This window comes from Oncorhynchus keta, chromosome 2 (assembly GCF_023373465.1).
Source record: "Oncorhynchus keta strain PuntledgeMale-10-30-2019 chromosome 2, Oket_V2, whole genome shotgun sequence".
In the NCBI taxonomy this organism is placed as follows: domain Eukaryota; kingdom Metazoa; phylum Chordata; class Actinopteri; order Salmoniformes; family Salmonidae; genus Oncorhynchus; species Oncorhynchus keta.
The window spans coordinates 56,960,598-57,487,450 of NC_068422.1; the positions used below are offsets into that span (position 1 = coordinate 56,960,598).

At 43.1% G+C, this 526,853-nt stretch overlaps 5 protein-coding genes, 1 long non-coding RNA gene and 1 pseudogene across 13 annotated transcripts in view; 4 read left to right on the forward strand and 3 right to left on the reverse strand.

Annotated features, from left to right (window-relative positions):
* Positions 1-18,596: 18,596 nt before the first annotated feature.
* LOC118362170 (protein arginine N-methyltransferase 3-like) lies at positions 18,597-94,272 on the reverse strand (annotated as a pseudogene).
* Positions 94,273-102,228: 7,956 nt separating this feature from the next.
* LOC118402869 (zinc transporter ZIP1-like) lies at positions 102,229-125,222 on the forward strand. Its single transcript, XM_035801222.2, has 4 exons — positions 102,229-102,704; positions 106,771-106,901; positions 107,982-108,290; positions 121,742-125,222. Exons 1-4 carry the CDS (start codon positions 102,590-102,592, stop codon positions 122,093-122,095), a joined length of 909 nt encoding a protein of 302 aa, XP_035657115.1. The 5' UTR covers positions 102,229-102,589; the 3' UTR covers positions 122,096-125,222.
* Positions 125,223-141,828: 16,606 nt separating this feature from the next.
* On the forward strand, positions 141,829-162,281 carry LOC118362710 (retinaldehyde-binding protein 1-like). Its single transcript, XM_035743273.2, has 8 exons — positions 141,829-141,952; positions 143,640-143,680; positions 146,564-146,692; positions 148,799-149,003; positions 153,299-153,477; positions 156,624-156,782; positions 158,019-158,129; positions 161,670-162,281. Exons 2-8 carry the CDS (start codon positions 143,672-143,674, stop codon positions 161,814-161,816), a joined length of 939 nt encoding a protein of 312 aa, XP_035599166.1. The 5' UTR covers positions 141,829-141,952; positions 143,640-143,671; the 3' UTR covers positions 161,817-162,281.
* A 12,660-nt stretch (positions 162,282-174,941) lies between these two features.
* On the forward strand, positions 174,942-196,252 carry LOC118402877 (src substrate cortactin-like). 4 transcript variants are annotated; one of them, XM_035801234.1, is made up of 15 exons: positions 174,942-175,093; positions 176,695-176,778; positions 177,019-177,092; positions 177,364-177,493; positions 178,124-178,234; positions 178,540-178,594; positions 179,327-179,437; positions 186,004-186,114; positions 187,469-187,579; positions 190,374-190,429; positions 190,519-190,588; positions 192,471-192,742; positions 193,109-193,259; positions 194,071-194,139; positions 194,344-196,252. In XM_035801234.1, exons 2-15 carry the CDS (start codon positions 176,695-176,697, stop codon positions 194,478-194,480), a joined length of 1,542 nt encoding a protein of 513 aa, XP_035657127.1. In that variant the 5' UTR covers positions 174,942-175,093; the 3' UTR covers positions 194,481-196,252. The 4 variants fall into 4 exon arrangements, with proteins under 4 accessions (XP_035657127.1, XP_035657136.1, XP_035657146.1 ...); XM_035801243.2 differs by having other exon boundaries at positions 174,942-175,035; XM_035801248.2 differs by lacking the exon at positions 174,942-175,093 and adding an exon at positions 175,779-175,914.
* Positions 196,253-217,411: 21,159 nt separating this feature from the next.
* LOC118402907 (SH3 and multiple ankyrin repeat domains protein 2-like) lies at positions 217,412-469,290 on the reverse strand. Of its 3 annotated transcripts, XM_052478931.1 has the most exons (24): positions 468,705-469,290; positions 384,939-385,166; positions 367,765-367,968; positions 362,060-362,131; positions 360,154-360,262; positions 355,156-355,307; positions 354,644-354,811; positions 346,375-346,491; positions 343,904-343,981; positions 340,967-341,033; positions 319,351-319,475; positions 319,043-319,230; positions 314,451-314,590; positions 313,648-313,761; positions 299,689-299,770; positions 287,314-287,396; positions 281,511-281,635; positions 250,185-250,320; positions 249,898-249,978; positions 243,188-243,211; positions 240,272-240,378; positions 240,046-240,169; positions 236,955-239,517; positions 217,412-222,009 (listed from the first exon to the last, which is right to left on the reverse strand). In XM_052478931.1, exons 2-24 carry the CDS (start codon positions 385,140-385,142, stop codon positions 221,466-221,468), a joined length of 5,607 nt encoding a protein of 1,868 aa, XP_052334891.1. In that variant the 5' UTR covers positions 385,143-385,166; positions 468,705-469,290; the 3' UTR covers positions 217,412-221,465. The 3 variants fall into 3 exon arrangements, with proteins under 3 accessions (XP_052334891.1, XP_052334888.1, XP_052334897.1); XM_052478928.1 differs by lacking the exon at positions 243,188-243,211 and having other exon boundaries at positions 319,043-319,475; XM_052478937.1 differs by lacking the exons at positions 340,967-341,033; positions 343,904-343,981; positions 346,375-346,491; ... (5 more) ...; positions 384,939-385,166; positions 468,705-469,290 and adding an exon at positions 324,694-324,869 and having other exon boundaries at positions 319,043-319,475.
* A 12,594-nt stretch (positions 469,291-481,884) lies between these two features.
* Positions 481,885-482,678, reverse strand: LOC118362962 (uncharacterized). Its single transcript, XR_004821295.2, has 3 exons — positions 482,557-482,678; positions 482,344-482,411; positions 481,885-482,008 (listed from the first exon to the last, which is right to left on the reverse strand). It is a non-coding gene; the product is annotated as an uncharacterized LOC118362962 (long non-coding RNA).
* A 35,900-nt stretch (positions 482,679-518,578) lies between these two features.
* Positions 518,579-526,853, forward strand: part of LOC118362181 (serine/threonine-protein kinase BRSK2-like) — a 179,414-nt gene continuing 171,139 nt past the window's right edge. For all 3 annotated transcript variants that reach the window (XM_052478941.1, XM_052478957.1, XM_052478947.1), the window contains exon 1: positions 518,579-519,032. In XM_052478941.1, coding sequence (XP_052334901.1) covers positions 518,942-519,032 — 91 coding nt within the window. In that variant the 5' untranslated portion in view covers positions 518,579-518,941. The remainder of the gene's footprint in view (positions 519,033-526,853) is intronic.

The window sequence follows — 526,853 nt, forward strand, 5'->3', positions numbered from 1 at the left end:
TCTTACAGTGCCTTCAGAAAGTATTCACACCCCTTGACTTTTTCCACATTTCGTTGTGTTACAGCCTGAAAAATATATTACCTTTATATTTTGTGTCACTGGCCTACACACAATACTCCATAAAGTCAAAGTGGAATTATAGTTGTTTAGACATTTTTATAAAATAATTAAACATTTAAAGACGAAATGTCTTAAGTCAATAAGCATTTAACCCCTTTTTTATGGCAAGCCTAAATAAGTTCAGAAGAAAATATTTGCTTAAAATGTAACATAATACAATGGCTGGACACTCTCTGTGTGCAATACTAATGGTTGACATGATTTTTGAATGACCATTTCATCTCTCACACATACAGATAATTGTAAGGTCCCTCAGTCGAACAGTGAATTTCAAACACAGATACAACCACAAAGACCAGGGAGGTTTTCCAAATGCCTTGTAAAGGGCACCTATTGGTATATGGGGAAATAAAAAAATGAAAAGCTGACATTGAATATTCCTTTGAGCAAGATATTAATTACACTTTGGATGGTGTATCAATACACCCAGTCACTAAAGATACAGGCATCCTTCCTCACTTAGTTGCCGAATAGGAAGGAAACTGTGAGGCCAATTGGGATTTTAAAACAGTTACAGAGTTTAATGGCTGTGATAGGAGAACACTGAGGATGGATCAACAACATTGTAGCTACTCCAAACTAACATAAATGACAGAGTGAAGGAGGAAGCCTGTACAGAATAATAATATTCCAAAAACATGTGTCCTGTTTGAAAAATATGTGGCAAAGAAATTAACTTCATGTCCTGAAGCTTTATGCTTGGGGCAAATCCAACAACATTTCACTGAGTACCACGCATCACATTTTCAAGCATGGTGGTGGCTGCATCATGTTATGGGTATGCTTGTCATCGGCAAGGACTTGGGAGTAAAAATAATAAAAAACGGAATAGAGCTAAGCACAGGCAAAATCCTAGAGGATAACTTGGTTCAGTCTGCTATTCAACAGACACTGAGACAAATTAACTTTTCAGCAGGACAATAACCGAAAAAACAAGACCAAATATACACTGTAGTTGCTTAACAAGACAACATTGAATGTTCCGGAGTGGACTAGTTACAGTTTGGACTTAAAGGGCTTGAAAATCTATGGCTGTCGAGCAATGGTCAACAATCAACTTAAAAGAGCTTGAAGAATTTAAAAAATAATGCGCAAATATTTCACATTCCTGGTGTGCAAAGCAATTAGAGACTTACTCAGAAAGACTCACAGCAGTAATCACTGCCAAAGGTGATTCTAGCATATACTGCCAGTATTGCATCACTCCCTAGTACGGCAATTGCTCAGCCTCTGACCACAAGGCACTACAGAGGGTAGTGCGTATGGCCCAGTACATCACTGGGGCTAAGCTGCCTGCCATCCAGGACCTCTACACCAGGCGGTGTCAGATGAAAGCCCTAAAAATTGTCATAGACCCCAGCCATAGACTGTCTTCTCTACTAACGCATGGCAAGCGGTACCGGAGTGCCAAGTCCAGGACAAAAAGGTATATCAACAGTTTTTACCACCAAGCCATAAGACTCCTGAACAGGTCATCAAATGGCTACCCGGACTATTTGCATTGAAGTCTACATACACTATGTATGCGCCTTTAAACAGCTTGGAAAATTCCAGAAAACTATGTCATGGATTCTGATAAGCTAATTGACACAATTTGAGTCAATTGGAGGTGTATTTCAAGGCCTACCTTCAAACTCAGTGCCTCTTTGCTTGACATCATGGGAAAATCTAAAGAAATCAGCCAAGACCTAAGAAAACAATTGTAGACCTCCACAAGTCTGGTTCATCCTTGGGAGCAATTTCCAAATGCCTGAAGGTACCACGTTCACCTGTACAAACAATAGTACGCAAGGAGACACCATGGGATCACGCAGCCACCACACTTCTCAGGAAGGCGACGCGTTCTATCTCCTAGAGATGAACATACTTTACATTTACATTTACATTTAAGTCATTTAGCAGACGCTCTTATCCAGAGCGACTTACAAATTGGTGCATACACCTTATGACATCCAGTGGAACAGCCACTTGCATCTAAATCTTTTTTTTTTTTTTGGGGGAGAAGGGGGGTGTGAGAAGGATTACTTACCCTTACTTACCCTATCCTAGGTATTCCTTGAAGAGGTGGGGTTTCAGGTGTCTCCGGAAGGTGGTGATTGACTCCGCTGTCCTGGCGTCGTGAGGGAGTTTGTTCCACCATTGGGGGCCAGAGCAGCGAACAGTTTTGACTGGGCTGAGCGGGAACTGTACTTCCTCAGTGGTACGGAGGCGAGCAGGCAAGAGGTGGATGAACGCAGTGCCCTTGTTTGGGTGTAGGGCCTGATCAGAGCCTGGAGGTACTGAGGTGCCGTTCCCCTCACAGCTCCGTAGGCGAGCACCATGGTCTTGTAGCGGATGCGAGCTTCAACTGGAAGCCAGTGGAGAGAGCGGAGGAGCGGGGTGACGTGAGAGAACTTGGGAAGGTTGAACACCAGACGGGCTGCGCCGTTCTGGATGAGTTGTAGGGGTTTAATGGCACAGGCAGGGAGCCCAGCCAACAGCGAGTTGCAGTAATCAAGACGGGAGATGACAAGTGCCTGGATTAGGACCTGCGCCGCTTCCTGTGTGAGGCAGGGTCGTACTCTGCGGATGTTGTAGAGCATGAACCTACAGGAACGGGACACCGCCTTGATGTTAGTTGAGAACGTCAGGGTGTTGTCCAGGATCACGCCAAGGTTCTTAGCGCTCTGGGAGGAGGACACAATGGAGTTGTCAACCGTGATGGCGAGATCATGGAACGGGCAGTCCTTCCCGGGAGGAAGAGGAGCTCCGTCTTGCTGAGGTTCAGCTTGAGGTGGTGATCCGTCATCCACACTGATATGTCTGCCAGACATGCAGAGATGCGATTCGCCACCTGGTCATCAGAAGGGGAAAGGAGAAGATTAATTGTGTGTCGTCTGCATAGCAATGATAGGAGAGACCATGTGAGGTTATGACAGAGCCAAGTGACTTGGTGTATAGCGAGAATAAGAGAGGGCCTAGAACAGAGCCCTGGGGGACACCAGTGGAGAGAGCGCGTGGTGAGGAGACAGATTCTCGCCACGCCACCTGGTAGGAGCGACCTGTCAGTTGGGACGCAATCCAAGCGTGGGCCGCGCCGGAGATGCCCAACTCGGAGAGGGTGGAGAGGAGGATCTGATGGTTCACAGTATCGAAGGCAGCCGATAGGTCTAGAAGGATGAGAGCAGAGGAGAGAGAGTTAGCTTTAGCAGTGCGGAGCGCCTCCGTGATACAGAGAAGAGCAGTCTCAGTTGAATGACTAGTCTTGAAACCTGACTGATTTGGATCAAGAAGGTCATTCTGAGAGAGATAGCGGTAGAGCTGGCCAAGGACGGCACGCTCAAGAGTTTTGGAGAGAAAGAGAGAAGGGATACTGCTCTGTAGTTGTTGACATCGGAGGGATCGAGTGTAGGTTTTTTCAGAAGGGGTGCAACTCTCGCTCTCTTGAAGACGGGAGGGACGTAGCCAGCGGTCAGGGATGAGTTGATGAGCGAGGTGAGGTAAGGGAGAAGGTCTCCGGAAATGGTCTGGAGAAGAGAGGAGGGGATAGGGTCAAGCGGGCAGGTTGTTGGGCGGCCGGCCGTCACAAGACGCGAGATTTCATCTGGAGAGAGAGGGGAGAAAGAGGTCAGAGCATAGGGTAGGGCAGTGTGAGCAGAACCAGCGGTGTCGTTTGACTTAGCAAACGAGGATCGGATGTCGTCGACCTTCTTTTCAAAATGGTTGACGAAGTCATCTGCAGAGAGGGAGGAGGGGGGAGGATTCAGGAGGGAGGAGAAGGTGGCAAAGAGCTTCCTAGGGTTAGAGGCAGATGCTTGGAATTTAGAATGGTAGAAAGTGGCTTTAGCAGCAGAGACAGAGGAGGAAAATGTAGAGAGGAGGGAGTGAAAGGATGCCAGGTCCGCAGGGAGGCGAGTTTTCCTCCATTTCCGCTCGGCTGCCCGGAGCCCTGTTCTGTGAGCTCGCAAGGAGTCGTCGAGCCACGGAGCGGGAGGAGGACCGAGCCGGCCTGGAGGATAGGGGACATATGGAGTCAAAGGATGCAGTAAGGGAGGAGAGGAGGGTTGAGGAGGCAGAATCAGGAGATAGGTTGGAGAAAGTTTGAGCAGAGGGAAGAGATGATAGGATGGAAGAGGAGAGAGTAGCGGGGGGAGAGAGAGCGAAGGTTGGGACGGCGCGATACCATCCAGTAGGGGCAGTGTGGGAAGTGTTGGATGAGAGCGAGAGGGAAAATGATACAAGGTAGTGGTCGGAGACTTGGAGGGAGTTGCAATGAGGTTAGTGGAAGAACAGCATCTAGTAAAGATGAGGTCAAGCGTATTGCCTGCCTTGTGAGTAGGGGGAAGGTGAGAGGGTGAGGTCAAAAGAGGAGAGGAGTGGAAAGAAGGAGGCAGAGAGGAATGAGTCAAAGGTAGACGTGGGGAGGTTAAAGTCGCCCAGAACTGTGAGAGGTGAGCCGTCCTCAGGAAAGGAGCTTATCAAGGCATCAAGCTCATTGATGAACTCTCCGAGGGAACCTGGAGGGCGATAAATGATAAGGATGTTAAGCTTGAAAGGGCTGGTAACTGTGACAGCATGGAATTCAAAGGAGCGATAGACAGATGGGTAAGGGGAGAAAGAGAGAAAGACCACTTGGGAGAGATGAGGATCCCGGTGCCACCACCCGCTGACCAGAAGCTCTCGGGGTGTGCGAGAACACGTGGGCGGACGAGGAGAGAGCAGTAGGAGTAGCAGTGTTATCTGTGGTGATCCATGTTTCCGTCAGTGCCAAGAAGTCAAGGGACTGGAGGGAGGCATAGGCTGAGATGAACTCTGCCTTGTTGGCCGCAGATCGGCAGTTCCAGAGGCTACCGGAGACCTGGAACTCCACGTGGGTCGTACGCGCTGGGACCACCAGATTAGGGTGGTCGCGGCCACGCGGTGTGGAGCGTTTGTATGGTCTGTGCAGAGAGGAGAGAACAGGGATAGACAGACACATAGTTGACAGGCTACAGAAAAGGCTACGCTAATGCAAGGAGATTGGAATGACAAGTGGACCACACGTCCACTTGTCACTTTAGTGAGAAAAGTGCAAATCAATCCCAGGACAACAGCGAAGGACCCTGTGAAGATGCTGGAGGAAACAGGTATAAAAGTATCAATATCCACAAAACCGCCATAAAACCGCCATAAAAAAGCCTGACTACAGTTTGCAATTGCACATGTGGACAAAAATCGTACTTTTTGGAGAAATGGCCTCTGGTCTGATGAAACGAAAATAGAACTGTTATGTTATGTTTGGGGGGAAAAGGGAGTGCGCTTGCAAGCCGAAGAACACCATCTCAACTGTGAAGCACGGGGGTGGCAGCACCATGTTGTGGGGGTGCTTTGCTGCAGGAGGGACTGGTGCACTTCACAAAATAGATGGCATCATGAGGTAGGAGAAGTATGTGGATATATTGAAGCAACATCTTAAGACATCAGTCTTAAAAGCTTGATCACAAATGGGTCTTCCAAATGGACAATGACCCCAAGCGTACCTCCAAAGTTGTGGCAAAATGGCTTAAAGTCAACAAAGTCAAGGTATTGGAGTGGCCATCACAAAGCTCTGTCCTCAATCCCAAAGAAAATGTGTGGGCAGAACTGAAAAATCGTGTGTGAGCAAGGAGGCCTACAAACCTGACTTAGTTACACCAGGTCTGTAAGGAGGAATGGGCCAAAATGCACCCAACTTATTGTGGGAAGCTTGTGGAAGGCTACCCAAAACATTTACCCAAGTTTTAAGGCAATGCTACCAAATACTCATTGAGTGTATGTAAACTTCTGACCCACTGGGAATGTGATGAAAGAAATAAAAGCTGAAAGAAATCTCTTCTCTTTACGATTATTCTGACATTTCACATTCTTAAAATAAAGTGGAGATCCTAACTGACCTAAGACAGGGAATTTTTACTAGGATTAAATGTCAGGAACTAAGTTTAAATGTAGTTGGCTAAGGTGTATGTAAACTTCCGACCACAACTGTATTTACCAAAGGAGTGTGAATACTTATGTAAATTAGATATTCCTATATTTCATTTTCAATAATGGCTAATAATTCCTCTTTGTAGAAAAAAAAACAGAAAAAGATGGACTGATTTAGTATCACAGACCATACAGTCACATTCAAAGTGAGAAGGGCGCATGTCATGAATGCATTTCTACTTGATCTATGTTGTTTGTGGCTGTGACGTATCAAAACCTGGGTATGCCATTGTCCTGTTGACTGCTTGGCTGTATTTTGCAGCCAGTGGCACAAGTTTTTAGCTAGATAGCTAACGTAGTAAAGTTTTTAAAAAATAGTTGGAAAAGCAGAATATAGATTTAAGTTGTCCGAATTAGAGGTCGACGATTTTTCAACGCCGATACCGATAATGATTATTGGAGGACCAAAAAAAAAACGTTACTGAATTATCGGCCGATTTTTATATTTTTATTTGTAATAATGACAATTACAACAATACTGAATGATCAATGAACACCTTTATTTTAACTTAATATAATACATAGAATTAATTTATTTAGTCTCAAATAAATAATGAAACATGCTCAATTTGGTTTAAATAATGCAAAAACAGTGTTGGAGAAGGAAGTTTAGAAAACTAACATTTATGTTCCTTGCTCAGAACATGAGTGTAACGGTTTTCTTCTGTGGACGAAGGAGCGGACCAAAGCACAGCGTGGTTAGAGTTCAACATGTTTAATAAATACCATAAACATGAACACAACAAAATACCAAAACAACAAATGTGAAAAACCGAAACAGTCCTATCTCGTGCATAGACACAAAGACAGAAGACAACCACCCACAAAAACCCAACACAAAACAGGCTACCTAAATATGGTTCCCAATCAGAGACAATGACTAACACTTGCCTCTGATTGAGAACCATTTTAGGCCAAACATAGAAATGGGAAAACTAGACACACAACATAGAATGCCCACTCAGCTCACGTCCTGACCAACACTAAAACAAAGAAAGTACTAAAGAACTAAAGAACTATGGTCAGAACGTGACAATGAGAACATATGAAAGCTGGTGGTTCCTTTTAACATCTTCAGTCTTCAATATTCCCAGTTAAGAAGTTTTAGGTTGCAGTTATTATAGGAATTATGTGGCGGGCCGGCCGCAGTGTGCGCTAGCCAAGGTTGCCAGGTGCAGCGACTGGCTTCCGGGTTGGATGCGCGCTGTGTTAAGAAGCAGTACGGCTGGTTGGGTTGTGTATCGGAGGATACATGACTTTCAACCTTTGTCTCCCCTGAGCCTGTACGGGAGTTGTAGCGATGAGACAAGATAGTAGCTACTACAACAATTGGATACCACAAAATTGGGGAGAAAAAGGGGTAAAAAAAAGAAATACGGAACCGTTTCGTATTTTATCGAACAGGTGGCAACCCTAAATCTAAATATTGCTGTTACTTTGCACAACCTTCAATTTTATATCATAATTATGTACAATTCTGCCAAGTTAATTACAGTCTTTGTTAGGAAGAAATAATCTTCACACAGTTTGCAACGAGCCAGGGGGACTGAACGCAAGAGAAGTGACACAATTTCCCTAGTTAATATTGCCTGCTAACATGAATTTATTTTAAACTAAATATGCAGGTTGATTAGGGACGGCTGATTAGCTGTCCTAAGTAAACTATCTAGAAAAGCGAATTGAAGTGGAACCATTCTACTACTCCTTTCAAACCAACATAGTACGCTACTCTCATCACCCCACTGGGAACTATTTTCAAAGAAGCATCTTCCAGAGTAAATGGAAGGAGAATACACATGTAGTTCTGTTCAGGACTACAAGACAAGTCACTGGTTACCGGACGACTGGTTAGGAGAACAACAGAGAAACCCCTTTTTGACAATCAGAGCCTTACAAGCATGCCACGAAAAGGCCCAACCCACTTTCCAAGAAGGCCCGGTCCACCGAGAGAAACCAAGGATTTTCACGTACTGTAAATACATTCATGATTTCTTATTCCAAGCGGGCGGCAGTTTGTGTGTAAAGTATAGGTGTGCTATAACAGAGTAGTTTCTAAATGTACCAACGTTAAGTGTCTCTGTCCCTCTCTCGCTCGCCCTCTTTGTATCTTTTGTAACAAGCAGCCATATTGTTGTCAGTTCGCCAGGGACCGGTTTCTAATGTATTAAGTGTGTATGTTTATCCTGTGTTACGATTTAGTTTGTGAATAAATAAATAATTTAACCAATTTGTGTTTCACTAAATCATAAGTAAAGCTCGGGTTATTGAAGATACAAGGAGGTTATGATGAATAAGTTGACTGTTTATGGATGTAATAGGTGAATGAATCTAAAGAACCGCTCTCGTGGTGCCCCAGATCCCAATTAGTTAATTGTTACATGATTAATTTAAATCAGGTAACAATTAAACATATTTAGGTTAATTAGATAAATAACCGTCTTCAAATGAATGTTAGAAGTCAAGTCACAACAGCTGTAACGTAACAAAATGTGGAAAAGGTCAAAGGGTCTTAATACTTTCCGAAGGCACTGTATGTAGGAAACACTTGATGGAAACACTTGAGTAAATTAGGGATACAAAGTATATTGAAAGCAGGTGCTTCCACACAGGTGTAGTTCTGAGTAAAATAAGGAATTAACATCCCGTCATGCTTAGGGTCATGTATAAAAATGTTGAGCAGGCCATTATTTTGGCCACCATGGCTATGTGGGGACCGAGTGGTCACTGAATGGTTTGATGAGCATGAAAATGATGCAAATCATATGCCATGTCACCAGATCTCAACCCAATTGAACACTTATGGGAGATTCTGGAGTGTTGCCTGAGACAGCATTTTCCACCACCAACAAAACAATAAATTATGGAATTTCTCATGGAAGAATGGTGTCGCATCCCTCCAATAGAGTTCCAGATACTTGTAGAATCTATGCCAAGGTGCATTTAAGCTGTTCCGGCACGTGGTGACCCAACACGTTATTAAGACACTTTATGTTGGTGTTTCCTTTATTTTTAATGTTTAAAAAAAAATCTCTCTCTCGCTGCGTAGGACAGTGTGGTGGACTGTCAGCTCTCAGAACATTGTGAGGACACCGCAGATATGGACAATCATGCCCCCACAGACAAGGTGAGCAGAATACAATAGGTCCGCCAGACACAGAGCCAGAGAGCAAGAGAGCGAGAGAAGACAGGCAGCTGAACATCGACTGGCAGAGAATTGACTAGCCTGGTCCTAGAGCTGTTTATGCTGTCTTGCCAACTCCTAATGTGTATTTGTTGTCACGCCATGTTACCATAAGAGTTGACTATACATAGGAGTTGTCTATAAGGCACAAACTGACAAAATACCATGTTAACATTTGGCTGATTGTCAGAAACTTCAATGCACTGGAAGATTAGTCTAGAAATCAGCTTTGTTACAGGAAAGATAGAATAGGACGTGGTTTGTTTGTTTAGCATTTGAATGCAAGGGCAATTGGTTACACATCATAGGGGACGGAAATAGTTTAAGGATGTTGCTCAATTTTGAATCATCGCAGACACTCGAAAAGGTAACTATTAATGATTATTAATGATGTCTACACTGACACCCCATCTAGGCAATTTAGAACACAGCTCTAGCATTAAAGTAGGCTCAAATAGCCAACCAAGCAGCCTGTTACCAACCCTTATCAAACTTCTTGAAAAAAATTGTGTTTTACCAGATACAATGCTATTTCACAGTAAACATATTGACAACAGATTTTCAGCATGGTTATAAAAGGACACTCAACAAGCACAGCAATTACACAAATGACTAATGACTGCTGAGAGACATTGATGATAGAATGATTGTGGGGGCTTCCGTGCAGCTTTTGACATTATCGATCATAGTCTGCTGCTGGAAAAACGTATGTGTTATGGCTTTACACCCCCTGCTACAATGTGGATAAAGAATTACTTGTCTAACAAAACACAGAGGGTTTTCTTTCATGGAAGCCTCTAAAATATAGTCCAGTTAGAATCAGGAATCCCCAGGGTAGCTGTTTAGGTCCTGTGCTTTTTCAAATTTGACTAACGACAGGCCACTGACTTTGAGGAAAGCCAGCGTGTCGATGTAGGTGGATGACTCAACAATATACACGTCAGCTACTACAGTAACTGAAATGACTGCATCACTCAACAAAGAACTGCAGTTAGTTTCAGAGTGGGTGGCAAGGAGTAAGTTAGCCCTAAATATTTCTAAAACTAAAAGCATTGTATATGGAACAAAACAGTCACTAAGCCCTAAACCTCAACTAAATATATAAATAAATAATGTGGAAATTGAGCAAGCTGAGATGACTAAACTGCTTGGAGTAACCCTAGATTGTAAACAGATGAGAAATATGTCTATAATAAAGTGATGTTCTGCCTTCTTAACATATCAACAAGGCAGGTCCTACAGGCCCTAGTTTTGTCGAACCTTGACCACAGTTCAGTCATGTGGTCAGGTGCCACAAAAAAAGGACTTAGGAAAATTGCAATTGTCTCAGAACAGGGCAGCACGGCTGGCCCTTGGATGTACACAGAGAGCTAATATTAATAACATGCATGTCAATCTCTCCTGGCTGACAGTGGAGGAGAGATTGACTTCATCATTACTTTTCTTTATGAGAGGTATTGACATATTGAATGCACCGAGCAGTCTGTCTAAACTACTGGCACACAGCTCGGACACCCATGCATACCCCACAAGACATGCCACAAGAGGTGTCTTCACAGTCCCCCAGAACAGACTATGGGAGGCACACAGGCCTATTTTGACCTGGATTCCCGCGAAGCTGCGGACTATGGGCGACTAAAAACCCAGATCCTGTCCCGGTACCAGCTGACTGCCAGAGATAGGGCTGTAAAGTTCCATCAATGGACCTATACAGCTGATCAACCCGTCCGTGCCCAGATCTTCGCATTAATACGACTGACAAAACAGTGGCTAGAACCTGGAAAGGAAGTAGGACATGTGATAGAGACACTCGTAGTGGACAAGATATTGAGAGAATTCCCCAGTGACTTAAAAAGGGTTGTGGGGCAAGCCAACCCGTTGTCAGCCGACGACATAGTCCAGGCGGTGGAAACATATCGGTCTACAGAGGAGTTGTTAAAAAGTGACAAGGAGGAACGGAAGGAGTCTTCCAATCCCGTACCACGACTCACCCCAGCGCGCCCGCCACCGAAACGTCCAAGCCCCCCCCCCGGAGGTGGGAGAAGTCAGCCACCACACAGCAGGGTCTGTGTTATAAATGTCAGTCTCCCGACCATTATGTCCCACAATGTCCTAGCAAGGATGAGCCCATGGTCACGGAGTCATCACTGCCTACCCCCACACATCCCGTTTTGAGGGGGCAGGATTAACACTGTTGGTTAGCAGAGATAGCCCCAGCCTCAGAGATTCCGGTTCGAGTCGAAGGACAAGATGTGGTAGCAATTCTCGACTCGGGAAATATGGTTACGTTAGTAGAGGAGCGGATGGTGACCTCCGCAACACTGCTACCAGACAAAGTAGCCGTATCCTGTATCCATGGAGACACCCACTATTAACCCACTGTGAATCTGCCTATTCTCACTCCAAAAGGAAGGTGTACAGTCAGGGCAGGGAAAGTGCCCCAGCTGAAGGTGCCATTATTGATCGGGAGAGACTGTCCCCTATATAAGGAGCTTCGGCAGATGACGTTATGCACGGGAAGAAGGGGAACAGGAAAGAAGAGAAAATCCAAGCCCGAGGTAGTAGTCCTACAAGGAGACGTAGCCGCGTCCTCGTCCAGCAGAGGAAGAAATAGCGACCCAACGTTTACGACAGATATTCCAGGAAACCACCGATGAAGACACATGAAGGGTTATACACAACGCAGGAAGGAAGGAGCAACCAGGCGCTAAGGGATATATTTGAAGCTCCATCCGAGGAGGGAACCTGGAAGGGATTCTCCTCGGTCACCCCTGATGGGGATGGGGAACAACCTCCACATCCCTCTACCGAGGTCGACCTACCCCAGGAATTAAAGGGACAGTTCGGCACCTCACAGCATAGAGACCCAGACCTAAGGGAGGCCATGAGGAAGGTGAAAGTGATCGACGGGAGGAACGTTGATGGATCAGGTGAGCCCCCTCTTCCTTACTATGCAATCAGGCGGGGTCTCTTATACTGGGTCGTACGACGAAGGTGGGAAAACCAGGAATTACTAATGATGCCTAGACCATACAGGGATACAGTTCTACAGTTAGCCCATTCCCACGTCCTAGGAGGACACCTGGCACGAGACAAGCCTATTGACAGAATCATGCAGAGATTCTATTGGCCCCGGGTCACCCGGGATGTGGCCAGGTATTGTAGGACGTGTGATCAATGTCAACGTACAGCTCCACGGCCACACCTATGTAACCCTTTGATTCCTCTCCCCATCATAGAAACCCCCTTTGAACGCATAGCTATGGACCTCGTAGGACCCCTCCCAACATCCGCCAGAGGACACGAGTACATCCTAGTGGTTATAGATTACGCTACCAAGTTCCCGGAGGCCATACCCCTGCGTAACATGTCGTCAAAGGGAATTGCCAAGGAGTTATTCCTGATGTTCTCTCGTGTGGGCCTCCCCAAAACGATCTTAACCGATCAAGGAACCCCGTTCATGTCCCGGTTGATGAAGTTATATCAGGTTCAACAGATACGTACAAGCATATTCCACCTTCAAACAGACGGGTTGTGTGAACGCTTGAACAAAACGATTAAAAGCATGTTGAGAAGAGTGGTGTCCCGAGACGGGAAAAACTGGGACATGCTTCTCCCACACTTAATGTTTGCCCCACGAGAAGTACCCCAGGCATCCACTGGATTCTCTCTGTTTGAATTGCTCTATGGCAGACCCTGTCGAGGAATCCTCGACTTAGCCAAGGACTCATGGGAGACCCAACCATGTCACTTTCGATCCACAATAGAACACGTTACCCTGATGAGAGACCGCCTGTCAGCAGTGTGGCCCATAGTCAAGGAGCATATGGAGAAGGCACAAAGGACCCAAGGCTGGGCCTATGATAAGTCCGCGACCCCCCGTGAGTTCACCGTGGGAGAGAAAGTGATGGTGCTTGTGCCCACGGCCGAACATCGCTTGCTGGCGCAGTGGAGGGGGCCCTACAAGGTAATGAAAAGGGTCTCACCGGTCAATTACCTCATCAAGCAACCTGACAGGAGGAAGAAGGTCCAACTCTATCACATAAACCTGCTGAAGAAGTACCATGGACGAGAGGAGGAGGTGGCTTTGATGGCCCTGGAGGGCAAAGGAAAAGAGGATGCTCTACCATAGGTGCGCCGTGGCCAAACTCTCCTACCGGAGCAGTCAAGACAGCTAGACAAGCTGATTATGAACTTCGGTCGAATATTCTCTCCATTCCCAGGACAAACAGATGTCCTGTTCCACCATATCCACACTGAGCCCGGCAAGAAGGTGCATATCCACCCTTACAGGATTCCTGAGGCTCGCCGAGTCATCGCTAAGAAAGAGGTAAGGAATGCCATCTCTACATTCGATGCGTATCCCATGCCCCGCGTGGATGAACTCTTGGAGCGCTTAGGAAAGGCCAAGTTCATCAGTAACCTGGATTTGACGAAGGGATATTGGCAAGTGCCGGTGGCTCCGGAGGATCGCCCAAAGACTGCCTTCGCCACCCCAGAGGGGCTTTTCCATTATGTGAGGATGCCCTTCGGACTGCATGGTGCCGCTGCATATTCCAACGCCTCATGGATGCCATTCTACGGCCCCATCAAGAGTATGCAGCGGCGTACATAGATGATGTGGTCATCCACAGCGAGGACTGGGAAAGTCACCTCCTGCGATTACGGGCGGTGCTCGTGAGTTTGGAAGCCACAGGTTTGACAGCCAATCCAAATAAATGCTGCCTGGGCCTGTCCGAAGCGGAATACCTGGGATACACCGTGGGGGATGGGAAAATACACCCACAGGCAGAGAAGACCAGGGCAATTCGTGACTGGCCTCGACCCCGGACCAAGCGAGACGTTCGGGCCTTCTTAGGGATAACAGGATATTATCGCCGTTTTATCCCGGGATATGCAATCATTGCCAACCCCCTCACAAACCTCATCAGGAAAAACCTGCCAAACCAGGTAGAGTGGAAAGACGAGACGGAAGAGGCCTTTCAATTGCTAAAAGATGGCCTGTGTTCTGATCCCGTTCTACAGGCTCCGGACTTCTCACAAGAGTTCATTGTGCAGGTCGACGCCTCGGATACAGGGCTCGGGGCCGTACTAGCTCAGGGTAAAGGTGAAGCAGAGAAGCCGATTCTCTTCATTAGTAGGAAGCTCAGCGATCGGGAACAGAGGTATGCTACCGTAGAGAAAGAGGCCTTAGCCATCAAGTGGGCCCTCGATTATCTCCGGTACTACCTACTGGGTCGGAGGTTTGCATTAGTTACTGACCATGCGCCCCTCACGTGGATGGCTGGTAAGAGAAACAATAACAACAGAATAGCCAGATGGTTTTTGTCTTTACAACCATTCTCTTTCCATGTCATCCACAGGGCCGGGTCGAGGAACGGGAATGCAGACGCGCTGTCCCGATGCGACCAAGACGGTGCGTCTGGCGCCCGACTTTCCGGTTCGGTCCTGGGGGAAAGGTATGTGGAAGGACCACCAGAGGGCAGGCTGGGCTCACGGATAGTAGCCCAACAAGGCATGGGAGACAAGGTAACCAGAGGCAATTAAGCACAGCTGACGGTACTAATGACATACTCTCCTTCCCCTATAAGAGAGCGAATGAAACCAGCAGAGAAGGGGGGAAAACTATCTCTGGAAGATGGCCACCGAGAGAGAGGAGCTATCCAGGAAGAACCACTAAGACGGTGACAATCCTGTGACTTTTGTTGTAGTTTAACCTCTTGCTCCTACCTGGCACACAGGCGTCCCATCTAGAGCTCTGGAAATGCAAATGCACTACGCTAAATGCTAATAGTATTAGTTAAAACTCAAACGTTAATTAAAATACACATGCAGGGTATTGAATTAAAGCTACACTCGTTGTGAATCCAGGCAACGAGTCAGATTTTTAAAATGCTTTTCGGCGAAAGCATGAGAAGCTATTATCTGATAGCATGTAACACCCCAAAAGACCCGCAAAATAATTAGCATAGTCGTCGCTACACAAACCGCACAAATAAAATATAAAACATTCATTACCTTTGACCATCTTCTTTGTTGGCACTCCTAGATGTCCCATAATCACTATTGGGTCTTTTTTTTGATTAAATCGGTCCATATATAGCCTAGATATCGATCTATGAAGACTGTGTGATAAACGGAAAAAAAATGTGTTTCATAACGTAACGTCATTTTTTAAAATTCAAAAAGTCGACGATAAACTTTCACAAAACACTTCGAAATACTTTTGTAATGCAACTTTAGGTATTAGTACACGTTAATAAGCGATAAAATTCATCAGGAGGCGATGTCAATTCTATAGGTGTCCGTCTCGAAAAAATGTCTGGAGAGAGCTCGACCAAAACATCCGGTCGGAGACCGGAGGGAATCGGTTCCCTTGATTCGGTTAGACCAAGAATCAAAGCTGAATCAAATGGCAAGACTCTAGACAACTGCAACCTCGGCCTCATTTAATTCGGTTCACTTTGAACGATTCCTGGAAGTAGCGCAAGGATATTTATTTCCATTTTCAGTGATCAGATTTTCCTGCACTTTTCGATGAAACGCACGTTCTGTTATAGTCACGGCCGTGATTTAACCAGTTTTATAAACGTCTGAGTGTTTTCTATCCACACATACTAATCATATGCATATACTATATTCCTGGCCTGAGTAGCAGGGCGCTGAAATGTTGCGCGATTTTTAACAGAATGTTCGAAAAAGTAGAGGGTCGACTTAACAGGTTAAAGATAATCCTTTGTGTTCCTGTTTCATCTGGAGAAGATGTACGTTTTTCTTTGGAAGATTTTCATTGATTATGGTGGAGTGTTTGTGTTGACCAAATGCCCTCAATAGAGAACTGTGTTCAATCAAGAAAACCTACTCCTGACTCGTTTATTCCACCTTCCCGCTTTAGAGTGACACCCAATTACTTGGTCTGCTCGCAAATATTTAAATGTTTCTCTGATATACACTAACTGGACAAAACATTAGGAACACCTGCTCTTTCCATGACATACTGACCAGGTAAATCCAGGTGAAAGCTATGATTCCTTATTGATGTCACTTGTTAAATCCACTTCAATCAGTGTAGATGAAGTGGATTTTTAAGCTGACACAGCTAATACATAGATTGTGTATGTATGCCGAGACAACTGAGACATGGATTGTGTAGGTGTGCCATTCAGAGGGTGAATGGGCAAGACAAAATATTTAAGTCTCGTTGAACGGGGTATGGTAGTAGGTGCCAGGCGTACCGGTTTGTGTGTGTCAAGAACTGAAACACTACTGGATTTTTCACGCTCAACGGTTTCCTATGTGTATCAAGAATGGTCCCACCCAAAGGACATCTAGGCAATTTGACAACTGTGGGAAGCAGTGGAGTCAACATGGGCCAGCACCCCTATGGAATGCTTTCAACACCTTGTAGAGTCCAAATTTCGAGATATAGAGCTCTCTAAACTTAGAGAAAAGGTAATTCAGTACATGTGTTTTTTGGTTGATTATATTGTATATATCGTGTAGTCTAATTGTGTGAGAGGGTGTGGAAAACTAAATAGTAGATACTCCATGTGAAATCATACAAGCAGAAATTCATAATTAGTAAGGTGGGAAAAACATCAGATGTGATTTTAAGTAGAACTCTGAGGCCCTGCATTCCTGCCCAGTTAAAAACTCTGCACACAACAGGGGCGACTGTAAACTCAGTAACACACAGGGGGTTATGTTATGGGGGCTGCACCTAGGGGGTAAGGTGTTTGGTGTGACAGTCACCTGGTGGACAATGAGTGATGCTGACAAATAACCAGGGATGGGAGTTTAATAATTTTGCTCTTAATGTGCTCCAAAATGTCCCTGAAATTTCAGAGAGCACCTTCTGTCTGACTGGAAGGCCACTTTTTCCATTCAATTTAAATTTGATGGAGAGCAGGTGAAAGACGAATCAAACGGAAGTGAGTTTCCATCCACCTCTTCAGCAGTGAGAGACGCTGGTGTTAGAATGAATAAAAACATATAGGTAACCCTTCTCTTTCCAAACCAGATCTTTGAGGCTTTTGAAGTTAGGAAGCCCCAAAACTATCCCTATGTTATTTTTTTCCACCGAATCAACTATGGAATATAATGCATCACATTCTTTTTTTCACAGCAACCAGGGCAATACTCTAGTGGATATTATCAGCAAAGAATGGCCTTGGGAGTAATACAAGTCTTAAAACTAGTCTAAAGTAACTAGTCTTAAAAGGTTAAATAAATACTATTTTATCTCACCAAGGGGAAAATTGGTTACTTGGACTATAAGCTACTACATAGATATTGAATCACAAGTCTGAATTCAATTAAAGTTTAAAAATACAAAAATAAAAACAAGACAACCCCTTGAGATAATATCCTTCTGACTACAAAACAATGCAAAACCTTTAAAGCCTGACCCATGCTTTTTGACAGAGGTTTTCTGGGCCTACATATACAGGGAAAGGAGGAGTGATAAGAGTAAAAAAAAGGGGAGGACAGAGGGAGGGAGGGAGGGGGGGGGTATTTGTCTTCTGTGTGCGCGGCGCAGACGCAGGGGTTGTGCTGTTCATTTAATGCAAGGTTAGGCAGGCATCGCTGATGAATGGACTGTCGACAGGAGAACAAAAGCAGGCGCTCCATCACAGCGGACGAACGCTCTCGCTGACGCACATACAAGTACACGCGCACACGCGGTCCATTCTCTCCCTCACACATGTGGTCCACACGCAGGGTAGTAGTTACCAATAGTAAAATATCTAGGATTAAGCCCTTCTAAAATCCTAACTTTAGCCCATAAGGGGGAAAACATAAAACTGACTGACTAGTATCTATGGGAAATGTCTTCCAAATCCCACAGTCTGCCACTATCCACAATACCCCTGTGAAATACTAGTCAAACACAGAGACCCCCCTTAACCTATCAGAGATTCCGTTAATTGTAAAATTCAGTCAAATGTTCAGTCACACAAAAGCACTACAAAGTGAGACTTATAATTTCTCATTGCACCAGGCAATCCACACACCAAGAAATGGAACAAATTAAAAAGGTGGATATTTTAAATTATGGGGCAGAGAGAATAAAAAAAAAAAAGAGGATGTTTACAAATTCCATTAGATCCACAGGGCCGACAGAGCAGAGGCAGATAATAACCAGCTATTGATTCACTTTTAAAATAGTGGAGAGAGACACTGGTGCCACACTGCACAATGCTCTCAAAATACAATGGGCCACCAAAGACAAATCCCTTGCCAGAGTCCACCAGGGCTATTTCTGCTCTATATGTTCTCTGTGTGCAATTCGCAAAATGGCACCCTATTCCCTTCACAGCGCAACGCCTTTGACCAGAGCTCTATGCCGATCAGTCTGAGAACTTCCCAGAGGGGGAGACATGGTGACGAGCCACAGTGTGAGTGCCTGCCAGAACAGCATAGAATAGACTAGATGATAGATAGGTGGATGATAGTTCACCGTACAGAGTGAACTATCATCCACCCCCTGCCTAGTGCCTAAGATTGGTTCCGGAGAAGATTTAAACAAGGGGTCTCTGATTATGGTCTTGAAAGCAACTGGAAGTGTGGGCTTTTGCTGCACTAAGGCAAATGTTTAAAAAATAGTAATAATCTACTAATCACAGTTATCACCAAAAGACCAGTTTTATCAGGTGTGTTAGAGCTGTAAGTTGATTAATTTTGATTCTCCATTTGGTTAGAACGTACATTTTTCTTCTGCCCCCCTCCCACAACCCCATACACACAAAGCTTGTTGAGAGGCTCAGGGTCAGCCACATTGCAGCACACCTCAATGTAGAGCAATTTGGATTTTAGTGCACAACGACAGTGGTTTGTACTTGGGATAAGAGACAGCAGTTCCCAGTAGGAATGAAATGGCGCAAAAAAAAATTGAAATGGGGAGGTACTACCTGAAATTGTCCCATAAGAGTGCTCAATTTCTGCTGCAAAATAACAAGTTGAACATAACCCAAATGTCCACCACCCAATCTGTAGTTTTGACCTCATTAGAAATTGGAGAAGGCACCAAAATGTGCATATTTAACAAATATTAAATATGCATTAAATGTTTATAGTCAAGGTACAGCAAGAACACACCACATAAGTAACACGTTCTCCCTGGTATGACAAACTCCTTTCACACTCGATGCAACAATGCATGTAATCAGCCACACCTGGGGATCAGGAGGATTTTCTATCAATCACACTAGTGTACCACCCACCTGACCCTTCCTAGCCAATTAGTTGGCCCCATTTATCACCACACCTGTGATCAATCCTCACAGCTGACATCCTTGATTAAATCAGAAGATTGAGTTAGGCGTGCGTGTGTGTCTGTGTGTGCGACTCACCGTGCAGTCTGTAATCTTTAGGCAGAAGTCTGATGCAAACTCCAGCTCTGAGAGACACACTGTGTTACAATCAATCCTCTGGGAAGAGCAGTCCACAAACAAAAGATCAATACACACACACTTTCACATTCTGTAATCAAACAAAACAGGAAATTAGAACATGCTTTTGGTCTTATCAAGCAAGAAACAGAAGAACAGTGAATACAAGCAATATTCAGCGATAAAAGACAACTAAGCACTTGTACCTCAAGGTGATTGCTTTCCCCCTGTTCTTGAGTATAATTAACCAAAAACACAATACTTACCACAACAGAGGCCAAAACAAGAGGTTTGAAACCAAACAAAGGACTTTCATACTTAAAAAAAGTTGGTACATTACACAGGTACAACAACTAGGGACGGTTTTACACCCTTTTTCAATTTGACTTTCTAAAGCACATTCCTTAACATTCTTAGAAAAAAGCCATAACTGTTTTAACAGCGATTCACAATTCCCTGAGACAGGCTTTTAATTTTACGCCTTTCCGACCATCCTTAATGGAATGTTATTGGATCGTATCAGAGGGAGGAAATGGATGAGAATCCATGCAATTTGGGCCGAGGGGGAGCTGTCCATTTTTCACTGGAGGGGAGAAACTATCGATTAGAAGATTCAAATTCCATTATTTCACCCGCTCCGCTCGTTCATTATGGGAGAGACGTGGGAAAGAACATGCTACTTAACAAAGAGGAGGATGGGTAGAGGAAGGAGCGTCCACAGAAATGACAGAGAATATGACAAAAAAAAGGTATCCATGCTCTCATTTGTGTGTGTGATATAGAATGTCTGTTAGGAAACGCAATGTGTGTGTATATGGTGTATGTAAGTTCAGGATCTAAGAGGATGATTGTGTGTAGTGTGTGTGTATTAGTGAGTGTGTTGTTCTCTCCCTGCAGTGTGTGTGTGTGTGTGTGTGTGTGTGTGTGTGTGTGTGTGTGTGTGTGTGTGTGTGTGTGTGTGTGTGTGTGTGTGTGTGTGTGTGTGTGTGTGTGTGTGTGTGTGTGTGTGTGTGTGTGTGTGTGTGTGTGTGTGTGTGTGTGTGTGTGTGTGTGTGTGTGTGTGTGTGTGTGTGTGTGTGTGTGTGTTTTCTCCATTAGCTCAGTGAGTGGCTCTCCATTTGCAGGGGGGAGAGAGTAATGAAGTTTCCTAAAGAGGAACTTAAACAAGGATTAGACTTATCAATCACCCAGTGCTACAGCTCTGCCACACATGTACACACTCACACACACACACACAACCTGCCTCCAGGGACCTCTCTCTCTCTATGACTAACTCTCTACACCCACTCAATTACTGTAACCTTTTTCCTTTCTATATACCTCATGTGTGTGTGTGTGTGTGTGTGTGTACCTGTATGACTGCAGGCTTAGAGATGAGTGTCTGGTCGGAGAATCTGCACCACGGCCTCTGTTGCCACGGCCTTCTTCATGCACGCCATCTTGAACCCGTATATGTCATCCCAGAATGAAATACGGCCCTGGTGCTTCTCCATGTCGCCCACTGAAGCCAGGCTGATGGTGCAACGTTCTGAGTAGACTAAAAATACAGTAAGAGGGTGAGATGTATGGATAGAGTGAACATAGAGGAGAATAGTGATAGGGGAGTAGGGATGGGCATTTGAAATGATTTTACTATTCGAATATCAGGATTTTTTCCGGATAGTCAAAATTCAAAAAAATAAATAAATACACTGCTCAAAAAAAAAAAGGGAACACTAAAATAACACATCCTAGATCTGAATGAATGAAATATTCTTATTAAATATTTTTTTCTTTACATAGTTGAATGTGAAATCACGAAAAAAATTATCAATGGAAATCAAATTTATCAACCCATGGAGGTCTGGATTTGGAGTCACACTCAAAATTTAAGTGGAAAACCACACTACAGGCTGATCCAACTTTGATGTAATGTCCTTAAAACAAGTCAAAATGAGGCTCAGTAGTGTGTGTGGCCTCCACATGCCTGTATGACACCTGGGCATGCTCCTGATGAGGTGGCCGATGGTCTCCTGAGGGATCTCCTCCCAGACCTGGTGGATGGAGCGAGACATGATGTCCCAGATGTGCTCAATTGGATTCAGGTCTGGGGAACGGGCGGGCCAGTCCATAGCATCAATGCCTTCCTCTTGCAGGAACTGCTGACACACTCCAGCCACATGAGGTCTAGCATTGTCTTGCATTAGGAGGAACCCAGGGCCAACCGCACCAGCATATGGTCTCACAAGGGGTCTGAGGATCTCATCTCGGTACCTAATGGCAGTCAGGCTACCTCTGGCGAGCACATGGAGGGCTGTGCGGCCCCCCCAAAAAATGCCACCCCACACCATGACTGACCCACCGCCAAACCGGTCATGCTGGAGGATGTTGCAGGCAGCAGAACGTTCTCCACGGCGTCTCCAGACTCTGTCACGTCAGTCACATGTGCTCAGTGTGAACCTGCTTTCATCTGTGAAGAGAACAGGGCGCCAGTGGCGAATTTGCCAATCTTGGTGTTCTCTGGCAAATGCCAAACGTCCTGCACGGTGTTGGGCTGTAAGCACAACCCCCACCTGTGGACGTCGGGCCCTCATACCACCCTCATGGAGTCTGTTTCTGACCGTTTGAGCAGACACATGCACATTTGTGGCCTGCTGGAGGTCATTTTGCAGGGCTCTGGCAGTGCTCCTCCTGGTCCTCCTTGCACAAAGGCGGAGGTAGCGGTCCTGCTGCTGGGTTGTTTCCCTCCTACGGCCTCCTCTACGTCTCCTGATGTACTGGCCTGTCTCCTGGTAGCGCCTCCATGCTCTGGACACTACACTGACAGACACAGCAAACCTTCTTGCCATAGCTCGCATTGATGTGCCATCCTGGATGAGCTGCACTACCTGAGCCACTTGTGTGGGTTGTAGACTCCGTCTCATGCTACCACTAGAGTGAAAGCACTGGCATCATTCAGTGACCAAAACATCAGCCAGGAAGCATAGGAACTGAGAAGTGGACTGGTCACCACCTGCAGAACCACTCCTTTATTGGGGGTGTCTTGCTAATTGCCTATAATTTCCACCTGTTGTCTATTCTATTTGCACAACAGCATGTGCAATTTATTGTCAATCATTGTTGCTTCCTAAGTGGACAGTTTGATTTCACAGAAGTGTGATTGACTTGGAGTTACATTGTGTTGTTTAAGTATTCCCTTTATTATTTTGAGCAGTGTACATCACCAATCAAAATGACGCAAAATGCCGCAACAGCAAACAGTGTGCATTTGTTTTCAGGGTGTTATATTGGTCGTTTTTGACTAACAGTAGCCTAGGCTAACAGTAACAGTGAATGAAAAGTCTGACGTTCGCCATTATAGAACTGATTCTGAGTGTTTTGCATTGATCTGTTTCTTATGTTGTGGACCCGCTGTTGGTTCGTACCAGTACTAGGCTAATCGCTATTTGAAGTGAGGAAAATGTGCTATGATATTAAAATGCCTTTTCATGTAAAACACAACCCATGAACCATAGTCCATGACATAGAAAATTTGCTTGAAAATAAAACAATAATTTTGTGCGTCCTCAGAACTGTAGGCTACTTAACAGTGCGCAACTGTAAACAAAGCCACGTGTCGTCTGAAGCAGCAGTAACTCAGTGAGCTGTACATAACACAGTAGATTCTAAAGTTTGTTTTATTAAATTCATCATTTCAAATGTCATGGTATATCCTTGTGTGTGTAACTTTGCCAATTTAATTTAGACAAAGCTTTTCAATTGTTAAAAAGCTTTTCAATTGTTAAAAGTCCTAAAGAAAATACCAAAAAATGTATACTCACAGGTGTTGAAATTCTAACGTCTGTTCGGATATCCTGATATTCTATAACTGTGCCCATCCCTATAGGGGAGGGAGTGGAGATATATGGCCAAGTCCTGATACCCGTACTTGCATCCTAAATAGTAGGCTGTTTGGGTATGCCTTTTCCCCCTGATTCCACTGCTGAATCTGAATTTCTGACTTGCTACCAACGCTGCGGTTGCGTGCACTATCGGGACCTTTAATCATACTAATATCAATTACTATTCTGGTGTTGTGTGGGAAATCCTGAAGAGTCAGGATCTGGGGCTCACGCCCAGACACAGCTGTATGAAATCAGTGGTGTAAAGTACTTAAGTAAAAATACTTTAAAGTACTACTGAAGTAGTTTTTGGGCTTATCTGTACTTTACTTTATTACATATATATTTTTGCCAACTTTGACCTCACTACACTCCTAAATAAAATAATGTACTTTTTACTCCACACATTTTTCCTGACATCCAAAAGTACTTTTTGACAGGGAAATGGTCCAATTCACACACTTATCAAGAGAACATCCCTGGTCACCCCTTCTGCCTCTCATCTGCTGGACTCACTAAACACAAATACTTAGTTTGTAAATTATGTCTGAGTGTTGGAGCTGCTATCTGTCAACAACAAAAAAAGAGACAATTGTGATTTGATTACTTGTTACCATATTTAGCTTACCATATGTTTACCAATTTCTCATACCAGTTATAAATGAGGAAAGAAGGCAAGGAAGCTATTGCAAACATTACCCTAACAGTATGAAACACATTTGACTTGAATTTCACTCACATAATAAGAGACTCTGGTGTCCTAGTTGTTGTGGGTGTTGCACTCGGCATCCATTTCATAAAGCACCAGTAACGAGGATATCCATCAAATACCAGACCCTTATGGCCACTCTGTCCTACTTTTGACACTTTCTGTCAATACTGACCTTGTTTGTGACTCATGTTTATGACTGGGACAAAAATACAAAACACGCTTGTAGTAGAATCTGAGCCAAACCAGGCGCAGAAAAAAACGAAGACATTAAACCCCATCTGAATGCATTCTATAAACATTAAACCATGAATTTGAAATAAACATTAAACATGAGTCTTAATGTGTTTTGTAAACGTTAAACATCGGCTTGGTGATTTGGCCGAGGCTGAAGCGCTTGGGGCCACGGCTGTCCCCCCGTGGAGGGACATTACAGCCATATGCTAAAGTGCTAGAAATTAAGACAGATATAAAACCACTTCAAAGTTGTCACAGAATAACCTACTGTTACAAACACAATCTCAAAGAGCAGACTGTACATGACACACGCACACACACTGACTGGCGGGAAGCTACGGACCGCAGAATGTCTCGTTTTTAATACAACAACTGTTGTTCACTGTAGAACCCATTGTGAAATATGTGGACAAGAAACCATATACCATGTGTACACAGTGAGTGCTGAGGAAAACCGTGAACTCCTGACAACTACAGTGGGGAGAACAAGTATTTGATACACTGACGATTTTGCAGGTCTGTAATTTTTATCATAGGTACACTTCAACTGTGAGAGATGGAATCTAAAACAAAAATCCAGAAAATCACATTGTATGATTTTTAAGTAATTAATTTACATTTTATTTTGACCTTTTTTTAACCAGGCAAGTGAGTTAAGAACATATTCTTATTTTCAATGACAGCCTGAGTGGGTTAACTGCCTGTTCAGGGGCAGAACAACAGATTTGTACCTTGTCAGCTCAGGGGTTTGAACTCGCAACCTTCCGGTTACTAGTCCAACGCTCTAACCACTAGGCTACGCTGCCGCCCCATTGCATGACATTTATTATTATTATTTATTATTCAAGTATTTGATCACCTACCAACCAGTAAGAATTCCGGCTCTCACAGACCTGTTAATTTTTTTTAAAGAAACCCTCCTGTTCTCCACTCATTACCTGTATTAACTGCACCTGTTTGAACTTGCTACCTGTATAAAAGACACATGTCCACACACTCAATCAAACAGACTCCAACCTCTCCACAATGGCCAAGACCAGAGAGCTGTGTAAGGACATCAGGGATAAAATTGTAGACCTGCACAAGGTGGGGATGGGCTACAGGACAATAGGCAAGCAGCTTGGTGAGAAGGCAGCAACTGTTAGCGCAATTATTAGAAAATGGAAGAAGTTCAAGATGACGGTCAATCACCCTTGGTCTGGGGCTCCATGCAAGATCTCACCTCGTGGGGCATCAATGATCATGAGGAAGGTGAGGGATCAGTCCAGAACTACACGGCAGGACCTGGTCAATGACCTGAAGAGAGCTGGGACCACAGTCTCAAAGAAAACCATTAGTAACACACTACGCCGTCATGTATTGAAATCCTGCAGCGCACGCAAGGTCCCCCTGCTCAAGCCAGCGCATGTCCAGGCCCGTCTGAAGTTTGCCAATGACCATCTGGATGATCCAGAGGAGGAATGAGAGAAGGTCATGTGGTCGGATGAGACAAAAATAGAGCTTTTTGGAGGAAGGATGAGTACAACCTCCAGTTTCAACTGTTCTCCCTTATTATTATTCGACCATGCTGGTCATTTATGAACATTTTAACATCTTGGCCATGTTCTGTTATAATCTCCACCCGGCACAGCCAGAAGAGGAGTGGCCACCTCACAAGAGCGTCTGCTAAATGACTTAAATGTAAATGTAAATATGCTCTCTCTAATTCTCTCTTTATTTCTCTCTCTCGGAGGACCTGAGCCCTAGGACCATGCCCCAGGACTACCTGACATGATGACTCCTTGCTGTCCCCAGTCCACCTGACCGTGCTGCTGCTCCAGTTTTAACTGTTCTGCCTTATTATTATACGACCATGCTGGTCATTTATGAACATTTGAACATCTTGGCCATGTTCTGTTATAATCTCCACCCGGCACAGCCAGAAGAGGACTGGCCACCCCACATAGCCTGGTTCCTCTCTAGGTTTCTTCCTAGGTTTTGGCCTTTCTAGGGAGTTTTTCCTAGCCAACGTGCTTCTACACCTGCATTGCTTGCTGTTTGGGGTTTTAGGCTGGGTTTCTGTACAGCACTTTGAGATATCAGCTGATGTACGAAGGGCTATATAAATAAATTTGATTTGATTTGAACACCATCCCAACCGTGAAGCATGGAGGTGGAAACATCATTCTTTGGGGTTGCTTTTCTGCAAAGGGGACAGGACGACTGCACCGTTTTGAGGGGAGGATGGTTGGGGCAATGTATTGCAAGATCTTGGCCGACAACCTCCTTCCCTCAGTAAGAGCATTGAAGATGGGTCGTGGCTGGGTCTTCCAGCATGACAATGACCCAAAACACACAGCCAGGTCAACTAAGGAGTGGCTCCGTAAGAAGCATCTCACGGTCCTGGAGTGGCCTAGCCAGTCTCCAGACCTGAACCCAATAGAAAATCTTTGGAGGGAGCTGAAAGTCCGTATTGCCCAGCGACAGCCCCGAAACCTGAAGGATCTGGAGAAGGTCTGTATGGAGGAGTGGGCCAAAATCCCTGCTGCAGTGTGTGCAAACCTGGTCAAGAACTACAGGAAACGTATGATCTCTGTAATTGCAAACAAAGGTTTCTGTACCAAATATTAGGTTTGGCTTTTCTGATGTATCAAATACTTATGTAATGCAATAAATTGCTAATGAATTACTTAAAAATCATACAATGTGATTTTCTGGATTTTTGTTTTAGATTCCATCTCTCACAGTTGAAGTGTACCTATGATAAAAATTACAGACCTCTACATGCTTTGTAAGTAGGGTAAACCTGCAAAATCTGCAGTGTATCAAATACTTATTCTCCCCACTGTATAGACTGTTTTTGTTCAATGCTTTGGTGCTGCAAACGGATACATGCACATTATTTTTTAAATAAAGGAAAGATGACAAGAAAACAGTAGTATGTAGTTGGGTTGGGTGGCAAGAATGCTTCAAGAGATGAGATCTTGTTAACATGTAGAATTTACAATGCAACATTTTTTAAAATTAATTTAAAAGAAAACGGTCGAGCTACAGTTGAAGTGAAACTTTTTGAACCGAACTCACAGTACCTTTAAGAGTATTCATTTGGTTATTTATTAATTTGGTCGTACTAATTTAAGCAACTAAAACATGTCATACTACCGTAATTCTGAATTTGTTTTAATTGACACATTCCTAAATAATAATAATTAGGCCAAAAGGTGTCAGGAAACACCTGAAAGGATGACATCCTTTGTTTTTCCACATTTGCTTTACTATGTTTTAAGCTGCATCTCGCAAACAAAATCCCTGAAGTTCCTGTAATGCAACATAAAACAACACGATATGTTATTGTGACTGCTGTATATATTCCACCCTAGGACAATAAAAACAAGAAGTTGGAACTGAACGAGGCTATGAACAAGCACCACCTTGTTGCTGGTGTTTTTAATTCCGCGACATTAAGACAATTAATGCCCAACTTTCATCAACACGTTTCCTTTGCAACTAGGGGCGATAAAGTCCTAGATCGCTGATACTCTACCCTCAAGCAAGTAACAAAGCCTTCCCTCGTTTCCCTTCTGCAAATCAGATCATGACTCTATACGACTGCTTTCTGTTTACAAGCAGAAGTGAACGATATAAGAAAGATCAGGTAACTATTATAAAAACAAGTCATTTTTTTTACATGTATTTATTACCTTATTTTACTAAATAATAAACTGAACTATCTACCATTAATTTTTAACTGGCGTCCTAGATCAAAACAGATAACGCCATTGTTGCATCAGTCTCATCTTTCAATAGAGTGGTCATAATATTTTGTAGGACAAACCTTTCAGATACTACAGATGTTTTTGTGAGAAAACAGATTTTTGGGATGTCTCATGGTCTGACAAAACGCCGCTTTAGCTTTTCCACCTTTTACCGCCGATGCGGAAGGGGTGGTGGATTGAGACGCGGCCCATGCAAAAAAAAAACGATATCTTTATCGCTTAAACAGGTGGATTTCCATGGGGATTTTTGTATTATGTTAATTAGATTTCCGTAGGGGCGTAGAAATTGTAAGCTAAGGGTCAATCAGCTTCTTCATATGCCACAACAGTCAGGTGAATGGATTATCTTGTAAAAGGAGAAATGCTAACTAACGGGGATGTAAACAAATTTGAGAGACATGGAACATTTCTGGGATCTTTTATTTCAGCTCATGAAACATGGGACCAACAATTTATGTTCAGTATAGGAACAGGGTGGAATCCTATTACACAAGCTCCGATGCCCGAAGCATGTGGCAGGGGCTACAGTCCACTGCAGGATTACAAGATAACCAACCTGGCCTCCAAATACACCTCTGCTGTCTTCAATCAGGATCTCAGCAATCACTGCCTCATTGCTTGCGTCCGTAACGGGTCTGCGATCAAACGACCACCCCTCATCACTGTCAAACGCTCCCTAAAACATTTCAGTGAGAAGGCCTTTCTAATCAACCTGGCCTGGGTATCCTGGAAGGATATTGACCTCATTCCGTCAATAGAAGATGCCTGGTTATTCTTTAAAAATGCTTTCCTCACAATCTTAAATAAGCATGCCCCATTCACAAAATGTTGAACCAGGAACAGATATAGCCCGTGGTTCACTCCAGACCTGACTGCCCTTGAACAGCACAAAAACATCCTGTGGCGTACGGCATTAGCATCGAATAGCCCCCGTAATATGCAACTTTTCAGGGAAGTTAGGAACCAATATTCATAGGCAGTGAGGAAAGCAAAGGGTAGCTTATTCAAACATAAATTTGCATCCTGCAGCACAAACTCCACAAAGTTCTGGGACACTGTAAAGTCCATGGAGAATAAGAGCACCTCCTCCCAGCTGCCCACTGCACTGAGGCTAGGAAACACTGTCACCACCAATAAATCCACTATAATTGAGAATTACAAGAAGCACTTTTCTACGGCTGGCCATGCTTTCCACCTGGTCACACCTACCCAGGTCAACAGCCCTGCACCCTCCACAGCAACTTGCTCAAGCCTCCCCCAATTCTCTTTCACCCAAATCCATATAGCCGAATTTCTGAAAGAGCTACAAAATCTGGACCCCTACAAATCAGCAGGGCTAGAAAATCTGGACCCTCTCTTTCTAAAATTATCAGCCAAAATTGTTGCAACCCCTATCACTAGCCTGTACAAACTCTCTTTCGTATCGTCTGAGATCCCCAAAGATTGGAAAGCTGCCACGGTCATCCCCCTCTTCAAAGGAGGAGACACTCTAGACCCAATCTGCTACAGACCTATATCTATCCTACCCTGCCTTTCTAAGGTCTTCAAAAGCCAAGTTAACAAACAGATCACCGACCATTTCGCATCCCACCGTACCTTCTCTGCTATGCAATCTGGTGTCCGAGCTGGTCATATGGGTGCACCTCAGCCACGCTCAAGGTCCTAAACGATACCATAACCGCCATCGATAAGAGACAATACTGTGTAGCAGCATTCATCGACCTGGCCAAGGCTTTCGACGCTTTCAATCACCAAATTCCTATCGGCAGACTCAACAGCCTCGGTTTCTCAAATGACTGCCTCGCTACTTCTCAGACAGAGTTCAGTGTGTCAAATCGGAAGGCCTGTTGTCCGGACCTCTGGCAGTCTCTATGGGGGTGCCACAGGGTTCAATTCTCGGGCCGACTCTTTTCGCTGTATACATCAATGATGTCGCTCTTGCGGCTGGTGATTCTCTGATCCACCTCTACGCAGACGACACCATTCTGTATACTTCTGGCCCTTTGTACACTGTGTTAACTAACCTCCAGACGAGCTTCAATGCCATACAACTCTCCTTCCGTGGCCTCCAACTGTTCTTAAAAGCAAGTAAAATTAAATGCATGCACTTCAATCGATCGCTGCCCCCACCTGCCCGCCCGTCCAACATCACTGCTCTGGGCGGTTCTGACTTAGAATATGTCAACAACTACAAATACCTAGATGTCTGGTTAGACTGTAAACTCTACTACCAGACTCACATCAAGCATCTCCAATCCAAAATTAAATCTAGAATCGACTTCCTATTTTGCAACAAAACATCCTTCACTCATGCTGCCAAACATACCCTCGTAAAACTGACTATCCTACCGATCCTTGACTTTGGCGATGTCATTTACAAAATAGCCTCCAACTCTCTACTCAGCAAATTGGATGCAGTCTATCACAGTGCCATCTGTTTTGTCACCAAAGCCCCATATATTACCCACCACTGCAACCTGTATGCTGTCGTTAGCTGGCCCTCGCCAAACCCACTGGCCCCAAGACATCTATAAGTCTTTGCTAGGTAAAGCCCCGCCTTATCTCAGCTCACTGGTCACCATAGCAGCACCCACCCATAGCAAGCGCTCCAGCAGGTATATTTCACTGGTCACCCCCAAAGCCAATTCCTCGTTTGGCTTTTCATTCCAGTTCTCTGCTGCCAATGACTGGAAGGAATTTCAAAAATCACTGAAGCTGGAGACTCATATCTCCCTCACTAACTTTAAGTACCAGCTGTCAGAGCAGCTCACAGATCACTGCACCTGTGCATAGCCTATCTGTAAAAAATTAAGTAAGTCCCAGCCGTGATCTGCCCAACGATGCTCTCTACCAGACGACCTTAATGTATTTTATGCACGCTATGACAAAAACACCACAGAGCCGTGCACAAGGGTCCTCGCTGACCCAGGGGACTGGGTGATCTCGCTCTCAGAGGCAAAGGTTTTTAATCAGGTCAACACTTGTAAGGACGCGTGGCCGAACGGAATTCGAGGGCGCGTTCTCAGAGTATGAGCAGAACAGCTGGAAAGCATGTTCACGGTCATTTTCAAACTCTCCTTGTCCCAGTCTGTTATCACCACGTCTCAAGCTGACCACCATCATTCCTGTTTCAAAGAACAGGGAGGGAGGGAGTAGCCTCACTGCGACTCCATCCCTCCCCTCTGACCATCAGATGCAGGCCATCAATCCAGTAAAAACAAAAAAATACATATATATTATGCTCATTCAGCTGTGCCTCATAAGTAATAACAAATTATATATTACCAGTGTGATCATAGACCAATTATTTTTTAATATAATTTGAAAATGGTCTGAGAAGGACAAAATTGGCAGGGCAATTGAAGCATAGCCAATATGCAGTGAAAATGTATTTGGCCAATAACTACTGCACAAACCTCATTGCTACAGAACTGTTTTAAAATGGTTAATGTTGAATAGGCTTAGGTTTAAGTCACGATTAAAAACATCTGAGCGGTAGATCTCTGCTTTCATTTTGACTCAGAAAGTGATTTTGACTCAGAAAAGGTTGGTGAGCACTGCCCTACAATTTGCATACCGCCCCAACAGATCCATAGATGATGTAATATCAATTGCACTCTACACTGCCCTCACCCACTTAGATAAGAGGAATACCTATCTGAGAATGCTGTTCATTGACTACAACTCAGCGTTCAACAAAATAGTCCACTCCAAGCTCATTACCAAGCTTGGGACTGAACACCTCCCTCTGCAGCTGGATCCTGGACATCCTGACGGGTTGACCCCAGGTGGTGAGGGTATGCAACATTACCTATGCCATGCTGACCCTCAACACTGAGGCTCCACAGGGGTGTGTGCTTAGTCCCCCTCTGTACTCCCTGTTAACCCACTGCGTGGCCACACACGAATCCAACACAATCAAATTTGCTGAAGATACAAAAGAGGTAGGTCTGATCACCGGTGACGATGAGAAAGCATACAGGGAGGAAATCAGTGACCTGGCATTATGGTGGTGGTGGTGGGTGGGTGGGGGGGGCGTACCCCATCCACATCTGCAGTGGAGTGGGTCGAGAGCTTTAAGTTCCTCGGTGTCCAAATCACTAAGGACTTAAAATGATCCACACACATGCAAACAGTTGTGAAGGCGGAAAACAGTTGTGAAGGCGGCAGGACAGTGCCTCTTCCCCCTCAGGAGGTTGAAAAGATTTGGCATGGGCCCACAAATACTCAAAAGGTTCCACTGAGAGAATCTTGACTGGCTGCATCACTGTTTGGTATGGCAAAGGCACCACCCCCGAATGCATGGCACTACAGAGTGTGGTGGGAAAGCCAAGTACATCACTGGGGCCGAGCTACCTGACATCCAGGACTTCTATATCAGGCGGTGTGAAAGTAAGACCCGGAAAGTTGTTCAAGACTCCAGCCAACCAAGCCATAGACTGTTCACACTGCTTCCGCACAGCAAGCGGTACTGGAGCACACCAACAGTCTGACACCAACAGGCTCCTGAACAGATTCTATCCTCAAGCAAAAGGCTGCTAAATAGCTAACAAAATGTCTACACGTACAATCTGCATTTTGACTCTTCTATTTTATAAAAATTGCACTCTATGCAGACTCAATCTATGAACATTTTACATACTCACACTGACACTCCAACACACAAACACACTCACTTAATTTGCGCACATACATAAAACACGCACACACATTCATTCTGACTCTACACAGATACACACTCACATGTAGTACAATCATCATATATGCTGCTGCTACTCTGTTTATGATATATCCTGATGCCTAGTTACCTTACCCCTATACATACTGTATCTAATCCTACCATTCCAGTATCCCTGCACATGGTAAATATGGTATTGGTAGTGGCCCTGGAACTGATCCTATATATAGCTTACTTACTTTCTCATGTTCTTCTTATTTCTATTTGTCATGTGTTTTGTTCTACTTGAATGTTTCTTAACTTAACATAGCACTACTGCAGACTTAGCTAGTGCGTGAACAGTCGCGGGCAGGACCTAGTTGATACTGTTCGCTAGTGAGAGTGCAAGACCAAGAAACACAGGCAATAGTCAAACATTGAGAGATGTGTCCAGCAATGTGTTTATTAGTCTTTTTTTTATCTACCTGAAAGCTGACAATTACCTGCTAAGGGAAACACTTGGCAATCGTCAAGTTCGTTGTTGTGGTGTTAATTTGAAATGTTATTTTTTGACAATCCTCATATAAGATGTTATGGACCTTAATAATAAACTATAATCCTGAACCTCATGTATCCCCTAGCCCTGCCTCTCCGCCAACACGCACGCACCTTACATACGATATTGCTCTAATTTATTCATATATAATGCAACAAGGCCACAGAAGAGAATCATAGTGACAGGAGAAGCCTGAGAAGCCTTGTACAGACTGCTCTGTCTCTGACTACCACCTCAACAGGCTTGTATTTTTGAGGTTGCGTCCCAAATGGCACTCTATTCCCTATGTAGGGAATAGGATGCAGTTTGGATGCAAGCTAGAAAGATTTCCAAGCTTTCAGAGGAGACTCTGTGGCAATCACCATAGCAAGTTCGAGAACCTTAGAGCTCAATTCAACGTAACCTGCATTGCAGAATAGAGCATTTTAGCGAACTAAATAACTATTGCACCATAGCACTCACTTCTGTCATCTTGAAGTGCTTTGAGAGACTAGTCAAGGTTCATATCACCTCCACCTTATCTGTCACCCTAGGCCCACTGCAATTTGCATACCGCCCCAATAGGTCCACAGACGATGCAATCGCCATCACACTGCACACTGCCCTATCCCTTCTGGATAAGAGGAATACCTAAGTAAAAATGCTGTTCATTGACTACAGCTTAGCATTTAACAACATAGTACCCTCCAAGCTCATCATTAAGCTTGAGGCCCTGGTGCTCAACCCCGCCCTGTGCAATTGGGTCCTGGACTTCCTGACGGGCCGCCCCCAGGTGGTGATGCAAGGAAACAACATCTCAACTTCGCTGATCCTCAACACTGGGGCCCCACAAGGGTGCGTGCTCAGCCCCCTCCTGTACTCCCTGGCCACCCATAACTGTGTGGCCATGAACACCTCCAACTCAATGATCAAGTTTGCAGACGAAACAACAGTAGTAGGCTTGATCACCAAAAATGACAAGACAGCCTATAGGGAGGAGATGAGGGCACTCGGAGTGTGGTGTCAGGAAAACAAATGAGAGCATCCTGTCGGGCTGTATCACTGCCTGGTACGGCAACTGCACCACCAACAACCGCAAGGCTCTCCAGAGGGTGGTATGGTCTGCACAAAGCATCACCTGGGGCAAACTACCTGCCCTCCAAGAAACCTACAGCTTCCTGTCACAGGAAGGCCAAAAAGATCATCAAGGACAACAACCACCCGAGCCACTGCCTGTTCACCCAGCTGCCATCCAGAAGGCGAGATCAGTACAGATGCATCAAAGCTGGGACCGAGAGACTGAAAAACAGCTTCCATCTCAAGGCCATCAGACTGTTAAACAGCCATCACTAACACAGAGGCTGCTACCTACATACAGACTTGAAATCATTGGCAACTCTAACAAACGGATCACTAGTCACTTTATTAATGCCACTATAATAATGATGCTCACATATCTTGCATTACTCATCCCATATGTCTATAATGTATTTTATACCATCTATTGCATCTTTCCTATGCCACTCAGTCATTGCTCATCCATATATTTATATGTACACATTCTTATTCCATCCCTTTACTTAGATTTGTATGTATTATGTTGTTGTTGTGGAATTGTTAGATTACTTGTTAGATATTGCTGCACTGTCGGAACACGGAGCACAAGCATTTCGCTACACTCGCAATAAACACTGCTAACCATGTGTATGTGACCAATACAATTTGATTTTATGGTCAAGAATACAAGCTAACCACCTCATTTTCGAACGTTGCTATAGGCACAGCCAAACAACAGAAGTGATGGATTTCCGCATCAATTTATTGAGTATAAAAGTCAAGTAAACAAGTGTAATTGTATATTCATTTTGTTTGTTCACTAACATTAGCTAGACTTACTAGTAGGCTAGGTCTGCTGTGATCACATCAGTCGTGTTGTGTAAGAAACAGGAAGACTCAATGGATGGTGACAGCTATGTGATGGTCGTCTCACGGGCTCCTCTGATTGGCAGGTGTCACCGTGGCTGAAGAGCCACGCACACCACCACCCACGATGATATATTTGTCACTTCATTTTTCCCTGACTACTGGAGCAAGTGAGTAATTATGAGGGCTAGGTGAGAGGAGGGGGATGCTGACTGGGCAGGAATGAAACAGGCCTGTCAAAGAAAGGGGGAGAGAAAAAGAGAAAGAGGGGTGGGAGAGAAAGGAGGGGGTGGGAGAAGTAGAGATGAATAGGAAAAAAATTGAGAGGCAGGAGGAGGGGTGCTGTACTGTAGACAGAGAGAGGGGGGGGTTGTACACAGGTATCCCCAGATTCATGGCTTTGACATCTGTGTCCTTCTCGACTCGCTGCTCACAGCCCGTTTGTCAACCCCCCCCTCCTGGTCGGCCATGAAGGGAGGAGGGGGGGGTGGACGGACGGATGGACAAAAAAATATCCCTTATCCATTGACTACTCTGGTGAATGGGGACATATTTAGGGATGAAGAGGTTAATGTGCTGGGTAGAATGAGGGAACTTCTGAAACACACTAATGTAAAACACACACACTACTGCAACCCAGGAGATGGAGAAATAACACACATGAATGCACACACACGCACATGCCCATCAGTGAAATTAAGAAACCCCAAAAAGAGTTATGAGAGAATGCTTGACAAATAATGGCTTCCAACCAAGAGAAATCAGAGGTGGGGATTCAGTATCTTACCTATACTCTTTATCCTTCATTCTTTCTCTCCATGCCCTCTGCTCCCCTCATCTGGCTCTGCCCCCTCTTTCCTCTTCATCTCGTTTTCTCTATCCATCGCGCTCTCTGCCCTCACATTTTCTCATCTTAATTGCTCTTTCCTTCTCTCCCTCTAGTTTGCACCCTCTTCTCCCCACCTTTTTCTCTTTCTACCTCCCCCTCCCCCTTCCCTCTCCAGGTGTGTGATCTTTCTGCAGCAAAAGGCAGCATCTCGGAACTACTCTCGGAACTACTCCTATGTGAGGCCCTGTTTGTCACAAATCATTAAGCTTGGCCAGTGACAGACAGGAGCTGACCATGAATGTCCATATGCTCTCTCACACACCAGTGAGTGCACATGCCGGCATGGGCTACACACACACACACACACACACACACACACACACACACACACACACACACACACACACACACACACACACGGTAAATGGTACAAAAACACAGAAGGCAGAAAGGCAGAAAATCAGTGAAATACTGTACTGTGTACAATCTGTTAACATGTGTACACACTAGAGCTGGGTGGTATGGACAAAAAGTTGTATCTCAATACACTGACCCATTTTGCTCGATAATGATAAATACATCTATTTGTTTCACTTTTAATGCACAGTTCATTTCCATTAGTGGTAGGTTTCTTGACCAACTTTTCCCAGTGCCTTTGAGAAGTAAGACAACGGAGATGGGATGATTTTTAAAAAAATAAGCTCGCTATTTCATTTAACGTCCGGAGAATGCATGATTTACATTTTGATGTGCAACCTGTTAAAATAGGATCTCGAATGATATGAATGATATGATGTCTTTTTAACAGTCTTTTACCAGTTGTTATGTGTTTCTTTCCACAAGAGATTACTTCCAGCATATGTACGCAAACGAGAGGGGGAAAAATGGTCATCGGTAAGATGAAGACAATGTTGGTGTCTAAAAATGCTGACACATACGCACATCAAAGAAATCCATAAATAAGAGAACAGGTAATGATAGTGGCTTTTTATAAAAACTAAGGCAGTCAATTTAGATTTCTCCTAAAACTCTGGTTGCTTTAAGCTATTTGCATAGGGCACAATAAAAGTTGTATTATTCATTTTATGAGGGTTTAGGGTCAATAAATTCCAGTCCATGTCCAGGTACCAGAGAAAAAAAAAAAGCTCTGCTCAGGTGTTGTGGTGACGGTGTGCAACATCTTATGCCATTTTGTCAATATTATCAGGGCAAAAGAGAGACGGTAAAAAAACGGATCTAGCCCCAGGCATTTAGACTATAAGCTATTTGCATAGGAGTGTATTATTCATTTTATGAGGGTTTAGGTAGTAAAGGTCTCTGGCCAGGTAGAGGTAGAGCATGGACTCAAACAGCAGAAAGTAACCCTGGAAGAGAGAGAGAGGACAGATCAGTAAAATAAAATGGTCAGGGAGACATGCATCGGAGGGTTGCTGTACCGATGTGCCGCTAAGTTGACCCTGTGCTGCTCCCAGACTGTAATGTGAGTAATTGTGTGGTGGGGATAGGTACTGTGACGGCAAGTACTAACACATTTCTGCTCGTCGTCCTTACCAGGGTCTGGATAAGAGCGTCTGCTAAATGACTTAAATGTAAATGTAAATGTCTTGACCTGACTGCAGTTCGGCGTCCTAATTAACTTTAGTGGTCAAATGCTCACCTTCGATGGCCACTGTAGAAGTGTGCTCTTCACGGATTAATCCCAGTTTCAATTGTACCGGGCAGACAGCGTTATCTTGAGGCCAATTGTCGTGCCATTCATCTGCCGCCATAACCTCATGTTTCAGCATGATAATGCATGGCCCCATGTCGCAAGGATCTGTACACAATTGCTGGAAGCTGAAAATGTCCCAGTTCTTCCATGGCCTGCATACTCACCAGTCATGTCACCCATTGAGCATGTTTGGGATGGTCTTGGTTGACGTGTACGACATTGTGTTCCAATTCCTGCCAATATCCAGCAACTTTGCACTGCCATTGAGGAGGAGTGGGACAACATTCCATAGGCCACAATCAACAGCCTGATCAACTCTATGCGACAGAGATGTGTTGCGCTGCATGAGGCAAATGGTGATCACACCAGATACAGACTGGTTTTCTAATCCATGCTCCATGCTTTTTTTTAAAGTATCTGTCACCAACAGAAGACTAGGGTCTAATTATTTTCTTTCAATTGACTGATTTCCTTATTTGAACTGTAACTCAGTAAAAGTTTTAAATTGTTGCATGTTTCATTTATTTTGTTCAGTGTAGTTCAGATAAGATATGTGCTGGTATCAGTAGTATCTCCCTCACACACCCCCAGTGCAGCGATGTGGAGATGGCTTCTGTGTTTCTGTGTTTGGCAAATTAACAGCGTGTGTGTGTATATGAGACGGGAATAAAGGGGTCGGATTGTGAATCACGCTGTCAGACTTGAAGGGATAGTCCCAATGCATCATGGGGAAGAAAAGGGAGGCGTAACTCTCCTTCCAAACGTTTCTCTTCCTCTCCATCTCTCTCCCTTCCCCTCCCTCTCCTTCAGGTGATGCAGTGTCCCTTGAAATTGGGCTCTAAATTACGAGGTCGGGGTACGTTGCAAGAGAGTTTTAACAACAACCTGGTCCTGAGAAAAGGACAGACCAGGACTAAAACAGTCAGCCAGTCAGAAGATAGGGACTTTGGTTCTAGAGTGGAAAAGATTGGGCAGGGGAAACGAATGTAGACCCTAACACTACTTTGAATTATGAGAGAATCACCATCTTTTAAGTTCATGCATGGGCCATGAGATGGTGGCAATTGCAGTTGGAGTGAGTTGTAAATTAGAGCTGGCTCCTTGTTTGCCTCCCTCCCTTTCTTATCTTCTCCCCTCTTTCTGCTGAAAGGTTGTCTTCATTTGAATAATAATCTCTTTGAATTATTATGCAGCAGACCAAAGCCATCTTGTTCGCTCTCTCCCTCCCTTTCTCTGCACCTCTCTACTACACCTCTCCTCATCTCCCTCCTTTCCTTTTCTCAAAGAGGTTCTGGCCCTAGCCCCTTTTCCCGAACTCCTACACATTTGGTATGCACAGATCTGAAATGACTGGATTGATGTAAGCAATATGGGGATTGTTCCACTTTGCCCTCTCTGAGGCCATATTGCTTTTGCCTATCCTTCTCTTTACTGTTTGAATATCTGGATGAAAGCAACATGGCCTTATGGAGGGCAAGGGTGAGCTATCCCCATATTGTTTACAGAAATATATATATTGTTTTTTGAACAGGAAAGGGAAACAGTAGAGGAACTAGGGGTTGAGGTGGAACCGAGCCAAAAGAGAAGGAGTTAGGCCTATAGGAAGGGTTGCATGCTGCCTCGGAGAAAATGCCATTTGTCAGCAGTGCCCATCAGTCAGAATGAAGCAAAGCAGATGCAATAATGGAATAATACCCGGGCTACTGTGCTATTTAGTGGAGCAGAACACAGGGCCACGCCAGGGTCAGACCTTCCCCTCAACACAGGGGCTTCTGAGTAGCAGGGGACGTGGAGTGCTCCACGACGAGTCATTGTAAATTGTTCGGTAGTCATTGTAAATTCGGTAGTATTCCCCTCACACACCCCCAGTTCAGTGACGTGGATAGATGGCAGCATTTGCGCAAAACCGAAAGCGCGAACCACCGCATTTAACCATGGCAAGGTGACTGGTGTAGTTATTCCATCTGTAAAACAGGCAAATCATCAGTATAGAGTAAAAGTGGAGTCACAATTCTACCACTCAGACATGAGATGTATGTGGCAGGGTCTACAGACAATCACGCATTACAAAGAATAAACCAGCCACGTTATGGACACCGACGTCTTGCTCCCAGACAAACCAAACACCTTCTTCGCCCACTTTGAAGATAACACAGTGCCACCGACGCGGCCCGCTCCCAAGGACTGTGGGCTCTCGTTCCCTGTGGCCAATGTGAGTAAGACATTTAAGAGTGTTAACCCTCGCAGGAATGCCGGCATCCCTCGCCGAGTCCTCAGAGCATGTGCAGACCAGCTGGCTGGAGTGTTTACGGACATATTCAGTGCCCACTTGCTTCAAGATGTCCATCATTGTTCCTGTACCCAGGAAGGCACAGGTAACTGAACTAAATGATTATAGCACTCACTTCTGTCGTCATAATTTAAATAACATTTTGTTTTACTTAACCTTTATTTAAATAGGCAAGTCACTTAAGAACAAATTCATATTTACGATGACGGCCTACTAAAAGACAAAAGGCCTCCTGCAGGGATGGGGGCTGGGATTAAAAATAAAAAAGTATAAATATAGGACAAAACACACATCACGACAAGAGAGACAACACTAAATAAAGAAATACCTAAGACAACAACATAGCATTGAAGCTACACAACATGACAACAACATGGTAGCAACACAACATGGTAGCAGCACAAAACATGGTACAAACATTATTGGGCACAGTTAACAGCACAAAGGGCAAGAAGGTAAAGACAACAATAATCACATAAAGCAGCCACAACTGTCAGTAAAAGTGTCTATGATTGAGTCTTTGAATGAAGTGATTGAGTGTTCGTTGCAGCTCGTTCCGGTTGCTAGCTGTAGCAAACTGAAAAGACGAGCGACCCAGGGATGTGTGTGCATTGGGGACCTTTAACAGAATCTAACTGGCAGAACAGGTATTGTATGTGGAGGATGAAGGCTTCGGTAGATATCTCAGATAGGGGGGAGTGAGGCCTAAGAGGGTTTTAAAAATAAGAATCAAGTCAAGTTGAGAGGCTAGTTAAGGATCATTGAACCTCAACCTTACCTGACACCCTAGATCCACTTCAATTTGCTTACTACCTCAATATATCCTAAGACAATGCAATCGCAATTGCACTGCACACTGCTCTATCACGCAATATCTACAGTTGAAGTCGGAAGTTTAAATACACCTTAGCCAAATACATTTGAACTCAATTCCTGACATTTAATCCTAACAAAAATCCCTGTCTTTGGTCAGTTAGGATCACCACTTTATTTTAAGAATGTGAAATGTCAGAATAAAAGTCAAGATAATTATTTATTTCAGCTTTTATTTCTTTCATCACGTTCCCAGTGGATCAGAAGTTTACATACACTCAATTAGAATTAGGTAGAATTGCCTTTATATTGTTTAACTTGGGTCAAACGTTTCAGGTAGCCTTCCACGAGCTTCCCACAATAAGTTTGGTGAAATTTGTCCCATTCATCCTGACAGAGCTGGAGTAACTGAGTCAGGTTTGTAGGCCTCCTTGCTCGCACACGCTTTTTCAGTTGTGCCCACAAATGTTCTATAGGATTGAGGCAAGGGCTTTGTGATGGTCACTCCAATACCTTGACTTTGTTGTCCTTAAGCCATATTGCTACAAATTTCGATGTATGCTTGGGGTCCTTGTCCATTTGGAAGACCCATTTGCGACCAAGCTTTAGCTTCCTGACTGATGCCTTGAGATGATGCTTCAATAAATCACATATTATCCCACCCCATGATGCCATCTATTTTGTGAAGTGCACCAGTCCCTCCTGCAGCAAAGTACCCCCACAACATGATGCTGCCACCCCGTGCTTCAACGGATTGGGATGGTGTTCTTCGGCTTGCAAGCCTCCCCCTTTTTCCTCCAAACAGAACGCTGGTCATTATTGCCAAACAGTTCTATTTTTGTTTCATCAGACCAGAGGACATTTCTCCAGAAAGTACGATCTTTGTCCCCATGTGCAGTTGCAAACTGTAGTCTGGACACGTAGGACACGTTTTACTGTGGATATAGATACTTTTGTATCTATTTCCTCCAGCATCTTCACAAGGTCCTTTGCTGTTGTTCTGGGATTGATTTGCACTTTTCTCACCAAAGTATGTTCATTTCTTGGAGACAGAACGCGTCTCCTTCCTGAGTGGTATGACGGCTGCGTGGTCCCATGGTGTTCATAGTTGCGTACTATTATTGCTCCCAAGGATGAACCAGACTTGTGGATGTTTATAATTTTATTCTGAGGTCTTGGCTGATTTCTATTGATTTTCCCATGATGTCAAGCAAATAGGCACCGAGTTTGAAGGTAGGCCTTGAAATACATCCACAGGTACACCTCCAATTGACTCAAATTATGTCAATTAGCCTATCAGAAGCTTCTAAAGCCATGACATAATTTTCTGGAATTTTCCACACTGTTTAAAGGCACAGTCAACTTAGAGTATGTAAACTTCTTACCCACTGGAATTGTGATACAGTGAATTATAAATTAAATAATCTGTCTGTAAACAATTGCTGGAAAAATTACTTGTGTCATGCACAAAGTGGATGTCCTGACATATTTGCCAAAACTATAGTTTGTTAACAAGAAATTTGTGGAGTGGTTGAAAAACTAGTTTTAATAAACTTCCGACTTCAACTGTATACGGTGTATTTGGAAAGTATTCAGAACCCTTGACTTTTTCCACATTTTGTTACGTTACAGCATTGATCTAAAATGGATTAAAACAAATGTTTCCTCATCAATCTACACACAATACCCCATAATGACAAAGCAAAAACATGCTTTTAAATATCACATTTGCATAAGTACTCAGTTTCAGAGGGGTTGGGTTAAATAGGATAGACACATTTCAGTTGAATGCATTCAGTTGTTCAACTGACTAGGTATCCCCCTTTCCTTGCCCTTTACTCAGTACTTTGTTGAAGCACCTTTGGCAGCGATTACAGCCTCAAATTTTCCTGGGTATGATGCTACAAGCTTGGCACACCTGTATTTGGGGGGTTTCTCTCATTCTTCTCTGCAGATCCTTTGAAGCTCTGTCAGGTTGGATGGGGAGCATTGCTGCACAGCGATTTTCAGGTCTCTCCAGAGATGTTAGATCGGGTTCAAGTCCGGGCTCTGGCTGGGCCACTCAAGGACATTGAAACTTGTCCTGAAGTCACTCCTGCGTTGCCGTGGCTATGTGTTTAGGGTTGCTGTCGTGATGGAAGGTGAACCTTCATCCAGTCTAAGGTCCTGAGCATTCTGGAGCAGGTTTCCACCACCATGCTTCATGGTAAGGATGGTGCCATGTTAACTCCAGACGTGGCACTTGGCATTCAGGCCAAAGAGTTCAATCTTGGTTTCATTAGACCAGAGCATCTTGTTTTTCATGGTCTGTCCTTTAGGTGGCCAGCTCTAGGAAGAGTCTGGCTGGTTCTAAACTTCTTCCAGTTAAGAATGATGGAGGCCACTGTGTTCTTGGGGACCTTTAATGCTGCAGACATTTTTTTGTACCCTTCCCCAGATCTGTGCCTTGACACAATCCTGTCTCAAAGCTCTATGGACAATTCCTTCGATCTCATGGCCTGGTTTCTGCTCTTACATGCACTGTCAACTGGGGGAACTTTTATAGCCAGATGTGCCTTTCCAAATCATGTACAATCAATTGCATTTACCACAGGTGGACTCCAATCAAATTGTAGAAACAGCTCAAGGATGATCAATGGGAACAGGATGCACCTGAGCTTAATTTCAAGTCTCATAGCAAAGGGTCTGTTTTTTGTATTTTTTACATTTTTGTTATAAATGCAAACATTTATAAAAACCTGTTTTTGCTTTGTCCTTATGGGGTTTTGTGTGTAGATTTATGAGGGGAAAAAATTCAAGCAATTTTAGAATAAGGCTATAAAGTAACAAAACGAGGAGGGGTCTGAATACTTTCCGAATGCACTGTATATAAAACCCTTTTGTGTGGAAAGAAATATTCTGATTGTTTGGGCCTGGCTTCCCAGTGGGAGGGCCTGGCTCCCAAGTGGGTGGGCCCGGCTCCCAAGTGGGTGTGCCCACCTATGGCCGTGCCCCTACCCAGTTATGTGAAATCCCTAGATTAGGGCCTAATGAATTTATTTTAATTGACTGATTTCCTTAAATGAACTGTAACTCAGTAAAAAATCAAATGTGCATGTTGCATTTATTGTTTAATTCAGTATACATTTAGTGTTTAATGTGTTTTATATTTTATTATACAGGGTGCATTTGGAAAAGAGACTTGGGTCTCAATATGTATTCCACGTGAAAATGAAGGTTAAATAAAAAAAATATATATATATATATATATATATACAGTGCCTTGCGAAAGTTTTCGGCCCCCTTGAACTTTGCAACCTTTTGCCACATTTCAGGCTTCAAACATAAAGATATAAAACTGTATTTTTTTGTGAAGAATCAACAACAAGTGGGACACAATCATGAAGTGGAACGACATTTATGTATTTGGCTAAGGTGTTTTTAAACTTCCGACTTCAACTGTAATTGAATTGTTACTAGTTACTACTGCCAACGTGTATAGCTAAATTCTAAAATACGATATTACAGTGTTAGGCTTTCACAAAGCAATTCATATACGCAGATCATAATTTGTGTGCATAGAATTGAGTCACGAGTGTCTTCAGGCCAGTGGCGGTTGGTGCTGTTTAAAATGGGGGGGGATGATTATTTGTTTTATGAGCATGGCCTTATTTCTATTCCAGCATGTAGGATGACTGTCATTCATATTCAACTCACCCAGCTCAATGCAACATCGATAGGTTTAGGCTACTACATGATACTCTAATTTTCCCTCTACTCATCATGAGGTTGCTACAACCGAGCCTATGAATTAAAGTTTATAACGTAGTTGCACAGTTCGAGAGAATTTTGAATAATCAAGGTGACAGACAGTGACACATTCAATATGACCTTGCACACTCTTGCCTGCATTTAGCTGATCTAGGGTGTATTCTTTAGGCCAAAGGTTGCAAATGAGAGTTTCTATTAGACAAATTCAGTTATGTTATCCCCGTTTTGTTCTGTTTGCTTCCATTTAAGAAACGTTTTTCAACAGAATCGGCGGAATGGACACACCCCCGAACACACGCAAACAGTTCACTTTCATAGCAGCCACATAAAAACAGAATGATCACTTTGCTCATTGTATACATATTTCCTAAAGACCAATTATTATTCTGATCCTGTTTAGTGCATGGGCACTTCCGTCCCAATTTCTGCACTGGATTACAGACTATTCTCTAAAAGGTACTTTTTCCCTAATTTATCAGTTACCAGTTTTGGCCATTAAAGGCAAAGATCCAGGGCCTGTGGCAATCCTGTTGGATATGGTGGTCCTTTCCCCTCCTTTGGGTCAATAGTTAAGAGAGTAAGAGAGGAGATAAGTACTTTTCTAGTCCTGCTAGGTCACATGGTATCACACCAACAGTTAGGGTTGAGCTATTTTTATGACCCATTGCCTTGGAGAGAGAGAAAGTATTTTGTGGACATATTTAAAATATCTTAACTTATTTTTAGCTTTGCTTTTCCTTAGGGTGATTTTTAGTTGTTCAGTTTTTGTCATTCTTTTGTATTTTTATCTTGGGTTTGTTGTGTAGTAAATATCTCAGCTTTTATTTTCATAGTGTTTTATTTGTCTTTCCTGTGAAGCACATTGCGTTGCATTCTATGTCTGAAATGCGCTGTATAAACAAAGCTCAACTTAATAACCGAAAGTTGGTTTAGGTAAATTCAACTACCTCATCCCCATATTGCTATTTATCTTCTTGCTCTTTTGCACCCCAGTATCTCTACTTGGACATCATCATCTGCACATCTATCACTCCAGTGTTAATGCTAAATTGTAATTATTATGCATCTATGGCCTATTTACTGCCTTACCTCCCTAATCCTCTACATTTGCACACACTGTACATAGATTTTACTATTGTGTTATAGACTGTACGTTTGTTTATGTGCAACTCTGTGTTGTTGTTTTTGTCGCACTGCTTTGCTTTATCTTGGCCAGGTCGCAGTTGTAAATGAGAACTTGTTCTCAACTGGCCTACCTGGTTAAATTAACTTTGTGTCTGTGAATGTGGATGTGCACATGTTTATGCTTTCGACTGTGTGTCTCTGTGTGAGTGTATGTGTGCATGTGCCTATGCATATGTGAGTGACTGACGGTCAGTCCGACTGGGCGACAGGATGACTGATTACTGCTGTCCTCTACTTGGGCAGGTGAAACTCCTATTACTGATAATGAGGCTAGAGAGGAGAGGCTGCCATTAATTTGTCTCCACAGATCTAACGCACACAGTCAGTGTGTTTGTGTGTGCGCGCACCCACAATTGTTGAACTCTCCCCAAATAAACTCTGGTGCCCTCCAAAGTGGACGTCGAGGCAAACTTTGCAAACTTCAAGACAAAATCCTTGTAAAATATGATAAAAGAAACACTGTCAAATCTACAGACCACAACCATTAAGCCAAAGTCCTTCACGTCTTCTTTTTGCTTCATAAGTTATGAAAAGTGCTTTTTCCTCAATTAAATTACAGTTGTAGTCGGAAGTTTAAATACACCTTAGCCAAATACATTTAAACTCAGTTTTTCACTATTCCTGACATTTAATCCTAGTAAAAATACCCTGTGTCTTAGGTCAGTTAGGATCACCACTTTATTATAAGAATGTGAAATGTCAGAATAATAGGAAGAGAGAATGATTTATTTCAGTTTTTATTTATTTCATCACATTCCCAGTGGGTCAGAAGTTTACATACACTCAATTAGTATTTGGTAGCATTGCCTTTAAATTGTTTAACTTGGGTCAAACGTTTTGTGTGGCCTTCCACAAGTTTCCTAAAATAAGTTGGGTGAATTTTGGCCCATTAACTGAGTCATGATGCCATCTATTTTGTGAAGTGCACCAGTCCCTCCTGCAGCAAAGCACGTCCACAACATGATGCTGCCATCCCCGTGCTTCACGGATGGGATGGTGTTCTTCGACTTGCATCTCTTGGAGACAGAACGCGTCTCTCCTTCCTGGGAAGTATGGCTGTGTGGTCCCATGGTGTTCATACTTGGGTACTATTGTTTGTACAGATGAACGTGGTACCTTCAGGCTTTTGGAAATTGCTCCCAAGGATGAATCAGACTTGTGGAGGTCTACCATTTTTTTCTGGGTCTTGGCTGATTTCTTTTGATTTTCCAATGATGTCAAGCAAAGAGGCACCGAGTTTGAAGGTAGGCCTTGAAATACATCCACAGGTACACCTCCAATTGACTCAAATGATGTCAATTACCCTATCAGAAGCTTCTAAAGACATAATGTTCTGGAATTTTCCAAGCTTTTTAAAGACACAGTCAACTTAGTGTATGTAAACTTCTGACCCACTGAAATTGTGAAACAGTGAATTATAAGTGAAATAATCTGTCTGTAAACAATTGTTGGAAAAATGACTTGTGTAGATGTCCTAACTGAGCCAAAACTATAGTTTGTTAATAAGAAATTCAGGGAGTGGTTGAAAAACTAGTTTTAATGACTCCAACCTAAGTGTATTTAAACTTCCGACTTCAACTGTACCTACCGCCTTCCGGAGAAAAACATTTTTTTCTGAAAGCCTTCTTTCCAAATCAAGCTCACCCTGCTTCATTCTCTATTCACAGTTACAATATTTGCTAATCACTTCCCAGTGACCTAGGCCAACCAATGGAATTAGGCTTTGCGATCACATTGAAGAGACCTCAATGTGGATTTCCATATTAATACTTCAGCCTGAAAGTTTCTCTCTCGTACCTTTTCACTACACCTAAAGTCTGAGGGTTCAAGGCTACAAAACTGATTCTAAAAGCCAACTTCACTCATGAGACTCCCCCTCTCATCATAAACAGTCACCTAGACCCATCAGACCTCATTGATCTCTGGGTGACAATCTTTATTTAGCTTCTCAGTAATTCAGCCCCTCCTCCCCCCCAGTCAGAAGTCTCTTAACTCTGGTATCATCCCAAATGGAACCTTATTCCCTAAAATAGTGCACTACTTCTGATCAAAGCCATGTGGCCACTGGTCAAAATTAGTGCACTATATATGAAATAGTGTGCCATTTGGGACACAGTCTTTGTGAGAGACAGAAGAAAGAGTAGAACAGAGAAAGGAACGGATCAATGCTTTGAGTTATGAAACAACAATGGCACGGCTAAAGGCCATCTCTCAAACAAAACCCTGGATAGGTAGACAGGCGACTTGTTTCACAAAATGAACCCCCCCTCCACCTCCACCTCACCCCCGTTAATCACCAGCCCGAATGATCCCCCTATTGTCTAGTCTGAAAGTGGGAGAAGTTCAGACATTTTCTGATGGAACTTGTCGCTTCTCCCTCGGGGTAGAGACCTTACTGGATGGATCACTTTAATGTGTGTGTATTACTAGTGTGTGTATTACTGAGTAGGCTTCACCAAGGGCCAATATTTTCAATCAAACACTACGAGTAGTAGCATATGACAAATTGTTCTCATAACACAAAGGATGCTTTCTTTGCCTTTGTTATGATTATCTCAGAGATAAAACATATTTCTCCATGGCGAGTCAAATATTTGTAAAAAGTACTCCAAGTCAAAGTGAATTAAAACTGTTATGTGCCTTTAATATTCTCTGATTACTTCAAGAGTAAAAAGAAGCAGCCATGTTCTCCAGAAGTGTCTAATTTTAGTGATGTCCCTCCTGTGTATCCCTACCATCCTTTTGGCTGGTTGGCAGAGGTATGACCCATATTCCCTGTCCCTTGTTGGAAGCATTAGGAGGCTCAGGGTACCTGGTTGGCACTGCTCTCCTCTGTCTACCCCTGTGCACTTTGGGTGTGTGTGTGTATCCTCTGTGTGCTGGACAGCGCTGGTGGGCATAGGGGGCCAGTTTAGTGATATATTACAACGTTCATAGCCTGACACCTTGGCATGGGGATCAGCATAGTCCTAGGTTCTGCCAAAATCACTCTAGTCTATGAGTAAAGCCACTACACAAAGTCATCAAAGTCAAGCCCCACACCCAGGCTAATATGGCAAATTGATAAGTTAGTAAAAATTGATAGCCTATAGATGAATCAAAGTCATGATGGCAAGAACAACTTCCCGAGGTATTAAAATAAGTGATTTATATCACTCTGTTGGTAAATACTTGCATCAGATCACATTTATAAAAGGATTGGTATTCTGGTTAAAATCCATTGATGAAAACTTGAAGACCTTGTTGGGACTAAACCCCTATAAGACATAGGGCTACATCAGTCTCTTGCTGTCGGGACTGAGACTTACTTCTACTTACCGCCAACAAGGTCGCAGACTCAATTAATTTACAACTCGGCGAGGGCTGTCATTTCTCCACTTTTACACAGGCAGATCCTAGGGCAGTGTTTTGGGGCCCTGCACTCTTTGAGAAATGTCCAGTCGCTGCAGTGATGAGGAGTGACAGGAGGTTTCTCAGACTTATTAGCGTTCTGCGAGCCGGTGTCATTAGAGATTCGCGTCACTCTGTGAATTACTATTTCCCCTTGTAACGGTGTGAGCGTCCGTGCGAACCGCAATGCTCTGTTCTGTGACCCCCCTGGGGTGGGACGTGAGTGAGGACAGATACGGCCTGCTCATGAATTAAGGATGACATCAGTGGTGGTCAACTTTCAACCCCTACGTCCATATCGCCGACGAGGATCTGGCTGACAAATGGGCATCAGTACTCAGAGCGACTCCAAGTAACAATGCTTCCCTGGTTAAGTATTCAGGAGGGGACATGGCCGGGGCTAATTCTGAAGATGCCATGTTTAAAATAGTCACAGCTGCTGCTACTGATGGGGAGGTTTCTATAATGTATGTTGAGATATTGTTCCAATTTTACAGGGTTTGGGGGAATTTCCATTTAAATTCAAGACGATTCAGGAAATATTTAGAAAAAGATACAGTATCTTTGGAGTGTCCATCACATTTTTTAAAACCACAACCTGTAATTATTCAAGTGATAACTGAACCTAAAATAAACAACTAAAATAATGAGTGCTAACAGTGAACTGACCATCCATTCTGAGATGATGATGTCCACCATCTCAAGGGGCAGTTTGACCTCCTCTATCCTGCCCTTTATCAGAGTGACCCTGTCCTACAGCTGGTTCGACCTAAGAGGAAATGAGACATTAAAAGAAAAAACATGTCATCTTTCCTGTTCAAAACATTTTTATTGCAATAATGAAACAAGACACTATGCGATAGTCCAAAATTACAGCCAGAGAGTTTCATTTTCTTATCTTAATGTATCATGGTAACAAATCAATAGCTGTACTATGATCTCCTAACAACACACGGCTTTTGTGTAATATTCTAAGGTTAGGACTGCTATTCTTATTAAGTGGTCTATTATCTCTCACAAGTATAAAAAAAGTCCCCGTAGTTGAGGCACAGCAAACAGTGAATTTGTTCCGACATATACCCAACCTACTACTCTAACATTGGTCAAAAGCCAAGCCATTTTGGGTAAGCAGGACATAATTGTTCCTCCCCTGTGGCCTTTTCACGCAGAGGTTTGTGTGTTAACAAACACCCAACCTGACCAGTGTGTGTGTGCGTGTGCGTGTGTGCGTCCAGAGCACGTGTGTGTACAGAAGAGGTGTGTGTATACACAATACATTCGAGTCTGTACTGATGTGGTGACTACGAGAGTGCACCCTGTTTAAATGATCCTTCCTTTTCTGACCGGCAACCCAGGGTATCAATCTCTGTGCATATTCCATTATCATGACAGCTAATGTTACTGGGGACAGAATAATTACTCATGGCCCAAGAGTGCATTTCTGCAGCGCTGATCCTTATCACCCGCTCCCTCTCGCTCGCTATCACATCCTCCCAGAATCACTCTCTAACGTTCTCTCTATCCCCCTTCTCTACCTCCCTTTTTCTCCCTCCCTTCAGGAGTGGGAAACACTGTAATCTCATTATTGGGGTAATTTAGAGGACAATGCCAGGACACTGGGGGAGGGGAGTGGGGGGGTGTAAAGGGGCATTAAGAGGTAGAAAGAGATAATGACCAAAAGAAAGAGAGCGAAAGAGAGTGTGTGTATGTGTTAGAGAAAGAGAGACAGACATAGACACAGAGAGAGAGAGAGAGAGAGAGAGAGAGAGAGAGAGAGAGAGAGAGAGACATTCTTCTGGTTGCTTGTGGTGTTAATCCTGTACCCCTTGTGGTTAAATACACACGTCTCATCATCCTAAATCCATCTGTATCGGAGTAGCAGGATTATGCCACAACTCCCGTGGAGGTACAAGGCTCTACGGTGAGTCTATTTAACTCACATAGGCACCTTAATGCACCTGGATTTGTTGCACCTAGAAAAATGTTGGATTCTAGCTTTATTACCTCAAATATTTGTAATTGTGTTTATAAATCTCTTTGTGTGCGCCTATATTTTTCAATTTAGGTGCACACGTGCTCCTTATAAATAAAGCATAGTTTATTCCCCAATGTTCTACAGCCCCCAAAAAATCTATATTATATACACTCAATGGTTAGTTTATTAGGTACACCACCCTGTTCACAAAAATGGTTCGGTCCTACAGACAGGCCACTGAGTGTATAGTTAAGGTATTTTAAAATTTTATTGACAAATTTAGGATAGTAATGTAGATTGTGAGATCGATGAGAGGGACAAAGCAGAGAATGTGAGTTGGGGAATGGGGGATGGAATTGCTGCCTCCAGGGACAAATGTGGTCTGGGGGTGGCAGCACTACACTACAACGAGACCAGCCAATGACAAGAGTTCGATAGTATTTTGAGTGGAACATTCCTTTAAAAACCAATATGGTTCAGTCTTCAAATCTCCATCAGGGTGCTGTTCCTAAAGTATTCCTATCTGTGAGCATGGCTTCCAGTGCAGCTGGTTGAAGAATTAAACAACAGTATAGCTCTCAATGCAACACTCGACTAATCAGACAATTCAGTCAGATTATCTATATAATAAAATGCCTTGTAATCCATCAATAATCTCCCATTTTTCAAAGGCAATGATTGTAAATGAACTCATCCTGTTTTCTCATTTAAACACATGTGCGAGTGAGAGCGAGATTCCTGTCTGGCGTACAGCAACCATTTTAATTAGAGCCCGAACAATATCAGTTCACAGACGTTAAATCGGTCGATAAAGGCTTTTTAAAGCTATATCGGTATCGGCCGAAATAGGGTGGAAAAAGGGAATCTAATGCTTATCAGAACACTTATCTGAACCATAATCATGATGCGTCATTATTGTCACAATGTAAGAACTCAACATAGTTATTGGATATTTCCTCTTTTGGATGGCAATTTATGAGAATTCAGTGTAGAAAAATGTAACTTTAAAATGTTTCATTATTTGTATGTTTTGTATGTTTTCCCCCCCCCCCCGCCCAAAACAAATCTGAATTGGACACAAAATAGCATATCTGTCGTAGGGCTGTGACAGTAATTGAATAACCATGTAACTGACGGTTATGGATAGAGACCGGCATGAAAATAAAATAACCAGCAAAAGCGTTTAAATAGGCCTATATTCATTTTTGTATATATTTTTCTCTTTATTTGCATGTAGTTGAACTTGACCTAACAGCGGGAATGTTTACTAATGATTATAAGCAATTGTTTCGCTAACTCTATCTATTCAACTTTCTACATCTCCTCTTTCCAACTTTCTCGACCAGCTAATTGCTAGATGCGCGGGGGTGTAGAGGGCTATAGGCTATGGCATTTCAATACATTTTAAAAAATGATGCGTGGCTCATTTTTATTGCTTGCTAGTAAATAAATAAAAAGGTTGGATTATGTCTGACTATTCATGAATTATTCAACAGCAGCCGACAATGTTGTTCTGGCTCTGAAGCCTATAATGCACTAATGTGTCAAATGGACAATGAGCCAATCCTCTCCAACCTGGCATGGTATAATTTGATACGGAATATTTTCTTATTATATAGACTAATCAACGCTGATCAGGACCGGTCCTGGGCGAAATGCTGCCGTATACAAAAAAAATGCCATCCTCCTAGCCCCGCAAAGTAGAATAGTAACCTATGAATACCCATTTGGTAGCCTACCATTTGTAAAACATGCATTTTTATGTTTATACCAGTCATTAGGTTACATTCATTTATGTTAATGCATGTGTTACAGTAATTTACCACTGTACATTTTCAGAGTGGAAACGTTGTTAGCAGAGTTCAAAACCTGCTACACTTGTGAGAAACAAGTTTTGATTTATTTCATACCATAATTTTTGCGCTCCATGTGAGCAATGAGAATGTGATACAACTGCATTGTTGAATTTCACTACACCCGCAATAACATCTGTTAAATACAGTGCATTCGGAAAGTATTCAGACCTGTTGACGTTTTCCACATTGTTACATTACAGCCCTGTTCAAAAATGTATCAAATTATTTTTTCCCTCAATCTACAAAAAATACTCCATAACGGCAAAGAAAAAACAGTTTAGACATTTTTAAACATCAAATTTACATAAGTATTCAGACCCTATACTCAGTATTTTGTTGAAGCACCTTTGGCAGCGATTACAGCCTCAATTCTTCTTGGGTATGATGCTACAAGCTTGGCACACCTGTATTGGTGAGTTTCTCCCATACTTCTCTGCAGATCCTCTCAAGCTCTGTCAGGATAGATGGAGAGCGTTGCTGCACAGCTATTTTCAGGTCTCTCAAGAAATGTTAGATCAGATTCTAGTCCAGGCTCTAGCTGGGACACTCAAGGACATTGAAACTTGTCCCGAAGCCACTCCTCCGTTGTCTCGGCTGCGTGCTTAGGGTTGTTGTCCTGTTGGAAGGTGAACCTTCACCCCAGTCTGAGGTCCTGAGCACTCTGAAACAGGTTAAAATCATGCTCCGTTCATCTTTCCCTCGATCCTGACTAGTCTCCCAGTCCCTGCCACTGAAAAACATCCCCACAGCATGATGCTGCTTCACCATAGATATGGTACCAGGTTTTCTTCAGATGTGATGCTTGGCATTCAGGCCAGAGTTCAATCTTTGGTTTCATCTGACCAGAGAATCTTGTTTCTCATGGTCTGAAAGTCTTTTAGGTGCCCTTTGGCAAACTCCAAGCAGGCTTGCGTCTGGCCACTCTAACATAAAGACCTGACTGGTGGAGTGCTGCAGCGACGGTTGTCCTTCTGGAAGGTTCTCCCATCTCCACAGAGGAACTCTGGAGTTGTTAGATTGACCATCAGGTTCTTGGTCACCTCCCACCTCACTTCTCCCCTGATTAGTCAGTTTGGCTGGGTGGCCAGCTCTAGGAAGAGTCTTGGTGATTCCGAACTTCTTCCATTTATGAATGACGGAGGGCACTGTGTTCTTGGGGACCTTCAATGCTGCAGAAATTTGTTGGTACCCTTCCCCAGATCTGTGCCTCGACACAATCCTGTCTCGGAGCTTTACAGACAATTTCTTCAACCTCATGGCTTGGTTTTTGTTCTGACATGCACTGTGAACGGTGGGAACTTAACAAGACAAGGTAGGTGTGTGCCTTTCCAAATCATGTCAAATCAATGGAAGTTGTACAAACATCTCAAGGATGATCAATGGAAACAGGATGCACCTGAGCTTAATTTCAAGTCTCATAGTAAAGGGTATGAAAACGTACGTAAATTAGTTTTTTCAGTAGTTTTTTATAAATTAGCAAACATTTCAAGCCTGTTTTCACATTGTCATTATGGGGTATTGTGTGTAGATTGATGAGGGGGGGTGAGAATTGAATCCATTTCAGAATAAGGCTGTTACATAACAAAATGTGGAAAAGGGGAAGGGGTCTGAATACTTTCCGAATGCACTATATATGTAGGTGACCAATAAAATTGGATTTATTTTCCTTCTCTGTCTTGTAAATTTTTCCTGAGCACACATGGAAGCACCTGGCCTGCTTCTTGCAAATGTCAAATGTAGGAAAGTTCTGTCATTTTTTATTCACCTCACACAGTAAATCGACAGTCATTTAAATGTTGTTGTTTTTTTAAGTAGTTTTTTTTTAAACATCCATTCAAAATACAATACTCCATACTTTCATTGTCAATTCATTATCTTATAGCCTACTTTCAGTAAAGCCTAAGGTAGGCCTTGGTTTTTAAAAACGTTTTAAGGAAAGAATAAATATTTGCTTGTGTGGCTTTGATTAAAGCGTGCTTTTACAGCAGTGTGCGTGTGTGAGTGTGCTGATTCTCTCTATATGCCTACATGTCCATTCAAAAATGTTCCTAAAGTAGCCCGTCTGGACTCCGTCTCTTTATTTAGACTCAAATGCTCCTGTCTTGATTTAATCTTGTAAACTGCCTCTTCAGTAGCTGAGGCTACATTGTGTCAATGCCACTGCTATCGAATGACCTCAGCAGCATGGTTTGTGACTTTATACAAATATTTAGTGAAAAGTGGGAGACTTAATTTGAATGGTTTCGTGCGTAAAAATGGGATCTGCATTTAAAAAATATATATGTGCAGAAAAGCCAACAGACAAGGTAAGCATATATCTTTATTTTCACTCCATTGTTGGGAGGCAGGTAGCCTAGTGGTTAGAGCGTTGAGCCAGTAACCGAAAGGTTTCCCGGGTGCCTGTAATGGTTTTCTTCTGTGGATGAAGGATCAGACCAAAGCGCAGCGTGGTTAGAGTTCAACATGTTTAATAAAGACCATAAAATGTGTACCGTCACAGCCCTAATCAGTCGGGTTCAAATTTTAATTACATATCCTTATATACAGGGATGCAAACTTGTCACGTTCTGACCTTTATTTCCTGTGTTTTGTATTTAGTTAGTATGGTCAGGGCGTGAGTTGGGTGGGCAGTCTATGTTTGTTTTTCTATGTTTTGGTTATTTCTATGTTTCGGCCTAGTATGGTTCTCAATCAGAGGCAGGTGTCATTAGTTGTCTCTGATTGAGAATCATACTTAGGTGGCCTGGGTTTCACTGTGTGTTGGTGGGTGATTGTTCCTGTCTCTGTGTGTGCACCAGATAGGACTGTTTTGAGTTTTCACATTTCTTGTTTTTTTTGTTAGTTTGTTCATGTGTACCTTTACGCATTAAAAAAGAACCATGGACAATTACCACGCCGCGTATTGGTCCTCTGATCCGTTTCGCCTCTCCTCTTCGGAGGAAGAGGAGGAAATTCATTACAGAATCACCCACCAAAATCGGACCAAGCGGCGTGGTAAAGGACAGCGACGACAGCAGCAGCAGCATCAACAACAGAGGCCACCATCACAGGACTCCTGGACATGGGAGGAGATACTGAACGGGGGACCCTGGGCACGGGGGGAAAATCGCAGCCCCAAAGCAGAGCTGGAGGCAGCGAAAGCTGAGCGGCGGCAATATGAGGAGCCAGCACGGCAGTGCGACAGGTACGAGAGGCAGCCCCAAAAAATGTTTTGGGGGGGGCACACGAGGTGTGGTACTAAGCCAGGTAGCAGACCTGAGCTCACTCCTCGTGTTCATGATAAGCAGCGCATTACTGGTCAGGCACCGTGTTATGCGGTTAAGCGCACGGTGTCGCCAGTGCGTGTCCATAGCCCGGTGCGCTATAGGGCAGCCCCCCGAGAGTGCCATGCGAGTGTGGGCATTGAGCCAGGGCGTATGGTGCCTACTCAGCGGGTCTGGTCGCCGGTACGCAGTCTTGGTCCAGGTTATCCTGCGCCGGCTCTGCGTGCTGTGTCTCCGGGGCGCTGGGAGGGTGCAGTGCGTCCTCTGCCTGCGCTCCGCTCGTACCGGGCAACTGTGGGAGTGGAGCCTAGGGGAGAGGTGCGTGTAGTAAGCACTAGATCTCCCGTGCTTACCCACAGCCCGGTTCAACCTGTGCCTGCACTCTGGAGGGTCCGGGCTAGAGTAGTTGTCCAGCCTGGGGAAGTGGTGCCAAGGTTGCGCACCAGAGCTCCAGTGCTCCCTCACAGCCCGGTCTTTCAGGCTCCTCCTAACACCAAGCCTCCTGAAGGTCTCCCCAGCCTGGTGGTTCCTGTGGCAGCCCCACGCACCAGGCTGTCTCTCAGTCTCCTCCCTGCAGGTGCACCCGCCTGTCCGGCGCCGCTGCCGGAGCGTCCCGCCTGTCCGGCGCCGCTGCCGGAGCGTCCCGCCTGTCCGGCGCGCTGCCGGAGCGTCCCGCCTGTCCGGCGCCGCTGCCGGAGCCTCCCGCCTGTCCGGCGCCGCTGCCGGAGCCTCCCGCCTGTCCGGCGCCTCTGCCTCCTGTGGCAGCTCCACGCACCAGGCTGTCTCTCTGTCTCCTCCCTGCAGGTGCTCCCGCCTGTCCGGCGCCGCTGCCGGAGCCTCCCGCCTGTCCGGCCCTGCTGCCGGAGCGTCCCGCCTGTCCGGCGCTGCTGCCAGAGCCCCTCAGCCCAGAGGCGCCAGAGCCCCTCAGCCCAGAGGCGCCAGAGCCCCTCAGCCCAGAGGCGCCAGAGCCCCTCAGCCCAGAGGCGCCAGAGCCCCTGCCCCTCTGTCCAGAGCTTCTGCCCCTCTGTCCCGAGCTGCCCCTCTGTCCAGTGGGGTCATTGAGAGGGGTTGCCATGGTGAGAAAGCCACGGAGGCGGACAATAAAGCGGACTAAGACAATGGTGAAGTGGGGTCCGCGTCCCGCGCCAGAACCGCCACCGCGGACAGACGCCCACCCAGACCCTCCCCTATAGGTCAAGGTTTTGCGGCCGGAGTCCGCACCTTTGGGGGGGTACTGTCACGTTCTGACCTTTATTTCCTGTGTTTTGTATTTAGTTAGTATGGTCAGGGCGTGAGTTGGGTGGGCAGTCTGTTTGTTTTTCTATGTTTTGGTTATTTCTATGTTTCGGCCTAGTATGGTTCTCAATCAGAGGCAGGTGTCATTAGTTGTCTCTGATTGAGAATCATACTTAGGTGGCCTGGGTTTCTCTGATCCGTTTCGCCTCTCCTCTTCGGAGGAGGAGGAGGAAATTCATTACAAAACTGTTGAGGGCCCAAAAACGTGACTTGTTTTGCACTGAATCCCTGCTAGGGGGAAATACAGGTTTTAACTAATTAAACAACAAAGAATGTGATCTACATGATCAGTCTCTGTGTGTAAAATAAAGTGGGAAACTAACTCAAAGCTCAAATATGTAAAGTAAGCAATCCAATGTTATTTGTTGCTTAGACTTTACTGCAAATGACACTCAAGTCTTGAGAAAAAAGACAATACACTAATATTGCAGGTAGCCATGACAGCCTTTATTATGGCCACACACATCTACATTTTGCACTTGGGAAAAAAACATCTTAATGTAGAAATAGAATGAAACAAACAGGCATTCTATTTTGCTCTATTATAGTGGCCACTATAGTGGTTATCGATCAAGTGCACAAGGCTACATGTGTGCAAAAATAACGGTCACCAAGTAAAAAAATTTAATAACCCCCCCCTCACTCACACGTGTTACTGTCAAGTTCAACACAACAAAAGCAATCTCTTTGGGCTACACATTATTACATTGTACACTTTCAGCCTGTGGACATATGTTCTACAATGTGCCAGCAGAGCATGCTACCCTTTGTTGGCATAATTTATCTCTTTCAGGCAGACAGTACACCTGGCATACCCCTTTTAATCCACTGACTGAAAAAGTGAGAAAGAGGCCAAGTGTGTGGTGTTCCTTTCACCTCTATGGTGGCATCCAGCTTAAGCCAGGCCCAGCTCCAGCTATACTACAACCCTGAATCCACTTGTTTAACAAGCAACGCCTCATTTTCACCTAATTCCCTCATACTGAAAATTAACCACATACTCTAGAGGGAAAATATCCATTCACAGATAACTAGTTAACTAGCTAACAAACTAACATTTCACACAGATTGCCAGGGTCCAATAAGCAACTAACACGTTGTAACTTGAGGAAAGGCAAGGAGTCGTAAACCAGTTAATACTATAGCGAATTGGTTAGGTTACTAACGTTAGCTAGCTAACGTTACAACATCAAATGCGCTAACGTTAGCTGTCTGACTATTAGCCAGCTAATTTTCACACTATAAACTCAATTATTTGATCAGGTAAATTTTGTTGCTCAACATTTCTCTGGCTAGCTAACGGAGAATTCAACCCAGCTAGCAAGATACTTAATGCTAACAATACTTGTTCCACCACACTTTTCCCTCACCTCAAACTTTCCAAAAGCCAGTTGTTTTTCGGTTGTAGCTCATGAGGTATACTTCATCATCTTCTCACCCCCGTCTCCATGGTCAGGCTTCTCACCTACCTCTTCGTTATCGTGCAAGCGCTGATGATGTAACTAGCAAATTGGTTGTCTTTTCTCTCTTCAGTCGCGTGCTGCATTCTGTTATGTGAACGATTGGCTGAGCCTGGGATACAGCCAATGTTGCTCCAAACGCGCATCACTCGTTCGCCTACAACCAGTAGTGACCCCCCCCCCCCAAAACTTTTCTCATCACATCTACAAGAAGCATGTAGGTCACCTATTTTGGATTCAAAAAGGTGAATTTCGCCAAAAGGTGCAAGTTTGCATCCCTGTACATTAACTTCCACGGTGGGGTAGTGACAGATACTACACACAGGCACTGTGATTACACACACGTCCACACACCAGCTGAGCAGCTGAGCGGTTCTGATGAAATGAGTGGGTCTTGGAAGAAGAGGAAGGGGTTTTGAGGTGTGTGTATGTGTGTGTGAGCGTGTGCATGTGTCGGTATAGGTGTGCATCTGGAGTACAATGTCATGTCCTCACCTTTGTCCTGCCGCGCTGGGAGGCCTAGTGTGACAGTGCCTGCATGCCAACACACACACACACCGACAGCGAATCAGTGGGCTGTAAAATTAAAAAGTCCCCTCTCCTGCAATCCCATTGTTTTGCTTATACAACACTCCCGTGCATAATGGTAATAATAACAGACAATAATGGCCCCTAACTCAAAGCTACATTCAGGCATATGCCGAATGAGGAGAGTGCTTGGTGGTCTACGGGTGGTAAAATGAGTTTGGTTTGGAAGCACTGTCCTTTCATTGGTGGTGCTAGGAGAAAGCTGGTATAAAACGGGTGTAGGTGTTATAGAACACACAGCAGGTGAGAGTGTAGTAGCCACTTACACTCGTACCTGTATACAGGTTGAAAATGGCAGATTTGGGCACTGATAAATGCCTTAATTGGAATGCAGTGGCTGTAAAGTAACATGCTATAAAAGAAGTCAGCGCTCTGGCTCTGTGCTTCACAGCGTTCTATGGGTTTTGACTAACAGATTGGAACTTGAGCACCTCGCACAATAAGAAGTTGCCCCATCCCTCCTGCCAATTAAGCAACTTTTGCTTGTTTTGTCTGAGTAAGGGAAATGCTGTTCATTAAGAAAGAGGTTGCACTAGCAGTAGTTTAGAGAGCAGCTGTGGAAGAGCCGAGAGGCAGGGGAGAAGAGAGTCAGTCATGGTGTACTAAATTATGTGAGTTACGGGCCAGGCCGACTGACACCCGCTTTATTGAACTCAACCACCTGAAACAAATAAAAAGGTAGCTGGAGGTCACAGAGACCTCTACTGAGAGTCTACACTACACTGGGGAAGGGAGTGTGCTAGTCCACACGCTACTGGAGAGGGAAATGTGCTAGTCAACATACTACTAGGGAGGGAATATACACTGCTCAAAAAAATAAAGGGAACATTAAAATAACACATCCTAGATCTGAATGAATGAAATATTCTTATGAAATACATTTATTTACATAGTTGAATGTGTTGACAACAAAGTCACACAAAAATTAATCAATGGAAATCAAATTTATCAACCCATGGAGGTCTGGATTTGGAGTCACACTCAAAATTAAAGTGGAAAACCACACTACAGGCTGTTCCAACTTTGATGTAATGTAATTAAAACAAGTCCAAATGAGTCTCAGTAGTGTGTGTGGCCTCCACGTGCCTGTATGACCTCCCTACAAAGCCTGGGCATGCTCCTGATGAGGTAGCGGATGGTCTCCTGAGGGATCTCCTCCCAGACCTGGACTAAAGCATCCGTCAACTCCTGGACAGTCTGTGGTGCAACGTGGCGTTGGTGGATGGAGCGAGACATGATGTCCCAGATGTGCTCAATTGGATTCAGGTCTGGGGAACGGGCGGGCCAGTCCATAGCATCAATGCCTTCCTTCCACACTCCAGCCACATGAGGTCTAGCATTGTCTTGCATTAGGAGGAACCCAGGGCCAACCACACCAGCATATGGTCTCACAAGGGGTCTGAGGATCTCATCTCGGTACCTAATGGCAGTCAGGCTACCTCTGGCGAGTACATGGAGGGCTGTGAGGCCCCCCAAAGACATGCCACCCCACACCATGACTGACCCACCGCCAAACCAGTCATGCTGGAGGATGTTGCAGGCAGCAGAACATTCTCCATGGCGTCTCCAGACTCTGTCACGTCTGTCACGTGCTCAGTGTGACCCTGCTTTCATCTGTGAAGAGCACAGGGCGGCAGTGGCGAATTTGCGACTTTTGAGCAGTGTACTTTCCAACTGAAAATATATTTCAAATGTGTTTGCTGAAGCAAAGACTCAAATGTGTTTCCTAATAAATCACAGCAATCGTGTGAGTACAACATCAGAACCAAATTTGCTGTGAAAGAAAGCATTATGATACTCTTGTTTTGTGGGTCTGTGGTCCGTATAATTTTATGTTGGACAGAGAAGCTAAGTTCTGGTGACTTGTTAAAAAGGACATTCTACTCCCAATTTATAATTTATACATCCAGAAATGAGGCCAATAACATATTGGTAAGATAATTTGTTTACATTATTTTAACATATTGGACCATGCATATAGCCCATATTATCAGGAATGATATTAGCAAGAAGCATTAACACCTGTAGCCCAACTGATGCAGCATAGTGGCTATTGTAACGGCGTTCGTCTGTTGAAGGAGAGTCGGACCAAAATGCAGCGTGGTTAGTTCGATACATCTTTAATGACGAAAAAAACACGAACAATACAAAAACAACAATCGGAAATGTGAAAACCTATACAGCCTATCTGGTGACTACAAACACAGAGACAGGAACAATCACCCACAAAACACACAGTGAAACCTAGGCTACCTAAATATGGTTACCAATCAGAGACAACGAGAATCACCTGACTCTGATTGAGAACCGCCTCAGGCAGCCATAGCCTATGCTAGACACCCCTACTCAGCCGCAATCCCAACGCCTACTAAAACCCCAATAAAACACAACAAAATAAACCCATGTCACACCCTGGCCTGACCAAATAAATAACAAAAACACAAAATACTAAGACCAAGGCGTGACAGCTATAAATAGTCTGATGCATGTTGTTGCCAATCTTTTAACTAGTTAGCATCCTACTGATGAATTGTATGTCCCAAAAAACTTGCATAAACACAGTGAATATAATGTAGCCCGACCTGTTAGGGCAGGGGTGTCAAAGTCAAATGGACGGAGGGCCAAATAAAAAATTTAGCTACAAGCCGAGGGCCGGACTGTTCGAATGTTCATTGAAAAATTTTTAAATGACGCATATAGTCTAGTGAACCTAATTGAACCTACTGAAAACCTAACAAATATATTCCAATATGATCAGATAAATAAAGCAATATTTTCTTATGGCTCTGTCAGTAATCTTTAATTTTCAACAGACACAAAAGACAAATTTCCTTTATATAAAAATCCCCATAACATGAACATTAAATGAAAGAAACCGGTATTCAAGGCACCATCAGTAGCCTATATTTTCTATTTTAGCAAAAGTGGGCTAAATTTACTTCAAAGAAAAAAACAATAATAGCAATTTTCTATCATCCACTCAACTGAAATATTTTTAAAATATAATTGGATTGAAATACAATAAAATAAAGTGCAAAAATCTATTAATCAAAAACAACACTTTGTTTAAGGAGAAGTAACATGCAGTGAAAACAAATATTAAACTTTAACTTTTAAACTTGAACTGAGTAAAAACTCTAAATATGTGATTGCACAGTAATGTTCACTTGTTTGAGGTTGAGGGTGATACTTGGTGGTGTCCCATCTTTTCCACAAGTTCATCAATGTTCGGGGTAAGGCTCTGAGCTGAGGAAATCCTCAGAATTGAGTGGAGGTGTTCAGCAGTAAGTCGACTTCTGTGTGATGTTTTGTTCAAGTTCATCAAAGAAAACAGTTGTTCACACAGGTATGTGCTGCCAAACATAGACAACGTTTGAGCAGCCTGGATGCGCAGCTGGGGCATTGTGTCGGGGAGGAAACGGGCGAACTCCGCAGCACCCACTGCCGCATATTTTGCCCTCAGTGCATCATTGCATTGGAGGTCAATCAACTCCATTTGGAGGTTTGGTGGTGAGCTTTCCACGTCAACAGCAAATGGGTTACCGAGCAGTTCCAACCTGCTTTTTTGTGCTTCAAAGTCAGCAAATCGGCGTCGAAAGTCAGCGGCAAGCATACCTATTTTATCAGCCAACTGTGCGCTCGGGAACGCACTGGTAGAGAGCTTCTCTTTCATGGTCTGGCAGCTGGGAAAGTGGTTCAAATTTTCTTTCCGCATCTGCGTCTCCCACAGAGTCAGTTTGGTTTTAAATGCATTCACTGTACTGTACATATCAGAGATGACACGATCCCGACCCTGCAGCTGCAAGTTCATTGCATTCAGATGACTCGTAATGTCACACAGAAAAGCCATTTCACACAGAAACATTTCGTCTTGGAGTTGTGTTGTGTCTTTCCCTTTGCTGTCCAAGAACAGACAAATCTCCTCACGAAGCTCGAAACATCTTTGAAGCACCTTTCCCTGGCTTAGCCATCGCACCTCTGTGTGATAAGGCAAATCACCATGCTCCGTTTCTAACTCCGTCAGAAATGCCTTGAACTGGCGGTGATTCAAACCTTTGGCTCTGATAAAGTTAACTGTGCGCGTGATGATGCTCATTACATGCTCCATTTTCAAGGCTTTACCGCACAACGCTTCCTGGTGTATGATACAATGATAAGCTGTCAGCTCACCTGTCGCGTTTTCCTCTTGCATCTTTTCCCGTATCTTCGATGCTGACAACTGCTGTGCCAATAAATATTGAAATGAAGCAGCCTACTGCTCGGTGCGTCACCGTTGCATTGTGGGAAATGTAGTATTGGTGCGTGTAAAAGATCTGCGGGCTGCCGGCTTGCTGCGGTCTGCGGGCCGGTTCTAATAATAAATCAAGATCATCCCAGGGGCCGTAAAAAACCTTCTCGCGGGCCGGATGTGGCCCGCGGGCCTTGACTCTGACATATGTGTGTTAGGGTAACACGCCCCCTGCCTGTACTTCTCACAGAAACCACTTCATGTCACCATTTCTCCCCCCTAACACCTTCCCTGGTTGCCACTACTCTTGCTCAACTAAAAATATAATCTGTCTCATTACAATTTTGTCACTCACCCCAACCCCCCCAAAAGTTTTTACCCAGTATTCCATTTAGCCCCACTACCCCCTATGCATTCATCGCAAATTGCTGAGTGGTCACATGCGTAACAATGCTGCTGCTAAAAACTCTGGGATTAAAATTATGTAGTTCACACATATTTAAGAGTTGAGAAATAAATCAAGTAGGAATGGAAAGCTGGGATCCCCCTCTTTATAACAATGGACATTAAAACTGCTGTTTTGCCCACAATTGTAAGAATTGGTATGCATTGACTGCGTGTCAATGTTTATTTAACGCATTAATACTTATCTCGCATAGAACACACAACAACAAGCCGACTAGGTAAATATATAAAGTATTCTACTATGGGATGTCTGATTTTTCTATTCATTACTCGTTTTGTTTGCAGAGGAAAAGTACATGTGGACTGTTTTAGCATCTTCAAAGTGCGCCTCAGCAAAACATATTTTTTCATGTTCCATATTTCTAGGGCATGGCAGCACCACAGTTAATGAATGCAGCAGAAACACTGACCCCAAGCAGTAATCAAAATCCACAAAGAAATGGTTAATTGACCACAAAATTAACAAGTCTCCAGACTTAAACCCAATTAAAAACCTGCGGTTTGGATTAAAGGGGGCATTCCATAAGAGCAGATGAAGGATATCAAGAGATCTGGAAATATTCTGTATGGAGGAATGAGCTAAGATCCCTCCCAACGTGTTCTCCAATCTCTTAAAACATTTGAGAAAAAAGCTGTGTCATTATCCTTGCAAGTGGATAACAGGGGTGCCAATAACTTTGACCCGTATTGTTTTTGTATTATGAAAGGTTGGGCTAATGCGGTAATCAACAGGGAGTTGTAAACGGTACGTTACCTAATTAACCCTCCTCGAGACTTTAAACTGCCCCACAAACCGCGGGCTCAGCTTCCGGCAGGGCAGGCGGAGGGGCAGGTTCCGGGTGGAGAGCCAGACCCAGTCGCCTGGGGAGAAAACAGGCGCCTCACTGCGGTGGCAGTCTGCCTGTTCCTTGTGCCGAAGCACAACGTGCTGGAAACAAGTGTGCGCAGTGTTCCAGATCTCCTCAGTGCACCGAAAGCACTCGTCCACCACAGGAGCCTCGGTCAGGCTCGGATGCCAAGGTGGCAGGGCCGGCTGATACCTCACTCCTTTCCAGTGTGTGTTGGGGTTAGTGGAGGAGTGGAGGAAGGAATTCTGCGCATATTCTGCCCAAGGTAGAAAATCCGCCCACTCCCCCGGCCGATCCTGACAGTAACACACGCAAGAACTTTCCCACCTCCTGTTTGACCCTCTCCACCTGCCCATTTTCTTGAGGCCGATAACCGGAGTTGAGACTGACCGTGACCCCCAGGTGTTCCATGAATGCCTTCCATACCCATGAGGTGAACTCAGGGCTACGATCGGACACAATATGCTCCGGGATCCCGGAAGACGTGCGTAAAAAGAGCCTCCGCGGTTTGCATGGCCGACGGAAGCCCAGGCAGAGGAAGGTGACAAGCTTTGGAAAACCGGTCCACAACACCTAGAATGGTGGTGTTCCCCTGGGAGGGGGGAAGGTCATCGGCTCTGGCCACGGAGCAGTGGCAGCCATGGACTTTGAATTCTGTGCAGATCTTCTTCTGGACCGCAGGAGGTTGTCCAACCGGATCACCATGCTGATGAGCTGGTCAAATGACAGGTTGTCATCATGGCAGGCTAACTCCAGCTGTACCTGCTCCCGCAGTCCGTTGCGGAAAACAGTGACCAGAGCCAACTCGTTCCATCCGGTGGAGGCCGCGATGGTCCGGAACTTCATGGCAGTCCTAGATCCCTGGTGTAGTCGGAGTAGACGCTCACCCTCCTCTCGGCCCTCCACAGGATGATCAAACACCGAGCGGAAGAGGGTGAAGCGTAGGATTCGACCTCGAGGGTGGCAACCCTGTCTTTTCCGGAAACCCCTTACATCTTGCTGATGCGCAGCCGAAGTGCTCAGGGAGGGACAGGGGTTTCCACGGACAGGCTCCGATGGAACGGAGGTAGGTCGTGGTGTGGAAGCTGGTACCGAGATCGATGCTGGAAACTAGGGGGACTGCACACTTCCCTCCAAGTGCAGGATGGTTGACAGCCTTGTTCAGGGGCAGAACAACAGATTTGTACCTTGTCAGCTCAGGGATTCAATCTTGCAACCTTACAGTTAATTAGTCCAACGCTCTAACCACCTGCCTCTCATTGCACTCCACAAGGAGCCTGCCTGTTACGAGAATGCAGTAAGCCAAGGTAAGTTGCTAGCTAGCGTTAAACTTATCTTATAAAAAACAATCAATCAATCATAATCACTAGTTAACTACACATGGTTGATAATATTACTAGTTTATATAGTAATTGTTGGGCCACAGGTGTGAACGATTCAGTAGAGTGCTGGAGTTACACATCTGGCTAAAAGACGAATGTAGCACTGCTGGAGATACTCTACAGGAATGACGGAGTCCATCCAAATCATCTTGGCTCCTGGACTCTGTCCACGCATTTCAAGGCTGCGTTGAAACTGACTGGTAAATGATCCAAGACCAGCTCAGTTAACCCCTACCATTGTGACAATGAGTCATCATAATGCTGCATATAATGTACATGATCTTAGAGGCACTGGCAAACACAATGTAAGTAATTTAACTTCAGTACTCCTAATTGCACCAAAAACAACTGTTTATCCTACAGCTATTGTAATCAGTAATCATGAGCCTATAAACCAGAGCTCAGCTCCAATGTAAATAACATGAGTAAGTCTACCTCTGATAAGCTTTCCAGTAAAGCATTAAAAACAATCAAGCAACCCAGAAAATTGCTAAAAAATAGCCCATATTAACATATGTAGCCTAAGAAGGTCCATGAAGTCAATAACTTGCTTGTAACAGATGACAGTCATATTCTGACTCTCTGAAACTCACCTAGATAATGCAATTGTAGCAAATCTGTAAGGGTGCGCGCTGGTGGCAGGGAAGTCAGGCGCAGATCGACCTTGGTATAAACGGAGCAGTTTAATAAGTGCTCAAACAACTCAGTATATACAAAATACTACAAGTGGGTTCAAAACCCGTCGCACACCAGAACATATCTTGCACAATGCTTACAAACAAACAATCACCGACAAGGACAATGAGGGGGAACAGAGGGTTAAATACACAACATGTAATGAATGGGATTAAAACCAGGTGTGATACAAGACAAAACCAAAGGAAAATGAAAAGAGGATCAGTGATGGCTAGAAGGTCGGTGACTTCGACCAACAAGGAGAGGGGCCAACTTCGGCTGAAGTCGTGACAAATACATGGTTTTAACATCTACCGAAAAGACAGAAATGCCAACGGAGGTGGTGTTGCGGTCTATATTCAGAACCACATTCCTGTAAAGCTTAGAGACGATCAAATGTTAAATATTGTTGAAGTAATATGGCTAGAGGTTCATCTGCCTCACCTAAAGCAAATTCTTGTGGGAAGCTGCTATAGACCAACCAAGTGCTAGTAAGCACGCACCCATTAAGAAAATTACTGTAAAAACGGTTAAATCCCCTTGGATTGATGAGGAATTTAAAAATTGTATGGTTGAGAGGGATGAGGCAAAAGATATGGCAAATTAAGTCTGGCAGCCCAACTGATTGACAAAAGTACTGCAAATTAAGAAATCATGTTACTAAACTAAATAAAAACAAAAATAAACTACACTATGAAACGAATATAAATTATATAAAGAATGATAGTAAAAAGCTTTGGGGCACCTTAAATGAAATTTTTGGGAAAAAAGCCAACTCGCCTCTTTCATTCATTGAATCAGATGGCTCTCTCATCACAAAGACCACTGAAATTGCAAACTACTTTAATTACTTTTTCATTGGCAAGATAAGCAAACTTAGGGATGACATGCCAGCCATAAACGCTGACACTACACATCCAAGTATATCTGACAAAATTCTGAAAGACAAGAATTGTACTTTTGAATTCCGTGAAGTAAGTGTAGAAGAGGTGAAAAAAGTATTGGCACCGGGGTCTGACAATCTGGATGGAAAATTACTGAGGATTATAGCTGATGATATTGCCACTCCTATTTGCCACATCTTCAATTTAAGCCTACTAGAGAACGTATGCCCTCAGGCCTGGAGGGAAGCTAAAGTCATTGCACTACCCTAGAATAGTAAACGCCCCCTTTACTGGCTCAAAGAGCCGACCAATCAGCCTGTTACCAACCCTTAGTAAACTTCTGGAAAAAATGGTGTTTGACCAGTTACAATGCTCATTCACAGTTTTAAAAAATTGACAAAATAATTTCAGTATGCTTATAGGGAAGGACACTCCACAAGCACAGCACTTACACAAATGACTGATGATTGGCTGAGAGAAACTGATGATAAAATTATTGTGGGGGCTGTCGTGTTAGACTTCAGTGCAGCTTTTGACATTATCAATCATAGTCTGCTGCTGGAAAAACGTATGCGTTATGGCTTTACACCCCCTGCTATAATGTGGATAAAGAGTTACTTATCTAACAGAACACAGAGGGTGTTCTATAGCGACTGAAATGACTACAACACTCAACAAAGAGCTGCAGTTATTTTCAGAGTGGGTGGCAAAGAAAAAGTGATTCCTAAATATTTCTAAAACTAAAAGCATTGTATTTGGAACAAAACACTCACTAGCCCTAAACCTAAACTAAATCTTGTAATAAATCATGTGGAAATTGAGCGAGTTGAGATGACTAAACTGCTTGGAGTAACACTAGATTGTAAACTGTCAAGTCAAAACATATTGATGCAGTAGTAGCTAAGATGGGGAGAAGTATGTCCATAATAAAGTGATGCTCTGCCTTCTTAACAACACTATCAACAATAGTTTTATTGCACCTTGACTACTGTTCAGTCGTGTGGTCAGGTGACACAAAAAAAGGACTTAGGAAAATTGCAATTGGCTCAGAAAGGGGCAGCACGGCTGGCCCGTGGATGTACACAGAGAGCTAATATTAATAATATGAATGTCAATCTCTCCTGTCTGAAAGTGGAGGAGAGATTGACTTCATCACTACTTTTATTTATGAGAGGTATTGAAGTAAAACCTGACATGTTGAATGCACCGAGCTGTCTGTCTAAACTACTGGCACACAGCTCAGACACCCATGCCACAACAGGTCTCTTCACAGTCCAAGTCCAGAACAGACTATGGGAGGCACACAGTACTACATAAAGCCATGACTACATGGAACTCTATTCCACATCAAGTAACTGAAAAGTACAATTATATTTAAAAAAACAGATAAAAACAAACACCTTAGGAAACAGCGGGGACTGTGGAGCAACAAACATTGGCACAGACACATGGACACACACACGATAACATACGCACTATACATGCACATGGATTTAGTACTGTAGATACGTGGTAGTGGTGGGGTAGGGGCCTGAGGGCACAGTGTGTTGTGAAATCTGTGAATGTATTGTAATGTTATTGTCATGAACGTCGTAGTGAGGAGACCAATGGATTCGCGTGATACGAAAATAATGAAAATAACACGAAGTACACTAAACAAACAAAACATCAAAACGAACGTGACCGCTATAAACACTGAGAGCAAACATGCAACATCACAGACAAAAACCCACGAAATACCCAAAGAAGACGGCTGCCTAAATATGGTTCCCAATCAGAGACAACGATAAACAGCTGCCTCTAATTGAGAACCAATCTAGGCAACCATAGACATACATAAACACCTAGATGGTAAACAAACCCATAAACCTACAAAAACCCTAGACAGTATAAAAACACATACATCACCCATGTCACACCCTGACCTTAACAAAATACACTTCTTAAAAAAATATAGGGAACACTTAAACAACACAATGTAAATCCCAAGTCAATCACACTTCTGTGAAATCAAACTGTCCACTTAGGAAACAACACTGATTGACAATACATTTTACATGCTGTTGTGCAAATGGAATAGACAACAGGTGGAAATTATAGGCAATTTGCAAGACACCCCCAATATAATAGTGGTTCTGCAGGTGGGGACCACAGACCACTTCTCAGTTCCTATGCTTCCTGGCTGATGTTTTGGTCACTTTTGAATGCTGGCGGTGCTTTCACTCTAGTTATAGCATGAGACGGAGTCTACAACCCACACAAGTGGCTCAGGTAGTGCAGCTCATCCAGGATGGCACATCAATGCGAGCTGTGGCAAGAAGGTTTGCTGTGTCTGTCAGCGTAATGTCCAGAGCAAGTAGGCGCTACCAGGAGACAGGCCAGTACATCAGGAGATGTGGAGGAGGCCGTAGGAGGGCAACAACCCAGCAGTAGGACCGCTACCTCTGCCTTTGTGCAAGGAGGAGCAGGAAGAGCACTGCCAGAGCCCTGCAAAATGACCTCCAGCAGGCCACAAATGTGCATGTGTCTGCTCAAACGGTCAGAAACAGACTCCATGAGGACCCGAAGTCCACAGGTGGGGGTTGTGCTTACAGCCCAACACCGTGCAGGACGTTTGGCATTTGCCAGAGAACACCAAGACTGGCAAATTCGCCACTGGCGCCCTGTGCTCTTCACAGATGAAAGCAGGTTCACACTGAGCACGTGACAGAGGTGACAGAGTCTGGAGACGCCGTGGAGAACGTTCTGCTGCCTGCAACATCCTCCAGCATGACCGGTTTGGCAGTGGGTCAGTCATGGTGTGGGGTGGCATTTTTTGGGGGGCCGCACAGGCCTCCACGTGCTCGCCATAGGTAGCCTGACTGCCATTAGGTACCGAGATGAGATCCTCAGACTCCTTGTGAGACCATATGCTGGTGCGGTTGGCCCTGGGTTCCTCCTAATGCAAGACAATGCTAGACCTCATGTGGCTGGAGTGTGTCAGCAGTTCCTGCAAGAGGAAGGCATTGATGCTATGGACTGGCCCGCCCGTTCCCCAGACCTGAATCCAATTGAGCACATCTGGGACATCATGTCTCGCTCCATCCACCAACGCCACGTTGCACCAAAGACTGTCCAGGAGTTGGCGGATACTTTAGTCCAGGTTGTGAGGAGATCCCTCAGGAGACCATCCGCCACCTCATCAGGAGCATGCCTAGGAGTTGTAGGGAGGTCATACAGGCACGTGGAGGCCACACACACTACTGAGCCTCATTTTGACTTGTTTTAAGGACATTTCATCAAAGTTGGATCAGCCTGTAGTATGGTTTTCCACTTTTGAGTGTCACTCCAAATCCAAACCTCCGTGGGTTGATAAATTTGATTTCCATTGATAATTTTTGTGTGATTTTGTTGTCAGCACATTCAACTATGTAAAGAAAAAAGTATTTCATTAGAATATTTCATTCATTCAGATCTAGGATGTGTTATTTTAGTGTTCCCTATATTTTTCCCTATAATTTTTTTGAGCAGTATATATAAAGAAAACAGAATACTCAGGTCAGGGCGTGACAGTTTTTAAATTATATAACATTTACATTTACATTTAAGTAATTTAGCAGACGCTCTTATCCAGAGCGACTTACAAATTGGTGCATTCACCTTATGACATCCAGTGGAACAGCCACTTTACAATAGTGCATCTAAATCTTTTAAGGGGGGGGGGGGTGAGAAGGATTACTTTATCCTATCCTAGGTATTCCTTAAAGAGGTGGGGTTTCAGGTGTCTCCGGAAGGTGGTGATTGACTCCGCTGTCCTGGCGTCGTGAGGGAGTGTGTTCCACCATTGGGGAGCCAGAGCAGCGAACAGTTTTGACTGGGCTGAGCGGGAACTGTACTTCCTCAGTGGTAGGGAGGCGAGCAGGCCAGAGGTGGATGAACGCAGTGCCCTTGTTTGGGTGTAGGGCCTGATCAGAGCCTGGAGGTACTGAGGTGCCCTTCCCCTCACAGCTCCGTAGGCAAGCACCATGGTCTTGTAGCGGATGCGATCAACTGGAAGCCAGTGGAGAGAGCGGAGGAGCGGGGTGACGTGAGAGAACTTGGGAAGGTTGAACACCAGACGGGCTGCGGCATTCTGGATGAGTTGTAGGGGTTTAATGGCACAGGCAGGGAGCCCAGCCAACAGCGAGTTGCAGTAATCCAGACGGGAGATGACAAGTGCCTGGATTAGGACCTGCGCCGCTTCCTGTGTGAGGCAGGGTCGTACTCTGCGGATGTTGTAGAGCATGAACCTACAGGAACGGGCCACCGCCTTGATGTTAGTTGAGAACGACAGGGTGTTGTCCAGGATCACGCCAAGGTTCATATAAACTTGCCTTAATTTTGCTGGACCCCAGGAAGAGTAGCTAAATGGGGATCCATAATAAATACAAAAAGATGGGTCCGACCACCTTTAGTCAAATAATAAATGTCTTATAAATTAGGGTTATTTTAGATGATGACACCTAGCTAAATAGTTAGCTAGCCAACTATAGCTACTGCCAACTATAGCTATTGTCATTTTGCTATGTTTTTGGGGAAGAACATTGTTTGTATCCATGAGCGAGCTAGCTTTTTTTATGACCAGCACTGTAGGTGCACGAGACAATTTTACCAGCATCATAGCATTCATATCGATGAATCGTTGTGACATATGAAATAGTAATAGTGTAATCAATGTGTAATACCTACGTCTTAAAAATGTATGAACACGTTAAATTATTATGTGACTTGCAGTCATATTCAGGTCCTGATTGGTCAACCAGCTTATTTGACACGTCAAATAGTGTTTAGTTTTTTTTGACACGCAAAGACCCAAACGGCGTTCCCATAGAAATCCTGGTTGAGAATGAAACTACTGAACAAATGAACAATGAAACAGCACAGCAAGTAAGTGAAAGAAATATGTTTTGATTACGTTTTACTGGTAACGGGGACATACGTAAATGGCAACAAAATCATTTTTAGGTCAATGTGGTGTGTTTTTTTTGGCAAAGGAAATATCAGATATCGGTATTGTCCAAAAATGTTAAATCGGTGCATCACTATTTTATATTTTTACTTTTCCCTCACTCTACTTTTTTCATTAAAATTTTTCACATCGGACGCTTTATTTGGACATGGTTCTACAGGACCTCCACCAGCCGAAGCTAAGCATCACGACTTCAGCCGAAGTCGGTCCCTCTCCTTGTTAGGGCAGCGTTCGGCGATCGATGCCCCCGGCCTTCTAGCCATCGCCTATCCACTTTTCATTTTCCATTTGTTTTTTTCTGTGTCTTACAAACCTGTTTTCAATCCCCCAATTACTTGTTATTTATTTAACCCTCTGTGCCCCCATGTTTGTTTGTGAGTAATTGTTTATTGTATTGCAGTTCGTATTTGTGGCCTTGTATTTATACAACGTGTATTTTGATATTTTTGAGTAAAATTGCTTTCATTACTCATATATGCTGTCCTGCGCCTGACTCATTTCACCAGCTACACACAGAAGCTTTACACTAAGTAGTAACATTAACATTATGCAATTTAATTGCAGTCGCTGTACTCGTAATATACTGCAGAACAATCGCCTTATGGTAAAGATAGCCGTGCTACAAGCCCAGCTTCAGACAAAATTGTTAGGCAAGGGTAATTTAAGTGTAGGAAAGGATGAATCAGCTTCTGTGCCACCAATAAGTACAGATAGTAGTATAAATCCCCTCACACAGTCCACGCAGCAGGACAATTTTCTCATGGCTTCTGGAAGGAAATGCTGCCAGAATGCTTAACTGGTGTCTCTCATTCAGCCAACAGAAACTGTCAACCAGTTCTCCCCATTAAGCAACGAGTCAGAGGCCAAGCCTTCTCAGGTCTCTCCTCTACCCGTTACAGGGTCTGAGCCGTCGAAGCCTCCCACCATTAGGCTGGACAATAGAACAAGTCAAAATTCCCCCACGGCTGAAAAACGGCAGAAGAACATTGGCTGAGCTGGAATACTAGCGTGAGCCCATAGCAAATGAATGGGATTGAACGTTCGCAGAGCCTGTTTTGACTAGAGTGATGCTTAGAATTCCATTTCGCCTAAATGACACAAAAAAATGTATCCTTTTTATTTTAACACTACAATCTGTTCGATGGACGAAACTGGAAAAAAATAACTTGTGTAGAAAGTAAACATCTGCACCTTTTGGGTGGCAGGTTGCCTAGTGGTTAGAGCGTTGGGTAAGCAACCAAAAGTTTGCTAGATGGAATATTAGAGCTGACAAGGTAAAAATATGTCGTTATGCCCCTGAACAAGGCAGTTAACCCACTGTTACCCAGTAGGCCGTCATTGTAAATAAGAATTTGTTCTTAATAGAACTAATAGGAGCTGGCAGGATGAAAAATGCCCTAAAATAAGGCCTACAGCTGGGAAATATGGTCATATTATGAAACTGGGCTCTACGGTGCATGCACTGAACAATTATTTTTAATCAGAAAAAAGCATTGTTAAAAATGTCATGTGTCCAGCCTACCATCAATAGCTCTGACAAATTGAAAACCCTAGTGATTGGCGACTCCATTACACGTAGTATTAGACTTGAAAGGATCATCCAGCGACCATACACTGTTTACCAGGGGGCAGGTCCACTTCCCCTCCCAAAATATATAATTTGGAGATAATTGGCCCTCTTTCTGGGACTCACCCACAAACGGGACCAAGCCTGGCCTGCTGAGGAGTGACAGACTCCATCCTAGCTGGAGGCGTGCCCTTATCCTACATACGTATAAACACAGACAGGGCTCTAACTCCTCTAGCTCCACAATGAGATAGCCAGTCTGCCAGCTTAGTGGAGTCTGCCACTAGCACAGTCATTATAGTCAGCTCAGCTATCCCCATTGAGACTGTGTCTGTGCCTCGATCTAGGTTGGGAAAAACTAAACATGGCGGTGTTCGATTTAGCAATCTCACTGGAATAAAGACCTACTCCATTCCTGTCATTATTGAAAGAGATTGTGATATCTCACATCCCAAAATAAAATAGGGTTACTTAATGTTAGATCCCTCACTTCCAAGGCAGTTAGTCAATGAACTAATCATTGATCATAATCTTGACGTGATTGACCTGACTGAAACATAGCTTAATAAGCCTGATGAATTTACTGTGTTAAATGAGGCCGCTCTTCCTGGTTACACTTGTGACCATATCCCATGCGCATCCCACAAAGGCGGAGGTGTTGCTATAACATTTATGACAGCAAATTTCAATTTACAAAAAAAAGACTGCGTTTTCGTCTTTTGAGCTTATAGTCATGAAATCTATACAGACTACTCAATCACTTTTTATAGCTACTGTTTACAGGCCTCCTGGGCCATATACAGCGTTCCTCACTGAGTTCCCTGAATTCCTATTGGACCTTGTAGTCATGGCAGACAATATTCACATTTTTGGTGACTTTAATATTCACATGGAAAAGTCCACAGACCCACACCAAAAGGCTTTCGGAGCCATCATCGACTCAGTGGGTTTTGTCCAACATGTCTCAGGACCTACTCACTGCTAGTCATACTCTGGACCTAGTTTTTTCCCTGTGGAATAAATATTGTGGATCTTAATGTTTTTCCTCATAATCCTGGACTATCGGACCACCATTTTATTATGTTTGCAATCGCAACAAATAATCTACTTAGACCCCAACCATGGATCATCAAAAGCCGTGCTATAAATTCTTGGACAACCCAAAGATTCCTAGATGTCGTTGCTGTCTGCCTGGCTGGTTCCCCTCTCTGCACAAGGATTCTCTGCCTCTAACCCTATTACGGGGGCTGAATCAATGGCATACTGGTGGCTCTTCCATGCTGTCCCTAGGTGGGGTGCGTCACTTGAGTGGGTTGAGTCAATTACGTGTACTTCCTGTCCGGGTTGGCCGTGGGGGTTCATGGGTTCATGCCGTGGGGGAGATCTTTGTGGGCTATACTCAGGGTAGTAAGTTGGTGGTTTGAAGATATCCCCCTAGTGGTGTAGGTGCTGTGCTTTGGCAAAGTGGGTGGGGTTCTATCCTGCCTGGCCCTGTCCGGGGGTATCTTCGGACGGGGCCACAGTGTCTCCAGACCCCTCCTGTCTCAGCCTCCAGTATTTATTCTGCAATAGTTTGTATCAGGGGGCTAGGGTCAGTCTGTTATATCTGAAGTATTTCTCCTGTCTTATCCGGTGTCCTGTGTGAATTTAAGTATTGCTCCCTCTAATTCTCTCTCTCACTCTTCCCTCCCAGAGGACCTGAGCCTTTGCCTCAGGACTAGCTGGCCTGATGACTCCTTGCTGTGCCCAGTCCACCTGGCCGTGCTGCTGCTCCAGTTTCAACTGTTCTTCCTGCGGCTATGGAATCCTGACCTGTTCACCGGACATGCTACATTGTCCCAGACCTGCTGTTTTTCGACTCGCTCTCTCTAGAGTACCTGCTGCCTCTAACTCTGAATGCTCGGCTATGAAAAAAGTCAATTGACATTTACTCCTTTTGCACCCTCTACAACCACTGATTATTATTTGACCCTGCTGGTCATCTATGAACATTTTAACATCTTGACAATGTACTGTTATAATCTCCACCTGGACAGCCAGAAAAGGACCCCTCAGATCCTGGTTCCTCTCTAGGTTTCATCCTAGGTCCCTGCCTTTCTGGGGAGTTTTCCCTATCCACCATGCTTCCTCATCTGCATTGCTTTCTGTTTGGGGTTTTAGGCTGGGTTTCTGTATAGCACTTTGTGACATCATCTGATGTAAAAAGGGCTTTATAAATACATTTGATTGATTGATTGCTCTGGCCAATTGGACAGCTTAAATCTAGGTGCCTGCAGCTTTCAATACCCCACACAGGAAAAGCTGATACTAGCGAACGAAAGATTTCATAACTTTTAAAACCATGACCAGAGTGAGACTGTCAAAGAATAGAGCTGCTGTTTTTATGAGTGTGTTCATGTTCAAGTTTTTATTCAGCAATGTTTTACTCAACACTTTCACAAAACACGCTTCTCCCTACTTCCACTCACGCTACAACTAGCACTGCAGCTACAGCAATGAATGAGCAGCAAGTGTATCAATAAGCCTGCCTTTTTATTATTAGCAGCTCCTCGTGCCTATTTGACATGAACACACTATTTATTAGAACATACTGTTTAGTAGCAATGCATGCAGGAAGCAACGAATATCAACATACTAGGCGCACGCATACTGAGAAGCCATTATCTAATACATAATTGTTTTTTTTCAGCTATTGTCAAACACGTGGGTCTAAAATTATGATTCTATTCTTCAATATCATGGAGCGAATTCATACTAGAAAATCTGAAATGAGTATCACATCCTAGCAAATAAAGCATACAAAATGTTCTACATTTCACCAAAGTGTCGGAGGACACACTGTCTAGCTAGCTAGAGCACGATGGTACAAGGAAATCCCAGCCGTTCAAATCCTCCCCTAACCCGGACGACGCTGGGCCAATTGGGAGCCGCCTCATAGGTCTCACGGTCACGGCCGGTGACACAGCCTGGGATTGAACACAGGTCTGTAGGGTGAGGGTGCATGTATAATGTATATGATAGTGATATAGAATATATGTCATAGATTCCTTTTTCACAATCTTGTGAAACCCAAACCCTCCAAGATCCCCCCCACACAGTTCCCCAATAGCTGTCCCTCAACCATTCGAGACCCCCCCCACAGCCCCCCTAAAGGGGAAAAGGAAAAGACAGAAGATAACAGCAAACAACAATGCAAAAAATAATGCACAATAATAATTTAAAACAAAGGACATCAAGGACAACTGAAATCATAACAGCACTGCCAACTGTATATGTTTGTGTGCATGTCTGGCACTATTACATGTATGTGTGTATTCTTGTATGTGTTTATTTGAATGAAAGTGTGTGTATATGCATGTGTACAAACACCTGCACGGCATCAGCCTCAGGCAAACCGGGATTATTTGTAAAAACACTGCCACTTAGTGTCATTCAAATGTACTTTTATTATTACTTTTTCCCCTTTATCTTTTGACCATCATTCTCCCTCTCACACACAGCAAATCCAGTATACTGGTAATCTTTCCTATTTATGCTATTTCTATTCCTCCGCCAGTTTTGATCCTTTATATTGGGCAGACAGACCAGTTCCTTACCTCCTCCCGCTGCCTCCTCCATTTTTGGGGTAATGCCATACAATTCTGATAACTCCATGAAGGACATAAATGATATTGTAATGGTAGAGTTAAGAACAAAATACCCTTTTCAAACATCTTTCCCATAAATACAGGTATTTTATCAACCAGCACATTTGAATTCAGCCATAATATTTGTATTATCTTTTCAGGGTGATGAAATTGAAATTGTAGCCAGCTCTGCAATACTTGTTTGAAAAAGACATACTTTGAAAAAAGTATCATTTGTCAATTAATAGAAAATGAGACATTGCAATCTGCACGAAGGCAAAAAGGCATTTTTAAACAATGGATGAGCTTTTTATTAATCTACTTGAGAACCAGTTAGGGTTCAAATACAACTTTTGAATGAGTGAAGCTTTTAGAGAGAGGTTTATTACTTTTATATCAAATAATCTCAACCCATTCAATTCATATGGTTAGGTGTGTGCGTACTGGTAGCAAAGTCGGGTGAAGGAGAGCAGAAAGTTGTGAACAGGTGCACACTTTAATGAGGCAGGAGAAACCTCCAACCCATTGGTAAAAGTGCAAAACAGTCACAATAATAAATGTTTAACATCTTTGTGTACAACACGGTATAAGCAAACCAGTCTGGCGAGTCAACAATTAACACCTAACACAAACAATTTCACACAAAGACATGAGGGGGAAAAGAGGAATAAATACATGAGTGTGATTGGTGAAGTTTGCAGGGAACAAGACAAAACAAATGGATCAATGAAAAATGGAGCGGCGATGGCTAGAAAGCCGGAGACGTCGACCGCCGAATGCCGCACGAACAAGGAGAGGAGCCGACTTCGGCGGAAGTCGTGACAAATATTCATTATATAGATAGGCTCGTTTTATTTTCTGGTTTAGCGTCCCAGATAAAGCGAAATATTTTTTGCTCATATGATTTGAAAAACGAATCATCAGCAGTAAGCAGCACCGTAAGTGAGTAAACTGAGATATGACTAAGGAGTTCATCTGGGGAATTTTTCCATAAATAGACAGGTACGTACCTCTCCATGGTTGCAGGATCTTGTCTATTTTTACAAGTTTTCTATTGAAATTCAGTGTGGAAAGCTTATTGATATATTTTGTGATATGAATAACCGAGTATGTCTACTTCACCATCAGCCCATTTTATAGGTAAGCTGCAAGGTAATGTAAAAGTTGTATTTTTTAAGGATCCAATACGTAATTGTGTACACTTATCATAATTAACTTTTCTGTACTCTCTGGACTAAAACCTATCTAGATCTTTAATGAGACATTGCAGGGATCAAGCTTGCGGACTTAACATAAAACCTGAGTCATCGGCATACATGGACAACTTTGTTTTTAAGCCTTGGATTTCTAATCCTCTAATGTTGTTATTGGATCTGATTTTAATAGCTAGCATTTTGATGGCCATAACGAATAGATATGGTGACAGAGGACACCTTTGCTCCTTTTGACAATTCAAAACTCTGAGAAGTAGCCGTTATTTACCATTTTACACCTGTGGTTGCTATACATTATTTTTACCCATTTTAAAAAGAGAATTACAGAAACTGAAAATATCCAGGCATCCATTCTTACTTTATCAAATGCCTATAAATACCATTCCTGGCCTCTTATACGTTTCATGATGTTCTATTATTTGTAGTAGTTGTCATATATCATCTCCAATGTATCGTCCATGCAAAAAACCTGTCTGATCAGGATGAACAATACCTGGTAAAACCCTTTTAATTCTGAGTGCTATGCATTTTGCATCACAACATTGAAGTGTATTTTTTTATTATTTGTTTCAATATCCATGTTTTGATTGATTAATTAATCTTCTGCTACTCAAATATAAATAAAACATTTTTCTAAACAAATCCAATATGTTACTTGTATTTACTGCACAAGGTACTGAAAGTGTTCTTCCAATTTAAATGATTTAGGTAGTATCATATGTTAGTCATCCCAACCCCGGCAGTCATTCTGAATGCAGGTCGAAGGCGAATAAAAATTATAAATGTTGCAGATCCGCACTTTGGCTGGATTTCAATAGGAATTACATGACTTTGCAAGTCAGAATTATGTGTCTTGCAGGCCTGATGTGGTCTGTAAACCATGAGTTTAGGTCAAAACTAGACCCTCAAAACAAGGCGTTATGGACTATGTTGTGTATTATGTTCAATAATTACATTTTAACAATAACATATCACATAGGATTTTACTTGGAGGAGGTCACAGTACTGAAAATGAATGAATGCAACAACCATGTCTCTGTAACTAGCAAACAGTCAAGGATGGTATTGGTAACTAAACTTAACTCGAAAGGCATCTTGGGAAATATGCAAATAAGGCTCAACAACTTACTTGCATAAAATAGTGTGTGGTTCTTCAAAGAAGCATGCAATTTAAGGTTATTCAAAATAACCTAGAATGGTTACCCAATGGCATCACTCTTAAGAACCTTATTTGGTTCCAACCTGAACCTTTATTTTTAATAGTGTACTATAAAACTGTATTTTCGCATACCCATAATGCCTACTATTTAGAACATGAGTACAGGTATTCAGTCACGGCTGTTGACTGGCTTCTGGTCCCTGTGATACGGGTGTTAAAGTTATATGCAGTAGAAGTATGGACACTGACACACCATCCCTATAAAGCCTTACCTGAGCTCATAGACACTTGTTCGACAATGGGGTGTGTGTTTATATATCACATAATCAGTCCTGCCAACCCTGCCCAACTTTTAAGAGTACCAGACTCGTGCAGCAAATAGGAGATTCAACTCGCACGCGTCGCACGCACCGAATTGGGGTTTTCTTCCCCTTGCACGCATGCACACTGGTGAGTTTGTGAGTTTGATCGCAATTATAGAATTGTACCAAATCAAGTCTATAAAAGGTTTGAAATTGATAAAATCTCAAATCTAGTGCAAAGGTATTTTAGAAGCATTGCCTCTATAGCTGATACCAGACACTCATTCATCCTCCATCGCGGAATCTTCAAACCTCCGACTTAATGCCAAGATGTTTATATTTAGTTTTGATTATACTTTTGTAATGCCTTTTGTGACGTGGATCATAATTAAAGTTACAGTCTCAGGTTGCTTTATCCTCGTAATGTTACGTGGAAAATACAACTAATGGGACGCAGAATTAAATGTATATCACACTCTCACAAATGTGACCATTATGTATTAATCTCCATGTCCGTTCCGTACATGTCTGTGTGTTGCAGCTCGAGAATCGGGATGTTAGTTTTACTCAGTGGACCTATTCATTTCTGCATACTTTTAACTCGGATCTCGTTCATGGACGGAGAATTGCGTAGTTGGAACGCAAAACGTGTTCATGTCGGCAGGTCTGCATAATATTCACGTCCAGTTAGCATGAAATAGAGGGGCATTTGAAATGGGGCGGTAGAGTACAACCAAAAACACACTACATTTCCCAGGATTCCCTGGGATAAAAATGGCAGCTCACCTGACAATGTCCATGGCCTGGAGGATGATTTCTGATTCGTCCACCCCAATGACCATCTTGGCTCCCGCTCTGGCAGCGAACATAGACAGGATGCGCATCCCACAGCCCACATCGAGCACCACCTGCAGAATAGGAGGTAGAAGAGTACCTTTAATCCACAAAAGGAAACAGTCCCTTATATACACTTAGGTTGGAGTCATTAAAACATCTTGTTAACAAACTATAGCTTTGGCAACTTGGTTAGAACATCTACCTGGTGCATGACAAGTCATTTTTCCAACAATTGTTTACGGACAGATTATTTCACTTATAATTGACTGTATCACAATTCCAGTGGGTCAGAAGTTTGCATACACTTAGTTGACTGTCCCTTTAAACAGCTTGGAAAATTCCCGAAAATTATGTCATGGCTTTAGAAGCTTCTGATAGGCTAATTGACATCATTTGAGTAAATTGGAGATGCACATGTGGATGTATCTCAAGGCTTACCTTCAAACTCGGTGCCTCTGTGCTTGACATCATGGGAAAATGAAATCAGCCAAATTGTAGACCTCCACAATTCTGGTTCATCCTTGGGAGCAATTTCCAAATGCCCAAAGGTGCCACGTTCATCTGTACAAAAAATAGTACGCAAGTATAAACACCATGGGACCACGTAGCCATCATACCGCTCAGGACGGAGACGTGTTCTGTCTCCTAGAGATGAACGTACTTTGGTGTGAAAAGTGCAAATCAATCCCAGAACAGCAGCAAAAGACCTTGTGAAGATGCTGGAGGAAACAGGTACAAAAGTATCTATATCCACAGTAAAACGAGTCCTACATCGACATAACCTGAAAGGCCGCTCAGCAAGGAAGAAGCCACTGCTCCAAAACCGCCATAAAAAAGCCAGACTAAGGTTTGCAACTGCACATGGGGACAAAAATTGTACTTTTTGAAGAAATGTCCTCTGGTCTGATGAAACAAAAATAGAACCGTTTGGCCATAATGACCATCGTTATGTTTGGAGGAAAAAGGGGATGCTTGCAAGCCGAAGAACACCATCCCAACCGTGAAGCACGGGGGTGGCAGCATTATGTTGTGGGGGTGCTTTGCTGCAGGAGGGACTAGTGCACTTCAAAATGTATAGCATCATGAGGTAGGAAAATTAGGTGGATATATTGAAACAACATCTCAAGACATCAGCTTGGTCACAAATGGGTCTTCCAAATGGACAATAACCCCAAGCATACTTCCAAGTTGTGGAAAAATGGCTTAAGGACAACAAAGTCAAGGTATTGGAGTGGCCATCACAAAGCCCTAACCTCAATCATATATAACATTTGTGGGCAGAACTGAAAAAGCCTGTGCGAGCAAGGAGGCCTACAAACCTGACTCAGTTACACCAGCTCTGTCAGGAGGAATGTGTCAAAATTCACCCAACTTATTGCGGGAAGCTTGTGGAAGGCTACGCAAAACGTTTGACCCAAGTTAAACAATTTAAAGGCAATGCTACCAAATACTAATTGAGTGTATGTAAACTTCTGACCCACTGGGAATGTGATGAAAGAAATAACAGCTGAAATAATCACTCTACTATTATTCTGACATTACACATTCTTAAAATAAAGCGGTGATCCTAACTGACTTAAAACAGGGAATTTTTACTCTGATTAAATTATAGGAATTGTGAAAAACTGAGCTTAAATGTATTTGGCTAAGGTGTATGGTATGTAAACTTCCAACTTCAACTGTAACTAGAAAAGGATTGGCTGATTAGCGTGTTCAGAAGGGTAGATAGATATGCATCTAATAGGGGTTTTGACCAGGGGTGGCCAATAATTTAGTCCCGAGGGCCACATAGGGACGCACAGATCTTTTTAGGACCGATTTGTTCATCAATAGAAAAAAGAGCAGGTATTTGAAAATCGTATACTGTAGGTCCATTATATATATTTTTTTTAATATTTATTTATTTTACCTTTATTTAATAGGCAAGTAGTTAAGAACAAATATTTTCAATATAGTGGGTTAATATATGTATCGGGGTTTTATACCTTCCGGTTACTATCCAATGCTCTAACCACTAGGCTACCCTGCCGCCCCAGGAAGTTGGAATAATACTGTGAAAATTAAGATAATGCTCTTTTATTCTAAGCCTTTTGAAAAGACCACCTGATATTACTGCCTGTTTTGGTGGGATGGAGTTTTGGCCTACCTGGTGACATTTGAGAAGGGGCTACGATAAAAGGATTGAGCTACACACAAAACAGCAAAACCATATCCCTCGTAATACAATCCATTTTCAACTTCCCTCACAAATAATGACATGGGTTCAAATCCAGCCTACAGTCCTTTGACACAATCTCTCTATCTTTTCCCACTAACATGTTTTTAAGAGATGCTTCTTTCTGGTTCGCTGAATGACCATACTGGGGGCGAGGTGCAGGAGAGGAGCCAGAGTGTTTATCAGGATGACAGGGGTTGCAGCAGGTCGACATAACCCTCATCCACCGCCACCCCGATGACAGGGATAACAATACCCAGTCGAAACCCTGCTTTTCTTCTTCCTGCAACCGTCCCGTTTCCGACCCATTCTCTCCAATCCCTAACCCCTTTGACTGGAAAATTGCTCCAGCACTCTCCACCATCCTCTTAAACCGTTTCCCCTCCTCTCCCCCCGGCTATCCTCCACCCCCTCCCTCGGGGCCTACCCGGTGGCAGCACATAAGGGATGGCCTTGGAGATGGACGCTGCCTGCTTCAATGACAGTGCAGGGTTGGGGGAGGAAGAGGGGCAATAAGGGGTTTGGTGTGCTACCGTTATCAGCACTCCACAGTCCACAGCTGAGAGGCGCTACAGCGCGTAATGAAGTCGTAGTGTTTTAAATCAAGCGCCCGTCACTGCTATAGCAATTGTGAATTTATATTTTAAAACCCGCACTGCTGAGATCTTTGCTCACCTTGTCCTTGAACACTTCCGGTTTGAGGTACATGACGTCCCTGTAGCTTTTTGTGCGCACTTTATCCCGAAAGGAAAGAACAAAGGACATTCAGGTCATCCATTACCACGGACATAGAAAACATAACCATAGAGCATGTCTTCAGAAACAACATAACACACTGAAACAAATTATCCAATCACCCGAGACCACGGTGTGTGTCACAGCCGGGCGTACGGTTGTATGTCTATGTGATGGAGAGTTCCCATGAAAACTAGAGGGGAGATGACCACAGGATTCTGGAGTGCCATGTTTGTATGTGTATCCTGTTGAATCAGAGCTGACTGGGGATTTGACTCCACGAAAAACGAGTTCAATGCTTGTTAGGCGTAGAAATCTAAAGAAGAGTAGACTTATTCAAACATAGAAATAGAAAGGACTGGCTTCCTTTCAACCATTCCACATGGAATCAACCATTCCACATGGAATCTAGTTGTTCAGGACTGGCTAATTAACCTGCCAATCAAATCCTTACGCTTTTTAGAGGGAGGCCCTTTACATACAACATGAAACACACATTTATCTAAAACTCACAACTTATCCTCACTGACTTCGGATGGATGCCTTTGCATGCTTTTGGTGAGGTGACAGAAACCGAACAAAGTGATCAAATCTTTTGCCAAATTACAGTTAAAATCCCATAGGAGCAGTTTCCCGGAAACAGATATTCTCCATTGAGCTTGCTTTTAGTCCAGGACTAGGTTTGAGAGCGTCAAGGAAAACCCCCTCATGGTGTTGAAATAAATTAATTGTATCTGTTCCAAAGACTGATCTGACATGACAGCTGACCTCATATTCATTAAACTAGGCTGACATGAGGAGGCGCGAAGGATCCTTGGAGCAAGGATGATTGAAAACCAGAGCTTCTAGAAATAGAGAATTGATTCTTCCAGATTCTTCTTCAATAACTTGACCAGAGATGCAGATTAAACTTTGATGACGGGGCAGGGGAGGAAGGGGGATGGTTAAATGGTGAGACTAAATTTCTCTTTCGCCCTGTCTTACGCACGCACGCTCTCTCTCACACACACACAGTGTGATCCACTTTATGGCAGCCCGTAAAAGAGTTGACGATCTTCTACCGCAAACCTGTCACGTGGTTCCTCTTTCCTCCGAGGAAGGGTTTTTGATTAAGTTTAGTCTGACGTATATATAGTGCTAAGCACCAATCAGAGAGAGGGAACGAATCATGTTGAAGCACTGCGGTAAGTGAGAGAGGAAGATAGGGTTGACCACATTCCTACCCACACACACAACTTGTAATGCTTAAGAAGTGTGAAATATAATCACCACATCTCAAAGCTCCACCATGTTATAGTAATGCTGATGTTTCGCACGAGAGCTCACTCCTTATTGCTGATTTGTCACTTTGAGAAAAGTGTCATGTTATCAACATCGTAGTTTGCATAGAGACGATCATTTTAATTTAATGCTACATCGAGCCTTTCACATAAACCGCACTGCTAAACCTGCGTCCCTCCTCTCTCTGCAGTGGCTACTGAGTTAAGAAGAAACAGCAGTTTAATAGAGGGCATGAGTGTATGCATACGTGGCAGCGGACCTACAGGATGCTGTAGTGGCCATATGAGCTGAAGTAGGCCCCGTCCTCCCGGAGCTCAGCCACGGCACCCAAGGTCCCGGGGGCCCCGACCCAAACCTGCAATCAATAATAGACCCTGGGCCAGCAACCTGAAACAAATACCATTGTATTTTACAACAGAGTAGGATGAGGTTGCCCCTAGAACCTGATCTAAGGTAAGTTTTGCATTCCCCCCCATGGTTTAAGGTTCAGATTGGCTGATCCTAGATCAATGCGTACAGGCAACTTCTATCCGGAACATATTGGAACAGATTTACAGCAGCACAGTCACACACTTACAGCACAACCTTCCGACAGGACATAGCAGTAAATGGAAAAAGCGCATCTATATCCCCCCTCCTCTCTACCCCCCACTCTATGCAGTATTGGAATCGACCCCCCCCCCCCTTCTCCTTTTCCTCCAAGTCAAAGGAAAAGCCTCGCCAAAACTGAGTTCACTGAGTCCCCCTGCTGGCCGCAGGTGGGAGGTGCAAGTGTGAGAATGAGAAACACCAGTGCAATCACGTGCAGGGATCCAGAGTGTGACCATTTGGTCGCAATATGCGACCCTTTGACTTGACTGTGCAAGTAAAAAATTTATTGGTCGCATCAGTGCCAGCTACAAATTCTAGGTGGTTACTTCACTCAAACCTTTGTATTTTTGTGGCAGCTAAAATAATGATTTGGTCAAAAAGTACAGTCCATTACTCTGGCCTGATTCCTTAATGAAAGTGTCTGTGCTGCCCCTGTACCAGTTTCACTGGTAGCTGCTGTGAAGAGAAACACACTCACTCCCTCTCCCACCAAGCACCGCAGGAGAGGAGGAGAAAATGTGTTCGATTGCGCAATTGAGGACACTGGAGTAACATACTATAATTTATGTCAGAGGTAAATACTATTTTATTTAAGGAACTATTAAAAGCTTAAATAAAATAATGCCTTTTCAATGGTGAGCGAGTGTTCTTTTCAATGATAATCACATTTTTGGGTTGCACCTCAACTCACATTGGTTGAGCACCTTCCACTACTTCCCCTTTCAATTGCTACCACGGTGGTGCATATGCTTCTCATATTTCTTCTGATAGAAACATTTAAATGTGACCCTATCCATATTGGCCAATTCCCTCGAGTATAAAGGGTTAATGTAGTATTTGTATTTTTGTAATAATAATATCAGAAATGGTAGTAGTGGTGATGCTTATAACAGTAGTAGTCGCAGTAATTAACAGTAGTGTGGGAAGCACTGACTTGAGTTTGTGTAGATCATCCATGGCTCTGACCAGGGCTTCCTCTGTGCCCTGGGCCCTCTTCTCTGCAGCCTGGGCCCTCTGCAGAATAGCATCAGGGGAGTAGCTGGTTTCACACTGGCCCCCAGTAGAGGGGCCAGGCAACATCCCCGTCCCCTCACACAGTTCTTCCAGATCTAACAAAAGGGAAAGAGAGGGGGGGACTCACTTGAACACATTTAAAACACAGAAAGATAATAACTGCCTACTCTAACTGTACTGTGTACAATTGCATCTCTGCCAAACATGCAATGCTCCAAACCTCCTTTGTCTGAACCATACCAGTGACGTCATCCCATGCAAATGCCCAGTCAAATAATGCTAGATAAAAGAAAACAGCACTGCAGTTTCACTGTTTATAGGAACAGCTTGCAGGCTTTGTTGGTTTTAAACAGGTTCAAGTTCTTCTTTAAAACAACATTGGATATTGATGCAAAACGCCTGGTGAAAACATTATAAATATACCTGTAATGCAGTTACCCTTTATCTGCACTTGATTAAATTGAGGCCTTTCAGTTGAACAATTAACCTGTGAATGCCAGTTCCTATCTGCAGTAAGGGTTCATCCTGTAAAGCTGGCCTCAAGTCCTGATCACTCTCCCAGGGAATTGAACACTCAGATATCGAGCTCTGAAGCAAGCTTCCAGAAAACTGGAACGGAAATGGCTCCACACCAAACTGGAAGTCTTCCGACTAGCTTGGAAAGACAGTACCGTGCAGTATCGAAGAGCCTTTATTGCTGCTCGATCACCCTATTTTTCCAACTTAATTGAGGAAAATAAGAACAATCCTAAATGTATTTTTGATACTGTCGCAATGCTAACTAAAAAGCAGCATTCCCCAAGTGAGGATTGCTTTCACTTCAGCAGTAATAAATTCATGAACTTCTTCGAGGAAAAGATCATGATTATTAGAAAGCAAATTATGGACTCCTCTTTAAATCTGCGTATTTCTCCAAAGCTCAGTTGTCCTGAGTCTGCACAGGACTGCCAGGACCTAGGATCATAGGACGCATTGAAGTTTTTAAATCATGTATCTCTTGACACATTCATGAAAATAGTCATGGCCTCTAAACCCTCAAGCTGAATACTGGACATATTCCAACTAAACTACTGAAGGAGCTACCTCCTGTGATTGGCCCTCCTATGTTGAACATAATAAATGGCTCCCTATCCACCGGATGTGTACCAAACTCCCTAAAAGTGGCAGTAATAAAGCCTGTCTTGAAACCTTTACCCAGAAAATGTAAAAACAGCACGAGACAAATAAAAATATATATTGTAATGACCTGACTAGATCATAAATGAACAATTGTCCAGACAGAGGCTTGAGTTTACGAATTGACGGTTTATTACACCAACTTTACACAGGCTACTGTTTGGGCCGTAGCACACGCCAAATAGATGACAGATAACCCACAAGCCAATCGTGACCTTCTCTTGTGAAACCCATACGTAAGAGAGAGAGAACAAAGGCTGAACCTGGTCTTAACTTCCAATGCTCCACCCCCTGCCCAACCCCCTCCACGCCACTCCGCCAACCACCAGGATGCCCGGCATCAGAACATTCCAGGCATTCCCGTGATTGGCAGATAGCAGGTTGATTGACAGGTCGGACCCCGCGAACACCGGGTACTGGTCCGTACAACACAACCACCTCCTAGCCTAACACATAACACACAGCTGTCTGTGCGGGTCGCTACACAGCCCCCCCACCACAAAGTCCCTCGTCCCCGAGGGAACAAACAAAGTCTCTGAAGCGACCCGGAGGTCTCCTTTGCCTGCGTGGCCGTGATGGTCGCAGAGTGCCCCTCTGGGACCCAGGGGATGAAGGCAGGGATATGGGTGACAAGGAAGCGGGAATGGGTAATACAGTCCGTGGCTCTGGGGAACCACGCGGTGACACAGGGGGGGAGACAGGGGGAGTGGGCTGTCTGGAGCCTTGTCTGCGGCACCTGAGGGTGGGTGCCTGGAGAATGTCATTGCCAGAGAGGGGAATTGTGGGGGTTCCTGGGGTTTGGGGAGAAGAGGCCCCTCTGTATGGGGCTAACCTGTCCCGGTGCAGTGCCACCTTTCTCCCCCTGGGAGGAAGCTGCACCCGGTACACAACCTCCCCTACCCTCTCCAGGACACTGCAGGGTCCCACCCAGTGACTGTCCAACTTGGGGCATCTGCCTTTTTTTCCTTAGGGGGCTGTAGACCCAGACCAGCTCCCCAGCCACAAAGTGCCTTCCCCGGGTGTGCACGTCATAGTTCCTTTTCTGCCTCACACCTGCATTCACCAGCTGCTCTCTGGCGAAGGTGTGGGCTGTCTCCAGGCGGTCCTGGAGTCTCCGGGCATACTCCGGCCCCGGAGGAACATGAGGGCTATCCAGGGGCCGACCAAACGCCATCTCCGCAGGGGTGCGGATCTCTCTCCCCAGCATGAGGAGGGCAGGCGTGCAGGAAGTGGAGTCTTGGACAGCGGAGCGGCATGCCATGAGGACTATAGGCAGGTGCTTGTCCCAGTCACGCTGGTGTTTGGAAGAGACGATGGCCAGCTGCTGTCCAAGCGTTTTGTTGAAGCGCTCCACAAGGCCATCACTTTGAGGATGGAGAGGAGTAGTGCGGGTCTTGTGCATACCCAGCCTCTCACACATGGTGGCGAACACACGGGACTCAAAGTTTCTGCCTTGGTCGCTGTGGATGGACTCTGCAGCTCCAAACCTGCTGAACATCCCCGCTGTCAGGGCGTCGACGATGGTCTCTGCCTCCTGGTCAGGCAGAGCATAGGCCTCGGGCCATTTTGTGAAATAGTCCATGGCCGTGAGCACCCAGCGGTTTCCACTGTCTGTGGTGGGGAACGGCCCAACTACATCCACTCCCACCCTCTCCATGGGAGCCCCCACTGGGAACTGTTGGAGCTGAGCATGAGAGCGGCCTGGGGGCCCTTTCTCGCTGTGCAGTTGTCACAGCGGCGACAAAAGTCCTCCACATCCCTCTTGTGATGCCCCCAGTAGAAGCCCTGACGGAGACGGCGCAGTGTTTTTGTGACCCCAAAGTGTCCAGTCCCCACCCCCATGAGTACTCTGGAGCACAGCCTCCCGCAATGCTTTTGGGACCACCACCTGCCACCTCTCCTCTCCCGTAGCTGACTCCTTCCATGCCCGCTGTAGCACGCCATCAGCCAGCCGCAGTCTCTCAAACTTCGACCACAACCCTTTGGTCGCGAGTGAGAGCGCTGTCACCTCTTCCCATGGTGGCCTCACCTGCGCCTCTACCCACTGTAGCACTGGCTGTAGGTCTGTGTCCCGTCCCTGCTGCTGCCGCCATTCAGCCACGTCGACAGTCTGCAGCTCACAGCAGACAGGCCCGCTCGCCCGCTCGCCCGACACACTGTGGCACAGACACCCTCCTCTGCCCGCAGCTCTCTCTCCCGTCCCTCTCTCCGTTCACAGTGGCGGTACAGGGCCGACGGGACATGGCGTCGGCGTTGGAGTGGCGTGCCCCTGCCCTGTGCACCACCGTGAAGTCATACGGCTGAAGCTCCTCCAACCAGCGTGCCACCTGCCCCTCTGGCTCTCTGAAAGACATGAGCCACTGGAGAGCAGAGTGGTCAGTCCTGGCGCTTGTAACGCCAGGGTAGTGGGTTCGATTCCCGGGACCACCCATACGTAGAATGTATGCACACATGACTGTAAGTCGCTTTGGATAAAAGCGTCAGCTAAATGGCATATATTTTTTATTTTATATTTTTACTTGAAGTGTTTGACGGAAGCCACAACAGCCAAGAGCTCCCGCCGGGTGACACAGTAGCGGCGCTCATGTTTGTCAAATGTTTTGCTGAAGTACGCCACCACTCTCTCCCCCTCTGGCCCCACCTGGGCCAGCACCCCACCCATGCCCACATTGCTCGCGTCTGTGTCCAGGATAAAGGGCAAGGTGAGGTCAGGGGGGGCGAGCACGGGGCCTCGATCAGTGCACGTTTGAGGGTGTTGAACGCCTCCTCACACTCCACTGTCCAAGTGAAAGCCTTGTCCTTCGGCAGCAGGCGGTTCAGTGGAGCAGCAACGCTTGAGAAGCCCCGTACAAACCTCCTGTAGTACGAGGCCAGGCCCAGGAAGCTCTTCAGCTGACGCTGGTCGGTGGGGGTGGGCCAGTCTCTGACAGCCCCTACCTTGTCCTCCATGGTGCTGATCCCCTCCTTCCCCACTCGGTGGCCCAAGAAGGACACCTCTCTCCTCATGAAGTGGCACTTCTCGGGGTGGAGCTTCAGACCTGCGGCAGCCACCCTCTCCAGCACACGCCGTAGCGCCCCCAGGGCTGACTGGAAGGAGCTGCCATGGGCCAGGATGTCATCGAGGTATACCAGACACTGCTGTAGGGGGGATGCCATCCAGCACCCTGTCCATCAAACGCTCAAAAGTAGCTGGAGCGTTGCACAGGCCAAAGCACAGGACCTTGAACTGCCAGTGTCCTCTGTTAGTGGAGAACGCAGTTTTGGCTCTGGCCTCTGGGGAGAGGGGCACCTGCCAGTAGCCACTGCGGAGGTCTAGTGAGGAGAACCAGGAGGACCCCTAACCAAGTCCAGCGATCATCGATACGTGGTATGGGGTATGAGTCCTTCCTGGTTACCTCATTCAGCCGCCTGTAGTCCGCACAGAACCTCAGCTTGCCCCCTTCTTCGGAACCATGACGACTGGCGCCGCCCAGGGGCTGTCTGAGGGCTCAATGAAGTCTGCCCGCTGCATCTCCAACACAGCCTTGTCTACCGCCTCCTGGCGTGCCAGCGGGATACGGCGGGGACGCATCTTGATGGGTCGAGCATCACCTGTGTCGATCTCATGCTGCACCAGATGAGTCTGACCCACCTCTTCCTCACTCAACGCAAAGCTGTCTCTGAATTCAAACAGCAACTGCCACAACCGTTCCTGCTGCTCAGGGTCAAGACCAACACAGTTCCTCCCCCATATCTCCCTCACTGCAGACAGTGTCCTCTCCTCTCCCATCTGGGGTAGCTGGGCTGGGGGGGTGCGGCCCGGGCTCACAGAGGGCTGTGTCATGGAGGTAGCTGGGGGAATGTAACACACAGCTGTGGGGAGGGGCGCAGCCATGAGTCTCTGCTGCTGTAACTGTTGGAGTAAAGGGTTTGTTGGGTTGAGTGAATGTGACATTAGGGGGGCCATGGTGACTTCCGTCCCTCCCTGGAAGCTCAGTGTGCCCCTATTTAGGTCTAACTGGCAGCCTGTGCTCCTAAGAAAATCCAACCCCAGGATACAAGGGTCCTGCACAGCCGCCACCCACACAGGATGACGCACTGTCAGAGTCATTATTCCCTTCCCTTTCATGGGTGCCAGCTCACCTGTGACTGTGCGGAGCTGCACAGTTGTAGGCTCACACTGAGTCCAACCTGGCACAATATCTGGCCTCACCAGGGTTACTGTGGACCCAGTGTCCACCAGGGCGGAGCAGGGCACCCCCTCCACAGTGACAGGGACATGACAAAAGTCCCCAACACAGGTCCGGCCCACCACAACAACAGGCTCCATCCGCTTGCCCTCGTCTGCTTCTGGGGGAAGTGGAGCCTTGCTTCCCCGTCTGTGCCGGTGGGCTCCTCCTGAAGATGATGGTGGTTGGGATAGAAAGCCAGGGGTCCGCACTACCCGGTCTATGCGGACCCCGAGCCGTTTCCCTGAGCTCTGGGGGACATGGGGCAATCTCGGCGCAGATGGCCTGGCTGGCCACAACCCCAGCAGACCCTGGGACCAGGGTGTGTGTTTCGTTCCGCCTGTAGCGACACAGCACGAATGAGTTTTGTCATTTCGGCCACCCAAGCAGGCTTTTCCGGCTCCGGGCTGCTCTGCCCCCCAGCTCGCACAGAGGGTGTGTCTCCCTGCACCCCCACCAAAGCCCCAGCTGAAGCCCCAGCCCACACCAGCTCCCTCTCCAAAGCCATCTCCAAGGCTGTCTGCAATGACTCAGGATGAGCCAGCTGGGTCTGTATGCGCAGCTCCGTAGGAGAGAGCGCCTGTATGAACTGGTCCCGTGCTAGCTCGCTCTGCACGGAGGGGGCATGTGAGCATATGCCCGCCGAGAGAGGCTCTCAATGTCATTAGCTAGCACCCGTAGAGGCTCTCCAGGCTGCCTGCGTCTATTACTCAGTTCGGAGCGCAGTAGCCCGGGCTGTACACACTGTCCATAGCGCCTCCTCAGTGCTCCCACTAAAGCCCCATAATCATGCCTGTCCTCGGGGCTAATCAATATCAAACAGGCCAGAGCTTCATCCGTGAGGCATAAAGCCAACTGCAGTGCCCTTTCTTCATCCGACCACCCCCTAAAATGAGCTAACAGTTCAAACTGAGCATGAAAAGCTTCCCAATCCGCCTTACCGGAATACTTCGGGGTCTTAACAGATACGGACGCAGCCGGGAACTGGGCGCCGCCATGTTTGTTTACATCCTGAGCCCCAGATTCCTCGTCACGCCGCGTCGACGTCACCACTTCGGTCCGCCCACCAGAATCCGCGCGAAATACATTCGACGAAGCACTCATGCCCGCTTCAGCCGCCATCGCTCTAACGTCCTCCCTCAAGCGGCCTCTGCGCTCCGACGCCCTGGCGATCTCCTCAGACAGAGCCCCCGACGTCCATTCACACGCACCTCCTTGGCCATAATCGTCCCCTACCTCCACCTTCACTTTCGGATTCCCTCGAAGCATTTTCAATCCCCGTTCTCACCTACGGTAGCTAGCCACATAAGTCAGCTAGCTAGCTGGCTAACTTGTATCAACGTTTTTACTTCTGACACCAATGTAATGACCTGACTAGATCATCATAAATGAACAATTGTCCAGACAGAGGCTTGAGTTTACGAATTGACGGTTTATTACACCAACTTTACACAGGCCACTGTTTGGGCCGTAGCACATGCCAAATAGATGACAGATAACCCACAAGCCAATCGTGACCTTCTCTTGTGAAACCCAGACGTAAGAGAGAGAGAACAAAGGCTGAACCTGGTCTTAACTTCCAATGCTCCACCCCCTGCCCAACCCCCTCCACACCACTCCGCCAACCACCAGGATGCCCGGCATCAGAACATTCCAGGCATTCCCGTGATTGGCAGATAGCAGGTTGATTGACAGGTCGGACCCCGCGAACACCGGGTACTGGTCAGTACAACACAACCACCTCCTAGCCTAACACATAACACACAGCTGTCTGTGCGGGTCGCTACAATATGAATACAAGGCTTTTACCATCGACTAGGAATGCCTTGGAGATCGACCAGTCGATCGCGATTGACCGGTTTGTGACTGCTGCTCTAGAAAGTTGAGTGAAGAGCAATCTCATGCTTCTCTCCGTGGGCTGATATTTCTGCACTGACTGCTGCACAGCAGTCTCGGGCTACTGCACACGCAATTTAGAGGGAACATTGCTTGGAACTCTGAGCTCCCCTCAATGTTTTCCTATGGAGAGGTATGCTGGTCTATTTCGTCAAACATCTCACAAAGTGTATATTTTGATTTGTTCAAGTCGACACCATTTTAAAATCAGGATAATCTCTTTCTAATAACATTCGGTTGGGCAGCGTACTCTGCTGTCACCGATTGCTAGACAAGAAATAGTTGTTGCCTTTTTTTCTACTTCCTCCTTACGCAGACATAAGCACACTTGACACCATCACGTCACCCCGCTCCTCCGCTCTCTCCACTGGCTTCCAGTTGAAGCTCGCATCCGCTACAAGACCATGGTGCTTGCCTACGGAGCTGTGAGGGGAACGGCACCTCAGTACCTCCAGGCTCTGATCAGGCCCTACACCCAAACAAGGGCACTGCGTTCATCCACCTCTGGCCTGCTCGCCTCCCTACCACTGAGGAAGTACAGTTCCCGCTCAGCCCAGTCAAAACTGTTCGCTGCTCTGGCCCCCAATGGTGGAACAAACTCCCTCACGACGCCAGGACAGCGGAGTCAATCACCACCTGTTCATTTTTGATTGCCAAAGCAAGTGGAATAAACAATGTTAACATATGTTTGACTGTAGGCTACAAATGTAACCTTTTTTTGGGGGACATTAAATGTACTGTTCGATTAATACATGGCTATTACTATGAGTACTATGTACCTCCCTTCCTTCTCTTGATAAGTAATAAGTGAATGTAATTGCTACATTTTACCTGTGATATCAAATAGGTTATAAGTTACATAGCGAAGACAAAATGAGATTTCATGATATTACTTTGTCTTTACAAATCTATTCACAATTGGCCAATTGCAGTCACCATCCACTTCAGCCTGCATTTCCTAAATAATAATAATAATATGCCATTTAGCAGACGCTTTTATCCAAAGCGACTTACAGTCATATGTGCATACATTCTACGTATGGGTGGTCCCGGGAATCGAACCCACTACCCTGGCGTTACAAGCGCCATGCTCTACCAACTGAGCTACAGAAGGACCACATTTCCTGTTTGTAGGCCTGTTTAAAAATGTAAGGTAAAGCACATTTGATGAAGTGTAAAAAACTGGACACTGGCTGTATTATGATGCATGTATTGTATGTACAATAAAGTATCCAATATTCTTAAATCGGACGTGGGTTTAAATTACCATTATTAATCCTGTGTCAAGTCTCATATGGCTGAATTGTGGTGTATTTACAGAATAACCTGTGTTATACCAATTTTCATCCACTCGATGGCAGTAATGTGCTACCACTTTCAAAAGGTCTATTGTGAGAGTTTTTGTACTCAACCTTCAAGTACCGAACAGGTGTCCAAATTAATGAAATTCCCTGAATGTTGCTTCATGGATGTTAGATATGACTGGTTGTGATCCAGTCACATGATATGCACATTTCAAGTGTCATACATAGTGGGTAATGTTGAACCCCCAACTCCTGTCTGTCACTCACATCCATTAAATATCTTAAACATATAGTTGAAGGCATGGTCTGTACCTTGTGAATATTCCCTTTTGATTGCACAAATATCCCCATTTGTTGTCTCTGCTATAAAATTAAGAAGAGAGGGGAGGGGTCAGATAAGAGGCAAAGGCCTGAGGCTACAGCCCACTACCAAATGACCAGCCAGGCTACACACCTGCAATACACTCTCCTCCCCCACTTACTTACACAAATCCAATTCAAGGAAGATCTAAGTCTATATTCACAGGGTAGCATTGCTGATCTAGGATCACTGATTAGATCCCTCTAGGTAGTCTATAGGACAAGTCACATGTAATAAAACGCTTTCCTCTAAAGTGCAATAAATGCAATAGATTTGCACAAAAAAATCTAAAAAACATTTTTTGCTTTGTCATTATGGTGTAGTGTGTAGATTGAATCAATTTTAAAATAAAGATTGTAACATAACAAAATGTGGAAAAAGTCCAGGGTCTCAAACAGACTCCAAGAATAACTCCTGCTCACTACTGCCACCCTGAGGACTTTTAAAGCTACTGACTTATTTGAATAGTCCTTTTTCTTATGAATGCCAAAAACCTTGTTTATATCCGAAGCACACATTTCTTTGGTTGTGAATAACAATGACTTAAGTGTGTGTATAGGCAAGGGCATGGACAAAATACATTTTTGGAATCATTTTCGGCACTGTGGCCCAAGAACCAGATGTGAGGAGTCCCGATAATAAAATGTAATCAATTCTATATTAAAAGACAAAGTGTGTCATCGCCACGATAACTTATTACATGTGACTTTTCCTATAATGGGAAGTTGATCAGGTGTCCGGTCCTCAGTGCTGAAACAGCAGCTGCATCTGCTGACTACATAGAGGGACCTGATCAGTGATCCTAGATCAGCAATGCTACCCTGAGGCACTTTGTGAATACAGACTTAGATCTTCTTTGAATTGTATGTGTATAAGTAAGTGGGGGCGGGGAGAAGAGTGTACTGTAGGTGTGTGTGGGACAAATGTTAGTGGGCTGTAGGCTCAGACATTTATTAACATGTCAGTGACAGTAATTCTGAAAAACAACTATATTTTATAGCAGAGAGAACAAATGGGAATATTTGTGCTATCAAAAGGGAATATTCACAAGGTACAGACCATGCCTTCAACTATATATGTTTAAGATATTTAAATGGGTGAGTGACAAGACAGGAGTTGGGGGTTCAACATTACCCACTTTGAACGTTGCATGTCACGTGTTTGGTATCCATCAAAGCAACATTCGCAATGCAAATGCAGGGAATTTTGTTAATTTGGACATTTTTTTAGTACTTGATGTGTAAAGACAAAAGTAATATCATGATGTCTCCTTGTCCTAGCAAGTAACATTTGATTTTGGATCACAGGTAGAATACACATCCAAATGAGCCAGCTATACACTCTGTACAACACATTATGAACACCTCCTTCCATAACAGACCAAACATGTGAATGCAGGCAAAAGCTATGATCCCTTATTGATGTCACTGGTTAAATCCACTTAAATCAGTGTAGATGAAGGGGAGGAGACAGGTTTAGCCTTGAGACATTTTTTATTTCATCTTTATTTTAAAAACAGGGAAGACATTGAGACCTAGGTCTCTTTTAAAAAATGTACCCCTTATAATAATACAGCAAATACACATTAAAATACAAAAACATAGTCATGGGAATCCCCCCAAAAATAATCCCCAATCAATAGTTAATTGCCTGAACAGCACCAGAACATCTAGAGCACATATGTCAGAGTCAAGGCCCGCGGGCCACATCCGGCCCGCGAGAAGGTTTTTTACGGCCCCTGGGATGATCTTGATTTATTATTAGAACCGGCCCGCAGACCGCAGCAAGCCGGCAGCCCGCAGATCTTTTACACGCACCAATACTACATTTCCCACAATGCAACGGTGACGCACCGAGCAGTAGGCTGCTTCATTTCAATATTTATTGGCACAGCAGTTGTCAGCATCACAGTAAAATTAACTTTCAGATACCCATCAAAAATGGCAAAACGGAAGGTGGACACTGAGAACCGGGGTTTCAAACAAGGTGGGAGTCGGAGTATTTGTTCACGGAGGTAGCTGGAAAACCTGTGTGTCTTCTGTGTGGAGAAAGTGTGGCGGTACTGAAAGAGTATAATCTGAGACGACATTATGAAACGAAACACGCGGACAAAAACAAGAATATGGACATGGAACAAAGGCTACAAAAGGCAGAGGAATTAAACGAGGCCTCAAATCTCGACAGGCTCTGTTCAAAAAGTACTAGCCACAAGGCCGGGCTGCTGTCAAGGCGGGTTTTATTTTGGCAGAAGAGATCGCTAAATCAGCCCGGCCATTTACGGAGGGGGATTTCATCAAAAACTGCATGATTAAAGTTTGTGACGAAGTTTGCCCAGAAAAAAGGCAACTCTTTTTAAATGTGAGTCTGAGCAGAAACACCATTGCCGAGAGAGTAGACCAGTTGTCCATCAATCTAAAAGAGCAGCTTGTGAAAAAGGGAAAAGATTTCATTGCATATTCCTTGGCTGTGGATGAGAGCACCGACATTTCTGACATTGCCCAGTTGTCAATTTTCATCCGCGGAGTGGACTCCAGCCTAAGCGTGACAGAGGAGTTTTTGGCTTTACGTCCTATGCATGGCACAACTACGGGGCATGATTTGTATGAAGAGGTGTCAAGATGTGTAAATGAGATGGAGCTGCCTTGGGAAAAACTCGTGGGTTTGACAACCGACGGAGCACCTGCGATGTGTGGACACAGGAGCGGACTGGTGGCGAAGATACGGGAAAAGATGCAAGAGGAAAACGCGACAGGTGAGCTGACAGCTTATCATTGTATCATACACCAGGAAGCGTTGTGCGGTAAAGCCTTGAAAATGGAGCATGTAATGAGCATCATCACGCGCACAGTTAACTTTATCAGAGCCAAAGGTTTGAATCACCGCCAGTTCAAGGCATTTCTGACGGAGTTAGAAATGGAGCATGGTGATTTGCCTTATCACACAGAGGTGCGATGGCTAAGCCAGGGAAAGGTGCTTCAAAGATGTTTCGAGCTTCGTGAGGAGATTTGTCTGTTCTTGGACAGCAAAGGGAAAGACACAACACAACTCCGAGACTAAATGTTTCTGTGTGAAATGGCTTTTCTGTGTGACATTACGAGTCATCTGAATGCAATGAACTTGCAGCTGCAGGGTCGGGATCGTGTCATCTCTGATATGTACAGTACAGTGAAGGCATTTAAAACCAAACTGACTCTGTGGGAGACGCAGATGCGGAAAGAAAATTTGAGCCACTTTCCCAGCTGCCAGACCATGAAAGAGAAGCTCTCTACCAGTGCGTTCCCGAGCGCACAGTTGGCTGATAAAATAGGTATGCTTGCCGCTGACTTTCGACGCCGATTTGCTGACTTTGAAGCACAAAAAAGCAGGTTGGAACTGCTCGGTAACCCATTTGCTGTTGACGTGGAAAGCTCACCACCAAACCTCCAAATGGAGTTGATTGACCTCCAATGCAATGATGCACTGAGGGCAAAATATGCGGCAGTGGGTGCTGCGGAGTTCGCCCGTTTCCTCCCGACACAATGCCCCAGCTGCGCATCCAGGCTGCTCAAACGTTGTCTATGTTTGGCAGCACATACCTGTGTGAACAACTGTTTTCTTTGATGAACTTGAACAAAACATCACACAGAAGTCGACTTACTGCTGAACACCTCCACTCAATTCTGAGGATTTCCTCAGCTCAGAGCCTTACCCCGAACATTGATGAACTTGTGGAAAAGATGGGACACCACCAAGTATCACCCTCAACCTCAAACAAGTGAACATTACTGTGCAATCACATATTTAGAGTTTTTACTCAGTTCAAGTTTAAAAGTTAAAGTTTAATATTTGTTTTCACTGCATGTTACTTCTCCTTAAACAAAGTGTTGTTTTTGATTAATAGATTTTTGCACGTTATTTTATTGTATTTCAATCCAATTATATTTTAAAAATATTTCAGTTGAGTGGATGATAGAAAATTGCTATTATTGTTTTTTTCTTTGAAGTAAATTTAGCCCACTTTTGCTAAAATAGAAAATATAGGCTACTGATGGTGCCTTGAATACCGGTTTCTTTCATTTAATGTTCATGTTATGGGGATTTTTATATAAAGGAAATTTGTCTTTTGTGTCTGTTGAAAATTAAAGATTACTGACAGAGCCATAAGAAAATATTGCTTTATTTATCTGATCATATTGGAATATATTTGTTAGGTTTTCAGTAGGTTCAATTAGGTTCACTAGACTATATGCGTCATTTAAAAAATTTTCAATGAACATTCGAACAGTCCGGCCCTCGGCTTGTAGCTAAATTTTTTATTTGGCCCTCCGTCCATTTGACTTTGACACCCCTGATCTAGAGGAAATAAATTTGTAATTTTGTTCCAGCAATCTGGAAAAATTAAAAGCAGATTTACCTAGCTCGATGGAGACCCTATAAAGCTTGGGAAACTCAAGGCTTCACAGACCTGATTGGTGTCACACTTTTGCCCCAACTAACACACCTGACTCTAATAATCAACTAATCATGACCTCAGTTTAGAATGTAAATCGTTTAATTGGGATTGAGAAAAAGTGTGACAACTCCTTACAGAAGCCAGGAGTCTCCCATCCCTGCAATAGGAACCTCGAGTAACCAATCCCGTGAACGGGTTAGGAAACTTCAGGTGTCTACATTTTAACATCACAATTAGATAAGAGGGACGTTTATGCCCTAGCACTACACAGCTGATTCAAATAATCATCAAGCTTTGATTTGAGTGACTTTGAACTGGGTATGCTAGTAGGTGCCAGGTGCACTGCTGGGTCTGTACATGTGAATAGTCATGAATCTGAGCTTCCATTAAGCTGTGTAACAACTAGAACTAGGCCTACCATGGAAAATGTATAAAACATTGCGGAACACACTGAAAGGCACCAAATTCCTAGTAGGCCTTGTATGGTGTGAGACATCATATCATCATTGATTATATTTCCCCCTTTGGTCACAAGAATCAAGTCAGGCGTCATTATTTGCCTAGGAAAGAGTCGTAACTTTCTGTGGACTCCGCAATGAGCTGCCCTGTGTAAGAAAATCGTAGTGTATTCTTAAAATTAGCATAGAAAATATATTTGGAACTTTTAGCAACTTTTGAAAAGTGACACGCTCAAATGCATGCATTTTCCCTCTATACGACACAAAAACGATCTTCTCTGTCACACTCAGTCACAACACACGTGCCTGGCTGCAAAAGTGCATTGTGAGTGATGTCAGTAGCAGGCGCTCAACTCGTGCACAGGCAGCAGCAGGCCAGCAGCAGTTTCAGTAAATTGCTAATCATTGTTGGCTGACTGCAGCAGCAGTACGTGTTCGACGAGCCAAACCCAATGAATATAGTTGGTCACGAATGTTTGATCTTGAACAGAACAGAACTCAATCAACATGTCTCAATCAAAATTTTGCAGAAAAGAGTGGGACCTGAACAAATGTCAAATCATATTTTTTTGCCGAGATGGCCAGTCAATATGAGTAACGTTGGTGTATTCGACGTAAATGACGCAGATTTACGTTATCACGCAATGACATCCCAACGTAATTTAGCAACAAATCAACGTGCCTCAAGCAACTTAACCTGAACATTTGTTGGCAACACTAGTCAGAAGACTAGTAGCGCAAAGTCCTACAACAAATTGCAGGACAGTGTAAACATGTAGCTAACAGGCGCATAATTAGCTTCTGAAATTGCCGATATAGCAGCGATATGACTTTTCGAATAGCATAGGTTTTTGTTTTTCAGTAGCGCAAACCTGTTCGTATGGCGTATTCATCTCATTGCCTTCACTGTTCGTTTATTTAAATCGCTATTTATCAGGATTATCCCAAAACAGTTAGTTTTGATTCTGTCCGGTAGTAACAAATCGAGATGGACTACTTGTTACAGGTGAAAATAGGTGCCCTCGTGGGTTTGTTGCTCCTGACGCTATTTTTCGGATTTATTCCTGCTCGGATGAAGTGGTTCAGAGAAACCAGTGGGACAGGTAAGTTTCAGTAGGTAACCTACAAATGTATATAATTACTAGCTAGCTAGTCTCATGTTGTAACCCCGTATGCAATTGCTGTTTCCCACAACAAGCCAGACGGCTGGTTGCGTCCTTTCCTTGGGTTTCAACAATGTTTCCCGTCAACAAGATGCATACGTGTCCTATCTATAAGAGCAATACTTACGATTCATGTTTGATGTGTACTACGCTATCAAATAAGCTTTTTAAAACACGTTTTTATCCAGGGTGTCCCATTTTCCGCCTATGTGGGCTGCCATGTAGTCCATTCTCGGTCACGTGAGTAAAATACTACTTAACTCCCACTTTTACAGACGATAATTGGAAACGTGTTTTTAACGCTTATTCGATAGCGAAGGAAGTGTTCAACAACCTAACGCATTTTAAGTATTGTTCCTAGATATATTGGATTTGCCTCTGTTGGAAACGTTATTTTGGTGAAACCGAATATTTTAGGTTTGGTTGGTTATGAAGCTCCGTAGCCTGGCATCCATACATGTTTTATTTATCATTTACTTACATGTGACAAGGCAAGTCCGTTAAAATAACAAATTCTTATTTACAATGACGGCCTACTGGGGAACAGTGAGTTAACTGCCTTGTTCATTGGCAGAACGAGGATTCGATCCAGCAACCTTTCGGTTACTAGTGGTCAGAGCGTTGGGCCAGTAACCGAAAGGTTGCTGGATCGAATCCCCATTCTGCCACTGAACTAGGCAGTTGCATGCAAGTGTTTGCCAAATCCAATCAGTGTTTGCTGTGGGCTTGTGTTTATTCTTGTTTCTTCCATTGGTTTATAACTGCCAAATGTAAATTTATCAAATTGTATGCCCTTAACCAACAACGCTGTTTTAAGAAAAAATGTGTTGCAGGGACTTATTATTAATAACCAACAATGCAATCATTTTTTTTAAGGGCTCATAAGTAAGCAAGGTCTACCTACCTACACCGGTTTTATTTGTTGCATGTGACAAACATTTAATTTAATTTAAGTAAAAGTTTGGGAACTGGTTACAATGTTAAAGTAACAGTTCTGTTCCAGAATAGTATAGATCACTTTGATTATCAGTTCTGTTCCTCAAATTTTTATTATAAGATTATCTTATTTTGCTTGAGAAGTGTGCGATGTATTATTAACTGGGTGGTTCAAGCTCTGAATGCTGATTGGCTGACAGCCATGGTATATCAGACTGTATATTATGGGTATGACAAAACCATTTATTATCCCTGCTCTAATTACATTGGTAACCAGTTTATAATAGCAGTAAGGCACCTCTGGGGTTTGTGATATATTGCCAATATACCACGGCTAAGGGCTACGCGTTGCGTGGTGCCTAAAAGTCTTTACCTCTGGTATGTTGGCCATATACCACACCCCCTTGGGATTTATTGCTTAATTATACCAATAGCATAATTGATTTAGGCCTAGATTAGCAAATTTGCTTAATTTATTTCTTAGGGTGAGGAATCATCGAGTCTCCTCCAAGGAGACAGACTAGGGCAGTGGTATTCAAACTTTTTCAGCTGGGAACCCATTATTTTTTTTCTGACAGGATTTCTCCCGACTTTACCCCACCCAAAAATCGGTAAATTTACATCAATAAATAACCTTAAATCAAAAGCAACCAATAAATACATTTACAACATTTCTATTTTCTGGTCTTTCTCTATTTGTATATTGTCCCATACAATAATCTGTACACCTAAAAATACAGTTACTGGTGACCCTACTGCAGTTCTCCAGGGCCGCTAGCTTTGAATACCACTGGACTAGAGTCACCTGACAGGGATAAAGCCCCTTGAGATGGCACATTCCAGTGAACAATCAACCCGCCGACCTTCAGCTGAAGCGAAACAAAAGCTGAGGTGCTTTCGGTTTGCTACGTTGCGGAAGGGTTTTTGTACTGAATGACACGTTTCTCCAAAACTTTCTTGAACAAACTTTGAAGTACGTTTGCTCCTGTTTGGTGGCTGTGGCTTGAAGCACTGAGTGGCGTATTTAAAGGGAAGTGGCCACGCTGACAGCATTCCCCAACCCATAACACAACCCCTCCCTGTTTTTCAACTGAGGTGCATTCAGTTCAGTTGAATGTTTAATACGTTGCAGAACGGTTTGTACTGAATGACATGTTTCCCCAAAACGTTCTTGTACAAACTTTGAGGTCCGTTTGGTAGGCGTGGCTTGAAGCAATGAGAGGTGTATTTAAAGGGCAGTGGCCATGCTGACAGCGTTCACAAACCAACTCCTCCCCATTTTTCAACTGGTCATTCAGTACAGCACCATTTCCGTTCAATTGAACATTCCAGAATGTTCAAAAAATGACTTAACTCAGCCCGGCTTAGGGTCAGAGGTTAGTCCAAACTGTAACTTTTTGCGACGGAAACTATTAATAATACATTTAATTTGTAGACAAAAATCTAACATTTTAACATTAAGCAACCATTTTTAAAAAAAAATATATATATATATATATATATATATATATATATATATATATATATACTATTAAAAAGGCCTAAAAACAAATGTTTTGTTATTGTTCAGTTAGGTCCCTCCCAGTTTCAGCTGATTTGCCTCAGTTTGGTTATTAGTGAAGATACCCCTGCTTTTAACTTTCTCTTTAGGCCCAGCAGTCTCTGTATGGCCGGCTGTCAATATATATTATACACTATGACTCCGGGCATTACTAAAACAATGAAGGACCATAACATTTACTGTGATAAGAGACCGTTTAATGTGTGCATAAATTTGTATGGGCCAATACCATCCCTTCAGTCACATATTAAGACTGTTCTTGTTTTGCAATGGCTGATTTGCTGAGGAGTTGTTTTCACTTCTGTGTTTGTGCAATGGTGCTCAATACTTCAGGTCTCTGCATGATGGTTATCTCTGTTGCTTCTCCTTCCCCCCCCCCCTTTAAGTAGAGGGTGACATTAGGAGCTATCATGGCCGTTTCATTACAGTGCTCCCAGAGTGTTTGATTGCACTTCTTGATAACTTCCAGTTTTCTTTTTTCTTTTTTTTATCAGTGGTATCTCCATAAGGTGTCTCTTTTCTGACGGGTTAACAGCTGATTTAGACCTATAAGTCAGATGAAATGATCAGTCATCAGATATTCACACATTATTCGTATCACAGCTTATGTCACATTAACTGAAAGAAATCCATAGTTTCCTTGATTCACAACCTAAGTTAAACAGACTACTTCAGTTGACTTCAGGTAGCCATTAACCAATCTTTTGAACGAGTTAGGCAACTCCAGTGTTTACTTCCGTCTTATCTACCTTTGCTGCTGAAGTAGGGCCTTGTCAACAAAAAGGGAGTAATGTAGAGATTTACAGGTCTTTAGCTAAGTCCAGCCAACCGTTTGCTCAAGGATGCAGTGATAAACTGTATCAACTGTAACAAAACAGAGGGCACTATGTTAGATGGCATCCAAAGGTTTAAGAGTAGTAGTAGCAGCTGCTCTTTGATAGAATGTCACCATAATCAAGAACAGATAAAGGGGTTAGGGTTAAAAAGGTTGACTGAATAATCTGCTTCCTGCTGTAGAAAAAGCCAACTTTTTAAATCTTAGCTCCTTAACGAGCTCATCTGTTTTTTTTAAAATGTCATATCCATATCAATCCAAATGCCTAAGTATTTCTCTGTGGGAACATTTGATTGGAGAACCATTTGTGTGAACATGTAGTTCATCTGAAAAATTGAGTTTGAGTACTTATTGACTCAAGACATTTCAACTTTTAATTGATGAAGTCGTAAAAAATCCAGTCTATTTTAAATTCAGGCTGTAACACTTTTTTTGGGGGGGGGGCTCGAGGGGTGTGAATACTTTCTGAAGGCACTGTATATGGCTAGGGTCAGGCTTTTATTATTATATTTTTTCTAACCCCACCATGTGACCTGAATAGGAAGAGCTCTGGGTTCATTCACAGATCATCTGATCAGGGCCCAAAGTTGTTCCTGGTCAGGTCACATGGTCAGGGAAAACCCCAGGTTCTGTCTTATGTTGCGCATTAAACAGTAGTGTTTTGTATCATGTAGAAACCCATCGGGTGGTCCTGAGTTTCATCAGCTGTTTTGCTGGAGGAGTCTTCCTGGCTGCCTGTCTCTTGGACATCATCCCAGACTACCTGTCAGACATCAATGCTGAGCTGGCTGCGCGGAGTGTGGACGTAAGTTTCTTCTGTCTGTCAGCAACATCACAAAGAATCATTGATACCTGTCCACACTCCCATCCCCTTTGTAAAATGACAAAAGCTATATGACTATCCATGGGACAAACCAATGTATTAAGTTTTATAATGGGTACAAATAAAACAAAAGTATAACTTATATCTGTGAAACAGTGTTCCCACATGGGGAAATGTGCTAGTTAGTGCAGAAATTATCATTAATCCACAGGTTCAATACCTGGTGATGTGTTAAGGACCACTTACTTATGATATACACTACTGTTCAAAAGTTTGGGGTCACTTAGAAGGCCAGCATCCTGGAGTTGCCTCTTCACTGTTGATGTTGAGACTTGTGTTTTGCGGGTACTATTTAATGAGGCAGCCAGTTGAGGACTTGAGGCATCAGTTTCTCAAACTAGAGACACTAATGTACTTGTCGTCTTGCTCAGTTGTGCACCGGGGCCTCCCACTCCTTTCTATTCTGGTTAGAACCAGTTTGTTCTGTGAAGGGAGTAGTACACAGCTTTTCTTGGTAATTTCTTGCATGGAATAGCTTAATTTCTCAGAACAAGAAGAGACTGAGTTTCAGAAAAAAAGTGAGTTTCTGGCCATTTTGAGCCTGTAATCGAACTGACAAATGCTGATGCTCCAGATACTCAACTAGTCTAAAAAAAGGCCCGTTTTATTGCTTCTTTAATCAGAACAGTTTTCAGCTGTGCTAACATAATTGCAAAAGGTTTCTAATGATCAATTGGCCTTTTTAAAATTATAAACTTAGATTAACTAACACAACGTGCCATTGAACATAGGCCCATTATCAGCAACCATCACTCCTATGTAGATATTCCATTAAAAAAATCAGCCGTTTCCACCAACAATAGTCATTTACAACATTATCAATGTCTAGACTGTAGGGTTAGGGTTTGATCAATTTGATGTTATTTTAATGGACAAAAATGTGCTTTACTTTCAAAAACAAGGATGTTTAAGTGACCCTTAACTTTTGAACGGTAGTGTGTGTATATATCCCTCAGCGTTTATTTAAACAGAACTCCTACTTTTGGTCGTTTTCTCAAACAGACCAGCTTCCCCCTCCCAGAGTTCATCATGGCTGCAGGCTTCTTCACTGTGCTCATTGTGGAGAGGATCGTTCTGAACTGCAGACAAGATGCCATGCAAGGGTCAGACCAGGAGGGAGCACCTCTGATGCGGGCCAAAGGGCACAGCCATGGGAAAGCTATATCCACCAACCTGGAGGGTAGTGCCCACCACGTCCACATGGACCTCCAGGCCCACTCCTCCTTTCGCTCATTCATGCTCTTTTTCTCACTCTCCCTCCATTCTGTGTTTGAGGGCCTGGCCATCGGACTGCAGACCACAGACTCAAAGGTAGGTGCTGTAGAGCGAGCTGTACTTAAATTGCGCAATAGGTCGATTAGTTTTAGCTTGCCCGGAGAACATATTAGATCATTCAGTTGGTCCTAAAAGGGAAATGTCTGCCCACCTGTGGCACTGGGTCAGCTAAAACAAATGCACCCATGCATTGCAAATGCATGCCACTTCATTCCAAGTGTATTTTCAAATGCATTCCAATAATATTCAACTGCTTATTTTCTTCAAGTGAAAGTACAATTTGTATTATTTATACTGAACAGAAATATAAATGCAACAACTTCAAAGATTTTACTGTTTTACAGAAAATCAGTCAATTGAAATGTATTCATGAGGCTCTAATCTATGGATTTCACATGACTGGGCGTATGTATAGATCTCTGTTAGTCACAAGGTAGGAGCATTGATCAGAAAACCAGTCAGTATCTGGTGTGACCATTTGCCTCATGCAGCGCAACATCTCCTTCGATTAGAGTTGATCTGGCTGTTTATTGTGGAATGTTGTCCCTCTTCAATGGCTGTGCGACGTTTCTGGATAGTGGTGGAGACTGGAGTATGCTGTCGTACATGTCGATCTCGAGCATCCAAAATATGCTCAATGGGTGACATGTCTGAGTATGCAGGCCATGTAAGAACTGGGACCTTTTCAGCTTCCAGGAATTGTGTCCAGATCCTTGTAACATGGGGCCGTGGATTATCATGCTGAAACATGAAGTGATGGCGGCATATGAATGGCATGACAATGGGCCTCACGATCTCGTCACGGTTTGGATCTCTGTGCTTTCAAATTGCCATCGATAAAATGCAATTGTGTATATTGTCCGTAGCTTATGCCTGTCCCATACCATAACCCCACCGCCACCCTGGGACAGTCTGTTCACAACGTTGACATCAGCTAACTACTCACCCACACAACGCCATACATGTAGTCTGCGGATGTGAGGCAGCTTGGACGTACTGACAAATTCTGCTCTGGTGGACATTCCTGCAGTCAGCATGCCCAATGCACGCTCCCTCAACTTGATACATCTGTGGCATTGTATTGTGACAAAACTGCACATTTTAGTGGCCTTCATTGTCCCCAGCACAAGGTGCACCTGTGTAATGATCATGCTGTTTAATTAATTAATTCTTGATATACCACACCTGGCAGGTTGATGGATTGTCTTGAGAAAGGAGAAATGCTCACTAAAAGGGGATGTAAACAAATTTGAGAGAAATGTGTTTTTCATGAAACATAGGACCAACACTTCACATGTTGCATTTTTATATATTTGTTCAGTGTATATCTAAGCGCTGAGTCTCTGTTGTGCAGCGCACATGAGGGGATGAAGTTACACTTGTATGCAATTCACTACTAAATGTTTGCCATCAAATCTTTTAGAATGACTTTCTGCCAGATGTCAAAGAGCTCTGGATAAGTTATGCCCTGTGCTTCCTACTAGCGCTTTATTTCGCCTTCTCTGTTGTTCACCCCTCTGCTCCGTGTACACATCCTGTTATTCCTTCAGAAAAGCCTGCATCAAAACTTGATTAATTTGCACAGTTTCTCTCGTTGGCTTGTAAATGTCCACACTCACTGAAAATGACATTCGGTAGCTACAACCTATGCTTCTATAACTTTAAGCTGGTTTTGCCTGTCTTTGCTATTCGTTAGATTAGTTTGAGATTTTGCTACTAGTATGTGCAAATTTTGTTAGCGTTCTGGTAGTAGAGGCTAAATGGGCTTTTCTTGCATTTAGCACCCCTTGTGGGCTGTGCTGATAATACATTAAATCATGGGATGTGAGTGCAGACATGTTTCAAATTCTTGCTGACATTTCTTGCCACAAGCATAAACTAGCTAGCTGGGTAGGGCTCATTACTGACTGAACCAAATCCGTTTGTCCCCACTCTCAACTCATGTGTCATCAATTTTGGGCACCAGGCATGTCCTTATAGCCACAGATGATCTATTATATTAACCAGACGCTCAAGTGGCTGCTCTAACAATGATAATACTTGTCTTCAAAGATGGAAGGCAGTTGGAGGAGGCAAGATCAGGTGGGACCGTTCCAGTGATGATTTTAGCATGTAATTCTTGGTGTGCCCAAAAAAAACAAGGGAAATGCATGCCAGCAAAGCCACTACACAACACTAAATAATACATTAATTGCACTATAATGGTGACAAACGATGCCCACAAACTGTTATGGCCTATATAAAGCTGTCCCAACACCTTACCACTGCTAAACCTGGCTTTCAGCGGAGCCTTGTCTGGCAGCGAAACAGTTAATTCAACCTCATTTACTGCCTTTACAACAACAAAAATATTTTTTTTCAAACAGCTAATACTTGCTTAAACAAATGTGGTTCCTACTGACAATTGAGATGTACATATTATGGCATAAGGGGTCGACAAGCGGTTGAGGGGCAATCCATAATTTTGATTAAGACATGAGTAAGCGACGACTGACGTAGTCAATATAACTTTATTCAGCACCTTTAAAATGTACAGCGACAGAATTCAGAACATGGGCCGTTCTTAGTGTACTCCCTGTACCAGTCAGAACCATAGGATAAATACATGGGGCATATAAACAGACAACAAAAGCTTTTACAATATTAAATGATTACATTTCTCTAAAACAGGTTATAGGCTATTTGTGCACCACCAAGTTAGAACAGGTGAAAGCATTAAACAGTGGCAGGTGAAATTTAAGAGGTGAAAATAGACCAAATTATTAGGGTGAGGCACATTGAACTTTGTTTGGGTATTTGCGTGTCAAAAACGATACGTCATAACACTATTTGACACGTTAAGCCTTTAATTTGTCAAATAACACAATTCTATTATAGAATGTGTGTGTTGAATTTACACATGCAAGCCAAGCACCACAACGAACGTTGTGTTTACAATACTGCGTTGGTGAAAACAGATAATTATTTGGCTACTAGCAACTTACTACACAAAATACTTACTATTACTTTCTTAGCTACTGTATACGTTTCTCCCTCGCATATTACATAATTTAAGCAGCAGCATACCATACAATACATTTTTGGACTCACCTTGTGAAGGAGGCGCAGCGGTCCTTTGTGGGCAAATGTCATCAAACTTTGTCATCAAAGTCTGGTCATCTCTGGATTTATGGTGGGAACTTTGGGGGGGGAAAAAACACAGCCAATCCATTGAATAGCAGGCTAACGTTAGTGGTTTCTTTGCAATGCCTGTAGTTAGCCAGAGATTCCTTCCAAACGACTCATTGTTGAATTTGCGATTTCCAACTTGTTGTGTAATCTTTGCAATGGGCGATGGGCACCGATACGTTTTCTCTTCATATGACAAGGATCGTCGACTTGATAACTGATGATTGCTAGCTAAAGAAAGATGTTGACATGATCAGTCCAATCAAAGCTACTGTAGAAAGAATTACATCAAATCACATATCTGTGGCCAATGACCTTGAGCCTTTTACCTAAGTGTGGTGCTCAAAACAGGTGGGCCTCTGCCCTAGAATTGCAGGAAATTAGCTTTAAAATGGCTGAATTCTCTCTCAGCCTCATGTCATACGGTGAACAAAAGCATAAGATTAGGTATAAAAACAGCAAAAGCAGCTGCTTTTTCTTGGGTCCAAACTAGAGGTCGACCGATTATGATTTTTCAACGCCGATACCGATTTATTGGAGAACCAAAGAAAGCTGATGCAGATTTTAATTATTTATAATAATGACAATTACAACAATACTGAATGAACACTAATTTCGAACTTAAAATATTACATCAATAAAATAAATTTAGCCTCAAATGAAATGCAAAACAAAGTGTTGGAGAAGAAAGTAAAAGTGCCATGTAAAAAAGCTAACGTTTAAGTTCCTTGCTCAGAACATGAGAACATATGAAAGCTGGTGGTTCATTTTAACAGGAGTCTTTAATATTCTCAGGTAAGAAATTATAGGACAATTTCTTTCTATGATTTTGTATTTCATATACCTTTGACTATTGGATGTTCTTATAGGCACTTTAGTATTGCCAGTGTAACAGTATAGCTTACGTCACTCTCCTCGCCCCTACCTGGGCTTGAACCAGCAACACATCGACAACGGCCACCCTCGAAGCAGCGTTACCCATCACTCCACAAAAGCCACGGCCCTTGCAGAGCAAGGGGAACAACAACTCCAAGTCTCAGAGCGAGTGATGTTTGAAATGCTATTAGTGCGCACCCCGCTAACTAGCTAGCCATTTCACATCGGTTACACCAGCCTAATCTCGGGAGTTGATAGGCTTGAAGTCATAAACAGCTCAATGCTTGAAGCACAGCGACGAGCTGCTGGCAAAATGCACGAAAGTGCTGTTTGAATGAATGCTTACGAGCCTGCTGGTGCCTATCATCGCTCAGTCAGACTGCTCTATCAAGTCATAGAATTAATTATAACAGAACACACATACGAGCCTTCCGTCATTAATATGGTCGAATCCGGAAACTATCATCTCGAAAACAAGATGTTTATTCTTTCAGTGAAATATGGAACCGTTTGTATTTTATCTAATGGGTGGCATCCATAAGTCTAAATATTCCTGTTACATTGCACAACCTTAAATGTTATGTCATAATTATGTAACATTCTGGCAAATTAGGCAGCCCAAACTGTTGCATATACACTGACTCTGCGTGCAATGAATGCAAGAGAAGTGACACAATTTCACCTGGTTAATATTGCCTGCTAACCTGGAGTTCTTTTAGCAAAATATGCAGGTTTAAAAATGTATACTTCTGTGTATTGATTTTAAGAAAGGCATTGATGTTTATGGTTAGATGCAGTCGGCAACGATTGTGCTTTTTTCATAAATGAGCTTTTGTTAAATCATCTCCCGTTTGGCGAAGTTGGCTGTCTTTGTTAGGAAGAAATAGTCTTCAGAGTTCGCAACGAGCCAGGTTAGCAGGCAATATTAACTAAATATGCAGGTTTAAAAATGACGCACCGCATCGATTATATGCAAAACAGGACACGCTAGAAAAACTAGTAATATCATCAACCATGTGTAGTTAACTACACATTGTTGATGATATCACCTAGTTAACTACACATTGTTGATGATATCACCTAGTTAACTACACATTGTTGATGATATCACCTAGTTAACTACACATGGTTGATATCACCTAGTTAACTAGTGATTATGATTGATTGTTTTTTATATGATAAGTTTAATGCTAGTTAGCAACTTACCTTGGCTTCTTACTGCATTCGCAGTCTCCTCGTGGAGTGCAATGTAATCAGGTGGTTAGAGCGTTGGACTAGTTAACTGTAAGGTTGCAAGATTGAATCTCCGAGCTGGTAAAAATCTGTCTTTCTGCCACTGAACAAGGCAGTTAGCCCACAGTTCCTAGGCCGTCATACAAAGTAAGAATGTGTTCTTAACTGACTTGCCTAGTTAAATAAAGGTGTTTTTAAAAAATCGGCCAAATCGGTGTCCAAAAATACAGATTTCCGATTTATGAAAACTTGAAATCGGCCCTAATATTAATCGGCCATTCCGATTAATCGGTCGACCTCTAGACCAAACCCATTTAGATATGGAGAGGCACACAATTGTCTAAGTTCCCACAGTTGACAGTGCATGTCGGAGCAAAAACCAAGCCATGAGGTCGAAGGAATTGTCTGTAGAGATCTGAGACAGGATTGTGTCAAGGCACAGATCTGGGGAAGGGTACCAAAAAATGTCTGCAGTATTGAAGGTCCCCAAGAACACAATTGCCTCCATCATCCTTAAATGGAAGATGTTTGGAACCACCAAGACTCTTTCTAGTGCTGGCCACCCGGCCAAATTGAGCAGTTGGGGAGCAGGGCCTTGGTCAGGGAGGTGACCAACAGCCCGATGGTCACTCTGACAGAGCTCTGGAGTTCCTCTGTGGAGTTAGGTTGTCCTTCTGGAAGGCTCTCCCATCTCTGCAGCACTCTACCAATCAGGCCTTTATGGTAGTGGCCAGACTGAAACCAATCCTCAGTAAAAGGCGCATGACCGCCCGCTTGGAGTTTGCCAAAAGGCGACTAAAGACTCAGACCATGATAAACAAGATTCTCTGGTCTGATGAAACCAAGATTGAACTCTTTGGCCTGAATGCCAAGCATCACGTCTGGAGGAAACCTCGCACCGTCCCTACGGTGAAGCGTAGTGGTGGCAGCGTCATGCTGTGGGGTTTTTCAGCGGCAGGGACTGGGAGGCTAGTCAGGATCAGCATCACTCCCCATCCAACATGACAGAGCTTGAGAGGATCTGAAGAGAAGAATGGCACACTTTTTATTTGGAGTGTTTCTCCTAATCATGTAGCATCAAACCCAAGAAGACTCGCTGCTGTAATCGCTGCCAAAGGTGCTTCAACAAAGTACTGAGTAAAGGGTCTGAATACTTATTTAAATAGATTAGCAACATTTTCAAATTGTGTTTTTGCTTTGTCATTATTGGGTATTGTGTGTAGCTTGAGGGGAAACAAATAATAATCAATTTTAGAATAAGGCTGTAATGTAACAATGTGTAAAAAGTAAAGGGGTCTGAATACTTTCCCGAAGGCAGTGTATATAAAGCGATCTGCGCATTTGAATAAATACACCCATTTCACTTTTTCATGTCATAAAACAAATGACTACTGCTGCACATGCTGCCACTGTTTCCAACAGATTAGATTTAACTATTTAGAACGAGCATCCTGCTCACGAACGGACGAATGCACCATAGAGAACACAACGAGCATGTAGCTGCAATAAGTGAAAATACATTATCTAACGACCGGTAGTTTCTTTTGAAGATATACAAATGTATCTGTGCATTTGAGCAACTGCATAAATACACCTATATCATGCTTTGAAGTCCGTATGGCAATTCAGACAGCTGACAGAGGATTTTTGTAATGAATGTTTATTTTAATTGACTGTTCTGTATCTTAATGTGTATATTGTCTATGAATGTTGATTTATACTTGACTGTTTTTGTATTGTGCAGGGCTCATTTGTAAAAGAGACTAGTCTCATTATAACTTCCCTGTTGAAATAAAGGTAAATAATATTAACTAGAGATGACTGTCACAAAGCATGATACGCTAGCCAGATAACTGTCATTCTGAAATAACTTCATATTTACAAGTTATTCAGATATAGGTTTATATAGACTTTAGGATGTTAACCCCTAAAGTGATTTAGATCATTAAAGGTTTATTCAAATATGTCAAAAAATCGACAATAGTGTCAAACAATAATCCAAACCCCATGTCTACAATTTTGAAACCCCAATTTACTCTGAGAATTTAGCATGTTTTGGAGTGACTACAATATCAAGTGGTCACTCGTCAATAGAACTCTGTGGCACTGCTCCGCGGCAGAATGGAGCAAACTTCGGACGTCACCTGACTAGCTAGTGGCTGCAGGTGAAATCCGCTAAAGACAACGAAATAGGGACTAAATATATATTTTGGTCCATTTTAAAATAACATCAAATTGATCAGAAACACAGTGTAGACAATGTTGTAAATTACTATTTTTAGCTGGAAACTGCTGTTTAAAAAATATATAGGCTTACAGAGGCCCATTATCAGCAACCATCACTCTTGTGTTCAATGGCATGTGTTAGCTAATCCAAGTTTATACTTTTTTTAAAGGCTAATTGATCATTAGAAACCCCTTTTTGCAATTGTTAGCACAGCTGAAAACTGTTGTTCTGATTTAAAGAAGCAATAAACTCTTTAGACTAGTTGAATATCTGGAGCATCAGCATTTGGGTTCGATTATAGGCTGAAAATGGCCAGAAACAAAACTTTCTTCTGAAACTCATCAGTCTCTTGTTCTGAGAAATTAAGCTATTCCATGTGAGAAATTGCTAAGAAACTCTCATTATGCAGGTTGCTGCCATATGATTGGCTTCACATTTGTCTCCAGTGATTGTTATCTAAAAATTATATATTTACAATTCCTAAACGAGTTACTTATTTACCTAGAATTTATCAAAAGCTCTTATCAAGCTGTACAGTGAATTGTTATTTCTATCTGGGGGGGGATTAAGTACATGTTTCTAACTCGTGCTTTTCATGTGGACTTCTTCTTCACATGGTTCTCCTTTTCACTGTATTGTCCTTTGTTGGTATTCAGGGAAGTCTCTTTCCATCACAAAGGCATAGTGAAAGTTTTTTTCTGTGCTTAGGAGGAAGCCCTAGGAAGACTCTTTCCAATCACCCGTAGTGTCAGGAGGTTTAGAGTAGAGGAAGTGAGACCCATGCATGATTTCCATGCACTTTCTCTCACATCCTTAGTATAAAATCACTCACACACCAGCGGATTCTAATGACAAGGTCCTGAGATATTTTACTAAACTCAGCAACAACAAAACCATCCTCACTGTCAACTGTTTTATTTTCAGCAAAAGTAACGTAAATATTTGTATAAAAGTAAGATTCAACAACTCAGACATAAACTGAACAAGTTCCACAGACGTGACTAACAGAAATTGAATAATGGCGCAGGAAGAAATGGCAGCAGTTTTACGAAAACAATTGTGCTATTATGTACATAATGTTTCTGTAACCATATCTTACGGCAGAAAAGAGCTTCTGTATATCAGGACAGTGATCACTGAACTCGGATTAGACAAAGATCTTTTTCAACAACAAGCAAGACTCGCATGATATTCTCCACACACGCGGCAGGGCCAACATCACAGTTATTTGCAAGAGGAAGCGACGCAGGTACAGAGGACGAAGAGCCGGATGCCTCGTCAGCACCCGCAGAAGGTGAGTCGGATAGCTGCCGTTACCTTCAATATTACTCACCAACGTGCAATCATTGGACAATAAATCAGACGGTACGATCACTAATATCCTACCAACGGGACATCAGAAACTGTAATATCCTATGTTTCACGGAATCGTGGCTGAATGACGACATGGATTTTCAGCTAGCGCGACACGCTGCACCGGCAGGCTAGAACAGCACACTCCGAGGGGGGGGCGGGCTGTGCATATTTGTAAACAACAGCTGGTGCACGAAATCTAAGGAAGTCTCTAGATTTTGCTCGCCTGAAATAGAGTATATTGTGATAAATTGCAGGCCACACTACTTGCCTAGAGTACTCAGCTATACTTTTCGTGGCTGTTTTATTTACCACCACAAACAGATGCTGGCACTAAGACCGCACTCAGTCAGCTGTATAAGGAAATAAGCAAACCGGAAACCACTCACCCACTGCTATTGGACAGAGACTTTAATGCAGGGAAACTGGAATCAGTTCTACCAAATTTCCATCATGTTAAATGCAGATGTGTACAAAGCTCTCCCTCGCCCTCCATTTGGTAACTCCGACCACAACTCTATCCTCGTTATTCCTGCTTGCAAGCAAAAGTTATAGCAGGAAGCACCAGTGACTCACTCAATAAAAAGTGGTCAGATGAAGCAGATGCTAAACTACAGGACTGTTTGCTATCCCAGACTGGAACATGTTCTGGGATTCTTTAGATGACATTGAGGAATACACCACATCAGTCACTGGCTTTATCAATAAGTTCATTGAGGATGTTGTCCCCACAGTGACTGTACGTACATACCCCAACCAGAAGCCATGGATTACAGGCAACATTCACACTGAGCTAAAGGGTAGAGCTGCCACTTTCAAGGTGCGGGACTCTTAACCCGGAAGCTTACAAGAAATCCCGCTAGGCCCTGCGACGAACCATCACACAGGCAAAGCGTCAATACAGGGCTAAGATTGAATCATATTACACCGGCTCCGACGCTTGTCAGATGTGGCAGGGCTCGCAAACTATTACAGACTGCCCAGTGACACGAGCCTACCAGACGAGCTAAATCACTTCTATGCTCGCTTCGAGGAAAGCAACACTGAGGCATGCATGAGAGCATTAGCTATTCTGGACGGCTGTGATCACGCTCTCTGTCCCCGTCGTGAGTAAGACCTTTTTAAACAGATCAACACACAAGCTACGGGGCCAGACTGATTACCAGGACGTGGCAGGTGTCTTCACTGACATTTTCAACATGTCCCTGATTGAGTCTAATACCAACATGTTTCAAGCAGACCACCATAGTCCTTGTGCCCAAGAACACAAAGGCAACCTGCCTAAATGACTACAGACCCGTAGCACTCGCGTCCGTAGCCATGAAGTGCTTTGAAAGGTTAATGGCTCACATCAACACCATTATCCCAGAAACCCTAGACCCACTCCAATTTGCATACCGCCCAAACCGATCCACAGATGCAATCTCTATTGCACTCCACACTGCCCTTTCCCACGTGGACAAAAGTAGCACCTATGCTATTCATTGACTACAGCTCAGCATTCAACACCATAGTACACTCAAAGCTCATCACTAAGCTAAGGAACCTGGGACTAAACACCTCCCTCCAACTGGATCCTGAACTTCCTGACGGGCCGCCCCCAGGTGGTGAAGGTAGGTAGCAACACATCTGCCACGCTGATCCTCAACACTGGAGCTCCCCAGGGATGCGTGCACAGTCCCCTCCTGTACTCCCTGTTCACCCACGACTGCATGACCAGGAAAGACTCCAACACAACTAAGTTTGCAGACGACACAACAGTGGTAGGCCTGATCACCGACAACGAGACAGCTTATAGGGAGGAGGTCAGACATGGCCGGGTGGTGCCAGAATAACAACCTATCCCTCACCGAAACCAAGACTACGGAGATTGTGGGACTACAGGTAAAGGAGCAACGAGCACGCCCCCATTCTCATCGACGGGGCTGTAGTGGAGCAGGTTGAGAGCTTCAAGTTCCTTGGTGTCCACATCAACAACAAACTAGAATGGTCCAAACACACCAAGACAGTCGTGAAGAGGGTACAACAAAGCCTATTCCCCCTCAGGAAACTAAAAAGATTTGGCATGGGTCCTGAGATCCTCAAAAGGTTCTACAGCTGCAACATCGAGAGCATGGTTGCATCACTGCCTGGTACGGCAATTGCTCTGCCTTCGACCGCAAGGCACTTCAGAGGGTAGTGCGTACGGCCCAGTACATCACTGGTGCAAGGTTGCCTGCCAACCAGGACCTATACACCAAAAATTGTCAGACTCCAGTCATAGACTGTTCTTTCTACTACCGCATAGCCAGCGGTACCGGAGTGCCAAGTATATGACAAAAAGGCTTCTCATCAGTTTTTACCCCCAAGCCATAAGACTCCTGGGAGAGGCACACAATGTACATACCTACGTGTACATACTACTTCACTAAGCCTGATTAACCGGTATCTGTATATAGCCTTGCTACTGTTATTTTCAAATGTCTTTTTACTGTTTTATTTCTTTACTTACCTACATACACACACACTTGTTTTGCACTATTGTTTAGAGCCTGTAAGTAAGCATTTCACTGTAAGGTCTAAACCTGTTATACACCTGTTGTATTTGGCGCACGTGAGAAATACACTTTGATTTGAACAAAGGGGGGGGGGGGTCAAAATCAAAAGTAACAGTCAGTATATGGCTGCATTAAGTACTGCTGTGCATCTCTTCCTCATGGACTGCATCAGATTTGCCAGTTCTAGCTGTGAGGTGTTACCCCACTCTTCGACCAAGGCACCTGCAAGTTTCCTGACATTTCTGGGTGGAATGGCCCTCACCCTCCGATCCAACAGGTCCCAGATGTGCTCAATGGGATTGAGATCCAGGCTCTTACCTGACCATGGCAGAACACTGACATTCCTGTCTGGCAGGAAATCACGCACAGAACGAGCAGTATGGCTGGTGGCATTGTCATGCTGGAGGATCATGTCTGTATGAGCCTGCAGGAAGGGTACCACATGAGGGAGGAGGATGTCTTTCCTGTAACGGACAGCGTTGTGATTGCCTGCAATGACAACAAGCACAGTCTGATGCGGTGACACACTGCCCCAGACCATGATGGACCCTCTACCTCCAAATCGATCCCGCTCCAGAATACAGACCTCAGTGTAACCCTAATTCCTTCAACGATAAACGTGATTCCGACCGTCACCCTTGGTGAGACAAAACTGTAACTTGTCAGTGAAGAGCACTTTTTGCCAGTCCTGTCTGTTCCAGCGACAGTGGGTTTGTGCCCATAGGTGACGTTGTTGCCGGGGACGTCTGGTGAGGACCTGCCTTACCAAAGGCCTACAAACCCTCAGTCCAGCCTCTGTCAGCCTATTGCGGACAGTCTGAACACTGATGGCAGGATTGTGCATTCCTGGTCTAAATCGGGCAGTTGTTATTGCCATCCTGTAGCTGTCCTGCAAGTGTGATGTTCGGATGTACCGATCCTATGCAGGTGTTACACATGGTCTGCCACTGTCTGTCCTGTCTCCCTGTATCGCTGTCTTAGGCGTCTCACAGTACAGACATTGCAATTTATTGACCTGGCCACATCTTCAGTCCTCATGCCTCCTTGCAGCACGCCTAAAGCACGTTCACACAGATGAGCAGGGACCCTGGGCATCTTTGGAGTTTTTCAGTGTCCGTAAAAGGCCTCATTAGTGTCCTACGTTTTAACTGTGACCTTAATTGCCTACTCTCTGTAAGCTGTCTGTGTCTTAGCGACCATTCCACAGGTGCATGTTCATTAATTGTTTATGGGTCATTGAACAAGCATGGGAAATAGTGTTTAACCCTTTAGAATGAAGATCTGTGTAGTTATTTCGTAAAATTCCAAATATCTTTGGAAGACAGGGTCCTGAAAAGGGGACATTTCTTTTTTTGCTGAGTTTATAAATCAATACACTATAAAGGCATGCAAGTTGCTGACACATTGATTCATGTGTGGTAGGAAGAAGAGAAGGAAAGACAGGAAAGTAACTTAACTGTTAGAGGGAAATTACATTCAAATCCAAAGTTGTCACGTTTTCAGATCTCAAACAGGATGTTGACTCGTCATGACAGACTATGTAATCGATTGTGTAGATCCAGCTATAGCCTCAACCTCAAATGGAAAAGAGCATAGGAAATTATTTTCAATTTATTTAGGATTGTGGACTATAGCAAGGTCGTATTCATTAGACACCGTAGCAAAACTATTTTGCAATGTTGTGGAAACTAAACATAGTGAAAGCAAAAACAAGTGTTTCTTGGTAAATTCAGGTAGGTCCCTCCTTGTTTTGGCCCATTTGCTTCAGTTTGTTTCGTAGTGAATACGACCCTGGATCTACAAAACAGATGGCCTGGGATGTGAACTTAATTTGACTACTTTTGAAGTCTGAACATCTGACCATTTTATTTACTTTGGAATTTGTCCTTTTTTAAACTACTTTCTTTGGTTGATCAAAGACTCTTATCTGGCTTGAAGTGATTATTTAAGCTAACCTGTTTTTAAGACTTCAAAGAATTCTAAATGACATGTGTAATTTATACAGCTTTCTTCATCTTACTGCAATGATAAAAAGGAAGTAGGAGAGGAATTTCAACCTAATTTTTATCTAGTTTTCTCTCCATCCTATCCAGGTATTAGAAATCTGCATTGCCATTGTGGTCCACAAGAGCATCATCGTGTTCAGCCTATCGGTGAAGCTGGTGCAAAGCGCAGTCCCGCCCATGTGGGTTGCGGCCTACGTGGGCGTCTTCGCTATGATGTCTCCGCTGGGCATCGCAGTGGGCATCGGGGTTATCGAGGCCCAGCTGGCGGCAGGCGTTCTGATCCAGGCCATCCTGGAGGGGCTGGCTGCCGGGACCTTTATTTACATCACCTTCATGGAGATCCTGCCTCACGAGCTGAACTCCCCGGAGAACCAGCTGCTCAAGGTGTTCTTCATTCTGCTCGGCTTCAGCGTCATGGCGGGCCTCACCTTCCTGGGTTGAGAGCATGTCACCCACTGGGGCAACTGACCTAGCAGGAATATGGGGGTGGCTCATATGATTCATGGTACTTGATGTTGTGTACTATGGTCGCCATGAGGGGAGGTGTCTCGGGGAGATGGCCAACATAAAAAAAAAAAATCATTTTTTTCCTGCAGGGTGTGTGCAGGGGAGATTACTGTGCCCATGTCTGGCTGTACCCGTGTGCCACTTTTATTTGAGGGTCATAGCTGTTCTTACTCAGTATTTTTGTTTTTAAGGTTGTGATACTCATTGTTTTTTATACAGCTTTTAGCATAGATTTTAATTTCACAGCCAAGGATGGTAAGACAGTCTTTCATTTAAGAACTTTTAATGATTTCAAATAGATTATATTTAGTTAGGTTCTACGTCTTAATTTGATTTGTTTTAGCACTGGGAAAATAAGTACACGGTGGCAATATTGGTTGTTTTTATTCTGTGGCATACATACCAGTAGTTGTTATTATATTCTTTAACAATCGCTGTTTGTCATCTTTTTCACATAACTGATGATCACTGAAAAAAAGAGCTGTTCAAACGGACATGATTGCCTGGTCTCTTTAGCAAATGACAGGTGTGGCAAGGAGTAGAATGTTAGCTAAAAAGATGGTCTGAGTACCTAACATCTCTTAATAGTCAAATGAATCTGTCGCATCAATGTCTCATTATGTATACAAGTTAAAATGTCAATTGCATCATGTTTACACTATTTGGATGTGAGCATTATTTTGTAGCCTCCACAGTTAAATCGAAGTATTAAATGTTTTATCAATGTTGTGGAACAAATTGTTTTCACCTTGAACTATACTATGCCTTACAAATGACTAAAGCTGTTTTTATTGTCAGAGGATGGGTGCAATGAAATGTGTTTTACAGGGTCAGCCATAGTAGTACGGTGCCCCTGGAGCAAATTAGGATTAAGTGCCTTGCTCAAGGGCACATCGGCAGATGTTTCACCTTGTTGGCTAATATGCAAAGACAAAACATTGTGACCAACATTTTACAGTATTTCTTTTTAAGACATTGCATAGAACCTCACAATATTGTCTGTGAAATCAACAGATGTGTTAAATGTACCTATAATATATCAATGATGTCTACAATGTATTTTACATGAGATACTTGAGTGATAGTTAGGGAGAGACACTTGTCCTTCAGTGTTAAAACACCATCTTGGTATGTGTCGTTTTTTACCTCATCACTTTTTGCGTGGAGGCGTCATTCCTTTCGTAATCGGCATGACTCAATCGAGTGTATTGTCAGTGCCACATCACGAGTTTGATACAGAGCAATAATCCGATCACTTTTTAGAGACCATAATATTTTAAAGAGAGATTATGAAGTTATTTTAGAGAGGTTAAGAAGTTCAACTAAAGCATGTGTGTTCCTCATTGTGTTGATAGTTCCCATATCCCAGCCATGAGTCATGTTTCTGTTGTGTTAACAAGGCTTCAAGTTTATAACACTCACAAGTGACCCTCAGCTTCCTCGTACTCCTCTGACACTGTTGCAGTAAAATAATGATTAAACAAGTTGACTAGGATTTTGTTTAAAGTGTCTATTGCGTATGCTTTTGCTACATGCACGCTCATCATGATTACTAAGAGAAGCATGGGGTTTTATTTTTAGTAGGTGGGCAGGCTGGAGAAATTGAGGTTCAGTGATCGTCAGCCTGTGATTTGTGCCCTGAAATAACTGGATGGTCTGACTGCGTTTACACAGGCAGCCCAATTCTAATATTTTGCCCAATTATCGGCAAAAGATCTGAATTCGTCTGTAAACGCAGCCTAAGTGTCCCCAAACCTATGTAGTTACGTCGGTAGGTATAGTGTGGCACCTTAATTGGGGAGAACGGGCTTGTGGTAATGGCTGGAGCGAAGTTAGTGGAATGGTATCCAACACGTGGTTTTCATGTATATGATGCCATTCCATTTGCTCCATTCCAGCAGCCTCGTGTGCATTACAATCGAAGCCGTTTGTGGGATGAACAATTTCAAACAAAGGTAACATTTTGATAATAGTAATAAAATGGTCGTCTTGGGTAATGAGGTTTAGATTGCGTGCATATACAATTTTAAATATGTAATTAGACATCACAAACTGGTGTATGTTAAGCACTATATATTTTTAACTAGGCAGTTGATAATAGGATATGTAGAAGGGTGAGCCGGGGATCGATTCAGACAAGGTGGTAAAATTGTACGACAAGCGACAGTTTATTCAGAGTGAAGATATCTGGTACAGCGTAATTACGGCCCTTCCGTTAGCTCAACAGAACCAGCAGGAAAGAGAGCGAGTTAACCGCTACACACACAATTTATACAGAACAGAAAGTAGGTTGATTCTAGAAGATCGGTTCTTCGGATTGGTTCAGGCTGGGGGTAGTCTTCTTGCATTGGCTCAGCTGGGCCGTCCGTCACTCTAGAATCCCGCCGTCACACAATGTTCAGCTAACAAAGGAGATTTGGTGTGTGCGCTGTGTGAAAGCTATCCTGTATGGGACCTAACATGTTTCACTGTGAAAATACGTTGTCTCAGTTATAGCAATGTAATAGCAGTAAGCTGGTCATTAGCATAAGAAATAGCACTTCCTAACACAGTCAATAACAAATTCTTATTTACAGTGATGGCCTCAGAACGGTGCCTTGTTCAGGGGCAGAACGACAGATTTTTACCTTGTCAGCGCGGGGAATCGATCGAGCAACCCAACGCTCTAACCACTATAGTTACATTAGACCTGCCTGTCTGTGCCTGTTACTACAATGTTTACTGATTTGATTTATTCTGTATAGTGTAATTTCTAGTGGATCATTAGCCATAATTTCAACGAGTTGATTAAAAGTCTATGGTTTATTACTGAGCCATTTGTGCCACTAGGTGGGAGTATTGGTTACAGATTTCATGTCCACACTGCATCTCCAGCTGTTGGCTGTTTACTTGTACCGCAGAGAGCCTGGGCGTCACCATGCCAAGCCTACTCATCTCTAGACATGCCATGACCATAACATTGTCTATTTGCTTTCTTCTTAACTGTCTTTGAACTCTTGGTGTCAACATGGCATCCGTGACAGTTCCCTGCTCCTTAAAACAAAGTTAAGTTTCCAAATTCTGTATGGCTCTGAGTTGTTTTTCTTCAGATTAATGTCATTCTTATTTCATGTCTGAACTTGACCTCAACCCTTTCCCCTCTGTACATCTCACATGTCATTGACAGGCCATCATCAATGTTTTAGGAAGATGTTTATGGGCTGTTTTAACTGAAAGCATTGTATTCACTAAACTAAACTAAATCTTGTAATGAATGATGTGTAAATTGAGGTGACTAAACTGCTTGGAGTAACCCTATATTGTAAACTGTTATGGTCAAAACATGTTGATACAACAGTAGCTAAGATGGGGAGAGGTCTGTCCATAATAAAGTGCTATTCTGCCTTAACAGCATAAACAATACAGGTCCTACAGACCCTAATTTTGTCGCATCTGAACGCGTGGTAAGGTGCCACAAAGAGGGACTTAGGAAAATTACAATTGGCTCAGAAAAGGGCAGCATGGCTGGCCCTTAAATGTACACGGAGAGTTAATATTAATTAAATGCATGTCAATATCTCATAGCTCAAAATGGAGGAGAGATTGACTTCATCAGTACTTGTTTTTGTAAGAAGTGTTGACAAGCTGAATGTACCGAGCTGTCTGTTTAAACTCCTGGCACACAGCTCGGACACCCATGCATACCCCACAAGATATGCCACCAGAGTCTCTTCACAATCCCCAAGTCCAGAACGGACTATGGGAGGCACACAATACTACATAGAGCCATGACTACATGGAACTCTATTCCACATCAGGTAAATGATGCAAGCAGTAGAATCAGATTTTTTTAAACATAAAAATCCATCTTATGGAAGAGTTACAGAGGATCCCTAATAAATACAAATCTGTGTCTTGGAAACCCACCCATAGTGTGAACAAACAATATACAGTACCAGTCAGTTTGGACACACCTACTCATTACAGGGTTTTTCTTTATTTTTAGTATTTTCTCAACTTTGAAAGTTTCTTCAAGTGCAGTCGCAAAAACCACCAAGTGCTATGATGGAACTGGTTCTAATGAGGACCGACACAGGAAAGGAAGACCCAGTTACCTCTGCTGCAGCCGCCTTGCTCAAATTGCTGCAAAGAAACCAATACTAAAGGACACCAATAAGAAGAAGAGACTTGCTTGGGCCAAGAAACACAAGCAATGGACATTAGATCGGTGGAAATCTGTCCTTTGGTCTGATGAGTCCAAAAATGAGATTTTTGGTTCCACCCACCGTGTGTCTTTGTGAAACGAGGAGTAGGTGAACGGATGATCTCTGCATGTGTGGTTCCCACCCACCGTGAAACATGGAGGTGGTGTAGGGGTGCTTTGCTGGTGACACTGTGATTTATTTAGAATTCAAGGCACACAACCAGCATGGCTACCACAGCATTCTGCAGCGATTTGCCATCCCATCTGGTTTGTGCTTAGTGGGACTATCATTTGTTTTTCAACAAGACAATGACCCAAAACACACCTCCATGTTGTGTAATGGCTATTTGACCAAGAAGGAGAGTGATGGAGTGCTGCATCAGATGACCTGGCCTCCACAATCACACGACCTCAACCCAGTTGCGATGGTTTGGGATGAGTTGGACTGCAGAGTAAAGGAAAAGCAGCCCATAAGTGCTCAGCATATGTGGAAACTCCTACAAGACTGTTGGAAAAGCATTCCAGGTGAAGCTGGTTTAGAGAATGCCAAGAGTGTGCAAAGATGTCATCAAGGCAAAGGGTGGCTACTTTGAAAAATCTAAAATATTTGTGATTTGTTTAACACTTTTTCAGTTACTACATGATTCCATATGTGTTATTTCATAGTTTTGATGTCTTCACTATTATTCTACAATGTAGAAAATAGTAAAAAATAAAGAAAAACCCTTGAATGAGTAGGTGTCCAAACTTTTGACTGGTACTGTAGGTCTTAGGCTGTACATCTCCTGAGAGTATATACAGGTATATACAAGGCCCTGTGATGAAATGTGTTGGCATTTGTATTATTTCTCTGAATTTAGATACTATAATGATAAGGGGCTAAAACATTTCAGTCTATTTCAAACACCAGTACCTTGAACATCCTTTCAATTGAACCCCTGTTCTGAAACTGCTCCTTTATTTTCTCTGTTACAAAGTGGTGGCTGATTATATGGTTTCTTAATGCATAGTCTGACATTTTGTCTTCTTGACATTCCTGGTCTCCTTCATAAAGCTTTTCTCTAAACTATACCAGAGGTGAAAACATTCCCAGCCATAGCTGTTCCCGATATCATAGACAGGCACATTGTTGGCCCTACATTTTGTTTGAGGAACGGTGACGATTCATGAGGATCTACTAATGAGGTGAGCTAACACAAAGACAATGGTGATGAGTACACCGGACCTGCCAGGCCTGGAAGAGGTTTCCGAGGGGCCCGGACCACAGCGTTGTCTCAGCTCAGCAGAGCAGCATGGAATCTGGTGTGGGATAGGCACTAACTAATGCCATTCACCCACAGCTCATTAACCCTTCACCTCTTGTTCAGCTGTGGCTCTCTCCACAGAAGAGAGGAGGGCAAAGAGAAATCCCTCACACACAAACCCACGTACGTACATGCTGTTCTTTCGTGCACCATTAACTTTGATTTGAGTTTGTACTGTATGTTCTGAATGCTGATTATATGTGCAGCCTTGGTGGTTGTAGTGCAAGATGCAGATAATTAAAACCCAAACCTGCCTTGTTACTAAATGGATCTCAGAGAGAGGACTATTTGCATTACCCACAGGCCGGGCTGAGCTATACTGGTATTGATGCACGGACCGGTTTGTGGTTTTCCTTTACCTTCTATAACGGTATTTGAATGTTTGGTTTGTTAATTGCGATGTGCCGTGTGTATCGTCCATCTTTATTGTTTATTTCGCTAATCTCTCGATCTGCTCTCTCTCAATGCTGCTTTCCACACTCAGACCTAGCGCATTTGTTGTTGCAATGCAGCACATACAACAATGTTGATGAAAACTATGCTGTTTTCACTTTGCTTCTTAATATAAATCCACTAGCGTGCTATAATTAATAAACTATTTGTTTGTGTTTCTTACATATGCAAAAAGCTAGTTTGTAGCTTTCCTTAGCAAGTTAGGCCTAAATCTTGTTAGCCACTAATCTGGATAAGAGCGTCTGCTAAATGACTTAAATGTAATGTAATGTAATCGCTAATGATAATTGCTAGCTAGCTAATAAATTAGTCAGAGCAAGCTTAATTAGCTATACAGCCTCATAATACCAGAGATGGTGTAGACCTAAATCAGCATGTTGTTTGAGCAACAGTATCTTCTAAATCAGAGGAATATGTGAAGAAAGAATATGTTAGCTTCATGAAGTAGTTAAGAGAAACATTAGATGTAGGCAAAGATTGTAGGGTCCCCTAGGAAACACGTATCAACACTTTGGTTCTTACCCTGTCACAATAACTCCTCCTCCTCTAGCATTTTCATTCATCGTCATGTATTCAACACTGTATTCAAAGTTCCCACTATTATATTCTAACTATAAAATTAGAATAATAATTATATTTCCATGATTCCAACAGTTCACCCAAGTGTTTTTCTCCAAATTGCAAGTCAAATCACAATTGCAACATTTGGTAAAAAATAAGGCCTAGATTGTTTTCCCATATCGTGAAGCCCTACGTGGAAGTGTGTAAATTATTTTAAATGAGTGCAGGAAATTCAGAAATTGATCAAAATACTGAAAATTATTTTTGGTTGAATTGAACAGTATAAAACAATCAGAGTGGAGAAAGACCTATTGAAATCACTTTGAATGGGGGCGCCACTACAGACCCAGGCTGTGTCATAACCGGCCGTGACCGGGAGTCCCATCAGGGTCTTCCGGGTTTAGGGGAGAGTTTGGCCTGGGGGGACTCCTTGTGGTGGGCCAGGAGCCTGCAGGCTGACTTTGTTCATTAGTTGAACGGTGTTTCCTCCCACAAATTGGTGCGGCTGGCTTCCAGGTTAAGAGAGCGCGGTTTGGCGGGTCATGTTTCGGAGGACGCATGACTTGACCTTCACCTCTCCCAAGCCCGTTGCGGCGTTGCATCGATGACATCACGAAATTGGAGAGAAAAAGGTTTTGTCAAAAAAAAAAAAGAAAGAAGAAATCACTTAGAATGTATGTGTTGTCACCCTAGGGTCACAGACTGCTCATAAAGCAAATTCAGAACTATTTTTATTATTCAAAAACAGAAAAAACTGCCAAATAGCGTCATACCATCCAATATTTTGTCCATAATCGCACAGCCCTACTCACAAGTCACTGCCATCAGCTGTGACTTTGTCGATATGGTAGGAGTAGTTTGAAGTTACGCTATTATGGATACCTAATCCATAATTCAAAAACAGTTTTCAAGCAGGGAATGTGTTGTTGGAAATGTGCAGAGGGAAGTAAGGGTTTTGTGATTCAGTCACTCTGGGTCCATCCCAATAACCTTTCCATCCTCCTGAAGTGTGCACTCATTCAGAACTCATTAGTCATTTTCTTTGAAATCCATGAAGGGACGTGAACAAGTGCACACCAAGGGGGAAAATTGATGGTGGTCTGCCCTCATATTGTTAGTCCACCCTGGTTGGCCTCCTACATGACAGCACTGCCAAGGCAGAGGGAGGTTTGCACAAAGGCATGTAGTCCAGCCATAACATCACTCGTGTTCATGGGTCACTCTCCTTGAGCTCGTCTGCAATGGGTGTGTAAAGTGTGACCAACAGGGTCACAATGGTGTTTGGAGAGTTTAGGTCTCGTGCTTCTGACTCTGAAGCTATGTTATCTCTATTGTAATACTGCACCTCCTTAAAGTTAAGGTCATATAGTCTAGTGTAACTCTGAAAAGTAGGATTGCTTCGGGTGAGGGTTAAAGCTGTTGAATTCTGGTTGCCTGCCACAACCACAGCAGTGATCTGCCAGAGCCATCTAGTTGTAAGTCAGCATCATAATATGTAGTGAGCATGACTGCTCATCGCTGTAGTAGGCAGGAAGGGCACCTCAGCTCTCTCTTCAACACACATATTTGACATATTGCATTTGTTTACAATATGGCTGACTTTAAGGTCTTTCACAGAGTCACTGAGGCACTGACCCAATTAATAAACGAAATAAGATATCGGATTTCAAGTTTCAATAGCTCTTTAACAAAGCTTGCCATGGCTACTAAATTGATATATTCTGAAACAGTGGAGGATGGAGGAAATCCATGCTTTTAAATAAATAAATTGAGAAAAAGCCTATCCCTGATTTGAAAACCAACCCCTAGTCCTTACACCCGATTCATTTGTGTAGACCTGAGCGGGTTGGATAAGTGTAAGCAATATGGTGACAATTCTACCTGGCCTATCAAAGGGCAATAACATATAACTAGTAACTGTAACGGATTACATTTAGAAAGTAACCTACCCAACCCTGCTTCTACATCTCTGTCTCCTCCCCTTTCCCCTTTAATTCTGCTCCTGTTCTCCAGGATCTAGGAGTTGTGCCATGCTCCGAGAAGCCTACGGTATCCCTTCCCCAGACCTGGATCCACTTGATGTCCTCTATGTGTTCTGCCAAACTCTGAGATCCCACTTTTCATTACATTATCTACAGCTGCTGTTATTGTCATGTTGTTTAATCTGCTAAAATGAACTGTGCTCGCCATATCATTGTGGGCACAGTGTTATACACAGATGCACGAGATACAGAACACTAGCACTGCAAACACTCCAAGGGTGAAGAGAGCAGCTGTGCCTGGACTTTGCAGTCTCCCTCTTTCAAGTCCCCCTTCCAAGACTAGCTGCCTGTTGAGGGAAAAAGACATGCAGATCCACCTATAGCGCCCACCTCCTCTCTATCCAACATGATATCTTAGGAAAACATCCTCCTGTCACAGATGTCAATGCTCCAAGCAGGCTTTGCAGTGCTAATGGGAAGAGATCCGTGTCAACCACTTGACGCGTATGTCAATACATCGCAGTCAATTGGAAAAGCTGAGTGTCAACCAATTGACACTTATGTTAATACATTGCATTTAATGATAAAAGATGAGTGCTAGAAGGTTGATGCTTATGTCAATGCATCACAGTCAATTGGAAAACACAAGTGTCAACAAATTGACAGTTATTTCAATACATTGCATTCAATGGGAAAAGTTGAGTCAAAGAATTTATGCTTATGTCAATGCATCGCATTCAATGGGAAAAGATAAGTCTCACTGTCACGTCCACTCTCGCTCCAGCTCCCCCACTCCAGCGCTCAACATCAACGGTCTACTTACCACCGGTCCTGGCAACTCATCTTTATGCACACCTGTGTCTCATCATCAGTCACACCTGGACTTCATTACTCCCTTGATTACTTACCCTTTATATAGCACTCTTTTGTTATCAGTCATCAGGTAGTATTGTTTATGTTTCATGTCAGACGCTTCACTTGTTTTGTATCGCGCCATGTTAGTTATTATTCAACTCACTAACTGCACCTGCTTCCTGTGTCAATGTTACAGAATATTACCTCTACAAATGGAAGCAGCAGTTAACAAATAATTCTCCCAGATGGTCGGCGAACAGGGACACCTACTTCGTCAACACCATAACCAGCTGGCTCATTTGAGAACGGCTATGGATGAGGTCCTCAGCGTTCTTCAATGAGTAGACATTACTCAAGGGGCGTCATCTCCAAACAGCGGAGGATTCTCAACCACAAGTTTATTTTTTTATTTTACCTTTATTTAACTAGGCAAGTCAGTTAAGAACAAATTCTTATTTTCAATGACGGCCTAGGAACAGTGGGTTAACTGCCTGTTCAGGGGCAGAACGACAGATTTGTACCTTGTCAGCTCGGTGATTTGAACTTGAGGGTGCCAGGACCCATTTTTCATCCTCACCGACCATCGGAACTGGAGTACATGTGGACAGCGAGGCGACTGAACCCGTGACAAGCCAGATGGGCCCTTTTCTTCACCAGATTCGATTACACGCTGATATATCGCTTAAGTTAAGAAAACGTCAAAGACGATGCCCTGTCCCGTCTTTACAATTAGGGAGAGGTTCCTGTCTTGAGTGCACCTATAATCCCGAGTTGTAGCCCCCATGCTCTGGGGCATAGATGTTATCAGCCAGCCTTGGTTCCATGTACTCCAAGCCAGACCGAAGGTCCTGCGGTGGATGAGTGGTTCAGGCGCGCAGAAGAGGTATGGAACGATGCCCACACGAGACTCCAGCGCGCCGTCCACCGTCATAAATAGCAGGCAGATCGGCACCGCAGTGAGGCTCCCGTGTTCCATCCTGGTGTTCACATCTGGCTCTCCACCAGGAACCACCCGCTCCGCCTGCCCTTTAAGATGCTAAGTCCCCAGTTTGTAGGGCCGTTCAAGGTCCTCCGGAGGGTCAACTCCCCACTAACTACCGGATCTCACCATCTTTTCATGTTTCCCTCAGGCCGATTGGTTCCTGGTCACCTGGCTGATACCGTCCCCCACAAGATTTTTTGACCAAGGTGTGGAAGGTATATATGCGATCTGTTTGTTGTTTAACGGAGGAAACCAATTAGACTTTTACTTATAGTGTTGGCATGCATTGTGCGACAGAACCTTTCCTAACTTAGTACTAAAAGAGATACCTCTGTAGTATTAGGGTCAAACTTGTCACCATTTTTAAATATTAGTGTGATTAAGCCTGGGCTCCAGATCTCAAGAAGGTAGCTTACCCTCATCACAAGTTTGAGAATAGGCTCTCATTATAGTGCTGCTGTGTTTCAGCATCTGTTTCAAATGCTGTCTGACCCACAGGCTTTACCACGCTCGAAGGCCTTTGTTTTATTATTTAGTTTAGACAATGTCCAACTGGTTTTGTTGGTATTTTGCTGTTCATTCTAATTTTTTTAATTGTTCTATTACTGATGTTTGGGTGGAATTGTATTTTTCTTGGAATTTATGGTTTTCAAAATGCTGTTTCCAGATATTCCCATCTTTGTTTGGGAGGTATTTATTTTTAACAGTGGGATCTAATTTCCTCCATTCCCAAAATATATATATTCTTTTGATTGCTTCTATTTTGTCAAGTTCATTGGTTATAAAGTAGGATATTTTTCCTTCACAATATATGAGACTGCAGTGTCCAATTTACAGTAGCTATTACACGTCACGGTGGGCATTCTAGGGTGGGCATTCTATGTTAATTTTCTATGTTTTGTATTTCTTTGTTGTTTGTCTGGTGTGGTTCTCAATCAGAGGCAGCTGTCTATCGTTGTTTCTGATTGAGAACCATACTTAGGTAGCTTTTTCCCACATGGGTTTGGTGGGTAGTTGTTTTCTGTTTTTCTGTCTGCACCAGACAACTGTTTTGGTTATTCCATTTGTCATTTTTTGTATTTAGTGTTCAGTGTCAAATAAATAACATGAACACGTACCACTCTGCGCTTTGGTCCTCACCTTCTTCCACCAACAGCCGTTACATTACAGCTAAAAAATACCATGCTATTGTTTGAGGATAGTGCACAACAACAAAACACTTATCACGGCAACTGGTTTGATACATTCACCTTTGAAGTTAAATAATGTACTTACATTCAATAATCTTGCTCTGATTTGTCATCCTGGCGGTCCCAGAGATAAAATGAAGGGTAGTTTTCTGTGAGCAAATACATTTTCATATTCAAATGTAGGAACTGGTTTCTACACCCCACTTCTGGCTTCACTCCCGCCCCGGCCTTCTAGATGTGTGAAGGTTAGTGTCTTTTCTGTAGGGAAGCTAATGATCCATCATGTATGACATTCCTGAAAGTGTGTAAACTTAAATGTTTTATGACCATAGCGTTTCTGCATGTTCTCTATGGTTATGTACTTGAAAATGCGTCAATTGACCAATTTGGCACATTTGGGGAAACTCGAAGAACACCTGGCAGACTTGATACAAAATATTGTGTAGTGATGTAATTCTTCAATGGATCAGTCTGAAACTTTGCATACATTGCTGCCATCTTGTGAACAACATCTAAATTACACCTAGAATCCGAAATCACTGTCTTGCGTTTCAAGGATGATGCAAAAACAAATATTTGAAAACACATGTTTTTTTGTTTGTATTATCTTTTACCAGATCTAATGTGTTATATTTTCCTACATTAATTTCACATTTCTGCAAACAGTGTTTCCTTTCAGATTGTATCAAGAACATGCACATCCTTGCTTCAGGTCCTGAGCTACAGGCAGTTACATTTGGGTATGTCATTTTAGGTGGAAACTGAAGGGGGGGAAAAGGCTTTGATCCTAAAGAGGTTTCTAGGTGGCATTTTTTTGTCCACTTGTATGTGGTCAGGAGGGGGTAGAGTTTAGGTTTTAAATGTAGGGGTTCTTTATCAGATGTTCTGAAATTCTAATTTGACAGTTGTCTGAAAAGGGGAGCTGTGGCTTGACCATAAAGGCATAGATTTTTTTCTTGCTCCATATATGTTATGGCATAGTTGACAAAAATGTTTACTAGTGCAAAGCAATAAGTCAACCTACCCAGAGTCACCCAGAGTCCTGCCATTAACAATGTACGGACCCAGGCTTATACAGAGCTAGAGAACTTGTTTCCCATTTTTGTTAACAATACTGTCGAAGCTCTGTCTCTGTAATCAGTTGTGATTCATACACTGATGTAATACGATATATATGGGTGTTTCCCTCTAAATCTATGTAGTCTGCTTCTTTACCAGTTCAAGCATTTAGATCCTCCATTAAGATTACTTTGCCAACTGACTGAAAAATGAATCATTACAGAATAGTCTGAAAACGATATTTGTTAAAATATGGAGAGTCAGACGGAGGGCATATACAGTTGAAGTCGGAAGTTTACATGCACTTAGGTTGGAGTCATTAAAACTTGTTTTTCAACCACTCCACAAATTTCTTGTAAACAAACTATAGGTTTGGCAAGTCAGTTAGAACATCTATTTTGTGCATGGCACAAGGAATCTTTCCAACAATTGTTTACAGACAGATTATTTCACTTATAATTCACTGTATCATAATTCCAGTGGGTCAGAAGTTTACATACACTAAGTTGACTGTGCCTTTAAACAGCTTGGAAAATTCCAGAAAATTATGTCATGGCTTTAGAAGCTTCAGATAGGCTAACTGACATAATTTGAGTCAATTGGAGGTGTACTTGTGGATGTATTTCAAAGCCTACCTTCAAATTCAGTGCCTCTTTGCTTGACAACATGGGAAAATCAAAAGAAATCAGCCAAGACCTCAGAAAAAACAATTGTAGACTTCCACAAGTCTGGTTCATCCTTGGGAGCAATTTCCAAATGCCTGAAGGTACCACTTTCATCTGTACAAACAATAGTATGCAAGTATAAACACCATGGGACCACGCAGCCATCATACTGCTCAGGAAGGAGACGTGTTCTGTCTCCTGGAGATGAATGTACTTTGGTGCGAAAAGTGAAAATCAATCCCAGGACAACAGCAAAGGTGAAGATGCTGGAGGAAACAGGTACAAAAGTATCTATATCCACAGTAAAACGATTACTTTATCGACATAACCTGAAAGTCCGCTCAGCAAGGAAAAAGTCACTGCTCCAAAACCGCCAAATAAAATCCAGACTACGGTTTGCAACTGCACATGGGGACAAAGATCATACTTTTTGGGGAAATGTCCTCTGGTCTGATGAAACAGAAATAGAACTGTTTGGCCAAAATTACCATCGTTATGTTTAGAGGAAAAGGGGGGAAGCTTGCAAACCAAAGAACACCATCCCAAACGTTGAAGCACGAGGGTGGCAGCATCATGATGCTTTGCTGCAGGAGGGACTGGTGCACTTCACAAAATACATGGCATCATGAGGTAGGAAAATTATGTGGATATATTGAAGCAACATCTCAAGACATCAGTCAGGGAGTTAAAGCTTGGTCGCAAATGGGTCTTCCAAATGGACAATGACCCCAAGCATACTTACAAAGTTGTGCCAAAATGGCTTAAGGACAGCAAAGCCAAGGTATTGGAGTGGCCATCACAAAGCTCTGACCTCAATCTTATAGAAAATGTGTGGGCAGAACTGAAAAAGCATGTGCGAGCAAGGAGGCCTACAAACCTGACTCAGTTACACCAGCTCTCTGTCAGGAGGAATGGGCCAAAATTCACCCAACTTGCTGTGGGAAGCTTGTGGAAGGCTACCCAAAATGTTTGACCCAAGTTAAACAATTTAAAGGCAATGCTACCAAATACTAATTGAGTGTATGTAAACTTCTGACCCACTGGGAATGTGATGAAAGAAATAAAAGCTGAAGTAAATCATTCTCTCTACTATTATTCTGACATTTCACATTCTTAAAATAAAGTGGTCATCCTAACTGACCTAAGACAGGGAACTTTTACTCTGATTAAATGTCAGGAATTGTGAATGTTTCTTAAGGATGTGTTTAACAGTGGATTGATCTATCAATCCATTTTTATCATTGTGGGTGTTATAACAGGTTAGGGGATAGAACAAATATACTCTCTCTCTCTCTCTCTCTCTCTCTCTCTCTCTCTCTCTCTCTCTCTCTCTCTCTCTCTCTCTCTCTCTCTCTCTCTCTCTCTCTCTCTCTCTCTCTCTCTCTCTCTCTCTCTCTCTCTCTCTCTCATGGGCTTTTTGTCATGGGAAACGCATGCCAAAACAAGTGAAATAGATAATAAACAAAAGTGAAATAAACATTACATTCAAGTTCCAAAATCAAGATGTTTCAAATGTCATAATGTCTATATACAGTGTTTTAATGATGTGCAAATAGTTACAGTGCAAAATGGAAAATAAATAACATATAGGTTATATTTACAATGGTGTTTGATTTTCACAAATTTTGCTGCTGTGATATTTCACCCAATACATATGGGAGTTTATCAAAATTTGATTGGTTTTCAAATTCTTTGTGGGTCTGTATAATCTGAGGGAAATATGGGTCTCTATGGTTATACATTTGTTAGGAAGTGCAGCTCAGTTTCTACATTTTGTGGGCAGTGTGCACATAGCCTGTCTTCTCTTGAGAGTCAGGTCTGCCTTGGCAGCCTTTCTCAATAGCAAAGCTATGCTCACTGAGTCTGTACATAGTCAAAGATTTCCTTCATTTTGGTTAGGTATTCTGCCACTGTATACTCTCTGTTTAGGGCCAAAAGCATTCTAGTTTGCTCAGTTTTTTTGTAAATTCCTTCTAATGTGTCATGTAAATATATATATTTTCTCATGATTTGACTGTGTCTGATTGTGTTGCTGTCCTGGGGCTCTATGGGGTCTGTTTGTGTTTGTGAACTGAGCCCCAGGACCAGCTTGCTTGGGGAGTTCTTCTCCAAATTAATTTCTCTGTAGGTGATGGCTTTGTTATTGAAGGTTTGAGAATCGCTTCCCTGTTAGGTGGTTGAATTTAACGGCTCTTTTCTGGATTTCGACAATTAGTGGGTATCGGCCTAATTCTGCTCTGCGTGAATTATTTGGTGATTTACGTTGTACACTTAGGATATTTTTGCTTGTCCCATTTTGTGAATTCTTGGTTGGTGAGCGGACCCCAGACGTCACAACCATAAATGGCAATGGGTTCTATAACTGATTCAAGTATTTTTAGCCAGATCCTAATTATGTCAAATGTGATTTTATTTTTATTTCGTTTACAGGTTTGTGAAAGTTACCTGTGGCGCTGATGTTTAGGTTTGTCTAGGTTTTTTGTGTGCTCTAGGGCAATGGTGTCTAGATGGAATTTGTATTTGTGGTCTTGGCGACTAGACCTTTTTTGGAATACCATTAATTTTGTCTCACTGAGATTTACTGTCAGTGCCCAGGGCTGACAATCTGTGCAGAATATCTAGGTGCTGCAGTAGGCCCTCCTTGCTTGGGGACAGAAGCACCAGATCAGTAGACATTTAACTTCAGATTCTAGCAGGGTGAGGCCGGGTGCTGCAGACTGTTCTAGTGCCCTCGCCAATTCGTTGATATATATGTTGAAGAGGGTGGGCCTTAAGCTGCATCCCTGTCTCACCCCGGCCCCGTGGAAAGAAATGTGTTTTTTTGTACATTTTAACCGCACACTTGTTGTTCGTGTAAATGGATTTTAAATGTTGTATGTTTTTTTCCCCCAACACCACTTTTTTTTTTAAATAAACAAAACATGAGAAGACTTTGCTTTTGTTTTGTTTGTCAATTAGGGTGTGCAGGGTGAATATGTGGTCTGTCGTAAGGTAATTTGGTAAAAAGCCAATTTGACATTTGCTCAGATTTATGATGTGCTGTTCCATCCTATTTCACTGAGGAAATGTTCGAGTTTTCTGTCTCTGTTTCTCAATTTATTTCTTCAGTTTTTGCATTCTTTATCAAACAATTTGTCATTGTTAATTTTCTTTGGTTGTCTGCTTGCAATTTTTAGATTTGATAGGGAAGCTGAGAGGTCAAATATACTGTTTAGGTTTTCTACTGCCAAATTTCCACCTTCACTATTACAGTGAAACATTTTTGTCTAGGAAATTGTCTAGAAGGAATTTGTTGTTGTCTAATTTTTGGGGGGTAGATTTCCACACTATTTTGCACACAACTATTGCATTTCTTAATATTATTCAGTTCCTTTGGCTTTGATGCCTCATGATTGAGCTTAGCTCTGTTCAAGTGATGTGATTTTGCTGAGATCTCATAGAGGTGTCAGTGGACTGACTGTGAATGCTCTAAGAGACCATGGGATAAGGTATGTGCTATAGTAGTCTACAGTACGACTTCCAAGAGATGAGCTATAGGTGTCCCTACCGTAGGAATCCCCTCGACGCCTACTATTGATTATGTACATACCCAGCGTCAGACAGAGCTGCAGGAGTTGTGACCCGTTTTTGTTGGTTGTGTTGTGTCTAGGAGGGCATATGGGGGAGGGAATACTGTCACCTCCAAGTAGGTCTTTGTCCCCCTGTGTGCGGATGGTGTCAGGTTCTTGTCCAGTTCTGGCATTTAGATCGCCACAGACTAGTGAGCCTGGAAATTGTTGATCTCCCCCTCTAGGATGGAGAAGCTGTCATCGTTAAAGTATGGGGATTCTATTGGGGGGATATATGTAGCACACATGAGGACATTTTTCAATGTTGAGAGAGTTTCCTTATTTTTTAGCCAGATGTAAAATGTTCCCGTTTTGGCACATTTTAATAATGTGTTTGGTCTGCTCTATACCAAATTAGCATACCCCCTGAGAATCTTCCTTGATTCACACTTGGTAGTTTGGTGGATGGGACTACCAGTAACATAGAGGGCAACCAGTGGGTCAGTCTCCTTTATACCATGTTTCTTGTAGGATGACAATGTCTGTATTATAAATTTCTTTTAAGTCTAGGTTCCTGCTCTTTAGGCCAAAGGCAGATCACCTCAGACCCTATATTTCAGGATGAGATAGTAAAATCTTCGTGTTCCATAGTGTCTGTGTTGTTTTTGTGTGGTGTAGGCCCGGGCCATCACAGTGGATGTGAGCAGAGCATGTTGAGCATCTGATACATACCTCTTAGGTAGCAGGATGGGGCTTGGGTGTGTCTAATAGTGGGGGTTGGGCCTGTTGCTCTGCTCACGGCACGGGCATATGTCCTGCGGTCATGTTGACGTCCTTGCCGCAGGGGCGGGGCATGGGCTTTGCAGAAGGGGCATAGGTCTAATATGGGGGGGGTGTGGCCAGGGTTTGCTTGGGGTGGTCTTAGCTGGTTGTGGGGGGGGGGGGGTATCCATTGCTCTGTTGCTCCTGTGTGAGGTGCTGGGGCTACAGTTGAGGATGACGTCCTTCAGGATCCTGTCAAAGGTTGGGATTGCTGCCTTGCAGAGGTGGACCTGGTCATGAAGGATGTTCAAGCCCAGGGTGGATTGGTGGGCCAGGTATACATTAGATTTTGAGGCACAGTCTCGCAAAATGCTTGCATTCACCCACTGTATGGTGGCAGGGTGGAGACAACCACTTGTGCTTTGGGGATAGTGGAAGAAGCTTTTTCAATCACTCCCTTGAGTGCTGTTGCCAACCTTTCCTGCTGGGCCCTCAGGTCATTTGTGCCCGTGTGAATTATGATGTGGCCGGGGGACCCTAGTCTGTTCTCTGACAACAGCTCCAGGGCATGCCTACTGTTTGGGCTCTAGAGTTTAGCCACTTTGTGTTTGAGGAAAAAGTCTATCCTATTGCATGCATTTGCCATTTAAATCAGTCTCTGGCTTTTTTGTGTCCTCAGTGGATGGGGGGTTGTCAGGAGGGCTATCGGGGGAGCTGACTGGAGGGTTGTTAGCAGAGGGTGGGGTTGGCGGGTCCTGTGTTTTTTGTCCCATTGTGGTGTTGTGGTCCGGGTCTGGAGTGGGCTTTTCTGTCTTGGGTAGTGTCCTGCTCTCTGGCACACCTCAGCTTTCTGACCTCGTCCTTCAGTGCCATGTGTGCCTCTTTGGGTTCTCTCACTTCAGTTCAGTCCGTAGAGCAGCCAGCTCTCTCAGTTAGCTGTTCATCTCTACCTTCTGCCCCACAGATTTTGTTGGGGGGGTTGTGTTGGTTTGTTTTGTGGGCTTTTTCTGTCTGGATTGTGTGGACTAGCTCTCTGAGCGCCACCATGTCTCTCTCCAGCAGTGCAGATGTGGGACCTGGGTGGGGGGACTATCCTCATCTGCAAGACAGTTTGAAGAGGTGTGATCAGACTCAGTCAGGATGGGGGAGTCATCACAGAGACCTTTTCCTGCTGGGCTCTCTCTTTGATCCTGTAAAAGCCCAGCTAGAACTGCATGAGGATGCCCTGCACCATTATTGTCCCAGACTTGTACACTTTGACAGAGGTTGTTTGCATACAGTAGGTGCAAGTCCCAACAACAGTTATGTAAAACTCAATGACTGAAGTTAAGATTCTAAGTTACCACCCTGGGCCAATACCCTCTCTCTTGACATAGGGGTCGTGTGCTCTTATAGCACTGTGGCATGCCAGGGGATGGTCCGTGTGGAACATTAAGTTGCTTACGTTCTCCTTGCAGCAGTCAGCAAATAGTGTCTCTGGATTGTCCTTGAGGAACTTCTTTTATTTCCCTTATTCCTTGCAGTGTTATCTTTAATATCCATGGGGTATTGTATTGTAATGACCTCTGGACAGGGGTAAGCCATTTGGGGTTCAAAGGCCTCTGCATTTGGGGGGCTGTGAAACTCTCCTGACATTGTTTTGGCTCAAGAGTTTTCACACGTCTGACTTCACACTTCAGTGCTAATTGAAGGTACCTCCAGGTCGGTTCTGTCCTAGCAGCTTGGTACTGTAGCGTAGTATACATTTATTTAGCTTTATATAACAAAATTACCTAAGGATTATTCTGTTACTTTTTGGCTTCAGAAGTAGCATCAGACTGAAAATGTCTCACTCAATTTTATGTTGGATGGTATCTCTAGGTTCTGCATGTTTCTTCTGCAGGTTTTGGTTTGTTAAACGTTTTGTCTTGATAGTTGTTGTGTCCAAAACTAAGGTTTTAGGTATGGAAGTTTGATTTGAATTTTAATGTTGAGGTTAATATCCTGTATAAGTCCTTGTGAAAAAATTCTAGTTGATCGACATTTATCCAACTCTAATTCTATTTTCTTTTGCAGAAGAACTCAGGAGTCTCTCGCTCTCTCTCGCTCTCTCGCTCTCATTATGTCACAGTAATGTAGTGTGACAAGTTAATCCAATCACTCCTCTCTCACTCTGGCATGCCTTATCCTCTACCACCCGGTCTCTCTCGCTCATTTTCTTACTCACTCAATCCCTGCCTGTGCAGCAACCGGACCTCCATCCCCAAGGTAAGGCTTGTACTGTCTCTGTTCAGAAGAAAAGAGACAATACACTTTATTTAGTGTGCTGCTGGTACCTGCATAGGTTATACAGTACAGTCAGAAAAAAAGGTTCTTCAGCTGCCCCCACGGGATAATCCTTTTGGGTTCCATATAGAACCCTCTGTGGAAAGTGTTCTACATACAACCCGAAGGGTTCTACCTGGAACAGAAAAGATGTATCCTATGGGGTCAACCGAAGTACCCTTTAAAGTTCAGGATAAAACCTTTTTTTCTAGGAGTGTACAAATCGCTTGCTAAAACACATTCATAGAGGTTGCTTTGGTTTACTTCCTGGCTGTGTCTGTAAAGAACTTTAAATGGTCTCTTTTTATTTGTTCACTCTTAGAAAAACCAAACAGGGTTATTTGGCGGTCCCCATTGGAGAACCCTTTGAATGACCCCTTTTAGTTGAAGGTAGAACCCGTTTGGGTTCCATGTGGAGCCCTTTCCACAGAGAGTTCTACATGGAACCGAAAGAGTTCTACCTGCAACCAAAAAGGGTTCTACTTGGAACCAAAAAGGGTTATCCTATGGGGACAGCCACAGAACCCTTTTGGAACCCTTTTTTCTAAGAGTGTTCTGATGAAACATGTGTTGTGTTGACTTCCTGGTTATGATGATGATACAATCTAAAACGTTGTGAAGAGCTTGTTTCACTGTTTCAAAAGACAGGCGTTTAGGTCTGATTCTGTTTGTAGTGATGCTGGAGTGATGCTAAAAGCTGCCATCAAGGCAAAGGGTGGAATCTCAAACATAAAATATATTTGGATTTAACTTTTTTGGTTACTACATGATGCCATATGTGTTATTTCCTAGTTTTGATGTCTTCACTATCATTCTACAATGTAGAAAATAGTAAAGAATAAAGAAAAACCCTTGAATGGGTAGGTGTGTCCAAACTTGTCTGGATACTGCATGTTAAAATAAAAAAGTGTGTACAATATTTGAGTTTTAAGAAAAGTCAAATGCAAATCTAGCTGTAATGCACACAGTGATGTGCTCTCTTCTTAAAATTCCACATGCAGTTTTATATCTGGATTAAACAAGAAATGTACTGAAAGAGAAACATTGGTTGATCAGAATAACTATTAGGGCTTGGCTATATGACAAAGTGCTGTGTTATGTCTTTGTTACGTGGATGATAGAGGAAGTTGCTTTACTTTACTAAATCTTTTCCGTCTGGTGCTTCAGTGATGCATCATTTTCTGTTTTTTTTTCAGAGAGCTTTGACCACCACGTTTGTAATGCAATGTGAATTGTTTTATTTTTATACATGGCAATATGTCAATAATACAGTTTGTATTACATGTATTTTGTATGTATAAATACATGGCAGATTACAGAACTGATTGGAAAACATTTTCTGATTCAGAGTGGGGCTCCCAGTGCCCCCTCATTGTAGCCCTGTAGTTAAGAGAAGATGCATGAAATAGGATTATTTTACCCCAGGATCTTTCTTTCATCACTTAACTTTACTGTTGTTTTCATGCGAAAGGGGCCGAATGTATCAAGCTTCTCAGAGTAGGAGTGCTGATCTACGATTGTTGTATTGAACAACAAAAAAATGATTAGGTGGGTTTTCTGGGAGCACAGTCATTTAAGTGTTCTGGAGAGTAAGCCAATGTATTCTCTGTTCCAACTCTTTTCTCTTCAGTGTCAGTGAAGCTGCTGCAAGACCCTGTGACAATGGCTGCTGTAAGTTGATTTAGTAACTATTCAAAAGGTTACAAGCCTGGATGCCAGTCTGTTTATACTTTAGCCAACTAGTGAACTATTCTAAAGGCTTTTATAGCTAGAGTGGCAGTCTACTTCTGGCTTAACCAGTGCAACGGTGTTGTATCGAGGTGTTTGGGTTGCCAACAAGAGTTGTTTCCCACCGGGCACTTGTGCCAAATGTCTAGAGTGGTAGCTAAAGTGGCCAATTTTGAGAAATAACTTGTAATATTGGTAGTAAACATGGATGTTACCATGATATAGTCTTGGGCTCCCGAGTGGCGCAGTGGTCTAAGGCGATGCATCTCAGTGCTACAGACCCTAGTTTGATTCCAGGCTGTATCACAATCGCCCGTGATTTGGGGGTCCCATAGGGCGGTGCCCAATTGGCCCAGTGTCATTAGAGTTTGGCCGGGGTAATTGGGGAGAGTTTGCGCTGCAAGCCGGCCACACAACACGGGACGCAGTGTCCTTCACCTGGAGCCAATATCAGGCCAGGATAATGGCTAAAGCACGTTTATAGTATTGATTTTCACTGAAAATGTACAACTATGTCTACATTTTTGTAAAAAAACAACAAATGTATCTGATAAAAATTTAATGATTCTGAACACTTTCCCAAGTCCCAACTTCGGCAGGCAAGTTTCAAATTCTCGCCGAAGTTTCAAGCCACAACCATAAACTAGCTAGCTGGGAAGGGCTCATCAGGACGATTGACTGAACTGAATCCATTCCTCTACGCTTGACTCTCAGCTGCGCGACATACGTCATCAATTTGGGCACCAGACGTGTTTGTATATCCTCCCCCTTTTGGGGTACAAATGAATGTCACTGTACGTAGTTTGTTAACTCTGTTGTTGTTGTAAAATATGCAGGATCTGGCATGGGCTCCTCCTAATCTAAGAGGTGGCTTTAACAGCCCTCTGTCATACCCTGATCTGTTTCACCTGTCTTTGTTCTTGTCTCCACCTCCACAAGGTGTCTCCCATCTCCCCCCATTATCCCCTGTGTATTTATACCTGTGTTCTCTGTTTGTCTGTTGCCAGTGCGTTTTGTTCGTCAAGCCTACCAGAGGTGTTCCCCTTGCTCCTGTTTGTTTCTAGTTCCATCCGTTTAGACCATTCTGCCTGCCCTGACCCTGAGCCTGCCTGTCGTCCTGTACCTTGTCTCACCACACTTAATTGACCTCTGCCTGACCTGACCCTGAGAGTGCATGCCGTTCTGTTCAACTTCTCCCTCAACCAGGATCCGAGAACATCAGGCCGAATGCATTGTCACGCCGCTATAGCACCGCAGCTACACCCTCAGACCCCGAGAACGTCCTTCCCATCTCGTGTCTGGCTTTAGCACTCGGGGAATAGGGAAGCAGGTCCGTGAGGTGCAGCGTTCCCAGTCGAACCCCGGGGGGGGGCAGATAACCGGATGTTTGTGCCTGATGCTGTCTGCTCCTCGGGTCCTGGAGTGGGCCCACTCCCCCAGGCTTGCCTGCCACCCGGGCTCCCATCGGAACCTGGCCTTTGTGTGACAACACCTTTGGTGGCCTACCATGGTCCCGGACGTCTCTGTGTTTGTCACAGCCTGTCCGGTCTGTGCGCAGCACAAGACTCCTCGGCTAGCTCCGGCTGGTCTTCTTCAACCACTGCCAGTCCCTTACCATCCCTAGTCTCACACATCCCTGGACTTTGTCACAGGTCTTCCTCCACCATCTTGACAGTAGTGGACTGGTTTTCCAAAGCCACCCACTTCATTCCTCTCCCCAAACCATCTGCCAAAGAGACGGCCCAGCTCATGGTGCAGAACATTGCCGGAAATGGTCTCCGACCGGAGTCCTCAGTTCTCGTCCCGGTTCTGGAAGGCCATCTGCACACTCATTGGTTCATCCCTTCCTTGCTCTACCACGGGTCTCTTGCCCTTTGAGCATTCCCTCTTCGAGGAGGAAGAGGTTGGCATAAGTTCGGTCCAGATGTTTGTCCGCTGCTGTCGTCGTACCTGGAAGAGATCCCGGTAGAGTGCCTGGTAGACTCTAGGTATCGACGACAAGTGGACCGCCACCGGACCCCGGCTCCCCAGTATCGTCTCGGGCAGAAGGTATGGCTGTCCACCCGGGATTTGCCCCTTCAGGTGGAGTAAAGCAAATTGTTATTTGCTCTTTGCCCATCTCCAAGGTCATTGACCCCTCTGCTGTTCATCTTCTGTTGCCCCGTACCATCCGTATACATCCCACTTTTCATGTGTCAAAAGTCAAACCCATGTCTCACAGCCCTTTGTCTCCTGACCTCTCTCTGCCCTTGACCTGTCATTTTGCCTGCCCCCTGTTACTTCACCACTGTCTGCATCTGGGTCTTCCCTAAAACATGATACCTTCCCTGTAATCATGTGAGGCAGATTAAACACTCCATTCACTCACTGGTCTGGATTATTTGTGGTCTGTCCCTGGGATGTAGTGCAGGGGGATTTGTGTGTATGTGTTTGTGTCTTCGCTTGAATGTTTGTTTGTATCTGCTGATGTGAATTTCTCAAATGTTTTTGTCTGCACCTGCAGTTTGTCCGTAGACATTGAGATTCACCCTGTATTGACATGAATTGAAAAAGAACTGAGCCCAAACACTCTCTTACAGGGTGAGGTTTCCCATTCCAATTACCTTTCCATGAATTAAGTAAAGGAATGAAGCATTTTTTAAGTATTCAAATATGGCCACCAAAAGACAACAGCAAAGATTCAATAATGTTACTTTCACCGATTTTTAAATCATGTTGGATCAATGATTACACAAGGAAGGGAGGTAATAAGGACGGAGGGAAGGAATGAAGGAATTCAAACAGGTTCTTCTATCAGTGAAACCCTGATTGTGTCCATCTGTCTAGACCGGAACGTTCCGTATGGTGTCGGAGGAGGAGCAGGCCATGAGGTCCAAGCTGGAGCATCTGACTGTGAAGGACCACGGGCCTGTGTTTGGACCCTGTCCCAAACTGCCTGTACACACAATACAGAAGGTACTAACTATAACACCTTAAATCCTTGTTGTTTATGACATTTTAAATCCTTATAAAATATGTATTATAAAAAATGATGTATTGCCAGTTTTTATTAGGTGCACCCATCTAATACCGGGTCGGACACCCCTTTGCCTCCAGAACAGTCTGAATTCTTTGGGGAATGGAGACGCTGCTCAATTGGTATCAAGGGATCTAACGTGTGCCAGGAAACATTCCCCACACCATTACACCACTGGCACCACTCTGTACCATTGAAACTAGGCAGGATGGGGCCATAAACTCATGCTGCAGACGCCAAATCCTGACTCTGCCATGATGCTACAGAAACCAGGATTTGTCGGACCAGGCGATGTTTTTCCACTCCTCAATTGTCCAGTGTTGGTCATCTCATGCCCACTAAAGCCGTTTCTTCTTGTTTTTAGCTGAACGGAGTAGAAGCCGGTGTGGTTGCATGTTGCAATAGCCCATCTGTGACAAGGACCGATGAGTTGTGCGTTCCGAGATGTCATTGTACACACCACTGTTATACTACACCCTTATTTGCCTGATTGTGGCCCGCCTCTTAGCTTGCAAGATTCTTGCCATTCTCCTTCGACCTCTCTCATCAATGAGCTGTTTTCACCCACAGGACTGCCGCTGACTGGATATTTTTTGTTTGTCGCACCAGTCTTGTTAAACCCTAGACACTGTCATGCGTGAAAAGCCCAGGAGGCTGGCCATTTCTAAGATACTGGAACCAGCGTGCCTGGCACCGACAAATATACCACTCTCAAAGTCGCTGCCTGCTTTATATAGCAAGCCACGGCCACATGACTCAGTCTGTAGGAGTGAACCATTTTCACGAACGGCGTGGTGTACCTAATAAACTGGCCACTGAGTGTATGTAATCAATGTTAGCACTATCATTACCCGTGATTGTGGTTGGTGACAGGTTATGTCTCGCTAAGGCAGCAATATAGAATTGTTGAATGCCGAAACAATTACAGCTAAAAGTCTTATCTCTCTGTCAGTAAGGACACTGTCATCTTTTTTCTTGCCAATTGAGGTTGCTTTCACACTTTCAGTCCATTTCAGACATTTTTTGTGAACTCAGTGCAGTTCTCTTAATTTTTTGTGCAGTGTGAATTCTGCAAAGTAACTTAGATCTCTCAAAAGAGCCCACGAAGCGACAAAAAAGAGGTGGTCTGAGTTGGTTTGCTTGAATTCGGCAGTCTGGTTCCCTTTTTTCGGGCAATGTGAACACAAAGCTCTCCGGGTTCACTTGGCAATATTCCTGCACCACACAATAGGCTAAGGCGACACTGTTTCTCCTTCCATAACCCATCACGTTGGTGCCACAAAAGAGAGTAGATGATGAGCAGGTTCACAAAAAAGTACTGTTTTTAAGTATTGGTTAGTGATTGTCAAGGATGCACAGAAATTACTGACACAATTTTCAGATGATTTGTTTGCAATATGTGATCTAAAGGCTAAGAGCTTCATAAGCTGTTTATTCAATTGTGGGCTTTCAGTAGTGTGAGAAAATCACAACATAGGGTACAAAATCAATCTTAGCTCTTAAAGGAGCAGTAGCCTACATTGGGTGTACAATTTTCAATTACATTATTATTAAATCTGCAGTTATTCTTCTGCTGTTTATTCTTTTACCAATAATATTTACATGTTAATATTACCTTGTGATTATAATTATTATGTTTAATCTTTTAACTAAATGCAATCTATTAGCTTCCAAAATGAAAGTAGGTATATATATAGCTGTCCGATAACACGGAATCGCTTGTCCTTAACTTCGTAAAAACCCAGAGACCATTAAGTGAATGTTGGAAAAAGATCTTGGTTCCTTTCTTAACATAGCAACATGAATGTAAAGAGGACTCAGACCACAAAATGGGTGAAGTGAGCTTTCAAGAGAGTCCTCATTCAATGGAGAGGGCAGTGTGAAAACAAAGAGAACTGAGTTCTTTAGCTTTTTTTACTCCAGAGTTCACTTTAAAGAGGACTGATATCGGTTCTTTTAAAGAGGACGATATGTGAAAACACCCTGAGTTACAACAAGAGTCGCGTCTATTCCTTCCAAATGAGATTCACTCATGTCTCTTCCAGGCGAAGGATGAACTCAATGAGACGGAGGAAAGGCGAGTGTCATCTCTGAAGGAGCTTAGGGCCATGATGAAAGAAAAGGCGGGAGATGGGGATGACCTGGCTAAGACGGTGCAGGAGCGCTTCGGGGACAAACCCGACTCCCTGCTGCTCCGCTTCATCAGAGCCCGCAAGTTTGACGTTGCCAGAGCCCACGAGCTCCTGAAGGGTGAGTGGGAGAGGCTATAGTAAGAGTAGAGTTGCAAAAATATCAGTAACTTTCACAAAATTCTCAAGTTTTCCATTAATACTGGACGATATTCTGCTGATTTCTTCCTGATTCTGGAATCTTCCAATCGGGATTTCTGGAAAAACTGCGTAAGAGGTAGAGAGGTTGCGTACTCTGTGTACACTCTCAGAAAAAAGGGTTCCAAAAGGGTTATTCGGCTGTCCCCATAGGAAAACCTTTGTTGGATCCACGTAGAACCCTTTTGGGTTCCATGTAGAACCCTCTGTGGAAAGAGTGCTACCTGGAACCAAAAATGGTTCTTCAAAGGGTTCTCCTATGGGAACAGCCCGAAGAACCCTTTTAGGTTCTGGATAGCTCCTATATTTCTAAGGGATACATGTTTTCTGCATGATGCTCCTTTTCTCATTGGCCGGAAAGATCAGACTAGCTAAATCCATCCATCAGGAGTGAATTGGCCAATTGGGCTGGTCCATTTTCAGCCCAGTGGGCCTGTCTGACTTGATCATTATTTGGCAAATAATGGAGGCGTCAAGCACAAAAATTGTCTAGTGTGGGGGCTTCAAAGGAAAAAATGCCATCCATCCACCCACCCACATCTATCTGTGAATCTCTCCCTCCCACCATCCATCCACTCACTTACCAACCCATCCATCCATTAATTCAAGGTGTGGTAAATTATCAGTCAATGAATCAATTGTAGAGAAGAATATTGGGAAGACATCATATGAAGTGTTGTCATCATCTTCATCCATCCTGTCTGAATGCCCCTGTTCAGATGAACATCTCTCTGTCCCACACCGCATACTGTACCTCTGGTCTCCCATGTTTCCTCTGCCATAAACATTGTGCAAAAGATTGAGTAATTTAGGGCCAAATATATATTTTTTGCACTGTTTTGAGTCTCTGAATCCTGTTCATCACTAGGACAGAGAGAAGGCTGTTAATTAATTGTAGACTTAGTTGTTTTCAAAGTCCCCCGGACAAAGGAGCTTTTTTATACACAAATAGGGCAGAAAGTCTGTTAAGCCGATACGCATCCAGTGTTCTGCTGGGAACAGAGACAGACTGTGCTTTCATCCCTCTTCCTCTCTTTCACGCACACACACAGACGTGCACACACACACCTGGCTATAAACATGCTACGGAGAGACATGCAAATAAACATGTCTCTTACAGTGGACTGGGTTAAGGTAGTGAAATAGTTGTAACTTTTGTTGCATTATACTATGATTATGTAACATACACATTCTTTCCTTGCGGGTTCAATGTGAAAGAGGAATGCACTTGTTTCTGGGGTTAATTGGTGGTCCAGTATAAAGGGATTGGCGAGGCACACACACACCGTGAGGTTAATTGGTTCTGCAGTATGAAGGGGCTAGGGCAGGAGAGAAGCGGAGAAACACTGGTGTTATTGTCTTTGCTCACCATGTGAAAGCACAGCGACAAATGTTTACAATTGCAAACTGTCCTAAATACTAGTGATGGAGCGTACTCAGCTTTTAGTTGAGTCAAATGCATCAGCGAGGGTCGAACTCTGTAATACAGAGCCCACAGCGCACTCGCCCTCCATGGACTTTACACGTTTAGATGTAAAGGTGCCTGAAAGAACCTTTTTGGTTGCCACACCGGCGGAACCTTTCTAGTTCAAAAAAGTTCCTTGAGGAAGCACTCTGAAAAAAGGTATTTGAGGAACCCCTGTGTAAAGGTTCAAACCTGAACATTTTTGTGATGGGAGGGGTTACATTTTGAACCTTTTTAATAATATTATAGAGGTGGCAGCCGGGGCTTACCGTCAAATCAAAGGGCACACCTTCGATATAAAGTTTGATATTTTTTGTTTTATATTTATTAATTTTTATGAAAATGAAAACATGTCCGTTTGTAACTTTTCACAAGGTTGGAGTAATAACATGTTCAGTTAGTTAAGACGTTGGCTTAGGTTGTGCCATTCGATTTCGAGAAAATGAACAACTAAGAAATAATGTTTGACTTTTTTCTCTGACTTCTCAAACCCCAAACCCCGCCCTGGTCTGTTTCGCATGCGTTCCTATAAGTTGAGCGATGTTGTGCCTCTGGGTTTAGAAACTCTGTGATAATACAGTTCATGCGAAAATATTTGGATCTGGTAAGAGGCTGACATTTGAATTAAAAAAATATACTATTTGTATAGAAATGCAAATATTGTGATTTTAGAGACACAAAGTACCAATAGCCTATGATTAAAGGGACTGCATGGGAACCTATTATTGGGCTCTCACCGTCATGTCACATGCAAAATGATCAGCTTTCTTATTAGCCTATTTCGATCACAATTTTTACATGGCAGAGAGTAACAATTCCAGACAGAATAAACTTCAGTTTGTTGGCAAACTCCAAGATCCTATGATAACAGCCTATATGGTTTGTGCGGTTTTCCGAGACATTATAGTTTGACAGGTGCTGTTTGCAGTTAGAGCAAGAAAACAATACATTTTTTTAATAAATTGATTCTTAAAATCAAGTACTCTGCACATATTTTACATGAATGGACTACATCAAACTTTTTGGAAATGGCAAGTTTACTTTCTCACCCATGACTGCATCTCAAGTGCAAGTGTGCTGTTCAGCAACTCACATCAGCAGGATGGGCTGCCTTTTCATTAGGAGGGAGGTCAATTTAAATATTACGTTGACACCTATACATTTGACAGCCAAGCACAAGATATCAGTGTAGCCTTTTATCATCTAGACATGATGTTGAAATATCTTCATGCCTAGAATAAAAACCTCCAGGTTTCCATCATAAGACTCAATTAAATGAAAGAAAAATGAATGCCTTTTCGAAACATCTTTGCTTTCTTTGTTAATTAAATCTTACAAGAAGCTGCTTTAAAAATCATGCAGGCAATAGCAGATGGGCAACATCAATTTAGGGATATTGACTAATTGTCCTGCTGATGGCCAATCAGGTGTCAAGTCTTCAGATTGATTATAATGAATCTTTCCTCGATGGAGTCGGTGTGCTGCTGACAAGTTCGAGGGGATCAGCCAGAACAAACCACAGTGTCTTGCTAAAGGCAATTCCTATTCAACATATGCTGTTTGAGTCTACTTTTCAAAGAAAATTGTAGGACTAGTTGTATTATTGACAATTAGATTCTAGAGCAAATTGAAAGAAAATGAATTATTAAAGTTAAACACTTTTGTTTCGGTTTCTTAGTTTGTTCTAGGCTATTGAATATGTGCACGTTTTTTATTTATTAATAAATATATTAGTAGGTTTACAGATAGGCTAGTATATTTTTCAAGTAATCCACCCAACCCTGTTTTATTCTGTCTACAGGGAAGGAAACGGGAAGGAGTGCATGCAGCTCAGATTATGTTTTTTGACAAAGAAATACACTGAGTAAAGCAAACATAAGGAACACATACCTAATGTTGAGTAGCACCCCCTTTTGCCCTCAGAACAGCCTCAAGTTGTCTGGATGTCCTTTGGATGATGGACCACTCTTGCCACACGGGAAACTGTTGAGCATGAAAAACCCAGCAGCATTGCAGTTGCAGTTGACACAAACCAGTGCACCTGGCCCCTACTGCCGTTAAAAAGCACTTAAATATTTTGTCTTGCCCATTCACCCTCTGAATGGCACACATACACAATCCTTGTCTTAATTGTCTCAAGGCGTAAAAATCCTTCTTTAACCTGTCTCCTCCCGTTCATCTACACTGATCGAAGTGGATTTAACAAGTGACATCAATAAGGGATGATAGCATTCACCTGGTTAGTCTATGACATGGAAAAAGCAGGTGTTCTTAATGTTTTGTATACACAGTGTAGTATAGAATCTTTTCAGACAGGTTGAAACAGCCAAGTAGGGGTGTCAGCCTTATGAACTGTACTGAATGAAGGGACTTCATTCAACTGAATTTGCGGGTGTTAGGAGTAGTTAAATCATTGACCCCATTTTGCTGGGGTTTTCAGTCAGGTTAATGTATTCACTAAGGTTAATGTATGAACTCTTTAGGATTGACCTCATTGGTCGTAGCCTGAGTGCCAGACTGTTTGTATACAATGTAAGTCAACTTTGTGTTGCCTAAATTCCTCTTGTCACTCATTATCATGGCAATGTTGGCTTCAAACTGGCTTCAAACTGGCTTCAAACTGACACCAATGGAGTAGGCAAGAGCCCAAACAGATCTGGGAACCGGCTACATAGGTGTTGTTCGGGCAATGTTAATATGTGCTCTTCAAGAGGAACCTCATTGATTTCATATTTGTGGCTGTTTCTGCACAGGTTATGTGCGCTTTAGGAGGGACTACCCTGAGCTGTTTGAGAACCTAACCCCCGAGGCAGTCCGCAGCACCATTGAGGCAGGCTACCCTGTGGTCCTTCCCAGCAGGGACAAGTACGGCCGTGTAGTGCTCCTCTTCAACATCGAAAACTGGGACCTGGAGGAGGTCACCTTCGATGAGGTAGAGTATACAATCTACTGCTGCAAAATTTCAGAAACTTTCATTTTTTTGTTTTTATTTTAGAAATCCCAATTGGAGGGAATCCTCCAACTTGGATTTCTGAAAATCCTGAGAACTTTAGGAAAGTTTGCTGAATTTTGTAATCTCCATCCAAACCCAAAGAGCAGACTGGTTCTGTATGTTCTGTGTAGCCAATGTTGTCCTCAAGTCGCTACCACCATCGAGGTGGGCTACCCAGGGACTATACAAACAGGCTGTCACTCAGACTACCACCAATGAGGCCAATCCTAAAGAGTTCATACTTTGGGCCTGAGAGAGGTGTTAAAGAAGATCTGGTCTACCAGGAAAGCTTACCTCTCAAACTGAAAGCCAAAAGCAATGAGCTACTTAATTTACCACACTGCAGTTTCTCTTAGGACAAACATCAAATCAAATTCTATTCGTCGCATACACATTTCTTAGCAGATGTTATTGCAGGTGTAGCGAAATGCTTGTGTTCCTAGCTCCAACAGTGTAGTAGTATCGAACAAATCACAACAATACACACAAATCTAAAAGTAAAAGAATGGAATTAAGAAATATATAAATATTAGGATGAGCAATGTTGGAGTGGCATTGACTAAAATACAGTAGAATAGAATACAGTATATACATATGAGATGAGTAAAGCAGTATGTAAAAATTATTAAAATTATTAAAGTGATTCCATGTATGTACGTATTTTTATTTAACTAGGCAAGTCAGTTAAGAACAAATTATTATTTACAATTATGGCCTACCCCGGCCAAATCCGGACGACGCTGGGGCAATTGTGCCACTGCCCTATGGGACTCCCAATCATGGCCGGATGTGATACAGCCTGGATTTGAACCAGGGATTGCCTCCCTGAACCAGGGATTGCAGTGCCTTAGACTGCTGCGCCACTCGGGAGCCCAAGGGAAGCATATAGGGAAGGAGCCTATAAGATGTAGGGTTTTGTAACTGAGTGGTAAACCAGCTAGTGATGGCTATTTAACTGTCTGATGGCCTTGCGATAGTAGCTCTCGGTCCCAGCTTTGACGCACCTGTACTGACATTGCCTTCTCGATTATAGCAGGGTGATCAGGCTGTGGCTTAGGTGGTTGATGTCCTTGATTATCTTTTTGGCCTTCCTGAGACATTGGGTGCTGTAGGTGTCCTGGAGGGCAGGCAGTGTGCCCCTGGTGATGCGTTCGGCAGACCGCACCACTCTGCGGTTGTGGGCGGTGCAGTTGCCATACCAGGCGGCGATACAGACCGCCATGATGCTCGCAAATGTGCATCTGTAAAAGTTTGAGGGTTCTAGGGGCCAAGCCAAATTTCTTCAGCCTCCTGAGGTTGAACAGGTGCTGTAGCGCTGCCTTCACCACACTGTCTGTGTGGTTGAACCATTTCAGATTGTCAGTGATGTGTACGCTGAGGAACTTGAAACTTCTCCACTGCGGTCCCATTGATGTGGATAGGGGTGTGCTCCCTCTGCTGTTTCCTGAAGTCCACGATCAGCTCCTTAGTTCTGTTGACGTTGAGGGAGTGGCCCTCACCTCCTCCCTGTAGGCTGTATCGTCATTGGTGGTAATCAGGCCTACTACTGTTGTGTCGTCTGTAGACTTGATGATTGAGTTGGTGGTGTGCATGGCCACGCAGTCATGGCTGAACAGGGAGTACAAGAGTGGGCTGAGCACGCACCCTTGTGGGCCTCTGTGTTGAGGATCAGCGAATTGGAGGTGTTGTTTCCTACCTTCACCACATGGGAATAACTACACTGTTTGTTTTGTATTCGACCGTATTCACCGTCACCTTGCCATGGTTAAAAGCACTTTCAGTTTTGCGTGAATGCTGTCATCTATCCATGGTTTCTGGTTTGGGTAGGTTTTAATAGTTACAGTGGGAACAACATCCCCTAAACACTTCCTGATGAACTCAGTCACTGTGGCTGTGTGTACGTCAGTGTTATTCTCAGAGGCTACCCGGAACATATCCCAGTCAGCAAGATCAAAATGATCTTGAAGCATGGATTCCGATTGGTCAGACCAGTGTTGAATAGAACCTAGCATGGGTACTTCCGGTTAGAGTTTCTGGAAATAGGAAGGGAGGAGCAAAATGGAGTAGTAATCTGATTTGCCGAAGGGAGGGCCGGGGAGGGCCTTGTAGGCATTTTGAAAGGGGGAGTAGCAATGGTTGAGTGTTTTACCAGGGCGAGTACTACAGTCATTGTGTTGATATAACTTCAGTAGCATTTTCCTAAAATTTGCTTTGTTAAAATCCCCAGCTACAATAAATGCGGCCTCAGGATCTGTGGTTTTGAGTTTGCAGAAAGTCCAGTGTAGTTCCTTGAGGGCCATCATGGTATCGGCTTGAGGGGGAATATACACGGTTGTCACTATAACCCGAAGATAATTCTCTTGGGAGGTAATACGGTCTGCATTTGATTGAGGTATTCTTGGTCGGTGAACAAAAGGGCTTGAGTTTCTGTACGTTATCACAATCACACCACGAGTGATTAATCATGAAACATACACCACCGCCCTTCTTCTTGCTGGAGAGTTCTTTATTCCCGTCTGTGCGATGTACTGAGAGAGCCATGATTCCGTGAATCAGTATGTTACAGTCCCTGTCTCTCTGAAAGGAGATCTTCACCCTGAGTTCGTCTACTTTATTGTCCAGAGTCTGAACATTAGCAAGTAATAGCGGTGGATGGTGTGCACGCCTCCTGAGTCGGACTAGAAGTCCACTCTGAATGCCTCTTCTCCACCGGCGGGGTCTTGGAGTAGCCTCTGGGATAAGTTGAATTGCCCTGGGGGGTACTACCAAATAATCAAATTCGGGAAAGTCTTATTCCTGATCGTCATGCTGTTGAGTTACTGCCGCTCTGATATCCAAAAGTTCTTTCTGCCTGTATGTAATAACACAAAATGTAAGATGTAAGAAATAGATAATAGATCATGTAAGAAATAGATCATGTAAGAAATAAAACACACAAAAAAAAAATACTGCAAAGTTGCTTAGGAGCTAGAAGCAGAGCTGCCCTGTCTGTCGGCACCATATTAGAGACTCATGAGACAATCAGCCTTATGAATTTCTCTCTCCTTTCTCCCTTTTCCCCCACTCTCTCTACCCCTCTGTAATAGACCCTGCGAGCATACTGTGTGATCCTGGAGAAGTTGTTGGAGAATGAGGAGACCCAGATCAATGGTTTTGTGCTGATTGAGAACTTTAAGGGTTTCACCATGCAGCATGCCTCTGGCATCAAACCCACTGAGCTCAAGAAGATGGTGGACATGATGCAGGTCAGAGCAGCAACACACACAAATCAACAGACAATATCAGACTTAGAGGCAGCCTCACACAGAAAATAGTTATACCTACAGATGGTTAGTTCTGGATGCAGTTCAGTAAGGCACAATGTAGAAAGACATTTCGCAACGAAAAACGAAAATGGGCATTTTTAATGGGACAGTTCAAGTGGTAACACTTTACTTGGCGATAACCATGTCATAATATGTCATAACAGCAGACATAGCGTCTCATAACCTTTTATAATATGGTAATAACACTGTCATTACACATATGTTTAGACCTTTTGTGACATATGACACCCACATAAGAGTGTAAAAATCCACAAAATCTACCACGGTAGTTATTTTATGGCTCGTTATGACACAAACCCACAAAACCTACCACACGAGGCAACACTTTCCATTACACCATAGCCTATGTGTCAAAAGTATGTTTTTTTGTTGATGACCATATTAAATTATTGTAAATGCGCACACATGGACGTCAGACATGAACCTACCCCAATGCTCTGTTGCTGTCATAAAGTGTATTTTCTACTAGTTATTAAAAAAGTGATGAAAAAAAACATGACTGTAAAGAACTTATTACAACAACAACAAAGGATTTAAGAAACAAACGTTTAAACAAAAGGAAACTTCTTGGTAGGGATAAAAACCTATTTGAATAAGTGTGGGTTTTGACATTCTTATGTAGGTGTCATAACCATACATAAAATAATGCAATATATATGTCACAACACGTGTAAATATATGGGTCATGACAGTGTTATCACCATATGACAGGTTTTGACAAGTTACGTTAGCTATTATGACATGTTATGACACTGGGTGTCAAGTAAAGTGTTACCGTTTGAGTAGTGCCTATCTGTTTCAGTACATTGAAACAATTATAATAATGAATGCCTACTGAACAAGGCAAAGCCACTGGTCTGATTAGGGCCATCACTAGCATTCGTCCATTCTAACATTACCATCTAGGAACTACTCAGATCTGATCAGACCAGACAGTCCAAACAAAACAGAAAGATCAATGTGCAGTATGTGATCAGCCTAGCTGTCCCACTTCCCACTGACAGAAAATGAAGACCACTCAGTATGATCCCCGATACTATTTGTATTATGTGCTTTAGGATCCTTATTGGAATGTCTCTTTAGATGTGCTAAATGTGCATGTTGCCTACGTGAGTCTGACCCAGCCTGTGTTGGTCTCTGTTGTGTGCACTGCAGGACTCGTTCCCGGCCCGTTTCAAGGCAATCCATGTGACCCACCAGCCCTGGTACTTCACCACCACTTACAACGTGGTCAAACCATTCATGAAGAGCAAGCTGCTGGAGAGGGTAAGGAGGAGGAAGAGGTGGGGGAGGTGGAGGGTATAAATAGAGGTGCAAGGGGATGGTGGAAGAGGATGAGATGGAGGAAAAGGAGAATGGCAGAAGGGTAAAAGGAGGGACCCATGTGCCAGTCTGTTTTTATTTTTTATTTTAGCAAACACTCTTATCCAGAGCGACTTACAGGAGCAATTAGGGTTATGCTTTGCTAAAGAGCACATCAACATATTTTTCACCTTGTTGGCTCGAGGATTCAAACCAGCAACCTTTCAGTTACTGGCTCAATGCTATTAACCGCTAGGCTACCTGTTTCTCTTTCAGCCTCATCCATTTTCTTGTTTGGCAAGGTTTGTGCACTGTAGCTTAGATACCACAAGATGTCAGCATTAGGCAACATAATCAATGTATTTGGCGTAATCATTTTTCTGTAGTTCCATACAAAATAATAATAATAATAAAAACAACAATAAATTATAATAATAAAAAAACATTGTCAGCAACAACAAAAAATAAATGCTGCTACAACTATTGATACAACTAATAAAACAAAGTGTATATGTAATACAGCCATACATATTACATGGTGATGTTTGTAATAGTTAACAAAATGTTTTTTTTTTCTCAAAATTTGAAAAAGGGCTTCCTTAAATTCACTGTGTGATTTAATGCCCTGATTTCTATAGGTAAATTATTCCAGTCAGTTGGGCCTTTGTATCTGAAAGATCTTACTCCAATCTCATGATGTACCTGTGGAATTGCTGCTGTTGTCAAAAGAAGTAGTGTGAGTCATGTATACTTACATTTCCCTGTATATATAGTAAGGAAAACCTAAATTGATACATTTAAATATAAATTGGTACCAATCAGTGTCGGCCGCTAATTGGATGAATACCAGATGCGCGAGGTGGTTGGAGTTGTCAACAAAGCAGCATGGGAAAATGAATCCAAGTTTTCTAACTACCGGTAGTTTCTTTGAGAATATATATAAAGTGATTTGTGCATTTGAACAACAGCATAAATACAGCTATTTCACTTTTGTATGGAAAAAACGGAATGATCACTGCTGCCACTGTTTTGAACAGATTAAATTATATTATTTAGAACGAGCTGCCAGCTGATGTCACTTACCCACGAGTTCACCAGGGAGAACGCAACAAGCATGCAAAAGTGAAAACCCATTATCTAAGTGGGGATAACTAGCTAACATGTCACAAAGGATGATGCTCTAATAAGTTATTAACTTTAATTCTGAAATAACTTCATATTTCTGGCTGAATTGATACATATTTGAATGCCACAGGACGGTCCATTTACTTTGTGCTGTTAAAATGTATGCTATGAAATCCTGCCATGTCATTGAGGCAATGTTTCACATGGCCTCTGCATGCAGCTGCTGCTGGCAGCAACTGAGGGGCAGAGTAACTGAACTGCTTGTTTTTAACAAACTATATTTGAAACAGGAAAATGTACACATTTACCGCACTTCTATGAGCATTTAAAACATAATCCATGAAAATGTATAACATTACCATATATATATATATATATATATATATATATATTTTTTATACTGTGTATACATACATGTATATACATATACACACACACACTACCGGTCAAAAGTTTTAGAATACCTACTCATTCAAGGTTTTTTTTTTTTTTTACTATTTTCTACATTTTAGAATAATAGTGACGACATCAAAACTATGAAACTACTCTGAAATATTTAGATTTGTTTAACACCAAGAAAGTGTTAAACAATCTAAATATATTTTAGATTTGAGTTTCTTCAAAAAGCCACCCTTTGCCTTGATGACAGCTTTGCACACTCTTGGTGTATTTCAACAGTCTTGAAGGAGTTCCCACATATGCTGAGCACTTGTTGGCTGCTTTTCCTTCACTCTGCGGTCCGACTCATCCCAAAACATCTCACTTTGGTTGAGGTCGGGGGATTGTGAAGGCCAGGTCATCTGATGCAGCATTCCATCACTCTCCTTCATGGTCAAATAGCCATTCACACCCTGGAGGTGTGTTGGGTCATTGTCATGTTGAAAAACTAATTATAGTCCCTTTAAGCCCAAACCAGATGGGATGGCGTATCGCTGCAGAGTGCTGTGGTAGCCATGCTGGTTAAGTGTGCCTTGAATTCTAAATAAATCACAGACAGTGTCACCAGCAAAGCACCCCTACACCATAACACCTCCTCATCCATGCTTTATGGTAGGAAATACACATGCGGAGATTACCCGTTCACCCACACCGCGTCTCACAAAGACATGGCGGTTGGAACCAGAAATATCCAATTTGGACTCCAGACCAAAGGACACATTTCCACCTGTCTAATGTCCATTGCTCGTGTTCCTTGGCCCAAGCAAGTATCTTTTCTCATTGGTGCCCTTTATTAGTGGTTTCTTTGCAGCAATTCGACCATGAAGGCCTGTTTCATACAGTCTCCTCTGAACAGTTGATGTTGACATGTCTGTTTCTTGAAGCATTTATTTGGGCTGCAATTTCTGAGGTCAGGGCATTGTGATGGCCACTCCAATACCTTGACTTTGTTGTCCTTAAGCCATTTTGCCACAACTTTGGAAGTATGCTTGGGGTCATTGTCCATTTGGAAGACCCATTTGCAAACAAGCTTTAACTTCCTGACTGATGTCTTGAGATGTTGCTTCAATATATCCACATAATTTTCCTACCTCATGATGCCATCTATTTAGTGAAGTGCACCAGTCCCTCCTGCAGCAAGGCACCCCCACAACATGATTCTGCCAACCCCAACAACATGATTCTGCCACCCCTGTGCTTCCCGGTTGGGGTGGTGTTCCTCGGCTTGCAAGCCTCCCCCTTTTCCCTCCAAACATAACAATGGTCATTATGGCCAAAGAGACCCTTGATGAAAACCTGCTCCAGATTACTCAGGACCTCAGACTGGGGCCAAGGTTCATCTTCCAACAGGACAATGACCCTAAGCACACTGCCAAAGCAACGCAGGATTGGCTTCGGGACAAGTCTCTGAATGTTCTTGAGTGGCCCAGCCAGAGCCTGGAATTGAACCCAATCGAACATCTCTGGAGAGCCCTGAAAATAGCTGTGCAGCGACGCTCCCCATCCAACCTAAATTTCAGTCTGTACCAGAGCAAAGGATTTATCGAGGCAAATCTTATTAAATTCACTTAAGATTATACATTTATTTGACCAATACATTGAATTAACAGTGGTGATGATATTGTTTATGGAGTCTACTAAATGTAAACAATCATCAATTACCTTTTCTCTTGTAGTTATTTTAATAAATAAACCTTCAATATCGAAAGGAATAATCTCAGGTGAAATCTTCATAGAAAGTAATTAATCGAGGATATAGGTTGCTACTGCCCCACCTCAAGTGCACCTATCAATTCTAGATAATATGTAACCCTGGATTTTTTACTCAGTGTCTGAAATGTTGGTATTCAACCATGTCTCTGAAATGGTTAATTATGAACATATTGTGCACCTACCTTTTCCTCTCCTCTAATTTTGGTCTGTGGCTCCTCCTCTTGGCAGGTCTTTGTTCACGGTGATGAGTTGGATGGCTACCTGAATGATTTTGACGCTGACATCCTGCCTGCAGACTTCGACGGGAAAGCCCCCCTCACTGACTGCAAGGCCATCGCTACCAAACTGTTTGGGTCCGAGGACACAGCGCTCTAACACCTTACGGGTCACATTATGAAGCAAGGCTGGATCAGTGAGGCAGAATAGGTGGGGGTGAAATTTCTACCATGTTGCCTACAAGGGTATTCAGTTCGATCAGCTTTTCAAGTGGTTATCAAGATGAGTGTGTTGGGTTTTAGGGGGCTAGTGGTTGATTTGCGACTGGGCAATAGGAACACAAGCAAGAAAGAATAGGAATGTTGAATAGAGGACATGGACAGTAAAACAATATGAATAGTTTTTTACAGCACAGAAAAGTGTAGCTCCTCCATATACAGAAGTTCACTTTTGAATGTGCACAGGGAACAAGACGGTCCCTACTGTATGTAAGAGCACAGAGAATGGCATTTGGTGATGAGATGACCCAACAGCTTATTACTGTAGTCTGAGGTGAATTTGGTGTTCTTTGCCTTAAAGGTTACTTTCACTGTGACTTTACTAGAGGAGCCTATTGCCTAGCCTGAGACTGCTAAAAAAACATATGGGATATATATAGAATTTAGTAATACAAGAATGACAAAATGATATATTTCAGTTAAGCTAGTTGGCTATTAAGAATATGATAGATGGTCTATGAACAAATCATATGAAAATATGTACATTCCTTAACATAGTGCCATAGTGCTTAACTCCCCTGTTCACATTACATTTTGTGTATTCCGAAGTGTCTATATACTATGGGAACTCCTATGGTGTGCTTAGCTAGGATTGCAGAGAGAGTATAGTAGACGGTTGATGTCAAAAAGTGATTGATTTTCCTGTGTCAGGGTGTTTGACCTTTTAAGGACATCCTGTCTGGATGTTCTCATGTTGTTTAGTGTGTGCTTATGTAACTTGATACTGCAGCTGTTTCTTTGAAGTAAAGCACGTTTGAAATAAAAAGTAATGGGCTGGTGATTGATGTGTTGTGTAGTGACCTTGCTGAACTTAAGGAAATGTGTTTGAACATTTGAAACAGTTGGGTAATTTTTGCAGTGAACTTAAGGAACTTCTGTGTAGTGAGCTTGTGACCCCTTGTAGAATGAAAAAGTAATTTCAAGGTAGGTCTGCTGATTATACGTAAGTGTTAGACTTCTCCTGTGAACACTACGAGCAACAAGAAACTTCAGAGATAAACCACAAACTATAGAAAACATGTCTCCTAGACTAATTCTAGGTGTAATGTGTCCTTCATGTCTGGGCCACAATGACAAAACCATTGATGCCATTCTTTGTGATGCACCTGATTGTTTTAAAGGTGGGATTGATATGAGTGAAGGCCATATGGGTTACATTTTCCAACCGGATGATTAAACAGTGAAGGTTTTTATACACAGCTGCCTCAACACCCATTTTCAGCCAATAACCGGGAGTTTTTCTCCTGAGATTCACGAGAGAAAGAGCAAGTCTTATCTTGAGCAAATGTCAGATCGAACAGGCCCTGAGTAGAACATCCCTGTCTGGGTACGCATTGGAAGAGGAAGTCTGCGGGTGAGATGATTTGAAGCCATAAGAATCCTTTCAGTAGCGTATAGTCCACACTCCAAAATGACAATTTTAGAATTCAACTGCACAAATGCCACCAAATCTGTTAGTTCGTATGTATTTTCAAAAGCTTGCACAGAGGTCAACTATTTTGTGCCTGTCTTTAGCTTCAAGTGGCGAGATTTGTTTAAGGTGCTTGGTTTGATCAAACAAGTGCAACAGTTTTTTTCCATTATTGTGAACATATACGAAGATGGTCCCTTCTGTCCTCAAAACAAAACTTGGGCTTAACGGAAGAAGGTTGATCTATCATCGAAAAGAAAACATATGAAACCTTGAAGGCCATGGAGAGTGTCACGTCTACTCCCGCTCCACCCCTCTGGCGTTCGACGTCGCAGGGATACTAACCACTGGTTCTGGGATCCATCATTACGCACACCTGCAGATCATTATGATACTCACCTGACCTCCATTATGTTCCTGATTCCCTCCCCTTTATCTGTCACTCCCTTGGGTTCCTTCCTCAGTCAGTATTGGTCCTGTGTTCATGCATTATCGCCACTGTTATGTTTTCTCGTTTCAGGGTTGTTGGTTTACTAAAAACATTTCACATGCTTCTCGACTCACAGTGTCTCCGTTACATAATACCGACTCAAACGATGGTAGCAGCTGGAAAATTGAAAATCTATCATATGGTTGACAAACAGGGTTTGTCTGTACTGTGGACAAGGAGGGTACAAGCTCCAGAGGTGTCCGACATGTCCGAATCTGGGATCCACAAGAGCAGAGGGTCGGTCAAGTGATCTTCCACCCCCTGTGGCAGGAGTGAGTATTCCATCTTCATCACTGTCTGCTAGGCTCTTTTTGGTGTCCATCACACTAGCTGACTGTCCCTCATGCACTGTGTCTATAGCTTTAGTGGATTCTGGTGTCGCGGGGAACTTTATTAACCAGACCCTTGCCTCCTCCCTTAACTTCATCTCATACCTGCTCTCCTCCTTTTTTCGGTTCCTACCTTGATAGTCGGCATTTAGGATCCAGAACAATCAACCACATCACTCAGCCACTCACCCTCACCAGGGAGTCCATTCAGGACAACACCCCCTTCTTCATTACCAGTGCACCAGTCCACAAGATCATCCTAGGCCTCCCTTGGCTCCAATGCCATAACCCTACCATCTCATGGTAGAAGATGAGAATTACAGACTGGTCACCCAAGTACCGGAGGACCAGCTTCCCTGCCCCCATGTGGTTCCATGTCAGTTGAGTCCTATGGTTGCCCTTCAGCCCAACATCCTGGAGGTATACCATTACCTGCGGGAGGTATTCTCCAAGATTCGCGCCACCAGTCTTCTTCCTCATCGCCTCTGGGACTGTGCCATCAACCTGCTCAGCTCCTCCGCTGTCTCCTTCTTCGGCTACCAAATCAGCCAGCAGTGTGTGAGGCTGGACGACAAGAAGGTAGATGCAGTCAGGTCATGGCCAGTGCCAAACACCATAAAGGGGTTACAACGGGTAATGTTATGTGGATATATTGACGCAACATCTCAAGCATCAGTCAGGAAGTCAAAGCTTGGTCGCAAATGGGTCTTCCAAATCAAATCAAATGTATTTATATAGCCCTTTGTACATCAGCTGATATCTCAAAGTACTGTACAGAAACCCAGCCTAAAACCCCAAACAGCAAGTAATGCAGGTGTAGAAGCACGGTGGCTAGGAAAAATAACTCCCTAGAAAGGCCAAAACCTAGGAAGAAACCTAGAGAGGAACCAGGCTATGTGGGGTGGCCAGTCCTCTTCTGGCTGTGCCGGGTGGAGATTATAACAGAACATGACCAAGATGTTCAAATGTTCATAAATTACCAGCATGGTCCAATAATAATAAGGCAGAACAGTTGAAACTGGAGCAGCAGCACGGCCAGGTGGACTGGGGACAGCAAGGAGTCATCATGTCAGGTGGTCCTGAGGCATGGTCCTAGGGCTCAGGTCCTCCGAGAGAGAGAGAGAAAGAAAGAGAGAATTAGAGAGAGCACACTTAAGTTCACACAGGACACTGAATAGGACAGGATAAGTACTCCAGATATAACAAACTGACCCTAGCCCCCCGACACAAACTACTGCAGCATAAATACTGGAGGCTGAGACAGGAGGGGTCAGGAGACACTGTGGCCCTATCCGAGGACACCCCCGGACAGGGCCAAACAGGAAAGATATAACCCCACCCACTTTGCCAAAGCACAGCCCCCACACCACTAGAGGGATATATTCAACCACCAACGTACCATCCTGAGACAAGCCTGAGTATAGCCCACAAAGATCTCCGCCACTGCACAACCCAAGGGGGGGGCGCCAACCCAGACAGGATGATCACATCAGTGACTCAACCCACTCAGGTGATGCACCCCTCCCAGGGACGGTATGAGAGAGCCCCAGTAAGCCAGTGACTCAGCTCCTGTAATGGGGAGGCAGAGGCAGAGAATCCCAGTGGAAAGAGGGGAACCGGCCAGGCAGAGACAGCAAGGGCGGTTCGTTGCTCCAGAGCCTTTCCGTTCACCTTCCCACTCCTGGGCCAGACTACACTCAATCATATGACCCACTGAAGAGATGAGTCTTCAGTAAAGACTTAAAGGTTGAGACCGAGTTTGCGTCTCTGACATGGGTAGGCAGACCGTTCCATAAAAATGGAGCTCTATAGAAGAAAGCCCTTCCTCCAGCTGTTTGCTTAGAAATTCTAGGGACAATTAGGAGGCCTGCGTCTTGTGACTGTAGCGTACGTGTAGGTATGTACGGCAGGACCAAATCAGAAAGATAGGTAGATGCAAGCACATGTAATGCTTTGTAGGTTAGCAGTAAAACCTTGAAATCAGCCCTTGCTTTGACAGGAAGCCAGTGTAGGGAGGCTAGCACTGGAGTAATGTGATCAAAGTTTATTTAGTGCTTTATCCGGGTAGCCGGAAAGTAGAGCATTGCCGTAGTCTAACCTAGAAGTGACAAAAGCATGGATTAATTTTTCTGCATCATTTTTGGACAGAAAGTTTCTGATTTTTGCAATGTTACGTAGATGGAAAAAAGCTGTCCTTGAAATGGTCTTGATATGTTCTTCAAAAGAGAGATCAGGGTCCAGAGTAACGCCGAGGTCCTTCACAGTTTTATTTGAGACGATTGTACAACCATTAAGATTAATTGTCAGATTCAACAGAAGATCTCTTTGTTTCTTGGGACCTAGAAAAAGCATATCTGTTTTGTCTGAGTTTAAAAGTAGAAAGTTTGCAGCCATCCACTTCCTTATGTCTGAAACACATGCTTCTAGCGAGGGCAATTTTGGGGCTTCACCATGTTTGAAATGTACAGCTGTGTGTCATCCGCATAGCAGTGAAAGTTAACATTATGTTTTCGAATGACATCCCCAAGAGGTAAAATATATAGTGAAAACAATAGTGGTCCTAAAACGGAACCTAGAGGAACACCGAAATTTACAGTTGATTTTGTCAGAGGACAAACCATTCACAGAGACAAACTGATATCTTTCCGACAGATAAGATCTAAACCAGGCCAGAACTTGTCCGTGTAGACCAATTTGGGTTTCAATCTCTCCAAAATAATGTGGTGATCGATGGTATCAAAAGCAGCACTAAGGTCTAGTAGCACAAGGACAGATGCAGAGCCTCGGTCTGATGCCATTAAAAGGTCCTTTACCACCTTTACAAGTGCCGTCTCAGTGCTATGATGGGTTCTAAAACCAGACTGAAGCATTTCGTATACATTGTTTGTCTTCAGGAAGGCAGTGAGTTGCTGCTTTTTCATTTTTTTTTGAGAGGAATGGAAGATTCGATATAGGCCGATAGTTTTTTATATTTTCTGGGTCAAGGTTAGGCTTTTTCAAGAGAGGCTTTATTACTGCTACATCCGGTGGATAGAGAGCCGTTTATTATGTTCAACATAGGAGGGCCAAGCACAGGAAGCAGCTCTTTCAGTAGTTTAGTTGGAATAGGGTCCAGTATGCAGTTTGAAGGTTTAGAGGCCATGATTATTTTCATCATTGTGTCAAGAGATATAGTACTAAAACACTTGAGCGTCTCTCTTGATCCTAGGTCCTGGCAGAGTTGTGCAGACTCAGGACAACTGAGCTTTGAAGGAATACGCAGATTTAAAGAGGAGTCCGTAATTTGCTTTCTAATAATCATGATCTTTTCCTCAAAGAAGTTCATGAATTTATCACTTCTGAAGTGAAAGCCATCCTCTCTTGGGGAATGCTGCTTTTTAGTTAGCTTTGCGACAGTATCAAAAAGGAATTTCAGATTGTTCTTATTTTCCTCAATTAAGTTTGAAAAATAGGATGATCGAGCAGCAGTAAGGGCTCTTCGGTACTGCACGGTACTGTCTTTCCAAGCTAGTCGGAAGACTTCCAGTTTGGTGTGGCGCCATTTCCGTTCCAATTCTCTGGAAGCTTGCTTCAGAGCTCGGGTATACCAAGGAGCTAGTTTCTTATGAGAAATGTTTTTAGTGTTTAGGGGTGCAACTGTATCTCGGGTATTGTGCAAGGTTACATTGACCCCAAGCATACTTCCAAAGTTGTGGGAAAATCGCTTAAGGACAACAAAGTGAATGTATTGGAGTGGCCAAGCCCTGACCTCAATCCCAGAGAGAATTTGTGGGCAGAACTGAAAAAGTGTGTGCGAGAAAAGAGTTACACCAGCTCTGTCAGGAGGAATGGGCCAAAATTCATCCAAGTTATTGTGGTAAGCTTGTGGAAGGCTACCCAAACCGTTTGACCCAAGTTAAACAATTTAAAGGAAATGCTACCGGATACTAATTGAGTGTATGTACATTTCTGACCCACTGGGAATGTGATATAAGAAATAAAAGCTTAAATAAATCTCTCCCTACTATTATTCTTACATTTCACATTCTTAAAATAAAGTGGCGATCCTAACTGATCTAAGACGGTGAATTTTTACTAGGATTAAATGTCAGGAATTGTGAAACTGAGTTTAAATGTATTTGGATAAGGTCTATGTGAACTTCTGACTTCAACTGTATATTCAAATTCACACTTTCTCATCTTTTGGTTGCTAATCATTTGTTAGATTAGTTTGTTCTTTATGTTCTGTTGCCATGCTCACTCACAACGTTCTAATTTCTTGCTTGCTTGTTAGCTGTGGCTAACACAGTCACGAAGTCTACAGCCAGAATAACAGCAAAGTACAGCAAAGTACATATGCTTTAATCATTAATACTTTTTGTGCACTCTGGAAAACAACACATACTTAGTTTTACACACATTCAATTGTAAGGTCATAGGCTTTTTGCAAAACAATGAAAACCAACTAGTTAATATAAAGCATGGTCAACAGTGGGAGCAATAACATACACAAGTATTGTCTGCATACAGGTGCAGGTGTATTTTTTATTTATTTTTTAACAGACAAACCAATATTGTTGTATACAATAACTTTTATACCACAGTATTGAATACTTATTTCTAATTGACTAGATAGGGCATTGCCTTTTTGTCTATTTGGTTTGGTCAGGGTGTGATTTGGGTGGGCATTCTATGTGTTGTATTTCTTTGTGTTTGGCCGAGTGTGGTTCCCAATATGAGGCAGCTGTCTATCGTTGTCTCTGATTTGGAATCATACTTAGGTAACCTTTTTCCCCCACTTATGTTGTGGGATCTTGTCCATGTATTGTTGTTGAGCCTTACAAGGCTGTACGTTTCGCTCGTTCTCGTTGGTGCTCTCTTTTGCGGGTTATCATTAAAGAATATGATTAACCTACCCCACGCTGCATCTTGGTCTAATTCCACCAACGACTATCGTGACAGGCATTATAATATGGATATTAAAACCAGATCAGGACAATTGGAAAATATATTGGGACAGTTGGAAAAGATATCGGGACACCTTGGAATCATGACACAATGTACTACACATGCAGGCAGTAGTTGCTATAAAGTTACAGAACGCTAATCCAACAAATGCACAAACTGAAATTGGATACATTGTAAACACAGGTGGAAAAACACGTAGTTAGCAAGCTAGCATTGATTTGTTTCTGCAGAGATATATTTTTGTTCTGAACACAATGTGATGAACATGAATTTCTCTGGTCCCCTCCGCTGCTAAAGCTGTCAAATCCTTCCACGTGTTTCTAGTTTGTCCAGCTGTTTTCAGCAATTTTTATATTTGGTTTGTCATATTGTCAGGTTTGCTAGCCACAAACTCTTTGGCTAGCTTCTAGCCTAGTGTTTGATGTGCAATGTGATCTCCTCGTAATTAACAGTCAGTATTGATCAAATCAAATCAAATGTATTTGTCACATACACATGGTTAGCAGATGTTAATGCGAGTGTAGCAAAATGCTTGTGCTTCTAGTTCCGACAATGCAGTAATAACCAACGAGTAATCTAACTAACAATTCCAAAACTACTACCTTATACACAAGTGTGAAGGGATAAAGAATATGTACATAAAGATATATGAATGAGTGATGGTACAGAGCGGCATAGGCAAGATGCAGTAGATGGTATCGAGTACAGTATATACATATGAGATGATGAGTGTCTTGACGAGAAGCCAAACCTTTCTAGCTATACCAGGCAAAATTGGGCATTATCATTGTTATGTATGTATCTAAATGAATTTCAATGGAAAGCAACTACTTTTCAAATCAAATCAAGCTTAATTTATGCAGCACTTTTCAGACATTGAATATAACGCAATGTGCTTTACAAGAAAAAACAAATAAAAAAAAACGATGAAAATAAAAGCTGAAATATTTACTACACAACAAACATAAGACAAAAAAACATAATGACACAAACTGAAAGACTAAAAAGCAAAGCAAAAAAATTTGTTTTAGGATCTATTTTAAATATGTCCCTGCATTCACATATCTGGACATCTGGATAGACGTTAAGCCGCCTTTCCTGCAGTCAATGACCAAATCACCCTCTAGTGGCCTAATGGGTGGAATGTTCTTAATATTTTCATAATTAATAAACATTATTGCAGTCGTCTGTTTTGTTGCAGTCTTCTGTTTTGTTTATAAAGTGTAATATTGGGGTTCAAACTTAAAGTGTAATACATTTCATCTGACAAGGTACAGTTGCCTTTTTAAGCCCATAACCATGTGTGTGAGGTTTATACTTTTGTTCCAAAGCAGATTTGTTTAAGACTACCAAGAATCACTGTGTCTAACCCTGATTTAGCCCACTGAAGTAAAAGGTTAATTAAAAAGCATATTCATACATTTGTCAAGAAGCTGAGTATAAAAAGGGTATTCTTCTAAAGAAATAGGTCAGGCCTCTCACTTACTAGTAGAAAGCAGATCATTAAAAGTTATGTTCGTACCAGTCCTAGGCTATGGCAACATCATCTACAGCATATGAATACAGCTGCCACTTCATTAAAGCCATTAGATGCAGTTTACCATAGAGCACTTTGTTTTATTACGGGTATAGGTTCAGTACACATCACTGCATTCTCTATCAGAAAGTAGGCTGACCGTCTTTGATGTCCCATAGGTCGATTTATTGTTCTCTTTCCATTTATAAATCTCTTTTACAAAAACTTAACTTGATTTAATGGTTCTCAGTCTGTACATGTTTACAATCCAGATACTGTAGAAAGGTTATTAACAAAAACTGTATGTAAAATGACAATTATTAACTTTCTTTACCACCAATAATTTGGTGTGCAAATCCCCCTCTTTCAATTTCTCCCCGGTTCTCAAATCTTTGACTTCACTGAACTTTCCCTATCTACACTACATTTCCCAAAATAACTATTGTTTATTGTTATTCTCAATAACTTTTTAAACCTTAATACAGCGTTTTAGGGTTTATTCCAAAATAGATTTGCAATACTTGGTAGTACATTAGCATGTTATTAAACAACTTAAAGGGTACAAGGCATGAGTTTTTTTTTCTCACCAAAGTAACAAAGTAGTGTGGTGAAAGACTTAGTTTTAGTCACGGTGTGGTTACCTACAACTCCCAAAATTTGTTACGTTTTTGGGTTTTGAAATATTTATTTTTGGATATCTTCATAACTACCCACAATGCACTATTGTCAACATCATATGCAGGACCGGTGCTACAGTACCTAGCTAGCTCTAGCTGGCTAACGTTAGCTACTAGCCATGCTAACATTAATTACATTCTAGACCAACTGTTGGCATTGGTGAGCTACTATGTTAGCTACTAATTACTTTTTTCCCTCATCAATCTACACACACTACCCAATAATGACTAAGTGACAACAGTTTTTATGACATTTCTGCCAATGTCTTAAAAATTAAAAACAGATACATTATTAACATAAGTATTCAGACCCTTTGCTATGAGACTGGAAATTGAGCTCAGGTTCATCCTGTTTCCATTGATCGTCCTTGTGATGTTTTTACATCTTGAATGGTGTCCACCTCTGGTAAATTTAATTGATTGGACATGATTTGGATAGGCACACACCTGTCTATATAAGGTCCCACAGTTGACAGTGCATGGCAGAGCAAAAACCAAGCCATGAGGTCGAAGGAGCTGTCTGTAGAGCTCCAGGACAGGATTGTGTCGAGGCACAGATCTTGGTCAGGGAGGTGACCAAGAACCCAATGGTCACTCTGACAGAGCTCCATAGTTCCTGGGAGAAACCTTCCAGAAGGACAACCATCTCTGCAGCACTCCACCAATCAGGCCTTTATGGTAGAGTGGCCAGACGGAAGCCACTTCTCAGTAAAAGGCACATGACAGCTCGTTTGGAGTTTGCCAAAGGGCACCTATAGGACTCTCAGACCATGATAAACAATATTCTATGGTCTGATGAAACCAAGATTGAGCTCTTTGACCTGAATGCTAAGCATCACATCTGAAGGAAACCTGGTGCTATCCCCTACAGTGAAGCATGGTGATGGCAGCATCATGCTGTTAGGATGTTTTTCAGTGGCTGGTACTGGGAGACTAGCCAGGATCAAGGCAAAGATGAATGGTGCAAAGTACAGAGTGATCCTTGATGAAAACCTGCTCCAGAGTGCTCAGGACCTTAGACTGGGCCGAAGGTTCACCTCCCAACAGGACAACAACCCTAAGCACACAGCCAAGACAATGCAGGAGTGGCTTTGGGACAAGTCTTTACATGTCCTTGAGTGGCCCAACCAGAGCCCGGACTTGAACCCAATCGAACATCTCTGGAGAGAAAAATAGCTGTGCCATTTATTTATATTAGAACCATTTATTCTAATACTATTATATTATGGTATGAAAGGTATGGGTTCTTGGTTAAGCTGTTACTGAAAATGTAAGTAAAAATGAATTAATTGTCTGTACCTTGCGGGTTTAAGGGGGAGAGATGATATAGCTTTTCAGACAGATAAGAATGTTTAGTTTGTGTTCCATTAGTGGAGAAGATATCTTTTAGACAGATTGGAATGTCTGGTTTATGAGGGGAGTAGAAAACATCTCAGAACCTAAAAACACTGGGCTATTGTGAGAATCGGAGAGAGTGTGGGAAACTGATGATGTCATTTTCAGTTTATAACCTGTGGAAATATGTGTATGTGGTCAGTACTCTCTGGAATTAAACGCTCTTACCTGGCTTTTAAGACTGGTCTCGATCTACTTCATGCATAATTAATGAACTTACACCTCATTAATGATACTAGAGAGAGTGTGAAATTGATTTTGGCTATAAAACATATAGGAATTTAGAAATTCCACTATCAATATACATTTTGTAACATTTCTAAAAACAGTTTTTGCTTTCTCACTATGGGCTATTGTGTGTAAATTGATGAGGGGGAAAAACACTTAGGCAATTTTAGAATAAGGCTGTAACGTATCAAAATGTGAAAACATTTAAGGGGTCTGAATACTTTCCAAATGCACTGCATATACACACACCACTTTAAATCTTTTTTGGGCCAGCCATTGTGCACAGCCGTCCCCACGGACCTCCCGGACACGGCCGGTTACGACAGAGCCTGGGCGTGAACCCAGAGTCTCTGATGGCACAGTTGGCGCTGCAGTACAGCGCCCTTAACCACTGCGCCACCCGGGAGGCCCATGCCACCACTGTTACACGGAGTGGAACAGGGGAAGCCAAGAGCAGACTCAGACGAGGAGATTGGGATGAAGTAACCAAGGTATTTATTGAAACACAGGGGGAGATGGAGTGCAGGTCAGGGAAAGTTCGGGCAGATTGTTAGAAACCAGGTGTGGCGGCTGAGGCTGGAGTGAGAGGGGTTGAGACAGGGTAAGCAGGTCCGGAGAGGAATACAAGGGAGTAGTAGAGTGGGGAATCCAGGACAGAGTAGCAGGATGACGTGACGTGGGACTGGAGACAAGGACCAGAGTCAGAGCAGGCAGAACTATAGTGGAGAGGAAAACAGCGTCAGGCAAGGAAACCAGGCACAACATGATCTGAACAGCAACAAACGGCTAGAAACATAGACTGACTGAGCAGATATTACAATCTGGCAGCGTGGAAGTGGCAGGGCTGAGTATTTGTAGAGGTCTTGATTATGGAACAGGTTGCAGCTGGTGGGGATCTGCTCCGACTCTAGCAGACCTGTCTCTGCCCACACAATCACACGCAGAGAGCGAGAGAGAGAGAGAGAGAGAGAGACCTTCAGTCATAGTCCAATCCAAATCACACCCCTACACAGGCTCAGGGGCCTGGGATCATCTTCAGTCAATATTCCCTAGAATGTTTCAGCTGTTAATTCCTGAATACCCTAAAACCTTGCAGCTCGGGCAAGGTTACGTACAGCTTCTTGGACTTCTTGCTCGTTCGGGTAGTTCAATTAATCACTTGAACAATAAACGCCATTTCCATCCTTCCCCTCTACCTTTGACGTTGACCGTTTTCACCCTCCTCCCTACTAACTCAACAAGCTGTTGAGATCACACAAAGGGAAAACACGCCTTCGGGGAGATGGTGGAAGGGGTTCCATCATCTCCCCGAAGGCGTGTTTTCCCTTTGTGTGATCTCAACGGTGAAGATGCAGAGCATGGGTTGTGACACTTGCATAAAATGTACTGTACAGCAACGTGATGATGCGAGCAGTGTGCACGTGGCGTTACTTCCCCAACCCTGCTGAATGCTTATGGTTATTGCGAATGAGGCTTCAGGGATTTTACAGCAGAGGCACTACAAGGAATCCTTTGATTGAATGCTCCGTCCTCAGATGTCCCTGAGCCTGTGTAGGGATGTGATTAGAACTGTGACTGAAGACGTGGGATGGTTTGGATTGATAGATATCTTCTTCTTTTTTTTATGTCACCCCCCCTTCTAGTGGCCAAAAGGCTGTATTATCATGGTCAGCGCAATTGAGGGCTTCCACCATTTTAAAGTAGTCAACTGGGTGGGACATCTAATGGTCATCTATAATGGTACAGATACTAGTGCCACGTTCGAAACAACTGGGACGTCGGAGAAATAGTTTAAATTATGATGTCAGTGATCTTCAGGTCAGAACTCATGAAAAAAGGCTGAGTTTCCGATTTGGAATTCCGAGTTGGATTACCGTTCAAATCAATATTTTTCCAATCGGAGCTCGTTTCTTCAGAGTTCCCAGTTGTGTTGAACGCAATGAAGTCGTAGATTTCTGAGTTCTGAGTTGTTTTGAACGTGGCAGAATCCTCTGTCTACCTCCATGAGAACCGCGTCGCTCCCCAAGCAGGAAGTGGGATATTAGGAGATCCGGAAGAGAGCGGGCCTAAAAGGAATGTTCCATCACACCTCGAGGACTGTCAAGAGGTGCATTATTTTCACATCTCAAATATATATTTTTGACTGCAGGAAATTTTCATAAAAAGTAAGTAATTTAGGTTAACATGAAAGTGTCTACTACGCGCTCGCAGGATGAAATGCAGGCTAAATTGAAAAACCAATCCGAGTTTGACCAGTGCCAAAATAATTTTCGACACAAGCAGAGCCAGTAACTGGAACAGGAAATACTATTAACTTACAATGAACCTCTTCATGTTTAGTAGCTCGACATCTAGCTAAGATTGTTCTTCATGTCTGTCATTGTCTAATATAAATATATCATTCCCTGCACCGTCTTTTCTGATTCCACTGTTATATCACTGCAAATTAAAATGTTACAAGGTTTGATGTCACAAAGATCAGCAATCAAGAAAATGCTAGTGATGTAGCTAATTTACAAGCTAGCTATGTCAATGTTATTTGTTTAATCTCTCGCATGTGCACTTGACAAGGCAGCACATTTGAATGACTATTGTTGCTACAGTGGTCCAGTCGACCAGTCCAGTTAATACACGCAGAAATACTAGTTAACCACATTGAATACACAGCTGCCTGGATTTTTTTCTTTCTTTCTAGCTGACGTTAGCTAATTAAGCCAATTGTCTTGCATTTGTATTATGGACGTAGCTTTTCTAACGAAACACTCAATCTACGTGTGTGGTGGTGCTGGCAGCCTTCAATACTATGACTACTCCTCGTCAATGGGCAATACAATAAGTGACTATTGTGGTTAACTTGGATTCGCTAGAATAGATCGGTTAGCTGACAACACTGAAACAATGCGCACGTTTCAAAAGGGCCGAAATCGTGAATAGTTTTGACGCTGGATGGCCAGATCGGGAACAAGAAACTCCCGTGTGGGGAATCGTAAGTGGCTCGTTTTTAAACTGGTTTAATCTTGTCCTGGACTTGATACCATGGCTTGTTTTGACTGATTTCACGTCAATGATATGGCAAAAAAAATCGCTAGATAGCTAGCCAACAACTGTAACGGTGTATTTGAGAAACAAGTGTTCATTGTGCAAATGTATGTATGTTTTCAATAAACATTGGAGACGAAATATTGTTTACATGTTGTCAACATTTTAAGCCAACTCCGTCTGTTTTGCACCACAGTTGCGCACACGTCGGTTTTGTAGCTTTTTAAGGTGCTTTGCTACACATGGGGTGTGGTATGTATGTCACAACTGCGCCAGAAGGAATACCATTTTGTTGTTTCAGAGAGAGAGAGAGTCCCATGTAAACCGTGCATCCTCCCTCCTTTTCCCATCTCGGAATGAATGGAGCCACGTTGCGTACTACCCGCTCATTGAATACAGATGCCAGAATTGTGCTGAGTTAGGTCTTAGTTAAAATTGGCCCTTCTTGCTGAGACTTGGATGATGGCCAAAGGCAGCCTAAAAAATACACCACAATCCCAGCTTTTGAAAGACTTCATACTGGTTATTCAGTTGCCTGATAATGTTTTATGACATTCGGGACCTGAAACCCATCTATCAAATTCATAGGAAGATGCATGTCTGAATATTGATATGCCAACGCAATGTTTGTTTCGAACCGCTCCCAGGAAAGTGCATTTCTGGCAGTCACATTATGGTGTGTGTGAGAGAGATTGTGAAGCCAATATAACCAGCATATTCTCCCCAGATGTGGAAGGCAGCAGCAGGTCAGTCCGTCACCGTGGCGGTGGATGATGGAGGTGATGACTGGGAGACAGATCCAGACTTTGAGGTAAGTCAACCATGGTAATGAAGTCCCATTTCACTTTTAATCCAGAGCAATGGCTGTTTTTGCTGTTTCATCTTATTAACACCTCACCATATCCTCTCCTCCCTCCTTACCCCATGCCCACTAAATATTTTTCTTTGACTACTTCTCCTCTCTCTCTCTCCCTTTTCCTCCCCTCTTTCCCCATTTATGTCTTCCTCTCCTCCCCCGCTGACCCTTTGCTCCTTATTTCCGTGCTAACAGAATGACGTTTCAGAGAAGGAACAGCGATGGGGGGCCAAGACGGTGGAAGGCTCCGGTCACCAGGAACACATTAAGTAAGTACCGCTGCTTCATCATCCTTGTCATCAACAACAGCGTCAGCGTCACTACATTTCTAACATGATCATTTCAATGTCATTCTAATCATGGTCTTCACATTGTCTACCTGTCGACGATATTACATCTTTAATCGTTTCATTATTCAGTTAACTTTATTTTTATTGGGCTGTCATCAGGTTTTTGAGGATGGCCAGTGAAGCTCAGTCATTCTTACCCTGTTATTTCTCTCCCTCCTCCCAATCTTTTCCCTCCTACACCCCCCTCCAGTATCCACAAGCTGCGTGAGAACGTGTCATCGGAGCACAGTGACCTGAGGCAGAAGGAGCAGGCCACCATGCCCAAGGCCTCGGATGGCTATGGGGGCAAGTTTGGTGTGCAGCAGGACCGCATGGACAAAGTGAGTGGTGACCATAGTAATAGAATTATTAGAACGGTTAATGCCCCTCGGACCACAGCAATTTGATTATATTTTATTTTGGTGACCACATCTGTAGAAAAGCTGAATATCCAATGATTCAAAGCCCAGGACCAACAGCTGATTGCTATTACAACCGTCTCCTGAGGGAGCGCAGGAACATTATTTTGGAACGGAATTAGTTTAACCTCATCTGATTGGCCTAAATTGCCAATTGTTTACTTTTACACATGCGCACACAGGAATGTTGCCGTGCGTTGACTGTGATTTGTGGCAAAAGCAGCTGAGCTCATCATTGCCGTTTGAGTTCTGTTATCCACAATGCTCTAGCCCTCTCTCACGCTCTCTCTGTTTGTGTGCACTGTTACCATTTGTGTGTGTGTGTGTCAGAACAGGATGTGACGGTGAGCAGGCAGGGGGTGGCATTTTTAGCCCCCCCCCTCACTCTGCCTGCACACTGCTCAATGTGTTGTCAATATTATGACTCAGCACTGTTTACCCCACTCAGTGTGTGACTCTGCTGTCAACACCTGATCAAACCACTGCATACCCAGCAGTCAGCCTCACACTGTTTGCATTTATTCACCTCTCTTTCTCTTACCCCCCCCCCAGTCTGCGGTGGGCCATGAGTACCAGAGTAAGCTGTCCAAGCACTGCTCTCAGACAGACACATCCAAAGGCTTCGGGGGGAAGTTTGGAGTGCAGGGCGACCGTGTCGACAAGGTACGCTAATCATGGTCACATTCGGCTCTATGGTCAGGAAAAAAAAACTCATGACCACATAGCGATTTTACAGATCTCCCTTGTAAGATCTCCCTTGTGGGACCCAATAGAATACCCAATTATAGGATGAATGAAAATAATAGAATAATAGAATTTGAGTAAGTGCCCATCTCTCAAGTTATGTCATTTAGATGAGAATACTTGAATAGCATGAAAAGATACTGGATGATGGTGCTGAGAAATACTGCGTTCTCCTTTGGCTGGTGACTTTGTTAACTTCAACATGGAGATCTCTCCCTTTTCAGTCCGCTGTCGGGTTTGACTATGCCGGGAAGACTGAGAAACACGCATCGCAGAAAGGTGATTTTTACATGGTCTGTTAAAACAGGCAAACAACACAAGTTGATCAGTTCAATGTTTTGTAACTCTGGGTAGAAGTTGCACAATTTAGCTCTGATCTAAGATCAGCTCACTATCCTTAGTCCCCACAAATCCTAACTGTATCCATCAGGCGGCAAAAGGCCAAACTGACCTGAGCCTTCTGAATACACACTCGTTGTTTAGCCACTTCACATAGTTCATAACTGTCTGCTCTGTAGACCATCTGCATGTAATAGTATCTGGCCCAGTCAGACCTTTATGGTATTAGGATGGGTGTGAGTGGCATCCGGTGCTGTGTGAGTGAGTATGCTCCTGGCTTTTAGCTTTCAGTGCTCCCCGGCTCCAGCTGCACTCCTGTGATTCCATGCTGTGACCACCATTGTTCCTCACCCCCATCTAGTTGCTAGCTCTATGTGCCCAATCCCGACTGAACCCCTAGCTCCTAAGGCACTTAAACTAAAATGACTACATTAAGCAAGATGACCACAGCTCCATCTTGCCCTCTGACAAACTAGGTGGAAATGTACCCGTATTGCTCACACCTATACTATTAAACAGTCAATCTGAATTTTACCCCAGACCTACTGTACATGAAGTGCCTAGATGGTATGGGCTAGGGGTTGATTTTTGTTGTTGTTGATTTGAGTATTCATCACTGCAGCCACCATTCCCTGCTTCAGTCTTGACCCCTCCCCCTGCTTTGATGTGCAGACTACTCCACAGGGTTTGGGGGGAAATACGGGGTGCAGGCAGACCGCGTGGACAAGACTGCAATGGGCTTTGAATACCAGGGCAAAACGGAGAAACATGACTCCCAGAAAGGTTTGTATAGCGAGTAATACACACACACATCATTTGTACCTGGACACACCCACACATACATTCGTGCACACATACATTGGTGGGGAAAAATATGGCGAAAGGTTTGTGTAGGATAACATGAGTACACAGTCGTGTGTATATAGTACCAAAAGTTTGGACACCTACTCATTCAAGGGTTTTTCTTTATTTTTTAAAACTATTTTCTACATTGTAGAACAATAGTGAAGACATCAAAACTATGAAATAACACATGGAATCATGTAGTAACCAAAAAAGTGTTAAACAAAAAAGTGTTAAACAAATCAAAATATGAGATTCTTCAAAGTAGCTACCCTTTTCATCCCAAACCATCTCAATTCGGTTGAGGTTGGATGATGCAGCACTCCACTCGCCTTCTTGGTGAAATAGCCCTTTCACACCCGTCCAACGTTTCCTCATCTCCCACCCCTTCTAATGCGACTAGCCCTGATGCACCTCCCTCTTTTTCCCCTGCCTCGCTACAAAGTTTCTGAAGGAGCTCCTTAAACTTGACCCCCCCAAAAACAAATGGGGCAGATGGTTTAGACCCTTTCTTCAAGTTTTCTGCCCTTATTGCCAAGCCTATCTCTGACCTTTTAAACCGGTCTATCCTCACTGGGGAGGTTCCCATTGCTTGGAAGGCTGCCACGGTTCATCCTTTATTTAAAAGGGGAGATCAAGCTGATCCTAACTGTTATAGGCCTATTTCTATTTTTCCCTGTATCAAAAGTGTTGTAAAAACTTGTCAATAATCAACTGACTGGCTTTCAACTGACTGGCTTTCTCTGTAGTATTCTCTCTGGTATGCAATCTGGTTTCCGCTTCGGTTATGGATGTCACTGCGACCTTAAAATGTCCTCAATGATGTCACCATTGCCCTTGATTCTAAGCAATGTTGCGCTGCTATTTTTATTGACTTGGCCAAAGCTTTTGATACGGTAGGCCATTCCATTCTTGTGGGCTGGCTGAGGAGTATTTGTGTCTCCGAGGGTCTTTGGCCTGGTTTGCTAACTACCTCAGAGTGGAGTGTATAAAGTCAGAACATCTGCTATCTCAGCCACTGCCTGTCACCAAGGGTGTACACCAAGTCTCAATCCTAGGCCCCACACTCTTCTCAATTTACATCAACAACATAGCTCAGGCAGTAGGAAGCTCTCATCCATTTATATACAGATGATACAGTCTTACACTTAGCTGGCCCCTCCCCGGCTTTTGTGTTAAATGCTATACAACAAAGCTTTCTTGGTGTCCAACAAGCTTTCTCTGCCCTTAAACTTGTTCCGAACACCTCCGGAAAAAAGGTCATGTGGTTTGGTAAGATGAATGCCCCGCTCCTCACAGGTGTGATTACTTCCTCTGAGGGTTTAGAGCTTTAGGTAGTCACCTCATACAAATACTTGGGAGTATGGCTAGACAGTACACTGTCCTTCTCTCGGCACATATCAAACCTGCAGGCTAAAGTTAAATCTAGACTTGGTTTCCTCAATTGCAGTGGTTCCCAAACTTTTTATAGTCCCGTACCCCTTCAAACATTCAACCTCCAGCTGCGTACCCCCTCTAAAATCAGGGTCAACGCACTCTCAAATATTGTTGTAATCCTGCCACACACACTATACGATACATTTATTAAATATAAGATTGAGTTTTTTTACACATCTCGGCTCGTGGGAAGTGACAAAGAGCTCTTATAGGACCAGGGCACAAATAATAATAATCTAGCTATTTATTTAGCCATCTTACATATAAAACCTTAATTGTTCATCAGAAATTGTGAATAACTCACCACATGTTAAAGAGAAAGGTGCATCCTTTCAAGCACACATAATGCTGCAATGATGGGTTGTAAAATTGGAGAGTCTCAGTCTTCAATAATTTTCCACCAACAGTCTGTGCCTTTATTTAGTTTTCATGCTAGTGAGGGCTGAGAATCCACTCTCACATAGGTACCTGGTTGAAAAGTGTCTTAACCTCTTGAAACTAGGGGTCACGTTCCCAAAGTAAACAGGCTATTTTTCAGGACCAGATAATAGAATATGCATATAATTGACAGTTTAGGATAGAAAACACTCTAAAGTTTCCAAAACTGTAAAAATATTGTCTGTGTATAACAGAAATGATATTGCAGACGAAAGCCTGAGGAAAAATCCAATCAGGAAGTGACTCTTATTTAGAAACCTCTGCGTTCCTATCCGTCACTATTGGGCGGCAGGGTAGCCTAGTGGTTAGAGCATTGGACTAGTAACCGAAAGGTTGCAAGTTCAAATCCCTGACCTGACAAGGTACAAAATCTGTCAAAATCGTGTTAGCCACGATTTTGTCCAAATTTTGTCCAGCACATTGAATATAGTTGTGGCGATTCCCTGTAATCCTAGATTCAGATCATTCAGGCAAAAACAAATATCACCCAGATAGGGCAGTCGTGTGAGAAAGTCGTCATGCAAGTGGTCAGACAAGTGAAAATGGTCAGCAAAGAACTTTAAGCTCGTCTCTCAATGAAAAAATAAATAAAAATGTCTCTACTTTTTCCCCATTATAACCAGCGCACTTCTGTATGTTGTAAAAGCGTTACATGGTCGCTGCCCATATCATTGCATAATCCGGAAAATGGACAAGAGTTCATGGGCCTTGCTTTAACAAAGTTAACCATTTTCACTATAGTGTCCTAAATGTCTTGCAAGCTGTCAGGTATTCCCTTTGCAGCATCCACTGAGGCTCTTGCTGCCGTGTAGCAATGGGAGCAACTGCTTGCATGCGCATTACTACTCCACTATGTCTCACTGTCATGGCTTTTGCACCATCAGTACAGATACCAACACATCTTGACCACCAAAGTCCATTAAATGTCACAAAGCTGTCTAGTACTTTAAAAATATCCTATCCTGGTTTCCAGTGGTTTGCAGAAGATGTCTTCCTTCATTGACCCCCCCATAAACTTAATGGACATATGCCAGGCCCACGTCTGTTGGCCCATCCAGCTGTAACGCATAGAATTCACTGGCTTGTATGCGAAGCAGTAATTGTTTCAAAGCATCTCCTGCCATGTCACTGATGTTGTTTGATGAAGACATTGTTGTAGTTTTTTTGGGCCTTTTCCCCCAGCATTGTCCCAGCCATATCTGCGGCAACAGGAATAATTAAGACATCCACAATAGTATGGGGCTTGCCTGTCCTTGCCACTCGGTAACTCACCATATAAGACACGCCTTCCCCTTCTTATTAATGGTTTCTGTTGCTTTTAGACATGTCTTACTACTCGAAAGTTGTCTTAATTCTTGCTCAAATATCTCCCGTGGCTTATTCTTCAAATTGGCATGTTTTGTTTCTAAATGTCTGCGCAATAGTGAAGATTTTATTGAGTTGAGAGAGTACTTTTGCACATATAATATACTGTGGCTCAGGAAAGGAACTACTACCAATATAAGTGAACCCCAAATCAATGTAGTTCTCATCATATTTGCGTCTCTTCGACGGTCCAACGTCTATTCGGTGCTTTCCTGGGTAAGGGGGCAGTAGCTCTTCGGCTGCATCAAATTCACAACTCAGTGTCCATGCTAGCTGGGCTAACAACAAATGTAAAATGACTGATGCTAGCATTGGAAGTGCTCGTGGGAGCAGAACAACTTGTGTCATCGACAGGTGCGGATGTAGTACTACTGGTAGGAGCAGTAATACCAGTAGAGCTGGGATGCAGGCTTTACTTTTTAATTTTTTTTTAAAGGCTACTCAGGCAAGGGGAAAAAACGCTCACCCAAACATATAGCCATGTTGGAAAATCGAAATGAGTTTAAAATATATATATTTATTTATTTGTATAATAATAATAATATATGCCATTTAGCAGACGCTTTTATCCAAAGCGACTTACAGTCATGTGTGCATACATTCTACGTATGGGTGGTCCCGGGAATCGAACCCACTACCCTGGCGTTACAAGCGCCATGCTCTACCAACTGAGCTACAGAAGGACCACATTTGTCATACCAGTATGGGAATACCTGCTCTATCATCACTTCTTCTTCACCAAACTAACCCTGTTTCAGATGACCATCTTACCCATGCTACGTAGATTATAGAGATGTAATTTATAGATCGGCAGGTAAGGATGCTCTCGATGTTTTTTTTAATTTTTTTTTTTTTACTATTCGCCCATCAGATTTGCCACCAATAATCCTTATAGGACACGTCACTGCACTCTACAGTATACTCTTCTGTAAACTGCTTATCTTTGAATACCCGTCACGAGATCCACTGGTTGTTGCTTATTTATAAAACCTTCTTAGGTTTTAACTGAGATATCTACTCCAGTCCTCATCATCCACATACATCACCCGTTCTGCCAGTCACGTTCTGTTAATGGTCCCCAAAGCACACACATCCTTGGGTCACTTGTCTTTTTAGTTCGCTGCAGCTAGCGACTGGAATGAGCTGCAACAAACACTCAAACTGGACAGTTTTATCTGAATCATGGACAATCTTACTGACAATTGTGACTGCTTTGTATGGTGTACTGTTGTCTCTACCTTCTTGCCATTTGTGCTGTTGTCTGTGGCCAACGGTGTTTGTACCCTGTTTTGTGCTGCTGCCATGTTGTGCTGCTGCCATGCTGTGTTGTCATCTTAGGTCTCTCCCATTATTTTTATTTTAATAAGTTTATTTGTAATCCCAGCCAACATCCCCGCAGGAGGCCATTTGCCTTTTTGTATGCCGTCATTGTAAATAAGAATTTGTTCTTAACTAACTTGCCTAGTTAAAATAAAGCCCAAACAAGATGGGATGGTGTATTGCTGCAGAATGCTGTGGTAGCCATGCTGGTTAAGTGTGCCTTGAATTCTATTTAAATCACTGAGAGTGTAACCAGCAAAGCACCATCATACCTCCTCCTCCATGCTTCACTGTGGGAACCATACATGCAGAGATCATCCGTTCACTTACTCTGCGTCTTCCAAAGACTTGGTGGTTGGAACCAAAGTCCAAATTTGAGATTTGTCAGACCAAAGGACAGATTTCCACTGGTCTAATGTCCATTGATTGTGTTTCTTGGCCCAAGCAAGTCTCTTCTTATTGGTGTCCTTTTAGTAGTGTTTTATTTTTGTTGCAGCAATTTCACCATGAAGTTCCGGATTTCACGCAGTCTCAGAACAGTTGCTGTTGGTGTCTGTTACTTGAACTCTGTGAAGCATTTATTTGGGTTGCAACTTCTGAGGCAAGTAACTTTAATGAACTTATCCTCTGCAGCAGTGGTAACTCTGGGTCTTCCTTTCCTCTGGCGGTCCTCATGATTGCCAGTTTCATCATAGAGATTGATGGGTTTTTGCAACTTCACTTGAAGAAACATTCAAAGTTCTTGACATTTTCCGCATTCACTTACTTTGATGTTTTAAAGTAACAATGGACTGTCATTTCTCTTTGCTTATCTGAGCTGTTCTTGCCATAATATGGTATTTTACCAAATAGAGATATATTCTGTATACCACCCCTACCTTGTCACAACACAATTGATTGGCTCAAACACATTTAAGAAGCAAAGAAATTCCATAAATTCACGTTTAACAAGGCACACCTGTTAATTGAAATGCATTCCCTGTGACTAGCTCATGAAGCTGGTTGAGGGAATGCTAAGAGTGTGCAAAGCTGTCAAGGCAAAGGGTGGCTATCTTGAAGAATCTCAAATATACGTTATATTTTGATTTGATGCTTTTTGGGGTTACTACATGATTCCATATGTGGTATTTCATAGTTTTGATGTCTTCACTAATATTCTACAATGTAGAAAATAGTAAAACATTAAGAACCCCTTGAATGAGTAGGTGTCCAAACTTTTGACTGGTATGGTACATTAATCAGAAATTATTAATATAACAGCCTTTTTTAAATGAATTTGTCAAGCAACAAAATAAATAGGACTTTAGTGATGGTGAAACTTGGGTAAAAAAATGTATTAAGTGGGTTAAAATCTTCTTAGAAGTGACACAGGGTTGACGGAACATCAAAATACTGAATTTGGCGCTTTAGCAGGTCTTTATTCATATAAACAAATGTATTAATTGAATTGTCCATGTGGTCTATTTTGAAGGGCACTTCATTTAATATAACAGCCTTTTTTAAAAATTCAATTTTTGTGCCCAATTTCTACTTAAAATATCAAAGGCCACTCATTTTGTGGAACAACCCTACAGGATGTGCAGGTTTTACATCCTGCCCAGTTCTGACACCTAATTCGGCTTATTCCGTTTTTTTTATGTTGTTTTAGTGCTGGGCTGTAACATATCTGTACATCCTGTAGCTCCACCGGTTTTCAGTGTTCTTGCCAAATTCAGTGCTTCGTTGTGCTTTAGCTTGATCAGCTGCTGTGCAGTTCCTGTTTAACTTGGTTTTGGGGCTGTGTGTGTCAGTGACTAACACCTTGCCTGTGTATATAGAATGTGTATCCAGATGGTGCCTTGACTGAACTCTGAATTCTCTGCCTTGGGGGCAAGCCCAACCTATTTTTTTTTTTCTATGATTAACTATATCTGCTATTTCCCAACCACTTTCCCGGGTATCACCAGATTACACCAAAGGTTTTGGCGGGAAGTTCGGAGTGGAGACGGACAAGGTGGACAAGAGCGCCTTGGGCTTTGAGTACCAGGGCAAAACCGAGAAGCACGAGTCTCAGAAAGGTGTGTCCCTCTGTCATGCACACACTAGGCTTGGGCGGTATCCAGAGTGTCATATCCCGACCTTGTGTGCAATACTGGGATATTCAGTAATACCAGCACTGAACACAAGGGGCCCTGTTTTCAAAACCCACTGATGCTCTAATCCAAAAGGTTAAATGCTAACAAGTAAATGTAAAATCTCATAGCGAATGCTTACAATCGCATTGCGCACACTGTGTACAGTCTCCAAACTAAACTATACAAGTAATAAAAAAATGCAAATATTAGACAGCAAGGCTCTTGATCCAGGAGGTGATTCTCTGGTGTTACCAAGCAACTGCTTGATTTTGGAGGAAGCTAAACAGTTAGCCAGATGGCTAACTAGCTACTAAATTAGCACATTAAATGCACAACTGCAGAGCATTTAGCACATTTTAGACAGTTAACTTAATAGTTATAAGATATCTAGCTGGCAAACATTTTAGTTATTCATTCCATACTGTAAATTGATCACCTGGTGCTTTCTGCACAACAGTGAGTGACTCAAGGCTCTGGTCTCGTTCTGTGCTTGTAAACAAACACCACGTGACTGGGGACTATTGGTAAGCTTCATAATGAGAAATGATGTGTCCGGTGAAATGAAGAACTCAATCTTTCTCGTAACATATTGCACAAGTTGACTGCAGGCATTTACTTAAAAAGTAGGTCAAAATATTCATATTTATTAAAACACAGAAATAGATTCAATGGTATTGGTGTTATTGAAAATCATCATCGTGTCTTTTTCCAAATACCCCGGTGTATGGTGTACCGCGCAAGCCTTATGCATACTTTTTTTCCCCTATTGTGCCTGTGTAACAAGAGGGATGAGGCGAGACAGACTGCCCCACACTATCTGCAGAGTATGTACTACACCTCCCTCCGCTCTAATCAGACTAACTCATTTTCTCTCTCCTACAGTGCCCCAAATATCCTACTAGTTAAATAGAATTTTGTAGAATCTTGTTTTCAAACTCTCCTGAAGGCCTGGAAACATGTTGCCTTATCATTAGCTTTCCCTCCCTGATTACGCAATCCCAGGCTGAAGGTATCAGAGAGGGGGAAAGGTGACCTTCCATTGTTACCCATACTGCACCAAGGCAGTGTTTACAGCCCAGGTGTTGGTCACACAATGGTTGAGATGGTGGCTCTGACACGTGTCCCTGAGGGTCTACACGGTAGCCATTTTTGTAGTACAGAATGTTATCAAATATGTTATCCGGTAATGTACTGTATGCCAATCAGCCATTGGAATTTTCCAGACTGAGTTATCTAATTTGGGCCTACCTACATTGCACTTTAGTATCCATTCTAATATTCTCTGTGCCCTTGACAGATTACGTGAAGGGCTTTGGTGGCAAGTTTGGTGTGCAGACGGACAGACAGGACAAGTCGGCCCTGGGATGGGACCACCAGGAGAAACTGCAGCTCCACGAGTCGCAGAAAGGTACCGGTTGTTTGACCTGTGTTTACATGGGTTTTATTCCACCTAACACATATCCTTAGTAGCAGGAAAACACAGGATATGTTCACACACACTTTGGCCTTTCTAGGGAGTTTTTCCTAGCCACCGTGCTTTTACACCTGCATTGTTTGCTGTTTGGGGTTTTAGGCTGGGTTTCTGTACAGCACTTTGAGATATCAGCTGATGTACGAAGGGCTATATAAATAAATTTGATTTGATTTTTACTGATATGGTCATTTTATGGTTTTACTATTGAGTTAATGAGGTTAAAGTACTTCCTTTGTCTGGTGGCGTGGCATCTGCCACAGGCTCATAATAGAGGAAGTGACAACAGATGGAGCTAGACAGACTAAGGACTGATCAGTCTAGTGCTCAGGCTTGATTTACTGGCTGTGTTTAGCACCTTGGTTCTTTTGGTTTAAGTTGTTAACAAAGTTTTCATTTCTGTGCTTTTTATATACTGTAACACAGGATCAGCGTGTGTTTGGTCTGAGTGCAGCTGATCCGTGTACTTGTTTATATCTGTATGTAAATGTGCTTGTTTGTGTATTGTGGGTTTGGGGTAGAGGTGCTTGGCCAGCCTCTCCTTGTGCTCATAACCCAGGGCACACTGGTCTTGCTACTCCACGAGTCTCAGCAAGGCACAGCATACTGTCCTTCCTTTTCTTTCCAAAGTGTATTCTCTCTTTTGCCCCAGCACTGTTTTCAATGTCTAAAGTGCCTTTGCCCTTTACCCGTCCTAGTTCCCCTTCAAAACGTCACCCCTACTGTACAAACCTACCTCGGGTCGGACGATATTGACAAAATAGAAATTCATCACCAATAGCAATTGTGTGTCCTTGTCAAAAGTTTGGACACCTACTCATTTCAGGGTTTTCCCTTATTTTTTACTATTACTATACTATTTACTATACATTGTAGAATAATATTAAAGACTAACATCAAAACTATGAAATACCATACGGAATCATGTAGTAACCAAAAAAAGTGTAAACAAGTCAAAATATATTTGAGATTCTTCAAAGGAGCCACCCTTTGCTTTGATGACAACTTTGCACACTTGGCATTTTCTCAACCAGCTTCACCTGGAATGCTTTTCCAACAGGCTCGAAGGAGTTCCCACATGCTTAGCACTTGTTGGCTGCTTTTCCTTCACTCTGCGGTCCAACTTATCCCAACCATCTCGACTGGGTGGAGGCCAGGTCATCTGATGCCGCACTCCATCACTCTCCTTCTTGGTCAAATCGCCCTTACACAGCCAAGAGGTGTGTTTTGGGTCATTGTCCTGTTGAAAAACAAATGATAGTCTCACTAAGTGCAAACCAGATGGGATGGGGTATCGCTGCAGAATGCTGTGTTATCAATGCTAGTTAAGTGTGCCTTGAATTCTAAATAAATCAGTCTCACCAGCAAAGCACTCCCATACCACGCGTCACGGTGGGAATCACGCATGCAGAGATCATCCGTTCACTTACTCTGCGTCTCACAAAGACACAGCGGTTGCAACCAAACATCTCCAAATTGGACTTATCAGACCAATGGACAGATTTCCACCAGTCTAATGTCCATGTCTCGTGTTTCTTGACCCAAGTAAGTCTCTCCTCTGCAGCAGAGGTAACTCTGGGTCTTTCATTCCTGTGGCGGTCCTCATGAGAGCCAGGTTCATCATAGCGCTTGATGGTTTTTGCGACTGCACTTGAAGAATCTTCCAAAGTTCTTGAAAATTTCCGTATTGACTCACCTTCATGTCTTAAAGTAATGATGGCCTGTCATTTCTCTGCTTATTTGAGCTATTCTTGCCATAATATGGACTAATATGGTCATCTGTGTACCACCCTTACCTTGTCACAACACAACTGATTGGCTCAAACACATTAAGAATGAAAATTTGTGGAATTTATAACTTTTAACAAGTCACACCTGTTAATTGAAATGCATTCCAGGTGACTATCTCATGAAGCTGGTTGAGAGAATGCCACGTGTGCAAAACTGTCAAAGCAAATGTTAGCTAAGATATATTTTGATTTGTTTAATGCTGTTTTGGTTACTGCATGATTTCATTAGTTTTGATGTCTTCACAATGTAGACAATGTACAATGTAGAAAATAGTAATAAAAAAAATAGCAGTAAAGAAACCTTGAATGTGTAGTTGTTCTAAAAGTTTAGACTGGTAGTGTAGTTGCTATTACAAATGCATATAAATAAATTCATTTTGGACATTCCTATTGTATGGTAACGCAACCCTTATTCAGAAATATTAACATAAACACAAGTAGGCTACAATGGCTACAGATTACGGCTAAAGAGAAAGGTAGTGTGAATATCGTGGAAACTGACAACTGGCTAAATGCTTATCAGTGCACATTTGTTTTGCGATACCAACAAATACACAAAGTATTGCCCAGCCCTACCCTTTCTCCATTGTCAGGGCGGCAGGTAGCCTAGTGGTTAGAGCGTTTGTCCAGTAACCGAAAGGTTTCTGGATCGAATCCTCAAGCTGACAAGGTACAAATCTGTCATTCTGCCCCTGAACAAGGCCGTTAACCCACCGTTCCGAGGCCGTCATTGTAAATAAGAATTTGTTCTTAACTGAGTTGCCTAGTTAAATATAGATTACATTTCTATTTCTTTATACCATGAGCTTCATTCCTTTTTTTTACTTTAACCCTTTCTTGAATTTATGCGATGGTTCCCTAAAAAATCACTTTACGGGTGAACTATCACTTGAATCTGTGAATTAAAGTCATTCTAACTATTTATTCTCTGCTGTTTACAGACTACTCTCATGGGTTCGGAGGGAAGTTTGGCATCCAGAAGGACCGAATGGACAAGGTACAATGTCTCTATACCTAATATCTAAAGACCAGGGAATTCTCATCTATTGTCTGTAATTACTCTCCTCCACCTCGTTTGAATGGCAGAGCGCAGGTAACTTTGAGGATGTGGAGAAACCAAGCCCTGCCTACCAGAGGACCAAGCCTGTGGAAACTGGTAAGTAATCACAAAACCAGTGTGTGTATGTACAGTGCCTTGCAAAAGTATTCGGGCCCCTTGAACTTTGCGACCTTTTGCCACATTTCAGGCTTTAAATATATAAAACTGTATTTTTTTTTTGAAGAATCAACAACAAGTGGGACACAATCAAGAAGTCGAACGACATTTATTGGATATTTCCAACTTTTTTAACAAATCAAAAACTGAAAAATTGGGCGTGCAAAATTAATCAGCCCTCTTAAGTTAATACTTTGTAGCGCCACCTTTTGCTGCTATTACAGCTGTAAGTCGCTTGGGGTATGTCTATCAGTTTTGCACATCGAGAGACTGTTTCCCATTCCTCCTTGCAAAACAGCTCGAGCTCAGTGAGGTTGGATGGAGAGCATTTGTGAACAGCAGTTTTCAGTTCTTTCCACAGATTCTCGATTGGATTCAGGTCTGGACTTTGACTTGGACATTCTCTAACACCTGGATATGTTTATTTTTGAACCATTCCATTGTAGATTTTGCTTTATGTTTTGGATCATTGTCTTGTTGGAAGACAATTCTCCGTCCCAGTCTCAGGTCTTTTGCAGACTCCATCAGGTTCTTCCAGAATGGTCCTGTATTTGGCTCCATCCATCTTCCCATCAATTTTAACCATCTTCCCTGTCCCTGCTGAAGAAAAGCAGGCCCAAACCATGATGCTGCCACCACCATATTTGACAGTGGGGATGGTGTGTTCAGGGTGATGAACTGTGTTGCTTTTACGCCAAACATAACGTTTTGCATTGTTGCCAAAAAGTTCATTTTTGGTTTCATCTGACCAGAGCACCTTCTTCCACATGTTTGTTGTGTCTCCCAGGTGGCTTGTGGCAAACTTTAAACAACACTTTTTATGGATATCTTTAAGAAATGGCTTTCTTCTTGCCACTCTTCCATAAAGGCCAGATATGTGCAATATACGACTGATTGTTGTCCTATGGACAGAGTCTCCCACCTCAGCTGTAGATCTCTGCAGTTCATCCAGAGTGATCATGGGCCTCTTGGCTGCATCTCTGATCAGTCTTCTCCTTGTATGAGCTGAAAGTTTATAGAGGGACGGCCAGGTCTTGGTAGATTTGCAGTGGTCTGATACTCCTTCCATTTCAATATTATCGCTTGCACAGTGCTCCTTGGGATGTTTAAAGCTTGGGAAATCTTTTTGTATCCAAATCAGGCTTTAAACGTCTTCACAACAGTATCTCGGACCTGCCTGGTGTGTTCCTTGTTCTTCATGATGCTCCCTGCGCTTTTAACGGACCTCAGACTATCACAGTGCAGGTGCATTTATACGGAGACTTGATTACACACAGGTGGATTGTATTTATCATCATTAGTCATTTAGGTCATTTGTTTGGATGTGATGCAGTAGTTAGTGGTAGTTGAGGACTTAATTAAGAGTTGATCCGCTTTAAGGTTCTGTGGTAAAGTAATTGTTATATTGATTGTATGTTTAATACTGGGTTTTACGCCAAGGAGAAGCAACATTGGATCATTCCCCCGTTCAGAGATCCTCACTGAACTTCTGGAGAGAGTTTGCTGCACTGAAAGTAAAGGGGCTGAATAATTTTGCACGCCCAATTTTTCAGCTTTTGATTTGTTAAAGTTTGAAATATCCAATAAATGTCGTTCCACTTCATGATTGTGTCCCACTTGTTGTTGATTCTTCACAAAAAATACAGTTTTATATCTTTGTTTGAAGCCTGAAATGTGGCAAAAGGTCGCAAAGTTCAAGGGGGGCGAATACTTTCGCAAGGCACTGTAAATGTGCAATATGTTTGTCAAGATCATTGCAAAATCTGAACTTGAACCACTGGTTTGATTATAATCTGCCCTCCCCTGTGTCATCCCTCCCTAGCCGGCAGCAGCACGGGCAGCATCAAGGCCCGCTTTGAGAACATCGCCAAGCAGAAGGAGGAGGAGGACAAGAAGCGGGCGGAGGAGGAGAGAGCTCGCCGCCAGGCCAAGGAGAAGCAGGAGCAAGAGGAGGCGTGGCGCAAGATAGAGGAGACAGCTAAGGCCAAGCCTCCCTCCCCGTCTCCCGAGCCCAGCCTTACCGTTAGTCCCACCCCTCCTGTCCAGAAAGCCGTACCTTTGCCTGCACCTGCAGCTGCCGACCCAGTTTACCAGGTGAATGACAACCGGTTAACATGCCTACATGCTCATCACTTTTTTTTTGTCAGTAGTTAGTTTGCTGTGTAAAATATGGATGAGTACATTCTTAAATGGATGCATCAGTCCTTCTTGCAGTTTAGTGACATTGGCGTGAACAAGGATGGTCTGATTTTTATTCCAATGCCGCAGTCCACTTCTCGCTTTTCCTTTGACACTTGACTTTCCTTCATTCTTACTATGCTTTCTGTGATGTTTTCATAGAGGAAGAAAAAGAAGGTAAAGTCCCAAAGATTGAAAATATTCATAGTTAAGGAGGAGTTTGAATTGACCCGTGGGGTTAGGAGCTGTTTTCTGACTGTCTCCCTCGGGTGGCTGTGTCAGGACTCTGGTGTGTACGAGGATCCTGCAGCAGAAGAGAATGGGGAGGAGCTGTACGAAGCGGAGCCCACCTCCCGTTCCTCTGCTGAGCAGATGTATGAGGAGCCTCCCGTCCAGGAGGAGGCGCTCTACCAGAGTCCTGACGAGACAGGAGGTGAGAGAATGAGAGTGAATGAGGTGAGAGGGGAGGAGCAGGACATGCCATTTGCTGAGTCACTGTGAACCCCATTTCTAGCTTGGCTCTTTCTCATTAAAAAAATTCTGTCCTATCTATTGCACTGGTCTGAAAGAACTGACCAGGTGAAAGCCAGTCTAATGATGAGCTTCTACCTAATTGTTTTCACCTGTCAAGTCTTTTTCAATCAGTGCAAATTTAAGGAGGGAAGATGTGTGAACGACATTGTTAAGCGATTGAGCCATTGGGAGAATCTCGATTGGATTTGCTCAATTCCTTACGTCCTCTCCTCAATTATGTGAGGAGGGGAAGAGGGAGAACTTGGATACAAATGCATTAAATGACTCCCTTTCTCCAGTAGCTTGTCATCAGGCAAATTGCCTTTACAGGGGAGGAATCCCAACATGTGTAAAGTAGTAAAAACAGGAGAGCTAGTGCCAGACATTTTATTGATAAAAAGATTGCTAGAGTATTGTTTTTAATCGTGTGCATTTCATCCTACATGAAAACTACAGCTGATTCAAATGGGTGTGGTGGATTACAACACTTTTCCCCATAGGATATACACTTAAGTATCCTCGGCCGGAGAAGAGTATCGAGGAGAGGCGCATGCTCCTCCGTTCAGCTATTAATGAATTGACATTCATATATGGTGACAATTTAGAGGTTTCCAGGTCACGAGGGAGAGGAGGATGGAGGAGTCAAGGAGAGGACTGAATTTTTCCCAATAGACAATCTCCCTTTGTGTTCCTGTGTCTTCTGTGAATGACCTGTGATCTTTTCCCTGCAGACGCCCAGACATACGAGTACGGTGAGGACTTGGGGGTAACGGCAGTAGCCCTGTATGACTACCAAGCAGGTGAGTGGAGCCAAGCCCTCTATAATCTATACTTTAATCACATCTATCAAAACTCTATTTTTTAAGATCAAGAGCTCCTCATAATTACCCCCAAAATACAATAACTCGGACACATTCATGATATACACAAACCCTTTTGACATGATTTATAATATGAGGGCAATGGAATGCGAAGTCAACTTCTATGGAATGTCTGCCTTCCAGCTGGTGATGACGAAATCTCCTTCGACCCTGATGACATCATCACTAACATTGAGACTATTGACGAGGGCTGGTGGAGGGGTGTGTGCCGGGGTGCCTACGGCCTCTTCCCAGCCAATTACGTTGAGCTTCGGCAATGAGCCCGCCCACTACACCAAACAGTCTCTCCCCATCCCTCCATCTCTTCTAAATCCACTCTTGCGCTCTGTCATATTGTTGATCACGGTGCTTCTTTCAAGTGTGCTCGACATTCTCAGGTCTTTCAGCTGTCCCAGTCTTTCTTCCTTTCTCTCTCTCTCTCTCCTCGGGAAGAGGCTTCAGGCTGATCAAGGACTCAGAATAAAAGGAGAATCACTGACAACACTCACCCTGGCTCGGCTACGCAGTAGAGCAAGAGTAAGCGGGCGAGCCCAACTTTGACAGAAAGGCCTTTTTATTGTAAAGCAAGTCATCAGAAAAACACTACTCCCATTATAATATCTAGTTATATTCTTGGTTCTATAACATGCCAGGCACTCTTGCTGCTTTGCCCCACTGGCACCTGTTAGTTAATTTACTTATAAATTGAAATGTTCCCTCGTTGACATGTATTTAAACTTCCAAGGTATCGATTGAGACCTGGCGGCTACATTATCACGCACAGTATAGGTATTACGATCACCAAAGATCGAGATCAGAGGTGATGTAGAAATGAACACCAGGCTTTATGTGCATATAGTGAATTTGGCGTCCTCTTTTTATGACGATATGAAGTAGCTTTCAGAACAAGCTTGGAACTAGTATGATGTCAAACACAACTGGACATTTTTTATTATGTTTTGATTAAATAATGCCACTTCCGGAAGTTGATTGGGGAACTAGCACTTTGGATCAGTTTTGTAATAGTACAGACCAGTGGTGAATTGATTGGTGTGTAGCTGGTTCGGAGAGAGGTCTGACATAGTGCATTGTCTGAGCTGCGGCGATTTCTTTCTCTTTGGAACTCTATTGTTTGCTTTAGTTAGCAGATATCAGATAATGCCAAGAAACCGAAATGGGGATTTCGGTTTTTGAGGAGGTGTTGTTGAAAACGGGATGTTTGCCTGGGGTTACCCACATTTTTGGTGTAATGCCTGCATTTGCTTAATCATGGGGCCAATACGATCACCGTAGATGGTGTGAATCTCTGTTGCGTCTCGTCTCCACCTCTTCTCATTGTCATGAAAGACACCAGAAAGCATTAGAAGAAAATAAACTGTGTAATTGTCTTGCTTTTTATTCACCTGCCCATAGTCCTGCGGTAGATCGTATCAGATAGCATGCTGAAAGTAAATGATGTACAGAAAGGTGTTTTTATGATGCGCTGAGAAATATATTGGGTCGAGAAAGTACCAGATTTTCAAATCCCTGCCGTCGCTGCGTGTTCGATGTGGACAAGACCTGTCTACATGGGAATAGATTGGAGTCTGTCACGTGTTCTGTGTCATGTCTGTTGCGTGTTCATGTACTGTATGTGGGACTTGGTATATTATTATGTCTGGGGCCACATTGACATCCTTATCATGACCAACATGTGTACTATTTGACTGAGTGACTGAAGAGTGATATTTATTTATAGGGGGCTATAAGTACTAAATAAGGCTCTGAAGCAATATTTGGCTGTAAGGGGATTTTTGACTGTGGTTGTTTCTAAAAGGCAGAGTGATTTTATTTTAACCGATGACAATCTCACCCCAATGTCACGGTGATCTAATGCAGTAGTGTAACTTCAGTAGGTGTGTGGGGATGGGGATCTCATCAAATCAATTATTTGTGGTTTTATAATAAAAAGTGACCATTTTTATATTTGTTTATTTCTACTTGCTCAAGTCGCCACATTATCTGCTTGTTCTTTATTTGTAAGTCAATTGTTTGAATAAACGTATGGAAAGTATTTTGGTTACTTCGATTCATCTTTACAACTACTATGTACATCATGAGGATTTGTTATACAGAAGCTGTTCATTTCAGGAAGGGGCGTTAATTGGCTTTCTTGGCATGGTTCCCTTGCGCGCTGAATAAATGTAATTCAACCACTGACACCCCTCCCACTTGCTGGCCAACACATTTTCTTGTGGAGTTGTCATTCTATAGGGGTTTAAGTACATTTATCTTGAGCCTTCCCTTTAAATACGGTGTACTTTTATTTGTTTTTGCTGGAATTTTGTCCACAGACTCAATAGAATATATAGCGAGAACGGGTTCAGAATATTAGGGGTCAGATTTGTCTCTTCCAGCACTAATTGGTAGATTTCAAAATACTCTGATCTTGTAGATTATTTAGTGTTAGGAAAGTATTTATGAATCATAAACCGGTTTGGAGAGCCTTTATGCATGAAAGAGAAGTGGTTTGATTCTTTCTGAAAATTACCACATTCATTTCTTTCACCCATGGTAATGTTGGAGATTGGTGTACATATATTTATAATGGGGAGAATAGTGTACAATGGCAGTATTGAGCCATGCTTCGCTTTTTAAACTGTTACTGCTTGGTTTGCTCTCCACTCCTTAACCATTTAATTAGCCTATGTATTTTATTATATTTTATTCTATATCAACTGTTAATGATCCTCAGCAACAAACACCTGGCCGTGACGGCGTTTACAGAGGAAGCAAATTAAGGTAAATGAAACAATGTAATTAAATAAAGTTAATACAGTAAATTATCAGTTGAATATGTGTTATTGTTAACTAAAATTACACGACTAGGTTTTTAACAACGTTTACGTCACCGTATGGCCACAGTACGTAGTCGCCATCACACTCGGGCCAGGTCCATCTCCAGTGAGACTCCTGAGCAGGCGCACTAATAACAGAAATGTAGGGATACTTAACATGATCATAAGTTATTAGGTCTACTTAATATTTAATGTGATAGTAGAACTAGGCAGTGGTGGGGAAAAGTACCCAATAGCCATACTTGAGTAAAAGTAAAGATCCCTTTTTAATAGAAAATTACTCAAGTGAAAGTCACCCAGTATAATACTACTAGAGTGAGTCTAAAATGATTTGGTTTTAAATATACTGAAGTATCAAAAGTAAGTCTGAATAATACAAATTCCTTATATTAATCAAACCAGATGGCACAATATATTACATTTACAATTAGCCTGGGTCACACCCCAACACTCGCATAATTTACAAATTGAGAATTTGTGTTTAGTGAGTCATATGTGGTACGGATGACCAGCGGCGTTCTCTTGATAAGTGTGTGAATTGGACCACTTTCTGTCCTGCTAAGCATTCAAAATGTATTGAGTATTTCTGGTTGCCAGGGAAAATGTATGGAGTGAATTGTACTTTACTTCACTACATTCCTAAAGGAAAATAAGCTGTCAAAAATACAAATGGTAAAGTACATTTACAAAAAAGAAAAATACTGGTATTTTAAAGTATGTTTACTTAAGTACTTTACACCACTGAAAATAGGAAACAGAAAAGGTTGGTAGCCTATAATTAAGACATTCGAGAGTGCCCATCCCTGCAAGTTAAAAGGCCCTAGAATGTAAATGTTGCATAATGGCACAGCATTTCATAAACTTTACTGTGGGAATGTTATGTTCATATGCTTCAGTTTACTTACATATGACTGGTTTCCCATTTGTCTTCCGCGATTACAAGGTATCCGTGTGCATTTTAGCATCTGGCAAACAAAAAAAGCATGCCAGCCAACCCACAACACTAAACAATACATCAATTGATCTACTTATCTCAAGGCCATCAGACTGTAAAATAGCCATCATCAACAAGCCATCAACATCGAGAGCATCCTGACTGGATGCATCACTCGCTGGTACGGCAATTGCTCGGCCTCTGACCGCAAGGCACTACAGAGGGTTGTAAGTACGGCCCACTACATCACTGGGGCTAAGCTGCCTGCCATCCCGGACCTCTACACCAGGCGGTGTCAGAGGAAGGCCTTAAATTGTCAAAGACCCCAGCTATCAACTGTTCTCTCTACTCCGCATGGCAAGAGGTACCGGACAAAAAGGCTTCTCAACAGTTTTTTACCCCCAAGCCATAAGACTCCTGAACAGGTAATCAAATGGCTACCCGGACTATTTGCATTGTGCCCCCTTTTTTTTTTACGCCTCTGCTACTCTGTTTACCATCTATGCATCGTACCTTTTAACTATACATCCATGTACATTCTACCGCACCATCTATGCATAGCCATGTACATACTACCTCAATTGGGCCAACCAATCAGTTCTCCCGCACATTGGCTAACCAGGCTATCTGCATTGTGTCCCACCTGCCAACCCCTCTTTTACGCTACTTCTACTCTGTTCATCATATATGCATAGTCACTTTAACCATATCTACATGTACATACTACCTCAATCAGCCTGACTAACCGGTGTCTGTATGTAGCCTTGCTACTGTATATGGCCTGTCATTTTACTGTTCTTTACTTACTTACTGTTCACCTAATACCTTTTTTTTGCACTATTGGTTAGAGCCTGTAAGTAAGCATTTCCCTGTAAGGTTGTATTCGGCGCACATGACACACCAACAATAACGTCTGCTAAAAATGTGTATTTGACTTAATTGCACTATAACAGTGACAAACGGTGCCCACAAACTGTTAGGGTCTACATAAAGCTGTCCCAACAGCAGATCTTTCTTTTCAGCACCATGGAGTCACTGCTACACCTGGCTAAGGATTCACGTCAGCGAAACATTGTGTGGCACCAAAACTGTTAATTCAGTTTCATTTACTGCCTTAAAAAAAAAAACTTAGCTGATATGACTGACTTGCTTAAACAAATGTGGTTTCTACTGACAATTGAGATGTACAAACTATGGCATAAGGGAACGGGGAGAGAGGCAATCCAATCATTCAGATAAGAGGCAGTCCATTCATTTCGATTAAGACAATGACGGTGTTAAGACTGACATCGTCAATATAACTATTTGTTCAGCACTTTTGAAATGTACAGTGGTTCCTCATAAAAGTTGCTGCGGTATGGTACAGCATGTTAGTGCATGACGTCATAGTATTTTACTGTCAGCCATTGTCGGCCTCAATGCTGTTAATGGTCGTTGAATCCACCAGAAGATGCCTTTGAGGGGGACTTTATGAAGCTTGTTGGCGCTTGCTTACTTTCCCAAATAATCCTACAGAGGTTCATGCAGGCCAGACGTTTTAGTTGCTTTACCTGAAATAGCATAAGTTAATAAAAAAATAATTTTATTTCACCTTTATTTAACCAGGTAGGCCAGTTGAGAACAAGTTCTCATGTACAACTGCAACCTGGCCAAGATAAAGAAAAGCAGACAAATATGAAGCAACCATAGCCTCAGCTACGATAGCACAGAGAAATGCATCTTAAAACATGCTATTCTATTATTTTGTCTTAGTATCATGTTTTTCTATGACCTTCCTAAACACAATATTAATGGATTTATTTGTGATCTTTGTATAAATGCATTTATTAGACTGGCAGATATTGGTTGGCTACTTGTTGAGTCCCAGCTATTCTACTGTTAATATGCATACCGCACATCAGACCCCAATGGGTTTTTAAGGATGAAATGCTCAGTAAGTTTTTGTATTTTTTTAATGATATTTATCTTAATGTAAGCATACTGCTAGAGTCTAAAATACAAATATTTGATAAATTCAGGGACGTGGGTTCAAGGTTTTTATTGAAATGACATGTAAGGGCTGTAGGATGAAGAGTCCTGTTTACTGTAGCTGTCTTATATTTTGAAGTCGTCCTTTAGGCCAATATGTATCAATCTATCATTCCATCATTACAGCACACATACATCTCGCCGACATCTGGCCGGGCTGGGCCGATGTAGTATGGAGAGCGTTTGCTCATTGGCAAGATGTCGCCGAGACGTTTGCATTAGATCGCATTTGCTCGTCAGCCACTGTTTGGAAGATGCATGTCAAAACTGCTAGATGATAGTTTAATCAGGCAGATCTTACTCCTTCTTGATCTCCTTAATGTCATTTATCATTAATAGGCAAACATCCATTTAATACATTTCAAGTCCCTAAAAATAGAAATCTACTTTGCCGTAGTCTGTCCTGCTAGCCCATCATGGGTGGCTGGCTGGCTTTTGTATTCCAATGTTTTTAATTAATGTATTAATTACAGGTGATTTATCATTATCGGAGTGGGAAACGTTGTTTGCAGACCTGCTACACTTGTGAAATACAAGTGTTTGAAAACATGTTTTCAAAATGCCTCCAGCTCACATTGTAAAGCATTGGGTGACGCTTTGATAGCCTGTTGCCTGCACTTGAATGGTGAATGTGAGGCACGCTTCAATTACCAGTTGAGAAATAAAATAATTCTAATTATTCTATAAACGGATAAGCAGGACTTCAAATGTACTTTCAGACAGAAATGTTGGGATTTTATTTGTAGGGTGAATTATGTGGATTATAATAAATTGGCATATTTGTAGGGGTTGTCTGGGTGGCCAGATACAAATGAGTTTCGGTCACCCATTTGCTATGAGGATTTCGGCTGGCCATCGTCCAATTTAATGGCTCATCAATGCGTGATCTGTGACCAATGTCCATCACTACTGTCAGCCGAGAACTGTATTCTAAAAATAATAACAGCATCGATACTGGTAGAAATATATTATTGAATTAGATATGCATTTATTTTTTAAACTTTCAATAAAAATTATGTTTATGGGCTACTGTGCAGTGAGGCTAAAACCAACAGGACAATGAAATGTTTACTGTAGCCTATATACTGTATGCTTAATTCCTTAGCCTGCTTTCCCTTATCAATGTGCCTAGTGGTGGCACTACAGAACCTGGTTCGATCCTGGGCTGTATCACAACCGGCCATGATCGGTAGTCCCATAGGGCATTGCACAATTGGACCAGTGTCATCTGGGTTAGGGGAGGGTTTGGTTGTTTTGGCCATCATTTAAAAATAATAATTTGTTCTTAACTGACTTACCTAGTTAAATAAAATAAATGCCCAGACTTTCTCGGTGACCTCAAATACTCATTAACTCTGTCTCAAATAATTTTTCGGGTTGCATCACTCATGGACAGAAACTTCGGAAACACAGTTCATTATGAATACTCTGAGGTTCACTGGTAAGCCAAATTTGCCTCGGGATCCATCCCAGTATGTGTTCTGTGTCCACTCGTGGTATCACTCATGGTGAGCAGTTCATCAAGTTTTGTTGTCAGAAGAGGAATGGAAATGTCATGGTGAACCGACGACCTGACGAACCTGCCAAGTATGTTGCCTCTGCCTGTCAGAGGTGGAGTTCCAGAGCTCACAGGTGTGTCTCATCCCTCACCCTCTTCAACATGTACCGGTAGCGCCATAGTTTTCAGCAAGCCAGCTTCTTTCTATGTCCACGAGTGGATACAGTCTGTTCTCTTTGGTCTCAATGAAAACATGGAGGGTCCGTCATCGTCATCGTGGAGGGTCCGTCATCGTCTGGGGCGGTGTGTCACAGCATCATCGGACTAAGCTTGTTGTCATTGCAGGCAATCGCAACGCTGTCCGTTACAGGGAAGACATCCTCCTCCCTCATGTGGTACCCTTCCTGCAGGACAGGCATTTTTAATGGTCATTATTTTAAGGGCAGAGTTTAGGGTGGGGTGAGGAGTACTGGAAAGTTGTGACTCCAGGTTACAATAGGCCATGAGTATACAGCACACTTCCCATTGTCCTCACTTTGATTATGCTGTAGCACATACTGTAGCTAAACTCAGCAAAACAAGAAACGTCCCTTTTTCAGGACCCTGTCTTTCAAAGATAATTCGTAAAAATCCAAATACCTTCACTGATCTTCATTGTAAAGGGATGTTTCCCATGCTTGTTCAATGAACCATAAACAATTAATGAACCTGTGGAAAGGTTAAGACAGTAACCGCTTACAGACGGTAGGCAATTAAGGTCACAGTTATGAAAACTTAGTACACTAAAGAGGCCTTTTACTGTCTCTGAAAAACAACAAAAGAAAGATGCCCAGGGTCCCTGCTCATCTGTGTGAACGAACGTGCCTTAGGCATGCTGCAAGGAGGCATGAGGACTGCAGATGTGGCCAGGGCAATAAATTGCAAAGTCCGTACCGTGAGACGCCTAAGACAGCACTACAGGGAGACAGGACGGACAGCTGATCATCCTCGTAGTGGCAGACCACGTGTAACAACACCTGCACAGGATCTGTACATCCGAACATCACACCTGTGGGACAGGTACAGGATGGCAACAACAACTGCCAGAGTTACACCAGGGATGCACAGTCCCCCCCACCAGTGCTCAGACTGTCCTCAATATGCTGAGAGAGATTGGACTTGTAGGCCTGTTGTAAGGCAGGTCTTCATCAGACATCACCAGCAACAACGTCGCCTATGGGCACAAACCCTCTGTCACTGGACCAGACAGGACTGGCAAAAAGTGCTCTTCACTGAAGAGTCACGGTTTTGTCTCACCGGGGGTTATCGTCGAAGGAATGAGCCTGAGGCCTGTAATCGGTTTCGGTTTGGAGGTGGAGGGTCCGTCATCGTCTGGGGCGGTGTGTCACAGCATCATCGGACTAAGCTTGTTGTCATTGCAGGCAATCGCAACGCTGTCCGTTACAGGGAAGACATCCTCCTCCCTCATGTGGTACCCTTCCTGCAGGCTCATCCTGACATGACCCTCCAGCATGACAATGCCACCAGCCATACTGCTTGTTCTGTGCATGATTTCCTGCAAGACAGGAATGTCAGTGTTCTGCCATGGCCAGCAAAGAGCCCGGATCTCAATCCCATTGAGAACATCTGGGATCGGTGGGTGAGGGCTAGGGCCATTCCCTCCCAGAAATGTCCGGGAACTTGCATGTGCCTTGGTGGAAGAGTGGGGTAACATCTCACAGCAAGAACTGGCAAATCTGATGCAGTCCATGAGGAGGAGATGCACTGCAGTACTTAGTATCAGGTGTGGCCACCAGCTGCATTGACTGTTACTTTTGATTTTGTACCCCCCTGTTCAGGGACACATTATTCCACGTCTGTGGAACTTGTTCAGTTTATGTATCAGTTGTTGAATCTTATGTTCATACAAATATGTTAAGTTTGCTGAAAATAAACAGAGTTGACAGTGAGTGTTTTTTTGTTGTTGTTGCTGAGTTTATAACAATGACCCAAAACACACTGCTGACCAGATTTGTATTGCAAATGAGGGCATACACTCTGTCAAGATGCCAGCAGAGTAAGTAGACCTACAGTACAATTTTTCAAAGCACATTACTCAACACTAGTGTCTCACCTCGCCTACAGTATATCTCTACATGTAGGTCTCCTGATTTAAACTCGATTGAAATTGTTTGGCATCAACTGAAAACAATCTGTAATTCTGCCAAGCCTACAGGCAAAGATGATCTGGTGAAGGCCATCAAGATGCTTTGGCTTGAGAAACTGACAATGGAACAAATACATTGATCATCTCAGCAAGGTTTTACCTGTGATTGAGCTGTTTATAATTATTTTATTAACGAAAGCATAAAGATGTTGATGAACAAATACTGTATATGTGTCTTTCTTTTGGAATAATATAAATCATGACCTATTGTAAGGTTGACTTGATTATTATGTGGATTAAAATAAATTGACCTTTGTCGGGGGTTGATACATTTTTCGGAAGGACAAATCGGGTCTGTGCCATAGAAATGTATCAAACTTTAGTCTTGTATCAGGTGAACTGTTGTGTTCTCACATTTGATCTGATAATTTCCCCATAATCTCGATCAACGATACTTCAATATACACTACTGTTCAAAAGTTTGGCGTCACTTAGAGATGTCCTTGTTTTTGAAAGAAAAGCACTTTTTTGTTTGTTTTTTGTCCAGTAAAATAACTAAATTGATCAGAGCTAGAGTGTAGACATTGTTAATGTTGTAAATTATTATTGTAGCTGGAAACAAGATATTTTCATGGAATATCTACGTAGGCGTACAGAGGCCCATTATCAGCAACCATCACTCCTGTGTTCCAATGAGTCGTTGGGTTTGTGGGTTCGATTACAGGCTCAAAATGGCCAGAAACAAAGCACTTTCTTCTGAAACTCATCAGTCTATTCTTGTTCTCAGAAAGGAAGTCTATTCCATGCGAGAAATTGCCAAGAAACTGAAGGTCTCGTACACGGCTGTGTACTAATCCCTTCACAGAACAGCGCAAACTGGCTCTAATAGAAAGACGAGTGGGAGGCCCCAGTGCACAACTGAGCAAGAGAACAAGTACATTAGAGTGCCTAGTTTGAGAACAAGTCCTCAACTGGCAGCTTCATTAAATAGTACCCGCAAAACACCAGTCTCAACGTCAGCAGTGAAGAGGTGACTCCGGGATGCTGGCCTTCGAGACAGAGTTGCAAAGAAAAAGAAAAGATTAAGATGGGCCAAAGAACACAGACACTGGAGAGAGTTACTTTTTTTTACATTGTTTGCAAACTAATCTTTGACACGTATTAATGCCAAAATAACATGCAAAACTGCAAACGTGTGAGAAAGACGCAAAAAATGTGGAATACGTCAAGGTGTATGAATACTTTCTGAAAGCACTATATATCTAAAACAAGTGTAATTTGTATTTACAATTCCCTTATCCAAACGGATTACTCATTTACCTAGCTCTTTCTCAAGTTGCAAATTACAGTGCATGGGAGAATGGTGTTATTTTATTTATGTATATGTATTATAAAAAATTATCTAGATTAAAAAATATATATTTAAACATTTTACTTTACCCCCTTTTCTCCCCAATTTCATGGTATCCAATTGGTAGTTACAGTCTTGTCTCATCGCAGACTCCTGTACGGGCTCGGGAGAGGCGAAGGTCGGGAGCCGTGTTTCCCCCGAAACAACCCAACCAAGCCACACTGCTTCTTGACTAAGATTTTAACGGTATTACTACTCTTACCGATACTGCTTAATGATCTGGTACTTCAATGGTATACTTATCAGTTATTATTTATTTTTTTACGGAAAAAAAACGAAACACATTAAGGACAGAATTAACATTGCTTTATTTCCTGAAATGTAAAATAAACAATTTTTTACATCAAAAGAAACAGCAATGTTTTGAACAAATCACTTTTAGACTAATGTTGTGATGATGGAATTGTAAAAACAAATGAAAAACAATATTTTCCTGCAAAATAAAATATAGTGGTATAGCGCAATGGAATGCTGGTTGCTGCAAAAGGACTAATAGTTCTTAGCAGTTCTTCTGGAGAAAGATCAACATATTCCCTTCTCTGGCAGAATTTGGGACCTCTCCTGGCTTGTTGTGTTCCCTGCAGTCGAAAATACCCTCTCGCTAGGGGTTGAGGACGCTTGAGCACAGAGGTAGCTTGTTACAATGTTTGTGAGTAGCTCTTCTCCCACCACCACGTCACAGGATCTTCAGCCATGGAGATGGGAGGCAGGCCTTTGTAGAGCTCCACCTCTCGCTGAGGGTGAGGGACGAGGGGGCTTGTTAGATCGTCAACCTCAACTCCCTGTCCTCCTCTGAGAACAGCTCCTCCAAGGATCTCCTTGTTTTGTACAATGGAGGGACTGTCTCCTCCATTTCCTCTCCTCCTTCAGACTCCTCCTGTTGCTGGTGCTCTGTGTCTCTCTGATCAGGCTCCTCTGACAGCCCTGGTGTTGCTCCCTGTCACGTTGGCCTCAACAGTTGCCTTCCTCAGCCCGTCCCAGGTGTCGTCACTCACCGACCTCCCTTTAAATCTGGTGTCCATTACTGTGGCCTCATGCAGGAAGGCCTGAATGTCCTCATCCTGATAGCGCTCGGAGAGGTTCTCCTACACCTTCTCTTTGATGGTTGCCACAAACATATCTTCATGCTTCACAGTGAGGTGCTCTTCCAATTATTGGAAAATGGGTATGATCTGTCCACAGGTGGCATTCTTGTCACATGACACACACAGTGTGGATGTATAGTGGAGTCTCATGAGCTGGACAAACTCCTCAGCCTTATGGAAGTACTCGTCCTTCAGACGGTTCAGGTTGTATTTGGTCATTGCTTTTCGCAGTCGTGGGTCCAAGGCTGCTGCTTGGGTGCTGGATACTGCTCCATGAATCTCTCTTTCATTAGATAGAGCGAGTTGCATCTGGTCTTGGCATCAAGGATGAGTGAGTGTTGCGGAAGGCCTGAAACAGCAACAATAAACAACATACATTTAATTACCGCACACTTGAATATTGAATTAAATTGTTAAATGTAGGATTTTCAAAATAATACTTCAATAGATTGAACTGGCTTCTTTCCAAGGAGCTGCTGCTTTTCCTTCAAGACTGTTTTGAGCATTGAGGATCTCTTGAACCACACGACCACTGCTCTGATTCGGGCTGCCCATTTATCAATGGTTTTGTGGAGGACCTTCTGTTTTACACTACCGTGGCTTGTGTAGTGCACTGTAAGAGTGAGATGGTAGTCTTGACAGTGGCTGGTCCACCCATCTGATGTGATGGCCAGCTTTGGCACGTCCTTCAGCTCAGTGATCACATTGGCCTTTTCTACACCATACCAGGTAGGAATTAATGTGTCACTGAGGTAACTCCTGGAGGGAGTTTTCATGTGTTGAATTATCATTATTGAATTATTGAGTTGTGTATTGTGGAGTGATGGGACTAACATACAACCGTTCTATACTACTATATCCTGAAAATGAATACAACTAAATATATACTGACAGACTGTTACCTAAAGCCCTTGGACTCCACTGTTGCAAACGGGTGTAGGCCTTTCACTATGAATTTGGTCATGGCTAGGTGGCACTCATTCACCCTCTCCTAAGTCATCCTCCCACTAGCTGCCAGCATGAAGGGGACTTGGGCTTGTCTTTGGCTTGGACCAGTGTTATTAGAGGGAGGAGTGGGTTGGTTTTACTTCCGGCGCCGACTGAGATGGCCGCCTCGCTTCGCGTTCCTAGGAAACTATGCAGTTTTTTGTTTTTTTACGTGTTATTTCTTACATTAGTACCCCAGGTCATCTTAGGTTTCATTACATACAGTCGAGAAGAACTACTGAATATAAGATCAGCGTCAACTCACCATCAGTACGACCAAGAATAGGCGGATCCTCTGCCTACAAACAGGACAACGGAATGGATCGCTTGCAGCGACCCAAGGAAACGACTACGAAAAAGAGGAAACGCGGCGGTGTTCTGGTCAGACTCCGAAAAAGGCCACATCGCGCACCACTTCCCAGTATTCTTCTTGCCAATGTCCAGTCTCTCGACAACAAGGTTGATGAAATCCGAGCAAGGGTGGCATTCCAGAGGGACATCAGAGACTGTAACGTTCTTTGCTTTACGGAAACATGGCTTACTGGGAAGAGCTATCCAGGGCGGTGCAGCCAACGGGTTTCTCCACGCATCGCGCGGACAGAAACAAACATCTCTCTGGTAAGAAGAGTGGCGGGGGCGTATGCCTCATGACTAACGGGACATGGTGTGATGAAGGAAACATACAGGAACTCAAATCCTTCTGTTCACCTGATTTAGAATTCCTCACAATCAAATGTGCATTACCAAGAGAATTCTCTTCGATTATAATCACAGCCGTATATATCCCCCCAAGCAGACACATCGATGGCTCTGAACAAACTTTATTTAACTCTTTGCAAACTGGAAAACATTTATCCGGAGGCTGCATTCATTGTAGCTGGGGATTTTAACAAAGCCAATCTGAAAACAAGACTCCTAAATTTTATCAGCATATCGATTGCGCAACCAGGGGTGGTAAAACCTTGGATCATTGTTACTCTAACTTCCGCGACGCATATAAGGCCCTGCCCCGCCCCCTTTCGGAAAAGCTGACCACGACTCCATTTTGCTGATCCCTGCCTACAGGCAGAAATTAAAACAAGAGGCTCCCACGCTGAGGTCTGTCCAACGCTGGTCAGACCAAGCTGACTCTACACTCCAAGACTGCTTCCATCACGTGGACTGGGACATGTTTCGTATTGCGTCAGATGGGAATATTGACGAATACGCTGATTCGGTGTGCGAGTTCATTAGAATGTGCTGTTCGAAGATGTCGTTCCCATAGCAACGATAAAAACATTCCCTAACCAGAAACCGTGGATTGATGGCAGCATTCGCGTGAAACTGAAAGCGCGAACCACTGCTTTTAATCAGAGCAAGGTGTCTGGAAACATGACTGAATACAAACAGTGCAGCTATTCCCTCCGCAAGGCTATTAAACAAGCTAAGCGTCAGTACAGAGACAAAGTGGAATCTCAATTCAACGGCACAGACACAAGAGGCATGTGGCAGGGTCTACAGTCAATCACGGACTACAAGATGAAAACCAGCCCAGTCACGGACCAGGATGTCTTGCTCCCAGGCAGACTAAATAACTTTTTGCCCGCTTTGAGGACAATACAGTGCCACTGACACGGCCTGCAACGGAAACATGCGGTCTCTCCTTCACTGCAGCCGAGGTGAGTAAGACATTTAAACGTGTTAACCCTCGCAAGGCTGCAGGCCCAGACGGCATCCCCAGCCGCGCCCTCAGAGCATGCGCAGACCAGCTGGCTGGTGTGTTTACGGACATATTCAATCAATCCCTATACCAGTCTGCTGTTCCCACATGCTTCAAGAGGGCCACCATTGTTCCTGTTCCCAAGAAAGCTAAGGTAACTGAGCTAAACGACTACCGCCCGTAGCACTCACTTCCGTCATCATGAAGTGCTTTGAGAGACTAGTCAAGGACCATATCACCTCCACCCTACCTGACACCCTAGACCCACTCCAATTTGCTTACCGCCCAAATAGGTCCACAGACGATGCAATCTCAACCACACTGCACACTTAACCCACCTGGACAAGAGGAATACCTATGTGAGAATGCTGTTCATCGACTACAGCTCGGCATTCAACACCATAGTACCCTCCAAGCCTCATCAAGCTCGAGACCCTGGGTCTCGAGCCCTGTGCAACTGGGGACTTCCTGACGGGCCGCCCCCAGGTGGTGAGGGTGCAACAGCTGATCCTCAACACGGGGGCCCCACAAGTGGTGCGTTCTGAACTCCCTGTTCACCCACGACTGCGTGGCCAACGCCTCCAACTCAATCTCAAGTTTGCGGAGACACAACAGTGGTAGGCTTGATTGGACGGCCTACAGGGAGGAAGGGCCCAGTGTGGTGTCAGGAAAATAACCTCACACTCAACGTCAACAAAACTAAGGAGATGATTGTGGACTTCAGGAGTGGCAGAGGGAACACCCCCTATCCACATCGATGGAACAGTAGTGGAGAGGGTAGCTAGTTTTAAGTTCCTCGGCATACACATCACAGACAAACTGAATTGGTCCACTCACACTGACAGCGTCGTGAAGAAGGCGAAGCCTATTCAACCTCAGGAGGCTGAAGAAATTCGGCTTGTCACCAAAAGCACTCACAAACTTCTACAGATGCACAATCGAGAGCATCCTGGCGGGCTGTATCACCGCCTGGTACGGCAACTGCTCCGCCCTCAACCGTAAGGCTCTCCAGAGGGTAGTGAGGTCTGCACAACGCATCACCGGGGGCAAACTACCTGCCCTCCAGGACACCTACACCACCCGTTGTTACAGGAAGGCCATAAAGATCATCAAGGACATCAACCACCCGAACCACTGCCTGTTCACCCCGCTATCATCCAGAAGGCGAGGTCAGTACAGGTGCATCAAAGCTGGGACCGAGAGACTGAAAAACAGCTTCTATCTCAAGGCCATCAGACTGTTAAACAGCCACCACTAACATTGAGTGGCTGCTGCCAACACACTGTCATTGACACTCAACTCCAGCCATTTTAATAATGGGAATTGATGGGAATTATGTAAATATATCACTAGCCACTTTAAACAATGCTACCTTATATAATGTTACTTACCCTACATTATTCATCTCATATGCATATGTATATACTGTACTCTACATCATCGACTGCATCCTTATGTAACACATGTATCACTAGCCACTTTAACTATGCCACTTTGTATGTATATGTATATACTGTACTCGATACCATCTACTGTATGCTGCTCTGTACCATCACTCATTCATATATCCTTATGTACATATTCCTTATCCCCTTACACTGTGTATAAGACAGTAGTTTTGGAATTGTTAGTTAGATTACTTGTTGGTTATCACTGCATTGTCGGAACTAGAAGCACAAGCATTTCGCTACACTCGCATTTAACATCTGCTAACCATGTGTATGTGACAAATAAAATGTGATTTGATTTGATTTGATTTGATTTGGTTCAACTCTGAAGCTCTGTCAGTGACCACATCGGGTTCTTGTTCACCTCCCTGACCAAGGCTCTTCTCAATGCTGCATAAAATATTTTGGTACACTTCGCCAGATCTGTGCCTCGACATAATTCTGTGAGATGATCAATGGGAAGATATGCACATACTTTTGGTCATGCAGTATATATATATTTATATACTGTACCAGTCAAAAGTTTGGACACCTACTCATTCAAGGGTTTATCTGTACTGTTTTCTACATTGTAGAATAATAGTGAAGACATCAAAACTATGAAATAACACATGTAACTGGGATATGTTTCGTATTGCGTCAGACAACAACATTGACGAATACGCTGATTCGGTGAGCGAGTTCATTAGAACGTGCTGTTGAAGATGTCGTTCCCATAGCAACGATTAAAACATTCCCAAACCAGAAACCGTGGATTGATGGCAGCATTCGCCTGAAACTGAAAGCCTGAACCACTGCTTTTAATCAGGGCAAGGTGACCGGAAACATGACCGAATACAAACAGTGTAACTATTCCCTCCGCAAGGCAATCAAACAAGCTAAGCGTCAGTATAGAGACAAAGTAGAATCTCAATTCAACGGCACAGACACAAGAGGCATGTGGCAGGGTCTACAGTCAATCACGGATTACAAAAACAAAACCAGCCCAGTCACGGACCAGGATGTCTTGCTCCCAGGCAGACTAAATAACTTTTTTGCCCGCTTTGAGGACAATACAGTGCCACTGACACGGCCCGCAACTAAAACATGCGGACTCTCCTTCACTGCAGCCGACGTGAGGAAAACATTTAAACGTGTCAACCCTCGCAAGGCTGCAGGCCCAGACGGCATCCCCAGCCACGCCCTCAGAGCATGCGCAGACCAGCTGGCTGGTGTGTTTACGGACATATTCAATCAATCCCTATCCCAGTCTGTTGTTCCCACATGCTTCAAGAGGGCCACCATTGTTCCTGTTCCCAAGAAAGCTAAGGTAACTGAGCTAAACGACTACCGCCCCCAAGTTTGCGGACGACACAACAGTGGTAGGCTTGATTACCAACAACGACGAGACGGCCTACAGGGAGGAGGTGAGGGCCCTCGGAGTGTGGTGCCAGGAAAATAACCTCACACTCAACGTCAACAAAACTATAAGGAGATGATTGTGGACTTCAGGAAACAGCAGAGGGAACACCCCCCTATCCACATTGATGGAACAGTAGTGGAGAGGGTAGTAGTGGAGAGGGTAGTAAGTTTTAAGTTCCTCGGCGTACACATCACAGACAAACTGAATTTGTCCACCCACACAGACAGCATCGTGAACCTCAGGAGGCTGAAGAAATTCGGCTTGTCACCAAAAGCACTCACAAACTTCTACAGATGCACAATCGAGAGCATCCTGTCGGGCTGTATCACCGCCTGGTACGGCAACTGCTCCGCCCACAACCGTAAGGCTCTCCAGAGGGTAGTGAGGTCTGCACAACGCATCACCGGGGGAAAACTACCTGCCCTCCAGGACACCTACACCACCCGATGTCACAGGAAGGCCATAAAGATCATCAAGGACAACAACCACCCGAGCCACTGCCTGTTCACCCCGCTATCATCCAGAAGGCGAGGTCAGTACAGGTGCATCAAAGCTGGGACCGAGAGACTGAAAAACAGCTTCTATCTCAAGGCCATCAGACTGTTAAACAGCCACCACTAACATTGAGTGGCTGCTGCCAACACACTGACTCAACTCCAGCCACTTTAATAATGGGAATTGATGGGAAATGATGTAAAATATATCACTAGTCACTCTAAACAATGCTACCTAATATAATGTTTACATACCCTACATTATTCATCTCATATGTATATGTATATACTGTACTCTATATCATCTACTGCATCTTTATGTAATACATGTATCACTAGCCACTTTAACTATGCCACTTTGTTTACTTTGTCTACATACTCTTCTCATATGTATATACTGTACTCGATACCATCTACTGTATGCTGCCCCGTACCATCACTCACTCATATATCTTTATGTACATATTCTTTATCCCCTTACACTTGTGTCTATAAGGTAGTAGTTTTGGAGTTGTTAGCTAGATTACTTGTTGGTTATTACTGCATTGTCGGAACTAGAAGCACAAGCATTTCACTACACTCGCATTAACATCTGCTAACCATGTGTATGTGACAAATAATCAGTTATGTTGTGACAGGGTAGGGTTGGTATATATATCACTCCAGTGTTAATGCTAATTTGTAATTATTTTGCCACTATGGCCTATTTATGGCCTTACCTTCCTAATCTTACTACATCTGCGCACACTGTATATAGATTTTTCTATTGTGTTATTGACTGTACGTTTGTTTATCCCATGTGTAACTCTGTGTTGTTTGTGTCACACTGCTTTGTTTTATCTTGGCCAGGTCGCAGTTTTAAATGAGGACTTGCTCTCAACTGGCCTACATGGTTAAATAAAGGTGACAAAATCCCTATTTGGTGAAAGACAGAGTCCATATAATGGCAAGAACAGCTCAATTAACACTGATTGACAACAAATTTCACATGCTGTTGTGCAAATGGAATAGACAACAGGTGGAAATTATAGGCAATTAGCAAGACACCCCCAATATAATAGTGGTTCTGCAGGTGGGGACCACAGACCACTTCTCAGTTCCTATGCTTCCTGGCTGATGTTTTGGTCACTTTTGAATGCTGGCGGTGCTTTCACTCTAGTGTGGGTTGTAGACTCCGTCTCATGCTACCACAAGTGGCTCAGGATGGCACATCAATGCGAGCTGGGGCAAGAAGGTTTGCTGTGTCCGTTAGTGTAGTGTCCAGAGCATGGAGGCGCTACCAGGAGACAGGCCAGTACATCAGGAGACGTGGAGGAGGCCGCAGGAGGGGAACATCCCAGCAGCAGGACCGCTACCTCCGCCTTTGTGCAAGGAGGAGCAGGAGGCTTACAGCACAACACCGTACAGGACGTTTGGCATTTGCCAGAGAAAACCAAGATTGGCAAATTCGCCACTGGCGCCCTGTGCTTTTCACAGATGAAAGCAGGTTCACACTGAGCACGTGACAGAGTCTGGAGACGCCGTGGAGAACGTTCTGCTGCCTGCAACATCCTCCAGCATGACCGGTTTGGCGGTGGGTCAGTCATTGTGTGGGGTGTCATTTCTTTGGGGGGGGCGCACAGCCCTCCATGTGCTCGCCAGAGGTAGCCTGACTGCCATTAGGTACCGAGATGAGATCCTCAGACCCCTTGTGAGACCATATGCTGGTGCGGTTGGCCCTGGGTTCCTCCTAATGCAAGACAATGCTAGACCTCATTTGGCTGGAGTGTGTCAGCAGTTCCTGCAAGAGGAAGGCATTGATGCTATGGACTGGGCCGCTCGTTCCCCAGACCTGAATCCAATTGAGCACATCTGCGACACCATGTCTCGCTCCATCCACCAATGCCACGTTGCACCACAGACTGTCCAGGAGTTGGCGGAGGCTTTAGTCCAGGTCTGGGAGGAGATCCCTCAGGAGACCATCCGCCACCTCTTCAGGAGCATGCCCAGGCGTTGTAAGGAGGTCATTTTTGTGCGATTTTGTTGTCAGCACTTTCAACTATGTAGAGAAAAAAGTATTTAATAAGAACATTTCATTCATTCAGATCTAGGATGTGTTATTTTAGTGTTCCCTTTATTTTTTTGAGCAGTGTATATACAGTGGGGCAAAAAAGTATTTAGTCAGCCACCAATTGTGCAAGTTCTCCCACTTAAAAAGATGAGAGAGGCCTGTAATTTTCATCATAGGTACATTTCAAGTATGACAGACAAAATGAGAAAGAAAAAATCCAGAAAATCACATTGTAAGATTTTTTATGAATTTATTTGCAAATTATTGTGGAAAATAAGTATCTTTACTTTAAGACATGAAGGTCAGTCAATCCGGAAATTTTCAAGAACTTTGAAGGTTTCGTCAAGAGCAGTCGCAAAAACCATCAAGCGCTATGATGAAAGTGCATTAGTTACCAGCCTCCAATATTGCAGTCTAAATAAATGCTTCACAGAGTTCAAGTAACAGACACATCTCAACATCAACTGTTCAGAAGAGACTTCGTGAATCAGGCCTTCATGGTCTAATTGCTGCAAAGAAACCACTACTAAAGGACACCAATAATAATAAGAGACTTGCTTGTGCCAAGAAACATGAGCAATGGACATTAGAATGGTGGACATCTGTCCTTTCGTCTGTTGAGTCCAAATTTGAGATTTTTGGTGCCCAACCGCTATGTCTTTGTGAGATGCAGAGTAGGTGAACGGATGATCTTCGCATGTGTGGTTCCCACCATGAAGCATGGAGGAGGAGGTGTGATGGTGTGGCGGTGCTTTGCTGGTGACACCGTCTGTGATTTATTTCAAATTCAAATCACACATTCTGCAGTGATATGCAATCCTATCTTACTGGGACTATCATTTGTTTTTAAACAAGACAATGACCCAAAACACATCTCTAGGCTGTGTAAGAGCTATTTGACCAAGGAGAGTGAAGTAGATTGGGTTGACCTCAACCCAATCGAGATGGTTGGGATGAGTTGTTCGCAGAGTGAAGGAAAAGCACCCAACAAGTGCTCAGCATATGTGAGAAGACTGTTGGAAAAACATTCCTCATGAAGCAAATTGAGAGAATGCCAATAGTGTGCAAAGCTGTCATCAAGGCAAAGGGTGGCTACTTTGAAGAATATAACATATTAAATATATTTAGATTAAAAAAAAAAGTTTTAGTTACTACATGATTACATATGTGTTATTTCATAGTGTAGATGTCTACACAATTATTCTACAATGTAGAAAATAGTAAAAAATAAAGAAAAACCCTTGAATGAGTAGTACTGTCCAAACCTTTGGCTGGTGCTGTATATACAGTGACTTCGGATAGTATTCAGACCCATTGACTTTTTCCACATTTTGTTACGTTAGACTTATTCTAAAATTGATTAAATAACAAAAAATCCTCAGCAATTTACACACAATACCCCATGATGACAAAGCGAAAACAGGTTTTTAGACATTTTTGGAAATTTTGAAAAAAATCAAAAACAGAAATACCTTATTTACAAAAGTATTCAGACCCTTTCTATGACACTCGAAATTGAGCTCACGTCATCCTGTTTCCATTGATCATTCATGAAATGTCTCTACAACTTGGAGTCCACCTGTGATAAATTAAATTAATTGGACATGATTTGGAAAGGCACACACCTGTCTATATAAGGTCCCACAGTTGACAGTGTATATCAGAGAAAATACCAAGCCACGAGGTCCGAGACAAGATGCTGTCGAGGCACAGATCTGGGGAAGGGTACACCAACATTTCTGAAGCATTGAAGGTCCCCAAGAACACAGTGGCCACCATCATTCTTAAATGGAAGAAGTTTGGAATCAGAAAGACTCTTCCAAAAGCTGGCCATGCAATTAAACCGAGCATTCGGGGGAGAAGGGCCTTGGTCAGGGAGGTGACCAAGAACCACATGGTCACTCTAACAGAGCTCCAGAGTTCCTCTGTGAAAATAGGAGAACCTTCCAGAAGGACAACCACCACACAGGACTGGCTTCGGCACAAGTCTCTGAATGTCCTTGAGTGGCCCAGTCAGAGCCCAGACTTGAATCAGATCGAACATCTCTGGAAAGAACTGAAAATAGCTGTGCAGAGACGCTCCCCATCCATCTTGACAGAGCTTCAGAGGTTCTGTAGAAAATAATGGAATTAACTCCCCAAATACAGGTGTGCCAAGCTTGTAGCGTCATACCCAAGAAAAACCTAGGCTGTAATCGGTGTCAAAGGTGCTTCAACAAAGTACTGAGTAAATGGTTTGAATACTGATATTTCAGTTTTCATTTGTAAGAAAAAAAGAGATAAAAAAAACTTTTCTTTTGTCACTGTGGGGTATTGTGTGTAGACTGATCTATAAATCTATTTAATCAATTTTAGAATAAGTCTGTAACGTAACAAAATGTGGAAAAAGTAAACGGGTCTGACACACTCTGGACTCCGACATTGCTCTTCCTAATATTTCTATGTTATTTAATTCCATGATTATTTGCTTTTTTAAAAATGTGTGTGTGTGTTGTGTATTGTTAAGATATTACTTCACATTTGGAGCTCTAAGGAACACAAGCATTTCACCACACCCGCTATAACATCTGCTAAATATGTGTATGCAACCAATACAATTTGATTGTGATTTAAAGGTGGTGGAATTATTAAGGATTTAAGTCGAGGTCATAATATGGATTATCTACGTATAGACACACCTCCGCCACACCTTAATTTATTCCATCTCCACCCACAATGAATAGCAGGTGTATAGCACCCGGTTCCCATGCTTAAGTTCAAGGTGAGAATACGCAGAGAGACAAGCACATAAAAAAGGAATTAAAAAAAGGATATCCAATATATTCTATATTCTATATTCTATTCTATTCTATTCTGGACGTCTATTGGACGTCCAGTTTGCCAACGACTATAGAAAAACAGTGCTAGCTGAGGTGAATTGGTTAACCCCGCTCCACAGCTTGCAATGTCACCACCCGTGCCATCAAATTGTGTAGTGAGAGGGTGTTCACATGTAGTAGTAAAGGCTCGTGAGGAAGGAAGCTATGCTGTTGAGCGGCAGCGTGACCCCCATTACAGTGGGGTCATGACTGGGATACGTTGTTGTGGACCCGGGAGGTGCAGCTCTTTTTCATGGTCCTTCGAGACGGATCCAAAGAAGCACAAACACAAAAATAGGCACATCAGGAAATTAATTAAATTAATACAACCATAGTGCAATATTATATTTATTTCTTACAGTAACTTTTGGTTGCCATACAAGAAGTATTGAGGATTTTGGGGGAAGGAAGAGTGCAGTTACAAGGAACTTCTCTTTCTTTTTCATTTTTGATAATTCGATAGTCGACTCTACGCATGAGGAATTACAACATAGAGAATATGAACACAAATATACACAAAAGAGACGGAAACGTCTTGGTATTTATGTAGAATGAAAGAAAAAAGAAAAGAGATAAAAAAAGAAGAGAAAATAGGAAAAGTATCCAAATAGTTGCTGATGGGTAAGTGAAGTGATGGTAGGGGGGATAGTGAGCCATGCCAGTCCTTATGTAGCATAGCCTTATAGTCACACAGTGATGATTTGTATAGCATCTTAATACTACTACTATTCCACATATAAATTAGCTTTAGTGATATGTTTTTTTTTTTCTCTCCATGAAATCAACAGTCACAACTAATCTTTTTTTGTACATTTCTATATATGTTGAGCATAAAAGTGTCATCAGGACAATTTTCAATCCAGTGGACTGTGAGGATATGTATAAATGTAAAGTGTTTCAGTCATTTATACACACATTTTATGCAGACTAAGCGATTTGGAATTGTCAAAAATTACAATATTCAAGATAGGCAGGTGATGGCCAGAGGATAGTATATAAAATATATTTTGATTGGACAAATGTCTTCTGTCCACTTCATCTATCAGTGTTCGTAATATCAACAGGTGATAATACATAACGATAGTTCATCTTAAAACTGGGAAAAAAACACAACCAAGGATATCCATTCAGTATAAATATTGCTTCTTAGTTTCCTCATAAATCTGATATTAATTTCTATTAATATATATTTATATATAATATAGCTGTTTTCTTCTTCACTTTTTGGCAAACCACACTTCAGAGTTGAATATTTTTCTCCAAATGTCTTTTTTATAAAATTCCATAGAATTCTATATAAATCATAAAAAATACTGTGCTTTTTTTTCCTATGTCACTTCTGTTGATTCTTTTTTAAATAATGAATGGATTATAGCAGTGTTATAACTCCTGCAAGTCTTTCTGTCGGCCTGGTATTCCCTTGTTTCCCCCCATCCCTTTTGTCTTCCCTTCATTACCATACAGTTGCACACAGGGACCGGGAGACAGAAGAAGGAATCTCACCAAGGTAGCTTCTTTTTTTCTTGTTGCCCTACAGGAGACCCTAAATTGCACACAATCCAAAAAATCATGGTTATGTTCATAGAACATCACTGTGAACTGATCGAATCATGGGATATGTCCTCGAATGACCACCAAAATACGGTTCACTTTTGTAGTGATATGTTCTAATATATAGGTCATGGGGATACAGTGGCATACATGGCTTCCACACTTCTCTTTGCAGTCCATTCTGGGGTAGTTCTAATCTAGTTCAGAGGCAGAGAGGCCAGAAATGGGGCACTATGTAGAGAATAATGAGCTATTTGAGGCACTATCCAAACACAAAACAGGGATTGAGTGGAAATAAGAAAATAAGTTCTGAGGGTGGATGGCCATAGTCTTTCATAGGAAATTCTCTCTGAACCGTTTAGAAATATTATACATCTAATTATTCTGTAGATGTACTCTTTTCTTTAAATCATTCCTTTATACACATTCAAAACAAGAAATATATTCAATTTACTTCAAATCAATGCCACCAAACACTTCCTGGGTACATTGACATAACGGTGTTTCATGAAAAAGGATGGAGACAATTGATTGGCGGTCAGATGGGAGCTTTGATTGGAAGATAATCTTGCTCTACTTTTTTTTGAGAAAAGGACTCTGTAACACTTTACTTGAAGCCTGTAGTAATAATACTTTATAACTTCTGATAAGCAAGCCTTCTACCTGCAGGCTTAAGTAAAGTGTTACGGAGGACCCTCCCTCTCATTCTCAAATGAACAGGGACCAAATGCATAATCGAAAGCCTATTGGCTGGATCAAACCATACCCCTCTAATAGCTGCTCAGTTGGTGCTGCTGTGTCACACCTCTTTTCTTCCCTCTGGAAACACCAGGTTGGACTAACACCTCTTCTTGTCAATAAATACATTTTGTGATTCATCGGCAATGCAAACACTGATTATACACAAACTTTGTAAATGTTCCTTTACATTTAAAAAAATGTATATCCTCTTCGGTGATAGTGTGAATGTCTGGGCAGCAGATTTGAGTGAATTTATATTATTTATGGTATTCTTGGCCCCTGCAATGCACAGTATAAGTTAGCTGTCTAAAAACAAGCACACAGTCAACACAGATCACAAAGTAACACCCACTTTGCACTCATCCTTTAAATGGTTGTCTTCAAATACTCGCCGGGAATCATTGTCAACAAATTGTTTTTAACCTTCACCTATAACACAACAGCACACACTGGTATTAATATAAAAACAATGTTTGATCTGTGAAAGGAATCACTCAGTGATTAGACATGATTAAAGATGGCTGAATAGAGAGGAGAGAGATCGTGATATTATGGCAGGAAAATTGTTCTTGTGATAGGTGGATTATATCTGTCATAGGCCTGAAGGGAGGCTGGTTGATTCGGGGGTAGGGAGTAAGGGGTCTGGCATTCCACTCCTGTCCGGGTCACTGTCAAGTGTGTGGAAGACGATGAAAACACACATGACGCCAACACTTAGGGCTAGATTATATCAGATCCGCGCCAGCCAACACCAGCGTAGGGTTGTTTTGGCAGTGTCGGAGGTGGAACTGTGTTAGAGCTGTCAAATCCACAAGCGGCTCCTGGCATTATACCTAAAACAGACTTTGCCATTGGCTGCACAGAATCGCATTAAGATAAATCCCACGCAGCCCTGTTTACAAGTTCGAACACCGGAATGTGAGATGCAGTCTACACCTTGATTAGGTTGATAGAAATCCTCAATTATTTTGTGGTTTCATGGTTTTCAATTTGAGCGTATTATTGTGTGCTATATGATTTATATATAGCATACACTTTCTCTTTTTGAACTTCTAACAATAAATAAATGGGTGAGGCTTCGTGACAATGATCACCGATTTGACAGCTCCAACACAGTTACACCTCCGACACCGCCAAAACATCAGCTATGCGGGTGTCGGCTAGCACTGCTTAACGCTTGATTTGATTGAATCTAGGCCTTACACTCTCACTCATGTCTTTCTAAAAACCCATTTAGCAAACCTCCCACAGCGTGCGCACACACACCTCACAAACATGTCTTTGACAAAACGCAAATACACACACCTTCAACAGTGAACAGGGATGTGAAGGGGACAGTGGTGCCTGCTACAGTGGAGCCCCTCCAGCCATGCATTAGAAAAGACTAACACATCATTATGTTTCTCTCAGGAGAAGGCCATCGCCGGATGTGTGTGTGTGTGTGTGTGTGTGTGTGTGTGTGTGTGTGTGTGTGTGTGTGTGTGTGTGCTTGTGTTTGCTCGCAGCGAGTGATATGGTTTAGGATTAAGCTAAACATTTCTGCAAAGGTTCTCGTTTCTAATGTTTTTCAAATGTCTCTACAACGTCAGATGCATCCATAAACATAACCCACGGTTTGACTCTAGTGAAGAAATATTCTCTGAAGAAACTCTAGCAAAGATAGAAAAGGAGCGCCAACCAGCTCAGCTGGTTTCAAACACCCGCACTGTGGGAGCTTTGAAAAAGTATTGAGTATTCCAAAGCAAATTGGGAGTTGTAGTTTTTAGTATTCCAAACATGTCCAGGTTGGATTTCTATCAGTATTTCAAAGTGTTTGAGGGCTACGTTTCAAGAATATTCCAAAGTGTGGTGACAAGAGCATCCCTAAAAGGATACAGGATTTCCCCCACTTTTTCTCCATTCTGGATTGATGCAGTTCCTTCAGGGTTCCGACATCCCCTGATACTCGGGAAGCAGAATGGGAATGATCAAACACAAACACGCCACAGAGTCAAGGCAGGAAGGGAGGAGTCAGAGGCCGATTCCTAAATCGTCCCAGACAGAAAAGGAGAACAGGTAGGACAGAGAGTGTTTCAGATAAATCCACACCCCCTGGCTTTATCTGTCCTGCAGCATTTTGAGGGCCCTCTCGATGTTCATGCGGTGGCCCACCCGCGTCACCCCCAGGTCAATCAGATCCTCTTTCTGCAGCGAGGGCAGGTGGGCGCCCTCGATCTCGTTGTCCAGGAAGGCGTCTTTATGCTCCGACAAATTCAGACTGTCCAGCCAGTCGGCCACGTCCAGCTTGCTCCACAGCTCTACGGGCTTGGAGGCAAAGGGCTTGCCCGAGGTGGCTACGGCCTGCATTAGGGTCAGTGGCGAGGGGGAGCGTGAGCCACCGCACGAGGACCCTCCACCAAGGCTACCGCCCATGCTGCCGAAGCCACTCGTACTCCCCATGGGTGGGGTGGGCAGGCCGAAGAGGTCGCTGAGGCTGGGCGAGGCAGAGTGGGGTAAAGAGGAGGGGCAGGGGGGCGAGGAGAGGGACGAGGTGTCCGGGGGGCTGCAGAGGTGAGGGGGCAGGCTGGAAGGAGGTGTGCAGGAGGAGGGGGGCAGGCTGAAGGACACGCTGGAGTTCCGTTGGCTTCCTGAGGCTGGAGAGCTGGAGAGGGAGAGAGAGAAAAGAGAGAATGAGAACCTAACATACATATGGCACAGTGATGAACTATGGTATAGAGTGGCTGTACCAAACTAATCCAGACCATAATGATCAGAACATGGCAACCAAAGAAGACCATGGCAACCTAGAGAAACTTGGCCAGATAAAAACCTCAAGCAAGAAGCAAACTCCTCCCCCTCCACATGTGACTCACAACCAACCCCCCCACTACAGGATATGTGTGTGTGCGTTCCGACCTGGCTGGTGTAAAACAGATGTAGTGTTTGCTGACCTTGACATGTGGTAAACCTGCTGAGGCTTGGTGTGGAAGTGGGGATCGCTGAGAACTTTCAAAATAAACATGTTCATGAACATAAAGTATCTTACTGCTCTAAGTACTGAATTCTACTGAAATACTTGAAAAAGCCACTAGGGTGCAGTGTTGTCAGTGGATTTTTACCTAAACCATACTTTACTTCACAGGTATTTTACAGTCTACTACTTGCCAATTAGGCGGTCCATATTTAGCATTTTTCAAAAACCTGAAAAAGTTTGTTCCTGCAATCCAGAGCCATAATCATTATGATACATTTTGTGTAAAAAATATGTTATATTTAAGCATACCACTTGAGCTGTCTGAATCCTCCTGACTGGTGGTTATTTTGTCAAATAAACTAAATATGCTTCTTTGCATCTCTGCTAAAATCTGGGTAAAGATTGAAAGGAATGTGAGTCTTATTCAGTATATTTAGTAATTGCTTGCTTTTCTAAATTCTGTCAACCTTGTCAGCAGGCGTAACAGCTAAGACAGACAAGCTAGGTACTCTGACTTGATCGACAGCCTGAAATGGCTTCTTGGTAGCTAGTTACAGTTCATTCGGAAAGTATTCAGACCACTTGACTTTTTCTACATTTTGTTATGTTACAGGCTTATTCTAAAATGTATTACATCATTTTTTCCCCTCATCAATCTACACACAATACACCATAATGACAAAGCAAAAACAGGTTTTTAGAAGTGTATAAAAAAATCCCCTGAAATATCACATTCACATAAGGTATTCAGACCCTTTACTCAGTACTTTGTTGAAGCACCTTTGGCAGCGATTAAAGCCTCGAGTCTTCCTGTGTATGACGCTACAAGTTTGGCACACCTGTATTTGGGGAGTTTCTCCCATTCTTATCTACAGATGCTCTCAAGCTCTGTCAGGTTGGATGGGGAGCGTCGCTGCACGGCTATTTTCAGGTCTCTCCAGAGATGTTTGATCTGTTTCAAGTCCGGGCTCTGGCTGGGCCACTCAAGGACATTCATAAATTTATCCCAAAGCCACTCCTGCATTGTTTTGGCTGTGTGCTTAGGGTTGCTGTCCTGTTGGAAGGTGAACCTTCACCCCAGGTCTTGAGTGTCGTGGAGCAGGTTTTCATCAAGGATCTCTCTGTACTTGGCTTCGTTCATCTTTCCCTCGATCCTGACTAGTCTCCCAGTCCCTGATGCGGAAAAACATCCCCACAGCATGATGCTGCGGGGATGATGATGGGTCCATGCTTCACCGTAGGGATGGTGCCAGGTTTCCTCCAGAAGTGACGCTTGGCATTCAGGCCAAAGAGTTCAATCTTGGTTTCATGAGACCAGAGAATCTTGTTTCTCATGGTCTGAGAGTCCTTCAGGTGCCTTTTCGCAAACTCCAAATGGGCTGTCATGTGCCTTTTACTGAGGAGTGGCTTCCGCCTGGCCACTCTAGCAGGCCTGATTGGTTGAGTGCTGCAGAGGTGCTTGTCCTTCTGGAAAGTTTTCACATAGGAACTCTGGAGCTCTGTTAGAGTCACCATTTGGTTCTTGGTCACCTCCCTGACCAAGGCCCTTCTCCCCCGATCGCTCATTTTGGCCAGGCAGCCAGCTGTAGGAAGAGTCTTTGTGGTTTCAAACTTATTACATTTAAGAATGATGGAGGACAGTTTCTTGGGGACCTTCAATGCTGCAGAAATGTTTTGGTACCCGTCCCCCAATCCTGTCTTGGAGCTCTACGGACAGTTCCTTCGACCTTATGGCTTGGTGTTTGCTTTGACATGCACTGTGGGACATTACATAGACAGGTGTGTGCCTTTCCCAATTATGTCCAATCAATTGAATTTACCACAGGTGGACTCCAATGAAGTTGTAGAAACATCTCAAGGATGATCAATGGAAGCTCATTTTCGAGTTTCATAGCAAAGGGTCTGAATACTTATTTACATAAGGTATTTATTTAAAAAATATATACATTTGTAAAAATGTCTAAAAACCTGTTTATGGAGTATGGTGTGTAGAATGATGATTTTGTTTTATTTAATCAATATTAGAATAAGGCAGTAAGGTAACAAAATGTGGAAAAAGTCAAGGGGTCTGAATACTTCCCGAATGCACTGTACACTAGATGACTGTAGGAGGCGCTGTGTTCAAGCACCGTGACTACATCTTGGCACCATTAAAAAAAATATTTTCGAAGCTATAGAAATGCATTTATTAATGCCTACATTAGTTTTGGCCACATTTATTATATTATGTGAGCTAAACACAGTAAAACATGGAGGAATATAATTACAAAAAAATGTACTTTTTTGAGATTGTTAATACAAAGAATAAAACAGTACATCATTAAACATGATTACACCACCACATATCTACAATATAAAATCTATAATACCACCATACAACAATATTACAATGTACTGTGTGTGTGTGTAGTGAATGTGCTAGCGTTTGTGTGCGTGTGTCTGTACCTGTGTGTGTGAATCATCACAGTACTCACTGTTCCATAAAGGTGTATTTTTATCTGTTAATTCAATCTGATTCTACTGCTTGCATCAGTTACCTGATGTGGAATAGAGTTCCATTGTAGTCATGGCTCCATGTAGTACTGTGTGCCTCCCATAGTCTGTTCTGGACTTGGTGGCATGTCTTGTGGGGTATGCAAGGGTGTCCAAGCTGTGTGCTAGTAGTTTAATCCGACAGCTCGGTGCATTCAGCTTGCCAACACTTCTTACAAAAACAAGTAGTGATGAAGTCAATCTCTCCTCCACTTTGAGCCATGAGAGATTGACATGCATATTATTAATGATAGCTCTCTGCACACATTTAAGGGTCAGCCGTGCTTCACTGTTCTGAGCCAATTGTTATTTTCCTAAGTCCCTCTTTGTGGCATCTGACCTATAGCAGGGGGTGTAAACGGCATACGTTTCCGCAGCAGCAGACTATGATCGATAATGTCAAAAGCTGCACTGAATTCTAACAAAACAGTAACAATAACTCGGTTTAATAGAAGAATGCAGATAAACAGGAACACACACACACAACAGAGCATGTAGAAAAAAAACTCAAGACTGCACGGAGGCCAGAGGGAAGCTTGCAGCACTAAGTCCACAGAGCATGTCCTAATGTGATTCACTCTCTATCTCGGAATGTGTGTGTGTGTGTGTGTGAGCGTTTAGAGAGTACATCTATGTGCATGCGTTCATACAAACATGCCTTTTGGTAGTTGAACTGTACATAGAACAACAATGCAACATATCGAGGACGAGGCCTATACAGTATTTGAGGTCAGCTCAGCTGGGAATAATCATTATGAAGTGATTATTACTCTCATGTACAGCAGTCCATTCCAGAAGAATACCACTTGACCATCTGGCATCAGCATCACAGTATCCTCGACTCACAAAAAAATATACCTAACACAAACATGCAGTGGGCTTGACAGCACAAGAGGGACAGAAGAGAGAACCTAGATCTGGTTTGCAATCTAATGTCAATCTAATATTTTTTTTTGGAACAGTGTAGTCGTGTCTAGTGTACGTATCAGTCCCCTACAGACCACAGAGATTTGTGCAGCACCAGATTGAGTGATGTGATGGGGAGATGGATGAAGAGGCGGATGAAGTGAGAGCAGTGACACAAAGGGCAAACCCATCACCTCCCCCAAAAACACACACAACTATGCCCCATTCAATTCAGATTAACACCCTCATTCAATTCCCCCTCTAAACTTCCTTCTGTGGTTCCATACTGATCGGGCTCTGAAGGGCTGCAATGCCTGCTAATTCGTTGACGAATATATGTGTAGAAGTAATTTAATATACTGTAATTACACTCCTAAGTCTGGACAAAACCAGAAGACACAGCAGCCCTTGATGACCAGGTTGGTTGTCCCCTCTTTCCCTCGTACTATATGGATAACCCTGAGGGAAGTTAGGGAGGGGAAGTGAAATGGGCAAGGGCGTTATTTGTCAAAGTGAAAGCACCAGTCCCCCCTCTGGACCTGTAGCACTTTGCACCACGGGTAAAACTTACAGCTTGTTTTTTCAGCACCAGCTTTTCCACATGAAGTCATCGTGATGGAGTAAGGAGAATGGAGTGAAACAGAGGACACATGAAAAGATGAGACAACAACAAAACACATGGAGAGACACACACACACACACACACACACACACACACACACACACACACACACACACACACACACACACACACACACACACACACACACACACACACACACACACACACACACACACACACACATAACGAACGAACATATGTCCTTCTAAACTGACAACTCACTCCAACGTGATAACCTTCTTGTGAAGATGGGACACTAAAAATTCACTTCACAGATCAGAGGTCGAATCTCGTAATTTCCTCTAATAGTCATAGTCGGGTCTATTTCACATATACTGTGAATGCACTTGAGCAGCTTTGCATAATAAAAGTTGATGCTTCGTTATCTGACACACTGATCCATTTCTAACGGAACAATGTTAGACCTGTGATCGCAATCAATACCATCAGGCTGATGAGGTGGGAGAGGGATGAGGGTATCAATACCCAACTGCGACAGAGCAAAACATACCCTGGACCACACATTGCACACATACACACCAAACGTTGTCCAGCAATGGAAGCAGAAATGATACCTTCTGACTTGCTTATCGAGTTTAATGACCAAGCTATCGCTCCAACCTTCCATAGTAGATATAACAGCCCAGAAGCTGAATGGTTTTACTGTATATAAATGAGTCGTCTTTGACTGTGTCATTAGAGATCATACACAACATCATCTGAGCCATTTTCTACAGAGTTAGTACTGGATGCTTCAACTTAGTGCAGTGAATTGAACCATTGTAGATATACTGTACTGAACACACGCATATACACACGAATGCACACACAAAAAAAGTCATGAGACTCTTTCTCCATCTCACCACACACCCTCACACATGCACGCATGCCTGCATGCAATCACACACACAATCACCCACTCTGAAATGTTATGTAACCGTGGCCTAGCAAAGGATGTTGCACATGATGTGGATGTGCACACTGTGATGACACTGAACTCTACTGAGGGTTAGCCCCACCCACCCCCCACACTATAATCGGACTGACATCACTCCAGCGGGCCTCAAGGCTGCTCTCATCAACTCGTTGCTAGGCAACCCCATTCGTTCGCTGGCGCACTAATCTGTGAACCTAAAAGACGGGGATAAAGTGAAGGGGAAAATGTAAGAATGCTAAAAAGGAGAAAGAGCAAATCCTTCATGTAGTGGCGTTCATCTGGGCTGCTTCTGCTGTGCTGAGTGCTTAAGACGGAGAGACTGTTTCTTATGAACCTGTCTAAGTCAGAGAGGGGGGAGAGAAACTGAGACAAAAAGAAACAGACAGAGAGAGAAAGCTACAGAGACATAAAGAGAGATGGAAGGCCAGAGACTGAGACAGAGAGGGACTGATAATATAGGCCACCCTCTCTTTCATATCCATCTGCTCCATGTGCTCAGCTACAGGGCACCTTGCCCCTTCTGCTACCTAATCCCTCACACGCTTCCTCACTTCAAGTGTTCTATATGATCTATCTCCTTCCCTCAGGCTGTACTATACAGTACAGTGCCATCTTTCCCTTTAACCTACACTATGTAATGAATTGAAACAAGTTTTATGGAAAACTCGGTCAATATCATTGGTCCAACTTATTCAAATTAGCTTGAAATGTATAGAATACGCCAGTCCCATATACCTGACTCTTCCCTCACCTCCAACCTTTCCTTAGCCTTTATCTCTTCTGTGTTTGCAGATATGTGGTGAACCAGCTGTAAGCAATATAGTGGAAGGAAGCTCTGGTCAGTCCATTGGAGGGATAGGCCTAGTTAACAAACAGATCTGCAAACACTGGAGAAGTATTTATATCCTGAAATAAATAGATAATCTCACGAAAATACATTTGAATAAAAAGTTAGCAAAAATAGATCAAATATTGCTACCATGGAAAGGACAATATCTGACTGTGGAAAAATCACCCTGATTATCTCTTTAGTCATATCACAGTTTACCTATTTACTTGTGGCCACCTAATGACTTGTTTTTTAAAATTATATGAGCAAAATATATTACACTTTATTAGGAACAGCATGCCAGACAAAATTAAACAGGCATATTTATATAATGAATATGAACTCGGAGGGCAGAAATTATAAAATATTAGAGCATTTGACCTTTCACTAAAGGCTTCAGTTATACAAAAGCTATACTTAAATCCAAACTGGTTCTCTAGCAGATTAGTAAGAATGGCCTTTTTCCCTTTATTCAGATTACAACCTCTCACTTTCCATTATTTGAAAAATAAATAATCTCCAAAATACTGCTATTTTAAAAACAAGCCATAGAAAGCTGGTTGGAATTTCACTTTAATCCACCAGAAACGACAGAACAAATATTAAAACAAATACTGTGGTTAAACTCAAATATACTAATTGATAAAAAAAATATAAAATTGAATGAAAAAAGACAACTGTATAATCTAAATTAGATCATAAATAGGACTGGTGGAGTTATGTCACACATGCAGTTAGCAAAAATATATGGAAATGTCTGCTCTATCCATAATTACAACCAACTGATTGCAGCATTAACGCAAAAATGGAGGAGGCAAGTGGAAGGTGGAGAAGGTAAGGAACTTGTTTGTCGACCTTGCAATAAAGACCAAAGTTGGTTAAAGAAATTTGTGACAAATAAAAAATTATACCAGTTTAATTTAATGGTGGGTCCCCTGCGGGACGGTTGAGCTAATATAGGCTAATGTGATTAGCATGAGGTTGTAAGTAACAAGACAATTTCCCAGGACATGGACATATCTGATATTGGCAGAAAGCTTAAATTCTTGTAAATCCAACTGTACTGCCCAATATACAGTAGCTATTACAGTGAAATAATACCATGCTATTGTTTGAGGAGAGTGCACAGTTTTGAAAATGAAAAGTTATTAATAAACCAATTAGGCACATTTGGGCAGTCTTGATACAACATTTTGGACAGAAATGCAATGGATCATTCTAAAAGGTTGCACATACACTGATGCCATCTAGTGGCCAAAATCTAAATTGCACCTGGGCTGGCATAATACATTATGGCCTTTCTCATGCATTTGAAAGATGGTACAAAAAAAAAAAATATTCTTCTTGGTATTATCTTTTACCAGATCTAATGTGTTATATTCTCCTACATTGCTTTAACATTTCCACAAACGTCAAAGTGTTTCCTTTCAAATGGTACCAACAATATGCATATCCTTGCTTCAGGGCCTGAGCTACAGGCTACAGTATATATATACATTCAAGGATTTTATTTATTTCTACTATTTTCTACATTGCCATAAAACACTCCTTCCGAGGCCTCCAACTGCTTTTAAATGCAAGTAAAACTAAGTGCATGCTCTTCAACTGATTGCTGCCACACCCTCCCGCTCGACTAGCATCACTACTTGGGACGGTTCTGACTTAGAATATGTGGACAACTACAAATACCTAGGTGTCTGGTTAGAATGTAAACTCTCATTCCAGGCTCACATTAAGCATCTCCAATCCAACATTAAATCTAGAATTGGCTTCCTATTTCACAACAAAGCCTCCTTCACTCATGCTGCCAAACATACCCTCGTAAAACTGACTACCCTACCGATCCTTGACTTCGGCGATGTCATTTACAAAATAGCCTACAACAAACTGGATGTAGTCTATCACAGTGCTATCTGTTTTGTCACCAAAGCCCCATATACTACCCACCACTGCGACCTGTATGCTCTCGTTGTCTGCCTCTCACTACATATTCGTCCCCAAACCCACTGGCTCCATGTCATCTATAAGTCTATGCTTGGTAAAGTCCTACCTTATCTCAGCTCACTGGTCACCATAACAACACCCACCCGTAGCACGCGCTCCAGCAGACCAATAAAATTTTATTTGATTTTATATTTCACTGGTTACCCCCAAAGCCAACACTTCCTTCGGCCGCCTTTCCTTCCAGTTCTCTGCTGCCAGTGACTGGAACGAATTGCAAAAATCACTGAAGCTTGAGTATTTTATCTCCCTCTCTAACTTTAAGCATCAGCTGTCAGCGCAGCTTACCGATCACTGTACCTGTACACAGCCAATCTGTAAATAGCACACCCAACTACCTCATCCCCATTTTGTTACTTATCCTCTTGCTCCATTGCACCCCAGTATCTCGACTTGCACATCATCATCTGCACATCTATCACGCCAGTGTTAATGCTAAATTGCAATTATTTTGCCTCCTTGGCCTATTTAGAAACATACTTCCCTACTCTTCTACATTTGCACACACTGTACATATATTTTTTCTATTGTGTTATTGATTGTCCATCTGTTTATGTGTAACTATGTGTTGTTTTTGTTGCACTGCTTTGCTTTATCTTGGCCAGGTCGCAGTTGTAAATGAGAACTTGTTCTCAACTGGCCTACCTGGTTAAATAAAGGTGAAATAAAAAATAAAAACATTAAATAATAATAGTAAAACTATGAAATAGCACATATGGAATCATGTAGTTACCAAGAAAGTGTTAAACAAATCAAAATATATTTTACATTTTAGATTCTTCAAAGTAGCCACCCTTTGCCTTTGCCTTCTCTCAACCAGCTTCATGAGGAATGCTTTTCCAACAATCTTGAAGGAGTTCCCACATATTGAGAACTTGTTGGCTGCTTTTCCTTCACTCCGTGGTCCAACTTATCCCAAACCATCTCAATTGGGTTGAGGTCGGGTAATTGTGGAGGCCAAGTCATCTGATGCAGCACCCCATCACTTTGCTTGGTCAAATAGCCCTTACACAGCCTGGAGGTGTGTTTTGGATCATTGTCCTGTTGAAAAACAAACAATAGTCCCACTAAGCACAAACCTTATGCGATGGCGTATGCTGGTTAAGCCTGCCTTGAACTCTAAATAAATCACAGACAGTGCCACCAGCAAAGCACCCCACACCATCACACCTCCTCAATGCTTTATGGTGGGAAATACACATGTGGAGATCATCCGTTCACCTACTCTGCGTCTCACAAAGACACGGCAGTTGGAACCAAAAATCTCAAACTTGGAATTATCAGACGAAAGGAAAGATTTCCACCGGTCTAATGTCCATTGCTCGTGTTTCTTGGCCCAAGCAATATTCTTAACTGACCTTCATGTCTTAAAGTAATGATGGACTGTCATTTCTCTTTGCTTATTTGAGATGTTCTTGCCATAATATGGACTTGGTCTTTTACCAAATAGGGCTATCTTCTGAAAACCACACCTTGTGTCACAACACAACTGATTGGCTCAAACGCATTAAGAAGGAAAGAAATTCCACAAATTAACTTTTAACAAGGCACACCTGTCAATTGAAATGCATTCCAGGTGATGAAGCTATGCACACTTATGAAGCTAGTTGAGAGAATGCAAAGCTGTCATCAAAGCAACTTTGAAGAATGTAAAATATAAAATATATTTTGATTTGTTTAACACTTTTTTAGTTACTTCATGATTCCATACTAGTTATTTCATAGTTTATGTTTTCACTATTATTCTACAATGTAGAAAATAGTACAAATAAAGAAAAACCCTTGAATGAGTAGGTGTGTCCAAACCTTTGACTGGTATAATATAATAATAATACTGTATATACACCAAAAAATATATATGGGCGATTGGAAATGATGCAGACAATTACATTGGTAAAAGCCACAGTATATCTGCAATATTAAAGCTGATCTAAAAAAACAAAAAATACAAACACTGGAGAAGTAACTCACTAGGCTGGTGGATCGTCCCCTCCCCCCAACCAGGTAGCTATATAGGCCACTCTCTCCCTTCTGGCTCAAACACATTCCATAGTCAAACACTGAGGACTCATTAATCTATTAGACCCAACAGTTCCCAGAAAGACCTCAAAGCTACATGGAACCCTCTTGTATTATCTGTCAAAATAAAAACCTAACACACGCCAATATATAAATACAGCTTCTTGAATTGAAATGTATTTTAATGACATTCTCAGAGGTAACAGAAAAATATCTTGTCTCTCTCTAGGCGATTGTGCAGTCAACCTTCAAATGTTCTTGATTATGTGGATACTATTTATCAAAGTGCAGCTGCCTCTACTATTAAACCTCTGGATGCCGTTTTTCATATAGTGCCCTTCATTTTATCACAGGATTACTCATCACTGTATATTACTCATCACTGTATTCTTTAGCAAAAAGTTGTCTGGACCTCTTAAGTCACGTGGACAAGAAAATGCTCATCCATACATAGGCTGCGCTCCTAGTGGCCTGGGACTTTAACGCAGGGAAACTTAAATCCGTAATTTGAACAAGCATGTTACATATGCAACCAGAGGGAAAAAACTCTAGACCACCTTTACTCCACACACAACGCATACAAAGCTCTCCCTCGACCTCCATTTGGCAAATCTGACCATATCTCTATCCTCCTGATTCCTGCTTACAAACAAAAACTAAAGCCGGAAGTACCAGTGACTCGCTCAATGCGGAAGTGGTCAGATGATGCAGATGCCAAGCGACAGGACTGTTTTGCTAGCACAGACTGGAATATGTTCTGGGATTCTATTACAGAAACTATTACAGACTACAAAGGGAAGCACAGCCGCGAGCTGCCCAGTAACGCGAGCCTACCAGATGAGCTAAATTATTTATATGCGCGCTTCGAGGCAAGCAACACTGAAGCATACATGAGAGCACCAGCTATTCCGGACGACTGTGTGATCACGCTCTCCTTAGCCATTCTAAGTAAGACCTTTACACAGTTTAACATTCACAAGGTCGCAGGGCCAGAAGGATTAGCAAGATGTGTACTCCGAGCATGCTCTGACCAACTGGCAAGTGTCTTCACTGACATTTTCAACCAGTCCTTGACCGAGTCTGCAGACCAGCATAGTCACTGTGCCCAAGAACACCAAGGTAACCTGCACTCACATCTGTAGCCATGAAGTGCTTTGAAAGGCTGATCATGGCTCACATCAACTTCGTTATCCCAGAAACCCTAGACCCACTCCAATTTGCATACCACCCCAAAGATCCACAGATGATGCAATCTCTATTGTACTCCATACTGCCCTTTCCCGCCTGACAGGCCGCCCCCAGGTGGTAACGGTAGGCAACAACACATCTGCCATGCTGATCCTCAACACTGGGGCTCCTCAGGGGTGCGTGCTCCATCCATCCCTTGTACTGCCTGTTCACCCATGACTGCATGGCCAAGCACGACTCCAACACCATCATCACGTTTGCTGACAACACAACAGTGTTGATGAAATAGGCCTGATAGTTGATGAAATAGGCCTGATCACCAACAACGATGAGACAGCTTATTGGGAGGGGGTCAGAGACCTGGCAGTGTGGTGCCATGATAACAACCTCTCCCTCAACATTAGCAAGACAAAGGATATTTGATTTGACTGGAAAAATCCCTTTGTTACAGGGGGAAGGGGAGCTTGATATGCACAACAGGAAGGGGCAATTGAATGCAATAAATTAAATTGTAAACACATTTCCAGCATTCAGTTTTCTACCACAAAACATTTTTTGGGGGGGTTAAGTGGGTTAAAATCTTCCTAGAAGTCGGAAAAACATGATGGTGGACAATGCTGATTTATATTATAAATCAGACGTATTGAATTCTCTGTGTGGTTTATATTAAAGGGCACTTTATTTAATATAACAAGATTTTAAAATTCAATATTGGTTCAAACGTTCTACTTAAAATATCAAAAGGGACTCAAAAGGGACTCTTTTCATGGAACTACCTTATCTACTATATCTACTGATATGGTTAGCTTTAGCCCAATGCAAGCAAAATTATTTTTGTTGTGCACTGTTATAGATGGTTTCAGCTGCAATACTAGCTAAGTCCTCTGAATTGAGCATTTAACGTTAGCTACAATGTCACACTAGCTATGTGCTAACTACAATGATAGCTATGGCTAACTATAGCCACAATGCTAGCTAAGTCTCTGACATTATCTATATGCTATAGGTGTGCTGTAGGTGTGTATGTTATGTTGGACCTCCATAAAGGGGCACTAGCCAAGTTGTCAAATGGGCAGAAATATTGAGTTTGCAATGGTCTTATTGAGGAGGAAGCATAAACATGCTGTGCCATCAGGAGCTCTGGCCATTGCCAATAAGGTTGATGCCGTAGTTGATGTAATGGTGGCAGAAGGCTTAGTATAAAATAAAATACAATTGTATTTGTCACATGTGCTGAATACAACAGGTACAACACCTTATCGTGAAATGCTTACTTAAAAACTCTTAACCTCTTGAAGCTATGGGGGTGCTATTTCATTATTGGATAAAAAAAGTGCCCGTTTTAAGCGCAATATTTTGTCACGAAAAGATGCTCGACTATGCATATAATTGACAGCTTTGGAAAGAAAACACTCTGACGTTTCCAAAACTGCAAAGATATTATCTGTGAGTGCCCCAGAACTGATACTACAGGCGAAATCAAGATGAAACTTCAAACAGGAAATGAGCAGAATTTTTGAGGCTCTGTTTTCCATTGTCTCCTTATATGGCTGTGAAAGCGCCAGGAATGAGCCTGCCCTTTCTATCGTTTCTCCAAGGTGTCTGCAGCATTGTGACGTATTTGTAGGCATATCATTGGAAGATTGGCCATAAGAGACTACATTTACCAGGTGTCCGCCCGATGTCCTTTGTTGAAATTGCTGCGTAATCTACAAGCTGCACGCAGTCATCTTTCAGGAAAAACTGAACATTTGCTATCTAACTGAGAGTCTCCTCATTGAAAACATCCGAAGTTCTTCAAAGGTAAATGATTTTATTTGAATGCTTTTCTGGTTTTTGTGAAAATGTTGCCTGCTGAATGCTAACACTAAATGCTACGCTAGCCTGCAATAGCTATCAATACTGTTACACAAATGCTTGTTTTGCTATGGTTGAGAAGCATATTTTTGAAAATCTGAGATGACAGTGTTGTTAACAAAAGGCTAAGCTTGAGAGCTAGCATATTGATTTCATTTCATTTGCGATTTTCATAAATAGTTAACGTTGCGTTATGGTAATGGGCTTGAGGCTGTAGTCACGATCCCGGATCCGGGATGGCTCGACGTAACCAACAATGCAGTTCAAGAAAGAGTTAAGAAAATATTTACTAAATAAATAAAGTGAAAAATAATAATGACAACTTTTATGGCTTTCCTCTGACACCGCATGGTAAACAGGTCCTGGATGACAGGAAGCTTGGCCCCAGTGATGTACTGGGCCGTACGCACTACCGTCTGTAGTGCCTTGGGGTCGTTTGCCTAGCAGCTGTCTTGGTGTACTTGGACCATGATAGTTTGTTGGTGATGTGGACACCAAGGAACTTGAAGCTCTCAACCTGCTCGACAGCCCCGTCGATGAGAATGGGGGCGTGCTCGGTCCTCCTTTTCCTGTAGTCCACAATCATCTCCTTCGTCTTGTTTACGTTGAGGGAGAGGTTGTTGTCCTGGCACCACACGGTCAGGTCTCTGACCACCTCCCTATAGGATGTCTCATTGTTGTCGGTGATCAGGCCTACCACTGTTGTGTCATCGGCAAAGTTAATGATGGTGTTGGAGTCGTACCTGGCCATGCAGTCATGAGCGAACAGGGAGTACAGGAGGGGACTGAGCACGCACCCCTGAGGGGCCCCAGTGTTGAGGATCAGCGTGGCGGATGTGCTGTTACCTACCTTTACCACCTGGGGTGACCCATCAGGAAGTCCAGGATGCAGTTGCAGAGGGAGGTGTTTAGTCCCAGGGTCCTTAGCTTAGTGATGAGCTTTGAGGGCACTATGGTGTTGAATGCTGAGCTGTAGTCAATTAATAGCATTCTCACATAGAATTTATAGTTGATTTAAGATTAAATATTTAATCCAGATACAGTCAACCATGTTACTTGAACTGGCACTTACTCTAGTAAAATTGTTTTATTGAGATGTTTTTATGAAGTTGAACATGTACTCCTTATGACAGAATGTTAAAATTAGAAATACAAATTTTATAAAAAAGTTATTTCTTTTTTTACCAAATTACAGTACCCAAAAGGCACTCTATTGGTGGAATGACCAAGTAGCAGGTGTCTTGGGTATCCCCTAACTGCATCATTATGGCTAACTGAGGAAATATACCAGAAAGTAGAATTACTAATGAGAGGATGGGCTAGAGCAAACTTGGTCCTGTCCATTCCCCCGCAGCACTACACACCTGATTCAAATAATCTAAGCTTGATGATGAGTTGGTTATTACAATCAGCTGAGTAGTAACATCGAAGACATCGAAGACCGATTTTGGAAATCCTTGGGCTAGAGTAGCACTTTAAAGAGAAGAAAGTAGCTAGCTAGGCTTATGTTCCCAAATGACAATTGGTTGGTCTTAGCAACACATCAGCTCATTCTCTAGCTGTTTTAGAGGGAATAATTGATCAGCAAATGATTATATAAAAAGAGAAGATTATGACCATCTAATATTCTTAATGCCCGCAGCTTGGCTCTTTGGAGATGGAGGGTAGGAGGTTTGTTTAAAGGTCAAAGGGGAGATGTGTCAGCGTAAGTGTTAAAGGTCAAAGGTAGATTTAGGTGTTACCTAGTTCCAAAGCTGTCCCTGGCCCCTGTGGTGGGTGAGTCGAAGGAGTCCCCCGGTTTGGGCCGGTACATCTGTGATAAGATGGAGCTCAACTCGTTGATAACCGTGGCCTTGGGGTCGGACGTGGGTGGGCTCCTGAGCTCCGGGGGCTCGCCCCACAGCTTGGACGACCGATGGGTGGGAGTCCTGGGAAGATTCGGGGGGGACATGGACCCGGGTGGAGGAGGAGGGACAGGAGGGGGCGCCCCGAAGGAGTCCAGGGATTCCTCCATGAGGACGTCGTGGTAAAGTGCAGTGTTCTTGTTGATGATGGGCTTGTTTTTGGGCTTGGGGGGAACGGGGGGTCGGTCATCGAGGTAAGCCTGGCCATCAGTATAGACCATAGAAGTGTTCTCCAGGGCGCTGTTGTACCCGCCCTCCGACGACAGTATAGAGATGCTGGAAACTGTGGAAATTGTGCTGGTAGTCTCCATACGGGGGTCTCCACTGCTGCGACTGTCTACCTCCTCGATGCCTGAGTCAGTGACACCTTGCTCAAAGCCACCGTTGGGGGGCGGAGGGGGATAGGAGGGTGGGGGCACGCAATTGGACATCCCGCTTCCCCGTCGGAACTGGCCGACAGGGGACGGGGCGTGGGTGTAGTATGGGGGTGGATTTGGCCCCCTGTCCCCCATACCGTTGCGTCTCTCTTGGTCTCGTTGCTTGAGCAACTCAGCGATGGCCGTTGCCTGGTCCTCAGGGATGTCGATGCTGTTGGCGAACTCCAGCGGTGGCGGCAGGGGCTCGGAGAAGACAAACTCCTCCACCTCCTCGATGTCCACCGAGGCCAGTGGGGGAGGGGGCATGCGGAAGGGCAGCTTGATTGGCTCGTCCACCGACCCCCCAGCCGTGATGCTCTTTCCCCGTGGCAAAGGGGGCAGGGGCATGGAATTGTGGCTGTTGGTGGGGGGTTTTGGCTGGTTGGGGTCTCTCAGTTCACTGGGGATGCTGTTGTCCTGGGCTGGTGTATTCTCCTGCCCCCTGTCTTCCTCCTCTGGGCTGTTTTTGGTGTGCACCATCAGCAGCCCAGCAGCTTTCTGCGGTTGTGACGTGTTCACAATGTCGATCTGTATGCTCTTCCCATCCTGCTCCGCCTGCTGCCTCTCCTCCCTCGCTCCATCCGACTCGTACTTCTGCTCCGTCATCTGTCTCCTCAGGCCTACCACTCTGCCTCGCCCCAGAGTTGTCGTGGAGGTAGCGAAGCTTGCCTCGGTGTTGGAGCGGAGTTTGGTATCGATGAAGAGGGGCTGATTGAGGCTAGGTTTGTGGGGGTTGGGAGGGAGGGACTGGGGGGCATCGCTCTTGGGGAGCGGTTGAGGTTGAGAAGGGGGTGGGGCTTGCGTCGCCATGGTTGTTTGTGTCTGCTCCTTCATGGCTCTTTCCCGGGCCGCCAGCGCCAGGGCGAGGGGCGAGCTAGGGTCCAGGGCCTTACCTGTGACGGGGTGCAGGTAGTCCCTTCCTCCGTTGGAGCTGTAGGTCTTGGGTGGAGTGGCCGGGAGACTGACGGGGCTGTCCAGGTTGGGGTACTGGCCGGTACGCGCGGTCAGGGGCTCCCTCACCACCTGGGTGGGCTCAGGGGTGTTGAAGTCTGTCACGTTACCCCCACGGTCACCCCCTTCTTGTGACCGTAGCAGGGTGGAGTCCGGCGGGGGAGCCATTATCCTCTGCAGGTGCTCATCATTACTGAACATCCCCTCATCGATAGACTTGGACTGGAGTAGGCACGGGGCCTGGTCTCCCAAGTCCTCATCCCCCATGTCGGTGGAGAGGAAGCCGGGCGAGTTCCTCCGCGCCTCCAGCCTCTTCTCCCGGTCCCTAACTGCCCCTGCGATGGCAGCCGCGAAGGGGTTGTTGACAATGGGGTCTTCAGGCCTCAGTCCCCTACCCCCTGCCCCGGGCGTTAAGGGTGGGTGTTCGGGCGTGGTGGGCTCGATCTCAATACTGCTGCCCTGGCTGCTCTTTCCACTGCTACTGGTGGACGGCTCCTTGACGATGATGGTAGGGATGGGAATGGATGAGAAGGTCCTCTCAGTTGGTGTGGTCGGCATGGAAATGTCATCTGAGGGCAGGGCACAACAGGTCTTCTCTGGGCTGTCCTCCACATTGGGCTGCTTGACCAGCATGCCCTTCCTCCTCGCCGGCTTGGCAGGCACGTACAGCGCCTTGTTGCCCACCTCTGAGTATGGGTTCTCGGGCACGGGTGCCCGTCCTCTACTTCTACTATCGTACTGTTCTGAGCTCTGGCGGTGATAACCTCGCCTTAGCGTCCCTACATCTACTGTGCGGTTGCCAAGGATAGTAGTGTTGGAACATTTTCCAGCGGAGTTGAGGGTGAGGCCCGGTCGGTTGGCGCCTAAGCCCCGTGGCGTGGGGGAGACGGATGGAGAGTTGAAGGAGGAGGGGGGAGACGGGGGGGAGATGGCCGGGGGAGGGGGAATGTCCTCGGACGTGTCGGGCATGGAGAGGCTGCGGGTGAACTTGAGTGGGGGAGGGGTGAGGAGCGTCTTCTCCTCTTCTGTTATACCTGAGAGGGAGAAATAAAGTGAGAGAATGAGAGATGGCGAGAAAGAGAGATCTGTCAATTGTACATGTGTGATTCTATTCCATTTCATCTTTCTTATCGAGATAAATTTTTTGGAGAGTTCACTTAACTTTTTAAATTCTGTAATCAGTTTTAGAAAGTTGTCTATGGGTCAGGTGTGAGGATTGCCTTCTATGTTCCAAATATTACAAAGTATGCTCAAGCTACTGCATATACTGAAGTTACTAGCTACTGAAGCTAGCGCAGTCATAACACACAGACCTGCCTTTGGGCTATCATTGGCTCTGAGTGGCGTGATGAATTGGATGGAACATGGATAGAATTAGTTTCTATGAAATACTATTGCTTCATCATAGACTGTGGTTTCAGTGTATGGGTAATAATACTGTCGCCTCAGAGCACAATTTGGCAAGTGGATCACTCTATTTTGTTCACATCACACTTAATGAAGCCAGTTACTCTCTGGAAACGGTAATCGTGGTAAAGTGGGGCCATACATTAGACACACACCTATGGACTTCTGTCTCCTCATGGTGCCACCCTTGGCAAGTATGCCCAGGAATGCCCCCCTTCTAGGACTGCCTGGCATGGTGGATGGTACCACTGCCACACCCCCCTGGCGGTCGTACATGGACTGTAAACCAGAGTTGGGTAGGATTAGAGTATTAATCAATACCATGCTTTAGATAGAAACGTCTGCTAAATGGCATGTATTATACTGTGTGGAGTAACTCACATTCATGTCAGTAGGCGTGATCAAACAGCGGCTGGAGGGGCGTGGCTTAATGGTGGCCACCTTCGTGTCCACGGCATTCTGGGAAGGTGACACCTCGTCCACTTTATCTGCAAAACAAACCCCACCCCCTATGAGTGACAGGGTAAATTAGGCGGGACTTCTTTAATCCTAAAAATGTCACGGGCCAAATGCGGTTGCAAGCCAGTCATTTTCATGAACCCTTCCTCAGTTTACAAACTAAATTTTGGCTGAAACAGAGAAAGAATGAACACAATAAAATACAAATAAAAACATGTAATTTTGGTAAGAGGCCAGCCTTGGAAGCCGTGCAAGCCTTTAAACTTATATTATGTAATATTTAGTTGTATTTGTTTTTGGAAAGCCTCCATGCATTTGGAGATGTTACTGTACTTAGAGTGACTTGAAAACATATCCTCTTCTTCTGACCATCTACACACAGAGGGAAGAGAGTGGAATCAGCCTTAACCTGGACTTAGATTACTAACAACCTCTAACACACGCACACACACACAGAATCATACAGACATACACATATATTCTGAAACTATGGGTGACTTCTTCTATCTGGCTATTTTCTGAGGCATGATGTGTATAGATTCAGTTACTGATGCCACTTCATTAAAAACCACTCCAATTTCATCCTTATCCCATGCAATCTGTTATGCTGTGTAGATCCTGCTATATAACATTATTGCCAATCTGTTGCCAACTTTTCTAATCATATAGGATTGAAGCCTACAGATTTATTATAATTCATGTTGCAGGATCAACAAAACAGATGGCAAGAACTCCAGTTTTTACAGACTAGTTTTGAGATGTGAAAACCTCTGACAAACTTTGATTTTGGGGTGAACTATCCATTTAATAGTTCATGAGTTACCTGAATAAACCAAAGTTCAACATTTCACCTATGTGACGATGCGTCTGACATAAGCAATGTTTGAAATTCAATACCATGGTGTCACATTATTGAGTCTGATGTCCATTCAGTATGCACAGAGATTAGACTGGAATAAAATCATGCATTCTCATTGGTGCAAACAATTACATTCAATGACAAATCAACTTACTACTTACTGTAAGTTACAGTACTTGTTGTCAGGGTTGGGGTCAATTCCATTTAATTTCCAGTCAATTCCGGAAGTGCACTGATATTCCGAATTGGAATTTCGTTTACTTTTTGAATAGTCACAGTCGGTATTCACGTAATAATAAGGAATTACCCTCGACCACGGCCACAAATTGGGGAAAAACAGAATTCTTTCCCATTGACCCCCATTGTAAAAGAGGCAACTTCAATGTGGATTTTTTGTTATACAGAAATAACAGAACATGCTGAAAAGCTGCTGTGTTGTTCAATGTACAGTACATGTAGCCAGGTTAAAAATGCCGACCTACGGTTCGCAATGCTCCCACATAGGGAAATAAAGCCTACGAGAAGAGCCCTGTGGCTTCAGGCTATTCGGTGTAGGAGAGCGGGAAATGTGGAGACGCGGTGTCCAAGTAGGCTATGTGTGAAAAACATTGAATCACAGGTAAGACATTTAACTTGTTTAGTACAGTCTGTTTGTAATTCCACCCACTACTTGTAGCTGTATAGTCCGTTTGTTTGTGTTGTTGATCTTGGCTAGCTTAATGATCCGGTTGGTAGCTAGCAGCATCGTCATGAAAAGGTGCATGATGGAAGTTTTTCTAACATGCTGACCACACCGCTCCTGTCGCGTGCTGACCACACCGCTCCTGTCGCGTGCTGACCACACCGCTCGTATCGTGTTGCAAAATAAATGTACACATACATGTTATTCAATCATTGCACCCACATTGCTCGCGTGCGCTAAAATAGAAGTTCTATTTGTGATGCTGAACGCGATGCAAGTCCTGGCTCTCCCGTCTCCTCATTGGTTTATGGAAGCATATATACCCACATGCCATCTCCTCATTGGTTATACGCACGTGGGTGATTGAAAGATGAACTGAGGTCGGTCGGTCGCTTGTGGTAATATACCTTATTATGAAAGTGAGATGCGAACCGTGATATAAAGTCCAAAGAAGAAAAAGCCTGGAAGGAGGAGAGATGACTAGAAACGACTCGGTTGACTGTTTTATGTGCAGATTAATTTAATTTTCGGAGTAGAGGAACTTGTGAATTTCAGGTAAAATAACAACTCAACGTTTATATCCCAGGACAAATTAGCAAGCAACAGCAAGCTAGCTAAATAGGACAAATTAGCTAGCAACTGCAAGCTAGCGAGCTAAATTGCCATACATGTTTAATGCTTTTAGACCTGTCCCCAAATTAATATAATTGGTTCAGAGTTGGTTTTGATATTTCAACCTGCGTGTCGTGATCGCATTTGGTGTGGGGGGACAAAATCAATTTGCGCACGAAGGTGCACACGGACGTTTGGGGGCATGGTGTAAGTAGTGAGAACGCTAGAGAGGAGGCAATGTTGAAAAATAATCTTCAGACATGTCGTACTTTTCTTAAATGTAGTTTTGGAATGAACTAAAACAAGCAGACAACAACTAAATTGGTTTGAATGGGGTAACCTAGTTATCCACAGGTTGTTTTCCCCACAGTCGGACAGGATCGCTACGTTCTATTTAATACCGACTGGGTCTATTGCCCGGAATTTGAATGGAACTGACCCCAACCCTGCTTGTTGTACTGACTTTATCATGCAAATATTACCAGACAATGACATACTGAGTAGGTATCTTTCTCAGGGGGAAAACACATTTGTAAATGAAACAAACCACTTTGTAAATATAATAAAAAAGATTGTTAATACAGTCAATAAAACCAAGCCATACAAGTCAGTGATTTGTGGGTTAGTGCTCAAGTCATCCATCCAACATACTGTACTTTGTGTGAAGCATGCCTACGTAACTTACCACCTTTCTTTTTCCTTAGTGTGGCTTGGGAGGGATAGAGAAAGAGTGTTCTGTATTTGATATGTGTATTTGACCCGGGTCTGATGAAAAGTACACAACATGGCCAAAAGTATGTGGACACATCTTCAAATGAGTGGATTTGGCTATTTCAGCCAAACCCGTTGCTGACAGGTGTATAAAATCGAGCACATAAACATTTGCAGTAGAATGCCATCTTTCCAACAAGTCAGTTCGTCAAATTTCTGCCTTGCTAGAGCTGCCCCAGTTAACTGTAAGTGCTGTTATTGTGACGTGGAATCGTCTAGGAGCAACAACGGCTCAGCCACTAAGTGGTAGGCCATACAAGCTCACAGAACGGGCAGGACCACTGATTGCTGAAGCACGTAGCGTGTAAAAATTGACTGTCCTTTGTTGGGGGTTACCCTGGGGGTCGGGTGTGGGGCTACACCAATGCCATGATTACTGTATATATGTGATGACCTTTGTATACTTGCAATGCGCAATGATGGAAAAGTACTGGGGAATGGAGATGTAGTGCTTTAGTTCTCAGGCTGAGAACTGCCTGCACCTGCTGAGTCACGCAGCCTCAAGGCCGAGAAAGTAGAGTGAGAAACCACAGTCTAGACATGTTTTTCTCATCTTAGATACTTTGTATCTAATCCAATGCAACAATGTTAAGGTATGATTGACGGTAGATTGTCCACACCAACTAGTATAAGGAGGGATGTCTCCTGTTTCGCCACACAGATCTTTACTATAGACTATTGAGGTATTCTGTATGTGAATCTTTGTCTGCAATTGCATTTTGTTACTAGAGTTTTATACCAAGTTTCCTGTGTCTGTGTCATCTATCTGGAAGACTGAAACCTACATCACCCCATGCAAAGGACCACCCAACACCTCGCTTGCAACACTCACTACCGAGTTTCAAACTGCCTCTGGAAGCAACGTCAGCACAATAACTGTTCGTCGGGCGCTTCATGAAATGGGTTTCCATGGCCAAGCAGCCACACACAAGCCTAAGGTCACCATGCGCAATGCCAAGCGTCAGTTGGAGTGGTGTAAAGTCCGCCGCCATTGGACTCTGGAACAGTGGAACGTGTTTTCTGGAGTGTTGAATCACACTTCACCATCTGGCAGTCCGATGGATGAAACTGGGTTTGTTGGATACCAGGAGAACGCTATCTACCCGAATGCATAGTGCAAACTGTAAAGTTTGGTGGAGGAGGAATAATGGTCTGGGGCTGTTTCATGGTTCGGGCTAGGCCCCTTAGTTCCAGTATAGGGGAATCTTAACGCTACTGCATACAATGATATTCTAGACGATTCTGTGCTTCCAACTTTGTGGCAACAGTTTAGCGAAGACCCTTTCCTGTTTCAGCATGACAATGCCCCTGTGCACAAAGCGAGGTCCATAGAGAAATGGTTTGTTGAGATCGGTGTGAAAGAATTTGACTGGCCTGCACAGAGCCTGCACTCCATCTAACACCTTGGGGATGAATTGGAACGCCGACTGCGAGCCATGCCTAATCGACCAACATCAGTAACCGACCTCACTAATGCTCTTGTGGCTGAATGGAAGCAAGTCTCCGCAGCAATGTTCCAACATCTAGAGGAAAGCCTTCCCAGAAGAATGGAGGCTGTTATAGCAGCAAAGGGGGGACCAACTCCATATTAATGCCCATGATTTTGGAATGAGATGTTTGACGAGCAGGAGTCCACATACCTTTTGTAAATGTATAAGCATGAAAAGCAAAATACCGAATTTGTAATGAGCAGCCATAGAGATAGAGAACTTTATGACATTTTCTAACCGATACAGCAAAGAAAAGACGGTATTAAAATAGCAATGAATATCTAAATTAGTAGTAGAATTCATGCATGTGTCAACTGAGATCAGGGACGTACTGTAAAAGTGAAACTGGCCTGACACTTTCAGTTCAAAAAAATCTCCCTCTTTCTCTTCCCGTCTCCTCTTCTCTCTTTTTTGCCCGCTTTGAGGACAATACAGTGCCACTGACACGGCCTGCAACGAAAACATGCGGTCTCTCCTTCACTGCAGCCGAGGTGAGTAAGACATTTAAACGTGTTAACCCTCGCAAGGCTGCAGGCCCAGACGGCATCCCCAGCCGCGCCCTCAGAGCATGCGCAGACCAGCTGGCCGGTGTGTTTACGGACATATTCAATCAATCCCTATACCAGTCTGCTGTTCCCACATGCTTCAAGAGGGCCACCATTGTTCCTGTTCCCAAGAAAGCTAAGTTAACTGAGCTAAACGACTACCGCCCGTAGCACTCACTTCCGTCATCATGAAGTGCTTTGAGAGACTAGTCAAGGACCATATCACCTCCACCCTACCTGACACCCTAGACCCACTCCAATTTGCTTACCGCCCAAATAGGTCCACAGACGATGCAATCTCAACCACACTGCACACTGCCCTAACCCATCTGGACAAGAGGAATACCTATGTGAGAATGCTGAAATTATGTAAGCTCTGCATTCATCACTAGCCACTTTAAACAATGCTACCTTATGGGTACTGACTTTACGGGCCGCCCCCAGGTGGTTATCTTCTGATCTCATACGGGGCATACGTAGCCCTCTCCTGTACTCCCTATTCATCGACTGCACGCCTCAACTCAATCATCAAGTTTGCGGACGACACAACAGTGGTAGGTGATTACCAACAACGACGAGACGGCCTACAGGGAGGAAGTGAGGGCCCTCGGAGTGTGGAGTCAGGAAAATAACCTCACACTCAACGTTCAACAAAACTAAGGAGATGATTGTTGTCAGAGGGAACATACTCATCGATGGAACAGTATGGATAGGGTAGCAAGTTTTAAGTTCCTCGGCATACCATCACAGACAAACTGAATTGGCTCACACAGACCCGTACCATCACTCATTCATCAGGAGATATCTTGTCACCAAATGTACATATTCTACAGATCCCCTTACACTGGCGGGCTGTATAAGACAGTAGTTTTGGAAGGCTCTCCAGAGGGTTGAGGTTAGATTACTTGCCCTCCAGGACATTACTGCATTGTTACAGGAAGGACATAAAGATCATCAAGGACATCAACCACCCGAGCCACTGCCTGTTCACCCCGCTATCATCCAGAAGGCGAGGTCAGTAAGGTGCATCAAAGCTGGGACCGAGAGACTGTATGCTTGACAAATACATTTGATTTGATTTGATCAATACATTGACTGACCCAACTCCAGCCACTTTAATAATGGGATCATGGGAAATTATGTAAATATATCAAGCCACTTTAAACAATGCTACCTTATATAATGTTACTTACCCTAATTATTCATCTCATATGCATACGCAAACTGTACAATATGACAAACCTTAAATACATGTATCACTAGCCACTTTAACTATGCCACTTTGTTTAAAACAGCTGGATATACTGTAGAACCATCTACGTGGTACCATCACTCAATATATCCTTTGACATAGCTTTATCCCCTTACACTGTGTATAAGACAGTAGTTTTGGAAATTCAGTTAGATTCTTGTTGGTTATTACTGCATTGTGAACAGAACAAAAATATTAACATCTGCAAATGTGTATGTGACAAATAAAATGTGATTTGATTTTGATTTGATTTGATTTATTCCCAGCCTTTCCCCTCTCCCTTCATTTATCTGCTCCCTCTATCTCAATCTCTCTCTTCCTTTCCTCCCACTGTGGTCGTTCAGTAGTGTTATTGATGTATTAAGTGTTTCTCCTGTTTCCTACCTTGCACACAGTGCTAATTTCGTCAACAATAACTATGATGAAAAACACTTGTCAACTACCTATTTTTCCAGACAAAAACTATGACAATAACGAGACGAGGCCCTGGGAAAAAAACTACAACAAGTTACTTTTCATTTTAGCCGATGAAAATGTGAAGAAACCAGAATTCCACACGAGAGTAATGGACATTTCATTTGACATGAAGTCAATTGTTATCTGTTTTGTCCAATCCTAAGCATGCATGCATCTATAATATTTCATCCAATCCTCTCATTGACAGAATTGACATCTTTCAGTTGGCAGGTCCGATTGAGCTGATCTGCCTGGCTCTCCCAGTCAATCTTATGAACTGATGAGAAGCCAGGACACTTGACTTGTAACTACCCTCAACTAGAAACAATGTTTACTCTCTCTCTTACTTTCATGTAGGCTATTTTTGCTTTGATCACATCAAAAGCTCTATTTTTCCCATGGGCACTGTTATTCATTCATCTTGTGCTGCAGCTCTTACGCCACGTTCCCCAAATGCGAGTCATGGTTGCTTTTTTCCAAAGGGAAAAACTAATGCTATATGTTGAATATTAGGAGTACAATAATACTTCTGGTATTTTTGTAAATGCTCAAATTCTAGCCCCTTCAAGGAAACTGCTGTTATTTACCCCCTGGGGAATACATTTGAGATGTAAATTGTTTAATTAACCTGTAGCCAAGGATTTATGGTCTATATCAAGGGGGGGCAAAGTACTGCCTGCCGGGCGCTTCAATCCGGCCCACAAGATATAATTTATATATTTTTAAAAAATTAAAAAATAAAAAAAAAATATATATATATATACACACATACATTTTTTTTACCCTTTTTTTCTCCCCAATTCCGTGGTATCCAATTGGTAGTTACAGCCTTGTACCATCGCTGCAACTCCCGTACGGACTCGGGAGAGGTGAAGGTCAAGAGCCACGCGTCCTCCGAAAAGACGACCCTGCCAAGCCGCACTGCTTCTTGATACACTGCTCGCTTAACCTGGAAGGCAACTGCACCAATGTGTCGGAGGGAACACCATACACCTGGCGACTGTGTCAGTATCCATGTGCCAGGCCAGCCACAGGAGTCGCTAGAGCGTGATGGGACAAGGAAATCTCAGCCTGCCAAAACCGACACTGGGCCAATTGTGCACCGCCTCATGGGTCTCCCAGTCACGGCCAGCTGTGACACAGCCTGGGATCAAACCCGGGTCTGTAGTGACACCTCAAGCACTTTGATGCAGTGCCTTAGACCGCTGCGCCACTCGGGAGGCCCCCGCAAATTGATTTTAACAAACAATTGGTCCCCCCCTCCGTTGAATTTCAAAATGTGGCCCTCGAGCAAAAGGTTTGCTCACCCATGGTCTATATGGTTAATTATGAATGGCAATCTGCCACAATATCAATGTTGCCAGCTAAGGTATACAAGTGGATAGTAGATCTAGTTGGACGAGATGATCTGAAAGTGCACATGATGGAAGTCAACCCAGGCTAGGGTGGGGGGTTATAAATGACATCCTGTTTCTCTGTGGAGAAAAGCTGTGGACAGGGGGAATGAACATCTATCATCTACCTCCTAGCAGAACATCTATGATTTGTGCTTTTCAAATAAATCTATTCCTCTCCCCCTGATTTGCTTAGGGGTTCGTGTTATTGAATAATAACATCAACTGCTAACAGTACCATCTAAAATTCAGCAAAATATATTTTTCATAACAAAAAAATGTTGTATGACTAAAATGTGACTAAGACTAAAACTACATCTTAAAATAGCGGCCAAAATTAACACCACAAGTTTCATCCCCATTGACCCTCTCTCTGTTTCTCTCTATCTCTCTCCCTGTCTTTCCTCCCGGTCTCCTCTCTCTCTCTTTTCTCTCTCCCTGGTTCCCTCCCATTTCCCTCTCTGTTTCTCACTTTCTCCCAATTCCTTGTATTTGAGCTCTCTCTTCTCCTCCTCCTCTTCTTTCTCTGTTTCCCTTTCCCCTAGCTGAGTTAGCAGGGTGGTGCTATAGCGTAGCGTGCGTCCCTAGCTGCCCACCAGTTCATCCTCCTCTCACCAGTTTTCTAAAGCAACCCGTCTCAGAAGCGCTGACTGTTCCCTCTGTCAGAACACATTACCATCACACTGTGTTCCCATTCAACACAAGGGCCCTCAAATGAGATCTTAGCCCACCACACATACATCCATACACACTTGCATACACACACTCACAAACGCAGACACACACCCACACACATGCAGATATACACACACACACACACACACACACACACACACACACACACACACACACACACACACACACACACACACACACACACACACACACACACACACACACACACACACACACACACACACACACACACACACACACACACACACACACACACACACACACACAACCGTGTCTGTCTTTCTAACTCGAAGACGCTAATGCAACTCTAATGCCATCTTTACAACTAGCCAGATACTCGTTTCCATGGTAGTTAAGCAAAGTAAATGATCTGTGGAGGTATTTTCACAAACGACCGCTCCTCGTGCAATGACGCAGCAAATCACTGTGAGAAATCCGTAATAAATAATAGCAAAAAATATGACAATCTAAAACAATACATGGTTAACATAATTAACAGGATGTTTTGGTTTGAACCAATGGGCTTGACACTACAGCTTAGCTTCAGGTTCAAAAGATGAATAAAATGTCAATGAATCAGCATGTTGAATATGTTGAATATTAGATGCCCTTCCCACACCAGTATGCTACATACTGTATGTTCAGCTCCACTCCTTACCTTTACTGACTTCCACTAATGGCAGATAAATAACAAACCAATAGGGACAGAAGGGAAAGATCGAAAAGAGGGCGTGGTTAAAGAGGCTCGTCTCAGTAACTCCTTTGTGAGAGCCTATCAGCTTGCTCCTTACCTAGTTCTTCCAGTTCAGAGGTCATAGACTTGGAGCGCATAGACAGGGCGGTTGTGGGGGCTCTCTTTGGCGGTGGGGGGGCTAAGAGAAAGAGTGAGATGGAGAGAGATAGAGAGAGAGAGAGGCAGAGACAGAATAATTCATTAGGAATTTGGCCTTTATTGGCACATTTCAACACCCAACATCCATTTAGCGTTTTCGCATGAGTATTGGTTGTTGGGGCAGCATTGTGCTGCTACTGAGGTGGTGTGTACCTTTTTCTAGCATAGCATAAAGTGGCGTAGTACCTTTTTTGCGTGCGGTGTCCTCAGGGTCCATATTCCTGCTGACCGTTACCACTTTGATGATGAGGCTGTTCCCTGCATGACGGATCATGTTGACCACCTGCCTGTGGCCCACCTTCACCACATTCTCCTGGTTGACCTAACAACACACACAACACACACTCTTACAATACACATATTTATATATCTGTGCTCTAACACACACACACACACACACACACACACACACACACACACACACACACACACACACACACACACACACACACACACACACACACACACGCACACACACATGCACACACACACGCACACACACATGCACACACACACACACAAACACACACATACAACAGTATAACACAAAACAGATATGACAGTGTGAATTTGGTCCAGTAACCATGGAAACCTAATCCATTCAGACATTCCAGATCAGAATGTGTGTGAGTGAAACCATGGCAACAGTAATCACAGGCACCACGTTCACTTGTAATGCCAGAGCACAGACCCCATGTGATACTAACAGACAGAGAGAGAGAGAGAGTGAGAAAAATTGATATTTAGGGAATTTGATACATTATATTAGAAAGACAACCAAGTTGTTCCTTACATATATTTTTTTTACAAAAGAAACTGTTGAACTATTCAACATTTTAACAAATGGGGATCACACAATACTAAAACTGGATTGACATTCACAGTAACGGCTGCACAAAAAGAACTGTGTGCAAACCACGCCCCCCAAACATTCGAATGAGCACCTGCCTCTAACTGGGCTTGGTGTGGGCTGGCTTGTGTAGGGCTGATAAGGGATAGCCTGTGTTTGGCTATTCTAGGCTAACCCGTGTCAGGCTGGTGTGAGCTTGGTGCGGGCTAACCCACATTGGGCTTGGTGTGGGCTAGCCTGTGGTGGGTTGGTGTAGGCTATTCCGTGTTGGGTTTATGTGCGCTAGCCTGTGTTGGACTGGTGTAGGCTAGCCCATGTTGGACTTACATGGGATTGGTGTGGGCTAGCCTGTATAGGAATTGTTGTGGGCTAGCAGGTGTTGGCTTGGTGTGCACTACTGTGCTTGTTTTTACCTTGTTAGCTCAGGGATTCAACCAGCAACCTTTCGGTTACTGGCCCAACGCTCTAACCACAAGGCTACCTGCCGCCTCTTGCAACAGCTGCATAGTGCGGATCCCTGCCTATAACAAGTTTGAGGGAGTTCGTCCCTTCTAACCTCCCCGTGGTATTGTGCTATATTCTGTCGAAAACCAGTTAAATTTAAGAAGACCACAAATTGGGATTTTATTGCTCAATCTAATTAATGCTGAATATTTTTTTTTATAGGCCTAATCCACTGACGTCAGTTCAACTTCTAGTTTTCATTTATATTTGGTTAAGTTGTCAACTAACGTGAATTCAATGTCAAACCAACCAAATAATTCACCATGCCATTGCATTTAGGTTAAAAGTCGGGTGAAAAAAGGACTAAATCCCCTTACGTTCTTGCCTTTTTGCAAATTCAGTCAGTTTCCCATGTTGATTCAATATCATCACGTTGAATTGTTTGGTTGGAATGACATGTAAATAATGCTGATTCAACCAGTTTTTGCCCAGTGGGAATGGACACATGCTCTAACTCGCACGCCTTTGATAGACGTAACACCTGCAAATTATTGCGATATTATAGTGACACCAACAAAAATGTAAATGTAACAGTATAATTTTAAACCGTCCCCTCGCCCATACCCAGGCGCGAACCAGGGACCTTCTGCACACAACGACAACAGTCACCCTCGAAGCATCGTTACCCATCGCTCCACAAAAGCCGAGCAAGGGGAACTACTACTTCAAGGTCTCAGAGTAAGTGACGTAACCAATTGAAACGCTATTTAGCGCACACCGCTAACTAAGCTAGCCGTTTCACATCCGTTACACTCACCCCCCTTTTGACCTTCCTCCTTTTTCCGCAGCAACCAGTAATCCGGGTCAACAGCATCAATGTAACAGTATAATTTTTTAAACCGTCCCCTCGCCCATACCCGGGCGCGAACCAGGGACCTTCTGCACACATCAACAACAGTCACCCACGAAGCATCGTTACCCATCGCTCCACAAAAGCCACGGCCCTTGCAGAGCAAGGGGAACTACTACTTCAAGGTCTCAGAGCAAGTAACCGATTGAAACGCTATTTCGCGCACACCGCTAACTAAGCTAGCCGTTTCACATCCGTTACATAAACAATATATAGGCCTGTAGCAAATGCAGCATATGACATACATTTTTCACATGCAAATACAATAGCACTTTCGGTAGTACTCGGTAGCATGCCATTCCGAGAGCAGCATTTATTTTTCAACTCGAAGAAATGAGTCCAATCAGTGCTTAATGACAACAAAATCATGAACAACAGAATAGGCTAATAAGTCCTCCGTTGTGGGGTTATGCTCAGGTAAAACAATTTGGCTAATCTATATTTCCACATTTCCTTGAATATCAAGGGGTCTTATTATTGGAATGACTGAACATTTAACAGACTCTGTTTCTTTATGTAAAGATATAACCTAATCGTATTATTATCTGTAGTAGAAAACAATGGGTTAGAACATAACCAACCCATAAGATGAAATGCAACACCATTTATGGCCAGCTATGTAAACTCTAACATTGATTTATCCCTCAACAGATGTACTTCAATTGGTAATGTTCATTATTGTCTTCTTCTGATGCCTCTTAAGCAGGTTGACATTTATTGGGGTGAGTCTTGTCCTTGTGGCAGAACTGAGCGATTTCCACTAGATGGTGGAAAAATGGGCTATATTGTAACAATTAATGAAAACAAAAATGTTTTCTTTTTTTTGGCTTCATTTTAAGTTTAGCGTTAGGCATTAGGCTTAGAAGTGTGGTTAAGGTTAGGATTAAGGTTAAAAAATGAGATTTTATGACATTCGTGGATGTGCCAGCTAGTGACCACACTCCAGAACAAGATTCAAGATGAAAAACGCGAACCTGCGCCTCTTAGGGGGAAGAGGTATAAAAGTAACTGGAAGTAAATTGATTACGTTACTGAGCTTTGGTAAATCAAAAGTTATGTTACTGACTACATTTTTGGACAGGTAACTAGTAACTGATTACATTTAGAAACGAATCTACCCAACCCTGGGTACCAGTTTGAGTTTTTCCAACCACATCTTAACTAGCGTTGTATGGCGGGAACCCGGTTACTAGCTATGGTCACTAGCTGGCACATCCACAATGTCATAAAATCTGATTTTAACCTAACCATAACACTAACTTTAACCACACTTCTAAGCCACTTCATCTCATATGTATATATTGTATTATATTCTGCTGTATCTTAGTCTATGCCGCTCCGACATTGCTCATCCAAATATTTACATATTCTTAATTCCTTTCCTTCACTTTGGATTTGTGTGTATTGTTGTGAAATTGTTAGATATTATTTGTTAGATATTACTGCACTGTTGGAGCTAGAAACAAAAGCATTTCGCTACACCCTCAATAACATCTGCTAAACACGTTTATAGTGACCAATAAAGCCACTCCCTTTTCCTGGGATAACTGTGAGTACTGGTACATTTATAATAACTTATTCATATGAACAGCATGGTGTGAAATGGAACTGTTAAATTAGGCTATATGTGATGTCTAAATCTGGTTTCTGCATGATGAATCAACACTCAAGGTGGGGACAGACAGCCCATCTCGGTATGGAGCGTAGTTCACAATGCATGCAGACTTAGAGTATTCATTTCATCTGGTAGGCCTACATTTGATGTAGCATAGCATATGCTACAGTAATATAAAGACAGATTGCGTGTCTAATTTCATCATCTCCATCTGGCTTTCGGGGTTCACCTTGTGTTTTAATGGTAAAGATGATGCATTTTTAAAATTGTAGCTGCAGAGTTTTAAAACAGCCTATCACTCGAATAGCATTGCACTCTCGCAGTCCTTCTCTCTCTCCATCAACTCCATTCAAATTGCATCCAAAATAGATAATCCTGTTCTAGATTGATATATAGCCCTATCTATAAATGTCCTACCCTACCTCCTTTCAGTTAATACATTCTATGCTGTATTAGCCTTATATTTAGCTAATTATTGATGGGTTATGCATTATATGCTTCTAATCTGTAGCCTCTGTATCTTGCGCAATACGCAAGCACCTGTGCTCCGCTGGCCCCTCCTTAAATGTTCTTAGCTCTTGGGAGTCCCATGCAGGAAAAACTAGACTAGAATTGCTTACTGGACATTCTTTTTTTTGTTGCATTTCTTATTCTAATAGACTATTAAAAAATGGGCGTAACCTATTTTTTTGCTGAATGTTAAATACAGCAGCCAATAGAACTCATGGGTAGTTTGAAAGAGGAGCAAAAAGGCGATGGCGGTAGGCTATAGCAGATATTTATTCAGACCCCCATAACCATTCAATCTTCGTGTTGAGAAGTGAAAGCCTTTTGCATACAATTCTAGTCATATATTATTCAAGAATGTCATTAGAATTAAGAAGATAAGGACAGAACTTACTGGAGGTAGGCTAATAACATTAGGGGAAATATTCTGAAAGGTATATACAGTGGTTCTTCCTTTAGAAGTTTTGAGCTTATGCCATGGCCGTTAGTGGTAGATGGTGGCATTCTGTCATTGCACCACACTATCACAAGGGGGAGTTTTTTTTATCTGTAGTCTAAACTGTGGCACAAATTGACTGTTCGTAAAATTCACAGCTGTGCCATATAGATTGCAAAATATTTGGGAAGAGATTTTCGATGTACCGATTCCATGGCACATGGTTTATGAATTGACACACAATTTTCTGTTCCTCTTGACAGCCCTAATATTAAAAACAGTCAAATGCATTCTCTCCGTCGCCCACACACACTTTAAACATTTGGATAATAAACCATTTAAAGCATATTGAAGATAGAAGCCGCCTCTAAATGAGTTCCGAGAGCTAACGATTATTATTATTATTAACCCTGCATTATAATTATATGAAAGCCCCTTAGATATTCTCACAGACCAGAAATAAATACGATTCATAATGAATAATCAGATGTGTGTTGAAAGCTTGATTTGATTTTACTTACACAAGTTGAAGTTGGAAGTTTACATGCACCTTAGCCAAATACATTTAAACTCAGATTTTCACAATTGCTGACATTTAATCCTAGTAAAAATTTCGAGTTCTTAGGTCAGTTAGGATCACAACTTTATTTTAAGAATGTGACATGTCAGAATAATAGTAGAGAGAAAGATTTATTTCAGGTTTTATTTCTTTCATCACATTCCCAGTGTATCAGAGGTTTACATACACTCAATTAATATTTGATAGTATTGCCTTTAAATTGTTTAACTTCAGTCAAATGTTTCAGGTAGCATTCCACACGCTTCCCACAATAAGGTGGGTGAATTGTGGTCCATTCCTCCTGACAGAGCAGGTGTAACTGAGTCAGGTTTGTCGGCATCCTTGCTCACACATGCTTTTTCAGTTCTGCCCACAAATGTTCTATAGGATTGAGGTCAGGGCTTTGTGATGGTCAGTCCAATACCTTAACTTTGCTGTCCTTAAGCCATTTCGCCACAACTTTGGAAGTATGCTTGGGGTCACTGTGCATTTGGAAGACCCATTTGCGACCAAGCTTTAACTTCCTGACTGATGTCTTGAGATGTTGCTTCAATATATCCACATAATTTTCCTCCTCATGATGCCATCTATTTTGTGACGTGCACCAATCCCTCCTGCAGCAAAGCACCCCCACAACATGATGCTGCCACCACTGTGCTTCACGGTTGGGATGGTGTTCTACGGCTTGCAAGCATACCCCTTTTTTCCTCCAAACATAACGATGGTCATTATGGCCAAACAGTTCTATTTTTGTTTCATCAGACCAGAGGACATTTCTCCAAAAAGTATGATCTTTGTCCCCATGTGCAGTTGCAAACCGTAGTCTGGCGTTTTTATGGCGGTTTTGGAGCAGTGGCTTCTTCCTTGCTGAGTGGCCTTTCAGGTTATGTTGATATAGGACTCGTTTCACTGTGGATATAGATACTTTTGTACCTGTTTCCTCCAGCATCTTCACAAGGTCCTTTGTTGTTGTTCTGGGATTGATTTGCACTTTTCACACCAAAGTACGTTCATCTCTAGGAGACAGAGCGCGTCTCCTTCCTGAGCGGTATGACGGCTGCGTGTTCCCATGGTGTTTATACTTGCGTACTATTGTTTGTACAGATGAACATGGTACTGTCAGGTGTGTGCATACTGGTAGTGAAGTCAGGTGCAGGAGAGCAGAGAGTTGTGAACAGGAGTACACTTTATTGAGGCAGAAGAAACCAACAGACGGACACAACTGCGTCAAAACCTCCAGCCCATAGGCAAAAGTGCAAAACGCGCAAAACAGTAACAATAATTGATGTTTAACAAAAAACATATTCGTGAACAACACGGAAAAAGCAAACCAGTCTCGCGCGTCAACAATGAACACATAACACAAACAATTTCACACAAAGACATGAGGGGGAACAGAGGAATAAATACATGCAGTGTGATTGGGGAATGAAAACCAGGTGTGCAGGGAACAAGACAAAACAAATGGACCAATGAAAAATGGAGAGGCGATGGCTAGAAAGCCGGTGAAGTCGACCGCCGAACGCCGGCCGAACAAGGTGAGGAGCCGACTTTGGCGGAAGTCGTGACATGTACCTTCAGGCATTTGGAAATTGCTCCCAAGGATGAACCGGACTTGTGGAGGTCTACAATTTGTTTTCTGAGGTCGGCTGATATCTTTTGATTTTCCCATGATGTCAAGCAAATAGGTACTGAGTTTGAAGGTAGGCCTTGAAATACATCCACAGGTACACCTGCAATTGTCTCAAATGTTGTCAATTAGCCTTACAGAAGCTTCTTAAAGCCATGACATCATTTTCTGGAATTTTCCAAGCTGTTTAAAAGGCACAGTCAACTTAGTGTATAAAAACTTCTGACCCACTGGAATTGTGATACAGTGAATTATAAGTTAAATAATCTGTCTGTAAACAATTGTTGGAAAAATTATTTGTGTCATGCACAAAGTAGATGTCCTAACCGACTTGCCAAAACTATAGTTTGTTAACAAGAAAATTGTGGAGTGGTTGAAAAACAAGTTTTAATGACTCCAACCTATATATTACGTATTGGATCACTACAAAATACAACTTTTACATGACCATGTAGTTTACCAATAAAATGGTCTGAAATTATCTCACTCCAATACATTTTTATAGAAAGTTAGCAAAAATAGTTAAGATCTTGCTACCATGGAAAGGAAAATACCTGTCTATTTGTGGAAAAATCACCCTGATTAACTCTTTAGTTATATCACAGTTTACCTATTTGCTTATGGTTTTGCCTACACCTAGCGTCCTGTTTAAATTATGTGAGCAAAAAATATGCCAATTTTTTTTGGTATGGCAAGCCAGACAAAATTAAAAGGGCTTATTGTCTCACCCCATGTTCAAGAATGGCAATTTTCCATTTATTCAGATTACAACCGCTCACTTTCAGTTATTTGACAACAAAATAATCTCCAAAATATCGCTGATCAATCAGTAGTCTAAACTGTGGCACAAATTGACTATCTGTTCGTAAATTAATGGAGGTGTTTTCATTCTGATAGCGATCACTGCCTCATTGTCTGCATCCGCTATGGGCCCGCAGTCAAACAACCACCCCTTATCAATGTCAAACGCTCCCTAAAACACTTCTGCAAGCAGGCCTTTCTAATCGACCTGGCCCGGGTATCCTGGAAGGATATTGCCCTCATCCTGTCAATAGAGGGTGCCTGTTCGTTCTTTAAAAGTAATTTCCTCACCATCTTAAATAAGCATGCCCCTTTCAAAAAATGTAGAACTAAGAACAGATACAGTGGGGCAAAAAAGTATTTAGTTTGCCACCAATTGTGCAAGTTCTCCCACTTAAAAAGATGAGAGAGGCCTGTAATTTTCATCATAGGCACACTACAACTATGACAGACAAAATGAGAAAAAAAATCCAGAAAATCACATTGTAGGATTTTTAATGAATTTATTTGCAAATTATGGTGGAAAATAAGTATTTGGTCAATAACAAAAGTTTATCTCAATACTTTGTTATATACCCTTTGTTGGCAATGACAGAGGTCAAACGTTTTCTGTAAGTCTTCACAAGGTTTTCACACACTGTTGCTGGTATTTTGACAGTGTTTCTCGATAATCGAGAATTTCAAGAAGAATTTCTCTATGGCTGGCCATGCTTTCGTCCTGGCTACCCCAAATCCGGCCAACAGCTCCGCACCCTCCGCAGCTACTTGCCCAAGCCTCCTCAGCTTCTCCTTCACCCAAATCCAGATAGCAGATGTTCTAAAAGAGCTGCAAAACCTGGAACCGTACAAATCAGCTGGGCAAGACAATCTGGACGCTCTCTTTCTAAAATGATCCGCCGCCATTGTTGCAACCCCTATTACCAGTCTGTTCAAACTCTATTTTGTATTGTCCGAGATCCCTAAAGATTGGAACGCTGCCGCGGTCATCCCCCTCCTCAAAGGGGGTGACACTCTAGACCCAAACTGTTACAGACCTATCTATATCCATCCTGCCCTGCCTTTCTAAAGTCTTCAAAAGCCAAGTTAACAAACAGATCACTGACCATTTCTTCTCCTCTGTGCAATCTGGTTTCCGAGCTAGTCACGGGTGCACATCAGCCACGCCCAGGGTACTAAACGGTATCATAAAAGGCATCATAACCGCCAACAACAAAAGACAGTACTGTGCAGCCCTCTTTATCGACCAGGCCAAGGCTTTTGACTCTGTCAATCACCATATTCTTATAGGCAGACTCAACAGCCTTGGTTTCTCAAACGACTGCCTCGCCTGCTTCACCAACTACTTCTCAGACAGAGTTCAGTGTGTCATATCGGAGGGCCTGTTGTCCGGACCTCTGGCAGTTTCTATGGGGGTACCACAGGGTTCAATTCTCGGGCCGACTCTTTTCTCTGCATATATCAACGATGTCGCTCTTGCTGCGGGTGACTCTGTCAATCACCATATTCTTATCGGCAGACTCAGTAGCCTCGGTTTTTCTAATGACTACCTTGCCTGGTTCACCAACTACTTTGCAGACAGAGTGCAGTGTGTCAAATCGGAGGGCATGTTGTCCGGTCCCCTGGCAGTCTCTATGGGGGTGCCACAGGGTTCAATTCTCGGGCCGACTCTTTTCTCTGTATATATCAATGATGTTGCTCTTGCTGCGGGCGATTCCCGGATCCACCTCTACGCAGACGACACCATTCTGTATACTTCCGGCCCTTCCTTGGACACTGTGCTATCTAACCTCCAAACGAGCTTCAACGCCATACAACACTCCTTCCGTGGCTTCCAACTGCTCTTAAACGCTAGTAAAACCAAATGCATGCTTTTCAACCGTTCGCTGCCTGCACCCGCACGCCCGACTAGCATCACCACCCTGGATGGTTCCAACCTAGAATATGTGGACATCAAAAGTACCTAGGTGTCTGGCTAGACTGTAAACTCTCCTTCCAGACTCATATCAAACATCTCCAATCTAAAATCAAATCTAGAGTTGGCTTTCTATTCCGCAACAAAGCCTCCTTCACTCACGCCGCCAAACTTACCCTAGTAAAACTGACTATCCTACCGATCCTCGACTTCGGCGATGTCATCTACAAAATAGCTTCCAATACTCTACTCAGCAAACTGGATGCAGTCTATCACAGTGCTGTCCGTTTTGTTACTAAAGCTCCTTATACCACCCACCACTGCGACCTGTATGCTCTAGTCGACTGGCTCTCGCTACATATTTGTCGCCAGACCCACTGGCTCCAGGTCATCTACAAGTCCATGCTAGGTAAAGCTCCGCCTTATCTCAGTACACTGGTCACGATGGCAACACCCACCTGTAGCACGCGCTCCAGCAGGTGTATCTCACTGATCATCCCTAAAGCCAACACCTCATTTGGCCGCCTTTCGTTCCAGTTCTCTGCTGCCTGTGACTGGAACGAATTGCAAAAATCGCTGAAGTTGGAGACTTTTATCTCCCTCACCAACTTCAAACATCTGCTATCTGAGCAGCTAACCGATCGCTGCAGCTGTACATAGTCCATCTGTAAATAGCCCACCCAATCTACCTACCTCATCCCCATACTGTTTATATTTATTTACTTTTCTGCTCTTTTGCACACCAGTATCTCTACCTGTACATGACCATCTGATAATTTATCACTTCAGTGTTAATCTGCAAAATTGTAATTATTCGCCTACCTCCTCATGCCATTTGCACACAATGTATATAGACTCTCTTTTTTTCTACTGTGTTATTGACTTGTTAATTGTTTACTCCATGTGTAACTCTGTGTTGTCTGTTCACACTGCTATGCTTTATCTTGGCCAGGTCGCAGTTGTAAATGAGAACTTGTTCTCAACTAGCCTACCTGGTTAAATAAAGGTGGGGGAAAAAAATCCCTGATCCCCCCCTCTACGCAGACGACACTATTCTGTATACATCTGGCCCTTCTTTGGACACTGTGTTAACAAACCTCCAAACGAGATTCAATGCCATGCAACACTCCTTCCATGGCCTCCAACTAGTAAACACTAGTAAAACTAAATGCATGTTTTTCAACCAATCGCTGCCCGCACTCGCCCGCCCAACTATTATCACTACTCTGGGCAGTTATGACTTAGAATATTTGGACAACGACAAATACCTAGGTGTCTGGCTACACTGTAAACATATTAAACATCTCCAATCCAGAATGAAATCTAGAATCGGCTTCCTATTTCGCAACAAAGCCTCCTTCACTCACGCTGCCAAACATACCCTCGTAAAATCGACTTTGGCGATGTCATATACAAAATAGCCTCCAACTCTACTCAGCAAACTGGATGCAGTCTATCACAGTGCCATCCGTTTTGTCACCAAAGCCCCATATATACTACCCACTGTGACGGCCCTGAATTTTTCTGAACCGTCTCAGTGCAGCTCCTTCCAATAGGGCGCTTTCCCTTTAATTCCCAATTAAATAGCCAGCATCAGCTGGACGAAAGGGGGGTTGTGATGGAGACGTGCATGAGGATGTGTTCAACCCTCAGTTCCGAAGCTTCTCTATTCCGTTTGTTTTGTTGCCGTTAAACGTGTGTTTTGTAGCCTAAGAGAGTTTACCCAGGATCGGATCCACTCTTCGCGTCCCTGGACTACACCTCTCCGTTCTTCGTGGCCTTTCTCCGCTGGAGATCTATTGGCGGATTGGATTGTCTGACTGACCGACTGACTACCACATTTTTGTATACGGTATTTCATTTGTTTGGATGTGATGTATACTGTGATTTGTGTAGTTAGTGGTAGTTGAGGACTTAATTAAGAGTTGATCCGCTTTAAGGTTCTGTGGTAAAGTAATTGTTATATTGATTGTATGTTTAATACTGGGTTTACGCTACACGGAATGAACGGACAAACATCGCGTGACAAAAGTCACCTGAGTTCACTGAACTCCTTTACCGGGCAGGACTCTTTTTAGGCCCGAGGTACAGGACATTTCTGGAGGAACCAGAACTCATTGTGATATTATTATATGTGTGTGTGTAATCATTGTTGTTGCTAATACAACCCACGCAACAGAATATAGTTGTTTTTGAAGTTCTTTCCAATGTTTTAAGGGTTTATGAAAAGTTTATTTCCATCCTGACTTTTACATAAGTCCTTTGTATTGGTGTAGACTTGACGGACCAGATGGGACTCATTCCCACCCAAACTAAAAGGAGAAACCAATGTTTTCTCTGGTAGGCACAACCTACCTGGCACCCCTATAAATAATAACCTCAAGTCAAAACCGTTACACCACCACTGCGACATGTATGCTCTCGTCGGCTGGCCCTCGCTACATATTCGTCGCCAGACCCACTGGCTCCAGGTCATCTATAAGGCTTTGCTAGGTAAAGCTCCGCCTTATCTCAGCTCACTGGTCACCATAACAACACCCACCCGTAGCACGCGCTCCATCGCTGAAGTTGGAGACTTATATCTCCCTCACTAACTTTAAGCATCCGCTATCTGAGCAGCTTATCGATCGCTGCAGCTGTACATAGCCCATCCAATCTTCCTACATCATCATATTGTTTTTATGGACATTTTTGCTCTTTTGCACACCAGTATTTCTACTTGCACATCATCATCTGCACATCTATCACTCCAGTGTGAATTTGCTAAATTGTAATTACTTCGCTACTATGGCATATTTATTGCCTTACCTCCTCACGCCATTTGCACACACTGTATATATACTCTTTTTTTTCTATTGTGTTATTGACTGTACGTTTGTTTATTCCATCTGTAACTCTGTGTTGTTGTTTGTGTCGCGCTGCTTTGTTTTATCTTGGCCAGGTCGCAGTTGTAAATGGGAACTTGTTCTCAACTGGCCTACCTGGTTACATAATGGTGAAATAAAAAAAAGATGACAAAAATTATCATCTCAAAATGGTAGGTACCCTGTATCAGTCCACAGAATTCAAGCAGTCTTATCAGTCTAATCTGGCCTATTTGGAGTACACAGCGAGAGCATGCATAATTTACAATAGCAAAAAGACCAAGACGGATGGGTGCCCATGCTGCACCTTGTAAAGAAAATCTGAATGAAACCGACTCAGATGGTGGGGAAGAAATGAATCATGACATCTCTGATGATGATTTTTCTGATTCTGTGCCTCAGCCTAAAACCTACACTTCTGAGGCTTAAGCACAAAAAAAGCCATAACGGTGCGTACTGAGCCAGTGCCCGCACCACCACCAAATGAAACAGTGAGAGAGGAGAGAGGAAGGGACGGCACCGTTTGGATGGAACAAGCTGGTGACAATGCTACAGGCCAATTATCAGCACAACATGTCATCACTGAGAGAGTAGACCCTACATCTCAAGAAAAAAAACTACATCAGTATTTATGTTACATTAATTCGATTTTTTTTGCAATTCCTCTCATTTTTGGACATTCACAAACACAACCAAATTATTCTTTTTGGGATAGCATATATGACATTGATTAATTACACTGTTAGATCTTTCAGTCAGAATGACTGCTCATTAGCATGAAAGGGGGGTCCCTTGAAGCACAGTCGTTCAACTGTTAAAGAAAACCAAACTATAACAGTTTATCTTGGCCCATAGACTACTTTCAGAGTGAGGAACCATCTAAACATTAAGTTGTAAAATCCTGAACTTTGCCTTTAAGTCATCATTATGAGGAAGTTGGTTGTCCTGCAGCGAAGAAAGGTCATGCCCGTTCAAAGAAGAACCAAACACAATGTCTATTCACACTAGTGTTATCTCCCTTATTACAGGACCACAGGCATGAGAGCGTACAGAAAAGCATACACACTACAGCACTGTCTTTGGATAACAAGTGTGGGAGCAGTGTGTGTTTGTGTGTGTATGTGGTGTGTGTGAGTGAGTGAGTGAGTGAGTGAGTGAGTGAGTGAGTGAGTGAGTGAGTGAGTGAGTGAGTGAGTGAGTGAGTGAGTGAGTGAGTGAGTGAGTGAGTGAGTGAGTGAGTGATCGGGGAGAGAGAGAGACAGTGAGATCCAGAGATTTCATTAAAGGTATTCTTTTAAAGAGAGAGAGAGAGAGAGAGAGTGTGAATATATGAGTGTGTGGTGTAAGATGGGCTTCTATGTTGAATGCAGGCAGGTTACTTGTTAAACCCATAATGGGGGGGCTGTACATTTGTGGAAGATTAGAAGCACAGCCTCTTATCTTATGGTGTGTGTTTGTGTGTATTCCCTTGATGAAAGTGGGAACAGGGAGACTTCAAAGTAAGGCTCATTAAACGCTACCTGCTTTCCAGAGTGTGTGAGTGCATCATTGTGTGTTTGACTGTGTGTGTTTGTGTGCCTAAGGGAGAGAAATGATGTGTGTTTTAATGTTTAGTGAGTATGCATCGTGGTGTATTTGTTTGTGTATTTATGGTGAATTTTTCTGTGTCTGAATGAGTGTGCTTGTAGTGATGACGCACAACTCCAGCTAGAAGAATCTGGATTCTGATGAATCATGCTGCTGAGCACGGAACTATCAAAGGATGAGTACACACACACACACACACACACACACACACACACACACACACACACACACACACACACACACACACACACACACACACACACACACACACACACACACACACACACGCACACACACGCACACACACGCACACACACGCACACACACACACACACACACAGGATGATTTCGAATATTCTTGAGAAAGGAACATCATGAGAAGGGTGATGAGGGTGAATCATTGTAGTTGCATTTACACTACACATCAGTATGCCGTTAATATAATGGATATGAATCAATGCTTTATAACTCTTACAGATGTATATTTATTCATTAAAATGCATCATATCAGGTACCAAAGCAAAGGCCATAGCTTCTGTAATGAGATTAAGTTAATGAACTATCAGACAAAAATTAAATGATCTATAATAAAAGCACAGGTGGCTGCTGAGGGGAGAATGGCCCATAATAATGGCCAGAACGGAGCAAATGGAATGGCATCAAACACCTGGGAACCATTTGATGTATTTGGTACTATTCCACTCATTCCGCACCAGCATTAACACAAGCCCGTTCTCCCCAATTAAGGTGCCCACAACCTCCTCTGAATAAAAGGTGTAGTGATACACAACAAACAAGGTTTGGAATGATGTGAAATAACATCGGTCTACTCCAACCTTTATTTCCTTCCTCTGAGCCCAGGGTTTCAGACCTGACCGATAAGGTTTGATTCCCGCGCTCTCTGCCGGTGACCGAGTGTCTCTCTGATGCACATGCTCAGAAGGCTTCTCCCTCTGCGTGCATCATTATCATCGGCATTATGCATGCGGGCACAATACGCCGACCGTTGCCAGATGACCGTTGCCCTGCGTAACCTTTCTAAGTGGGAGTGCGGTGTTGCTGTATGGAAAAAAGGCAAGTACCATTTATTATTAAAGGGGCTGGGTTGACATTCTGTGTTTTTCATCTATGGTGTTTTCACAAATGTAACCCATTTAATCTCTCGCAATATGACAGCCATCCTAACGGTTTATTATTTCTCCAGGTTTTGACAGTGTGTGTTTCTGTGCCTTTTTGAAGAAGATGAAAGGAGTTCCCACAACAGCAATGTGTTCCTGCGGGATCTTGATTGTGTCTGTGTGACTAAATTATTTATGTGATACGATCGTATCCACTCCCGATGCTATTTTAAGACTGTGTGTGTGTACTGTGTGTGAGTGTGTGCGCACGTGCATGCATGCAAGCGTGTGTGTGACTCTCAGCTGTCTGATATTCCCCGAGAGCTACAGTATTGATCTGTGTAATGGAAGGGTAGTGTAACTCACCACATTAAAACCACATCCCGCAACAACTAAGTTACCCTGGGAGAGGTTAGTGGGCCAGAAGACTCTAGACCAGGAATGAGATCAATACATAAGCCGGCTAACACTAATTTGAATATTAGTGAGGGTGTAACAAGTCTGGAATACCTGTACCATGCCCATTATAAGTTAATAGCCATGTAGGGAGGGGATGAAACACATCCAAACACAACCCTTTTCATGTCTGGCAATAAACAGCGCAACATTTTTGTCAACATTAACGCATCTATGCCATTCCCACAACCCAGTTTCAAAAACTTTAGCTGAACCTCAGCTTGTGTCTATCAATGTTGTTGTCAAAACAACCAAGATGTGACCCAATGCTAAGAGCTAAATACTAGATTCACCTGATTATTTTCTTAATCTCTTGTGTGTGTTTGTGTGTGTGCGTGTGCGTGCGTGCGTGCGTGCGTGCGTGCGTGTGTGCGTGTGTGTGTGTGTGTGTGTGTGTGTGTGTGTGTGTGTGTGTGTGTGTGTGTGTGTGTGTGTGTGTGTGTGCGTGAGTTAGCCAGCTGTGGGACAACCTTTGTAGTCTCAATCTCCTCAGTAGTAGAACTGCCTAAAGGCATGGAATGGCTCGCAGCTTCTCCAGGTGCACCCTGGGAAATGAAGAGAACCTGTGTTCATTTTACACCCCTGTGCTTCAGCAGGGAAGCTACAAGCCCGCCTGATTGGCCCTCTAAATGGCGAGCGCAGACACACATCTTGTGTGGGACAGGCAGGAATTTTAAATGCTTTCTCCTGTTGATACTGTTTAAGTCATATTGTTTCTGTTTTTTTTATACAGCATCTCCAACAGAATTTGAGCTTTAACAGAGCTCTTGTCTAAAGAGTCCAATATGACCTAATACATTTTTCTGGAGTGTGCGTGTCATTTAAGTCCTCAAACCTTACCACTAGGTTGGTATAAAAAAAAAGTACATTGTGTTGCAACTAAAACCCCATTTACACGGGACTTGTATTACTATAGAACGTCAGTTATGTAATTATTGCACAAGTGTGTTTGTTTTTTGAGTGGACAATTGGGATTAGTTTTACCAAACTGCCCCTTGTAATTCTTGTTTTTATCTTATTCAAAATCGTGACTCATTTTAGGAAACTAGGCATATGTCGCACATCACTACTTCACAGGAGAGCGATGAGAACGTAACAAAATAATGTAAATATATATTTATTTATTTTTGGCAGAAATGCCATATGGAACATGTGAACTTTCATGAGCCTTAATAACAAACTTGTATGCAATCTGTAAATATGAACAAAATTGTTAAATTACATGCCTAGTTGGTTTAGCCACGGAAAAAGTCAGGAACGTTCCTGCTAGTCATTATTGGCTGAGATAATGGATGGGCTGGACATGCCAAGAGATGAGTTTGAATTGGTCTGCCATGTAGTAAGCTTCTGTCTATAATAGGCTACTCAGTATGTGTAGGTAATCCGTTCTAATGCAGATTCTTTTGATAGATAGCTCTCCACTTTCTGAAGGACAGAGTTTCGAAATCAGTGGAATGCTCGGTGAAAGCAGAGTATGATAGCTTGGGAAATTGAGAAAATGCAGGCGTTTGATTGCAAATGCGGAGGTAGTCGAAAAGAGAACACAGAACGCTGTTGTATAAAACATCTGTCTCCGGATTACATCTTCAAACTAAGGGCCACCATGGCATCCTTGACAGAGAGGGAGAAGCGTTCATCCATGTATACGGGTAAGATAGCCTAGCTAGCTACATTTTCAGATATTATCCGTTTATAATTTTGTCAGAAAGTTGTTTTCATTGCAAGATACAGTGTACTGTTAGCTAGCTAAGGTTAGCTGTCTGGCTGGCCTGCTAGCTGGCTGGCTAACGTTACGTGTATGATCTGTGTAGTAATACTATTTGTATCTCAGAGCCATTTGCATTGCTAGTTATAGCCTAATATTACATAGATAGCAAACATTGAACCTAGTTGTTTAGCTTTAGCTACCTGTAGATTCATGAAGGGTTGTAACGTTATGAGTTGGGATTATGGTTCATTGTTTAGATAGCTAGCTACATGTCTAAACAAAAGACTCCACTATGCAAGTAACCATTTCACAGTACCGTTTACACCTTCTGTATCCTGTGCATGTGACAAATAAACGTTTGATTTCATTTGATATGGTGTGTGTTTACCAGAGACAGCAATGTGAAGAACTACATGATCTGCACCAAAGTCAAATATGGATGCAATGTTAGGCAAATGAGATTCTAAAATGATTCTAGAATTCTCTTGTAGAATGCCCTGCTTTTATTTCTTTTTCTGTAATTAGCTTGCCTTTAACCTGTAAGTAATAATGAAGGACAAACTGTCTACAGACATGTCGATAGACGTAGTATAAACCAGCCTTTGGTCTTGAAATCTTTGGTTGTTTAGTACATGACCGTATTCACTGTTTAACACATGGCCTAGTGAATCCTTAAAGAGATGGGCGGGGCTAAGGCTTTAAGAGGGTGTGAACGATGCTGAATGGGTGTAGACAAAGAGGAGCTCTCTTGGCGGTGTAGCAAAAAAAGGGACATTTTCTCAAAAGTAGGGTTACAAGTTGATCCACTTCCAAAGCAGAATTACTTTCCTATTGTTCCTCAGCTGTAGTGTATGATATACCATTTTCTAGCTCGGAGTCTCTACTTTTATCTATTGTAAAAAACACCATTTCAAATGTAGCTACATAAGACTGAATCGAGCTGGTCGGTCATAATTGACCATTATAACGGAAGCATGGAGGTTGTTCTAGGCGTGGAGATTTTTCAACTTGTCTAGGGATACCTTAATATTGTCTTTCAGTTTGGGGAAAGTGTAAATAATATCAAGAATAACTATGAACTGCATGCAGACATTTAATAAATTGACATATGTGTCAGTTTATAAATACATTGGCTCATTAACATTGGATTCATCTTTTAAAAGAGAAATAGGCACTGGAAAAGTTCATATATGACAAAGTGTCATATTGCCCCATGAATGAGGCAATGGGCAAAAAACATAGCACTTAGATTTAAGCATCAATTTGTTCCTATGTTATTATCCAAACTAGGTGCAGCGCCTGTTAAAGTCTGTATATGCACCCCCCTAAAATGAATGTGTATATAGACTTAACCACTTCAGCATGCTTTTGTGGCACGGGCCAGAAGGTAAAGGTTTCGTTGACCACAACAGACGAGCTCACTCTCAATCAGAGCTGGCTGCAGACAATGATCAGCTAGGGGGAAATCAGATTCTCAACATTTTTATGCTATATTTCTAATTATATACAATATATGCAATGAATTTTCCACCAACATGTTCCTGTACAATTGCTCCACACAAGCAATAAGCAAAGCATAACTGCATACTGATTAGCGACTTCAGGCACTTCAACATCATGATTTGCGTTTTCAACATCACAATCAAAGAGGATGAAATTCTTGACAAACAGAAAGTACATCCCTCCTTACCTTGTACCCATTATCGAAGACTTGGCTTGACATTCTCTGAATGTCATTAATCTTTTTGATGTTTTGTAACAGATGCCTCTTTCCATTCATCAAATGCACGGTTTGGATGCTGGAATTAGTGGAGTGGACGAACGTGCGCAGGTAGCCTACAGAAGACTTTGAAGTAGCCTAATCAGATTAAAACATTGTGACGGGTTGTGTTTATGCCACACATAAGACTAAAAGGGAATAAATACTTTTGCGAAACAACTCGAGGCGAAAGAATGGCCGAACCTCCTCAGCCATTGCACCAGCTATCGTCATCTCGAGTTCTATGGAAAGGAACATAATGGTTCCCGGGGCAAAAAACCCTGTGATATCCTGGGGCATGAGTACAGGACATTAAAAGGCTGATTCCCGACCGCTCAACGACAGCGTCAACTCCCGGTAGCTGTCGTAGAATGGTCGGAAGCAGCCTGTGGTGTCAAACGACATTAGGAGGGCTAGCTCGGAACTTTTAAGAGCTGATTCTAGCACTGAAAGATTCCAAAAAAGCGGGCAATTATTTTAGGTCTGCTACCATTGTTAGGCCGCGAGTGTGAATGATTCAGGCTACTGGCATTACACGCATGGCTAACAGATTGCAGTAGCTCTGTTGGAATTACTTTTACAGATAACTTTGACACTTTCTGGAAACAGAAGATGCTCTACAGGAATGATGGAGTCCAGCTGAATCCTCTTGACTCCTGGATCAATGACCCAAGCACAACTCAGTTAATCCCTACCATTGTGTTGCTGAGGTGTCATAATGCTGCAGCAAATGTACATTATCCCAGGGGCGTTGGCAGAAACAACGTAAGTAAGCTAATGTATGTCCTGCTAACTGCCCTGAATGCCTCTATTGTATTCAGTAATCATGTGCCTATGAACCTGAGTTATACTATTAGCACTGAGGTGTGCCCTAGTGTGCCCTAGTAGAAAGTCCAATGTGTGCAGCTCAGCCTGCACTATCAGCTAAAACAAAAATAACATGAGAATATCTACTTCTGCTAAGCTTCCCAGTAAAGCAATAAAAACAATCAAGCATTCCAGAAAAGTGCTAAAAACAGCAAACATTAATATTTAAATCACCAAGAAAACATACCTCTCTCTTGATATCACATACATTATCAAGCACTTCACACATGTTATCCAGATACTGACTGTTAGCACTTGGTGTTCTAAAGCAGCTTCCCACCAGAATGGGCTTTAAGTAAGGCATCTGAACCTGTAGCCATATTACTTCAACAGTACTGATCACAAGTTCCTCTCTAAGTTTACAGGAATGTGATTCTAAATATAAATGGTCACACCTCCACCATTTCTGTAGATCTTATAACCATATATTGCTACCATTGTCTCATCAAAGGTATTATCTAAGTGAGTTTCAGAGATGTCAGAATATGAATGTCATCTGTAAATAGCAAATTATTGATTTCATGAACCTTGTTTTGTAAGCTACATATGTTAATGTGGGCTATTTTATTTTTGTATTATTATATATTTTTTTACCCCTTTTTCTCCCCAATTTCGTGGTGTCCAATTGTTATAGTAGCTACTATCTTGTCTCATCGCTACAACTCCCATACAGGCTTGGGAGAGACGAAGGTTGAAAGTCAAGCATCCTCCGATACACAACCCAAACTGGCCGCATTGCTTCTTAACACAGCGCGCATCCAACCCGGAAGCCAGCCGCACCAATGTGTCGGAGGAAACACCGTGCACCTGGCAACCTTGGTTAGCGCGCACTGCACCCGCCCCGCCACAGGAGTCGCTGGTGCGCGATGAGACAAGGATATCCCTACCGACCAAGCCCTCCCTAACCCGGACAACGCTAGGCCAATTGTGCATCGCCTCATGGACCTCCCGGTCACGGCCGGTTACGACAGAGCCTGGGCGCGAACCCAGAGTCTCTGATGGCACAGCTGGCGCTGCCCTTAACCACTGCGCCACCCGGGAGGCAATGTGGGCTATTTTTAACACTTTTATGTAATGCTTGACTGTTTTCATTGCTTTACTGAGAAGCTGAGCAGAAGTACACATGCTTGTATTATTTATGTTAGTGCAGGGAGAGCTGCACACACTTCCTACTAGGGCACACCACCTCAGTGCTAACAATATAACTTTGGTTCATAGGCACATGATTACTGCATAGAGTTAGGGGAACATAAATTAGGTGATCCCATCCTCCAAATGATTTGGGTGGATCCCATCCTCCTTATAAAAGGAGCTTTGTTTCCAGAAGGTATCAAAATTGTCAATAAATGTCACAACCACAGAGCTGCAATAGTCTCGTAGCCATGGAGGGCTAGTAGTCTTCTTAAACATTCAAGGCAGTAATTTAGGGAGGGCACATGGCCAGATATTATGGGGCGTTTGGTGGTGCCAAGCAGAGACCCAATCAGTTCTTTAAAATCCATCTTCAGCTGTTCTGAGCTGCCCTTCATAATGTAATTGAATCCCACATGAACTATGCTAGACTAAATTTCCTGAAGCTCGTTTAAAATGTTCGGGAGCAGCTTATTGATGTCCTGTATTTGTGGTCTTGGGTAAGCACAACGTTTTTGCTCCAGGGACTGAGACATTTCTCACCACTGATCTGCCCAATACAATGGAGAAATCCGCCCATTCCTACATCACTCACAATTCGTTAAACCTTTCACAGTCCCGCGAAAAGCAGCATAGCACATGCCCGCTGCTCCCGGCGATAGGTTCCACAGCAGGCAGTGGTCCGTCAGATCCAGAGAGAGGGAAAGGAGCCGAACTCGGCGACGAAGCCGCTGCTGGAGTCAGCACGGCCGCCAAAGACACAGGCAATCCCAGCGATGAAGACGCAGAAAGATCAGGTACCAGTGTGGTGAAGCTATCCCCTATGTCAAGCTGCTCCGAACCACTCGCAGACACTTCAGTCCCCTTAGAAGAATGCCGCTGCCTTCGGTTTCCACGACTTGTGACATGGGACCAGCACTGATTGGAACAATCCTCTTGCTGTTCTTTGTCGGAAAAGCAGATGGAGACGACTACCTCGGCAGGCAAGTTCCAGGTAGCACAGGCCATTTGGATAGGGACAGATGACAAGGCGGGGAAACATCCATCAGGCGTCCAGCCACAGGAGTTGAGAAGGAGAAAGGTCCAATTTGCATTTTCCCCAAAAGTTCGCAAAGCATTGAAATTTGCTTGCTAAGGATAGCTACCCCATTCCTGTAATCCTCCACAAACAAACAATTGCTGCATTGGAACTACGGATTGTCAATATTGTCCTGGACAAGAGAGTAATAAACACAGCTTCTACAGCGCTGGAAACGTTTGTTAGCTATTCCAGGCGAAGTGGGCTCCATTGCAATCTAGCTAGCTGCAATCTAGTTAACAGTGACTAAACTGCTTGGAGTAACCCTGGATTGTAAATTGTCATTGATGATACAACAATAGCTAAGATGGGGAAAAGTCTGTCCATAATAAAGAGCTGCTCTGCCTTCTTAGCAACACCATCAACATCAACAAGGCAGGTCCTACAGGCCCTAGTTTTGTCTCACTTGGATTACTGTTCAGTCGTGTGGTCAGATGCCACAAAGAGGAACCTTGGAATATTACAATTGGCTCAGAACAGGGCAGCACGGTTGGCCCTTAAATGTACACAGAGAGTTAACATTAATAATATGCATGTCAAACTCTCATGGCTCAAAATGGAGGAGTGATCGACTTCATCACTACTTGTTTTTGTAAGAAGTGTTGACATAGTGAATGCACGGAGCTGTCTGTTTAAACTAGCAGCACACAGCTCGGACACCCACGCATACGCCACAAGACACGCCACCAGAGGTCTCTTCAGAATCCCCATGACTACATGGAACTCTGTTCCACATCAGGTAACTGATGGAAGCAGTAGAATCAGATCAACAGCAAAAATTATAATTCGCCTTATGGATCAGCGGTGACTGTGAAGAGACACACACACACAGGTACAGACACACGCATACGCACACATGTGCTAGCACACGCACTCTACACACATGTACATTGTAATATTGTTGAATGGTGGTATTATACATGTTCTATTGAAGATGTGTAGTGGTGTAATAATGTTATATGATGTAGTGTTTTATATTTTATTTTATGTGTGATGTAAGTGCCTTAATTAATGTGTTTGGACCCCAGGAAGAGTAGCTGCTGCCTAATAAATACAAATACAAAATCATATTCACAAAGTTGGTGTGAAGATGGGAAGTATTCTATGTCTGTTATAAAAAGATGTCCTGCGTTTTTGACCAAAAAAAAATCAACTGCACTAATTGTTCAGGTTCTGGTCTTGTCCCATCTTGACTACTGTCTGTAATTTGGTCAATTGCAGCAAAAAAGACCTAGCAAAGCTGCAGCTGGCTCAGAACAGAGCACACCATGTCCGTACCTGCACATACAGAACCAACATCAACAACATGCATGCCCGTCTTGAGGGTCGATGAGAGATTAACTGCTTCTCTTCTAGTTTGTATGAGAAATATTACTGTGAGGACAATTCCAGATTGTTTGCATAATAAATAACATACAGCTCAGACATCCATACATACCCCACAAGACATGCCACCAGGGGTCTCTTCACAGTCCCCAAGTCCAAAACAAATGTATATATGCAGAGCCATGATCGAATGGAACTCCCTTCCATTTCTAATTATTCACGCAAAAAGCAAAATTCCCAAATGATTTTTTTTTATAAAACAACGTCTCATTGCACGATAGGGACTGTGAAATGACACACACAAACACTCTAACGCACACAAACTACACACACATTACTCTCTAGTTGCATTGTTTGTATAATCGTTGCATTTGAAATTTGTGTGACTGTCCTAGTCCACCGGTGTTTTGTTTACTTGTCGCGTTTTATATTTTTGTGTGGACCCCAGGAAGAACAGCTGCTGCTTTCGGCAGAAGCTAATGGGAATCTGAATAAACAAATAAACTCTCCCACCATGTGAAAATTACTGACATGGCAGATTGAGAAGGGACTAAAATTACGGTTGCTGTGTTTTGTGCTTGTGCTTGTGCATGTAATACATTATTACCCGACCTCCCACAATAAAACTAATCCCGACCGAATAGGGCTATAGTGCCTCCATCTAGCATTCTATATCTCAAACATAGTCTGCTGAACACTGCATATTCATAGCTCTAAGTGGATGCAGGTTACAAGTTAACAGGTTGCAGCGCTGGCTATTCCAGACCCTCTAGCTATCATCACAATACTGCTTGTCAGAGAGAAAATTGGCCACTCACTCAGGCATAATTGGGTCAAGGGCAATGGTTGTAATCTCATCAATATCACTGAGCACAGACCTGGGGTTTGTTGGGAAAGCATGGTTGACTGCTATATTAGCAGGGAACTGAGCTAGCTAGCAAACGTAGCATGTTCACAGTGCAAGAACGTCACACAGCAAAGTGTTTATTAGCAATGCGCTAAAATGACTGGTAGAATTATGGTATAGTAAGAGACTTTGTACTTGTGTCAGCTGTGTTTGTGTGACAATAGAGGAGGTCCGAGTTGACAGTAAGATGCTCAGAATATGCAGCAGTGGTGAAGAGATCTGACTGACGCACGCACACACGCACATACACACACACACACACACACACACACAAACGCACACGCACGCGCACACACCTGGGGGTTGAGGGTAGCAGCTGCCCTTGCATACATACAGTGGTCACACACAGCACTCTCCTGACCCGGGAGAGAGGAGCGTTATATTACAGTCTTCCTCCCCATCTCTCTATCTCTATTCAAACACACACAGGCAGAGAGATACAGTTAGAACATCTGTGTACTGTACTGTACCATATTCAGTGTCCTGGAATGCTATGGGAGAATTAGAGTGGAAGAGAGAGAGAACGAGAGAGAACCAGAGAGAGAGAGAGAGAGAACGAGAGAGAGAGAGGGGGGGCTGCTACATTTGAGAAATGACCATGTAGTGTAGCAATCTTCGAACAATCTTTATTTGGGCGAACCACCACCATCTTACTTAGCCCTGTCAGCACCACTGCTGTGGCAGCCACCTTCAGTACAGTATACCCAAAATGCTTGGCTTGTATGGAGTGATTTCAGTGCCAACATAAATTGTATTTTAATTACATAATTTTGAATTTGTATTACATCTAACTCTAACCACACTGCTAACCTATTGCCTAACCCTAATCTTAAATTAAAACCAAAAAGCAATGTTGACTTTGTGGCTGTGGTAACTAGTGGACACTGCTGCGCCTGTTGTTCACACATGTATATATCTATCCTCTCATTGGCTAGAATGGTCCCCCCTGATCTTGCCTCCGCTCAACTGCCTTTCATTTTTTTATGAAGTGTATTTTCATTGTTCGAGCTGCCACTAGAGTATCTGGTCAGTATAATAAAATATGCCATTTAGCAGACGCTTTTATCCAAAGCGACTTACAGTCATGTGTGCATACATTCTACGTATGGGTGGTCCCGGGAATCGAACCCACTACCCTGGCGTTACAAGCGCCATGCTCTACCAACTGAGCTACAGAAGGACCATAATGGCTAATCTCTGTCCAGATTCAAAATCAAAGACAACATCCTGGTACTTTGCCAGCCAGGAAAGCTAGTGGAGAACAGATGGAATCAAACGCTCTCTGTGGTTAACAGCATCTGGCGGTTTCTGAAGCCAACGTATTTTCTTCCTATGAATTTGGCTCTAGCGTTTGAACCGTTTTGGCTATAAGTTATTATGACCCCACTCCTAAAAGCGAAGACTCAGGACATGGACGTCCTTTCTTATTCCCCTCTATTATGATCACAGACCACATAGGACACGTGGGAAGGGAGTATGATACAAAAATAAAAACGCAATTTGACCCCGATAAGAATATACAAATGAATAGCCCTGTCATAGCCTTTCCCCACTCCCTATTTAATCTTGCTTTTGTGACCTCCTGGGTTTGAACTAGGTCTCCTGTATGTCCGAGGACTGTGTTAGCCCACTTAGCTGAAGCCGATATGGAGGTTAATGTAAGGAAAGACACACTGCTTGCTTAACGAGTACCACTTCCCCCTGATTCAGTTCATAGTTGATCATAGTCTGCTGCTGGAAAAAACACATGTGTAATGGCTTTACTCCCCCTGCTATATTGTGGATAAAGAGTTACCTGTCTAACAGAAAACAGAGGGTGTTCTTTAATGGAAGCCTCTCTTACAATTGGCTCGGAACAGGGCAACACGGCTGGTCCTTACATCTGCACGGAGAAGTAACATCAATGATATGCATGTCAATCTCTCACGGCTCAAATTGGAGGAGAAATGTGTTTTTGTAAGAAGTGTTGACAAACTGAATGCACCGAGCTGTCTGTCGGACACCCATACATACCCCACAAAACATGCCACCAGAGGTCTCTTAACAATTCCCAAGTCCAGAACAGACTTTAGGAGGCGCACAGTACAACATAGAGCCATGACAACATGGAACTCTATTCCACATCAGGTAACTGATGCAAGCAGTAGAATCAGATTTTTTAAAAACAGATAAAAGTACACCTTATGGAACAGGGGGTACTGTGAAGAGACACACACACAGACACACACACACACGCACACAAACTCTAGCACACGCACTCTACACACACGTACATTGTAATATTGTTGTATGGTGGTGTTATACATTTTGTATTGTAGATATGTAGTGGTGTAATAATCTTATATGATGTACTGTTCTATCTTTTGTTTTATGTGTGATGTAAGTGCTAATGAGGATCCCTAATAAATAGATATACAAAAACAGAGGCTCAAACTCATGACCTCTGCCTCACAAACACCTTTCTAAAGCATTCCAACCCACCATGCCTTTGAAAAATACCTTCTTCATATTGTGCAGGGGGCGACTCTTTAGGCTGAGTGAGTTTCAAAGATCCACACCTGCTAGACTAATACAAATATTCAATGTCCAGCAAGTGTCACGGATCCCTCCGGAACTTTCATTACGCACACCTGGCCCCTATTCCCAGTGATTAGTAATTGTATAAGGGTGCCCTTGGTTTACCAGTGTCCTGTCGGTTATTGTTACAATGTCCGTTGGTGCGTGTGTGTACCTGTGCTGTGTGTCTTGGCTTTCATGCCATTGTGGATTGCGTAGATGATTACGGGTCTCGTCCCGTGTGTTAATCATCGTGCGCTTATGTTATTTATTCGAGGTACTCCTCGCTCTTTTGTTCGGGTTTCAACCCTGTGTTTTGTATGGTGTTTGTTTGGTCTTTGTCCCCGTGACTTTACACGGCACGCCGTAATTTGGGTGTGATAAAAAAAACTATTACACATTCCTGCGCCTGTCTCCCAACCCTTTATACCAACGTGACAGCAAGGTTACTCAATAAAAGAGTGTGGTTTTGTGATCTGTGCTTATGTCATGAGAACCTTGCCTGAGAGTGGAAGATGTGTTAGTTTGACATCGTTTGAGTTAGAAATGTGTTACTGTTAGTTTCAAGTCTCCGGCAAGGGTACATTGGCTTCAGAAACCACCAGGAGTTTCTGTATACCACAGACAGTATTTGATTCTTCTATCTGTTCTCCCCTACCGTTCCTGGCTGGCAAAGTAGCAGGATGTTGTCTCTGGTTTTGAATTTGAATTTGGAGAACTGCATTTAAAAACTTAATCGGAATACATCTGAGAAGTTGAATATTTGAAACTTTGATAAACATGAATTTCTTCGAGATAGGGGGCGCTCTTTTAATTTTTGGGTAAAAAACGTTCCCGTTTTAAACAAGATATTTTGTCACGAAAAGATGCTCGACTATGCATGTAATTGACCGCTTTGGAAAGAAAAAATTCTGACGTTTCCAAAACTGCAAAGATATTATCTGTGAGTGCCCCAGAACTAATGCTACAGGCGAAACCAAGATTAAATTTCAAACTGGAAATGGTCCAGATTTTGAATGCCCTGTGTTCCAATGTCTCCTTATATGGCTGTGAATGCGCCAGGAATGAGCCTGCACTTTCTGTCGTTTCCCCAAGGTGTCTGCAGCATTGTGACGTATTTGTAGGCATATCATTGGAAGATTGACTTTAAGAGACTACATTTACCAGGTGTCCTCCCGGGGTCCTCCGTCGAAATTATTGCGTAATCTCCAGGTCCATGCGCGTTCCATTTTCTTCAGAAAAGAAACCAAACTGCCACGAATGATTTATCGTCGATAGATATGTGAAAAACACCTTGAGGATTGATTCTAAACAACGTTTGCCATGTTTCTGTCGATATTATGGAGTTAATTTGGAAAAAAGTTTGCGTTGTAATGACTTAATTTTCGGGGTTTTTCTTACCCAAACGTGATGAACAAAACGGAGCGATTTGTCCTACACAAATAATATTTTTGGAAAAACTGAACATTTGCTATCTAACTGAGAGTCTCCTCATTGAAAACATCTGAAGTTCTTCAAAGGTAAATGATTTTATTTGAATGCTTTTCTTGTTTTTGTGAAAATGTTGCATGCTGAATGCTAGGCTTAATGCTATGCTAGGCTATCAATACTCTTACACAAATGCTTGTTTAGCTATGTTTCAAAAGCATATTTTGAACATCTGAGATGACAGTGTTGTTAACAAAAGGCTAAGCTTGAGAGCAAATATATTTATTCCATTTAATTTGCGATTGTCATGAATAGTTAACGTTGCATTATGGTAATGAGCTTGAGGCTATAAATAGGATCCCGGATACGGGATTGCTCGTCGCAACAGGTTAAATGATATTTTGTAAACTTGATTCACAGTCACTGAATACAATATCTACCATATCGAAAATGAATATATAAATATTGAATTTGAATACTTAATAATAAAAATGAATCCAATATTCATTCAAATTAGCTTCAAATCATGAAATACAAGTTACATTTATGAATTCAATGATTACATTTGTGCATTACAAATTCGAAAAAATGTAATTCAAATTCAGCATTATGGAATTGAAATACAATTTCTGTTGGCACTGAAATCACTCCATACTTTGGGCCATACACTCCACTTAACATTAGTAAGCCACTAGAGACGGAAGTTGGAAGTTTAATGACAAATATGTTTTGGCATTAACTGCCAAATAATTTTGGGGATAGAAAGTGTGTTTTGGTATATGGTGCATACTGTTCAAGACTTATACAGCCATTTAAGATGCAGTCCAGCCCATCAGCTAAGGGCACAGTAATGCAGCGCAGCCCACTCCATATAGAATCTCGATTTTGGGAGAGATTTGCCAAAAACTGCAGTGTCTGAGGAACAAGAGGTCAGACATAAACAGTGTTCTAACCGCAAGGAGTCTCGCCATTACAGACAGTCTAATAGGAGAGGAGAGGAGACTAGGAGACGAGAGGTGAGGAGAGGAGAGGAGAGGAGAGGAGAGGAGAGGAGAGGAGAGGAGAGGAGGGGAGGGGAGGGGAGGAGATCCCTCATCTCCAAAAACAGCTTGACGAACTCTGCAGCCTGCAGTAAAACTGTCACCTTTAACCTTTGACCCTGACAACGAAAGGGGCAAAGGCCACCTCAACAGAGACAAACAGTACAGACCAGAGACAAGTCATCCTACACTCTAACCCATCAGAAACAAAGTTCAATAACATTGGCAGAACACTTAGACAGATTTCACGCTTTATCACGTCCAACAGTCACAGCCTGAGTGATTGATCCCTCCCACTCTGTCTCATCTCAATACAATTGAATCAACTTTATTGGTATGACAAGTGAAGAAAGGTTTACCGGAACATACATGACCCAAAAAGCACATGATGAGAACAATTAAAACAGCAGAGACATCAACAATTAGTAATCATTGACAACAGTAAAAAATATGAGAGGAACCTGAAAAACAGTTGTCAAATTCATCTCCCTCTCTTTCGCTCTCTTTTAATACAACTCAGGAAGCAGTAAAGTCTTGAAATGAGTCCTTCTCCCTCCAACTACAGGATGTTTCTGTACAACACCAGGGTTGCAAAGTCTTGATCTTCTATTTCCTCCATGGCCTGAAAAGGAGGCCCCTCAATACCAACTTTGCAGAATCATGACAAGTTCCTCTCATATATACAACATTTATTTAACTAGGCAAGTCAGTTAATTAAGAACACATTCATATTTTCAATGACAGACTAGGAACAGTGGGTTAACTGCCGTTCAGGGGCAGAACAACAAATTTGTACATCGTCAGCTCGGGGATTTGAACTTGCAACCTTTAGTCCAACAATCTAACCACTAGGCTACCCTGCCGCCCTCAGATTTGTGACTTTTTGCAAATCCCATCAGTTTTCCACGTTGTCACAACATCATCACATTGATTGTTGGGTTTGAAATTATGTGGAAATAACATTGATTCAACCAGTTTTTGCCCAGTGGGTAATCTGTGTTTAAGATGTTGTAATAGAGAGATGAGGGGAAAGATAGGGGCAGTGTGTGTAACAGCTCATGAGAGAGGAGTGAGGGAGAGAGAGGAGATAGAGATGGAGGCAGAGAGAGAGGGAGAGATGCTCTATTTAGCAAGAGCCAAGACAAACCCCAACCACAGCACGTGCACTGATTACAATTGCACTGTTTGCACTCGTTACACACACATACAGTATGCAACGCAGCCCAACAGGGATTCACAACCATATTCATAACAATTCTCAAACAGCACCATCATAACCAATATCCCCCAAAAACAGAACACACAAACAGACCACAAAAAGTACCCACAAAAAACAGTACTTCAGGTCTCAGGAAGGCCATGTTATCGTGTGATGCTAGCCTAAGCTGGCTATCACTACCTGGATGTAGCTTTTTCCCACCACATCCTTGGCTGTGACCCACCTAAAGCCTTTCACCACAAATAAACAAACCAATGCAACTGGACACAATCACATGTTCATCTGCCACCAGACAGGGGACTACCCTTGACTTAGTGGTGGATCCTGACCCAGAGTTTGGGAATCACTGGTCTGATCCAAAAGCCCTCCGAAACTCAATGCATTGGGCAGAAACAGGACAAGTGGTATCAAAAGGTATCAAAAGCTGCAAAGCCGGGCTATGTTGTAATAATCCCAAAGACACATTTAATTGTAACATTATTATGACATAATGATCATACTAGCGTGTGCTTTTTAAATAAATACCAGGTAAATAGCAGTCTGTAAATGAAAGAGGGACCTAAGATCAAGATGAACCAAAAACTCAAGCGCCAACAGATATCATCACCAGTCAGCTCTCACTCATCCCAAAATGGATCTCTACAACCAATCTCATTGCTTCTCGAAGCAGGAAGAAAGAACTCTGTTAGGGACAGGAAGTGAATAGTAGTATGTATGATACACTCAATCGCACAATAACACACACACAGACACACAATGCACTCACTCTCACATAAAACTGCATACATGCACACACACACTTACCTCAATGAGGAAGTCCCCGGTCCTAAGCCCCGCCTGCCAGGCCACTCCTCCCTCATCCACTGACTCCAGGTATTGGAGGGCTGGGAAGGCAGGGGTGGGAGTAAACTCCTCGATGGGCGTGTCCGCTATGGGAGAGAAAGAGAGAGAGAGAGAGAGAGAGAGAGAGAGAGAGAGAGAGAGAGAGAGAGAGAGAGAGAGAGGGAGAGAGAGAGAAGGTAAGTGGGTCACCTTATCCTGAACACCACACCCCTCCTCAACCCGGTGTCTATGGAGATCTAGCCCCATTCCAGATCTATACACACACACACACACACACACACACACACACACACACACACACACACACACACACACACACACACACACACACACACACACACACACACACACACACACACACACACACACACACACACACACACACACACACACACGGCTTTATTTTAAACAGGGTTTAGTATTGACTTTGTGGTCAGCAGACAAACAAACAACCGACAGACGAGCAGGGATAATCCATTAATCACCAATAAAACCACAAAGGTCATTGCCAATTCAATAAGGTGGAAGGCTGCAGACACGGTGCTGTCATCAACACAGCCAGATTAGTTTACTGCTGTCCTAATGTCTGTGTGTGTGTGACACAAGGTTTGCTCTGGTGGTAGGGGCAGTAAGATCTCTTTCTCCCATCTCCTATACTGCTGTCTATTTCGTCTCCCCCATCTCCCTCTCTTCACCCTTATCCCCTGTCACCCTCTCTCTCTTTCCCCTCTCCCACCTCGTCTCTTCTCCTCTCTTCCACCGGCCAGTGATATTCACATTGTGTCCTCGTGGCAGCCAGAAACCAATGGTGACAAGTGACACTTCTAATACATCATCCTTTTACTGTATGAGAGATGCTAGGCACTGTGTGTGTGTGCGCGTGTGTGTGCCTGCATGTATGCGCAGGCATTCATTTGTGATTTTATGTGAGAGTCGGTGCATTGTTTCCGTTGTGTGTGTTTGTGAGCATTAGAGAGTGTGTGTGAAGTACACAGTGCCAGAGGATAAAGAGGGCTGGCTCAGTTCCCTTGGGTGATGGCAGTGTCAGAACAACTCTAGTACATTCGGCTTGTTGTTTTTTAGGCTAAATTGTTCTCCTCCTCTCTCTGTCACACAAGGATGTCCAGACAGTAGAAAATGTACCTCAAAAGTGCAGACCAATAAGAAAATGACACCTCACAGCGTTTGACAGTGTGGATTAGGACATGGCTGTAATCATCATAGAAACCAAAACAGCCGCTCAGTGGGCTATTTTTAGACAGCATCAAATGGGTGGTGTAATATCAAATGATGTGTGGACAATCGCACTAATGTCCTGACAACATGTCCTACACACAGGTTGATATTGATGTGTGAGTGTGTGTGCATTTGCGAGTGTGTGCACTAGAGTAGCGGTCTTCACAGATCCACCTGTACCCGAATACCCGATATCCAGATTTCTAAATAATGTCAAGGGTCTGGGTAGGATCTGATATGATTGTTATGGGTATCGGGTATGTGTCATTTTGACTGACTTGTCCAGAAGGATCCATATAGATCCGAACGTGACTGCTGCAGTAGAGAGAGAGAGACATTTTTATAATCTATCCTTCTGCTCTTTGCTTTTCACGAGAGTGGCGTGTGTAGCAATTGCTTGACAATCATAAGTCTTCAAAGTGGCAATAAGAGGCCTATGTAAATTGGTATAGAATCAGCTTGATCCCCTCTGTCGAAGACGCCTGTACCGTCTTTTTCCCCCCCCAGTGATATTGTTAACAAACACGCCCGCATAAAGAAAATTAGAATTTATAACAGGTTCAGCCCCTGGTTCGACCGTGATCTTGCAGAGTTACTCCACCTCAAGAATTGCATTTGACGAAAGGCTTGGTACTCATACTCGCATACTGGCTCTCGTTCAGGGAAATGAGAAATAAGTGCACTCAGGCTATCCGGAAGGCCAAAGTTAGTTACTTTAAGGAGCAGTTCTCTCCCTGTGGGTCGAACCCCAAGAAGTTCTGGAAAACAATTAAAGACCTGGAGAATAAACCCTCCTCCTCATTGTTGCCCATGTCCCTTCAAGTTGATGTGGTTGTTACTAACAAGAAGCACATGGCTGAGCTTTTTTTAATTTAAATTTGACCCCCTTTTTCTCCCCAATTTCGTGGTATCCAATTGTTAGTAGGTACTGTCTTGTCTCATTGCTGCAAATCCCGTACAGACTCGGGAGAGGCGGAGGTCGAGAGCCATGCGTCCTCTGAAACACAACCCAACCAAGCCGCACTGCTTCTTAACACAGTGCGCATCCAACCCGGAAGACAGCCGCACCAATGTGTCGGAGGAAACACCGTGCACCTAGTCAGCGAGCACCACGCCTGACCCGACACAGGAGTCGCTAGTGCGCGATGAGACAGGGATATCCCTGACACTGGGCCAATTATGCGCCGCCCCATGGGTCTCCCGGTCGTGGCCGGCTGCGACAGAGCCTGGGCTCTAACCCAGAGTCTTTTTAATCACCACTTCATTAAGTCAGGATTCCTATTTGAGTAAGCCATGACTCCTTGCCTGTCCAACATTTCCTCATCTCCCAACCCTTCAAATGCGACAAGCCCCGATGCTCCTCCCTCTTTTTCCCCTGCCCCGCCACAAAGTTTCTCCCCGCAGGCGGTCACTAAGTCCGAGGTGCTAAAGGAGCTCCTTAAACTTGACCACAAAAAAAACACCTGGGTCAGATGGTTAAGACCCAGTCCTCTTTAAGGTTGCTGCCCCTATAATCGCCACGCCCATCTCTGACCTTTTTAACCTGTCTCTCCTCTCTGGGGAGGTTCCCATTGCTTGGAAGGCAGCCACGGTTTGTCCTTCATTTATTTATGATTTATTGAATGAATAATTATAATTATTTATTTAATAATAGTAATGTATTTATTTAAAGGGGGAGATCCAGCTGATCCTAAGTGTTGTGTTTGCCCGGTTTATCAAAAGTTTTGGAAAAACTTGTCTTGATGTCTATAGTATTCTCTCTAGTATGCAATCTGGTTTTCGCTCAGGTTATGGATGTGTCACTGCAACCTTAAAATGTCAATGATGTCACCACTGCCCTTGATTCTAAGCAATGTTGCGCTGCTATTTTTATTGACTTGGCCAAAGTTTTTGATACGGAAGACCATTCCATTCTTGTGGGCCGGCTACGAGAAGCTCTCTTAGAAGCTTTGGCCTGGTTTGCTTACAACCTCTCTCAAGGAGTGCAGTGTATGAAGTCAGAACATCTGCTGTCTCAGCCATTGCCTGTCACCAAGGCTGTACACCAAGGCTCGATCCTAGGCCCCACGCTCTTATCAATTTACATCAACATCATAGCTCAGGCAGTAGGAAGCTCTCTCATCCATTTATATGCAGATGATACAGTATTACACTTAGCTGGCCCCTCCCCGGATTTTGTGTTAAACACTCTACAACAAAGCTTTCTTAGTGTCCAACAAGCTTTCTCTTCCCTTAAACTTGTTCTAAACACCTCCAAAACAAAGGTCATGTGGTTTGGTAAGAAGAATGCCCCTCTCCCCACAGGTGTGATTACTACCTCTGAGGGTTTAGAGCTTCAGGTAGTCACCTCATACAAGTACTTGGGAGTATTGCTAGATGGTACATTGTCCTTCTTTCAGCACATATTAAATTTTCAGGCTAAATTCAAATCTAGACTTGGTTTCCTCTATCGTAATCGCTACTTTTTCACCCCAGCTGCCAAACTAACCCTGATTCAGATGACTATCCTACCCATGCTAGATTACGGAGACTTAATTTATAAATCGGCAGGTAAGGGTGCTCTCAAGCGGCTAGATGTTCACTACCATTTGGCCATTAGATTGGCCACCAATGCTCCTTATAGGACACATCACTGCACTCTATACTCTTCTGTAAACTGGTCATCTCTGTATACCCGTCGTAAAACACAGTGGTTGATGCTTATTTATAAATCCCTATTAGGCCTCACACCCCCCTATCTGAGATATCTACTGCAGCCCTCATCTTCCACATACAACACCCTTTCTGCCAGTCACATTCTGTTAAATGTCCCCAAAGCCCACACATCCCTGGGTCACTTGTCTTTTCAGTTCGCTGCAGCTAGCGAATGGAACGAGCTGCAACAAACACTCAAACTGGACAGTTTCATCTCAATCTCTTAATTCAAAGAGTCAATCATAGACACTTTTACTGACAGTTGTGGCTGCTTTGCATGATGTATTGTTGTCTCTACCTTCTTGCCTTTTGTGCTATTGTCTGTGCCCAATAATGTTTGTACCCTGTTTTGTCCTGCTACCATGCTGTGTTGCTACCATGTTGTGGTCATGTTGTGTTGCTACCATGCTGTGTTGTCATGTGTTGCTATCTTGCTATGTTGCTGTCTTTAGGTATCTCTTTATGTAGTGTTGTGTTGTTTCTCTTGTCATGATGTGTGTTTTGTCCTAGATTTTTTATTATATTTATTTTTAAATAAAATTAAAAGGCCTCCGTCCCCGCAGGAGGCCTTTTGCATTTTGGTAGGCCGTCATTGTGAATAAGAATTTGTTCTTAACTGACTATCCTAGTTAAATAAAAGTTCAATGAAAATTAATAAAATAAAAAATAGGCTACAGTCATAGAGCCTCCGTATGGGGCAAAAGTTAGGAGATGTTAATCAATGAAAGATACAATTAAAGTGATGGAATGAAAAGTTAAAGGAGAAGAAGAGGCTACAATTACCAAGAGCCAACAGGTAGGCTGCTACTTTATATTCTGAATGGAGTTGTTGTTGTTTGTAACTGTGTAAGATGAGAAAGCACGTACTTCCTCAATTAGCCAGCGCTAGCTAGATAGCAAGCTTAACTAGATTCAGTCAAGACAGGTACTCAGAATCATAATGGATGATAAATAACTTAGCTATGGCAGCTATTAGTTTAATATAGCGCATCGGCTTGCTTGGTTGCTGTCTCTCCCTCCCTCCTCCCTTGTCACTCACTCACACTCAAAGTAGCCTACACACACAGTATGGCCCCTGCTATAGCCTCACCTCTCTCTACCCCCTCTTCCTTACACTTGATCAACTCTAGATAATAAATAAGTTTAAAAATGGACTCTTCTACCGCTTCTCTCACTCGGATCGGGTCTGGATCCAACCAGGTCTATACGGAACAGATCTAGTTGTCCTCGGGTCCGTTCGTAACAGGTCTCTATATTTAAAAAATGAATTTATACAAATCATGTCCAGATGGGAAAGCCCCAGGTCCATCACGGAACAAGACCAAATATTTGGACCCATGAGGGCCTCTGTTCTAGAGAGGTGGACAGAGGTGCAGTTAGTCTTTGTGTGTGTGTGTGTAAGTGTGATTATGCTTTTTTTGCAACATTCTATCCCTCTCTGTGTGTGTGTGTGTGTGTGTGTGTGTGTGTGTGTGTGTGTGTGTGTGTGTGTGTGTTTCTGCTTCAGTTATGATGGTGTCTGGCTGGCGAGACATTGACGCACAGACAGACAGACAGACAGACAGACAGACAGACAGACAGACAGACTGACTCATATATACTCATAAGTCGTTTACAGTATACAGTAGGCTACAGGCAACTGACATACAGAGTGGAGGGGTTCCTTTGGTTACTTCAGGTGGGAAGTACAATGTTAATATCTTTAAAGTTTTATCATATAGACATATAAGATACATAGGCTGTTATTATCGTGTTTAATGTGCAGTGCCTACATATACCGTAACCATGAGAAAGGGATATGGAGAAGGGGGGAGAGACCAGGGTAGCATCTTACCTTTGGCCCCTCGCAGCACGAAGCCGAAGCCTTCATTCTCCTTCTTGGTCAAGACCACCGTCTTCTCCTCGACCACGCAGTCGCTGTGGAGAAAATGCCGCGCAAAGCGCCCGTTATTACAGCCCATCATCCGCATCACGGCCACAGCCGCCCGCCCTGAGTGCAGGTTCATCGCCGTAAGCTACTCTGGGCAGCCCCCGAAGGAGGGGCTCCTTGCTTCGGCCCCTTTTAGCTCAAATGAATAGCATGACAACGCTGGCAGTGGCAGTCCGGCGCCCGCATCTCCAGAAATGCCGACGCTCCTCTCCTCTGCGGCCGAAAACCACTCCGGGGAGCGACAAGCGGAGGCCGGAGATGGCGACGAAGTCGAAGCGTGACGTCGGATAGAAGCAGCATTACCGACTAAATAAATGATGATGAAAGCATGGCTTGGCGCGGAGGAGGGGGGGGAGAAAAGGAACGGATGGTGGCAGGCAGTTAGGAGTCCTGGGCGAGGAGTGCGCGCAACGAATGAGATAAGATAAAGAGAGAAGGGAGAGCGTGACCAGCATGGCAGTGCGCGGGCACGAAAACAGGAGGCCATGCATGAGTGATTGACCCTTTCACTCGAGTCGAGAGGTGGGTGTCCTCCCACTCAATGGCGTGGGGTGGCGGTGGGTGACACAGAGAGGGACGCAGCCCGCATGCGCTTGCATTACATTTTTCATTAATGTAATGCAAGGCGACAGATGCGCCCAAGCAACGTGACGAGAGAAACGGAGAGGGAAGGCAAGATATTCAGGTAATTATGTGGCTTTCAGTTTCATTGCTGTGTTTAAAAAAAAAAGTCATGGATGGGGCTTTGATACAGTTTTTATAGAAATTGATTTTTTGTTGAATCCTCTTTCCCCAGCCTGACTCCAAATGCGATTGGGCACAAAGGTGATAACTCAAACCTGTATGCTCATACTCCAAAAACAGAAGGCCACCACGTCAGTCACAGCCACATTCAATCAAGCTATTCAGTTCTCAGACACCTTTTCACCTCTATAACATCCGGAAAGAAAGAAAAAAACATCTACAAGCAGCAATGATGTGGTCCAAGCAATCCAGCCCCACCAACACCACAGTAGGCCTACCAGGCTACCAGTAATACTGCTATAGACCCTTTACCTGCCACATCTGCAGCTTGAACCTTCCAGTCGATATACTTAAGGCACACAGACAGTGTGACTAGCGTGGCAGGCTCATTTGCTAAAGTTTATATGCCACAAGAGCTGGAATTAGTGGGGAATGAAAGGCACCTATTGAACTTTGACATGGCAGTAAACACTTCTCACAACCTCCCTCATCTTATCCTTCTTTCACTCCATGGCCACCTAATGTGTGTGTGTGTGTGTACTCTACCATAGCAAATGAGGGGGGGGTGGGGGGACAGTCAAATCCACCCAGACAGTGGATGAGATATGAGACACAATAAACAGGGATGGTGAGGGATGAGAGGAGAGATAGAGAGCTGCAACTGCCTTCCTAGCAACAGAGCAGAAAATGCAGAGTTGCCTTAGCAACACAATATGTAATTTCTTTTTAAAGGACAACATCCTGGTTATATTATTATTGTTATTATTATTGTTATAATAACACCACGCTTTTATTTAAAAAACGTGTATTCAAAACACCCAGTCACTTTAGCTTGTCAGGATAGTCAGCAAAAACAACAAGACAATAAGATCACACATTGAAACAGCACATGAGGTTATCGCCCATGGCCTGTCAAGACATGGAGTCAGGTGGTCAAAGACATTAAATTGCACCGTTTATCACCTGAAGTATCGCCGCTTTGTTGATTTACCCACGTCCCATGGTTTGACAGGGGAGAGTTTGCATGTTATCGATATAGAGTCCTCTTTACCCATCCACCAGAGTGACAATAACAGATGCAAGTGTCAAAACGTGGACAATGTGGGGCCAGAGGATAAACACACAATAGACTTCTGTGGGATATCAATGCATGGTAGTCCTGGTGATGTGACCACCGCACTAATTCAAATGTCTAACCACATGACCGGTATTGATTTGTAGGCTACGTGTGCCTTTCTTAAATTGATTTTTTAAATTGATTGTGGTTCTGTCTTTGAGCTGTTCTTGTTTATTAATGTTCTGTATTATGTCATGTTTCATGTTTTGTGTGGACCCCAGGCAGAGTATCTCCTGCTTTTGCAACAGCTAATGGGGATCCTAATAAAATAAATACCAAAATACCTGAATTGCCCTTTCCTGTTACAGGCAGAGACATTTATGTATAGGCTAGATATGTGTACATATGGATATACACTGAGTGTACAAAACATTACGGACACCTGCTCATTCCATGACATAGACTGACCAGGTGAATCCAGGTGAAAGCTATGATCCTTTATTGATGATACTTATTCAATCCACTTGAATCAGTGTAGATGACTCAATATAAGGAAGGTGTGTGTTCCTAATGTTTGGTATAAACTGTGTATACAGCTATCTTTACAGGCTATTTTTGTTTCCTTTTGTTTTTCCTCTTTCCTGTCCCCAATGTTGACATTGTCAACAAATCTCAGAAAGATTCCTTCCTCTGCCGGTCGACATTTGGCGCCTTTTTTTCCCCCTGTGCCCGTCGGCCAGGAAATTTCTTGGCTCATGTAAAATTAAATCTCCTTCTGTCTGTTAAAAATCTATTATGAATCTTTAAAGAGTAAAAAGGGCCTTGGTGTCTCTGCCTAAAGAAAATAGAATTAGAAGCATTTTTGTAAAGTCCTACTTCAACTTGGGATACAGATAATAGTAGCTTAGTAGTCAGGATGGAATGCCATGTTATTATAGGCTATTCAATGATGGCCACTTGCCACATTCAGTTGTTCACCTTGACCTACTGTATGTGTATTTACAGTGCATTTGGAAATTATTCAGACCCCTTGACTTTTTCCAAATTTTGTTACGTTACAGCCTTATTCTAAAATGTTGAATACTGAAAGGTTGCAAGTTCAAACCCCCGAGCTGACAAGGTACAAATCTGTCGTTCTGCCCCTGAACAGGCAGTTAACCACTGTTCCTAGGCCGTCATTGAAAATAAGAATTTGTTCTTAAGTTCTTAACTGACTTGCCTAGTTAAGTAAAGGTAAAATTTAAAAAAAATTAAAAACAAGCTTGGCACACCTGTATTGGGAGTTTCTCCCATTCTTCTCTGCAGATCCTCTTAACCTCTGTCAGGTTGGATGGGGAGCGTCGCTGCACAGCTCTTTTCAAGTCTCTCCAGAGATGTTCGATTGGGTCACTCATTCATAAACTTGTCCCGAAGCCACTCCTGCGTTGTCTTGGCTGTGTGCTTAGGGTCATTGTCCTGTTGTTCCCAGTATGAGGTCCTGAGTGCTCTGGAGCAGGTTTTTTTCATTAAGGATCTCTCTGTACTTTGCTCCGTTCATCTTTGCCTCAATCCTGACTAGTCTCCCAGTCCCTGCCGCTGAAAAACATCCCCACAGCATGATGCTGAAACCACCATGCTTCACCGTAGGGAATGTGCCAGGTTTCCTCCAGGCATGATGCTTGGCATTCAGGCCAAAGAGTTCAATCTTGGTTTCAACAGACCAGAGAATATTTTTTCTCATGGTCTGACAGTCCTTTAGGTGCCTTTTGGCAAGCTCCAAGTGGGCTGTCATGTACCTTTTACTGAGGAGTGGCTTGCATCTGGCCACCCACAACGTCCTGATTGGTGGATTGATGGATAGATGGTTGTCTTTTTGCAAGGTTCTCCCATCTCCTTGGAAGAACTCTGGAGCTCTGCCAGTGTGAATATCGGGTTCTTGGTCACCTCCCTGAACAAGGCCCTTCTCCCCTGATTGCTCAGTTTGGCCAGCTCTAGGAAGAGTCTTGGTGGATCCAAACTTCTTCCATTTTAGAATGATGGAGAATGCTTCAGAAATGTTTTAGTACCCTTCTCCAGATCTGTGCCTCAACACAATCCTGTCTCTGGGCTCTACGGACAATTCCTTCGACCTCATGGCTTGGTTTTTGCTCTGACATGCACTTTCAACTCTGAGACGTTATATAGACAGGTGTGTGCCTTTCCAAATCATGTCCAATCAATTGAATTTACCACAGGTGGACTCCAATCAAGTTGTAGAAACATCTCAAGAATGATCAATGGAAACAGGATGCACCTAGGCTCAATTTCGAGTCTCATAGTAAAGGGTCTGAATACTTATGTAAATAAGGTATTTCTGTTTTTTAATTTTTTATTACATTTGCAAACATTTTTTAAACCTTGTTTTCACTTTGTAATTATGGTGTATTATGTGTAGATTGATGAGGATAAAAAAAATATATATTTTAGGCTGTAACGTAACAAAATGCCCAAAAGGTCAAGGGGTCTGAATACTTTCCGAATGCAATGTATATCATCCAAAGGAAGGTGTGTGTGTGTGTATTATAGGGAAAGACAGAGCAAGAGAGAGAAAAGATTGCGATACTTGACAGAATATATCTGGTTGAGTTAGGGACATTCGAAAACGATTGGGAGAAGAGGGGTCCAACTGAAGTTGTCATGAATTTTTACCCCCTTGCCCAAGGTAAAAAATATTTTCACCCCTTGTACTTGAAAAAAATTATATTACCCTCCCCCATTGTTGAATTAACTTTATAATGATTATGACAACAATAACTGCCTTGGCAATAGTGTACCAACCCTGTGTTTCTAAGCAAGGATATGGACTCTGCCACTTGAACATGGTTTTGTGGCACAGTTGATGCCACGCTGGGCTACGGGCTAGAAGATTGAGGATCCACACACCACTGCTTCGGGTGAGCTCACTCTCTCTACTATTTTCATTACAATATGTTGTTCAAAGTGGTTAGAGAAGCAAATGAGAGAGAAATAATGGAGGCTACCAAAAAATATTACAAGATGATTAAATGACAGGAGCATTTGCTTCAGTTCCTCCCATTTAATAAGATAGGAAATACAAAACTGGCACCTGTCATCAGTCCTCACACATACATTGGCAAGAAAAGTATGTGAACCCTTTGGAATTACCTGGATTTCTGAATAAATTTGTCATCAAATGTGATCTGATCTTCATGTAAGTCACAACAATAGACAAACATAGTGTGCTTAAACTAATAACACACAAATTATTGTATTTTTATTGTCTATATTGAATACATAATTTAAACATCCACATTGTAGGTTGGAAAATGTGTGTGAACCCCTTGGCTAATGACTTCTCCAAAAGCTAATTGGAGTCAGGAGTCAGCTAACCTGGAGTCCAATTATTGACACAAGATTAGAGATGTTGGTTGGAGCTAGTGGTTAGAGACTTGCACTAGTGACCGCAAGGTTGCAAGTTCAAACCCCCGAGCTGACAAGGTACAAATCTGTCGTTCTGCCCCTGAACAGGCAGTTAACCCACTGTTCCTAAGCTGTCATTGAAAATAAGAATTTGTTCTTAACTGACTTGCCTAGTAAAATCAAAAAGAAATACATTTTCCATTTGTCTTGTCTTGTTTTCTCACACACCTGGTTCTCATTCCCCTCATTATGTGTTGTGTATTAAACCCTCTGTTTCCCCCATGTCTTTGTGTGGTATTGTTTATTCTGTTTTATTGTATGCGCATGTTAGTCTATTGCGCTGGGTTATGTCAACCCGTGTTGTTATTTCGTGTTCATTGTGCTGTGTGCTTTTGGTTCGCCTAAATAAAAGGCTCCGTTTGCTACCCAATATCTGCTCTCCTGCACCTGACTCCCTTACAGCTATTTACGCATACCTGACACACTGTATATTCAAAACAAAAAAAACATTTGTCTTAAGAAACTAGCTCCCTGGTATACAGAAAATACCCGAGCTCTGAAGCAAGCTTCCAGAAAATTGGAACGGAAATGGAGCTACACCAAACTGGAAGTCTTCCGACTAGCTTGGAAAGACAGTACCGTGCAGTATCGAAGAGCCCTCACTGCTGCTTGATCATCCTGTTCCAACTTAATGGAGGACAATAAGAACAATCCTAAATTAATTTCATTGATACTGTCGCAAAGCTAACTAAAAAGCAGCATTCCCCAAGAGAGGATGGCTTTCACTTCAGAAGTGATAAATTCATGAACTTCTTTGAGGAAAATATCATGATCATTAGAAATCAAATGATGGACTCTATGGACTTTAAATCTGCGTATTCCTCCACAGCTCTGTTGTCCTGAGTCTGCACAACTCTGCCAGGACCTAGGAACAAGGGAGACGCTCAAGTGTTTTAGGACTATATCTCTTGACACAATGATGAAAATAATCATGGCCTCTAAACCTTCAAGCTGCATACTGGACCCTATTCCAACTAAACTACTGAAAGAGCTGCTTCCTGTGCTTGGCCCTCCTATGTTGAACATAATAAACGTCTCTCTATCCACCGGATTTGTACTAAACTCACGAAAAGTGGCAGTAATAAAGCCTCTCTTGAAAAAGCCAAATCTTGATCCAGAAAATCTAAAAACCTATCAGCCTATATCGAATCTCCCTCTCAAAACATTTTAGAAAAAGCTGTTTGCCAGCAACTCACTGCCTTCCCGAAGACAAACAATGTATACGAAACGCTTCAGTCTGGTTTTAGACCACATCATAGCACTGAGACTGCACTTGTGAAGGTGGTAAATGACCTTTTAATGGTGTCAGACCGAGGCTCTACATCTGTCCTCGTGCTCCTAGAACTTAGTGCTGCTTTTGATACCATCGTTCACCACATTCTTTTGGAGAGATTGGAAACCCAAATTGGTCTACATGGATAAGTTTTGGCCTGGTTTAGATCTTATCTGTCGGAAAGATATCAGTTTTTCTCTGTGGATGGTTTGTCCTCTGACAAATCAACTGTCAATCATTGTGTTCCTCAAAGGCTCCGTTTTAGGACCACTATTGATTTCACTATATATTTTACCTCTTGGTGATGTCATTCGGAAACATAATGCTAACTTTCACTGCTATGAGGATGACACAGAGCTGTAATTTTCCATGAAACATAGTGAAGCCCCAAAATTGCCCTCCCTGGAAGCCTGTGTTTCAGACATAAGGAAGTGGATGGCTGCAAATGTTCTAATTTAAACTCGGACAAAGCAGAGATGCTTGTTCTAGGTCCCAAGAAACAAAGAGATATTCTGATGAATTTGACAATTATATTGGTGGTTGTATAGTTATCTCAAATGAAACTGTGAAGGACCTCAGCATTACTCTGTACCCTGATCTCTCTTTTGACGAACATATCAAGACCATTTCAAGGACAGCTTTTTTTCCATCTACGTAACATTGCAAAAATCAGAAACTTTATGCCAAAAATTATGCTGAAAAATTAATCAATGCTTTTGTCACTTCTAGATTAGACTACTGCAGTGCTCTACTTTCCGGCTACTCGGATAAAGCACTAAATAAAGTTCAGTTAGTGCTCAACACGGCTGCTAGAATCCTGATTTCAAGGTTTTACTGCTAACCTACAATGTATTACATGGGCTTACACCTACCCATCTTTCTGATTTGCTCCTGCCCTACATGTACGCTATGGTCACAAGACGCAGTCCTCCTTACTATCCCTAGAATTTTGAAGAAAACAGCTGGAGGCAGGGCTTTCTCCTATAGAGCTCAATTTTTATGGAATGGTCTGCCTTGTCAATGTGAGAGACGCAGACTCGGTCTCAATCTTTAAGTCTTTATTGATGACTCATCTCTTCACTAGGTCCTATGATTGAGTGTAGTCTGGCCCAGGAGTGTGAAGTTGAACGGAAAGGCACTGGAGCAACGAACCCGCCCTTGCTGTCTCTGCCTGGCAGGTTCCATTCTCTCCACTGGGATTCTCTGCCTCTAACCCTATTACAGAGTCACTGGCTTACTGGTGCTCTTCCATGCCATCCCTAGGAGTGATGCATCACTTGAGTGGGTTGAGTCACTGTCGTGATCTTCCTGTCCGGGTTGGAGCCCCCCTTGGGTTGGGCCGTGGGTGAGATCTTTGTGGGCTATATTCTTCCTTGTTTCAGGAGTTGGTGGTTGAAGATATCCCTCTAGTTGTGTGGGGGCTGTGCTTGGCAATGTGGGTGGGGTTATATCCTGCCTGTTTGGCCCTGTCCAGGGGTATTGTCGGACGGGGCCACAGTGTCTCCCGACCCCTCCTGTCTCAGCCTCCAGTATTTATGCTGTAGTAGTTTATGTGTCGGGGGGCTAGCCTCAGTCTGTTATATCTGGAGTATTTCGCCTGTCTTATCCGGTGTCCTGTGTGAATTTAAGTATGCTCTCTCTAATTCTCTCTCTCTTTCTCTCTTTTTCTCTCTTTCTTTCTCTCTTTCTCTCTTTATTTCTTTCTCTCGCTCAGAGGACCTGAGCCCTAGGACCATGCCTCAGGACTACCTGGCCTGATGACTCCTTGCTGTCCCCAGTCCACCTGGACATGCTGCTGCAGTTTAAACTCTTTTGCTTGCAGCTATGGAACCCTGACCTGTTCACCAGACATGCTACCTGTCCCAGACCTGCTGTTTTCAACTCTCTAGAGACAGCAGGAGTGGTATAGATACTCTGAATGATTGGCTATGAAAAGCCAACTGACACATACTCCTGAGGTGCTGACATGTTGCACCCTCGACAACTACTGTGATTATTATTATTTGACCCTGCTGGTCATCTATGAACATTTTAACATCTTGGCCATGTTCTGTTATAATCTCCACCCGGCACAGCCAGAGGAAGACTGGCCACCCCTCATAGCCTGGTTCCTCTCTAGGTTTCTTCCTAGATTCTGGCCTTTCTAGGGAGTTTTTCCTAGCCACCGTGCTTCTACACCTGCATTACTTGCTGTTTGGGGTTTGAGACTGGGTTTCTGTACAGCACTTTGTAACATCAGCTGATGTAAGAAGGGCTTTATAAATACTTGATTGATCGTCTTGACATACCTACATTTCTGCTTTGCTCATTTCAGTTATAGACTATCGATCATGCCTCCTCTTTTATTAAATAGACGGAGTCCAGACATAACTACACTACTTTAGGAAACTTTCTGAACTCACACACACACCCATCAAAATGACCCATCAATCAAAGCTACCAGCTCATCTCAAACACAAGAGCAAATCACATTTCTCCTTTCCTGAAAATGTATCCTATTAAAACCCAGGCCTACCTTTAAATCCTGGCTGTAGGTTATCAGATAGTAGACGACATTAGGATAATGCTAAAACAATGTACCAACTGAATTAAATTAATTGCCATGGCAGGTTTAAAGGGGATTGGGAGAGAGACATCTATGCAATAGTAGTCTATGAAGATGAAAATGACAACCATAAAAAAATGGAAACAACATGCAACCTTTCCATATCTACATTTTTGTGAAGCAATTGGTGCTTAAATTGACACCACATTTGAATGAGTGTAGGCTTATACGATATCTAAGTCTGTGTACCCACTTATCGATATATGTTCAAACTTTTTTGTTGTTGTCTGTCTTGCATATTCAACGTGATAGTTTACCAAGGCCGAATATACAGGCTAGAATACACATTATGCATTAATAGGCATATATAAATTAGCCTAACTTCGTATTTAGTCTATATATCTTTCTGACCTCACTGTTCCCTTCTTGTGCAATTCTCCACTGGCATCTCCACAGACTCACTGGCCTGAGTGGCCTCTCTCACATTCACCTCTCTCTATTCCTTATTGCTCTAGAATGACTAGGCCAATAATGGACTTAAGGAGCCCAACATTACTCCTTATAGGACCTTACACGTTTTGTTTATTGGCAAATTGGCTCTGGCAGCCAAAACAGCCAAATACTCCATCTAAATGTGAATCGATTCTCAATCGGTGTTTCCTTGGCTCATCACACTCTAGCGACTCCTTCTGGTGGGCCGGGCACCTGCAGGCTGACTTTGGTCGTCAGGTGAACGGTGTTTTCTCTGACACATTGTTGCAGCTGGCTTCCGGGTTAAGCAGGCGGGTGATAAGAAGTAGTTTGGCGGGATATGTCCATGATAGCTTGCTATCTAGGGTGACACCCAGCAGTTTATTCTCTTCAACTTGCTCATTGAGGTTGAGGGTTGAGTGAGTGATTTGTCCCAAAAATGATGCTTTTAGTTTGAGATATTTAGCAATAGGTAGTTACCATCATCTTAACGTTTAGAGCAAGCTTTGAGGGCTCTTAACAAAACTCCCCCGGCCAGAAGTTACTATCATCTATAGGCGCTAAAGGTAGTTAGCGTCTATGAATGGGCTATTCAACGACTAGCCTAGCCCAACCCAATGCGAGTCCAAGGATAACAATATAGGTCTATAGTTTAGTCCATAGTAATTTTTTAAATATATACTTATTTAGAGCATGTATACTCTAAATAACATTTTTTTTTGAGGAGAAGAAGCCCTCTTGCTTGCTGAATATAAAACGGCAACAAAATTGGCAATGAACTAGTGGGGAAGATTGAATGACGAGAGCGTAGGCGACATGTAGCTCTGGTGGAATGTGATCTGGTGGTGATAAATTGATACATTGCAGCACATTATAAACGTAGCCTAAACAGAACAGAGGGAAATAATTTCATTCATTCACACAACAAACCTGTGTCTTGCAGCGCACGGCCTGTCAGTGGCATAACAGGTGTCCCATAGAACACTTTCCATTGGTTGAACCACAGGTTCCATAAGGGAGGCATATGTAAGTAGATGGGAAAGTTGGCTAGGATGGAAAATAGGAAAACCTGCCAAAATGGTGAATGTAAAACGGGGGGGAAATACACTATACTCTCCATTGTATTGTAGTGTGCCCAATAAAAAACAAAACAACCCTCCCCAAAGCAAAGAGAAAAGTTGCATCCCCCTCCCCTATTTTGGTCCTCCACAGTAATTTTCGAACGGTCTCTTATGGGAGATATGCCTATATCACAATACATGCTGTGGGTAGTGGTCTAAAATGGACTGTAATGGTCTAGCTATAAAGGTCTATAACACTCTGTAGTGGTGTAATGGTCCATAATGGTCTGTGGTATACATAGTGGTCGGGCCCCACGCCGTGTAGCTGCATGCTTTGGTTTGACACCCAGCTTGCGTATTTTTTTATATATATTTTTTTATTGAACCTTTATTTAACTAGGCAAGCAGTAGTTGCTCTCTGCTCTGGTCTGTGATTTGTTTGGACGGGTGCCTAATGAATACAAGCTGGCCTGATCAAACACAGCTTAATAGCGTCCAGCAGCTTTCATATTCATGTATTGACAAGGACATTTGTCTCAGCCCGCTGGGTTGCTGCAGCTAAATGAGATTTGAACACAATGAAGAACACACCCGAGTGACACGCTTGGCCCGGTGTGTTGTGTGTGTGTGTGCCTATTGAAACTGAGGGGTCATGTGCCATCAGTGCTCCCTGAACATTAGCTGCATGATGCTTCTATGTGTGTGTGTGTGTGTGTGTGTGTGTGTGTGTGTGTGCGTGCAGTAGTATAAAGTACATAAGTAAAAATACTTTAAAGCACTACTTAAGTAGTTTTCTTGGGGTATCTATACTTTACTTTTTTAGGAATGAAGTGAAGTAAAAGTAAATGCTGTAAAAAATATAAATAGTAAAGTCATGTACTTTTTCTCCATACATTTTCCCTGACACCAAAAAATACTTGTTACATTTTGAATGCTTAGCATCACAAGAAAATGGTCCAATTCACCCACATATCAAGAGAACATCCCTAGTCATCCCTACTGCCTCTGATCTGGTGGACTCACCAAACACCCATGCTTCGTTTGTAAATGATGAATGAGTGTTGGAGTGTGCCCCTGGCTATCCGTACATTTTCAAAACAAGAAAATGGTGTCATCTAGTTTGCTTAATATAAGGAATTAGAAATGATCTCTACTTTGACTTTTAATACTTAAGTATATTTTAGCAATTACATTGACTTTTTATGCTTAAGTATATTTAAAACCAAATACTTAGACTTAGACTTTTACTTTTACTCAAGTATTATTTTCCTGGGCGACTTTCACTTTTACTTGAGTCACTTTCTATGAAGGTATCTTTACTTTTACTCTTTTACTCAATAATACTCTTTTATTGAGTAATTGTTCCACCACTGTGTGTACTATCTTTCATGCTTGCGTGTGTGTGTGGACTGTGGAGGAATTACCTAGTGGTCAAATCCAACACCTTGGAAATTAAGCCTGTGACTGGGAGTGGATAAGACAACGGGAGAGAAGAATTAGAGGAGAAAAATTGAAGGATAACTTCAATTGAAAACGAGAAGAAAAAAAACGAACCTCAAAACACTGCTCTGAGACACGCTACCACTTCACATAAACCTCCACTTAGCTTATCACCCTGTGTGTTGGTTTGTGTATGTGTGTTTTAGGACAGGCATCTGAGTAACCTTACCTGGAGGCGTCAAAGCTATCGTAGGACCCCACAGTGTAGTGGCGGAAGAGTTTCCTCCTGTCCGAGCGATCAGCTCTTGTGTCTGTGGAAGAACAGAAGGACCAACAGTCATTGACCACATCAGTCACCGACCGCATGCATGGCTACAGAAATCAATTCATCAACAGTAATAGAAAGAAAGAAAACAAACAGTAGCAACATGCAAACTGTGAAACTCCTGTACAAGAAAGTGCAGCTCTGCAATCCAATCAAATGTGCAAACAAACATAGACATATGGACACACTCCAGTTTTCATTCTAAGGGTACACAACGAATTACAAGTTAGAAATCGACCCCCAACCCCTACCACCCTATGGGCACTTCAAGTATATAGATCTGAAGGGATTGGATAAAGTGACAGTGACAACAACAAGCTGCAGAAGTGTGCACCACTGAAACACAAATAACTATCTCCTTTGGTAAAAAACCAACAACAACCCTTAATTAAGCAATAATCCAACTCAAGTAACCAACAAGTGTGTGTACACACGTGCACACACACACGTGCACACACACACACACACACACACACACACACACACACACACACACACACACACACACACACACACACACACACACACACACACACACACACACACACACACACACACACACACACACACACACACACACACACACACTTACCTCCGAAATGAACTTTCCTCCTGATAGAGGCAGTTTTTTCCATTTGCACTCCTAAATGTCTCTTCCCTCTTTCCCTCCCTCACTTTATGTCTTTCACATACACCTTCTCTATCACTCTCATTCTTTCAGACACTCTTTCTCTATCTCTCCCTCGCTCTTCATATTTCTCTCTATCCCTCTCTCTCAGATGCAATCAGTGACAGGGACATGCCTTGAATGACCAGAAATGCCCAAATCCACAGTGTCTAGAGAAAAGCCGGAAAACCAGACAGGCAGTCCCACTAAGCGTTAAGGATTGAATCCGGGTTGAGCTCTGTGGTTATTGCTGAGAGGAGAACATAATGTAAAGGAGAAGAGAGATAATGAAGAGAGAAGGGAGGAGAAAGAGATAAATACTACATCACAACAGGCCCACTCCATAGCAACCACTGTAGGGAGTTTGTTTCCATGACCACCGATCAATGGAGAAGGTACATGACGTATATGTCTGGTCGCTGAGAAGGTTTCCTTAGTGTGTGTGTGTGTCTACATATCTGAATGTGTGGGTGTGCAGGGGGAGTGGTAGAGTAATTGAAGGGTGTGCATGCGTGTGTGTGTGTGTGTGTGGAAGAGGGGGGATGGTTATGGTTTTGCTTACAGTTCAACGTGAAGGGGGGTCTTCGTTGACCTCCATTTCCCTATTTTCTACTTTTCCTCCCCCATCCCTCCTTTGTTCCCTCCCTCCTACTGACACTAATCTCACACAGTTTGGGGGAGTGGAAAGGACACAAAATGAGCAAGAGAAATTAAAGATTATTTATGAGTAATAAATCATCTTTGCAGGGCTTAAAGTATTTGAGGGATTACACAGCACAGGCAAGCCAACTATATGATTGAAGTTCTGAAACAAACAGAAACACAGACATGCCAATACAATATTTAATTGTCCTGCAAATGGAGGAGAAAATGAAAATACCCCACCCCAAAAATGTAAATACAAAATAGAGAATAAGGACCTGTGCGGCGTTCTCTTTCTCAAAGAAACGCCTGTGTGTGTGTTTGTGTGTGTGTGTCTTTCCCTCTGTTTTCCTCTCTTTCCACCCATGATGGCCAAGGGCGGACTTAGTGATTTGGATACCCCCAGGCAGACGCCAGTCTGAGCGCCAGTCTTTTTACGAAATAAATTGTGTTAACCTAAGTAATTATTTTGTTAAAATTAAATCTTCTTTCTTCCTTTTTCATTTCTCTGCCCTGCTCTGACATTGTCACATGCTTCATAAACAACAGGTGTTGACTAACAGTGACACTTATGGGCCCAACCCAACAATGCAGAGAGAGAGAAAATAGAGAAATAATAGAAAGGCAATAAAACATAATAATAAAAGTCATAATAAATACACAACGAGTAACAAAAACGTGGCTATATACACAGGCTACCAGTACCGGGTCGATGTGCAGGGGTACAAGGTCATTGAGGTAGAAATGTACATACTGTATAACTAGGAATAAAGTGACGAGCCAACAAGGTAGATAATAAACAGTAGCAGCAGCGTATGTGATGAGTCAAAAAAGGTAGTGCAAAGAGGGTCAATGCAGATAGTCCGTGTAGCTATTTGGTTAACTTTTTAATATTATTAACTAACATTGTAACTAACACATGCCGTGAGGTAGCAGAGAGAACAGTCTATGACTTAGGTGGCTGGAGTCTTTCACAATTTTTAGGGCCTTCCTCTGACACCGCCTGGTATAGAGGTCCCAGATTGCAGGGAGCTCAGCCCCAGGGATGTACTGGGCCGTACACACTACCCTATGAAGCACACCTTGCGGTCGGATGCCAAGGACTTGCCAGAACAAGCGGAGATGCAGCCAGTCAAGATGCTCTCAATGGTGCAGCTGTTCAACTTTTTGAGGATCTGAGGGCCCATGCCAAATCTTTTGAGCCAACTGAGGGGGAAGATGCTTCGTTGTGCACTCTTCACGCCCGTGTTGGTGTATGTGGACCATGATAGATCCTTAGTGATGTGGACACCAAAGAACTTGAAGCTCTCAACCTGCTCCACTACAGCCCCATCGATGTGAATGGGGCCATGCTCGGCCGTCCATTTCCTGTAGTCCACGTTCAGCTCCTTTGCATTGCTGACGTTGAGGGAGATGCTGTTGTCCTGGCACCACACAGCCAGGTCTCTGACCTCCTCCCTATAGGCTGTCTCATCGTCATCTGTGATCAGGCTTACCATTGTCGGTGTCATCAGCAAACTTAATGATGGTGTTGGAGTTGTGGAGTCTCAGTCGAGAGTGAACAGTCAATACAGGAAGGAGCTAAGCATGCACCCCTGAGGGTCAGCTTGGCGTATGTGTTGTTGCCTAACCTCACCACCTGGGGAGCGGCCCGTCAGGAAGTCCAGGCTCCAGTTGTAGAGGGAGGTGCTCAGTCCCAGGGTCCTTAACTTAGTGATGAGCTTGGAGGGCACTATGGTGTTAAACGGTGAGCTGTAGTCAATAAACAGCATTCTCACATAGGTGTTCCTCTTGTCCAGGTGAGAGAAAGCAGTGTGAAATGCAATATCAATTCTGTGGATTTGTTTGGGTGGTATGCGATTTGGAGTGGGTCCAGGGTGTCTGGGCTGATGGTGTTGATGTGAGCCATGACCAGCCTTTCAAAGGCTTTCATGGCTACAGATGTCATTTAGAAAGGTTACCTTGGCGTTCTTGGGAACATGGACTTACAATATGTAGGCTTTACAGGCTGCGTCAGGTAGAGTTTGAAAATGTAAGTGATGGTCTGAGTGTGGTCTGAGTTTGCGCATGGTCTGAATATGCGTCCTGAAAATCTGTCTGGCCGTGTGAATGTTAACCTGTTTACAGGTGTAGCTCGGACACGGAGAGCATGGTCACACAGTCCTACGGGACAGCTGGTGCTCTCATGCATGATTCAGTGTTGCTTGCCTCGAAGCAGTTGCTGACACTATAGATGTTAGCTACTACAGTGACTGAAATGAGTTTCAGAGTGGGTGGAAAGGAATAAGTTAGTCCTAAATATTTCTAAAACGAAAAGCATTGTATTTGGGACAATTCATTCACTAAACCCTAAACCTCAACTAAATCTTGTAATAAATAATGTGGAAATTGAGCGAAGTTGAGGTGACTAAACTGCTTGGAGTAACCCTGGATTGTAAACTGTCATGCTTAAAACAATAGCTAAGATGGGGAGAAGAATGTCCATAACAAATCGCTGCCCTACCTTCTTAACAGCACCAGCACTATCAATTGGAAGTGATGCAGACAATTACATTGATGGAAGCTACTCTCTATCTGCAATATTAAAGCTGATCTACCCCCTACAAAAAACAGCACTATCAACAAGGCAGGTCCTACAGGCCCTAGTTTTGTCTCACTTGGACTACTGTTCAGTCGTGTGGTCAGGTGCCACAAAAATGGACTTCGGAAAATTGCAATCGGCTCAGAACTGGACTGCACGACTAGCCCTTGGATGTACACAGAGAGCGAATACTAATAATACGCATGTCAATCTCTCCTGGCTGAAAGTGGAGGAAAGATTGACTTCATCACCACTTGTATTTATGAGAGGTATTGGCATGTTGAATGCACCGAGCTGTCTGTTTGAACTACTGGCACACAGCTCAGACACCCAAGCATATACCACCACAAGACATGCCACAAGAGGTCTCTTCACAGTCCCCAAGTACCGAACAGACTATGGGAGGCACACAGTACTACATAGAGCCATGACTACATGGAACTCTATTCCACATCAAGTAACTATTGCAATATTGTTATGTTTTAAAAATTGTATAAACTGCCTTAATTTTGCTGGACCCCAGGAAGAGTAGCTGCTGCCTTGGCAGCAGCTAATGGGGATCCATAAGAAATACAAATACAAATTAATGTTATTGCAACGTTTCCATGAAACGTGTCTAGAACATAAATATCTTATGTTCTGAGAATGTGTCAACCATATTAGCCAGCCTGCCAGCTTAGTGGAGCCTGCCATTAGCACTGTCAGTGTAGTCAGCTCAGCTATCCCCATTGAGACTGTGTCTGTGCCTTGATCTAGGTTAAACATGGCGGTGTTCGCCAGCAATCTCACTGGAATAAAGACCTCCTCCATTCCTGCCATTTTTGAAAGAGATTGTGATATCTCACATCTCAAAATAGGGCTACTTAATGTTAGATCCTTCACTTCCAAGGCAGTTATAGTCAATTAACTAATCACTGATCATAATCTTGATGTGATTGGCCTGACTAAAACATGGCTTAAGCCTGATGAATTTACTGTGTTAAATGAGGCCTCACCTCCTGGTTACACTAGTGTACATATCCCCCGCGCATCCCATAAAGGCGGAGGTGTTGCTGACATTTACGATAGCAAATTTCAATTTACAAAACAAAAATGACGTTTTCATGTTTTGAGCTTCTCGTCATGAAATCTATGCAGCCTACTCAATCACTTTTTATAGATACTGTTTACAGGCCTCCTGGGCCATATACAGCGTTCCTTACTGAGTTCTCTGAATTCCTATCGGACCTTGTAGTCATGGCAGATAATATTCAAATATTTGCTGACTTTAATATTCACATGGAACAGTCCTTAAAAAGCCTTCGGAGCCATCATTGAATTGGTGGGTTTTGTCCAACATGTCTCCGGACCCACTCACTGCCACAGTCATCCGCTGGACCTAGTTTTGTCCCGTGGAATAAATGTTTTGTATCTTAATGTTTTTACTCATAATTCTGGACTACCGGACCACCATTTTATTACATTTGCAATCGCAACAAATAATATGCTCAGACCCCAACCAAGGATCATCAAAAGTCATGCTATAAATTCTCGGACAACCCAAAGATTCCTAGATGCCCTTCCAGACTCCCTCCACCTACCCAAGGACGTCAAAGTACAAAAATCAGTTAACCACCTAACTGAGGAACTCAATTTAACCTTGCACAATACCCTAGATGCAGTCGCACCCCTAAAAAACATTGGTCATAAGAAACATGGTATACAGAAATTACCCGAGCTCTGAAGCAAGCATCCAGGAAATTGGAACGGAAATGGCGCTACACCAAACTGGAAGTCATCCGACTAGCTTGGAAAGACAGTACCGTGCAGTATCGAAGAGCCCTCACTGCTTCTCGATCATCCTATTCCAACTTTAATTGAGGAAAGTAAGAACAATCCTAAATGTATTTTTGATACTGTCGCAAGGCTAACTAAAACGCAACATTCCCCAAGAGAGGATGGCTTTCACTTCAGCAGTGATAAAATCAGTAACTTCTTTGAGGAAAAGATCATGATCAATGGAAAGCAAATTACGGACTCCTCTTTAATTCTGCATATTCCTCCAAAGCTCAGTTGTCCTGAGTCTGCACAACTCTGCCAGGACCTAGGATCAAGGGAGAGACTCAAGTTTTTTAATACTATACCTCTTGACACATTGATGAAAATAATCATGGCCACTGTCACGTTCTGACCATCGTTTGTATGTGTTTTCCTTGTTTTAGTGTTGGTCAGGATGTGGGCTGGGTGGGCATTCTATGTTGGATGTCTTGTTTGTCTATTTCTATGTCTGGCCTGATATGGTTCTCAATCAGAGGCAGGTGTTAGTCATTGTCTCTGATTGGGAACCATATTTAGGTAGCCTGTTTTGTGTTGGGTTTTGTGGGTGATCGTTCCTGTCTCTGTGTTTGCACCAGATAGGACTATTTAGGTTTTCACTTTTCTCATTTTGTTTAGTCTGTTCATGTATGTCTTTATTAAAAACATGAATAACCACCACGCTGCATTTTGGTCCGCCTCTCCTTCAGATGAAGAAAACCGTTACAGCCACTTAACCTTCAAGCTGCATACTGGACCCTATTGCAACTAAACTACTGAAAGAGATGCTTCCTGTGCTTGGCTGCTGACCTATGTTGAACATAATAAACGGCTCTCTATCCACCGGATGTGTACCAAACTCTAAAAGTGGCAGTAATAAAGCCTCTCTTGAAAAAGACAAACCTTGACCCAGAAAATATTTAAAAAATGAATTGGCCTATATCGAATCTCCCATTCCTCTCAATTTTTATTTGAAAAAGCCGTTGGCAGCAACTCACTGCCTTCCTGAAGACAATCAATGTATACGAAAGAGAGATTGGAAACTCAAATTAGTCTACACGGCCATGTTCTGGCCTGGTTTAGATCTTATCTGTCGGAAATATATCAGTTTGTCTCTGTGATTGGTTTGTCCTTTTAGGACCACTATTGTTTTCACTATATATTTTACCTCTTGGTGATGTCATTCGGAAACATAATGCTAACTTTCACTGCTATGCGGACGACACACAGCTGTACATTTCAATGAAACAATGGTGAAGCCCCAAAGTTGCCCTCCCTGGAAGCCTGTGTTTCAGACATAAGGAAGTGGATGGCTGCAAATGTTCCAATTTTAAACAGAGATGCTTGTTCTTGGTCTCTGTTGATCCTGACAATTAATCTTGATGGTTATATAGTCATCTCAAATAAAACTGGGAAGGACCTCGGCATTACTCTGGACCCTGATCTCTCTTTTGACAAATATATCAAGACAGTTTCAAGAACAGCTTTTTTTCCATCTACGTAACATTGCAAAAATCAGAAACTTTCTGTCCAAAAATAATGCAGAAAAATGTATCCATATTTTTGTCACTTTTAGGTTAGTCTACTGCAATGCTCTACTTTCTAGCTACTCGGATAAAGCATTAAATACACTTCAGTTAGTGCTAAACATGGCTGCTGATCATATTATTCTAGTGCTTGCATCTCTACACCTGCTTCCTGTTATGGTAAGGGCTGATTTCAAGGTTTTACTGCTAACCTACAAAGCATTACATGGGCTTGCACCTACCTATCTTTCTGATTTGGTCCTGCCGTACATACCTACACGTACGCTACGGTCACAAGACGCAGGCCTCCTTACTGTCCCTAGAATGTCTAAGCAAACAGCTGGAGGCAGGGCTTTCTCCTATAGAGCTCCATTTTTATGGAATGGTCTGCCTATCCATGTGAGAGACGCAGACTCGGTCTCAACCTTTAAGTTTATTGAAGACTCATCTCTTCATTAGGTCCTATGATTAAGTGTAGTCTGGCCCAGGAGTGTGAAGGTGAACGGAAAGGCACTGGAGCAACGAATTGCCCTTGCTGTCTCTGCCTGGCCAGTTTCCCTCTTTCAACTAGGATTCTCTACCTCAAATCTTATTACAGGGGCTCGGTCACTGGCTTACTGGTGCTCTTCCATGCCATCCCTAGAAGGGGTGCGTCACTTGAGTGGTTTGAGTCACTGACATGATCTCCTGTTTGGGTTGGCGCCCCACCTTGGGTTTGCTGTGGGGGAGATCTTCGTGGGCTATACTCGGCCTTGTCTCAGGATGGTAAGTTGGTGGTTGAAGATATCCCTCTAGTGGTCTGGGGGCAGTGCTTTGGCAAAGTAGGTGGGGTTATATCCTGCCTGTTTGGCCCTGTCCGAGTGTATCGTTGGATGGGGTCACAGTGTCTCTCGACCCCTCCTGTCTGAGCCTCCAGTATTTATTGTGCAGAAGTTTATGTGTCGGGGGGCTCGGGTCAGTCTGTTATATCTGGAGTATTTATCCTGTCTTATCCGGTGTCCTGTGTGAATTTAAGTATGCTTTCTCTAATTCTCTCTCTTTCTTTGATTCTTTCTTTCTTTCTGTCTTTCTTTCTTTTGGAGGAGGACCTGAGCCCTAGGACCATGCCTCAGGACTACCTGGCCCGATGACTCTTTACTGTCCTCAATCCACCTCGTCATACTACTGCTCCAGTTTGAACCGTTCTGCCTGCGGCTATGGAACCCTGACCTGTTCACCAGACGTGCTACCTGTCCCAGACCTGCTGTTTTCAACTCTCTAGAGACAGCAGGAGCGGTAGAGATACTCTGACTGATCGGCTATGAAAAGCCAACTGACATTTACTTCTGAGGCGCTGACCTGTTGCACCCTCGACAACCACTGTGATTATTATTATCTTTGAACATTTGAATATCTTGGCCATGTTCTGTTATAATCTCCACCTGGCACAGCCAGAAGAGGACTGGCCACCCTTCATAGCCTGGTTCCTCTCTAGGTTTCTTCCTAGGTTCTGGCCTTTCTAGGGAGTTTTTCCTAGCCACCGTGCTTCTACACCTGCATTTCTTGCTGTTTGGGGTTTTAGGCTGAGTTTCTGTACAGCACTTTGTGACATCAGCTGATGTAAGAAGGGCTTTAGAAATAGATTTGATTGATTGATGTTCTGTGTATGTATGGTGGGACATTTTTGGAATATTCTCCTAACCATCAGCAAACTGGACATATGAATGTTCTTGCAACATTCCCATGAAACGTATCTAGAACATTAATATCTTATGTTGTGTGAACATGGCAACCATGTTCTGTGTAGGTTTGGTGGGACGTTGATTATATATTCTCCTAACACACAGAAAACTGGACACATGAATACTCTTGCAACATCCCATAAAACATGTCTAGAACATGGTTGTATATTCTGAGAACCTTGTAACCACATTCTAGATCATTTATGCTTGACATAAAGGGAATGTTCCCATAATTTTAGCACCAAAACATGCTAAAAAGATTCTTAGAAGGTTTTTGCTAACATAGATTGAATTTTCCTCTAACTAATGGAAAAAGTTAGGGAACATTGAGAGTAACATTACAAAAAGATTCTCTCTCCCTAGAATTTTAAGCTGGGCACTTACTGATTTGCCAATATAAAAACTGTCCCCTTTAAAAATACTACTAAGTAAGTACATGTAGTACATGTAGGTAAAGTAGACAATCAGACTCAATCTTCACACTTTCAATTCCTGCTATACATGCATTCGCAATGAACACGTGCAAGGCCCGGTCTTGATGAGACTGCCCCTGCGAGGGTTTGTACTAGCTAGCTATTTCCATACTGTGTTTCCCTTTTCTGACAGGCATTCTTTGGGGCAGCCCTAAGGTACTTCTGATCTGGCAATGTGTGAAATGAGTTCTCTCTGCCATGAGCTCCAGGGCTGGTTCAAAAGGGGTGTCGCAGGGAAGGGGTGAGAACAACCAGACAGGAAAAAGGGGGCATGCTCCGCCCCATCTGCCAATATATATACAGTAACAGTCAAAAGTTTGGACACACCTACTCTATATTGTAGAATAATATCACATATTTAGAATCATGTAGTAACCAAAAAAGTGTTAAACAAATCTAAATATATTTTGGCTGCAATTTCTGAGGTGCAGTTAACTATATTGAACTTATTCTCATGCAGCAGAGGTAACTCTGAGTCTTCCTTTCCTGTGGCGTCCTCATGAGAGCCAGTTTCATCATAGCACTTGGCTAACCTTGGCTGACCTTCATGTCTTAAAGTAATGATGGGCTGTCGTTTCTCTGCTGCTTTTGCCATAATATGGACATAGTCTTTTACCAAATAGGTATATCTTCTGTATACCACCCTTACCTTGTCACAACACAACTGATTGGCTCAAACACATTAAGAAGGAAATAAATTCCAAAAATGTACTTTTAACAAGGCACACCTGTTATTTGTGCATTCCAAATGTCTACCTCATGAATCTGGTTGTGAGAATGCCAAGAGTGTGCAAAGCTGTCATCAAGGCAATGGGTGGATACTTTGAAGCATCTCAAATATAAAATATATTTCCATTTTTTAAAACACTTTTTTGTTTACTAAAGATTCCATATTTGTTATTTCATAGTTGTGATGTCTTCACTATTATTTTACAATGTAGAACATAGTAAAAATAAAGAAAAACCCTTGAATGAGTAGGTGTGTCCAAACTTTTGACTGGTACAATATACAGTGCCTTCGATAACGATTCAGACCCCTTGAATTTTTCCACATTTTCTTACGTTACAGCCTTATTCTAAAATGTATTAAATCTACACACAATACCCCATAACAACAAAGCAAAAATAGGTTTTTAGAAATGTTTCCAAATTTATTACAAATAAAAAAATATCGGAAATATCACATTTCCTTAAAAGTATTCAGGCGCTTCACTCAATACTTTTTTGAAACACCTTCGGCAGAGATTACAGCCTCAAGTCTTCTTGGTTATGACCCTACAAGTTTGGCACACCTGTATTTGTGGAGTTTATTCCATTCTTCTCTGCAGATCCTATCAAGCTCTGTCAGGTTGGATGGGGAACGTTGCTGCACAGCTATTTTTCCAGATATGTTTGATCTAGTTCAAGTCCGAGCTCTGGCTGGGCCACTCAAGGAAATTCAGAATTCACTCCTGCATTTTCTTGGCTGTGTGCTTAGGGTCATTGTTCTGTTGGAAGGTGAACCTTCGTTTGAGGTCCTGAGTGATCTGGAGCAGGTTTTCATCAAGGATCACTTTGTACTTTGCTCTGTTGATTAAGATGTGCAAAAGAACACAGACTCTGGACAGAGGAACTCTGCCTAGAAGGCCAGCATCCCGGAGTCGCCTCTTCACTGTTGACATTGAGACTGATGTTTTGCTTTTTTAGTCAGTAAAACAGTTTTCAGCTGTGCTAACATAATTGCAAAAGGGTTTTCTAATGATCAACAAGCCTTTTAAATGATAAACTTGGATTAGCTAACACAACGTGCCATTGGAACACAGGAGTGATGGTTGCTGGTAATGGGCCTCTGTACGCCTATGTAGATATTCCATAAAAAATCTGCCATTTCCAGCTACAATAGTCATTTACAACATTAACAATGTCTACACTGGATTTCTGATCAATGTTATGTTATTTTAATGGAGAGAGGCAGAGAGAAGGAGCCAGGAAGGGTAAGACATAATGCATTTTGTAGTATGCAATTATGCCAACAAAGCATCATTTAATAGAATTTAATTGAGAGAGAGACAGAACAAATAAAAGAAAACAGAGGAATATTGACATCGACAGAGAGCGAGTAAGATGACAGAAAGTGAGGGAGAGTGGGCATAGAGAGAATAAATGGGCCAGTTGAAAGAGAAGGGGTTGGAGCGTGATGTGTTAATTCCCCTGCAGCCCAGAGGACATCAGAACACACCTGATTTATCAGAGCAGCGCTTCGCCTACCAGAGAGAAGAGAGAGACCGGGCCCGTTCACATGGAGCACATGTACCAGAGACAGAGGCTAACACAACTCACTGCCTGCCTTGACATCACTTCACCTAGTACATTTAACCAACACTGAGTCTGAATAATTTTTTAATTGAACCTTTATTTAACTAGGCAAGTCAGTTAAGAACAAATTCTTATTTACAATGACAGCCTACCCCAGGCAACGCTGGGCCTATTGCACACCACATTATGGGACTCCCAAACACAGCCAGATGTGGTACAGCCTGGATTTGAACCAAGGACTGCCTCTTGCACTAAGATGCAGTGCCTTAGACCCCTGCGCAACTCAAGTCCCTGAAAATTGGAATTGGACTGTTAGTGATCCTTTGCTATGGCTAACAGTCGTGAATTGCAGGTTAGCTCTTGCTAAGACCATTCCAGTGCTATGGGTAGCACGAAACAGAGCAATGATTTCTGTTATGTTTACCGAACTATGGTTAGCAACACAATAACTGATCTATCACAGAGATTGATGGCTAATGTGGTTATTGACCAAACGCATGGGAATGGGAAGGAACCCAAGTATCCAGAAATTATTATGGTTATCAGCAATAGGATGACAACCATAACATACAAGAGTGATGTCACACGTGTGCCAGCGTATAATACCCAGAAGACCCCTTGCTTTAAAGGTCATGAGGCAGATCATACTGTACAAAGATATCCAAGGGCCTTTGATGACACAGCAGTGAACACACACACAGTAACATACTAGCTCAAAGCCCAGTAGCAGTGCATTGGTAAAATCACTGGGGAAGCCAAGTCAGGGAAAAAAAGCCATATTACAGCCTGTTTGTCATGTTAATTGCACTGTTTGCTCTATAAACTGTTTGTTTATACCAGTGGAGGCTGCTGCAGGGAGGACGGCTCATAATAATGGCTGGAATAGAGTCAATCGAATGGTATTAAACACATCAAACATGTGGTTTCCATGAGGTTGATACCATTCCATTGACTCCATTCCAGCCATTATTATGAGCCGTCCTCCCTGCAGCAGCCTCCACTGGTTCATATGCCTTGCTACCGTGGTATATAGACCTAAGGCCGAAACGAATAAGAAGACAGTGGCAGAATAAATTCAATCGCACCTTTGTTTCATCACAAAATCGGAGAGCAACATAGCATATTACTTACTTGACCTACAGCATGGTCCAGCAAGTTAATTTTTCCAAAATGTTCAGACCACTAAACAACCATTGATTTAGAACCACAGAGAGTTACCACAGCAAATCGAAAAGTAAATAGGAGCTGTCTTGACTATTCCAACACCATTTCAACTTCCTCATCAAATCACCTGTGCTTAGTCTAACAAAGTGACAACTAAAAGATACCAAAAACAATTTAGTCCAATCAACGTAAGCTAAATATGATGTGGCTGTCCATGATTTGTGTGTGTGTGTCCAAGTAGAAAAAACAACCTACTTGTAGAGAAACGCCAAGGACATCTTCCTCTCTGTCATACAGCACACACTTACATTTTTTGTTGTCCTAGAATACCTGGCTAAAATGCTCGCTTGCAATCCTAACTTCCTTTCATGGGCAATGCGGTGCCCCCACACATTGACTCTGTACCGGTACCCCCTGTATATAGCCTCGCTATGAAGGAAAATGATGAAAGACAGAGAGATAAATGATGCACATTTTTATTTTGTGGAAGCCTGGCTTCCCTTTGCATCCATGAATACACACCAACGTTAAAGCCCCACATGTCTGACATCTGACAGTGTGGCTTGAGAGGAGAAGAGGGGGAGGAGAGGGGAGAGAAGGAATGTGGGGGATCAGGCCTTACCCTCCAATGAACTCCCTCCCTCCTCTGTCTCTCTCTCTCTCTCTACATCTTTCTCTCTTGTCAGGTCTGGAAAGATCTCCTAGCCCCTACACAACTTTGGTAGGCAATCAAATGCTGACGGCTCCACCTAGTGTGTTAATTGGGCTTAGGGGACTTGCCTCCATATTCTTCCACATCACACCAATGCAATTATTTTGGATCTGTACACACTAAACAGTCCCAGTGCAGAGCCCATCTCCTGGGTGGAAAAGTGAGTCTCAGTGCCCTAGGATGCCACCAGTGGGATCCATGGAGCAGAAATCTTCCCTCCTCCTCCTCAGAGATCCCCAACCACTCTCCTATTCCCAAATATCTGGGTCAGCATGCTTAATGACTTACGCATCCTCTCCTCGCTGGGCTTGGCAGGAATCTCCTCCACGCACTCCGCAGGAAACCAGCCCACCTGGCCCCGGGCACTGCCTTCCCAGAAGCCCCCCTCTCCGATGCTCAGAACTGGAGCGAGGGGAGGGGAGTGTGGTGAGAGAGAGAGAGCGAATCATTATACACAGCACATGTACTGTAGTAAATGTCACTTGCGGATCGCATGGTGCCTGTGTTTATAGAGCTCGCCAGCTTGTAGTCCTAAAAAACTGAAATGAATTACCTCTGGTTTGTTCAGCCATTCCTATGAATGGGGAAAGAATGAGGTTTTGGGATAATCGCCGAAAATAAGGTATGAGGTTGACACAGGCTTAGGAGATCTTATACGTTTTGTTGTATGAGCCAGTTAACATTACCTTTAAGAATTATGAAGCCTTTATGTGGTTTATGTGCTTGTTTTAAATACATAAATACTTCTGCAGATGAAGATGATCTCATAGAACACAACGAATAAGATCTGCTAAGCCTGTGTTTACCATAGAACTTATTTTCTGTGCTTATCCAGAAAACACTCTAAACCCCCCATAAACTTTGGCCAACAAGCCATGGTGGAGTTGTTGCTTACAAAAATACGCCATTATTATTGCTCTCTATCAGTTTATTTCTCAGGGACGACATGCTCAACAAATGATGCACCAGATGTAGCTATATACACAGCCAATTTCCATCTGTGTCACAAATGTTTCCAGTGGTAGAGTAGTGTTAAGCGCAATACAATTATATCTGTATGTTCTCTCCTTTAACACTCCCTAATGTCTCACCTTTGACCCTGTCGTTCTTGTAGAGGGGGATCTCTCCCTCGGCCTGTGGCCGGTAGGCGTGGACCACCACAAAGTGCCTCCCTGGCACGGCACTGTACAGCTTCCTCCGCTGCACCCCCACCTCCACATGACCACTGGGGCTGAGGGTGGGGATGGAGAGGTGGGAAGGAGGGAAGAGAGGAGGGGATATGGGAGAGAGGGTGAGAGAGAAGAGGAGGTAGGAGAGACAGAGGAGGTGGACGGAGGAGGAGTGCATGTTAGCACGTGCCACATTTGGCAGAGTATTATAGTATACACCGCTGTCCATCACAGAACCAAGAGGGGAGCGAGGGGTAACGGAAGTGCCTGATTTATGGAGCTTGTAAATGGGGCAGGGTGGAAGCTGGCCCACATAAAGTATCGCTGATCCCTGCAGTGTCCCCCGGGTAGGGAAAAGAGGACACTGGGTTCGCCCACAACACAAACAGACAGGCATCCCAACACAGGGGAGAGAGAAAGAGTCCGTCCTTGCCTTTCTGAGATACATTTGCTTGAGTCCAACGACAGATGAAATCACAAGTTTACTACACTACTGAGACGGACCTAATGTTGTGTATTCACTGGTGTCTGGGTTGATCTGTTGTAGTATTGTATTGGAGCTCCACTTGGTGGTAATCCCCAGCAACAGCACCGTGGTAAGTATTCAAGCACAGCCATACAGAGAGAAAGTGGGATAGAATAAGAGTGATTGTCAGAGGGAGAGAGAGAGAGAGAGAGAGAGAGAGAGAGAGAGAGAGAGAGAGAGAGAGAGAAAGTGGGACAGAATAAGAGTGATTGTCAGAGGGAGAGAGAGAGAGAGAGAGAGAGAGAGAGAGAGAGAGAGAGAGAGAGAGAGAGAGAGAGTAAGTGGGTCGCCTTATCCTGAACACTACTCCCCTCCTCAACCCGGTGTCTATGGAGATCTAGCCCCATTCCAGATCTACACACACACACACACACACACACACACACACACACACACACACACACATACATACAGAATTGAATTATCATGGTATTTCATGACTTTGGGGAGTAAACATGTTTGACCATTAAATATCATATGTTCCCTAACCCAAAACATAACCCTAACTTTAACCCTAAACCTAACCCGTAAGCTTAAAATAACATTTGAACAAATTCAGGACATGAAAAAAGTCCTGACTTTTCAAAAAAGTTATTGTTTTTCTACCTTGTCAGAACATAAAGGTTAGGAAATTTGTGTGTTGATAAGGTAGAACAAGAAGTACACACACACACACACACACACACACACACACACACACACACACACACACACACACACACACACACACACACACACACACACACACACACACACACACACACACACACACACACACACACTTACTTAGGGGAATACCAGGGTTGTATAAAATAAAATAGGGGGCATGACTTTCCAAACCATAAATAGAAATAAAGAATGTACCGATCAAATGCAAAGACTTACAAATGACATCAGTTCTAGACGCTACATAGCTCAACCCCTTTTGGGAAATATGGGCCAAGAAGGGGTCCATCCTATCGCTTTGACCAATTCCATTGATCTCTCTTGATCAGTGACAACAATGGGGAAGGACAGGGAAAAGAGGAGAAAAACGAAGGAGCGTTTCTTCCAGATGATTGGCCACATTCCCTGCTGTGTCTTGGCAATTAGTGGAGTGGCATTGAAAATATGTTAATTAGACAATACTAAAACTTCCTGTGTAAGTTCACTCTGTTAATCAATGATGCCCTCTGAGAGAGAGAGAGAGAGAGAGAGAGAGAGAGAGAGAGAGAGAGAGAGAGAGAGAGAGAGAGAGAGAGAGACTTGCCTTGACACGTCCTCTTCCTCTCTCAGACGATGCTCAGGCTGATTTTCAGTATAAAGGGATTGTCCACTCAAAATACAATCTAACCTGATTAAATCATTGTTGGTTATGTTCAACAGGGTTGGCTGCTTCTATTTCGTCCCAATTGATTGTAGAAACAAATCTGGGTCATTTCGGTGGCTGAAGACTACCTTAGCCTTCCAAGCCCAAGCTATAGCCCAAGGCATTAGCTCCGGCAGCTAATGTGCATCTTCAGGTTTCAGGTAAGGTTAAAACACTCACTATACTAAGCAAGACTTCCAGAGTCAAATACTGATCTTATTTGATCTTTTAGTCCACATTGTATTTCTGTATTGGAAAGTCTTGGGTAAGAATATCCTTGCAGGAGAGAGGGAATCTGATTTGATTTATCTAGACTCTCTGGAGAGTATGTGAATTAGGCACAACCTCAGGCTATAGGACGGGGATCCGTCGCCATAGTTTCTGATTCAGCTATGCCTTGAGTCTTCTTTCTAAAGCAAAAAAGTCAGAGGAGAGAGGGAAAGGGAAAAAATAGAGCTGAGAGGATGGATGGATGGACTGAAAGATAGAGAAGGGTTAACAAAAGGAGAGAGGAGAGGGAGAAGAGAAGCGAGGGAGGAAGTTGCTGAAAAAAATGGGATGGAGGGAGTGGGCAGAGGACAGAAGAAAGGCGTACGCATGCTTCCCACCTGAAACAGTTTGGTAGAGTTCGGAACTGTATACTTGCTACAGCATCTCAAAATTGACAAACAGTACTATTGACGCTTTTATCTTGTTTTTTTAATCTAAGGCCTTTTAGAGATAGGGGGCAGCATTTTCATTGTGGATGAATTGCGTGCCCAAACCTAACTGCCTCCTACTCTGTCCCAGATGGGAATATATGCATATTATTATTACTGGTGGATAGAAAACAGTCTGAAGTTTATAAAACTGTTTGAATTATGTCTATGAGTATAAGTCCATGTTAGATATTGATGTGCATGCACTTCCTAGGGCTTCCACAAGATGTCACCGTCTTTAGATTCTGGGTTGTATGATTCTACTATAAAGGACGGGCTCATAGGAGCTCTTTTACTGAGTGGTGAAGATATTCTTTCTGATGAAGATATTCAAAGGTAAGTGAATATTTATAGTGTTTTTTATAGCTTCTGTTGACGCCAAAATGGTGGCTATTTCTTTGGCTAATTTGGGTTCTGAGCGTTTTTCCGTAAAGTTTTTTTTAAATCTGACACAGCGGTTGCATCTTTTATCAATGTTTATTGTGAGTATTTCGGCAAAATCACCAGATGTTTTGTAATCAAATATATATATATATATATATATATATATATATATATATATATATATATGTATGTACATTATCGAACAAAACAAACAATACATGTATAACATGATGTCCTATGAGTGCCATCTGATGGAGATAATCAAAGGTTAGTGATTCATTTTATCTATATTTCTGCTTTTGTGACTATCTTTGGCTGTGAAAAATGGCTGTGTGTGTTTTTGGATTTGGTGGTGATCTAACATAAATATGTGTTGTGTTTTCGCTGTAAAACATTTAAAAAATCGGACACGATGGGTAGATTAACAAGATGTTTACCTTTCATTTGCTGTATTGGACTTGTTAATGTGTGAAAGTTAAATACTTCTTTAAAATATTTTGGGAATTTCCCGCACCACCTCTTCAGCTGAATGGGAGGGGGGTGTTCCTTTTGAGGGACTCCTAGCCATAACAAGTTTTAAGAGAGTACTTGAGCACATTTGTTCAGTTCGGCTAGGCGTCAGCTGAACTGAAACATTTTGACGCCTTAAGGGGGAAATGGAGGTAGAGGATGGACTGAGAGCGGAGAGGAGAGTATGGTGGAATGAGCGGTAAGAGGGAATTAATAAAGAGGGAAAGGCTGATGGATGGAAGGAGAAGGGATTGAAGGAGATGAAGAAGTGGAGAGGACCAGAGGCAAGATGGACATGGGATTGGGAAGGATTTGGAGGGGAGGATGGAGATAAAGTGAAACTCCAATATCCAATCCATCCTGGGTTGCAGTGTTAAACATCCGAAATAGGAAAATGACATGGCTGTCATCATGTCAGGGCAAAAGACACACTTATCCCCTCATTCCCTTTTCGCTTTCCCTTGTTTTCCATCAGTCAGCATGTCTTCTCTCCTCCCGATCTTGGGCTCCCCGAGTTGCGCAGCGCTCTAAGGCACTGCATCTCGGTGCTAGAGGCGTCATTACAGACCCTGGTTCGATTCCAGGCTGTAGCCCGATATGCTGGTGCACAATTTGCCCAGTGTCGTCCGTGTTTGGCCGCGGTAGGCTGTCATTCTAAATAATAATTTGTGCTTAACTGACTTGCCTAGTTAAATAAAATAATAAAATAAATATTCCCCCCTCTCGCCCGATGTTTCTCTTTGTCAAGCTCTTAACTGTTCTCCCCTTCTTTCCCTCCTTGCTCTCTCTCTCTCTCCTTTGTTCCCAGACAGAAGGAATGTGATGGACAGTGTCCGAATGTGTGGACGAAAGACAGTGCCATTTGTCTGTATTAATCTGTCAAGGAGGACTGTGCAGATCCAAGGTTAAGTCACCAGCAATATAAAGCCTTCAGCGTCTAATCCACAGTGCAAACACACACACAAACATACAGCCACACACATGTACATACGCATACGTCTGTGTGTGCCTACATGTCTGTGTTTCTGCTGCTTCTCCTCCTACTGACCTTGGCTGTCTGTGCTGCGTCTGCTGTGTCTGTACATGTGTCTGCTGGTGCGGCCTGCGGGCCTCCTCTCCCAGCCGGTTGAGGGACGGGGACTGACTCCGGGGGACCACCCCCACGCTGGTACTGCGGGACCCCTGGCCCATGGTGCTCACAGTGCCATTGGGGTTCCCCTGCATCTGCTGGAGCAGCTGTGGAGAGAGGATATGGTGGGAGGTGGAGGTGGGGGGTCCGACCCCTCCGTGTTGGGGTCTGTGGTGCTGGGGGGGTCCCTGGGGCTGGGACCAGTCCTGGGGGGGCCCTTGGCTCACCGTGAGGTTGTTGTCACTGTTGGAGCGCAGCAGGACCCGGGGGGTCGCCAGGGAGCTGCCGCTGCTGCTGGTAGGGGGGAGTGCCCGACGCCGCTTGGAGTATTCCGGGACCTCGTGGAAAGGCACTGGGTATGAGAGAGAGAAAGAAAGAGCAAGAGATAGGGACACTCATTGATTATCTAATAAACCATTTCTACCTGACCCTTGCAAATAGTTGTCTGTGTCTTATGAGCCATTTCACTCTCTGTTCATGATCATGTCTTAGAGAGCTAGACTTTGTGGTGGAGAGACACGTGAGGAACAGAGTAGCACTCCTACCCTTCCTTCACATCTACTGATATGGGACTAGCCTACCTGATAGGTAGGTAGAGAATGAAATGGAGAGCACTCCAAGATAACCTTGAATAATTAATTTATTGCCCTGCAATTTTACTCACACACGCAAGCATGTTCGTACTTACGCACTTACTTGCTTACTAACACGCACGCACGCACGCAGACACACGAACACAGAATATCAATCACTACTTGTACGGCGATGTGTCTGATTGATTTTCTTGATGGGAATCAATCAAGATCTATTTTTTTCCCAAAGGCATCCATCTATCCCTTATTGTAAAACAGTTGAAACACACACACACACACACACACACACACACACACACACACACACACACACACACACACACACACACACACACACACACACACACACACACACACACACACACACACACACACACACACACACACACACACACACACACACACACACACACACACACACACACACACACACACACACACACACACACACACTTGCCTGGGGGATGTCTGCTCTGCATTATTCAATAGTCCTGTCTGGCCCTCTCATAAACATCCAAGTCATTATGATCTCAGTATGATGATTATTATTATTTCACTGAGTACAGCTGAGCTCCTCTGCCCCACCAGCAATGGTGTGATTGAACCATAATGGAGGGCCATGCTTATTTCCCAGTGGATTTTCAGCATTATATCACACTGACAAGTGTGCAACTGCGGCACTCTCGTCTCCATTCGCAATTAAAGCAGTGCAGGAAGGAGCAGGAAGGAGCCTGCTGCAGTTGCACCAAAGACCCAACAACGCTTTCAATGTGAGAAGGTGATCAACAATAGAGCTAGCATTAGCATTTGTTGTTAAACGTAGAATTACAGTAGTAGATTGGATGCTAGGATTTTGAGTGTCTTACAGGGATTAAATGCTAGTAGCTACAGTACAGCTAGCCACAGGTTAGCCTAGCCTATAGTGCTAAAAGCCCTCCCTTAGCCCAAGCCTCATCTAAGAGGGGTTCAATACACCATTGTCGAGACCGTTTTGCCATCACATCACTTTCTCTCTTCTTCACCAGGGCGTAGAGATGAAGAGAGACACTAATGGCTAATGAGCTAACATGCTATGGTGCTGGCAGCTCTTCTGCCCATTAGAGGCTTGTGTGTGTGTGTGTGTGTGTGTGTGTGTGTGTGTGTGTGTGTGTGTGTGTGTGTGTGTGTGTGTGTGTGTGTGTGTGTGTGTGTGTGTGTGTGTGTGTGTGTGTGTGTGTGTGTGTGTGTGTGTGTGTGTGTTTATATAGGAGATATGAAGCAGCCTGCACTGGACTAGAACCACATGCATTTCACACACACTGCGGGATTTGATACGCACACCTGAGGAGGTGTGTGTGTTTGAGAGAGAGAGAGAGAGAGAGAGAGAGAGAGAGAGAGAGAGAGAGAGAGAGAGAGAGAGAGAGAGAGAGAGAGAGAGAGAGAGAGAGAGAGAGAGAGAGAGAGAGAGAGAGAGAGAGAGAGAGAGAGAGAGAGAGAGAGAGAGAGAGAGAATGTGCCAGCCAAGCTTTTGGCTTTAGCAGAGACTGGAACCATCTTAATACACCTTCATGCTGCCTAACAATAACCATCAACCATCAATCAATTCTAACTCAACCTCAACCAGGCCCACACTGCGTTACATACCACATCCTGTTTAATTACTAACACATACCCTGACCACAACCACACTTGAGGGTAACACTTCACCACAAGAGTATATACCCTGACCACAACCACAACCACAATCTTTGACCACAACCTGGACCACATTGCTATCTTACCACACCCCCAACATGAACGAACCACATTCCAAACACTTACAGTAAACCATAAGAGTGCACAGCTTTTGTGTGGGGAATGAAGACAGTATCCTCATGCGTGGGAGGATGCTGAACATGCTTGGCGTCACTGACGTGACTACGTTACACACAAAGGCTATGAATACACCTAAATCAAGAGAAATTGTAAGGACAGACGCCGGAGATGAGAAGCAGGTACGGGGAGTCAACATTTAATGCGAAACAGACAGGGAACAAGACAGGAACAGCATCAGCACACAGGTACACAACGACAAATTACTATTAATGCAGCGGCAGAGGAACAGATGGGGAACTGACAAAGATATAGGGGAGGTAATAAACAGGTGATTGAGTCCAGGTGAGGTCCAATAATACGCTGATGCGCGTAACGGGGAAAGGCAGGTGTATGTACTGATGGTGGAAGGTGTGCGTAATGCGTGAGAGCGGGAGCAGGCGTGACAGAAGCCCCCCTAGGGGCGCCACCCGGCATCCCACCTGGGCGAGCCTGACGGGATAACCGAGGCACGGATAATGGACAAACTGGCTGGGCATAGAGTCCCGACGAACCGGCAGGGGCGTGGGAGTCTGGCGAACCGGCTGAGGCGTGGGAGCCTGGCGACCCGGCTGAGGCATGGGAGCCTGGCTAACCGGCTGAGGCGTGGGAGCCTGGCTAACCGGCAGGGGCGTGGGAGCCTGGCTAACCGGCAGGGGCGTGGGAGCCTGGCGAACCGGCAGGGGCGTGGGAGCCTGGCGAACCGGCTGAAGCGTGGGAGCCTGGCTAACCGGCAGGGGAGTGGGAGCCTGGCAAACCGGCTGAGGCGTGGGAGCCTGGCTAACCGGCAGGGGTGTGGGAGCCTGGCAAACCGGCTGAGGCATGGGAGCCTGGCTAACCGGCAGGGGCGTGGGAGCCTGGCGAACCGGCTGAAGCGTGGGAGCCTGATGACCCGATTGAGGTGTGACAGCCTGGCGATCCGGCTGAGGCCTGACGTGGGATGGGCGACTTCCGAGCCAACCGGGGCAAGAAACCTCTCGAGCCAGCTAGGGAGTGACAGCCCGGCGAGCTGGCTTAGGTACCCCCGGTTCCATAGGTGTCGGCCCTGGACCCGATGTCACCACCAACTGGAACGTCAGCATGCTTTGTATGATGGCTTCTGCATTCTGTAAGGACTGGCACCGGAGATGAGAAGCAGGTACAGGGAGTCAACATTTAAGAGGGAACAGAAAGGGAACAAGACAGGAGCAGCATCAGCACACAGGTATACAACGGCAAACGACAATTAACACAGCATGGGGGAACAGAGATGGGGAATTGACAAATATAGGGGAGGTAATAAACAGGTGATTGAGTCCATGTGAATCCAATAATACTCTGATGCGCATGATGGGGGAAGGCAGGTGTGCTTAATGATGGTGGCAGGAGTGTGTAATGCTGGGGAGCCTGGTGCCTTTGAGCACCAGGGAGGGGGAGCGGGAGCAGGCGTGACACATATAAAACACTACATTTTCTAAAAGAGATATTTAAATTGTTTAAAAGAAAATGTTTTTAAATAACAGTGGATACGAGAGACTAATGCATTAAAATAAATAGGATATATAAAATGGGATCAAAAAAAGAAAGATATTATGACTCAAAGCACCTTAAGCAAGGCTACGAATGTCTCTTAAGATCTTTTTTAAAAATTATACAGTTTCTGAGGCCCTCAGATCCTTCGGCAGGCTGTTCCAAATACCAGAACCATGGTGGCTGAAGGTATCCTCACCAAACGTTTTGATTGTGACCTTTGGAACAACTAAAAGGCCAATGCCTAGCACAACTGAGGTGCACTGGATGTAAGGAAAGGAAAGGAAAGGAAAGGAAAGGAAAGGAAAGGAAAGGAAAGGAAAGGAAAGGAAAGGGGGATAGCTAGTCAGTTGTAAAACTGAATGCATTCAACTGAAATGTGTCATCAGCACACGGGGAATAGTGGGTTAAATGCCTTGCTTAGGGGCAGAACAACAGATATTTTACCTTGTCAGCTCGGGGATTCAATCCAGCAACCTTTCGGTTACTGGCCCAACGCTCCTACTTGCCAGGCAGCATGGAGTTCAAACTTCCCCCATCCTTTGATTGGTTCTATTGTACTGGGCAAACTAAATAAAGTACTTGCAAGTATTTGCCATAGTTTGACCCAAAACTGACAGTCAGACATACATGCAAGTATGCAGTCATGTGCATGCACACACACACACATGCACACACTCAGCACTTAATTGTGCTCTCAATTGTGGAATGTAAAAAGCACACATTCCCTCTGTAGGAATAGAGAACCAAGGAAAAGAGGATGACAAAACATCCAGAGACGTCTTATATAAGAGAGGAAAGCAATCAGTGTGATCTATATCATTTACTGCTGCTCCATAATACTAAGAGAACAAAGGTCAAAGGGCGATGAGTGACCAGCTCTGGTCAGTGTCTTGCAACCAAGGGATTTGACATAATGTAGTGAAACCAATGAAACTATACCAAGCTTTGAAAGAAAACAAAACAAATGCAGTTCTCATAGATCCAGTTTGAGCATATCTCATTGAGAAATAGCATGTCAGGTGGAAGTAAAGGGTTAAGGAACCAACTGTTTTCACACACAGGCAGATGGATCCATAATGCACCCGGCAGAGCCGTTTTGGTGACGTGTATCATCCACTCATTTTGGTGGGTGTGTTTTCTCCCCCGTGGACCAGGAGAACGATAGATACACTAGGTGTCTTCTCGCTGGCTATAATCTACATACAGTAGTTGATTGGTGAAGGAGACTATAAATACCTTTTGTAGAAGACTGAATCATAACACGTTTATTTGGAAACCACTCAAATGCGTGCCAACGTTAAATCTATGACATAACCTATAATCTATCCTACATGTTAAATAACCTCTAGCCTAAAAAGAACGACACATGTAAAAAAGAAAAAATAATTGTATAGGTGTTGCTAGTTTAAATCAGGACGACAACGCAAATACTACGCTATATTCGTCACATTCAAAAATGTAGAATAACTTACTGGATCAGATGAAATTATTGAAAGTGTGCCACGCAGGGATAAACAAATATCGCCTGAGAAAGTTGAAAGTGAACGCGCAGCAGCGAAGGAAGAGAATCCCATCTCATTATGAGACAAAAGCAAATCAAACTTGCACCCAGACTCGTAAAGGTGATAGACCTACCTTCCTTTTTTAAGGCATTGAGAAAAGACTTCATTTTCACCCCTTCTTACGCTACTCCAATATTCAGAATACCTGCATAATCAGTGCACTTTTTAAAACAGCCAAGGAAAAAAAATAAGAAAATAAAATCTCAGAATTCCACGGTGGTCACTGAAGAATGTAGCAGCAGGTACCATGGACAGCGACTGATGGAGTTTAGCGCCGGGGAAATCTGACGCCCGAGCGCAGCGCACAGGAACCGGCCTGGCAGAGGCGCGAAAGCACACTCACTGCCGCACCGCCAGTCATCTCTCTCTCTCTCTCTCTCTCTCTCTCTCTCTCTCTCTCTCTCTCTCTCTCTCTCTCTCTCTCTCTCTCTCTCTCTCTCTCTCTCTCTCTCTCTCACAGTGGAATTGTAAGGCGAACTTGACATGCTTCATTGACAAATATTGTTAATTCATTAACATGTGATTTCAATCATTTTCTGACTGCACTCCTTTTGATTTGAAATAACATTTTCATACATATTTGCCCATGGTGGAAGTGGCCAGAAAGTTGACACATTTTTGAGCTGAAAAAAAGATAAACGGTTGAGCTTGATATAATTTGAAAGCTTACCAACTATTCTATTATTTTAGTTAAACAACTATGTAATTTTTAAAGCTCGTTGTAGCTTAGACTCTATTTTATATAATCTAAAGTGTTTGTGCTGTGCCAGTCATGGCTGAGAAACAGTATCCTCTTGAATATATGGTGGGTGTCATTTCAATCATAGAATATAATTCATAGAATGGACCTATACCTTCAGACCCCTGCAATTTAGCGGGCACACCATTAACATTTAAATTGAATTCAAACTTTAACCTCCAATTACTACCAGCAAGATGGCCGACGGTCCACCCACTTTCAAATGTCAACTTGAATGGGAATGTCTGAAGTATCCCTTTAAAACGTTCTATAACTGGATTCGAACATGCAACCTTTGGAACCAGTGACAGATGCTTACTGGAAGTCTATGAATATAGCAGTATAGCAGGCTTGTGCATGCATACTGGACACAGAGCCATCAACATGGTATTCATGAGTTTACCTGACTCTGGGGAAGTAGATAAAGTGCCTCATTGACAAAATCCTGAAGAATTGCTTTAAAACAAAAACAAAGTTGTCTATCCAGCAATAGAAAATTGTTTGTGATATTTTTGTTTTAAAGGGATACATCCGGATATTGGCAATGATGCCCATTATCTACATCCCCAGAGTCAGAAAAGCTCCATGATATGATTTGTATGTCTCTGTGTCCAGTATGAAGGAAATTGGAGGAAGTTGCACAAACATGCTAGCAGACACCTATAGACTTCTAGCCACTTCCAGCTATTAAGGTAGGAATGATACAGAGAAGTAACCAAACACTTCAAAATTTGACGTTTGGAACAACTTTGAAATTTGACGTTTGAGAAACATGGACGCATGTTTAATTCTTGCGTGAGACCGTGAGAGCTTTTTGGGTGACGTGATGGTAAGGTGGAGTATGCAAAATGGGTCAACTTTGACCACCCCTATCTCCTGAATATTTTGGCATTCAAGTCCAAAATGTCCCTTTCCGACCACTTCTACCATGGGTAAACATGTATTTTTTTGTTGAAATAAAAAGGGGTGCAGCCAGAAAGTGATTAAAATCACATGGAACAACCATAAACACAACGTATCTGTTAATTGACTGTTTATCAATTAATATACTGTTAATTGCTCAACTTATTCACCCTCTCGACCCAAACCATGTGAAAAAAAAAATTAACAGCCAATGTTTACTTTTTTAAATATTTGGGGCTGTGGCATAATGGCTCACCGACATGGATGAGATGGGTGTGCTTGATACATGTGGCGTTGGAGCTTTTCAAAGTCAGGGGTTGTGATCGACAGTGCGCCTCTGCTGTCACATCCAACATGGATCAATTTGAGGTTTTAATGCCGACAAGAGCACTGTATCTGGCTTCACACAGATGTGAGCTGAAGAAGGGTAGCCTACCATGAGTTTTATAGCACTTTCAAGACAACCGGGAAAAATACGAGGTCACTGATCTTTATGTTCGAAAGTTGTAGATCTAGGGTGTGTTTGTAAATTCAAATCTGGAGTGCAAGAGTGCACTCAGAGTGCGCTCAGGGTGCGCTCAGAGTGCGCTCAGAGTGTGCTCAGGGCGTTCGTAAATTCAAACCGTTGTCAGATTGTCTGTTTATAAATTCAGAGTGTTTCGCTCTCGGAGCGTTCAGAGCGCACACTGGATGTTGTGGCCGAGGAGTAGGGTTGACCCAAGCGTTCTGACCTTACAACGGCAGTCAAGCACCCAAGCTAACTGGCTAACGTTGGCTAGCTTGCAAGCTACTTCCAGACACAAATGAGAGAACACCTCATTCTGACCATTTTACTCACCCTAGCAGAACAGGTTAGGCTGTTTTCGTGTTATCTAGAGCATTGGTGACAGTAACTGTGCTGCTGACAATTTAATTATGCCTTTTTGCCGATGATTACTGACACCGGCCATATTAAACTTGTGTTGAGCGTTCGTAAATTCCTCAGTTATTCTGCGCTCAAATCAAATCAAACTGTATTTGTCGCATACACATGGTTAGCAGATGTTAATGTGAGTGTAGAGAAATGCTTGTCCTTCTAGTTCCGACAATGCAGTAATATCCAACGAGTAATATAACCTAACAATTTCACAACAATTGCCTTAAACACACAAGTGTAAAAGAATGAATAAGAGTATGTTCATTAAAAAAATATATGAATAAGTGATAGTATAGAACAGCATAGGCAATATGCAGTAGATGGTATAGAGTACAGTATATACATATGAGATGAGTAATGTAGGGTATGTAAACATTATATGAAGTGGCACTCAGACGAGAGTCTTATGTTAAGACATGTAGCTAGCTAGCTAAGTAAACAATTAACCATAATCCCAGTTTATGACGTTACTACTCTGCATGAATCTGCAGGTAGCTAACCAACCAGGTTCAATGTTAGCTAGCTAACATTAGGCTATAACTAGTCAAGCAAATGGGTCTGAGATTCAAATAATAAGATCATACACATAACGTTAGCTAGCCAGCCAGCCAGCCAGCCAGCCAGCCAGCCAGCTAACCTTAACTTCTTCGATATAGGGGGCGCTCATTTAATTTTTGGATGAAAAAACGTTCCCGTTTTAAACAAGATATTTTGTCACGAAAAGATTCTCGACTATGCATATAATTGACAGCTTTGGAAAGAAAACACTAACGTTTCCAAAACTGCAAAGATATTATCTGTGAGTGCCACAGAACTGATGCTACAGGCGAAACCAAGATGAAATTTCAAACAGGAAATGCCCCAGATTTTGAAGGCGCTGTGTTCCAATGTCTCCTTATATGGCTGTGAATGCGCCAGGAATGAGTCTACACTTTCTGTCGTTTCTCCAAGGTGTCTGCAGCATTGTGACGTAATTGTAGGCATATCATTGGAAGATTGACCATAAGAGACTACATTTACCAGGTGCTCGCTTGGTGTCCTCCGTTGCAATTATTGCGTAATCTCCAGCTGCGTGTATTTTTCCATTTGCTTCAGAGGAGAAACCCAACTGCCACAAATGACTTATCATCGAATAGATATGTGAAAAACACCTTGAGGATTGATTCTAAACAACGTTTGGTATGTTTCTGTCGATATTATGGCGTTGTAATGACTGAATTTTTTTTTTCTTAACCAAATGTGATGAACAAAATGGAGCGATTTCTCCTACACAAATAATATTTTTGGAAAAACTGAACATTCGCTATCTAACTGAGAGTCTCCTCATTGAAAACATCCGAAGTTCTTCAAAGTTAAATTATTTTATTTGAATGCTTTTCTTGTTTTTGTGAAAATGTTGCCTGGTGAATGCTAGGCTTAATGCTATGCTAGCTATCAATACTCTTACACAAATGCTTGTGTAGCTATGGTTGAAAAGCATATTTTGAAAATCTGAGATGACAGTGTTGTTAACAAAAGGCTAAGCTTGTGAGCCAATATATTTATTTCATTACGTTTGCGATTTTCATGAATAGTTAACGTTGCGTTATGGTAATGAGCTTGAGGCTATGATTACACTCCCGGATACGGGATTGCTCGACGCAAGAAGTTAACTAGCTGAAATTAAAAGTCTTTGTCAAAATTAGAAATGTGTAGTATCTGAAAATGTAGCTAGCTATATTGACATAACCTCAAAGGCCGCTCAGCAAGGAAGAAGCCACTGCTCCAAAACCGCCATAAAAAGCCAGACTACGGTTTGCAACTGCACACGGGGACAAAGTTCGTACTTTTTAGAGAAATGTCCTCTGGTCTGATGAAACAAAATTAGAACTGTTTGGAAACAATGACCATTGTTATGTTTGGAGGAAAAAGGGGGAGGCTTGCAAGCTGAAAAACACCATCCCAATGATGTGGGGGTGCTTTGCTGAAGGAGGGACTGATGGAGGGACTGGTGCATTTCACAAAATAGATGACATCACGAGGAGGAAAATTAGGTGGATATATTGAAGCAACATCTGACATCAGTCAGGAAGTTAAATCTTGGTCACAAATGGGTCTTCCAAATAGACAATGACCCCAAGCATACTTCCAAAGTTGTGGCAAAATGGCTTAAGGACAACAAAGTGAAGGCATTGGAGTGGCCATCACAAAGTCCTGACCTCAATCCCATAGACAATTTGTTGGCAGAACTGAAAACGTGTGTGCGAACAAGGAGGCCTATAAACCTGACTCAGTTACACCAGCTCTTTCAGGTGGAATGGGCCAAAATTCACCCAATTTATTGTGGGAAGCTTGTGGAAGGCTACCCTAAATGTTTGACCCAAGTTAAACAATTTAAAGGCAAGGCTACCAAATACTAACTGAGTGTATGTAAACTCCTGACCCACTGGGAATGTGATGAAAGAAATAAAAGCTGAAATAAATCATTTATCTCGATTATTATTCTGACATTTCACATTCTTAAAATGACCTGACCTAAAACGGGGAATTTTTACTAGGATTAAATGTCAGGAATTGTGAAAAACTGAGATTAAATATACTTGGCTAAGGTGCATGTAAATTTCCGAGTTCAATTGTAGATGAAGTTTTCAATTTTTAACAGATGACCAATGAAGAGAACAGGTCCCAAAATCGACCCTTGTGGTACACCTTTCTACACTTTAAGAAATTCAGACTCAACACCATCAATCAAGATTGCCTGAGTTCTGTCACTAAGATAATCATGAAGCCATGAACAGGCGTCAGAGCTCTGGCCTATCGAGGACAACTTAGTCTTTAAAATTGTATTTTATTTTATTTAATCAACTTTATTTAACTAGGTAGGCCAGTTGAGAACAAGTTCTCATTTACAACTGCGACCTGGCCAAGATAAAGCAAAGCAGTGCGACAGAAACAACACAGAGTTACACATGGGATAAACAAAAGTACAGTCAGTTAAGGTAAGGCAATAAACAGGCCATAATAGCGAAGTAATTACAATTTAGCAAATTAACACTGGAGTGATAGATGTGCAGATGATGATGTGCAAGTAGAAATGCTGGTGTGCAAAATAGCAAAAACCAGTTAATAAAAACAATATGGGGATGAGAAAGGTAGTTGGATGGGCTATTTACAGATGGGCTATTTACAGATGGGCCGTGTACAGCTGCATTGATCGGTGAGCTGCTCAGATAGCTGATGCTTAAAGTTAATGAGGGAGATATGTCTCCAACTTCAGCGATTTTTGCAATTCGAACCAGTTATTGGCAGCAGAGAACTGGAAGGAAAGGTGGCCAAAGGAGGTGTTGGCTTTGGGGACGACCAGTTCATGCAGTTCATGTAATTCATGCACTTATTAAGAGAACATCCCTGGTCATCCCTACTGTCTCTGATTTGGTGGACACACTAAACACCCACATCCTTCGTTTGTAAATGATGTCTGTGTTGGAGGGTGCCCCTGGCTATCCGTAAAAAAAATGAAAATAATACAATTTTGCTGTCTGGTTTGCTTAATATAAGGAATTTGAAATTATTTATACTGTACTTTAACTTTTGATACTTAAGTATATTTTAGAAATTACATTTACTTTTGACACATATTTAAAACCAAATACTTTTAGACTTTTACTCAAGTAGTATTTTACTAGGTGACTTTCACTTTTACTTGAGTCATTTTCTTTTAACTTAATGTACCTTTACTTTTACTCAAGTATGACATTTGAGTGCTTTTTCCACCACTGCCATTTACAGACTCTGACACATACACACTAGGGTTCAATATTTTCCACAGAATCTATCCATTTTCCTTCCCGAGAAAACAGCAAGGAATTAACGGTATTTCCAGTACTCCCAATCAAACCGGAAGTGCTATTTAAATGATTTACATAATACCAGTGAAAAACTGACATGATTATACCACTGGGGAGCTCTTCAGAGGGTGGTGCGGTCTGCCCAAATGCTATCACCAGGAGCACATTGCCTGCCCTCCAGGACACCTACAGCACCCGATGTCACAGAAAGGCCAAAAAGATCATCAATGACATCAACCACCCGAGTCACGGACTGTTCACCCTGATACCATCCAGAAGAAGAGGTCAGTACAGGTGCATCAAAGATGGGACCGAGAGACTGAAAAACTGCTTCTATCTCAAGGCCATCAGACTGTTAAATAGTCACAGCACAAAATAAATTAAACGGGAGCCTTCTGGCTAGAAAACTTGGCAAAAGTTGGACCCAATTCTGTTACCCTGTTCAATGTATTTCAAGGTTTCAGTATAAACAATGCATGCACTTTGAATTTATGGCGACTTTGTGTGAGTAAATACGGTAGGCCACACACACACTGAGCATTGATTATTGTTCATGCCGAAGGCAAATCAAAGTTTATTTGTCACGTGCTCCGAATACAACAGGTATACAACAGGTAGACCTTACAACAGGTAGACTTTACAGTGAAATGCTTACTTACAGGATCTAACCAATTGTGCAAAAAAGGTATTAGGTGAACAATAGGTAGGCAAAGAAATAAAACAACAGTAAAAAGACAGGTTATATACAGTGCAGTCGTGGCCAAAAGTTTTGAGAATGACACAAATATTAATTTCCACAAAGTTTGCTACTTCAGTGTCTTTAGATATTATTGTCAGATGTTACTATGGAATAGTGAAGTATAATTACAAGCATTTCAAGTGTCAAAGGCTTTGATTGACAATTACACGAAGTTGATGCAAAGAGTCAATATTTGCAGTGATGAACCTTCTTTTTCAAGACCTCTGCAATCCGCCCTGGCATGCTGTCAATTAACTTATGGGCCACATCCTGACTGATGGCAGCCCATTCTTGCATAATCAATGCTTGGAGTTTGTCAGAATTTGTGGCTTTTTGTTTGTCCACCCGCCTCTTGAGGATTGACCACAAGTTCTCAATTAAGGTATTAAGGGATTAAGGTCTGGGGAGTTTCCTGGCCATGGACCCAAAATATCGATGTTTTGTTCCACGAGCCACTTAGTTATCACCTTTGCCTCGTGGCAAGGTGCTCCATCATGCTGGAAAAGGCATTGTCTATCACCAAACTGTTGCTGGACGGTTGGGAGAAGTTGCTCTTGGAAGATGTGTTGGTACCATTCTTTATTCATGGCTGTGTTCTTAGGCACAATTGTGAGTGAGCCCACTCCCTTGGCTGAGAAGCAACCCCACACTTGAATGGTCTCAGGATACTTTACTGTTGGCATGACATAGGACTGATGGTAGCGCTCAACTTGTCTTCTCCGGACAAGGTTTTTTACGTATGCCCCAAACAATTGGAAATGGGATTCATCAGAGAAAATTACTTTATCCCAGTCCTCAGTAGTCCAATCCCTGGACCTTTTGCAGAATATCAGTCTGTCCCTGATGTTATTCCTGGAGAGAAGTGGCTTCTTTGCTGCCCTTCTTAACACCAGGCCATCCTCCAAAAGTCTTTGCCTCACTGAGCGTGCAGATGCACTCAAACCTGCCTGCTGCCATTCCTGAGCAAGCTCTGTACTGGTGGTGCCCCAATCCTGCAGATGAATCAACTTTAGGAGCTGGTCCTGGTGCTTGCTGAACTTTCTTGGGTGCCCTGAAGCCTTCTTCACAACAATTGAACCGCTCTCCTTGAAGTTCTTGATGATCCGATAAATGGTTGATTTAGGTGCAATCTTACTGGCAGCAATATCCTTGCCTGTGAAGCCCTTTTTGTGCAAAGCAATGATGACGACATGTGTTTCCTTGCAGGTAACCATGGTTGACAGAGGAAGAACAATGATTCCAAGCACCACCCTCATTTTTAAGCATTTTGAAGTCTGTTATTCAAACTCAATCAGCATGACAGAGTGATCTCCGGCCTTGTCCTCGTCAACACTCACACCCGTGTTAACGAGAGAATCACTGACATGATATCAGCTGGTCCTTTTGTGGCAAGGCTGAAATGCAGTGGAAATGTTTTTTTTGGGATTCAATTCATTTGCATGGCAAAGAGGGACGTTGCGATTAATTGCAATTAATCTGATCACTCTTCATAACATTCTGGAGTATATGCAAATTCCCATCATACAAACTGAGGCAGCAGACTTTGTGAAAATTAATATTTGTGTCATTCTCAAAACTTGTGGCCACGACTGTACATATCCCAACATATCCCGTTGAGAAGCCTTTTTGTCCTAGACTTGGCACTCCGGTACCGCTTGCCATGCGGTAGTAGTGAGAACAGTCTATGACTAGGGTGGCTGGGGTCTTTGACAATTTTTAGGGCCTTCCTCTGACACCGCCTGGTGTATAGGTCCTGGATGGCAGGCAGCTTAGCCCCAGTGATGTACTTGGCCGTACGCACTACCCTCTGTAGTGCATTGCGGTCAGAGGCCGAGCAAATGTCGTACCAGGCAGTGATGCAACCAGTCAGGATGCTCTTGATGTTGCAGCTGTAGAACTTTTTGAGGATCTCAGGACCCATGCCAAATCTTTTTAGTTTCCTGGTGGGGAATAGGCTTTGTGTTGTGTTTGGACCATTCTAGTTTGTTGTTGATGTGGACACCAAGGAACTTGAAGCTCTCAACCTGCTCTAATACAGCCCCGTCGGTGAGAATGGGGACGTGCTCAGTCCTCCTTTTCCTGTAGTCCACAATCATCTCCTTAGTCTTGGTTACGTTGAGGGATATGTTGTTATTCTGGCACCACACGGCCAGGTCTCTGACCTCCTCCCTATAGGCTGTCTCGTTGTTGTCGTGATCAGGCCTACCACTGTTGTGTCGTCCTCAAACTTAATGATGGTGTTGGAGTCGTGCCTACCATGCAGTCGTGGGTGAACAGGGAGTACAGGAGGGGACTGAGCATGCACCCCTGGTGAGCTCAGTGTGGAGTGCAATAGAGATTGCATTATCTGTGGATCTGTTTGGGTGGTATGCAAATTGGAGTGGGTCTAGGATTTCTGGGATAATGGTGTTGATGTGAGCCATTACTAACCTTTCAAAGCAATTCATGGCTACAGACGTGAGTGCTAATGGTCTTTAGTCATTTAGGCAATTTGCCTTTGTGTTCTTGGGCACAGGGACTATGGTGGCCTGTTGGCATGTTGGCATTACAGACTCAATCAGGGACATGTTGAAAATGTCAGTGAAGACACATGCCAGTTGGTCAGCACATGCCCGGAGCACACATCCTGGTTATCCGTCTGGCCCCGCAGCCTCGTGTATGTTGACCTGTTTAAAGGTCTTAATCATGTCGGGTACGGAGAGCGTGATCACACAGTCGTCCGGAACAGCTGATGCTCTCATGCATGCCTCAGTGATGCTTGCCTCGAAGCAAGCATAGAAGTGATTTAGCTCGTCTGGTAGGCTTCTGTCACTGGGCAGCTCGTGGCTGTGCTTCCCTTTGTAATCTGTAATAGTTTGCAAGCCCTGCCTTATAAGACAAGTGTCGGAGCCGGTGTCGTCTGATTCAATCTTAGCCCTGTATTGACGCTTTGCCTGTTTGATGGTTCGCCGCAAAGCATAGCAGGATTTATTGTAAGCTTCCGGGTTTGAGTCCCGCACCTTGAAAGCGGCAGCTCTACCCTTTAGCTCAGTGTGAATGTTGCCTGTATTCCATGGGTTCTGGTTGGGGTATGTGCGTACAGTCACTGTGGGGACGGCGTCCTCAATGCACTTATTGATAAATTCAGTGACTGATGTGGTGTACTCCTCAATGCCAGTGGAAGAATCCCGGAACATGTTCCAGTCTGTGATAGCAAAACAGTCCTGTAGCTTAGCATCTGCTTCATCTGACCACTTTTTTATAGACCGAGTCACTGGTGCTTCCTGCTTTATTTTTTTGCTTGTAAGCAGGACTCAGGAGGAAAAAGTTGTGGTTGGATTTACCAAATGGAGGGCGAGGGAGAGCTTTGCATGCGTCTATGTGTGTGGAGTACAGATGATTTACATTTTTTTTGCACATTTAACTTGTTGTTGGAAATTTGGTAGAACTGATTTAAGTTTCCCTGCAGTAAAGTCTCCGGCCACTAGGAGCACCGCCTCTGGGTGAGTGGTTTCCTGTTTGCTTATTTCCTTATACAGCTGACTGAGTGAGGTCTTAGTGCCAGCATTTGCCTGTGGTGGTAAATAAACAGCCACGAAAAGTATAGCTGAAAACTCTCTAGGCAAGTAGTGTGGCCTGCAATTTATCATAGTATTCTCTACTTCGGGCGAGCAAAATCCAGACACTTCCTTAGATTTTGTGCACCAGCTGTTGTTTACAAATATGCACAGACCCCCCCCCTGTGCTGTTCTATCTTACCGGTGCAGCGTATATCCCGCTAGCTGAATATCCATGTCGTCATTCATCCACGAGTCCGTGAAACATAGGATATTACAGTTTTTCAGGTCCCGTTGGTAGGATATTTGGCGAGTAGTATTGATGGTAAACGGCAGCTTTCCCACTCGCCTTTTTTCCCGGGTCCTGACCAGGCATCCGGCTCATTGTACCTGCGTCGCTTCCTCTTGCAAATAACGGGGATGTTGGTCCTGTCGGGTAATTGGAGAATGTCTTGTGCGTCTTGCTTGTTGAAGAAAAAATCTTTGTCTAATCCGAGTTGAGTGATCACTGTCCTGATATCCAGAAGCTCTTTTCTGCAGTAAGATACGGTTGCAGAAACATTATGTACTGTACCGAAATGCAGCGTGGTAGTTACTCATGACTTTAATGAATGAAGAGCGTAACATGAAATAACATATACATATACAAAAACAACAAACGGAACGAGAAACCTATTACAGCCTATCTGGTGAACACTACACAGAGACAGGAACAATCACCCACAAAATACAAAGCGAAACCAGGCTACCTAAATACGGTTCCCAATCAGAGACAAACGCGAATCACCTGACTCTGATTGAGAACCGCCTCAGGCAGCCAAGCCTATACAACACCCCTAATCAGCCGCGATCCCAAATACTACAAACCCCAAATACGAAAATACAACAACATAAACCCATGTCACACCCTGGCCTGACCAAATATATAACGAAAACACAAAATACAATGACCAAGGCGTGACATGTACAAAATAAGTTACAAATAAAGCAAAAACCCCCCACATTGATTGGGCGTCCGTAAAACTGCTTCCATTTCTTCTGCCGCCATTTACTTTAGTCCAAAGCAGAGAAGGCCGTATTAAGACAGATTGAGACATTGCAAATAATTTAACAGTTCCATTTCATGTTACGCTGATCATATAAATGATTTATTATAATTTGCAATTATTTATCCCGGGAAAAGTGAATGGGTAAACCACACCCACCACAACACACGTGTTCCACTACAGCAAACTAGGACACGCAATATACTTCTCAACCTTCCGCTCAACAGCAGGAAGTTAGCTCCCCACTTCCTATCATCTTCCTGCGGCTGCCTGTTTTTAGTCTCCTGTAAATCCCATTACTATAGGGCGGTCTCTGGCTGTTTCATCAAAAGCTGTGTAGAACAGGCAGCGGTGAACGGTGTCACCAGCTACTCAGAGCCACGCAGGCTGTGTTTGTTCTTTAATTAGGGAGACTGGATTAGCTAGTCAGTGACATTAAGACAAGAATGCATTACCATAGTCACTAAGGAGGAGACACAAGACTCCTTTGAACTGATATAAAGTGCATTATTAAATTGGCCCTGCATGAGTATGCCATGTTGCCGCTGAGCATTGGTTGAGTGGGTGTTTGGTTGTGTGTGTGTTTAGTTGAGTGTTTGTTGGGATGGCCATTTGTGTGCTAAGGAGTGTGTTGAGTGTGTGTGTGTGTGTGTGTGTGTGCGTGCACGTGTCTCTGTGTGCATGTGTGTGTATGAAGCACACATTGTGTATCTGTGTGTTTGATTTGGCCACCATGGCGGATTATCACACTCTTGTAGCGTGAGGTCTAACACACACATCTGCCAATCATTCTTAGAGAGGCTTACCGGCAGAATGTGAAAAAACTGGCTGGATTTAAGAAACAGATTTACTAGCCTATCTACCAAAGCAGAGTGTCTGGACACGTTCACTCGCGCCTAGTTACTAAAGCACTGATCGATTGGACACATTGCACACTAACTTCTATCTCAATTTAACCCCCTTCCTAGCTCTACTTACTACCCCCTCGATCTACATATACCCCTCACCATCTTTATTTGCCACCAATCTCTGCTAAACTTCTCCTGGAGTGCTGCTCTGTGGCTGACCATGTTGCTGTGTGAGATAGATATGAGGATATGGATAACTTTGTGCTAAATGTGTTTCTGGCATATGCCAACTCTCCCTGAGAAACCCTCGGAGAGTGAGGTCACATCCAGGATGCTCATTATCCAGCGACCCTGGAGCCTTGCTCAAGGGCACATGGGCAGATTTTTCACCTTGTCAGCTCATGGATTCAAACTAGCTACCTTTGGATTTTCTGGCCCAGGAGTACTGTATCAGTAAAAATACGAATTTCTGTGAAAAGGGACAATAAAGTCCTATTCTATACTAGTATCTTTCCACTAGATCCCTCTCTATCGCTACAGTACTTATGTCACCTCCCTATCACCATCTACAGTATTTGTCACACCTTGATCTGTTAAACCCGTCTTTCTGATTGTCTCCAACCCCTCCAGGTTTCGCCCATCTTCCCCATTATCCCCGGTGTATTATATACTTGTGTTCTATGTTTGTCTGTTGCCAGTTCGTCTTGTTTGTCAAGCTTGCCAGCGTTTGTCCTGCCAGCTCCATTGTTTCCCCAGCCTCTCTTTTTCTCGCCCTCCTGGTTTTTGACCCTGGCCTGTCCCGTCTCTGTACCCGCCTGCCTGACCACTCTGCCTGCCGCTGACCCTGAGCCTGCCTGCTGACCTGTGCACATGCTACATCTCTGGATTATTGACCCCTGCCTGCCTGGACCTGTTTCTTGCCTGCCCCTTGGACCATTAAACCGTTGTTTATTCGACGTGTCTGCACCTGGGTCTGCTTGATTCCTGTTAGTATAGTTGGAAAGGGGTAATACTTATTTTTCTACAACATCTCTCCACCACCCCTATCTCCTTTATCTCCAATTGTACCTCTGCCCAAATTGATCTTACCATTTGGAGAATCAGCCAGATGCCATAGTCTTTTAATGATTAGCACACAAGCCCTGATGCCTTGGTAACCTGGTTGCTGGTTCGGAGTGTGTTGCTTTCGCGAGGAGCAAGAGTCAGCTGACTCAAAGAGATGAACACTACGAGACTCACATGCACACGTGCAAATGAACACACTATCACACGCATGACACACATTTATGGTTTTTGACGCTTCACTCAGATTTAGGTTCTGTGAGTTTATGTCTTGTACAGAACATGTGGATATTCCTAAGCCTCTATGACTACATTACACACATCCCAATGCTATTCTCATTACTCCCACCATTATCTGTGTCATTACTATGGATGTAGGTCACACACATACACACACACACACACACACACACACACACACACACACGCACAGACACACACATTTGGGAATTCTCTCTATAGGCTGAGCTAAAGAATGACGCCTCGTCCTTCGAGGAGCATCATTTCTGCTCTATCCATCTATAATTCATCCACTTTATTATTCATATTGTAGCGGTTTCAAGGGTTGTGTGGTGGATGGACACTATGTGCCTGCGAGTTTTCTTTGTTTTCTGGCTGCCAGGACTACGGACAGCAATGTGAAGTAATCCCCAGAGGCAGGACCATGGACAGTTCAGGGGAAAACTTCTAGACTGCAGCAGAACAGCCAGAATGTACGGTGGAGAAGGAGGTCTAATGGAAGAAAGGAACTTATGATTTCAGCAAGAATTGAACCCCCCCCCCAACGACCAAGATCGGAGGACCTGCCACTGGTGACAAAGTGTTTAGTCTGTTTGTTTTGTATATAAGGAACACTGCCGAAACCTGATCGTAATAAACCGGTTTAACCCTTCACTTGGACTGGTGGTGTGTGTTTGTATGTGTAAATCCTGCCTTACAAAGATCTTTGCGCCGAAACCGCTACAATATCCTGTCACTATATTATTCACTTCGCTAACCCAGTCGAAGAACCTAAACACACATTATATGGCAATATAACCCATCCACCATAATCTATCCAACCTGTTTCTATTGCTTTGGTCTGACTCTCTGGTCTCTCCTATGGGTATAATACAGAGATTGAATAACAGACTAGTTAATTGAATGAGTGTTGGGGCATACCATGTTAGTAATTCAATAATACACTGATTCATGAGCTCCTTGAGTTGGGTTACAAGACAGGCTAGGCAGTGTCAGGGTTAGCTGAACTGCTCTGTGCTCTCTTGTACAGGATTAAATGTATGCCTATTTTCTAATCCAACTCCAACACAAAGAAAGAGACCGACTATAACATACCGACTGACATATCTGTGAACAAGGGAGCGAGAAGGATGTAGGGAGAGGGAGAGAAGGTATGTGAGTCTTAATGACACATAGCTCTACTCACTTATTACTCTTCTTGGGCTATTGCTCTTCAGTGCACATTCTAAATACTGTATAGGCACACACACACAATCAATTCTGTACCCATGCCAGGGCAGTGCCTCAGCTCACGCAGGACAGATAATTCTACCTGTATCCCAACATAGCAAGCTGACCACCCACACGGAGCGGGCCGAGAAGGGGACTAGAAATGGCAGGGAAGAGGGTAGAGGAGGTAGGAGAATGGTGTTTGAGCTTCAGAGCACCCACCTTTCTCTGATTTGCAACATGCAGAACCCATGGCCGATAATCCAGCAAAGAAAATATCCCATTACAGACTGAGTGAGGCACGGCTGACAGTGAGCCGAAAGGTAGAGATAGAAAGAGAGGGAGACAACGGAAAAGCAACAAGGACTGTATAACAGAGGACAGTTATCCCGGCCTTTTCGTTCCATTAGCAACGGCTAATGTTCTATGGCGGAGTTCGGGCACGGTATGCTCTCACGGCCCCACCGGAGTTGAGGTGCGACGGCGTCCCGGTGTGAGAAGGTTCATGCTGAACGTGGGGAGCAGGATGGGTGGCCCGAGAAGGGGGAGCGGGGACGGCGGCAGATGTGAGAGACGCGGGGTAATCCTGCAGCGCTGCGTTTCATCTAGCCCTCGCTGCAGCTGTGAGGCCTGGGGAATCTTGCTCAGGGGGGGAAACAATTGTGGATTACATCTTTAGATTATTTTATTTATTTATCTGTTCACTCTTTTTCTATTTATTTATTTCATTTTTATTTAATTTGTCTGGGGATGGTAATCCCTCCCGCTTAACCTTTTTTCCCTCCATGTGAAATAGTTTAATTAAAAAAGATGATGCCGTTGTCGGTCAGCGGGGGGTATGGGGTGCACGGCAGATAAACCCACAGAGAAAAACGAGAAAGAAGAAATCTGTTTTTAAATTCCTTTGGGAGAAGGGAACCATTTTTTCCCCGGCGGGATTTAGTAGAGAGTCATTCTATCCCTCCCTAACCCTGCTCTCATATGCCACCTGAGGGATCCTGGATTCCCCAGTGTGATAGGGTAATCCCACGAGGGGGGACTGAATGACAAATCCTGTCATGGTTCTCTTGCACCCACACACAAACATGCAAATGCACGCACAAACACACACTCACACATGCATGACGGCGAACACACTTGCAGAAGGGCAGACACACACACACACACATACAGTATACGACAAGAAAAGATCAACAACCTATTATCCAAAAACATATCAATTTCAGACAGAGAAAAGTGGGAGGGGAGGTGGAAAAGAGGAGGGTAACCATGGTTACTCACCTATATCTGTCTCTTTGTGGTTCTTGACCAGTTCAGCCAGTTCAAAGTTCCCTGCGATGATGGCTACCTGCGAGAGGGAGAGAGAGAGAGAGGGGGGGGCTGCAATTTGAGGGCCGCATTTCATGTCCGCAAAACAACCTTTACATTGCTCTACAAATTCAAACAATTCATTGTGTGTGTCTGTGTAGCAATTCGGACATGATTCTGCTAAATTCCTATCTGGATTTAACCATCTGCAGCCTGTTAAGAATCCTGACCTTTTAGCATGACCGGAACACACACGTACACACACACGTGCATACCAATGTGCGTACACACATGCCCACAGTCACCTACACCCACCATCAAATGAGTGAAAGATGGTGAGAGAGAGAGCAGTGGTGGAAGATAGCATGTGGGAGAAAGGAAGTGAGCAGAGGGAGCAAGAGAGTGATGAGAGAGCAAGCAAAGGGGTCGCTAGAGAGAGGGATATAGGGATATGTTGCGAGAAATGCTTGAGAGGCCATGCTACCTACATATGAGAGAGAGAGAGAGAGACAGAGTGTGGTAGCTAGTGGGTCAGCTCTAGCATCTTGATTTGCATGGCACGAACGGAAGAAGGACCCTTTCACTAGCCCCGTGTGACGTGTTGGGTTCTGAAAATATGAAAAGTACTTATTCATGTCACCGAGGGAGAGAGGGGAAAGTAGAACGTTTACTTTCTGCCCGGATACGTTATTGTTAACCGTCTTAGAAAAAAATTGTTCTTCGGCTGTCCCCATAAGAGAACCCTTTGAAGAACCCCTTTTGGGTTCCATTCCACATGTCACTCAAAATAGTTCTACCTGGAACCCAAAAGAGTTCTACCAGGAACCAAAAAAGGGTTCTCCTATGGGGACAACTGCAGAACCCTTTTTGAACCCTTTTTTTTGTATAGCTGCAGTGCGATTTAAAGCCTAAAGGCCGCATCGAACCCACAAGGCCGTAGTGTCGAGCACAGGCTTGTACAGGGGAAAACACCCCACTGACGCCTTCATTGCCACCCCCTCCTTCACTCCTTCATGCCTTCATGTTCCCAATGCATCGGAATGCTGGGCATGACCCCTTGTTTCCATGAAGACACTGTGGTCTATGGTGGTGGATGAGAGGAGGAGGAGGAGGAGGAGGAAGAGAAGGTGGTAGGCGAGGAGGAATGGGTTGAGAATTGTGCCTGAAGCTATATCCAACTACTCAGGGAGGAAATTAATTCTGATTCAAGACCAGGGAGAATCCTTAAAGGGCCAGGCACATATGAGAATGCGAGTAGGGAAGATGGAGAAGAGAGGAGGAGATTGTAAAGGGGAGGGGAAATGAGGAATTGTTAGAGATACAGAGACAGACAGCAGAAATACTCTCTTTCCCTTCCCGTTGTTCTTGAATTTGCATGTTCTTACTTCTCATCATGAGTTTCTCAAAACTGATAAACATCATCCCATACCCTGGGCTAAAGGGGTAGACTTTCGCTGAGAGACAGATAGCGATTGGAGCTTCAGTATAGAGTTGAATACTTCTGCATGTTTCTCATTCCAGTTAATTAGTTCACTTCCCACTGGGCACAGACAGTTCAACGTAATTTACACGAAATGACATGGAAACAAAGTTGATTCAACCAGTGTGTGCCAGCTTGAATTCCAGTCTCATCTGAATGCAACACGGTGAAAGAAACGGACTCATTGCCACAGGTGACAGAATGAAAGAGAGCGAGAGAGAGAGAGAGAGAGAGAGAGAGAGAGAGAGAGAGAGAGAGAGAGAGAGAGAGAGAGAGAGAGAGAGAGAGAGAGAGAGAGAGAGAGAGAGAGAGAGAGAGAGAGAGAGAGAATGGAAAAATAAATGGGAGAAAGGAAAGACAAGGGAGGGAGAGCAAGAGAGAGAGGTTGAAATAGGCAAACGCTGAATAGAAGAATCTTGTGAAACACCTACACCCAGAGTCTGGGCCAACAGCGGAGGGAGAGGGATTTTGAGCAACTCAGCAGAGCTCTAATTGATGATCTCATTGTGCTGCTGGGACTCTATTTTTAGCTACAGATACACAGGCAGAGCAGCGGAGACAGACACTATCGCATATTTTCACTCCATTGAACTCTGCCTTAATAAGTGACATTACTTGATCAATTAATTGGTCAACTTTGATAGAGACACCTATATTCAGTTTCTGGGGCCCATACGGGAATTGTACCCACAACCATGGTATTGGGAGCACCATGTTCTAACCCTCTGCTTGTGTCTTCTCCTTGTCTCCTCTAGATATTTCAAGTATAACAAAACCAGTGCAATTGGAAAAGAATATGAGACAATTAGACAAGTTCAACTTTTGGGACCAACCCCACTGACGAAAGCCAGAGACATTAAGAGGGCCACTGAAGTGCCTGTGGAGGGCCATCGGGGATCTGAGGACTGCCTTACATAAAAGCCTGCTTCAAAACGCTCCTTTGTGACTCAGACGTGACTCATGCAGGACTCTCATTGGAATCAATAGTGTCAGCTGCACTGCCTTCTGTATTCAAGCAATTATCTCTGCAAGACAAAACATCTCGCCAACCCATGGACGTATGCAACTTTGTAAGATGTCTACAACTGCGTCACACACACAACTACGTGACCTAGTGACACTCAGCTCATTCCCTTCAGCGCTTGCTTTTCAGATGCAGATAAAGGAGAGGAGCCAAGTAGAGGAGTTAGGTAGAGGAAGCCACTTCAGACTATTGAGATGCATCCTTGGTGTTACTTTGGACTTGAAATGTGTGTTTTTTCTCAATAGGGTCCCATTCACACTGCCATCTCTGACCCAGGATATTACCTGCCGATAAGAAAACTTCTTCAGCATATACTATGTAGCCCATAAAGGGATTAAACCCACAGCTCTGGTAGGTCAGAACTACAGTAATGGTTTTGGATGAGATGAAGTATTACGAGTCTCACCTGGAAGGGACTCTGGCTGTTGTAGTTCTTCACCGCTTTGTCGGCTCCACGGACCAGCAGCACCCTGGCACAGTTATCCTGGGAAAGAACAGGGAAGAACATGAATCTGAGGAGTGGCTCTGAATTTCTTGGGAATTATCAATCTCCATTAGTCCCATGCTTCCCTTACGACACAAAGACAGAACACTTGTACAGTAACCACAATAGTCCAGAAGCCAGTTTTCGATTATTTGAACTAGCAGTAAGCAAGTAGAGTGGAAAAAAAGGCAATATACGTCCTCATTTGAATCCCCAACATTTAAGAACAAGAATGTAAGAGAGAGAGAGAGAGAGAGCGAGAGAGAGAGAGAAAGAGCGAGAAAGAGAGAGAATAAAATATATATTGACAGAAACAGAGTGCCTGCTACATGTATGAAGGGAGATTCTGTGTGAAGGAATGAAAAAAAGCTGTTGAACAGAAAGAGTGTGAAAGAGAGAAAGGGTCTGAATGTGCTGCACAACTCGCCCACAGAGTGCTCAACCATGCATGAACAGTATTGTGTACAGAAACACACACATGAACACACACACACACACAATCAATTCTGTACTCATGCCAGTTTGCAAAGTAACTAACACGAAGGATGTAAATTCTGGCATTTGTAGTGTGTATAATATGTTCTCTATATTTTGACACATTCAACAAACTAACAATCCCACATATTGGCATTTTATAGCCACCATTTGCATTGAAGCTCATTTGGAAATAGAAATGGATGACGTGTAAACCCCCCCCCTCTCATTCTGCCTGTATTCTTTCGCTCTCACTGTCTCTCTCACTCTGCCTCCACCCTCCCCCCATCTCTAATTGTAGCCCTGTCACAGGATAATACGACTTGAAGGTTTAAATACCAGGAGAACACTGTATGTGTGTACAGACACTAAACTACAGAACATTAGGAGACGTGGGGATTCCGCCTCAACAGTTTGCAGAAAAATCCCCAAATGTGAAAGGGATGAAGAGAAAGAGAGAGAGGAAGAGGAGGCGAGACACAAGACATAATAGAAGGACATGTTCAAAAACATTCATTAGTTCCTTCCTGCTGTTGGACTACTAAATGCAAAATACATTTTACCCGTACACGTACTTACTGTATTTATCCAGTGCAGTTGGGACAGCGGTCGGATGTGAGTGAATGTATTAATGTCCTCTATGTTGTTAGTGGACGCAACATGATGGACTGACTGGTTTAAATGCGTGTGATGTGAGAATGTATGTGTGTGTGTGATCCTTTCAACGGAAGGTGATGCCAAAGAATAATGTCCATCCTGGATGGACAATAAAGTTGTATTCTATTCTATTCTATTCTATTCTATTCTATTCTATTCTAGGCCATAGCACTAATTGAGTCAGATGATTCTGAATAAGGATATAGTGGGAGAGTAGAGAAACAAGTGGGTTGAGATGTGAAAAGCTTTTCAAGCAAGAGAGGTGTCACGCCCCGACCTTAGAGAGCCTTTTGATGTCTCTATTTGGTTTGGTCAGGGTGTGATTTGGGTGGGCATTCTATGTTCTTTATTTCTATGTTTTGTTTTTCTATGTTTTGGCCGGGTATGGTTCTCAATCAGGGACAGCTGTCTATCGTTGTCTCTTTTTGGGAATAATACTTAGGCAGCCTTTTCCCACCTGTGTTTTGTGGGTAGTTGTTTACTGTTTTGTGTCTGCACCCGACAGAACTGTTTTGGTTCGGTTCATGTTGTTGTTTTGGTTCAGTGTTCAGTTTTAATAAAGAATCATGAACACGTACCACGCTGCACCTTGGTCCTCTTTTTCAGACGAGCGTTACAATAGGGGTCAGGACTCAAATGCATTGAAGAAATGCTATGACGTAAGATTTGATGTCAAATAGAATACATTTAGCTCATGAACATGTACAAATCTGGGGTCTAATTGAGTCTAGACTAGGAGGAGAGCTGTGTGATGGGAATGAGAAACAGATTTAACCCCTTGTCACTCATTCTCCACCCTTACTCATGATCCTCTCCTCCAATTTCTCTTAATTGTGGAAAAGCATGATGTTAACCGAAATTTAATTCTGGATTTACTTACATCTCATATGAACGGAACGAGAAGCAGAGGTGTGTGTGTATGTGTGTAAGGTCAGTAACGAGTGGTGGCGGGTTCAGTTAATTCACTCAGACACTTACAGACTTGAACACAAGTAGGACAGGTTAACAGAGAGACATCAGGGAGACCTCCAGGCCTACACAATCAAACCAGGTAGAAGAATTGTCAGTTACACTTGTATGAACACACACACACACACACACACACACACACACACACACACACACACACACACACACACACACACACACACACACACACACACACACACACACACACACACACACACACACACACACACACAACACACACACACACACACACACACACACACACACACACACACACACACACACACACACACCTGGTTGTAGAGAGCACAGATGTGCAGCGCTGTGTTCCCTGAGGCGTTCTGTGCGCTCATGTCCGCCCCGTAGAACAGCAGATGCTCCAGATGCTGGACAAAGCCATTCCGACAAGCCTGTACACATGCACACAAACACACAGAAAACGATAAATGTTTATTATAATTTATATAGTTATTTATTCAGTGCCTAGTGAAAGTCTACACACCGCATTCACACTTGTCACATTCTAAACTTAAAAAGGGATTACATAAAAATAAAAAAATCCTACAGATCTACACAACCTGCTGCACTTTTTCAAAGTGAAAGAGATTGTGTATGTCTTCACACCCCAGAGTTAATACTTGGTGGAAGCACCTTTGTCAGCAATTACAACTGTAAATCATTTTGTTTATATATATATATAACTCTACAAACTCTCTGCACAATTCTTAGGGGAACATATATCAATTGTTACTCGAGCTCATTCAATTTGGTTCTCCACTCAACATTTTTGTTAAACAGAAAACCCAGACATATGGCAGCAGATCCACAAGGTCTGCCATGAGAGGTGACTGTATAGTTCCCCTAAGGAAAAGCACCTTTAGTAAATCTGCATTCTCTGTGAGAGCTTCCCATGTCTGGAATACACTGCCATCAGACACACATAACTGCACCACATATCACACTTTCACAAAATGCTTGAAGACATGGCTAAAGGTCAATCAGATTTGTGAACATGGTCCCTAGCTGTGTGTTGCCGCTTTCCATGTTGTCTGTAGCTTGTGAGGTATGGAAACACTTTGTTGCTTTTATGAATTTTGTCTTGCTGCTTTTTGTTCTATGTTGCTCTGTCTGTATGCTATGTCTTGCTTGTCCTATGTTGCTATGTTGCTATGTCTATGGTGCTATTGTCTATATTGTAATTGTTTTTAATAACCTGCCCAGGGACTGCGGTTGAAAATTAGCCGGCTGGCTAAAACCGGCACTTTTACTGAAACGTTGATTAATGTGCACTGTCCCTGTAAAAATAAAATAAAATAAACTAAACTAAACTAAGAGCCAGTTTCATCATAGCGCTTGATGGTTTTTGCGACTGCACTTGAAGAAATGTTCTGCATTGACTGACCTTCATGTCTTAAAGTAAAGATGGATTGTCGTTTCTCTTTGCTTATTTGAGCTGTTCTTGACATAATATGGACTGGGTCTTTTACCAAATAGGGCTATTTTCTGTATAACCCCTACATATTCACAACACAACTGTTTGGCTCAAACACATTAAGAAGGAAAGAAATTCCTTTTAAGAAGGCACACCTGTTAATTGAAATGCATTCCAGGTGTCTACCTCATGAAGCTGGTTGAGATAATGCCAAAGAGTGTGCAAAGCTGTCAATCATACATTTTGATTTGTTTAACACTTTTTTTTTGGTTATGTAATTCTTTACATAATTTTTTGGTTACTACATAATGTGTGTCATTAATAGTTTCTATGACTTCACTAATAATCTACAATGTTGAAAATAGTAAAAAATAAAGTTCAATCCTTGAATGAGTAGGTTTTCTAAAACTTTTGACAGGTAGTGTACATGCACACTTGAAGTCGGAAGTTTACATACCCTTAAGTTGTAGTCATTATAACTCGTTTGTCAAACACTCCATGTCACGTTCTGACCTTAGCTCTGTTATTATATCTTTGTTTTAGTATGGTCAGGGTGTGAGTTGGGTGGGTTGTCTATGTTCGTTTTTCTATCATTTGGGATTTCTGTGTTCGGCCTAGTATGGTTTTCAATCAGAGGCAGCTGTCAATCGTTGTCCCTGATTGAGGATCATACTTAGGTAGCCTGGTTTCACTTTTGAGTTGTGTGTCTTTGTCTTTCGTGTCAGTGTTCGTACCACACGGAACTGTTTTGTTCATTTCACGTTTCACGATTCTTTCACTTTCAGAACAACAGCTAAGGACCTTGTGAAGATGCTGGAGGATACAGGTACAAAAGTATCGATATCCACAGTAAAATTAGTCCTATATCGACATAACCTGAAAGACCGCTCAGCAAGGAAGAAGCTACTGCTTCAAAACCGCCATAAAAAAGCCAGGCTACGGTTTGCAACTGCACATGGGGGACAAAGATCGTCCTTTTTAGAGAAATGTCCTCTGGTCTGATGAAACAAAAATACAACTATTTGGCCATAATGACCATCGTTATGTTTGGAGGAAAAAGGGGAGGCTTGCAAGCCGAAGAACACCATCCCAACCGTGAAGTACGGGGGTGGCAGCATACATTTGTGTGGGTGCTTTGCTGCAGGAGGGACTGTTGCACTTCACAAAATAGATGGCATCACGAGGGAGGAATATTATGTGGATATGTTGAAGCAACATCTCAAGACATCAGTCAGGAAGTTAAAGCTTGGTCGCAGTTAGTGGAAGACCCAAATTGTGGAAAAATGGCATAAGGACAACAAAGTTAAGGTATTGGAGTGGCCGTCACAAAGTCCTGACCTCAATCCTACAGAAAATGTGTGGGCAGAACTGGAAAAGTGTGTGTGAGCAAGGAGGCCTACAAACCTGACTCAATCACACCAGCTCTTTCAGGTGGAATGGGCCAAAATTCACCCAACTTATTGTGCGAAGCTTGTGGAAGGCTATCCAAAACGTCTGATCCAAGTTAAACAATTTAAAAGCAATGCTACCAAATACTAATTGAGTGTATGTAAACTCCTGACCCACTGGGAATGTGATGAAAGAAATAAAAGCTGAAATAAATCATTCTCGCTACTATTATTCTAACATTTCACATTCTTAAAATAAAGTGGTGATCCTAACTGACCTAAGAATGGGGAATTTTTACTCTGATTAAATGTCAGGAATTGTGAAAAACAGAGTTTAAATGTGTTTGGCTAAGGTGTAAACTTGTAAACTTCTGACTTCAACTGTAGGGGGAGTTAGTAAAGTGACATAGATAATGCATAGATAATAACAGAGTATCAGAAGCATAGAAGAGGGGGAGGGGGGCAATGCAAATAGTCTGGGTAGCCATTTCATTAGATATTTAGGAGTGTTATGGCTTGGGGTTATAAGCTGTTTGGAAGCCTCTTGGACCTAGACTTGGCGCTCTTGTACCGCTTGCTGAGAACGGTCTATGACTAGGGTGGCTGGAGTTTTGACCATTTTTAGGGCCTTTCTCTGACACCGCCTGGTATCGAAGTCCTGACTGGCAGGAAGCTTGGTCCCGGTGATGTACTGGGCCGTACACACTACCCTCTGTAGTGCCTTGCGGTTGGAGGCCGAGCAGTTTCCATAACAGGCAGTTGTCCTTGCACCACACGGTCAGGTATCTGACCTCCTCCCTATAGGCTGTCTCATCGTTGTCGGTGATCAGGCCTACCACTGTTGTGTCATCGGCAAATGTAATAATGGTGTTGGAGTCGTGCCTGGCCGTGCAGTTATGAGTGAACAGGGAGTACAGGAGGGGACTGAGCACGCACCCCTGAGGGTCCCCCGTGTTGAGGATCAGTGTGGCGGATGTGTTGTTACCTACCCTTACCACCTGGGTGCGGCCCGTCAGGAAGTCCAGGGTCCAGTTGCAGAGGGAGGTGTTTAGTCCCAGGGTCCGTAGCTTAGTGATGAGCTTTGAGGGCACTATGAGCTGTAGTCAATGTATAATATTCTCACATAGGTATTCCTTTTGTCCAGGTGTGAAAGGGCAGTGTGAAGTGCAATAAGGATTGCATTATCTGTGGATCTGTTGGGGCAGTATGCAAATTGGAGTGGGTCTAGGGTTTCTGGGATAATAGTGCTGATGTGAGCCATGACCAGCCTTTCAAAGCAGTGCTACGGGTCAGTAGTCATTTAGGCAGGTTACCTTAGTCTTCTTGGGCACAGGGACTATGGTGGTCTGCTTGAAAGATGTTGGTATTACAGACTTAGACAGGGAGAGGTTGAAAATGTCAGTGAAGATGCTTGCCAGTTGGTCAGCACATTTATAGGGAAAGACATTCAACAATTACAGCACTTACACAAATGACTGATGATTGGCTAAGAGAAATTGATAATACAAATATTGTGTGTGCTGTTTTGTTAGACTTCAGTGCGGCTTATGACATTATCGATCTGCTGGAAAAATGTATGTGTTATGGCTTTACACCCCCTGCTGTATTGTGGGTAAATAGTTACCTGTCTAACAGAACACAGAGGGTGTTCTTTAATGGAATCCTCTCCGACATAATCCAGGTAGAATCACTAAAGCCGGCGTGTCTATGTATGCGGATGACTCAACAATATACATGTCAGCTACCACAGCGGCTGATGTGAGATAATCGTTACATGACTCATTTAATGTGGTTATTGAGCAAGTTGAGGTGACTAAACTGCTTGGAGTTACCCGAGATTGTTGTTTAGTCACTGCTCCCGAGTTGCGCAACAGTCTAAGGCCCTGCATCTCAGTGCAAGAGGTGTCACTATAGTACCTGGTTCGAATCCAGGCTGTATCACATCCAGCTGTGATTGGGGGTCCCATAGGGCGGCGCACAATTGGCCCAGCGTCATCCGGATTTGGCTGGAGTAAGCCGTCATTGTAAATAAGATTTTGTTCTTAACTGACTTGCCTAGTTAAATAAAAAATAAATACAAAATGTAAACTGTCATTGTCAAAACATATTGATTCCTGGAGTAGCTTAGTAGCTTAGTCTGTCCATAATAAAGCACTGCTCTGTCTTCTTAACAAAGCAATCAACAAGGCAGGTCCTACAGGCTCTAGTTTTGTCACACCTGGACTACTGTTCAGTAGTGTGATCAGGTCCCACAAAGAGGGACTTTAAAATGGAAAATTATAATTGGCCCAGAACAGGGCAGCACGGCTGGCACTTAAAAGTACATGGGGAGCTAACATGAATTATATGCATGTCAATCTCTCATGGCTCAAAATGGAAGAGAGATTGACTTGTTTTCGTAAGAAGTGTTGACAAGCTGAATGTACCGAGCTGTCTGTTTAAACTACTAGCACACAGCTTGGACACCCATGCATAACCCACAAAACATGCCACCAAAGGTCTCTTCACAATCCCCAAGTCCGGCACAAACTATGGGATGCACACAGTACTACATAGAGCCATGACTACATGGAACTTTATTCAATATCAGGTAACACATGAAAGCAGTAGAATCAGATTTGATAAACAGATAAAAAATACCCCTAGTGGAACAGCGGTGACTGTGAAGGCACACACACAAAAGTATAGACACACGCTTCACAACATTGCATTCTCTCCACATTACTGGCCTGTATGACAAAGTGGATAAAAAGGAAGCCTGTGTTTAAAAAAAAAACTATTTAAAATCCTCCATTATGTTTGCAATAAGGCCCTCAAGTAATACTGCAGACAACATGGCAAGAAAATTAACTTTTTGGCGTAAAAAAAAACTTTCAATCCAATACAACACATCACAGAGTGAAACCATCTGTATTCTCAAGTAATGTGGTGGGGCATTATCATGGTTTGAGTGAGTATGCTTGTCACCGGCAGGGACAGGGGAGTTTGTCAGGATCAAAAGAAATATGAAAGTTGTCGTAAAACCTGCCTCAGTCTTCTGAATGCCTCACCCTGGGATAGAGTTTTACAATTCAGAGCGACAATTACAGAAGTTTTAAAACCAATGACACACCAGATTGCTTTAAAAGAGGAGTTCAGTGTTCCTAATGGGTTAAGTCTCAGTCCTTACTTAAATCTGTTTGAAAATCCAAGACAAGGTTTTAATATCCCTGTCCATCAATGATTCCCAACCAAATGTATTGAGCTTGAGCAATTTTGACAAAAACAATGGATATATGTTGCCCTAAGAGTTGTCTTGAGTTGGTAGAATCCTACGCAATCAAGACATGTTCGTTTAAATTTTTGTTTTATTAATTTAGAAAATGTTCTATATTTTTTCTTTCACTTTGAAAATGTGGAGCAGGTTGTGTAGATCTGTATAATAATACAATCGAATCCCTTTTAGATAAACATATACAGTATATATACAGTGCATTCAGAAAGTATTCAGACCCCTTGACCTTTTCCAGATGTTGATACTTTACAGCCTTATTCTAAAATGTATTAAATCGTTTTTTCCCTCATCAATCTACAAACAATACCCCATAATGACAAAGCAAAAACTGGTTTATAGATTTTTTTGCACATTTATTAAACATAAGAAAAGAAAATATAAAACATTTACATAAGCATTCAGGCCCTTTACTCAGTGCTTTGTTGAAGCACCTTTGGCAGCAATTGCAGCCTCAAGTCTTCTTGGGTATGACGCTACAAGCTTGACACACCTCTATTTGGGGAGTTTCTCTCATTCTTCTCTGCAGATCATTTCAAGCACTGTCAGGTTGGATTGGGATCATCGCATTTCAGGTCTCTCCAGAGATGTTCGATCAAGTTCAAGTCCAGTCTCTGGCTGGGCTACTCAAGGACATTCAGAGACTTGTCCCAAATCCACTCCTGCATTTTCTTGGCTGTGTGCTTAGGGTTGTTGTCCTGTTGGAAGGTGGACCTTCACCCCAGTATGCATTCCTGAGCACTCTGGAGCGGGTTTTCAACAAGGATCTCTGTACTTTGTTCCGTTCATCTTTCCCTCGATCCTAACTAGTCTCCCAGTCCCTGCCAATAATAAACATCCCCACAGCTTGATGCTGCCACCACCATGCTTCTCCGTAGGGATGGTGCCAGGTTTCCCCCAGACGTGATGCTTGGCATTCAGGCCAAAGAGTTCAATTTTGGTTTCATCAGACCAGAGAATCTTGTTTCTCATGGTCTGAGAGTCCTTTAGGTACCTTTTGGAAAACTCCAAGCAGGCTGTCATGTGCCTTTTACCGAGGAGTGGCTTCCGTCTAGCCACTCTACAATAAAGGTCTGAATTGTGGAGTGCTGCAGAGATGGTTGTACTTCTGAAAGGTTCTCTCATCTCCACAGATGAACTCAGGAGCTCTGTCAGAATGACCATTGGGTTCTTGGTTACCTCCCTGACCAAGGCTCTTCTCCCCCAATTGCTCAGTTTGGACGGGCGACCAGCTCTTGGAAGAGTCTTGGTGGTTCCAAACTTCTTCTATTTAAGAATGATAGACAGGTGTGTTGCCTTTCCAAATCATGTCCAATCAAATTCATTTACACAGGTGGACTCCAATCAAGTTATAGAAATGTCTCAAGGATTATCAATGGGAACAGGATGCACCAGAGCTCAATTTTGAGCCTCATAGCAAAGGGTCTGAATACATACTAATGTAATTAGAGCAGTAAAAATACATGTTTTGTCATACCTTTGTATACGGTCTGATATACCACAGCTTTCAGCCAATCAGCATTCTTGGCTCGAACCACCCGTTTTATAATTATGATCAGATACCACGGTTATGATAAAAAAAACACTATTTACTGGTCTAATGACGTTGGTAACCAGTTTATAATTGCAATAAGGCACATTGGGGGTTTGTGGTATATGACCAATAAACACGACTAAGGACTGTAATCCAGGCGCTTCGCGTTGTGTCGTCCCTAAGAACAGCCCTTAGCATGGTATATTGGCCATATACCACACCCCCTCGTGCCTTATTGCTTAAACATACAACATATAATACACATGGTGTCACAAGCTATAGAATAGTCTCTGCTTTTGCTTTGCCCTAGAGTCAGGCTGCAGTTACATGCCACGTCCACTAGGTGTCCGTGTTCTGCAGAGTAGGCAGCACTGGGGCCCTGGAGTTTAGGATATTATGTCCTTAGTTTGAACCCAGTCATCAGATGGAAGAATCAGTTCTAGGGGGATGTAGTGAACAGATGTAGAAAGAAACCAGTGCCAAATAAGGAAAGATGTGTCAAAGTATAATTTGAAAACCTACACAAATCCAAAGTAATTTAGAGTAACAGGTTGACAGAGAGTGAGCGAAAGAGAGTCAGTGGGGGAGCGAGGGAGGAGAGCGCAAAGGAAGCGGAGGCATTTCCGTAGCACATGGGCAAGGCTCGTTTTCGGAGGATGTAAATGCGTTTTGATGATAGTTAACTGATAGGCTAACCTAGAGGAGAGTTGTGTTTGATACGTTGACAGTGCCATGTTCTAGAGAAGAGAAAGCACAGTACGTCAGGAAGAGGGACGTTACTGCTGGCTAGAGCTGATAGCAATCAGAGTAGCACAGGAAGGGAGAGGGTCTAGGAGAGCTATCAACCATCTGTACACGCACACAAGCACGCGCACACAAACATGTGTTTGTGTGCCTGTGTGCGTGTGTGTATGCCTGTGTGTGTGTGTGTGTGTACCTGGTGGACTTCGTGCCAGCCGTTTTCGTCCTGGCAGCAGACGGTGGCGTGTTCATGTAGCAGCAACTCACAGCACAACGGGTCTCCTCCCACCATAGCTGTGTGGTAGAGCGCCGTCAGACCCCGGCTGTCCTTATAGTCTGGAGACAAACCAAGCTCCAACAGGGTCTGTAACACACACGCATACACACAGACGCAGGCATGCAGGCAGGCACACACATATTGACATTAGATCTTGATCAAAATACACCTTATGGAACAGCGGGGACTGTGAAGAGACACACACACAGGCACAGACAAATGCATACACAATCACAATCACATATGCGCTATACACACACGCAAACATGGATTTTGTGTTGTAGATATGTGGTAGTAGAGTAGGGGCCTAACCCTAACACAAATACAATACGTATCAATACAATGTATGGGTAACCATAAGAGTGGCAGGGTTAATGTTGTGTGTGTTCATGTGAGTATGCATGTGTGAGTGGCTGTGTGTGTGTCCGTACCGTCAGAGTAACCTGGTTCTTGGACCTAGCAGCTTTGTGTAGGGCCGTCATGCCGTCTTTGGCCCTGAAGTCCAGGTGGGCCCCTCCATTCTTCAGAATCTTTATGATCTCCACCACGTTATCCAGGTGGGCCGCAAATGTCAGGGGGGTCTCTGTAGAATGACATAGACAGGATACAGTGTAGATCATGGGTCTTAAAATTATTCTGCCTCTGGGGCCACACCCAATTGTCATACTTGACTATTGTAAAGTGACTATTCTACTGGATGTCATAAGGTGAATGCACCAATTTGTAAGTCGCTCTGGATAAGAGCGTCTGCTAAATGACTTAAATGTAATGTAATGTGAGTATAAAGTAAAGAATACTTAAAAGAAAAAAAGACAAAAAAGAAAAAAAGTGAGTCACCCAGTAAAATCCTACTTGAGTAAAAGTCTAAAAGTATTTGATTTTAAATATACCTCTTTATTTAACCTCTTTAGGGTTTAGGCTAGGGGGCAGTATTTTGATGTTTGGATGAAAAGCGTGCCCAAAATAAACTGCCTATTTCTCAGGTCCAGAAGCTAGGATATGCATATAATTGGCAGATTAGGATAGAAAACACTCTAAAGTTTCCAAAACTGTCAAAAATATTGTCTGTGAGTATAACAGAACTGATATGGCAGGCGAAAACCTGAGGAAAATCCATCCATGAAGTGCTATTTTTCTGAAACTACTCTTTTCCATTGCAAGCCTATCCTTCATTTAAAGGGATATCAACCAGATTCCTTTCCCTATGGCTTCCACAAGGTGTGAACAGTCTTTAGACATAGTTTCAGGCTTTTATTCTGAAAAATTAGCGAGAATGATCACATCGTGTCAGTGGATAGCCAGATGTCCATAGATTTGTGCATGCGCGGGCGCTGGGAGCGAGACCATGTCTTTCTCTCTTCTATTGAAAAGGCTACCGTCCGGTTGAAATATTATTTATTATTTATTGTAAAAACAACCTGAGAATTGATTACTAAAAATGTTTGACATGTTTCTATTATATATATATATATATATATTATTTGGAATTTTCGTCTGCCCGTCGTTACCGCACGAGCCTATGGATTACTGAACAAAACGCGCCAACCAAATGGAGGTTTTTGGATATAAAGAGAATCTTTATTGTGTAACTGGGAGTCTCGTGAGTGCAAACATATGAAGATCATCTAAGGTAAGTGATTAATTGTATTGCTTTTCTGACCAATCTACTTTGCTGCTAGCTGTTTGTAATGTTTTGTCTGCTGAGAGCTGTCCTCACATAATCGCATGGTTTGCTTTCACCGTAAAGCCTTTTTGAAATCTGACATGCTGGCTGGATTAACAACAAGTTAAGCTGTGTTTTGATGTATTGCACTTGTGATTTCATGAAAATTAAATATTTTTTGAAGTTGGCGCTCTGCAATTCACCGGATGTAGACGAAAATGATTTTTATTCAAGTACTTTACACCACTGCGTAGAGGAAACACAACACAGACACAACAGACAACAGAAAAGAACAGCCAAAAGAACAGAACAGGGCAAGATAGAACAGACAAGAGAACAGGCAACAGAACAGAACAGACAACAGAACATAACATAGACATGGAGAGAATAATGTGCATCAATTAAACTCAGATCAGCAGTGATGGTGATAACTGTCACGGTTGTTGAAAGGAAAGGACCAAGGTGCAGCGTGGTGAGTGTACATTTTCTTTTATTTAATCAAAATGACGGCGAACAAAACAATAAACACTACAAAAACAAACTGTGAAGCTCAAAGGCTATGTGCCCTAAACAAAGTCAACTTCCCACAAAGACAGGAGGGGAAAGGGGCTACCTAAGTATGGTTCCCAATCAGAGACAACGATAGACACCCGGCCCGAAAGATAGAAACACCAAATCATAGAAAACGAAATATAGAATGCCCATCCCAAATTACAACCTGACCAAACCAAATAGAGACATTAAAAGGCTCTCTTACGGTCAGGGCGTGACAATAACACCATTCATTTGTGCTTACACAGTCATACGTCCTCCGGAATCGAAGTGGTCCTCCCTTACCTCTATTGTTCATCTTCACTTTTCTCTACCTCTGTCAGTGTCATTCATCATCCAATCACTTGCAGCTACACGAAATCCCATCAATTCATCCACACTCGACCACTCATCCATCTAGACTGATGTCCGTCCACGGGTCAATAAGTGGATTTATGATGGCCATGACACATTGGTTAGAGGTCCAATAGTAGCCATATTTCTCCCGTCTCAATACCATTTCCGGGTAGCAATTAAGAACCTTACGAACCACGTTTCCATCCAACCATTCCACGAGGCTGAATTTCTTGACGCATGAAAAAAGTCACGACTGGGTCTGATGGAAACTGCCGGTACAATTTGTTAATGCAGACAGATCCTTTTTTCATTCGACATGGTGGGTTCTTTTTGTTCCGGTAAAGTGAATAATGCGAGAAATGGCTTTGGAAAAGCCTTTATGCTCAAATGTTGATGTAATAACCATCATTTCGAAGTAAACATGGGAGTCACGCGATGACATGCTGTGTGGTCCTCCCACTACGACTCGGGAAAAGCATGCAGTTTATTAAACGACAGATGAAATAAGTTAGGATGAACTTCACAGGATGGTGAAAGTGCACGGTGACTAACTTGATGCTCTTTGATGTTCCAAAAAACGCTGAGGGTCTTATTCTGGTGATCAATGCTCGACTGCCTTTCGACAAATTGAAAAAAAAAGAAATAATATCTCTTTTATTTATGATAATCTCATAATTTAGGTAGCTTCCCCACACTGTATCTGTGAGCTGTTGACTAAAGCGTATGTGTCAAGACCAGAGTGGGAACATTTGCTATAATAACGTTTTTGTGACAAAACCATCAGTGGAGTTGAAAATATGATGGAAACCCATTTAACTTGGATTTTTCATTTGGTACGTGGGAATTTATCGGCAAAAGTGATTTCTATGTGCATTACTAGGCGCAAAGTCAGTTTGGTGGAAACGCATCACATTTGTGTGAAAATCTGTCGCAAATTGGATAGAAACGTGATTGTTTTCAATTAAAATGGCCAGGAAGAAACACAAATAGCTTCTTAGCAAAGAGGAATTTCTCAAGCAAGAATTTTGGAAAGGTTTGGTTTGGAAATCTCTCTCTTATTGGTATATCAACAAATTTGATGTCACCAGGCAGGCCAAAACTCCCTCCCACCAAAACAGGCTGAAATGTCAGGCATTTTTTTTCAAATAGCTCTTCAAATGTCGTGTTTTTGACTGCACTTGTCCTTTAACATACTCTATCTACTGTGTTACTAAAAGACCTGAACAACATAGAAAAACAAACAATCATATAGCAGGCTCAGACCATGTCCTACTGTACAGCGGTATACGGTTGTCATGAATGATACTGCAACACTGAAAGTGTCATCGTGGCAAAGTGCGTTCATTTAAAGGGGCAATCTGCAAATTCAAAACAACAACGCGGGAAACCCCACCACTTGTTTTGGTAAACAGCTGAGGAATGGCTGGAGAAATGGAACCACTTTCAAATGAATGAACAGGGCTACGGATGCAAGGACTGACCAAGGACTGACCATCCATGATCCATGAGATCAAAATGATAGCTTTAACCACGTCCTAAAAGTAAACAGTGTACGTTTACGATCACATTCTTTAGAAGCAACGGAGTAAAAAAAAAAACATATATTGTGGGTTCTGATGGGGCACGACAGTAAACTCACGAGGCATATATCATTCATTCAAAAGTCCAAAACCTGGATGTAGCAATTCCACATTACACCTTTAAGACAGGCATACGAAGATACCAATTACTCTGTGAGATTTGGAAATGCACTCCATCAATTCAAATTAATATGGAATAATTGCATGAGAGACAGAGGGAGGTGGTGTCTGGGCGACACAGTGGGTGGAAATCTTTGGGGTCAATTGGTGTCGACCTACATCTGAGCCCAATGTAATTGTGATGTAATTAGCTTGGGATTTAGAACAGAACGTGCCGTGTGTGTGTGCCTGGCTATGCTTATGTCCATGTCTGTGTGTGTACTTCTACAGCCAAAATCAATAGCGAGCCAGAGCTCTGTAATTGAGCGCTAATTCTACAAGCTGCCCTTATCCCTCAATCTCACAGCAACAAAGCTTAATCTACCAATACCACTTATATCCCATTAATACCCCTTCAATTTCCCTGCTACAAGCCCTAACACCGGTTTCCTTTACGTACTTCTTTATAAGCCTTAACTAAAAGGCAGCATTTGCTCTGCATTTATCCAGCTTGTCCAGTACTTTATTCACACAATGCTGTGTCCCCAGCTCTTAAAACGCTGTTAATACCTCTAACTAACTAACTCATTAAAATCTTTTGACCCCTTTACTGCCCTAATACCTCCAATAGCTGCACTTGATCGCTTTAAAACCTGAATAAACCCCCTCTTAGTCCCCAAATTACCCTCCTTTCTTAGTGAATTGATGGGCAGAGCATTGGAGTACATTCTGGCAGTACATAATGCCAGTACAAATTCTGCTTTGTAGGAGAAGGAGTACATTGGGTTGGACTGATAGCGAAGGTAGTTTGTGCAGTTCTAATAGAGTATAAGTAACAGCAATTTCTCTGAACTCTGTAATGTTCATCTCCGCTCCCTCTTACCCTTTTCTTATCCCCTGTTGCTAACTCTGTATGCACCACACAGGGAGGCTTATGGCCTCTCTCCCCTAAGCTAATGGTACAGATCTCTGAGTAGAGTTGAGTCGAGTCGCCATTGATCTGTGTGTTAATTTAAAAACCAATTTGGATTGATCAGGGCCTAGGTTGTGCCGTCTTGGTAGTGGGTGGGAGGATTTAAATGTGAGGAGCCACGGGGGTATTTCTCAGCAGCATCTATCTTGTTAGCACTGTGATTATGTCAAACCACCTGTGTTCATGATGTGTGAGTGTGTACATGTGTGTGTGTGTGTAGTATTACCACCAGTCTCTGTATCCTGGTAGTTGGGGTCCAGCCCTCTCTCCAGCAGCCTAGATACTTTCTCCACCTGGTGGTGCTGGATGAGGTCCATAAACTTTCTCAAGTTGGCCTGGAGATGGAGAGCGAGAACAAAAGGAGAATTAGCGAGAGAGAGAGTGTCTCTGTGTGTGTGTGTGTGTGTGTGTGTGTGTGTGTGTGTGTGTGTGTGTGTGTGTGTGTGTGTGTGTGTGTGTGTGTGTGTGTGTGTGTGTGTGTGTGTGTGTGTGTGTGTGTGTGTGTGTGTGTGTGTGTGTGTGTGTGTGTGTGTGTGCGTGTGTGTGTGTGTGTGTGCATGTGTGGGTCAGAGATATGGAGGAGGGAGAACAAGAGGGACGTAAGAATGGGGAGAGAGGACAAGAGAGAGAGATTGAATGATTGGGGTGTGCTGATTGGAGCATGGAGTGCAAGTTGGGATGAGTGTTCTCATCTGCTTTCCGGGCCAGATATAAATAGATAAGAGAACAGCTCCCAAAACACAATAGGAAGAGAGGAGATGAGGAAAGGAGGAGAGGAGAAGAGGATGACGATGAAAATATGGAGAAGTAGAAAAGAGGGAGAAGGGAGGGAGGGCTGTTCGGTAGGAAAGGGTGAGGGAGAGAAGGAGAGGACAAAAATAAGAATCTTTGAAGAGATGGAGGTAGAGAAAGAGAGAAATGTGGGGAGGAGGAAAGAGCAGAACATAGTAAGGGGTGGACCTGTATACACCTACATCTGCTCCATCACAGAGTCAATCTATATGTGTCAGAAATACAATACATGGAACTGTACACCAGTATAGAAACCAGCATGAGCTCACTTCCCATCGTCTCTGTTTCCTTCTCCCTTCGTTTTCCATCGGATATTGCTCTCTCAATTCAGTATTGCTCAATTGGCCCATAATACAAAGGTGTGCACTGCTTTAGCATAAACACATTTATAACAACACAATTAGAAAGGAAAGGACACGCCATCAAGTTACTTTTGTCATTTACTCATTATTGTTATCTAACATGTGTAACGGATGTGAAACGGCTAGCTTAGTTAGCGGTGTGCGCTAAATAGCGTTTCAATCGGTTACGTCACTTGCTCTGAGACCTTGAAGTAGTAATTCCCCTTGCTCTGCAAGAGCCGCGGCTCTTGTGGAGCGATGGGTAACGATGCTTCGTGGGTGACTGTTGTTGATGTGTGCAGAGGGTCCCTGGTTCGCGCCCGGGTATGGGCGAGGGGACGGTTTAAAATTATACTGTTACACATGTATTCCTAATATTTTCCTCATACAGCCAGTGAACATTTTACCAGGGGCAGATATGCAAAATGCATATTTTGTGTGAGCACATGCACAAGGATCCAGGTAAAGTTTGGCACAGGCGAGTCATGAAATATACGTCCATTGAATAATAATCTCTGTGGTTGACACCTGTGGAGCAAATAACTGCCAATCTCCTCTCTCCATATCACCACATGAACCAGGGGCAGATATGCAAAATGCTTATTTTGTGTGGTTACGGGCATTTGTGCATGTGTGAGCAGATGCACAAGGATCCAGGTAAAGTGGGCACAGGCGAGACATGAAATATACATGACATGCCTCCTTGACTCTTACGGAAAGTAAAGAGTAGACATGCGGACTGGAGAGTAGAGAGTGGAGAGAGACAGGCAGACAGGATACTAGAGAGAGACTGCAGAGGCTAACAGTGATAACAGCTGACATAACTCAATATGTTTGTGTGTCTGTGTGTTGACAGTGAGATAAAGTGAGATACAGTGACACTCCAGCAATTCTGTTGCTCCCAACAGTGTGTGTATGTGTGTGTGTTTGTGTGCATGTGTGCAGTGAGACCCCAGCTGGTTGTTGGGACAGAGTGTGAAGTTTGTCCACACCACTCACCTTGGTGTGAAGTTTGGCAATCTGCTTCTCTTCCACATGGGGCTGCCTGTAGACTCGGTTCTTGTAGCGGAACTGTGGAATAGAGGATAGAGAAAACAATTGATTTTGGTCAATCAGTTATGTATGACATGGTGTCATGTAGCAATCTAATTGGTTGGGACTCGGGAGTAAAACTCTTTCAAAAATGGACCTCTTTATTTATCGATTGGCTAAAACAATGTGTCTAGAGGAGTGGCGCCTTTATCGATTGGCTGAGGGATACTGCAACATAAAATCTCTGGTACTGATTTGCTCACTTGATTGGAGCAAGATGCTTACAACATTAGAGTTGGGGGTTTGATTGATCCACACGGACCAATTATACCGTTTGGTTGAGGGGTACTGCACCCCATCTCTAAAAATCGAACAACTTTACTCATTGGCTGAGGAGTACTGGCCTTGGAGGTTGCCGCGCCATCATCCTCTACCTTGTTTCCAACACAGGGGGATCCTACCTCGGGTTCAGATCTACAGAGCTCCCCCTCATCGGACCGTGAGGGTGTCTGAGACTTCGTCAGCCACGATAGATTCTACAGCTGACTTGGGTCATTGGGCCCCACCTCCCATCGGTCCTCGAGGGGTCACCTAAACCAATTAAGGCAACAAAAATGTCTACTGTAGCTTTGCTGGCCTAACTTTTAATGGTAACTTTGACACCTTTTGGAAACAGAGGATGTTCTACAGGAATGACAGGAATTTGGTGCACGCATTTCAAGGCCGCGTTGAGACAATTACTTATCAGTGACTAACCCTGCGCAGATGATCGTTATCATTGTGTTGCTGAGTTGTTGTAGTGCCGCTGCAAATGTACATTGTTCAAGGGGAGTTGGAAATCATTATGTAAGTAACCTGATGTATGTTCCTCTAATTCCCCTGAATGCCTCTGTCAATCCAACAGCTATTGTCAGCAGGAATCACGCGGCTATGAACCTGAGTTATACTGTTAGCACTGAGGCGGTGTGCCCTAGTAGGAAGCCCACTGTGTGCAGTTCACCCTCCACTATCAGCTCAAACATAAATATCACTGTCTGATAAGCCTCCAAGTAAAGCAATAAAAGCAATCAAGTATCAAGCAATCGAGTATCCCAGAAAGCGCTAAAAATAGCCCACATTAACATAAGTAGCCTAAGATACAAGATTCATGAAATCGAGTAGTAACAGATAACATTCATATACTATCTCTGAAAATCACTTAGATAATATATTTGATGATACAGTGGTAGCAATACATGGTTACAACATATTCAGGGATGTGGCAGGAATGCCAAAAGGGGTGGTGTTGCTGTTTATATTCAAGTTTCAAGTTTTCATGTCACATGCACAAGTACAATGAAATGCCTTTCTTGCAAGCTCTAACCCCAACCAGTAATCAATACCAATGTAATACTAAAAATAACAAGGTAAAACAAAAAACCTGTTGGTGTCAGACTTGATGGTTACCTTGCGGAAGCAGAGAGAACAGGGGGGTTGAGGAGTCTTTAAGGATTTTCTGCGCTTTCCTTTCACACCGCCTGATATAGAGGTCCTGGGTGGCAGGGAGCTCGTCCCCAGTGATGTACTGGGCTGTCCACACCACCCTTTGTAGCACCATGCGGTCGAGGACGGTGCTATTGCCATACCAAGCAGTGATGCAGCCAATCAGATGCTCTAATGGTATGGTACAGCTGTAGAAGGTTTTAAGGATTTTGAAGGCCCATGCCAAACCTTTTCAACCTCCTGAGGGGGAAGAGGCGGTGTCACACCTTCTTAACGAGTGTGGACCAATTTAAGTTCTTAGTGATTTGACCACCGAGGAACTTGAAGCTCTCGACCTGTTTCACTACAGCCTCGTTGATGTGAGGCGTGCTCCCCCCACCATTTCCTGTAGTCCACGATCAGCTCCTTGGTCTTACTGACGTTGAGGGAAAGGTTGTTATTCCAGCCCCACAATGTTAGGTCACTGACCTCCTCCCTGTAGGGTGTCTCGTTGTCGCCGGTGATCAGGCCTAGCACCATCGTGTCATCAGCAATTTTGATGATGGTGTTGGAGTCGTGCGTGGCCACGCAGTCATGGCGTTAACAGGGAGTGCAGACACAAACCCGTGGGGCCCCCCTGTTGAGGGTCAGCGTGGCAGAGTTGATGTTGCCTACCCTCACCACCACGAAATACATTGTGACTTCAATGAAAGTTAACCAGAGACTCTGATGAACCCTACAGGATGATTGAGGATGATTGAGGACGATTGGGGATTCCAACAGACAACAATGACATACGGGCGTAAATACATATACATTGTACACACCGTTAGTGTGCAAAAGAATAGCAATTCAATGAATATAAGTTCCATCATTCATTGAATCAGATGGCTCATATTGGCAAGATTATCAAATTTAGGCTTAACATACAAACAACAAATTCTGAACCTACACATCCATACACAAGTGAACAAATTATGAAAGACAAGCACTGTAATTTTGAATTCCGTAAAGTGTCGAAGACGTGAAATAATTATTGGTGTCTATCAACAATAACAAGCCACCTGGGTCTGACAACTTGGATGGAAAATTACTGTGGATGATAGAGAATGATAAATGCCACTCCTATTTGCCATCTCATCAATCTAAGCCTACAGGAAAGTGTGTGCCCTCAGGCATGGAGGGAAGCAAAAGTCATTCTGCTACCCATGAAGAGCAAAGCACCCTTTGCTGGCTCAAACATCCGACCAATCCGCCTGCTACCAACCCTTAGTAAACTTCTGGAAAAAATCGTGTTTGACCAGATACAATGCTATTTCACAGTAAACAAATGAACAACTGACTTTCAGCATGCTTATGTGGAGGGGCAGTCAACATGGACAGCACTTACAGAAGTGACTGGTGATTGGCTGAAAGAAATTGAAAATAAGAAGCTTGTGGAAGCTGTTTTGCTAGACTTTAGTGCAGCTTTTGATATTATCGATCCGTAATCTGCTGAATCTGTGTTATGGCTTTACATTTCCTGCTATATTATGGATTTAGAGTTAACAGTCTAACAAAACACAGAGGGTATTCTTTATTGGAAGCCTCTCCAACCTAATCCAGGAAGAGTCGAACATTCCCCAAGGCTGTTGTCTAGGCCCCTTACTTTTTTCAATCTTTACTAACGACCTGCCACTGGCACTGAGTAAAGCCTGCGTGTCTAAATATGCTGATGACTCAACAGTATACATGTTAGCTACCACAGCAATTGAAATCACTGCGACACTTAAGAGCTGCAGTCAGTTTTAGAATGGATGGCAAATATTAAACTAAATATAGAAAAATACAAAAAGCATTGTATTTGGGACAAACTATTCACTAAACCCTAAACTTAAACTACACATTGTAATGAATAATGTGGAAATTGATCCAGTTGAGCAGACTCAACTGCTTGGTGTAACCCTGGATTTTAAACTGCCATGGTCAAAACATATTGATGCAACGGTAGCAAAGATGGGGAGATTTCTGTCTGTATTAAATCACTGTTCTCATTTCTTGACATTGCTATCAACAAAACAAGTCATACAGGCCCTAGTTTTGTCACACCTGGACTACTGCCCAGTCATACGGTCAAGTGCCACACTGAGGGACATAGGAAAATTACCAACAACGACGAGACGGCCTACAGGGAGGAGGTGAGGGCCCTCGGAGTGTGGTGTCAGGAAAATAACCTCTCACTCAACGCCAACAAAACTAAGGAGATGATTGTGGACTTTTAGGAAACAGCAGAGGGAACACCCCCCTATCCACATTGATGGAACAGTAGTGGAGAGGGTAGTAAAGTTTTAAGTTCCTCGGCATACACATCACAGACAAACGGAATTGGTCCACCCACACAGACAGCATTGTGAAGAAGGCGCAGCAGCGCCTCTTCAACCTCAGGAGGCTGAAGGAATTCGGCTTGTCACCAAAAGCACTCACAAACTTCTACAGATGCACAGTCGAGAGCATCCTGGTGGGCTGTATCACAGCCTGGTACGGCAACTGCTCCGCCCACAACCGTAAGGCTCTCCAGAGGGTAGTGAGGTCTGCACAACGCATCACCGGGGGCAGACTACCTGCCCTCCAGGACACCTACACCACCCGATGTTACAGGAAGGCCATAAAGATAATCAAGGACAACAACCACCTGAGCCACTGCCTGTTCACCCCGCTATCATCCAGAAGGCGAGGTCAGTACAGGTGCATCAAAGCTGGGACCAAGAGACTGAAAAACAGCTTCTATCTCAAGGCCATCAGACTGTTAAACAGCCACCACTAACATTGAGTGGCTGCTGCCAACACAATGACTCAACTCCAGCTCACTTCAATAATGGAAATTGATGGGAAATTATGTAAAATATATCACTAGCCACTTTAAACAATGCTACCTAATATAATGTTTACATACCCTACATTATTCATCTCATATGTATACGTATATACTGTACTCTATATCATCTACTGCATCTTTATGTAATACATGTATCACTAGCCACTTTAACTATGCCACTTTGTTTACATACTCATCTCATATGTATATACTGTACTCGATACCATCTACTGTATCTTGCCTATGCCGCTCTGTACCATCACTCATTCATATATCTTTATGTACATATTCTTTATCCCCCTACACTTGTGTGTATAAGACTATTACTGCATTGTCGAAACTAGAAGCACAAGCATTTTGCGACACTCGCATTAACATCTGCTAACCATGTGTATGTGACAAATCAAATTTAATTTAAGTTAATTTTATTTGATCAGACTGTATAGCTAATTATGTTTACATTGACTCAGTACATTTAGCTAGCCAGCTAACGAGCTATTAGAATTAACTGCTGACAAGATTAATGCCCAACTTGCTATGTCAAACTAGCTGTTTGCAGATGTAAGAAACACAAATGAATAGTGTAATTATAGAACACTAGTGGATTTATATTAAGAAGCAAAGTGAAAGCAGCGTTGTTGTCATCAACATTGTTGCATGTACCACATTCAACATGCAGACTGAATGCAATTGTCTCGTGGCCGATGAACAACAAGAGAGAGAGCGGAGAGAGTTGACTCAAGTATCGAAGTAAACTATACAAATGTACCTTTTACACGGCGTATCGCATTTAACAAACCAAACATTCAAATACGCGTATAGAAGGTAAAATAAACATCTAAACTGGTCCGTGCATGAATACCGGTATATTGTAAAATACGGTATACCACCCAACCTTAATCTCTCCTGGCTCAAAGTAGAGAAGAGATTGACTGCATCACTACTTGTCTTTGTGAGAGGTATTGACATGTTAAAGGCAACAAACTGTCTCTATGACTAGCACACAGCTCGGACACACATGCACACTCCGCAAGACATACTACCAGTAGTCTCTTCACAGTGCCCAAGTCCAGGACAGACTCTGGAATATGCACAGTACTACATAGAGCCGTGGCTACATGGAACTCTGTTGCACATCAAGTAACTCCTGCAGGCAATAAAATCAGACTTAAAAAACGGATAAAACTACACTTTATGGAACAACGCAGACTTCAAAGAGACACACACACATTTATATTGTTGTATGGTGACATTATACTGCCTTGGCAGCAGCTAATGGGGATCCATGATAAACAGAAATACAAATATCACAGCGTTTTAAATATGTAACAACTTCAGTGATTTGCTGGCACTGTACCTCCAGAGATGGAACTCCTTTGTTGATTGGCTGTGGGTATTCCAGGAGGAGGCGTTCTTCATCCAGGAACTTCCCGTCTCGTCCGTTCATGGCGGGCTGGAAGAGGCCGTAGTTCAACACATCCTTCAGACTCTGGTTCAGCGTGCACAGGATCCTCTGCTTGGCAACCCACACGGTTGCGTTTGGGTTGAACCGCATACATTTCTGCGTGAGGGGTTTGGGTTATGGTTGAAAAGGTTGAAAGGGGTAGGGTTAGAGAGGGAAAAATAGAGAATCATAGTCAAAAAAAAGGATCACAGACTTTCAGTTGTAGGCCAAGAGCCTGGGCTTGAGCATTCCCACGCAAAACCGTCACCGACATTTCCTTTACAAACACTTTACACACACCTACAAACACCTTTACACACACAAAACAATATCCTACAAACACTAATACAGATAAATACTTAAAGGGATAGTTCACCCAAGTAAAAAAAATACACATTGGTTTCCTTAACGTGTAAGCAGTCTATGGACAAGGTATGACAGCAATGCATGCTTTGGTTTAGTTCCACTTTCCACATGCTAACATTTTAGCATTTGTGGCACAAATCCCATTCAAGTCATGGGACCAATCTTAGCATTTCTTGCTCATCATGTCCAAATCATCCTGTTGTGACTTGGCTTCTGACAATAATCTGAAGACTGTTATTTATCTAATCAACCTAAATATGTTTAATTGTTACCCGATTAAATTAATCATTCAACAATTAACTCATTAGGATCTGGGGCACCACGAGAGCGGTTCTTTAACCTGTTACTCCTACCCCCTACTTTTTCGAACATTCTGTTAAAAATCGCGCAACATTTGAGCGCCATGCTGCTCATGCCAGGAATATAGTATATGCATATGATTAGTATGTGTGGATGGAAAACACTCAGACGTTTATAAAACTGGTTAAATCACGACTGTTACTATAACACAACGTGCGTTTCATCGAAAAGCGCAGGAAAATCTGATCACTGAAAATTGGAAAATATATCAGTGCACCACTTGCATGAATTGTCTATGGGAAAGCAAATTACCTGGAGCCGAGATTGCAATTCCTACAGCTTCCACACGATGTCAACAGTCTTGTCATTTGCCTAGGCTTTGTTTCCTGGTCAAACGAAGAAGAGACAGCCCATTTCTTCAGGTCTCCGGACCGGATATTTTGGTTGAGATTTACCCGGACATTATTTTCAGACGAACCCCTATAGAATATACATCGCCTCGTGATCAATTTGATAGCTTATTAACGTTTACTAATACCTAAAGTTGCATTACAAAAGTATTTCGAAGTGTTTTGTGAAAGTTTATCGTCGACTTTTTTAATTGAAAAAAATGACGTTACGTTATAAGACGCTATTTTTTGTCGTTTATCACATAGTCTTCATAGATCGATATCTAGGCTATATATGGACCGATTTAATCGAAAAAAAAAGACCCAATAGTGATTATGGGACATCTAGGAGTGCCAACAAAGAAGATGGTCAAAGGTAATGAATGTTTTATATTTTATTTGTGCGGTTTGTGTAGCGCGACTATGCTAATTATTTTGTTTACGTCCCCTGCGGGTCTTTTGGGGTGTTACATGCTATCAGATAATAGCTTCTCATGCTTTCGCCGAAAAGCATTTTAAAAATCTGACTTGTTGCCTGGATTCACAACGAGTGTAGCTTTAATTCAATACCCTGCATGTGTATTTTAATGAACGTTTGAGTTTTAACTAGTACTATTAGCATTTAGCGTAGCGCATTTGCATTTCCAGATGTCTAGATGGGACGCCTGCGTGTCAGGTAGGAGCAAGAGGTTAAAGAGTTACCATTTCCCAAACTAAACTCCAAAGGTCTTTACATATTACATCTATACACAGTCAACTTATTAATCATAACCTCTTATCATATCATCACTCTGAACAGTCGTAACCTCCTTGCATCAGCAAAAACTTGAGCATTACTTATGATTCAGTACTACATAAATTGGTTTAATGATTTATTTACTAGCTAATTAAAAGGTAACACAGGATGAACATACACACTAGTGGACTGACAACAATATGGCTGCTTCTTACAAAAGACATGGAGAGGGTGAGAGAGAGAAAGGGACAGAGACACTTAACGTTGTTACATTTTAGAGACTACTCTCACTGATAGCACTCCTATACTTTACACACGAACCACCGCCCGCTTGGAGTAAGAAATCATGAATGTATTTACGTGAAAAGCCTTGGTTTCTCTTGGTGGACAGGGCCATCTTGGATACACTTGTAAGGCGTACGCTTGTAAGGCTTACACTTGTAAGGCTCTGATCGTCCAAAAGGGGTTTCTTGTTGTTCTCCTCTGCCGTCGTCCGGTATCCGGTGACTTGTTGTGTAGTCCTGAACAGAACTACAAGTTTATTGTCCTTCCATTCACTCTGGAAGATGCTTCTTTGAAGATAGGCTAGCCAGCCGTGTCGATAGTTCCCAGCGGGGTGATGAGAGTAGCATACTGCGGTGGTTAGAAAGGAGTAGTAGAATGGTTCCACTTCAATTTGCTTTTCTAGATACTTTACTTAGGACAGCTAATCAGCCGTCCCAGTGATTGTCCAGGAGGTGACATTACCACCTCTACCTTAAGTATAACTATTATCTCTTATGGCTCCTAAAATCATGTCCCTCTCTTAACAAAAACACTTTAATTTTCATATTTCATGCACAACTCATTTTGAATGATATCACAAAATAACACACAATGTGACCATTCCCCACATTCTATTTTAGAAATATTGTTCCAGTACTCGCTTTAGAACGTGTTAGAGTTTCGACGGGAAAAGTCTTCTTAAAACAAAGGAACATTCCTCTGGTGAACATTGGAGGGAAATGCTGAATGTTCTGTCCTTTATTTACAATAGGGTGTGAGGTGTTAACCCGCACCAGTTCCCTCCTCCCCCCTCTGCAGCTGAGAGGGGGTCTGGTTAAAGTTGTTTATTGCAAAGCTGACCTGACCTATTTGGATCCTAACAGGACAGTCATGACAATCCGCAAGTATCTACATTTTTTTGTGAAGTTCAACAATCTCACTTATAATTGATTTGAAATAATACTAATATCTTAACTTGAATGGGATTTGTGCCACAAATGCTAAAACATTAGCATGTGGAAACAGTGCAAGGGAAACTAAACCAATGTATGGATTGCTGTCATACCTTGTCCATAGACTGCTTACAGGGTAAGGAAACCAATATCATTTTGTAATTTGGGTGAACTATCCCTTTAAAAAACATTTCCCATACAAACACGTCCCATATATTCTCTAAGTGCCACAGCCTCAGCTATGGCGCAGGTACAGCATGACTCAGTCACACCATACCACCCCACTGACCCCTCTCCTGCACCCAGCCAGATTACCTCAGAGCTGAACAAACAAGCAATACAGCTGCATCTGCCAGACCTGGCTGAATCAGAGAGGATTATGGGCCACGGGCCGTGTCATTCAGTGTTTGTTTGTTTGTTTGTGTTTGTCTGTGTCTGTGTGTGTGTGTGTGTGTGTGTGTGTGTGTGTGTGTGTGTGTGTGTGTGTGTGTGTGTGTGTGTGTGTGTGTGTGTGTGTGTGTGTGTGTGTGTGTGTGTGTGTGTGTGTGTGTGTGTGTGTGTGTGTGTGTGTGTTCACCTCCGAATCTGCTGCTCAGCTGGTGATAGTGGACCTGTGCCTGTGATAAAGACTGAGGCTGATGAACACTCTCTGAACTCTACCCATAATCCCCCCCTGGCTGGCAGCAAGTAGGTGAGGAGGAGATGGAGGGATGGAGGGATGGATAGAAGTGTACAGGAACAGATGTCTGGTACCTGTCTGTGGAGAGACAATGGGCTGTTTCCGCCTGGCTGAGGACCATTCCAACAGTACAGTATGTTACTTTGCTAGTACATCTCCCATCACGTTCCATTATGCTCCAGCTTCATCATGAGTGCATCTCAGAACAGTAAATAGGAAGGTTCGGTTTCAGGAGAAACTTTATGTAATGTGGTCCTGTGTGCTTCAGTTGGTAAAACATTGTGCTTGCAATGCCAGGGTTGTGGGATCAAATAAAAAATCGAATAAAATATTCCCACAAGTTCGATTCCCACAAGGGACCAGTTTGAAAAAAGTATGAAATGTATAAAACTCAATGCTGTAAGTGAATCTAGATAAGAGCGTCTGCTAAATGACTAAAATGTTTTTTTTTTAAATGTAATGAAATGGAACGGTAACATTTCAAGGAGAAACTTTATAAAATAGTGAAGTAGCTATTTAACAGTGAAATGGCTGAAATGGGTTTGAAGTGCAACTCCAGCAGGCGTGGCATAGGGATGGAGAAAGAGAATAGAAGAGAAAGAAAAAGCAGAGAGTTTGTCACTGGGAAATACATCAACATATGTACATGTAATCCTCTTTTCAATTCAAAGTGCTTTATTGGGATGGGAAACATATGTTTCCATTGCCAAAGCAAGTGAAATAGATAACAAACAAAAGTGAAATAAACAACAATAAATGTACAAAAAAATTCAAAAAGAATAGAGACATTTCAAATGTCCTATTATGGCTATATACAGTGTTGTAACAATGTGAAAATAGTTAAAGTACAAAAGGGAACATAAATAGACATAGTTTGTTTTTACAATGGATGGTCTCTCTCTCTCTCTCTCTCTCTCTCTCTCTCTCTCTCTCTCTCTCTCTCTCTCTCTCTCTCTCTCTCTCTCTCTCTCTCTCTCTCTATCTCTCTCTCTCTCTCGATAACACACACACAGCCCACTGATGTTAAAACTACAGTCACCAATGGATAAACCGATCTAACGAAAACATCCAGTGCACTCACAAGCCCATGCTAATATAATGACTCAACATCAATGAATGGTAATTCAAACTAATACGTAAGTTAAGTAATTTGAATATATATGAAAGAGGAGGAATAGTTAATCCCAGTACCTTTATTTATTCAACACTATAGGGTACAAAACGACCTCATTTCAGATGCTCTTATGTGGGTGGTCTTGTACTGTGTAATTTGTGTGTGTGTGTGTGTGTGTTGTACTGTGGGGACGTGTTGAATTATTAATCCGTGTTAGTTTTCCTAGTGGACTATGTGACCCAATCATGTGATCAAATACCACAGCTGAGCACTCAGTTTTGATGAATTTGGAATTATGGGTATTAGCTGACACACACACACACACACACACACACACACACACACACACACACACACACACACACACACACACACACACACACACACACACACACACACACACACACACACACACACCTTTCTCTCTACATTCTGTACCAAAGCCCATGTATGTCAACAAAAGTTGACCCTGAAGATTTCCACCCCTTGTGTGACCCACTCACTCCCTCCCATAATACCTCCCCTCAAATCAAATACAATTTTATTGGTCACATACACATGGTTAGCAGATGTTAATGCGAGTGTATCAAAATTATTGTGCTTCTAGTTCCGACCATGCAGTAATATCTAACAAGTAATCTAACAATTTCACAACAACTACCTTATACACACAGGTGTAAAGGCATGAATAAGAAAATGTATATATATATATATATGGATAAGCGATGGCTGAACGCCATAGGCAAGATGCAGTAGATGGTATAGAGTACAGTATATACTGTACATATGAGATGAGTAATGTAGGGTAAACATTATATAAAGTGGCATTGTTTAAAGTGACTAGTGATACATTTATTATATCTAATTTTAATTATTAAAGAGGCTAGAGATTTGAGTCAGTATGTTGGCAGCAGCCACTCAATGTTAGTGATGGCTGTTTAACAGTCTGATGGCCTTGAGATAGAAGCTGTTTTTCAGTCTCTCGGTCCCAGCTTTGATGCACCTGTACTGACCTCACCTTCTGGATGATATCGGGGTGAACAGGCAGTGGCTCGGGTGGTTGTTGTCCTTGATGATCTTTTTGCCCTTCCTGTGACATCGGGTGCTGTAGGTGTCCTGGAGGGCAGGTAGTTTGCCCCCGGTGATGCGTTTTGCAGACCTCCCTACACTCTGGAGAGCCTTGCGGTTGTGGGCAGAGCAGTTTCCGTACCAGGCGGTGATACAGCCCGACAGGATGCTCTCGATTGTGCATCTGTTAAAGTTTGTGAGTGTTTTTGGTTACAAGCCAAATTTCTTCAGCCTCCTGAGGTTGAAGAGGCGCTGTTGCGCCTTCTTCACCACTCTGTCTGTGTGGGTGGACCATTTCAGTTTGTCTGTGATGTGTACTCCGAGGAACTTAAAACTTTCCACCTTCTCCACTACTGTCCCGTCAATGTGGAGGGCCCGAGGGCCCTCACCTCCTTGTTGGCCGTCTCATCTGTGTTGGTAATCAAGCCTACCACTGTAGTGTCATCTGCAAACTTGATGATTGAGTTGGAGGCGTGCATGGCCACGCAGTCATGGGTGAACAGGGAGTACAGGAGAGGGCTGACAACGCACCCTTATGGGGCCCCAGTGTTGAGGATCAGCAGGGTGGTGATGTTTTTTCCTACCCCCACCACCTGGGGGGGGGGCGGCCCGTCAGAAAGTCCCGGACCCAGTTGCACAGGGCGGGGTCGAGACCCAGAGTCTTGAGCTTAATGACGAGTTTGGAGGGTACTATGGTGTTAAATGCTGAGCAATAGTTGATGAAAAGCATTCTTACATAGGTATTCCTTAGGGCAGTGTGCAGTGTGATTGCGATTGTGTAGTCTGTGGAACTAAGCAAATTGAAGTGGGTCTAGGGTATCAGGTAGGGTTAAGGTGATATGATCCTTGACTAGTCTCTCAAAGCACTTCATAATGACGGAAGTGAGTGCTACGGGTCGATAGTCGTTTAGCTCAGTTACCTTAGCTTTCTTGGGAACAGGAACAATGGTGTCCCTCTTGAAGCATGTGGGAAAAGCAGACTGGGATAGGAATTGATTGAAAATGTCCGTAAACACACCAGCCAGCTGGTCTGCGCATGCTCTGAGGACACAGCTAGGGATGCCGTCTGGGCCAGCAGCCTTGCGAAGGTTAACACGTTTAAATCTTTTACTCACGTTGGCTGCGATGAAGGAGAGGCCGCAGGTTTCGGTAGCAGGCCATGTTGGTGGCACTGTGTTGTCATCAAAGCGAGCAAAGCTTAGCATGTTTGATTGCCTTGCGGAGGGAATAGCTACACTGTTTGTATTCGGTCATGGTTCCAGTCGCCTTGCCCTGATTAAAAGCAGCGGTTCGTGCTTTTAGTTTTGTGCGAATGCTGCCATCCATCCACGGTTTCTGGTTGGGGAAAGTTTTAATTGTCGCCGTGGGTACAACATCACCGATGCACTTGCTAATTAACTCGCTCACCGAATAAGCATATACATCAATGTTGTTGTTCGACATTATCCGGAACCCAGTCCATGTGATCGAAGCAATCTTGAAGCTTGGAATAGGATTGGTCGGACAAGCGTTGAACAGACCTGAGCACAGGCGTTTCCTGTTTTAGTTTTTGTCTATAGGCTGGGAGCAACAAAATGGAGTCGTGGTCAGATTTGCCGAAAGGAGGGCGAGGGAGGGCTTTGTATGCGTCGCAGAAGTTAGAGTAACAATGATTCTGAATTTTTACCAGTCCGGCTCGCGCAATCGACATGCTGACAAAATTTAGGGAGCCTTGTTTTCAGATTAGCCTTGTTAAAATCCCCAGCTACTATAAATGTAGTCTCAGGATATGTGGTTTCCAGTTTACATAGAGTCCAATGAAGTTCTTTCAGGGCCGTCGAGGTGTCTGCTTGGGGGGGTTGTACACGACTGTGATTATAATCGAAGAGAATTCTCTTGGTAGATAATGTGGTCTACAACTATCCCAAGGGAGTCATAACCGTTCCATATTTCAACAACATGTTTCCCATTTATAGTGAGCAGAGAGACAGAGAGAGATAAAGGGGAGAGACAGAGGAAGTAAGGGAGAAAAATAAACAGTTAAGATTACAAAGAGAAACAGAGAGAGATGGACATACTGTATAAGCAAGAGAGTGTTGAGTAGTGGAGGGACAGAAAAACAGTTGTTCATTGTAGGTGTTCCCTCCCTCCAATTCAAAAGGACTTTATTGGCATGGGAAACACATGTTTACATTGCCAAAGCAAGTGAAATTAACAATTAGCAAAAGTGAGAAGACACAAAATATTAACAAAAACATATTAGAATTAACAATAATTTGTGTCGAGGCACAGATCTGGGGAAGGGAGACAAACCATTTCTGCAGCAGTCCCCAAGAACACAGTGGCTGCCATCATTCTTAACTTCTTGGATATAGGGGGCGCTCTTTTAATTTATGGATAAAAAAACGTTCCCGTTTTAAACAAGATATTTTGTCACAAAAAGCTGCTCGACTATGCATATAATTGACAGCTTTGGAAAGAAAACACTCTGACGTTTCCAAAACTGCAAAGATATTGTCTGTGAGTGCAACAGAACTAATGCTACAGGCGAAACCAAGATGAGATTTCATACAGGAAGTGCCCCAGATTTTGAATGTGCTGTGTTCCAATGTCTTCTTATATGGCTGTGTATGGGTCACGAATGAGCTTAGACTTTTTGTTGTTTCCCCAAGGTGTCGGCAGCATTGTGACGTATTTGTAGGCAAATCATTGGAAGATTGACCTTAAGAGACTACATCTACCAGGTGGCCGCTTGGTGTCCTCCGTTGCAATTATTGCGTAATCTCCAGCTGCGTGTATTTTTCGTTTGCTTCGAGGAGAAACAGAGCTGCCACGAATGATTTATCATCGAATAGATATGTGAAAAACACCTTGAGGATTGATTCTAAACAACGTTTGCCATGTTTCCGTCGATATTATGGAGTTAATTTGGAAAAAAGTTTGGCGTTGTAGAGACTGCATTTTCAGATTTTTTTCTTAGCCAAACGTGATGAACAAAACGGAGCGATTTCTCCTACACAAGTAATCTTTTTGGAAAAACTGAACATTTGCTATCTAACTGAGAGTCTCCTCATTGAAAACATCCGAAGTTCTTCAAAGGTAAATTATTTTATTTGAATGCTTTTCTTGTTTTTGTGAAAATGTTGCCTGCTGAATGCTAGGCTTAATGCTATGCTAGCTATCAATACTCTTACACAAATGCTTGTGTAGCTATGGTTGAAAAGCATATTTTGAAAATTTGAGATGACAGTGTTGTTAACAAAAGGCTAAGCTTGTGAGTGAATATATTTCTTTAATTTAATTTGCGATTTTCATGAATAGTTAACGTTGCGTTATGGTAAAGAGCTTGAGGCTATAATTATGCTCCCGGATACGGGATTGCTCGACGCTACAGGTTAAATGGAAGAAGTTTGGAACCACTAAGACTCTTCCTAGAGCTGGGCGCCCAACCAAACTGAATAATCGGGGTTGAAGGGCCTTGGTCAGGAAGGTGACCAAGAACCTGATGGTCACTCTGACAGAGCTCCAGAGTTCCTCTGTGGAGATGGGAGAACCTTCCAGAAGGACAACCGTCTCTGGAGCACTCCACCAATCAGGCCTTTATAGTAGAGTGGCCAGACGGGAGCCACTCCTCAGTAGAAGGCACACGACAGACCATTTGGAATTTGCCAAAAGGCACCTAACGCACACTAAGACCATGACGAATCTCTGGTGTCAAGAAACCAAAATTGAACTCTTTGGCCTGAATGCCAAGCATCATGTCTGGAGGAAACCATGCACCATCCCTACGGTGAAGCATGGTGGTGGCAGCATCATGCTGTGGGGATGTTTTTCAGAGGCTGGGACTGGGAGACCAGTCAGGATCGAGGAAAGGATGAACGGAGCAAATCGCAGAGAGATCCTCGACGAAACCTGCTCCAGAACACCAGGACCTCAGACTGGAGCAAAAGTTCACCTGCCAGCAGGACAACAACACTAAGCACCTTGCCAAGACAACACAGGAGTGACTTCGGGACAAGTCTCTGAATGTCCTTGAGTGGCCCAGCCAGAGCCTGGACTTGAACCCGATTGAACATCTCTGGAGAGACCTGAAATTAGCTGTGCAGTGACACTCCCCATCCAACTTGACAGAGTTTAACCTCATAGTCCGCCCCATCCCGCATGCGGTCACGTTACTAAAGCCTCAAGCTCATTACCATAACGCAACGTTAGCGATTTCTAAAAATCGCAAATGAAATGAAATAAATATGCCTGCTCTCAAGCTTATCCTTTTCTTAACAATCCTGTCGTCTCAGATTTTCAAAATATGCTTTAGAACCAGAGAAAATCAATAATTTGTGTAAGAGTGGTGATAGCTAGCTTAGCATTTAGCGTTAGCATTTAGCACGCAACATATTCACAAAAACCAGCAAAGGGATAAAATAAAATAATTTACCTTTGAAGAACTTCAGATGTTTCAATGAGGAGACTCTCAGTTACATAGCAGATGTCCAGTTTTTCCTGAAAGATTCTTGTGTAGGACACAACGTTCCGTTTTGTTACTATGCATTTGGCTACCGAAACTAACCGAAAATTCAGTCACCTACACGTCAAACTTTTTTCCGAATTAACTCCATAATATCGACTGAAACATGGAAAACGTTGTTTGAATCAATCCTCAAGGTGTTTTGTCATATATCTCTTCATTGAAATGCCGTCCCTGGAAGCCTGCATTCTTCTCTGATTCGGATGGAAAAATACTGGTAGCTGACTTTTGCGCATCAATTTCCACGCAGACACCGTGCGGGACACTTGGCAATTGTAGTCTCTTATGGTCAATCTTCCAATGATATGCCTACAAATACGTCACAATGCTGCAGACAACTTGGGGAAACAAGAGAAAGTGTCCGTTCATTCCTGTCGCATTCACAGCCATATAAGGCGATCATGGAAATCGTAGCCTCAGAAATCCTGTTCATTTCCTGGTCGGTCAAACATCTTGGTTTTGCCTGAAGCATTTGTTCTAGGGCACTCACAGTGAAAATCTTTGCAGTTCTGGAAACGTAAGAGTGTCTTCTTTCCAAAACTATCAATTCCAAGCATAGTCGAGCATCTTTTCGTGACAAAATATTGCACTTAAAATGGGCACGTCTTTTTATCCAAAAATGAAATACTGCCCCTATAGGACTAACAGGTTCTACTCTCTTGAGTATTAGGCAGTATTTTCAAGTCCGGATGAAAAGTGTGCCCAAAGTAAACTGCCAGTTACTCAGGCCCAGAAGCTAGGATATGCATATAACTGGATAGATCTGGATAGAAAACAATATACAGTTTCTAAACCTGTTAAGATAATGTCTGTGAGTATAACAGAACTGATATGGCAGGCGAAACCCCAAGGACAAACAATCCCCCCCCCCCAAGAAAATTCAGCCTACCACTATTTTCAATGGCTGTCACTTTTATTATAAGGCAAAGTCCTCCCAGAGTGCAGTTCCTAGGGTTTCCACTAGATGTCAACAGTCCTTAGAAAGAGTTTCGGGATGGTATTTGGAAAAATTAGGCAGAAGTGTTTCCAAGCGCGTGAGTGAGAGCGCATTCTTTGTTTTTTTTCTCCAGTAAAAACAATAACGATTCTCCGTCTTACATTTTATAGTTTATTTACGTATTAGGGTACCTAAGGTTTGATTATAAACATTGTTTGACTTGTTTGGAAAAGTTTATTAGTAACGTTTGGGATTCATTTTGTATGCATTTTGATGGAGGGAAACTGGGTGGATTATTGACTGAAGCGCGACAGCTAAACTGAGTTTTTATGGATATAAAAAAGGACATTATCGAACAAAAGGGCCATTTGTGATGTAACTGGGACCTTTTGGATTGCCAACAGAAGAAGATCATCAAAGGCATTTATTATATTGCTATTTCTGACTTTCATGTCGCACCTGCCTGGTTGAAATATGTTTTTTATGGTTTTGGGTGCAGGGTGCTGTCCTCAGATAATCGCATGGTGTGCTTTCGCCGTAAAGCCTTTTTGAAATCTGACACAGCGGCTGGATTAACAAGAAGTTAAGATTTATTTTGATGTATTACATTTGTGATTTATGAAAGTTAAATATTTATAATTCTGTAGTTTGAATTTCGCATTCTGCAATTTCACCGGATGTTGGGCAGGTGGGACGGGAGGATTTGCAGAGAAGAAAACTCCCCAAATTACAGGTGTGCCAAGCTTGTAGCGTCATACCCAAGAAGACTCAAGGCTGTAATTGCTGCCAAAGGTGCTTCAACAATGTACTCAGTGAAGGGTCTGAATACTTATGTAAATGCGATATTTCATTTTCTATTTTTAATACATTTGCAAAAAAATGTAAAAACCTGTTTTTGCTTCGTCATTATGGGATATTGTGTGTAGATTGATGAGGGCTGAGGGAACTGTTCTCTATGATAATCTCTCTGTAGGTGAGTGCTTTGTGGTGGAACGTGTGGTAATTGCTTCCTTTTAGGTGGTTGTAGAATTTAACAGCTCTTTTCTGGATAACTAGCAGGTATAGTCCCAATTATATGCATTATTTTGGGTTTTGCGTTGTACACAAAGAATATTTTGCAGGATTCTGCATGCAGTCTCAATTGGGAGTTTGTCCCTATAGCTGACTGAAATATTTTTAGCCAGATCCTAATTGGGATGTCGAGTTTTATGTTTCTTTTGATGGCATAGAAGGCCCTTCTTGCCTTGTCTCTTAGAGCGTCCACAGTCTCGTGGAAGTTACCTGTGGTGTTTAGGTGTTTAGCCCGAGGTACATACAGTTCTTTGTGTGCTCTAGAGCAACGGTGCCTTATTTGGAACACCATTATTCACTGCCAGGGCCCAAGTCTGACAGAATCTGTGCTGAAGATATAGGTGCTGCCATAGCTGTGGGAAATAGGGGTGTTGAGGGTGCTTCAGCACCCCCTTTAAAATCGAATTTAAAAAACAATATATATACAATTTTTGGGGGGGGTGAACTGGGCCTCTGCTGGTATTAGCGAACCGATACAGACTACCGTAGCACGGACAAAGATTTTTTTCAGCATCTCCACTTTGGAGAGGACACTAAGGACAATCATCCACGAAACACATAAAGAATATGGCTGCCTAAATATGGTTCCCAATCAGAGACAACGATAAACACCTGCCTCTGATTGAGAAACACTTCAGACAGCCATAGACTTAACTAGAACACCCCACTAAGCTACAATCCCAATACCAACACACCACATACAAAACCCCCATGCCACACCCTGGCCTGACCAAATAAATTAAGATAAACACAAAATACCTTGACAAGGGCGTGACAGACCCCCCCCCCTAAGGTGCGGACTCCCGGACGCACCTCAAAAAACAATAGGGAGGGTCCGGGTGGGCGTCTGTCCATGGTGGCGGCTCCGGCGCAGGACGTGGAACCCACTCAATCACCTTCTTAGTCCCTCCTCCTCGCGTCCTTGGATAGTCCACCCTCGCCGCCGACCATGGCCTAGTAGTCCTCACCCAGAACCCCACTGGACTGAGGAGCAGATCGGGACTGAGGGGCAGCTCGGGACTGAGGGGAAGCTCGGGACTGAGGGGAAGCTCGGGAGTGAGAGAAAGCTCGGGAGTGAGAGAAAGCTCGGGAGTGAGAGAAAGCTCGGGAGTGAGAGAAAGCTCGGGAGTGAGAGGAAGCTCAGGAGTGAGAGGAAGCTCAGGCAGGTTGATGGATCTTGGCTGACTGGCAGATCCTGGCCGACTGGCAGATCCTGGCCGACTGGCACCTTTGGCGGATCCTGGCTGACTGGCACTTCTGGCGGATCCTGGCTGACTGGCACTTCTGGCGGATCCTGGCAGACTGGTGGATCCTGGCAGACTGGCGGATCCTTGCAGACTGGCAGCTCCTTGTAGACTGACAGCTCTTTGCAGACTGACAGCTCTGGCTGCTTCATGCAGACTGACAGCTCTGACTGCTCCATGCAGACTGACAGCTCTGACTGCTCCATGCAGGCTGGCAGCTCTGGCTGCTCCATGCAGGCTGGCAGCACCTTGCAGACTGGCAGCTCCTTGCAGACTGGCAGCTCCTTGCAGACTGACAGCTCTGGCTGCTCCATGCAGGCTGACAGCTCCTTGCAGACTGACAGCTCCTTGCAGACTGGCAGCTCCTTGCAGACTGACAGCTCCTTGCAGACTGACAGCTCTGGCTGCTCCATGCAGGCTGACAGCTCTGACTGCTCCATGCAGGCTGACAGCTCTGGCTGCGCTGAACAGACAGGAGACTCCAGCAGCGCTGTAGAGGAAGAAGGCTCTGATAGCGCTGAACAGGCGGGAGGCTCCGGCAGCGCAGGAGAGGCGAGGCGCACTGTAGGCCTGATGCGTGGTGCTGGCACTGGCACTGGTGGTACTGGGCCGAGGACACGCACAGGAAGCCTGGTGCGGGGAGCTGCCACCGGAGGGCTGGTGTGTGGAGGTGGCACAGGATGGGCTAGACCGTGAAGGCGTACTGGAGATCTTGAGAGCAGTGTTGGCACAGGACGTGCAAGGCTAAGGATGCGCACATTAGGCCTGGTGCGTGAGGCTGGCACCAACTTCACCAGCCGACTAACACGCACCTCAGGACGATTATGGAGCGCTGACCCAGGTGCCATCAAATCCCCGACACGCTCCGTCAGGCGAATTCGATGCAAAAAGCACCAACACAGCAACTCCCTCATTTCTCTCTCCTCCAATTTCCCCATTAACTCCTTCACAGTCTCTGCTTCGCTCACCTCCAACACCGGCTCTGGTTCTGGTCTCCTCCTTGGCTCCTCACAATAAACAGGGAGAGTTGGCTCAGGTCTGACTCCTGACTCTGCCACTCTCTCCCTGAGCCCCCCAAGACATTTTTGGGGCTGACTCTCAGGCTTCCTTGCCAACCGTGTTCCCTCATATCGACGGCTCCTCTCTCCGGCTGACTCTGCTCTCCTCGCTGCCTCCAACTGTTCCACCTTTGGGCGGCTACACTCCCCTGGTTTAGCCCAGGGTCCTCTCCCGTCGAGGATTTCCTCCCATGTCCAGAAATCCTTATTACGCATCTCCTCTTTGGGCTGCTCCTGCCTGTTGACACGCTGCTTGGTCCGTTTACGGTGGGTGATTCTGTAACGGTTTTCTAGGTGTGGTGAAGGAGAGTTGGACCAAAACGCAGCGTGTAGATTGCAATCCATGTTTAATAAAACAAACGTTAACACGAATCAATAAAAAAATAAAATAAACGTAACGAAAACCGAAACAGCCAAAACTGGTGCAAACTAACAGCAGATAGTTACAAGGACACTAAGGACAATCACCCACAAAACAACCAAAGAATATGGCTGCCTAAATATGGTTCCCAATCAGAGACAACGATAAACACCTGACTCTGATTGAGAACCACTCCAGACAGCCATAGACTCTGCTAGATCACCCCACTAGCTACAATCCCACTATATACCAAAACACACCACAATACAAAAACCCCATGCCACACCCTGGCCTGACCCAATACATAAAGATAAACACAAAATACTTCGACCAGGGTGTGACAACTGGTTAAATCACGGCTGTGACTATAACAGAACGTGCGTTTCATCGAAAAGCGCAGGAAAATCTGATCACTGAAAATTGGAAAATATATCAATGCGCCACTTGAATGTATTGTTGAATGGGAACCACATTACCTGGAGCCGAGATTGCAATTCCTACAGATTCCACACGATGTCAACAGTCTTGTCATTTGCCTAGGATTTGTTTCTTGGTCAAACGAACAAGAGACAGCCCATTTCTTCCGGTCTCCGACCGGATATTTTGGTTGAGATTTATCCGGACATTATTTCAAGACGGAGAACTATAGAATATACATCGCCTCGTGATCAATTTGATCGATTATTAAAGTTTACTAATACCTAAAGTTGCATTAGAAAAGTATTTCGAAGTGTTTTGTGAAAGTTTATCGTTGACTTTTTTAATTTTAAAAAATTACTTTGCGTTATAAAATGCTGTTTTTTCCCTTGATCACACAGTCTTCATAAATCGATATCTAGGCTATATATGGACCGATTTAATCGAAAAAAAGACCCAATAGTGATGTTTATGGGACATCTAGGAGTGCCAACAAAGAAGATCGTCAAAGGTAATGAATATTTTATATTTTATTTATGCATTTTGTGTAGCGCCGACTATGCTAATTATTTTGTTTACGTCCCCTGCGGGTCTTTAGGGGTGTTGCATGCTATCAGATAATAGCTTCTCATGCTTTCGCCGAAAAGCATTTTAAAAATCTGACTTGTTGGCTGGATTCACAACGAGTGTAGCTTTAATTCAGTACCCTGCATGTGTGTTTTAATGAACGTTTGAGTTTTAACGAGTGCTATTAGCATTTAGCGTAGCGCATTTGCATTTCCAGATGTCTATATGGGACGCCTGCGTGTCGGGTCAACCTAAGAGGTTAAATAGTACCAGCAAAACACCAGTCTCAACGTCAACAGTGAAGAGGCGACTCCAGGATGCTGGCCTTCAAGGCAGAGTTGCAAACTCTGGACAGACTGGACAGATGCCTCACAAGTGCCGCAAAACACCAGTCTCAGCATCATCAGTGAAGAGGCAACGCCGGGATGCTGCACCAGGCACGGTCAATCAATCCCAGCTCAAGTATTTGAAAATATTTAAAATAGTATTTGAAGCTAAGTCTGGTAATAAGAGAGGAATGCAGAGTGACATACATGTCCCCATACATTTGCGAGATACAACGCCCATACAACACCCACAGATTGTTAACACAGCGTGTGTTCTCCGACAGGCGAAATGATGCAACACAGCCAGGATAATGGATGGCCAGAGCTGGCTTAAATCAAAGGTATTATACCAAAGGGAAATGAGAGAAAGAGAGGATGTTAGCATGTGTAATCTAAGACTTCATTTCATCATTTTTATTTATTTTACAAGCCAGACATTCAAAACCTGTGATTCGGTCTATGAGTCTAGGAGTAAACAGTTCTATCCTTTAAAAAGAAAAATGGGTGAAAAAAACCCTCTAAAGGTAACCCATAAGTTGGTACATCAAACAATGATGTTTGATCTTTCTGGCTTATACAAACAGCGCGCGCACACACACACACACACACACACACACACACACACACACACACACACACACACACACACACACACACACACACACACACACACACACACACACACACACACACACACACACACACACACACACACACACACACACACACTCACTGTCTGCTGCAGGTCAGGGATGACGATGCGGACGACCAGGGAGTGAGTGTGTATGTCGTCCATTTGTCTGGGGGCCGGCTCGGCGGTGGCTCTTATGGTCTCGTAGATGGTCTCCTCACGGGAGCTGTCAGAGGCGGAGTCCTCTGAGTAGTCAGAACAACTCTGGGCCATCTCATCCTCACTGGACGTGGGACTCCGGGGCATAGTCAGTAGGCCGGACGAATTCAGCTACGGAGGAGTAGAAAACTATGAGTAAACAACTTAGAACAAACTATTTTGAGACGAATCCTAAATTCCACTTGTCAAATTTTCACTTAGTCTTGCTCCCATTGATATGAATGCATGACTAAGTGAAAATCCGACGTTAGAATTCACCCCTTGTAGAAGATAAGCTCTAATAATCATCTATGTAGCAATAGTTGAAGTCAGAAGTTAACATACACTTAGGTTGGAATCATTAAAACTCGTTTTTCAAACACTCCACAAATTTCTTCTTAACAAATTATAGTTTTGGCAAGTCGGTAAGGACATCTACTCTGTGCATGACACAATTCATTTTTCCAACAATTGTTTACAGACAGATTACTTCACTATATCACAATTCCAGTGGGTCAGAAGTTTACATACACTAAGTTGACTGTGCCTTTAAACAGCTTGGAAAATTCCAGAAAATTATGTCATGGCTTTAGAAACTTCTGATAGCCTAATTGACATAATCTGAGTCAATTGGAGGTGTACCTGTGGATGTATTTCAAGGCCTACCTTCAAACTCAGTGCGTCTTTGATTGACATCATGCGAAAATCAAAAGAAATCAGCCAAGACCTCAGAAAAAATTGTAGACCTCCACAAGTCTGGTTCAATTTCCAAACGCATGAATGTACCACGTTCATCTGTACAAACAATAATACTCAAGTATAAACACCATGGGACCATGCAGCTGTCATACCGCTCAGGAAGGAGAGACGAACATACTTTGGTGCGAAAAGTGCAATTCAATCCCAGAACAACAGCAAAGGACCTTGTGAAGATGCTGGAGGAAACAGGTACAAAATTATCTATATCCACAGTAAAACGAGTCCTATATCGACATAACCTGAAAGGCCGCTCAGCAAAGAAGAAGCCACTGCTCCAAAACCACAATAAAAAAGCCAGACTACGGTTTGCAACTGCACATGGGGACAAAGACCGTACTTTTTGAAGAAACATCCTCTAGTCTGATGAAACAAAAATAGAACTGTTTGGCCATAATGACCATCGTTATGTTTGGAGGAAAAAGGGGGAGGCTTGCAAGCCGAAGAACACCATCCCAACCGTGAATTACGGGGGTGGCAGCATCATATTGTGTTCGTGCTTTGCTGCAGGAGGGACTGGTGCACTTCACAAAATAGATGACGTCATGAGGAACAAAATTTATGTGGATATATTGAAGCAACATCTCAAGACATCAGTCAGGAAGTTAAAGCTTGGTTGCAAACGGGTCTTCCAAATGGACAATGACCCCAAGCATACTTCCAAAGTTGTGGCAAAATGGCTTAAGGATAACAAAGTCAAGGTATTGAGTGGCCATCACAAAGCCCTGACCTCAACCGTACAGAACATTTGTGGGCAGAACTAAAAAAGCGTGTGCGAGCAAGGAGGCCTACAAACCTGACTTAGTTACACCAGCTCTGTCAGGAGAAATGTGCCAAAATTCACCCAACTTATTGTGGGAAGCTTGTGGAAGTCTACCTGAAACATTTGACCCAAGTTAAACAATTTAAAGGCAATGCTACCAAATACTAATTGAGTATATGCAAACTTCTGACCCACTGGGAATGTGATGAAAGTAATAAAAGCTGAAATAATTCATTCTCTCTACTATTATTCTAACATTTCACATTCTTAAAATAAAGTGGTGATCCTAACTGACCTAAGACAGGGAATTTTTACTAGGATTAAATGTCAGAAATGGTTTAAATCTACTTGGCTAAGGTGTATGTAAACTTCCGACTTCAACTATATAGTCATGTTCATGATGTGCTTATAAATGTTCATTGCATGTATATAGTTAATGTACAGAAAATAGAGATTATACTGTAGACTGGGCTGATTGTACTTTTCTCTCACTTTAATGTGGTTTAGTACAAATATGATTCAGACAGTCAAGATTCAGATTCAGGGCAGTTCTATATTAGGCTACTGGGCAGATTGTACAATTCTCTCAGGTGAAAGTGGCCTAATAAAAAAATGACTTGACATACATAAACAATGGTTAGTCAACCTTTCAGAAAATTACCAATATAAGATTATACAATACATTACATTTTCTGTTACAGTACAAGCAAGCGAAAGACAAAGACATCATGGGATATCTCATTCAACATGGCACTGTAGGTTAAAAAAACAACTACGAAAATATGTCTCTATCCTCTCAATAAATGCTTTTTGACAGTTGCAGGGCACAATTGTTATCTGTGTTCGATAAGGATTGATATGAGGGCATTAGGCTGTGTTTAGACAGGCAGCCCAATTGTGATATTTTTTCCACTAATTGGTATTTTGACCAATCACATCAGATCGTTTCACATCAGAACTTCATCAGAGCTGATCTGATTGGTCAAAAGATCAATTAGTGAAAAAAAGATCACAGTGTGACACACTCCTCATCAACCCTCCACATTTCTATTCCGTTTCTCATTTAAATGAAATAGGAGACAAGTGCTTAGCCCTGATTGAGGAATCTCTTCACTCTTCACTCTCGAAACCAATAAAACATTGCTGTAACATTGTCTGAAGGTGGTATGGATGGAATCAGACAGGCAAACATAATCTTTCCATGGGCAACATCTGTGACATCTAAGACGTTCATCCATCATAATGATGACTTCAAATATTTTGATTTGTGTTGATATTGTACAGATATGAGACGCTATCAAATAAATTGGTACAATATAGCTTTAGGCACCAGTTTGATAGCTGGCATTTTCAGTCTTTGTATAACACTTCAGCAACGAGAGTTGTGGATAGATGGAGTAGAGCTATGGACCAAGTTGCATGTTCGAGTCGCGTCGCGGACAATTGTAGCATTTTATCTTTTTAAGCATTTTCTATGCTTAACCTAATTGTCCTAACTTGCTACGTTAATTATCCTAACCTGCTACTAAACCACAAAAGAGGGATCTTTCTCACATTTTCTTTCTCACTCACTCCCTCTCTCTCTTTTGCTTTTTCTATTGCCACGACACTGATCCCATATGACTTAGATTGTCAGGAAATGAGTGGACAATTTGACCTGTCAGTGACACATTTTTTCTACTGCTCAATGGTTTAGCACAAACACTGTCTTGTACACACAGGCACACAGTTTTAGGTATCCAGGAAATGAACCAGTCTGGCCTAATACTCCACTCAGTGTAACCCTTGACCCTATGGTCATTATATTACAGATCATTATTATTATCTCATTAACCTTAATAAAACAAATGACACAGTCACTCCCTCACTTACTCAAGAAAAGAAAATAGAAAATAGATTGTTATTCTCTATTTTCTTTGGTGCTTGTTGTAATGCATTTGACGTCTTGAGTGAGTGAGTGAGTGAGTGAGTGAGTGAGTGAGTGAGTGAGTGAGTGAGTGAGTGAGTGAGTGAGTGAGTGAGTGAGTGAGTGTGTCATTTATAATTCCTGATCTCCAATGGTAATCAGCACTCACAGTTTAAACACTGACTGAAAAAATAATACAAAATAAACCGTAAAGCCCTTCCTTTAAGTCCCCTTTAATCTTGTGATGCAGAAAGGAAGATAATGAAATCATACAATTAGCATGTGAATGTTAATACTGTGTGGCGGATACTAGCTTTTGGAGCTGATCTAAAAGATCAGTGTCATTGAGTTCTTCTTGTAGAGTGAGTGAGTGAGTGAGTGAGTGAGTGAGTGAGTGAGTGAGTGAGTGAGTGAGTGAGTGAGTGAGTGAGTGAGTGAGTGACTGGCACTGACGAGAGTTTGAATGTAGTATTGACTGAATTAAAACCAGTTTCAGTTTCACTGCGATCAACTTGAGCTTTTCTCTGTTCAATTTACCTGATTCTGGATCAGTAGCCTGTAATTGTTAGCCTGTAATCTCCCTTTTAGGATATGATTCAATATAATATAATATAATATAATCTGGGGCTGCAGGTGAATAAAAGCATTAGGCCAGTAATCGAAAGGTCACTGGTACGAATCCCAAAGCCAACTATGTTAAAAACCTGTCAATGTGCCCTCGAGCAAGGCATTTAGCCCAAATTGCTCCTGTAAGTCACTCTTTAACCACGTGGTTGTGTGCAGAGGCAAAGGGGGTAAAATATTAATTTACTTCTAACAGACACATACTGTTGTACAAGTGTCTTTGGTCAGAGCCCAAGCCCAGACAAGCCCAGTCCCCTATGAGCTTGAGGTTGTTAAAATAAACCCAGCTATTTCCTTCACTGTGTCCCTGTTTTGCAGATGGTGTTACTATATTGACCAGATGCTTGGCAATAACACAGCATACATGAACAAGTAATTATGACTGTGTTATTCAATGATGACTAGCACAACAATGGATACAAGTAGTATACGCATCCGATTACCAGTACATTAGTCTAGTCACAGATCTGTTTGTCTGTCTTGCAAACTCCTTTATGTTAATCTATTCTAAGTATATAACAATGGCTATTCTGAGATTAAGTAAAATAAAACTCTGTTTCTTTGGGAGGGAAAATACACACATATCACTTAGAGTATAGATGTTTGAAAATCCAGGGAGAAAGAGCAACGTTTCGCTAACCTTAAAAAATCTTTCCTCTCGGGGGGCCACTAGATGCGCAATGTGCGACTGACGTGTTTTCCGTTAGCTCTCGCTTTATTCTTTAAAATGTATGTACAATTTGCAGTAAAACCATATTCATGGTGTACTGGGCCATACGCACTACCCTCTGCAGTGTCTTGTGGTCGAATGCCTAGCAGTTGCCATACCAAACGGTGATGCAGCCAGTCAAGATGCTCTCAGGGGTACAGCTGTAGAAATTTTTGAGGATCTGATGGCTCATGCCTAATCTTTTCAGTCTACTGAGGTGGAATAGGCGTTGTCTCTGACCTTCTCCCCGTAGGCTGTCTCATCATCATCAGTGATCAGGCCTACCACCATTGTGTCATCGTAAAACGTAATGATCGTGTTGGAGTCGTATGCGGCCACGCAGTCGTGTGTGAACAGGGAGTATAGGAGGGGACTGAGCACGAACCCCTGAGGGGCCCCCGTGTTGAGGGTCAGAGTGGCGGATATGTTGTTGCCCACCCTCACCACCAGGGGGCGGCCCATCCATGACATAATCCATGTCCTGAATGCCGAGAAGCATAGTATATTACAGTTTTAAATGTGCCGAGGCTACATTGTTTTTGTTTGTTCTTTACTTCAACCTTGTACATTTTGAACGTTATTTATACCCAGCAATCTTTCAAAGTTGCACAGAAATTATTTTTGTTGTATATACATATATATACATCCTACTTGTTTGATTTTGGTAATTTTACTGGAGAGAGAATTATTTAGCTCTAATGTTGTCATGTTTCTTTTCCATACCCAATTATCTTACATTATTAGTCTGAGACAAGTTATCCTGGGGGTTTTGGGGATTCATTGCTTTTTCACTCTGTGCTCTAATGACAGGGGTGTGTAACGGGGGTGCTCAGGGTGGATGATATAATACCATCAAGTTGTAGCGGTATTGTTAGAGAGGAGTAAAGATAAGGATTTTGTTTGGGCGCCAGTCAGGTATTAACCCTTCCGAAAGGAAAAGAGTAGGATAGATAGAGTACCACCGCCACACACACACACATCAGCAGAAGAGACTGCATAGAGTGTAGCCTGTTTGCCAGATAGCCAGTCACACCCTGATCTGTTTCACCTGTATTTGTGATTGTATCCACCCCCCTCCAGGTGTCACCCATCTTCCCTATTATCCCTGTGTATTTATACCTGTGTTCTCTGTTTGCCTGTTGCCAGTTTGTCACGTCAACCAGCGTTTTTTGTATCAGCTCCTGATTTTTCCCAGTCTCTCCTTTCTCATCCCCCTGGTTTTGACCGTTCCCTGTCCTGACCCTGAGCCCGCCCGCCTGTCCACTCTGCCTGCTCCTGGCCCTGGCCCTGAGCCTGCCTGACGTCCTGTACCTTTGCCCATATCCTGACGTTCGCCAACTTCTATTGACGCTCCATTCGGGGTTACAGCGCCCTGGCTTCCCCCCTGTCAGCACTCACTTCTCCCAAGGTTCAGTTCACGTGGTTGCCTGCTGGTGACAGGGCGTTCCGGGACCTCAAACACCACCTCACCACTGCTCCCATTCTGGTTCATCCTGACCCTTCCCGTCAGTTCGTGGTGGAGGCTGATTCATCACATGTAGGAGTGGGGGCGGTCCTGTCCCAGTGTTCTGACCTGGACCTGAAACTACATACCTGTGCCTTCTTCTCCCATCGCTTCAATGCCATGGAGAAAAACTACGATGTGAAATTGTGAGCTTCTCACAGTGAAGATGGCGTTGGAGGAATGGAGGCACTAGCTGGAAGGGGCGGAACAACCGTTTATTGTATGGACCGACCACAAAAATCTGGAGTATCTCCGCACCGCCAGACGCCTCAACTCCAGGCAAGCTAGATGGGCCCTGCTGTTCACACGGTTCAACTTCTCCCTCTCATATCGGCCGGGATCCAAGAATGTCAAGTCGGATCCACTGTCTCGCCATTATAGCCCCACGGCTATTACCCCGGAGCCAGAGACCACTCTTCCCACCTCGTGCCTGGCAGCGGCACTCAGATGGTGTATAGGGAAACAGGTCCGGGAGGCATAGCGTTCCCAGCCGAACCCCGGGGGTTCCTGATAGCCGGATGTTTGTGCCCGGAGTGGGCCCTCTCCTCCAGACTAGCCTGCTGCCCGGATTCGCGCCGGCATTTGTGCAACCTGACGTCTCCGCATTTGTCGCCGTTTGCCCAGTGTGTGCTTAGAACAAGACTTCTCGGCAAGCTCCGGCTGGCCTTCTGCAACCTCTGCATGTTACTCACCGTCCCTGGTCCCACATATCCCTGGATTTCGTCATGGGTCTCCCCCCGTCTGAGGTCAACACTGCGATCCTGACGGTGGTCAACCGGTGTTCCAAGGCCGCCCACCTTCATTCCTCTCCCCAAACTACCCTCAGCCAAGGAGACAGCTCATGGCGCAGCACGTTTTCCGGATCCACGGACTGCCCATGGACAAGGTCTCCGACCGGGGCCCTCAGTTCTCATCCCGGTTCTGGAAGGCATTCTGCACCCTCATTTGGGTCATTGGCCAGCCTGTCTTCTGGATTCCACCCTCAATCTAATGGCCAGTAGGAGTGAGCCAACCAGGAACTTGAGACAACTCTTTTCGGCCTGGTCTCCGCCAACCCCACCATCTAGAGCCAGCAGCTGGTGTGGGTGGAATACGCACGCAACACCCTTCCCTGCTCTGCCAAGGGCCTATCGCCTATTGAATGTTCCCTGGGGTTTCAGCCCCCGCTCTTCCCCGAGAAGGAGGAAAATGTCAGCATACCTTCTGCTCAGATGTTTGTCAGCCGCTGTCGTTGTACCTAGAGGAGAGCCCGTCGGCCCTCTTCAAGACCACCTCTAGGTATCGACGACAAGCAAATCGCCATCAGAACCCGGCATCGTCTCGGGCAGAAGGTATGGCTATCCACCCGGGATCTGCCCCTCCAGGTGGAATCCCGCAAACTCTTCCCCCGGGTTTATTGGCCCATTTCCCATCTCAAAAATTATTAGTTCCTCTGCAGTTCGTCTTCTGATGCCCTGTACCCTTTGTATACACCCCACCTTTCATGTGTCCTGAGTTAAACCCATGTCTCACAGCCCCTTGTCTCCTGTTTCCAGTTTATACTTTATAAGATAGAACCCAGTCATCAACATTAAAGGATTTGCAATAATGTGTATTACCTGCCATTGGAGGATTGCAGAGGGTATGAATGGGAGGGGGTTTCACAGACAAAACAAAGGCCTTAAATGTCGAAAATCTTCTCAGCCACATGTTAATAGTACCACACCATATCAATACAGTTCAAATAAGAATACACGATAAACTCTCAAGCAACCTCCCTTTAACTAAAATGTCAACCCAAATACGTCTGGCAGGGCAATAATAGTCCAGCGACACTGAACATCAATAGGAAGCGCATCAAAATATAAGAAAGTCTGCTGCAGTGTGAAGCACTGGAACGATAGAGGGAAGGGAGAGAGGGTGTCTTAGCTGTTGACTTGCAGTTGCACTGTCTGTCTGTCTGATGGTTTGTTGCTTTGCATATCAAAGCTTCACAACAATGTTACTACTAATCCATGCGATCAATAACCGGTGCGGTCCCAAAAGATAACAACCACGACCTAGAGCTGGAACACTTAACACTTAACCTAGAACACTTAAACACTCTGAAAATTAACTGGACTTCTGCAGCATTGCACACACTATCAAACTGCTGTGCCAACTGAGAATTACCTCCAGAAAGCCGGAAGAGCTATCTTTATCTCCTCCTTCCTACTGCTAAAGCGCTCATAAAGTAGCAGCGCACGGTGAAGGCTGCGTGCAGGATTTTGCCACAAAGTGCATTTCATGGAACGTCAAAGGGGCTGTGACGATCGTCGTTACATAATCTAAAGACATGCCTTTTATCAATAATCAGACATTGCAAACGTTAATGGTTTATGATAAGCACATATTCATTAATGCTATAACTTGGGGTTAGTGATGTCCTTTTGGTAAATTATTACCTGGTATTTCTTCATTGATTGTAGAGGGTTAACTGTTCATTCCTGGTCAGGGAATTGACAGGAAAGGGGATGCGTTCAAGAGTGCATGATTTATTCAGTGTATGGGATACGGGAAGTCTCATATCCCGGGTGGACGTACATGTTCATATCCCATATTGTATTCATGGTTGCACCATTATTGATATGCTGTGTGCTCAAGGTTATTGATGTGTGTGTAGTATCTGAAGACATTTAGATGTTAATTCATGCTGTTCAATTGAAAAGGATGTAAAAGGGCTTCTTCCCATTGGTCAGATGCATGATGGGTATTGGTATCCAAACCTGATCATTTCTGTGTTTGAGAGACAGATAGGGCCAAGCCAGGGTAATGTGGGGTTAGTAATGTCTTTTTGGTAAATTATTACCTGGTATTTCCTCTTCAGATGAAACACAAACAACTGAGGACAGATTAATTTTATTTACTAAGTGCTTCATCACTCGGCAGTCCCGTTCTGTGGGCTTGTCTGGCCAACCACTTTGCGGCTGAGCAGTTGTATCTCCTAGACGTTTGCATTACACAATAACAGCACCTATAGTTGTCCGCTCTATTTGACGAACTGACTTGTATTGTTATATTCTCCCCTTCGGACAACCTACAAGCCTCGGCCAGTGCATGTAACTCTGCCCCCTGGGCTGACACAGAGGCTGACATTGGGCCAGCCTTCACTACTCCTCTGCCATCACACACAGCGTAACCCGTAACTCTCTTCCCTTCTGTGGTCATGTAACTAGAGCCATCTGTATACAAATACTTTTCCCGATTCTAATGCTGTCTCTTGCAAATTAGACCTAGGTTTTGGAGTGCATTAAGTAGTACAGTGTGTGGTCCTGACCAACGCCGTCTCAACACCCCCGCTTGGTGAATCTTGATGTACACTTGATCTCCAGGAGTCAGCCTGTGCTCTCTGTTATCTCCTGGCGCCTGTTCCTTGTGTGCTGCTTTCACCTGGGAATATACACACTGCAACGCATGGGTCATTTGCTGACAATATGACAACATAGATTCTCCCATTATTGCCAAATCACTAATTTGTGACATGTGGATAACAGCCCCTGGAACCCTCATCGGTCTACCAGTCACCACTTCGTGTGGCGCGAGTCCAGTAGTGGCGTAAGTTGACACCCTCATTGACATCAGTACCACGGTTAAATTCGTAACCGAGTCCTTCCCTTTGGTACCTAAAGTCTTGGCCAATTTCTCCTTAATCGAACGATTCTGACGCTCTGTAATCCATGCCGCTATGGACAATGAAAAGCATGGGAGATTCCCAAAGCCGCTTGTAGCACTTTAGGAGTGAAATGCGTTCCCGGAATCTAATGTCCCAAATAAGACAAATTCTCGGTATCGCTGATGCTGTGGAAGTTGCAAATACTTCCGTCCTTCTTGAAAATCTGCCCACCACCACCAATGCATGGGTCTTCCCCCTGCTTCGAGGGAGTGGCCCTATAAAATCAATCTGCAATGATGTGAATGGTCCTTCCGGCAAGGGTTGCTGTCGGGCAGGAGAAGGAATTGTTGGTGCAATATTATGTTGGGCACATATCACACATCTTTTAACCCAGTCCCGAAATGTCCCTAACACGCCCTTTCCCCACCACGTCGTCTTGAACTGAGAGTACATATTCACAGCCAATTTATGATACATTTCAGAAAGAGTAACATGTGTCCCACTTGGCGCCACGGGCCTTCCAGTGATAGGGTTAGGGTAGGATAGGGTCCCTGCTCTAACCACACCCATATTTATTTTTTGTTAGTTTGCTGCTGTAAATCTTTTAGTCTCACAATGCCAGCCTTCGTATTAACTATATTCACATGTGGTTCTGGGTTGGCGCCCCCCCCACCTTGGGTTGTGCCGTGGCGGAGATCTTTGTGGGCTATACTCAGCCTTGTCTCAGGATGGTAAGTTGGTGGTTGAAGATTTCTCCCTCTAGTGGTGTGGGAGCTGTGCTTTGGCAAAGTGGGTGGGGTTATATTCTTCCTGTTTGGCCCTGTCCGGGGGTGTCCTCGGATGGGGCCACAGTGTCTCCTGACCCCTCCTGTCTCAGCCTCCAGTATTTATGCTGCAGTAGTTTATGTGTCGGGGGGCTAGGGTCAGTTTGTTATATCTGGAGTACTTCTCCTGTCCTATTCAGTGTCCTGTGTGAATTTAAGTGTGCTCTCTCTAATTCTCTCTTTCTCTCTTTCTCTCTTTCTTTCTCTCTCTCGGAGGACCTGAGCCCTAGGATCAAATCAAATCAAATCAAATGTATTTATATAGCCCTTCGTACATCAGCTGATATCTCAAAGTGCTGTACAGAAACCCAGCCTAAAACCCCAAACAGCAAACAATGCAGGTGTAAAAGCACGGACCATGCCTCAGGACTACCTGACATGATGACTCCTTGCTGTCCCCAGTCCACCTGGCCGTGCTGCTGCTCCAGTTTCAACTGTTCTGCCTTATTATTATTGGACCTTGCTGGTCATTTATGAACATTTGAACATCTTGGCCATGTTCTGTTATAATCTCCACCCGGCACAGCCAGATGAAGCCACCTAACCTGGTGGTCCCAGCGCGTAGAGGACTGGCCACCCCACATAGCCTGGTTCCTCTCTAGGTTTCTTCCTAGGTTTTGGCCTTTCTAGGGAGTTTTTCCTAGCAACCGTGCTTCTACACCTGCTTGCTGTTTGGGGTTTTAGGCTGGGTTTCTGTACAGCACTTTGAGATATCAGCTGATGTACGAAGGGCTATATAAATAAATTTGATTTGAAATTTGATTTGATTCTGTAACACTTTCTCTCACCAAGGCAGCCGCCTTAGCCATTTTGTCTGCTCTACGATTACCTATGGATATTTTATCTGCGACTAGTATAAGCTTCACATTTCACTACTGCTAATTTACGGGGCAACTGACATGCTTCTAATAATGCCTCTACCTCTAGTCCATTTTTTATTGGTGTTCCTGTTGCTGTTAACATGCCCCGTTGTGACCACAATGTACCGAAATCATGAACTACTCCAAATGCATACTGAAGGCTTTTCATTTGTATTTAAGCTTTACTTAACTGGGCAAGACTGTTAAGAACAAATTCTTATTTACAATAACGGCCTACAAAAAGGCAAAAGGTCTCCTGCGGGGACGGGGGCTAGGATTAAAATAAAAACAAATGTAATAAAAATATAGGACAAAAAACACATCACGACAAGAGAGACAACACGACACTACATAAATCTTCTTCGGGATAGGGGGCAGCATTTTCACTTTTGAATAAATAGCGTGCCCAATTTCAACATCCTGCTACTCACCCCCAGAATATAAGATATGCATATTATTAGTAGATATGGATAGCAAACACTCTGACTTTCTAAAACTGTTGGAATCATGTCTGTGAGTATAACAGAACTTATGTAGAAGGCAAAACGCCGAGGACAAACCATTCAGATTTGTTTTTGAGGTCACTGTCTGTTCAATGAGTTTTCATTGGGAAACTAGATTTCTAAGGGTCTTGTTTGCAGATCCTACCGCTTCCACTGGATGCCACCAGTATTTAGAAATTGGTTGAGGTTATTCCTTATTCCTTATTCCTTTCCTTGTAACAAAGAAGTACGTCCATCTTGAAGTAATGGACTTTTTAACTAGAAAAGTAGCATCAGTTTGTTGTCTTCCTGTATTGAAAACAGATAGGCCCGTCTTCAATTTGATCGATTATTAACGTTTAAAAATACCTAAAGTTGTATTACAAAAGTAGTTTGAAATGTTTTGGCAAAGTTTACAGGTAACTTTTGAGATATTTTGTCGTGACGTTGCGCAAATTGGAAGCTGTGTTTTTCTGGATCAAACGCGCCAAATAAATGGACATTTTGGATATATATCGCCGTAATTAATCTAACAAAATGACCATTTGTGATGTTATGGGACATATTGGAGTGCCAACAAAAGAAGCTCGTCCAAGGTAAAGGCATGATTTATATTTTATTTCTGCGTTTTGTGTTGCGCCTGCATGGTTGAAATATGCTACTCTCTTTGTTTACTGTTGTGCTATCATCAGATAATAGCATCTTATGCTTTCGCCGAAAAGCCTTTTTGAAAGCTGACATGTTGGCTGGATTCGCAACGAGTGTAGCTTTGGTATCTTACATGTGTGATTTAATGAAAGGTTGATTTTTATAGTATTTTTTTAAATTTGGCGCTCTGCATTTTCCTTGGCAATTGGCCAAGTGGGACGCGACTGTCCCGCCTATCCCAGAGAGGATTATAAAGAGAGAATAAAGACAACAACATAATATGGCAACAACACATGACAAAACAGCATGGTAGCAACTAGAGGTCGACCGATTATGATTTTTCAACTCCGATACTGATACCGATTATTGGAGGACCAAAAAATGCCGATACCGATTAATCGGCCAATTTTATATATATATTTGTAATAAGGAAATTACAACAATACTGAATGAACTATTTTATTTTAACTTAATATAATACAGCAATAAAATCAGTATAGTCTCAAATAAATAATGAAACATGTTCAATTTGGTGTTGGGGAAGAAAGTAAAAGTGCAATATTTGCCATGTAAAAAAGCTAACGTTTAAATTCCTTGCTCAGTACATGGGAACATATGAAAGCTGGTGGTTCCTTTTAACATGAGTCTTCAATATTCCCAGGTAAGAAGTTTTAGGTTGTAGATAATATAGGAATAATAGGACTATATCTCTCTATACCATTTGTATTTCATAAACCTTTGACTATTGGATATTTATATTGTTTATATTGTGTTGTCTAATTGTGTGTGATGTGTGTAAACTGAATAAACAGAGTTTTCCAAGTTTACAAATTTATTCTCTCTCTCAATTCCCGCCTCAGTACCCACCCCCACCACACTTACACAATTTCTGGAGACAGACACAGATTTGTTTAACGCAGAGATTTATCTAAACCCCCCGAAAGGATTACATCAAGCATTAGGGAAGCTGCTGTATCTCTTCCAATCTGGCAAAACAGCCCCGGCAAAGAGTCACTTTATTTGTATTTGTATTTATTAAGGATCTCTATTAGCTGCTGACAAGACAGCAGCTACTCTTCCTGGGATCCAGCAACATTAAGGGATTTATATACGATTTAAAACATTACATGACATTACAATTCATAACACATTTAAGTGTGTACACCTCAGGCCACTGCTATACTACCACGCATCTACAATACAAAAGAGTGTGTAGAGTGCGTGTCTTATCATGTAAGCCTGTGTCTGTGCCTGTGTGTGTTTCTCTTCACAGTCCCCGCTGTTCAATAAGGTGTATTTTTATTACGTGAAGACACTTCAGCACTAGTCCAAACTAAAGTCTTTATTTTCCATTGACTAATTTAACAGCAATATACTTCTCACTAACCGCCCAAATTCACAGATTTTGGAACTGCTTAGCTTTTAAGTGTTACTTTAGGTTTTTGGCATCTCTCCCGCCCTCACTATTTCTTCTCTAGCTCATACTGGAACTGCGGTTGTTGTTACATAATGTGAGATTATCACTGGCTAAACTGAGGAACACTAGGGCATGTCTTACAGTATAATAGTATAATACCACCACACAACAATATCACAATGGTGGTGTGTCCAGAGTGCGCGTGTGTGCATGTGTCTGTACCTGTGTGTGTGTCTCTTCACAGTCACCTCTGTTCCACAAGGTGTATTTTTTCATCTGTTTTTAAATCGGATTCTACTGCTTGCATCAGTTACCTGACGTGGAATAGAGTTCCGTGTAGTCATGGCTCTATGCAGTACTGTTCGCATCCTGTAGTCTGTTCTGGACTTGGGGATTGTGAAGAGACCTGTGGGGTATGCATGGGTGTCCGAGCTGTGTGCTAGTAGTTTAAAGAGAAAGCTCGGTACATTCAGCTTGTCAACGCTTCTTACAAAATCAAGTTGTGAATTAGTCCTTTGTGTGGCTCAGTTGGTAGTGCATGGCACTTGCAACACTGGGGTTGTGGGTTCGGTTCCAGTACGACTCACTACTGTAAATTGCTCTGGATAAGAGCATCTGCTAAATGACTCAAATGTAAGTCAATGTCTCTTCTACCTTGAGCCATTAGGGATTGACATGCATATCATTCATGTTAGCTCTCAGTGTACATTTAAGGGACAGACTTATCCCCATTTTAGCTACTATTGTACAAACATGTTTTGACCATGACAGATTACAATCCAGAATTGCTCCAAGCAGTTTAGTCACCACAACTTGCTCAATTTCCACATTATTCATTGCAAGAGTTAGTTAAGATTTACGGTTTAGTGAATGATTTGTTCCAAAAATGTAGGACTAACTTATTCCTTTCCACCCATTTTGAAAATAACTGCAGCTCTTTGTTAAGTGTTGTAGTCATTTCAGTTGCTGTAGTAGTTGATGGGTATAGTGTTGAGTCATCCGCATACATAGACACCCTGGCTTTTATCAAAGTAAAGATTGAAAAAAGTAAGGGGCCTAGACAGCTGCCCTGGGGAATTCCTGATTCAACCTGGATTATGTTGGAGAGGCTTCCATTAAAGAACACACTCTGTGTTCTGTTAGACAGGTAACTATTTTGACCACAACATAGCAGGGGGTGTAAATCCATTACACATTCATTTTTCCAGCGGAAGACTATAACTGACGAACATTATAATCTTGGCTCATAGGCACATGGTTACAAAATACAATAGCTATAGGATCAGAGGAGAAGAGTGAAACTGCTTTACAAATACATCAAAGTTAAGTTTAGTTTATTAGAAATGTTATTTATTAAAGTAATATTTTATGTAATAAACTCCTATTTTAGTTTATTACAAAGTGTTGAACAGAAGCCTGGCCTAATATCACCAAAAGAGCACACATAATGATGTAATGGTCAATGGTTAATCTAGAGAGTTTTTCCTTGCCACAACCAAAGAGTAACCACAGACTAACCAATTAACTACATCTGTGTCCAATGTCCCACTAGGCGAGATCTGGGGATGAATCAATTAATTTGCTCCAACTGATCTATTGCACACAAACGATTGCCATGCATCCAAAGAGCAACAACAAGTTAGAAAAGAGAGAGGGATATGATTTGGACATTAGGGGAAATAGTGTGTGGACTAGATGTTTTTCAAAACCAAGAAAGCGGAAACATCACTTTGTATTCCTCTCATATCCGTTGAACTTGTGGGGCTGTTTGTGAATGGTCCGTAAAGTAGATTTTCACATCTTTCAGCCTTTAAAGTGCATTTTCATAATTTCTCCCACTCAGCACAAAGATACTGTAAGTATTCAGTTATTCAAATTGCCACCATGATTTGAATAATTGTTTGGAATTGCATTGTACTGACTAATGATGTGCTCTGAAGAGTGAAGGTTGTGGTAAGATCGGCATGAATACACTTCCTGTCTGAATGCTAATCTGGGTAAGGTTCTTCTTCACCTTACTTTTTACAAACTCCACATACACCCACACTTGTTTATATGAACAAATTGAATAGGTATAAGCAATATTGCAAGCAATACGATAAGCAATATAAAAAACAATAAGCACACTGCAGTCCTTGCCAGCATGCCAGGAGCAGCCAGAGGCTTTGTGAAAGAGGATCTAATGAGGAGAGATTCTCGTCACCTCTCTCTTGGTAACCGGCAGTCCTGGCCGATTACTTCACTCACACAGTACGGTCAGGACTGCCTCACAACCGCCTCATTTCCAAAGCACTTTAGACTGTTAGGAGGGTGGTTTTCTCTGCCTTCTGTATAGCTTCTCATGCATATTCAGAAAGCACTGGATGTAGCCTCCAGATGTTGTTGAAAGGCAGAACTGGGTTGTATGTGCATTATTGAAACATCGCATGAAAATGTAATGGCGTTCCTACATAGATATAGAAGGTCCTGGCGAGTAATGTCTTTGTGTGTTGATGGCCTTTACATGCCCTGTACAGATGTGAAGTCTCGTAGTGTTATGGAAGGGGTGTATTTGGTTGAAGACAAATACAGTACACGTATTGACACTTGATTGAGAATCCAACAAACATTAATTAAAATAAATGAGAGATAAATTAAGGTAACACTTAATTTGGATAGTCCAAAGTAGATGTTTTTTTTAGATGTTCAGTAAATGTTAAATAACTGTCAAAAACATACAAATGTACTGTCCACTAACCCTAACCCTTATCCTAACCCTAAACTATACCTTTGTCCTTACCCTAACCCTTATTCTAAACCTAACCCTAACCGTGACTTTAGCAAGCATGTGCTTATTAATATATAGTATGACCATCTGTAGAACATATACATGGGACTATCCAAATAAAGTGTGACCTTAAATAATTTTTCAAACCCTATATTTAAAGCCACAACACGTAAGATTCCCAGTCATTCATTGGTAACTACAACTAATTTACCTATTCATTTTCAAAAAATAACATTTAAACACCTGACTTATTAGCAGCATCTGCAATGCTGATGCATAAAATCCTGAGGGGTATATCACAAACCAGGATCAATGTTAGCTAACATCGCTAAAAACTCTCAAACCTCTTTATTTCCTATAAAAATATGTAAGTCGTTTCTATTTGTTTCATTGGGTTTTTTTTTTTTACGTGTTTTGTTTTACTCAGGAATATGACATCTTTCATATTTTATTCAGGATCATTGAGAGTTTATTGTTCCAAAAATGGAACTGTAATGCCTCTAATAATAGTCTGGTGTGTCTGTAGGCACCTCAGAGAAGGAAGGGGAAGACCATCCTACTCAGTGAAATTGAGAAAGAAAATGAATAATGCAACATAAAAAGTTATCCTTTATAGATAAATCTATACTAAATACAGTGGGGCAAAAAAGTATTTAGTCAGCCACCAATTGTGCAAGTTCTCCCACTTAAAAAGATGAGAGAGGCCTGTAATTCATCATAGGTACACTTCAATGTATGATTTTTAATGAATTTATTTGCAAATTATGGTGGAAAATAAGTATTTGGTCAATAACAAAAGTTTATCTCAATACTTTGTTATATACCCTTTGTAAGTCTTCACAAGGTTTTCACACACTGTTGCTGGTATTTTGGCCCATTCCTCCATGCAGATCTCCTCTAGAGCAGTGATGTTTTGGGGCTGTTGCTGGGCAAAACAGACTTTCAACTCCCTCCAAAGATTTTCTAGGGGGTTGAGATCTGGAGACTGGCTAGGCCACTCCAGGACCTTGAAATGCTTCTTACGAAGCCACTCCTTCGTTGCCCGGGCGGTGTGTTTGGGATCATTGACATGCTGAAAGACCCAGCCACGTTTCATCTTCAATGCCCTTGCTGATGGAAGGAGGTTTTCACTCAAAATCTCACAATACATGGCCCCATTCATTCTTTCCTTTACACGGATCAGTCGTCCTGGTCCCTTTGCAGAAAAACAGCCCCAAAGCATGATGTTTCCACCCCCATGCTTCACAGTAGGTATGGTGTTCTTTGGATGCAACTCAGCATTCTTTGTCCTCCAAACACGACGAGTTGAGTTTTTACCAAAAAGTTATATTTTGGTTTCATCTGACCATATGACATTCTCCCAATCTTCTTCTGGATCATCCAAATGTTCTCTAGCAAACTTCAGACGGGCCTGGACATGTACTGGCTTAAGTAGGGGGACACGTCTGGCACTGCAGGATTTGAATCCATGGCGGCGTAGTGTGAAATTGATTGTAGGGGCTTTGTTACTTTGGTCCCAGCTCTCTGCAGGTCATTCACTAGGTCCCCCCGTGTGGTTCTGGGATTTTTGCTCACCGTTCTTGAGATCATTTTGACCCCACGGGGTGAGATCTTGAGTGGAGCCCGGGATCGAGGGAGATTATCAGTGGTCTTGCATGTCTTCCATTTCCTAATAATTGCTCCCACAGTTGATTTCTTCAAACCAAGCTGCTTACCTATTGCAGATTCAGTCTTCCCAGCCTGGTGCAGGTCTACAATTTTGTTTCTGGTGTCCTTTGACAGCTCTTTGATCTTGGCCATAGTGGAGTTTGGAGTGTGACTGTTTGAGGTTGTGGACAGGTGTCTTTTATACTGATAATAAGTTCAAACAGGTGCCATTAATACAGGTAACAGAGTTATAAGTCTGTGAGAGCCAGAAATCTTGCTTGTTTGTAGGTGACCAAATACTTATTTTCCACGATAATTTGCAAATAAATTCATTAAAAATCCTACAATGTGATTTTCTGGATTTTTTTCTTCTAATTGTGTCTGTCATAGTTGAAGTGTACATATGATGACAAATACAGGCCTCTGTCATCTTTTTAAGTGGGAGAACTTGCACAATTGGTGGCTGACTAAATACTTTTTTGCCCCACTGTATATTCACGTCACCAAATACATGATTAAAACACAATGCTGTGCAATGAAGGTCTACAGTACACTCAACAGCACCCTAGAAAAACACCATGGTATAGCCGGAGGACAGCTATTTTACATCCTACTCTGGCTGCGACGCCTCCAATACAATACTAAGGAGGCTTGTGGTTCTCACTAACCTTCCATAGACTTACAAAGTAATTATGATGGCTTGGGGAGGACGTCCTCATACCCAAGTCAAACTATCAGATCTGTTACAGCATGTACTAACGTCTTGTCGATCCAATCAAAGGAGCAGAAAATTAACCTAGTGCTACGCATGTGTGATTTAGAAGCATGGTAATGTCAAATGTGAAAAACACACTTTTTGCCTATGGCTGCTGACTGCGCTTTGCTACCACCGAAAAAAACAAGGAAGATTTCCCATTATTTTGTTTTTGTAAGGACCCAAAAAACAGAGTCAGTGGGAGAACCTATTCAAGTAAGTAGATACATTTTGAAAATGTTAAAAACAATGCAGCCTATTGTTAGCTAGCGAGCTACAGTAGGCCACTTTGTAGGCTAACTGAAATGAGCTGCTAGCTAACTCTATACACTGTTTAGCTAAGTGAATTACATTCAAATCAGACAGCTAACTTCCCATTAGCTAGAATTCTTGAGGTAATCATTTTAAATTAAAAACACCATTTCCAAATGCATTTGTAAATAACAGCCATGGAAGAGGGTGAAATTGCAGCTCCAGCTGTCAGGGAGAGTTTGGGTACTGCTGGATAGGGCAGTTGCAGTCCCTAGAGGGGAACACTTTGATAACAGAGGGATAATAGTGTTGGAATCAGCTAAACTTGGAACATTGAGATATTAAATAAATGATAGAGAATAAGCTTTGAATAGAAAGAGTGGAAGAGAATGGGTTTTATGTCAGAAGTTAAAGGTTCTCTGTAAAAAGCCAGAAGGCTTTGGAATGTGTTTGATGGAGGAGAGGAGAGCGATGTGTTGATATAGGGAAGACAGATGGAAATCTGTGGATTAGGTGAAGGAGGGTTTGAGGTCAGGAGGTGAGGGTTGAGGTCAGGTCCCCTTAAGGGAGTAATCAGGGTTAGTATCTGGTTACTTTCTTTCTATTGGGCATAAACTAAGGATTGGATAGAGGGAGTGTCTTAAGTAGGATGTATATAACCAATGGAGAGAAATGTTTTGCTGTCTGATTACAGCTGTAGAGAACCGTTGGGAATAATTAAACTTGGTTAAAGATTCTCTAGTGTCCGTGAGTTATTTACTCTGAAAAATAAGAACCTATCAATAGCAATAGAAAACCTGTTTGTAGATAAATTCGAGAAGTCCTAATGAATGTCCCAAGACTGGGTTTATCCTATATGCCATGCATTATATGTGTACCTACAGTACCAGTCAAGGGTTTTTCTTTATTTGTTACTATTTTCTACATTGTAGAATAATAGTGAAGAAGTCAAAACTATGAAATTTAAATCTGTTTTACCAAATTTCTATCAGCATGTTAAATGTGCATCCAGAGGAAAAATAACTCTGGACCACCTATACTCCATACACAGAGACGCACACAAAGCTCTCCCTCAACCTCAATTTGTCAAATCTGACCATAATTCTATCCAACTGATTCCTGCTTACAAGCAACATTTAAAAGCAGGAAGCACCAGTGACTAGATCAATAAAAAAGTGGTCAGAGGAAACAGATTCTAAGCTACAGGACTGTTTTTCTAGCACAGACTGGATTTGTTCCAGGATTCCTTCAATGGCATTGAGGAGAACACCACATCTTTCATTGGCGTCATCAATAAGTGCATTGATGACGTCGTCCCCACAGTGACAGTACATACAGTACATACCCCAACCAGAAGCCATGGATTACAGGCAGCATCCACACTGAGCTAAAGGCTACAGCTGCCACTTTCAACTCTAACCTGGAAGCTTATAAGAAAACCCGCTATGCCCTCAGATGGACCATCAAACAGGCAAAGCATCAATACAGAACTAAGATCGAATCGTACTACACATCTCTCTGACGCTCGTCGGATGTGGCAGGGCTTGCAAACCATTACAGACTACAAATGGAAGTACATCAGAGAGCTGCCCAGTGACACGAGCCTACCACACAAGCTAAACTACTTCTATGCTCGCTTCGAGGCAAATAACACTGAAACATGCATGACAGCACCAGCTGTTCCGGAAGACTGTGTGATCACGCTCGCCACAGCCGATGTGAGTAAGGCCTTTACACAGGTCAACATTCACAAGGCCGCAGAGCCAGTCGGATTACCAGGACGTGTACTCAAAGCATCCACTGACTGGTAATCATAGTTATCTGTCCTGACGGGTTGCATCACTGCCTGGTATGGCAACTGCTCGGCCTCCAACCACAAGGCACTACAGAGGGTAGCGCGTACGGCCCAGTACATCACCGGGGCCAAGCTTCCTGCCATCCAGGACCTCTATATCAAGTGGTATCAGAGGAAGGCCATAAAAAATCGTCAAAGACTTCAGCCACCGTATTCATAGACTGTTCTCTCTGCTACCGCACGGCAAGCGGAACCGGAGCACCAAGTCTGTGTCCAAGATGCTTCTAAACAGCTTCTACCTCCAAGCCATAAGACTCCTGAACAGCTACTCAGACTATTTGCACCTCCCACCCTGCTACTACCTCTCTGTTATTATCTATGCATAGCCACTTTGACAACTCTACCTGCATGTACATAATTATCTCAATTACCTTGACACCAGTGCCCCCACACATTGACTCTGTACCAGTAACCCCTGTATATAGCCCCACTAATGTTATTCACTGCTTGTCACGTTCTGACTTTAGTTCCTTTCTGTTGTCTTTGATTTAGTATGGTCAGGGCGTAGGTTGGGGTGGGCAGTCTATGTGCGTTTTCTATGATTTGCTATTTCTGTGCTTGGCCTGGTATGGTTCTCAATCAGAGGCAGGTGTCGTTAGTTGTCTCTGATTGAGAATCATACTTAGGTAGCCTTTTCCCACCTGTGTTTCGTGGGTGATTCTTTTCTGTTCTGTGTATTGTTTCACCGTTCAGGACTGTTCGTTTTGTCGTTTTATTGTTTTGTTTAGTGTTCTCGAGTTAAAATAAATATATGATGAAAACTTACCACGCTGCGATTTGGTCCTCACCTCATTCCAACGACGAGAGTTACACTGCTGCTCTTTAATTTTTAGTTTGTCTTATCTCTTACTTTTTTCAATACTTTTTAAAAATGAATTTTCTTTAATATACATCGTTGGTTAAGGGCTTGTAAGTAAACATTTCACTGTAAGGTCTACATCTGTTATATTCGGCGCATGTGACAAATACAATTTGATTTGATTTGACCAACTGGCAAATATCTTCACTGACATTTTCAACCTCTCCCTCTCTGAGTCTGTAATACCAACATGTTTTAAGCAGACCAGCATAGTCCCAGTGCCCAAGAACACTAAGGTAACCTGCTTAAATGAATACCGACCCGTAGCACTCACATCTGTAGCAAAGAAGTGCTTTGAAAGGCTGGTCATGGCTCACATCAACACCAACATCCCAGAAACTCTAGACCCACTCCAATTTGCATACCGCCCCAACAGATCCACAGATGATGAAATCTCTATTGCACTCCACATTGCCCTTTCACACCTGGACAAAAGGAGTACCTATGTGAGAATGCTATTCATTGACTACAGCTCAGGATTCAACACCATAGTGCCCTCAAAGATCCTCTATAAGCTAAGGACCCTGGGACTAAACACCTCCCTCTGCAACTGGATCCTGGACATCCTGACGGGCCGCACCCTGGTGTTAAGGGTAGGTAATAACACATCAGCCACGCTGATCATCAACACATGGGCACCTCAGGGGTGCATGCTCAGTCCCCTCCTGTTCTCCCTATTCACTCATGACTGCACAGCCAGGCACGACTCCAACACCATCATTACATTTGCAGATGACCCAACAGTGATATGCCTGATCACCAACAATGACGAGACAGCCTATTGGGAGGAGGTCAGAGACCTGGCCGTGTGGTGCCAGGACAACAACCTCTCCCTCATCGCGATCAAGACAAAGTAGATGATTGTGGACTACAGGAAAAACAGGACCGAGCATGCCCCCATTCTCATCGACAGGGCTGCAGTGGAGCAGGTTGAGAGCTTCAAGTTTGTTGGTGTCCACATCACCAACAAACTAACATGATCCAAGCACACCAAGACAATCGGGAAGAGGGCCCGACAAAACCTTTTACCCCGGGAAAAGAAAAGACTTGGCATGGGTCCTCAGATCCTCAAAAGTTTCTATAGCTGCACCATCAAGAGCATCCTGACGGGTTGCATCACTGCCTGGTACGGCAACTGCTCGGCCTCCGACCACAAGGCACTACAGAGGGTAGTGAAAACGGCCAAGCTTCCTTCCATCCAGGATCGCTATACCAGGTGGTGTCAGAGGAAATGCCCTAAAAAGGGTCAAAGACTCCAGCCCTCTAGTCATAGACTGTAGACTTTAACCTCCCCACGTCTACCTTTGACTCATTCCTCTCTGCCTCCTTCTTTCCACTCCTTTCCTCTTTTGACCTCACCCTCTCACCTTCCCCCCTACTCACAAGGCAGGCAATACGCTCGACCTCATCTTTACTAGATGCTGTTCTTCCACTAACCTCATTGCAACTCCCCTCCAAGTCTCCGACCACTACCTTGTATCCTTTTCCCTCTCGCTCTCATCCAACACTTCCCACACTGCCCCTACTCGGATGGTATCGCGCCGTCCCAACCTTCGCTCTCTCTCCCCCGCTACTCTCTCCTCTTCCATCCTATCATCTCTTCCCTCTGCTCAAACCTTCTCCAATCTATCTCCTGATTCTGCCTCCTCAACCCTCCTCTCCTCCCTTTCTGCATCCTTTGACTCTCTATGTCCCCTATCTTCCAGGCCGGCTCGGTCCTCCCCTCCCGCTCCGTGGCTCGACGACTCATTGCGAGCTCACAGAACAGGGCTCCGGGCAGCCGAGCGGAAATGGAGGAAAACTCGCCTCCCTGCGGACCTGGCATCCTTTCGCTCCCTCCTCTCTACATTTTCCTCCTCTGTCTCTGCTGCTAGAGCCACTTTATACCACTCCACCTTCCGGAGACACCTGAAACCCCACCTCTTCAAGGAATACCTAGGATAGGGTAAGTAATCCTTCTCACCCCCCTAAAAAGATTTAGATGCACTATTGTAAAGTGGCTGTTCCACTGGATGTCATAGGTGAATGCACCAATTTGTAAGTCGCTCTGGATAAGAGCGTCTGCTAAATGACTTAAATGTAAATGTAAATGTACTCTCTGCTACCACATGGCAAGCGGTACCGGAGCGCCAAGTCTAGGTCTAAGAGGCTTCTAAGACTCCTGAACATCTAGTCAAATGGCTACCCAGACTATGTGCAGTCCCCCCCCCCCCCACCCCTCTTTACACCACTGTACTATGTTGTCATCTATACATTGTAATTTTAATAACTTTACCTACATGTACATACTACCTCAATTAACCGGTGCCCTTGCACATTGACTGTATCGGTACCCCCCTGTATATAGTCTCACTATTGTTATTTTACAGCTGTCCGTTTCTATTGTTGATTAATCACAGATCACATTGCTGTAATAAAGAGGGGAAGGGGTGCTAACATTACCACTTACATGTTGGATGCTTAGTCTAACTGCACATCTTTGTGACGTTCGTCTTCACGGTACAATCCTGTTCTGCCCTGAGTGGAAGAGTTGAGCTCTTCTCCAACACCATTCATCCATGAGGAACCTGTCCTGCACACTGCTACTACCTTGACAAACTGGCCTTGTCCCATTCCCCATAATATTTTACTATTAATGCCTTTAATAAATATTTGAGTTACAAATAATTTGTCTTAGATGATGTTTCAAACTAGCTTTGCCGTCCCATCCTCCGAAATGTTTCAAGTCACCGGCCTCCACTGATGCGTGTATGTGCATGAACATATTTTCCTACCTTATCAGGACCACAATGTGTGTGTGAGTGTGTGCTTTCGACTGTCCAATGCAACATGTGTCACACCATGCCCTATACACATTGTACCAGACATTAGGAACACTCGCTTTCCATGACATAGGCTGACCAGGTGAATCCAGGTAAAAGCTATGATCCCTTATTGATGTCACCTGTCAAATCCACTTCAAATCAGTGTAGATGTAGGGGAGGAGACAGGTTAAAGAAGGATCTTTAAGCGTTGAGACATGGATTGTATATGTGTGCCATTCAGAGGGTGAAGAGAAAATAGTACCTTTGAACGGGGTAAGGTAATAGGTGCCAGGCGCACCGGTTTGAATTCAAGAACTGCAACGCTGATGGGTTTTCCACGCTCAATAGTTTCCTGTGTGTATCAAGTGGCCCACTAGCCAAAGGGTATCCAGCATGGGCCAGCATCCATGTGGAACGCTTTCGACACCTTGTAGAGTGCATGTCCCGACGGATTAAGGCTGTTCTGTTGGCAAAAGGTGTTCCTAATGTTATGTACACTCGAGAGTATGTTTCCAAGACTACCATTTTAAAAGGAGTATCTCTCGCTCTCTCTCTATAATTTGCGTAATAATGAGGTAAGTATGAAAATAGAACACAAGTCCTCAGTAATAATAACTGTGTGTATGAATGTAATTGGAATTGCTGGTTTGTATTGCTGAGTGTGGAGTATGTCGGGTGTGGATTCCCTATCGTTTATTATGACTCAATGTTAAAACAAATACAGGAGAGTTGAGTATGTACAGAAGGAGGGGAAGAGGGAACCTCTTACGTACATCCAGTGGCGATGTTAGCATGTAAATCTTGGTGGGGGAAAAAAAAGTGGGATGCTTGCCAGCAAAGCCCCTACACAACACAACACACTAAACAATACATTAATTGCACTATAACGCTGACAAACGGTGCCCACAACTGCTTTGCAATGCTTGCAGTTAGCCACTGATTCCTTACAAATCACTCATTGCTGAATTTGCAATTTCCAACTTGTGTAATCTTTATGTCCGATGAGCACCGATACGTTTTATCTATAATTTCACTTCATTATTTCTCTTCATATGACAAGGATTAAAAATGATTTGTTCGCCAAAAGGCATATGGGACTCCAATCAAAGCTACTGTACATATAATGTGATTTGATGTAATTTTATCTGTGGCCAATGACATTGAGCCATCTATTGCATGAACCAAAAGGCAGAAATGTTGGATGTCTACCCTTACTACAGACTTAAAATTAGCGATATCTTAGTGTCCCCATGAGTGACAGAACACTGAGCCAATCACGGCTCAATGATCCTATTTTCTGCTGGCTCGCTCCACCATAGAAAGCACCGAGCTAGGCTGAAACACCTGCATTTTGGAGCTACCCCACTCAAGAAAAAAAATATACCATGTTTGTATGCAGATTTATTTACTCAATGATGTATATATATATTTTTTTACGTTGTTTACAAACTGATATGTGACACTTAATTAATGCCAAAATAACATGCAAAACAGACTCTGCGCCACCTGCCCTGAATGACGGGTCGCCACTGTGTACACCTGCCATCTTTCATCTCTGCTGTGAAGGCAAATAATTTATTTTTGATTACTGTCATCCTCACCCACTGTGGGAGCTTCTTCAAACACAGCCTCTGCAATGGATGAAAACATTGTGTGTGTGTTTGTGTTTGCAAAGCCAGCACTGCTATCTGTAGAGGAAGTCAGCAACCCATCTCCTGTCTCCTGTTTTGACTTCTATGTTGAAATCACCAACGTATTCATGCATTTGATTCTAAAATATCAATTCCTATCACCCCAAAATAAACGGACACACAAAATGAACACATGCACGCATGCAGGCACACAGACACACACACACAGCGGTGTGATGCTGACTCTTTCCCAGCCCTGTCTCCTCTCTGATACATCATCAAGCAGGGACATCATGCCCTTCACCATCCCCCCTGCCTGGCACAATCAGAGAGTGCATAGAGAGCTAGGGTTGAGCAGAGTGAGCACCCTACCACAACAAGGACAAGGGTGAGGAAGAGGGGGGGGGGTTACGGGATTGAGTGGATGGGATGAGTGGAAAGTAATGATGGTAATGATGAGGCAGAAGGGGGTCTGTGTACTTGAGTAATAAGTAATAAGGAGCAGCATGATCTGGAGTTTTCAGAACGTTTTAAACAGGGTGAAAGAAAATAAATCAGTGGTGAAAAGTACTTAAGTAAAAATACTTGAAAGTACTACTTAAGTCGTTTTTTGAGGTATCTGTACTTTACTATTTATATTTTGATTTATATATTTTACTTCACTATATTGCTGAATAAAATAATGTCTTTTTTACTCCATATATTTTCCTTGACACCCAAAAGTTCCCATTACATTTTTGTTTGGCAGGACAGGAAAATTCTCCAATTCACACACTTGTCAAGAGAACATCCCCGATCATCCTTACTGCATCTGATATGGCGGACTCACTAAACACAAGCGCTTTGCTTGTAAATTATGTCTGCGTGTTGGAGTGTGTCCCTGACAATCATTAAATAACAAATTTAAAAAGAATATAGTGCAAGAATATAGTATATTTACTTTTGATACTTAAGTATATTTAAAACCAAATACTTTTAGACTTTTACTCAAGTAGTATTTTACTGGGTGACTGTCACTTTCACTTATTTTCTAGTAAGGAATCTTTACTATTACTCAAGTTTGACAATTGCGTTGTTTTCCCTCCACTCAACTTCCCTCACATTTATTTTTTATCAACTGGCTACTTTTTGCTTTTGTTTGACCACCACCTCTGCCCATAAAAAACTGGAATGCAGCGATACAGTAGTGGAGTGTGTGTGTGTGCACATGCATGTGTGCTTGTGTGTGTCTGTCCGTCTGTGTGTGTTCACCCAACAACACTTCTTGCATCCCTAACTTTATAGGGAAACCCTGTAATACAATGTAGGAGTCCAGTAAAATCCTCCCATGGAGTAGGAGGAGGACACATTCATGGTGGGTATGGCCTGTCAAGTTCCCACCAAGCCAGAACACAAAATCCCTTGTTGAAGCTTCATTCCGCAAGTTGTGCACTGAAATCGGGTCTGAAATATACTAAGACATGAGGTGAAGAGGGAAAAACAGGATTCAATGCACTAAATAATCATATCATTTCCTCTATTTTAGAAGCGGAAACAATAACATTAAATGGAGATTTATAAATCTATATTTCAACAGCTGCTATGCGTCCTCACCGCTTATTGAGGTTCAGCCAGCACACTCACTCACTCTTTGTCCTTAAGGAAGACTAATATAAACACAGAAGTACATTAATTAAGTTATTAGGAATCATCTCACATCTCACTAATCACTATGATTTAGAGAGAGGATTAGGTTGCGTTATGAGTTGTTGGATAAGAAGACGAGGTGGGTAAATGTCTTGTCTGTGTGTGCGCTTGTGTGTGCACGAGCGTGTGTGTGTTTCCAGTCATTGATACTGACTGAACACAAATGAATGTTAGAGAATGGGAAACATTGTTTCCTTTTAACGTCAGATTGTAAACAGCTTCAAAACAAAAGCTTGGAGAGGGAGGTCTGGGAAAAAGCACGCTGTAAGAATCTGGACTGGACAAGAGTCACACTCCCACTCTAAAAATGACCATATTTTATCTCCGATCAAGTCTTCAATTCATGTAAATCATATATACACTTCCAGTCAAAGAATGTTGAACGCCTACGCATTCAAGGGTTTTTCTTTATTTTTAATAATAGTGAAGACATCAAAACTATAAAATAACACATATGGAATCATGTAGTAAGTAAAAAAAAGTGTTAAACAAATCGAAATATATGTTATATTTGAGATTCTTCAAATACCAACCCTTTGCCTTGATCACAGCTTTTCACACTCTTGGCATTCTCTCAACCAGCTTCTTTCTTTCTTTATTTTGTATTTATTTTATTTCACCTTTATATAACCAGGTAGGCCATTTGAGAACAGGTTCTCATTTACAACTGCGACCTGGCCAAGATAAAGCAAAGCAGTGCGACAAAAACAACAACACAGAGTTACACATGGGATAAACAAATAGTACAATAGTACAATAGAAAGAAGGAAAAAAACTATAGAAAAATATATATGCAGTGTGTGCAAATGTAGTAAGATTAGGCTATGGCAATAAATAGGCCATAGTGGCGAAATAATTACAATTTAGCATTAACACTGGAGTGATGGATCTGCAGATGATGATGTGCAAGTAGAGATACTGGGGTGCAAAAGAGCAAAAATAAATAACTATTTGGGGAATGAGGTAGTTGGGTGGGCTATTTACAGATGGGCTGTGTACAGGTGCAGTGATCGGTAAGCTGCTCTGACAGCTGATGCTTAAAATTAGTGAGGGAGATATGAGTCTCCAGCTTCAGTGATTTTTGCAATTCGTTCAGTGATATTTGCAATTCGCTTCACCTGGAATGCTTTTCCAACAGTCGTAAAGGAGTTGCCACATATGCTGAGCATTTGTTGGCTGCTTTTCCTATACTCTGCGGTCCGACTCATCCCAAACCATCTCAATTTGGTTGAGGTCGGGGAATTGAGGAGGCCAGGTCATCTGATGCAGCACTCCATCACTCTCCTTCTTGGTAAAATAACCCTGACACGGCCTGGAGATGTATTGGGTTATTGTCCTGTTGAAAAACAAATTATAGTTCCACTAAGCCCAAACCAGATTGGATGGCGTATCACTGCAGGATGCTTTGGTAGCCATGCTGGTTAAGTGTGCCTTGAATTCTAAATAAATCACAGGCAGTGTAACCAGCAAAGCACCCCCACACCATAACACCTCCTCCTCCAAGCTTTAACACCACCTCCTCCTCCAACGGAGATCATCCATTCACCCAAACCACGTCTAACAAAGACACAGCGGTTGAAACCAATAACACAGGACAAATTTCCACCAGTCTAATGTCCATTGCTTGGGTTTCTTGGACCAAGCAAGTTTCTTCTTAGTCTTTGCAGCAATTCGACCATGAAGGCCTGATAAAACAGTCTCCTCTGAACAGTTGATGTTGAGATGTGTCTGTTACTTGAACTCTTTGAAGCATTTATTTGGGCTGCAATCTGATGCTGGTAACTCTGTAGTAGAGGTAACTCTGGGGCTTCCATTCCTGTGGCGGTCCTCATGAGAGCCAGTTTCATCATAGCGCTTGAAGGTTATTGCGACTGTAATTGTCCATATTGACTGACCTTCATGTCTTAAAGTAATGATAGAATGTCATTTTTCTTTGCTTATTTGAGCTGTGCTTGCCATAATATGGACTTGGTATTTTAACAAACAGGGCTATCTTCTGTATACCACCCCTACCTTGTCACAACACAACTGATTGGCTCAAATGCATTAAAAAGGAAAGAAATTCAACAGATTAACTTTAAGAAGGCACACCTGTTAATTGAAATTCATTCCTGGTGACTACCTCATGAAGCTGGTTGAGAGAGTGTGCCAAGAGTGTGCAAAGCTGTCATTAAGGCAAAACTATTTGAAGAATCTCAAAATATAAAATACATTTTTAATTGTTTAACTTTTTGGGGGTTACTAAATGATTCAATGATTACATGATATGTTCTTTCATAGTTTTGATGTCTTCACTCTTATTCTACAATGTAGAAAATAGTAAAAATAAAGAAAAACCCTTGAAGAGTAGATGTTCTAAAACGTTTGACCTGTAGTGTGTGTGTATGTATATATATATATCTGTATATATATATATATATATATATATATATATATATATATATATATATATATATATATATATATATATATCTGTATCTATATATATATATATATATATATATATATCTATATATATATATATACATATATATATACATACATACAATGGGTCAAAAAAGTATTTAGTCAGCCACCAATCATCATAGGTACACTTCAACTATGACAGACAAAATGAGGAAAAAAAATCTAGAAAATCACATTGTAGGATTTTTTATGAATTTATTGGCAAATTATGGTGGAAAAATAAGTATTTGGTCACCTACAAACAAGCAAGATTTCTGGCTCTCACAGACCTGTAACTTCTTCTTTAAGAGGCTCCTCTGCATTTAAAAAATCTGACTTGTTGCCTGGATTCACAACGAGTGTAGCTTTAATTCAATACCCTGCATGTGTATTTTAATGAACGTTTGAGTTTTAACTAATACTATTAGCATTTAGCGTAGCGCATTTGCATTTCCAGAGCTCTAGATGGGACGCCTGCGTGCCAGGTAGAAGCAAGAGGTTAACAAGATGTTTGTCTTTCATTTGCTGTACTGGACTTGTTAATGTGTGAAAGTTACATATTTCTCAAAAATATTTTTGAATTTCGCGCACTGCCTTTTCAGCGGAATGTTGTCTAGTGGAACCCCTGCGCTAGAAAGGTTAGACAAGGCTTAGACTCTGATGTTTTTAAATAAATCCCTGATTTGTTTTTACACATTACACCTTTCAAAGTAATGTCCAGTCATTAACTAAAAACGATAATAATGTTTCTAATGTCGATGCCGAAAAAAGGGGAAAACTTGCAACACAGTCACGCTTGACGTTGTGCAAAGTAACACTATGTCACACCCTGATCTGTTTCACCTGTCTTTGTGCTTGTCTCCACACCCCTCCAAGTGTCGCCCATCTTCCCCATTATCCCCAGTGGATTTATACCTGTGTTCTTTGTCTGTTGCCATTTTGTTTTGTTTGTCAAACCTACCAGCGTTTTCCCCTTGCTCCTGTCTTTTTCTAGTTCCTGTTTTCTAGTTTTCGAGACTACCTGCCGTGCTGTACTTTATAGACTCTGATCTGGATTACTGACCTCTGCTAGCCCTTGACCTGTGTTTTTGTCTGCCCTCTGTTCTAGTAATAAACTTTTGTTAATTAAACACTGTCTGCATCTGGGTCTTCTCCTGAAACGTGATTAAACCATCATAACGCATGACAGGATCCAGTTACAAACATAACAAAGCGTACTCCAGAAACAACAAAAAGTGCTTTATCATGGTGTATACAGCATCAAGTGACTTTGTGAATTAAGTCCTTATACAGTTTACACCCCTCTCCTCAATCCTCTGTTGCTAGGTGATGGGAAGACTGCAGGGGTCATAGATTAAGTCTGTGTGACCATTACAGAGAAAGTGAAAGGAAACACACCTGCAAATATATTAATGCACACACTTGCACGCACAAACATACACACACCAGTGGAGGCTCCTCAGGGCAGGAAGGGGAGGACCCTCCTCCTCAGTGAAAAATAAATAAGGTGAAACAAAGTTATCCTTTTTATATATTAGCTGTCCTCTGGCCACACCATGGTGCTACCCTACAGAGTGCTGTTGAGGATACTGTAGACCTGCATTGCAAAACAGTTTGTTGGCATCAATTATTTGGTGACGTGAATACATTTAGTATAGTTTTTTCTGTCCTCCTCTGGGTACATTGACTTCAATACAAAACCTAGGAGGCTCGTGGTTCTCACCCCCTCCCTTACAAACACATTCAATAACAGATTCAGTACATGGAACAGCAGATAGCCCCCCAAAAACATCTGAGAGATACAAAAATATCAGGAAACACACACATATATATATATATATATATATATACAGTGGGGCAAAAACAATATTTTGTCAGCCACCAATTGTGCAAGTTTTCCCACTTAAAAAGATGAGAGAGGCCTGTAATTTTCATCATAGGTACACTTCAACTATGACAGACAAGATGAGGGAAAGAATATTCCAGAAAATCACATTGTAGGATTTTTTATGGATTTATTTGCAAATTATGGTGGAAAATAAGTATTTGGTCACCTACAAACAAGCAAGATTTCTGGCTCTCACAGACCTAGCTATGGCTATCCAACACGGAAATTCTTCTAACTTAAGGTAAGCTTTTGGTTTTATCATTTAAACAAAAATATAAACGCAACATGCAACAATTTTAATGATTTTACTGAGTTACAGTCACAAGGAAAGCAGCCATCTGAAATGCATTCAATAGGCCCTAATCTATGGTCTTCACATGATGGGAAGTGGCGACAGGATGGATTATTTTGGCAAAGGAGAAATGTGCACTAACAGGGATGTAAATACATTTGTGCACAACATTTGAAAGAAATAAGGTTTCTGTTCATGTGGAACATTTCTGTGATCTTTTATTTCAGCTCATGAAACATGGACCAACACTTTACATGATGCGTTTATATTTTTATTCAGTATAATTTATTGCCACTGTGGCTGCCGGTGTAACTACTATCTGCTTGCTAACTGTACTGCATGATTGTAGCGGGTTTACTAACACGTTAGTTCTAGTAGCTACAATACGTTGTTGACGTGACGTTAGCTAATAGGGTGACAACGATGTAGGCTGTATGTAGTGGTTATGATTGGAAGGTTTTGCTTGGCAAGGTTTTGTCACCTGGTCACCTACGTTGTAAACTTTCATTCATAGGCTAGGCTGCAGCAGCCTCATGATAGGTATAGGGATCATTTAATTCTCATGTGGTAAGTAACCTAAACCTATCGATAATACATTGAGCTTGGTGAATGTTATATGAATGACAGTCATCCTATATGCTGTAATGGAAAGTGTGTCTCAGTGTGTCTACAGACAAAGTAAATGACAGGTGTGATAGAAAACCAGCGTAGTTACCTGAGTTGTTTGATATTAATAGTTAGAAGTTAATACTTAACAAATAGGAAGACATTTATGTTCTATTTAATTATATGTTTCTGTAAAGAGATGGTTTCCACTCTGCAGTTAGTCTGGGCGTATGGTCAGGAAAATGGGTTTTGCTAGAGATAGCTTGAGCTGCCAATGACTTGGTGATAAAAACCTAAAGATGGCATTCCATAGACACGATGTGGTGTGTGTGACCCGAGATAGAGATAGCCTGGAAGAGTTTAGAACAACGCCTCATTGTCTCATCATCCTGGCATCTGCCATGTTGGAAGTAAAAGAACATTCCGTGCAGATAACTAGGAGATGGACCAAGGTGGCTTATGGGAGGGTTTGGAACCAGGCTGACTAAGCATTTTTAGGTCCTATATAAGATCTGTTTTTTTCATTATCAGTTAGGCTGCTCAGCTCAACAGTCAAGACGGTTGAGTTTACCAGTTTCATTATGCAATAATTAATCGATATTGAATAAAAATTCTTGTTTGAAGAAATGACAGTCTCTTCCACTTGATTAGAATATTCCGACCCAGATGGGACACCAAACTCCATCTGCTGACGGCTCCTGAGGAGGGAATATGACTGTCTAAACGCTTATGGGAATCTTTCCGTCAGTATAATACATTTCGAGAAAACTGCCCCTAAAGCCTGAAATTGTATTTTTCGCAGTAAGAGATGAGTTGCTATATTTATTGAATAAATCCTTTTCCCGTGAAGCTATAGAGGCACTAATAGAAGCGCACAAGCATTCTACCAATTCGGCTCAAATATGAAAAAAATCCAATCATGGATGGAATTCGGCAGCATTTCTCTGCTGATAGTAAAATTCAGGGATGCAATTGTGACTTGACACAATCCAAAAAAGAAGAAGAATTAGCTCAATACACCAACCAGCATATTGACGTTAGTGCGATTATGCTGATAGAACACTAACCTTACTATGTGTGTATTAATTTGAGCATGTAGTATGCTTATTGGTCTTAAGATATAAATGATTTGTATTAATGACACATTTTGACACATTTATTGGTTGTGCCATCCTTATGAACTGAACCGCATAGCATATCATTGCATCAAGCTAGTATATTACTATGCTATTCAACTACCCAACATTTGTTGACTTGATTATTCACATCATTCTTAGCTTAGCTAAATGGTGTAGTCGTTGTGCATTCTCAATGGACATTGCTAAATGGGGTACTTGGTACATTCGCTCAGGGTATTGTTTGAATTTCAGTGCTGTTGTCTGAATGTACCAGAGCACAGAATAACTGATGAATTTACCCTCAGTGCCCGTTGAATATGGCCAGTGTAAAATTGGCAGTATATATGGGCGAGAGCACGAATTATATTTACACATAGTCAAACTTTGCATCACACCACATTTAAACAATCGCTAAATGGTGTAGATGTGAGGGTGCTGTGATGATACAATATGTAATGAATTTGTTATTGGCAGAAAAAGACGAAGGAACTCATATGCCAAACATCGTCACGTTAGTAAACGTTTTGGTAGAGCAGGGTCACAAGGCATCATGGGAAAGTACAACCAGCGAAACAATAGATATCACATTTGTTGGTTTCGAGAACAATGCAACTCAGGAAAACCCTAGTGGTTTTTAATCTTGTGAGACACTTTATTTCGTTTTATTCGAAAATAGATTTATAGAATTGACAAAAAGGGAGGAGGGGTCACAAGTAATTAAAGTGGCCTCCCTGTGAACAGACTTTATGTTGGTTTTGACTATAATAAAACAAATATGTTCACCTGGTATGGTAACGTTAGACGGAAAGAAAGAGCTTGCAGTAAGACAGAGGTAGAGTATTGTTGAGATCGTAGAGAGCTTTCTGAGTTTAAGGAAACAGAGATGTAGACTAGTGAAGGTAACAAAGGAAAGTCAGTCAATTGGAAAGTAATCATTTTGCAATCGAATTGATTAAGAGTTGGCTGATGTATTTTATACATTTGGTGTATTACAGGTTAATCTTAAAATAATAGACGTTTAATAAATGTGAAGCAGAAAGGGAATACCCGGCAGAGGTTGGTATTAAAAATATAGTAATTTTGTTAGGGTAGTCTATAAGGAAAACAATGTTTTCTAGTAAAGAGAGAATAATCATGTTTTGGTTTCTTTTAATTTCTAAACCTTACGATGGGTGACAGTGATGGAGACATTGATAAGGAGGGTTGATGTAAACCCAATGACGTTTGACAGTATGTGAATGGTAATATGTAATATTATGTGATATTTTAGTCATTTGAAAAGCTGAGGTTTCAATACAAGGTTAAATGATGAATAGAGGGATTGAGCCTTGGAGATTGTAAAATAGGTTAGCTACGGTTAAAAGCGAGCGGGCAACGGGACATTTGAAGTAGAGGTAATGAGAAACGTGCTTTGACAGTTTCTGATTATTGTTGCTTGGTTTTATAGTTAGTTTTTTTGTTACTTAATGGAACACTGTATTGTCTGACGTGTCTTGAGTAGGATTCTTTCTTCCAGGACTGATGGAAGTCCATTACAGTATATATGTTAACTTCTTTGGGACTGGGGGCAGTATTGAGTAGCTTGGATAAACAAGGTGCCCAGAGTAAACTGCCTGCAACTCAGGCCCAGTTGCTAATATGTGCATATTATTAGATTTGGATAGAAAACACTCTGAAGTTTCTAGAACTGTTTGAATGATGTCTGTGACTATAACAGAACTCATATGGCCGGCAAAAACCTGAGAAAAAATCCATCAGGAAGTGGGAAATCTGAGGTTTGTAGTTTTCCAACTCATTGCCTTTCCAAGATACAGTGTCTATGGGGTCATATTGCACTTCCTAAGGCTTCCACTAGATGTCAACAGTTTTTAGAACCTTGCTTGAGTCTTCTACTGTGAAGTGGGGGCGAAGGAGAGGGGATTGAGTCAGAGGTCTGGCAGAATGCAATGAGCTGACCACGCGCGTTCACGTGATGGTTAGCTTGCGTTCCATTGCAATTCTACAGACAAAGAAATCCTCTGGTTGGAACATTATTGAACAATTATGATAAAAACATCCTAAAGATTGATTATATACTTCGTTTGACATGTTTCTACGAACTGTAATATAACTTTTCGTCTGAACTTTCGCATGGACTTGACTGCGCGTCATGAATTTGGATTACTGGGCTAAACGCGCGAACAAAAAGGAGGTATTTGGACATAAATGATGGACATTAACGAATAAAACAAACATTTATTGTGGAACTGGGATTCCTGGGAGTGCATTCTGATGAAGATCATCAAAGGTAAGTGAATATTTATAATGCTATTTCTGACTTCTGTTGACTGCACAACATGGGGGATATCTGTTTGGCTGTTTTGTTGTCTGAGAACTGTACTCAGATTATTGGATGGTGTGCTTTTTCGGTAAAGCTTTTTTTAAATCTGACACAGCGGTTGCATTAAGGAGAAGTTTATCTAAAGTTCCATGTGTAACACTTGTATTTTAATCAACATTTATGATAAGTATTTCTATAAATTGATGTGGCTCTCTGCAAAATCACCGGATGTTTTGGAACTACTGAACATGACACGCCAATGTAAACTCAGAATGTTGGATATAAATATAATCTTTATCGAACAAAACATACATCTATTGTGTGTAACGCCCTGGTCTTAGTATTTTGTGTTTTCTTTGTTATTTTGGTCAGGCCAGTGTGTGACATGGGTTATTTATGTGGTGTGTTTTGTCTTGGGGTTCTTTGTAGGTCATGGGATTGTGGTTAGTGGGGTTGTCTAGAATAGTCTATGGCTGCCTGGAGTGGTTCTCAATCAGAGGCAGGTGTTTATCGTTGTCTCTGATTGGGAACCATATTTAGGCAGCCATATTCTTTGAGTGTTTTGTGGGAGATTGTTCCTGTCTCAGTGTTTGTTTGCACCAGATAAGGCTGTTTAGGTTTTCACGTTACGTTAATTGTTTTGTATTGTTCGTGTTTATCTTTTATTAAACATGTATCGAAATAACCACGCTGCATTTTGGTCCGCCTCTCCTTCACCGGAAGAAAACCCTAACATTGTGTAACATGTCCTATGTGTGTCATCTGATGAAGATCATCAAAGGTTAGTGATTCATTTTATCTCTATTTCTGCTTTCTGTGACTCCTCTCTTTGGCTGGAAAAATGGCTGTGTTTTTCTGTGACTAGGTGCTTACCTAACAATTGTTTGGTGTGCTTTCGCCATAAAGCCTTTTTGAAACTGGACACTGGCTGGATTAACGAGAAGTTTATTTTTAAAATGGTGTAAAATACTTGTATGCTTGAGGAATTTTAATTGAGATTTCTGTTTTGAATTTGGTGCCCTGCACTTTCACTGGCTGTTGTTGAGGTGGGACGCTACAGTCCCGAATATCCTAGAGATGTTTTTAAGGAATACGCAGGAGATGCTTGGGATCAACTATCACTGATTCCTTCCTTATCACTGATTCCCCAGGAGAATGGCGGGGTAGTCATTTTCTCTCGCTTTGAAATGTTTCCCTAGTCTATGGTCTTGGGAGAACAGTTATTGAAATTCAGCAGTTTTATAGGTATAAAGGTATGTGGATTCGGTGGTAAAGAGGAGCTACCAAATTAAATAAGGCCTGGCCATTTGTTTGTTTTTGCCATATAGTTTACCACACACACAACTTACTGTTTATGAATATGGGTTAGTGATTAGATAATTTAAAGGGGCACACACACACACACACACACATGGAATATGTGAATAGTTTTTCTTTTCTTTAATTGAACTTGTGAATTATTTTGATAAGAAATGTACTAGAAACTTACTGTAAACCTGGGATATGAAATGTTTGATGGTTTTTCATTAATTAGTCTATAGTAAGAAACACTTCGTTGATGGGTTTGTATTACCTCTAACCTCATTCTTTACTTTCTAGTGTTTGATGGCCCTCACTGGAAAGCCTAAATAAATTCATCATCCAATGTAAGGTCATTTGTAATGATGATACGAATTATGATTATGATAATTCGATTATGATTACAAAGAATATAATTAAGTGTGAGATTTGGCCCATGAGAAGGATAGACCTGTCTCTGGTCTATTTTTCTATTCCTTGAATCAAGTTATGGGTAAAAAAAAAAAGTATTTGGGGAGTTAATGGGTAGTGATTCTAATTTGATTTTGTTATTTTGAAATTAACCAGTAGTGTTTGCACATTAGTCACTATGTGAGTCATGTGTCAAAAGGGAGGAATTACAGTCTTTTGAGGTTTTTGGATTGAAGTTTACACACCTTGAGTTATATGTATGTATGTATGTATCGAATGATGTATGAAGGAGTGTATTGTGGTTTGTCTGTTTTGTTTGATAAATCTCACCAGATTGGGTCTGCTGGATGATCGAGATTACTTCCTAAGGATTAGCGGTCTAATTTCCTGATCCTATGACTACGATGAGATTGACAGTGTGAGCATTGTTTCAACAGAATGTGTTATTCTCTTTGACATTTGTTTTACAGATTTTTGATAGAATATTGTTAGTAGTAATAATTTGTTATACAGTACATAATTAGTTTTTGATTTCTTGAAATGCTTGTCTGGATTTCCTGAAACAGAGATGCACTGTTCTGATCTGTCCTTTCTCGAGGTTATGGTGAAGATGGTATCTAGATGCATGGAAGGGATCATTTGTTTGACCAAACGGGGTGGACCTCAAAACCCCCTCTAACCAGCTGAAGAACTGGCGTTCCAGTTGAAGTTATCGACTGCCTTTTCTCTCATGCCTTTTCTCTCAGGAGTGGAACAGAAGTCCGTTCCAAGACTTCTCATATCCTGGTATCCTTGTTGGCAAATGGACAAGACATAATAGGAGTTGTGGTGGGGCTCAGGTGACATTGAAATTGGGACATTGTCATGGGCCATCCACTTTTAACTGTGAAGCTATCTGAGGAATAAAAAATAAGAAATGCCAGAAGATTGTGTGCCGGGAAAGGGGAGGGGGGCATTGGTCAACTCTGCATTGATTTCAACTTGTCTAAAATTGTTATTTGGGGTATTGAGGTCTATACACCGCTCCGTTTATAGTAATTTAGGCTAAGAATGAATTGAGATACTGATCAGTAATTATAACCCCGATGAGATTGTTAATTGGGTTAATTATGAGGTGAATATATTGGGTTAATTATGAGGTGAATATATTGTATGTTAATATAAATGTGCATTCTGCCAGTGATGTGTGTTAAGTTGAGGTTTTCATTTTGAGTGATTGAACCGATGAGAATCACTGAGCAATGTCATCGTACATTTTGGTTGGATAATTGAGAATTTCTTATGATTTGGAAACTGAGTGATGCTGACTGATTTGGTTGAGTAAGTTTTAGTATGTTAATAACTATATGAGTGGAGAAATTAATAGATTATGGATTGATTGTTTTGATTGTTGTTATGCTAATGATGACATGGGTAAAGAAGTTGTGTACTATGTTGAGACTGTTCTCAGCATGCCTTGGTGAATGGAGGGGTGAACTCCGATCCTGAGAGTGAAACTGATGCTAATCTATTTTTTTTTTTAGCCTTTATTTAACTAGGTAAGTCGGTTAACAACGAATTCTTATGACAGCCTAGGAACAGTGGGTTAACTGCCTTGTTCAGGGGCAGAACGACAGATTTTTACCTTGTCAGCTCAGGGATTTGATCTTGCAATCTTTCAGTTACAAGTCCAATGCTCTAACCACTGCCGCCCCTAGGATACATGACCTACTGTATATCCATTACCAAAGAGATTTTTTTAATGATAATACTCAGGAACAATAGCAGGGTTGTGCTAACGGCGTTGCCTATGGCTAGGCGTTGCCTTATAAATTGTGGAATCATGATGCTTGTCATTTTCATTAGGCACTAAACGGAAGATGTCCCAACAAGATATATTAATTTTAGTTTCTACCATACTGACCAATGGGAGTAAGATTAGTATCAACATGATGATTTGTTTCGTACAGATGAAAAATATACTCTGACTTAGATTGCTGAGAATTTTTTGCGTGATATTTGTATGTATTTTTCTACGTTATAATTTCTCTTAAGTTAAGGAAATATCAAAATGGTTGAATGTGATAGAACAATTGCATATTTATCTGATTTGTTTGTTAATAGTTAGCAATAAATACTTAACAAATAGGAAGACATGTCTGTTCGGTTTAATTCTGTGTTTCTGTAAAGAAATGGTTTCCACTCTAGCTTCCTGAAGTTAGTCTGGGCAAATGGTCAAGGAAATGGGTTTTGCTAGAGATAGCTTGAGCTGCCAATGACTTGGTGATAAAAACCTAACGCTGGCATTCCATAGACACGATGTGGTGTGTGTGACCCGAGAGAGATCGCCTGGAAGACTTTAGAACAACGCCTCATTGTCTCATCATCCTGGCATCTGGGAAACTAAGCCAGATTGGAAGTAAAACAACATCCAGTGCAGATAAGCAGTCGATGGACCAAGGTGGCTTATGGTAGGGGTTAGAAGGGGTAAGATCTGTTTTTTCATTATCAGTCAGGCTGCTCAGCCCAACAGTCAAGGCTGTTGAGTTGACCGGTGTCATTATGCAATAATTAATTGATATCGAATAAAGATGATTGTTTGAAGAAATGACTAAGTCTCTCCCACTTGATTAGAAAATTCCACCACCCTGGGAGTAAGCAACTGTGGACAGAATGATAAAGGACTTGTGTCGTGATTTCTTTCATTGTCCAAAGTAACCTTTTTTTTCGGGTATGTGTTCTCGGGGTCGATAGCATGTCCTGGCCGTGTTCGACTGACACGGGGATCGTTCTTGGGTCCTTGCTTAAGTAACATGGGTTAATAGTCTTGTTGAAGTAGAAATTGTCTGGAATTTTACAAATCCAACATAACAGCATTGTTACCTATATTGAATTCTGGAAAGGGTCCCAAATGACACATGCACGCGCACACATGCACACACACACATGCACACACACACATGCACACACACACACACACATGCACACGCACACACACCGAGACACACACATCAAAGCAGCTGTCATTGTGAAATCGCTTCTTCAAGGGTTGTTTTGAATGAGTAAGCCTATTAGATATCTCTATTGCTAGTAAGATGGCCGCTGTGTTCTCTGAATGTGAAATCTAATTTGTTTAGAAGGGAGAGAACACTTTCAGTTCGAGAACAACTTAGGATAAGCAAGAGAAATAGACTTCTGTCTCCCAAGTATCCCCTCTCTCCCGGTCGTTCTTTTACTCTCCTCTCTTACACACACACACACACACACACACACACACACACACACACACATGTAAAGTACTTAAGTAAAAATACTTGAAAGTACTACTTAAGAAGTTTTGGGGGGGTATCTGTACTTTACCATTTATATTTTTACATTTCTAAAGAAAATTATGTACTTTTTACTCCATACATTTTCCTGGACACCCAAAAGTACTCGTTACATTTTGAATTCTTAGCAGGTCAGGAAAATTGTCAAATTCACACACTTATCAAGAGAACATCCCTGGTCATCCCTTCTGCCTCTAATCATGCAGATTCACTAAACACATGCTTAATTTGTAAATGATGTCTGAGTGTTGGAGCGTACCCCTGGCTATCCGTAAATAAAAAAACAAAATGGTGCCGTCTGGTTTGCTTAATATAAGGATTTTGAAATAATTTACACCTTTACTTGATATATAGTATATTTAAAATCAAAAACTTTAACTTTTTTTTACTGAAGTTTGATTTTACTGGGGGACTTTCACTTTTAATTGAGTCCTTTTCTACTAAGGTATCTTTACCTTTACTCAAGTATGACAATTACTTTTTCCACCACTGAGCGTACACACACGCGCGTACACACACCTACCTCTAAAGGAACATTCTCGCTGGAACAGTGGTGCTGTGATCCTGTGCTATCCTGCCTGGCATGTGAAGCATGTCAATCACACTCCATTTATCTCCACTGTACATGACATGTGTTTTTATCCTACACTATAATTTCTTTAACATTATATAGGTAGTGCTGTGCAGTATGTGTGTCGCCTAGTGCATCAGTGACAGGTGTACTAAGCATTTGCACTTTCAGAGGTCTACATGTACTTTATTACAGCAGCTTCAAGTAGGTCATTTCAGTAACAGAGGTTGTATCTGTTTAGTAAATAATTTATAGAATCATTATCAATTGAAGGTAAACTATTTAGTATGCTTTCTTTGAACCTAAATCTATAGGAATGATGGTCAAGGAGAGTATCCAGACAGAGCCAACAGATTACAGAGCCGAGACCGAAACGAACTCAGCCACTAACCATGATCCCGCAGGGGCAGTGAGAGTGATTTGGCAGAGTGAAAGCGGCTCGACTCTCTGGACTGGACATAACCTCTCCTCATCCCCCTATCATTCTCTCTTGCACCCATTTGGTGCTCACAGATCAGAGGCGACTGAGTAAATAAGTGCTGTTGTAAAGCTGTCAGTCGACCGAAAAAGATTAGTTGATTAATCAGTAGATTAGTGGAATGAACTGTCTTCAAACCAGGTCCCGTCCTCTCTTCATCTTCTCATTTTCACCCTTCCATTTTCCTTTCACTTGTTATATTGCTCCCTTTATTCTCTTTTTATTCTTTCTCTCGCAGACTCATCATCAACGCTCATTCTCTCTCCAAATCTCTCAGTATCATGCCTTGCTCTCTTTTTACCTCTCCCTCTCAGCCTCTCTTCACAACCTCCCAAATGTCTCTCCCTTTCTCTCTCAATGCAACATCTGAACGCAAATAGGCCAGCACACAGTGGAGCACTTTCTCCAAATCGAGAGGTGTCTAAATGGAGTGTATTAGCCCTCGTAAAAAGGCTGCCCTCATACAGAAGACCGAAATACAAATTGGAACACCCTCACAGACACAAAATGTCAGTTCTGTGTCTGCTATGATAACTAGCTAGCTTGCTAGCTACTTGGCTTATCACCTTGAGAAATGGATGTATCAGACTATCATCTCCTCAGACAGAGCAGTGAAAGTGGTGCTGAAAGCCTTTTGGCTTCCCAACAGCCAATGACATAATGCCAGGGCCATGAGGGTCTGAGAGTTCCAGCCAAAAAACTAAGCGGCCCAATCCCATATGAACTCCTAACCCCTACACCCTATGTACTTGTGGAGATCTGAGAGGATTTGACAGGTGCAATCTTGTCCTCTGATGGGCTAGGTTGAAGTTTCACCATTTACCCATCTAATCCTCTCACTGTAGATCTCCACAAGTGCATAGGTTTATTAAGGGTTCATTTTGGGATTGGGCATGCTTTCTTCTCTCCTCCACCCTCTGTTCTTCCCTTCCTCCATCCTCTCGGTCAACAAGAGATGAAATGGTCAGGTATGGAGAGCAAATAACAGATGTATGATAACTTAATTCATCCATGGTTCAGTAAGTCTCATCAGTCAGCCTAAGTGTGTGAGCTCACTACTCTGACAGGACAACAGCAAAAAAACATGGTTATGTAGGCTTGATCTCTGTAGTGGGTGGGTTATGGCCTAAAGAAGCTATTTCCACATATTTGGCTCACTAACAAATCCCAATGAGGTGAAGATGTGGACATGGACATGGACATTGCATTATGGCCCAGAAGACAGCTGGTGGCCTACTACAGTATTACTCACAGAGAGCTAAGGCGTTACTTGCTCGTCGTTCAAGGCAAGCCAGCACTTTTAATAAATAAGTAAAGGAAGGAAGGGAGGTAGAGAGAGAGAGAAAGGAGCTTCTAGTGCCGTTGTATCAAGATGTATTGCCTTAGCCTTAAAATGACATTTCTGCCTTTCTCTTGAAATGCTCCCTCTCCTCCTCCTCATCCTGCTTTAAAGTTATTGGAAGCGATGAGTTCACCCTTGAGTGTGTACTGTACGCAAGGCAATACTCAAGGAATGTGACTGATAGGCCTACCAACACTCTAGGAATGTGAGTGATACCATAGTGACTCAAGGTGGGTGATGCCATCATACAAGGGCAACACTTTCTATGCGCCACGCATGTGTGATGGTTTATGAATGCATGTATAGGCCGTTATAATGGGCTGTTCAATTAAAAACAAAAGGTAAGTGAGAAGTAGGCATTGGTCTGAAGCCTTAAAAAGAAAGGAAAATCATGAGCACCACAATGCCCACTTCACGCATGCTCTACCAAGGTTTTGCAGCACACAGCTTTGACCTACTACAGTAGCTATGTTGGTCTATGGACTTACAACAATGTGTAGGCAGATTTGTTAGTATTCAAACCTTCTCAACCAGCCTAATTCATACTCCGAGAGGAGTTGCTCCTACAATAATGTGATTTGTACTGCATACAAGGTCATGTATTGCATTCTTCCCACCCCACACTAAGACACTATCCCATTCCACAAACTTGTCAAGCTTTTTCTTAACTACATGAAAGCAAGCTTTGATTTTATACTTACAAGACTTTCAGGCTTGATTGAGTGAGCTGTTTTGTCTTCTAGTAATGTGCTGCTGTCACGCCTTTTTTATGTCTCTATTTTGGTTTGGTCAGGGCGTGAGTTGGGATGGGCATTCTATGTTTTCTATTACTGTGTGTTTGGCCGGGTGTGGTTCTCAATCAGAGGCAGCTGTCTATCGTTGTCTCTGATTGAGAACCATACTTAGGTAGCCTTTTCCCACATGTGGTTTGTGGGTAGTTGTTTTCTGTTTTTGTGTCTGCACCAGACAGAACTGTTTCGTTCGTTCACTTTGTTGTTTTTTGTTATTCAGTGTTCAGTTCTATTAATAAATCATGAACATTTACCACGCTGCACCTTGGTCCTCTACTTCAAACAGCTATTACAGAACTACCCACCACCAAAGGATCAAGCAGTGTGGCCAGGAGGAGCAGGGATCCTGGACCCGGGAGAAGAGAGAATGGAGGACATCGTGGATGGGGAGATTGGAGATTGGAGGAGAGAGTATTGAGAGCGCCCTCCTGTCCGGTGTTGCCAGAGTCGCCCTCCTGTCCGGAGTTGCCAGAGTCGCCCTCCTGTCCGGAGTTGCCAGAGTCGCCCTCCTGTCCGGAGTTGCCAGAGTCGCCCTCCTGTCCGGAGTTGCCAGAGTCGCCCTCCTGTCCGGAGTTGCCAGAGTCGCCCTCCTGTCCGGTGTTGCCAGAGTCGCCCTCCTGTCCGGTGTTGCCAGAGTCGCCCTCCTGTCCGGGGTTGCCAGAGTCGCCCTCCTGTCCGGTGTTGCCAGAGTCGCCCTCCTGTCCGGTGTTGCCAGAGTCGCCCTCCTGTCCGGTGTTGCCAGAGTCGCCCTCCTGTCCGGAGTTGCCAGAGTCGCCCTCCTGTCCGGAGTTGCCAGAGTCGCCCTCCTGTCCGGAGTTGCCAGAGTCGCCCTCCTGTCCGGAGTTGCCAGAGTCGCCCTCCTGTCCGGAGTTGCCAGAGTCGCCCTCCTGTCCGGAGTTGCCAGAGTCGCCCTCCTGTCCGGAGTTGCCAGAGTCGCCCTCCTGTCCGGAGTTGCCAGAGTCGCCCTCCTGTCCGGAGTTGCCAGAGTCGCCCTCCTGTCCGGAGTTGCCAGAGTCGCCCTCCTGTCCGGGGTTGCCAGAGTCGCCCTCCTGTCCGGGGTTGCCAGAGTCGCCCTCCTGTCCGGGGTTGCCAGAGTCGCCCTCCTGTCCGGGGTTGCCAGAGTCGCCCTCCTGTCCGGGGTTGCCAGAGTCGCCCTCCTGTCCGGGGTTGCCAGAGTCGCCCTCCTGTCCGGGGTTGCCAGAGTCGCCCTCCTGTCCGGGGTTGCCAGAGTCGCCCTCCTGTCCGGGTTGCCAGAGTCGCCCTCCTGTCCGGGGTTGCCAGAGTCGCCCTCCTGTCCGGGGTTGCCAGAGTCGCCCTCCTGTCCGGGGTTGCCAGAGTCGCCCTCCTGTCCGGGGTTGCCAGAGTCGCCCTCCTGTCCGGGGTTGCCAGAGTCGCCCTCCTGTCCGGGGTTGCCAGAGTCGCCCTCCTGTCCGGGGTTGCCAGAGTCGCCCTCCTGTCCGGGGTTGCCAGAGTCGCCCTCCTGTCCGGGGTTGCCAGAGTCGCCCTCCTGTCCGGGGTTGCCAGAGTCGCCCTCCTGTCCGGGGTTGCCAGAGTCGCCCTCCTGTCCGGGGTTGCCAGAGTCGCCCTCCTGTCCGGGGTTGCCAGAGTCGCCCTCCTGTCCGGGTTGCCAGAGTCGCCCTCCTGTCCGGGGTTGCCAGAGTCGCCCTCCTGTCCGGGGTTGCCAGAGTCGCCCTCCTGTCCGGGGTTGCCAGAGTCGCCCTCCTGTCCGGGGTTGCCAGAGTCGCCCTCCTGTCCGGGGTTGCCAGAGTCGCCCTCCTGTCCGGGGTTGCCAGAGTCGCCCTCCTGTCCGGGGTTGCCAGAGTCGCCCTCCTGTCCGGGGCTGCCAGAGTCGCCCTCCTGTCCGGGGTTGCCAGAGTCGCCCTCCTGTCCGGGGTTGCCAGAGTCGCCCTCCTGTCCGGGGTTGCCAGAGTCGCCCTCCTGTCCGGGGTTGCCAGAGTCGCCCTCCTGTCCGGGGTTGCCAGAGTCGCCCTCCTGTCCGGGGTTGCCAGAGTCGCCCTCCTGTCCGGGGTTGCCAGAGTCGCCCTCCTGTCCGGGGTTGCCAGAGTCGCCCTCCTGTCCGGGGTTGCCAGAGTCTCTGTTGCTAAACAGAACCTTAGTGATATCTGTTCTTACGCACTTTATCTAACCTGACCTCTACCCCAAAGTGCTCACTTATCCCCAACTCAAGGTTGTCATGGTTATTGATACCAGACTGTCTCTTCTCCTCCCAGAGTTTCCCTGATGGCTAACAATAACATAACCTGACATAATATAAAGTTATACATTACCCTCTCTCCCTCAGTGACATTGCTAGTTTCCAAGATGTCTCCCCTTCTCAATGCCTGCCAAATGTTATCACTTTCCTGCACTCAGCACATTCCAAGCTTAGTTGTACACACTATATACCTTCCTCCTATAACCCCTAACCTCTGGTCTAGACCCTCTAAACCTTAGCACTCCATCAGTGACGTGAATAAGTATATTTTCATATTCTCAGAACCCAACATTATCTATAGGCTATGTTTCAACTTGTCAATTTCCAAATTATTTTCTAACAGTTTGAATTGTGGTGTGTTCCGCCTCATCATTAATTCACATAGAAGTAGACCATTTCAGCATTGTGGACAATTTATGTTGGAGGCTTTATTGAGCTGGAAAAATGTCTCTCTTTGAAGACAGCCCACACACTTCACCAATGTTTCCTCAGATCAAGTATGCAGACATTTGCGCAGTCTTGCACGATTTCCCACATTTTCTGTCTGGCGCTCGCATTACCTTCCTTGTGGTTTTCCTTACAAATAATAACTTTGTATATGTGTGCAAACAGACCAAACTTATTGTAAAACATGCAAATATAACTTGTCTGTGTATAGCCTGGGGTGGTTAATTTCTGTATTTTCAAATGAGGAGAGAAACGTATCACACAAGTCAGAGTTATGCTTAAATTAAATCTTTATTCACTTATAGGGAGAGCACGTCACACCACACCCACAAGTGAATGATGTGAGTGCGCTACAATAACGATGGCTGGTCAACAAATCACTCTTAGATGATTTGTTGAGAGCCCCGACACAAACAATACAACACCTTTTTATAGCTAAGATACACCCCCTTAATGTTCATGACAAACAACAGATGTATGGAATGGGTCACAAGGTTTAGAATTCATATGAAAGATACAAATAATTCACAGCAGACAGTATCTTCTGTAAAGGCTGTTCTCATTGTGTAGAAACCAGGGTCTAGCCCCCAAAACAAGGTTCCTCTCATAATTATCCGTACTGGAGTCTTCTACACCCTGGTACCTCAGTACGGAAACACCAACTCATGCTATGGAATGCGGTCTTGTTAGGTTTATCACCCAAGGCATCGTAAATCTTCTGTCAGCATTAAGCCCCCAGGGCCCATTCTCAGTAGAACACACACAGATGAGAGTGTTCTAAGAACCCCCTATTCTGCTGCATAAAACAACCATTTGATGCAATTATAGTATTTGCACATAATCTTGCAATTTTGCTTTCACAAGCCGTATATAAAGACACCTGCTGGGTTTGCCCAGGCAGAGTTTCTGACAGACATTCACTATGGTGCATTAAGTTTGTTGAAACCTCTTCAGCGCACAGACAAATAAACAATGATTAATTTAAAATTGAGTTTGAGTGTCCCTGTGTAAGAATTTCCACAACAGTGTGTTCTAATCAAAATAAGTGTCTTTTTTTCTATATATCTTGTTGTCGTTTCTACTGTAGCATACAGTATGTATGTATGTATGTATGTATGTATGTATGTATGTATGTATGTATGTATGTATGTATGTATGTATGTATGTATGACGAATAATGTATTTACAGTTTTATGTTTCATGTTTTCAAGTACTGATGACGAATAATGTATTTACAGTTTTATGTTTCATGTTTTCAAGTACTGATGACGAATAATGTATTTACAGTTTTATGTTTCATGTTTTCAAGTACTGATGACGAATAATGTATTTACAGTTTTATGTTTCATGTTTTCAAGTACTGATGACAAATAATGTATTCTGATTATTGCATAGATTGTAATGGACACCTATGATGTGTGTAAAATACGTTTTTGACGGTTGTACTTATTATAATGAGCTAAAGCTAAGCTATTTGTTGACATTATACAATGCATTCTGGGTGTCACGTAAACGTCTGTCAGACCAAAGACATTATAATGAGGTGAAGGAATGATTCACTCATCTTTCGGGTAAACTTCCAGAAGTCAATGATCATAGATGACACACCTCCTTCAACATGCATACAGCAAACAGACGAAACTCATCGTGTCTCTTCTTATTATCTTTGGTTGACAAGAATAACAAACATGGCGGTGCGCACCACCTACCCATCATTCAATTACTTTCGATTTCTAGAAAGTATTTTACTCAATTATTTTGATCAATGTTGAACTCACCCGTTATGTAATTATTTATAAATAGTAATTCTGTCAGCCGCCGAGAGTTATCTAAATATGAACGCTTGTGTTATGTCAATATTTCCTCAGTTAGCGCTAGAACAAATTTTCCAGTTTGGTTGATTGTGTATGCTGTTGCTACTTCTGTGAATGTCAGAACATTGCATCCCAAAAATAAACTTCTCACATTCAGGACATAACTTTGTAAGGACTGTTTTTGTGCAAAATGTTTCTGTGAAAATACAGTGTGGCTAGCTGAAATGCTGACTGTTGCTTCAATCGAAACTGGATGTTCTAAATAAGCGTTCTAATCAAACCGGTTTGAGAGTACGCTCCAGGGACCACTGTAGAATGATCACACCCATTTGTTGGTATGTGTGAAAAGGTTAAGTGTCTATTGACGCACCTGTGCATCAATCTAAGTAACATAATAAAAAAATCCCCATCAAAATGTGTCAGTTTAAACTAGAGATATGTTTTTTTTGCATGGGCCGTCTCAATCCATCACCTCCGCCTATGTCAGCCTTCCCCATCTGCGGTGGAAGGTTGCCGAGCTACAGGGATGTTTGTCAGATCATGAGGCATCATGAAAATCGGTCTCCTCATGAAAACATCTGTAGTGTTCTGAACCGTTTAAGACACAAACTAATATGACCACACTGTGGAAAGATGAGACTCATGTTTTGCTCTCCACTTTTTGCTCTACGACCGCTGCAAGTATCACGGGACTCGTCTGAAGGTAACCCATATAAATGAATGGGAGTATGGAGGAAGTTTTGTGCCAACAAAACTAAGGGGTTAAATATGTGTCCAAAAAAACACTAATATTTTCTGAGCTTTCTTATATCTCCTAGATATAGGACAGACACTTCAAAACCGTATTCCGAATGATCCATTTTTTGACTGTCTTTTTTTGCCATTAATGAATGTGTTATTCTATGTGATTCTATGGATTTTAGTGGTAAAGGCCAAATTCAGTACTTTATCAAATATTTTTAATATATATTTTAGGGATACCTAAAGGGGTCATAAAATTCAAAATCAAAAAACAAATAATCCATGGTATGATCATCTTAAAACAATTCCATATGTTAGCTTAGTAGAACCTCCTCCCCTAACAGCTTAGACTTTTAGAGGTTAATAGCAGGACACTATAAAGTCCACTGCAAAATTATCGGGCAGATTTGTCTTGGTAAAGGACGCATGAATCAGGGTTATTCCACCAAATATTGACTTCTGAACTCTTCCAAAAAAGTGTATTGTGTTGTTTAAAAATGAATCTAAACTTATTTTCTTTGCATTATTTGAGGTCTGACAACACTGCATCTTTGTTATTTTGACCAGTTGTCATTTTCTGCAAATAAATGCTCTAAATGATGCTCTAACATTTTTATTTGCAATTGGGGAGAAATGTTGTCAGTAGTTTATAGAATAAAACAAAAAAGTTAATTTTACCCGAACACCTACAAATAGTAAAACCAGAGAAACTGACAATTTTGCAGTGGTCTCTTAATTTTTTCCAGACCTGTATATTAGGCTGTTTGAGAAGGTTTGAATCATAAGCAACCTGACTACACATTGTTGGAAGTACAATAGACCAACATAGCTACTGTAGTAGGTCAAAATTGTGTGCTGGAAAAGCTTGTTAAAGCATGGGTGAAGAAGGCATTGTGGTGCTTCTCACTTAAAACATCGTTTTCCGTTTTTAAATTCCATGTTTTTTACACCGAAAGGTGATTAATCAACATTTTTATACCACATATAGCGTAACACAGCAATAAAAGCAAAAGTACAATCCGTCCCCCATACATTAAGCAGTTTGTCTCTTCGCTATACCATAGGGATGGCCATACCATAAGGATACAATAGGGATGGCTTGCATCTCACGGATGAGGACACCGACGACCTCTGATGAGCCATCAAACAAGAAAAAGGACCATATATGATTAGGATTGAATCCTACTACACCTGCTGAGATGCTTGTCGGATGTGGCAGGGCTAGCAAACCATTACGGACTACAAAGGGAAACCGAGCAGTGAGTTGCCCAGTGATGCAGACCTCCCAGATGAGCTAAATGGTTGCTCCGAGGCAAACACTGAGCCATGTATGAGAGCCCCTGCTGTCCAAGATGACTGTGTGATCTCGCTCTCCGTGGCCGATGTGAATAAGACTTTTAAACAGATTAACACTTGTAAGGCCGCTGGGACAGATGGAATACTAGGGCGCGTTCTCAGAGCATATGCAGACAAGCTGGTAAGTGTCTTCACAAACATTTTCAAACTCTCCTTATCCCAGTCTGTGATCCCAACATGTTTCAAGCAGGCCACCATTGTCCCTGATCCAAAGAAGGTAACCTGCCCAAATGACTATTGTACCAAAGCACTCACATCTGTAACCATGACATGCTTGAAAGGCTGGTCATAGCACACATCAACACCATCACCCCAGACACCATAGACCCACTGCAATTTGTATACCGCTATACAGATCCACCGATAACACAATATCTAGTGCACTCCACACTGCTGTCTCCCATTTGGACAAGATGAATACCTAGGTACGTGAGAATGATGTTCATTGACTATAGCTCAGCATTCAACACCCTAGTCCCCTCCAAGCTCGGGACCCTGGGACTGAACACCTCCCTCTGCAACTGAATCCTGGACTGCCTAATGTGCCATCCCTAGGAGGTGAGGGTAGGCAACAACACATTCACCACACTGACCCTAAACACGGGGAACCCTCAGGGGTGTGTGCTTAGTCCCCTCCTGTACTCCCTATTAACCCCGCATGACTCCAACACCATCATCAAGCTTGCTTACGACACAACGCTGGTAGGCCTGATCACAGATGATGATGAGACAGCCTACAGGGAGGTGGTCAGAAGGCCCGAAAAATGGTCAGACTCCGGCCACCTAATCCTTGGTTCTCTCTGCTAACGCATGGGAAGCAGTACCGGAGTGCAAAGTCTGGGACCAAGAGGGTCCTGAAAAGCTTCTACTCTGAAGCCATAAGACTGCTAAATAGTTAATCAAATGGCTACCCGGACTATTTGCATTAATCCTTTTTTTGCACTGACTCTATGCACACTCACTGGACTCTACCCATACACTCACACTCCAACACAGACATTCAGTACATTACCAAAAGTGTGTCAACACCTGCTTGTCGAACAGCTCATTCCAAAATCATGATAATTAATATGGCATTGGTCTCCTCTTTGCTGCTGTAACAGCCTCCACTCTTCTGGGAAGGCTTTCCACTAGATGTTTGAACATTGCTGCAGGGACTTGCTTCCATTCAGCTACAAGAGCATGAGGTCGGGCACTGATGTTGGGCATTTAGGCCTGGCTTGCAGTCAGCTTACCAATTAATCCCAAAGGTGTTCGATGGGGTTGAGGTCAGGACTCTGTACAGGCCAGTCAAGTTCTTCCACACCGATCTCAACAAACAATTTCTGTATGGACCTCGCTTTCTGCACGCGGACATTGTCATGCTGAAACAGGAAAGGGCCTTCCCCAAACTGTTACCATGAAGTTGGAGGCACAAAATCATCTAGAATGCCATTGTATGCTGGAGCGTTATGCTTTCCCTTCATTGGAACTAAGGGGCCTAGCCCGAACCATGAAGAACATCCACCAAACTTAACAGTTGGCACTATGCATTGAGGCAGGTAGCATTCTCCTGGCATCTGCCAAACCCAGATTCGTCCATCGGCTTGACTGCTCCAGAGTCCAATGGTGGCAAGCTTTACACCACTCCAGCCAACGTTTGGCATTGTGCGTGGTGATCTTAGGCTTGTGTGCAGCTGCTCTGCCATTTCATGAAGCTATGATGGTGCCACGTTGAAAGTCACTGAGCTTTTCAGTAAGGCCATTATACTGTCAACATTTGTCTATGGAGATTGCATTGCTCTGTGCTCAAGTTTATACACCTGTCAGCAACGGGTCTGACTGAAATAGCAGAATCCACCAATTTGTCCACATACTTTTGTATATATAGTGTACACACACACCTCTGTTTATTATCTATCCTGATTGACTAGTCACTTTACCCCTACCTACATGTACACATCTACCTCAACTACCTTGTACCCCTGCACATTGACTAGGTACTGGTACTCCCTGTATATATATTTACATTACATTTTAATAATTTAGCAGACACATTTATTTAGAGAAACTTACAGGAGCAATTAGGGTTAAGTGCCTTGTTCAAGGGCACATCGACAGATTCTGCTCTGGGATTCAAACCAGCAACCTTTTGGTTACTGGTCCAACACTCCTAACTGCTAGGCTACCTGCTGTTAGTGTAATTATGTTACTAATTTTCTATTTTGATTTCTTACTTTTTAACTCTCTGTCGTTGGGCAAGGGTTCGCAAGTAAGCATTTCACGGTAAAGTCTACAATTGTTGTATTTGGTGCATGTGAAAAATAACATATGATTTGAGTTTGAGAGCTGGTCTCTCCACTGTTCTCTCCTCCGCTGTAGCATGACGAGCGCAGAACCGGGTACACACCACACTCCCTGTCCCTTGCCACTCAATGATGTTCAACAAACGATAGTCTCTAAATTAAGATAATCAGACACCGTGCATGCATGTGCACGATGGTGTGTGTGTGTGTGTCAAAACTACACATGAAAGAGAACTGTCAAAAACATGCCTGGAAGTCTGTTCCTAGCAGTGGCAGTGATTGGTCAATGCCAACAAGACCCGCCGTACCAAACCAGCCATACCAACAGCGTCTGTGCCGATCAAGCTGACTGCACTACTGCCTACTCCTGAAGCCAAGGCACTTGATTCATCATTCTCTCACTCCTTTCTCATTTTCTCCCCCCCTCCCCCCAGGGGCTTATGGTGCCATCTGGACAATGACCACCGCCAGACACTTTCAGTCCTCTCTTTTGTCGGATACAGAGAAAACGATAAGAAGAACAATACAAAATGTACCTCTTCCGTGGCTGCCGTCATTGTCAACCTAACAGTAGGTAGGTAGACACATTTATTTCCCCGGACCCCACCCCCACATACTCTGTATCTCACCACTGATAAGATAGAAAAGCCAGTATCTCAACCGCCACCCGCCTGCTCTGACAATCGAGCTGCGACAAAAGCCAAGAGGTCACCGATAAACAAAATGTCACACGTCGTCTCCCGTTCTTGCCACCTGCAAAGTCTTCTGGGAAACATCTTCACAGCGAGCAAACCATCAATTTCTCGGTTTGCCTCAGAAGTAACAAAGGGTGTCAAACCTGCCTATTGTGCATTTTAGAGGAAAAGAACACTGGTAGATTTCTGAGTGTTGATACACACCACAGCCTCTGAATGGTTTCCCCACTGAGCTCTCAAATGAGTATAATCATCACCCCAAAATGGCTGTTTTGTTGTGTATAATTTCCCCTGGAGATCTATTATGTCAGGGAGAGCAGGGGCATTCACACATATTACCTGGGGGATATTGAACAATTTAAATATCCTCAATGAACACAATCCATTGTCAGAGTGGTAATAAAAAAACAGAGATAATTTGTTACCATTGTATTAATATGAGGCCTCAAGCAATAATTACCAAGTGTGGGGGATGTCGGATGTGTGTCAAATTGAAAATATACCATTCGTTAATGAGGAAGGCGCTTTCTGATTGCAGTCACACTTCAAGCTATTCCACATACGCGGTTTTGCTATAATTAGCTGAGCGACTCAATTAGAAAATTGCTAATGAATGATGCAGAAAGTTGTTAGTAAACAATCCCTGTCAACATACTTTGAAATTCAAATCCTAAGGAATATTAAATGAAGCTATTTAATTTAACCATCCTATCTTTGACAGAGGAACAGTTGCAGAGTGAAACATGGCGGGGTGGTGTGGGGATTCCTGAACTTGTACAGTGTCAGCCTGGCATTATCTTTGCCATTCGGAGGATAAGAAAATACTAGTGATAGGGGAAAATCAATTTTTTATAATTACATATTACAATATTATTTTTGGACGATATAGAGCTTGCCAGCTTGCAGTTTTAAAATAACAGAAATTAGTTACCTCTGGGTCATTTAGCCATTCCTATAGGGAAAATGAATTGGGAAAGAATAGGGTTTGTGATTAACACCGAAAATAAGGTCTGAGGTTAACACAGGCTTAGGAGATATTATACGTTTTGTTCTATGAGATAATAACAGTCAGTTAAAATTGCCTTTATGAATTGTGAAGCCTAAATGTGCTTTGTGATATTTTTTATTATATCAATGCTTCAAAATACACAAAAAAGTACATTAGCTGATGAAGATTATCTCATAGAACAAAACATAAGATCTTCTAAGCCTGTGTTTACCACAGAGCTGATTTTCGGCATTTATCAAAAAACCCTACAAAAATACCACTGTTCTGGCCCCTGTAGTTGGGTTTGAGTTCCTTTAGGCTATAGTGTTGGTTGAGGTCAGGGGATTGTGGAGGCCAGGTCATCCGATGCAGCACTCCATCACTCTCCTTGGTAAAATAGCCCTTACACAGCCTGGAGGTGTGTTGGGTCATTGTCCTGTTGAATAACAAATGATAGTCCCCCTAAGAAACTTTAAAAGTTCTTGAAATTTTCCGTATTGACTGCCCTTAAAATAATGACGGACTGTCGATTCTCTTTGCTTATTTGAGCTGTTCTCGCCATAATATGGACTTGGTCTTTTACCAAATAGGGTTATCTTCTGTATACTGACCCGACCACAACACAACTGACTGGCTGAAACGCATTAAGAAGGAAAACATTTCCACAAATTCACTTTTAAGAAGGCACACCTATTAGTTGAAATGCATTCCAGGTGACTACCATATGAAGCTGGTTGAGAGTTTGCCAAGCGTGTGTGTGCTAAGCTGTCATCAAGGCAAAGGTTGGCTACTTGAAGAATCTCAAATATGACATATGTTTCAATTTGTTTAACACTTTTTTGGTTACTACATTATTCCATGTATTATTAAACACTGTTTATTTTACATTTCTGCAAATATATTTTTTTTTAAACATAACATTTACATAAGTATTCAGACCATTTACTCAGTACTTTGTTGAAGCACCTTTGGCAGCAACTACAGCCTCGAGCCTTCTTGGATATGATGCTACAGTGGTTGCTCCACTAAAAGCTTTGCGATTATGCTGCAGTACTTAGAGGTCATTTGTGGTCTAGTACGGTACCCTGTGTCACCAGTTCATTGCTCCGGACCAGCGCAAGGGGGAGTTAGAGCACTGATTATGCTTTTGGGTCCTACTGTGTCTCTAACTGACAATGAATGGGTGACATAAACCTAAATAGAAACTGATAATTGTGCACAACTTCAGTATTACTTACTAAAACTGTTGTTACAATAAGATTTTTATTCATTTATTTTGTTTTGGATTATTTTGCCCTTACTGTAGCCTACTCCCGACCAGTCACGTTGTACAGCATCCGAGTGGTGCAACGGTCTAAAACACTGTATAACAGTGCAAGCTGTGTTGCTACAAATGCTGGTTCAGTACCTGTGCTGGCCTCGACTAGGAAATGCATGAGATGACCGTAGGCTTTTGGTTTCTCTCCCTCTAAAAACATAAATAAATCATTCTAAATAACAAACCGGCTTTATTTACAAATTAGTAACAATGTCTCATCCCATGTTCAAGAATGGCCTTTTTTCTCAATCATTTTACGTTATTTGAAAACAAAATCTCCAAAATAATTTTTAAACAATGCAATTATTATGAATAATTCAGGATTATATAAAAGCCCCTTGGATATTCTCACAGATATATGTTTAACTCTGTTATTAGCAGGACAATATATATATTGGTCATATTGGTCATGGCTCCCGAGTGGCACACAATGGAATTGCCTCACAGATTTCCAGCTGTATCCATTGAAACTGCGCCACACTGGGTAGGACAGAGCAACACTTTAAGGGGCAATGCACTAATAATGGCGCTGACTATTGAAACACTCCCGCTGTTCTTTGTGCCAGTCTGTACGTTCAAACTTAAACAATGTAACTAATAATGGGATCTTTATGCTTTCGTTAACCAAATAATTATAAAAATACTCTTTCAAAATGCTGATGTTTATTTAGTTATAGATCCTTAACAAATTACTATATCACTGAATTACAGAAATATCCTCCAATCCTCTATATGTAATTATTGGAGGAGAGTCACGTCATATATTTCGATATAATGTAGGCTTACCGTAGGCGACATGAGTCTCACTAGTGTTGAGTAATGTGAAGTTAAAAACTTCTTATGGGCAGGTTTGGACGGTAGCGTCCCACCTGGCCAACATCCGGTGAAATTGCAGAGCACGAAATTCAAACTACAGTATAATAAATATTGAACTTTCATAAAATCACAAGTGTAATACATCAAAATAAAGCTTCACTTCTTGTTAATCGAGCCGCTGTGTCAGATTTCAAAAAGGCTTTACCGCGAAAGCAAACCATGCGATTATCTGAGGACAGCGCCCCACATACAAACATATGAAAAACATATTTCAACCAGGCAGGTGTGACAAGAAATTCCGAAATAGAGACATAAAAAATGCCTTACCTTTGATGATCTTCTTCTGTTGGCACTCCAAAAGGTCCCAGTTACATCACAAATGGTCCTTTTGTTCGATAATGTCATTCTTTATATCCAAAAAAACTCACTTGAGTCAATAATCCACCCAGTTTCCCTCCATCAAAATGCATACAAAATGAATCCCAAACGTTACTAATAATCTTTCCAAACAAGTCAAACAACGTTTATAATCAAACCTTAGGTACCCTAATACGTAAATAAACAATCAAATTTAAGACAGAGAATCGTTATTGTCTTTACCGGAGAAAAATACCAAAGAACACACTCTCTTCCACGCGCTTGGAAACACAGTCACCTAGAAAAACTACAATTTATGGCTCAATTTTCAAAAAAACAGCCTCAAACTCTTTCTAACGACTGTTGACATCTAGTGGAAGCCCTAGGAACTGCAATCTGGGAGGACTTGGCCTAATAATAAAAGTGATAGCCATTGAAAATTGTGGTACGCTGAATTTTTTTTTTGGGGGGGGGTGGTTTGTCCTCGGGGTTTTGCCTGCCATATCAGTTCTGTTATACTCACAGACATAGTTTTAACAGTTTTAGAAACCTTAGAGTGTTTTCTACCCAAATCTACCAATTCCATGCACATCCTAGCTTCTGGGCCTGAGTAACAGGCAGTTTACTTTGGGCATGCTTTTCATCCAGACGTCAAAATACTGCCCGCTACCCAAGAGAGGTTAAAAGTGGTGTAGGTCTTATTTATTTAACCTTTTTGGGATAGGGGGCATCATTTTCACTTTTGGATGAATAGCGTGCCCAGAGTGAACTGACTCCTACTCTGTCCCAGATGGTAATATATGCATATTATTAGTAGTATTGGATAGGAAACACTCTGAAGTTTCTAAAACTGTTTGACTGATGTCTGTGAGTATAACAGAACTCATATGGCAGGCGAAAACCTGAGAAAAATCCAACCAGGAAGTGGGAAATCTGACGTTTGTAGTTTTTCAAAGCTTGGCCTACCAAATATACCGTGTCTATGGGGTCAAGTTGCACTTCCTACGGCTTCCAAAAGATATCAACCGTCTTTAGAAACTTGTTTCAGGCTTCCGCTATAAAGGAGGGGGGAATGGGAGCTGAATGAGTCATGGGTCTGGCAGAGTGTCTCAGGCTCGTGACGCACGCTCCCGCTCTCGTTCCAGTGCTTTTCTTCAGACAATGAAATTGATAAATCAATGAGATGTTTTATTTTGTCTGAATCTCTTTGGGTATTGGTTAGACTACCATTATACAATTAGGGTTTAGAAATGTTATGCTCTTAATGTAACCTTTATTTAACTAGACAAGTCAGTTAATTAAGAACAAATTCTTATTTTACCAGGACAGCCTACACCTTCCTCCCTGGCAGGGAATTGAACCCCAGTCTCCAATGTGCCCGCACAACACAGGGATTCTAAATAGCCCAGTACAGAATCCTACTCCTGACCATCACATTGTACAGGGCCATATTTTCCATTCCATCCTAACGGAAACTAGGAGGGTTTTTCGTTTTCTTGGAATAGAAACACCATAATATTAATCAAATGAATCCCAAACTCTAAAAGTATTTGGAAAGGTAGATACACATTATTTGTGACATTGTGGTTACAATAAAGAATGTAAACAAGATGCTGTGTTTTTATTTACAGTATTGACGGACAGCTGGTGACATTTTGAAAACAGGTTTTCAAACACTTCTAGCACGATTAGCAGGACAATAGACTCTTTATAGCCCGGCTACTGTAGGTGTGAACATCCCCATACCTTCAATGTATTTGATGCTTAAGTACTCTGAAGTGTTACATTTCTAACTCAAAACAGCAGCATAGTATTTCCTCAAAATCTTTATGCTTTCGTTAATAAAATAACTCGAAAAGACATTCAAAATGCAGACGGTTATTTAAACTACATTTTAGTTGCACTTCCACCCAACTCCACGACCACGGGTAAAACCTTGCTGAGATCATCAATGTATTTGTTGCATTGTAGTATCGTCAATTTCTCTAGCCAAAATGTCTTGATGGCCTTGAACAGTTCATCTTTGCTTGCGGGCTTGGCAGAGATACGGATGAATGTTTTCAGTTGATGCCAAACAGTTCGATCGGGTTTAAAATCAGGAGACCTACATGTAGAGATTTTTTGTAAATCATTTTTGGACATACTGTAGGTCTGCCATAGGTGTTGTAGGTATTTTATTTATTTATTTGTATTTAACCTTTATTTTACTACATCCCCGAAACACCTCTCTGACATAGGGTCCAGCATATCTCTTGATGCCAACATGTTTTCACCACTTATTTCTGTCAGGCCGTGACCTTAGTTCCTTTTTTATGTCTCTATTTTGGATTGGTCAGGGTGTGAGTTGGGGTGGGCATTCTATGTTGTTTTTCTATGTTTTCTTTTCTATGTGTTTGGCCTGGTATGGTTCCCAATCAGAAGCAGCTGTCTACCGTTGTCTCTGATTGAGAACCATACTTAGGTAGCCTTTCCCCCCTGGTGTTTGTGGGTAGTTGTTTCCTGTTTTGTGTTTTCACCTTTCAGGACTGTTTTCATTTCTTACTTTCACACTGTTATTTAGTATTTTCGTGTTGTGTTATAATAAATAATCATGGACACTTACCACGCTGCGTTTTGGTCCGATCCTTCCTACTCCTCATCCGATGAAGACGAAGATCGTTACAATTTCCATGACTGATCAAAGCTTGTTTTCTCATGCTCTCGTCTCTCTGCAGCCAGACATATGGTGAGCAATATGTTCGGAACCTCAAAATCCCAATAGATATAGAATCTTCACAACAGCAATACATATGGTATCGGCACCTAAGTACCGTGATAATATCATATTCTAAGGTCCCTGGCAATTCCCAACCCTGGAAAAGAGTCAAACTAACGATTACGGAAAACAACTTCTACCTTATTCCCAGAATGCGCTGACAGTTGGGTGTCTTAGGATGCCAACAGACAAAGTAAAGACAAAGAGGACAGTCATCTAAGTATACTTTGATTCTCTTATCCACCCACCCACAGACGGGGAGAAAACTCACTTAAATCTTGTAATTAATAAATGTTGAAATTGAGCAATTTGAGGACCCTAAACTGCTTGTAGTAACCCTGGATTGTAATGGTAAAACATATTGATGCAACAGTAGCTAAGATGGGGAGCGGTCTGTCCATAATAAAGCACTGTTCTGCCTTCTTAACAACGCTATCAACAAGGCAGGTACTACAGGACATAGTTTTGCTGCACCTGGACTACTGTTCAGTCGTGTGTTCAGGCTCCACAAAGATTACAATTGGCCCAGAACAAGGCAGCAAGGCTAGCCCTTAAATTTAAACAGAGAGCTAACATGAATAAGATGCATGTCAATCTCTCCTGGCTTGTAGAGGAGAGATTGACTTCATCACTACTTGCATTTGTGAGAAATATTGACATGTTGAATGCTGTCCGTTTAAACTACTAGCACACAGCTCAGACACCCATGCGTACCCCACAAGACATGCCAACAGAGGTCTCTTCACAGTACCCAAATCCAGAACAGACTATAGGAGGCGCACAGTATTACATAGAGCCATGACTACATGAAACTCTATTCCACTTCAAGTAACTCATACAAGCAGTAAAATCGGATTTAAAAAACAGATAGAAAATGCACTGTATAGAACAGTGGAGACTGTGAAGATGCACACAGGCACACACACACACACACACACACAGGCACACACACAGACACAGACGACACACACACAAATGTATGTGGATACCTCTTCAAATTAGTGGTTTAGGCTATTTCAACCAAACCCGTTGCTGACTGGTGAATAAAAATTGAGTACACAGCCATGTAATCTCCATAGACAAACATTGGCAGCAGAATGGCTTTATTGAAGAGGTCAGTGACTTTCAACGTGGCACCGTCATAGGATGCCACTTTTCCAACAAGTCAGTTCGTAAAATTTCTGCCCTGCTAGAGCTGGCCTGGTCAACTGTAAGTGCTGTTAATGTGAAGTGGAAACATTGAGAATTAACAACGGCTCAGCCACAAAGTGGTAGGCCACACAAGCTCACAGAACGGGACCGCCGAGTGCGTAGTGCATATAAATCATCTGTCCTCGGTTGAAACACTCATTACCAAGTTCCAAACTGACTCTGGAAGCAACATCAGCACAAGAACTGTTAGTCAGGAGCTTCATGAAATGGGTTTCGATGGCCGAGCAGCCGCACACATGCCTAAGATCATCATGCACAATGCCAAGTGTTGGCTGTAGTGGTGTAAATCACGCTGACATTGGACTCTGGAGCAGTGGAAATGCATTCTCTGGAGTGATGAATCACGATTCACCATCTGGCAGTCCAACGGAAAAATCTGGGTTTGGTGGATGCCAGGAGAAATCTTACCTACCTGAATGCATAGTGCCAACTGTAAAGTTTGTTGGAGGAGGATTAATGGTTCGGCCTATATTTCATGGTTCGTGCAAGGCCCCTTAGTTCCAGTGAAGGGCAATCATAACGCTACAGCATGCAATGACATTCTAGACGATTCTGTGCTGCCAACTTTGTGGCAACAGTTTGAGGAAGGACCGTTACTGTTGCAGCATGACAATGCCCCCGTGCACAAAGTGAGGTCCATACATAAATGGTTGGTTGAGATCGGTGTGGAAGAACTTGACTGGCCTGCACAGAGCCCTGACCTCAACCCCATCGAGCACCTTTCGGATGAATTGGATCGCCGACTGCAAGCCAGGCCTATTCGCCCAACATCAGTGCCCGACCTCACTAATGCTCTTGTGGCTGAATGGAAGCAAGTCCCTGCAGCAATGTTCCAACATCTAGTGGAAAGCCTTCCCAGAAGAGTGGAGGCTGTTATAACAGCACATGATTTTGGAATTCGATGTTTGACAAGCAGCTCTCCACATGCTTTTGGTCATGTTGTGAATGTGGTAGTAGAGTAGTGGTCTGAGGGTACACACTTAATGTGTTGTGAAATAGGTTGTGAAAACGTAATTTAATGTTTTTAATTGTATATAAGTGCTTTAATTTTTATGGAGCCCAGAAAAAGTAGCTGATGCCTTGGCATCTTCACTTTCTCACTCTTGAACTGAAGTTGTTCTCCATGTCTTTTATTTCCTTTTGTTCATTCTCTCTCTCATAGCTCTTCTTCACTATGCTGGGTCAAACTTTGCTGGCTGCTATCTCGTATCTTAGCAGCCATCTGCAGTGATACTAAAGAAGTACATGGGAGAACCATTCAATGAATAAATATTTAGTCCATCCGAAACATTCTTGTGAGAACAAAATGTATTTAGTCTTGCCCGCATTAACTTCTTCGATATAGGGTGTGCTCTTTTAATTTTTGGATAAAAAAACGTTCCCGTTTTAAACAAGATATTTTGTCACGAAAAGATGCTCAACTATGCATATAATTGACAGCTTTGGAAAGAAAACACTCTGACGTTTCCAAAACTGCAAAGATATTATCTGTGGGTGCCACAGAACTGATGCTACAGGCAAAACCAAGATGAAATTTCTAACAGGAAATGCCCCAGATTTTGAAGACGCTGTGTTCCAATGTCTCCTTATATGGCTGTGAATGCGCAAGGAATGAGCCTACACTTTCTGTCGTTTCCCCAAGGTGTCTGCAGCATTGTGACGTATTTGTAGGCATATCATTGGAAGATTGACCATAAGAGACTACATTTACCAGGTGCTCGCTTGGTGTCCTCCGTTGCAATTATTGCATAATCTCCAGCTGCGTGTATTTTTCAATTTTCTTCAGAGGAGAAACCCAACTGCCACGAATGACTTATCATTGAATAGATATATGAAAAACACCTTGAGGATTGATTCTAAACAACGTTTGCCATGTTTCTGTCGATATTATGGAGTTAATTTGGAAAAAAGTTTGGCGTTGTAATGACTGAATTTTCGGGGGGGTTTTCTTTGCCAAACGTGATGAACAAAACGGAGCGATTTCTCCAACACAAATAATCTTTTTGGAAAAACTGAACATTTTCTCTCTAACTGAGAGTCTCCTCATTGAAAACATCTGAAGTTCTTCAAAGGTAAATTATTTTATTTGAATGCTTTTCTTGTTTTTGTGAAAATGTTGCCTGCTGAATGCTAGGCTTAATGCTATGCTAGCTATCAATACTCTTACACAAATGCTTGTGTAGCTATGGTTGAAAAGCATATTTTGAAAATCTGAGATGACAGTGTTGTTAACAAAAGGCTAAGCTTGTGAGCCAATATATTTCTTTCATTTCATTTGCGATTATCATGAATAGTTAACGTTGCGTTATGGTAATGAGCTTGAGGCTATGATTACGCTCCCGGATACGGGATTGCTCGACGCAAGAAGTTAAGTAAGACTTGTTCTTTTCACTACTTATTCAAATGCTATTGGTCAATCCGAGGATTAAAAAAATAAAAATCTACATGCAGATGATACTATTATTTATGCAATTGCCCCGACTGCTGACCTGGCTGTGACAAGGCTACAGACTGCAGTTATGCAAGTAGCCCTTACCAATTTCAAACCCATACATAATACGGGCAAAACTAAATACATGTTGTTTTCAAGCTCTCGTAAAATTGTCTCAGATGGATTACGTCTTTACTCATTGGATGGTTCTATAATGAAATGTGTTCCTGCATATAAATACCTTGGTATTTGGATTGTAGATGATTTACTGTTTAAAAAACATACGAATGAGCTTGTTAAGATTTAAAAGTGGGCTTTTTTTGAGAGAAAGGCAACTCTAGTCAGCAGGAAGCAGATTGTGCAGTCAACGTTTCTACCGGTTCTTGATTAAAGTGATACTATTCAACTATGTTATTGATGTGTATAATAACGTGTATTATGAATGTGTAGTTTAATGTGTCAGGTACGTCCTGTGCCTGCTCCCAACACACTCCCTGAAGTGCATGTCTCCAGTCAGGTACGTCCTGTGCCTGCTCCATGCACTTTCCCTCAAGTGCGCCTTCCCAGTCAGCTATGTCCTGTGTCTGCTCCCCGCACTCGCCCTGAAGTGACTGTCCCCAGTCCGGTGCCACCTATGCCAGCCCCGTGCATCAGGCTTCCAGTGCGCCTCCCCATTCCAGAGCTTCAGGCGACGGTCCCCAGTCCAGAGCTTCCGGCGACGAGTCCCAGTCCAGAGAAGGTCCACGATCCAGAACCTCCTGCGACGGTCCACGGTCCAGAACCTCCAGCTCCATGGCAGGAGCCTTCCTCTGCGCCGATGTCCAGTCAAGGCACGGCGTCCAGTCCCGTGCCAAGGCAGGAGCCTCCAGCGAGGGTTCCTAGTCCAGAGCCTCCAGCGAGGGTTCCCAGTCCAGAGCCTCCAGCGATGGTTCCCAGTCCAGAGCCTCCAGCGAGGGTTCCTAGTCCAGAGCCTCCTGCGAGGATTCCCAGTCTGGAGCCTCCAATGATGATCAAAGGTCCGGAGTCCCCGGCGATGATCCACGGTCCGGAGTCCCCAGCGACGATCCACGGTCCGGAGCTTCCGGCGACGATCCACGGTCCGGAGCCTCCAGCGACGACCCACGGTCTGGTTCCTCCGGTGACGACCCACGGTCCGGCTCCTCCGGCGACGACCCACGGTCCGGCTCCTCCGGCGACGACCCACGGTCCGGCTCCTCCGGCGACGACCCACGGTCCGGCTCCTCCGGCGACGACCCACGGTCCGGCTCCTCCGGCGACGACCCACGGTCCGGAGCCTCCGGCGACGACCCACGGTCTGGTTCCTCTGGTGACGACCAACGGTCCGGCTCCTCCGACGACGATCCACAGTCCGGTTCCTCCGGCGACGATCCACGGTCTGGAGCTTCCGGCGACGATCCCCGCACCAGAGCTGCCACAGAAGCTGATGTATCCGCGAGCGGAGTGGGTACATCACCCCGCACCGGAGCCGCCCCCGACAGTAGATGCTCACCCTTCCCTATTGAGTCAGGTCTTGCTGTCGGGGTTCGCACCTTTGGGGGGGTACTGTCAGGCCCTGACCATAGAGAGCTTTTTATTCTCTATGTTGGTTAGGTCGGGGTGTGACTAGGGTGGGTTATCTAGGTTATTATATATCTACAGTGCCTTGCGAAAGTATTCGGCCCCCTTGAACTTTGCGACCTTTTGCCACATTTCAGGCTTCAAACATAAAGATATAAAACTGTATTTTTTTGTGAAGAATCAACAACAAGTGGGACACAATCATGAAGTGGACGAACATTTATTGGATATTTAAAACTTTTTTAACAAATCAAAAACTGAAAAATTGGGCGCAAAATTATTCAGCCCCCTTAAGTTAATACTTTGTAGCGCCACCTTTTGCAGCGATTACAGCTGTAAGTCGCTTGGGGTATGTCTCTATCTGTTTTGCACATCGAGAGACTGACATTTTTTCCCATTCCTCCTTGCAAAACAGCTCGAGCTCAGTGAGGTTGGATGGAGAGCATTTGTGAACAGCAGTTTTCAGTTCTTTCCACAGATTCTCGATTGGATTCAGGTATCGATGTTGGCCTGGTATGGTTCCCAATCAGGTGCAGCTGTTTATCGTTGTCTCTGATTGGGGATCATATTTAGGCAGACATTTCCCCATTGTGCTTTGTGGGATCTTGTGTATAGTTAGTTACCTGCGAGTACTTTCTTTGCTTCACGTTTCATTTTTGTGCTTTATTGTTTTCTGTTTGTTTCACTTCCAAATAAAGAGGATGGAACCATACCACGCTGCATTTTGGTCCAATTCATATTACAACGTTCGTGACTCTGATTGCAGCATTACCACAAAAATGGAGGAGGCAAGTAGAAAAGAGAGAAGGTAGGGAACTTGTTTGCCTGCCATATTTTAAAGATACAAATTGGCTGAAAGGAATTGGCATAAATGAAAATATAAACCAGTTTCATCTGAGGACAAAAATGTTAACAGCTGCATCATACAAGTTGCAAAATAAATGGGAAGAGATTTTCGATGTACCGATTCCATGGCACATGTTTTATGAACTGGTACAAAAAAACAACACTTGATTCAGCACTTTGAGTCTTCCAATTAAAATGATTAAGTAAAATTCTTGCCACCAACAGAATGCTATATACAGTATATCACAAAAGTTAGTACACACCTCACATTTTTGTAAATATTTGAGTATATCTTTTCATGTGACAACACTGAAGAAAGGACACTTTGCTACAATGTAAAGTAGTGAGTGTTCAGCTTGTATAACAGTGTAAATTTGCTGTCCCCTCAAAATAACTCAACACACAGCCATTAATGTCTAAACCGCTGGCAACAAAAGTGAGTACACCCCTAAGTGAAAATGTCCAAATTGGGCCCAAAGTGTCAATATTTTGTGTGGCCACAATCATTTTCCAGCACTGCCTTAACACTTTTGGGCATGGAGTTCACCAGAGCTTCACAGGTTACATTTTTGCATCTGAGCTCCTAGAGTGTGCGGCTCTCTTTAAATTTCAAGTTTTCTACTCCGCTAGCCAGCACCTCGCCTAAATAGGTGTGCGTTACTTTTTCTTCTAGATACATAACAGTGTCACCTGCATACAGATGAATATTACAAGTCTTAACAGATATATTATTAATATAAATGTGACCTGAATCGGGAAACTAGGCATATGTCGCAAGTCTTGACTTCACAGGAGAGCCGTTTGGGAAAAATGGCTTCTTGAACATTGCTGCATTAATATCAAACTAGTATGCCATCTGTAAATACGAAGGAAATTGTTAAATTACGAGCCTAGTTGCTTTAGCCACAGAAAAAGTGAGCAACCTTCCCACTACCATCTGCTGAGATAATGAGTGGGCTGGGCATGCCGAGAGATGAGTTTGGATTGGTCTGCGGTGTAGCATCTTGTGTCTATAAAATGAGCTGCTCGTAATGCGTAGATAATCCTTTCAGAGCAGTTTTTTTTAAAGATATAACGTTAGCCATGGAGAACTGCAAATACGTGGCTACTGCCTTGAATTTATCAGGCGCTATCGACAAAGGTCAGTGAGAAAAAGTTACTTTCTGGAGGTCGATCGTGCTATGCTGGCTTGCTAACGTTAGTCTATGGATAATAATAAAGAATGGCTTGACACAACGGGCCAAACAAGCTGTGCAAACTAAATGGAAATGATCCTTCTGTAGCTCAGTTGGTAGAGCATGGCGCTTGTAACGCCAGGGTAGTGGGTTCGATTCCCGGGACCACCCATACGTAGAATGTATGCACACATGACTGTAAGTCGCTTTGGATAAAAGCGTCTGCTAAATGGCATTATTATTATTATTATTATTATTACACAGGACGTCTTATTTAATAAAAGGGGTTGCATTCTGCCGTGAAGCTTTCATCCATGTATACGGGTAAGAAACTAACATTGAACCTATATGGATAGCTAGCTAAATTTATGACAATCGGTTTGTATTGCTAGTCAAAGCTTGCTGTTAGCTAGCCAGCTGGACGTCGATGGCTGGCTTGCTAACGTTACTCTATGGATTGGGATTTTAGTTCATTTTTTTGCTAGCTAATGTTACATGTCTAAACAAAATACCAAGTTAAAGCTTGCTGTTAGCTAGCTAACATTAGTGGAGGTTAGATGGCTGGCTTGCTAGCTAACATTAACTTACATGTATGAAGTGTGTGTAATGTTAGTATCTGGAATTTGTCTTACAGCATCAGTTGAATATGCCTGACTCTCCTCCATCAGTCATACAAGGACAATGGTCTAATGCCTCTCATCAAAAAGAGAGCTGGCCCAAGCAAGCATCGGTGACACCTGAAGCAATGAGGAGTTATAGCGAGTGACAAACTTCATCAACAACAACGAAGAGAATAATGCTTTTGTATTACCAGGACGCCACCCAGGACACAAACACTTTGGGGGAAAGCTGCAGCCATCCCATGTGACAAAAAAAGCAGTGTGGCATCTCTACAAGGAATCGAGGACAACATTTGGTATGTTGGGGTTACTTAGAAATGAGGACTTGTGAGGCGTCTGGTTCTCAAACTAGACATTCTAATGTACTTGTCCTCCTGCTCTGTTGTGCACCGTGGCCTCCCACTCCTCTTTCTATTCTGGTTAAGGCCAGTTTGCGCTGTTCTGTGAAGGGAGTAGTACACTTCGTTGTACGAAATCTTCAGTTTCTTGGCAATTTCTTGCATAGAATAGCCTTCATTTCTCAGAACAAGAATAGACTGACGAGTTTCAGAAGAACAGTCTTTGTTTCTGTCCATTTTGAGCCTGCAATCGAACCCACAAATGCTGATGCACCAGATACTCAACTAGTCTAAAGAAGGCCAGTTTTATTGCTTCTTGAATCAGAACAGCAGTTTTTAGCTGTTCTAACATAATTACAAAAGGGTTTTCTAATGATCAATTCATCTTTTAAAATTATGAACTTGGATTAGCTAACACAACATGCCATTGGAACACAGGAGTGATGGTTGCTGATAAATTGTCCTCTGTACGCCTACGTAGATTTTCCATTTAAAAAATAGATCAGCCGTTTCCAGCTACAATATTCATTGACAACATTGACAATGTCTACACTGTATTTCTGATCAATTTGATGTTGTTTTAATGGACAGAAAATGTGATTTTCTTTCAAAAACAAGGACATTTCTAACTGACCCCAAACTTTAGAACGGTAGTGTATATTATATGGGAGGCAGGCAAATCCCTTTCAATGAGCCGTATAAAGACAGACTGACAGGTGTGAGACAATTAATTGTAATTTATCTTAATGTTCTTTTGTTGTTTGCAGGTGCACTATCCTTCTGACCCTATGCAGACAAGTCCCATCTACTTTTTAACGCCAAGCAAGAGTGGCTTGTTTGGTGTCTGCTGTGAAGGAATACCACAAGTCAACTCCTTGATTGATGAAGACATGTCATCCAGCATAGGCAGCAGTGTAGTCATCAACTACATACACCATTTCTTCACCATCTATGGAGTGATAGCTGCAGTGACCAAACCAAGAACAAGTTTGTGCTCTGGTATTGTGTCTGGCGGACCATGCACAAGCACTTCCTGACCACAAGACACACCACGTTTGCCCCTGACTGGTGCTTTTGGCCTCATCAAGCAGCGCTTCAGAAAGACCAGAGTGAAAATTGTCTGAGATTGGTGGTATTGTGAAGGACAGCACTGTGACAGGGGTCAACATCCCACAGCTGATTGGACTGGTGGACGGTATGGTGCTGGTGGAAAGCTATGACTGGCAACAACACCTGACCCCGTAAGTCAGGCCGCTGCCACAGATCAAGCATTACAGCACTTCAGGTGAATATAATTTTAATTGCATTGTATGAGGTTATTCTTCTTATTTAAACTTGAGAGGTGAATTGATGTTGTGCAAGGTCGTAATGTCTACAATTTTGTTATTGTTATTTCCTGTTTTACAGCTTTGATGCTCTGGAGCCTGGTGTTGTCGCCAAGAAGCATTTGGACTCAGTCGGGACCAGGTTTCAACTGCTGCACAACGCTGACATCCTTCCTCCCATGGATGGTCTGCCTGTACAAGCAACACCTGGACTGTACAAGCACTCCCTGATCTTCTCAAAGATCAGGGAGTTTTGCGACGAAGAGGCTATGGGCATCACATGCCCTGCACCAAAGTCAAGGGCAGGACAGAAACAGGCTCTCCGAATATAGATTCCCTTGATCATGCGTGGTTCGGACGGACCAGTCTTCAGCACTATCTGCAGTGCCTCGCTCCTAACACACATTGCTGCTACTATTTTTTTTATTCGTACTTTTACTTTTGATACATTTTGGCAATTGCATTTACTTTTGATAGTTAAGTATATTATTTAAAACCAAATACTTAGACTTTTACTCAAGTAGTATTTTACTGGGTGACTTACTTTAGTCATATTCTATTACGGTATTTATTTATTTTTTTTACATCTGGACACTTTCTGTTTACCTTGAAATTTACCCTTGTTGTAGGCTACTAGCACTTTCAGTCTAAATCTTTACTACACTATTCACTGTTTCGCACATGACCTCATGTGAATCCTTAAAGAGATGGGTGGGGTTGGCTTAAGAGGGTGTGAACAATGGTGAATGGGTGTAGGTAGACAAAGGAGAACTCTCCCGTAGGTACCAAAACATTCTAAGGGCCGTTTCTCAAAGCAGAATTACTTTCCCATTGTTCCTCAAAAATGCAGTGTATTAAATACCATTTCGTAGCTCTGAGTCTCTACATTTTACCGGTGTAAAAAAACAAATGTAACGTTTTGCTATAAGACAGAATCCAGGTGTTGAGTCACAAATGGTAAAGAGAACAGGTCCAGAGCGACTTAAAGGAACTATTAGGATTAAGTGACTTGCTCAAGGGCACTACACTCTTAACTGCAAGGCTATCTGCTGCCACCTTCCATTCTACACAAAGTCGCTCTTCTCTCTCTCTCTCTCTCTCTCTCTCTCTCTCTCTCTCTCAACTAATTACCTCAGTCTGCTCTTCTTCTTCTTGTTAATTGTGGCTGTATTTTAGGAACATCGAGAGGGAGAAGGGAGGGAAGGAAACAGAGGACGACTATGTGATCCGTGTAGTTTTCACTCCTAAAAGTAAAGGAGCCTTTTCCCTTCACAGTACCATTTCCATGTTCAACTGTTTATTCTCTCAAGGGGTTTCTGTTATCTATTTCACAAGTAAATAAAATAGATCAAACTCAATGCTGCAAGGCCACTACAATTGTATTTTGGGGTGTGTGTGTGTGTGTGTGTGTGTTGGGAATTATGAAGAGAGGGTGTTGTGAGGAGGAATGGGGAGGTTGGGATGAGGTGGACAAGAAGAGGGTGAGGGGTTGAGGGGGTAAAATGGCATACTGGGATACAAGGCAGCACAGATGGCAGCACCAACAGAAGGCCCAGCATTCATCTCGCTCTCTGTATTCTTAGCCAAAGGCTTGTGCAACACAGACCACTTCTAGGGAGATGGCATTGACTGGTTTGGGGGGGATTGAAACACGGAGTGGGGAAGGGGAGGGTGTATACAAATGGCTGCTATTTCACTGCTAGTGAAGTGGACTCAACACATTGCCAAGTCAAGGATCAACCACACAGCTCTTGAGTTGCCCATCCCAGACTTGGGTGTGCTCTTGGTAACTCTGGATAAGAACATAATCAGACACGAGAATACATGCCAGCTTAGGCAGACCAGTCACTTTTCTCAATGGGCAGGTCCCCGAGACCAGTATCTTGCTATTGTACTATCTTTGATATGGAACAATGCATACCAACTGTTGTGGCCAAAGACAGAGGCTTTGGCAAGAGAGAGGAATAACGTTTGTAAGCAGCTATAACACCAGTCCTATTCCACCTGGCCTTGCCTGGTAATATATCTCCAGTCCACTGCAGCCGAGGAGGGGACCACACCACTGATTTCCAGCCAACATTAAAGAGCACCCTTTTCTCATGAGATACGAGTAACACAGACAGAGACAGGAGGGGGAGGGGGGTAGCTTGAAAGAGGGAGGAGGAAAAAGAGAGATGACGGTAGAGGAGGAGAGATAAGAGAGAGACTGGAGGAAGAAGGGATGAGGAGGAGCGAAAGAGACACACCCACTGGCTGATCATAACCACACAAAGAGAAGGGAAAGCATCTCTCTCACAATGGATTATAATGGAGAGTTAAATGAAGTGCAGTGCAGAGACTGCTCTCTGGGGGGGCTGGCTGTAGTTGAAGGTTGAATTAGCACTGGAGTAGTGCTAAGGTTTTATTGTGTTAAGTCTCTGAAAGGTTGAGACTGGTAGACTGCTACATGGTTATTATCCTGTTCGCTATCCAGAGGTATTGTGGTATTGTATTCGCTTTCCTCAGTGTCTATAGGGTGAGAAATGTTGATGTCATGGAGGCGACAATGAGCTAGTGGGAAATTCCATTGTAACTGGAATTGACCATATAATTTCATAAATGTTTACTTAAAATGTATGCCAAAAAACAACATTGATTTCAAAGTTCAACAAACCATACAACTCCATGAACAAGGACTACTTGCTACCACTAGACATTTGACAAAAAAACACATTTACTGGAAATCAAATCAAACGCAAAGTTTGTTGACAAAATTTTGGTACAATCTCCATCTGATTTTTGTGACCACATCGAACATCTCATTCCAAATTCATGAGCATTAATATGGAGTTAGGAGATTGCATGGCTGTGTGCTCAATCTTATACACCGGTCACCAAACGGGTGTGGCTGAAATGGCCAAATCTACTAATTTGAAGATTCTACAGAAAGAAATGGGTGTCAGCTATGACATGACGCCATCAGTTAGAAAAAAACATCAATTTTGGTTATTGAACTACAGTAAGTGAAGTGGATTTACACCCGCTAACAGAATTGCGGTAATAGAATTATCACGGGTCCCTGATCTGTACTACACAGAAATACAGAATTATAGATATGAATTTCATTCTCTTCATGATATATCCAAAATAGGTACACAAAGGTAATATGCAATATCCTCATTTGCATATTTGGGTATTATTCTACACACTGGCTTTTATTTTAAAAGAGCTCCGACACTTTTGGTTGGTCCAGACCGCACAAAATCTTAACCAATCATAGATGTCGATGTTTCACAAGTTTGGACATCAAAGTACAGCGCAGTAGAGCTCGGTAGAGTCCAGTACAGCACAGAACAGTAGAGAATCATTTTTTTATTTTATTATTATTTTTTTTTTCACCTTTATTTAACCAGGTAGGCTAGTTGAGAACAGGTTCTCATTTGCAACTGCGACCTGGCCAAGATAAAGCATAGCAGTGTGAACAGACAACACAGAGTTACACATGGAGTAAACAATTAACAAGTCAATAACACAGAGAAAAAAGGGGAGTCTATATACAATGTGTGCAAAAGGCATGAGGAGGTAGGCGAATAAATACAATATTGCAGATTAACACTGGAGTGATAAATGATCAGATGATCATGTACAGGTAGAGATATTGGTGTGCAAAAGAGCAGAAAAGTAAATAAATAAAAACTGTGGGGATGAGGTAGGTGAAAATGGGTGTGCTATTTACCAATAGATTATGTACAGCTGCAGCGATCGGTTAGCTTCTCAGCTAGCTGATGTTTGAAGTTGGTGAGGGAGATAAAAGTATCCAACTTCAGCGATTTTTGCAATTCGTTCCAGTCACAGGCAGCAGAGTACTGGAACGAAAGGCGGCCGAATGAGGTGTTGGCTTTAGGGATGATCAATGAGATACACCTGCTGGAGCGCGTGCTACGGATGGGTGTTGCCATCGTGACCAGTGAGCTGAGATAAGGCGGAGCTTTGCCTAGCATGGCCTTGTAGATGACCTGGAGCCAGTGGGTCTGGCGACGAATATGTAGCGAGGGCCAGCCGACTAGAGCATACAAGTCGCAGTGGTGGGTAGTATAAGGTGCTTTAGTGACAAAACGGATGGCACTGTGAGTAGAGCGTTGGAAGCAATTTTGTAGATGACGTCGCCGAAGTCGAGGATCGGTAGGATAGTCAGTTTTACTAGGGTAAGCTTGGCAGCGTGAGTGAAGGAGGCTTTGTTGCGGAATAGAAAGCCGATTCTTGATTTGATTTTCGATTGGAGATGTTTGATATGGGTCTGGAAGGAGAGTTTGCAGTCTAGCCAGACACCTAGGTACTTATAGGTGTCCACATATTCAAGGTCGGAACCATCCAGTGTGGTGATGCTAGTCGGGCATGCGGGTGCAGGCAGCGATCGGTTGAAAAGCATGCATTTGGTTTTACTAGCGTTTAAGAGCAGTTGGAGGCCACGGAAGGAGTGTTGTATGGCATTGAAGCTCGATTGGAGGTTAGATAGTGTCCAATGACGGGCCGAAAGTGTATACAATGGTGTCGTCTGCTTAGAGGTGGATCAGGGAATCGCCCGCAGCAAGAGCAACATCATTGATATATACAGAGAAAAGAGTCGGCCCGAGAATTGAACCCTGTGGCACCCCCATAGAGACTGCCAGTGGACCGGACAACATGCCCTCCGATTTGACACACTGAACTCTGTCTGCAAAGTAATTGGTGAACCAGGCAAGGCAGTCATCCGAAAAACCGAGGCTACTGAGTCTGCCGATAAGAATATGGTGATTGACAGAGTCGAAAGCCTTGGCAAGGTCGATGAAGACGGCTGCACAGTACTGTCTTTTATCGATGGCGGTTATGATGTCGTTTAGTACCTTGAGTGTGGCTGAGGTGCACCCGTGACCGGCTCGTAAACCAGATTGCATAGCGGAGAAGGTACGGTGGGATTCGAGATGGTCAGTGACCTGTTTGTTGACTTGGCTTTCGAAGACCTTAGATAGGCAGGGCAGGATGGATATAGGTCTGTAACAGTTTGGGTCCAGGGTGTCTCCCGCTTTGAAGAGGGGGATGACTGCGGCAGCTTTCCAATCCTTGGGGATCTCAGACGATATGAAAGAGAGGTTGAACAGGCTGGTAATAGGGGTTGCGACAATGACGGCGGATAGTTTCAGAAATAGAGGGTCCAGATTGTCAAGCCCAGCTGATTTATACGGGTCCAGGTTTTGCAGCTCTTTCAGAACATCTGCTATCTGGATTTGGGTAAAGGAGAACCTGGAGAGGCTTGGGCGAGGAGCTGCGGGGGGGGCCAGAGCTGTTGGCCGAGGTAGGAGTAGCCAGGCGGAAGGCATGGCCAGCCGTTGAGAAATGCTTGTTGAAGTTTTCGATAATCATGGATTTGTCGGTGGTGACCGTGTTCCCTAGCCTCAGTGCAGTGGGCAGCTGGGAGGAGGTGCTCTTGTTCTCCATGGATTTCACAGTGTCCCAGAACTTTTTGGAGTTGGCCAGTCACATTCTGTTAAAGGTCCCCAAAGCACACACATCCCTGAGTCACTCTTTTTTATGTTCGCTGTAGCTAGCGACTGAAACGAGCTGCAAAAAAACACAAACTGGACAGTTTTATCTCCATCTCTTCATTCAAAGACTCAATCATGGACACTAACTGACAGTTGTGGCTGCTTCGAGTGATGTATTGTTGTCTCTAGCTTCTTGCTGTTGTCTGTGCCCAATAATGGTTGTACCATGTTTTGTGCTGCTACCATTTTGTGTTGTTGCCATGCTATGTTGTTGTCTTAGGCCTCTTGTCGTGGTGTGTGTTTTGTCCTGTATTTAATTTTGTTTTATCCCAGCCCCGTCCCCGCAGGAGGCCTTTTGGTAGGCCGTCATTGTAAATAATAATTTGTTTAGTTAAATAAAAGGTTAAATTTAAAAAAGTATAGTTCAGCACAGTACATTATTTAGTGTGCTCTACTGTGTACTGCACAGGACTGTACTTTACTTTTCTTTTATTTACTGTACTCTACTCTAATGTGCTCAACTGTGCGGTGCTGTCCAAACCTGTGAAACATAGATGTCTGAACTAGTCATGGATGTCAATCTATTTTTGTGCCAAATGAAGGTCGGTCCAAATTACGCTTAATAATTCAGAAACCAAATTGATCGAAGTAAAAATATAACTAATTGGTAGGCCCATCTTTACTTAACTTTCATTATACCTCGTCTTCATGAGGGAGAGAAATTAGAAAATGTCTTAATGATATGTGGGTTGTCTGGGGCCTGTGTGGTTCAGTGGATGCCACACACACGTGTGCCTGAGTCGGCATAGGTTCGAATCTGACCCACTGCCCTTTGACTCTCCCTTGCTGTCTTTCCAGTGTTTTGCTAACTCTCAATAAAAGCCAAAAAATAATACAAAAGAAGTGGGACTGCAACACACCTTTAAAAAAGATAAGTGGATTTTTGGTAATGGAATTTCAAGGCACAAGGCAACGTTTCTTCAAATTACAGACAGTGTTGGGGAATAGGTGAACTTTATGAAGTTCAATTTGTAATTTAATTACTTTTCAAATCAAATGTGTGTGTTGTCAGTGTGCATGCTGTGTGTGTGTGCTGGCATACTGTATGTAGTGTGTTGGGATGTTAGATTTAGAGTGTGCCAGAGAGTTAGTGCAAAAATTGGTCAATACATTTGATTAGCTATTTAGCAGTCTTGTTTTGTATTTGTTATGGATCCCCACTAGTACTTTTCCTGGGGTCCAGCAAAATTAATTCAGTTATATACAATTATATAATATATGCCATTTAGCAGACACTTTTATCCAAAGCGACTTACAGTCATGTGTGCATACATTCTACGTATGGGTGGTCCCGGGAATCGAACCCACTACCCTGGCGTTACAAGCGCCATGCTCTACCAACTGAGCTACAGAAGGACCACACATTACATTTCACAACTCTTTAAGTGTTTGCACTCAGGCCCCTACTCTACTACCACATATCTACAACACAATGTGCATCTTATCGTGTGTGTGTGTGTGTGTGTGTGTGTCTTCACAGTCACGCTGTTCCAGAAGTTGTATTTTAGTATCTTTTTTTTTTCAATATGATTTTACTGCTTGCATGAGTTACTTAATGTGTAATAGAGTTCCATATAGTCATAGCTCTATGTATACTGAACAAAAATATAACTGCAACATGCAACAATTCTAAAGGTTTACAGTAAATATTAGGAAATCAAATCAATTAAAATAAAGACATTAGGGCCTAATCTATGGATTTCACATGACTAGGAATACAGATATGCATCTTGGTCAGAGATACAGTTCAAAACAGTAGGTGCGTGGATCAGAAAACCAGTCAGTACCTGGTGTGACCACCATTTGCCTCATGCAGAGCGACACATCTCCTTCGCATAGAGTTGATCAGGCTGTTGATTGTGGCCTGTGGAATGTTGTCCCGCTCCGCTTCAATGGCTGTGCGAAGTTGCTGGATATTGGCCTGAACTTGAACACGCTTTCGTACACATCAATCCAGAGCATGCCAAACATGGTCAATGGATGACATGTCTGGTGAGTATGCAGGCCAGGGAATAACTGGGACATTTTCAGCTTCCAGGAATTGTGTACAGATCCTTGCGATATGGGGCCGTGCATTATCATGCTGACACATGAGGTGATGGTGGCGGATGAATGACATGACAATGGACTCAAGAACTCATCACGGTATCTCTGTGTATTCAAATTGCCATTAATAAAATAATATAATATAATAATATACGCCATTTAGCTGACGCTTTTATCCAAAGCGACTTACAGTCATGTGTGCATACATTCTACGTATGGGTGGTCCCGGGAATCGAACCCACTACCCTGGCGTTACAAGCGCCATGCTCTACCAACTGAGCCACAGAAGGACCAACAAATGTAATTGTTGTCATTGTCCATAGCTTATGTCTGCCCATATCATAACCCCACCACCACCATGGGGCACTCTGTTCATAACATTGACATCAGCAATCTGCTCACCCACGCAACGCCATACACGTGGTCTGCGGTTGTGAGGCTGGTTGGATGTACTCCCAAATTCTCTCAAATGATGCTGAGGCGGCTCATGGTAGAGAAATGAACATTAAATGCTCTGGCAACAGCTCTGGTGGACATCCCTGCAGTCAGCATGCCAATTGCACGCTCTCTCAAAACTTGAGACATCTGTGGCATAGTGTTGTGACAAAACTGCACATTTAAGAGTGGCCTTTTATTGTCCCCCCCCCATCACAAGGTACACCTGTGTAAGGACTCATTCAGACTCAGAGTATTGGTAAACTATATTTTCAGAGTAGCTTCCCCCATACTGCTTACAAAAGGCAGAATGTTTTTACCCAAAACGAAATATGTGTTGATATTAGTTGACAGAAATCTTTACTTCCAACGCAACTTCAACATTATTGTGAAGTAAAGACTGCGATTGACCTTTACTGAGAAGGATCCAGAATGGTCCTTTTATTGGATGCAACTTAGGGCTTATTAGACATGGCCTGATATCCAGACCCTGTTTTCCTAACATTCCACTCCTTTGTACTCGGTGTCATGACAAACATGTAATGACAAGGAGTGTAATGATAACTCAGGCTGGTGCCCAGGCTATATACAAGATGTGATGATGATTGGGAAGAAATGAGTTGGGTCCAAATCCAGAGCCATTTAACGAGGGGCATTTCGTTGTGACGTTTGTAACAAATGAAAAGAGGGGTAGAAAGAAGAGAAGACCTTGACAGTGCAGACAAAGCCAGCAGGTGCAGCCTGTGAAATTGACAGGAAGTAATGGAGCATTTTCTATGTAAATGAGGAGGAGGCCCTCCCACATAGGTTTTTTATACATTTCAGATAGGTAAGAATCATCGATGAGCTTCTGTAATAATAGGCCAGTCACAGATCACATAAACTGATGTGAAAGAGAAGGGGGGAATGGGATGGGCACACACACACCTGCGGGGACACACACTCACAGAGGCAGAGTGCTCCCAAGTTCTCATGAGTGAGATTGAAAGAGTGGAGAAATGAACATCAACAAATGGGGAGTGGCGCACGGCCATGCCCGTTTTATGCACGTTAGAAGAAGAGGCAAACATTTCAGCATAGCAATAGTAATAACTGCAAAAACCTCTGACATTATTGTGAGTTGCTTCATTAAACGTTAATGAGAAAGCACCCCTTGGGAGAAACAAAGGCACATATATCGACTAGAGGTCGACCGATTAATCGGAATGGGCGATTAATTAGGGGCGATTAAGTTTTCATAAGAATCGGAAATCGTTATTTTTGGGCGCCGATTTGCCGATTTAAGAAAAAATGTAGGCAAGTCAGTAAAGAACACATTCATATTTTCAATGACGGCCTAGGATCGGTGGGTTAACTGCCTCGTTCAGGGGCAGAACGACAGATTTTCACCTTGTCAGCTCGGGGGATCCAATCTTGCACCTTACAGTTAACTAGTCCAACGCAATAAAGACCTGCCTCTCTCTCATTGCACTCCACAAGGACTGCCTGTTACGCGAATGCAGTAAGCCAAGGTAAGTTTGTAGCTAGCATTAAACTTATCTTATAAACAACAATCAATCATAATCACTAGTTAACTACACATGGGTGATGATATTACTAGATATTATCTAGCGTGTCCTGCGTTGCATATAATCTGACTGAGCATACAAGCACACAAGTATCTAAGTATCTGAATGAGTGGTGGTAGGCAGAAGCAGGCGTGTAAACATTCATTCAAACAGCACTTTCATGCGTTTTGCCAGCAGCTCTTCGTTGTGCGTCAAGCATTGCGCTGTTTATGACTTCAAGCCTATCAACTTCCGAGATGAGGCTGGTGTAACCGAAGTGAAATGGCTAGCTAGTTAGCGCGCGCTAATAGCGTTTCAAACGTCACTCGCTCTGAGCCTTGCAGTGGTTGTTCCTCTTGCTCTGCATGGGTAACGCTGCTTTGAGGGTGGCTGTTGTCGTTGTGTACCTGGTTCGAGCCCAGGGAGGAGCGAGGAGAGCGATGGAAGCTATACTGTTACACTGGCAATACTAAAGTGCCTATAAGAACATCCAATAGTCAAAGGTTAATGAAATACAAATGGTATAGAGGGAAATAGTCCTATTGTCACGCCTTGGTCATTGTATTTTGCGTTTTCGTTATATATTTGGTCCGGCCAGGGTGTGACATGGGTTTATATATTGTATTTTCGTATTGGGGTTTGTAGTATTTGGGATTGCGGCTGAGTAGGGGTGTTGTTTAGGCTTGGCTGCCTGAGGCGGTTCTCAATCAAAGTCAGGTGATTCTCGTTGTCTCTGATTGGGAACCGTATTTAGGTATCTGGGTTTCACTTTGTATTTCGTGGGTGATTGTTCCTGTCTCTGTGTAGTTTCACCAGATAGGCTGTAATTAGGTTTCACGTTCCGTTTGTTGTTTAGTATTTTGTATCGTTATTTCATGTGTCACTTTTTTTCTATTAAAGTCATGAGTAACCACCACACTGCATTTCGGTCCGACTCTCTTTCGACAAACGAAGAACGCCGTTACACCTATAATTCCTATAATAACTACAACCTAAAACTTCTTACCTGGGAATATTGAAGACTCATGTTTAAAGGAACCACCAGCTTTCATATGGTCTCATGTTCTGAGCAAGGAACTGAAACGTTAGCTTTCTTACATAGCACATATTGCACTTTTACTTTCTTCTCAAACAATTTGTTTTTGCATTATTTAAACCAAATTGAACATGTTTCATTATTTACTTGAGGCTAAATTGATTTTATTGATGTATTATATTAAGTTATAATAAGTGTTAATTCAGTATTGTTGCAATTGTCATTATTACAAATTACATTTTTAAAACTCGGCGATTAATTGGTATCAGCTTTTTTGGTCCTCTAATAATCGGTATCGGTATCGGCGTTGAAAAATCATAATCGGTCGACCTCTAATATCGACATGCTCTGAACATTTGCAGTATCCACCAGCTTTTAAAGTTTCTCAACAAGTGATACAACCATGTCTGTTAGTCTTAATTTATCATAAAAATTGAACCCACATTTACAAGGGAAACATTCTAAAACACCAGGAAAACTTTGGAAAATAGTCGCCTAATAGCCGGGTAATGAGGAAAAATGTATCCGCTTTTTGAGTCCAGAGGGAGAATCAATTGCATGGAGAATTGAGCCATTAAAAAAATGTAAATGACTGAGCAACAGCGGAAAATGGACGAGTGGACAGCAGCAGGCAGCTATGCAGCTTAATTGCTTTTCAATACTCTTGTTTAGTGTGTGTGTGTGTGTGTGTGTGTGTGTGTGTGTGTGTGTGTGTGTGTGTGTGTGTGTGTGTGTGTGTGTGTGTGTGTGTGTGTGTGTGTGTGTGTGTGTGTGTGTGTGCGTGTGTGTGCGTGCGCGTGCGTTCGTGTGTGTGTGCATGGATAAAATCACTGGGGAAGCCAAGCCCCCCATATGAAGACACAGTGGCCTAAATAAATGCAACCACAGCTTTGTTTCATCACAAAACTGGATAACAACCTCTGTCTAGTGAAGTCCACAAAGCATATTGCATGTCGAGTAACAGACAGTTGCACGAATTACAGCATGGAAAAGCAAGTTCATGTTTCCGACATTTTCGGACCACTAAACAACTATTGATTGAGAACCACAGAGAGTTACAGCAAGTCGCAAAGGAAACAGGAGCTGCCTCCACTATTCCAGCACCATTTCAACATCATCAAATAAATCACCGACGCTTAGTCTAATACAGTGACAACAAAAAAGATACCAAAAACAATTTAGTCCAATCGACGTAAGCTAAATATGATGTTGCTGTCCATGGTTCTGATTTGTGTGTGTGTGTGTGTGTGTGTGTGTGTGTGTGTGTGTGTGTGTGTGTGTGCGTGCGCTTTCGTGCAAGTAGAAAAACATGTTGACTCACCCTACCTGTAGAGAAATGCCAATGCCATCCCCCTCTCTTTCATGTTGATGAAATGGTCTATCACTCTGTCATACTGTACACGCTATTATTTTTTGTTGTCCTAGGCTACCTGTCTAAAATGCTTGCTCGCTAGCTTAACTTACATTAATGGCCAATGATAGTTAGTTAACATTAGGCTTCTGCATCTAGCTACAAATTGAACTTCCATCCACTCAGCCCAGGGGCACAATAACGTATGAATTAATGGTTGGATTAGAATCGCCATTATAATCATTGGCCTATCCCTATCTCCATCCATGGCTAATTTAGGAAAAGGACACTTTTATCTAGCTAGTTAGCCACCAAAGGACAACAACACAATGAGATACCACAAATAATGTGTATTTTGTCTATGATGTATGCTCTCAATGGGATTTGATAGGAATGACACCAACATCCAAGGTGGCTTCCCTTAACACTTTTTTTGTGTGAACCAGGACTATTCACAGTTGAGCTCGCTCCGTTTAGCTCAATGCCAATTGGCTAATTGTTTTTTAAAAATTATCAAGGGAGGCCAAATGCTCGCTGGCTTCCCTTGCCTTCAAAGCAAAAATGTCATACTCTTTGGACCAGACAGCATCGGATAGATGGCCTACACATAGAGAGACAGAGGGTTTTCGCTCGCCTTGATCCTTTCTCCTGTGAGATACATTCAGCCTCTTGTGAATTTTAGGCCAATTATGAAACACAGAGAGACGAAAGATACAATAATTGTATGTATTTTGATTGGCTTTCCTTTGGATGCAAGAATACACGCCACTGTGTGTGTGTATCACGGTCAAAGTTACAGGGAGATGAATGAATTTGTAATAGGATTTACGACTGAAAGTATGCTGCAAGTGCACCCTCTCTCAGAATCAACCTCTGCATAAACTGTGAAATCCCGTTGCCTAATTAACTCGCACATTTAACATGCAAAAGCTAAGCAACGTCAGTACGACAAAATGCCTATTGCCTACCCGTTAATTCTACATTAGCCAATCTCCATTATCCCAACCAGCCGGACCCGTTGGTGCCTGTTGGGCTTCTCCAAACCCGCGACGAATAACCGGAGAACACCTGTCCACTGCAACAAACAGCGCGTACTCGGAGTTCACCAAAAGTAAACAAACAAACGGGTCTTACCTTGAAGGTTTTACCCGTTTCTGTTTTTTTTTAGGAAGAATGTTTTATTCCGTTTCGCCTCCACCGACAATCCTCAATCGTTTGGCGCCGCCAGCACTGGCGGTGAAACTTCCTCTCAAAGTCGGCGTTGCTCTGTGGACGTTGGCTTAAGTGGGGACAAAGAGGATGAAGGGACAGGGCTGTTTGAGCTGGTGCTCCCGGATAGGAACTCCGAAGCGTGATGTAATTCAATAAGTGGCGACAGACACCCAGCGCTACTTTTTTTTACGCACAACTCTCGCGCGCTTGGCAAGCTGATGAGGAGAGGTAGGCACCTACAGTGAAAGAGAGCGAGACCAGGAGAGAGAGAGAGTGTGTGTGTGTGTGAGAGATCAATAAATAATTTGATAAAGGAACGTGATCCTGGCAACCGGTATAATGTTCAAGTTGCCTGACGCGGTAACGGATACCTCCTATCAGGCGTAGGTGTATTCTACATTAGCCACCTATACGACACAGTAGCGCCTGTTAACGACTGGTAGCTTTTCTTAAAAGCGCTGCATGGTCATTTCACCGTTTGCATTGGCCGTGCAGAATTTATGGTGATACGGCCTCTGCAGACGTAAGGGCATTCATACTTCTTGCGTTTCATGGAGCAGTGCAGAGCTGTTGTCATGGAAGAGAGTTTGTGTTTATAGAGGACCTCCCGCCCCCACCTACCATCAACCAATCATGTCAATGCAGAGCTATACTAAGCCCTCCGAATTGTTACATTTGAGAGGCAAACGGTGATGTGGTATGGAGCTCAATTTGGCCTCTGCTTGCCTCGGGAGACTACTATTGTGTTGGCAATTGCGTCACACATACGACGCCTCCGACCACATGTATCCAATCAAGCACAACTTGGCTCTTACATGGTGATGTAGAGTGGACTAGATAACGTTGTCACATTTCAGCAGGATGATGATGTATCTATGCTATACCTTATGTCATGCCTTATTGGAATGGATTTATTAATAATATCTGTTGGAAAAAAGTTTGGATGTTGCCACAAACATACCTACTTGTTAACAAAATTAAGGAAGTTTCCTTTAAAATTATTCATAAATATTATCCTGCCAACCACTATATGAAGAAGTTTAAGGAAAACATCAACTCAAATTGCTCCTTTTGTAATGACCACCCAGAAACAGTTGTGCATCTTTTTTGGCATTGTATGCATGTAAGAAAACTGTGGCAAGACATCAGTAGGTTTATAATTGAACACATTTATGAAGATGTTACACTATTGTGGAGAGATGTACTGTTTGGATTCTTTACATACAATAGAAATAAGCGGAATCATTTTTATGTAATTAATTTCATTATTCTTTTGGCCAAATTTCATATACACAAATGTAAATTTACAAACAGAAAACCACATTTTCGTATCCTACAAAAAGAAATTGAACTGTATTTTAAGACGGTTAAATGCTCTACTAACAAAAAAGCTGTTAGAATTGTAAGTATATGCATGTCCCTTAAGGTCCTTGTGTAATTGTAATGTGATATTGTACCCCCTAGCTCGATTGTCCATTGTTTGTAATCTATGTATGCTTGTGTTCCCTCATGTGCTTTATGTATTGATTTGTTGTTAATTTTAAAAAAATGTAAAAAAATATATATAAAAAAAAAATTACATTGGGACTAGCTGTAAGACTACATATTCACATGTGCCAAACTGATGTCTAACTGATGTCATAGTGTATGCATTATGTCCAGTTGTGACCCGTCATTCAGGGCAGATGGGGCAGAGCTCCACATTTTTTGCAAATAATAGTAATAACAATATTTTTGTTTTTGTTTTGGGCTTTCCCGTTTTGCATGTTATTTTGGCACGTGTCACATAGAAGTTTGCAAATGATGTAAAAAAAATATGTAATTGAGTTAATAAAGCAAACATGGTCTCTTTTTTGTTTTCGTAAGAAAGACAGCTGCAAAAGGCAGTTGTTTCCGCCTAGCTCAGTGCTTTCTGTGGTGGTGGGGCAAGCCAGCAGAAAATGTTGTGCCGTGATTGGCTCAGTGTTGTGTCACTTATGGGGACACTACTTCACTGCCAAGTCTAAGGTTAGAGCTAGAAAATTCAAACCCATTGGGTGCTGCCATAGTATTACATTAGAAGTGTCCATCCAAGAGGGCTCAAGGTCATTGGACACAGATAAAATGACGTCAAATCACATTAGAGAACATTATTCACATTATATCTACAGATGTCATCATCATACTTTCAAAATCTTAGGTAGCAGTCATCATCATGAGTCAAGTCGACAATCTACTGGAAAATCCTTTCTAATCCTTGTCATATGAAGATACATTATAGATAAAATGTATTGTACTCATCGGCCATTGGACATAAACATTACACAACAAGTTGGAAATCTCAAATTTAATAATAAGTGGTTTGGAAGGAATCAGTGGCTAACTGCAAACATTGCAAAGCAATCATTAGCCTGGTATTCAGTGTAGTGTCTGTGTGGTCTCAAGTCTAAGATTAAGGGTCTCTTTTCTTAGTTTAAAATTATAAACATTCAAATCCAATCTTATTTGTCACATGCGCCGAAAACTACAGGTATAGATAGACCTTACAGCTTACTTACAAGCCCTTAACCAACTATGTAGTTTTAAGAAAATACCTAACAATAAAAAGTAAGAAAAAAATAGTCTGGGTAGCCATTTGATTAGCTGTTCAGGAGTCTTATGGCTTGGGAGTAGAAGCTGTTTAGATTTAGAAGCCTCTTGGACCTAGACTTGGCGCTCCAGTACCGCTTGCTGTCCGGTAGCAGGGAGAACAGTCTATGACTAGGGTGGTTGTAGTCTTTGACAATTTTTAGGGCCTTCCTCTGACACCGTCTAGTATAGAGGTCCTGGATGGGAGGAAGCTTGGCCCTGGTGATGTACTGGGCCGTACGCACTACCCTCTGTAGTGCCTTGTGGTCGGAGGCCGAGCAGTTGCCATACAAGGCAGTGATGGTGCAGCTGTAAAATCGTGCCCTCTTCATGACTGTCTTGGTGTGCTTGGACCATGTTAGTTTGTTGGTGATGTGGACGCCAAGGAACTTGAAGCTCTCAACCTGCTCCACTACAGCCCCGTCGATGAGAATGGGGGCGTGCTTGGTCCTCTTTTTCCTGTAGTCCACAAGCATCTCATTTGTCTTGATCACGTTGAGGGAGAGGTTGTCGTCCTTGCACCACACGGTCAGGTCTTTGACCTCCCTATACGCTGTCTCATTGTTGTCAGTGATCAGGCCTACCACTGTTGTGTCATCAGCTAACTTAATAATAATAATAATAATATATGCCATTTAGCAGACGCTTTTATCCAAAGCGACTTACAGTCATGTGTGCATACATTCTACGTATGGGTGGTCCCGGGGATCGAACCCACTACCCTGGCGTTACAAGCGCCATGCTCTACCAACTGAGCTAATGTCGGAGTTGTGCCTGACCGTGCAGTCATGAGTGAACAGGGAGTACAGGAGGGGACTGAACACGCACCACTGAGGGGCCTCTGTATTGAGGATCAGCGTGGCGGATTTGTTGTTACATACCCTTACCACCTGGGGCGGCCCATCAGGAAGTCTAGGATCCAGTTGCAGATGGAGCTGTTTAGTACCAGGGTCCTACGCTTAGTGATGAGTTGAGGGCACTATGGTGTTGAACGCTGAGCTGTAGTCAATGAATAGCATTCTCACATAGGTGTTCCTTTTGTCCAGGTGTGAAAGGGCAGTGTGGAGTGCAATAGAGATTGCATCAATTGTGGATCTGTTGGGACGGTATGCAAATTGGAGTGGGTCTAGGGTTTCTGGGATAATGGTGTTGATCTGAGCCATGACCAGCCTTTCAAAGCACTTCATGGCTACAGACGTGAGTTCTACGGGTTGGTAGTCATTTAGGCAGGTTACCTCAGTGTTCTTGGGCACTGGGACTAAGGTGGTCTGCTTGAAACATGTTGGTATTACAGACTCAGACAGGGAGAGGTTGAAAGTGTCAGTGAAGACACTTGCCAGTTGGTCAGCTCATGCTCGGAGTATACGTCCTGGTAATCCGTCTTGCCCAGCAGGCTTGTGAATGTTGACCTGTTTAAAGGTCTTACTCACATTGGCTGCGGAGAGTGTGATCACACAGTCATCCAGAACAGTTAGTGCTCTCATGCATGTTTCAGTGTTACTTGCCTTGAAGCAAGCATACATTTAGCTTGTCTGATAGGCTCGTGTCACTGGGCAGCTCTTGGCTGTGCTTCCTTTTGTAGTCTGTAATAGTTTGCAAGCTCTGCCACATCCGACGAGCGTCGGAGCCGGTGTAGTACGATTAGATTTTAATCCTTTATTGACGCTTTGCCAGTTTGATGGTTCTTAGGAGGGCATAACGCAATTTCTTGTAAGCTTCCGTGTTAGAGTCCCGCTCCTTGAAAGTGGCAGCTCTACCCTTTAACTCAGTGCGAATGTTGCCTGTAATCCATGGCGTCTGGTTAGGGTATGTGCGTACAGTCACTGTGGGGACGACGTCCTCGATGCACTTATCGATGAAGCCAGTGACTGATGTGGTGTACTCCACAATGCCATCAGAAGAATTCCATGAACATATTCCAGTCTGTGCTGGCAAAACTGTCCTGTAGTTTAGCATCTGTTTCATCTGACCACTTTTTTATAGACCGAGTCACTGGTGATTCCTGCTCTTAATTTTTGCTTGTATGCAGTTTATGTTATTGGACACAGAGATCCTATGAAATGACAATATGTCATTTTATATGTAACTGGACAACTGGACATAGACTGTGGGATGCCCCTCTCCTATTGCAGGCAGCATGTCAAAGTGGTTTCTGGAGTGATGCTCCTACCGTTCCCATCTGTTAACTCTCCTCAGGCAGAAGGACCATTCTGGAAAGTATTTCTTCACACGCACACACACACACACACACACACACACACACACACACACACACACACACACACACACACACACACACACACACACACACACACACACACACACACACACACACACACACACACACACACACACACACACACACACACACTATTGTCTGGAAGGTGCATTTTCACACTCGTATAGATACAACTCTCTACAACAGAGAGTTTAGCGGTCACTGTTAACATGTGGACAACAAGACGTATGTTTTTCTTCCTTTCAAAGATGTGATCCCCCACCCCCCCCGTCACCCATTCCATGAACAGTTAGGACGGACTTCTGCTAAATAAATGGCCATCATCATCTTCTCCTGAGTGGCGCAGTGGTGTAAGTCTCTGCATCTCAGTGCTTGAGGCATCACTATAGACACCCTGGTTCGTATCCAGGCTGTATCACAACCGGCTGTGATTTGGAGCACAACATTTTGCCCAGTGTCATCCGGGTTAGGCTGTCTTTGTAAATAAGAATTTGTTCTTAAACTGACTTGCCTAGTTAAATAAAGGTTAAATAAACATTCACCATGACAACCACTGAAATGGGATGTAAAATGTTGCATTGAAATCCAGCCAAGCCAACCACCCTTCCCCCTTTGCGCATACTCCACTTATCCAGCAGGCCAGGGGATGTCACCCATCATACAACCCAGTTTGAGTGAATGGGTCCTGGCATACAGAGAGCACCCCAACACCATGGTTTGTATAAGTTTGTTTACCCCAGAACAAACCTGTTATGTGCTTTCTATTCTGTTGTGTTTTCAGTGGGAAGCCCTTGCACAATTGACTGCTCTAGGAAATGCTTTGATAAGTTCACTAACTGGCATTGATGTGGAATCGTTGTGCCACCACTCTGTTGGGGCACCATTTCCTCTCCAAAGTTATCATGGCTTCGCTGTATCAGAATAGGTCTGATCAATGGAAAAAATGTCACATTTTATTTGAGGTGGTTTAGTTACATTACAGTTGGGGAGAGATTTTGAGTGCCGTTAAGAGTGGGGAAGAAGAGAGGAAGAGATAGAAAAACGGGAGACTCCAGAGGGTGCAGGGGGGGGGAGTCTTTCTCACCATGACAACCAGGAGGAGGAATCTGAGTGCAATCATTGGTCGGATCAACCACTAAGATGCACTCATAACATACAGAGCACTGTTTCACAAGTCAACATTCGACTATTATTCAAAGTTCTATCCAGTGGTGTGAGAAGAGGAGTTAAAACACCAGTTACTGTAAATGACTTAGTAAGTTGCAACTTTGAGACATTGGAATAGAATGTCATTTTTACATGAAAAGTCTTATCCAGAGAAGATATGACAATTAGAGTAGCCTAAGGGTTACGACAAGCTTCACTTCATTGATCTACGTGCATGCACGCGTCTGGGTGGAGTGGGATTTTTGGACCAGCAGACACCTTTTGGTAACATGATATCCTTGCCGGTCACACTTCCATACACAAGGGGGCGATAGCAACGTTTTTTATTTTGTACTTCCATTTAGTAAAAACAAAGAGGTGTCGCCTTCCCTTGCTAGTAGTAACCAGGCGGCAGAGTCCCGTCTGGAGCGGGAAAGTCATGAGCTCTGCTGGTCGGTTACTGCGTAGCAACCTAGAGGTGCTAAAAGCCCTGATCGGCCCTAGGAAACCTATGTACACTGAACAAAAATACAAACACAACATGTAAAGCTTTGGTCTCATGTTTCATGAGCTGAAATAAAAGATCTCTGAAATGTTCCGTACGCAAAAAAAAAACGTATTTCTCTCAAATGTTGTTGAGCACCAATTTGTTTACATCCCTGTTAGTGAGCATTTCTCCTTTGCCAAGATAATCCATCCATCTGACAGGTGTGACATATCAAGAATCTGATTAAACAGCATGATCATTACACAGGTGCACCTTGTGCTGGGGACAATTAAAAGGCCACTCTAAAATGTGCAGTTTTATCACACAACACAATGCCACAGTTTTGAAGGAGCAGTCAATTGGCATGCTGACTGCAGGAATGTCCACCAGAGCTTTTGCCCGAGAATTTTATGATCATTTCTCTACCATAAGCCAACGTCGTTTCAGAGAATCCAACAGGCCTCACAACCGCAGAACATGTGCAACCACACCAGCCCAGGACCTCCACATCAGGCTTCTTCACCTGCAGGATCGTCTGAGACCAGCCACCTGGACAGCTGATGAAACTGTGGCCTTGCACAATCAATTCATATCTGAACCAACTGTCAGAAACCGTCTCATCTACGTGTTTGTCGTCCTCACCAGAGTCTGGACCTGACTGCTGTTCAGCATCGTAACCCACTTAATTGGGCAAATGCTCATGCAAGTGGTCTTGATAGCCACTTGCATGTTGGAGAAGTGTGCTCTTCACGGATTAATCCTGTTTCAACTGTACCAGGCAAATGGCGTTGTGAGGGCGAGCGGTTTGCTGATGTCCACGTTGTTAACAGAGTGCCCCGTGGGGGCGGTGGGGTTATGGTAGGGCAGGCATAAGCTATGGACAAAATCATAATGTATTTTATCGATGGCAGTTTGAATACACAGAGATACCGCTGCCATCACCTCATGTTTCAACATGATAATGCACAGCCCCATGTTGCAAGGATCTGTACACAATTCCTGGAAGCTGACAATGTCCCAATTCATGGCCTGCATAATCATTGATGTTTGGGATGCTCTGGATTGACATGTACGAAAACGTCTTTCAGTTCCTGATAATATCCAGCAACTTCGCACAGCCATTGAAGAGGAGCGGGACAACATTCCACAGGCCACAATCAACAGCCTGATCAACTCTATGCAAAGGAGATGTGTCACGCTTCATGAGGCAAATGGTGGTCACACCAGATACTGACTGGTTTTCTGATCCACCCCCCTAACTTAAAAAAAAGGTGTCTGTGACCAACAGATGCATATCTGTATTCCCATTCATGTGAAATCCATCGATTAGGACCTAATACGTTTAAAAAATATATATTCCTTATATGAACTGTAACTCGGTTAAATCTTTGAAATCGTTGCATGTTGCGTTCATATTTTTGTTCACTGTAAATTTAAATTGCCAGTACAGCCAAACCCAAAAATGTTTAGGCCGAACATTTTGGGCTCTAACTTTCATTTATTATGATCAAGTTCCACCCCCACTGTGAATTATTTTAAAGTTTGCTACACATCTATCTAATTCAATAGTGATTCATTCTGACTACTACATTTGTCCTCACACAGGACCACGTGCTGACACAGGCCAATATCGGACCGGCAGGCTACGAGGAGGCTCTCAGGCAAGATGAAAACTACTACATCGACTATAATCCAGGGCGGCAGGGTAGCCTAGTAGTTAGAGCTTTGGACTAGAAACTGGAACGTTGCAAGTTCAAATCCCCGACCTGACAAGGTACAAATCTGTCTTTCTGCCCCTGAACAGGGAGTTAACCCACTGTTTCTAGGCTGTCATAGAAAATAAGAATTTGTTCTTAACTGACTTGCCTATTTAAATAAAGGTAAAACTAACTAAAAAGCCTTTGCTAGTTACAGACACATTCACCATGATTCTTAACAATTGTTTTGTACCATTCGGCCCGATTCAGCTGTATGGCAGGCATCAAATTTAAATAATTCCGGCATCGGGCGTTTTCGAAATCAATATGTGGATGACGTCAGCGCTATCAATATATACTGGTTTTAAAGTGTATGGTAGCAGCTAGCTGGCAGCCTGGCTAGCTGGTTTTAGCCTGGTCAGAAATACAGCACACTAGCTAGCCTTTTTAGCTTCCCAAATATCCATGCGACATAATCAGATTTTTCAAACAAATATATGCCCTGGTTAATATTTTTACACTTGCCAGGTGTAACCTAAAACATTATCTCAGTTGGATTGCTGCTTGAATATTCATTCCCATATCAGATAAAAATAGAACATCATCATGTTTTAGTCACTGAGAAAAAAGCACATAGCTACAACAAGTCCTACCGTTTCACAATAGCCTGTAATCACCGGTTATTACTTCTAAAAAAAATTGCTTTTTTGGTGGATTCTTGGTTTACTGTTTGAACAATCCCTGAGATTATATTTCGTTATCAATGCAAATTATATAGATCATATCAAGGAACCAAGAGACCACATTGCCCACACGGCTGTGGAAGGAATGATATGGCATGTCTTTTCAGCTAGTAAAAAAAGTATGTTGAATGCCAGAGCGTATTATAAGGAGCCACCCCTTTTGTGACGAAAAACGACACCGCAAAACTGTGCTACACTCCGAAACTTGCGTCTCCATAGAGCTTGTACAGTAGTAGGCTTTAGGATCCCCACCCAGCATTGTTGTTCTCTAGCCAACTCCCTTTAAACTGCTGATAAAATGAGTTTGACTAGGCAGCTAAGAGCCGTGTAAATAAACAATTAAAACTAGGAATGCAAGATGAAGTGCTGGACCACAGACACACCACACACACTAGTTACAAGGGACAAGAAATATCTTCAATCAGCATAGCCATTAGGAAAACGTAATGTTATGACTATAACTACAGTACTGTTCCCTGAAGGAGGTAAAATATACTATAGAGAGTCTCACTCTCGCGACTTCTGTTGAAGGAACTAAAATCACGGCTGGCAAGGCCAATGACATCCGCACCACACCATCACCTTCCACAGGTGATAAGCGTGAGGCTTGGATTCATTCATTCAATATAATAGCGCTCTTCACTGAGCCAAGGAACGGACAGTGCGGGGCCAAACAGGTGTTGTACCTCGTTTCCTTCCTTCAGAGCACAGTAGTCATAACGTTTATGTTCTCTTTCAGCCAGTCAACTTTGGTACAACATACTATGGGGAAATGGAATCCCGCCCAAAGCCGAACCCAACGGATACTAAATGAAACGGCCCATGGCAGACCACCCAGACCTGACCCTGCAAACGCAGCAGTCTGGGTATTGCGCACATAGCACGCTGCCTAGGGACCTTCACCTGTCCCAGCTGTAGCACACTGTGGGCTACACTGGGAGCAGTGACATCCAAGCGATAAAACCTCACAAAAGTGTGCTAAGTGGCTAGTAGTGTTACAGAGAGAGGAAAAACAAAAACTATAAAAAAACAGGACCAATCTGAGAGTGCATGTGCCCCTGTGTCCCCTATGGGCATGACGCTTCTGCCTACACACCTCTCTCTCACACATATACACGTACACGTGCAAACTTACGCACACAAACACTTACAAAGCCCAATGCAGGCATTTTTATTTGTATCGTTTTTTAAATATAGATATTTCTTTACACCTTTTACATGGTATCCAATTGGTAGTTACAGTCTTGTCTCATCACTGCAACACCCATACGGACTCGGGAGAGGCGAAGGTCGGGGAGCCGTGCGTCCTCTGAAACACGACCCAACCAAGCAACTTGACACAATGCCTGCTAAACCCGGAAGCCAGCCACACCAATGTGTCAGAGGAAACACCGTACACCTGGCGACTGTGTCAGTGTCCATGTGCCCGGCCCGCCACAAGAGTTGCTAGAGCGCGATGGGACAAGGACATCCCTGCCGGCCAAACTCACCCCTACCCCGGACGATGCTGGGCCGATTGTGCACCGCCCCATGGGTCTCCCGGTCGCAGCCGGCTGCAACAGAGCCTGGACTCAAACCAGGATCTCTTGTGGCACAGCTAGCACTGTGATGTAGTACCTTAGACCACTGCGCCACTCGGGAGGCCCCAACGCAGAATTAAAAAAAAATCTCAATATCAAATAATTTCTGGGTAACAGCTAAGTACATTACTGGTCAGAGGGTCTGGGTAAATACATTTATAGACAAAAGAAAAAAAATGGATTCTTAGCAAAGAGCAATTTCTCAAGCAATAATTTAACTAGGACTGTCTGGGAGTGTTCTGTGGGGAGGGGAAATCTATATGTTATTGGCAAAGAAGTTTGGAACTCTATTAATGGTCTATCACCAGGCAAGCTAAAGCTCCATCTCACCAAAACAGCTTGACATTTCAGGTGTTTTTTTTCAAACAGTTCTTACAAAAAGGGCATTATAATTATTTTCACATTTTCACGATATTATTCCAACCTCAGTGTGGAAATATATACAGTACTAGTCAGAAAGTTAGGACAGACCTACTCATTCAAGGTTTAAAAAAAAATATATATTACTATTTTCTACATTGTAGAACAATAGTGATGACATCAAAACCTATGAAATAACATATGGAGTCATGCAGTAACCAAAAATTATTTAAATAAATCAAGATATATTTTACATGTTAGATTCTTCAAAGTAGCCACCCTTTGCCTTGATAACAGCTTTGCACAGTTGCTCGACAGCCATTTTCAATTCTTGCCATAGATTTTCAAGCCAATTTAAGTCAAAGCTGTAACTAGGCCACAGGAACATCCAATGTCGTCTTGGTAAGCAACCCCGGTGTATATTTGGCCTTGTTTTTTCAGTTATTGCCCTGCTAAAAAGGCAGTGTTGTAAAGTACTTAAGTAAATATACTTTAAAGTACAATTTAAGTAGTTATTTCAGGGTATCTGTTCTGTACATTCCTATTTATATTCTTGACAACTTTTACTTCACTACATTCCAAAATGTCAATTTACTCCATACATTTTCCCTGACACCCAAAAGTACTCGTTACGTTTCCAATGCTTAGCAGGACAACAAAATGTTCCAGTTCACATACATAAAGAGAACATCACTGGTCATCCCTTCTGCCTCGTATCTGGCTGTAACGACATGCGCTGAGATTTGGGAAGCAAGTTCAGTGTGAGTGTTCTAACAAATAAACGGAACATAATACAAAACAAAAAATACAAACAGAAACAGAAACAATGGCACCTTGGGAAGGAACCAAAGGAAGTGACATATATGAGGAAGATAATCAGGGAAGTGATGGAGTCCAGGTGAGTCTGACGACACGCAGGTGCACATAAGGCTGGTATCAGGTGTGCGCCATAATGACCAGCCTGGTTAACCTAGAGGTCGGAGAGGGAGCACAAGTGACACTGGCAGACTCACTAAACACAAATGATTCACTTGTAAACTATTTCTTAGTGTGCCCCTGGCTATCCGTAAATGTAAAAAAATATATAATAATTAATATAATGAATGTGAGATTATTTCTACTGTTACTTTCACTTTTGATACTTAAGTATATTGTTTAAAACCAAATACTTTTAGACTTTTACTCAAGTAGTATTTTACTGGTTGACTTTCACTTTGATTTGATTCATTTTCTATTAAGGTATCTTTACTTTTACTCAAGTATGACAATTGTATAGTTTTTCCTCAATAATTTTACTTGTACGTAGCTTTAATTTAGTTCCTTATGCAAACAGGATGCATGTTTTGGAATAGGTGCCCTTATTTGCGATGCAATGGAAAACCTCCCTGGTCTTTGTGGTTGATTCAGTGCTTGAAAATCACTGCTCGACCTTACAGATAATTGTATGTGTGGGGTACAGAGATGATGTGTAGTCATTCAAAAATCACGTTAAACACTATTATTGCACACAGAGTGAGTCCATGCAACCTGTTATGTAACATATGAAGCACGTTTTTACTCCTGAACTAATTTAGGCTTGCAATAACAAGGGGTTGAATACCAATTGACTTAAGACGTTTCAGCTTTTCAATGTTTTATTCATCTGTAAAAATGACAAAAACATAATTCCACATTGACATTATGGGATATTGTGTGTAAACCAGTGACACAATATCTAAATGTAATCCATTTTACATTCAGGCTGTAACAGAACAAAATGTGGAAAAAGTCCATTCCTGAAGGCACTGTAATTCAGTTAGGCGTACCCCTCCACCACGATAGGCTGTATAGAGAATTCCTTCAGCATAAAAACGTTACAGGCAGGGTTGGGGTCAACCTCATTTCAATTAAACGTTATAGCCAGGGTTGGGGTCAACCTCATTTCAATTAAACGTTATAGCCAGGGTTGGGGTCAACCTCATTTCAATTAAACGTTATAGCCAGGGTTGGGGTCAACCTCATTTCAATTAAACGTTATAGCCAGGGTTGGGGTCAACCTCATTTCAATTCGGCCCTGAAATAAATTGAAGGCACACTCTTGAATTGCACAATCCTCATTTAAAAGGTTCAGCACTGAAGTCATGAATTGGATATCGAGTTACCCATTACATTCTACATCTGTAATAAAGTATTGAATTAATTAGTTAAATACATTACAAATAAAACAGGAGTATGTCATGTGAAAGGCTTGAAATTCTTTATTTGGCATCAGGGTAAGGCATCAGAAAGTGGATATCTGGATTGCACTGAACAGTTTTGTGTTGCTGTGTCAGTTTTGTGTTGCTGTGTTGCTGTTTTTTTTCTTCAGAATGGAGCAAGAGCGCCGCCCTGTGGTAGGATATGAGAAGTATTATTTTCATAATATTGAGAGAGAAACATAAATACAGTTGCTCCCTTTACTTATGAGACATCAAGCCTAAACTCAAACTGTAAAGAGTGAATAGTTTGATGTTGCAAATAAGAAAAGGTTTTTGATAGTACGATAGTCAACTTGGAGACGTCACTGAAAGAGAAAACAACTCTCTCTGATGAAGTTCTGCTCTCTAGGTTCCGGTCATTGTCCTTCTGATTGGTTGACAACAGGAACACAGTATTTGAATGGGAAGTATAAGCTGTAAACAGTAGGTAATACCGCTTACTTGAACATTAAAAACATACTGTACCTTTTGGGAAAAGCAACTCGGTCCGTCACGTGTGTTCGTTTCAGCAGAGTTGTTTTTCCTCCTGTACACTGTTCAACAGCTTTAATAAGTATTTTAATAGTGTTTTGGCATGTAAACAACATAATTATGATTTGAAATAAGTGCAATAATATAATTACAGTTGTGCATTGACAAACAGACAAATAACAATTACGTCAGATAAATTGAGCTTACATGTCAGTCTGAGTTTGTGAGGTCCTGCCAGTCTCTCCAGACGAAGTAGGCTGTGCAACCTTTCTAGTTGCACCACTTGTTTATACATCACAGACAAGAGGAGATCCCAAGAAAGACGGAACTCTGCTGGCAAAAGAGAAATGTGCTGATGTCAATGAGATGAAATTGTTTACAACACATGTGTAACTACTTTTTAATATTTTTCCTAATTAGGACTAAATATTTTGTTTTCCTAGCAGAACTATATAGCTTGAGCTCAAAGGTAATCTGCCCTTGAAAACCAATTTATATTTTTGATGACGGCCTATAGGCATCGATATGAGACAGAAACATTTACTCTAGTTTCCAAATGGACTACACAGTGTAAATAGGATCATTTTGGTTATGAAGTCTCGTCCAAAAATCAGTTTGGTAAGTGACTGCGACATGATTTACTGTACTTGCTTGCTAGTTAATATTTCTGCTCTTCGCTCCATTGTCAGTTTAGCCTGTATTTCACTGATGCATTTTTTATTTGTATCCTTCAAGGCAGCTGTCAATGATCATGTTAGGCTGCGTTTCATTATTTTTTTTTTATGGCGGGTTGATCGCAGGGGAGGCACTAGTAATGTCTGCAGTTTTTTGGATAGGCTATTTGTTTCAAGTGTATTAGTCAATAAATAAATCAAAATTCGTCATCTCGCCCATGTCTTATTCGACAAGTAGTTGTTCTGAAATGTGTATTGCTTTGCCTACATTTTACTCCCTCCTCTATGTTTAATATAACACACATACATTGTTTAGTAATTTTGGTTGCCTATCCTGACATGAAGTTTGTTCTATAGAAAGTACTTGACTCTGATGTGTGCCACAGAAAGTATTTGACTAGTGACACAATTAACTAAATTAGAAGGGGGGATTTCGGCAAAGGCCATTTTCTTGTCTGACGAACCACACCCCCTATCTTGGGACTGCAAGGCCTGGCACACTTCAGCATCATTTTGGTAGCTCATGTTGACCAGTAGTGTGTGCCACCTTCTAATTTTCGCTCACATATACTATACATGTATTTCAATTATCCATCAATTATCCATTGATGTGACTTGTATCAAGAATGGTCCACCACCCAAAGGAGGTCCAGCCAACTTGATACAACTGTGGGAAGCATTAGAGTCAACATGGGCCAGCATCCCTGTGGAACACTTTCAACACCTTTTAGAGTCCATGCCCCAACAAATTGAAGCTGTTCTGAGGGCAAAATGGGGTGCAACTCAATATTAGGAAGGTGTTCCTAATTCCTGGTTTCCTCTTTCTACAAGTGTTGGATTTTCACCCACAGCGGCCAATCCACCATTCATTCTGATCTTAACTCCTATCCGCCAATGTCCACAGATGAACCCATCTTTCCCGGTATAATGCCATTTTTTCTTTTTGCAAGACATCCCTCCATTTTACTGTGATGTCTTATGAGGGTCCTGAACCTCCCAATTTGTTACACTTCTGCCTATGTTGAGCTAAAAATAAATACTTTACCCAAGAGTAAAATAATATTTCCCAATGATTGATCGTGTTTTTTTTTTCAGATCCCCTAGCAATACAGTTTGCAGGTCCATCTGAACTCTGATATTATGACGTAACAACCGTTCCTGGACCTGACTCCAAAAGTGAGCCACCGATGAAGAGTAACAGAAAAAGATGCTGTATTGATTCTGTTTCCTTGTGTATTATTTTATATACCGTAAAAATGTCAATTGAAACTAATGGATTGATGTGTCAATTGTTGTTTTATATATCAGTTTATTGTCCTGATGCCAAGGTGTTGGGGTATCAAAGACCTGTTCCCAACTGACTTGAATTTTATAAGGCAATCTATGAAACCTTTTGACAAAGTGAAAATGATGTATTTTTAAATTTCTACTAATCATTTGAAACCATTTATGATTTTTTAATGGTTGGCAGACAGACTAATTGATTAATTTCTTTTTAAAGTAATTGTCTCTTCCAATTTTAAGGCAGAATTTTTTTGTCTTTTATGAGTTGGTTATAATTTTGTATTGCGCATACACCTCCATACACTGTTATTATTTGTTGGTATGACTTTCTGTTTAACTGCCGTCCTTCATAAATGTTATACTCTCCTTGTACATTTTTCCTTAGAGACACTTGTTTTTTCTCTATCAAGTACATTGGACGTGATCCATATGAATTGCCTTTGAAATTAGATTGGCCTTTTCTGGAGGATGAAATTGAAATTGTAGCCAATGACTTCATTTAAAAAGGATTGTCAATCAAACCAAAATGTGAGGTTTTAATCTGCAAAAAGGCAGAGCCCACTCTTCAACAGGATGGTCATCTCTTAGTAGCTTGCTAGAAAACCAGTTTGGATTTGGGTACAATTTCAGTACAATGGAGGCTTAAAGAGAGAGGTTTTAATTTCCTTCATATTTAATAGACTTAACTTTCCAAACTCGTGTTTGTTATATAAATAATCTTGTTTAACTTTATCTGGTTTGCCATTCCAAATGAAGTGAAATATTTTGTACTTGCATGGTTTGAAAAAGGATTATCCTGGAATCAGTAGAACCATGAATAAATATGTAAACTGTGAAATCACTTTTGATTTTTTTCAGGGTAATTTACCCATAAATGGATTGGTGTTTCGCTCTCCACGGTTTCTCGACTCAATTAAGCTACATTTTGAATCAAAGTTAATGAACTCAGAATAAAAAGAAATGTCCTCTCACGGTCAACTGCATTTACTTTCAGCAAACTTAACATGTGTAAATATTTGTATGAACATAAACAACAACGTTCAACAACTGAGACATAAGTTCCATGAACATGTGACTAACTGAAATGGAATAATGTGTCCCTGAACAAAGGGGGGTCAAAATCAAAAGTAACAGTCAGTATCTGGTGTGGCCATCAGCTGCATTAAGTACTGCAGTGCATCTCCTCCTCATGGACTGCACCAGATTTGCCAGTTCTTGCTGTGAGATGTTACCCACTCTTCCACCAAGCCACCTGCAAGTTCCCGGACATTTCTGGGGGGATTGACCCTCGCCCTCACCCTCCGATCCAACAGGTCCCATATGTGCTCAATGGGATTGAGAGCCGAGCTCTTTGCTGGCCATGACAGAACACTGACATTCCTGTCTTGCAGGAAATCACACACAGAACGAGCAGTATGGCTGGTGGCATTGTCATGCTGGAGGGTCATGTCAGGACGAGCCTGCAGGAAGGGTACCACTTGAGGGAGGAGGATGTCTTCCCTGTAATGCACAGCGTTGAGATTGCCTGCAATGACAACAAGCTCAGTCCGATGATTCTGTGACACACCGGCCCAGACCATGATGGACCCTCCACCTCCAAATCCATCCCACTCCAGAGTACAGGCCTCGGTGTAACGCTCATTCCTTCCACAAGAAACGCAAATCCGATCATCACCCCTGGTGAGACAAAACCGTGACTTGTCAGTGAAGAGCACTTTCTGTTCTGTCTGGTCCAGTGACAGTGGGTTTGTGCACATAGGCGGCGTTGTTGCCGGTGATGTCTGGTGAGGACCTGCCTTTACAACAGGCCTACACTCTCAGTCCAGCCTCTTTCAGCCTATTGCAGACAGTCTGAGCACTGATGGAGCGATTGTGCATTCCTGGTGTAACTCGGGCAGTTGTTGTTGTCATCCTGTACCTGTCCCGCAGGTGTGATATTCGATGTACCGATCCTGTGCAGGTGTTGTTACACGTGGTCTGCAACTGCGAGGACGATCAGCTGTCCATCCTGTCTCCCTGTAGCGCTGTCTTTGGCATCTCACAGTATGGACATTACAATTTATTGCCCTGGCCACATCTTCAGTCCTCATGCCTCCTTGCAGCATGCCTAAGGCACGTTCACGCAGATGAGCAGGGACCCTGGGCATCTTTCTTTTGGTGTTTTTCAGAGTCAGTAGTAAGGCGTCGTTAGTGTCCTAAGTTTTCATAACTGTGACCTTAATTGCCTACCGTCTGTAAGCTGTTAGTGTCTTAACGAACATTCCACAGGTGCATGTTCATTAACTGTTTATGGTTCTTTGAACAAGCATGGGAACCAGTGTTTAAACCCTTTACAATGAAGATCTGTAAAGTTATCTTTTTTTATTTATTTTTTAAATGATCTTTAAAGGCTTCACCATCTGGCAGTCTGAAGGCGGATACCAGGAGAACGCTACCTGCCCCTATGCATAGTGCCAACTGTAAAGGTAGGTGGAGGAGGAATAATGGTCTGGGACTGTTTCATGGTTCAGACTAGGCCCGTTAGTTCCAGTGAAGGGAAATCATAACGCTACAGCATACAATGGTATTTTAGACGATTCAGCAGTTTGGAGAAGGCCCTTTCCTGTTTCAGCATGCCAATACCCCTGTGGACAAAACGAGGTCCATAGAAAAATGGTTTGTTGAGATCGGTGTGGAAGAACTTGACTGGCCTGCACAGAGCCCTGACCTCAACCACATAGTGTACCTTTTTCAAAAATAATCTTTGATTAGATATTCCACGACAACAACAAGTCGATCCAGAGCATCCCAAACATGCTCAATGCATGACGTCTGGTACAGGCTATGGAAGAACTGGGACATTTTCAGCTTCCAGGAATTGTGTTCAGATCCTTGCGACATGGGGCCATGTCACGTCTGCTCCCGCTCCACCTTTCCAGTGCTTGAGGTCACCAATTTCATCATTACGCACACCTGCCACCTTCCGAAGCAATCGGGGATGCCCCAACTGGCTCGTCAGGCTCCCATGCCTCAGCTGGCTCGCCAGGCTCCCACGCCTCGGCCGGCTCGTTAGGCTCCCAAACCTCGGCCGGCCCGTCAGGCTCGCCTAGCTAGGATGCCAGGTGGCGCCCCTAGAGGGCGGGGAACTGTCACGTCTGCTTCTGTTCCCCCTCTCCGGTGCTCGAGGTCACCAATTCACTCATCATTACGCACACCTGCCACCATCTTTACCCGCACCTGCGCTTGGACTTCATCACGTCATTTACCTCCCCTATATCTGTCACTTCCTCAGTTTCATTCCCGAGTCAGCATGGATGTTATGTTTCTCCTGTTCAGACGCTGTTCTTGTTTTGTTTCATGTCTATTTATTATTAAATCCGCACCCTGTACTTGCTTCTCGTCTCCCAGCGTCTGTCGTTACAGAACCGTTACAGGCCATGCATTATTGTGATGAAACATGTGGTGATGGCGACGGATGAATGGCATGACAATGGGCATGTAATGGTAATTATTGAATTATTTAGTTTTGAATAGTGCAAAATTCTTTAATTTTACGGACGGGGGGCCTAGCTCCCAGCCATCCTCATGTACTTTGTGCCCCCCTCAGATTTTTGGGTTGCATAATGCCCCTGGTCCTAGGTCTAGGAGAGAAAACTATGTTTTAAAGAGATTTCTCAGAGTCCAGGACAGGACACCGGTCAGATCTCTTGGTGCCGCTTGCTCTACCAAATTTTTCATCATTCCCATTGGAGAATACCAAAAACAGCATAGAAGTCTTGCAACCTTTCACGCTATTGGCCACTTCCAACGCACATCTGGAATGTGATTCAATAAAAAATCTGTGTGGCCGGACACTCATGCATGATTTATAAACGCCTACAACTACAAGTGTATTTTTCTTTTCCATAAACTGTAATGTCAAAGTGAAATTAGGTTTTTAGACATTTTTGCAAATGAATTAAACATAAAAAACAGATACCCTATTTACATAAGTATTCAGACCTTTTGCTATGAGATTTGAAGTTGAGCTCAGTTGCATCCTATTTCCATTGATCACCCTTGAGATGTTTTTACAAATTGATTGGAGTCCACCTGTGGTAAATTCAATTGATTGGACATGAATTAGAAAGGCACACACCTGTCTATATAAAAGGTCCCACAGTTGACAGTGCATGTCAGAGCAAAAACCAAGCTATGAGTTCGAAGGAACTGTCCATAGAGCTCCGATATAGGATTGTGTTGAAGCACAGTTCTGGGGAAGGGTACCAAAAAATGTCTGCAGCATTGAAGATCCCCCAAGAACAAAGTGGCCTCAACCATTCTTAAATGGAAGAAGTTTGTAACCATCAAGACTTTTCCTAGAGCTTGCCACCTGGCCAAACCGAGCAATCGGGCGAGAAGGGCCTTGGTCAGGGAGGTGACCAAGAACCCGATGGTCACTCTGACAGAGCTCTAGAGTTCCTCTGTGGAGATTGGAGAACCTTCCAGAAGGACAACCATCTCTGCAGCATTTCACCAATCAGGGCTCTATGCTAAACTGGCCAGACAGAAGCCACTCCTCAGTAAAAGGCACATGACAGCCTGCTTGGAGTTGCCAAAAGGCACCTGAAGACTTAGACCGTGAGAAACAAGATTCTCTGGTCTGATAAAAACAAGATTGAACTCATGGCCTGAATGCCAAGTGTCACGCCTGGAAATCTATGGATTTCACATGACTGGGAATCCAGATATACATCTGTTGGTCACAGATACCTAAAAAATGTTTTGCCTCACAATCTCGTCACAGTATTTTTGTGCATTCAAATTGCCAAATTGAAATTGTGTTTGTTGTCCCTAGCTTATCCCTGCCCATACCATAACCCCTCGACACAACCATCAAATGGTATGATGTCTCGATTCAAGGCATACACATGAAGTCTTTCATCCGCTCACATGAGTTCAATGAGTGGCCTGATATCATTCCCAGGTAGGTAGGTGTCTGTCCTTCCAGGCACGGTCTATAATGCTAACTTGGGTCCCTTTATCAAGTAAGGCACTGGCTGCAAGTCCATTAATTTAACATCGAATCAGGCACTTCTTCGCTATGAGCTGGACTATTTTATCATTCTTCACAGCTGGTTGACTTGTTGAGTGTGAAGTAGTTTATTCCTTGGCATACCTCTCTTCTTGACACTGGCTGCTATTGTATTGAAACTTCCGGCGCCGACTGAGATGGCCGCCTCGCTTCGCGTTCCTAGGAAACTATGCAGTTTTTTGTTTTTTTACGTGTTATTTCTTACATTAGTACCCCAGGTCATCTTAGGTTTCATTACATACAGTCGAGAAGAACTACTGAATATAAGATCAGCGTCAACTCACCATCAGTACGACCAAGAATATGTTTTCCGCGACGCGGATCCTGTGTTCTGCCTTACAAACAGGACAACGGAATGGATCGCTTGCAGCGACCCAAGGAAACGACTACGAAAAAGAGGGAAACGCGGCGGTGTTCTGGTCAGACTCCGAAAAAGGGCACATCGCGCACCACTTTCCAGTATTCTTCTTGCCAATGTCCAGTCTCTCGACAACAAGGTTGATGAAATCCGAGCAAGGGTGGCATTCCAGAGGGACATCAGAGACTGTAACGTTCTTTGCTTTACGGAAACATGGCTTACTGGGAAGACGCTATCCAGGGCGGTGCAGCCAACGGGTTTCTCCACGCATCGCGCGGACAGAAACAAACATCTCTCTGGTAAGAAGAGTGGCGGGGGCGTATGCCTCATGACTAACGGGACATGGTGTGATGAAGGAAACATACAGGAACTCAAATCCTTCTGTTCACCTGATTTAGAATTCCTCACAATCAAATGTAGACCGCATTATCTTCCAAGAGAATTCTCTTCGATTATAATCACAGCCGTATATATCCCCCAAGCAGACACATCGATGGCTCTGAACGAACTTTATTTAACTCTTTGCAAACTGGAAAACATTTATCCGGAGGCTGCATTCATTGTAGCTGGGGATTTTAACAAAGCCAATCTGAAAACAAGACTCCCTAAATTTTATCAGCATATCGATTGCGCAACCAGGGGTGGTAAAACCTTGGATCGTTGTTACTCTAACTTCCGCGACGCATATAAGGCCCTGCCCCGCCCCCTTTCGGAAAAGCTGACCACGACTCCATTTTGCTGATCCCTGCCTACAGGCAGAAATTAAAACAAGAGGCTCCCACGCTGAGGTCTGTCCAACGCTGGTCAGACCAAGCTGACTCTACACTCCAAGACTGCTTCCATCACGTGGACTGGGACATGTTTCGTATTGCGTCAGATGGGAATATTGACGAATACGCTGATTCGGTGTGCGAGTTCATTAGAACGTGCGTCGAAGATGTCGTTCCCATAGCAACGATAAAAACATTCCCTAACCAGAAACCGTGGATTGATGGCAGCATTCGCGTGAAACTGAAAGCGCGAACCACTGCTTTTAATCAGGGCAAGGTGTCTGGCAACATGACTGAATACAAACAGTGCAGCTATTCCCTCCGCAAGGCTATTAAACAAGCTAAGCGTCAGTACAGAGACAAAGTGGAATCTCAATTCAACGGCTCAGACACAAGAGGCATGTGGCAGGGTCTACAGTCAATCACGGACTACAAGATGAAATCCAGCCCAGTCACGGACCAGGATGTCTTGCTCCCAGGCAGACTAAATAACTTTTTGCCCGCTTTGAGGACAATACAGTGCCACTGACACGGCCTGCAACGGAAACATGCGGTCTCTCCTTCACTGCAGCCGAGGTGAGTAAGACATTTAAACGTGTTAACCCTCGCAAGGCTGCAGGCCCAGACGGCATCCCCAGCCGCGCCCTCAGAGCATGCGCAGACCAGCTGGCCGGTGTGTTTACGGACATATTCAATCAATCCCTATACCAGTCTGCTGTTCCCACATGCTTCAAGAGGGCCACCATTGTTCCTGTTCCCAAGAAAGCTAAGGTAACTGAGCTAAACGACTACCGCCCGTAGCACTCACTTCCGTCATCATGAAGTGCTTTGAGAGACTAGTCAAGGACCATATCACCTCCACCCTACCTGACACCCTAGACCCACTCCAATTTGCTTACCGCCCAAATAGGTCCACAGACGATGCAATCTCAACCACACTGCACACTGCCCTAACCCACCTGGACAAGAGGAATACCTATGTGAGAATGCTGTTCATCGACTACAGCTCGGCATTCAACACCATAGTACCCTCCAAGCTCGTCATCAAGCTCGAGACCCTGGGTCTCGACCCCGCCCTGTGCAACTGGGTACTGGACTTCCTGATGGGCCGCCCCCAGGTGGTGAGGGTAGGCAACAACATCTCCTCCCCGCTGATCCTCAACACGGGGGCCCCACAAGGGTGCGTTCTGAGCCCTCTCCTGTACTCCCTGTTCACCCACGACTGCGTGGCCACGCACGCCTCCAACTCAATCATCAAGTTTGCGGACGACACAACAGTGGTAGGCTTGATTACCAACAACGACGAGACGGCCTACAGGGAGGAGGTGAGGGCCCTCGGAGTGTGGTGTCAGGAAAATAACCTCACACTCAACGTCAACAAAACTAAGGAGATGATTGTGGACTTCAGGAAACAGCAGAGGGAACACCCCCTATCCACATTGATGGAACAGTAGTGGAGAGGGTAGCTAGTTTTAAGTTCCTCGGCATACACATCACAGACAAACTGAATTGGTCCACTCACACTGACAGCGTCGTGAAGAAGGCGCAGCAGCGCCTATTCAACCTCAGGAGGCTGAAGAAATTCGGCTTGTCACCAAAAGCACTCACAAACTTCTACAGATGCACAATCGAGAGCATCCTGGCGGGCTGTATCACCGCCTGGTACGGCAACTGCTCCGCCCTCAACCGTAAGGCTCTCCAGAGGGTAGTGAGGACTGCACAACGCATCACCGGGGGCAAACTACCTGCCCTCCAGGACACCTACACCACCCGTTGTTACAGGAAGGCCATAAAGATCATCAAGGACATCAACCACCCGAACCACTGCCTGTTCACCCCGCTATCATCCAGAAGGCGAGGTCAGTACAGGTGCATCAAAGCTGGGACCGAGAGACTGAAAAACAGCTTCTATCTCAAGGCCATCAGACTGTTAAACAGCCACCACTAACAGTGAGTGGCTGCTGCCAACACACTGTCATTGACACTGACCCAACTCCAGCCATTTTAATAATGGGAATTGATGGGAATTATGTAAATATATCACTAGCCACTTTAAACAATGCTACCTTATATAATGTTACTTACCCTACATTATTCATCTCATATGCATATGTATATACTGTACTCTACATCATCGACTGCATCCTTATGTAACACATGTATCACTAGCCACTTTAACTATGCCACTTTGTTTACTTTGTCTACACACTCATCTCATATGTATATACTGTACTCGATACCATCTACTGTATGCTGCTCTGTACCATCACTCATTCATATATCCTTATGTACATATTCCTTATCCCCTTACACTGTGTATAAGACAGTAGTTTTGGAATTGTTAGTTAGATTACTTGTTGGTTATCACTGCATTGTCGGAACTAGAAGCACAAGCATTTCGCTACACTCGCATTTAACATCTGCTAACCATGTGTATGTGACAAATAAAATTTGATTTGATTTTGATTTGATTATGATGGATATGTGTAGTGAGGCCATATTGCTGAGGTACGCTACCTGCGCCTCGGCCCCTTGTAAACCTTCAGCTTGGGACTGTTACTGCGGCGTGGTCACTAGTCGTCCTTGACCTGCTCACGTTTAACGAAAGTTTGAGTGTCTTAAGACAGCCTAATGCCGTTGTCTTTCCCCATCAGAGAAGAAGCAAGGGTTACAGTTTGGTACCCCTCGTTTGACATATTTCACACAGCCATATGGTCTCTCTCATTTAGTCCTAGGTGGCCTACTGGCGGGAACACTGGCATGTGCAAGCAAAGGCTTACTATACATAAAAGCATTGATAAAATCAAAACAGCCCTCAATACACACATCATGCTCTGATGGATCTTTGCCTAGTACTTGACCTTCAAGAGTTCCCCAGCCGACAGAACGAGCAGGAACTTCCTGATGTCCCACACACCAGGCTCTTCCTCCTGTTGTCGACATGGCAACCTCTATCCCTCACGCAGGTACTCCGTCCCAGATGTCTGATTCATAGCCTCCGCTCTCGCTCTGATGTCCCTGGAACACCGCCTCAGCTTCTGCTTGACCCGAGTTGTCATAGATCACCTGATCAACCCAACCAACAGGTGGTGCCGATCCTGGACAAGCCCCCAGAAATATTTGACTCTTTTACTCAAGTATAACTATTTGGTACTTTTTCCACCACAGTACTTAAGTGGATTTAGACTTTTATTCAAGTAGTATTTTGCTGGGTGACTAACTTTTTTTCTATTAAGTTATCTTTACTTTTACTCAAGTATGACAATTTTAGTTATTTTTCCACCACTAAGTGTTCATTAGTTATGAACGTTATGACATGCCAAAGTCAATATCGAACATCAAGCTAACAACACCACGGTGCTTTGGTGATGGAAGGGGGAAGTTACCCGCATGACTTGATGATCAGTAAACAGCTGTGGACTTTTTTGGATTGTCACACCCCTAATGCCCTGTGTTGGTCAGGATATTAGGGATGTCTCCATAGGAGCACATTGTTTTCTAAGAGTTTAGGGGTTCATGAAATGTTGCACTGTGTCAATCAATTCGTGTCCGGTAAAAGAAATGTACAAAAATAAACACAGATACATTAAGTCATCTTTATTGCAAAGGGAGTACATCTGTAGAAAATGAATATTTCATAAAAGATTTAAAGGTTATAGATACACTAATACTAGAATGTTGCATTTAGTGTGTTTAAAAGTCAAGAAATCCTCTGGCTGTAGATTACAAACACACACTCCGCATGTCTTACTATACCTGTGAGGACTTTTTGGGAACTAACATTTGCTTCCCATTCAAAATCCTATTTTTCCTAACCCTAACCCTTACCTCAACACTAACCGTAACCCTAACCTGAACTCCTAAACCTAAATCCTAAACCTATCCACTAACCCCTAACCCGAGCCCTAATTTGAACCCTAAACCTAAAATAGCCTTCATTCAAGTGAGGACTTTTTTTTTCACTTCTGAATTCTGGTTGGTTTACTATTCTTGTGAAGACTTTGGTACTCACAAGTATAGTAAAACATGTCCACACACACGTGCACACACACACAAACACAGAGTGCAATTGGAGAGTCATCCAGATGGGGGGGTCAGAGTAAGAGTGGGTAGGGGGAAGACCCGTCTGCAGGATGAATTGCTGCAGGTTACTTCTTGTTCGGCTTCTCTCCAGCACCTGACACCTCTCCTGGAGGGAAGTGGACAAGATGTCATGTTAGTTCCATGTCAAACGTCGACAATTTCATGTAAACCTGATTGTTAAAGGGCCGTACAGTTAAAAAACAAGATTTCCCCCCGTTGTTTAATGACATTTCCACACTATGAGGCTCGAAATGACACTGAGAATTATGATAATGTAGTAGGACCTCGTCTGATACTAGTCTGGTAGTGAGGTTTGTCGCCATATTGGGGGCGGAATAAGACAAAGGTTCAGTGGAGGACGAGCATCCAAAAAACTCATAAGGACCAGTTACCCAGACACAGATTAAGTCTAGTCCTGCATGAAATATTTTAGTCCAGGACTAGGCTTAATCTGTCTGGGAAACCGGCCCATAAGGAAACGTAGGGAAAGGCAGCGGTTCTATTAACACAGGAAGCCAAAGGCAAGTTTCCATCTCTGGGTAGACAACACAGGTGATTCTACAGGTGTCCTCTCAAGCTCAATAACTCCTCTTCATTGCTCACTTGCTATTACAGGATACAGTTAACCCCCAGGCTGCCGAGTTATACAATGTACTGCCTCTGGGTTTACAGTGTCAGATATACAGAATAATCCCCAAACAAGTTCTAAAGAACATGGCGCAACCATCTTCGAACACAGCTCTTTTATACTGAATATCCTAGGTTGCTTTCACTGGGTTTTAGCTCCTGTGAGACGTTTAGCAGTGAGTTTGACTTTGTCGGTTATTCTGTGTCATTGAACACAATCAAGGGATTGTAGTCTGATTGCTACATATACTGTAAGATGTAAATGTAAATGTAAGAAAAAAAAGGTGCTATCTAGGACCTAAAAGGGTTCTTCTGCAAAAGGGTTCTACCTGAAACCAAAAAGGGGTCTCTTATGGGGACAGCCGAAGTACATTTAACATTTACATTTAAGTCATTTAGCAGACGCTCTTATCCAGAGCGACTTACAAATTGGTGCATTCACCTTATGACATCCAGTGGAACAGCCACTTTACAATAGTGCATCTAAATCTGTACCTTTTTGGACCCCTTTTTTCTACGGGTGAACCCTATCCAGGGTGGGTCTGTAAAGTCCGTCAGTGCTGGAGGGGCCTGTACAACGCAAGATGAATTTGACCTTGATGGCCAGCTGACCCAGATAGAATAGAGACTCTAAGGGACAGTCATCAGCCACAAGCTGCCTCTCTGTTCCTCATAGCTTCTGGATGAGAACATAGCGACCCGTCTGACCTGTAGAAAAGACACACCAAGATAGGAGTGAGATTGGAGGAAATGACAAAGGAAATTACATCAGACAGAGACTGACCAATAACCTGTGCGAGGGCGATGACCACATCCTGACAGGGAGTCTCCAGTGATAAGCCGCACATCACCCTTACCACACCCTTCACCCACACCTTCAGCTCCATCTTGTCCTGTCAATCAAACTCAGAAGAACATGGCTGCCACACTATCCACCTGTGAGAGAGGAGGGTAAAGATGTCAATATACTGAGTTCAAATAATAAACTATTTCATAGTACCAAATCAACCTATAACCCCTACTTCTAGGTGCAAATATCGGGTATTTCAATGGAGGAAATATGTTTGTTCCTGTATTCCCATAACTAGAGCTGAAGACTTCATCAGGAAACCTCACACTCTTCTCTCAAGGGAAAAATGTGACCGGCCAACTCTGCAATCCTACACCCTACAGTCCTGTACCTGTCATCTGTGTTGACGCCTGACCAGAGAAGGCAGAGCCTTCTGAGGTGAGGGGAGGAAGAGGTGTATTGTGTTACATTCTCATGGTGTCAATAGCCTGGTATTTCAATGTGGATCTGCATTTTGATAGGAAAAAATGGCTTCCTACGCTGCAAACTTAGAGACAGAACGTCATACCTTAATGTTTGTTTGGCTATATGTATGTATGTAAAGGTGTCAAATTAAAATTTGAGAGTGCAAACGTTGTCAGATGCAAATATATTATATATAATAAGTACACAAAATGAAAGAGATGGGACTCTGAAATGAAAAATGGGAGAAGGCTAGTGCTCTCCCACTAATTGAGTGATACTGCAGAGGTGGTTTGTCGTAGGCTATTTTTTATTCTTCTTCTTTATTTATTCAGAGGAACCCTATTGAGACCATGGTCTTATTCATAAGGGGGCCCTGATCACAACAATACAAAAACCAATACAATGTCAAACAAAACCTCAGTGTCATCTCAAGTTAACCAACCCTGTGAACGAATTTGGTCAGTCATGTTTTTAATACTTCAACAGCAAAGTTAGCTAAGTTTGTGCGTAGTAGAGTTTGTAAACAAAAAGGGAATAGTGAAGTGATCTAGGGTTATTTAATGAGGACCAGCCAACCTTTTGATACAGTAAGCAGTGCTGAGTATTAAAACTGTCACCAGTGATAGAGCAAAGTGTGCTGTGGTAGACGACATCCAAAGATTTAAGAGTTGTGGCTGCTGCATTCTGGTAAATTGTGTCACCATAGTCAAGAACTGTCAGGAAAGTTGACTATACAATCTGCTTCCTGCTGTTTAGGGAGAGGCAAGATCTATTTCTAAAAAAAAAATAAGCCCACGTTTTAAACGTTAAATCAATCCAAAGCCCAAATATTTATAGGCGGGAACCCGATCGACGGGAGAACCAGTCAATTAATAGCTATGTAAGTCCATCTGAAACATTTTTGTGAGAATTAGAGAATAGTTTATTCGCTGTTAGTCAGCACCTCCACACAAAATACGTTTTCTCGGTGTGTGGAAGCTCATGATTTTGTTCTGAAAATTAGAGAACAACATATATATAGCCTTGCCCACAATAAGTACAAGTATTAAACGAACCAGGGCATTATGTAAGGCAACAAAGTCAGATTGCAGCTCTATAACAACACCTGGTCTACAGGTGGGGCAATGGCATACATACATACATGCGTTAGATGATTTTAAAGGCCCTTTTCTGTGAATTAAAAACCTTTCCCAATGTAGGCCCAACTTCTTGAGATGTGACAATGTTTTAGTATGGCAGTCACCAATTGAAAGCAAGATTTGTGTTTAACTTCAACTTAGTCAAATAAGGAAACGAGCGCAACTGTCATTTGTGAAATGTTGTCATTATACAATAACGTATTCAAATGTATTCCCAGGTCTGGGTTTAATAGAGTTGACTCCAACCCTTGTTGAGACGTCAAAATTGCTCTTGTGAATGTCTCACCTGTCTCCATGCAGTGTTTCCATGGATGCCATTGACCGTCTGAGGCAGAGGCTCATAGAGAAGGAAAGAGAGATGATATAGTACAGATGGTAGACAGTTGCTGTAGGACTCTATAGCCCCTCACCTTTGACCTTAACATTAACCCTATTTCTTCTTTGTCTTGTTTTGACTTACAGAATTCAGATGGACTTTGCTCCACCTTTTTGCTGTTTTCCCTGGGTGGGAACAACTTCAGCGTTTGGTCCCAAGGGGTCCTCTTTTCACTGGAAGCCATAAAAACAGAGAGATGTCTTAAAAAAGTGACAGGCTAGCCTAAACATTAAAACAACTGCAGATCCTAATGTGATTGGGCATTAGTGCCTTTATTTGACCACTGGAGGGCAGCCTCTTATAGACTGACAAACATTGATAACAAATCAGGAATCAAATGCAAGTTCAAGTAGAATTAAGAATTAGAATACTAATTTAATAGGATATCTACGTGAAAGTCATTGTAGGAAGAGTGCAAATTTATCTCAACCACTTTGGAAAACAACCCTGCTAACAGATAACATATTATGGAATATAAGAAATGATTCCAAAGTTTAAAAAAAATATTTTGAAACATGCACATACTTTTATTGTATAATCTGTAGCCGACAACTCACTCAGCTCTAACATGTAGCGAAATGGGAGACATTACATTTCCCATTGCTCTTATTGAACCAGGGAATTGAGTAAAAGCAAGAGACTGTAATACTGTAATTAACTGTCAGGATAGATGATAAATATACTGTGAGTGAATCTGCAGGCGCTGTCCAGCTGGCGCGCGCGCGTGCGTGTGTGTGTGTGTGTGTGTGTGTGTGTGTGTGTGTGTGTGTGTGTGTGTGTGTGTGTGTGTGTGTGTGTGTGTGTGTGTGTGTGTGTGTGTGTGTGTGTGTGTGTGTGTGTGCTTGTGAAAAGGAGGGGGTGGTGTCTAAATCAACAGCTTGCTTGCGCTGATAGTTAAAACCAGGTCTTATCCTGACTTGGGATAGACATGAATGGCTCACAGAAATATTCCACTGATTCAAATGCATGATTTAGGCTGCGTACATGTTTAGAATTACAAGCATAGAACCCAAGCCAATAGATATCCACTCCCTAGTTGAAGCTACGCACTCCTGTTTCAACCTCCAGAACTCTTTACATCACCAAGTACATACATACTTCATGCTATAATTATCTAAATGCTATAGCCTCATGGATGGCAAAACGGACTCTCTTCATTGCAGACCAGCAGGTAACCTTGTGTTTGCCCTTGATGTTAGTGGGAATCATTTCAGTTTCAATAGTCTGCCCCTCACCTAGAGTGGCAGTTATGGCTAAGAGCGACAGCACATAGGTGACAGAGAGAAATTACCTGCCACCAAATAGCCCAATTCCAAATCCACCCTTATCCCATACTCTGTATCCCCTAGTCACCTGTGTAGATCTGAAATGGGTGGCTACACTGATTGGTTTCAGCGTGGTGAAAATTACACCTAGCTTATTAGAGGACAAGGTGGATGGAGCTATTACCATATTGCACAGAGAGAGAGAGAGAGAGAGAGAGAGAGAGAGAGAGAGAGAGAGAGAGAGAGAGAGCAATTAGAACCTAACAGCTCCCCTACCTGACAGCCTAGTAACCCCTCACCGAGATGGCGCCCCAGGCTACACCAGTCACAACAGAGAATATGAGATCAGTGGCCAATGGCGATTCCCCGCTGCCTTCCACCTGCCACGCCATTGGATGAAAAATACAAATCATCACCATAATTTGTCAAAAAAGAAGGAAGTGCCTCAGGTTGTCAGTTGTTCATTGGTTATATTCCATCCAAGCTTTCAGCTCAGTCAGATAGTTTATAGATTTGGATAAAGAGTTTCCACGTATTATGAATGAACATCTATTTGTGTACACATACATTCTGCGTCGTTACAGGGTTAATTCTGTGTGGTCACAGCGTTAAAACAGAAACAATTCAAAAGGTGAGGTTTAGGTATTATTTCCCAGTGGTTAAGGTTAGGGCTATGGTTTGGGAATTCTTCAAAGAAAATAATGAAAAACGATGCCCTATTACCATCAAGTATTCTCGCGGTTTGAGGGCGCCCAGGGGTTTCAGCAGTGTGCTTTGGCTCTGAGTATCACAAGTTCAATCCCAGTGCCAGGCAGTTGTTTTTATTTTATTTTGTGAGTGCCGAGGAAGGCGTATATTGACATTCTGGGGACCTTTTCAAACGTCCAGTATTGCAGTCTATTTCTCGTGATCAATCTGGAAGGACAGCTTGTCAAGCCCCCAATGGTTTTTAACAAAGAGCCATGGTTCAAGTGAGGGGATTTGATGGGATGCTGTGAAGGCTGGCGTGAGCTGTTTTGAAGGGTTTAGGTTTGTATTCCAGGTTTAAGCTCTAACAAAGGGTTTGCGAGTAGCTTTGCTGGAGGTTTTTCCCGTTTGCCTCAGGGAGTGAGGAAGGTGTTGTAGTGGATAGTAATATTTGATATGTGTATATACAGTATGTTACATATACCTCACAAACGACTCATAATAAGACAATGTAATTAGCCCATTAACTGAATGATCTGACTCCATAAGATAAATAGCAATATATGCAAGAACATTATAGCTGAGTTACAGTAATAGGCAAACAACAAATATCTGAGAATGGAATTCTAAATAATAGTGTATTTCATGACTTTGTAAAACGAATGGATTCACATACCAGGCTTAAAAGTTACATTAAAGCTTAAGTTACAACACATTAACAAGCATTACAAGGCATTATTCCTAACATATACAGTATATCCTAAGGTTAACTTACAAGACAAAGCTTGAACAAAGCAATGCTTAACTAGGCCCAGAGGCCTAGAAGCCTGGGGAATGAGAATTGATCATACAACTTTCCTCCATGGATTGGATACAGGACAAGAGAGAGAACAAAAGCATTTCATTCCATTTATAAAATATGAACGTCGTGACCTTCTCAACCCAAAACCAACCATCATTGACCAATCAAACGATACCAAGTTTACAGTGTAACCTTACCATCAAAATTGTGATCTTCATTTGCTTGCGGATGTCACTATTATGTATGCAATTTCTCCGGCTATTGATTTAGCATTGTCAAGGCTACAGTCTTATTTTGCAGCTGTTCAGGAAGTCCTTACGAATTTGAAGCTTTTACTCAAAACAGGCTACATTAAATACATGCCATTTTCAAGGTCTCGTAGAAATATCTCAGTTTGGGTGACATCTTCACTCCTTGAATGGTTCTGTAATTGAAGAAGTCCCTGCGTACAAATACCTTGGTATTTGGATAGACAATGATCTACCGTTTAAGAAACTTGAGCTTGTTAAGAAGCTCTGGCGAGCAGGAAGCGAATTGTAGAATCAACTTTTCTACCTGTTCTTGACTATTTGATACCCGTGTATTACATCTGACCGTTTTAATACTCATCACTGCATCCTTTACCAAAAGCTGTCTGGATCTCTTCCAAGACATGTAGATCACTCGATTACTCTCTTTTTACTCTCTTGTTTATATAAAGCCCTACTCCACACCACAAGCTTTCAACGTACTTAATATCTTTGTTGAACTGTAGAATGTCAGGTTATAATACAAGGTCACAGGGTTGGTTAACAATGACGTCTCCCTTGGTAACCACAGAGTTCCAAGAGATCTGCTTTTTCACAACAGGCACCTCATGTGTGGGAATAGTCTCCAGATGGCACTTCATTGGGATGATTTGGTATCCCTGGGTCAATTTAGGAAATTGGTTAATGATTTTTGAATTTGATGAATGTGTATATTGCATGTATATTTTGGTGGATTTTGTGTGTAACTGTGTGTGTGCTGATGTGACTGTTGTTCCCAGGGCATGCTTGCGAATGAGACCTAAAGTCTCAATATGTCTCCCTGTTGAAATAAAAGGGAAATAAAAAAAAAGGCTCAATCTCCACAGGGTGTCACAGTATCTTGTGTGTGGGGGGTAATTCAGAGTTCACCCTGTACAGATACAAGTAACTACAGAAATAATACATCCATCTACAGTGCCTTCGGAAAGTATTCAGACCGCTTGACCTTTTCCACATTTCGTTACTTTACAGCCTTATACTAAAAAAGGATTAAATTGTCAATCTACACACAATACCCCATTATGACAAAGCAAAAACAGGTTTTGATAAATGTTTGCAAGTGTATCTAAATTGCTATATTCAATGCTATATACATTACCGGTCAAAAGTTTTAGAACACCTACTCATTCAAAATGTTTTTATTTGTTCTATATTGTAGAATAATAAGTGAAGACATCAAAACTATACGTTTATTAGAGTTATCAGCCCCAGAAATTGCAGCCGAAATAAATGCTTCACAGAGTTCAAGTAACAGACACATCTCAACATCAACTGTTCAGAGGAGACTGCGTGAATCAGGCCGTCACGGTCGAATTGCTGCAAAGAAACCACTACTAAAGGACACCAATAATAAGAAGAGACTTGCTTCAGCCAAGAAACACGAGATTAGTGAAAATGTGTCCTTTGGTCTGGAGTCCAAATTGGAGATTTTTGGTTCCAACCGCCATCTCATTTTTATTTGTTTTATTTATTTATTTATTTATTTATTTATTTATTTATTTATTTATTTTTACCCCTTTTTCTCCAAACATTTGTGGTGTCCAATTGGTAGTTACAGTCTTGTCTCATCGCTGCAACTCCATACGGACTCGGGAGAGGCGAAGGTCGAGAGCCGTTCGTCCTCTGAAACGCAACCCAACCTAGCCACACTGCTTCTTGACACAATGCCCACTTAACCCGGAAGCCAGCTGCACCAATGTGTCGGAGGAAACACCGTACATCTGGCGTCCGTGTCAGCGCGCACTGCACCCGGCCAGCCGCAAGAGTCGCAAGTGCGCAATGGGACAAGGATATCCATGCCGGCCAAACCCTACCCTAACCCGGACAACGCTGGGCCAATTGTGCGCCGCCCCATGGGTCTCCTGGTCACGGCCGGCTATTACAGATCCTGTTCTCAAACCCAGAATCTGTAATGGAACAGCTAGCACTGCGATGCAGTGCCTTAGCCAACCCCAGTGTCTTTGTGAGACGCGGTGTGGGTGAACGGATGATCTCTGCATGTGTATTTCCTACCTTAAATCATGGAGGAGGGGGTGTTATGGTGTGTTGACCCAACACACCTCCAGGCTGTGTAAGTGCTATTTGACCAAGAAGGAGAGTGATGGAGTGCTGCATCAGGTGACCTGGCCTCCACAATCACCCGACCCCAACCAAATTGAGATGGTTTGGGGTGAGTTGAACCGCAGAGTGAAGGAAAAGCAGCCAACAAGTGCTCAGCATATCTGGGAACTCCTTCACGACCGTTGTAAATGCATTCCAGGTGAAGCTGGTTGAGAGAATGCCAAGAGCGTGCAAAGCTGTCATCAAGGCAAAGGGTGGCTATTTGAAGAATCTCAAATATAACACTTTTGGTTACAACATGGTTCCATATGTTATTTCGTTGTTTTCATGTCTTCACTATTATTCTACAATGTAGAGAATAGTAAAAATAAAGAAAAACCCTTGAATGAGTAGGTGTTCTAAAACTTTTGACCGGTAGTGTATATATACTGTATGTATAAAAAAACGTAAATATTACATATAAAATAAGTATTCAGGCACTTTATTCAGTACTTTGTTGAAGCACCTTTGGCAGCGACTATAGCCTCGAGTCTTCTTGGGTATGACAATACAAGCTTGGCACACCTGTATTTGGGAGTTTCTCCCATTCTTCTCTGCAGATCCTCTAAAGCTCTGTCAGGTTGGATGGGGAGCGTCGCTGCACAGATATTTTCAGGTCTCTCCAGAGATGTTAGATCGGGTTCAAGTCCGGGCTCTGGCACTCAAGAGACTTGTTTCGAAGCCACTCCTGCATTGTCTTGGCTGTGTGCTTATGGTTGTTGTCCTGTGGGAAAGTGAACCTTTGCCCCAGTCTGAGGTCCTGAGGCTCTGGAGCAGGTTTTCATCAAGTATCTCTCTGTACTTTGCTTTGTTCAGCATGGGCCGCTGAAAAACATCCCCACAGCATGATGCTGCCTCCACCATGCTTAACCGTAGGGACTGTGCCATGTTGGTGTGACACTTGTCATTTAGGCCAAAATGTTCAATCTTTGTAACGGCGTTCTTCGTTAGTGGAAAGAGAGTCGGACCGAAATGCAGCGTAGTGGTTACTCATGTCTTTAATGAAGAGATTGCGATACATGAAATAACATATACATATACAAAAACAACAAACGGAACGAAAACCTATTACAGCCTATCTGGTGAAACTACACAGAGACAGGAACAATCACCCACAAAATACAAAGCGAAACCAGGCTACCTAAATACGGTTCCCAATCAGAGACAACGAGAATCACCTGACTCTGATTGAGAACCGCCTCAGGCAGCCAAGCCTATACAACACCCCTAATCAGCCGCGATCCCAAATACTACAAAAACCCCAATACGAAATACAACAACATAAACCCATGTCACACCCTGGCCTGACCAAATATATAACGAAAACACAAAATACAATGACCAAGGCGTGACAATCTTGGTTTCATCAGAGCAGAGAATCTTTTTTCTCATGGTCTGAGAGTCATTTTGTGTGCGTTTTAGCAAACTCCAAGTGGGCTGTCATGTGCCCTTTACTGATGAGTGGCTTCCGTCTGGCCACTCTACTATAAAGGCCTCATTGGTGGAATGCTGCAGAGATGGTTGTCCTTCTGGATGGTGTCGTGTAAATTCTAATCAATAATGAGGAGAGACCCTGTCAATCACCAATCAGGATATTACTTTATTCAAAACGTATTAATAAGGGAGCATAGAGTATGTGCTCTGCAATAATGAGGCTGGTCAGCCCAACACTCTTGAGAGTTGTGCTGAGAGCGCTGACATACAAAGAATACAAAGATATTTTATTGCAACGATACCCCCTCCTACTCTACATAACAAACAGCAGATATGTGGAATGGGTCAAAAGGTACGACTTGATATTTGAGAAAGGAGTATCCCCCAGCCAGATAGTATTCTCTGTGAAGACTGTTCTTATTGTCTAGAAACCAAAGAGTTTGGCCCCTAAGACAAGGTTCCTCTCATCGTTATCCATACGCGAGACTGGCACTCTCCCTGGCACCTTACATTACGCAAACACCAACTCATTCTATGAAACGCATGCTGTAGGTTTTATCACCCGCTCCAGATAGCCCTACCTCGAGTAAAACCCATGTCCTTCACCACACGCCTCCAGCTGCCGGGAGCTGGAGTAGAACCCATCCCTTTGATAAACACAGCCTCAGTAGAACATAAATGTCTTACTAAATTGTTAACTATTAATATTACAAAGTAGGTAAACATGTCCCATGTTAATTTCCCTCTCAGAAAAGTTCTCCCATCACCACAGAGGAACTCTGGAGCTCTGTCAGAGTAACTATCAGGTTCTTGGTTACCTCCCTGACCACGGCCATACTCCCCAGACTGCTCAGTTTGGCCGGGCAGTCAGCTCTAGGATGAGCCTTGGTGGTTCCAAACTTCTTCCATTTTAGAGCGATGGAGGCCACTTGTAACGGTTTTCCTCTTCCTCTTCTGAGGAGGAGTAGCAAGGATCGGACCAATATGCAGCGTGGTAAGTGTTAATCTTGGTTTTTAATAAGAACAATGAACAGTGAACAAAACAATAAACGACAACGTGAAAAAACAAAAATGAAACAGTTCCGTGTGGAACAAAACACTGACACGGAAAATAAACACCCACAACTCAAAAGTGAAACCAGGCAACCTGAGTATGGTTCTCAATCAGGGACAACGATTGACAGCTGTCTCTGATTGAGAACCGTACCAGGCCAAACACAGAAATCCCAAAACATAGAAAAAGGAACATAGACAACCCACCCAACTCACGCCCTGACCATACTAAAACAAATACATAACAACAGAACTAAGGTCAGAACGTGACACCACTGTGTTCAATGCTGTAGACATTTTTTTGTACCCTTCCCCAGATCTGTGCCTCGACACAATCCTGTCTTGGAGCTTTGGTTTTTGCTCTGACATACACTGTCAACTGTGGGACCTTATTTTGACAGGTGTGTCTTTCCAAATCATGTCCAATCAATTGAATTTACCACAGGTGGACTCCAATCAAGTTCTAGAAATATCTCAAGGATGATCAACGGAGACAAGATGCACCTGAGCTCAAATTCGAGTCTCATAGCAAAGGGTCTATGTGAATAAGGTATTTATTTTTTATTGTATTTTTAAAAATGTTATTTGCAAAAATGTCTAATAACCTGTTTTTGCTTTGTCATTATAAGGGTATTGTGTGTAGATTGCTGAGAATTGTTACAATTTCATCCATTTTAGAATAAAGCTGTAACGTAACAAAAATCCGGAGAAAGTCAAGGGGTCTGGAATACTTTCCGGATCCACTGTTGATAGCATCGGAGTTATCCACAGTCAAAAAGTTTCAGATAGATACCAAGCATGGATACTACAGCATTATTCTAATCAAACATTCAGTAGTCAGTCCTCTGAATACTGTAACAGAGAGATACATTTTAGACTCTCAGAGGGAGAAGGGCTGACTAGTCCTTGGGCATTGTTCTTTGTGTTTTCCTTGTGTTCCTGGACCATTTGCCATGCAGATCCAGGTAACAGAGAAAACATCAATCAGGGCCGAGCCTACGGTGTGAGGCAGAAAGACGTGGAGAGATTGGACAAGGAATACAGACAGGTGTGTTTGCAATTCTGTGTTCTCTCTGACATGTCAATCATGGTTGAAGTACTCACGTGCACGCACATAGGCATGGAACCACACACCCTCTCGCTCTCTCGCTCGCTCTCTCTCTCTCACACACACACACACAAACACACACACACACACACACACAAGAATCACCCCAACATACCCTGTAGGACATGACACAGGGACACAGGTAACCAACCACCAGTCTCTTTTCAAAACAATCGTGTGAATAGTCTGAATTCTAATGCACATAGACAGAAGGGGGAAGGGAGGAGGTTGCATACAACCCACTGACAGACGCAGACAAAGAAGGGGAAAAGAACAGCAAGAGGAGAAGGGAAATCAGCCCAATGTCGTAATACGTGATTTGTAATTTTTGTGTGTTGTAAATGTAATTGCAGTCATCTGGTCTGAGTATCTTTGCAATGCAGCATTCTCCATTAGCACTGTGTAATTACCAATGCACTGCAGAAAGACTTACGACTACATTCTCTGCTTGACAGCTAACAATTTGTACCTTAAACAGCTATTGTTTACATGACAGCCCACCAAGTGATAACAAGGAAACACTTGCTTTTCCCTTCTTGGCTTACGTTCCCTCGTTCAGTCTCTTTTGGCCCATATTCATGAAGAATCTATGAGTAGTAGTGCTGATCTACAATCACGTACTCCCCCATTTCGTTCCTTATAATCTAAACGGCAACACAACTCCTTTATTCAGGTTAGCTAGTCTCATTGAGATAAACTCTATTTTTTTAAGAGACACCTGGTTACTGTACACAGTACTGTAAGTATATTTGATCTAAGCAGAAGTGAGAAACTCCAGTCCACACCTAATAGATGGAATTGTAGTCTCTCCAACAGTTCTCTCCAACAGTCTACCTTCTCAGCAGTAAATGATTAGACTTGGTTAGCCAGGTGAGTAGTGCATTTTCTGGCGGATCGATAACTTCCAACTCATCAATGATGTGCTGTGGGGAGTAGAAAAGCAGAATCAGGTGGACCTAAGAGACCAGACTGTGTATTGTTGGTTTTCCCCAAGCAGACAGAACCTCTGTATATGTGTTAGACTGTTAACTAGACAAGAATCAGCAGCAGCATACTCCTGTGTGTATCCCCTAGGCATCGGCATAGCCATATGCTACTGTTCTGACACACACACAAATATGTGCACACTCACTTACTGTACACACTAGCAGACATGTACGTGTGAGAGCACAGACACACGCATCCACACCCACATACGTGTGAAAACACAGACACTCACGTGCATGCTCACGCACGCACGCAAACACACACACTCACACGTACACACACATACATATGTGTGATCTGTGATGTGTGGATGTGTCCATGAGGAGGTTGGATGTGTCCATGAGGAGGTTGGATGCGTGACATGCAGCTGTTATTGTTTTGGAGCAAAGCTTCTTGGGTTGACGGATACTGGTGAAACACACAGGATGACCTACACTCTTGAAAAAAGGTGCTATCTAGAACCTAAAAGGGTTCTTCGGCTGTCCCCATAGGAAAACCCTTTTTGGTTCCAAGTACAACCATTTTGTTTTCCATGTACCAAAAGGGCTCTACCCTCTCCTGTGTCGTTGTGCTTAAGTAGCTCTTATATCTCCCCTACCCTCCTTTTGTATGCACGCACACACACACACACACACACACACACACACACACACACACACACACACACACACACACACACACACACACACACACACACACACACACACACACACACACACACACACACACACACTTGCTAGGATGCTAATCTATTCCCCTGAGACCACCAGCTAAACAAAGACACCCACTGAACCCTGTAAACTGTACATATAAGTAAGCCCATGTAAACAACAATTGGATCAGCAGCACCACTGAAGGAATGAATACCTGATTTGCACTGCTTAGCACATGCTGTTATCATGATGCCCTTTCAAGGTCTGTCTGTGATTCAAATGAGTGGTTTGGTGAATGTGTTCTCTCATCATCATATAACAGATGTGTCTTCAACGTTCACTGTCAATAACAGATTTTCTTGAGCTCTGGCCCTTTTGAGGTTAAGACAAAACAATAAAACAATACTTACTGTGTCCGAGAGCAAAGTGTCACGTTCTGACCGTAGTTCCTTTTTTATGTCTTTGTGTTAGCTTGGTCAGGGCGTGAGTTGGGGTGGGTAGTCTATGTTCTTTTTTCTATGTTGTTATATTTCTATGTGTTTGGCCTAGTATGGTTCTCAATCAGAGGCAGGTGTCGTTCGTTGTCTCTGATTGAGAATCATACTTGGGTAGCCTGTTTTCCCCATTTGGGTTGTGGGTGTTTAATTTCTGTTTAGTGTCTGGTTCACCTGGCAGAACTGTTTTGTTTTATCTTCGTTGTTATTTTGTGTAGTGTTCAGTTTTTCAATTAAAATATGACGAACACTTACCACGCTGCATTTTGGTCCTCCTCTCCTTCCACCAATGAGAATCGTTACACAAAGAGAAACCGGACTTGATATCACGGTTCCTTACAGTTTTTTTTCCCACATTGTTTAACTAGGCAAGTCAGTTAAGAACAAATTCTTATTTTGAATGACAGCCTAGGAAACAGCGGGTTAACTGCCTTGTTCAGGGGCAGAATGACAGAGTTTTACCATGTCAGCTCAGGGATTTTGATCATGCAACCTTTCTAGTTACTAGTCCAACGCTCTAACCACTAGGCTACCTGCCGCAGTACAGGAGAAGGTTGGTCTACCTTGTCTTGAAAATGTCTGGTTATTGTGTTTGATTCAATAAGGGTCTTTGAGTCCTTTGAGTTTCCCAACAGACTTAGGTAACTCTGAAAATCACATTGTCCCTTTTTCTAGGCTGGTAAGCGATGATATGTAACAACCTGCCTCGGGGAAACGAGTTGAAGGAGATGAAAGGAGAGAGACAGCCGGAAATAGAAAGAGCGTTACGAGAGAAAGACGGTCCGTCAACGAGAGAAAGATATCGAGGGAGAAAGAGAGAGAGAGACAGCTCAACAGTCTTGTGTACAGTTTAACAGGAGAGGCTGGGGGAAACTTTAAGAGCAGAGAAGGTTTTCCATTCTTTAATTTCCTTGTATTAACTTAATAGGCTGGTTCCTCGTAGGGATGGACACATGGGACGCATAACAACATTGTGACAATAATATTATAACATGGTTGGATTATGTGTGTGTGTTTGTTTAAATGTTTTGATGTTTCCCAGGACTCCCAGGAAAACAGCGACGACTGTTGCTGAGTGGACTGTGTTGGTTAAAGTGGGTAAAGACGCACTATGTCTGTGTTTTACCGAACAGTGCAAACTGACACGGGCCCATATTCATAATCATAAAGCATCATGGAGTAGGAGTGCTGATGTAGGATCAGTTTTGCTTTTTAGATCATAATGAATGTGATTACATGAACAGGAGCGACCTAATCCTGGATCAGCATTGGGACGCTTTATGAATATGGGTCCAGATAAAAAGAAATAGGTCAGCCAAAGAGGTGGTACTCTGGTATTCCTATCAGAGAGGTGAGTGCTGATACCATGTTCTGTCCTTGTCCTAATAACTGCAATGTTAGCAGGTGTTTTGGCGGGGAAATTCTCTCATTGGGGGAGCCTGGTTCACTTCACCCCTGTCTTGATTTGTGTTGAGTTGAGTTGTGTTGCGTTGTTTTGAATCTTGTTGCGCTATCTTGTGCTGTTCTGTGTTGTGTTGTGCTTTGCTATGCTATGCTATGCTATGCTATGATGTGCTTTGTTGTGTGGTGCTGTGCTGTGCTGTGCTGTGATTTGTTGTGCAGTACTATGTTGTGTTGTGCTGTGCTGTGATGTGCTGTGTTGTTGTAATGTGCTGTGTTGTACTGTGTTTTGTTATTTGTCGTGTACAATTGTGGGGAGATATTTTCTCCATTAGGCCTATAGTTCCGGCTTGAAATATGTCACTGTAGCTTATGTTGGCCTGACAGCCACAATAGAGCTGACTAATGCAGAAATAGACTGCAGGCTAAGCCTCCACTAGCACTAGATGCCTCTAAATGTCAGAGGCTGGAACTGATGTTTTTGCTCTATCTTATACTGTGTGCATACCGTGACTCTAAACTGTCATGTGTTCATGTCTCTGCTCAGTCACAAGATACATTTTTGCACACGTTTTATTTACAGAAGGAATAGCCACAGAACTTTCTAGAGTAAACATGGAACTATCACCCAAACTCAGTGTTGTGTACTATCTAAAATGGCAGACTTCATTCTGTCGTAGGTAGTCACGGTGGTTTTTAAAGCAATATTCTATTTTTGACTGCAGTTTATAATTCATTAGCTCTTGCTCAGTAAAAAAGTATGTTGCTGCTCATGTGTACACTCTTCGAAAAAACATAAGGTGATATCTAGAACCTAAACGGGTTCTTCGGCTGTCCCCATAGAAGATCCTTTTGAAGAACTCTTTTTGGTTCCAGATAGAACCCTTTTAGTTCCAGGTATAATTACTTGGGTTCCATGTAGAACCTTACCACAGAGGGTTCGACATGGAATCAAAAAGGGTTCTACCTGGAACCAAAAAGGGTTATCCTATGGGGATAACTGAAGAAACCTTTTGGAACCCTTTTTTCTAAGACTGTAGAAATGACTAAAAGATGTCTGCGGGTGCTGTAGCCTGTGGGAGTTTGGCTCTGACGTGATGGCTGGAAGACTCACTGAATTGCCTCTGGTGCTAATGGCTTGTTCACACACTAATCATTAAGTGCGGGTGACGTGGGGTGGAAGGACAGAGATGGAGGGTAGGGAGCAGAGGAAGAGATGGAGGGGAGGGGAGGGGAGCGAGGAATTGATCGACGGGAGAGAAATGGAGAGAGAGAGAGAAGGAGTGAGGGAGAGAATGGGAGGAAGGGATCGAGGGACAGAGATGAAGGGATGGAGAGACAGAGATGCATGGGAGAGGTCGTGGGACGGAGGGATGTAGAGAGGTGAAGGGATGGAGAGAGAGAAATGGAAGGATGGAGGGGAGAGGTCGAAAGATGGAGGGATGTCGAGAAATTAAGAGATGGGGTAGAGATGAAGGGCTGGAGGGGAGAAGTTGGAGGGAGAGATGTAGCGAGATGGAGACGTGGTGGGGAGCGGAGGAAGAAAGAAGTAGGGAGAAAGCGGGAGGGGAGGGGAGAAGGGGTGGTGGGAGAGGAAAGGAGAGCTTAATGTGTGGAGAGATGTAGGAGAGAGGGGGAGGTGAAGAGAGAGAGAGCGAGGGGGGTCAAGCAGGGGGTCAGTGTGTTTTGCTAGAGTGTGACAGCTAGAGAAAAAACAAGCATGCTCTTTGCTGTCTACAGCAATTAGTCTCAGCTAACAGTGTTCCTCAGCACCTGTGATCTCTCACTGGTTGGACCATGCTCTTGATAAAACTTTTTTCTTCTCTCACTCAAATCAATACATCACCTTTACTTGGACTTCATAGCACTTTGTACAACATCATTTGTCACAATCTGTTTGACAAAAACATCAGGGCCTAAGCCTTCAAAAGAGCAAGTGTGGGTTCTGTGTAGACTACATGTATATACAGCCAACAGTACTGTGTAATTTAGTATCCACAATAAATGACATACATGTACACTCTTAGAAAAGAAGGTGCTACCTAGAACCATAACTGGTTATTCAATAGTTATTCCTCTAAGGAAATCCTCTGAAAATGTCCTATTTTTTGTTAATGGAACCCTTTCACCACTAAAATGTTCAGTACGGCCTGGTCTAATAGACTAGACGTAACATGGTTAAGAAAATCCGGGACACTCATATTAGTATGTTATGTTACGCAACCCAAAGGTCGCGAGTTTGAATCTCATCACGCACGACGAGCTAATTAGCAACTTTTTAACTACAGCACTTAATACTTTTTAGCTACTTTTCAACTACTTAGCACATTAGTTAACCCTTCCCCGAACACTATCCTTAACCCTTTTAGCTAACCCTTCCCATAACACTAACCCTTTTAGCTAACCCCTCCCCTAACCCTAACCTTGGCCCTTTAACCTAACTCCTAAATTTAACCCTAACCCCCTAACATCTAGCCTAGCTAATCCTAGCCACCTTTCTAGAATTCATAACATATCATATGTTTTGCAACTTCGTAACATTTACTATGTTTTGCTCATTTGAAACATATTGTAATTCGTAAGATATCATATGAAATGGGTGATGGACATCCACAAATTATACATACCATATCATACGAAAAGGAGTTTCAAATTTTCGGACATAATAATACTAAATGCTCTGAAACCAGGTTAGTCAGTGGAAACATTTCACCACCCGTAACATACATGGAACCAAAAAGGGTTCTCCTGTAGGGACAAAACAAATAACCCTGTAAATGTTTAAGAGTGTACTGTAGGCATATGACAATACATTTTTATTGGTGCAGTGTATTTCAGAGGGGTTGTCTACAAATTTAATTCCAGCATTTTAACAGATTAGACACCTGGACTCCAATATGATTATGGATACAAACATCCCCTTGGAGATATTTAGTGGCAGAGCCTTCTAGGCGATTCCACACCAGCGGGAGTGGAAAATATTTTTGGTGTCTCAGATTGTTTTAGCGTTTCTTACGTAGAAGCTTAATTGGGGGGAATGATGTGATAAATGCTTTTTTTCATTTGTATCACAAACCATTTATAAGAAAATCATGATGAAAGTGGCAATTTCTTTGCCCTTTTTGGACATATACATACCTCCTGTAGATCTGTGAACCGTTCATGATTACAGACAACATCTTGGTGTAATTATACTCCAAATAGTGTGCTCTAAATAAAATATGGAGTGTGTATTGATTCTGAAATAAAAAAATCTTCACATGAATTTATTTAACATTAAAAAAAAAGTGAATATCTCAAAACAACTCTTTTTGATTTTGGTCATTCATTTTTAGACATTCTTTGTAAAAAAAAATATATATATATATATATACTCTATAAATACATAACATTTACAGGGTGGGCTCTCCGGTCATTCTGTAGGTATGGTACATTTTATGAGCATCACAAACATTGTGAATGGGAAACTCCCTCTTCTAGTGACATGCTGAATGTGCAATCCTATAGAAGGGTTGTGATTGGTTACTGACCTATAATGTACATTTCTATGTATAAAATGGGTCATGTCATTAAAAGTATCAGAGCACACTCTGACACGTTTGAAGAATATATTGTTACAAACAATATCTCTACAAATAAGCTAAATAAATAAAGGTTGTTTGAGATATAATTTTATTTATTTATTTTACCTTCATTTAACTAGGCAAGTCAGTTAAGAACAAATTCTTATTTTCAATGACGGCCTAGGAACAGTGGGTTAACTGCCTGTTCAGGGGCAGAACGACAGATTTGTACCGTGTCAGCTCGGGGGTTTGAACTTGCAACCTCTAACACTCTAACACTCTAACCACTAGACTACCCTGCCGCCAGGGTAGCCTAATACGATTAATGTTGAATATATGAATGTAAAAATGTGTCTGTCAGAATCTAGAAATACTCCATACTTGAGAAAACACTACAAGGAGTATAATAACACCAAAGTGTTGTCTGTATCATGCATGGTTCACAGATCATAGGGTCTTAAGATTGCCAATTTCATCATGATTTTCACGAAAAATTGTCATACAAATGCATAAAGCATGTTAAACGTTCTTCCTCCCAATGAAGTCTATCTGTGACAATTTGCCAGAGCAATCTGTGGAGTGGAATTGCACTTCCAGTCAGGATTAAGGAATTCATACTAACAATGACCCCCATGGCGAAAGTGTTGCTTGGTGTTGTCCGACACATTGAAAGTATGATGTCGCCTTCTAACCTCAAGCTTTCAGTCCATTCAAGGTGTATTATGATTGTTGCTGATGATGGCTGTATGTTCTAATACGGACAGTGTATGTAATGCCGAAAAGGGTGGATTTTTGCCTTCAATATCCATTGTCCTCCAAGTGTGGCTGAATATCCCCTACCCATCCTGTTGGCATGGACCCGTGTTGTGTCAAATCATGTATCCATCCATAAGGGATCATAACACTGGGGATCATGTCCTCAGTGAGGACATACTGCACCGTAACATACATTTAAGAGAAAGCACATGATGGATCCCTCTCATAGATACGGGTCGGGGGAGGGGTCACAAATAATTAACAGGAAGTGGTTTGAGTGAAAGCTCTCTTGTGAGGGTGCATCTGAGGCCCCTTCCTTTGTTAGCAACCGAGATGGGGGAGGACTGGGAGGATGGGGGAGGGGGAAGAGAGGAGAGGAGAGGAGAGGGAGAGGGGGGAAGCCCCATCTGTCACAGAGCTGGCTTGGGTCAGTACTTTTGTTGTTCAAGAGTGATGAGATAGATAGATGTGTGTGTGTGTGTGTGTGTGTGTGTGTGTGTGTGTGTGTGTGTGTGTGTGTGTGTGTGTGTGTGTGTGTGTGTGTGTGTGTGTGTGTGTGTGTGTGTGTGTGTGTGTGTGTGTGTGTGTGTGTGTGTGGAGAGATGGTAGTCAAAACCATTAAGTAGGGACCAACCTCTGGTTTAATCAAGCCCTCTGGTTTAATCAAGTGACCCAGTGTTACGCACACAAATGCATCAGGGCCTGCTCCACAAACATGTGCATGCATGCACACACAAGAGCACACCCACACAAACACACACACACAAACATCTTGTGAAAATATGTATTTTTTTATATATATATATATATATATATTTATTGGTGGCAACATTATTTCCATAGGATCTCTTAAAAAAAAAATTCACCAAACATTTCAACCCATCAGCGAAATAAGAAAAAATGGAGAAGGCCCTGATGCAGAAGTATAAAGACCCTATAAAGGTGCCGGAGGTGATGGCTGCTGTTTTACGGGCTCCTAACCTACACTGCTCGCATACATTGCTCGCCTGATGTAGAATACCTCATGATAAGCTGTAGACCGCAATACCAAGAGAGTTCTCATCTATATTATTCGTAGCCGTCTATTTACCACCACAAACCGATGCTGGAACTAAGATCACACTCAACGAGCTGTATAAGGCCATAAGCAAACAAGAAAATGCTCATCCAAAAGCAATGCTCCTAATAGCCAGGGACTTTAATGCAGGCAATCTTACATCCCCATTTTACCTAATTTCTACCGGCATGAAACATGTGCAACCAGAGGAAAAAAGCTCTACATCAACTTTACTCCACACCCCGAGAAGCATACAAAGCTCTCACTCGCCCTCCATTTGACAAATCTGATCATAATTCTATCCTCCTGATTCCTGCTTACAAGCCAAAAAACTGAAGCAGGAAGAACCAGTGACTCGCTCAATACGGAATTGGTCAGATTGCGCAGATGCTACGCAACAGGACTATTTTGCTAGCAGAGACTGGAATATGTTTCGGGATTCATCCAATGGCATTGAGGAGTATATAACTTCCGTCACCGGCTTCATCAATAAGTGCATCGACAACGTTGTCTCCACAGTGACCGTATATACATTTCCCAACCAGAAGCCATGGATTACAGGCAACATCCGCACGGAGCTAAAGGCGAGAGCTGCTGCTTTCAAGGAGCTTATAAGAAGTCCTGCTATGCCCTCAAACAAACAATCAAACAGGCAAAGCGTCACTACAGGACTTAGAATAAATCGTACTACACCGGCTCTGACGCTCGTTGGATGTGGCAGGGTTTGAAAAATATTACGGACTACAAAGGGAAACCCAGCAGCGAGCTGTCCAGTGACGCGAGCCTTCTAGATGAGCTTTTTATGCTCGCTTCGAGGCAAGCAACACTGAAGCATGCATGAGAGCACCAGCTGTTCCAGATGACTGTGTGCTCACGCTCTCCGTAGCCGATGTCTACATTCACAAAGACGTGGGGACAGACGGACTACCAGATCGTGTACTCAAAGCATGCGTAGACCATCTGGCAAGTGTCTTCTCTGACATTTTCAACCTCTCCCTGGTCGAGTCTGTAAAAACTACGTTTCAAACAGACCACCATAGTCCCTGTGCCCAAGAAAGTGAAGGTAACCTGCCGAAATGATTACCGCCCCGTAGCACTCACTCGCGTAGTCATGAAGTGCTTTGAAAGGCCGGTCCTGGCTCACATCAACACCATCATGCCGGAAGCACGAGACCCACTCCAATTCGCGTACCGCCCCAACAGGTCCTCAGATGACCAAAATCTCAATCGCACTCCACACTGCCCTTTCACACCTGGACAAAAGGAACACCTATGTGAGAATGCTGTTCATTGGCTATAGCTCAGCATTTAACATCATAATGCCCACAAAGCTCACCACTAAGCTAAGGACCCTGGGACTAAACACCTCCCTACACAACTGGATCCTGGACTGGATCCCGGCCTCCCCCAGGTGGTAAGGGCAGGCAACAACACATCTGCCACGCTGATCCTCAACACCGGGGCCCTTCATGGGTGCGTGTTTACTTAGTCCTCTCCTGTACTACCTGTTCACACACAACTGCATGGCCAAGCACGACTCCAACACCATCCTTAAGTTTACTGGATGACACAGGACTGATCACCGACAACGATGAGACAGCCTATAGAGGGAGGACGTCAGAGACCTGGCAGTGTGGTGCCAGGACAACAACCTCTCCCTCAACGTGAGCAAGACAAGGGAGCTGATTGTGGACGATAGGAAACGAAAGGCCAAACAGGCCCCCATTAACACTGACGGGGCTGAAGTGGGTCCCCGGACCATACAGAGGGTAGTGCATACGACCCAGTACAACACTGGGGCCAAGCTTTCTGACATCCAGTACCTATATACTTGGCGTGTCAGAGGGAGGCCCAAAAAATTGTCAGACTCCAGTCACCCAAGTCATGAACTGTTCACTCTGCTACCGCAGGGCGAGCAGTACTGGAGTGCCAATTCTAGGACAAAAGGCTCCTTATCAACTTCTACCCCCAAGCCATAAGACTGCTAAACAATTAATCAAATGGCCACCTGGACTATTTAATTGAACCCCCCTGTTTTTACACTACTGCTACTTGCTGATATTATCTATGCATAGTCACTTTACAAATTACCTCGAGTAACCTGTACCCCCACATTGACTAGGTACTGGTATCCCATGTATATAGCCTCATTACTTTTATGTAATTTTCTTGTGTTACTTATTTATTTTATTTTCACTAGTTAATTTAGTAAACATTTTCTTAACTCTATTTCTTGAACTGCATTGTTGGTTAAGGGCTTGTAAGTAAGCATTTCATGGTAAAGTCTACTACACCTCAATACAAATACAAATACAAATACAATACAATCTGATTTGATGAGCGAGGGAAGATAGGAAGTGCCAGTGAAGGTGTGAGAAGGTGGACCTAGGGAAGATGTTACTGGTGATTTAGGAGGAGGAGAGGTTGGGACATAGGGACACAACCTGTACAGATGCTCAGACTGACATCAAAGTACTAAAGCAGCTATGAAGTAGTCTCTCTGAGGAGGAGCGAGGTAGGCTATGGTAGCTCCAGTGTTGCTAATACACCTAATCAGAAAGCCACTTGTTTATTGGGTAAAGGCAAGACAAGAATTAGGATAGGTTTTGTCACCAATTCTATTTGCTGGTCACTATTCTATTATATGGTTGGTTTGTCAATCACTTTTGTGAATATTTACAAATATGCTTGGCAAATACTAGGAGGCTACTGCGCTGATTCCACCGTAATGCTATTCTGTCACTTCGACCTGAATTAAATTAAGGGATTCCTTTATCTGGCCCGGGTTACCCCGGTGGAAGGAGTTTAAACCGTGTGAAAAGTGATTGCATTTGTTTTGTGCAGCGTGCTGATTCCCCGCTTTCGCCCGATTACGTGCCGGGCCAACCAGCCCCTGCGTTGTGCGCGCTGTGCGCATGCGTATTCATACAGCTCAGACGTTGGCGTCAGTCAGCACTAAAACACTATCCTGTTAGATTGCCCCGTCAACGGGTTGTGCCAAAGCTGTGTTCACCGCGTCTCGTTTCCTCTCCACAATACGAACACGGACGAAAAGAACACCATGTTATCCAGATTTAAAGACGCCACATTTCAGCAGTGAAAAGAGGAGGTAGAGACAGAGGGGAGTGAACTAACAAAATAGGTTAGAAAGGGACCCAGAGAAGAGAGAATCCCACCGACCATCTGCGTGAGGCGAGAGAGAGGAGGCCAACCGGAGAGCAGCAGCCGACTGCCCTGTGGAATAACCTACGGTTTCCGTTGATTTGAAACGATAATTTTGATTTGTATTTATTATTCTGTGAGACATATTACTAAATTCCAACAAAATGTCATCTTCTGGCAAAGACAACAGCGCACACTATATGAACTATGTGGGACCTTATCGTTTGGAAAAGACCCTCGGCAAAGGACAGACAGGTTAGTCCTTGTCGCTTGTCTAAACGTGGATGACGCACTGGCTTTCTTTTATGAGTTATGCTGACATGGGCTAGGACACATGGGCTTCTCAGTAGGTTATTGTGGGTTTGGTGGGTTTGATTTAGGGTGCATCACTAACGTGCGGGCTGGTTACTTCTAGTTCCCACGAATTGCTTTTGACTCATTGCATCAATCGGGGTTGGGACTGTGCACTTGAATGTCTTATGTGGATTATCCTAAAATTCTACTTCACAATAAAAGAGAATAAACTGGTCCGCCCTATAGCCTAGTCAGCTGGCTACAGTTGGGCTACATGTAGTCCACAGGGCTTACGTGTGATTGTTGAAATATAATAATAATATCCCTTTAATCCTCATTGCCAGACAACGGGGAGATGGTAATCGCAATGTTGTATGTTGTGGGTTTGTTACATTGTAGCGTGTAGCTGTCTTCGAACATGCACACGTTTGTCGTTTACAATGTTGCATTGGGGAAGCTTGCGCTGATATCTGCCAAATGAGATAGGGCAAGCTACTGCACTGCACAAGCCTGCTGTACCAGCGGTGTGGTTTCACTGTCAGTCCCTGCAATGACAAGCACGAGCACCTATCCGTGCAATTTCTGCTGCAATTACAAATACGTTTAGTCCCAAACTACACGCATGGGGTCAAATGTATTTTATTAACGAAAGATTGACATAATCTAATGATTTCCTGGTACCCTATTTGCAGTTTTGATTCAAATAAATAGCCTATGCGGGAGGCATAACATCCCCAAAACCACTAGGAAATGATGTGGGTACCACTGTCATGTGGGTACCACTGTCATAGGCTATAGGCTACTTTTTTTGAAAGGTCTAATAAGAAAACAAGCTGTGTGTTCCGCCCCCCAACATCTCTGATTCTCTTCTGGGCGCGCAATATCAAGTGCGCCTATAGAGTGGTCTCAATCAACTGATCCATAGCCTATTTGCTATAGGCTACAAAGTCCATGCTCAGAGAATCACAGAGCAAAGTTATATTTCTAAGATGGCTGCTGGGATGGTGTAAATAAAACAAGGCTGCATTACACACTGCAATGGATATTCCAACCCTGAGCTTTTGCTGATCCCCAAAATGTGTGTGCTGCCTAACCAATGCTGTACTGTGTAGGCCTACAGTGGCAGTTCAGGAGGAGAGTAAAATACTTATTTCGAAAATAATGAGTCCAACAAATGCATTATCTTGCGTGCGGACTAGCTTATAGCTTATGTACTCTTTAGTTTGAGAAGGAAAGGTGGACGATGAGGAGGACCGGAGGTCAACTTTGATAGCTTGCTACTACTATAATTGATTTTAATCAAAACAATATGTTTGTTGCCCATGTTGCATTTATCAGAGTTATTGACCTCACAATAAGCCAGATTCGAGTAATTTACCTTGTGGTGCTGAAATTTGAAGCAGCAGTCACGGCAAAATGATTTGAAAATGGACAGCTCATGGTGCTGAAAGTAGGCAAAATCGAGTAGGCATAATTCATTTAAACCATCTTCGATTATATTCGACTTTACTAACAACAAGAGAGCTTTGCATTTGAGCCTATTTCTTCCTATTCAAGAAATGAGAGGTAGGCCTTCCTGTTTCACATTCGAAATTAGACTGTAGGCTGCTATATACATAGAAATCTCGGCCAATTTCTCCACCCAGCATGCGCTCTTTAAATAGCCTACCTCTGTGTCAGTGAAGGGCTGTTAAGTTAAAACCTGGACGCGAATTGCGGGGGTATGAATGTACATCATAGACCTACCTTTTATTAAAGTAAACGGTGAAAAGCGGAGGCCTACCCATTGTTAGTTTTAAGATTTAGAGGAAGAAAAAATAAATTTAGAAAAAGTGAACTATAAGAGCCGCTTTGTTCCACGATGCTCTATGCTAGAAACAAGCTGTAAAATACCCTGGGAAGACACGACTCTGATGCATATGGGGATAACACTGTTTCATTTCGTTGACATTCCGAGGCTGAGCTACAACCTTCTACAGCCGCAGAGAAAAAATATAATTTTCTTGGAAAGTAATCTAATTTTGTCACTATCTATTGATTAAGCTATTCACTCTCTGTACAATAGAATATCTTTAAACCCAGACAGCTTTTAAGGAAATACTTGTGACATTCTCTCGTTGAGTTAAGCCATGGAAGAAGGGTAGTAAAGCGGTTAAATATGACATTTTCTGCGTCAGTAGGCCTACGTTTTGAAAGGGTCATGCTCAGATTCCTAATGACATCTCAGATTTAATTATTTGTAAACAGGGACAGTTTCGTATCAAACAAGACACACTGATTTGGCCTTGGAGAAATAGAATTAGATGTATTTATTTTTTTAGTATTATTATTTTTTTTGTTTTACCTTTATTTAACTAGGCAAGTCAGTTAAGAACAAATTCTTATTTTCTATGGCGGCCTAGGAACAGTGGGTTAACTGCCTGTTCAGGTGACATATTTTGTACCTTGTCAGCTCGGGGGTTTGAACTTGCAACCTTCCGGTTACTAGTCCAAATTTTTATAAAAGGCTATGTTTTTTTCTCAGACCTGCAAGTTAGATGATAGATTCATGCAATGTGTTTTTTTATAAAGGAGATCTTTCCACCCCTACGGTGGTCTGTGGACCCAAACCTTCGGGCCTGCAGCCCGGTGCGCGATCAATATTCCTGCGTTGCCATGTAATGCTTAAAGGACAAAGAACAATTTCTTAAACGGCAAATCCAAGGCTCTGGTCTATTCAAATAGGGAGGTTAAACTGTAAGTATGCTCTCTGCTATCCACATTATGTTTTAATGATTCATTTGGGTATAGGGGAGGGTCACATTATTTTTTTCAAGCATCCTGGGAGGGTTTAGGTAAAATATATATTTTGCTTAGAGGTCAGAGTTTCTCCATTTTATCCTTATTATAAATTAATAATTATAATTATTTAATTATTTCCAATTTTGTCTTGGCCGATTAATGATGATTGAGGTTTTTATACGTACTTCTGGCTGGAATTCATATGCATCCTTTGCACTAGGAACCCTGTCACGTTCTGTTAATTCAGTAACTAGTTCAAATCTATGTCAACCACTTCCAGGGCCATATAAAGGTGAGGGTGACATGGCTTGCATGTGTTGAACTGCGTTTATCAATATAGAACTCACGCATTAGGGTGTACATACATACATACAGTAGCCTACTGTAACGCACAAACTGCAATTTTCACTCCAAAGTCACTGTTGTTTACAGTCCTATGGACGAGAGACAGGGACAGAGTCCTATATGACCATGCAGGTCAGCGAGGTCACACAGCAATGGCAACCCGTACTCTGGTCTCATTACCATATTTATGTGAAGGCTTTATTCCCTGGAATCCTTGTATCACGGCTCAGGAGACGACCCAGTGCAAACAGTTTAAAGTAAAAAACGTTTATTACAAAATCAGGGGGCAGGCAAACGACAGGCAGGTAGAGGTCAGTAATCCAGAGCAGAGTCCGAAAGGTACAGAATGTCAGAGCAGGCAGAGGTCAGTAAACCAGGGCAGCATCACAAGGTACAGAACGACAGGCAGGCTCAGGATCAGGGCAGGCAGAATGGTCAAAACTGTGAAAACAGGGATTTGAGAAAAAACTGGAGTAAAAGCGCTAAATGATATAGGTTTAATCCTAGGCACATGAAAGGAGGGATGTATACGGCGGGTACGGGGCAACAGAATACGAACAGCAGAGTGGCTAAGAATCTTGGAGATTGGGGAAAGGGCCAATAAAACAGGGGCAAAGTTTGCGGGACTCCACCCGGAGGGGCAGATCTTGAGTGGGCAGCCATACCCTCTGCCCGAGACAATACCAGTGAGCCGGGTTCCGGTGGCGGTCCGCTTGTCGTCGATACCTGGAGGTGGTCTTGAGAAGAGACGACCGGGCTCTCTTCCAGGTACGGCGACAGCGGCGGACGAACATCTGGGCCTAGGGTGTGCCGACCTCTTGCTCCGGCAAGAGCGGGGGATGAGCGGGGGCACACGAGTTGCTGGCTCCAGATGGTGGGATTGGCAGAGAGAAGGCAGCGAAGAGTCATTGTCAGGTTTTGATTGGCTCGCTCTGACTGGCTGAGGATGGAACCCAGAGGACAGGCTGGCCGACGACCCAATGAGTGTGAAGAATGTCTTCCAGAGCTGGGATGAGACCATGTCCACCGGGAGTCCATGGATCCACCGGGAGTCCATGGAGGTTAGCTCGGGGAGAGGAATGGGTTGCTTTGGAAAACATCTCCACTACTGTCAGGATGACAGTGTTGCCATCAGATGAGGGGGGATCCGTGACAAAGTCCAGGGATATGTGAAACCAGAGATGGTGAGGGACAGGAAGTGGTTGAAGGAGACCAGCTGGAGCTTGCCGAGGAGTCTTGTTCTGCTCACTGATCATGCAGATGGTGACGTCAGGGACTGTGGTAGGCCACCAAAAGGCCACCAATAGCATTGTCGCACAATGCCAGGGACCGATGGGAGCCCAGGTGGCACGCAAGCCTGGAGCAGTGGGCCCACTCCAGGATGGAGGGATGGATAACGTCAGGGGCAAACATCCAGTTATCTGGCCTCCCCCGGGGTTTGGGTGGGACTGCTGCATCTCACGCACCTGATTCTCTATTCCCCAGCTGAGGGCCATAGCCAGACACAAGGTGGATGGATGGTCTCAGGGTCCGAGGGTGCAGCCGTGGGGCTATAGCGGCGTGACAGTGCATCCACCTTGACATTCTTGGATCCCGGTCAGTAGGAGAGGGAGAAGTTAAACCGGGTGAAAAGCAGGGCCCACCTAGCTTTCCTGGAATTCAGACGTTTGGCAGTTTGGAGATATTCCAGGTTCCTGTGGTCCATCCACACAATGAAAGGATGTTCCGCCCCCTCGAACCAGTGCCTCCACTCCTCCGGCGCCATCTTCACCGCGAGAAGCTCACAATTCCCCACATCGTAGTTCCTCTCCTTGGCTTTAAGACGATGGGCGAAGAAGGCGCAGGGATGTAACTTGAGGTCCAGAGCAGAACACTGGGACAGAACAGCCCCCACGCCGACATCCGAAGCTTGGACCTCACGAACTGACAAACTGACGAGACAGGTCAGGATGCACCAATATGGGAGCTGTGGTGAAGCGCCGCTTGAGGTCCTGGAACACCTGGTCAGCAGCTGGGGACCACATGAATGGGAACTTGGGAGAGGTGAGAGCAGACAGTTGGGAAGCCAGGGTGCTATAACCCTGGATAAAGCAGCGATAAAAGTTGTAAAATCCCAGGAAACATTGCAGCTGCACTGTGGGAGCATTGGTAAGACCAAATGGCATGACCAGATATTCGTAGTGACCGCTGACTGTGTTGAAGGCAGTCTTCCACTCGTCCCCTTCCTGTATCCGTGGTATGTGTTTTGCAGGTCCAACTTGGAGATAATAGTTGCCCCCTTGAGCGTCTTGAAGACCGAGGCAATGAGTGGTAGCGGGTAGCGGTTCTTAACCATGATGTCATTGAGGCCATGGTAGTTGATGCACCGGGGCAGGGTTTTGTCTGTGCCGGTGGGGGAGGCAGAAGGATGGATACACACTGCAGCTAGGAAGTCCTCGATGTAGGTCTCCATAGACTTGATGTAGGTCTCCGGTCCTGACAGAGAGTACAGTCGTCACCGGGGTGGGGTGTGGTGCCTGGGAGAAGGTCGATCCTGCTGTCATAGGGTCGGTGCGGAGGACGCAAAGTGGTCCAGACTTTACTAAAGACCTCCTGGAGGTCCTTGTACTCTGCGGGAATGGAGGAAAGGTCCGTTGCAACTTCCGAGCCCACAGGAAGACATCCTGGGGCAGGCAATGGTAATGGCTGTGGCAGAAAGGGCTCCAGCCAATGATGGCACCAGCAGTCCAGCCAATGAGGGGATTGTGTCGCTGGAGCCAAGAGAATTCCAATATCACAGGAACCTGAAGAGACGTAATAATTTGCTTGAATTGGATAGCCTCAATGTGGTTCCCTGACACTCGTAGGTTGATGGGAGTGGTATTGTGGGTGACCCAGCCTATAGAGCGTCCGTCCAGCGCTCTAACGTCCATGGGAATGGAGAGGGGCTGAGTGGGGATGCCCAGCTCTGAAGACAGGATATCATCCAAAAGACTCTCATCGGCCCCAGAGTCGATGAGTACCTGGAGAGATTTCGACTGGTTCCCCCCCAACAGGATGGCATGGAGAGGAGAGGGGGACAGGAAAATAAATCCAGAGCAGAGTCCGAAAGGTACAGAACGGCAGGCAGGCTCAGGGTCAGGGCTGACAGAGGTCAGTAAACCAGGGCAGTGTCACAAGGTACAGAACAACAGGCAGGCTCAGGGTCAGGGCAGGCAGAATGGTCAATACCGTGAAAACAAGAAAACAGGGACTAGAGAAAAAACAGGATTATGGGAAAAATGCTGGTAGGCTTGATGAGACAAGACGATCTAGCAACAGACAAACAGAGAACACAGGTATAAATACACTGGGGATAATGGGGAAGATGGGCGATATCTGGAGGGGGGTGGAGACAAGCACAAAGATAGGTGAAACAGCTCAGGGTGTGACACCTTGGCTAGTATTAGCGTTGGCTCCTGCACTGATTGCATTTGATTGGTCATGGAGAGCTGCTAGTGGCATTACATCATTCAATTCTCATATGAACACATCTATTCGGGTCACTTTCTGTACCTGTGTCCTTGTATACCATAGGTGCTCATAGGTGTCAGTGTGCCAGGTAGCCTAGCGGTTAGAGCATTGGGCCAGTAACCAAAAGGTTGCTCGTTTAAATCCCTGAGCTGACAAGGTGAAAAATCTGTCAATGTGCCCTTGAGCAAGGCACTTAACTGTAATTTGCTCCAGTGGCACCTTATTACTATGGCTGACCCAATCAAACAACACAAACCTCAACTATCCAGTTTGTGACAATAAAACATATTTTATTTCATCCACTACAACCACCTCCACCCCCTCTCATCTAGTCCTCTCTCCCCACCACCCTGCTCTCTAGCCTGGGTAAGCGACATCCCAGCTTCCCTTAGCTGTCCAACATCTACAAACTACAAACTAACTACAAACTAACTACAACAACATACAAACTACGTCCTGAAATGAATCTAAAGTGGAGCTGGGCTACAAGCAGAAACGCCGCTGAATGACTCTGTGTGTGTGTGTGTGTGTGTGTGTGTGTGTGTGTGTGTGTGTGTGTGTGTGTGTGTGTGTGTGTGTGTGTGTGTGTGTGTGTGTGTGTGTGTGTGTGTGTGTGTGTGTGTGTGTGTGTGTGTGTGTGACTGTGCATGTCTTCACATGAGACATGTCAGAGAGTTTGTGTGTATATATTTAAACCATTGACCATGTGTGCTATTATTTCTTATTTTGTGTGCGCGTGCGCGTGTGTGTGCGAGCATGTGTGTGTGTTGTGCTGGCTCCAGCTTGACTGTGAGGCTGACTGAGGTTGTTGATGGCTGTTATTATGAATAGACTTCCCCTGTGCTGCGTCTGCAGAGAGGACAGAGAAGCCCATATGTCATCACACCAGGGGCTTAGGCAGGGGGAGAGACGTGCGTTTGTGCGTGCTTGTGTGTGTGTGTTTGTGCGCGTGTGCGTATCACCCCCAAGGGGCCAGGATTTAAAGAGGAAACCTTGTAGCCTAATTCCATTTTCTACCTCAAATGAGAAACCCACCACCTCTCCTACCCTCCTATAAGATTACTATGATTGATATTGAGATCATCCAATAGGTGTCTATATCATTGTTCAACCTACACATATTGGTTTCTTATTAAAGCAAGGACTCAATCCAAGGTTGTAATG

What these genes read in the sequence shown, in the direction of transcription:
- LOC118402869 (XM_035801222.2), top strand. Translation starts at nt 102,590, where the DNA reads ATGGACTACTTGTTACAGGTGAAAATAGGTGCCCTCGTGGGTTTGTTG. An exon ending in CAGAGAAACCAGTGGGACAG is followed by an intron (nt 102,705 to 106,770) that starts GTAAGTTTCAGT and finishes TGTATCATGTAG; the next exon opens with AAACCCATCGGGTGGTCCTG. An exon ending in TGCAGACCACAGACTCAAAG is followed by an intron (nt 108,291 to 121,741) that starts GTAGGTGCTGTA and finishes CATCCTATCCAG; the next exon opens with GTATTAGAAATCTGCATTGC.
- LOC118362710 (XM_035743273.2), top strand. An exon ending in CTGTACACACAATACAGAAG is followed by an intron (nt 146,693 to 148,798) that starts GTACTAACTATA and finishes TGTCTCTTCCAG; the next exon opens with GCGAAGGATGAACTCAATGA. An exon ending in AGGAGGTCACCTTCGATGAG is followed by an intron (nt 153,478 to 156,623) that starts GTAGAGTATACA and finishes CCTCTGTAATAG; the next exon opens with ACCCTGCGAGCATACTGTGT.
- LOC118402877 (XM_035801234.1), top strand. Translation starts at nt 176,695, where the DNA reads ATGTGGAAGGCAGCAGCAGGTCAGTCCGTCACCGTGGCGGTGGATGAT. An exon ending in AGAAGGACCGAATGGACAAG is followed by an intron (nt 190,430 to 190,518) that starts GTACAATGTCTC and finishes TTTGAATGGCAG; the next exon opens with AGCGCAGGTAACTTTGAGGA. An exon ending in GAGTCCTGACGAGACAGGAG is followed by an intron (nt 193,260 to 194,070) that starts GTGAGAGAATGA and finishes TTTTCCCTGCAG; the next exon opens with ACGCCCAGACATACGAGTAC.
- LOC118402907 (XM_052478928.1), bottom strand. Translation starts at nt 385,142, where the DNA reads ATGCCCCGGAGTCCCACGTCCAGTGAGGATGAGATGGCCCAGAGTTGT. An exon ending in ACGCAGCACAGACAGCCAAG is followed by an intron (nt 314,591 to 319,042) that starts GTCAGTAGGAGG and finishes CCCCACCCTCAG; the next exon opens with CCCCAGTGGTCATGTGGAGG. An exon ending in CCGGGGACTTCCTCATTGAG is followed by an intron (nt 250,321 to 281,510) that starts GTAAGTGTGTGT and finishes GTGTGTTGTTAG; the next exon opens with GTCAACCAGGAGAATGTGGT.